Source organism: Notechis scutatus, chromosome 4 (assembly GCF_049901735.1).
Source record: "Notechis scutatus isolate UNSWTSFEM ecotype Mainland chromosome 4, rNotScu1.2, whole genome shotgun sequence".
In the NCBI taxonomy this organism is placed as follows: Eukaryota; Metazoa; Chordata; class Lepidosauria; order Squamata; family Elapidae; genus Notechis; species Notechis scutatus.
The window spans coordinates 51,928,534-52,481,424 of record NC_142012.1 but is presented as its reverse complement, the minus strand read 5'-3'; the positions used below and the strand labels follow the sequence as shown (position 1 = coordinate 52,481,424).

The 552,891-nt window shown below is 46.3% G+C and overlaps 15 protein-coding genes and 4 long non-coding RNA genes across 49 annotated transcripts; 8 read left to right on the top strand and 11 right to left on the bottom strand.

The window, feature by feature from the left end:
- The first annotated feature begins 2,745 nt into the window (after positions 1-2,745).
- Positions 2,746-19,492, top strand: ITFG2 (integrin alpha FG-GAP repeat containing 2). Of its 3 annotated transcripts, none has more exons than XM_087963477.1 (12): positions 2,746-2,883; positions 6,462-6,557; positions 8,793-8,834; positions 10,573-10,747; positions 11,709-11,848; positions 13,315-13,463; positions 14,319-14,413; positions 15,600-15,653; positions 16,505-16,596; positions 17,199-17,316; positions 17,832-18,005; positions 18,995-19,492. In XM_087963477.1, exons 1-12 carry the CDS (start codon positions 2,815-2,817, stop codon positions 19,063-19,065), a joined length of 1,275 nt encoding a protein of 424 aa, XP_087819603.1. In that variant the 5' UTR covers positions 2,746-2,814; the 3' UTR covers positions 19,066-19,492. The 3 variants fall into 3 exon arrangements, with proteins under 3 accessions (XP_087819603.1, XP_087819602.1, XP_026545063.1); XM_087963476.1 differs by having other exon boundaries at positions 2,746-2,970; positions 17,832-18,001; XM_026689278.2 differs by having other exon boundaries at positions 2,746-2,970.
- A 1,492-nt stretch (positions 19,493-20,984) lies between these two features.
- FKBP4 (FKBP prolyl isomerase 4) lies at positions 20,985-35,403 on the bottom strand. Its single transcript, XM_087963478.1, has 10 exons — positions 35,237-35,403; positions 34,232-34,376; positions 32,399-32,541; positions 31,161-31,285; positions 29,537-29,668; positions 29,129-29,189; positions 27,950-28,033; positions 24,994-25,179; positions 24,595-24,834; positions 20,985-22,735 (listed from the first exon to the last, which is right to left on the bottom strand). The coding sequence occupies exons 1-10, from the start codon at positions 35,345-35,347 to the stop codon at positions 22,640-22,642; spliced, it is 1,323 nt and encodes a 440-aa protein (XP_087819604.1). The 5' UTR covers positions 35,348-35,403; the 3' UTR covers positions 20,985-22,639.
- Positions 35,404-39,963: 4,560 nt separating this feature from the next.
- On the bottom strand, positions 39,964-71,313 carry CRMP1 (collapsin response mediator protein 1). 5 transcript variants are annotated; one of them, XM_087963470.1, is made up of 14 exons: positions 70,861-71,313; positions 59,603-59,691; positions 55,977-56,161; positions 53,515-53,679; positions 52,355-52,416; positions 51,367-51,447; positions 51,159-51,227; positions 50,022-50,145; positions 48,538-48,691; positions 47,250-47,391; positions 45,763-45,933; positions 43,643-43,822; positions 41,635-41,803; positions 39,964-40,856 (listed from the first exon to the last, which is right to left on the bottom strand). In XM_087963470.1, exons 1-14 carry the CDS (start codon positions 71,284-71,286, stop codon positions 40,765-40,767), a joined length of 2,109 nt encoding a protein of 702 aa, XP_087819596.1. In that variant the 5' UTR covers positions 71,287-71,313; the 3' UTR covers positions 39,964-40,764. The 5 variants fall into 5 exon arrangements, with proteins under 5 accessions (XP_087819596.1, XP_087819600.1, XP_087819599.1 ...); XM_087963474.1 differs by having other exon boundaries at positions 48,538-48,694; positions 50,025-50,145; positions 70,861-71,305; XM_087963473.1 differs by lacking the exon at positions 70,861-71,313 and adding an exon at positions 68,422-68,445 and having other exon boundaries at positions 48,538-48,694; positions 50,025-50,145.
- A 4,778-nt stretch (positions 71,314-76,091) lies between these two features.
- Positions 76,092-77,454, bottom strand: LOC148130741 (uncharacterized). The gene is made up of 2 exons (XR_015749274.1): positions 76,825-77,454; positions 76,092-76,784 (listed from the first exon to the last, which is right to left on the bottom strand). It is a non-coding gene; the product is annotated as an uncharacterized LOC148130741 (long non-coding RNA).
- Positions 77,455-80,459: 3,005 nt separating this feature from the next.
- LOC148130740 (uncharacterized) lies at positions 80,460-85,080 on the bottom strand. The gene is made up of 2 exons (XM_087963475.1): positions 84,693-85,080; positions 80,460-80,592 (listed from the first exon to the last, which is right to left on the bottom strand). The coding sequence occupies exons 1-2, from the start codon at positions 84,877-84,879 to the stop codon at positions 80,561-80,563; spliced, it is 219 nt and encodes a 72-aa protein (XP_087819601.1). The 5' UTR covers positions 84,880-85,080; the 3' UTR covers positions 80,460-80,560.
- A 4,739-nt stretch (positions 85,081-89,819) lies between these two features.
- On the top strand, positions 89,820-101,968 carry WFS1 (wolframin ER transmembrane glycoprotein). 4 transcript variants are annotated; one of them, XM_087963467.1, is made up of 7 exons: positions 89,820-89,957; positions 92,772-92,849; positions 95,619-95,763; positions 97,308-97,478; positions 98,171-98,254; positions 98,359-98,504; positions 99,494-101,968. In XM_087963467.1, exons 2-7 carry the CDS (start codon positions 92,781-92,783, stop codon positions 101,303-101,305), a joined length of 2,427 nt encoding a protein of 808 aa, XP_087819593.1. In that variant the 5' UTR covers positions 89,820-89,957; positions 92,772-92,780; the 3' UTR covers positions 101,306-101,968. The 4 variants fall into 4 exon arrangements, with proteins under 4 accessions (XP_087819593.1, XP_026546061.2, XP_087819591.1 ...); XM_026690276.2 differs by having other exon boundaries at positions 89,826-89,953; XM_087963465.1 differs by lacking the exon at positions 89,820-89,957 and adding an exon at positions 89,985-90,095.
- Positions 101,969-102,896: 928 nt separating this feature from the next.
- On the bottom strand, positions 102,897-141,039 carry PPP2R2C (protein phosphatase 2 regulatory subunit Bgamma). Of its 2 annotated transcripts, XM_087963469.1 has the most exons (10): positions 140,703-141,039; positions 127,603-127,697; positions 123,063-123,160; positions 113,832-113,997; positions 112,044-112,156; positions 109,617-109,794; positions 107,606-107,770; positions 106,410-106,579; positions 104,895-104,986; positions 102,897-103,439 (listed from the first exon to the last, which is right to left on the bottom strand). In XM_087963469.1, exons 2-10 carry the CDS (start codon positions 127,667-127,669, stop codon positions 103,148-103,150), a joined length of 1,341 nt encoding a protein of 446 aa, XP_087819595.1. In that variant the 5' UTR covers positions 127,670-127,697; positions 140,703-141,039; the 3' UTR covers positions 102,897-103,147. The 2 variants fall into 2 exon arrangements, with proteins under 2 accessions (XP_087819595.1, XP_087819594.1); XM_087963468.1 differs by lacking the exon at positions 127,603-127,697.
- Positions 141,040-148,299: 7,260 nt separating this feature from the next.
- ADD1 (adducin 1) lies at positions 148,300-187,227 on the top strand. 13 transcript variants are annotated; one of them, XM_087963460.1, is made up of 17 exons: positions 148,300-148,379; positions 157,439-157,648; positions 158,689-158,851; positions 159,365-159,516; positions 160,529-160,609; positions 162,210-162,359; positions 164,171-164,314; positions 164,411-164,509; positions 165,179-165,355; positions 167,387-167,653; positions 170,528-170,629; positions 172,355-172,444; positions 173,469-173,561; positions 179,606-179,762; positions 180,950-181,045; positions 182,153-182,186; positions 186,097-187,227. In XM_087963460.1, coding segments are annotated over exons 2-17 (1,998 nt in total). In that variant the 5' UTR covers positions 148,300-148,379; positions 157,439-157,456; the 3' UTR covers positions 186,098-187,227. The 13 variants fall into 13 exon arrangements, with proteins under 13 accessions (XP_087819586.1, XP_087819582.1, XP_087819578.1 ...); XM_087963456.1 differs by having other exon boundaries at positions 167,387-167,746; XM_087963452.1 differs by lacking the exon at positions 182,153-182,186 and having other exon boundaries at positions 148,300-148,368; positions 157,431-157,648; positions 167,387-167,746.
- A 1,468-nt stretch (positions 187,228-188,695) lies between these two features.
- SLC75A1 (solute carrier family 75 member 1) lies at positions 188,696-211,934 on the bottom strand. Its single transcript, XM_087963464.1, has 13 exons — positions 211,796-211,934; positions 209,545-209,805; positions 201,936-202,032; positions 200,913-201,016; positions 199,752-199,910; positions 197,926-198,114; positions 196,480-196,588; positions 195,264-195,366; positions 194,435-194,543; positions 192,437-192,527; positions 190,623-190,670; positions 189,779-189,868; positions 188,696-189,261 (listed from the first exon to the last, which is right to left on the bottom strand). Exons 2-13 carry the CDS (start codon positions 209,695-209,697, stop codon positions 189,155-189,157), a joined length of 1,359 nt encoding a protein of 452 aa, XP_087819590.1. The 5' UTR covers positions 209,698-209,805; positions 211,796-211,934; the 3' UTR covers positions 188,696-189,154.
- A 2,117-nt stretch (positions 211,935-214,051) lies between these two features.
- NOP14 (NOP14 nucleolar protein) lies at positions 214,052-238,968 on the bottom strand. The gene is made up of 18 exons (XM_087963449.1): positions 238,806-238,968; positions 238,583-238,717; positions 237,512-237,653; positions 235,713-235,849; positions 234,729-234,866; positions 233,866-233,988; positions 232,284-232,415; positions 229,231-229,447; positions 228,147-228,277; positions 227,946-228,031; positions 226,718-226,853; positions 226,183-226,284; positions 224,780-224,933; positions 223,882-224,041; positions 221,623-221,773; positions 220,658-220,773; positions 219,558-219,713; positions 214,052-214,312 (listed from the first exon to the last, which is right to left on the bottom strand). Exons 1-18 carry the CDS (start codon positions 238,953-238,955, stop codon positions 214,219-214,221), a joined length of 2,460 nt encoding a protein of 819 aa, XP_087819575.1. The 5' UTR covers positions 238,956-238,968; the 3' UTR covers positions 214,052-214,218.
- Positions 238,969-239,103: 135 nt separating this feature from the next.
- Positions 239,104-354,668, top strand: HTT (huntingtin). 2 transcript variants are annotated; one of them, XM_087963447.1, is made up of 67 exons: positions 239,145-239,318; positions 241,216-241,299; positions 243,276-243,396; positions 245,071-245,130; positions 245,836-245,915; positions 247,155-247,293; positions 247,779-247,920; positions 251,267-251,445; positions 253,307-253,511; positions 253,985-254,032; positions 256,245-256,322; positions 256,468-256,805; positions 258,732-258,852; positions 259,000-259,115; positions 259,676-259,787; positions 260,947-261,087; positions 262,644-262,802; positions 263,440-263,528; positions 266,305-266,444; positions 266,791-266,854; positions 269,489-269,589; positions 272,256-272,402; positions 273,210-273,330; positions 274,406-274,482; positions 276,128-276,279; positions 277,644-277,849; positions 278,485-278,611; positions 280,285-280,415; positions 281,780-281,890; positions 282,698-282,775; positions 283,028-283,251; positions 284,188-284,266; positions 286,600-286,761; positions 289,197-289,252; positions 290,061-290,209; positions 290,908-291,044; positions 291,827-291,943; positions 293,108-293,230; positions 294,801-295,039; positions 297,820-297,962; positions 299,506-299,716; positions 301,437-301,578; positions 302,651-302,830; positions 303,846-304,022; positions 305,382-305,458; positions 306,149-306,287; positions 307,110-307,232; positions 314,066-314,276; positions 316,236-316,381; positions 318,454-318,631; positions 319,655-319,750; positions 320,935-321,122; positions 322,079-322,205; positions 324,096-324,196; positions 326,742-326,896; positions 329,335-329,474; positions 331,153-331,235; positions 332,377-332,507; positions 334,415-334,544; positions 336,536-336,691; positions 339,412-339,602; positions 341,102-341,216; positions 344,047-344,260; positions 345,837-345,942; positions 346,674-346,836; positions 349,739-349,899; positions 352,566-354,668. In XM_087963447.1, exons 1-67 carry the CDS (start codon positions 239,170-239,172, stop codon positions 352,777-352,779), a joined length of 9,300 nt encoding a protein of 3,099 aa, XP_087819573.1. In that variant the 5' UTR covers positions 239,145-239,169; the 3' UTR covers positions 352,780-354,668. The 2 variants fall into 2 exon arrangements, with proteins under 2 accessions (XP_087819574.1, XP_087819573.1); XM_087963448.1 differs by lacking the exon at positions 253,985-254,032 and having other exon boundaries at positions 239,104-239,318.
- A 1,779-nt stretch (positions 354,669-356,447) lies between these two features.
- Positions 356,448-368,750, top strand: MSANTD1 (Myb/SANT DNA binding domain containing 1). Of its 3 annotated transcripts, XM_087963446.1 has the most exons (5): positions 356,448-357,323; positions 360,220-360,504; positions 361,715-361,910; positions 363,276-363,620; positions 364,519-368,750. In XM_087963446.1, exons 1-3 carry the CDS (start codon positions 357,070-357,072, stop codon positions 361,818-361,820), a joined length of 645 nt encoding a protein of 214 aa, XP_087819572.1. In that variant the 5' UTR covers positions 356,448-357,069; the 3' UTR covers positions 361,821-361,910; positions 363,276-363,620; positions 364,519-368,750. The 3 variants fall into 3 exon arrangements, with proteins under 3 accessions (XP_087819572.1, XP_087819571.1, XP_026544112.1); XM_087963445.1 differs by lacking the exon at positions 361,715-361,910 and having other exon boundaries at positions 356,452-357,323; positions 363,281-363,620; XM_026688327.2 differs by lacking the exon at positions 361,715-361,910 and having other exon boundaries at positions 356,455-357,323.
- On the bottom strand, positions 365,120-391,915 carry HGFAC (HGF activator). Of its 4 annotated transcripts, XM_087963441.1 has the most exons (12): positions 391,788-391,915; positions 388,962-389,055; positions 388,003-388,125; positions 386,283-386,414; positions 384,452-384,568; positions 383,970-384,135; positions 381,011-381,096; positions 377,641-377,896; positions 375,340-375,479; positions 374,222-374,362; positions 372,339-372,487; positions 365,120-369,952 (listed from the first exon to the last, which is right to left on the bottom strand). In XM_087963441.1, the coding sequence occupies exons 1-12, from the start codon at positions 391,854-391,856 to the stop codon at positions 369,782-369,784; spliced, it is 1,644 nt and encodes a 547-aa protein (XP_087819567.1). In that variant the 5' UTR covers positions 391,857-391,915; the 3' UTR covers positions 365,120-369,781. The 4 variants fall into 4 exon arrangements, with proteins under 4 accessions (XP_087819567.1, XP_087819568.1, XP_087819569.1 ...); XM_087963442.1 differs by lacking the exon at positions 384,452-384,568; XM_087963443.1 differs by lacking the exon at positions 388,003-388,125.
- Positions 389,063-391,790, top strand: LOC148130739 (uncharacterized). Its single transcript, XR_015749271.1, has 3 exons — positions 389,063-389,319; positions 390,352-390,669; positions 391,303-391,790. It is a non-coding gene; the product is annotated as an uncharacterized LOC148130739 (long non-coding RNA).
- Positions 391,916-395,029: 3,114 nt separating the features above from the next.
- On the bottom strand, positions 395,030-459,894 carry RGS12 (regulator of G protein signaling 12). Its single transcript, XM_087963440.1, has 18 exons — positions 459,742-459,894; positions 449,737-451,625; positions 446,692-446,811; positions 438,732-438,753; positions 430,816-430,985; positions 428,468-428,560; positions 426,865-427,008; positions 424,394-424,573; positions 422,566-422,719; positions 421,436-421,512; positions 419,931-420,131; positions 418,545-418,618; positions 416,805-416,931; positions 414,979-415,075; positions 413,990-414,060; positions 405,684-405,837; positions 397,119-397,646; positions 395,030-396,684 (listed from the first exon to the last, which is right to left on the bottom strand). Exons 2-18 carry the CDS (start codon positions 451,552-451,554, stop codon positions 396,323-396,325), a joined length of 4,392 nt encoding a protein of 1,463 aa, XP_087819566.1. The 5' UTR covers positions 451,555-451,625; positions 459,742-459,894; the 3' UTR covers positions 395,030-396,322.
- Positions 459,895-459,917: 23 nt separating this feature from the next.
- DOK7 (docking protein 7) lies at positions 459,918-484,174 on the top strand. 3 transcript variants are annotated; one of them, XM_087963437.1, is made up of 10 exons: positions 459,918-460,091; positions 460,191-460,236; positions 463,850-464,080; positions 465,038-465,239; positions 469,961-470,070; positions 471,680-471,787; positions 473,028-473,845; positions 478,880-478,922; positions 480,484-480,612; positions 481,885-484,174. In XM_087963437.1, the coding sequence occupies exons 1-10, from the start codon at positions 460,038-460,040 to the stop codon at positions 482,016-482,018; spliced, it is 1,875 nt and encodes a 624-aa protein (XP_087819563.1). In that variant the 5' UTR covers positions 459,918-460,037; the 3' UTR covers positions 482,019-484,174. The 3 variants fall into 3 exon arrangements, with proteins under 3 accessions (XP_087819563.1, XP_087819561.1, XP_087819564.1); XM_087963435.1 differs by lacking the exon at positions 481,885-484,174 and adding an exon at positions 481,588-481,878; XM_087963438.1 differs by lacking the exons at positions 478,880-478,922; positions 481,885-484,174 and having other exon boundaries at positions 480,484-480,534.
- Positions 479,810-482,116, bottom strand: LOC148130738 (uncharacterized). The gene is made up of 3 exons (XR_015749270.1): positions 482,043-482,116; positions 481,620-481,735; positions 479,810-479,894 (listed from the first exon to the last, which is right to left on the bottom strand). It is a non-coding gene; the product is annotated as an uncharacterized LOC148130738 (long non-coding RNA).
- On the bottom strand, positions 484,079-494,925 carry LOC148130737 (uncharacterized). Its single transcript, XR_015749269.1, has 3 exons — positions 494,570-494,925; positions 484,324-484,471; positions 484,079-484,179 (listed from the first exon to the last, which is right to left on the bottom strand). It is a non-coding gene; the product is annotated as an uncharacterized LOC148130737 (long non-coding RNA).
- A 684-nt stretch (positions 494,926-495,609) lies between these two features.
- HMX1 (H6 family homeobox 1) lies at positions 495,610-498,283 on the top strand. The gene is given in 4 exon segments (XM_087963420.1): positions 495,610-496,018; positions 496,066-496,102; positions 496,105-496,203; positions 496,790-498,283. Coding segments are annotated over 4 exon segments (957 nt in total). The 5' UTR covers positions 495,610-495,862; the 3' UTR covers positions 497,455-498,283.
- Positions 498,284-552,891: the final 54,608 nt, after the last annotated feature.

Genomic DNA, 552,891 nt, shown 5'->3' with positions numbered 1-552,891 from the left:
ATAGGAAGAGAAAGGAAAAGGTAGGTAGGAAGGAAAAAATAGGAAGGAGGAAAAATGGAAGGGAGGAACGACAAAAAGATAGGAAGGAGGAAAAATGGAAGGGAGGGAGGAAGAAAAAGATAGGAAGAGAAGGTTTAAGAAAAATAGACAAAGGAAAAGTTAGGGAGGGAGCAAGGAAGGAAGGAGAAAATAAGACAAAGGAAAGAGAAGAGGAAGAGAAGGATGGATGGATAGATAGATAGATAGATAGATAGATAGATAGATAGATAGATGGATGGATGGATGGATGGATGGATGGATGGATGGATGGATGGATAGATAGATAGATAGATAGATAGATAGATAGATAGATAGATAGATAGATGATGGGGGGAGAGAAAGATATGATAGATGGATGGATGGATGAAAGGAGGAAGGACTGAGAAGGAAGGAAGGAAATTATGCAATTAAGGTACCCATAAAGATTTGTATTCATATAGCTAGTGGTAATACCAGTACCAATTAGGTCCTTAATTCTACTCCTCTGTGTAATTTCTTCACAGAAGACCAAGAGTTTGTGTATTTTACCCTCGCCAATGATTCTAACATGTTCTATTAAAAGAGCATCTCTAATGCTACTCGTTGCCTTGTTAGTTTGAAATAGCAAATTGTTTCTTATTTTCTTAAGTTATTTGACCATTCCCATTCTCTGCTAAATCTGGGATTCAAGGGGAAACAATGTCATATCAGCTAAAGGAAGACCTGAAGGGATGGGTTAGTGTTGAACATACAACCATGTAGTTGTATCTATCCATACCGATGATTGCTAAATGACACATTTCTTAACTTATGTAGATTTTTTAGCAATGCAGATTATGAACGCAACTTGAGAAGCAAAAAAATTTGTAAAGGGCCAGTAATTAAGTCCAGATTTACCCAGACTCAGTTTCGTTGCTTCATTTTGTCATTTTGAATGCAATATTTACCTGTGTGTCTGGTTTCCAAATCTTACTTTACTTTGATTGACTTCATCTTTAAACTCTTTTTTTTTTATATTCACAAAAAATACTTGTGAAGGATTCCTAATTTTTATCACACTTTTTGGACTTAAGATTTATTTTTATCAGCACTATAGGTATCATCTTAAGCCTTTCTCTTTTTTATTTTTTCCATTGAAAATAAGAGATAAAAATCTTTAAAATTCATTAATAAATATCCCTGCAAAGTCTTTTCTTAGTCTGTTATAAATATATTACAGGGAGTCCTAGTCACCGTTACAACAGCACTTTAAAAAAAGTGACTTATGGCCATTTTTCACACTTATGACTGTTGCAGCCTTCCCATGGTCACCTGATTTACATTCAATGTCTCACTTAGCAACTTAGCTCAATGGTGGTTGTAAGTTGAGACTACCTGTATTGGATGGGGTGGTGGAATTGGGACTACTGTGCTCATTCCTCTTGAATTCTTGCTAGAAAAGGTGAAGGATATTAACCCAATGAACAAATAAAATTAATAATTCAAGCATTTAAGGAATCACAAATAGGGGTGTGAATCTAAATATATAAAAGCAAAATACTCCTCACGCATCATCACAAAATCTCCAGAACCGTAAAGCCTACAAACTTGAAATTTGGGCACGTATGTTCCTCTTGGCTTCTAGGGGCTAAGAAAGGATTTTTCAAATGACCATCAGAGCATTTAGAGTATTTCCTATATTATTACTATTAACACGCTCTGATGCTAAGGAGTTCTACTCCCCCTCCCCACCTGGAAAGAAATATCTTCCAAATGCAAAACAGAAGCAGAGGAGAGGAGTTTCAGTTTCAGTGTCACAGCACCAAGCAGCTTTAGTACAGAAAAGTTGAGTTAAGCCCCGACCAGGCTCCTTGCTGTCTCCTTGCTCACACAGCAAATATTCTTTCCGTTTCCAAACAGCCCTCAACTCTCACACACTGACAGGATGCTAGGCAGATGAATACTGATGGATGCTGGTAGCCAGAGGCAGAATTTTTTCCCTCCTTATTTTCCTCCCCAAAACCAAACCCGACCACATAGTTTTGTAGCAGGTATTGAACTAGTAAACAATATTCAGAATAGACCTCTTTTTTCCTGGAAATACGTGACTGTTGACGATCGATTCTAAAGATAAAAATATTTTGGACCTTTTGGTTATGATGAAGATTAAATTCTTCAGTTTCATTGTTTAAAATTATTATTAAGTATTATTTTATTGGTTTTATATTAAATGCATTTCTTAGTGCTTAATAAACAGCATGTTGTCTGGGTATTTCATTTACTTAACAATATGAATTATTCTTAAATCTCCATCCTTTTTTTGCAGCCGTTGCTAAAATAAATTCCATGTTGGGTAGCATCCTGCACGCTCTGTTCTGTTTCATTTTCAGTGTCAGTCTTATCCATTTCTGCACCGTCTAGTATCTCCTTCACTATTTCTTCATCTCGCGGTGTATCTTCCATTTTTTCCCCAATATTGTGCGGAAATAATACTCGCTGCATGTCTTAAATTCCGCGGCTGCTTCTTCCAGAGAAGGCTACAGGCTGATCCAACTTTGAAACGTTGGGCTCCATTGGGGCCGTTAAGTCGAGGACTGCCTGGACTGCCTACCATGAAGGGTGCCACCTGCCAATCAGGGTTGGTAGTGATTGACAGCTTTCATTGTCTCCCAAATGTTATTCCAGTTTGTTCATTTGGCAACTTTGGCTGTCTCTCCTGCGAGCGCCTCCCCTTCCTCGCCGGCAGGGGGCAAGCGTGAGCCCGTTCAGGCAACGCGCGGCTCTTTCCCGTGGTATACTTCCGGGGAGGGGAGGAAAATGGCGCAGGAACCGGAAGTTCCGCCGCAGCCGGCGAGAGCCGCCGGCGCTAGAGCGGCCATGCGCTCGGTGAGCTACGTCCGCCGGGTGGCTCTCGACTTCGGCGGAAGCCTCTTCCCGCGCGCCGTCTCCCTGGGCGACGCCGACAACGACGCGGTGGGTCCCCGGGGGGGAGGGGAGCAGAGGGGGGCAAGTAGAGGCTTTGGCCGGTCTCTCTATCCTCTGTCTCTCTATCGTCTGTCTCTGGATATCTATTTTTGTAGTTCATCCACCGCATCAATATTTCCATCTACCCTCTGCCTTTATATATTACCTATCAGTGTCATCTATATATCAGCTATCAATATCATCTATCTCTCAGTATCTAGATCTCTAGAATCATTATATATGTATGTACGCATGTATGTATGTATGTATATACACGCACTAATATCTATTATCTATCATCTTTACATATCTAGATCTGTACTCTTTCTATATATATATATCAACTATCAATATCTATTTCTATATCTTTATATAAATATTATCTAGATCTCTAGAATCTTTATATATCAACTAATCTTATGTCATCTTTTTATATCAATATCTAGATCTCTAATCATATATATATATATATATATATATATATATATATATATATATATATATATATATATATATATATATATATATATATTAACTATCAATATCACTATTTCTATATCTTTATATATCAGTATCTATATAATATATAATATATATGACATCTAAATTTAGATATTAATGTCTATTGTCTATCATCTTTATCAATATCTAGATCTCTCTATATATCAACAATTAATATCTATTTCTATATCTTTATATAAATATCAGTAGATCTCTAGAATCTTTATATATCAACTAATATCTATTATCTATCTTTATATATCAATATCTAGATCTCTAGAATCTTTCTACACTGCTCAAAAAAATAAAGGGAACACAAAAATAAGATATCCTAGATCTGAATGAATGAAATATTCTTATTAAATACTTTGTTCATTACATAGTTGAATGTGCTGACAACAAACTCACACAAAAATTATCAATGGAAATCAAATTTAGCAACCCATGGAGGTCTGGATTTGGAGTTACACTCAAAATTAAAGAAAAAAAAACACTACAGGCTGATCCAACTTTGATGTAATGTCCTTAAAACAAGTCAAAATGAGGCTTAGTAGTGTGTGTGGCCTCCATGTGCCTGTATGACCTCCCTACAACGCCTGGGCATGCTCCTGATGAGGTGGCGGATGGTCTCCTGAGGGATCTCCTCCCACACCTGGACTAAAGCATCCCCCAACTCTTGGACAGTCTGTGGTGCAATGGAGGATGGAGTGAGGCATGATGTCCCAGATGTGCTCAATTGGATTCAGGTCTGGGGAAAGGGTGGGCCAATCCATAGCATCAATGCCTTCGTCTTGCAGGAACTGCTGACACACTCCAGCCACATGAGGTCTAGCATTGTCTTGCATTAGGAGGAACCCAGGGCCAACCGCACCAGCATATGGTCTCACAAGGGGTCTGAGGATCTCATCTCGGTACCTAATGGCAGTCAGGCTACCTCTGGTGAGCACATGGAGGGCTGTGCGGCCCCCTAAAGAAATGCCATCCCACATCATTACTGACACACTGCCAAACCGGTTATGCTGGAGGATGTTGCAAGCAGCAGAACGTTCTCCACGGCATCTCCAGACCCTGTCACGTCTGTCACAGGTGCTAAGTGTGAACCTGCTTTCATCTGTGAAGAGCACAGGGTGCCAGTGGCAAATTTGCCAATCTTGGTGTTCTCTGGCAAATGCCAAACATCCTGCACGGGGTTGGCTGCAAGCACAACCGCCACCTGTGGACGTCGGGCACTCATACCACCCTCATGGAGTCTGTTTCTGACTGTTTGAGCAGCCACATGCACATTTGTGGCCCGCTGGAGGTCATTTTGCAGGGCTCTGGCAGTGCTCCTCCTGTCCCTCCTTGTACAAAGGCGGAGATAGCGGTCGTGATGCTGGGTTGTTGCCCTCCTATGGACTCCTCCACGTCTCCTGATGTACTGGCCTTTCTCCTGGTAGCGCCTCCATGCTCTGGACACTACGCTGACAGACACAGCAAACCTTCTTGCCACAGCTCACATTGATGTGCCATCCTGGATGAGCTGCTGCACTACCTGAGCCACTTGTGTGGGTTGTAGACTCCGTCTCATGCTACCACTAGAGTGAAAGCACCGCCAGCATTCAAAAGTGATCAAACCATCAGCCAGAAAGCATAGGAACTGAGAAGTGGTCTGTGGTCACCACCTGCAGAACCACTCCTTTATTGGGGATGTCTTGCTAACTGCCTATGCTTTCCACCTGTTGTCTATTCCATTTACACAACAGCATGTGGAATTGATTGTCAATCAGTGTTGCTACCTAAGTGGACAGTTTGATTCCACAGAAGTGTGATTGACTTGGGAGTTACATTGTGTTGTTTAAGTGTTCCCTTTATTTATTTTTTTGAGCAGTGTATATATCAACTATCAATATCATGTCTTTACATACATATATAAATGTATGTATGTATGTATGTATCTCTAGATCTTTCTACATCAACTATCAATATCTATTTTTCTCTCTATCCTCTATCTTTGTATATGTATTACTATCTATCTCTAGAATCTTTCAATATTTATATATAAACTATATCATCTATTTCTGTTATCTATTGATATCATCTATCTCTGTATCATCTATTTCTATCTAGCATCTATATCACATAGAGGAATTGCCATCTCCCTCCCAGTGGGATTCTGGGCATTGTATGAATAAGCACCTCTGAGTCAGAAAAATAAAAGCCTTTTCTTGTTTACAGGGGTTTTAATGGGGCTATCCCAGCATCAAATTGATCAAACTTAAAATTTGATTGGTATAAATTAGCTTTTCAAGTTTACAATAGAGATCCTGACTTTTTATTATCAATTGCACAGTCAACCAGATGTTTAAACTGTGTTTGGCATTTTATCCACCTACTGAGTCCTCCCCAATGTGCCATTGGAGGATGTAAGCTCTTCGCAGTAAAGCTGCCTTTTGCAATTGACTGATGGTGAATTTGTCAATGTTAATAGTGTACCATTTAAATACACATAATCATAATCTTTCATTTGTGTATATAGAATAATTATAATATGTTCCATTATATTTCAGTATACATAATACTATTTTCTACTTTCTACTTCTTTTTCTAACACTTCATAAAACAACCACGTTAAAAATATTATATATCTATCCATCATCTCTTGTTCTTTTTAGAATTTCAACTCTTATTAACCGTTTGGTGAATCTTTCATGCTTCTCTGGTATCTTGTAACTCCTTTTTATCATGTTTATTTAATCTACTTCATGTCAGATCAGCTGCTGTTAAAGGCATTGTAGCTAATTCAATTAAACATAATTGGAGATTTGTTAATTGAGAAAAAATGAAGGGGAGCTGAAGAATTTAAAAACAATTGAATTAAAATTTGAATTAAAAATGTTAAAAAATCAAATTAAAAAAGGACATTTTATTAATGTTTTCTTTCTTTCTTTCTCTCCCTCCCTCCCTCCCTCCCTCCCTCCCTCCCTCTCTCTCTCTCTCTCTCTCTCTCTCTCTCTCTCCAGCTGAACGAACTAGTGGTAGGAGACACCAATGGAAAACTGTTTGTATACAAGAATGATGAAAGTCAACCTTGGACTGTGCGCTCCTGTCAAGGAATGGTGAGTAGAAGCGAAATCTAAAGATGTGACAGGGAAGGGAGGGGAAAAAAGGCATTTTTCAGAAGATAATGCCACTTCCTAACCATGAAGAAGAAACAGAAATAGCAGTGCGAGGGGGCGGAGGGGGAAAGGACACCAGAGGGAGCTAATTTTTCAGCACGGCTCTGTCTGTGGCATCGTGATGAAAAGGATGCTGGCTACCGTTGTTGAGAATCAGGGTGGTCTGAATCTGAATCAAGTGGGTTTAGATCCCTAGTAAAAAGGCTTGGTTGAAATTGACTCAATTTAAATCATAATTTTTAAAGAGCAACTGTCATCTCTGTCCCTCAGCGGCTCCTCCTATGACCCGCTGTTGACTCACCGACAGTCTCATTCACATTAATGGGACAGCTGGGGATGCAGCAGGTGAGGGACGTGGCGGGCAGCAGGTTGAGTGGATGCCCGCTAACAGGCGCTGCCATGGTGGATCTGAAATGACCGGTGCTCTTTAATAATATACTAGCTGGATACCCGTGTTTCTCTAGGAAACTGTGTGGTCAGGCTTAGTTTTTGGGGAGGAAAATAAGGAGGAAAAAATTGTGCCTCTGCCTACCAGCATCCATCGGTATTCATCTGGCTAGCGGTCCTGTCAGTGTGAGAGTTGGGGGCTGTTTGGAAACTGAAACAGTAGTTGCTGTGTGAGCAAGGAGACAGCAAGGAAGCCTGGGCATGGCTTAGCTCAACTGTTCTGTACTAAAGCTGCTTGATGCTGTGAAATTAAGACTGAAACTGAAACTCCTCTGCTTGTGTTTTGCATCTGGAACAGACTTCTTTTCGGGTGTGGAGGGGGAGTAGAACTCCTTAGTATCAGAGCCTAACAACAACAACAATAATAATAATAATAATAATAATAATAATAATAATAATAATAATAATAATAATAATAATAATAAACAAAATACTAATGCTCTGACAGTCATTTCGAGAAACCATTTCTTAGTGAGCACCTAGAAGCCGAGAGGAACATAGGGGCCAAATTTCAATTTGCAGGCTTTACGGTTCTGGAGATTTTGTGATGATGCGTGAGTGGTCTTTCGCTTTTAGATAGATTTGTAAGCTGCTTAGAAGGTTTTGCTTTCATTTTTACTGCTTGCCCTTCCTCCTCACACTTAGAGCCTTGTTGTAATGACGAGGCAGTCGAGTTGTTTGATCATGAACAACTGAATCATGATGATCTTTATTGGAGTATAGTCTTGCATTTATATACATTTTTAGTTATCCTCCATCATTGGTTAACTTTGGTTACTGCTTAACTTTCGTTACTGTTTAGTACAGTAATCCATACAATTAATTATCTCTAGTTAAAGTCTAACATATGTTTACTTCCCCTCTCTAATCCTCCTTTATCCATAGATTAGTGACTTTGTTTGCCTGAGTTGTACTTGCTTGGAAACATTCTTTATCTGAGGTTTGCCATCCGAGATTGGAACATTCCTGCAATTACAACTCTACAGAGCCTGGTGGTACAAATGCATTTCACTCCAATCAAACAGTCTGTAGTATACATAGATTTGCAAAACAATGGGATAAAGGAATGTTCCTGAACTTTGTTTCATGATTTATTTCACGGTTATTGTAAAATTGTGTGAATGCATCATCAATGCAGTATCTCGGCTTACAGAACTTGGATTCATGGAATTGAGTTGACCAAAAATGTAAATATTGCAGGATATACAGCCTCGTGCTACATAACTAAGCTCCATTTCATGTTGAATAAACTAAAATTATTAATGTATCTTAAATAGAAAAGTATAGATAGATTTTTAACTCCAAAAGCATTTTATTGAAATAAATTTGATAACAATAAAAAAATCTGATTTAAATAAAAGAAATTCAATTTAAATATTTAAAAATCCAATTTTTTTAAAAAAACCATGATTTTTATCCACCCTGTTGGGAATTGGAATTGCCAAACTGAAGAGGACTAATGTTTACAAACTGGAGAACAATTCTGCTGTAAAGATTTTGGGCTTATTTTGAGGCCTGTCCTTCTAGGCTCACCTGTATGGCTTTTACCAGCAATACTCCTGGTTTCTTTGTGTGTGTGTGTGTGCACGCGCACACACACACACACACACACACACACACTGTATTGATTCGCGTAACTTCTTCTTTATCCTTGTTTTCCTGTTGCTCTTTATGTTTTTTGGAAGGGGGACCATGCCTGCAAATCAAACTAATGCTTTCCTTTTTCAGCTCACCTGCGTTGGCGTTGGAGACGTCTGCAATAAGAAGAAGGTATCTGCTTTTAAAATAAAAAAAACATCCTCCTAATTCTTTGTGTGTATACATATGTCTTTGTGCTATGTAGCAGAGTATCAAACACTTCCAACTTCCCTTTCCAGCTGAGGGAGAGGAACAAGGTAATAATATGCGAAGACATCTTTTGATTCCATCGTTAAAAGTTGTTTTAACGGTTGGCCTCCAATTTTAATCATGGTTGCATCTAGCTGAGGTTGCCTTTGGGACACCTTAGGAAATTGTCATGCTGCTCTAGAAAACTTAAAACTTTGCTTGTTCTAGAGGAGGGAAACAAGGGAAGCTCATTTTGACTGATGGCTTCTTTGGAAACAGAGCAGATATTCTTCAGAGGTGTTTCTGATCTTAGGTTAGGAATAGGCCATACAGAAGCTTAAGCAGAATGGCATAATTTCCTTTTTTTATAATTATTACTTTATAATATAAAATACAAAAGAAAACAATAGGAAAATAATGGAAGGAGAGGGAAAGGAAAAATGTAGGGAAAGTTGGAAAAAGAAAGAAAAGGCGTTGAGTTCCAACTTCCTTTAATGCCGTAGAATAAGAAAATAGCATTAAACCTTCAATGTTTTACTTTTACATAATAGTATAAACTAGCCATTTCTAGAACAACAAACCTGTCTCATCGGTAAAACCCAAAATCCAAGTTGTTGTGTTTTTTTTTTCACCTCGAGCACAAAGTCCAGAATATTTGTTTCCAAATAGAAACAAAGATAATAGTGTTTTTTTCTTTCATCAAAGCAGTCAATTTAGCCCTCTCTGCTAACTCCCATCTGTTTTTGCAGCCCTTCGTCCGCTGTGGGAGTCAAAGCCTCCTTCCATTTTTGGGCATAAAATAATCTTGCTGCCGTCAACATAATGTAACATCAAAGTTCCAAATCTTTTTTTTTTTCCCCAAATCTTTTTCCATTAAACCCAAAAAGAAAATTTCCGGATTTATTTTTATATTTACTTTTGAGAATCTTCGGTATTAAAGATGTGAATCTGCTCCAATATTTCTTGGCTTTTTCTCACCTGTATAATTTCCATCAGGTTGATTGTGGACCGTGTTTTAAAAACTTGGGAGGGATCCTAAGCAACTAAGTTATAAATGGATGTTCTGTGATCCATCCCAGAGCCTCCTCCAGACTTTTGGGTTACTCCCGTATTTTGCAAAGGGTTTCAAAACTACCATAAGCATTCTTCGTGGCTCAGCCACCTAAGCCAATGAAATCATAACTGCCATCACAAGAACCTTTATGACGGCACCAATTACGGCTACTGGGTGGATTTGTTACTGCAGAATCAGGATAATATGAAAAACAAATGGAGTCTAGAAGTGTTTTTTTGCAATATAAGGCTGATGCAATGAAGATGAATCACCATTGGTACTGCCTCTTTAAGACTGAGGATCTGTTCTACCCCTTTAAGAGGTGTTATATAAGGCAGCAATTAGAGGGTGTTTCCTCTCTCCTTGTGTCCAGTATCCATTGCAGAGTTCTCTGTGTAGAGTTAAAAAGGCTGACTGCTTGTCAGGTATTTTGCCTACCACATATTTCTGTATGTCTTGTATATAAACCACTGTTAAATGTCTAAGTCTCTTGTGTGCTGTGTTTTGCTCTGGATGGTCTCGTAATAGTAGTCACGCTGCAAACGCTCTGACAGCTTTGTGAACTAAAAGCTCCACTTATTCGCCCAGCTGGCTACTCCTTACTTAATTCAGGCTTTCCTTTGCCAGAATTTGGTTGTCGCGGTGAGTGCCGAAGGTTGGTTTCATCTCTTTGACCTCACGCCTCCCTCAAAGCACGGGGATGCGCTGGGCCACCACGAGCTCCTCAACCCAGATGATCCAAAGCTGGCATTTAAGCAGCACATACCAGCCAACACCAAAGTTATGCTGATTGATGATATCGGTGAGTGGGAGGTCCCTTTGAAACAGAAGCAGCTTTTCAAAGCGTAAGGATCGAGCATAGGTATGTGGGAAAAGCAACGCAGGTTCGTAGAATAGAATAGAACAGAACAGAACAGAACAGAATTCTTTATTGGCCACGTCTGATTGGACACACAAGGAATTTGTCTTGGTGCAAATGCTTTCAGTATACATAAAAGAAAAGATACATTCATCAATTGTCAAGAATCATAAGGTACAACATTTAATAATAGTCATAGGGTACAATCAGCAATCAAATCATACTAGGAAACAGTCACTATAAATCATTAGGATACAAGCGACAAAGTGTCATACAGTCACAAGTGGGAGGGGATTGGCAATAAGGAGTGATGAGAAGATTAATAGTAATCACGAGGATAAGTAGAAATGGAATAAAATCTCCTTTTCCTCTTTTCTTTTTCTTCTCATTTCTTTTTTCTTCTCCTTTTTCTTCTTTCTTCTCTTCCTCTTCTCCCTCCTACTCCCTTTTCTTCTTTCTTTTCTTCCTCTTCTTTTTATTGTCTTTCCCTCCCTTCTTCTCCTTCCTCTTTGAAAAAATGAAACTAAAATCTTAACCAGTGGAACAAAATCTACAAATTATAGTTTAGCAACATAGCTTTTAATTGACTTTTAAAGAAATTAAAGCACAGTTTAATTGCCTTGAGAATTAATTTGAATCATTAGAACAGAATTAAGCATATCAGCTTCAGAAATCATTTCCTTTTATTGCAAAAAAAGATATTTATTTTTCGTTCTGTCTTATATTAAGCTTTTGGAAATAAGTAAATGTCCTAGGCCATTGATTTAAAAAGAATTGATTATGGGAGGGCCCATTGTATGATATTTTGGAACAAACGAGAGGGATTCCTTTTCTTTCTCCTTGATTTTCTACAATTGGTTCTTCCACGACACAAGTGCGTGAGTCTGCTTTGCGTTCTCCGCAGATGGAGATGGAAGAAATGAACTGGTGATAGGCTACACTGACCGCGTGGTGCGAGCCTTCCGCTGGGAGGACTCGCCCGAGGGTTCCGATAGTCTCTCTGGACAACTGGTGCTGCTGAAAAAATGGCTGCTGGAAGGACAGGTAGGACACGAGGATAGAATGACAGCATAGAAGTTTCACCAATAGTGGCGTGGTGGCCTAGAGGTGGAGCTCTCGCCTCACAATCAGGAGGCTGTGAGTTCGATCCTAGGTAGAGGCAGATATTCCTCTCTGGGCACAATATAGTAAATATCTGCTGGGAAAAAAAACCTCTGCATTGGCGTCAGGAAAGGCATCTGGCCAGGAAATACTCACCTCTGTTCAGTTACCCATCCAATCAGTAAACATTTATCTGCATTCAGTTGCCCAGACTCCATCCTGCAAGGGATTATGGGGTCATTAGAAGATGATGATGATGATTCTCTAGGTATGTGAGTTCAATCCTAGGTAGATATTTCTCCCTCTGGGCACAATATAGTAAATATCTGCTGAACGAAAACACCGCATCGGGGACAGGAAGGGTGCCTAGCCAGGAAACACTCTGCTAGCTCCATTCAGTTGCCCAGACTCCACCCCACAAGGGATTATGGGGTCGTTAAAAGAGGATGATGATAGTTTCATAAATCAATAAATCCAGAGAATGGAACAGAGAGTTGAAAAAAATTCCTAACCTTTAGACAGAGAGGAAGACACGCAGGAGGTATAAATGATTTGATTCAGAATAGAGCTGGAAAGGAAGTCTGTCTAGTCTAGCTTCCTCCCTTTACCATTCCTGATAGATGGCAGTCCAGTCTCTTCTTGAAAGCCTCCAGGGATGAAGCTCCCACAATTTCCGAAGGGTTGATTGTTCTCACTGTCAGAAAATGTATCCTTATTTCCAAGTTGAATCTCAATTCCAACCATTGTTTCTTATCCTGCCCTCTGACGCTATGGGAAATAACTTGACCCCCTCTTCTTTGTGGCAGCCGATATCAAAGACATAGAACCATCAAGGAAAAGGAAGAAAAATTAACCCCTGCCACAATGAGGGTTCAGGAGAAGAAAGGGAAAAAGAGGGAGGGAGGGAAGGAAGGAAGGAGATGGGAATGGGAAAGAAGAAAAAGATAAGGAGGAGGCAAAATAAAATGAATGAGGAAAAAGAGGATGAGAAAGAAGGAAAAACTGGAAGGAGGAAAAATAAAAGAAAAATGGAACCATAATAAAGGAAGGAAAAGTTAGAGAGGAAGGAAGGAAAAATAGGAAGGAGGGAAAAGGGAAGGAAGGAAGGAGATGGGAATGAGAGAAGAAAACGGAAGGAAAAATAGAAGGGATGAAGGAAAAGATAGGAAGAGAAAGAAGGAAAAGGAAAACTAAAGGAAGGAGAAATGGACAACGAAATAGATAGGGGAAGGAAAAGTTAGGGAGAGAGGAAGGAAGGGAGGGAAAGGAGGAAAAGATAGGGAGGAGGAAAAATGGAAGGAAGGAAGGAAGGACTAAAGTGCAGGGCATGGGTCAATAGTGGTGATAGCTGTAATGGACGTTCTCTGAGGTGACGATGAGCCTTTGATTCTTTTCCTTGGTGAGGACAGGTGGATAGCCTCTCTGTGAACTCAGGGGCCGATGGCTCTCCTCAGATGATGGTGTCCCAGCCAGGCTGTGGATATGCGGTCTTGCTCTGCAACTGGAAGCAAGAGGAGCAGCCTCCCATAGAGACCGGGAACGGTTCTGCATCTAGCAGGTGAGGTAGCCCAGAATCCCCGAGGGACAATGCCTAGTGAGACCCAGCCGGTTAGCAACCTCTTGTGGTGGTTGGGCAGCCCAAAGGTCACTTTGCTCTTCCCGGATGTACTCCTGTGTCGCCGTTTCCCGCGGCGGGCATTTTATTCTCACGCTCCTCCAAATCGAGACTTGCGGCAGTGCTGTCGGTGCACCCTCCACTGAAGCAAGCCAGGACGATGGGTGGCTTCTTTTAAAGGGGATGCCAACCGCCCGAGCGAGAATGTCTACCCTCCAAACTCTCAGCGTTGGGTCTTAAAAAAAGCCATTCTCTGTTGTGGCCTGTCGGCCGCTGGCCCCCAGAAGTCCAGAGGAGGTGTGGCAGCCAGGATCAGCATCAAGGCAACCTGAGAGCTCCGAGGGGGAAGAGGGAATGGAGCTGGCAGAGAGAGGGAGGCCATCAGCCCTCAGATGGAGAGTCAGCAGCCCCCAGATTTGGAGGTGGCTGATGAAGAAGAAGAGGAACAGCTGGGTCCAGTGCCTGACGCATGGATATGCAGAAGGCAGAGAGAGGAGAGCAGTGGAAATCTATAGGCCGGTCCTTGGGAGGGAAGAGCCACTGCTGCTAGCGAGGCCCCACCCTAGTTCTGGGGATAAAAGGCAGGGGGTGGAGACGAATAGATGTGGTAGGCTTGTTAGCCTGCTGTGGGAGAGAGACTTTGCCGGGGCTGCTGGCGCTTCTAATAAAGGAATTCTTGATTTAACTACAGAGTGTTTGTCGTATTTGGGAGCCGGGTCAGAACATTCTCTTTCTACCAAACGACAGGATAATCCTGTTGTCCCGTTTGACCTTCTGCATTTCTTTACTACTCTTTAGGGAAGGCCCCATCCGGGATGTGGTTCATCATCAGACATCAGGTAGAATTCACAACAAGAATGTTTCCACTCATCTGATTGGAACCATTGGCAGAGGTAAGTGATAGATGTTCGAGTCTTTGGGGAATTTTTTTTTTTTTTTAGAAAATATACTGGATTTCCAGCAAGATGAAACGCAAAAGCTTAATCTCTCCATGGCTTAGACTAGAGTTGGCCCCCACACTTGGCGACTTTAAGACCTGTGGACCTCAACTCCCAGGATTCTCCAGCCAGCTGTGACCAAATGACCAGCCCTTAGAAGACCCCTCAATAATTTCAGCTACTCCAGAACGCAGTAGCACAAGCAGGGATGCACTTGCCTTGCTGACAAAAAGAGGTTGCAAATTGTGACCATGGACCATAGGAGGAGACCCAGCTGCCAAGCCATTGAGCAGTGATCGTGTGACTATGCTGCTGGTGGGACAGTCCTAAGTGCTTGCACTTATTTCCTGAGGCCATTGCAATTTTGCTGTGGTTAAATGAACAGTTATAAATTGAGGACTATATGTTCTAAAAATTGGAATGGAATATCAGAATATAGAATAGAATATCAGAATGCACAGTGAATAGAATAGAGTAGAGTAGAGTAGAGTAGAATAGAATAGAATAGAATAGAATAGAATAGAATAGAATAGAATAGAATAGAATAGAATAGAATAGAATAGAATAGAATAGAATAGAATAGAATAGAATAGAATAGAATAGAATAGAATAGAACAGAATAGAACAGAATAGAATAATATCAAAAAATAGAATAGAATAAAGGAATATGGAATAGAATAGAATAAGGAATAGAGTAGAGTAGAGTAGAGTAGAGCAGAGCAGAGTAGAGTAGAATAGAATAAAATAGAATGGGAAATTTTTGCTTGCTATTTCATATGTTTTCCTGATCTATTCCATATGTTTTGTTGCGCTTGTGTGAACACATTCTAGCTATTAGCTTCTTTGCCCAAAATCAATTCCTGGGAGTCCTTCATGTCATGGCGTGGCTCCGTATCACAAAAGAATAAAATGTGTCTTTTTGTAAACACACCTAAACACGTCTGTATTACAGTGCAGCAGAAAAAGGTTCTTCAAACGGGGTACATTAGAGTAGGGTAGGGTAGAGTAGAATAAGAATAATTCCTTATTGGACAGCTGTGATTGGACACACACACACAGGGAATTTGTCTCTGCTACATATGCCCTCAGTAAAGGGCTAACTTTCCTAACCTGCCTCTTGCATTTTTTTTTTTCTCTGCAGGTTGTTCAAAGGAGCACAAAGGCCTGGGTCTGTTCGCACTGTGCACTTTAGATGGTAAGTCTTGATTTTCTTGGAATGAGGATGGAGATAGGAAGAGAGATGCAGCTGTAGCCAAGCTTTTCAAATTGTTGGTGCCAAAATCACAATTCAGTTGTCTCTAAAACCAAAACCGTCTCGATATTACGCTTTCCCAAAGCTAAAAGTAAAAATGGGGTATTCCTGAAGAAATAAAATGTTTTCCCAATCCACAACGGTTGAATTATGCGCGTAGATGAATGTAGCAGATAAGGACCATTTTTTTCCCCTTCACTTGCCTAAGCTTTACATGTGCGCGATTTCTTGTTTTCTGCCACCACCACCCGCCCCCATTTTCCACTTGCGCAGCCTGGTTGCGAATAGGCCACTGCGTGACAGCTGGCCATGGTCCACAGGTGGGGGACACCTGATTTATATAATCTGCCCTTCTTGGCATTCCCATAGCAGCCTACCAAGGGTTGAAACACTTCAAGTGTCAGGATTCCGGCACTTAACCCCATTTAAATCATGAGTCTCGAGCCAAACTTCCAAAACTTCAAAAGGATTTATTGGGAGTTAACATGCCAGCACTGCCTGGGTGTAGCCGACTCTGAGATACATCATTCATTGTCACCCTTGACCCTGGTTTTCCCCCCACCCCCTGGGTTTATCGTAATCCATATTCTCCAACGGGACACGTCCATAGCCCAGAGTCATCGATCAGGCTCTCCAGTTAGAATTTTGCACGGCAGAAACGTAGGTCATCTAGTTACTATCTTTGAAAACATTTGTGGAATGCACTTTCAGTTTTGCAAGCTGCTGCACTTCTCCCCCCTCCCTACAGCTTAATAGTTGAAACGCTATTAAGGTGGGGTTTCCCCCCCTTCCAGGAACCCTGAAGCTCATGGAAGGAGCAGACAAGCTGCTGTGGTCTGTACAAGTGGACCATCAACTTTTTGCTCTGGAAAAACTGGACGTCACGGTAAGTTTGTGCCTAGCTGACCAGCACTTGGGGCAAACGAGGTGTATCCAGGCACGGAAGGACTGTCAGGGAACCATCTCTCAGTGAGAAATCAGAAGAAAAAAAAGCCTTTGTAAAGTTCTAGGTATCATTTTCTTGAGATAACGATGCCTCTGTGTAGGTAATCCTTGACTTACAACAGTTTACTTAGTAACCATTCAAAGTGACATCCGTGATAAAAGTGACGAATGACCATTTTTCGCACTTACGACCGATGCAGCCTCCCTCAGGAGATCAAAATTCTATTCATTTCCCCGCCTGCACCTGGCCTGGCCCCTGGTCTTTTTGAAACTATAGTCCTGCCCTGCTCTCTTTTAACAGCTGAGACAGTCTGATTTACAAATGTTATAGCCTCTTACATTCTTCTCTTGCTGCCTTTGTTGCGTTCCCCGACTCGGGTATCGTGGACAGAGAAAGAGACAGGAAGAGAGAGACAGGGAGATAGAGGAGGGAGGGAGGGAGGGAGAAAGAGAGAAGACAGGGAGGGAGAGAAAAGGAGAGAGAGAGCATGGCTGCCTTTCTGACAGGCAACTTCTTTCTAAGTAAGTTTCCTTCCCTTTTAGGGAAACGGTTATGAGGAGGTGATCGCTTGCGCTTGGGATGGACAGACGTACATCATCGATCACAACCGGACAGTGGCCAGGTTCCAAGTGGATGAAAACGTCAGCGCCTTCTGTGCCGGTGAGCGACTCCCTGGCCGTTTTCTAACTCACAGGTCTGCCAACCTGCCCCCTCCCCAGGACTAGACCACTTCCAAGGTCCCTTCCGGTTGATTTTGAGGATTTGGGCAGCATGCATTCTGAAGACAGATTTACCCTTGATTATAAAGGAATGGGACATTTCCCCCCAAACTTTACATCCTACGTAGAAATTCCTTTCCAGGAGGAGGAAAAAATGCCTTTGCAGCTGCCAGCCATTGTGTACAGTTGAATTATGGGAGATTGATTCTTCCCACTCAGATTCTTTCCTAATGGGCTGCGCTTCTGCAGAATAGAGATGCCGCCCCTTGTTTTGACGGCTCCTGTGGACCAGCTATATATATTTCTAGATTAAATGACACATTTGCTTGGTGGCCTCACAGGATTTGTAAAGTTGTTTAGGGATTTCGGCAGGCCTCGTCATCAGATATTTATTTTTTGGGGGGTCTCAAATTCTGGCGGCCCTTCTGCTTTTAACAATTTTAACAATCTCTCCAGGCTTCTATTCTTGTAAAGGAGACTATAACAGCCCTTGCTTGGTCTACGTCAGTTTCAACCAGAAGATCTACATCTATTGGGACATCCAGTTAGAAAGGATGGAGTCCACCAATTTGCTGAAGACGCTAGAAAATAATTTAGAATGCGGAGAACTCATGCTTCGGCTGGATGTAGGTAGGTTTCTTTGTGGTTTCTACCAAAGTAGGTTTCTTTGTGGTTTTTACTAGGGTTTCACCGAGCAACTATCCAGTAGCTGACTTCGGGGGTGGGGTGGGGAGATAAGATATAGGATCTTTTCACTTATTATCAGAGATGCCCCGAGGATTGTAACATCAGACATCACGGCTGTAACGAAGAGTATCAACATCCTGGCATCATTTCCTGGAGGCTGGTTTCCTGGACCATCTTTATTTATTCCCCTTAAAACAGCTGAACTTTCCATCTTTTTTAAGGCAGGATTATTTGTGATGGAGAAAGGGACTCTGTTGATTTTATTTTTTTGCTTTAGTTCAGTATGCCTGGGCATCCATCTTACTGTCACCTTCATTATTTAGACGTTACTCCTAATTATCGAGATAATTTTTTGACAGATTAAAGCATTGTGAAGATTCTGAATTTTTTTTAAAAATGAGAAACACTGGGGCATCCTGGGGCAGTGATCCACTAGGTTTCTGAACTAATCCCGAGCATGGATTTCCATACACTGGAGAAATCGATGGGAATCTATTCACCTGAAGCCACAAGGAGTCTGCAAATTGCAAAAAAAAAAAAACCTTATATCCACCCCCACCCCATCTCACCTTCCCTATTTGTGCATAGAGATGGTTATTACAGGTTGCCACTTATCACAAATCACTGCAGTTAAGTTAGTAATGTTAAGTGAATCCTACTTCCTCATTAACTTTGCTTGTCAGAAGGCCACAAAAGGGGATCACCCCAGGGACACTGCGACCGTCATAAATACGAGCCAGTTGCCAGGCGTCTGTTGATCACATAATCATTGGGGGACGCTGCGAAGGTTGTAACTCGGGCATAAGTCCCTTTTTGTAACTTTGAATGGTCACTAAATGAATTGTTGTAAGTTGAGGACTACCAGTACTTTTCCTCAGTGCCATGTAGAGTGCCTCTCTTAAGTAACAGTGTCTCTTCCCCTTTTTTCATAGCCAAAGATGACGTTTCGGCTGTCAAAGATCTGATTCACAAGACCTTATACTTTTCCAAGAAAGTAATTTAAATAGTCTCGGCCACGAAGAAACTTCCATCTCCAGTACTCTGGGCATGCTCATTGGGACTCTGTTCCAGTCCTGCAGGTGCATCATCGGGAACGAGACGCTCACAACGGAAGATTTATGAGCCCTGGTGGCACAGTGTGGCATTGCAGGCTGACTCTGCCCACTGCCAGCAGTTTGATACTGAGTGGCTCAAGGTTGGCTCAGCCTTCCCTCCTTCTGAGGTCAGGAAGAGGAGGAGCCAGATTGGGTTTGTTTTGGGGGGGGGGAAGAGGCTGACTCTGTAAAACGGCTTAAGAGGGCTGTGAAGCGATATAAGTCTTTTTAAATGCTATTGCTACTATATCATCTCCCTCTTTCCTTAGATGAAAAATGCAAGGTTGTGCATGTAAACGTCTGCGTGTATATGTGTAAATATATCGTTGGGATGAATCTTGTGTTACTTATTTTCTTCCCCTTGTTAGTTACGGGCTTTTAAGGAAAGTTTCAGTAAAGAAAAGTCTGGACAGAGGCCTCCTCATTCGATTTGTAACGTTCCCCTTATTCCAAGTTATTGCTCCTATTCCAGAAGAAGCCAGAGATGCTTGGCACACGCAGGGAAGGATGAATACAGGAGGTGCTTTAGCAGTTGGTTAGGACCTCTGGTGCTTGGGGTCTACTTGGGGGGATTCTGGAGGCCCCTAAATTGGGTTGATGGAGAAGCAGGGCTCTCGGGAGAGGATTGACCTAGCTTCAGCAGTTTGGGGCCATCTGGAGCCACTTGCTCTCTGGGTTCTGTTTCCCTTGATCCCAATAGTAGCAATAAACATAGTCTGATCAGCACCTTGCACTGCACTCAGAATACAGAATAGCAGAGTTGGAACCTTGTAGGTCATCTAGTCCAACCCTCCTGCTCAAGCAGGAAATCCCACCTATACCAGTTCAGATAACTGACTGTCCAGTCTCTTCTTAAAAACCTCCAGTGATGAAGCACCCACAACTTCTGGAGGCAACTTCTGTTCCACTGGTTGATTGTCCTCACTGCTAGGAGGTTTCTCCTTAATTCCAGGTTGCTTCTCTCCTTGTTGAGTTTCCATCCGTTCTTCCTTGTCCAGATCTGGTGCTCTGGAAAATAAGTGGATCCCCTCTTTGGGGCAGCCCCTCAAATGCTGGAATACTGCTATCATATTCCCCCTAGTCCTTTTCTCTAGGCTGGCCAAACCCAAACCCTGCAACTCTTCTTCATATGCTTTACTCTCCAGGCCTTTAACCATCTTAGTTGCTCTTCTCTGCACTTTTTCCAAAATCTCATCATCTTTTTTGTAATGTGACCAAAACTGGATGCAGTCTTCCAGCAGTGGCCTTAACTAAGGCTATATAAAGCAGTATGAATACTTCATGTGATTTTAATTCTATGCCTCTGTTTATACAACCCAGGATTGCATTAGCCCTTTTGGCGGCTGCCACACATGGCTGGCTCATGTTTTAAGCAATCATCCACTAGGACTCCAAGGTCCCTCTCATGGTTCCTGTTTCTGAGCCAGTATTCACCTAATCTGTGCTTTATACCTTTTGTTTTTCCTGCCCAGGTGTAAAGTATTTTCTCCACATTAAATTTCATGTTGGATAGGGCCCATTGTTCCAAGCCTGTCAAGGTCTTCTTGGATCCTGATTTAACCAAGAGTGCTACAGAAGAAACTACAGGGACTGTGTCTGCCCATCCAGTTTATTCTTCCCTTCCTTCTACAGTCAAGTTAAATTGCATTAGCGCCCCTCTCCATATTACATGTAGTTCCCCTGAATCCATGGGAATGCTGCAACCAGGTGCAGCAGCACCTTAAAAAGACAAGGGAATCCTTTCTTGTTTTTGTTTGCGGCTGAATTTACGGGAAAGTTTCAAAAACCCATTTTCCCACCCCAAGTAATTACATACAAGCCGTAGAGATTATACAGTTTTAATCTGCTTAACTGGCAAAACAGAGCGGTGTTGCATTAATTGTTTTAAAAAGCCAATTATGAAATGACTCCATTTGGGTTTGCTTTTCTTTCAGAAGCCACCACCACTTAGTGCATAACAGCCTTCGATCTGCTTATCCACGCTGGCCTCCGACTGCCTTGGCCTAATCCCTCGCTGCCCTTCCTCAATGCATGGATTGGCTGCAATATATTCTGAGGTCACAGCCAGAGAGCTCTCAAGCCTTGTGTTATCCACACCTCACAAAAGTAGCAAAACAGGGCAATGACAATTTGGAAGACGCCCTTCAAACCTCATCCAAGCACAGGCTCTCAAGGGTTGTGCACTTCTTCCAAATTACTTGAGGCACGAATATCCTGCTTTTCCAAGAGTCCAACTGAGCTGGAAGCATAAATTCTGATCCTGCTTTCCCAACCCATCTGCTCCGATCAGATATCCAAAATAGATCTCTGTGCTCCTTTCCTTGACCTGAAATAGCTTGCATTATAAGTGGCCTTTCCCCTCTCTCCCCCTCCCCCTTGTGACTTCTTGAGCTGCTGGACTTCTGACCTCCCTTTCTCCCACCTGGCTGAACAAGTAGCTTTTCAGCAAAACCTTCAACTGTTGGCGTGGAGCTGTGGGCAGGCTTCCGAGGGAATTGTGGAAATGTAGACCAATGTCCTAGTGGGAACGCCTGATCTATCTTGATTACGTGTTTCTATGCTAAATGGAAAGGGGGGAGGAACAGGGAAGTCCCCGAATTTCTGACCTGCTGTAGGTCCCACCAGGTTGCTCTAGAAGGATGTCCTACAAACTGGCAGGTGTTCGAAGGCTTATGGCATGTGGGTGGCCTCCTTCCAAAAATGGCTAATATCACTGCAGCAACCCTTTTTGTAACCTGCAACAAGATCTGGCCAGATGTTGTTCGCCTGCACTTTGATCTGTCCTCTTTATGCCAAAGCTCCCGCTGGTGGTGGATGCCATTGGCAGACAATCCTTTTATCGAACTTGTATCTCTGGGTGTTGCTGATGTTGAGTGGGGAGGAATATCTGCATTTAGAGTCCAAGGGCTACTGCCACCTCCAGACTTTTTAAAGAATTTACTGCTCGAGCTTTGGTTTCCTGCTTCTTCCTCTTCTGCAGAAGAGGAGCCCTTACAAGTAAAGTGGCCATCCCTGCTCAGGACAGAGGGGCATCCATGTCGACAGACCCAAAGAAAGAATGTTAAGGCTGCAGCAGAAAAGGGAGCTCTGGTGTATTTAGGCCTCTCATGCAAATAGCTGTGTGCATGTGCAGATAAAAACTTTTCTTTTTAAAAATAAGGGATGGGGGGAAGGAAAGTAAAGAAGGGGGAATAAAATGTGGCGTTTGATTAGGCCAAGCTGGAACCTGAGAAAGATGCCAGGAAACTGAGAAGAGGGATCCTAACCTGAAACTTCCCAAGGTCAACAACAACAGAGTAAAGGATGCATGTCCGAATAAATAATACATCAAACATAACTTGGCTCTGTTCTGCCACCATTTCCTATATAGATGCTAAACAGCCCCCAGCCATCGCCCCCTTACCAAATCAGATAGAAAAATAAAGGTCTAGAGTTCACTGGAAATTCTTCAGTTTTAGAAAACTAACGGGTCAACTTTCAGCCTCAAATCTCTATGTCAACTTCTGTTTTCTCCTCCACACCGTTCTGTTTGCCGTCTTTCGTGTCAGCCTCTTCTTTGCATCCTGCATCCAATTCCAACTGGAGAGGGGGGAAAAAAGCATTAGGAGAAAAACCGAAATGAGACTCTTTTCATAAAAAGCTTTGGAGCATGTGTGATTGTGTGTGTACGTGTGTGTGTGTGTGTGTACACACACATTTACTCCTGTCAGTAGCAACAGAGGCTTATTTCCCGGGTTTGCAAAGCGACAGGACCAGACCGGGAAAATACGCTAACTTCATTAACTTAAATGAAGTTAATATTTTCCTGACCTGCTCCTGTCGCTTTGCAACCCCAGGAAATAAGCAAGCCTCTGTTGCATCAGGTACACATCACACACTCCAAAGCTGCATTTTTGGCTTTGACTCTTCGACCACAGACATTCCTGGGTTAAGTCAGGTGAATGAAGTTACGGTTGCAGAAAAGGCAGCCATTTCTATTCCTTTGTACCTTCAGTGTGCGTGCGTATCACGGGGCCTATATGGGTGATTGATTAACCAGTTTATTGGTTACCTAGTGGGGTAGGTGACCTCTGAAACTCAGGGCATCTGATGACAGGCTGGCCCTTTGCAACAAAGGAGCGGCCGAGAAGCAGTTGGCAGTGTAAACACGGAGGGCCTCCAGACTCGAACATGAAACAAAAGGGAAGGCAGCGACGTCAACGCTGAGGGGGGGTGAGCTAGAAGGAGCACCAAAACTGGCAAAACCAGAGATCACGTCAGGCCTTAATGTGCGAATATAGTCCTGGGACTTCAGTAGCTGTGACTTGAGGTACAGGTTCTACCCACCATGGAGACTTTTCTCCCTTAGAGGGCGGAAGGCCCAAGAGGACAGCTATTCCCCCCCCCCTCTCCAAGGTAGCAGTCAGTTTGTGTCTGTCCTGTACAGGTGAGACCTCTCAACTTATGACCCCAGCTGAGCCCAAAATTTACGCGAGAAAAATTGGGAGAAAATTGGCTGAGTGAGTTTTGCCCCATTTTAGGGCTTTTCTTGCCAGGTATGTTTAAGTGGATAATTGCACTTGTTAAGTTAGCGGCATGGTTGTTAAGGGAATCTGGTTTCACCCACCCACCCACTCACTGACTTTGCTAGTCAGGAGGTTGCGAAAAGGGGATTGCGTGACCCAGGGATGCTGCAACTGTCGTATATGTGAATCGGTTGCTTAAGCATCCGAATGTAAAGCAACTGTAACCATGGGAATGCTGCAATGGTCAGAAGTCACTTTTCACTTTGAACGGTCTATTCTATATTCTATTCTACTTTACTATTCTATTCATTCTTTTTTATTCTATATTCTATTCTATTCTTCATTCTGTTCTATATCTTCTATCTTCTTCTATATATATAAAAAGAGAAATAACCACTATACGCATCATCACAAATCTCCAGAACCGTAAAACCTACAACTTGACATTTGGCACGTAGGTTCCTCTTGGCTTCTAGGGGCTCACTAAGAAAGGATTCTTCGAAATGATCCTCACAGCATTTAGAGAATTTCCTATATTATTATTATTAACACGCTCTGATGCTAAGGAGTTCTACTCCCCCTCCCCACCTAAAAAGAAATCTGTTCCAAATGCAAAACACAAGCAGGGAACAGTTTCAGTTTCACAGCATCACCAAGCAGCTTCAGTACAGAACAATTGAGCTAAGCCACGCCCAGGCTCCTTGCTGTCTCCTTGCTCACACAGCAAATACTCTTTCAGTTTCCAAACAGCCCTCAACTGTCTCACACACTGACAGGACGCTAGCCAGATGAACACCGATGGATGCTGGCAGGCAGAGGCAGAATTTTTCCCCCCTTATTTTCCTCCCCAAAAACTAAGCCCAATCACATAATTTCATCGTGAAGCACGGGTATCCAGCTAGTACTATTCTATTTTTAGAACAGAATTATTACCTTTGCTTCTTTGTCTGCCAGTCTCTGGAACATGTTGGCGTACATTTTTTTCTCCCTTTCGTGCTGGTCGCGTATCTTCTGCTGGGAGATCAGGAGCTGGGCTTTGGCCGCCTTGTTACTTGGGTAGAGCTGTAGCACCTTCTGGAAATCTGCCCTGGCTAACTCAAAGTCGTTGACGGCCAATCGAGCCTCGCCTCGCCGGAAGAGGCCCTTCTCGTTGTTGCTGTCCAATTCCAGCGCCTGAAATGATTGAAGGAGAGCAGTTGGACAAGACATCCGAAGGCCCGGCCCAATCGCAAACGGGGCAGGATGGGTTCAGGGGTTTGCTCCAGGAGACAAAACGGCGAGAAATTCAAAATTTCATCCGGGACATCCCCAAAAAGCATTCATCCAATTTACCTTATTGCAGTTTTCCAAGACCTGAGAATACTCTTTCAGCTTTAAGTGGCACATGGCCAGGTTGAGATGGGCAGCGAGCCTCAGGTTCCTGGATTGGGATTTCTCCATATCCGACAGGCCGGTTTCATGCTCCAGCCACGATACGGTTTTCTTATACTGTAACGTTGCTCGCTTGTATTTCCCCTCCTGGAAAACAAGCTTGTGGTGAGATTCAAAGGGACCCAAAGGCCAAACGCCCACCCAGTAGCTGCACAAAGGTCCACATTCACAATGCATCACAACTTCAAAGAGTGTCTGAATGAGCGGTTCTTAAAGCAAGGCCCACCTGCCTTCAACCCCTTTGCAAATGGGGTCTAGAACAGCTCCTGAAGCGTTTATTTTCTTAAAACGTTCATAGTCTTGCACTCAACTAATACATCCAAACACTTCATACCGTGATGTCAACTCATAATATATTTCTATGGTCTTTTTAGAGTTGACAACAGAAAGGGAGAGGGGAAAGGGGTTTTGGAAGAGTAGTGCGGCAGCTTGGAAAGATAAAGCGCATTCCATAGTTTTTCAAATATAATAACTAGATGACTGAAGTTTCTGCAATGCAAAATTCTAACTGGAGAGCCTGATTAATGACTCTTGGCTATGGACATGTCCCATTGGAGAATATGAATTACGATACACCCAGGGGGTGGAGGGAAGACCAGGGTCAAGGGTGACAAGGAATGATGTGTCTCAAAGTCAACTGCACCCAGGCAGTGCCGGACATGTTAACTCCCAATAAATCCTTTTGAAGTTTTGGAAGTTTGGCTCATGATTTAATTGGGGTAACTGCCAGAATCCTGACACTGTGCACCCGTTTTCCTTTTCAAGCGCTTACGTCGAAAGCCTGGGCAAAAACGGCTATATTCATCCCAAGTTTCGATTTTGTGGCTGCAGCCAACCAAAGTTTTGCATTTATAGAGACAAAAAACGGTGATTTTTAAAAATCTTCTTTAGCAGCTTGAGAAAGAACAATCTATACAGGTAGTCCTTGACTTTAACGGTTCATTTAGTGTCCGTTCAAAATGACAGTATTGAAAAAAAGGGACTCATGGCCATTTTTCAGAGTTACGGCCTTTGAAGCTTCCCCGTGATCAAAATTCAGGTGCTTGGCAACTGATTCATGGTTATGACCGTTGTTTTGTCCCAAGGGTCATGTGTGATCCCTTTTTGCGACCTTCTGAACAGCAAAGTTCATGGGGAAACCATATTCACTTAACTTAGCAGGTGCGCTGATTCGCTTAACAATAGAGGCAAGAAAGGTCCTGAAGCAGAGCAAAATAGACTAAAACAACCGTCTCGTTTCACCACAGAAATTTTGGGCTTAATTGTGGCCGTAAGCCAAGGTCTTCCTATACTTCCACAGGCAAATATACAAAGACAGTTAAAAGCCACTCAAAAGGATTTGGAAATGAACAGATTTTCTAGATCTGTGACAAAACTGCAAACCGCTTTTTTGAAAAAGCCACCATAATGTTTTCGTTCTATTGTCCTCAGTAATGATGTTCAAAATCCCAGTATATCCTGGACAGTTCTCTCAGTTCCAGAATATTCTGGAAGTCAACTCAGCATTGAATGTTCTGGAACACAGATAAGTTTCCTGACCGCACAAGCAATGTTTTTATGGAACAATAAGCTATTTTTTTTTAATTTATGTTAGGCATAAGGGATTAGGGAAACACTCCTCGTACCCAGAAACACAAAAACTAACCTGCACTGTGTTATGTAGCGTAATTTAAAGCAGGCAAGACATTAAATCCAGCCCCCAGCCACACCATTCCACCACCACCACCCTCTATATGAATCCAAATCAAAGCATTTGGGACCGCCCTCTTATCGGCGGGAGAGCATTCTGTGAGCTGGGTCATTCATTCCCGTCAAACTGGTCTTGCCACCAGAATTTTTTCCTTCTAACTTTCCACGGGAATCTGCTTTCCTGGAATTCATATCCATCATCCCATGATCTGAACTCTGGACCCAGGGAAAAAGAAACCTTTAACTGCCCTCCAAGCAGGCCTATCATCCACCTGTCACTCAAATTCAGCCTCCCTTTGTAGGTCTTGAAACTTAAGCCTCCTCCTCCTCTCCTTTCTTCTCTGAACCACTCCAATCTCTCTAAATCCTTCCCCAAGGCCAGAGGGCAGCAGTCACTACGGGATCAGACTAAAGCAGAATAAAGAGGAAGAATTATTTTTCCAGTGTTTTGGAAAGTATTTCTGGATGTCCCCGACTGCACCTGGATTTTCTTAGCCACACCCAGGCTCTTTGCTGGCTGGTTTTTTTTGCCATCGACTCCAACGCCAAGTGGATTTTCTGAAGGAAGTGCTTCCTCCAGCCCAGGAATACACTTTGTCCCGTAACTGCGCATTTGAGTTCTCTTCCTGTAAATGCCTTTGTGCTTCTCTTTGCGATTTTCTAGCCAACGCCTCAAATCAACCAAAATGAAAGCGGAGCCTTCCTTCTTTCCTCTTAAGGCTTCACCTATTCCTCCAATTCCGCCCGTACGCAAATCCGATCTGCCTTTTCCTCCAGCCCATGTTTCAAATCGTGAACAAGCATACTCAGCAGGGGAGGATAGAAATTTTTATCACTGGGAGACCGCAACTCAATCCTTCCCTCCAATAAATTGGATGAGGAACCAGAAAAGCACATTCTCTCGGCTCCTTCTTACACTCTCCTGGACATTTTTAGCGTTATGCAGCACCGAAGGTAAAATCCCATCAGCAGCTGATTCTGCAGGACAGCAGCCCGGGGCTGCTACAGACCCTGCAGGACAGGGGTCTCCAACCTTGGCAAGTTTAAGCCTGGAGGACTTCAACTCCCAGAATTCCCCAGCCAGCAAAGCTGGCTGGGAATTCTGGGAGTTGAAGTCCTCCAGGCTTAAACTTGCCAAGGTTGGAGACCCCTGCTGCAGGACACCTACTTTGAAATACTGGGTGCCTTTTTCTTTTGCGATGGCGCCTTGTTCCAGCTTCTCTTGGGTGTTCATCTCCCAGGGCTCCTTTGCCTGCGGAAACACAAAAAAGAGCCATATCAGCCACCTTCGTCGTTGAAGAAAGCCCATCCAGGAAGAAGGGCACGGAGTAAGTGACGGTTTCAGCCGAAGAGAATCTGGGAGCGCGCTTTCCTAGGCAGCACAGACAAGCGTGGTTGGCCCTTGGCAACCCTCCCTCCGCCACAGGACGAGAAATCCCACGTCTGTGTCCTTGTTTTGGTTTTTGGCTACGTCGGGAGATAGGATCTAAGAATCACGGGAGATTTCAATCGGCAGACATCTATGGGGAAATCAACTCTGCCCACGACTGCAGACTCTTTGATGAGGATTTGATCTTCTAGAAGTGTGGAAGAGGGAAGCGGTGCTCCTACATTTGATCTTTGCAACAGAGAAGACCTGATCCGACAGTTAAAAGCCGTGGGAACTTTGGACGAAAGCAACCACGTCATCCTGGATTGCAATGCGAAACCAGAACACTGGGACTCCGGAGAACCAATAACGAGTTTAGACAAGTCCTAAGCAGTATTCCCACGGACAGAAATCCTCAGGTCAAAGAGAGAAAGGAGAGTTGGGAACTTCCAGGTTTTTTTCCCATGGATGGGGGGTCAGGCGCAAAATATTGCTGATTGGTTATCCTCACGGGGCCCATTTATCATTTTATTCCTGCGGGTTACTTTTCATTTAGATTGTGCATTTTTCATCTTTAACTTTTTTAAGCACACTCACCATCCAAAGTCACTTCGGGGAGATGGGCAGCCATACAAATTAAACGAATAAATATGGACAGTGTGATAATACCAAGCAAAAGTGAGAGAGAGAAAAGAGAATCCTATTGCGTGAACCATTTGATTTGTCTCAAACTGAAACTTGATGGGACCAGGGAGATCAATACAAACATCTTTAAATATTAAACATATTGCATTAAAAAAGCCTGCATTATGTATCAAACCTCAATCAGTAATTGTACACTTTGCAGTTGAATAAAACAAATGATGTTCAGTAAAAATTAGGGTGCTGAAAATACCAAAAAATAAGCCCATGCCTGTTACTTTAAGGCCAATTCTCTTCCCATCCCCTCTGCCTTTGTAGATGTGCCCCCTTACATACCTTTTCAAAGGTTTTGAGCTTGATTTCATATTGCAAGTCGGCGTCTGGAGGGATTTGAAACCCCAACAAACAAAAAGAAAGGGGGGGGGGGGAGGGGGGGGGGGGGGGGGGGCTCTTCACCCTATATTTTGCTATCAGATCATTCCATCTCTTAATCCCAAAATATGGGGGAAGTTGGTGTGTGGGACGGGGGAGGGCTTCCGGGCGCAGGGGGACACCTCGGGGGAGGGGAAACCACAACCTCTTCCAGCTTCTTTTTTTTTTTTTTCCCTACCAGGGGTGGGTATGGGGGGGGGGGGGGGGTTTGGTGGGTATCCTTTTCTCCCTCCATAGTTTCTCCTATCTTTTTTTTATCCCCAAAAAAAGGTTTGGGGCCCCATTTTTTTGCAAACGGAAGCCCTTTTAGGGGAAGGCTCGCCTGGGTTTAGGTAAACCACAGCCTCTTCCAGCTTCTCCATTTTCTGTAGGGTTTTGTCCACGCCAGGAGGGAGGTCATAGTTTTCTGCCTCTCCTACTTCAAACCCCAGCTCCACCCCCACCCTGGGCCATTGGGAACCGGGCCAGGCAGGTCATAGGCAAGCGGTTTTGTGCAGAAACATCTGAATACGCTGGCCGCTTGCCTGAAATCATTTCCTTTCCCCCACCCTTGCCAGTCCCCAACAAAGGCTGGGGGGCACTGCTGTAGAGACAGACACGCTCAAAAGCCTCAAGGAGTTACATCGCTGTCTCCCAGCATGCTGTGAGTGCAGGAAGGAGATAGGATTCATCTTCTCCTGGGACACCCCAAAACAGCTGTCCGCAGGAGAGTGAAAGAATGACTTTCACTCAGCAAAGGATGTGTGTGTGTGTCAAAAAAAGGGAATATCTGCGTGATAGGCTGTTCCTTGGGTAAATCTGGCTGAAAGAGCAAAATGTGCGTGTCCATGGCGGAAACAGAGAAGTTACAGAGTCTTTGACTTACAAGAGTTTGTCTAGTGACCCGTTCAAAGTTACAATGGCACTGAAAAAAAGTCATGACCGTTTTTCAGTTACGAGCTTTGCAGCATCCCCAGGATCATGTGATCAAAATTCAGAGGCTTGGCAACTGGTTCATACTTATGACCGTTGCTGTGTCCCAAGGTCACACGATTCCCTTTTGCAACCTTCCAATAAAGTCAATGTGGGAAGGCAGATTCACTTATTAACCGTGTCAGCAACGTATCAACTGCAGTGATTCCCTTAACAATGGTAGTAAAATGGGACAAAATTCACTATACAAATGTCTCACTTCACAGAAGTCTTGGGCTCAATTGTGGTCATAAGTCGAGGACTACCTGTGTTTCAACACAACTGTCAACTCCTAAAACATTTTGTATACACGCTTTATAGTTGACAACAGAAAGAAGTGGGGGAAGTTTCAAAGAGTAGGTGGTGATGTGGAATCGAAAGTACATCCCATTCATATTTTCTTCAAAGACTGATTAGATGGCTGAAGCTTCTGCCGCAAAATCTAATTGGAGAGCATGATTGATGACTCTTGGCTATGGACGTTTTTCGTTGGATGATACACCCAGAGGGGTGGGGTGGGGGGAAGCAGGATCAAGGGTGACAGTGAATTACGTATCTCAGAGTCGGCTATACCCAAGTAAATGCCGGACGTAGAATAAATATTTTTTAGTTTTGGGAGTGTGGCACAAGGCTCATGATTTAATTGGAGTAACTGCCGGAATCCTGACAACACTATTACAGAGTTGGGGCCCTTAGACCATCTGGAACCCTTTCACACCCACCCTGAAATACAGATTAAAAATCCAGCATGTGTTTAAGGCGAACATGGAGGATTATGGCCTCTTTTGTGACTTGTGGACTTCAGCTCCCAGAATTCCTGAGCCAGTCAGGCTCAGGAATGCTAGTTCAGGAATTCTAGGAGTTGGAAATCCACAAGTCTTAAAAGGGCCATCATTCCCCACCCCTGATGGCTCAGGAATTCCACAGGTTATAAAAAGGGCCATCGTTCCCCACCCCCTGGTTTAAGTAAGCCCAGTTCTGCTACTCACCCTCTACCAAGGCTCCCTCGTTGGGTTTGGAATAGCCTTCTCCTTTCTTTCGGATGCGCCGAATTATTCCTCCGTCTTCATCGTCAGTCAAGTCTTTCCCCTTGAACTCAAACAGTTCTATCTAGAGAGAAAAAGGACAGGTTTGCTTAGCGCCAAGGGGAGGCATCAGGCACGGACTGAAATTTAAAAAAAAGGTGCATGACAGTGAGCAGAAGACAGTTAAAATGACAAAAGGAAAAAAAATTAAAGATTTAAGTCAAAGATTCCTTAAAACAGAAATATTTCTTTTTCTGTGCACTTCCCACCATTGCACTCAGGAACTGTAGGGGGAGAGGTCCTCGACTTACGACCACAGTGGAGCCCCAAATTTCTGCTGTTCAGCGAGACATTGGTTCAGCAAACTGCCCCGTTTTACGATCTTTCGTGCCCCAGTTGTTAAGTGAATCACTGTGCTTGTCAAGTTAACGCCACGGTTGTGAAATGAATCTGATTTTCCACATTGACTTTGCTGGTCAGATGGTCGCAAAAGAGGATGTCACATCACACACACACACACCAAGACACTTCAACCGTCATAAATAGGAGTCAATTGCCAAGCCTCCAAATTTTGATCACATGACAATGGGGATGCTGTCATGGCCGTAAGTGTGGAAAACGGTCATAAACTGAGGGAAAGTGGGAGTCCTCGACTTACGATCACAAATTAGTCCAAAAATTTATGTTGTTATGGGAGAAATTTGCTAAGGGAGTTTTTGCCCCGTTTTACAACTTTTCTCACCATGTCTGTTAAGTGAATCACTGCAGTTCTTGGAATTAGCGACACCGTCATTAAGTGAATCTGGCTTCTCAGTGGATTTTGTTCATCAGGACGCAAAAGGAGGTCACGTGACCTTGGGCACACTGTGACCATCATAAAAATGAGTCAGTTGTCAAGCATCTGAATGTCAGTTGTCAAGCATCTGAATCATGAGACCATGGGGACTGCTACAACGTGTTGTTAAGTGTGAAAAACAGTCATCAGTCCCTTTTCTCAGCGCCGTTGCAACTTTGAATGGCCACTAAACAAACTGTCGTAAGTCGAGGACTACCTGTATATCCAGAGTGGCTATGGAACAGCAAACAGATCGGGGGTGGGGTGTCTGAGGAGATGGTGGGGGAGAGAGAGCAGGCAGAGCTTTCCTCCCATCCAATGTGCCCATCTGCTGTGGGTCAAAGCCCATGGCCTCAAGCTTACCTCAAAAAACAAAGTGGCATTGGCAGGTATCTTAGGGGGGCTGCCGGCAGAGCCGTAGGCATATTCTGGTTTGCAGACAATCTGGCAAAGTTCTCCAATCTTCATGGTTCCCACAACGATGTCCCATGCTTTGATCACCTCACCTAACCACACACAAAAAAGAGAAAATAGATGACAATGTTACCAGAAGCTTAGATGAAAGGCTTTGTTAAAACGCAGCGCAACTTATCTAGGTAAGAGTCCAGCCCTTCAGGAACGGTTGGGAGAATATAGTATTTCCCTCCGGAGTTTTCTCTTCTTGCCACTTTGATGAGAAACTGTGAAAAGTCCTGCCTGCCAGCCCTAGGAAGGAGGGGCTGTTGTTACTTGTGTACAATTTGTAAGAAGGCAAAACTGTTGTGGGAAAGAGCCCATAATGTTGGGGTTCCGTTCAACAAAGGGCCGAGACGAAGTTCCTTTTGCATTATGAATCTTTTGTCGCGCTAAGGAAGGTATTACTAGTGGCCTGATTTAGATAGATGATAGATAGATAGATAGATAGATAGATAGATAGATAGATAGATAGATAGATAGATAGATAGATAGAATGAATGAATGAATGAATGAATTCTTTATTGGCCAAGTGTGATTGGACACACAAGGAATTTGTCTTTGGTGCAAATGCTCTCTGTGTACATAAAAGAAAAGATACATTTGTCAAGAATCATCAGGTACCAACACATAATGATAGCCATAGGGTACAATAAACAATCAAACCATACTAGGAAACAGTCCATAGAAATCGTAAGGATACAAGCCACAAAGTTACAGTCACACAGTCACAAGTGGGAGGGGATGGGTGATCAGGAGTAATGAGATGATCAATAGTAATAGTAGTTAGTAGTACAGACTCTGTGAATAGTTGGACAGTGTTGAGGGAATTATTTATTTAGCAAGTGATGGCATTCAGGAAAAACCTGTTTTGTGTCTAGTTGTTCTGGTGTATACCTTCCTTCTCTCTTTATAAGGCAAGTACAAGCAGTCCTCGACTTACAACCACAACTGAGCCCCAAACTTCTGTGGCTGAGACATTATGTTAAGCGGGTTTCGCCTGGTTTTACGACCTTTCTTCTTGCCACAGCGGTTAAGGGAATCGCTGCAGTTAAGCTGATAAGCTAGCAAACTCAGTTGTTCGGTGAATCTGGCTTCCCCACCGACTTTGCTCGACAGTGGTCGCAAAAGGGGATCACGTGACCCCATGGAACGCTGCCATGGTCATAAGTATGAATCCGTCGCCAAGTGTCTGGATTTGGATCACTTGATCACAAGATGCTGCAATGGTCGTTAAGTGGCTTTAAGTTGTGACTTTGAACGGTCACTAAACAAACTTGCAAATCAAGGACTAGCCGTATCATGCAAAAGACTGGTCAGGATTTTAATTTGGGCAACCTTCCCAATCTGATCTTCTCACCTCATCATCCAGATAGTTTTTCGTTCTTTAAGAAGCTCTATGTTTCCCATAGCATGTTGAGAATTAATGTTTTACTGGGTTGTAGTTTTTTTTTAAAAAAAAATTATATTCCACCGGCCCCATCAAATAATACGCCGTGCAAAAAATAAGTTATGGCATTGAATTTGTGCAAGTCAGTCCACGTTACAGTGGGACAGACGATGGCCGCTGTGTTCCCTGTGGAAATCTGGACAGGAAAACTTAATTATTGCAATCGAATATGAAATAGGAAGAGGTTACGTGTTGGCCTCACTGAGCTATTTCTGAAACAACAAAAGCGGGATAGAAATAAATAAGTAGAACACTGAGAAGAGAGGGCCATTTTTCCACTTCAGAGACGTCACCTTTTCCAAAATCGAAGGAGAACTTGTCCTTTCGGTCCCGGCTGGAGTCAAACTTGGAGCCATCCAGAAGCCATCCGGTGTAGTGGACGGTCACTTTGTCCCCTATCATGGGGGATTCAGTGCCCGTCCCTTCTTTCTTGATCACCTGCCAAGGGAGAGAAGGAAGCGGACACGGCTTGAGGGCCCGTCCAAAAGCCCCGCTCTACCGGTGGCCAAAACCAAAGCCAAGCCAGGCAGCAGCTCCCTTTTTATGGTGTCAGGAGAGAGTCTGGCGCTCCCTGCTTAGTGGCCTTAGGTCGCAAAGCGAAAACTGGCTGGTCCGGAGCAGGAAGAGTGCCGAGGGCCACTTTCCTTCTGCCCAGGGAGAGAAAAGGGGGACGAGGTGGGGACTGAGGGGCCTGGCCCCCCTCACTGCCCTAAAGCCCCCCACAATTGCCCCACCGCCCCCATATTCCTCCCATTGTCCTTAATAGCACTCCCACCCCTAATAGCCCCCTAATTGCACCCCAATATTCCTCCCATCATCCCTAATAGCCCAATTGCACCCCAATACTCTTCCCATTCTCCCTAATAGCCCCCCACCCCTAATAGCCCCCTCATTGCACCCCAATACTCCATCCCGCCCCAATAGCCCCAAACCATCCCTAATAGCCCTCATTGCACCCCAATAGCCCCTCATTGCACCCCAATACCCCCCATCAACCCTAATAGCCCTCTCATTGCACCCCAATATCCAACGCAAGCGGCCCAATTCGGCCTTGGCGTTTAAAGTGGGGGGGGGAGGGCTTTGCGGCCTGAAGGCTCCCGGCCGCCCCGGAATTCAGACCGGCCGCTTCCAACGCTGTCCCCCGCCGGGCGTGCAAAGGAGTAGCCCCCGCGGGCGAGAATCCCGGGGCAGACGCGCCTCCTCGGGGCCTCGTGAGGAAGGCAGCGGGTGAGCCCGGCCTTCGGCGGGGGGGGGGGAGAGGCTCGGGCCAGGCGGGCCCCGCAGGCGCCTCCGCCCACCTTGAGGACGCCTCCGTCGCCCTTGGCGGTGATGTCGAGGCCCTCCGCGGCCGCTGCGGCCGCCGCCTCCGCCGCGCTCATCTCCTCAGCCCCGCGCTCCTCCGCCGTCATGGCGCCGCCGCTGCCGCCGTTCTGAGGGAAGCTCGGCCGCGCGCGCGGGACCAGCAGGCGGCGCGTCAAGGGGGCGGGGACAGGGCGAAAGCTGCGCGCGCAGCAGGGAGAGTGAAAAAGAGGGGGGAGAGGGAGAGAGAGAGAGAGAGAGAGAGAGCGGCCCCCGGGAAACCAGGAAACCTCCCGAGCAGGCGGGGGCAAAAAAAGCAAAAGCTGCGCGCGCAGCAAGGAGAGTGAGTGAGAGGAGAGAGAGCGCCCCCCCAGCCTGTCACGGATGGCCCAGGCGGGCGGCCGATCCGGCGGACTTCGCGAAGCTTCTAGACTCGAGCGCCTCACGGCGCTCAGGCCGAAAAGGAAGGCGGATGTGCGCACGCGCTGCCTGTTTGGCGAGCCGGCGCTTGCTCGCAGGGTTGCCATCTGGCCGTTTTTCCGGCCAAATTCGAGAAAGCTGGCCGTATTTCTATCTGCTTGGCCGTGAAAAAAAATGACGGGAATGAGTGTGGTGTTGACGGAGGAGGAGCCGCCCCTACTCGGGTCACAGGCGGGAAGGGGGCGTGACCGGGCGCCAAGGGCCCGAAGGGGTGTGTGACGGGAGTTGAGAGAGGAAGCGGGCGTGTCGGAGGACTGAGAGGACGCGCTTGTCCTCCTTTTGCTCATGGTGACGCGCATGCGCGAGGGAAGGAGAGCGGCTGGGTTGCCATCTGGCCGATTTCACGGCCAAACAACTAAATTTGGCCGGAGACCAGGACTTGAGGGGAATTCCCCAGGAAAGCTATCAAAGATGCTTCTGATTTGCTGAACACTCGGTCCTTCAAAGCTATTTGTCCATCAAATGCGTGGACGTCGAAAACGAAAACGAAAACGCAGGGCGGGGCTATTTAAGCTGGAGCCCGCCGTGGCTTAAAGACATTTGAGTGTTGGCGATTCGGGCGTTTGGAATTGATCGGAGAAGAAGAAGAGACATGGAGAACAGGCCGGCGGCAGGCGGAGACGCGGGGCGACAGGAGGAAAGGGGGCGCCTCTCGACACGCTGGCTTCTCCCAGCGATAGACCTAAGGACAACGATAAAGATAACGATAAAGATAACGATAGCGATAGCGATAATGGCAAGTATACCGACACCGATAAGGCCAACCCTAACCCTAACCGAAACGACGACGACCACGACAACGACAACGACCACAACCAAAACCCAAAGTTTTACCACGGAATGGCCTTCTTATGACCTTCCCAGGAGCAGAGGAAATGCAGGAGCCAGATTCACAGAACCGCCATGTCCCGGTGGTGACTCATTGGACGAGCAACGAAACGTCTTCCAGGAAAAGCAAGACAGTCCAGTTGCCTCTGGAAAAAGCCCCTTTGGGACGGCGGAGAACCTCCGTGGAGCACGTTGAACCATGTTCCTAACAGACAGACATGATATTCTTCTGATTAAAATCGGAATTCCTATTTTTGGGGGAATCGCCTTCCCCCCCTTCTTCTCCTCCTTCCCCTCCCCTCGGAGGCCCCCTGAGTCAGGAGTTGCTACCGCAGGCGTGGCTCCGTGCGGCTCCGTTCCCGCGTTGCCTCGGGAAAGGCAAAAAGGAAGAGCTTTGCAACGGCAGCAGCGGCACTGGAGGCTCACCGCAGCGGCTCCCGGGTTTCTTCTTCCTCCTCCTGGCACCTTTCGGTCCATGGATACTTAAAGAGAACCTCGACCCCTTGAACGGACAGCTGCAGAGGCGCGCAGAGCCCCAGCCGGACACCTGAGCGGAGCCCGGGCGGTGCAAGCGGAGGCCGCTGAGCCGCAGGAAAAGGGAGCTGGGCAGCCACAGACCAGCCGTCTCTCCGTCTGATGGCCTCGGCCGAATCTCTGCCTCCCAGCGCGCTTGGTCCTCCGCCCGCAGGCTTCCCCGGCCCCTTGCCAAGGGGGCCCCTCGACTGGCCGGCCGGGCTCCTTGGGCAACCCGGCTGCCTCTTGCCGAGAAGCGCGCTGCCAGGCAGGGGCCACGGCGCAGGGCAACACGCCACCGCCCGGCCCTGGCGAGGGAAAGCAGCGGGCGCTTCCCGGCCCAGTTCCGGAGCTGATCCACACCTGACCGGCTGGAAAGGAAGGGTGTGTGGCGTTGGTGTTGTTTGTGCGATTTCTTGGTGCGCGGCGCGGGGTCTCTTTTGGCCGGCCCCGATTTTTTTTTTCAGAGGGGAATATCATGCCTGTAACAGGAAAACGGCAGCGATTCACTTCAACAACCGTGGGAAGAAAAGAATATCACAAATTCATATTCATATTAATAGCCGAAGAACGTGAAGAATAAACAAATCAATACATAAATAAATGTGTGGGTTTTTTTCCTTCTTCATAACTGTAGAAAACTTGTTTAACATATCAAAGAAGGGGCTGCACGCAATCCTGAGCCCCCTGGTTGACTATTTTTTATGATTTTTTTGGAAAAAAAACTTGGCCGTGAGAGAAAATAATTTGGCCGTATTTTGACTTGAGTTTGGCTGCAGAGCCAAGCTGCGATCTGGCAACCCTGGCCACACCGGAAGCAGCCGGCGGATGGGCGAGTGGGACGGCTTTGACCCTTTTGGGGGTGGTGGGGGAGAGAAGCCGCGCGATGGCATCGCCCTGCGTTCGGATTCAGCAAAAAAAGGGGGCGTGGTTCCATCTCTTGGGAGGAAGGCTGAGGCCGGCGCTGAGAAAGGAGACTCGCAAAGGAGACCGTTTTGGAGAAAAAGAAAGGAGACCTTTTTGGAGAAAAAGGGGTCTCAGAGTGGGCGCAATAGCCCCCCCCTTTTTTTTTTACATTTGAGAACAAGCCTGACAACGATTTCATATCGATACTATTGACATTCTTATATGGCTTGATATAAATAGAAATTATAAGGTGACCAACTTTTTTACAATTAAAAGGACACAAATAAATGGAAGGGGGGGAAAACAAAGCCTCTTGCGCGCTGCACGCTCAAAACAATCCTGTGTGGAGCGCATATGTCTCATAATCATCGTCATGTCAAAAACAAATACGTCACATCACACACATCGGATCGGCATCGATCAAATACGGAGATTTACAGATTAGTCTTCAAATATCAAAAAGGAGGACATTTAGGAGGACACTTTTTGAGGGAGGACAGAACTTACAAAAGGAGGACTGTCCTCCCTAAAGGAGGACCGTTGGTCACCTTACAAATTATCAGTCTTTTAAATTATTTTTAATTATATTAATACAAATTATCCATCTTTTGAATTATTCAATATTCATGTGCTGTGCATTTCCCACAGCTTTGGTGTTTGTTTTTATTCTCTTGTGATCCCTTCCTCTCCAAACTCACTGCCCTTTGGGCAAGGGAGGGGATGGGTCAGATCCATTGCTGAGCAGCTCTATGACAGAAAGAGGAGCTACCCAGGATGGTGCATACATGCATTGGTTATGATGCACGCAATGCTCATAAGCTACATCTTCATCATTGTTGTAAGACTAGAGCCGTGGCGACAGCAGTCTTCCACTCAGTGGTGGGATTCAAATATTGTTGCCACCGGTTCCGTGGCCATGGCTTGCTGGGCATGCCAAACGCGCACTTTGCGTAGGTGCACAGGCGTTCTAACTCCCTCCTGCGAGCCTGCGCATGATCCCGGTCGCTTCAACAGCTGCCGCGCGGCACTCTTCTGTGCTGCCCAAAGCAGCTGGGCTTCAAATTCAGCAGATAAAAGCGAGTATGGGAGCCCGGGCAGGTGGGTGGTCCCAACAGCAGAGCAGCGGAGAGTTCGGTCGCTGCTCATCGCTCCTACCGGCTCACCAGAACCGGGCTGAACCGGGCGAATACCACCACTGCTTCCACTATTTGAAGGCATTCTAACTCGCCTCCTGCAAGCCTGCACGATCCCGCTCGCTTCAGCAGCTGCCACAAAGAAGAGGGAGTCAAATCTATTCTCCAAAGCACCAGAAGGCATGACAAGAAGCAATGGATGGAAACTAAGCATGGAGAGAAGCAACCTAGAATTACAGTAGAACCTCAAGTTGCGATCGTAATCTGTTCCAGGACTACGGTCACAACCCGATTTGGTCATGGCCGGAAGCACAACCATCTGTGCACGTACCTACAGTTCTGCGCATGCACGGAAGGGGAAAACATTGCAGCAAGGAAAATCGCCGCGGCTGTACTGATTGGCACCCAAGGATCTGTTTGCCGCCAGAAGCAACAATTTCCCCAAATCTTTGGTCGTCACCGGATTTGGTCACGAACAGGAGCGTTCATAACCCAAGTTCTACTGTAAAAAGAAATTTAATCAGTAAAATGACTTGCCTCCCAAAGCTGTGGATGCACCAACACTGGAAGTGTTTAAGAAGAGATTGGACAATCATTTGTCTGAAGTCATATAGGGTCTCCCTGCTTGTACAGGGGTTGGACTAGAAGACTTCCCAGGTCCCTTCCAAATCTATTACTTTATTATTGTGTTAAACTATAAATCTGTAAACAAAGACTACTGCAGTGTAATGGGTTCTGGCCTATAGTCCCCAGCCAGTTATTCAGTTGCTGTTTAACTCCTGTTAGGTTGGAGTTTTCTCAAGGATGTATAAGAAACCAAATGGCAATTGTTTTGATAATGTACTAAAATAAAAAAAGAGTCAAAACTACTTCATGTTCTTTTATTTCACAAGTGTTTAAAAAATGAGCCACGACTACTAAATCTGACACATTCTAATAAATGACCACAATCTATAAGGAGGAAAAACAAAACCCTCTCCATACAAAAAAACGTTAAAAACCCAACAAACCTTGGAAATGTTTACAAGTACCAAAATTGGTCTGTAAAGATGGACCGTCTGTAGAAATCCTCTATGGTCACCACATGAATTAATAATAATAATAATAATAATAATAATGGCTTTTCCTAAAGTCGGACAAGAGTTTGACTCGACTGAGAAGATCACAGCCTATTGGCCCCCCTCATTGGGTCGGTAATGAATAACAATGGACACCAACAAAAATTCTTCTGCATATTTATAAGAGTCCACAGGTGTCTTCCTTTAACGGAACATCGCGCCTTGACCTTGTGTCTAATCCAAAGTGGCCAGCGGCCTTGCTCTAAAGTAGACGCACAAACCGCAACTTGCTTCAGTAACATGCATTGCCTAATCTAGCACAGCTAAGAAGGGGGTGAAGAGCGGGAAGGTGCGAAAAGAGACCCTCTGTTGCAAGCAAAGGTACGAGCAGCGCTGCTGCTCACCGAGCATGGGGAGGATCATGCTTTTAAGATGGCGAACACAACCAAGGTGATTCATTCCAAGCAAACACATCACACTATGACACTTATTTCCTTAAGACAAACAATTTTGTTCTTGCATCGCAATGAATGAAACGTGAGCTAAGGAACACAGGATGTAGAGGAGGACTAAGAGCGTTCATTCTTCGTTGCCGACTTCCGTCTACGCTTATCCAAGACTAGTGATGTTGGAACGGCCGCCTGGTGGTGCCACGATACGGTGTCCGGTACGGCGAGGATTGTGGTCATCTACTTGAGCCCCTGCAAGAGAGCATTTCAGAAGCATTAGATTTAATCCTCAGCAATACATGAGAATCCTTCCTTTCTGAGCAAAAAGCACCGCAAACCTTAGTGTGGCGTTGGGCCTGCCAACAGGAGCTTCTGTGTGGCTTAGAACTGAGCCGCTCAAAAGTGAAGAGAGATGGCGGGGTGCCCACCATAATTTTTAAACTAATCAGGCTTCTGCAGGCAGACAGCACTGTCCAAACTATGTCAGATTATTTGCTCCTTGTTTTTGCTGCCCCAGGCAGTTGCTATACCACCAAGGTGAAGAACCATTAACACAGATTAAACATCGATTACTTTAAAATGTAGGGACGCGGTGGCTCAGTAGCTAAGATGCTGAGCTTGTCAATCAGAAAGGTCAGCAGTTCGGCGGTTGGAAACCTTAGCGCCGCATAATGGAGCGAGCTCCCATTACTCGTCCCCAAGGGGGAATCCAGCAAAAATGAGAATCTCAGGCCACTGGTTGGGGTGGAAACTTCAAATGGGCTTTGCAAGTCTGAACTACCATGCACCCCAAGGCCACTCTGGCTGTCTAAATAGCGGCATCCTAGCTCCCCTTCCTGCCAAACTGGCACTCCCAAAGAGGGCCAGCCAGGCATCCTCATTCCTAGAGCCTCTGTCAAAAGACACTCCCCACCCCGCTCCAAAGAACACTTCCTCGCTCCCAATAGGGTGACAACTCCATCCTAAATATCTCATGCGGGGGGGCAATCTTTTCCGCCAGCATTCTGTTTCGAAAAGATTTCAGAATCACCTGATAAACTGAAATTAGACTGGTGGAGGTTTCTGATTGGTGGAGGCTGGTTTTTGGCAGGCGACGTTTTAGTTGAGGGGGCAGGAGTCGCATATTTTGCAGGAGTGGCTAAAACTTCGTAGACTGGCCCATCGTACATTCCTCGAGAAACACCCTGTAATTCTGTTACCTGCAGGGTGCAGAAAGAAACACACGTACATGCAGTGCAAGGCAGTGAGCCATGTGCAGATCTGTACCTTGGGGAAGCAAAACAACCACTTCACAAACGCATGAACCAACATAGGAGAACAAACCTATCAGGATTAGATTCGGCAGTCCACCTGCATTTAAAAGACCCAGGTCACTTTTTTGAAGACAGCAAAGTCCACGTTTTGCATAGAGAGGACCACTGGTTTGAAAGTGGGGTCAAAGAGGTCATCTACATCAAAATTGAACAGCCCTTCTCTCAACTAGAGGGGAAAGGTATACGACATTATCTATCTCCATGCTACAACCCAGTTCCTATCAGCAGTTGCAAGAAGGCTCCACACCCCTTTGCACCACTCAGGTGACCCTGCTGACACAGATAAACCTCCAGGCGGCCTCAAGGACTCTCCAAAAGAATGCAAATGACCAGCTGTCTGCAAGGAATATAAATCCTTCCCTTCCCCACCATCCAGTCAGAGTTGAAGTAGCTTCCTGGGTGAGAAATAAAATGTCTTCAAAGAAAAACAAAAAAGTCCATTTGCCTCTTGAAAAAGCACCATGACCTGGAGGACTGAGAATCTCCATAGACAGACAAACATGTATTCATTCTCAGTGAACGGGTGTTTACTTGTGTCTCTCCAACTGCACAGCTGTTTTGACTTCTTTACTCACCTGTAGGTGATCCTAAGTAAGTGAGCCGCAGTGTTCTGGACCTAATGCCACTTCACAAGCAAGACCAATGCTGACTTAGTGTTATCCGGATTGTGTCCAAGGATAATCTCTTAAGAAGGGAGTATTGTATTCCCTCCTGTGATCAATCAGCTGGCGTCACTTTCTGCTGCTTTCCCAGGAAGGCTTAACCAACCCCAAGGGGCATGGATCCAGGGCACAGGTGGCAGAACTCACAGCCCCAAGGGGGCTTCCTCAGGAGTAACCAGCTCCAACGCTTTCCAGATAACAGAGCCTAGATGTCCCTCCGTGATTTCCATAGACCTGCCCAGCCAGTGTCCAACAACTTTCTCCAACAAAGGCCAAGAAAATTTCTCACGCTGGCCCACCAAGGATTCCCTCCTTGCCCAGAAGGAATCTGGCCACCCTGCCCATCCTCAAAAGCAATAACAGCAGAGAACTAAGCCCTCTTAGCCACTCTTCTCATCGCAAGGTAAATCTTAACCAAGGCTCTCACCTGTGCTCAGTAAACTTAATTCTTTATATGTCTTTGGGGTATACCAGTGATTTGCATGAGTGGTGTAGTGGCCTAGAGGTGGGAATTCTCACCTCACAATCAGAAGACTGTTGAGTTCGATCCTAGAGAGAGGCAGATTTTTCTCTCTTTGAGTACATTGAGATTATATCTGCTGAAGTTATAACTCTGCATTGGCGATAGGAAGGGCATCCAGCAAGTAAATACTCAGCTCTATTCAGTTGCCCAGACTCCACCTCACAAGAGATTATGGGGTCATTAAAATATGATGATGGTGATGATATACCAGTGGTTTACATTCGGATGCTCAACTACTGGCTCACATTTACAACAGTTGTAGTGTTCCGGGGTCATGTGAACCCCTTTCGTGACCAGTGGGTGGAAACCAGATTCACTTAACAACCGACTCCCTAACTTAACAACTGCAGTGATTCACTAAACAAACATGGCAAGAAAAGTCATAAGATGGGGCAAAACTCTCTTTACAAATTTCTCCCTTCGCAAGATAAATTTTACATTCAATTGAGGTGACATGTTGAGGACTGCTTATAATTAATGAAAGCAAGCTGTGTACCGAAGGGTAGTATTGAAAGATTACGAGGAAGTGAGTAAACATACCTTATTCCTAGTTTTGATCCGTTGATAAAGATACTCTGGAAAGGAGTTTCGCGGGATGAAAGACCCCGATCCTTTCCTCATCGACAAATTCCCATCCTCAAACACAATCTTCCCTCGGCTAATAACTATGTAGGGAGCCCCACGGCATTCCATGCCTTCAAAAATGTTATATTCAACAGCCTGAAACAATGACCACAATATATTGTTACTAATGTACATATAGGCATGCTTTTGATTGCATTAATTCAATTGCAGAAATATACCTGCATGGGTCAAACTGCCAAATGTTTTGATTTCTGTTTCTGATTCCATTGAACGCTTCTAGATGCTGCCTTGATTTATGTTTCTCTTATATTTGGTTGGCTGTCTGTATTCTTTAGGAGGGCTTAATTCCCTTCATTCATTAATTCTACCTGATTTCATTCGTACAGGTTATTTTAATCAACAAAAAAACTCTCTCTTGTCTATTTTCCATAGATTGTTTATCTCATCAAGAATGGCAGACAATGTCTAATAAAATACAGGAAAAATGCTACTACAGGAAAAATGCTACCAACAGTTTGGTGTTAACAGCTAGGCACTGTATATTTTAAAAAGCAATAATTCTTTTACTTGCTTTTTATTCTATCCAGCCAGTCTTGGGTGACTCCCTTGTGCATTTTTCTTCCATCATAGACTCAAATCTGCTTCTGACATGATATAAAAAGCCATCATATTTTCCCACCTCACTTTTTGAATGGATTTTCAATCAACTAGCATCACAAAATCTCACTCTTGTATTCAGGGGTGAGATTCAGCCGGTATGGACCGGTTCGGCCGAACCGATAGTTCACCAGGCTGCAGTAAATGGTCAGTTTTCTTGCTATTTTCAAATGTAACACATGCGCGCACTGCGTACACTCACCAAACCGGTTGTTTGAATCCCACCACTGCTTATATTCTTGCAAACAGTTAAAGTCACACTTATTACTTTCCAGGTTTACTTCAGTTTAAGTCCAATAAAGGCTTTATTGTTTCATATTCTTCACAGCATAGAAAACAGGAGATTTGAGACTTAATGTTGTGGATAAGTGTGTATTTCACTCCTTTCTAATCATGTAACACATTTGTTTAAACAAAAATCACAGACTGGGAAGGAACAAAACAATATGTGATGACCCGTGACATGGCACAAAGGCAACACAGTCAGATAATCAATAAGAGTCCCTTTATTATCTCCAACTTTGCCCCCAATGTCCAGGTTACCTTCGGGCTAGAGAAAAACTCTCCCAGAAACAGCCTTTGACTGTAGAAAATTAAGTCCAAAACAAGGTACACACAAACTGTAACTTAAACTCCAAACAAACCAAACTGAAGTTATTAGCTTGGCAGGGGCAGGAGAAGGACTTTCAGATTTGAAAGCATGGCAAAACTCACACAGTTGGGAAGACGCCAGGAACACAGTTAAGCCACAATGATACAAGATAAAGTCATGTTTGTTCCCAAGAGCTTGCTGCACGCAGCTTGCCTTTTTTATACACTATGTTCCCAGCTGCAGCTAATGAAGGGAATCAGAGCCCTTTCCTCCCCTGTAAGCCACACAACTCACGTTGCTCCCTTCTCTGTTCCTCCCTGCATGCCCTAGGATGAAGAGGGAGTGAGCCTGGCTCTTCCTCTGAACTCCATCTCCCCTGTTCTACCTCTCCCCTGCTCTGCCCAGATGGACTTTGCTCTTCCCCAGTTTCTTCCACAGCCAACGGAGCCACACTCTCTCTCCCTGTCAGCTGTTCAGTTTCCTCCTCCTAGTCAGATTCCGACAGGGGCATGACATAATCCTTTGTAAATTAAATAAAGCTGTCTTAATATTCCACTTCCATAACTCTTGTTGAACATTTTACTGGGGGGAGGGGGGGAATATAAGATTTCATCAAAAATCAAAACTTTAAAAGCTGAAGCTTTTTACTTTTTCCTCCAGAAATTGTGCCAACACGGGGAGTTTTTAAGAAGGGATTACAACAACCATTTGTCTGGAACGGTACAAGGTTTCCTGCCTGAGCAGGGGGTTGGACTAGAAGACCTCCAAGGTCCCTTCCAACCTCCGTTATTCTGTTAATTCTGTTAATTGAAATGTTCTGTCTTACCGATTTATGGCTTTTTGCTGTGATTGTCTTCTCCTTGTCGGGATCCCATATAACAAGGTCAGCATCGGAACCAACTTCAATCCTGCCTTTTCGCGGATACAGATTGAAGATTTTGGCAGCGTTACTGCTGGTAATGGCCACAAACTGGTTTTCATCCATTTTACCTGTAGACTAATCAGAAATCAAAGCTATCGTAACAGAGGTATATTTTTCTACAGATTAAACGGTGCATATTAATAAGGGGGAAATGCTACACCATGACATTTGAAAATGTATGGGATTCCTCAGTAGATATGAGATGACATCTTATTAAACAAAATTTAATATTTTGGGGGGGGATCTAAAGCAGGGGGGCTTAATTTGGGGGCTCTCAGGCATTCGGGAGAGCCCCTTGCTGAGATTCTGTGCAGTTCAGACAACCCCCAAATCCTACTCCTGGCTGGCCCTGCCCACACCGCCCCACCCCTCACAGGAGCCCCTATGTGACCCGTTTTGGATGCAGGTAAGTGCAGGGTACACACAGCGGTTTGAAGAGGGCAAAAAATAGGCCTCCTGGAAGTTCGAGAAGACCGGTAATAGGCCCCTTTCCAGCTTCCAGAGAGCCTCTGGAGCCTGAGGAGGCCATTTTTGCCCTCCCGGAGGCGTGAAAAACAGACTTGCTGGAAGTTCTGGAAGGCCGGAAATGGGCCCATTTCCGTCTTCCAGATGAGCCTCCGGAGTCCAGGGAATCCATTTTCGCCCTCCCGGAGACTCAAGGAAAGCCTTTGGAGCCCAGGTACGGCCAAAACGCCCCCCCGCCATGGTGCAGGAGGCCGACTAGGCCACGCCCACCATGGCCACGCCCACCCAGCAACCGGGCAGAGAACTCTTTGCTAAAATTTTTGAAGCCCACCCCTGGTCTAAAGGACCCCACTGTATTTGTAGAGAAGGAAAGGAATGATATTGTTGGAGACACAATTAGAATAACCCTTCATTAACACGTTTCCTTTTACAATATCCTAAAGTGTATTGTGTTTTGGGAAAAGAAATCCAAGTAGTCCTTGACTTACAACAATGTGTTTAGAGGCTGTTCAAACTTACAGGGGAAAGGAGGATACAGGGAAGGGGGGATGACAGGAACTAGAAGTGCCAACAAGAGACAACAGTTGAACGATCCCAAGGACACCGACGTGGGAACGGAATGTGAATGCCCATCAAAGAAGTGCCAAATTGTAGAACTGTTACAAAAAGAACTAATTTGAACTTTATTGGACACTAGCAAGAAGGCCTGGGAGAAGGGGAAAAATACCAACTTTATGCGGGAATTTTCATATCTACGCTGTAACTGCTTGGCTTTAGTAAAAGTATACGTTTCACTGCAAATGGAATCCAGGGTCTTCCTTTCCTCAATGTCCCAAGCTGGGACAGGACCGACACTGCATCTTTCTTTTGTTCCACTTTTAGTTTCTCCCCTCCCCTTCCATTTTTCCTTTATATATTCCACTCACAACACATTTATTCCAGACCACCGTCATTCTTTCTTCAATTCCATTAACCCCTTCAGGGATGAGAGTGAAGTTTTCCTTGCCAAGAGCTTTTTGGGCTGTGCTGTAAGTACAGTGGCCGCTTCCTGTCACCTGCAGGTCTCCACTGAAAGAAAGGACACACACACAACAACAGTGAATAAGACATTCAGGATCAATGGAGGGATTGCTTTCAATGGGAAAGGCAGGAGACCCTCTACCATTCCAGACAAGTGGCTATCCAGTCACTTCTTAAAAACTTCCAGCGATGGAGCCCCTAACTGTTCTAACAGAAGTTTCTCCGTACTTCTTGGGTGCTTCTCTCTTGGATTAAATTACATCCATTGTTTCTTGTCCAGCCTTCTTTTGGAAAATAGGTTGGCTTCCTCTTCTTTGGTATGCCATAAGCACACACACACACACACACACACACACAAAAGTTGCCTGGGACTTCCGTCTCTTCCTGCTTAACTGTTCTGACCTCAGCTTCCCCAAAAAGCACTAAGCAGACTCTTTGTCCCGGCAAAACCCCTTTTATTAAATGAATGTGAATTTCTTGCATTCACATTCAGCCAAAGGCCTGGCCAACAGTCTTTCAAGGGTGTAATTAGGAGCACAGACCTTATCTAGCTTGGAGAGCTGCCAAGTAATATTTCCAAACACAGTGCTGACAAGGAAGGACTCAGCACATAGAGGCTCTGAGATGCACAGACATAGAGTCTCTGAGATGCTTCACACTACAAACGAATAATTTCTTGCAAAATCCCCCTCCCCTTTTGCTCTTTTAATCCCTATGGGAGGCGCCATTCACCATCACCTGTGGCTTTACTCCCACGTCGACCCTTAGTCATAATTGTTCTTTTCTTTTGGCAGCTCTGCGCATGTGCAGGCTGGGAACAGTCTCCAGCTGCTCCTCTGCCTCACTGCTGTCCAACTCTGAAGGCAGCTGATGACTGCCAGGCTGCCCTGGCCCCATCTCTGCCTCCCATGCAGAGCCCTCATCCAAGCCTTCCTCAGCCTCCAGGACTGGCCCAGGTTCCTCCCCAACCTCGTCGCTGTCCGACTCTGCTGCCAGCTCCACTAGCCACCGGCGGGCCAGAACAGTACCCATGTAGCCCCGGAGTCACGACAGCTACCGTACTGCCTCTCAAAGTGATGAACACATCACTTTGCAACAGTAAACCTAGTTCCCAACTGCTCTTTTAATATTTCCATAACATCTCCAGCATGATGGTTGATACCCGTAGTTTGCCAGCATCTGGATTTTTCTTACCAGGCTAAAAGTGAGGTCAGATGATCAGGCGTGGTAGGATCCAGACTCAGGGGTGGTGAGGTCACAAATGCTGCAGCTTTCGCCCAATTCTTGTTCCAGTAATGAGTGCCATCGGTCCCCAGGCTGGCTGTGATCGGTTCCCCCAATACTAGAGCCCCTTGAGTAGAGAAAACACAGACCCCAGTTATGTCCTCAAGCAAGGCATCCCAACTGCCTTCTGCATACCTACAGAGCTATAATTCCCGACTACAAAATTAGGAGACAAGGAAGGCTAGTCAAATTGTTCCATTTGAATTTTGCATCCCTCATCAATATATGTAACCACATACATACATACATACATACATACATACATACATATTAACTATAACTATATAACTATAACTGTCTGGTTTGGTTCTGCAACCCAACAAGACAGTCATAGACTTCAGAGAGAAATTAGGATTGTAGAAAAAACAATGGCTACCAACCTGCCTTCCATGGAGTAACCTGGCTTACTGGACTGCTGGCCCTGGTTACTGTTTGGCTAAACCTGGCTTATTGGACGGGTGTTCTTCTTTTTTGGTTAAATCTGGCTTATTGGACTGCTGGCATTGGTTACTGTGTGGCTAACCTGGCTTATTGTATGTTGGCCCTGGTTACTGTTTGGCTAAACCTTGCTTACTGGACTGCTGGCCCTGGTTCCTGTTTGGCTAAACCTGGCTGATTGGACTGCTGGCCCTGGTTCCTGTTTGGCTAAACCTGGCTTACTGAATTGCTGGCCCTGGTTAATGTGTGGCTAACGTGGCTTATTGGACTGCTGGCCTTGGTTACTGTGTGGCTAACCTGACTTATCGGACTGCTGGCCTTGGTTACTACTGTGTGGCTAACCTGGCTTACGGGACTGCTGGCCCTGGTTCCTGTTTGGCTAAACCTGGCTTACTGAATTGCTGGTCCTGGTTAATGTGTGGCTAACCTGGCTTATTGGACTGCTGGCCTTGGTTACCGTGTGGCTAACCTGACTTATCGGACTGCTGGCCTTGGTTACTGTGTGGCTAACCTGGCTTACGGGACTGCTGGCCGTGGTTCCTGTTTGGCTAAACCTGGCTGATTGGACTGCTGGCCCTGGTTCCTGTTTGGCTAAACCTGGCTTACTGAATTGCTGGCCCTGGTTAATGTGTGGCTAACCTGGCTTATTGGACTGCTGGCCTTGGTTACTGTGAGGCTAACCTGGCTTACGGGGCTGCTGGCCCTGGTTCCTGTTTAGCTAAACCTGACTTACTGGTTCATATTTGGCTAAACCTGGCTTACTGGACTACCAGAGGCTGTTGAAAGTGCATGTGAGAGCTTCACTCCAGGATTTGTAGTAAACGTGGGGACGCTTGGGGGCAAAGTTGGAGCAATAAAGGGGGGAGTTAGACCTGCTCTCTGGCTGTGTTCCTTTCGTGCCACACCCCTTTGGGTCATCACCTACATACGCATTCGTCAAGAAAGCCTGAACCCCGTACCTTTTTTCCTAGCCAACGAGATTACATCAGCCGCACTCTTACTCATCACTTTAGTGATATAGACAGGACAGTTGATCCGACTAGCTATAGTGATAGCCCGGAATACGGCTTCTGCTTCCAGCTGAACAACGAAAACAAAAGAAGACCAAGCGTGACCATTTTTCACATTTATTCATTATCATTGTTTATTGTTAACATCTCTATGGTGACCTATCTCAGATAACGACTCGGGAGTTTAACGGAGTCTTTATCTCCAGATCTATTAACAAGCCCAAGACTTTTATTTTCAGGGTTGGACTCTTTTTACCTTCACTGTGGTTTTTCATAGAAATAACCGAGTTGGAAGGGACCTTGGAGGTCATCTAGTCCAACCCTCCTGCTCAAGCAGGAGATCCTATAGTACCCTTTCAGACAACTGGGTGCCCAGTCTCTTCTTAAAAAGCCTCCAAGGTTGAAGCACCCACAACTTCTGGAGGCAACTTCTGTTCCACTAATTAATTGTTCTCACTGTCCAGAAATTTCTGTTAGTTCTAGGTTGGTTCTCTCCTTGATTAGTTTCCATCCATGGATGGCGCGACCTAGGAGAACAAATTCATCAGGGCAAGATTCAGCAGTCCATCTGTATTTAAAAGACAAAGGCCCCTCTTTTTGAAGACAGCAAAGTCCACATTTTGGACATAGAGGACGTCTGGTTTGAAAAAGGGGGTCAAAAAGGCCATCTGTGTCAAAATTAGGTTAGGGTTAGGGTCAGCCCTCTCTCAACAGAGTGGGAGGGGTATATCATCCAGTCTCCTACACACCATCCTTTCAGCAGTTCCAAGAAGGCTCCACACCCATTTGCACTACTCAGACGATGCTTAGGACACAGACAAACCTCCAAGTGGCCTCAACAACTCTCTAAAAGGATGCAAATGACCAGCTGTCTGCAAGGAATATAAATCCTTCCCTTCCCCTTCATCCAATCAGAGCTGAAGAAGCTTCTGGGATGAGAAGAGAAATGTCTTCAAAGAAAAAAACCAGAAATTCCAGTTGCCTCTTTAAAAAAAAAAAAAGAAAGAAAGCACCTTTGGGTTCCTTTTATGTTTCAGGTATTTCTGGAAGAAATCCTTTGGAAAACAAGGCAAGAATCCTCACCTCTTCAGGTCGGCTCAAAGCATGACCTTCTGGTCCTGTTATTCCCATTGCCAGCACCCGTTTTTGCTCCTGAAACAAAAGAGCCCAAGGTCATTCCTTGGGGGAGCGAGGGGGAGGAGCTTGAGATCCCCAAATCACAGGAAGTAGGTGGAGGCTTCCTGGGCAAATCAGAACATACCGTTTCCATTTATGAATGGAAGTTTCTCACCTGAGCTATCAAATCCCCATTTTCTGCATGCACCATGATAACAGCTCCAAGACTTTTCAGGAAGGTAAATGCTTCATAGAGCTGTGTGTAATTGACAAAGAGAAGAAGAGGAGGAGGAGAGGAGGAGGAGGAGGAGGAGGAGAACAAGAAGAGGAGAAGGAGAAGAAGATAGAGAAGAGGAGGACAAAGAAGAGGAAGAGGAGGAAGAAGTGGAAGAGGACGAGGAGGAGAGGAGGAGGAAGAGGAGGGAGAGGAGGAGGGGAAAAAGAGGAGAAAGAGAAGGAGAAGAAGAGGAGGAGGTGGAGGAGAAGAGCAGTCGGTGGAGGAGGAGGAGGAGGAGGAGGAGAAGGAAGAAGAGAAGGAGAAGGAGGAGGAGAAGAGGAGGAGGAAGAAGAAGAGGAAGAAGAGAAAGAGAAGGAGAAGAAGAGGAGGTGGAGGAGAAGAGCAGTCGGTAGAGGAGGAGGAGGAGAAGGAAGAAAAGAAGGAGAAGAAGGAGGAGGAGGAGGAGGAGGAGGAGGAAGAAAAGGAAGAGGAGGAGGAGGAGGAAGGGAGGTGGAGGTAGAGGAGGGAGAGAAGGAGGAGAAGGAGAGGAGGAAAAGAGAAGCAGAAGCAGAAGAGGAGGTAGAGGAGGAGGAGGAGGAGAAGGAGGAGAAGGAGGAGAAGGAGGAGAAGGAGAAGGAGAGTGATTTTACATGCTTATTGTTCTCTCACCTTAAAATAACATGAGATTCCCCCCCAAAAAAAGGCAAACTTCATCATGCAGAGTATATTCGTTATATCCTTACTGGCAAAATGGATCACATTCCTTCAATAACACAAACCATTTAGAAAGGGGTTTTCCCAGGGGTGGGATTCAACCGGTGTTACTACCGGTTCAGTGAGAGTGCGTCTTAGCTTTAAAAAAATTAGCTTAATCCATCTTAGCTTAAAAAAAATCAGACAGATATGAGATTTCAAATCTTGTAAGAGGGGAAAAAATGGTACATACCTGGGAATCAGTCATTTGGTAGAGATCTTTGTAGCCCATGTAGACTTGGAAAGAATTGATACCTATTGAGATTTTAAAAAAGTGAATGTCAACTCAAAACATTTTGTATACACGTTTTATAGTTGACAACAGAAAGAAGGAGGGGGAGTTTCAAAGAGCAGGCGGCAGTGTGGAATTGAAAGTACATTCCATTCATATTTTCTTCAAAGACCGATTTAATGACTGAAGCTTCTGCCACGCAAAAATCTAATTGAAGAGCGTGATTGATGACTCTTGGCTATGGACGTGTTTCGTTGGATGATACACCCAGAGAGGTGGGGGGGAAAAACAGGATCAAGGGTGACTGTGAATTACGTATCTTAGGAGTTGGCTACACCTAGGTAAATGCCGGACGTAGAATGTTACCTTCAAATCTTTTTTAGTTTTGGGAGTGTGGCTCGAGGCTCATGATTTAATTGGAGTAACTGCTAGAATCCTGACAATGAATTTATTCACACACAATTCAGACTGTTCTCAACTTACGACCACCGTAGAGCCCCCAAATCTCGGTTGCTAAGTGAAACATTTCTAAAAGTGAGTTTGGTCCCCTTCTGACCACCTTTCTTGCCAATAATTGTTAAATGAATCGCTGCAGTTGCTCAGTTAGTGACACGGTCATTAAGTGGCTTCCCCGTGGACTTTGCTGTATAAATAAGAACCGATCGCCAAGAGTTCTGAATTCTGAGTTCTGAAGGGGATTAGAACTAACTGGTGCCATAAACACATATTTCAACTAACAATACACGGAGAGCCTGTTTTATTTTGGGATTGATAAACTATGAATTCACTTCCTACCTACGTAATAGGGATAAGCTAATTTTCTGTTTTGGCCTAGAGGTAGAGCTGTCGCCTCACAATCAGGAGACTATGAGTTCAATCCTAGGTAGAGGCAGATATTTCTCTCTCTGGGCAGAATGAGAATATATCTGCCAAACAAAACTCCGTACTGGTGACAGGAAGGGCATCCGGCCAGTAAACACTCAGCTCCGTTCAGTTGTCCAGACTCCACACCGCAAGGGATTATGGGGTCGTTAAAAGAGGACGGATGATATGTCCAAACGCTGAAGGGTGTAGTGAGCACACTTACAAAATGCTCTCCCCCAAAAGCTCTTACTACAAACCTTTGCTTTGCACCAGATTTTCGAGATCTTCCTGGATCCCATCATACCAGTCGGTGATGTCCACATGCAGAGAATAATCACAACAGGATTTGCTCTCCGCTGACTCTTTCCACTTTCCAAACGCCGTTAATAAATTGGAGCCGGGCTCTGGAAGGATGTGATCAACTGTGAGAGAAAGAGAAAGAGAGAGGGAGAGAGAAGGAGGGAGAGAGACAGAGAAAGAGAGAGGGAGAGAGAGGGGGAGAGAAAGGGGGAGGGAGAAAGAGAGCAAGAGAGAGAGGGAGGGAGAAAGAGAGAGAGAGAGAGAGAGAGAAAGAGAGAGGGAGAGAGAGAGGCGTGAGCTAGTCGGCCTCCTGCACCACAGCAGGGGGGAGCATTTTTCACTGTCCCTGGGCTCTGGGGGCTTTCCTTGAGCCTCTAGGAGGGCGAAAGCAGCCTCCCCTGGGCTCCAGAGGCCCTCCGGATGCCGGAAACAGGCCCATTTCCAGCCTTCCAGAACCTCCAGGAGGCCCATTTTTGGCCCTCCGTCAGCTTCCGCACAGGCCCTGTACTTACCTGGCATTCAAAACAGGCCACATGGGGACCCCTGGGAGGGGCGGGACAGGGTGGGCAGGGCCAGCCAGGGGTGGGATTTACCGGTTCACCGAACTGTGCAGAATCCTGGACTCCGAAGGCTTTTTTCGAACCTCCGGGAGGGCGAAAATGGCCTCCCCCAAGCTCCGGAGGCCCTCCGGAGGCCGGAAACGGTCCCGTTTCCAACCTTCTGGGCCTCCGGGATGCCTGTTTTTTGCCCTCCCGAAGCCTCCGCATGGCCCTGCACTTACCTGTATCCAAAACGGGCCACGCGGAGACTCCTGGGAGGGGCATGGCAGGATGGGCGGGACCAGCCAGGGGTGGGATTTACCGGTTCGCCAAACTACGTAGGCTTAGTTAGAGGATCGCCCAAACCTGTATGAACCCATAGCAGCTCAGCCCTGCCCATGACCTCAAACCCATGTATTTCCTGTTCATCGGTAAACCATCTTTCCAATCAGCCTCCATGTTTCCAGTGTATTTCTCCCCGCTTGGAACTGAACCCAGATGGATATTTCTTCCAACAAATGGAGGGAAAACCAACAACGACGACAACCAGAAAGTCTTTTGGAAAAGCACCAGGGGCGGGATTCAATTTTTTTTAACAACCGGTTCTGTGGGCATGGCTTAGGTGGTGGGCGTGGCTTGGTGGTCATGTGACTGGGTGGACATGGCTTGGTGGTCATGTTATTGGCTGGGTGTGGCCAACTCAATATCACTCACATCGAGGCACGCATCTCCTCGCCTGGCCTCTCATGACTGTGGGGATGCTGCAACAGTTGTAAGTGTGAAAAATGGTCATAAGTCACTTTTTCAGGGCCATTGTAACTTTGAATGGTCACTCCACACAAGCAAAGTATCAGCAAAGGAAGGGGAAAAAAACTCCAGAGAAGTTTCTGAGACAGGAAGTCTAGTCCTGCCAAGAATGTAATAAGGGTTAATGGAGAGGCAGTTTCTGTAAGCAACACCAGAATGTTTCCTTCCTTCCTTCCTTACAGGATTAGGCCAGTAATTTCTTCTAACAACCGGTTCCCTGAACTGCGTAGAATGTTAACAACCAGTTCTAGCGAATACCGTATATGCTGGCGTATAAGACGACCCGGCATATAAGACGACCCCCCAACATTTCCACTCAAAATATAGTTTGTTATATACTCGCCCCTCTTCCGCACGCCTTCCACTTTTGCACTTTTTTTTTTTGAGGCACTTTTGTGCACTGTGGAATGAATCCCGTGAAGCCGAAAGGAGCAGCCAGCCTTCTCCCAGCTCCCAAGGAAACAGAGCTCGCACCGCCCGGGCTCCGCTGAGGTATCCGGCTGGGGCTGTCAGGAGTTGTTACCGCTGGCGCAGCTCCGCGGCTCCAGTCCCGTTGCCTCGGAAGGGAAGGCAAAAAGGAAGAGCCGCGGCGGCGCTTTGCAATGGCAGCAGCGGCTCCTGGTTTTGCCTTTCCCTTCCCGAGGCAACGCGGACTGGAGCTGGAGCGCGCCAGCGGTAACAACTCCTGACAGCCCCAGCCGGATACCTCAGCGGAGCTCGGGCGGTGCAAGCCTCGTTTCCTTGGGAGCTGGGAGAAGGCTGGCTGCTCCTTTCGGCTTCACGGGATTCGCTTTCCACGGTGCGCAAAAGTGCCTCAGCTGCGGGCAGCCGCAGTGCTTCCCAATTACTATTTGCCGGCGTATAAGACGACCTGGCGTATAAGACGACCCCCCCAATTGGAGGCATGTTTTTCAGGGCAAAAAAGTTGTCTTATACGCCGGCAAATACGGTAGGTGCAAACTGGTAGAATCCTACCCCTGAAAAGCACTTTTGGGACAGCCATGAGCTGGAGGACAGAGAATCTCCACAGACATCCCTGGGAGAGGTTGAATCTCAGCTGCTTCAACACTTACTGACGGTGGTCGTGCCTCCGGCCAATGCAGCCTTTGTTCCTTGGTAAAAGTCATCAGCTGCCACTAAGCCTTGAACGGATTTCTGGAGGTAAGTGTTGCTGTCGATGCCACCTGGAAGGATCATGTAGTCGGTTGCGTCGATGGTCTTTGGGCTTCCAGGAACAATCAGGTTCTCCCCAATTTGTCTAGCAGGAAGAAAGCATGACTGCTTACTCTTTTATGGACGGAGGCCCTGAAACATCTCAAATATACATTTTTTTCCTTTAAAGCAGAGGTCTCCAAACTTAGCAACTTTAAGACTTGTGGGCTTCAATTCCCAGAATTCCTCCTCCAGTCATGTTAGCTCAGGAATTCTGGGAGTTGATGTCCACAAGTCTTAAACTTGCCAAGTTTGAAGACCCTCCTTGTCTTAGGCCGAAAATCTTAGGTGCTATAGCAGAGGTCTCCAAACTTGACAGCTTTAAGACTGGTAGACTTCAACTCCCAGAATTCCTCCACCGGTCATGTTAGCTCAGGAATTCTGGGAGTTGAAGTCCACAAGTCTTAAACTGACCAAGTTTGAAGGCAAGTGGATTGAAGTTTGAAGACAAGTTTGAAGGCAAGTGGGTCAGCCCTAAAAATCACCAAATACTTAAAAGCCAGGAAACACCAACAGAAAAACTTAGGAACACCCTACAGAAGAAGATATAATTAAAAAAAAACATTGGACTGTGCAGAGGTGGATAGATTAACAATGAAGATAAAAGAAAAAAAAAAGACACAGAAGATTTTCGAACTTGCAACTTATTTTGTCAATGGTTAGACAACAGAGGTAGAAATTAGCAACTTAAGATGTTTGCGAATCGACCCAGACAGTACTTTTAAGCACTTATTTTATGTCAAGAGAAAACCAATACAAAATATTTTTTTTAAAATCACCAAGGGACAGATTTCCCAAGACAGCTCGCTATGTTTTTTAGAGTGAAAATTTTGCTAGGAAGCACTGAAACCCTCTGTCAGCTGTTCGTCCAATATTGAGGGGGTGAACAATAAGATACCAACTCACTCGTGGAGCTTCAGTGAAGTTTTTATTCGTCTCCCACACCACAACAACAGGTAACAGCGATCAAATTATGTTTAAAGTCAGCTCTGTGTTTCGTTACAACCCAGAGCTGTATTTATACATGTTATACCTTGGATAATAACATAATTACTATAACCACCTTCCGGCCGCCTTCGCTGCCTAACATCCGACATCCTTAAATTAAAGAAACATGGTAACTGCACCTTTCCCCTGCTCGATGAGTCCATGCACCCCCATTTGCCCCGCACCATTATTACAACATCATCCCTTTGACATCCAGCCATGAATCATCATTATTGCACCACTCCTTGTCAGGAAGTCAATGTCAGTCATTTGAGGAATTTTCATCATAACGCCAACATGGTAAGACAATCAATGTCAGGTAAGTAAAAGACTATGGTCGTATCGCATCTTGGCTGTCTCGGCTCCAGTCCGTTCTTTATTGGAGTCGTGACACCCTCCTCACCCCACAGCAGCCTCAAGAAGCCACCTGAGCACTGTTTCAATTATATAAACGAACCACAGGTAGTCCTGAACTTACAACAGTTCATTTCGTGAGCATTCAAACTGATGGTGGGCACTGAAAAAAAGCGACGTATGATCAGTGTCAGGGTTCCGATGGACGCCCTCATTAATTCATGAGCCTCAAGCCAAGTTTCGAAAGAAATCCAATTATTCATGAGGAGCAACATGTTGGCGCTTTCCCCAAGTGCAGTCGGCTGTGCCCTACGTCAGTGGTAGTATTCAAATAAAGTTGCCACCGGTTTGGTGGCCGTGATTTGGTGGCCGCGCTTTGCACGCATGTACACACTTTGCGTGCACGCGTGCACCAAACACGCACTTTGCGCAGGCACAGAGGCATTCTAACTTGCCTCCTGCAAGCCTGCACGATGGTGGTCACTGCAGCAGCCGTGCAACGCTATTCTGTGCCACGCAAAGCAGCTGCACTTTGAATTCTGGCCATAAAAGTGAGTACGGGAGCCCGGGCGGGCGGGTGGGCCAACCACAGAGCAGCGAAGAGAACTGGTTCGGTCTCCGCTGCTCATCACCGCTACCAGCTCTCCAGAACTGGGCAGAACCAGTCGAATACCACCACTGCCCTATGTCATTTACTGCCCACCTATGACCCTGTTTCCCCCCATCCTCCCAGGGTGCATCATAAATCACATTCTCCAACAGAGCACTTTCCCGGGCTGTAGAAAACATGCCTCTCCGGCTGGCTCTGGTAACCTGGGACACAATCTGGAGAAAGGCATGCGTGGAATGTGCTTCTGGTCATAGCAACTGAACTGCTCCATCAGATCTCTCCCCCGACTCCTTCTTATGGCAACTCGAGAGCAAGCTAGGAATGCTTTACGAGTTGACAATCAGTTTATCACACGTCCTACTGTTGCACCAACTTCATGGCCACGTGAACAAAATTCAGACGCTAGGCAACTGATTCATATTTATGACGGTTGCAGCATCCTGAGGTCAGGGGATCTTGTTTTGTGACCTTTGGACAAGCAAAGTCAATGGGGGAAGACAGATTCACTTAACAATGCCTGAAGTTACTAACTTAACAACTGCAGCAAGGAAGGTTGTAACATGAGGAACCTAGAGATGATGGACAGGTCGTTGGGCATACTCCAAGGGTCGTACATTTGAAAAATGGTCCTTAGTCACGTTTTTCAGTGCCTGTGATGACTCAGGACATGACACAAAGGCAACACAGTCAGATAAGCAATAATAAAGTTGGAGATAATAAGAGTCCCTTTATTATCTCCAACTTTGCCCCCAATGTCCAGGTACCTTTGGCTGGAGAAAAACTCTCCCAGGAACAGCTTTTAACTGTAGACAATTCAGTCCAAAACAAGGTACACACAAACTGTAACTAAAAATCCAAACAAACCAAGCAGAAGTAATTAACTTGACAGAGCAGGAGAAGGAATTTCAGACTTGAAAGAATGGCAAAACTCACACAGTTGGGAAGTCGCCAGGAACACAGATTAGCCACGATGGTACAAGATAAATTCACGATGTGCTCCCAACAACTTGCTGCATGTAGCTTCCCTTTTTAAACACTGTGTTCCCAGCTGCAGCTAATGAAGGGAATCAGGGCCCTTTCCTCCCCTGTAAGCCACGCAACTCACATTGCTCCCTTTTCCGTTCCTCTCTGCATGCCCTAGGATGAAGAGGGGGTGGGCATGGGTCTTCCTCTGAATTCCCTCTCCCTTGTTCTACCTCTTCCCTGCTCTGCCCAGCCAGACTTTGCCCTTCCCCAGTTTCTTCCACAGCCAGCAGAGCCACACCCCCACTCCCTGTCAGCTGTTTGGCTTCCCCCTCCAAGTCAGATTCTGACAGGGGCATGACAGTGCCATTGTAACTTTGAACTGTCACTAAATTAACTGTTGTAAGTCGAGGATAATCATTTAACCTTATCACTGTCTGCTTTTTGCCTCTCTGTGTGTCATTTTTTAAATTTGAGTGATTAGCAAACCAAGTTAGTCAAAGCATCCTAAAAGAAGGTGCATCTTGTGTACCAACTAAATGTGCAAATAAATTTCAGGGTTTCAATACTAACTTTATAAGTCCATCCTCCACATACATGTCGGCATAGAAGGAGTGGTCATCGTTGATGATTCGCCCGTTCTTAATGAATAAACCATCACCCTGAGTGGACACAAAACAGAAACAGTGAGGACAACATTCAAATAATTAGATCATACTGTCTTGTAACATGACTTCAGTATCTAAAAGAAGGGGTGACTTCTTGCCTCATCTTTTGAGAGGTCTTCTCCCTGGACAAACCACCATTCAGGGCTTACAGGATTGTGGGTTTACAGAATTGTGGCTTTTTTCAGTATTGTGGAGCAGAATTCCACCTTCCAAGCATACCACACACCTATTAGATACGGCTCCTACAGTGAAACACTTCCGTTTCTGAATTGCAAGAAGACACGAGATATATAATAACTTCAGAGCTTGACACTCTGGGTCAGGGGTTTCCAACCTTGGCAACTCGTGGACTTCAATTTCCAGAATTCCCCAGCCAGCCATTCTGGGAGTTGAAGTCCACAGATCTGGGAGTTGAAGTCCACAATACTGGGAGTTGAAGTCCACAGATCTGGTGGGAGGATTCTGGCAGTTACCCCCAATTAAATCTCGAGCCAAACTTCCAAAACTTTAAAAGGATTTATTGAGAGTTAATATGCCGGCAATGCCTGGGTGTAGCTGAGGCACATAATTCATTGTCACCCTTGACCCTGGTTTCCCTCTACCCCCTGGGTGTATCATAATTCATATTCACCAATGGGACACATACATAGCCAAGAGTCATCAATCATGCTCTCCAGTTAGAATTTTGCATGGCAGAAACTTCAGTCACCTAATTACTATCTTTGAAAACTATTTGTGGAATGCAAGCTGCCCACTGCTCCCCCCTCTCTTTCTGTTGGCAACACTAAAAAGACCTTAGAAATATTTTATGAGTTGACATCTGGGAGTTGAAGTCCAAAATTCTGGGAGTTGAAGTCCACGGTTAGTTACTCAAATCTGATAAATTCAGAATTTCCAAATAGTGAGGTAGCCCTTTAGGTATTGCTCCAAGGGCTCCAATTACAATTGGGATAACACACGATTTCATTTTCCAAAGTCGCTCAACTTCAATTTGTAAGTCCCAATACTTTGTGATTTTTCTTGCTGTGTGTCTTCAATTCGTGCATCACCAAGTATTGCAATGTCAATGAACCAACTATTGTTATGTCAGGTGTGTTATGGGCCAAGTGCCTATTTTATTTTTATTAATTATTATTATTATTATTATTATTATTATTATTATTATTATTATTATTATTATTATTATTATTATTATTATTATTATTTATTAATTATTAATTATTAATATTAACAACTTTTATTCATTAAACATGAATCGGTCAACTGAACATTTATTTGTATCACAAATATCATTGACTGGCTCTGATGGTTGATTTTTTTGTTATTATTATTGTTATTATTAATATGCTCATCTCACCATTTCATGTGACTCTTCAGGGTTTCAGCACTAACTTTATAAGTCCATCCTCCACATACATGTCAGTGTAGAAGGAGTGGTCAGATCTGGTGGCAGATCTCTTCCAAGTCTCTTGCTCAACAATTATTTTGGTTTATGATCTGAACAATGAATAATGAAAAGAAGCCATGGCTTGTTCTGATCTCGTTTTGGGAATGTAATCTTGGACTGTGGTTGCTATTTTTTCCAAATTGGGTCTAGTGATGGATCCCATAATTGTTGAAACTAGCCATTCTCCCTCCCTCTCTCTCCCCCTCTCTTTCTCTTTCTCTCTCTCTCTCTCACACACACACCACCACCACAACCACCACCACACACCATTGTAAAAGAACCTGGCCCGGATTTTGCCCCTTGCTCCATCTTGTCGAGACCTCTCCTCCTAGGACACATTTCCCTTCTTGCTTTTCTTTTTTTAAATTTTGATATACAAGTTTCAGTCCATCCACACGTGATGCCATTGTGTAGACATCCCTCGTACAATTACAACAATATTTAGGGGCTATTAATTGGACCCGTCCCTATTTTGGCATCACTACACACATGCTCAACCCCCTGTTTGAGGTGTTAAAGGGAGGAACCACTCCAGGGGATAAAATTACCATTACAGATCATCAATTAAAAATCACCCAGGACATATAGCACATTATGCAGAAAAGGTGGGTCAACCGATGTCACAACAATGCTCCTATTTCCTTAATCTTGCTCAATACATCCCCTCCTTACCTACTGCTGTATTAACCCAAAAGTCTCAGCACACTAGCAACCTCCTTATCTTAGAATGGATACATCTTCCTCAACACTCCTAAAAAATCTCTTAGTCTGTTAAAACTGGCTGTTGAAAATGCAAATGAGGATTGCAAGAGGATTCTGCAGCCTCTATCTGCCCGAGGGGGGGCTTCCCTCTCGGACTATCTAAAGGCTTGCAGAATCGTGGGAACTGAGGACCATGATTGTTTGTTGCAAGTAGGTGGATGGGTCAAGCAGGGTTGAGGAAGGAAAGAGGAAATCAGGATTTGCAGTCATGATAGGAGCAGGGGAGGTCATAAAAGGGCTCCCTCCCTTCCTTCATGGTCTGCGCAGAAATGTGAGTTGTTAGGATTGGAAACCTGAGGAAAAAGAGAAAGATGAGTTGGAAGAGGAAAGATGTGTGTATGTGTGTGTCTGTGAATGCAATGAGGGGAATTCTGAATGTTTGCAAGTAAACAAGAAAGTAGCAAGGAAAAAAGAAATGGGAGGGCGACCCCTAGTGGGCTGGCCTTTCCAGAGAACATAGATTGATTTCACCAAAACACTAGAGAAAGGGAGGGGCAATACCAGCCCATCGCTTTTCTGAGTAAAACTCTCTGTCTTTACCTTCTCAACCCACTATGGTTCAACTTCAGCTCGCTCTGCTTTGTATCAAGGGACGTCACCGAGCCAAGGCTTTGCTCGGTCATGATCTTCAAGCTATACACATTCCTTTCAAACTCTCTCAATGGGACCCCCTTTTTCAGACGTCAGATGTATTGCAGGACGCTCTGGAGAATGGATTGGTCCCATCTCTTGCCATCTCCCTTCTGACCCCCGTTTGCAGCTAATTAAAACGGTACCTATTACCTTTTCCTCTCCAGTAGTTACTTTTCCACTAATTCAAGCCATCACAGTTTTTACTGATGGCTCTAAAACTCATGGTGCTTGTGTCTGGTATGATCAAGCTAACTGGCACAAGCAACTGACAAAGCCCCAATCATCGGCACAGCAAGCTGAATTAGCTGCTTTTAACTTAGCCTTGGAGACATTTCCTGAGCAACCAATTAACATCATAACGGATAGTCTATATGTCTCCCAATTGGTCTTACACATTTTTGAGGCATATCTGTCTCCTTCTATACAACCATCATTAATGACACTGTTGCTTCGGCTGCAAATGCTCATTCAATCTAGGACCCATCCTTTATTTGCAGCCCACATACATAGTCATCAACACCTCCCAGGTTTCCTTTCAGAAGGGAACCAGGTAGCTGATACTGCTTGTAAAGTACTTTCCATCAGTATTAAGATGCCTCAACCTTCCCCTCTAACAGCAGGGGAAAGTCATAGTTATTTTCATCAAAACAAAAAGGCTCTGGTTAAACAATTTGGTATTTCTTTGGAAGAAGCAACTGCAATTATACAACAATGCCCCACTTGCAGTTTGCAAGCAAAAGCCCTTCCTCAAGGGACTAATCCCAGGGGCGTAGAGGCTTGTGAGACATGGCAAATGGATGTCACTCAATTCTCACCTTTTGCCCCTTGGAAATACCTTCACGTGTCTATTGACACCTATTCAGGGTTCATCATGGCCACCCCGCAAAGGGGAGAAGCCTCCAATGTCATCAATCATTACATTCGCACCTCCTCCCAGGCTTCTATAAGCTCTTCGTTCAGCAAATTGTGGTAGTTTGCAAAAACAGCAAAATTCTCTTTTTTTACCAGCCCTCCAATCAAGGCGGGTTAGAAACACGCTTAAAAGCAAAAAAAAAAAAAACTATTTAAAAAGATCAACATCAAAAGGTCCGGAGCCTTTTCTCAGTTTCTCATCGGGTGCGCTGGGCAGCTTTTCTACATTTTGAGAAATAGAAATCAATTGATCCGGTTCAATTCCTTCTTCCAAAGGTGGGTTTCAAAATAAAGGAGAAGAGATGGATAGATAGGTAGGTAGGCAGGTAGGTAGGTAGGTAGAGATAGATAGATAGATAGTTAGATAGATAGATAGATAGATAGATAGATAGATAGATAGATAGATAGATAGATAGATAGATAGCCATAGAGATAGATAGAGATGGATGGATGGATAGGTAGGTAGATAGGTAGAGATAGAGGTAGAGATGGATGGATGGGTAAGTAGGTAGAGATAGAAATAGAGATAAAAGTAGAGTAGAGATAAAGGTAGAGGTAGAGATAAAGATGGATGGATGGATAGGTAGGATAGAGATTCCAGATATCGGTGATGGCAGCTTTCATAGAGTATAGAAATGGATGGATGGATTCTTCCAAGGTAGGGTTTCAAAAAAGTAGGAGAATAGATGGATAGATAGGTAGGTAGGTAGGTAGGGAGGGAGGGAGAGAGAGAGAGAGAGAGAGATGGGTAGGTAGGTAGGTAGATAGGTAGAGATAGAGGTAGAGATGGATGGATGGGTAAGTAGGTAGAGATAGAAATAGAGATAAAAGTAGAGGTAGAGATAAAGGTAGAGGTAGAGATAAAGATGGATGGATGGATAGGTAGATAGAGATAGAGATAGATATGGATGGATGGGTAGGTAGGTAGAGAGATGGATGGGTAGGTAGGTAGGTAGGTAGAGAGAGATGGATGGATGGATAGATGGGTAGGTAGATAGAGAGAGATGGATGGATGGATAGGTAGGTAAATAGGTAGAGATAGAGGTAGGGATGGATGGATGGATGGGTAGGTAGGTCGAGATAGAGATAGAGATGGATGGGTAGGAAGATAAGAGATAGAAATAGAAATAAAAGTAGAGGTAGAGATAAAGGTAGAGGTAGAGATAGAGATGGATGGATGGATGGATGGATGTAGATATGGATGGATGGGTAGGTAGGTAGGGAGAGAGATGGATGGATGGATGGATGGATAGGTAGGTAGGTAGATAGAGATGGAAATGGGTGGATGGATAGTTAGGCAGATAGAGGGATAGGTAGATAGAGATGGATGGATTGGTAGGTAGATAGAGATGGATAGGTAGATAGAGATGAGAGATGGATGGATGGATGAGTAGGTAGGTAGATAGATAGAGATGGATAGAGATAGAGATGGATGGATGGATAGGTAGGTAGAGATAGAGACAAAGGTAGAGGTAGAGATAGAGATATTTGCCGCTCAGGGTTGACACTCGGGGTCCTTGATGCTCTCTGAGCTTTTGGGGGTTTTCATGGAAGTCTGGTCCTCTATTCCGTGCCTGACCCGGGAAGAAGGCGAGGAGCTCGGACCGAGCCTTCCTTCCTTTCCAGGCTTCCCATCCCTGCCGTGCGGACCCGAGAACTTCCCTTCCCACCGCTTCTCCCGGCCGCGCCCGCCCGTTCCTCTTCCCCCGGCGGCGGAGCGAAGCAGCCAGGCAGGCAGACAAAGCCTCCGCCAGAGACCCCCCCTCCACCTTTCCCCTCTCCCTTCCCAGCCCACCCGACTCCACCCCACATCGCTTACCTGCCGGGGAAGCCCCTCGGGGTCCGGGACGCGAGCCATGCCGCGGGGTCTCGGCGGCGGGCTCCCTTCCCAACGACGGCGGGAGGGGCTGGCTGGCTGGGGGGGGAGACTGGCGACCCCGCCCTGCGCAGCCCAGGAAGCGGAAAAGGGCCCCCTCCCCTTTCCTCCGCCATCCGCAGGTTCTCCGTTATAGGTCTGCACCCCCGCCCCGGCACCAGGGGTCTCTCTCTCTCCCTCCCCCTCCCGCCCTCCCCCACGACCCCTCCCGGGGCGGTGCACCTGCCTCTTGCCGAAGGAAGAGCCCCCCTCCTGCAAGGGGCTTGCCCGGCGACCCCCTTTAGCCCCCATGCCCAAATAACACTTCGGTGGGACCCGACGGGTTGGGGCTGACCCCCGACACACACATTCCGAGCCCCTCCCCTCGAAATGCAACCAGCCTCTCCCCCTCGTTTCTTAGCATTCCCGCAAAGGGCTGGTTTGGGAGGGGGGGGGGCGAAGTGTTAGGCGGGACCCTGATTTCTTGATCTGTTCTGCTTGGGGAGGCCACCTTCATCTGAACCGCCTTTCTGTGGGGCAAACGAACACATTTGCATTTCTACCTAGATTTGAGAGGGTCCCTGCTGCTCTCTGAGCTGGGTGGTTTTCTTGCAGATGTTTCATGGCCCAGCTAGGTAACACCATCGGTGCAAGAAGGGAGGGGGTTTGCAGAGAGGAGGAGGAGGAGGAAGGAGGAAGGAAGGAAGGAAGGAAGGGGAGGGGAGGAAGGAGGAAGGAGGAGGAGGGGGGGAGGAAGAAGGAAGGAAGGAAGGAAGGAAGGAAGGAAGGAAGGAAGGAAGGAAGGAAGGAAGGAAGGAAGGAAGAGGAAGGAAGGAAGGAAGGAAGGAAGGAAGGAGGGAGGAAGGAGGAAGGAAGGAGGGGAGGAAGGAAGGAAGGAAGGAAGGAAGGAAGGAAGGAAGGAAGGAAGGAAGGAAGGAAGGAAGGAAGGAAGGAAGGAAGGAAGGAAGGAAGGAAGGAAGGAAGGAAGGAAGGAAGGAAGGAAGGACAACTGTGAGGTCCTTGGTGCTTTCTGAGCTTGGTAGTTTTCTTGCAGACATTTCATGACCCAACTAGGTAACATCATCAGTGCTAGGAGGAAGTGGCTTTGCAGGGGAGGGGAGGAGGAGGGAGGACTGTAGGATGCATGGTGCTCTCTGAGCTTGCTTGTTTTCTTGCAGACCTTTCAGCTAGGTAACAGCATCAGTGCTCCTAAGGAGTGAGGTCTGCTGTCAGTGTATATTCTGGTCTCTTGCCTGTGGGTGGGGGTGCTCTTAGAGATTTTTTTGGTTGGGATGAATCTCTAAGAAGACCACCTACCCACACAGACAGGCAAATCCCCAGAATTTAAACTGACAGCAAACATCACTCCTTACTACCAGCAGCACTGATGATGTTACCTAGAGAGCACCAAGGACCTCACAGTCTTTTCCTCCTCCTCCTCCTCCTCCTCCTCCTCCTCCTCCTCCTCCTCCTCCTCCTCCTCCTCCTCCTCCTCCTTAATCCCCATTCCCCTCTAGCACTGATGATGTTCCCTAGTTGGGTCATGAAATGCCTGCAAAAAACTCACCAAGTTCAGAGAGCACCAAGGATCAACCCTTAGCTACAAATATTCTCCTTTATTGCTACCTAGGTATGTATACAATCACTTATTTATTTATTTGGAAAGTGTATACTGCCCCCTACTCACCCATAGTGACTCAAGGCGGCCTACATGGATATAAAAACAGCATATAAAAGCAAGAAAAATAATAAAAAGAAAAATAATAAAATAATAACGTCCCATCCCAGAGTTCCTCCTCCTGGGTAAGTAAGATTGTGCAAAGCACGGGAAAACGTGGAAAGAAGCAAAGATCCAAAGGAATTACAAGCGGAAAATAAGTGGCTTTTTAACGCAGAGCTTTCCTAATAGAAACAGCTGCAAATCAAACTCATTCCCAAGATGAAAATAGTTTTCGCAGTCAGATGGGAGAACAACAACAACAACAACAAAAGCTCACATCCACGGGTCAATAAGAGTACTGGACAATCTTGTCTCAAGCCTGCACAAAGAACAAGCACTACGGCCTTCTGGAATCAGTTTTGTAAAAACTCAGCAAATCACCACACCCTGCTAAGATTTCTTGCACATGTCGCTTCTGTGACTTGCATGCAAAACTTGCAGGTATATGATGGACTATTAAGCAGGGTTTTAAACGGTTTTAAAGCATTAGTACTTTCAGTTGGAGAGTAACACAATTGTGCTTGAATAGCTGCCTTCAATAAAGGAGAATATTTGTAGCTCAGGGTTGAATTGTGGGGTCCTGGGCGCTCTCTGAGCTTGGTGGGGGTTTTTTACAGACGTTTCATGACCCAACTAGGGAACATCATCAGTGCTAGAGGAGGAGGAGGAAGAAGAGGAGGAGGAAGAGGAGAATTGTGGGGTCCTTGGTGCTCTCTGAGCTGGGTGGTTTTCTTGCAGACCTCTCATGACCCAATTAGGGAACATCATCAGTGTTAGAAGGAAGTGTGGTTGGCAGAGAGGAAGAGGAGGAGGAAGAAGAGGAGGAGGAGGAGAAGGAAGAGGAGGAAGAGGAAGGAAGGGTCGCCGGGTGGTTTTCTTGCAGACTTCTCATGACCCAACTAGGGAACCTCATCTGTGCTAGAAGAGAATGGTATTTGTGAAGTAGAAGAGGAAGAGAAGCAGGAAGAGGAGGAAAAGGGAGGATAATGAGAGAAGGGTCCTTGGAGCTCTCTGAGCTTGCTCATCTTCTTGCAGACCTTTCATGACCCAACTAGGGAACATCATCAGTGCTAGAAGGAAGCGAGGTTGGCAGGGAGGAGGAGGAGGGAGGAGGAGGAGGAGGAAAAGGGGGAGGGGCATGTCAGAAGAAGCAAAGCCTCCCTCCCCACAGTGGGTACGCGATAAAGCACCAAAAAAAATTGGAGTAGGATCCCTATTTTAATGCAGAAAATTTTGAAAATGGAGATAAAGATGAAATTGGATGAAGTTTTTTCTTTCCTTTTGGGCCTAATGGAAAAAGATCTGGTGAAAAAAATTGGAACTTTGTTATTATATATGTTGACAGAAGCAAGACTGTTTGTATACACAAAAATGGAAGGACCCTTCGATTCCTACCATGGAAGAAAGGTTGCAGAAGCTGATGGAGTTGGTTGAAAATGGCAAAACTGACTACTTCGATTAAAGAAAAGAATATCTGTGCTTTTATTTCCACATGGAAACTGCTTTTGAACCTTGTGATTGAAGCGGACAAGAATGAAACTTAGATTTGGGGTTTTACCAATTAGATTGACAGATCTTTATAGAAATGGCTTGTTCATATCTTCTCCCACTTGTGACTGTATGACTGTAACTTTGTTGCTTGCATCCTTACGATTTTTATTGTTTCCTAGTATGATTTGATTGCTTATTGTACCCTATGACTATTTTCTATTTACTATATACCCGATGACTATATAACCCTATGACTCTTATTAAGTGTTGTACCTGATGATTCTGGACTCTTGACGAATGTCTCTTTTCTTTTATGTACACTGAGAGCATTTGCACCAAGACAAATTCCTTGTGTGTCCAATCACACTTGGCCAATAAAGTATTCTATTCTATTCTATTCTATTCTATTCTATTCTATTCTATTCTATTCCTTATTCCCTATTTCTATTTCTATTTCTACCGTGTTTCTCCAACAATACGACCTTCTCCAATAGGAAGACCCAGCATGGTTTCTAGGCATAAAATGAAATTAAGCCCCTCCCCCCAAATTTAGGCCTATTTTAAAACATGCAAAATGGGGGGAAGGGCAGGGGGACTTGCCGTTAGGAGTGCCCCACAGGCAGCAATTCCTCGCCGCCAGCTGCTCCTAATGGGCGATCATGGCAGAGCGCGGAGAGCACCCTACTCCTGCCAAGCACCTTTGCGGCAGACCCAAGACCTTCAGCACCCGCCGCTGTTGATTTCCCTTCTGCCCATGCCACCGCCGCATTTGGAGCTGCCACTTCCACGTTTGGAACACCACTGCTGTTTGGAGCACCTCTGCCGTTTGGAGCTGCCGCTTCCGCATTTGGAGCTGCCGCCGCATTTGGAGCTGCCACTTCCGCATTTGGAACCCCACCGCTGTTTGGAGCACTGCCGCTGTTTGGAGTTGCCATGTCTGCATTTGGAGTTGCCACCGCATTTGGAGCTGCCGCTTCCGCATTTGGAGCACTGCCGCTCTTTGGAGCACCACCGCCATTTGGAGCGCTGCCACCACTCCAAACACGGCGGCAGCTCCAAATGCGGAAGTGGCAGCTCCAAACATGATGGCGGGGCTCCAAATGGTGGCGGCACTCCAAATGGCAGCGGCACCCCAAACACAGAAGCGGCAGCTCCAAACGTGGTGATGGTGCTCCAAATGGCGGCGGCACTCCAAACACGGAAGCGGCAGCTCCAAACGTGGCGGCGGAATGGGCAGAAGGGAAAGCAACAGCGGCGAGTGCCAAAGGTCTTGGGTCTGTAGCAAAGGTGTTTGGTGGGAGTAGGGAGCTCTCTGCGCTTTGCCATGATCACCCGTTAGGAGCGGCTGGTGGCGAGGCTGCCCACGGGGCGCTCTAGATGAGGATGCAAGAGGGGGAATTAAGTCACCCCCGAAAAGACGGCCTAGCCGTTTTTTTCGGGGCTCAAAAAAATATAAGACCCGGCCTTATTTTATGAGAAACACGGTATTTCTATTATTTCTATTTCTATTTCTATTATTTCCATTTCTATTTCTATTTCTATTATTTCTATTTCCATTTCCATGTCTTTCTATTTCTATTTCTATTCTTATAGTACCCTATGACTATTATTAAGTGTTGGACCTGGTGATTCTTGACTCTTGACGAATGTATCTTTTCTTTTATGTACACTGAGAGCATTTGCACCAAGACAAATTCCTTGTGTGTCCAATCACACTTGGCCAATAAAAAAGAATTCTATTCCATTCCATTCCATTCCATTCCAGTTTTATTCCTATTCCTATTCCATTCTTGTTTTTTTTCCTATTCTATTCTATATCATTATGACACAACATAAAGTTGTGATTTGATGTTAATGCCCCATTTTACTGCCACAGAGAGAGTCGGAAGTCCATTTTTCTTTTGCTTTCCCTACCCTTCCTGGCTTCTCTTCCTCCTTTTCCCTTCCTCCCCCACCCCCCCTATTTACTTTCATTGTATTTCATCTTATAACCTCAATAAAAATGTTAAACCCAAAGAAGAGGCCGGGAGAGTTTCTGCCCAGCCCCACCCCAAAACCAGGGCGGATTTATTTGCCTATCCCCCTGCCATCTGGCCAGCTCCGAATCCCCCACCCCACCCCACCCCCGCACCCCTCCAGGATTACACGGGCTGCGTTTGAGACCCTCACGGGAGATGGGGGGGAGGTGGAGGGTGGGGGGAGGGAAGAACTGGGAGGGGCGTGGAGAGAGGGAGATCCCCGGCTAAGGGGGGGAATGGCCACCCAGGTCTGCCCGGGACCTTCCTCCCCGCCCCCAAACCCCAGGCCCAGAGACCCCCACACGCCCCCACCCCAGACTTTTACCTTGCCTTCCTCGGGGCCCCGCCAGGGCTCGTGGGCCAGCGGGGGCCGGAGCTCGAGGCTAAAGAGCCGCCGGCCATCGGTCTCCCCGCCGGGCGAGCCGGAGCCGCACACCTCGTTACCGCCGCCGTCGTCGTCGCCGGCTCGGTCCAGCTGCTCGGAGCGGCTGCCGCTGCGCGGGGTGCGGCCTCCCCCTTTCTGGCCCACGCTGTAGGCCTCGAAGTCGATGGTCTTGTTCTCGAAGGCGCCCTCCACGGCCGCGAACATCCCGCCGTACTTCTGCCGAGGCGTCTGGGCCGCCGTGCCGGGCCGGGCCAGGTAGACCGGCAGGTCCTCCTCGGCCTCCCCTCGCCGCTCCGGCCGCCCTGCCGACGCCGCCCGGCCATCCTCGCCCTCCGCCCGCCCGGCCGCTCCGGGGACCGGGACCATGCAAATGCGCCCGCGGGGTGGGGGCGAGGGGAGGGGACGAGCGCAGCCGCGGCGGGGGCTGCTAACTGGCTGGGGGAGGGTCGGAGGCTGGCTGGGGGCGGGTAACTGGCTGGGGGCTGGGGTGTGCGGGGAGGCTAGCTGACTGGGGGTCTGAGGGGCTGGCTGCCTGGGTATTGGGGGGTGCGGCTCGGAAGCTGGATGAGGGGGCTAGAGAGTTGGGGGCGGCCTGGAAGGGCTGAGGGGCTGGCTGGAGGCTGACTGGGGGACTGCCTGAGGGGGCTAGAGAGCTGGGGTGGAAGGGCTGGGGATCTGGGCTGACTGCCTGGGGGCTGTTGGGGGGGGATCTGGGTGCCTGGGTGTTGGGGGCTGGGGCCTCGGGGGCTGGCTGGGGGCTGGCTGGCTGGGGGGCGGGCTGGGAGGTCTGGGGAGCTGGCTGCCTGAGTGCCTGGGTATTAAGGGCCTGGGGGCTGGCTCGGTGGATGGGAGGGCTGGCTGGTGCCCGGATTTTTTTGGGGGGGCAGCCGGCTGGCTGGCTGGCTGGCTGGCTGGGGCACTGGAAGGCAGGTGGGCTGGCTAGCTTGGGGGGCGGTTCGGGGGCTGCGGGCTACGGGGTTAGCTGGCTGCCTTCGGGGCCTTTCCAGCCGCCTCCGGGCCGAGTCAGGAACCAGCGAGGCCGAAAGAAGGAAGCCGCGCTCGGGTGCAGGGAGGCGGCCGGCCTATCTTCAGGAAGCGGCGACTGCCGGCCTCGGCAGCCGAGCGGAGGCCGGCCCTTTCTCGGGCCAAGCGGAACGGGCGAGTCCCGGCTCTGGAGCTCCGGGCGCTGGCGAGCGGGAGGCCTCTCCGGCTGAAACGACCGCAGGGAAGCCCATCCGAGGCGGCTGGGGGGGCAACGGGGCGGCGGAGGCCGGGAGAGAGCAGGGCCGGGGGCGACCCCCACCCTATCCAGTCCTTCCCGCCCCTCGACCTTTAACTCTTGGAGGGGGGGGGCTGGGAGTCCAGATGTTGCTGCGAGGAGGTGGGGCTGGCCAGGAAGGTGGCAGCTGGGAGGGGGGCGGCCTGGGAAGACCCTCGCGTGGGACAATCGAAGTTCCGGAGCCGCCCGCGGCGGAGGGGCTCAGCCCGTCTGGGTGGTCCTGTCTGATCTCCTGCTACCCCCACTCCCACCCGGACAAGTAGAAGCAGCGGGAGGTGGGCAGCTCAGTTAGCTTCTTGCCGTGGAAAAGCCCCCCCCGGCCAAGGAGAGGCGGCTCGGTCCCGGCAGCCGCTGGGCTGGGCTAGGCTGGGCTGCTCGCGGGGGTGGGGAGGGGGAGGCAGTCGTGGAAGTCCGGGGTGCCCTGCTTGCTGTCCCCCCCAGATCCGCGCAAGGCTGCCCAAAGGAGAGCGAGCCGGCGAGGCGTTGCTCCTTCTGCCTTTGGTTTCCCGGCTATGCCGGCTGCTTTCTTCTTAATGCCGTTGCTGCTGCTGCCGCCGCTGAAGGCGTGGAAAAAGGACGCGTGGCTCCTATTGTTTAATCCGGCACGCACACACACGCGCACGCGCGCACACACACACACAGAACCCTTTGGACCTGGGTTCAAATCCATCCGAGACGCCGAGCGCCAAGGAAGCGGTACCCAGAGCCGTTCTCCGGCCAAGGGAGCTGTCCTTCAGCACCAACGGGGCTCTCCGGAGCTGCCGGCGCTCAGCTCCGCAAGAGACCCCGCCTTGGCTCAGGGTAGGGGCGGCGGGAGACTCCCCCTGCCCTGGCCTCGGACCACCACGTACGGGTGGTCCTCGACTTACAACAGTTCGTTGAGTGACCGAAGTTGCGACGGCACTGAAGAAAAAAAGGGCTTAGGAGGACCGTGTTTCCCAGTGACAACCTTGGTGGCAACTGCACACTCCTGTGATCCCAATTCAGACATTTGGCAACTGGTTTCACATTTATGACGGTTGCAGTGTTCACTTATGACCGTTGTGTTATCCCTGTGGTCCCGTGATTCCTCCGCCATCAAAACTGAAGCCTGTATTTTATCCCCTGCCAATCTCCTAATCTGTATTTTGATATGAATGAACTGATATGAATCTATGGCATACAAAACGTATTTGTCAGTCATACTTGTAAGTTTATTCATCAATTGAAGACAAATTATAACTATTTCCCTTTTTTCTTTCTTTCTTTCTTTCTTTCTTTCTTTCTTTCTTTCTTTCTTTCTTTCTTTCTTTCTTTCTTTCTTTCCTTCTTCCTTCCTTCTTTCTTTTTCCTTCTTCCTTCCTTCCTTCTTTTTTTTGACCACTCTATGCAAAGGACTCTTCTTAACCATGAAGAAAAATATACTATTTATCTAAACAATTTCCAATGATATTATAAAACACAAAGAATGACTTGAATTTAAAAATGGCTAGTTACCTTCCCACAGCCTCCTTCCATCTCAACCTTTCTGTCTTTGGAAATATATTGTTCTTGGGTGCTTGCATACTAACAAAAGTGCCTTTTGTTTCTTGAAGGACCACGGTCTTGCAACCATGTTTACAAATAAAAGTATCAGCTGCAACACAAAAAAAACACCCAGAAGGCAATTTTTGGAACACGCTATTACTGTTTCCGAAAATTACTATTCTTCCCTGTGTAGAATTCTTTTGTCTGTGAATCAAAATATTCAACCAAAAAGAATTTGTGTGCCAAGATGGCTGAGATCTGATAGATAATATTTATCTTTTAACACCAGAATGTGTTAAAAATAATATCATTTACATCACCCATATGTTGATTCAATGCTCCTACATTTTCAGGGAGTATCTTAACTTCTATATCAAGATTGTTAATGGACCTCAAAAACTAATATTTTAGAGTTTATTAGATTCCAGTACGCTTATATAGAAAAAGACAGTCAAAGACAGCGTTTTATTGAAAATGTGGTAAGGATAATGCTTGTTTAAGTACATAGTATGTTTCTACATTCTCCTATACAGAAGGGGTCCCCAACTTTTTGGGCTGTAGACCAAAACTGGGCTGCGGCCTGCCAGGAACTGGACTGCACAAGTGAACAAAGCCCTATTCATGCACACATGGTATCCAGGCAGTGTGTGCTACCACACACACACACACACACACACAGAGAAGAGAGAGAGAGAGAGAGAGTCCACAGAAAAACTGCCCTCCAGAGAACCAGTCCCCAGCCCCCAGCCCCCAAATGTTGGGAAGGTTGCTGCCATACAGCCAATATTCAACTTATGTCCATAATGGAACCTACCCATTATGATCCATAAGCACTGGTGGGATTTGGGTGAACCGTTCGGCCAAACCAGTAGTAAAAAAAACAGCTACTGGTTCAGCTGAACCAGTATTTCTTTTTTCTCTTTTCTTTCCTCCCAACGATCAGCTGTTCCAACAATCAGCTGTGCTGGGATCCCCCTCATTGTCTTACTGGTTCGCCCAGGAGGCTGAACCTGTAGTAAAAAACTAGCTACCGGTTCAGCCAAGCCAGTATTTCTTTTTTCTCTTTTCTTTCCTCCCAATGATCAGCTGTTCTGATGATCAGCTGTGCTGGGATCCCCCTCACTATCTTACTGCTTCACCCAGGAGGCTGAACCAGTAGTAAAAAAAACTAGCTACTGGTTTGGCTGAACCAGTATTTTTTTTCTCTTCCCGATGATCAGCTGTTCTGATAATCAGCTATGCCAGGATCCCCTTTGGTGTCTTAGTGCTTCACCCAGGAGGCTTCGCTGAGGCCCAGGAGGCAAAAGGGGGCATATGGGTGTGTCTGTGTGCTGCACGGCCTCCCCTGCATCCCCCTGCTCTGTTTTTTGCCTCCTGGGCCTCAGGGAGGCCTCATGGGAGCAAAAACGGGCTCCCAGGAGGCTTCCCTGAGGCCCAGGAGGCCAACAAATGGAGTGTGGGGGGAGGGGCTGGTGCCAAAAAGAAGCCATGCCCACCCAGTCCCATGGCCATGCCCATCCAGCCATGCCCACCTATCCATGCCCACAGAACCGGTAGTAACAATATTTGTATCCCACCCCTGGTCATAAGTCATGACAGTCGTAACGCAGCTCGGACAGGATGGTGGGGAACGGAAAGATTGATACTCCTTGCAGACAGCTGGTCATCTGTATCCTTTTTAGAGAGGGAAACAAAACAACCACTTCATAAACAGATGGCGCGACCTAGGAGAACAAATTCATCAGGGCAAGATTCAGCAGTCCATCTGTATTTAAAAGACAAAGGCCCCTCTTTTTGAAGACAGCAAAGTCCACATTTTGGACATAGAGGATGTCTGGTTTGAAAAAGGGGGTCAAAAAGGCCATCTGTGTCAAAATTAGGTTAGGGTGAGGGTCAGCCCTCTCTCAACTGAGTGGGAGGGATATATCATCCAGTCACCTACACAACGTCCTTTCAGCAGTTCCAAGAAGGCTCCACACCCATTTGCACTACTCAGATGATGCTTAGGACACAGACAAAGCTCCAAGGGGCCTTAATGACTCTCTAAAAGGATGCAAATGACCAGCTGTCTGCAAGGAATATAAATTCTTCCCTTTTCCCTCCATCCAATCAGAACTGAAGAAGCTTCTTGGAGGAGAAGGGAAATGTCTTCAAAGAAAGCCAAGAAAGTCCAGTGGCCTCTTGGGAAAAAAGCACCTTTGGGACAACTATGACTGAGACTCTCCATAGACATGTTCAGATAATCCTTTAAATCCAGTTCTAAGAGTTGGAATTCCAGCATCTTCCATTTTGATCACTCTGCATTTTGTTTTTCAGCTGGTTTTCTTCTCGCCCTAGTCTACAAATTGAAATTAGATAAAATAAATGCCATTCAATTGCCAACAGGTTAAAAGCATAAGTATTTAATGCATAAAGACAAATAATGAAAAATGAAAAACCTCAGGAAATGGGGTATACAATGAAGCTCCAACCCTGAGAATTAGAGTGATGAAATTATCTGATATGAAACTGAAGAGAAGAAATGCTGGAAGAAATATTTTAGAGACCACTAGTGGGAAAGGTACTATTGTGCCTACAGCTTCCACATGCCAGACAGGTAGAAGACAGGTGTCCTAAGTTAGAAACCAGAGATGTCCAATGTTGGCAACTGTAAGACCTGTAGACTTCAACTCCCAAAATGGCTGGCTGGGGAATTCTGTGAATTGAAGTCCACAAGTTGCCAAGATTGGGCACCCCATTACTGAAAGTCAACTCTTCATCTGTTGAAAAATAGAACAAAAAGATAGATAACAGGTAACAGATATTCAGAGTTCGAAGGGACCTTGTAGGTCATCTAGTCCAACCCTTCACCCAAGCAGGAGACCCTACACCATTTATGACAGGTGGAAGTCCAAACTCTTCTTGAAAATCTCAAGTGAAGATGCTCCAACAACTTCCAAAGACAACTTCTGTTCCATGGGTTGATGGTTCTCACTGTCAGAAAGTTTCTCCTTATTTCCAGGCTGAATCTCTCCTTTTTCAGTTTCCATCCATTATTGCTTGTCTGGCCTTCAGGTGCCTTGGAAAATAGCTTGACCCCCTTCCTCCTCTCTGGGGCAGCCTCTCAAATATTGTAAGACTGCTATCCCGTTTCGCGTGGTCCTTCTCTTCACTAGACTAGCCAGGCCTAGTTCCTGCAACCGTTCTTCGTATGTTTTAGTCTCCAGTCCCCTCATCATCCTGGTTGCTGTTAGATCTTTTTAAAAGAAGAAGAAGCAAATTTAAAGGAAGCTGCAAAAGAAGGTTCTGGAAGGCCCAGGGCCTAATGTTGTCCCCAGCCAACCACTGACTATATTTCCAGAGAAAAGGGAAGTCCAAATAACAGCAAGCAGAGGGTCTTTGAGTCAAGGAAAATAGCTACACTATTTCTGTTGAATTAAATGCATATTCCAGCCAGGAGGAATATTCAATTGATTCTTTCCTCCCCCGTATTACGCTAAGCTAGGTCAGTAGTTTTAAATTTTCCTGAGTTGGTGAATTGTTTATAATTTCATTTGCACGTTTTAAGACTGTACTCCTATTTTTTTTTTTTCATTATTATTATTTTAAAATCTTTAGAATTGGAAGTTTTCTATGGAATATTCTGAAGAGCTGCAATAGTCTGGGGGAGGAAAGCTTGTGTCAGACCAGCACCATCTTGTGGTGGGCTCAGAGTATTACATTGATCTCTGCATTTTCTTTTTTCTTTTTTAAGTTAAGTAGCATTTTTATCTCCTCCAAATAACTTCGGCATTTTTACATATTTTGTAAAACGGTGTAATATTTTGCAGGGAGGCAAATTCTGCTACATAATATGAGGGCAGGAATGAAAATAAAGCAAGATACACCCATTTGAAGATTCAGGAATAAAAGTAAATCACATCTATTTGTTGAGCATAACTGGATAACACCTGCATAACTGGATAGAAGCATTCCTGTCAAACAGACAACAAATGGTCAAAATTGGGAGCGTCCTATCAAATTCTGTACCTGTCAACAGTGGTGTCCCCAAAGGCGGTGTTCTAGGACCAACTCTCTTCATACTCTATATAAATGACCTCTGTGATCATATTAAGAGCAACTGCGTTCTCTTCGCTGATGATGAAAAGCTATTTACCACAGACAATACTGCTACCCTTCAAAAAGACCTCAACTATGTATCAGAATGGTCAAACAAATGGCAACTTCAAATCTCAACAAATAAATGCTCTGTCTTACATATTGGCAAAAAAAAAATCAGAAAATAAAATACAGGCTGAATAGTCAAGACCTTGTTGATGATCCAAGCTCTGTAAAGGACCTTGGAATACTCATCTCTAATGATCTAAGTGCTAGAGCCCACTGTAACTACATAGCCAAAAAGGCATTAAGAGTTGTTAACCTAATCTTACGTAGCTTTTTCTCTGGTAATATTACACTACTAACTAGAGCATACAAAACATTTGCTAGACCAATACTCGAATACAGCTCATCAGTCTGGAACCCACATTACATATCTGATATTAACACAGTTGAGAAAGTCCAGAAATAATTCACAAGAAGAGTTCTCCACTCCTCCACTCGTTGCAGAATACCTTATGCCACCAGACTTGAAATTCTAGACCTAGAAAACCTTGAATTACGCAAACCGCAAAAACTTTAACCTTAGACTGTCTACTATTGACCTCACCCCTTTCCTAAGAGGTCTGTAGGGGGCGTGCATAAGCTCACCAACGTGCCTACCGTCCCTGTCCTATTGTTTCTTTTATTTTTCCTATATGTATCCACGTATTCATAACTATGTTTTTACTTATACCTATTATCTTGTAAGCAATTGACAAACCAAATAAAATAAAAAATAAAAAAATTAGAACAGTGGTTGCCAACCAGTGGGCTGGGAACCACTGGTGGTCTGCGATAAAATTTTGGTGGTCCACAGAGAAATGGCAATTAATCCAGGCTGTGTAGAGATACAAGGCTGCGCTGCCCACATGCCCCATGGGAACACAAGGCTTGCGTCGCTTGCATTGTGAATAACACGAGGTAGTGAAGAGGGGGGAAAGGATGGAGGGGGGGAATTTGCCCCTCTCACCCCACGCTCCTAGCCTGGCCACCAGGCTGCTTCTTTCTGCTTCTTTCTTCTTCTGCTTTTGGCTGCACGCAAGGAAAGCAGCAAAAGTCTTTCTTTCTCTCCCCCAAATTCCGCCAGAAATGAGTCTTTGGGACCCTGCAAGGCCTCCTGCTCCAAGAGGCTGTGCCAGCAAAGACTCGTTTCTGGTGGAGTTTGGGAGAGAGAAAGAAAGACTTCTGCTGCTTATGCTGCTTTCTTTGCATGAAGCCAAAAGTCTTCTCTCTCCCCCTGAGAACGGAGCTGGAGATGGTATCCTGCGATCCCAAATAAAGAATGATCGATCAATTAGAAAACAGGGTGGGGAATTTTCCCGCAGACTTTTTTCCTGCAGCCACCATCAGTTGAAATTCATATTAGTGGTCCATGGGATTTAAAATTATGAGTTTGGTGGTCCCTGAGGTCCAAAAGGTTGGCGACCCCTGGCTTAGAAAAATGTTTGCGTGTTTCAGATACATGGTTTAAACCTAAGTCCATTTTTTAAAATTCAACTAGCAGAGGAATTAATCAAAAGGCTGGGCTGAGACAATTGTTATGCATAATTAACATCAGCATAATTCTGAAATGAATAAAACAATAATTAAAAGCCCTAAAACTCTGTATATAATACAGGCAGTCCTTGATTTACCACAGTTCATTTAGAGACCATGCAATGCGGTAGCCTAGAGGTGGAGCTCTTGCCTCACAATCAGGAGGCTGTGAGTTCGATCCTAGGTAGAAGCAGATACTTCTCTCTCCGGACACGATGAGAAAAAATCTGATGGAAAAAACTCCGCACTGGCAACAAGAAAGGCATCCGGCCGTTAAAACTCTCTGCTGACTACATTCAGTTGCCCAGACTCCACCCTGCCTGGGATTATGGAGTCGATAAAAGAAGATGACGATAATGATTGAATTTAAAACGGCAGATATTTCTCTCTCCAGGCATAATGAGAGTATATCTGCCAAACAAAACTCCGCACTGGCAACAGGAAGGGCATCCGGTCAGTAAAACACTCAGTTCCATGCCTTGACTCCACCCCACAAAGGATTACGGGGTCGTTAAAAGAGGATGATTTAGTTGACCGTTCAAAGTTGCACAGCCCTGAAAAGAATGACTTACGATGGTTTTTCACTCTTATGACCTATGTAGCATCCCTGTTATCATGTGATCAAAATTTGGGTACTTGGCCACCAAACTCCTACTTATAACCATCGCCGTCCCTTTCAAGGTCACGGGGTCCCCTTTTGCAAACTTTTGACGAGCAAAGAATCAAGAGGGAAGCCAGATTCGCTTAAGAACTGTGTCACTAACTTGTCCACCCGGGGTGATTCACTTCACGAGAAAGGTCGTAAAATGGGGCCAAGCTGGCTGAACCAATGTCTTGCTTTACAACAGAAATTTGGGTCGCAGTTGGGGCTGTTAAGTTTTGAGGATTTCCCTGTAATGTAGTAGCACTGACCTCTGCAAGATTTCTCCAGGAGTTGCTGGAATTTTGTCCGTTTTATCCTTGGTTGCGTAAGCTTCTTCTTCTTCTTCTTCTTCTTCTTCTTCTTCTTCTTCTTCTTCTTCTTCTTCTTCTTCTTCTTCTTCTTCTTCTTCTTCTTCTTCTTCTTCTTCTTCTTCTTCTTCTTCCTCCTCCTCCTCCTCCTCCTCCTCCTCCTCCTCCTCCCCTTCCTCCTCCCCTTCCTCTTCTTCTTCTATATATTTTTTTATGGTTAGTAAGCTTTCTGAGCTGAGAAAGTTGGCATCAGATCCAAAATATATCCCCACAACAGGCATCTGAAATAAGAACAAATTCGCTGGTTAGAAAGATCTGGACAGCTCTTCTTCCCACCACAAAACGACTTCCGTTCAAAGCAAGATGGAGGTAGACACACACACACACCCCCCGGCCAAGAATCGCCCCTAACAAAAACACGGTCTCCATATAAATTTAATAAATAAATTAGAAGAGGTTGAACAATTCACCAGTGGAACAACTGGCCTCCAGAAGTTGTGAATGCTCCAACACTGGAAGTTTTTAAAAAGATGTTGGATAACCATTTGTCTGAAATGGTGTAGGGTTTCCTGCCGAGGAAGGGGTTAGACTAGAAGATCTCCACGGTCCCTTCCAACTCTGTTATTCTATTCTATTCTATTCTATTCTATTCTATTCTATTCTATTCTATTCTATTCTATTCTATTCTTTATTCTGATATTCTATTCTATTCTATTCCATATTCTATTCTGTTCATTCCGTATTCTATTCTATTCATTCCATATTCTATTCTATTCTGTTCATTCCATATTCTATTCTATTTATTCTGATATTCTATTCTATTCTATTCCATATTCTATTCTAGTCCTTCCGTATTCTATTCTATTCTGTTCTGTTCTATTCTATTCTATTCTATTCTATTCTATTCTATTCTATTCTATTCTATTCTATTCTATTATTTATTCTTCTATTCTATTCTATTCTATTCTATTCTATATTCTATTCTATTCATTCCGTATTTTATTCTATTCTATTCTATTCTATTTATTCTGATATTCTATTCTATTCTATTCTATTCTATATTCTATTCTATTCTATTCCATTCCATTCCATTCCATATTCTATTCCATAGTGTATTCTATTCTATTCTATTCTATTCTATTCTATTCTATTCTATTCTATTCTATTCTATTCTATTCTATTCTACTCTACTCTACTCTACTCTACTCTAATTCTATTTCATATTCTATTCCATTCCATTCTATTATTTCTATTTCTATTTCTATTTCTATTTCTATTTCTATTCTATTCTATTCTATTCTATTCTATTCTATTCTATTCTACTCTACTCTACTCTACTCTACTCTAATTCTATTCCATATTCTATTCTATTCTATTCTATTCTATTCATTCCAATAGTAGTTAGATAATATTTGAAACAGACAACTCCTTAATACCCTGAACTATAAGACAGAGGAGGGCACACAGCATAATCAAATTTTCAAGATTCTGTTATGATTGAGTGATTGATTATGTGTATCAAGTTGATTTTGATTCCTAGCTAACATATATATGTTTGGTAGGGGGCTGGACTAGAAGACCTCCAAGGTCCCTTCCAGCTCTGATTTGATTGATTGATTTTTCTCCTTGGCAATCTGTCCCTGTTTCTTTAGGTTTACAGTCATAGCCACTGTAACTGAGTCTATCCATTTTCCCACTGGAAGTTTCTGCGTTGTGTCCAAATTCTGTCTTTGTACCTTGAGATTTTTTCCCCCTGTATGGCAATGAGGATGTCCTGAAAGGTTTAATCTGGCCATTTCATAAAACATTATTAATGTAAGACGGACTGCTACTTTAAAAATCAGCCATTTTGATGTTTTTACTTTAAGAGAGCAAACAGCTGTTTCCTCAAAACTTGTGATTTAAAAAAAATGCCCCCCAAAATGTGTGTGTGGGGGGGAATCACAAGTACATTACAATTTGAGCCAAAGGTGCTTTTTTTTTTCAAGAGGCAACTGGACTTTCTTGGTTTTTCTTTGAAGACGTTTCGCTTCTCATCCCAAGAAGCTTCTTCAGCTCTGACTGGATGGTGGGGAATGGAAGGATTTATACTCCTTGCTGATCATTTGGTTGAAACATCTTTATTTGGGATATGATATTGAATTAGAATACTGGGGGGAAGATGTGGAGAGGGGAATTATAAACTAACTGTGATGGCCCGGAGTGTAACACAAACGTAACAAAATCCAAAACGTAAATAAATGTCCTTTAATGCCTCCAACTTGGCCTCACTGTTCAATAATTCTCAGTTGGAGATAAAATGTACTCAGAAATAGTCTTCAAAAAAAAGCAATACAGTCCGAACATAATGAGCAGATAGAGGTGAAATAAAAAACTAAAACAAACTACAGTGAAGGAATTTCCACAACGGACCAGGATAAGTAATTACCAACTGCAAGGAGCTAACAAGGCAGAGTCTGTAGGAAGGACACCAACCAAAATACCTTCAGCCCAGAATAAAACACGCTTTGCTTCTGGCAACGCTGTGTTTTAACTCTCTCTCTTGTATACTATTCTCCCCAGCTGCAACCAATGAGGGAATCATGGCTGCTACCTCTCTCGTAAGCCAAGTTGTTTCCTTTTCCGTTCCTCCCTGCGTGTCCTAGGATGAAGAGGGAATGGGCCTGGTTCTTCCTCTGACTGCCCAGCCGGCCTCTGCTCTTCCCCAGCCTTCTTCACAACCTCTGGAGCCACAACTCCACTCCCTGTCAGCTGTTCCTCCTCTCCTTTAGAGTCTGACTCTAACAAGGGCATGACACTAACATTATCAGTAGCATATAAAGAAAACTTATACAAAATGTTCTACAGATGGCATCTACCCCATGCCAGATTGGCGAAGATGTTCCCAACTAGGAGTCCAAACTGTTGTGGAAATGTAAAAAAACAAACAGAGCACCTTTTTCCACATGTGGTGGACATGTTCGGAAGCCAAAAGTTATTGGAGTAGAATTCATAAGTGGATAGAGGAAATAACGAAACAAAAAATGGAATTCAGACCGGAACTGTTTCTATTAGGAATATTAAGGGGAGATCATACTAAGACAGATGTATATATTATTTTACATATAATAACAGCGGCCAGGATTGTGTATGCACAGTACTGGAAACAGGAAAATATACCATCTGAGGGGACAGTGATAAGAAAGATTCTGGACTGCATGGAGACAGGCTGACCTTAAAGTTAGAAATGAAATGGAGTATTATTTAGTCTAGGACGCCTGGTATATCTGGTTAGACAATAGACATAAAAATAACATAATAATTGATATATGAATTTGAATGTTGACGATACTGTAACTTTGTTGGAAATGTAAATATGTTTTTAAATTGTTGGAAAATGCTTAATAAAATTTATTTTAAAAAAGGAAAAAAAGCATCTCAAGATTATATTACACTGGTTTTTAAGGCATAAATCAGCAGGTGACAATACCTGTTTAGATTTTCAAGTTCCTTCCTCAGATTTTTCCCTCGTTGCTTTTCTCCTATTTCACGACTGGGAATTGGGCGCAATATTGATAATATGACCCCCTCTATATTTCGCTGTCTTGTCGCTTCTAAGAAAGTCTAAAGATGGTTATTCTAGGAACTGTTATTCGACTTGTTTAATGCATAAGGGCACTGAATCACCCTATGATGACCCAGGGTGAGATACAAAATAAACACAGCCACAAAAACAGGTGAAGTTGCTTTTATTCCTTCACTTTGCTTCAAAGCTCCAAATATCCTTGACTGGAGACAAAAAATTCCCCCACAAGCAGTTATGAAAAGGAGGAAATGCCGTTTAAACTAAAAATGCTTATAAATTATAAAGAGTAAAAACAACACACCCTGAAGCAATTAAGGGAACCAGGCAAGATAAGGGCTTGAAGACGTCCACAGATATCGGAACACACATAGGGAAGGACGCCAAACTCAGAGAGGAACGACAGACTAGAGATATTTCCACGCTTTGTTTCCAGCACTGACCCATACGCATGTCCGTCCTTTTAACCAGTTCTCACAGCTGCAGCCCATGAAGAGGCCCTTTCCATCCCCATAGACCATGCCATTCCTGTCTCCCCCTTCTCCTCTCCTCCCTGTATGCCCTAGGATGAAGAAGGGGTGGGCCTGGGTCTTCCTCTGACTATCCAGCTGGCCTCTGCCCTTCCCCAGTCTCCTCCACAACCTCCAGAGCCACACTTCCACGCCCTGTCAGCTGTTCCTCCTCTCCCTCAGAATCAGTCTCCAACAGGGGCATGACACACCCATTGCTTCTCATTAATAAGCCAAAGGGAAACCAAGAAGGGCAAATCTTGCATTAAAAGAATAGGAACTGCCAGCAAACTTAAGAACGTAAGCTTACCTTCATGTTTATAAGTCATTTCTTGGCATCCAGAAAAATAAAGGCACACCAGGGCGCACAGAGAGATGAACAAAGAAAAATATAAGGTGAGAATTAAGAATTCCATCTCGACTGAGCAGTTGTTGATCACGCCCTGTTTATAATCACTATAATTTTTTTTCCTAAACGACAAACCCCACAAGGTCATCGGATGCAACCATTTCCACAGTTAAACACATTGCCAGGGGGGTTATTATTCCTGTTTAAATCGAACCTCATTAAGGTTTAAAAGTTCTGCAAAGTACTGTTCTTAAGCTAAAGGACGTCAAAATCGTATAAGTTACTTCTTGCAATGAAGTTGTGGGAGCTTCATCACTGGAAGCTTTCAATAAGAGAATGGTGTAGGGTCTCCTGGACAAGATGACCTACAGGATCCCTTCCAGCTCTGTTATCCTGTTCTCTGTTATGTTCAATGTCACGTAAGAAAAACTCGATGCTTCTTCACAGCTCCTTCGTGCCCCAGAGCACGGCTTTTGAGCTAAGGAAGAAGAGAATGTCCCACAAGAACTAACCTAGCAACAGTTACTTAGTGCTTTTGCAGAGGAAACAATCGTAGCTTCTTCTCGTCTCCCCTCTGGCACAGACCCATGGTTTGGTTTCAGGAGTGTGAGCCACCATCTGCACACAAACAAAGCACTAGAAAGGGTGACAGCAATTCTCAAAATATCTGTGGCGTCCCAGAAGTGTGATGACCCCAAGGCAACACAGATAATCAACAGTAGTCCCTTTATTAGCTCCAATTTTGGCCCCAATGTCCTGGTTACCTTTTGGGCTGGAGGAAAACTCTCCCAGGAACAGCCTTTGGCTGCAGAGTATCAAGTCCAAAACGTGGTCAACAAAAACTGTAACTATAAGTCCAATCAAGGCAAAAGGAGGTAATTAGTCCAGCAGGGCAGGAGAAAGAATTCCAGACATAAAGGAATGGCAGTAATTCAACACAGTTGGAAAGATTCCAGGAACGCAGATAACCACAGTCAACACAAGATAAATTCACATTTGTTCCCAGAAGATGCTGCACTCAGCTTGCATCTCTTTTAAACTCTCATTCCCAGGTGTGGCCAATGAAGGGAATCAGGGCCTTTCCTCCCCTATAAGCCACGCAACCCACATTGCTGCCATCTCCGTTCCTCCCTGCGTGCCCTAGGATGAAGAGGGGGTGGGCCTGGATCTTCCTCTGAACTCCCTCTCCCTTGTTCTACCTCATCCCTGCTCTGCCCAGACAGACTTTGCCCTTCCCCAGTTTCCTCCACAGCCAACAGAACCACACTCCCACTCCCTGTAAGCTGTTTGTTCATCCTCCTCCTTGGATTCAGACTCTGACGGGGACATGACAAAAAGGATGTGGGAGAGAGGGAGCCTCTCAGCAGGTGACAGTTGCATCGTTTCCCACTGTCTTCTCCATTGAGGGGGATCATGGCCGCTTCCTCTCTCATAAGCCATGTTGTTCCCTTCTCCGTTCCTCCCTGTGTGTCCTAGGATGAAGAGGGAATGGGCCTGGTTCTTCCTCCAACTGCCCAGCCGGCCTCTGCCCTTCCCCAGCTTCCTCCACAACCTCCAGAGCCACACCTCCACGCCCTGTCGGCTGTTCCTCCTCTCCCTCAGTCTGACTCTACCAAGGGCATGACAATTATAATATACTCTTATATTACCCCAAAATATATCAACTATGGCTATAATTTTTTACACTACCTACTGGGAAGTCTGCACAATTCCCTCCACAGAGGAACAGCTACTCCCAGTTGTGGGAGTACAATCCAGTGTCGAGAGTAACGCTATCTCGGGCCATAAAACCGATACAAATGTGAACAAAAATTGTATTGCATGGGCTTGTACTAGATTTAAAATGTGTTTCTTTTGACACAGAAGCGTAATAATCTAGCTCTAAAGGATCAGTTTGTGAGAAGGCTCCCGGTTTGCTGCCCGGTTGCTGGGTGGGCATGGCCTATCAGAACTTCCGACAGAGCCATTTTTCACCTTGCTCAGGCTCCGGAGGCTTCCCTTGGGCCTCTGGGAGGGCGAAAATGGCCTCCCCCAGGGTACAGGGGCCCTCCGGAAGCCGGACACAGGCCCATTTACGGACTTCCGGAAGGCTCATTCCCACCCCCCTTCCAGAGCCTCCGCATCGAGCCTGCACTTACCTGCATCCAAAACAGGCCGCGCAGAGACTTCTGGGAGCGGAGGGGCAGGGTGGGCAGGGCCAGCCAGTTGGTTCAACTACGGTTTCGGCGAACCAGATGTAAATTGAATCCCACCCCGTCCCCCCTTCCCCCCAACTAGAGAATGAAATATTTTGGGGACTATTAAGAGGCAGAATATTATATTTCCCCTAAAGAGAAGAGGAGAAACATGTTCTTAAAAGGCAGGAAGCAGCCCCAGTCTTCCTGCTAAAGGAAAACAGTCTCGAGCAGAAACATGACATCTTTAGGAATGGAGCTGCCCCAAACCTCTGGCAGACAGTGGGGCAAAGGGATGTGATTCCCATGGCCTCAAGCATCCCCAGCTGCAATGGTGCACTTGATTCAGTGGGATGCTCCTATTATTACGAGGCACTCAACAGGAATCCCATCTTCCCCTCTTTTTTTTTTTTAGGCAGGCATAAAAAGAGTGGCGCGGTGGCCTAGAGGTGGTGCTCTCGCCTCACAATCCGGAGGCTATGAGTTCGATCCTCGGTAGAGGCAGATATTTCTCTCTCTGGGCACACTGAGAATATACCTGCTGGGGAAAAACTCCACATTGGTGACAGGAAGGGCATCTGGCCAGTAGCTCCATTCAGTTGCCCAGATTCCACCCTGCAAGGGATTATGGGGTTCTTAAAAGAAGATGATGCATGCATGCACACTAACACACCCTCCATTAAATTTGCTCTTAGTGAGTTATGGCTGAAGAAAAGTACTACTGGTATCTGGAGCGTCTGGCATAAAGCATGCCCATCTATCTATATATATAAAAGCGAAATACCGCTCATGCATCATCACAAAATCTCCAGAACTGTAAAGCCTACAACTTGAAATTTGGCACGTAGGTTCCTCTTAGCTTCTAGGGGCTCACTAAGAAAGGATTTTTCCAAATGACCATCAGAGCATTATTAGTATTTCCTGTTCTGTCTCACCTTTCTTCTTTCCCAAAAGATGAAAGAGTACAAACTCACACAAACACAGACAGGCAGGCTGGCTCGGATTTCACAGAGTTAATTCTTTGGAACTGATAATATCCTTGGCATTCCAACACGCTCTGCCTGCCAAGTCCGAACTGATAACAAGTAAAAAGCTTCTTACAGAAAATTACAAGGCAGACCACAAAAATCATTCCCAAAGAAAACCTGAAGTAAGATCAAACTTTGTCCCGTACAAAGTTCCAGCCGACAACACACCCATTTTTATCCCCTGTGGGGTGTGGCTCAATGACTCAGCTCACTCTCTGACCCTCCCACACCTCCTATGTTGCTACTCACATTTCTCCCTACGACGCTGCCTAGGATCAAGCCAACATTCTTCCTCTTGACTCCCTGCCAGGGGCTGCTCCGATATGCCTTCCTCCTGATTAATCTCGGGATGTTCCTCTGGGTTGCCTGATGAAACCTGAGGCATTATCAGGGAGGAAGGCATTGCCAGAGGAAGGTCCTGGGGAGGAAGGCATTCCCAATTCCTCCTCCTGATCTTCCGAGTCCTCTTCCTCTAACAACGCAGGCTCAGGAATCAGAGCCACAACAATTTCCTATATTATTCTTATTATTAACACGCTCTGATGCTAAAGAGTTCCACTCCCCCCTCCCCACCTGAAAAGAAATCTCTTCCAAATGCAAAACACAAGCAGAGGAGAGGAGTTTCAGTTTTACAGCACCAAGCAGCTTTAGTATCGAACAGTTGAGCTAAGTCACTAACAGCATCCATCGGTATTCATCTGGCTAGCGTCCTGTCAGTGTGTGAGAGAGTTGAGGGCTGTTTGGAAACTGAAACGGTATTTGAGCAAGAAGGAGACAGCAAGGAGCTTGGGCGTGGCTTAGCTCAACTGTTCTGTCCTAAAGCTGCTTGGTGCTGTGAAAGTGAAAGTGAAACTGAAACTCCTCTCCTCCGCTTGTCTTTTGCATGTGGAGATTTCTTTTCAGGTGGGGAGGGGGAGTAGCATGGGAGTGTGTTAATTGCTGTATAATAAATACTAATCAAATAAAAATGCTCTGATGGTAATTTCGAAAAATCCTTTCTTAGTGAGCACCTAGAAGTTTGTAGGCTTTACGGTTCTAGACATTTTGTGATGATACGCAAGTGGTATTTCGCTTTGAGAGAGAGAAAGAGAGAGACAGAGACAGAAACAGAGAGAAAGAGAGAAAGAGAGAGAGAGAGAGAAAGAGAGAGAGAGAGATAGATAGATAGATAGATAGATAGATAGATAGATAGAGACAGAGAGAAAGAGATAAATATATATATATATATATATAATATACATATAATATACATAGAGATAGAGAGACATAGACAGAGAGAGATACATAGATATACATATATATATACATATAGAAATATAAAAGAGAGAGAGAGACAGAGAGAGAGAGAGAGAGAAAGAGATAAATATAGATAGAGATAGGAGAGAGAGAGAGATAGAGAGAGAAAGAGAGAGAGAGAAGAGACAGAAACAGAGAGAAAGAGATAAATAGAGATAGAGATATATATAGAGACAGAAACAGAGAGAAAGAGAGAGAAAGAGATAAATATAGATAGATATATATAAGAGAGAGAAGAGAAGAAACAGAGAGAAAGAGATAAATATAGATAGAGATAGAGAGAGAGAGAGAGACAGAAAGAGAGATAGAGATAGATAGTTAGAGAGAGAGAGAGAGAACATTTTTATTTAAACACACACACACACACCCCAGTGTTGGAGAATTCACCGCTCTGTAAAAAAAGAAAAGAAAAAGGGAATAAATGTCCCAGGGAAGGATGAGAAGATGATGAGAACAAGATGAGAGAAGGCTTCGGACCCCCGCAGCCCTCCATCCTCCCCTCCATCCTCCTCTCTAATTGGGCTTCGAGGCTCCGCCGTCTCCTCCGCCCCATAGTCCCGCCCGGGCGAGGGCAGAGCTACCCAAGCGCCGGCTCCTCCCCCGGGGATCCCGCTGGCCCGTCCGCCTTCCCGTCGGCGCAGGGCAGGCGAGAAGGGCCCAGGATCGCGGCCAAGGGCGAGTCGGGAAGCAGCAGCTGCAGCAGCAAGCAAGCCAGGCAGGGAAGGTAGGTAGGTGGGCTGGCGGGCGGGGGTCTCTCTCTCCGCCTCCCCGGCTCCTCCTTCCTGGAATGCGCGTCCCCGCCGAGCTAGGGCACGCGCCGCGGGTTCCCGAGTCTTGGCTTACCTGCTGGCCGGGAACTGGGAAAGGTGGGTCGCGGGGTGGGTTTTTTTTTGGGGGGCGGGGTCGCCAGGGACACTCGCGAGGCTTTGATCCCCCCCCCCTTGCAGGGGAAGCTCCAAGCGGGGGTTAAGGGGGTGGGCTGGGGCTGGCCAGGTGGAGACAGGGCTGGGCTCTGGGTTCTCCGGGGCGTCTTAGCTAGATATAGATTAACAGAGTTGGAAGGGACCTTGGAGGTCATCTAGTCCAACCCCCCCCCCTCCCGCCCAAGCAGGAGACCCCACACTATTTCTGACCGAGGGCAGTCGGGGTCTCTTCTTGAAAGCTTCCAGGGATGCTAAATTAATTGACAGATTAACAGAGTTGGAAAGGGACCTTGGAGGTCATCTAGTCCAATCCCCCTGCCCAAGCAGGAGACCCTACCCCATTTCTGACCGAGGGCAGTCGGGGTCTCTTCTTGAAAGCTTCCAGGGATGAAGCTCCCACAACTTCCAAAGGCAAAAGCTGTTCCATTGAATATAGAATACCAGGGTTGGAAGGTGCCTTGGAGGTCATCTAGTCCAACCCCCTGCCCAAGCAGGAGGACATTTCTGACAGAGGGCAGTCCAGTCTCTTCTTGAAAGCCTCCAGGGATGAAGCTCCCACAACTTCCGGAGGCAACTTCTGTTCCACTGGCTGGTTTGGAGGGCGAGGCTTTGATTTTTATTATTTTTGTTTTTGTTCTCCCCTGGGGGGAAGCTGCAGGCAGGGTTGAGGGGCGGGGCTGAGGCTGGCCAGGTGGGGGTGGGGCATTACAAGCTGCAGGTGCTTTAATTTCCCCCTCCCCCACCCCCAATGCCCACCCTGGAAAGGCAGAGGAAGCCCCCTCCTCCCCCACAACCCCCTCCCCTCCCTGGTCCAGTTCTCCGTAGCATCCCTCAGCTGGCAAAACGGTTGCAGACGCCATTGCAACAGGGAGTGGGGGGGGGAGAATATTGTGGGGTGGGGGAAACAAGGTGTTAAAAAAAAAAAAGATGACCAGGAAATTGAGCCAATCCCTCCGGCCTCATGACTGGACTGGACTCAGCAGCTGCCAATGATGATGCCTCTGTGGAGGGAGGGAGGATGGCGCTCAGCTCCACTTAGGAAGAAGGAGCAGAGGGTGGAGGGAGTAGGAAGGGTGCGGAAGGAGCGGGGGCAGCCAGTCCCAGCACATCCTTAAAAGGGCCCAGCGATTGAGGGAATTAGGCACTCCCAAGTAAACCTCCTGGAGAGGTTTGGCCAAGCCAGGATCAAGAGAGGGCGGGGTAGGGAGAGAGAGAGAGAGGGAGGGAGGGAGGGAGGGAGGGAGGGAGAATAGATTGATGGAGATGGAGATATAGATAGATAAATAGATAATAGATCGATGGAGATGTAGGTAGGGAGAGAGAGAGAGAGAGAGAGAGATTTCTCACCCCTCCATCTACCCCACCTAAATTCCAATTAAACCAATATGCATATATATCCTTAATATTTCTGAATCAAAATCCCACCCTCAGTGGCTTTAAATCCAAACTTTGGGATGAGATAGATAGATAGATAGATGGATGGATGGATGGATGGATGGATGGATGGATGGATGGATGGATGGATGGATAGATAGATAGATAAGAGGCTCTCCCCAACCCCCATGAACCCCCAGCAGCCCACACCTGGTTGTAACCCCTTGTTTAATTTCATCTCCGTCAACGTGTTTTGGAGATGGTTTGTAAGTGATAATACTGAGAGGTGGAGATAAATTAAACACTTCAGATAAAAGTTTACTGCTGGTCAAATATTTAAACTCTTGACCTTGTTGCCAAAGAAATATAGATTGCTTAACGTTGTGAAACGACAACACCAATATGACATTAAAGTAGTTTTAGAGCTCACAAGTTGGTCTAAGAGGCGAGCAGGCGGCAGCTAAGCTCCCTCATTATTGTCTATATTGGGATTTCTCTCCTGGAAAGTTTTCAAGGACGACAAATGGCTGCGCATTCTGGTCTCCCTTTTTAAGTGTGTGAGACGTATCTTAGGATCACAAATCAAGTCTCTTCTTCGGTAGGTGTTCACGTTGCCTCGCTACTCGATGCCATCCAAGGAAAATGGTTTTTTTCTTAAAAGACTCCTTTTCCAAGGAGGGTGTCACCCGAAGGCCTTGGCACTGCAGGATGAGCAAATTGACACTTGGGGCCAGCTGTCTGCTTTGCCCTCTTGGTGACCCACTGGATTCTAGAACTTGCGGTGTGGGGGGAGATTGCAGGACTGTGAGTAAAACTGGGATCTCTCTCTCTCTCTCTCTCTCCTCCCTCCCTCCGTCTCTCTCTCTCTCTCTCTCTCTCTCTCTTTCTTTCTCTCTGTCTCTCTGCCCCTCTCTGTCTCTGTCTCTCTCTCTCTCTCTCATCTCTTTCTGTCTCTCTCTCTCCCTCTCTCTGTGTCTCTTTCTTTCTCTCTGTCTCTGCCCCTCTCTATCTCTCTCTTTCTCTCTCTCTCTCTCTCTCTCTCATCTCTCTGTCTCCCCCCTTCTCTCTCTGTCTCTCTCTGTGTGTCTCCCTCTGTCTCTTTCTGTCTCTCTCTCTTTCTCCCCCCTCTCTCTGTCTCTGTCTCTCTCTCTCTCTCTGTCTCACTCTCGGTGTGTGCCTCTCTCTTTCCCCCTCTCTGTCTCTGTCTCTCTCTCTGTCTCTCTCTCTCTCTCCTGGCTTTTCTAGAAACCCACGATGGATGCCGCCGGTTTTGAGGAACTGCTGGCCAGAGCAAAAGCTGGAGAACCAAAGTGGCAGACAGAGGTTATATCGTGCATGCTTTCTTGCTGTCTTTACCTTTTTTTCATTAAACATTTTAAGGAAATAATAGAGACGAGGAGGAGGCATGGCAAAGGAACACAAGAGTCAAATAATAAGTAAACAAGGGCTCTAGATACAGAAGTTTTCCTAGACATTGCAGGTACTGTCTGTTCATCTTCACACTGAGACATAATAGAGACCCAGAAGATGAACGGACCCATGGAACAGCTGTCCTGCCCTACATAAGAGGCACTACAGACAAAATTAGTAAGATACTATACAGACACCACATCAGGACTGCCTTCAAAACAGACAGAAAAATAGCAGCCATCCTCAGAAACCCCAAAGACAAAATTGACCTGGAAAACCAAGGCATATACGAAGTCCCCTGTGCATCATGCCCGGCCACATACATTGGACAGACCAATAGAAGAATAAGCACCCGCCTGGATGAACACAAAAATGCAGTCAAAAAGCTGGAACACACTTCCTCACTAGTCCAACACATGGAAGCCACAGGTCATAGAATCAACTTCAATGGCACCAAAACCCTAGCCGCTATAGAAAATCCCAGCCACAGAATCATCAGAGAAGCCATAGAGATTGAAAAAGATCAGAAAGCATGAACAGAAGAGATGATTCCACCAGGCTGTCAATCATTTGGAAGCCTGCACTCACAAACAAAAAATCTCCACACCACAAGCCAGGCAAACACCTGGGCACAAACAGATCCCCTGATACCTCCAGCTCAAACACACCCCAACCAGGCACCCAGATGAAACCCAGCTTCCTAACTAATGATAGACGTCCATTTACCCGAAGCCAAGCTGCACTAAAGGCCTCCAATAAAGTTGCCAGCCAATCAAGATACAAAAAGAGCCAAAAAACAGACAGAAGATATTAGAAGCAGAACACAGCAAACTCCAAGACCAATAAACACAGACCAAGACTCTCAACCAATCAGGATGAAAAAAAACCATTCTGGCACAGCAATAGGCTGCCCCAAATTTAAATCTGAAACCACTGTAAAAGTCTAACTCACAGACTAACACTATACAGAAGCCTGATGATGGCAGATGAGATTCTGCTGAAACGTTGCTACAACTTTAAAAGCACCACTACTATGACGTGGGAAAATACCCGAACAAAGCTGAATGCTATACAGCAGGGGTGTCCAACCTTTCACCTTCCCTGGGCCACATTAGAAGATGAAAATTTGGTTTGGGCGCACATAATTAAATTAAATTAAATTAAATTAAATTAAATTAAATTAAATTAAATTAAATTAAATTAAATTAAATTAAATTAAATTAATAAAATAATTAAATTAAATTAAATAAATTAATAAAAATAAAATAAAATTATTATTATTATTATTTATTATTAATTATTTATTAAAAATTATTTATTTTTTATTTTATAATTTTCCGGCCAAATTTTGCGGGGTGGGGGGAAGGGGGGAAAGCTTGCCTGCCTCGCGCCTACCTCTCCTCCTGCAAATTATTTATTTTTATTTTCCGGCCAAATTTTGCGGGGTGGGGGAGGGGGAAGAAAGCTCGCCGCTCACGCCTACCTCTCCTGCAAATGCAGCAGCAGCGGTGGCGGGGGCAGAAGCAGCAGCGGCGGTGGCGGCGGGGGCAGAAGCAGCGGGGCGGCAGCGGCAACGGGGGCAGAAGCAGCAGCGGCGGGGGCAGAAGCAGCGGTGGCAGCGGCAGCGGGGGCAGAAGCAGCGGCGGCGGCGGCAACAGCAGGAGGTGGCAGGGCGGGACTTTTGGGCTGCAGCTGCCCGCCTTTTCTGTTGCTCGCCTCGCCCCGCCTCGCCTACCTCTCCTCCTGCAAATGCAGCAGCGGTGGCGGCGGCGGCGGCAACAGCAGGAGGTGGCAAGGCAGGACTTTTGGGCTGCGGCTGCCCGCCTTTTCTGTTGCTCGCCTCGCCCGCCTCGCGCCTGCCTCCTCCTCCTCCTCGCTGGATCTTTCATGAAGGTTGGGGTGGGCGTTGGGCCGCATTACGAGGCGACCTGGGCCGCATGCGGCCCATGGGCCGCGGGTTGGACAAGCCTGCTATACAGTATATTGTATATATAATATATAATATATACTGTATATTTATACTATAATATATTATGTACACATTACATATTATATTATACATTATACGTTACACATTACATACTATGGTATATATTTTATATAATATGTCATATATAATATGTATAATATAATATATAATATTCATATATATATATATTTATACTATAATATACGCATTACACATTACATATATATATATTATACACTAATGCTATATAATTGTAATACGTCATATTCATATATATTATATATCATATGTTATGCATTGCACCTTATATATTATACACTATACGTTACACATTACATATTATGGTAGATATTCTATATAATATGTGATATATATAATATATAATATTCATATATATTTATACTATATATTATATATTATGCATTACACCTTACATATTATACATTATGCATTACACATTACATATTACATACTATATATTATAACAAGTGCTCTAGAAGGCCGTGAAGATTACCGTCTTCCTAGATATTACAGGTTGCCCTCAGCTTATGACCACAGTTGAGCCCAAAATATCCGTTGCTGAGCAAGACATTTGTTGAGTGAGTTTAGCCCCGTTTTATGACCTGGATGTTAAGTGAATCCCTGCAGTTCATTAAGTAAGGAATGCATTTTCCCGACTGAAATGAGGGTTAAAAATCTCCCGTTTTTCGCAGGTGGGGAAGCATTACTTGACGCTGGCCAGAGAGCAGGATGAGGAGCTGAACAGCTGCAGCGCCGTGGAGTGGCTGATCCTGGCGGCCAAACAGGGGCAGAAGGAAGCCCTCCAGATCCTGCGAACCTGTTTGGCAGAAGGAAAAGGTAGGAGCACGCTTTCACGCTCGCGGGCAGTCCTCGACTTACAGCTGTTTGCTCGCCGACCATTCAGAGTTGAAAACGAGGACTCGTATCTGTTTTCCAACCTTTGCCTCTTTCCCGTGATCGTGCGACCAAAATTCAGACGCTCAGCAATTGGTTCCTATTAATGACCGTTGAGGCGCCCTTTAGGCCACGGGGATCACTTCCAACGAGCAACGTTAACGGGGAGCCGCCTCCGCTTCACAGCCATGGTACTGTCTTAGCGACTGCAGCATTTCTCTTAATAGCTGCGGCAGGAAAGGTTGTAAAATGGGGCAAAATCCACTTAACAACCGCCTCACTTAGTAAGAAAGAAAATCTGGGGCTCAGTTTTGGTCCTAAGTCGAGGATTACCTGTACTTCCAGCCAGTGATCAAAACTACCGGTTTGCGTGAACCGGTCCGAACAGGCAGGAGCCCATCACTGCCCTTAGATTTTGAAGCCACGATGTTGTTCTTCTGCCTGGACCTCGTCAACTTTCAATCTTTCCTTGGAGGATTAAGTGAAGTAGGTCATATTTTTCAAGGTGTCGCATCCCATGCCCGAAATATTCTGCCTTTTAATGGTTTTGATGATTTCCCTTGGCTTTCCCAGGCAGCTTATTGTGATGACCCGGGGCATGGCACAAAGGCAACACAGTCAGAAAATCAGTAAGAGTCCCTTTATTAGCTCCAACTTTGCTCTCAATGTCCTGGTTACCTTCTGGCTGGAGAAAAACTCTCCCAGGAACAGCGTTTGGCTGCAGAGAATCAAGTCCAAAACATGGTCAACACAAACTGTAATTTAAAGTCCAAACAAGCCAAACTGAAGTAATTAGTTTGGCAGGGCAGGAGCACGAATTTCAGACTTGAAGGCACGGTAAAACTCACATGGTTGGGAGGACACCAGGAACACAGATAAGCCACGACAACACAGGATAAAGTCACGTTTGTTCCCAGCAGTCTGCCGCACGCAGCCTGCCTTTCTTATACACTTCCCTTATGTCTTCCCAGCTGTGGCTATGGAAGGGAATCAGGGCCCTTTCCTCCCCCGTAAGCCACGCAATCCACGTTGCTCTCTTCTCCATTCCTCTCTATGTGCCCTAGAATGAAGAGTGGGTGGGCCTGGGTGTTCCTTTGAACTCCCTCTCCCTTGTTCTACTTTTCCCTGCTCTGCCCAGCTGGACTTTGCCCTTCCCCAGCCTCCACCACAGCCAATGAGCCACACTTCCATTCCCTGTCAGCTGTTTGGCTTCCTCCTTGGATTCAGACTCCAACGGGCATGACACTTATCCGCTCCTCATTTCTGATTTTTTTAAACTCAACTCATACATAACACCTCCTGTAAATCCACATTTCAAATGCTTCCAGTCTCTTCAAGTGGCTTTCTGTCCGGAAACCAACTCTCCACTCTGTAGAGCAGGACAGAAACCTCCATAGAGAGGTTTTGCAACCGGGGGGTGGGGTGGGGAGTCAAATCTAACCTTTGCAATTCCACCCCCCCTTCTTCTTCTTCTTCTTCTTCTTCAGGCATCACTTCAGAAAATGTGCAAGAGGTGAAGAAATTATTACATGAGACTAATTTGGAAAGAGCAGTGAGGAAAGCAGCTTTGGTCATCTACTCGAAATTAAACCCGAAGAAGAAAAAGGAACTGGCTGTTTCAGAACTATTAGAAAATGTTGGCGAAGTGGACAGCGAGGGTCTGTATCGTTTATTTGCACGTTAAAGCTGTGTGCTAAACCAGAGTTGCTTGGGATAGCAAGATGGGTGGTTTATAAATTTAATAAATAACTTAGGGGTATTCCTCGACTTACAACAGTTTTGTTGTGGCCCTCCAGCGGAGCTGGCAGCAGGCTCAAGACAGTGAGGAGGTTGGGGAGGAACATGGGCCAGTCCTGGAGTCTGGGGAAGGCTCTGACGAGGGCTCTGCATCGGAGACAGAAATGGGGCCAGGGCCGTCCGACAGTTATCAGCTGCCTTCGGAGTTGGAATTCAGTGGGAAAGAAGAACAGCTGGAGCCTGTTCCCAGTGTGCACATGCACAGAGATGCCAGGAGAAAGGAACAGTTAAGGAACAAGGGAGTAAAGGGGGAAGGTTACTGCAAAATCCCCATTTCTACTCCACCCCACTAACCTGCTTTCCAGCTCTGTTCTCCTGTGCAGGGCAACCAAAGAAGACCCAGCCAATCAGCCGGAGCTCAGGAGGCAGAGGAGAGATGGGGGCGGGGCCAGTCAGAAGTGGTATTTGCTGGTTCTCCAAACTACTTAAAATTTCCGCTACCGGTTCGCTAGAACCAGTCAGAACCGGCTGAATACCCAGCTCTGGTTTTAACCCTTTGTGTCCCGCTTCCCATTAAAACTCTTCACACCGACCTGTGTTTCCATGAAAACAGGCCAAGGAGAACAGCGTTCGGGGCCGCTTCCAAAGACCGTCCAGAAGCAAAGAAGGATGCTGGAGAGATTGGTTAGCAGCGAAGGTAAGGAAAGGCTGCCTGGGTGGGACTCTCTCCTCTTTAGACCCTTCTCCCACCTTCTGCTCAGGAGGAACCATAGAGATTTTTTTCTCTTGAATGCTTTTTAGCTAAGAACTATATCGCCTTGGATGACTTCATTGAAATAACCAAGAAGTATGCCAAGGGTATCATCCCATCAAGCATGATCCCTCAGGATGACGATGATGATGAGCTGACAGGAAAGAGCCCCGAAGAGCTTCCGTTCCGACAAAAGGTGAAGAGCTGGAGGGCTTCGAAGCCATACTTGCCCCCGTCCCCTGCCCCGTTTGGTCAGGGAGGGCGGAGGACGCAGAGAGGACCCTGAAAGGGTTCCCGGAGAACAGCCCACAAAGGAGGGAGAACCTGGCAAGCGTGGACCAGGTGGGCGAAAGAGCCCCTTTCATTGGAGGGTCTCCAGAAGGCCCAGTTTCAGGTCGTAGGCCGTGGGGGCACTGGGATCACCCAGCCTCAGGTGCAGAGCCAAAAGGTGGGTCTTACCAAGGCTTCCCACCCTCCTTCCCAATCCATATTTATGGGCGTGAAAAAGGGAAGAGCATGCTTTGTTGAAATTCAGCCCGTTGGTCACCGAGTTGTGGTTAAGTATGGTCTTCAGCTCCTGGGCAGCGCCCTCAAGAGATCTGTGTACCACTTCAGACGCCCTTCCCAACCTTGATTGGGCAACGGATGAGAGTGGGTGGGCCTTGGCTGCAGCCCACCCACTCTTTGCAGATTTACCTACCTTTTCTGATCTCTCGTGGCATGCCACTGGACTAAACAGGTGCCGTTGGGCCTGGGAAGATCCCTGTGCAGTCACTCCCAGCACGTTGATTTGTCTGACGGGACAAAGCAGGGCCTTGAGACGTGTTGTTTCGGAGCTTAGTTTGTTTCCTATCCTAGTCAGCTTGCCAGTCTTGTCCAGAAAGACAAACTCGAGGTTCATTTGAGCCTCTCTGCTGCTTGGGATGACCCATGCATGGCCTCTCTTCAGTGGTGGGATCCAACCGCTGTAACAACCGGTTCAGGGAGCGCGCACGCAATGCCTTTGAAAATAGCAAGCCGCCCCAGCGATCCGCGCTGCTGCGCCGATCTGCTGGGCTTCAAACAAAGGAAATATAGGACAGAATAGCACAGAGGCGGGTGGATGGGCCCAAACCATCGCCGGAACTACCGGTTTGCCTTAACTGTTCCGTACCGGCTGAATCTCACCCCTGCCTCTCTTTCCAGATCATCAAGTATCCCCTCCACGCCATCATGGAAATGAAAGAGCACCTGATCGAGGTGGCCTCCAAAGCTGGCATGCACTGGTTGTCCACCATCATCCCAACCCACCAGGTCAATGCCCTGATCTTCTTCTTCATCCTCAGCAACCTGACCATCGACTTCTTCGCCTTCTTCATCCCCCTCGTGATTTTCTACCTCTCTTTCATTTCCATGGTGATTTGCACCCTGAAAGTCTTTCAGGACAGCAAAGCTTGGGAGAACTTCCGCACCTTCACGGACATCCTCCTCCGTTTCGAGCCCAATCTGGATGTCGATGAGGCAGAAGGGAATTTCACCTGGAATCACCTGGAGCCTTATTTCCATTTCCTGCTCTCGGTCCTCTTCGTCCTTTTTTCCTTCCCGATAGCCAGCAAGGAATGGATGCCCTGCTCCGAGCTGGCCACCGTTTCCGTTTTCTTCATGGTGACAAGTTACATGAGCTTGTGCACCAGTGCGGAGCCCTACACGCGAAGGGCCCTGATGACCGAGGTGACTGCGGGGGCCCTCTGCCTACTGCAAGGGGCCCCCGACCACTGGGGTTCCGTGAAGCTCCTGGGTAAAACATTTTACAGTCTTCCCCTCGGCAGCGTCCTGGTGCTGAACCTCAGCCTCCCTTGCCTCTTGTTCCTCTACTTGTTCTACTTTTTTTATCGCATGGCACAACTGAAGAAATTTAAAGGCACCTATTGCTACTTGGTTCCTTACTTGGTCTGCTTCATGTGGTGTGAACTCTCTGTCGTGATCCTGCAGGAATCGACCGGGCTTGGTCTCCTCCGGGCTTCCGTGGGCTACTTTTTATTCCTGTTTGCGCTTCCGGTGTTAATGTTGGGCGTCGCCCTGATGTGCCTTTTCCACTTCCTACGATGGCTGATAACACAGGAGCTGACCAAGATCCTGGTCACTCTCCTCCTTTGCGCGGTTCCTTTGCTCTTCCACTTTTGCACGCGGGCCAGAGTCTCCATCGTCGAAATGGTGACGTCCCTGACCAAGAGTTCAATTGTGAAACTTATTCTGGTGTGGCTTTCCGCCATTGTCCTCTTCTGCTGGTTTTATGTCTATCGCTTGGAAGGGATGAAAGTGTACAACTCGACGTTGACGTGGAATCAGTACGGGTTTCTCTGCGGGCCCCGGGCTTGGAAGGAAACCAACATGGCGCGAACTCAAATTTTATGCAGTCATCTGGAAGGCCACCGGGTCACCTGGACTGGGCGATTCAAGTACGTCCGAGTGACCAGCATTGAGAACAGTGCCGAGTCCACCATAAATATGCTTCCTTTTTTCCTTGGGGACTGGCTGAGATGTTTGTATGGAGAAACGTATCCCGCTTGCGACCCCAGGAATGCCACCTTGGAGGAGGAGGAGCTCTGTCGCTTGAAGTACTTGGCCAAACACGACTGTCACATCAAGAGGTTCGACCGGTACAAATTCGAAATAACTGTAGGCATGCCCCTTGGTGGCGGGAATGGCAACCGGGCCCCCGAGGAGGACGATGTCACCAAGGACATTGTGTTGAAGGCCAGCAGTGAGTTCAAGCAGGTGTTGCTGAACCTGAGGCAGGGCAGCTTGGTTGAGTTCAGCACCATCCTGGAAGGCCGCCTGGGGAGCAAGTGGCCGGTCTTTGAGCTGAAGGCTCTCACCTGCTTGAACTGCCTGTCGAAACTCTCCCCGGCCGGCCGGCACGTTAAAGTGGAGCACGACTGGCGGAACACCGTTCAGAAAGCAGTAAGATTTGCCTTCAATTTTTTATTCTCCCCTTTCCTGTCCGTTGCCTCTTAAGCTCTGGTTGTTAATGCCTCCTCTTGGTTGTCGCAATCAGATTGAACGGCATTTAGCGCAGTACATTATCCTGCAGTCCTGATAATTTTTCTGCCTTGCACAGTGGATTCTACATTTAGAAGGATGCCGAGCTGCTTACTGATTGAAAGCCTAAGGAAGGATATTCTAAAGGACTAACCTATCTAACCAAAGATGCTAAACCCACAACTTTGCCTTCTATTTATTCTCAATAATTGACAGCTGGTGAAATACTCAGCTGTAACACTCACACTGATGTTAAAACGAGGATGCATGATGAAACCTGGGCACAAATGTTCCAATTTACGACTTGTGCCAGGCGCCATGAAACCATGAGCTTCTGTTCTCCCTTCGCTCCTAACCCCATGAACTGTGGAGGAATAAATCCTCTGCCAATAATTACATCCTGCGAACAGAATGGAGTTAATTCAACGGTACAATTGGGTGTTTTTTGTTTTTTTTCCCTGAGGAAGGGGCCTTCGTCCCATCCTCGGTTTTTTTTTTTTTTTTTTGTCTTCCAGAAAGGAGGAGGAAAGGAAATGGTTTAAGTGATAAGCACGATTGCTTAACTCTGGAAATGGTAATGAACATCTGGAGATGAATTTGTCCTTTCTGATCACAAGCATAAAATAATGATTTAAAAATGTGACACACACTTATTGTCGTCTCTTTTTTTGTACCCTTCATATGCATGTAGTATGTTAACATACCAGATTCTGCATTGTGCATGGAGTAGCCACTGGAGATTTTGAAGCACGCCTCACCTTACTCTAAGGTCAAGTCAAATTGTCCTCAGTTCTGGGTTAATGGCTCCACCTCACCCTCTCCTTCTGAGTCTTTTATCAGCTTGCCCAATTATTCACCATTATTCCTAATCATTAGGGTTTCTCTGAGATTGGGAGGACAGCAAATCCAAGAAATTTGCAGAAGCCCACCGACATCCAAGCCCGCCGATATCCATCCAAGCCGCCTCTCCACTCTTTGAATTGAGAATACCAATTCTGAAATGTGTTTGAATATTAGTAGCTCGGGTTGGTGATTAGGCTGTCGGTTTGAGCTCTGAGCTTGGTGATTTGGCTGCAAACGTTTCGTCCCCATTCGAGGAGACGTCATCAGTGCACTTGGAATTGTCCTTGGCGACGAACCCAATTCAAAGTGCACTTGACAACGTCTCCTCGAATGGGGACAAAACATTTGCAGCCAAATCGCCATGCTCAGAACTCAAAGACGAGTGCAATTCAAAGCGCACTGACGACGTCTCCTCAAACGGACAAAATGTTTGCAGCCAAATCGCCAAGCTCGGAGCTCAAGCCGACAGCTTAAATGCCAAGTATATTTTAAGAGTTTAATTTCCCTGTTTTTAAGATTTTTCTCAAGGCCAGCTGGGGCAGCAGGATGAAGTTGGGTGCCATATATTTACCCCAGCATCATGTTGGGGTTATGACAACTGATCACAAGGACCATATCGAACAACTTTCCTCTGGATTGATTGGCTTTCCAGCCACCCTGTGACTACCCAAGAGTCTTTCAGAAACCGGAATAAAATGATGAGTAATGAAACAAACACCAGCCACCTGGTCATAAGGAGAATTTATTTTTGAGACGACTGTATGGCGGTTGCAATGAATTAAAATATAGAGTGGTCATCAAAAGACTGGGTGGTGAGTCACGGAATAATTAATCCACATACATCTTATTGCTGCAGACATTTATTGGGGAGTAAGCTCCGTTGATTTGCAGGGTGTGTACTTCCCAATAAAGGCCTTTCTCTCATCAAGCAAGTAGCAGTATTGGTCCAAAGACATGTCTCTCTCCAAAGGAACCCTAATGCACTTCCGTGTTCATTTTGTCTTGAAAGATATACAGATTGTTTGTGGCCGCAATAGCAATGATATTCTCCGTGGGGTGCCAGGCAGTGTGCAAAATTTTTTTGGTGAAGTCCAGGCTATCGGCGCTGATATCGTCTTTCCGCCTCTTGCCCCCGGCACACACACGGCGAGGTTTCAGGACCGCCCGAGGCTTGCTGTTCTCGCGGGAGGCCTCCAACGTCACGTCGCGCTTCGTGTTTCGGTCGAACATTCGGAAAAAGTTGTTGTAGGCCCCGGTCATGATGACGCTGCAGGAGAAGGAGAGCAGGGAGATTAGTCAGCTGGCCAGGAAGGAGAGGAAATTCCCTGCGCTGCAGCCCTCGGCCCCACATTGGGAGGCTGCCAGCATGGTTTGTGCAGCTTCAGTTGATGACATCTGCAGGCGGAAAACACCAACTCCAAAAGGCCATCATGAAGAAGAGAGAGGACCGCCGTATAAAGACATTCTCTTGTGCACAGCCTTCCTGGGAAGCCACTGTGAAAGGGAAGGATAAAGACCCCTCCCAGTGGTGGCCTGCAAATTTTTTTAATACCCGGTTCTCTGGCTGGGTAGGCATGTGACTGGTTGGTCATGTGACTGCGTTGGTGATGTCACTCATCACACCCAGCCCCGCCTCCCAGCCACTCGCCTCAAAGGAATAGGTAGGATTCAGCCGGTTGGGGCTAATCCCACCACTGGCTGGTCCCGTCCCTGCTCATTTTTTGGCCTGTTTTGGGGCCATTTTCAGGCCATTTTGGGGGATATTTTCAGGCCAGTTTTGGGCCTTTGGGCTGTTTTGGGAGACATTTTCAGACCATTTTGGGGCCATTTTTCAACCTGTTTTGGGGGCATTTCCAGGCCATTTTGGGCGAAAACAGTCTGAAAACTTCCCAAAAACAGTCCATTTTGGGGCTTATTTTTCAGACAATTTTGACCTGAAAACAGCCTAAAACAGCCCAAAAACCAGGCCAAAAAATGGGCAGGGGCAGAGCCAGCCAGTGGTAGGATTTGGCCGGCTCGAACTGCACCTAATCTTAACAATCAGTCCGCCAGAACCTGCAAGCATCAGCAGCCTACCCCAGTCTGACTCCCCCAGACATAGCTGATTCGTTGCCTTCAAATCATCACCAGTCCTGGGAGAATTGGTTTCCATCCAGCTTTTCCTCATTTTCCTTCTTCTTCCAAGACCTTTTTGGGGGCGGGGGGGGGGCTGTGGGGGTAACTCCTGCATACATCCTCAGCAAAGAGGTCGGGAGCGCCTGGTTCCTACTGGCCACCTTTGGAAAAGCTGCTGGACCTTTTTTGTTACTGCTGGCCAAAGACCAGCTGGCTAAGGGCGTTCTGTCCTTCCAAGGTCGGTCAAATGAAAACCCAGATTGTTGGGGGCAAGAGGTTGACTGTAAACTGCTTAAAGGGGACCGGAAAGCACTGTGAAGCGGTCAAAGTGCTGTTGTTAGTCCTCCCCGCCCTCCCTCCCTCCCTTTCTCCCTCCTTCCCTCCCTTCCTTCCTGCCCCTTGCCTATAATATTGCAGGCAAACTCTGCTGACTGCCAAAAGTTTGATCCTGACCAGTTCAAGGTTGACTCAGCCTTCTCTCCTTCCGAGGTCGGTAAAAGGAGGACCCAGTTGGTTGGGGGCAAGAGGCTGACTCTGTAAACTGCTTAGACACAGGTGTAAATCACTACAAAGCGGTATAGAAGTCTTTAAGTGCTATTGCCATTACCTGTCGGACCCGTTCCATGCACATTCAAATTTGTCAAAGATGCAGTCATTTTCATAGAGTGAACACAATTTGCTTCTAAGGTAATCATGAACCTGTTTGGGGCAGAAAAAGAGGCATGTCATTCTTCAAGGTCAGACTATTTATCGATAGCTCTTGCAGCCTTATCTTCTTTTAATGACCACATAATCCCTTGTGGGGTAGACTCTGGGCAACTGAATGGGTTTACTGGCCGGATGCCTTCCTGTCACCAATGCAGAGTTTTGTTCGGCAGATATATTCTCTGAGCACCCAGAGAGAGAAATATCTGCCTCTACCTTGGATCGAACTCAATTCTGGGAGTTGAAGTCCACAAGTCTTTAAGTTGCCAAGTTTGGGGACCCCTGTTGTAGAGTTTGATTCAAGATCCCGTTCATTAGTTCAATTAACCCTTTACATAACTTTGCTGGGTCTTCGCATTCATCACCCTGAGTCGGAAAAATTACGGCCTCATTCACATAAAAAAGAAGGAAAGACCTAACGAAACAAAAAACAAGTTTCTGGTCCATTTTTTTTTTCTAGCAGGGAGAAGTACAGGAGATCCTCGACTTACGACCTCAACTGAGCCCAACCTCCCTCTTGTGAAGAGAGACGTTGGTTCATTGATTTTTTTTGGTCCCATTTCACGACCTTCCTTGCCTCGGTGGTTAAGTGAGCAGCTGCAGTTGATCAGTTAGTAACTTGGTTGTTATGGACTTTGTTTGTGAGAAGGTCGCCAAAGGGGATCAGGGGACACAGCGACGGTCGTAAGTATGAGCCAGTCACCAAGTGTCAGAATTTTTCATCACGGAGATGCTGCAAAGGTCATAACAGTGAAAAACGGTCATAAGTCATTTTTTTCCACTGCCCTTGTAATTTTGAATTGGTCACTAATGAACTATTGTAAATGAACGACTACCTGTACATAGTTTTAAAGAGGGAAACACGTGATTAAGGAGAGAGGGAAGGAAAAAGAGAGAGGGGGGAGAGGGGAGAGAGAGGGAGGGAGGGAGAGGAAGAGAAGGAGGGAGGGAGAGCGGGAAGGAAGCAGGGAGAGGGAAGGAGGGAGAGAGGGAAGGAGGAAGAGGAGAGGGGGAAAGGAGGGAGAGGGAAGGAGGGAGGGGGGAAGGAGGAAGACAGGGAGGGAGAAAGGGAGGGAGGGAAGGAGGAAGGGGGAGAGAAAGGGAGGAAGAGAGGGAGACGGAGAAAGAGGGAGGGAGAGAGAGGGAAGAAGGAAAAGAGAGAGGGATGGAAGGAGAAGGAGGGTGGGAGAGAGAGAGAGAGAGAGAGGACCATTGGTTTCCTCTTGCTTGAGTTCATTGTTTGGAGACCCTCCGGGGATAGGTGGGCTTTGGCGAAAACAAAGCAGCCCCCACCCCAATCCCTCTGGGACAGAACATTTCTTATGTGGCCACATCTCTCTGACACAATGATGCCGACAGACCTAGCCAGTCACATCACTTTCATGGCACGGTTCCTAAAAAGACACGGGGAAAATACCTGATATATTTCTATAGGCTTTGTTTCCATATTCAGATCCCAAACTTTGACAGTGAGGTAATCCCTTGCTAGCAAGTAGCGCCCACTGTGGCTGAACTTGACATCTGACACCGAAGAAATAATTTCGGAGAAAAAGGAACGGCTGCTGGGATCTTCTGGTTCTTCAAAAACTGGGGAAGGAAGGGAAGGAGGGAGGGAGGAGAGAAGAGAAAGGGAGGGAAGGGAAGGGAAGGGAAGGGAAGGGAAGGGAAGGGAAAGGAAGGAAGGAAGGAAGGAAGGAAGGAAGGAAGGAAGGAAGGAAGGAAGGAAGGAAGGAAGGAAGGAAGGAAGGAAAGAAAATTTAGGAGTAGTACAGTACGTCACATTTCTACACAGCTGCTTTTTCTACGACATTTAACACCTCACATTTTGTGGTGTATTTTGCCTATTTCCACTTGTAATGCACGTAAAAGGGAGCCTCTCCTCCAATTCATCCTTTCCAGGTCTTGTGGTGTGGAGTTCACCTCTTGTCCAAAATTTCTCAGCTGAAAAATGGGTCCTGGGATAAAACCAGAGAGGCCATTCCTCTCTGGTTTTATTCTACATCAGGTCTGTCAATTATGTGTGCTGGCACCCATAATGCACTGCGTGTGCGACCCTCCCGCCCCCTGCACATGTGTGCACAAAACACCCCCCGTGTGTGCCGTGCACCTCTGCACACGCGCACGTTATAACCAGGGTGTATAATACGATGTATATTTTAAAAGGACTTGATATAGACGGTACACGGCCGTTGCAAAACTGGAAATGTGATGTATAATAAAGGAAAAAGTACAATAAAAATATTTAAAAATAATAATTGCAAATCTGGCCATCCCCCCCGCCTTGCAGCTGAGAAGGGACAGACTCCACTACCCTCGTCCTTCTCGAGCCACAGGAAGACATATTTTTTTTGCCCTCCTGAGCCTCCGCGCGCACCCTGCACTTAACGGCATCCAAAACGGGGTGTGTGGGGGCTCCTGGGAGGGGCGGGGTGGGTAGGGCCAGACAGAAGTTGGATTTGGGGGTTCTCCAAACCGCACAGAATCTTAGCTGGGGGCTCTCTTGAACCTCTGCAAACCCCAGCATCCCACCCCTGCCAAGAACCCTTTGGATGTCAACAAAATGTCTCGCCATGCCCTGCTGCCCCACTGAGAGAAGGCGCCTCCGTAACCTACTCTTGAAATGCTTGTCGCAGAGCGCCGAGGCCCTCATGTCACACAGCCGGAGGGACCCCTTGCTGCTGCTGTAGACGAAGAGGTTGCAATGGTGGGGATGGAACTCCGAGGCAGTGATGACTTCGGTCAAGTCTTCCATGTTGTCGGGTTTTATGTCCACAATGTCTGCGTAGGGAAGGCCGGTTAAGGAAAATAATCGCTATGCGCCTGCAACCCAGATCCTCTCGTGACCGCTCTCAAGCAGACCCTTCATTGCTTGGTGTCTGTATTACAAGAATCGTGCCAGGCTGATTGCGTCCTCTTGGGAATGGTCGGATAAGGCTTCGGGGATTCTGGAGAGATCGATGCCGCTCCCTGCGACGCCAGGACTCCAAGCTCAGCCGTCTCTTCACGCCGTCACTCCAGCCTAGCTGGCTATTCCACCACAATCATAACCCTTCGTTGTCTAGAGCGGAGGTGGGGAACTGTGGCCCCTTCATGACTTGTGGACTTCAATTCCCAGAATTCCTGAGCCAGCCATGAATTGTTATAGTACAGATCAATTTAAAAATTTGAATATCTCACATAAAATGATGGTATAATAGTTTAGTCAAATAAATGATTAATAATGATAATAATGTAACATATATTAGACTGATAATATGAGAATTTATACAAACTGTAAGTGAGGACTCCGGAGAGGATGCACAAAAGATTTGTAACCAACCGACATACTGTATGTATGTAACTGGAAGATGGTTTTAGGTTTTAGGTTTTGTTTGTGTATGTTTGTCTAAAAATAAAAAAGAAATAAAAAAAGAAATGCTAGCTCAGGAATTCTGGGAGTTGAAGTCCACAAGTCATAAAGAGGCCATTGTTCCCCACCCTTGATGGCTCGGGAATTCTGGGAGTTGAAGTCCACAAGTCATAAAGGGGCCATACATAGTTCCTCACTCTTGATGGCTCAAGAATTCTGGGAGTTGGAGTCCACAAGTCATAAAGGGGCCATACATAGTTCCTCATTCTTGATGGCTCGGGAATTCTGGGAGTTGAAGTCCACAAGTCATAAAACGACTCTCGTTCCCCGCTCCTGTTCTGCAACCATTCATTTTTCTAGCAATGATTTTATATGTGGGACATGGAGGGGAAAGTTGTGGCATGTTCCTCTCTCTCTTTGTGTGTCTGGGGGAAAATAGAGAAGCTCGTCCCTATGGAAGGGACAATCAAGTGTTCCAGTGAAAGGGATACCCTCCATGAGAGAGACAAAGGGATCTGAAAGGAGAGCAGACAAGGCAGAGGAACAAGGAATGGCCAAGGGAAGTTTTTTGTAATCTTGGAGTGCGTGAGAAAAAAAGAGGCCATAGTATTTTGGGAGAGTAGCCCATCACTTAGACTTATATACAGCTTCTCAGTGCTTTACAGGCCTCTCTAAGCAGTTTGCAGAGTCAGCCTCTCACCCCCAAGAATCTGGGCCCTCGTTTTCCTGACCTCGGAAGGAGGGAAGGCCAAGGCAACCTTTGAGCTGGTCAGGATCGAACTGCCAAATTGCAGGCAGCCGGCGATCAGCAGAAGTAGCCTACAATACTGCACTCTAACCCAGTGGTGGGATTCAACTGGTGTAACAATTGGCTTGGTGAGTCTACGCAGCATTTGAAAATCACCCATTTTCAGCTCTAAAACATCACTTCTACTGCAGCCCCGGTGAGTAAAACAGCTGAGGCGCGGCCAACCGCTGTGCCACGCAAATCAGCTGGGCTGCAAAACATGGAAATATAGGACAGGCTATGGCAGGGGCAGGCGGGCAGGGCCAACTGATGGCCAGAACTAAGGGTTCAGTCCAAACCAGTAGCAGCCCACCCCTGCTCTAACCACTGCACCAACCGCGGCTCTTAGTAGGACTGTTTATACGCATAATGGAGACGTGGAGAATGCGTTGCATGGGACACAGGTGTTGGTTTGCATCTCAGGGGCCCGAAATCTACGGGTGATCCCGCCTCTCACAGGGAAGAGTGGGAAGCGGCGCCAAGGATACTGAAGCTTCGGTCGGTGATAGCTAAGTGCCAGAGGTTAATCCTGAGATCGTCGGCCGACATATAAGTCTCACAATCGCTGTTGACCGAAATGGAATTCACGTGATAGGTGTGGCCATTTGCAAAAACTTTCCTGGGGCTGACTTCAACCATCAAGTCAGTGGGCTTCAGCACAGGCACCTGCGGAAATAAACAGAACAGGTTTCTTCTTCAAGGGCTTGGGAAAGGGAGCGTACCCAAGGGGTGGGCTGCCCCCGGTTCTCACCGGTTCGGGCGAACCGGATGTTAATTTTACATCTGATTCTTTGAACCAGTAGTTGCAATGACCGGCTGGCCCCCTCCACCCCGCCCCGCCCCTCCAAGGAGTCCCCAAGTGGTCTGTTTTGGATCCCAGGTAAGTGCAGGGCCCATGCAGAGGCTCGTGGAGGGCAAAAAATGGGCGCCACCCACAGGCTCTGCGAAGGCTGGAAATGGGCTCAGAGAGAGCCTCCGAAGCCCAGGGGAGGCTGTTTTTGCCCTCCTGGTGGGTCGAGGGATGCCTCTGGAGCCCGGGGAGGGCAAAAATGCCCCCCCCAGGTGGAGGTGGCTGACTGGGCCACACCCACTATGGCCACACCCACCCAGGAACTGAGCAGAGAACCGGTTGCTAAATGTTTTGAAGGCCACCCCTGAGAGTACCGTACAGGTAGCCCTCGAGTTACAACACTTCACTTAGTGACCATTCGAAGTTAAAATGGCACTCGAAAAAAGTGCCTTACCGCCATTTTTCACCCTCGCAACCTTTGCTGCCTCCCTACGGGCACATGATCCAGGCGCTTGGCAACTGACTCCTCTATTTAGGACAGCAGGATCCCCTTTTGCAACTTTCTGAGCTGCAAAGTCAACAGGGGGCGAGGGAAGCCAGATTCGCTGAACAACCATGTGACTCATTGAGCCACCCCTGGGATTCCCTTAACAACGAGGGCAAGGAGAGTCATAAAAGGGACGAAGCTCACTTAACGGATTTCTCACTTAGCAACATAAATTCTGGGCTCGCTTGCCGTTGCAAAGTCGGAGGACGTCCTGTGCAACGTTTTGCAAAAACCTACCTCTATGTCTCAAAAAAACCCAAAACTGGGATCGTAAGTCTGAACGACGGCCTTAACCCATTTTTTTTCAATGCCATTGTAAGTTCAAACGGTCACTAAATGAACTGTTGTAAGTCGAGGGCTATCTGTATTCCTCACAAAGTGGCCCTGGATGCATCTATAGGGTCTTGGTGCAGAATTTGAGACACTTCGCCTCCGCGAGGGCAGAGGCCGTGGAAGCTAAATCAGATAAAACAAGGAGAATTTTGTTCTAAGAGGCACGTGAAAATGCAAGTTGGGTGTGCCACGGTTTTTATGGTTCCAAAAAAAAGGAGATAAGAGTGAAATACATTTGCATCGATCTGAGGTCATTTTGTGAGAGTGCCTTCCTGTCCCACAGTAAATAATCTGTTGCGGGCTACAGGTGCAAACAGTTTAACAACCGGTTCTGTGAGCGCATGCAGCGTTCCAAAAACACCCATTGGAACCTCTACAGGGCGGCCCCGGTAAGTAAAACAGCTGAGGCGCGGCAAACCACTGTGCCGTGTGAATGAGCCGAGATGAAAAAAAGATGGAAATATAGGACAGGATAGGGCGGAGGCGGCTGGGTGGGGGCCAGCTGATCATCAGAACAACCAGTTCATTAGAACCAGTCCAAACTGGTAGCAGCCCACCGCTGGGCTACTCAAGATGGACAGATTTTTTGCTAAATGTGGTGCTGCCAACTTTTCCAGGGCATAGAATTTGCACTTCGCTTTCACTTCCGTTCGGTTTTGGATCGGATCAATAACCAGAAGTAGGAGTTAAGCTCACATTCCCAGGTCCCAGTATAGAGATACATCCATGCAATAAGAATAATAAGTGAATGCGTGAATAAACGCGAATATTTATTCACAATAAGTGAGTGAATAAATATATCCAAATCTTTCTCGGATGCCATGGCATTTCAGCTAAAGGCAAGGGTGGGATTCAGCTGGTGTAACAACCGGTTCGGTGAGCGCACGCTTCACCTGCGCACGCAGAATTTGCAACTCACCTTCTGCTGCAAGCCCTGTGTGTAAAACGGTTGATGCACGACAATCTGCTGTGCCAGGCGAATCAGCTGAGGTGGAAAACCCGGAAACAAAGCTCAGACTAGAGCCTAGGCAGGCAGATGGGCTCAACAGCTAATCGTCGGAACGAACCGATTCGCTCAAAGCTGATCGTCGGAGCTACCGTTTCACCCGAACCAGCCTGAACCAGTAGAATCCCACCCCTGGCTAAAGGGCTCCCCTGAATTGAAACCATGCAAGAGGTGTTTTAAATTAGGGAAAGAATTACAATCTAAACACGGAAAAAAACAAAAATATTCCAAGCACCCACCTGAAGTGAGGTCACCATAGATAATTCCTTGAGCTTTCCTTCCTCGTCTTTTAAATTATATCCCTCGGGTTTCTTATCTCGCTCGGTAATCTTCCACAATTTAATAGTTTTATCTTCAAATAAACCAAAAAGCCATCATAGTTATGAAAAGAAACACATTCATCTTTTGGTGTCATCCCTTTGTTTTTAAATACAATATAGGTATTTTTCTCAACTTGCAACAGTTGATTTATGGACCCAAAGTTACAACGGCACTGAAAAAAAAAGGTGAAACTCCACCTTCTGCTCTATTTTATGACCGTGTTTCACACCTATGACTGATGCAGCATCTCCATGGTCAAGGGATCAAAATCTGGACGCTCATATTTATGACAATTGCACTGTCCCAGGGTTATACGATCACCTTTTGCACAGACAAAGCCATTGCAGGAAGCCAGATTCACTTAACAACTCGGTTACTTACATAAAAATGGCAGCGATTCACTTAATGTCACTGGTGAGAAAGGTCGTAAAATGGGGGCAAAACTCACCTACCATCTGTCTCACTTAGCAACAGAAATGTTGGGCTGAATTGCAGTCGTAAGCTGAGACTATATATACTTATGAAAGTTATTTTTTATCGTACAAATGTATGGCTTGTGTGAATAAATGTCCTTTAATGCCTCCAACTTGGCCTCACTGTTCAATAATTCTCAGTTGGAGATAAAACGTATTCAAAGATAGTCTTCAAAAGAAAGCAATACTGTCCAAACTTAATGAGCAGATAGAGGTGAAATAAAAAACCACAACAAACTACAATGAAGGAATTTCCACAACAGACCAGGATACCAACTGCAAGGAGATAACAAGGCACAGTCTGTTGGAAGGACGCCAACCAAGATAACTTCAGCCCAAAATAACACACGCTTTGTTTCTGGCAACATTATGTTTTAACTGTCTCTCTTATATACTATTCTCCCCAGCTGCAACCAATGAGGGGGATCATGGCCGCTTCCTCTCTCATAAGCCATGTTATTTCCTTCTCCGTTCCTCCCCACATGTCCTAGGATGAAGAGGGGATGGGCCTGGTTCTTCCTCTGACTGCCCAGCTAGCCTCTGCCCTTCCCCATCCTCCTCGACAACCTCCAGAGGCACACCTCCACTCCCTGTCAGTTGTTCCTCCTCTCCCTCAGAGTCTGACTCTAACAAGGTCATGACAGTTTGTTTATTTATCACCTGCTTTAAATAGTTTTTTTTTTTTTTAAAGAAACCATTAGAACCAAGTTTCTGGCATAGACGTTCATTAGCTATGGCTAGAAATAAATCTATGGGAAATGTATGGGAATACTGGAGGATTTGGGAGTTTTCAAAACACTTCTCATTTTATTTTTCATCCCCAAGTACCCTGTTTCCCTGAAAATATGACCTACTCTGAAAGTAAGTCCTAGCTTGACTTTTACACATGCGCTCAATATAAGCTGTACCCACAAAATTAGCCCTAATTAAGATCCCGCCCACTCCAGAGTGCACAGGTAAACATTAATCTAGGGTGGAGATTGGGGTGGTGAAGCTGCCCTACTCCATCAAGAATGCAAAAGACTTTAGGCAGAAAATTTGAGGATTTGGTGTCCTGGATACTCTATCCTGTTGGGGTGGGGGCTTCTATTCCTGTAGCTCACCTGGGAAGGGAACATTTTCTGCCCCATGGGGCATATTTTGTGGGTCAGCAAAGCTCATGGGAATTCAAGATTGTCACACCTGAAATCTACCTGGCAGACTATCAACAGGGTTGATCCTACAGTTTTTTACCGTTCGTTGACAGAAGAGCGTGGGCTGCGTTCTGCTGTGGCAACCATTTTATCTTGTTTATTTTTTCCTCTATTTCCAAACTCTTCAAATAGTCAAATTCAGGTTCATGGCTCTGGAAGGTGCTGTAAACATTGTACTCGCCTTGGCAATAAGGTGGATTTTTGTTCTGCAAACAAGAAAACACGACAATCAGGATTTATCTCTGCCTTCCAGCTGGACCGACTGCCAGGACAGGCAGACAGCCTTTTTGGGACAAGAAGAACATCTTATAAATAAAATGCATATAAAAGGTTTTATAGGTGGCTGTTGTGGTTAGCCGGCAGCAGGTGCAGACGGCTGAGGAGAGCGAGGACTCAGATGACCGGGCCAGGACCATTAGGGAGTGGACTGCTGCCTTCACAGATTGTTGGGGCTGGCAGCAGTGATGAGGAGGTTTCCCGAGGAGCCTGTGCCAAGTGCGCATATGCGCAGGGCTGCTCGCAGGAAAGAGCAGCTGCAGCAGCATGGGCGACTCGGGAGTAAGGCTGCAAGGTAATGGCCCCTCCTTCAGGAAGATAAAAGCCAGCTGTGAAACAAACGTTCTTTGCAGGAAGCAAAGACATTTTGAAACTCAGCCTCGTGGACATTGCAGTATCTTAATTGGTATTTGAAGACTCTTGTGTTATAAAATATTTCTAGATAACCTTATCTGTTATTCTTGGCAGCCTTGCACAGTTTTGGCGAGGCTCGTGCTTATCAAAGTTAATTAGTTTGCAGCAGCCTTTTAACTGGGGATTCGTAAGAATCATTAATAGGTTTCTGTTCCCTTTGGTTCGTGTTTGTTTTATTGGAAAAGGGTTTGGGTCAGAACAGGTGGCATTTACCACCTGCTAAGTTAGCTAAAATGTTTTAAAATGTGTCTAGCAAATGTTGGAAATGTAATCAACAGTTGGGCACATTTCATCATATGTGGTGGACTTGTGCTAAAAAAAATGGGGCAAAAATACACAGATGGCTAGAAAAGATAATAGGGAAACCCTGAATGAAAGAAAACTATAAAGTTTAATAATTTAAGGTCTAATATAATCAGCAAAAAACTAAATAAGATTTTGATCTTTGAAAGATATAAACTGACTAAGCGTCCAGATAAAATTGAAATATTGAAACTTACAGTAAGACTTTGAAATTAATTATAAGGTGCAAACAATTTCTTATATATATAAATATAAATATATCCTGTTTTGATTTTTATAAGACATAATATAATTTTATGATTTTCAGAAACTGTACACTAGGTGACATTAATGCAGATTTTAACCCTGAACTGTTTTTATCAGGGATGATATCAGAAAAAATTGACAAGAAAAGTATGCCTTTAGTATTACGTGTCTTAACAGCAGCGAGGATTATCTTTGCACAATACTGGAAAAATGAAAAAACACCACAAGATGAAGAGATAATTAAGATATTAGATTGTGCAGAAATGGATAGACTTACATTGAAAATCAAACAGAAAGAAGAAAACAGAATATTAACGAACACGGAACTTGGAAAAAAGGGGTGGAGAGTAAGAATGGAATCTGTATTGTTAAGCAAATTAAATACCCAGACAACACAATGTTTATTAAGCACTAAGAAATGTAATTGATAGAAAATTAATAAATTTTATTAAAAAAAAAAAAAGAACAGACTTGGCGATTATGCCCACCCCAATGCCAGACTCTTGAGGGGACCTCCACTTTGCTCTGCACCAGTCCACTACCCTGTTTCCCCGAAAATATGACCTACCCTGAAAGTAAGTCCTAACTTGATTTTTACACATGCGCCCAATATAAGCCCTACCTCCAAAATAAGCCCTAATTAAGATCCCGCCCACTCCAGAGTGGAAAAGTAAAAATTAAGCTTGCTGCCTTACTACTTACCTTTGGACGGTTGTAGCCAAACCTCGCACACCCTGACACCTGCCTTGCTGGCCCATTTCTTCTGCAGCCAGTAAGGCTGGCCAGGCTTTCCTGAAGACCTATGGAGCTGATAACAAAGCTCCGGATCGACCCTGAGCTCTCTTATCGGCTGCAGAGGCCTTCAGGAAAGCCTTGCCGGCCACAGAAGAAGAAGTTCCTGAAGGCCTCTGACAGCGAAAACGGAGGCCAGGGGCGACACGCACAAGTGAGGTTAGTCAGTGGATGACGTCCCCCCAAAATAAGACCTGGTGCTTTTTTTGGTGGCAAAAAAAAATAAAAATAAGACAGAGTCTTATTTTCGGGGAAACATGGTAACACTAGGGCAATTTTCAGGGCTTCCCCCTACTCTTGTCCCATGCATCTTCTGGTGAAGATGAGGTGCCCAGACAGATTGACTGAGCAGCAGACTTTCCCACTAAGGTTGGGTTAGCGTGGCAGCTGCTGCCGGAAAACCTTTCAGAATTTAGATTATATCCAACAGCAAACTGCTCAGTGAGGGACGCAAAGGTTTTCCTGAAAAAAATAATAATACATGACCAGGTTTGGGAATCGATTCTCAAACAGCGAATGGCAACTAGGAAAGAAACCTGCTCGGCAGTGGTGGGATACTACCGGTTAAGCCCGGTTAGGCCAAACCAGTAGTAAAAATGCTTACCTGTTTGGCCGACGATCAGCTAAGAGGATAAAGAAGAGAAACGTGTGGGATTGGCCCTCCCACCTGCCCCTGTGCTTTTCTCTTCTTTATCCACTCAGCTGATCGGTGTGGCAGGCCTCAGCTGGTGTGGGGAAAGCTGCGTGCGTATGTTAGGTGCGCGCACGTTAGGTACACGTGCATTAGGTGCATATGCATGAGGTGCAACGCACGTTAGGTGCACAGGTGTTAGTGTGCACCTAACCAGTAGTGGAACAGGTAAGATCCCACTGCTGCTGCTCAGGGGGAAAAGTGGAATTAAAACGTACCCAAACTGGGGAACATAACTGTTCGAACGCAACCCATGCTTTTATTTCTACCTCCGCAGATCTATTAAAAACAGGAAGTCTCCCTTCATTGATCACAGAAGACACGGTACATTCTGGATCGGTGTGTGTGTGTGTGTGTGTGTGTATGTGTGTGTGTAGTGGGGTGGGGATGGTGAGAGGCAGCCTATCAAGGAAGAATATTAAGGGGAGATACTCATCTGTTCAGGCCAAGTCTAAGAAATGGGGCAGCGATGGGGGAGCACAAGGGGGCCGGAGGGAAAGGCCGACAGATGGTATCTCTATTTATGACTGTGCGTGGAAGAAATTGTCTAAGCCAACACGCACGTCTGAGAATTCCCGTTGTATATCTTGTTAGCATGAAGGTTCCCCCCCCCTCCCAGTGATCACGCACCGAGCACTGCAATGCAGCTTTTCGGCTCTCCCTCACACTGTCGAACGTGTAACTTCCGGTTGGCACGAGCACAGAGACCAACTCGTGTTACCTGGAGGATTCCTCCGCATGATCCTGCACTTTCAGCTGATCCCGCGCCTTCCTCTACCTCTCCTCTAAGTGCCATTGGCCTGGCCCCAGGATTCAGAAATGAATTCCCTTATGTATTCTCCTAGTTAGTAGGCCGTCGATACAGGGACCGGGCGATACAGTTTGACAGAGGAAGGGCCCAATCTGTGGTTTGCACTTCTGTCATTTGGATTTCTTGTGACTGACTGGTTTGGCGCAGCAGCCACCAAACAGGACAGGGATGGACTAGTTAGGACTGCAGGAAAAAAACCCAGATGAACAGAGTTGGAAGGGACCTTGGAGGTCATCTAGTCCAACACTTCGCCCAAGCAGGAGAGCCTACACCACTTCTGACAGAGGGCAGTCCAGTCTCTTCTTGAAAGTCTCAAGGGATGAAGTTTCCACGACTTCTGAGGGCAACTTCTCTTCTATTGAATATAGGATAACAGAGTTGGAGGGGACCTTGGAGGTCATCTAGTCCAACCCCCCACCCAAGCAGGAGACCCTACACTATTTCTGACAAATGGCAGCCCAATCTCTTCTTGAAAGTCTCAAATGATGACCAGTGGTGGGATTCAAATATTGTTGCCACTGGTTCAGTAGGCGTGGCTTGGTGGTCGCGCTTTGTGCACATGCACACACTTTGCATGCACGCGCACACCAAACGCACACTTTGCACAGGCGCAGAGGCATTCTGATTCGCCTCCTGCAAGCCTGCACGATCCCAGTCGCTTCAGCAATTGCCGTGCAGCGCTATTCTGTGCCGCGCAAAGCATCTGCGCTTCAAATTCAGCAGATAAAAGGTGAGTATGGGAGCCCTGGTGGGCAGGTGGGCCCAACAGCAGAGCGGTGGAGAGAATCGGTTAGGTCTCCGTTGGTCATCACTCCTACCAGCTCACCAGAACCGGGCCGAACCGGTCGAATACCACCACTGGTGATGACACTCCCACAACTTCTGGAGGCAACTTCTGTTCCATTGAATGTAGGATAACAGAGTAGGGATCTTGGAGGTCATCTAGTCCAACCCCCGCCCAAGCAGGAGATTCTACACCATTTCTGACAAATGGCAGTCCAGTCTCTTCTTGAAAGTCTCAAGTGATGAAGCGGCCACAACTTCCGAAGGCAACTTCTGATCCATTGGTTGATTGTTCTCAATGTCAGAAAATTCCTCCTTATTTCCAGGTTGAATCTCTCCTTGATCAGTTTCCATCCATTATTCCTTGTCTGGCCTTCAGGTGCTTTGGAAAATAGCTTGATCCCCTTCCTCTTCTCTGTGGCAGCCCCTCAAATATTGGCAGGCTACTATCCTGTCTCCCCTGGTCCTTCTCTTCACTAGACCAGCCAAACCCAGTTCCTGCAACTGTTCATTGTATGTTTCAGCCTCCAGTCCCCTAATCACCCTGGTTGCTCTTCTCTGCACTCTTTCTAGAGTCTCAACATCTTTTTTATAGCATGGTGACCAAGACTGGATGCAGTACTCAAGGTGTGGTCTTACTAAGGTTTTAGTGAGTGGTATTAGTACCTCCCTTGATCTTGATTGTATCCTTCTGTTAATGCAACTTAGGATTGCATTGGCTTTTTTGGCTGCTGCAGCACACTCACACACACTCGCAACCAGCCTGCTTTCCACTGAGGACCTGTATATTGGGCGGGTCAGAAAGAGGGCAGAGAAAATATCTAGAGACACCTCACATCCTGGACATCAACGGTTTCAACCAGGGGTGGGATTCAAATATCTTAACAACCAGTTCTGTGGGTGTGGCCTCATTTGTGGGTGTGGTCATATGACTCGGGTGGGTGTGGCTTGCTGACTGTGCGTGGCTTGGTGGTCATGTGACTGGGTGGATGTGGCTTGTATGTAAATATTATAAATATTTATGTAAATATTGAATTTTTTATTTTAAAAAAGAGCAACGTTTACCCAAAATCAGGCAAAGCAGGCAGGCAGGTTGAGTTGCTCACAGAATCACAGATTCACTCAGAGATCTACCTTTCTGCAATCTGCTACCTGAATCTGCACTGAAAAATAGAAGCTTCAGTCCTAAGGAAGGTTCAGCTCTGCTTTTAGATTTGCTAGAAAGCAAGAAATCCACTGATTTCCTGCTTTCTAGCTAATCTAAATCTCCCAGCACAGCAGAACAGCTGATGGTCAGGGGAAAGAAAAGGAAAAATAGCAACTTACCAAAGGCAGGCAAGTTGGATGGTGCGCGTGCCAGGTAAGGAGTGAGTGGAAGAAGAGGGGAAGGGCCAGCCAGTGGCGTGATTTGCTGGTTCTCCAAACTGGGCAGAATCATAACAACCAGTTCTATAGAACTGGTCCGACCAGGTAGAATCCCACCCCTGGTTTCAACTTCTCCCTTCTGAATGCTGCTACAGGGCATTGCAGACCAAAAAACTAGACACAAATATATGTCTCCCCACCACCCACTGCTAAACTTCTAATTCCCACTGCACTGTCTTAGGCCTAAAGATATTTACCCAGGTAGTAGTATCGTATTGCTATTATCCTCCTCATCTTCTCATCTTTCTCGACTTGTCATCTTTCCTACTATTTTCTCCTATGAGTATCTTATGATTTATCACTTGTTGCTTGTATCTGATGATTAATGATTGTAACTATGATTTATGATCTATCATGTATCGTCTTGTTGTTTGTGTGTACACTGTGAGCTTATGCACTGGAGACAAATTCTTTGTGTGTCCAATCACAGTTGGCCAATAAAGAATTCTCTTCTCTTCTCTCCTCTCTTCTCTCCTCCCCTCCCCTGTTCTATTCTACATTCCATTATTCTTCCTCTTCTCTCCTCTCCTCCTCTCCTGTCTCCTCTACTCTTCTACTCTACTCTACTCTACTCTACTCTACTCTACTCTACTCTAATCTAATCTAATCTAATCTAATCTACTATCTTTCAGGAAAACATCACTCAGCCTTGCTGTTCTTCTGCCCAATAGAGTAAGATCAAATCCATGCTGAAAAACCAGATAGATGGTTGAAGGAAGAGCCCCTCCTGCTGGGACCAAACCCTTTGCTCGATGTGTCCCTTCAGGCTCCTCTGTAAGTGGAAAGAAGCAGCCCCATTGAAACATTATCTGCAAGCCACCAAGAGGTCATTGGAGGTCCAAGGTGTCTCCAAGCTACCAGCTTCTGTGTTGCTCCAGAACACCAAGGTCTTGTAAAGAAGAATATGTGTAGTTCCATTGATATGAGCGGTCCTGGGGGCTCTCTGAGCTTCGTGAGCCTCTTGCAGGTGTTTCATGACCCAAAGTACATAACCGCATCAGTGCTAGAAGGGGGTTGGATTCACAGAAAGGAGGAGGAGGAAGAGGAGGACAACGACGACAGTGACAATGACAATGACTGTGAAGTCCTTGGTGCTCTCTGAGCTTGGTAGTTTTCTTGCAGACGTTTCATGACCCAACTAGAGAACAGCATCAGAGCTAGAAGGACGTGGGATTTGCAGAGAGGAGGAGGAGGAGGAGGAGGAGGAGGAGGAGGAGGAGGAGGAGGAGGAGGAGGAGGAGGAGGAGGAGGAGGAGGAGGGAGGAGGAGGAGACTGTGGGGTCCTTGGTGCTCTCAGAGCTTGGTTGTTTTCTTGCAGATGTTTCATTACCAAACTAGATAACAACATCAGTGCTAGAAGAGAGTGGAGTTTGTGGAGGAGCTGCCAAGCTGAGAGAGTGCTCCTCCTCCTTCTCCTCCTCTTCCTTCAGCATCCATAAATCATTAAATGGTGCATTGTGCCTGCTTGTAAAGGGGGGGGGGAGGAGGAGAGAGGAGGGGAAGGAAGAGAAGGAGGAGGAAGAGGAGGAGGAAAAGAAGGAAGAGGAGGAGGAGGAGAGGAAGGAAGAGGAGGAAAAGGAGGAGGAGGAGGAGGAACGATGATGACTGTGGAGTCCTTGGTGCTCTCTGAGCTTGGTGGTTTTCTTGCAGACATTTCATGATCCAACTAGGTAACAGCATCAGTGCTAGAAGGAAGTGAAATTGGCAGGGCAGAGGAGAAGGAGGAGGACTGTGGGGTCCTTGGTGCTCTTTGAGCTTGGTGGGTCTCTTGTGGATGTTTCATGACCCAAACTAGGTGACAACATCAGTAGCAACCAAGCTCCGAGAGCACTAAGGACCCCACAGTCCTCCTCCTCCTCCTCCTCCTCCTCCTCCTCCTCCTCCTCCTCCTCCTCCTCCTCCTCCTCCTCCTCCTCCCTGCAAAAACCCCTTCCTTCTAGCACTGACGATGTTGGGTAACCTCGCCAAGAGGCTTGGCTTCAAATCTGCATTAATGGATCAGAACCGGGTCCCTTGCCTCCCCACTTGGTGTATTCTGCGCTGACTCAGTTTCTTTGAAGAGCCCTTCCTAAAATTACTCCCTCCGCCTTTCTTTAGAGGTTATTCATATGCTCCCCTGGCAAGTCATTCTTCTCCTGCCTTCTGTGCGGGGGGGGCATTCCTCCAACTTGGGAGGGTTGCATAAGCTCTTCTTACAAATGCAACCCCTTCGCGTGGCAGGATCTGATGCCATTCCCGCTGCCCCAGCTAGCTTCTCCCTCGTTGAAAAAGGCGGCATGGCCCAACCTCTCCCAAATAATTCTTTTTGCAAGCTTTTCAAATGAAGCCAACAAGGGAGGGCTTTCTCTGCGTGGTATTGGTAGCAAACACGACAAAATAATCCAATGTGAAAGTTTAGTTTACTTTACTTTATTGTCATTTGCACCACGTACAACGAAATCCAACACCATCTTCAGTGCACATCATGACCATGAAAATAAACACAAACACACATCCTTCACACTCCACACATTGAACTGAAAACCCCCAACATCGCACCAACACTGCACTGTATAGTAGAATTCAAAAGAGCCCTGGGACAGAAGCTGTTTTTCAGCTTATTTGTCCTTGTTTTTATTATTATTCTGCACCGGCTGCCAGATGGTAATAGTTCAGATCTTTGAGGATGTTTTGAACTTTCTTAAGGCAACAGGAGCTATAAAGCTCTTCCAAAGAGGGGAGAGGGCAATCCAGTGATCTTCTGGGCAATGACGTTAACCCTCTGGAGCACTTTCCTATCTGCCTCTGTGCAATTGGCAAACCCTACAGAGGTGCAGTAAATTAAGATACTCTCTCTGGTGCAGCGGTAGAAGGTCACTAGCAGTTTTTCATCCAGTTGTTGTTTCCTGAGAAGCCTCAGGTAGTGTAATCTCTGCTGGGCCCTTTTGACTAGGGCTGCAATGTGAGCACCCAGGTCAGGTCCTCTTTTAGGGTAATGCCCAGAAACTTAAAACTGGCCACTTGCTCCACTCAGTCTCCATTGATAAGCAAGAGCTGGATGTCTGATCTGTTCCTTCTATATAGTCCACTACTAGCTCCTTGGCCTTATTGGTGTTGAGGACCAAGTTATTGTTTCTACACCACGAAAGCAACCAGTCAACCTCATCTCAGTAGGCAGGCTCATCCCTCCCCCGGAGATGAGTCCTACCACTGTTGAATCATCTGCAAATTTAGCAATAGTATTACTAGCGTGAGTGGGAATGCAGTCATGCACATCAAGAGTATAGAGTAAGGGACTCAACACACAACCCTGTGGTGTACCAGTGTTAAGAATAAGGGCTGTACTCAAAGCAAAACTGAAAGCAAAACTCCCACAAAAAAAGAACAAGAAATCAAACTCTTGGAACTTGGGGATAGAAGGCGCATGGAAAGGTTTTGGGGTACCTGGAATTTGGTAACAGAGAGGAGAGCTACTCGTAGTACAACACTTCAAGAAACAGAGATTTTCTGACAATAACTGGAGATGTTTAAAGGGGGAGAGAAAAACATACCTCAGGCTCCCTCTGGAATATAACAACTCGTCCACCTTTGTCTCCTGTGGCTAATAATTCCCCCGTCTGGTTGAATTCAATAGTTGAAATAATATCAGCTACGGAAGGGAAAAGAAATAAGAGCAAATTATATTGATGCTGCCTCCAGTGTCCATCAGAAATATTCTGTGCATTTGATAAGGCAATGGTCAGATAGCAATAGCAACAGCACTTAGACTTCTATACCGCTTCAGTGGTTTGCAGAGTCAGCCTATTTGCCCCCAACAATCTGGGTCCTCATTTTACCAACCTTGGAAGGACAGAAGGCTGAGTCAACCTTGAACGGGTCAGGATCGAACTGCTGGCAGTTGGCAGAGTCAACCTGCAATACTGCATTCCAACCAACAGTGCGCTACCACTGCTTAAGATACTCCACAAAAGCAGAATGTCGTGTGACTGGCTTCTCTTCTTCTCTTCTTTTCTGGAGTAAATACAGGGAGGGCAGTGGTGGGTCCTTCTCCCAGGAGGAAGAACCACATCCCTGCAGGGGGGGCAAGAGGACCAGCATTTGGAAAGCACTGGCTCCATCCAGCACCCCTAAAGTGGTCTTGCTGTTGATGTCAGCCAGCTCAGTCCAAAACCCGGCTGAGGCCCTGAGACTCGACTCCGTAAGACGGAGAGGCATTGCGACGATGGACATGTTCAAAACAAGTGCAGGTTTGCATCTGATACTCCATCCGCCACCAGGATGAGTTTGACCCAGGGGTGGGCTGCTACCGATTCACAGCGGTTTGGGCGAACCAGTTGTTAATTTTACATCTGGTTTGCCAAACCAGTAGTTGCAATGACTGGCTGGCCCCACCTGCCCCTGCCTCTTCCAAAAGTCCCCACACCAGCCAGGTTTGGATCCCAGGTAAGTGCAGGGCCTGTGTGAAGCCTTGGGGAGGGAGAAAAACAAGCCTCACAGAGGCTCTGGAAGCTGGAAATGGACTCGTTTCAGGCCTCCAGAGAGCCTCGGGAGCCTGGGGAGGCTGTTTTCGTCCTCCTGAAGGCTTGAGGAAAGCCTCCGGAGCCCAGGGAGGGTGAAAACACCCCCCCATCACCGTAGTGCAGGAGGCTGACTAGGCCACGCCCATCATGGCCACACCCACTCAGCAACCAGGGAGAGAACAGGTTGCTAAATTTTTTGAAGCCCACCCCTGGTTTGACCTCTACCTGGGAGGGAGACTCCCAGATGAAAGAATCCGTGAAGGGGAGCAGATGAAGCTTATCTTGAAGGTGTATTGGAGTCCCCAGATGTCTTACCTGGATGCCTCCAATACCCCTTCTTGGGGACAGTTGAGGAACTGACTCTTGGCTTAGACCACAAGAATTCTGCCCCAACCCAACGAAGTAGGGTTACATCTCTCACGAACACAGCTCTTCTCAGAATACTTGGGTAGAGAAGCCGGGTGCTTGCTTCAGCAGAAATTTCACACTCTTACGACGAATTCAATAATAAAAATAAATAAATTAAAAAAGAGAGCTATACAGGTAGTCCTCAACCTTCAACTGCAACAGAGCCCGAAGGTTTCGGCGGTTATGTGAGACGTGCGTTAAGTGAATTTTGCCCCCGTTTTGCAACTCTTTCCCCCCCAATTGTTATGTGAATCACTGCGGTGGTTAAGTTGGTAACCCGGTCGTTAAGTGAAGCTGGGTCCCTCCCCCGTTTACTTTGCTTTGTCAGAAGGTCGCAAAAGGAGATCACGTGACCATCCCAGTTCACTGCGTCGGTCATAAATGTGAGTCATTTTGATTATGACGCCTTTAAAATAATCGGACCCAGGCTACAGGCTGTTTGATTGAAATTGAATTTATACATGTTATACAGGCGTGGGATTCTATCCTGTCAGACTGGTTCTATAGAAACGGTTGTTATGATTCTGCCCAGTTCGGAGAACCATCAAATCGCGCCACTGACTGGCCCCTCCCTTCCCCGCCCACTCACTCCTTACCTGGCATGCGTACCATCCAACTTGCCTGCTAAGTTGCTGTTTTTCCTTTGTTCTTTCCCCTGACCATCAGTTATTCTGCTGTGCCGGGAGATTTAGATTAGCTAGAAAGCAGGCAATCGTTGGATTTCTTGCTTTCTAGCTAAGCTAAAAGCAGAGCTGAACCTTCCTTAGGACTGAAGCTTCTATTTTTCACTGCAGACTCAGGTAGCAGATTGCAGAAACGTAGATCTCTGAGTGAACCTGTGATTCCATGAGCAACTCAATCTGCCTGCCTGCTTTGCCTGATTTTGGGTAAAAGTTGCTCATTTTTTAATAAAAAAAATTCAATATTTACATAAATATTTATAATATTTACACAAAAGCCATGCCCAGCCAGTCACACGACCACCAAGCCACACCCACAAATGAGGCCACACCCACAGAACCGGTTGTTAAGAAATTTGAATCCCACCCTTGATGTTATATCAATAAAACAAATAAAAAATGATAATAAATGTGAGTCAATTGTGAAGCACCTGGGTGTAAATCATGTGACCATGGGGATGCAGCAATGGTCGTAAGTATGAAAACGGGTCATAAGTCCGTTTTTTTCAGTGCCGTTGCAATTTCAAATGGTCACTAAATTAAAAGTTGTAACTCAAGGACTACCTGCAATTACAGGAATTGATCATCAGTTCCCATCCTTATTGGTAACCTTTCCTATACTTCAGTGGTGCCTAACCTTTTTGGGCTCCTGTGCCAAAAATTGTGTGTGTGCTTGCATGCTTGTGCTTGCTTGCCAGCACCCAAAAGGCAATGCCGCGCCACCCATGCCCCCTACACATTCATGCGCAAACCCCACCCACCTACTCCCTTACCTGCGCTGCACCTCACAGCTGATTTCTGGCCAGTCTGAGGCCTTTTTTGGCCTCCCAAAGGCTTGAGGAAGGCTTCTGCAGGCTTCTGCAGGCTTTGCAGGCCAAAACCTAGCCCCATTTCATCACTTCCGGTATTTTTGGAAAAACAGGAAGTGATGAAACAGGGCTAGTTTTCAGCCTGCGAAGCCTGCAGAAGCCTTCCTCAAGCCTTTGGGAGGCTGAGAAAGGCCTCAAACTGGCTGAAAATCAGCTGTGAGGCATGCACATGCACAGTGAGATAAGTTTGCCTGCAGCTCGCATGCTGGCACAAATGGCTCTGCGTGCCACCTGTGACACGCGTGCCATAGGTTCATCACGGCTATACTTGATAGTTTTAGTCCTGCACCCTTTCATGTGTCCTTGTATCCCACCCTCCCTGGCTTTTGTTCCATTCAGACATGCATGTCCCAAAGGTGCTTTTTCAGGAGGCGACTGGACTTTGGCTCATCTTGTGAGATGTGAAGTCTATAACTCACCTCCTGTCCTCCTGCGTACTCGCAGTGCTACGGAGGCCTTTACAAAGCCAACTTTCAAGAAATGTGAAGTGTAAAAAATCACCCTCAGGGGCATACAGATATGAGAGCTGGAAGGGACCTTGGAGGTCTTCTAGTCCAACCCCTTGCTCAATGTTCTGACCCAGCTCCTCAAACACGTCAAACCCTCTGAAGTGAACTTAAAGATTCCTTTAATTAGGTGGGCCGGCAACCCCGGCAAAAAGTTTCTCTCTCACCACAGGCTAACTAGTCTGGCCGGCTGGAAGATGAATAGTTGTCTGCCACATCTATTCATCTCTGCCCCCTGCCTTTTATCCCCAGAGCTGGGATGGGGCTTCACTAGCAGTGGTGGCTCTTCTGTCCCAAGGACCGGCACATAGATTTCCACTGCTCTCCTCTCCTCTGCCTTCTGCGTATCCACGCATCAGGCTGTTCCTCCTCTTCCTCATCAGCCACCTCTAGATTTGGGGGCTCTTGACTCTCCATCAGATGACTGATGGATGACCCAGGCTCCATCTCTCTCTCTTCCAGCTCTAATCCCTCTTCCCCTTTGGAGCTCTCAGGTTGCCTTACTGCTGACCCTGACTCCCAGGACTCTTCCTCCTCTGATTTGGCTGATGGAAATTTCTCCTTAGTTCCAGGTTACTTCTCTCCTTGATGAGTTTCCATCTGTTGCTTCTTGTTCTTCTTCTCTGTGGCAGCCCCTCAAATATTGGAGCCTTGCCAGCATGTCACCCCTAGTCTTTCTTTTCATGAAACTGGACATATCCTGTTAAGGTAATGAAGATTTAATAGCTGACCAGCTGCTGTAAGGCTGTAAGCCAAGATGATGAACTGAGGATGAGTCAGCAGGGTACTACCACTTTAAGAAGCTGTCTATATAAGGGAGGCCATGTGAGTCTCTCTCTCTCTCTCTCCTCGTGTTCTATCTCCATTGTAGTTCTCCATGTTGACTTGAAGATTGATTGATGGCCTGGTATTTGCCTAACATGTGTATGTATATGTCTTGTATATAAACCACTGTTAAAGGACAAAGCCTCTGTGGCCTGTGCTTTACTCCTGGGTTGTCTCACAATACCCAATTCCAGCAATCATTCTTGATATGTTTCAGCCTCCAGTCCCCTAATCCTCTTTCCTGAGATCCCTCCGCCCAGAGGCTGGACTCCTTCCCACTCACCTCCAGAAGTGCTCTCTTCATCAGGGGGTGGAGACTCATTGGCATGGCAGTGGAAGGAAGCTTGCATGGCTGCCACCGCCCATGCTATGCCACTCCTGTGGAGAAAGAGAGGACCTCAATTTCCAGGGCTCCAAATCAGGAACTTTCATGGTACAGGCACATCAAATGGCGCAACATCCCTCCAAACCAGGGGTGTGAATCAACCGGTGTAACAACCGGTTTGGTGAGCGTGCGCTTTGCGCATGTGCACAGAGGCTTTACTACTGACCTTTTCCTGCAATCCTGCAATCTCCCTGTGTGTTAAACAGCTGATGTGCAGCAATCTGCTGTGCCGCACGAAGCAGCTGAGCTTAAAAACCAGGAAATAAAGGTCAGAATAGACCCAGTTTGCTCTGACGATCAGGTGTTGGACAGGTGGGTCCAACAGCTGATTGTCGGAGCAAACTGGTTCGCTCACAGATGATCCTCAGAGCTACCGGTTCAGCCAAACCGGGCCAAACTGGTAGAATCCCACCCCTGCCTCCAACCTAGGAAATGCCAATCACCTTTCTTGGTGGAAAGGATGAGGAAAAGCTACTTCATCTACATGGTTCCAGGTAGCAGGACCGGATGACCATATCTCTGTGTCCACTTTGTAGTGTTGGAGAAAGGGAGGAAAAGAGGGAAGGAGAACCGTTTTCTACCCTGGATGTGTTTCCATGATGTGAGCCTCAATGATTCTCAGGAGTGGCAAGGACCAGAGTGGCAAGGAAGAGAGATCCTTCCATTCCTCACCGTTCATTCAGAACTGAAGAAGCTTCTTGAATGAGAAGCGAAAACATCTTCAAGGAAAAAGCAAAGTCCAGTTGCCTTTTGAAATATGCAATTTGAACATATGCAATTTCTGATGGTTTTCACCTCTAGTTTCATGCTTCTTACCGCAAGGAAACGAGTAAGTACTTTATGATCATGGTAACAATAATTCAGAAATAAAACTATTGACCACTTTTCAGCAAAGGTTGAAAGAGAGCTGGGATTCTATGAGTGTTATGCTTCGGGTTTTTATTCATTCACCCTCCAGAAATTCATCAGGATTTTAAATCATTGTAATATTATTAATATGAGTCAGAAAATTAGAAGTGTTATCCTCTGTTACAAAGGAATCTATGCCAAATGTATGTCCCACTTTTAGAGTTATCCACTGAAACCTTTAAACGAGTATGAAGTATATTTGACATTCCAACGAATGGAATAACCTGAAAAAAAATATCGATGTAATGTCCACACATGTTGGTACAAATTAGTCATTATCAATAAAGAACAAAAATACCGTTGGTATGTAACAGTAATATATATCCTCTACCACCCACTCTGGTGTCCAAAATATCTTTCATTGTCCAATAAACCCAGCCAATAATTCCAACATTATTAAACAATCCTAGGCTGCATTAACAGAGGGATAGAATCAAGATTGCGTGAATTATTAACACCACTTTATAAGGCCTTGGTAAATGCCACACTTGGGATACTGCATCTAGTTTTGGTTGCCATGATATAAAAAAGATGTTGAGACTCTAGAAAGAGTGCAGAGAAGAGCAACAAAGAGGATTAGGGGGCTGGAGGCTAAAACATACAAATAATGGTTGCTGGAATTGGGTATGTCTAGTCTGATGAAGAGAAGGACTAGAGGAGACATGATAGCAGAGTCTTCCAATATCTCAAGGGCTGCCCCAAAGAAGAGGGAGTCAAGCAATTCTCCAAAGCACCTGAAGGCAAGACAAGAAGCAACAAGATAGAAACTCATCAAGGAGAGAAGAAACGTAGAACTAAGGAGAAATTTCCTAACAGTTAGAACAATTCATCAGTGGAACAACTTGCCTCCAGAACTTGCCTCCAGAAGTTGTCAATGCTCCAACACTGGAGGTTTTTAAGAAGAGAATGGACAACTGTTTGTCTGAAATGATATAAGGTTTCATGCCTGAGCATAGGGGGTTGGACTAGAAGATCTTCAAGGTCCCTCCCAACTGTGTTAAATAGAAAAAAAAAAAAAAAAAAAAACGAGGACATCATATAATGCTGATGTAGCACTCTAATTGGTGAGGAGAAAATTTCATCTGTGTAATAACCCTAATTAGGAGTATCGTATTTTAATCCAATAACAAAATTTAATAGAGAAAATGATTTTCTTTATTTATTTGCTTACTTACTAGCTCTATACCCGTGCTTCACTACGAAACTATGTGATCGGGCTTAGTTTTTGGGGAGGAAAATAAGGGAGGGGGGATTCTGCCTCTGCCTACCAGCATCCATCAGTATTCACCTGGCTAGTGTCCTGTCAGTGTGTGAGAGAGTTGAGGGCTGTTTGGAAACTGAAGCAGTATTTGCTGTGTGAGCAAGGAGACAACAAGGAGCCTGGGCATGGCTTAGCTCAACTGTTCTATACTAAAGCTGCTCAGTGCTGTGAAACTAAAACTGAAACTGAAACTCCTCTCCTCTGCTTGTGTTTTGCATTTGGAAGAGATTTTGTTTCAGGTGGGGAGGGGGAGTAGAACTCCTTAGCATCAGAGCCTCTTAATAATAATAATATAGGAAATATTAATGCTCTAATGGTCATTTCAAAAAAATCCTTTCTTAGTGAGCACCTAGAAGCCAAGAGGAACATACGTGCCAAATTTCAAGCTTGTAGGTTTTACGGTTCTGGAGATTTTGTGATGATGTGTGAGGGGTATTTCATATATATTTGCTTGCTTTTTCCCCGTCATGGCATTGATGTTTCATCTTTTCCAAACCTTTGGTTTAACAGAACCCATATTTGTATATCTTTATTTCCTTGGTAAACCTCTGGACTATAGCAAAACAGGAACTACTAATGCCTTGGTATTAAAGGTGGCTTTTAGTTTTTCCAGCCCTAGTAAGAAAAAAGAAGAAGGAGAAGGAGAGGAGGAAGAGGTGGTGGAGGAAGAAGGAGGAGAAGGAGGTGGAGGAGGAGGGTGGGGAATACATTCCAGTCTTGATGAGCCTCCAAAAACAACTGAAAATTGAGGATCTAAACCTACTCAAGAAATGCATTAGCCTAAGTGAGGATGAGTGACTTTCACTAAGTAGCCAGTCTGAACCATTAATGATGTGAGATCTCTGAGGATAAGTCCTGAACATGGATGCCCCTTTAGCTGAGCATCAAGCAATACTTTAATCAATCAGAACAGGCTGGAAAGGACATTAGAGGTCTTCTAGTCCAACCCCCTGCTCATTTTAGACAATGTCTCTTCTTAAAGCATCCAGTGATGGATGCACCCACAACTTCTGAAGGCAACTTCTTGTTCCACTGGTTAATTGTCCTCCCGGCTAGATAGTTTCTCCTTAACACCAGGTTGCTTCTCTCCTTGATGAGTTTCCATCCATTGCTTCTTGTCTTGCCCTCAGGGGCTTTGGAAAATAAGTTGACCCTCCCCCTCTTCAAGGTTAAATCAGTTGCACCTAAAGGGATTATATCGGAAGAAAGGTCACATTTTCCAAAAGAATTTCATCCCTTGGGGAAAAAAATAACAACCTAAGATTTAATCAAAATTGGCTGCCAATTCAATAAACTTGATCTTTCCTTGAACTGGGTTGAACAATTGAGCATTATATTCATGTTGTCCCTGGGAATTAATGAGAAACTTCTTTCCTAATTAACCCCCCTAATTTCTAAACTTCTAAATTTATAATCTAATTAAGAGAGAGGAAAGCTTCCTGCAGAGCTAATAAAAGCGAATGCAGAGGAGTGATTTCACTGCAGAAGCAACTCTTATGAAGTTATGTTGAACATCTGTATGGAAAACCTACTGAGTGGCCAGAACACAGCAAGCCTTGTCAAAGGAACAAGATGGCTATTCATAATGCATCAAAAGAAATGAGTATAAATAAGATTAGATTATTTATTTCCCATATGGCGAGGGAGTCAGTCACACAGTTTATTTATAGTATTTCAGGTTTTGGATATCTAGGTTTGCATGTCTAGAACCAGTTCCAAAAATTCAGTCTTTACCATATCAAAGACTTCTTTGCTGTTTGTAGAAAATTAGCACCCACCCCTCTCCTAGAAGAATGAAATTATTTTGAGAAATATTTTTAAAAAGGGTAGAAGATTCTATTTCCCTGGATGAGAAATGGAGAAACATGTTCCTGGGAAGCAGCCCCCACCTTTCTGAATACCCCCCCTCCCCAGCAGATATTTTTTGCACATTAAGAAAGACTGGGCCAGCCTGTCTATAAAACAAAAGAGATTCAGCTTCAGGAGGATGGGACGAAGACATGATTCTCCAGGACATAATAGGATTAAACCCACTAGCATAGTGGTCGCCAACCGAGGGTCGGGGATCACTGGTGGTCCGTGAGAAAATGTGGGGGTCCACAGAGAAATGTCACCCCATAAAGCAATTAATCCAGGCTGCGCATGAACACAAGGCTGTGCCACCCACGTGGCCCATGGGAACACAAGGCTTGCATTGCTTGCATTGTGAACAACATGAGGTAGTGAGGGGAGGGGGGAAGGGGAAGGGGGGGAACTTGCCCCACTCGCCCCATGTGCCTCGCCTGGCCACCGGGCTGCTTCTTTCCGCTTCTTTCTTCTTCTGCTTTTGGCTGCACGCAAGGAAAGCAGCAAAAGTCTTTCTTTCTCTCCCCCCAAACTCCACCAGAAATGAGTCTTTGGGACCCTGCAAGGCATCCTGCTCCAAGGGGCTGCTCTGGCAAAGACTAATTTCTGGCAGACTTCTGCTGCTTCTGCTGCTTTCCTTGCATTAAGCCAAAAATCTCTCTCTCCCTCTGAGAATGGAGCTGGAGACAGTATCCTGCGATCCCAAACAAAGAATGATCGATCGGTAGGAAAACAGGGTAGGGAATTTTCCTGCAGACTTTTTGGGGGGTTTCCCCAGGGTCTCTGGTCCGCAGGATTTAAAATTAGGAGTTTGGTGGTCTCTGGGGTCCAAACGTTTGGCGACCCCTGCACTAACACAGGGCTGTCAAATTCCCAGCCCATGGGCTGGATACGTCATGTGCTGGCCACACCCATGCCCAATTTAGTGAAGGGGGGAAAATCCCAATACGTCACGTGACACCACTGTGACATGAGTTTGACATTTCTGCACTAGCAACAGAGCTCATTACACTACATTGCACAATCTCCAAAGGACATTGCATCAGAGTCCAAACTTCAACCAAACCTGGGAGCTCAGACAAACATGACCCCATGGGAATCTGACAACAGCCAATAGAATACATGTTCTTGCACAGGAACAGGAAGTTCAAGTGCAAAGCCCAAGAGAAAATATAAATACTCCTCACTCTCAATTCCATGTAGTCAGCTACCCAGAAACAAATGTAGTTCTTTCCAGTCAGCCTCCATGTTTCCAGTGTCTTTCTCCCAGCTTGGAACTGAACCTAGATGGATATTTCTTCCAACACATTTTTGAAGAAGGGGCATCAAAACACGTTGATTTTGGTCAATGGCGAGTTGATTCTAATGTCACATGATTTGCACGTATATTGGCAAATCACAAAATTAACTGGATGTTTAGTGAATATTTTGCACACAACATAACAAAACATAAGCTATGTGTAGAGTAACAGTCATGTGTCATGCCCCTGTCGGAGTCTGAGGAGGAAGATGAACAGCTGAAAGGGAGCAGGAGTGTAGCTCCGTTCGCTGTGGAGGAAACTGGGGAAGGGCAAAGTCTGGCTGGGCAGAGCAGGAGAGGTAGAGTTCAGAGGAAGACCCAGAGCCACCCCCTCTTCATCCTAGGGCACACAGGGAGGAATGGAGAAGGGAGCAACGTGGGTTGCATGGCTTATGGGGGAGGAAAGGGCCCTGATTCCCTTCATTAGCCACACATGGGAATGAGAGTTTAAAAGAGATGCATGCTGAGTGTGGCGTCTGCTGGGAACAAGTTTATCTTGTGTTGACTTTGGTTATCTGCGTTCCTGGCATCCTCCCAACCGTGTTGAATTACTGCCATTCCTTCACATCTGGAATTCTTGCTCCTGCCCTGCCAAACTAATTATCTCATTTTGCCTTGATTGGACTTACAGTTACACTGTTTGTTGACCACATTTTGGACTTGATTCGCTGCAGCCAAAGGCTGTTCTTGGGAGAGTTTTTCTCCAGCCAGAAGGTAACCAGGACATTAGGGGCAAGGAGCTAATAAATTGATAATTGATAATTGATAATCTTGACTGTGTTGCCTTTGTGCCACACCCCTTTGGGTCATCACAGTCATGTGTCACTGTAGAGAAAATTTTGTCGAGTGACCAGGAAATGAATTTAAATATGGAGTTATCAACAGCTATTTTTACCAACTAAGCTGCAATCTGTTTTTTAAAAATTTTGTTATATTTTACATTACCTAATATTTTTCATTTTCCTCCTCTGTTTATCGCCTTAGGATTTGCAACCAGCATTTGCCTTCAATGTTTGTACTCCCCAAATAATAATAAACATATTTTTGAACCGCAAGGAAATGCTGTGTTTAATTATTTATGCCTTACTATTACGATTCCAGATTAATATTGAGAGTTTCAAGAACCATTGACGTCACAAGCTTCAGAGAAACTCAACTAAGTACATGGCCAATTCTAGATTCTGCCTGAAAGTAATCCCTCTTGAGGAATTTGAAAAACTCCAAATGCACTATTAAAAAAAACCCCCAAAATTGTAATAGAACAGAATTCCATAGAAAACAGTGATCGAAAACACCATCAGGGCACACCAACGTGCCTAAGCCAACATTTTCCAGACCTCCCTGAAAGATAACAAGATCCAGAAAAATCAGATTTCAAAAGGAGATCATTCCAGGGGCACGATCCATTGCAGAGAAGGAATTCTTCCAGCATCCCAATGGGAATTTACAAAAAAAAAAAAAAAAAAAGAATATGGAGTATGTCCATTCTGTTGAGATGGGCAGAAATCACCAGAGGCAAGATAAGCTGCATATAATCTGGTCGTCATGCCTTATCGGGCTTTTTAGGTGATAATCTAGTGGCTCAGTGGCTAAGACGCTGAGCTTGTCGATCAGAAAGGTCAGAAGTTCAGCAGTGCGAATCCCTAGCGCCGCATCATGGAGTGAGCTCCTGTTACTCATCCCATCTTCTGCTAACCTAGCAGTTTGAAAGCATGTAAAAAATGCAAGTAGAAAAATAGGGACCACTTTGATGGGAAGGTAACAGCGTTCCGTGCGCCTTTGGCATTGAATAATGCCAGCCACATCACGGAAATGTCTTTGGACAGCGCTGGCTCTTCGGCTTTGTGACAGAGATGAGCACCGCCCCCCTAGAGCCAGAAATGACTAGCATGTAGCATGCTTTTTGAACTGCTAGGTTGGCACAAGCTGGGACAAGTAACAGGAGCTCACTCCATTACGCAGCGCTAGGGATTCGAACCTCCGAACTGCCGACCTTTCTGATCAACAAGCTCAGCATCTTAGCCACTGAGCCACTGCATCCCTTCATATGGAGTCAGTAGATCCCATCAGACTGGAGCAGGGGTGCTAATATTCTGGAAAACAGGAATAAAATTCAAAATGATCTTAATAAGATCCAGAGAAACGACTAAAACTGACAAAATGATGGGTATAACCAAGACTAGGACAAAACTCTCCTACAAGAAACATGTAGAGACAGAAGTACAAAATTACAGGGAGGGAAGGGACCTTTGCCTTCTAATCCAATCTTCTGCTAGGGCAGAAATCTCCAAGCTATCCCAGCCAAAGAGTTCTCTAACCTTTTCTTGAAAGCCTCCAGTGATGAAGCATCCACAACTTCAGGAGGCAGGTTGTTTGAGTGCTTCATCAGTCTCCCAGTCAAGATGTTCCTCCTTATTTCAAATTTGGATCTGCCTCCGATAAGCTCTCAGCTGCTGGTGGAATGGGACAACTCGCTGCAGCCAACTCACCACAAGACAACTTGACATGGCCAACTCATCAGGGGACAACTCATTGCAGGACAATTCAACAATTCCATTTAATTATTTAAAATAATTTTTAAAAATATTTTAATTTTTGTCATTCATTTTTCATGGTGTCCCTCCTTTGGTTTCCTTTCTTTAAAGATTCTATTCTACCAATTCTTCAATATTAGTGTAACTATTGTCGTGCGGCAAGTTGTCCGGCAGTGAGATGTTCCGCAATGAGTGGCTATGGTGAGCTGGCCTCAGCAAGTTGGTTATAGTGAGTTGGCCATGATGAGTTGGCCATGGTGAGTTGACCATGATGAGTTGCCCATGGTGACTTGGCCAAAGTGAGTTGGTGATGGTGAGTTGACCAAGGTGAGTTGGCCATGGCAAATTGGTCAAGATGAGTTGGTCATGGCAAGTTGGCCATGATGAATTGGTCATAGCATGGCCATGAATTGGTCATGGCAAGTTGGCCATGGTGAGTTTGTCAAGGTGGGTTGGCCATGGTGAGTTGATCATAGTGAGTTGGTCATGGCAAGTTGGCTATGGTGAATTGGTCATGGCAAATTGCCCATGGTGGGTTGACTATGGTGAGTTGACCATGGTGTTGGTATAGGCTCCTTGCTGGTTTTCATCCCATCCTTTGGAGAATCAACCCACACCCTCTTTCCTGGCTAGTCCTTAAAGTATTGGAAAGCTGCTATCATGTCTCCACCTTCCTTTCCTTAAGTCTTTAAAGGTAGCGCTTGACCTGTGACTGGTCCTTTCACAACCATTTGAAATTATGATCAATTTTTTAAAAAAACTTCTTCTGGTCAGTCTTCAAAGTTATGCCTACTGCACCCCTCACCTGCGGCACTTTGGTCACCTGTGAGGCATTCAATAATCAGCTTGTATTTACAACCCTGAATTGCAGCATTCCAATTGTAGTCAAGTCACTACAATTTGTGACTATTTTGCGATTGTCCAACAGAAAACAGCAAAAACAACCATTGGATATGCCATACTTGCTTTAACAACTATGTGGTTCACTTAAAGACCATGGTGACTCGTTTCATGGCACATTTCACACACGTGCTCAAAGCCTCACACACCTGGCATAGTCTTTTTGTCAACTCATAAAACATTTTGTATACACAATAGAAAGAAGGGGGGAGTTTCAAAGAGCAGGCAGCGGTGTGGATTCAAAAGTAGATTCCATTCATATTTTCTTCAAAGACTGATTAGATGACTGAAGCTTCTGCCGCAAAATCTAATTGGAGAGCATGATCGATGACCCTTGGCTATGGACATTTTTCGTTGGATGATACACCCAGAGGGGTGGGGGGAAAGCAGGACAAGGCTGACAGTGAATTACATATCTCAGAGTCGGCTACGCCTAGGTTAGTGCCGGACATAGAATGGTAGCTTCAAATAAATCCTCTTTAGTTTTGGGAGTGTGGCTCGAGGCTCATGATTTAATTGGAGTAACTGCCAGAACCCTGGCACTTTTCACATTTCAATAGAGGTAGTCCTCGACTTACAACAGTTCATTTAGTGACTGTTCAGAGTTACAATGACACTGAAAAAAAAGGGACTTTTGACCATTTTCCACACTTATGACCATTGCAGCATCCCTGTGGCCACGTGATTTCCATTTGGATGCTTGACAACTAGACTCACATTTACAACGGTCGCAGGGTCCTTGGGTCACGTGATCCCATCTGATGAGCAAGGTCAATGGGGAAGCCAGATTCACTTAACAACCAGGTTACTCATTGGTGGGATTCAGCCGGTTGTTAAACTTTCTGAGCAGTTTGGGGAACTGGTTGTTGGAAGAAATCAGAGGATCGGTGTGTCAACTCATAAAATATTTCTATGGTCTTTTTAGAGTTGCCAACAGAAGGAAGGGGGGAGCAGTGCGGCAGCTTGCAAAACCAAAAGTGCATTCCACAAATGTTTTCAGAGATAGTAACTAGGTGACTGAAGTTTCTGTCATGCAAAATTCTAACTGGAGGGCATGATTGATGACTCTGGGCTATGGATGTGTCCCATTGGAAAATATGAATTAGGATACACCCAGGGGGTGGAGGGAAAACCAGGGTCAAGGGTGGCAATGAATTATGTATCTCAGAGTCAGCTGCACCCAGGCAGTGCCGGAACGTTTACTCCTTCTAAATCTTATTTTAAGTTTTGGAAGTTCAGCTAGAGACTCATGATTTAAATGGGAGGTAACTGCCGGAGCCCTGACACGATGGTTCAATTATTTGAATCCCACCACTGGGGTTACTCCCTTATCCACTGCAGTGGTTCACTCAACCACGGTGGCCAGAAAAGTCATAAAATGGGGCAAAACTCGCTTCACACATGTCTCACTTAAACAGCAGAAGTGCTGGGCTCCGCCTGTGGTTGTACGTCAAGGGCTACCTGTACAGTCAAAAAGGAACCCATCTCATTTCTTTGCAGCCATCCTGAATCCCGTTCTGGCTGTGAAACACAACCACGCACATGATCTGATTTTTTTTTAAACCCAAGGACAACGGCAGAACTCACTGCAAAATCCAGCTGGACATGCTGAAGTTAGCTTTCTAACCAGTGGCCATTTTTCTAGAGCCATGATGGTGAACTTATGGCAGTGGATGGTGAACCAGAGCCCTCTCAGTGGGCACACACACTGTTACCAGCTATTCGTCTGGTTTCTGGCATGTGCCAGCCAGCTAGTCTTGTTTTCAGGCCATTTTTTTCAGGCTGTTATTTGGCTGTTTCCAGGGTGTTTTCAAGCCAGTTTTGGCCTGAAAACAGCCCCAAAATGGCCCCAAAACAGGCATGCACATCCCAGTCAGATGGTCTTCAGTTTTCCAGCACTCCGGCACACACACATGCATGCATGTTCCAGTTTGGGCTCTCGGTACCAAAAAGGTTCACTATCACTGTTCTCGAGGTTCCCTCTGCTCATCCTTTTCTCTCTTTTTTCTTTTCTTTTTCTTTTTGCTGATCTTGTGGTGGTGATGGTTGTGATTAATTGCGATCTACATATGAGAAACTGCTGACTACAGTGGCACAGCACAGTCCCGCCCCACTACCCTGGAAAAAAACCAAAATTCTACCCTAATGGAAATAACAGGCGAGATTTTAATCTTGCTGCTACCCACGTATTTATGTAGTCCTGCCTTTACAATTGCTCGCAGAAGTACTAATAAGAGCACCGACGTTCCATCTAGAGTTAACTGTGCCGAAGAGAATTTGAATATGAGAGAGAGAGAGAGAGAGAGAGAGAGAGAGAGAGAGAGAGAGAGAGAGAGAGGCCAAAAAATGTACGGATGGGAGAAACTGCGAAGGAAGCTCTCGAAGTAAAATGATTCTGTTACAAAACAAAATCCAAAAGCACAATAACGCCTCATGCAATAAATCCCAGGTGCCCAGCACCTGTTCTGGTTTCTTAGCGCAGTCAACCTTCAACCGACAAGGTTGACCACGGGAAATCAAACCAGGAAGGGTACCAGAGGGTTAGCGTAGGGTTGGAGATACCGTTAGGAGCCTGATTCACGATGGGCTGCTTCTGAGAAGGTTCCAGAAGGTGTGGAGCCAGAGGCCCAGTAAACTCTGGGATCTGGAGCAGGGAGGGGACACAGTATTCCTCCCCCATCTCATCTCAGGGGGGAGGATGAGCTGCCGCAGATCGCAGCCAAACTCAGTTTGGGGGGGCGAGTTGCAAAGACTTTCAGGAGCTTTGCAAAGGCTGGCCCTCTGTATTCTCACGCGTGCTGGTCAGTTCATCCGTCAGAGTCACGGCGAAGAGCCGGCTGGCCAGTGTAAAACACCTTCTCTTAAAAACCCATTTTCAATTGCGGTAGCTCCAAGTCGGACACCCCCTGGCAGTGAACTTGGGGAAGGGGTGGTGGTGGTGGTGCAGAGGCGAGTTAAGAGAGGGACAGGATTGCACCAAGCCGGGCTCCCCTTCTTTGTGCCTCTTTTGTCAGGGAGACCAATAATAGTAAAGGCTGGGCATGTTTTACAAGCTCGGGTTGCTGTGGGAAGGAGATGCTGCTTGGAAAGTGAGTCATCATGGCAGCGTGGAAGCTTAGCCAAAAAAAAAAAAAAAACCCAAAGGGAATAAATATACAGGCCCGTCAGCTTATTATTAGATGGGGGGGAAGGGAATTGGTCCCATTTGTAGGATCAACTATCCTCACCCTCATTCCAGGGCTCACCGGATCCGGCTGCAGATGGATCCCCGGCGAGCCCCGCAAAACCCGTCCCTGCCTTCCAGCTGCATCTCCAAGGCGGCAGCTGTCCCTGATGCTTCCTCCCCCTCCCCCCCAGCCCGCTTTTTAAAAACAGCTATCCCACAGACAGCACGACCTAAAAGGGCAGAGGGCTGGACTACAAGACCTCCAGGGTCCCTTCCAGCTCTATTCTATTCTAAAGCAAAAATGGGTGAAATGTTCCCCCACAGAAGAACCCGGAAGGACCAGAAGGAAAGCAGAAACAACACACCACGTCCAAACTTTCTCAGGGGTCGTCCCCCCCCCACGACTCCTTTGGGAGGAGCAAATGAACCATCATTTTAGAGAACCCCATGAATCTTCAGGTGTGCCTGTGCGGGGGGGGGGGGGGGATAGACCTTCTGGGGCCCTAGGCAGGGAGGCCATCAAAGGCTAGGTTTGTGCTGCATAATATTTGGGAGAGGGGAGGGCAGAGACAGGCTGACAAACATCCCCCCTCCCAAACACCCCCCCCCCCACACACACACACAATTCCCAGGCTGCCTCCCAACCCTTGGATAAAGATGCTGCAACGACTAACACAGGCACACCTGGCTGGGCTGAGCTGGCTTTACAACGGAGCCAGGTTGGCCTTACCCAGGGATGCAAGAGCCTCTCCTCTTTGCCACTCACCCCCCCGATCCCCGGGGAGGGGGCATCCAGAGGACCGGCAATCTTTCCCAGGGCAGGGAAGTGGCCCCTACCCCCAATCCTGCAGGGGTGCAGCTTTCGATACCCCCACTCAACTCCCAATCCCCCCTCCAGCAGGAGGTGGCCGTGCCCCATTTCTACCCTCCCTCCCTGTTTTTCCTGCAGGCGAGAGAGACGGGCGGGGGGAGAGTGAGAGTGGGCGCATCCTTAGCCAAATGCGCCTTTTGGACCGCTGCGCTTGGCAAAGGAAAGGGGATGGGGAGGAGCGGGGGAAGAGGGAGATCGGCGGCGAGGGTTACCTTCAGTCACATAGTTGTGATCCCGAAGAAAGCCCTGGTTGATCTTCGTGGGGGGGTCCGTCTCCTCGCCCATTGACCGCACCGCCGGATTACTCAGCAGCCGCAGCGGACGGGCTGACCCAGCAGAGCAGGGCGGAGGGCGGCGCGGGGAGCGGCTGCCATCGCTCAGCCCAACCGGGCAGCCCTGCCCTTGGCGGAGGAGCAGGAGGAAGAGGAGGAGGAGGAGGAAGAGGACGGGCCCCGCTTCATGGAGCCGCAAGCCGAGAACGCAGCAGCATCCAGAGATGCTCCAGCCTTAGCAACGGCGCCCGCTGGCTCCGGAGAGCCCCGCTGGAGCGGAGGCGGCGTCAGGCGGACCCCCGCAAGAGGCGGTGGCAGGGGTGGGTAGGGGCGGTGGGGACGGCCAGCCCCCCCACGGCCCCTCCGCCTTTTCGGAGCAGGCAGGCCCCTCCCCGCCGGACCAGCCAGCCAACCAGCCCAGGTGTGATTATGGAAAGCGAAGGAAGGAAGGAGGGAAGGAAAGAAGGAGGGAGGGAGGGAGGGGAAGGGGAAGGAAGGAAGGAAGGAAGGAAGGAAGAAAGAAGGAGGAAGAAGGAAGGAAGGAAAAAAAAAGGAAAAAAGGAGGAGAGAGGAGAGGGCCTTTGGGGTGGATGGGCCAGCAGGCGAGGAAGGGGGTGGGGGGAGAAAGAGGGATTGGGAGGGATCCCACCCTTAAGGAGGTTGGTTGTTGAGGCTTTGGGGAAAAAAGTTCAGAGAAGAGCAACTAAAATGATTAAGATATTGGAGATAAAAACCTATGAAGAAGGGTTGCAGGATTTGGGTCTGGCCACTCTAGAGAAAAGAAGGACTAAGGGGGGACATGATAGCAGGATTCCAGTATTTGAGGGGGGGGGGTCAAATTAGAGAATCAAAGAATAACAGAGTTGGGGACCCTGGTGGTCATCTAGTCCAACCCCCTGCTCAAGCAGGAGAGTCTATCATTCCAAATATTAGCCTCTGCCAAGGATCGAACTCATAGCCTCCTGATTCTGAGGCAAGAGCTCCACCTCTATATAATCCCTCTAAGTGCAATTGATTTAACCTTGAAGAGCGGGAGGTCAACTTATTTTCCAAAGCCCCTGAAGGCAGGACAAGAAGCAACGGATGGAAACTCACCAAGGAGAGAAGCTACCTGGAAGTAAGGAGAAACTTCCTAGCAGTGAGGACAATTAACCAGTGGAACAACTTGCCACCAGAAGTTGTGGGTGATCCATCACTGGTGGCTTTTAAGAAGAGACTGGACAGGCACTTGTCTGAAATGAAGAAATCTCCTGCTTGAGCCCTGGGGGGCTGGACTAGAAGACCTCCAAGGTCCCTGTAATTCTCTAGTCTACATTCTGATTCTCCTTCTGCCTTGGAAGAAGATCTTCTTTGGGGCTGGAATGGGGCAAAGTGGGGATCTAGGCAATGGAATGCTCTGAAATCGGGGCTCTCCAACCTTGGTAACTTTTCACAAGGCTTGTGAACTTCAACTCCCAGAATTCCCCAGCCAGCAAAGTCCCAAAGGTGCTTTTTCAGGAATAGAATAGAACAACAGAGTTGGAAGGGACCTTGGAGGTCTTCTAGTCCCAGCCCCTGCCTTGGGAGGAAACCCTACACCACTTCAGACAAATGGTTATCCAACATCTTATTGAAAAACCTTCAGTGTTGGAGCATTCACAGCTTCTTGAGGCAAGCTATTCCGCCGAATAACTGTCAGGAAATTTCTCCTTAGTTAGGAGATAACTTGACTTTCTTATCTCCTGAAAAAGCATCTTTGGGAAGCCATCACCTGCCTGCCTGAGGAGTTCTGTAGGAAAGTCCACAAGTCTTAAAAATTGCCAAGGTTGGACACCCCCTGCCCTAAATACAGTAATTCAGTCCTATGCCACCTGGGTGGTCTTTGGTCAATTTCCTCCTGGATTAAGTGGAAAAGGGAAGCCTTGTAGCATTTCAGACAATTGGCTGTCCAGTCTGCTCTTAAAAAAACTCCAGGGATTAAGTAGCTCCCACCAATTCTAAAGGCAAGGCTGTTCCCCAGTTCTCACTGTCAGGAAATTGCTCCTTAGTTTTGGTTGCTTCTCTCCTTGATTAGTTTCCATCCATTGCTTCTTGTCCTGCCTTTTAATGCTTTGGAAAAAAAAAAGTTTGACCCTTTCACCCTTGTAGGAGCCCCTCAAATATTGGGATACTGCTATCAGGTATCCACTAGGCCTCTTTTTCAACCATCCTTCATATGTTAGGTTTACCCCTTCTTCTTTATGGCAGACCTTCAAATATTGGAACACTGCCATCATGTCACCCCGGCCCTTAGACTAAACGTAAAGGTTCCCTTTGCACATACATGCTAGTCGTTTCCGGCTCTAGGGGGCGGTGCACATCTCCGTTACAAAGCCAAAGAGCCAGCGCTGTCTGAAGATGTCTCCGTGGTCATGTGGCCGGCAGGACTAAAGGCCGAAGGTGCACAGAATGCTGTTCCCTTCCCACCAAACTGGTCCCTGTTTTCCTATTTGCATTTTTTTTATGTGCTTTCAAACTGCTAGGTTGGCAGAAGCTGGGACAAGTAACGGGAGCTCACTCCGTGACACGGCGCTAGGGATTTGAACCGCCGAACTGTCGACCTTTCTGATCGACAAGCTCAGCCAATGAGCCACCGCATCTGTTCGTTAGACTAGGCACACCCAATTCCTGCAACCGTTCTTTATACGTATTGACCTACAGCCCCCTAATCATCTTTGTTGTTCTTCTCAGTGCTCTTTGTAGAGTTTCAACGTCTTTTTTACATCATGGCAACCAAAACGGGACACGATATTCCAAGTATCCTCATACTAAGCTCTTACTTCTACTTGAGGAGGGAGGACTACTCTAAGCAGGGTGGCCTGTGGCAGGTCCTCCCTGGAGGGATGGAGCTGCAAGGGAGAACCAAGTTTGTTTCAAGGACAACATAGATCAAGGGTCTTCAAACTTGGCAGCTTTAAGACTTGTGGACTTCAACTCCCAGAATTCCTGAGCAAACATGACTGGAGGAGGGATTCTGGGAGTTGAAGTCCACAAGTCTTAAACTTGCCAAGTTTGGAGACCTCTGCGTATAGCACCTAAGATTTTCAGCCTAAGACAAGGGTCTTCAAACTTGGCCAGTTTAAGACTTGTGGACTCCCAGAATTTCTGAGCTAACCTGACTGGAGGAGGAATTCTGGAAGTCCACAAGTCTTAAAGCTGCCAAGTTTGAAGACCCCTGACATAGATAGACAGGTATGATGAAATTTGCAGCCTTGGCTATCCTGCTGCTTCAGAAGGAACTGTTTCCAAGGTCCCTCTCTCTGCCTTTCCTACTGGTCATTTTCCCTGAGCCAAGCTCTTCTCCACTTTAGCTTAGCTGGTGTTCCAGATTTATAAAAATAGGAGACGGGAAAGATGCCAGGGATGCCCCTGCACTGCATCCCTCCAAGACAGTCACAGAAGGCCTTCCTGCCTTCCCTGTGTGGAAAGGGAACTTCACGAAGACAGTAGTGTCACTCAAACAGGAAACGCCCAAGGGGAACATCAGGCCAGCCGGAAAACAAACTTACATAGGAAAAGGAATCAAATAAAAGGTATTAAAGAATCTCTATAGACAAAAGCCTAAGTAATTAAGAAAACTAGACAAATAAGAAAAGGAAACCCTTACAAACACAGGACATACCAAATAAGCAAAACAAACAGACAAAAGACACAACAAATATAAATTACAAAAGAGACAGGAGATTGCCACAAAACAAATATGAAAAAAAAACATTATAAAGCTAAAAGAGATTAGAAAAAACCCGATAATACAATCTAACCACTCCGCGGAGTTTGCCTTCCGCACCCCGCGGAGTTTGCCCTCCGGCGGGAATAAAGACAAACTCAAACAGGATTTGAAACATTAAGCACAAATACAAACATTCACACGAAATCAACTCACAAAGGGAGAAAAGGGTATAAAAACCAGGGACTTACCATAAGAAGCCTGCTAGCCCAGGAACGCAGACTTCTCGCTGTCCCTCGCCTTCCTGAAAAATAAAAAGATCCAGCTTTCAAGCAGTTGTCCGTATCCTTGCGCCGGAGCTCTCCCTGCGGGAAAATCGAATCCTTGAAGGAAAGGCATTTTGGCACCTTTCAACACCTGCTTTTCCCTAGTGAACCTCCCCAAGTTGTCCCTTCCACAGGTGGACTTTAGAAGCATTTCCTTCTGGAGTAGTCTTCCCCCTATTCAAGAAAGTCTGAATGCAGATTGACAGGCACTTTAATAAAGTTGAAATACTGGAAATACCTTTAGTATGCACGATAGTTTTTTTTTCAATGGTTTTTGTTTCTCCTTTTTTTTTTTTTTTGCACACCCATGGTAGAATTATACAGGCCTCTGCTGTAGAGACAACTAGGTTGCAATTTTATTCCATTGCTAACAGAAACACCAAAACATTACTTTGATTTAGGCCCGGAGGTTTACACTGCCTGTTGTAATTCCAGGCAATGCTAAAACCATTTCTCTTTGGTATTCTTCATTGGTTCCTAATGAATAGAATAGAATATAATAAGAATGGAATGGAATGGAATAGAATAGAATTCTTGGTTGGCCAAGTGTCATTGGACACACAAGGGATTTGTCTTGGTGCAAATGCTCTCAATGTACATAAAAGAAAAGTTACATTCGTCAAAAGAGTCAAGAATCACCAGGTCCAACACTTAATAATAGCCATAGGGTACAATAAGCAATCAAATCATACTAGGAAACAGTCAATATAAATCATAAGGATACAAGCGACAAAGTTACAGTCATACAGTCACAAGTGGGAGGAGATGGGTGAAAGGAAGGGAGGATTAATAATAGTAATGCACAAAATAAAATATTTACAAAAAACAAAATCATATTTATAAAAAAACCATACTAGGAAACAGTCAAAAGAAAGATACAGGCAACAAAGTTACGGTCATATAGTCATAAGTGGGAGCAGATGGGTGAAAGGAAGGGAGGATTAATAATAATAGTAATAGTAATGCAGACTTAGTAAACAGTTTGACAGTGTTGAGGGAATTATTTGTTTAGCAGAGTGATGGTGTTTGGGGAAAAACTGTTCTTGTGTCTAGTTGTTCTGGTGTGCAGGGCTCTATAGCGTCGTTTTGAGGGAAGGAGTTGAAACAGTTTATGTCCAGAATGTGAGGGGCCTGTAATGAAGACATTATAGGAGGAGATTCGTGTTAAGTCTAGGTTGGAAAAAGATCAGGAATCTGGTAGCACTTTTCCCAACTAACCAGATTTATGAAAAGGCAGCAAGCTTTCATGATCCTGGATTCTGGATAGTAAGAAGGAGGACTGAATATTCTTCCCTTCTGTGCTTCACACTCTCTCCATTATCCCCTCCCATTTCCTTTTCCTGCACTGTGAATTTGCCCTGAAACAAAGCAGAAAAGCCAAGTCTTTTCAAAGTATCACGTATCACAGCAGAAATTTTTCCAATAGCTTTGGAACATTTTCCTCAATAAATTTTTAAAAAATATGTTTTTGACTCATTTCCAGAATTGGGTTCTCTTTATCTACTTTTAGGGCTGTGTGGGGACTAAATCACCTTTTAAGTCATATTTATGCAGGAATATTGAAAAATGCAAAATTCAGCACCACTGTAGCTTCGTACATGCTAACTGCTGCAAGGATATTCTATATGCTTATGATTGAAAAGGAGGCCTGTTTCCTTTATGGGAGAAGAATTAACCAATTTGTGTGATTCTTTGAATTTTTCTCAGTGCCCAGAATCACCCCTGCTTGAAATGGGAGGCTATATAAATTTAATAAATAAGATTTTTTGATGCCCAAAATAACTTTGTATGTTGTTGCCACCTTATCTTTTTTTAGTGCAAGTTTATAGGTTATTAGAATGAGAACAGGCTGTCCATTTACATTCAATCTATTATAGCTTTTAATGTAATATGTTAGAAATGGCTGTCAATATTAATTCTGCTTAAAGCTAAATTGGTTAAGTTCTGGAGGAATGGAAGAGGGAATGTCCCCAGCATTAAATGGGGTTTGGAAACTAGAGTAGTCACAGAACTTCCCATCTGGTCCAAATCAGATTCCAAAGCAATCAGTGCCATGGTTAAATATATTTATTGACATGTTTGCCTGTAAATAAGTGTTTTTGCATGTATATTTTGGTGTTGTTGTTTTTGCAGGCTTTTTTCTTCTTTTACAATTTTGTCCTGGTTTTTGTTGTTGTTGTTGCAATTTAAAAACCCTTTTAAAAATAAAATACAAACAGTGTGATGCCCATTGTGGGTGGGTGGGTGGAATAACCACAACCACCACAGCAATCTCAGCAACAACTGGCCAACAACCAGAGATCAAGATGGGCCGGTTAAAAAAAGCAGCTCCACCAAATTAATCTGGATCAGGCAGCTTCCTTAATAGACTGGGGGAAGCAATTGATGTACAAGGTTCCTCAACTTACAAGTGCAATGGAGCCCAACATTGCTGTTGCTGAGAGAGGTTTGTTCCTGTGAGTTTTGCCCCATTTTACAACCTTCCTTGCCCCAGTTGTTAAGCGAATCATTGCAGTTGGTAAGTCAGTAAAGTCCGGTGGTGGAGCGAATCGGGCTTCCCCACGGACTTTGCTGGTGGGAAAGAGAGATCCCACATGGATCAAAGAGGGATCCCACATGGATCCCAGGGCACTGCAAGGGTTGTAAATATGAACCTGTTGCCAAGCGGGTGAATTTTGATCACGTGACCGTTGTTGAAACAAGTAACAGTTTGTTAAACGTGAATCTGGTTTCCTCATTGCTCATCAGATCGCCAAATGCAATCCTGGGACATTGCAACTGTTGTAAGTACAAGTCAGTTGTCAACCTTTGAATGGAAACCATATCGAATTTTGATCATGTGATCATTGTTAAAGGACTAACACAGTTGTTAAAGTGAATCTGTTTTCCTCATTGGCTTTGCTCATCAGAAGATCATCAAATGTGATCCTGGGACACTGTGACCCTCATAAGTACGAGTCCGTTGTTAACTCTATCAATGTAAATCATGTGACCACGGGGGGTGGCGGCAGTGCTGCAACGGTAGTTAAGTGTGACAAAAAATGGCCCTAAGTCACTTTGCTGCGCTAGAACGGTCCCTAAACGAAGCGCTGTAAGTCGGGGACTACTTTTGCTTTATTTTGGCTCCCTCCGACGTGTCAGGGGCCGGATTGGAGGCTCATCCCGCCTGGCTCTTGAGGGGGAGACCCCTGGGCTTCGACGCCTGACTGAGAAGCCGAAGGGAAACCCCTTCATGCTCCTTTCCCCCGGCCCGGCTGGCAGAAGGAGGAGGAGGAGGAGGACCGTGTCTCGGAGAGGCTCCGGAGGAGAGACGAAAAACAGTCCACCTCGGCCTGGCAGACAGGCCCAACTGTGAGGCCTTCAGGCCTGCGCCTCAGCCCCTTTTGGCAGTTGGGGGGGCGTGGCCTGGGGAGAAGGGGCGTGGCCCCGGTCGAGAGGCGGCCTATCCGCGGCCTCCTTCCTGGCGGGCGGCGCCGTCCAATGGCTGCCGCGCTTTTTGGCCTGCAGACCTGCCAGCCGCGCCCGCGGAGGCGGAGGAAGGCTGGACCGCCGGAGCAGCCTCGACTCGCCTGGGCCGCCGCTGCCGCCGCCGCTTCTCCGCGCCAGGTGAGCCGCTGTGCGTGGCCAGGCCCCGCCGGGAAGGCCGTCAGGAAAGCGGGCGGCTTTTCGGAGGCCTTCAGCCGTTGCTTGAGGGTGGCGGGGAGGGGGCGTCGGATGGAGGCCCCTCCCCCACCCGTGTTTTATCCCCCTGATGGGGCGGGTTCTGGGGACGTTTCCCTGAGGGAAAAGGAGAGGAGAGGGGGCCAAGGTGAGGAGGGGGAGGGAAAGACACCCCCCCACACACACAGACGGCTTGTGTAAGGTCGCCTTTACAGCCCCCCCCTCCCCCAGTCTTGCTGGCCCGGGGCGTTTTGGGAGTTGGAGTCCGCATCTCTGCAAAGCCTCCTGAGGTTGGGAGATGCTGGCCCGGAGGAAGAAGGGGGGAAAAACGGCTCTGTGCGACCCCCCCCCCACCTTGGAAGAGGAGGGGGGCGATTCAACCTCCGTTAAATCCGTTGGGAAGACACATATAACAGCAATAGCCCATGGACGATGACTTCTTTTTTTGGGTATAATTTAGAGAGAGAGAGAGAGAGAGACGAGATATAGAGATAGATAGACATATAGATAGATAAATGAGAGAGAGGGAGATAGATAGATAGATAGATAGATAGATAGATTTATAGATTGATTTATAGATTTATATACACACACACACACACACACACACACATATATATATATATATATATATATATATATATATATATATATATATATATAGTTATAGTTATAGTTATAAGAGAGAGACTAGATAGATAGATATAATAGACATAGAGATAGATAGATAGACATAGAGATAGATAAGAGTGAGACGATGATATATAGATAGGTATAGAGAGATAGAGATAAAAGAGATAATGAGAGAGAGACGATAGATAAATGAGAGACAAAAATAGATAAAGATGGATAGATAGAATGATAGATAGTATGGAATATATGAACAGTGTGATGTGGGTATCCTTAGCTTTCATACCAAATAATAGAAATAATATTGACAGTTTTAGTAATCTTACTTACATTAATCATCCTCACATCATTATATAACATTATACATAATACACTCATCTTTCAACTTCTAATCCTGCCCATGGACTTCTTTTTTTGTATATATTTTTAATTTATATATATATATATATATATATATATATATATATATATATATATATATATATATATATATATATATATATATATGTGTGTGTGTGTGTGTGTGTGTGTGTGTGTGTGTGTGTACATGAACAGTGTGACATCTGGGTATCCTTAGCTTTGATACCAGATAATAGTAATAATAATATTAACAATTTTAGTCATCTTAGTTACATTAATCATCCTCACATCCTTATAATAACATTAAACACAATACAATCATCTTTAAACTTCTCATCCTGCCCATGGACTTCTATAGACTTTTAGCTCCATTCTTTCCAAATCTGCCTGGGCTACAAAGTTCTCTACCAAATGACTGATTCCCAAGTAAGTGTGTGTGTGTGTGTGTGTGTTTTATGAGATTTGAAATCTCTCATCTGCCTTGATTTTTTTAACTAGGGTAGAGGGTTAGATGGGATTGGCCAATTGTGCTTTATTTTATTTTTTATTATTCAGCGGCTCTTCTCTTTTCTTTTTAGTTCATGAGTTGAGTTGGAAACATCCCCCCCACCCTAATTTTATCCTGAATTAGGATTCTGCTCTCTTTATGATCCTGTTGGATTAGGATCAATTGTAATCGATGCTATATAGACCTTAATCAAATGCTTGGACTGTTAATGTTCAGCATGATTGTCGTCTTTCAAATGAGCCGGGAAAGCTTTCCAAATTGACAGATCCTCAACTGATGTCCTAAGGCAATGTTTAATTAAAATCTCACATTGTTAAGATTATTCGTATCTTCTGGTTATATATTAGCAATAGCAATAGCCCTATATCGCTACACGGTGCTTTAATGCCCTCCCTAAGAGGTTTACAGAGTCAGCCTCTTGCCCCCAACAATCTGGGTCCTCGTTTTACCCACCTCAGAAGGACGGAAAGTTGAGTCAAACTTGAGGCAGTCAGGATTGAACTTCTGGTAATGGGCAGAGTTAGCCTGGAAGACTGAAAAGATTCTAACCACTGTGCCACCACGGCTCTTGCCATTTAATAATTTTTATTACCTTACTTGTTTTATGGCAGACCCCTTGGTCCTGGGGAACTCTAAACATTTATCTTTTTTTTTTTTTTTTGCCTTTGCCTTTTCTGACTTGTGCTGATCTATTTTCCTGGACTGAATACAAGTAGTCCTCAACTTACAGCAGTTCACTTGGTCACTGTTTGAAGTTACAACAGCACTGAAATAAGTGACTTAGGACCGTTTTTCACACTTATGACCTTTGCAACATTCACATGGTCACGTGATTTACAATCAGATGCTTGACAGAATGGTTCGTATTTATGATGGTTTCAGTGTCCCAGGATCATGTCATCGTATTTTGTGATCTTATGGCCAGCAACGTCCATGGGGAGGTCAGATTCACTTAATAATCGCGTTACTAATTGAACAATGGCAGGGATTCACTTAACAAATGTGGCAAGAAAAGTCGACAAATGGAACAAAACTTACTTTAACAAGTTTCTCGCTTAGCAACATAATTTCTGGTCTCAATTGTTGTAAGTCAAGAACTACCTGTGGCCTGTTTGGTACAAAGTGTTCTGGAATGAGTGGTTGCCACGTAGGAAAACGAGTTGCCATATATCTTCCCTGGTATTCATGGAGTAGATGCTGGAGCATGACATTTAGGGAATTAATGCTGTGTCTGTATCAATGGTTTGTGATTGGCTATCACCCAGTGGTGACTTAGCACTTAAGGGCTGCCAAACGTACATCGTTGATGCTCTGGGCATAACAAGTGGGGCTGTCTGGCATTGCCTCATTTGCCTTCTGGATGTAAATCATTTTGGGAATTAGCATAAGCTGTATTGGTCTGCCGTTTAAAATTAAATTAACAGCTGTGTGTGAAAACAAAGCAGAAAACGCATCTTGTTCCTTGCTCAGAAAGAAGAAAAGGCAAACTGCCTATTTGCTGCATAGCAGTGTTTTTCAATCCTGGGAAGTTTAAGATGTTGAGGACCTTAACTCCCAAATGATGACTCTGTCATCACTGGATTCCCTGGCCTGAGGATTTTTTTCGCCCCACACTCCTAAAGAAATTTCACTCGAACCTCGCACCCCCTGAAATAAATAATAAATAAAAATGCCAACATATAGCCAATATCCTATTATTTACCTGGACTTTTCTCGCACCCCCTGGAATATCGTCTCGCACCCCAGGTTGGGAACCCCTGCCATAGAGGATAGAGGGTTGGTCTAGATTCTCTAGAAGATCTCCAAAATCCCTTCCTGACCAGGGACTAGAAGGAATGCATGCTCCCTTTTTTTCTAGAAGACTCTGCAAAGATAGGAGTTGAATAGTTTTGCGTTTTCATTGTTACCTGAAAGCTTTTTGCCATCTCCATCCAGCTGTTTGTTTTGTTTCAAATATTTCCAAAAATGCACATCTCAAAAATGATTTGAAAGAAGTACTGTGGATATTAGACAAACATAACACATCCCTGCTACTCACTATATCTTTGTCCCTGCCAATGTTAATAGCACTCCTCTCACGTTCTCCTTCTCTACTGCCCTTTCTTTCTCCAACCTCATTAAATTCATTTAAAAGCTCTCCAGATTGAAGCTTGTCACGTTTGATCACATACATCATCTTGTCTGGTGTTCTGGAGCACTTCTTGTTGCACCTAAACAATCATTAATTCTCTCACCTTTGTGAGAGTTCTGTTGTTTTGCAAAAAGGCATGGGTATCCACCCCCAATTTTTAAAATTATTGATTAAACTGCATGGAATGTAGATTAAATAAGCTTCAAGGGCTATCAAGTAATCCTAAAGTTTTTAAACAGTTTGGTGATCCTACTTAGAACCATATTTTAAAATAAATTTAATTTGAAAGCCTGTAAATAAGATCTAGCCACCTAGCATACCTTTGGATAGGAAGATGGTTGGCATATAAATTTAATAAATAGGAGTCAGGGTGGCACAATGGTTAGAATGCAGTATTGCAGGTTAACTCGACCCACAGCCAGGAATTGGATCCTGATGGGCTCAAGGTGACTCAGCCTTCTATCCTTCCGAGATCGGCCATTAAATGTATACCCTTATGTCTGTTTATGTAAGCATTGGTGCCCTGATGTGATATTACAGATTTCTATGCTATGGTAACCTTATTTACGACGGATTAATTTGAACCCAGGCTGGGATAACAAAATATGCCACTGCAGCATTTAAAAGCAACCACATCGACCACATTTCAAGAGTAATTCTTTTCTTTTTTTTCAAAATTGTCTGGATCTGTGGTGCGATATGAAGCCTTTATTGCCAAACCTTCTGGGTAGACCAGCTTAGAAACAACCCCCCTGACAAGCTAGAGCCCTCCTTTCTCGAGTGAAGAAGTTGGCATAACAGGACTGGGCAAGCCTGTGGTGCTTTACCTTCTCTCCCGCTTCTTCCCAGTGAGTCTGGGAGGAGCCCTGCCTGCCTGGCTTCCAAATGCTATCCTGTTCCCCAAGACCAGGGGGTCAGCAACCCGCGGCTCTGGAGCCACATGTGGCTCTTTCATCCCTCTGCTGCGGCTCCCTGTCGCCGGTCGGCTCCACAATTGATAGAGCTTTTGGTTAGGAGAGGTAGAGGAAAAAGGACACCACACTAGGAGGAGACTCTATGGTGGGGGAACTTCCGGTCAGCTCCAGAATTAAATGGGGGGGGGCTTCCAGTTAGGATCTTTGTGGCTCTTTGAGTGCTTAAGGCTGCCGACCCCTGCCCAAGACTTAAGGAAGGTTTCAATTCTCTTTTACCTACCCAACCTTGTAAGCTGCCTTTTCCCATCATGGTAATCTCTCATCCCTGCTTCTCTGCAGTTGGTCGTGTGACAGATGTAATGAACACAAGTTTCCCAGCATCTTATGTTGGGCTTAGCAAGATCTTTCTGGCCACTCAGGGGAGAGACCGGCAGGAAACTCTAGTAGTCTAGAAGGGGACTGAAAGGATCCCGCAAGGAGAATGTGTGTACGGCTGCCAAGAAAACAGCATGAAAAATGCATCCACATAGTCCTAGGCAGCTGAACTCATCTTAAAAAGGGACACCCCACCCCTTTATGTTTGAGAAAAGCCCTCGTTCTTTTTTCTCATTTAGAGTCAACAGTTGGAAACGGCCTTCCTGCACTCCTGCTTTTATGGCTGAAAGGGAGCAAAGGGAGTTTTAGTCTGTGCTCTGTAGAGGTGAAGCGTTTTGGGAGTTCCTGGGCTCTGGGTACATATCTGGTCCTTCCCCCTTTGGTGTCTCCAGCCAGACTCTACTAGCCAGGTTACCTTTCCCTTCTAGGAACGTGGTTCACTTGGAGCACAGCAGTGCAGTCTCTTACTGTTTTTTACATTTTGGAATACCAAAATGGCTTTGGGTGGGGGAAAAAAAAAGGTTTCTAAGTAAGAGGTGTGCCAGATAACAGCCGTTAATAATGTAAACATACAAGGCCAGGTGGAACTGGAGTAGTCTTACCCCTCCCTTCGGTTTACAGAGGAAAAACTCAATCTTAATGTAAACAGTCTGCTTAATTCCGGAAAAGTATCTTACAAATATGGGACATTTTTGTTCTCCCCCCCAGACCGTCAAGTATGATTTTCCAAATAGCATTAACCAGATGAAGATGTTTGCCTCCACCTTTTTGGAATTCTTTCTGTTTAAAATCCATTCAGGGGCAACAAGGCCACCACCCTCCCTTTCAGACCTCCAAGGGTAAAAGCTATAATGATTGTTTCTATGAAAGCTTTCCTTTTTTCCTACTTTTAAAGAGTTGCATGGAGGAGAGGTCTTGCACAGATCCCTGTAAAACATCTGCCTTTTGTTCGGGCTGAACTCTTTCCCTCTGTCAAGCAGTTGGATTTATCACTTCTGTTGGCCTCCATTCAGGGTGGGGTTCTTTTGACAGCGTTTCAGAGACGGAAACCGAATGCTAATGCACTCCAGGCAGAACAATTTATCTATTTCTATAACACTTGGGTGCGACAGCCATGTGCTGCAGACGTGTTCCAGGCTGTTCTTTCCTGCTTTTTCCTTCAAATTGGACTTATCTGTGCCAGTACCCACAAGAGTCTCAAAAGAAAATCTAAACGCATGCGGAGGGACAGAGGAGTCAAAACTGCTCCGCTCTTAACTTTGGACTCCCGGAGCAAAGTGCTCTCCGTCTGTATGCCCTCCCACTGCCGTTTCTTGGCCATTTTTAGTGGCTTTTTCCAGCCCTGTTGATCTTCATTTACGCTCCTCTAGACCTTTCCTGGCTGAGGATGACCCCAAGGAAGTTTCTGCATAGCTGCCTATGGAGTTTCTCAGTCATCCAGGTCATTCATGGTGTTGTCCCAATGGTGCTTTTTTTCAAGAGGAAACTGGATTTTTTTGTTTTGTCTTTGAAGACATTTCATTTCTCATCCCAGAAGCTTCTTCAGCTCAGATTGGAAGGTGGGGAATGGAAGGATGTGTACTCCTTGCAGGCAGCGGGTCATTTGCATTGTTTTTAGAGAGTCCTTCAGGCCACTTGGAGGTTTATCTCTGTGTCCTCAGGGTTACCTGAATGGTGCAGAGGGGTGTGGAGCCTCCTTGGAACTGCTGAAAAGATCTGTGTTGTAGAGTGGAGATAGATGATGTGATATCCCTTTCACCTCTGTGGAGGGAGGGCTGTTTGGACACAGATGGCCTCTTTGATCCCTATTTGCACCGCTCAGGTGACCCTGAGGACACAGAGATAAACCTCTGCTGTGGCCTCAATGGCCCTCTAAAAGAATGCAAATGACCAGCTGTCCGCAAGGAATATAAATCCTTCCATTCCCCACCATCCAGTCAGAGCTGGAGAAGCTTCTTGGATGAGAAGCAAATGTCTTCAAAGAAAGACCTTGAATCAGAAAATCCTTTCTGCATAGTTGGCGATTCAGAGGGAAAAGGTGGGGGGGGGGGTTGACTGGTCCTGGCTGCATTTTCCTGGGACCTAGCCAGCTGCAGCTTTCCTCCCTCTGCTTTTAAACAGAGAGCCCCCAGGGTTGGCAGGAAGCCCCCGGATGGAGATCTGGTCCAGGATTTCCTGCAGAAAATAGACAGTCTCTCTCCCTCCCCCCTTTTTTCATCAACAGGCTGGGAGTTGGCCTCCTGGCAGAGACGATACAAAAAAATATGGTGTTCCCTGCAAACCCACAGCGCGATCCATAAATGTCACTGAGAGTTGAGGTGCAGGAAATCTGTATCAGTAGTCCTCGACTGAACAACCAAAATGGAGCCCCAAATTTCTATTGCAGTTGTTCAGCGAATCTTGCCCTGTTTTACGACCTTTCTTGCCACAGTTGTTAAGTGAATCACTGCAGTGGCTGAGTTAGTCTCAACGGTTGTTAAGCAAGTTCCGCTTCCCCAGTGACTTTGTTTCTTGGCCAGAAAAAGGGGATCCGTGACCTTGGTAGACTGCAACTGTTATCAGCACAAATCATTTGCCGACCGTCTGAATTTTTGAGCCTGTGACCAGCTGCAATCATATGAAAAACGGTCCTAAGTCCCTTTTTTCAATGCTGTTGTAACTTTCAGCGGTCACTAAATTACTGTAAGTCAAGGTGGAATCCTTAAAACTGGGAATTTTCTTTTTTGAGTTTTTGGGAGTGTATAAAAAATATAAAATGTGATTTATGAAAATTAACTGGTAGTCACGAGAGCTCTGCAGATAATACAATAGAATTCTTTTATTGGCCAAGTGTGATTGGACACACAAGGAATTTGTCTTGGTGCAAATGCTTTCAGTGTACATAAAAAGAAAAGATACGTTCGTCAAGAGTCAAGACTCATCAGGTACAACAACACTTAATAATAGTCGTAGGGTACAAATAAGCAATCAAATCATACTAGGAAACAGTCAATATGGATCGTAAGGAAACAAGCGACAAAGTTACAGTCATACAGTCACAAGTGGGAGGAGATGGGCAATGAGTGATGAGAAGATTAATAGTAATAGTAGTGCAGACTTTGCAAATAGTTGGACAGTGTGGAGGGAATTATTTGTTTAGCAGAGTGATGGCGTTTGGGAAAAAACTGTTCTTGTGTCTAGTTGTTCTGGTGTGCAATGCTCTATAGCGTCGTTTTTAGGGAAGGAGTTGAAACAGTTTATGTCTGGGATGTGCGGGGTCCTGTAGATATTTTCACAGCCCTCTTTTTGATTCGTGCAGTATGCAGGTCCTCGATTGAAGGCAGGTTGGTAGTAATTGTTTTTTTTGCAGTCCTAATTATCCTCTGAAGTCTGTGTCTGTCCTGTTGGGTTGCAGAACCAAACCAGACAGTTATAGAGGTGCAGATGACAGATTCCATCATTCCTCTGTAGAACTGGGTCAGCAGCTCCTTGGGTAGTAGCCCTCGGCATAGCATTGTAAATACTTACTTAGGTTTGTAGTGTGAAAATGGAAGTGCTATCACTAAAAAGTGACTTACGACCGTTTTTCACACTCATGACTTGTTTCAACACCCCCATGAACAGAAGTTTCCTTCAGAAGTTGTGGGTGCTGCATCACTGGATAACTTTTCAAGAAGATGCTGGACAGCCACTTGTCTGAGATTGTCTAGGTTCTCCTGCTTGAGAAGGGGGCTGGACTAGAAGACCTCCAAGGTCCCTTCCGGCTCTATTGTGATTCAGTGGTTATGTGATTTACATTCACATGCTTGACAACTGGTTCATATTTATGACCGTTGCTGTGTCCCGAGATCATGTGATCATCTTTTACAACTTTCTGATCAGCAAATGGGAAAGCCAGATTCACTTAATCATGTGACTAACAACTGCAGTGATTCACTTAACAACTGGAATAAGAAAGGTCGTAAAATGGGACAAAACTCACTTAACAAATTTCTCACCTGGCGACATAATTTCTGGGATCAATTGTGGTTGTTCTGTTTCCAGTTGCTTTAACAGAAACTGCTTGATATCTTTTTTAAAAAAAATTGTTTTCTTCTCACTTTTGCAGCACGATTGAAACTGTACTATGAATGGTGAAACGAGAGCGGAGGTGGTAACTTCACCACCTCCAACAGCTCCACATAAAGAGAGATACTTTGACAGAGTTGATGAAAATAACCCTGACTACTTGCGAGAGAGGAACATGGCCCCCGACCTTCGCCAGGATTTCAATATGATGGAACAGAAGAAGAGAGTATCCATGATCCTCCAAAGCCCTGTAAGAATATATAATCACATTTTCCCCCCGAGGCATGACTATAGAAAAGAAGCATGTAACAAGTTATAGATGCTAAGAATGCATAGCAAGCTGCGAGGAAAAAAATGAGAAAATTTAATTAATTTAATTAAAATGCTCTGTGCTTTAAAGAAACTTTCAAACAAGATAGATTTAATGTGTGACCGAAGCCACAAAAGCCTCTTCAAGTGTACATGTGTGTGTTTCCTCGAAAAGCACTGTTTGTCTCTTAGCTCAGATTTCTAATGCAGTTTCATTTGGAGAAATAGTTTGGAGAAATAATATATTTTTCTTCTTGCTGCTGTTATTGAACCAAAGTAGTGATAAAATACCGGAATATTACATTCTAACACTGCAGTACATGAACTTCAGAGAATTAAGGGGTGCTGCAGGCCAAATTATTTCCTACGTAAAATTGGTAAACCAATATAATCAAAGCTACATAATATTCTGCGACACGCTCCCTCCTTGAAAAATCCTACAGATACTCCTTGATTTACGACCATTTTAATGATGGAACAGAATTACAACAGTCTCAGGAAAGATGCTTTATGGGTCATAAACAACTTCTGGCCATCGGGCAAAATGTTGCACCACCACCCCTGCGATCACATGATCTGGGTGCTCAGCAAACCTGATTGCACTTACCACCGGGTTGTCAAGTACTTTGTAATTATGTGGTCCCCAGTTGCAGTCTTCTCTGCTGGCTTCCCCATAAAATCATTGGGGAAGCCAGTAGGGAAGGTTTGCAAGCTGATGACTCTTGCTGAGAAGACCCCCTCCCTATTTCTGGAGGCTGGCTAAAAGGGTTGCCTGCTGAGGGGAGCTGAAATTCCCTCAAGAGAATTTCCCTCAGAGTTGCCTGCTGAGAGGAGCTGAAATTTTCAGGCCAGGTCCTGAAAATTTCTGCTCCATTCCTGCACCCCAGTGAAGAGCCTGTTCTTATGCAAGGAGTTGGGCACCAAGTCAAGTCACGGCTCTGTCAAGCACTCTTTTCACAGGCAGTATTGCTCTTTTATTAGGCATTTTGTGAAGAGTTGGAATCCATGATCCAGGAACAGTTCAAGAAAGGGAAGAATCCTACAGGCCTGCTGGCTCTACAACAGATTGCAGACTTCATGACGACCAACGTTCCCAACGTCTACCCACCTGCTCCTCAAGGAGGCATGACTGCCTTAAACATGAGTGAGTCTTGGGGGTGGGGGGGTGAAAGGGCTGATGACACCTTGGCTGTATAGGTAGTCCTCGACTTAACGACCGCAGCTTAGCCCAAAGTTTCTGGTTTTTTTAAAGTGAGTTTGGCCCCATTTTACGGCTTTTCTTGCCACAGTTCTTACGTAAATCTGCCATTGATAGAAATTAGTAACCCGGTCATTAACTGAATCTGGCTTCCCCATTGACTTTCCTGGTCAGAAGGTCTCAAGGTGATCAACATGACCTTGGGATGCAGCGATGGTCGTAAATATGAACTGGTCTCCAAGCCTCTGAATTTTGATCCCTGATCGTGGCGATGCTGCAAAATTTGTAACTCTGAAAAACGTTCTTTAAGTCACTTATTTTTGCGCTGCCATTGTAACTTTGAGCGGTCACTGTTGTAAAGAGCTACCTGTAGTTCTGTGTTTTAGTAATTGGCAACCGTTTTAATTCAGTGCTCAAATTAAAATTGCATTTTTTTCCCCATGTACCTTTTCTTTTCAGGCCTCGGGATGGTGACGCCTGTGAACGATCTGCGGGGATCGGATTCCATCGCTTACGAGAAAGGAGAGAAACTACTACGGTGCAAATTGGCTGCTTTCTACAGGCTGGCCGATCTCTTTGGCTGGTCGCAGCTTATTTACAATCACATCACTGTGAGTACGCAGTTCCCTAGGAGAAATAAAACGGGGAAATTCCAATCGCGTTCAAGCCAAGCCAAGCCCCAAAGCAATAAAGTTATAATCCGCATAAACTAAATTGCACAAAGTCTGTTAGCCTGTTTGGGAGAAGAAGAAGAAGAAGAAGGAAGACAAAACCAGAAGCAGAAGCCACCTATCTCTGGACAGTCATTCTACGTGAGAATGCCCACGTACCCTCAGCCCCCAGTGGGACAGATTTTCACATAGAATGCCTGCCCTGAAATAGGTGACTTCTGCTTCTGTCTTTTTTCTTTTAAAGGCAAAAGAAGTTTGTCTTCTGCCTTTTTCATGCTGGGAGCATGAACTGGGAGAACCTGCCCTGCTGTTTCAGGGGTGGGTGGGCCTTTCCTTGGAATTTGCCACCTCCTGGGTGTAAATTGGCAGGTCCAGTCTTCAGGTGCCTGTCCAGGGTGAGGAGTCTTGTGAGCACAGCAGAATAGTACTCGTCCTTCCTCCCTTTCTGTTTCTTTCCTTCCTTTTCATTTCCCTCCCTCCCTCCCTCCCTCCTTTCCTCCCTTCTATCCCTTTTCTTCCTCCCTCCCTCCCCCTTTGTGCTTAAGGCAAGGGGTCTTCAAACTTGGCAAGTTTAAGACTTGTGGACTTCAACTCCCATAATTCCTGAGCTAACATGCCTGGAGGAGGAATTCTGGGAGTTGAAGTCCACAAGTCTTAACAGCGGTCAAGTTTGGAGACCCCTGCCTTAAAGGGTAGGCATTAGGTTTGCTGTTTTTGCTGAGATCCAAAACAGGGATTCTCCCTGCTGAAGCCTATTTTCAACCATGGAACTGCTGATGTGGCTAGCAGGAATCCAGGATCATTTCTGCTGAGAAACCAAAAGAGGGAAGAACCCAGGACCGCCTTGGCAAATCAGCAGATATTTTTTTATTTATTTATTGATTTTTCAATCCATCTGAATTTTCTGCATTTCAGGTTGTGGCTCTCAGAGCTTTCTTCTTCATATTTGCAGGTCAGAGTAAATTTGGAGCAGGAACATTTTCTGATTGTGCCTTTTGGACTTCTCTATAGTGAAGTTACTGCATCCAGCTTGGTAAGTGAAAAATTGTAAAAAAATAATAATCTTGAATGTCTTAACTCATTGCCAATTAGAACAAGTGAGTGCCACATTTAAATCTTGGATTGGGGCCTTCTTATTTAAGCCTTCATTTCTTATCTTCCTAAGTCAAATTGCATATGTTGCGTAAAAGTGGTTTGAATTATAATGTCATCACCGGATTCCTGTTTCCAAGATGCCTCGCCCTAGAGCCAAGAAAGAATGTGATAAAAATAAATTATCCAAATGTCCTTGGATACTCTATGGTGTTTCATCTAAACAAAAATATATATATCCCTAACTGTAAAAGCTTTTCTGTAGATCAGCATCATAAATACCCAACTTCCATTCTCATTCTCATTCTCATTCTCATTCTCATTCTCTCTCTCTCTCTCTCTCTCTCTCTCTCTCTCTCTCTTCCCCCCCTCCTCCCTCCCCTCCCTCTCCCTCCCTCCTCTCTTCTCCCTCCCTCCCTCCCTCCCTCCCCACCCCTGCCTCCCATGCATGCTACTCATGACTGCTGAGGTGCCCAAAAAGCTAACACAATCCTTAGTTGTATAAACAGAGGCATAGAATCAAAATCAGGTGAAAATACCGTTTTATAAAGCCTTAGTAGGGCCACATCTGGAATACAGTTTTGGTCACCACATTACAAAAAAGATGTTAAGACTTTGGAAAAAGTGCAGAGAAGAGCAGCTAAGATGATTAAAGGCCTGGAGGCGAAAATAAATGAACAGGAATTGCAGGAATTGGGTTTGGCTAGTCTAGAGAAAAGAAGGACTAGTGGGGACATGATAGCAGTCTTCCAATACTGCTGCAAAGAGGAGGAGGTCGATTTATTTTCCAAAGCCACAGAAGGCAAAGAGAAGAAACAGTGGATGGAAATTCATCAAGGACAGAAGCAACCTGAAATTAAGCAGAAACTTCCTGACAGTGAGGATAATTAACCAGTGGAACAGCTTGCCTCCAGAAGTTGTGGCTGCTCCATCACTGGAGGATTTTAAGAAGAGACATTTTCTAAAATGGTATAGGATCTCTTGTTTGAGCAGGGTGTTGGACTAGAGTACCTCCAAGGTCTCTTCTAGTCTAGTCTAGTCTAGTCTATTCTTATTCTCTATCCTATTTTTATTATTCTATTCTATTCTTATTCTCTCTTCTATTTTCTCTTCTCTTCTCTTCTCTTCTCTTCTCTTCTCTCTCTCTCTCCTCTCCCTCCTCCTCTCCTCTCCTCTCCTCTCCTCTCCTCTCTACTATTCCATTCCATTCCATATTTCTATTCTATTCTATTCTATTCTATTCTATTCTATTCTATTCTATTCTATTCTATTCTATTCTATTCTATTCTATTCTATTCTCCATTCCATTCCTTATATTTCCATTCTTCTTCTCTTCTCTTCTCTTCTCTTCTCTTCTCTTCTCTTCTCTTCTCTTCTCTTCTCTTCCAATATTATTCCATTCCACTCTGCTCTACTTCTGCTCTATTCACCATTCTATTTGTTATTCCATTCTACTCCCATCCCTATTGTCTTCTTTCACTCCTGCAGGAAGAGAGTTAGAATAATTATTCAGCCAATAACCCCCCATCTTCTGTTACCAGGTGAAAGTGAACTTCCAAGGGGACGTCATTGATCGCGGGAGCACTAACTTGGGGATCAACCCGGCTGGCTTCACCTTGCACTCAGCCATCTACGCCGCCCGCCCGGATGTCAAGTGCATTGTTCACATCCACACTCCTGCAGGAGCAGCGGTAAGAGAGTTCTCCGCCTCCCCTGCACAGCTCGGAAATAGCGAAGCGCCTTCATGACAAGCCACGTAGTGCAGGTCTTCCTCATCTGAATAGCTGTTCATTTAGTGGCCATTTGAAAAAAAAAACACGACCATTTTTCACACTTTTATGACCATGGCGACACCCCCATGCTCACCTGGTTTGCATTTGACAGCTGACTCACATTTGTGTCCGTTGCAGTGTCCCGATTACCCTTTTATGCGACCTCCTCACAAGCAAAGTCAATGCGGAAACCAGTTTCGCTCAACAACCCTGTTAATTTAACAAGTGCAGTGATTCATTTAACAGATGCAGCAAAACTCGTAAGAAGGGGCAAAACTCACTTAACGAATGTCTCCTTTTGGGGCTCAGTTGTGTTCGTAAGCTGAGGACTACCAGTAGTAACAAAGGAGACATGCTGCCTTCATAGGACAGGGGTGGACAGCTATGACAATTCTATGACCTGTGGACTTTAAATCCCAGAATGCCTTGGGGATTCTGGGAATTGACGTCTACAGGTTGTCATAGTTCTCCACCCCTGGTTTAGGAGTTTCTAAAAATCCAGATCTGCTGCACGAAAAAGAACCATGTCTTCCATTCATCTACGGTTTGAAGTTGGATGCTCCCAGCAGAGTGAAGCAATTTTCTGGGCTGAGCCCACAAGCCACAAGTTTTCCATACTTCAGTAGATTACAGATTTCCATAATATACTTCAATACCGCATTCCCAACTTTACTCTTTTTTTCCAATTGTCTTTTTAACGCTTTGGTAAATATTAAATGGGTCCAATATTAAGGAAGCCAAAAACATATAAGCTTGTTCCTCTGAAATAAACATTTCCAACATAGACAGGTTGAAAGGTTTTTTTTTGCTACACAGCATCTAGCGTGTCCAGTAAAACAGTCACTTGTTGAATTAATGCTTTCTTGAAATCATGGAATAATAAGTAGGTCTGTATTAGTATTATCCTTTTCTTATTTCCTATAGCATGTTATGACTATCACTTTGTTGCTTGCATCTTATGTTTTATGTTGATTGCTTTATTTAATAACTATCATTTAATGTATCTTATGATTTATGATTGTATTTTATGATTATGATTGTGAATTATCACTTGTTGCTTGAATGTACACTGAGAGCTTACGCAGCAGAGACAAATTCTAAATTCCTTGTGTGTCCAATCACACTTGGCCAATAAAGAATTCTCTTCTGTTGTACTTGATTTTACTCTACTCTATTCTCTATTCCATTCTTCATTATTCTATTCTAATCCTTCATTCCATTATTTTCCTCTCCTTTCCTTTCCTCTCCCCTCCTCTCCACTTCCCTTCTTCATTCTTCTCCTCTCCTTTCCTCTTCCCTTCCCTTCTTCATTCTTCTCTCACCTCCCTTTCCCTTCCCTTCCCTTCTTCATTCTCCCCTCCCCTTCTACATTCCTCTCCCCTCCCCTCCCCTCCCCTTCTTCATTCCTCTCCTCTATATTCTAACCTAATTCCTCATTCTGTTCTGTTCTGTTCCACTCTATTCCATCCTTATCCCTATCTTGTCTATCAGTATTTTTCAAAATGGCTGCTCTCAGTTGCGTGCCTTGGTTTTACTTTCCTGTTAGTTTTTGAGGACTTGCTTTGTTCTCAGAAATGAGTTTTAGAGATGCCTTTTCCAGATGAGGGAATTGTGTCGTCGTTCCCCCCCCCACATCCAAAGTTGTCTTTCCTTTGAGAACAGACATTTGTAGGTAAGAGGACAACCAATTCATATACTGCTGTCAGTAAAATCCACAATAACATTCTCAGGTATCTGCGATGAAACGTGGCCTCTTGCCCATCTCACCAGAGGCACTGTCTCTCGGGGAAGTGGCCTACCACGATTACCACGGCATTCTTGTGAACGAGGAGGAGAAGGCCCTGATTCAAAAGAATCTGGGCCCCAAAAGTAAAGTGAGTATCTAGACCATCCCATTTACAAAGAGCTGGCAGAAAAGGTCGACTTTGTCTGACTCAGAGCATCTTTATTTCTCTCCTTGGCTGCTCCAGGTCCTCATCCTCCGAAATCACGGCTTGGTATCCGTTGGCGAAAGCGTGGAGGAGGCTTTCTATTATATTCACAATTTGGTTGTTGCATGTGAGATCCAAGTAAGCAATGTTATTTTCTTGATTTATCTACTTCAAGTTGGTTTTGGGGATACTGCGTAACCCAAAGCAGCTGAATTAAAAGCATGCGTATGGAAAAGGCATATCGAAAGCATCAAAATCCCGACCGACGAGCCCAACCAAAGTAAGCACGGCCGAGATGATCCGATCTCGGAATGCAGAACTTTATTGAGTACATCATTTCGGCACCTATGATGGCAAAACCGGATCTGACTGTTCCTTGTGCAAACCCACATAGTCAAAGTTCAGGTTCTCCCTCCCTCCAATTTGATCAGGTCACATTGTCCAATGGAGTCTCCTGGTGTTGTTGTGAGAAAGTCTGTTGGCTCTTGATAACCACCTGCCCAAACGTCCTTGGTTCTCATTCCTGGCATCTCGAAGTCTGGAACCTACGTTCTATCTCCCCCTTTCCTCCCCCCAATAGTTTGCTGGTAATCTGAGAAGCAATAATAGTTGCAACAGCCAAAAGCAGCTTTTGAAGCTTAACAGGAAGACTTCCATATTTGGGGGGGAGGGGGGGGCGTTGGTTTAATTAAAGAGATAAATCCTACTAGAGTGGGTTGTAACGTGGCATGTAACCCAAGATTAGGCTGTACGGCTGGCGCTTTGATTTATGTCTCCTCATTACTATTTGCTGCTCACTTTTTGCAGGTACGAACCCTGGCCAGTGCAGGGGGGGCAGACAATTTGATCCTGCTGGATCCCAGCAAATACAAATCCAGGCCTCACTGCCACGAGTCTGCCACGGGGGAAGGGACAGTGCCTCACCCCAAATGGCAGACGGGAGAACAAGAATTTGAAGCCCTCATGCGAATGCTTGACAATTTGGTAAGCCAGACGTCCTGCTGCTACCTATAGAGTCCGTTTAGGTGAGATGGGTAGCTGTACAAATATGATAGAGGATGGACAGACGGACGTCTCAATATCACGAAGCTCTTGTGGCTGACACCCTCAACGTTTTGTTCTTAAGGAGGAGTCCGTCCTCCCCGTCCCCCCCTGTGGATTTGATTCTGCTACTCATTGCTAACTGCAGGGGGCGCTGCTCATCTCTGTTTCAAGGCCATTGAGCCAGCACTGTCCAAAGACATTTCCGTGGTCATGTGGCCAGCATGAGATCATGGAGAGCTGTTCCCTTCCCACCAAAGTGGTACCTATTTATGTACTTGCATTTGCATCCTTTCCAACTGCTACATTGGCAGGATCTAGAGCAAGTAGTGGGAAGCTCACTCCGTCACGTGGCACTCGGGTCTCGAACTTGGGCTGCCAGCTTTCCAGCTGACAAACCCAGTGTCTTAATCCCTGAGCCGCTGTGCTGCCCTTAAAGGAAAATGCAGTGGAGAGTGAAACACAGCATTCAAAGCTTGGTCAATCATCGCAGCGCCAGAGGAATCTTTCAGCAACACTTAATGTTCATTTTCTCGCAACAGAAGATAGTTATCTGTAGCCTCAGGGTTGAATTTGTGGCTCAGGGTTGAACGTTTCATTATCCAGCGAGTTGGGTAATGAAAGGGCAGCAAACAAATAGCCAAGCCCAAAGAGCGCCCAGGAACTCACAATTCATTTTCTTTATAATAATATTCGCAGAGTTTACTTCCACCTTCAGGGCAGCGTCCTTCACTCCTGGTTTACACAGTTTGTTCACAAGAAAGTAGGACCACAAGGGAAGGCTGAGATAGGTATCTGTGATGGCCTTGGCTGCCACTTATTGAAATGACCAATTCCAAACTTAACCCTTTTTAGGATAAGATGAGTATGCAGATGGGCCAAATGGCTCTGTTTACGAGCGCAGTGGTTAGAATGCGGTATTGCAGGCTTACTCTGCTGGCTGCTGGCAGTTCGATCCTGACCAGCTCAAGGTTGACTCAGCTTTCCATCCTTCCGAGGTGGGTCAAATGATTGTTGGGGGCAAGAGGCTGACTCTGTAAAACCGCTTAGAGAGGGCTGTAAAACCACTGTGAATACATCTTAAGTGCTATTGCTAGTGTATTCCTTCCTTCCTTCCTTCCTTCCTTCCTTCCTTCCTTCCTTCCTTCCACCCACCCACCCACCCACCCACCCACCCACCCACTGTGGTTAGAATGCAGTATTTCAGGCTAACTCTGTCCACAACCAGGAGTTCGATCCTGACTGGAGACATCTATCCTTCTGAGGTGGGTAAAATGAGGACCCAGATTGCCCACATCTCGGGGGCACACACTCTGTAAACCATTTAGAGAGGGCTGTAAAGCACTGTGAAGCAGTATATAAGTCTAAATGCTACTGCTAGTCTGTCCGTCCTTCCTTCTTTCCTTCCTTCCCTCCCTCCCTCCCTCCCTCCCTCCCAGTGGTTAGAATGCAGTATTTCAGGCTAACTCTGCCCACTGCCAGCAGTTTGATCCTAACCTGCTCAAGGTTGACTCAGCCTTCCGTCCTTCAGAGGTGGGTAAAATGAGGACCCAGATTGTTGGGGGCAAGAGGCTGACTCCCTAAACCGCTTAGAGAGGGCTGGAAAGCACTGTAAAGCAGTATATAACTTTAAGGGCTATTGCTAGTCTGTCCGTCCTTCCTTCTTTCCTTCCTTTCCTTCCTTTCCTCCCTCCCCTCCCTCCCTCCCTCCCTTCTATGGTGGCACAGTGGTTAGAATGCAGTATTTCAGGCTAACTCTGCCCACAACCAGGAGTTCGATCCTGACCATAGATGTCTATCCTTCCAAGGTGGGTAAATTGAGAGCCCAGATTGCCCACATCACAACACTGTAAACCACTTGGAGAGGGCTGTAAAGCACTGTGAAGTGCTGTATAAGTCTTCAGTGCTATCGCTGTTCCTGACGAATCCCGGGCCTTGTCCTGGACTGAGTCTTCTCCTGTGCTCTTTCCTCAGGGTTACCGGACTGGCTACCCGTACCGATGCCCTGCTCTGAGGGAGAAGACTAAAAAGTTCAGTGAGGCGGAGGTTCCCGCTGCCGTCACCGGCTACTCTTTTGCTAGTGATGGGGACTCGGGCACTTGCTCTCCTCTGAGGCATAGCTTTCAGAGGCAGCAGCGGGAGAAGGCAAGGTGGCTAAATGCCAGCCGAGGGGATGACCCAGCTGAAGAAGGGCAGGATGGCGGCGGCGGTGGCGGCGGCAGCCCCAAGTCGAAGGCTAAGGTGTGGACGAACATTACACACGATCACGTGAAACCCTTGCTGCAGTCTCTCTCGTCCGGTGTCTGCGTGCCAAGCTGTATTACCAACTGCTTGGTCTGTGCCTACCTTACTGTTCATAGTTAGATGATGTAGAGCGACCGTCGGTGCCAGCTGCTGGGAGGCTTTGGATGCTAAGGAGCCCCAACACCCCAAAAAACTTTCTGATTCCCACCCCACCCCAAGTGGGAAATAACGTCCCCTGCCTCTCCGGCAAACAGTCATTCCATGGGTGTGATGCCCACCATTTAAATCGCTTTCAGGCAGAACGGATACTGTGCCGTATTCTCTCCTGGGCTCAACCCCCTGCTTACTTTTATTGGGGCTACTTCGGCCTTACAGTGGGGTCCATCTTGGCCTCCTCCTCAACAAATGCCTTGGCTTTAGACTCCTTTAGGCAGGTTTCCTACATGAAAGCCAGGCTGACGGGTCTGCTTTTGAGCAGTCCGTCCGCCTCCGTCCCAGTTGAGATTCAGCCGCCGAGCCATGTGCCCCTCTTTTGCCTTTTCACACTGGCAACCCCCCCCCAAAGCCTCCCAGGGCTGACCCCCCCTCCCCTTCTGCATGAAATGTTGCATGTGAGTAGGTGGCCGTAATTGAAGAGTCTTTCCTGTGGGGGGGCGGTTAGCCGGGGGTTGGGAATGGGCGGGTGGAGGCGGCATGATAAAGTTTGGCTGAGGTGTGGTCCAGTAAGAGGCTTGGCGGGCGCTGCCTCCCGAAGACTCCAAGGCCGCCATAGCTAACAGCTGCTTGGAGATAGGGATGTCAAATCCAGGTGTGCATGTGGCTGGCGGGTGACACTGGATGTCTCTAGGGCTGAGCAGAAAAACCTGCCGCCCTTCAGAGCTATTCAAAGGGCAGCACAGTTTAGGATTCAGCATAAACGGAGGCATCCTGTTGAGAATTTAGTTACCTTTAGTTCCTGTTTTTCCCTTTGCGCCTCTTGACGCAAAGCCCAAATTTGGGTCTCTGCCTTTCAGGATACTGGGGAATAATGCAGTTGTTCTTATACACGCTTAATGAGAGAACCGAGGGGAGATTTTTTTGATTATGGAGTGTTTTTTTTTCCTTCCCTTTAAAAAAAAATGCTACTACTGTCAGACGTTGAAATACCACTTCTTCGGGAAATAGCAAAATCAAACGTGCGTAAGAGTTTTGTATTTTCTTAGCACCCAAATCGAGCTGAAGAACTAAGACCAATGAAAACCGAAATTGTGGGAATACAATCTGATTTTGACATATTATAGTAGAACAGCTTTCAATCCCTATCCAGTAACTTCTGGTGTGTATATTTGATTTTTAAAATTTGTTTTATTTTTTTAAAAATCCAGTATGCTAAGGTTCTTAACATTGTTGCTAAATATCTTTTAATAAAAAGCTGGAGTAATTTTTATGTGAAAAGATAAGAACCCAGTGAGTATCCATAGCTCCATGTTCATTCCATTTTTTTACTTCATGTTTGCAAAACATTTTTTAAATTATGTTGCTTTTTAAGGAGTTCTATTTCTGGCTTTCCGTCTCAGAATTATTTTTGGGAGGAGTAGTATTTATGCAAAAACGGATTTGATTCAGAGTTGAGAGCTTACCCAGGCAATAAGTTGTTTATTAACGGGGCCAAACATGTCCTATTGAAAGAATAAATCTCATATTCATATTGGTAGGACAAACTTCTAAGCTGCTAACTTTATTGGTTAAATTAAGCAACCTTCTGCAAAAAAAGACAAATCCCTTTTGTAAATGCTTTTTTTTTCCAGCTTCGGAGATGTGGTTTTTTTGTTTTTTTTGTTTAATATATGAAGCCATAAGCTTTATATAAAACAACGACATCACCAAACTCTTGTGTTAGGCTGCTCCATCTATCTGTCTGTGTAAAAAACGGTTTTGAAACTTTCTACTCTTTTTTTTGAGTTTCGTTTTGAATTTAAACTTTGGTGATGCCCGCTCTTTCTTCATGGGACAAAATTAATCCACCTAGCCTGGTTATTATCATGCTGCTTTTCATATTTCTGTCATCTCGTGGTTTTCTGTTTGCTTTGATGTATTAAGATACCCGGGAAGTGAATCAATGATGTGGACAGTTAAAAAAAAAAAAATGGTTGAGCGCAAAATCTCCCATTTCCAGTTTTATATTTCCATAATTGGTCCCATCTGGATGAATAGCCTGGCACTAAGCCGGCTTATCGTGCCCTGCAAGGGTTAAGAGGGATTTATTCCAAAAAACAAACACCTTTGCATCAGAGGTGTAAGAGTTGTGGACTTCAGCTCCCAGAATTCCCTATCCTTCTGGAGAAGTCCACGGGTATTAAAAGTGACCGGGTCTCAAAGCTTTACGTCAGGGGTGACCAACCTTAGCTGGCTGGGGAATTCTGGGAGCTGAAGTCCACAGGTCTTAAAAGTGGCCAAGGTTGGACACCCCTGTTTTACATTGTAATGTGCACCACAGAGTCACCTCTTTTGGGAGGGAGGGGGGCGTCTTCTGATTTACAACCTTAAATTGCTTTAGTGGTCTCTCTGGCTGAAGAAGACCCTCCTGGGGAATCTCAACACCCCCTTCCAGATGCTCCATTTTTCCTGGGTTTGGCAGTTTGATCATGGGACACCCTCTTACTCCCTTCCCAATGCAGCTAAAACAGCTGTTCCAAACCAAAGGACAGCTCTTCTTTTGTCCCCCCACGCCCCCCAAAATAAATAAAACCCCCAATCATTGCTTCAATTCTCCTTCGTCAAATCTTGCATGATCTCCTGTGCGATAATGTTGCTGTTTTGAAGAGGCCGAGCGTTTCGAATCCCCTTCTCTTTTTTCTTAACACGCCTTTTTTTCCATGCTGTTGTTTACAGTGGACTAAAGAGGAGGTTCACAGGACTGCCTCATCGGCTCCCCCAAACCTCTTTGTTCCCTTGAACACGAACCCAAAGGAGGTCCAGGAAATGCGGAACAAGGTTTGTACTGGCCAGGAAAAGGGTGCTATAGCTTTGGTCTGCTTCCTCCTCTGGAGGTATGGGGAGATGCGCCGTCCGGCTCGTGGCCCATCGGAGACCCCTCTGAACAAGGGGGACAGAGAGGTCAGGGTGCGCCTTGGGCTGTATGGCTGGCGCTGGGCATGGGTGCCCAGAAAGGTCCTGGGCCATTGGAGATAATGGTTTGGGATCAGTACACATAGTCCTCAGACTTACAACAGTTCATCTAGTGACCGAAGTTATGACGACCCTGAAAAAAGTGACTTCTGATGACCGTTATTTGCACTTAACGGACCGTTGCACCATCCCCACGATTAGGTGGCCGGAATTCAGACCCTTGGCACCTGACTCGCATTTACGACCGTCCATCGCAGGGTCTCGTAGTCCCCTTTGGCGAAACTTCCAACCAGCCAAGTCAACAGGGGAAAGCCAGATCCGCTTAACCAACTGCGGTGATTCACTTAACAACAGTGGCAAGAAAAGACATCAAATGAGGCGAAAGTCCCTGAACAAATGTCTCACTCAGCAACATCCACCCTGGGCTCCGTTATGATCCTAAGTTGAGGACCACCTGTGTCGGAGAGGGGAGCGTTAGATTCTGGCAACATCAGAGGTCTGAACTTCATTTGCCCATTTGGAATGAAACAAACCAGGGCTTAGCAGAGGATCCAAGATCTTTCACGTGCTTTTTAAAAGCATTAACTGGGTCGAATGGATCTGTAGATTCGCCAGGTTGGAACAAGCCGGACCTGGAACTACCATGGGTCGAGCTTGGCTCATTGGCTGGACCTGCCCGTGGCTTACAAGGCAGTCCCTGAGTTAACGACCACAATGGAGCCCAACATTTCTGTGGCTGAAACATTGGTTGAAGGGTTTTTTTGCCCCGTTTTACAACTTTGCTCGCCTCGTTTGTTAAGCGAATCACTGCCCTTACTAAATTAGTAACAGAGTTGTTGAGTGAATCTGGCTTCCCCGTGGACTTTGCTTTTGTCAGGAGGTCACAAAAGGGGATCACATAACCAACCCTGGGACATTGCAACTGTCATAAATACGAAGCAGTTGCCAAAACATCTGAATTTTGATCACCTGACCACGGGGATGTTGCAGTGGCCCTAAAAGCATGGAAAAATGGTCATAAGTCCCCTTTCCCCCCCAGTGGCGTAACTTCAAACGGTCACTAAATGAACTGATGTGTTGTGGTTAGCCGGCAGCAGGTGCGGACGGCTGAGGAGAGCGAAGACTCAGATGAGGGGCCAGGACCATTAGGGAGTGGACTGTTGCCTTCACAGATTGGGAGTAAGGCTGCAAGGTAATGGCCCCTCCTTCAAGAAGATAAAAGCCAGCTGTCAATTGGATGTTCTTTGCAGGAAGCAAAGACATTTTGAAATTCGAGCCTCGTGGACCTTGCAGTATCTTAGTTGGTATTTGAAGACTCTTGTGTTGTAAAATATTTCTAGGTAATCTGTTATTCTTGGCAGCCTCGCACAGTTTTGGCAAGGCTCGTGCTTATCAAAGTTAATGAGTTTGCAGCAGCCTTTTAACCGGGGATTTGTAAGAATCATTAAAAGGTTTCTGTTCCCTTTGGTTCGTGTTTGTTTTATTGGAAAAGGGTTTGGGTCAGAACATGATGTAAGTTGAAGACTATCTGTATTTAACACTTGGGTTTGGTTTTTCCCCCTTTCTTTCTTTTTTTCTTTCCTTTGACAGATCAGGGAGCAGAACTTGCAAGACATTAAAACAGCCGGCCCCCAGTCTCAAGTTCTTTCAGGGGTTGTAATGGACAGGAGCCTTGTACAGGTGAGAACGTAACAACGCTGCTTCTGGTGGCACCCTGCATGAATGCGTGGCCTCTTTCTGCTGTCTCCCCCTTAACTTTAATTGACAGAGTGCCAGGATTCCAGCGATTGCCCCTAATTAAATCATGAGCCTCAGGCCAAGCTTCAAAGGAATCCAAAAGATTTATTAGGAGCAACATGTCAGGCATTAACCCGAATGAAGCCAACTCTGAGACGCGTAACTTACAGTCACCTGTGACCCTGTTTCCCCCCTCGCCCCCTGGGTGTGTCACCCTGGGCTGGGTGTCAACAATCACATTCTCCAATGAAGGATTTTCCCAGGCAGAAGGTCCGGTGCCTAGGCTACAATCTTTTAAAGATAAGCATGGAATGCATGTCTGGTTTTCATTGCCGATCTGCTCCTTCAGGCTTCCCCCCCTCCCCTCCTGCTTATGGCAACTTGGAAAAAAGCATAGGAAAGTTTTACGAGTTGACACAGAGAGCAGCTCTTGGTCAGGTAAGTGCGAGGAGCAAGCAGGTGCCGTCTTTACCACCCCACGGAGGGTTCAGCCACACAGTGGGAGGCTGCTCTCTTAGCGGTGTGCAGGTCACAGGGCACCAGGTAGGCTGTGTGGTGTTCCTGCATTCTCATTGCCCTGCAGGGAGGGACACCTTCACTGAAACGGGTGTATTATGTTTGGTGGGGCGGTTCAACAACAACAACAACCAACAACCTGTTAACCTGCCCCAAAACAAAAAAATCTGTCACATAACCTCCAATAAACCCACACTAAAGAGATGCAGGTTATGTCCAGGTGAACTTTCTTAGTGGCTTAAATATCGAGAGCGCCAGGTTATCGCTAAGGCAGAATTCAGGGTTGCTCAGCATGCGCTTCCTTGGCCGCTGCTTGCGTATTCGTCGACATTCTGAATGTGTTTCTGCATGGTGTTGGTTTTTTTTTTTTTAAGGCCATGTCGTAATGCTTTGAGCCGATAATCTAAGCCGGGGTTTTGGTTTGCTCTGTCTACTCAATTTCCTGTTTCAGGATGCTCCCCTCTCAGACTGTACGGAAACAATTGAAGGGCTCGACCCCACAGAGCAGGCCTTTAGTCCAGCTAAATCTGTCTCTGTTAGAAAGGTACTGACCGCTCTGTCCTTTCCACTCTCAATGCTCTTTCGCTTTTAACCTCCTTTTTATACCCTGGTTTATGGTTTCTCTTGCTTGGGGGTACAAAGGGATCTACACCTCAGGTGCGGCTTTGATGTCAAGTAGGATCTCTTGAGGCTTATAAGGGGAGCCCCCGATCCCCCAGGAAACGGCCCACTATGGGTCCGTGGCCCATTTGGAACCGGGCCGTAGGAGTGGCTGGCCTGCGCACACGTGTGCATCTCAACTTGTGCGAGCGGAGGGCTGAGGTGTGCACACGCTCAGCTCGACTTGTGCGATAAGTGGGCCGAGAAGTGGTTCCCCTCCTCCCGCCCTCCCTTGCCGGGCCATCAAGCCGTAAAGGTTTGGGACAGCTAGCTTCAAATATTCTTTGAATAATTCCCTTTTAAACATGGTTTAGTCCAGTGGTCACCAACTGGTGGGCCAGGGACCACTGGTGGGCTTTGAGAAAATTTTAGTGGTCCTCAGAGAAATGTCCCCCTCAAAGCAATTAATCCAGGCTGTGCGGGAACACAAGGCTGTGCCGCCCACATGGCCCGCCCACCCACTGGCCCCCACCCTTTGGCCGAGCGCAAACCTTACCTGGAGTAGAGCCACATGAGCTGGAACTGGAAGGTGAGACCAACGGCGGGGGAGGGAAATCCGCCCCGGGGTGGCTTGCTGACGTTGGTGGGAAAGTCGGTCCCATATTCCAGAGCTGCAGGAGTCACAGGACTGGCCCTTTGGTCACCCTGGAGCAGCTCCTCCAGTCCATGGCAGGCCGGTGCATCCAGGTGGAGGAGCAGCTGCTCCAGGATGACCAAAAGGCCAGTCTTGTGACTATGGCAGCTCTGGAATATGGCACCGACTTTCCCACCAACGTCACCAAGCCACTGTCAGTCAAAATTCATATTAGTGGTCCGCAGGATTTAAAATTATGAGTTTGGTGGTCCCTGAGGTCCAAAAGGTTGGCGACCCCTGGTTTAGCCAGTGTAATCCCTCAGAAGAGCCACAAATTTAACCAGGAATAATCCTGGTTGACACCCGGAAGCAGAACTGTGTGTTAATGGACCTCTGGCCACATTTGTGGTTATCCGAAGTCTTTTTACTACCTGCCAAACCAGCCCATATTTCCATGCACAGATAGAGAGAGGTTTCCTTTATAAATGAAGCAACAGAAGATGACCAAGACTGCATCTTGAGGCTTTGTGATTGGTGGATGATAGAATTTAGGGAGTGGGATCCAAACAGCCTGATCCTGCAGAGTTTCACATGGCCCTGGGATATGCATTGTTCACCTTTGCTGCCTGTGACTTGCAAAAGTCCTCAGGGAATCACCTCTTGGTCATCTACCCCCAAAAGTTACGAAGAGATCCTTTAGAATCAGTGCAGTGGCTCCCCCCCCAAATGTAGATTGCGTATAGCGTGAAAGGGTCACACAGCTCACTAGCATTCTGGCTATGGAAGATCCATAAAGCCTTGATTGAGGTTGGCTAAGATCTGATTAATTCAAAGTTGGGTTCCACAGAAAAATGGTGGACTGAAGACAGCTCCACAAAAACTGAAGGCAACAGCCGTGATGAAAAACTGGTGAACAGACCGGCGCTTTCAACTTCTCTGGACAAAAAAGAGGATGGGAATTTGCCCACAAGCGCTGTGGACAGTTGCTCCTTGTGAGGTTTTGAGCGCTGGGAAACGAGGCAGTAGCCATTTTGCTCAATCTGCATTTGGCACCTTGACAAGGATGCTAAGATGGGTGCTCTGGGCAGGGGAGTTCCACCAAGAAGGAAGAGGGAGAGAAGGGACTGCAAACTTGGGTTGTTTCTGATCAGTTGCTTCTGGAATTGGCTATGTCTAGTTTAATGAAAAGAAGGATTTAGGGATGACATGATAGCAGTTTTCCAGCATTTGAGGGGCTGCCACAAAGAAGAGGTGGTCAGCTTATTCTCCAAAGCACCTGAAGGCAGGACAAGAAACAATGGATGGAAACTAAATCAAGGAGAGAAACAACCTAGAACTAAGGAGGAATTTCCTGACAGTGAGAACAATTAATCTGTGGAACGACTTGCCTCCAGAAGTTGTGAACGCTCCAACATTGTGAGGTTTTTAAGAAAAAATTGGACAACGATTTGTCTGACAAGACATAAGTATTTCCTACCTGAGCAAGGAGTTAGACTAGAAGACCTCCAAGGTCCCTTCCAACTCTATTATTCTGTTATTCTGGTGGCTATCCTAGCTGAGGCAGCTTCAGAGGCCAATATTATCCGGGTAAATGGACAGGAACAGCAAATGGAAGTGCAGCATAGAATAGAATAGAATTCTTTATTGGCCAAGTGTGATTGGACACACAAGGAATTGGTCTTTGGTGCATATGCTCTCAGTGTACATAAGAAAAAATAAAATACATTCATCAAGAATCATAAGATACAACACAATCAAATCATACTAGGGAACAAATACAACTATAAATTGTAAAGATACAAGCAACATGGTGAAAAGTTGGAAGAGATAATAGGAACGATAAGAAGAATAGTAATACAGTCTTAGTACATAGTTGGACAGTGTTGTGGGAATTAGTTGTTTAGCAGAGTGATGGTGTTTGGGGAAAAACTCCTTGTGTCTAGTTCTGGTGTTCAGAGCCCTATGTTGTCAATTTGAAGGTAGAAGTTGAAACAATTTATGTCCAGGATGTGAGGGGTCTCTGGATAGGAGGGAAGAGGAAAGACATTTTTGTTAGTTGACTGATAACTTGAGAAGCTTCTGGATGGGGAAACTTCCCCTCAAAATCATTGCATGGCACAACACGAAATTATTCGGAAGTCACCGACATGAATAATGTCTAGGATCCATAAAGCTCCCTCACCTGGGTTAAAGTCATTGTTTCTGATTCCCACCATCAGAAAAGAACTGATGGTAGAAACCATCATTCACTAAGAAGAACTCAGAGAGATGGTCATTACAGGTAGTCCTCATCTTACAACCACAATTGAGCCCAAAATTTGAATCACTGCAGTTATTAAATTATTAACCCGGTTGTTATGTGAATCTGGCTTCCTCGTTGACTTTCCTCATCAGAAGGTCGCAAAAGGGCATCACGCAACCCCAGAACATTACAACCGTCATAAATATGAATCAGTTAATGTAAACCACGTGACCATGGGGATGCTGCAATGGTCATAAATGTGACAAATAGTCATGTCACTTTTTCAATGTTGTAAATTGGAGTGGTTAAGCCGAGGTCTGCCTGTACCTTCTGCCAAAAGCTATCCGCAGATCGAAATGGATCTGTTGGGCTGTGGTTGAGCATAATGGAAACCACATGCTGCGTTCCACCATAAGTGCTTTGTGCGATGAAGCAAGAACACGGAGGGCGTTCAGGGCCTGAACAGCCTTACCACATCGTCAAAGGAAGAGTAAATCCCGCTTTGTATCAGAGATGCCCGTAGTAGATGATCACGCTATCTGTCCGTTGTCTGAGGTGAGGTTGAAGGATTCGTCTCAGAGGTCCAAGTAGGACCACAGGAGCAGATGAAGAAAGCAAGTGTTTGGGGACAATCTGTGACCCAGTATCGGTAGGACTTGCGTGAATTTCTGGTCACCTTCCGTGGCAAAGTTACCCAAACTCTTTATCATCTGATCATAGAGTCTCTGATGGGTTTAGAGATGTTTCTCTAGAGCAGGGTCTCAACCTTGGCCACTTTAAGACTAGCGGACTTCAACTCCCAGAGTTCCTCAGCCAGCTTTGCTGGCTGAGGAACTCTGGGAGTTGAAGTCCGCTAGTCTTAAAGTGGCCAAGGTTGAAGATCCCTGCTCTAGAGGGTGTGTGTGTGTGTGTTTGTGTGTGTTACTTCTCCAGTTCTTGGCAGAACGTCCACACCAATCTTGGTTCCCCAGCAGTGGTGGGATTCAAATGGTTTTATCACCGGCTCGGTGGGAGGGCTTTGCAGCTTTCCCCATACTAGCTGAGACCTGCAGTGCCAATCAGCTGAGAGGATAAAGAAGAGAAAAGCTGAAGGGCAGGTGGGAGGGCCAATCCTGCCATTTTCCCTTCTTTTTCCTATCAGCTGATTGTTGGGGGAGTTTTTTTCCTCCTCTCAGCTGATCATCGGCTTTTTTTTTTTTTTTTTTTACTACCGGTTCACTCAAACCGGCCGAAAACGGTAGCATACCATCACTGTTCCTCAGGCTTTTGACAGTGGCGAGATAGTTTATTTTTCCTTCTGCCTTTTCTATTGGGCCTCATCACTTTATTCATAACCCTTCACTCTCCCCCTTTTCTCTTGCTTTTCTCTTTGCTCCCTTTCCATATCTTAGCCCTTCGGAGAAGATTCTTGGAAAACCAGCTTTTGTTTTGGGGACAGTCTTAGCCAGGCCTTTGCCACTGGGATCAGGGGATGCTCAGCTCCCCACAACCAGCCTACATTCCCCACTATAAAACGGCTTTGGTATTATCCCTTTCACCTGGCTTGAAATTGAAATGTAGTTGTTGTTCCCTCCCTGAACAGCCCTGGTATAAATTATATGTGATCCTTCCTCCCAAACTCTTGCCAGTGTCCAAAAACACCCAAGGAATTGTCGTCGTGTGTTTGAGATCTGTCGCATCGGGAGGACATTATGAGAGAGTTCCTGATAGGATCTCAGTAGGAGAACTGTGATTCTAAATGTTACTTCATATAGCTAACGGTATGCAGGAAAGACCTTGGGAGACGGACTGTACGATGAAGTAGAAGTGGTTTATCTGCTCTGGTTTCCAACCTGGTAAAGTTGACCTTAGTTATCCTTGGGAACTGTGGCAAGGTCCCTCCTGAGCTGCTTCATCCACTATGCGGCTGCAGGCTCTGCTGTCTCTTATCTGACTGGTATCCAGGTGGCATCTCTCCAACCATATCTCCCAAGGTCCTTCCAACATCCCTTCCAATATATTTACAGCACTGCATACAAACGGCAAGGGAGTCGTTAATAGATGCAAGTTTACATTTTCGATTTGACTTTATTCTTGCAGAAATTGGACGGGACAGAATAATAGGCCCTGACCTTTACAGATACAAAGCTTGAATTTAGACTTAGCTCTTTTACCTCTCTTTCCATCTATCAATTTTGAATTGGTTTGAGCAGCCGTGATTACTAGTGGAATATCTTTCCATTGTTGTCCAGAGTGCTTGTTACCCCACTTAAGTGGCCAGCCAGCAAAAGCACTCTTGTATTTATCCAGTCAGTTGATTCGGCAATATTTATAGTGCAGTTTAATCAGAAAGCTATTTGCTAGTTTTTAACAATTTAATCAACCTTGTTTTGTTTTTCTTTAAAAATTGCCTGTGTTAGATTCTGTCCTGACCCAGCTCCCAAACACGACAAGCCCTCTGCATTTAACTAAATGTTCCCTTTATTAGGAATGCCAGCAGCCCCGGCATAAACTCTCTCTCTTTCTCTCTTTCCCTGTCCCTCACAGCAGACTAACAAGTGGCTGACTGGCAGGGAAATGAATAGTTGTCTGCCACACCTATTCATCTATGCCCCCCCCCCCGCCTTTTATCTCCAGAGCTAGGGTGAGGCTTCGCTAAGCAGCGGTGGTTCTTCTGTCCCAAGGACCGGCCCATAGATTCCTGCTGCTCTCTCCTCTCCTCTGCCTTCCGCGCATCCGTGTCAGGCACTGGACCCAGCTGTTCCTCCTCTACCTCATCAGCCACCTCCAGACCTGGGGGCTGTTGACACTCCATCTGAGGGCTTATGGATGGCCCAGGCTCTGCCTCTGTCTCTCTCTCTCTGCCAGCTCCATTTCCTCTCCCCCCTCGGAGCTCTCAGGTTGTCTCGATGCTGGCCCTGACTACTCCCACGCCACCGCCTTCTCTGATTTGGCTGCTGGAGGCCACAACAGATTCCTAGGGCAAGATCAGCAGGGCAGCGCTCAGGTTCCAAATTAAGCTGTTCAGGGACATTGCTTCATTAGCATTGAGTGCTTTGCTACCCCCACTCCCCCAGTGCCTCCAATCTCTGTACCTCAGATGGTGAGAGAGCTGTCTCTTCTTCTGATTTAGGGGGAGCTGGTGACCGCCTCCAAGGCCATCATTGAGAAGGAGTACCAGCCCCGTGTCGTCATGAGCACCACTGGACCCAACCCTTTCCACAAACTCACGGACCAAGAACTGGAGGAGTATCGCCAAGAAGTCGAAAGGAAACAGAGGCAGTCGGAAGGTTTGTGCGTAGCATCAACTGGGCACCTGTGATCCCGTTGCAATAGCCGTAGCACTTAGACTTATATACCGTTTCACAGTGCTTTTACAGCCCTCTAAATGGTTTACAGAGTCGGCCTCTTCCCCCCCAAAAAACAATCTGGGTTCTCATTTACCGACCTCGTAAGGACGGGAGGCTGAGTCGACCTTTGAGCCAGTCAGGATCGAACTGCTGGCAGTGGGCAGAATCAGCCTGCTATACTGCATTCTAACCCCTGCGCCACCAGAGAAGGGAGGGAGGGAAGGAAGGGAGGGAGGGAGGAAGGAAGGAAGGAAAATTAAAGTGAAGGGAAGTCAGGAGGAAGATGAAATGGAAGGAAAGAAGGAAGGAGAGGGAGGAAGAGACCCTTAGCTATAGACTTACAATCCCACTTTCCAGCCCTCTCTACATGGTTTATAAAGTCAGCCTCTTGCCCCCAAGAATCTGGGTCCTCATTTGACCGACCTCGGAAGGACGGAAGGCTGAGTCGACCTTGAGCCTGGTGAGATTCGAACTGCCAAATTGCAGTCAGCCGGCAGTCAGCAGAAGTAGCCTGCAGTACCACACACTAACCACTGTGCCACCCTGGCTCATTTGCACCTGGCCGAAGGGGCAAACCTTGTTGGCATAACGTGGAATCGCTTCCAGAGTTTCCCGTGGGCCGGTGCTCATGGCACCTGCGAATCCATGCCATGTGTTTTGTCTAACCACACCATCATCCTCTCTCTGACTTACAGCCCAGAAGGGGAACCACGGGGCTGCCGCTATTATTTCTTTGCATCATTGCATTTGTTTCCACAAGCTTTCTATTTTCCTGTGTGAACGAGAAGGGGTGCTGTTGACACCACGTTTGCAAAGGAGAGAAATGGTTGCAGTCACAGGCAGGCCTCAACGTAACGACCACAGTTTTGAGCCCAACATTTCTATTGCTAAGTGAGGTTTGCTCCATTTAACGACTTTTCTTGCCACAATCAAGGAAGGTTGTAAAATGGGGAGAAATTCACTTTAATAGATGGTCTCGCTGAGCAACAGATACGTTGGGCTTAACTGTGGCTGTAAGCCGAGGACTCCCCGCATTTCATTTCACAAAGAAAGATTGGTTTATTGGCTTGCGGGTTTGTTTGTTTGTTTGTTTGAAAAGAATTCGGTTGTACTTCTGTTTTGTGTAGAAGATTGTGAAGACGGCAGACAGCAGGGAGACAGGAGCTCTCCGGACCAAACTATTGCTTCCACCCCACCCAGCACTCCGGTCAAACTCGAGGAAGGTACGTGTGTCGCGAGGTTTGCGTCGGAGGCGTTGCGTTTCCATCCACACTTCTTCCAAAGGAGGTGGAGCTGAAAGGGAGCTCCCGGGCACGATTTTCCAAGGAAACCCCCACCCCCCCCCCCCCGGAAGGTCTCGGCAGAAACATTCACTCCCACTTCCACGTTTCAGTGGCCGGGAAGAGCAATCGTAGCTTTCTCACAAAGCTTCCCCAGTCCCTCTGACAAATCCAGTAGCTTTGAAGCTCCCCCTTTTACGTCTGATCCATAAGTTACCCAGCCTGATCCGTCCTCCTTGAACTGGGAGAGAAGAATTGGCTCAAAGCCTGCCGACTTCGCTCGGAGGCCGTTTCCCCTTCCCCCTTCACTTTGATGGAGCTTAACAAAATGAAATTCAACATAGAGGAAAGTAAAGTCTGACCCTTAGGCAAGAAAAACCAAAAGTACACATACAGACTGGGTGAAACCAGGCTCAATGGCAGTAACTGTGAGAGGGATCTTGGAGTCTTAGTGGACAACCAGCTAAATAGGAGCCACCAGCCCAGAGCTGGCCCCCCCCCCTTCCCTCCACCCCCACTTCCTGGGACATGAACTGCTCGGTCCCGTGTTCCGGCAGCCTTCCTCATCGGAGGCTTTGCCTTCAGCCTGGGGATGATGCTTCCCACCAAGTCCAGCAGGGAGTCGGGAGTGCAGGATGGATGGGATATAGGAGAGAGGAGGAGGAGGAGGAGGAGTCAGCACCTGGGTTGCATCTTCCTTAAGTGTTGCTGTGATTGGGTCTCCCCATTTTGGTGTGTTATTTTAGAAAGATGTCTCTGTTCAGGGACCCCAAGGCCAGAGGCATCTTTCAGTGACATTTTGTGGCTTGGTGACCTTGTGCCAGCAGCCGGTGTTCCTTGTCTTCTTCGTCCCCTGGGTATTGCCCGCCCATCTGTGATGAAATTATCTGTGTGCCCCCCCCCCCCTCCCCATTTCATTCTGTAACCTCTTAAGAATGGCCATAGCCGTTCTTTTTCTCCGACTCAGTGGCTGTGATGGATGCATAGACTTTCTCTTTGTGCTTTCTTTTTTTTTTTCCTTTCTTCTTCCTGTGGCTGCCTTACAAACAGGAGGTGGATGTGCTAAAGAGTACCTGTTGCCATAGTAAGTACTACGGAGTTCCCTCCTGCTTTTGCGCTACCTTGTTGTTTTTTTCCTCCGCTTTGCTTCCTTGTTACGATCTTATTTTATTTTATTTTATTATTGCTATTATTTTTGCCCTTTTTTCTTTCCCTACGTCTTCGTCCTGGTGTGGATTTGATCCGTCAGGCGCCTGGCATACTTTTTTTTTTTCTTTTTTCATTTTGGACTTTGCTTAATTCTTTCATTCCCTTGGCCAGCTTTCAACAGATCGGAGGCGCATCTAATTTGGAGTGCAGATTAGATGCGTGTAACCGTGGTTGGATCTTCTTGGCACTGTAATCCACTTCATCAGGGAAGACAAAACCCTTTCCTCAGAGGGAAGGAAGGCATTGGCTAGGGGAGGTCATGCTTCTTACAACGTAGCTGTCAGGAATCCAGTGATTGCCCTAATTAAACCTTGAGCTTCGCGCCAAGCTTCAAAAGAAACCAAAAGATTTATTAGGAGCAACATGTCTGGCATTAACCTAAATGAAGGCAACTCTGGCCTACGTAATTTACAGTTACCTGTGACCCTATTTGCCCCCTTCCTTCTGAGTGTGTCATAAATCAGATTCTCCAATGAAGCACGGTTCACGGGCTGGGTGTCATCAATCACGTTCTCCAATGAAGGATTTTCTCAGGCAGAAGATCCGGTAGCTTAGCTACAATCTTTGTAAGATAAGTGTTGGAATGTACTTCTGGTTTTAAACTACCACCCTTCTTCAGATTTCCTTCTCTCCCCCCCACCCTATTTATGGCAACTCTAAAACAAGCATAGGAATGCTTTACGAGTTGACAATAACAATAATCTCTAAACCTTGGGAACTTCCTTAGGATAGAAATACCAACATACTAAATAGGCATATTCACTTCTCTTTTTTACAAGTGGCCCATGTCCTCTGCCCAGAAGGACATGGGCCACCTTCCTTCTGGGCATCAGGTCCATCTCAAATGATGCTTCAAGTAAAGAAACCAGATACCTGCGTTTCTCTGGTCTTTAACATATGACCATTGTAACTTAGAGTATTATCTATGTGTACGATGGCAAAACTCGCCACAATTTATACAAAATGGAGACACGCCATCCTTTAGCTGTATTTAAAACTATCAGAATGGCTACATATTTCATGTGAGTTACGAAGAAATGCATATTAGCACTGGGCAATTCAGTAGGTCCTAATTTTTCTTCTGAAGGCTCTCCATTTAGAAACAGAACATCCCTTCAGGTAAAATCTAACAAGCCAGAGGATGGTTTACAAAGTAACTTTTGGGTGTTTTCCATAGCCATGCCACCAGGCGTTTTATATCCCAATTAAGAAAGTGGCTGTTTTTCTGTCCAGAGCACTAAAAAAAAAAATGAAAACAGGAAAGGAGTTAAAAAAGGGACTTGCGAAGGATTTTTCAGCAAAGCTAATTGAGCTTTTAATTTGCCCAAAATGGCTTTTATCCTTTCACTCCGCTTTTTAAATTACCTAACGAAAGTTTTTTTTTGTTTTTTGTTTTAAACTTCTAACGGTTTTCGGTTTGCTGAGTTTGACGTCATTATAACCTAACCAATTCTAAACTTGAAATGAAAATACACAATGCGCAGAATTGTTTGAATACCAAATTATCCCACAGAATGGTAAATCTCTACCAAATCCCCTAAATTCGATGACGATTCTAAGAAAACATAAATCTGGCTAGATCTTCCCATCTCCAGATTCACTCATGTTTTAAATCATGCCATGTACTTGAAACCAGCGTAACCTGGAACCTTTCCAGAATGTGCTAAACCCTTTTTTTTTTCTTCTTCTTCTTCTGCTGAACGTGTCCTTCCTCTTGGGATCACAAGACGGTGAAGAATGGCCTTTTTCCTGGCAGGAAAACCTGGAAATGTCTTAACAGAGCGAACAGTATAAGCACCCTGGTTCCTGTTGCTTTGATCAAATGGATCACGAGCTGTTCCGCTGCTCTTCCTTGTTGACCGCTCAGGTGTCTGGCTGGGGGAGATGATCCACCCCGCACCTGACTTGGTCATCAGGACACGCTCAGGCACCCCAATCCCTCTTTTTTTCCTCTCATTTCATCTAAGCTAGGGGTCTGCAATCTTAAACACTCAAAGAGCCATTTGGGCCCATTTCCCACAGAAAACACCAGGAGCCAATAATTTCACAACTGATGTGAGTGGGTGGGTGTGGCCAACTCAATGTCACTCCCACCCAGTCACCTCCTGCTCTGGAATATGGAGCAGAGTCTCCATCCCCCGCCATCACCCTTACCTTCTCAGGCCAGGCGAGGAGTGACGGGGAGGGAAGGGGCCAGCCAGTGGTGGGATCAGCCAACAGGGAGCCGCAACAGAGTGCCCAAAGAGCAGCAAGTTGTGGCTCCAGAGCTGCAAGTTGCAGACCCCTGATCTAAGCAGAAAGGCCAAAAGGTTTGGACATTGACTTCCCCCTTTGCACATCAAGAGCTGACTTCAAGGGCCAGCCTGGAGGATGTTTTCCCACCCACCCTCCCCTGCCCGGAGGCTCTTTCCCCTTCTCGGCCCTGGAACTCCCAGAGCTCCCATGGCTGGCTCGGGAATTCTGGGAGTTGAAGTCCACTGCTGGTAAAGGGGCCGTAGTTGCCCACCTCTGTTTTATAAGAACAGAAGGAGAGAGGTGTGCACGCACCTGTCTGAGAAAGGCCTACCTGTTGCAACCACCGTTGCTATTTAGAGCGAGGGAGGGAAGATTTTCATAAGCCCCTGAAAGAACTAAACTGTGCCCACAACTTTGCCGTTCCCTAATCCACCAAAACCGGGGAAGGTAGTTGGTGACTGTCCAGGATTATCCCGAACATTTGGCAAAGTCAGTCCCTCGGGTTCCTCAAAAGAAATGGAGATTGGGAGCTCCAGCAGCAGCCTCCCAGGTCTTTTATCTTCACGAGCTCTTCCCTCAGACCTGGCAGAACCTCTGGGTGATGCTGAAGGCCAACTTCGGCCTATGCTTGTGAACTCCACAGTCTGGGGGCTCTTGAGAGGTCCTTGACATTTTTTTTTTTTTGCTCTGTCGGTGATGCTAGTATTTCTAGTCCTCCAAGCTGTAGAGCGTCAAGCTTAGGGGCTGCCAGTGCCAGCCCCTCCCCCTGAACCATTCTAGAAATGCAGCTCTTCCAGGGGTGGAAATTGGTGCCATCAACCAGGGTGCCAGGTACCACGGAGCTGACCCCGAAACCTCCCGTTATCTTGAGCGTACTCTGAGAGCGGCCGTCCCCCTGGACAAGGAAACCGCCATGCGATTCTCCACGTTTCCACCCGGAAGGCAGCTGGGTTAACACCTTGAGTTTAACATCAGGCCCCCCACCTCGTCCCTTTCCCGCAGCCAGGAAAGTCCCTAAAACAAGCAGGAGCCCCCCGCCCCCAAAATTGGGAGCATCGACCCTTTTGGGGTTGTTTGCATGCATTTTAGGCTCGTGGTGGTGGAACTGGTCAACTCCCTGCAGCCAACTCGCCACGAGACAATTGAACAATTCTATTTATTTTATTTTATTAATAATAATTTATAATAATAATTTATTTATTTAATAATGTTTGCTCTTTACACTTCATTCGGTGCCTCCCTCTTGCATTCTTTCTTTAATTATTCTGTTCCACTATTTATTTGGATACTGATGTAACTCGTCCCGCAGCGAGTTGGCCGCAGCGAATTGTTGTCAACTCCGCAGTGCTGCTTTGTCTAGCAAACCGAGGCCCCCTCTGAGAGGAGAAGGCTCAAGTTACTTATAAATAAGGAGAACCTGGCCGGCTTCTCTATTCCGGGCCACGTAGATGGAATGGGTCTGCCCAGGATTGATCCCCAGAGGCCGGTTCAGGAAGGTGGTTGCAAAGAAACCCCCTCTTCACCTGCCTCTCCTGTCGTTTCTCCCCCAGAATGTCCGCCTGTTCAGACGGGCCACGAAGGCAGCGGCGCCAACAGCAGCGAAGCGGCCCCCTCCCAGCCAAGCCTCCCAGACCTCACCGCTCCCGACCAGCCTTCCGAAGAAGTCTTTGGGACGGAGGAGGAAGAAGACCCCGACCTTGCCGTCCCCCAGAAGGAGGATCCTCCCGAGAGTCCCCAGCCTTACCCCTCCCCGAGTGGAGAGCCTCCCCCTTCTCCCCTGGCCGAGGAGGGGGCAGCAGCCGAAGCCGGCAGCGAGGAGTCTCCGGGGAAGTCTCCCTCCAAAAAGAAGAAGAAGTTCCGCACCCCGTCCTTCCTCAAGAAGAGCAAGAAGAAGAGCGACTCCTGAAGACCCTGCCCCCCACCCCAAAGGGAAGGCCGGGTCTTTATGCCTCTCCCTTTATTAATCCCGGAATATATCAGATTCTACCCTGTGCTTTCTGTTTGGTCTTTCTTGTTTAAAAAAAAAAAAGAAAAAGGGACAGATAACACTATAGCTTGACTGTTTTTTGAGTTTATAACTGGAATTTAGCCAAGCAGAAGGTGATGATTCTGTGTGCGCAAACCCCTCCCCCAAAAAAACCAGCCAAAACGGGAGCATCCCGAGCATGTGAAGGAAGAGAGGCTTTCCCTGGTGGGAGAGCCCCTTGGTTAAACGTTGAAGTTCTCTCCCTGCTCCCTCCCTCTCCCTTTCCTCCCGGCTTCCTATGTGAAGGCAATGCGCTCTGCTCACTCCTAAGTCTGCTCTGGTGCAGGTGGCTTTGCGTCCGGCTGGCGGAGCGGAGCCCATTTGTGTGCAGGGGAAGGGCCCCCCTCTTGCAGCCGCTTCCTCTGCCTTGCCCCGTGGCTTCACGGCCGCTTTCTGCCTTGCTTGGTGTCGTAACATCGCTGAGACTGGAGCCTATTTTTGTGTCTTAAGAATGAAGTAACTTGTGGCATTTTCTTGCTCATCCCCCCTCCCCTTCCCTGCCTGTTTTCTATTCAGTTTAATAATAGCCTTTTTCCACAGAATAATCAGCTATTTTACTAATTTGTTTTCTAGCAAAGCATTGTACTCAAGTCACTTAATACCGATGAAAGATAAGTTCACATCGTTGGAAAATAAAATGTATTCCTAGCAGGCAGCAGACTGGTTCCCTTCATTTATGCGGGTCTTCCTCCTCCTAGGTTGCACCAAGGACCGATGTGGGTGCCAATCCCAGCACCAGGGACTGGTCCACAACCCGGTTCAGAAATCCAGCGAGAGAACGAAGCCTGCTTCCGAAATCTGTGAATGACCCCAACCCTTTTTTTTCTTCTCTTCTCCTTGACATAATGGAGAGACAGGACCAGAAATCACTCCACCTTGTTCCAAGCCAACCTTGGATGACTCTTAAAAAGCTGAGTACCAACCTATCGCGGGACTCTGGTGGAGACCATATATTCTATTCTGTACCATGCTTAAAAGGAAGCTCTGCCGAAAACATACATTTTGTTTTATTGTATGGAAAAAAGAAAATAGTCATCTTCATGCACGTTTTTACGCTGTGTACAAAATACCACATTGGCCATTTCGGTAATACAAAAGAAAGGATCATTAGACATATACCCATCATCGTTTTACAATTCAAAATGTCTCAGAAGTCCATCAAAAGGGACTTGGCTGTGGTAAGACACTTAGTGAAATACAGAAATAAGAGCCAAGGTAGAACTTGACAGAAGTGCCTCTGGAATGGTGCATTTGGTGTGGTCTCTTCCTCCAATCCAAGTCTCTCGGGAACATAAATATTGAAAACTATTTTGATGCGAGCACTTTTGTCACCTGCGCATGGTGCCAGACCATCGGTGCTGTACTACATTACAGAAATGTAGACGAGAGCCTCTCCACCAGCCCCTCAATCTCGTTGGCCATTGGTTCCATTCAGACCCTTCTCTTATCCACCTCATGTTTCCCTAATGTTCAACGGAAAACTGCCTTCCTGTAATTTAGATCCCTCTTCCGCCGCTGAACCGGCATTCTAGGACGAGAGTGAGATCCTATGGGTTTTTTATTTTATGTAATTACGATCTCAGAATGAATCCATGTAGGAAAGGGCTTTCGCTGGGTTTGTGTACTCAAGAAGCAAAAAAAATAGGGGCGTGGGTGGGAGGGAATGAAGACATAATTAAAAGAATGAGGTTCGGGAGGCGAAAAGGGAAGAAGCACAAGGACAGGAAGACAAAAGGGAAGAGGCACCAGGACACGAAAAAAGGGAAGCGGCACAAAGGCACAAAAGAGGCACAAGGACAAAAAAACAAGGCACAAGGACACAGAAAAGAGACACAAGGAGGCTGAAGAAAAAAGGGAAGAGGCATAAGGACATGAAGAAAAGGCCCAAGGATGCTGAAGAAAAGAGGGAGGAGGCACCAGGACAAAAAGAAAGAGGCACAAAGACACAAAAAAGAGGCATAAGGACACGAAAAGGGGCACAAGGACGCTGAAGGAAAGAGGCACAAGGGCACGGAGAAAGAGCACCAATCTAGGTGAAGGCAAATGGGGAGAGCCTTATGTGAGACAGGCAGCAACAAACCTTCACCTGAAACTTAGAGATGCCAAATCCAAGGTTAAGTCACCAAACATGACATTGTTTGGGTCTCACGGCCTCATTACAAAGACCTTGTGGGCCAACCCGTAAAGGTGTGCGTGTGTGTGTGAACGTCCTGCTTTGAATGAGGAAATCCACAGGTCTTTCCAGCTGGCAGGAAGAGGACTTTGGTTGTAGGAGGCTTTGTTCATGATGCACTGAGCATCTTCACCATCCTATTTGTAGGAGGGCAGCTTTGTCCTAAGGCTCGTTTTCATGGGTCATTGCTCACACCCTGGCATACACACACACACACATACACACAGTCCCATGGGAAGAGCCAGATCGGAAGGCAGAAGGACCTCGGCAGGCAATGCAGGCAAAAGACGGTGGAAGGCTGCTGTGAAAAATACACCGATGGCCCTGGTTTGGTCATCCAAGGATCGACTCGGTTTCTTGAATTGGAGTTGAATTCTTCAGTTTCCAGGGAAACCGCCATCCAAGTAGTTCACTCCTGTTTGCTTTGCTTTGGCATGCACCGAAGCAGGACAAAGGGCAGCAGGAACAAAGAGGCACAAGCGGTGAAACAAACTTCAGCTCCGGCCAGCCAGTACACTGCAAGCCCAAAAACCAATTTTAAGGACCTTTGAGCAACTTTCCCCAGAGGTGCCAGGAGCAGACCCAATGTACCCGCCCCCCCACCCAAATGAATTCCCAATTAGGAGTATGGGGGAGAGTTGTGCTTCATTTGGCTAGTAACAGTGGTGGTATTTACCGGTTCGGCTTGGTTTGGTTGAACCGGTAGCTCCAAGGATCATCTGTGAGCAAAACCCGGTTCGCTCCAACGATGAGCTGCTGGGCCCATTCCTCCCACTTTCCCCCGGGGCCTATTCTTACCTTTATTTCCTGCTTTTCAACCTCAGCTGCTTTGCACGGCACAACCGACTGCCGCACGTCAGCTGTTTTACACACAGGGCTTGCAGCAGAAGGTGAATTGCAAAGCGCGTGCTCACACCGAATCGGTAGGAGAAGTTTTTGAACCCCACCACTGGCCAGTAACTTTGACCTTTGGAAACTGCCACCAACCACCACCTCCTCCCGAGGGACAGGCACTTCCTCCCTTGCCAGTTACCTGTTGCCGATGCCACCGGCCCAAGAGCCCTCGCAAGGGCGCCCAAACTTCTTAGGATGCCCATCACAATCCCCTTTTGGCTATCCAGCCCTGGGGGGGGGGGAAACAGAGAAGAGCTTCAGGCTAGTTTCCTCACTAGGTTTTGCCATTTTAATAAAGGAGAATATTTGCAGTTCAGGTTCAACATGAGGAGTCGTTGGGGCTCTCTGAGCTTGCTGGTTTTCTTGCAGACGTTTCATGACCCAGCTAGGCAACATCATCAGTGCTAGAAGGGAGTGAGATTTGTGGAGAGGAGGAGGAGTCGTCCTTGGTGCTCTCTGAGCTTGCTTCTCAAACTGCTGTGAAATTGCTAATGCAAAGATCAGAAGCAGCTTTTAAGGAAAGTGCTTCGAGTCGGTTCTCAAAATCTGCACACAGAACAATCTTCAGATGAATTAGCTCATCTCCCAGCTGGAGAACACTTCTCTTAAGTCCGCGGTCTCTAACCTTGACAGCTTGACAGCCCGGCAGGGGGAGGGAGAGGGAAGCGGCCCGCCACTTGTGCAAGTTGAGCAGTGTGTGCACCCCTGCTTGCCACTTGTGGGGCCCGGTGACAAACCGGCCACAGCCTGGTAGTGGACTGCAGGCCAGAGATTGGGGACCCCCTGCTCTAAGTAGCCCCTTTTTTTTCTCTTGTGTTTGCGGAAATGCCTGAATGCAAAGAGATGGACAGAGGTTACACCACGGGCTGCTCGTTCCAGCGAATGCAAGACCCGGAGCATAGCAGCTATGCCATTCAGCTCCAGAGCCAGAAATGTGGCACCTGAAGGCCATAAAATGTGACACCCGAAGGCTGTTGGCTTACCGTAGCTGGATACCACCGTAGACAAGCAAGGGACGACTACAGCTGCAGCTGCAAGCGAAGTAAACAAGGGCTGTTAAGACCGGAGAGCGTGCAACTCCGCAACTTTGCAAGGGACAATCCAGAGGTGTGGTATTCAGCCGGTTCTGACCAGTTCTGGCGAACCGGTAGTGGAAATCGTGAGTAGTTCAGAGAACCGGCAAATCCCACCTCTGACTGGCCCCACCCCCATCTATTCTCTGCCTCCTGAGTCCCAGCTGATCGGCTGGGTCTCCTTTGGTTGCCCTGCACAGGAGAACGGAGCTGGAAAGCAGGTTAGTGGGGTGGGGAAGGAATGGAGATTTTACAGTAGCCTTCCCCTGCCATGCCAACCAAGCCACGCCCACCAAGCCCACAGAACCGGTAGTAAAAAAAAATCGAATCCCACCACTGGGACAATCTCTACCACAAGCCTGCCAGAGCAGCCCCTCCCCTCCCTTGGAGTACTCTAAGCATGTCTCCACTCTGTTCTCTTACTTTTCCTCAAGGTTGAAACCAGAGCAGTTGCAGTTCTCTCCCCCATTAACCTCTCTCTCTCTTACTAGTGCTGTACAAAGCGTTTACAAGAGGAACTCACCTTTCCTTAAAGCATGAAAGCAGCTGCGTCTTTTGTAAGGTTGCCCCAGCTACCTCTGTGGGGGTGGGGGTGCACAAATGAAGCCGCCCCACCACCAGTGTGAAGAGGGATGCTCTCCCTCACGCAGCCATGCTTTGTGGAAGCACCTTTTTTGCGTGACCAGAAGGGAGGTGGGCTTCAGAATGGACCTCACGTCAGCTTCCGTTAAAGGCAACCTTCTCACCAGCAAGGGATGCCCCAAAGGTACTTTTCCCAAAAGGCAACCGGACTTTTATTTTCTCCCGAGGACATTTTGCTTCTCATCCAAGAACTGAAGAAGCTTCTTGGATGAGAAGCAAAATGTCTTCGAGGAAAAACAAAGTCCAGTTGCCCTTTTGAAAATGAACTTTTGGGACAACCACAAGTGGATGACTGACAATCTCCACAGACACTACCAAGGGGCCGTTTTCTGATAATATAATTCTCTTACTTTTTTTTTTTTTGGTCCTCCTTTAATAAATACTACTGACAGCTCTGATCAAATGTCTTGCTTAGCAAAACGGGCCTTGCTAGGATTACATATTCCTAAAAACTAGCAATAATCTGGTATTCCCAACAAACAAGTGATCATTTGCAACCTTTTAGAGCAGTGATCCACAACCATTTTTATGCCGCGGCCTGGTACCGGCATCAGCTGGGCGCCGCAGCCCGGTACCAGCGTCAGCTGGGTGCCGCCATCTTTTTTTTGATGAAAAAGTGCTTCCGGTGAGCTTTCTACCCGGAAAAGCTCACCGGAAGCACTTTTTCATCAAAAAAAGACGGCGGCGCCCAGCAAACCAGCGGCCCGGTAGGACTTGTTCCACGGACTGGTACCGGTCCGCGGACCGGTGGTTGGGGACCCCTGTTTTAGAGGGTCGCTGAGGTCACTTGGAAGTTGGTTTGTTTCCTTAGGGTCACCTGAACAGTGCATAACACAATACTTTCAATAGTTCCAAGAAGGCTCCACACCCATTTGCGCCACTCAGGTGACCCTGAGGACACAGACAAACCTCCAAGCGGCCTCAACGACCCTCTAAAATGATGCATATGACCAGCTGTCTGCAAGGAATGTAAATCCTTCCGTTCCCTGCCATCCAATTAGAGCCGAAGAAGCTTATTAGATGCATAGCACATTTTTCCTGATTTTCATTCGCCGCTGACAAGATTTGTGCAAGAAACTTACCAAAAGAGTAAAACAACAGTCCTGTACCGAGGACAATGACGTTAGTGCTCCAGCCGATTAAAAGGAAGCCAGGAGCTGACAGCATGATTGCCTGTCCAGGGAAAATTAAAAAAAAACCAAAGGAATCAGAAATCTCCTCATTGGTCATCCCTTTTTTGCCACAGTTATTAAGTAAATCACTCCATTTGTTAGTAGTTAACACCTGGTAGGGGACCGTGAACCACAGGTCTAAAATACCCAACTTAGATACAGCTGGTGCTCCATGTAAAAAAGCTCACTCAGTAAGTGCTCAAAAGTTATAACGGCACCGAAGAAAGCGATTGATGACCATTTTCCCCCATTGCAGCTTTTGGTCCCATGATCAAAACTCAACTGGCTCATATTTACGACGGTCAGAGCGTCCCAGGGTCACGTCATTCCCCTTTTGTGACCTCTCTGATAAGCCAAGTCTGGGAAAAACCAGATTCCCTGAACAACCGGGTTACCAACTTTTTAAGAACTGCAGCGATTACCTTAACGGTGGGCAAGTAAGGTCGTAAAACGAAGGCAAAATTCACTTAGCAACTGTCTTGCTCAGCGACAAAAATTTCAGGCTCAGTTGTGGCTGTCAGTCGAAGACTGCCTGTGCCAATCTTTTCAAGAAAGAGGCTGACTCGTTTACCGACGGACGGTGTCGGACTCTTGAGTTCGCTACGGAGCCTGTCAAGCTCTGAACACGCCTCACAGCAAGTCAGCTGGCCATGGAGAATGTCGCCTTCTCTCCGCTGACACCGGATCTGTCTTGCTGCTTGTGTGCTAGGCGATGGTGTTGAAGGTTGCTTTAGAACAGGGTGTCCAACCTTGGCAAGTTTAGGACTTGTGGACTTCAACTCCCAGAGTTCCTCAGCCAGCTTTGCTGGCTGAGGAACACTGGGAGTTGAAGTCCAAGTCTTAAACTTGCCAAGGTTGGACACCCTGTTTTAGAATGACTCAGCAGAGCCGTGAGCCGCAGGATGGATTCTGAAGCAACTGCGGGGCTGGAAATGGCTCTTTTCATGTATTGATGTGGTGCATGAGGGAGTTGGGGCACCTATAGGTCAGGGATCCCCAACCTTTTCGGCCGCGGCCCGGTTCCGACATCAGCTGGGCGCCGCGACCCGGTACAGCGTCAACTGGGCGCCGCCATCTTTTATGACGAAAAGGCGCTTCCGGTGGCGTCACGGGCGCTGTTCGTCATAAAAAGATGCGGCGCCACGCTTCTGGTGAGCTTTTTCGGGTAGAAATGGCTTTCTACCGGAAAAGCTCACGAGCGCTGGCGCCGCCATCTTTTATGACGAAACAGCGCTTCCGGTGAGCTTTCTACCCGGAAAAGCTCACCAGAAGCGCTTTTTACCAAAAAAGATGGCGGCGCCCAGCAACCAGCGACCCGGTAAGGCTTGTTCCGCGGCCCGGTGCCGGTCCGCGGACCGGCGGTTGGGGACCCCTGCTATAGGTGATAAGTAAGCCTTAGATTAAACATGGTGAAGGTGGCACCAGGTGGGGGGTCAGTTATTGAGGGTCGGAATAGGTTAGGGATGTAGACATGTTATAGGGTTAACAGCATTAGGGATAATGGGTTAGGTGTGGCCAGAACTAGAACTGCCTGGGTGCGGTGCGGTGTGTCTCACAATAATGGTAATAAAACAAAGGAGCAAACTCAAACCCAACGCTACTCAAACCTTGCCTGGCTTTTAGCCATTTATTGTCAGAGAGGAGTATTCGTTGTTTGCTGATCTAATGAATAAGCCACCATTGCACTCCAAAAGGAGCTGGCGTTTGTATTCATTTCAGGACAAATCTTCAATACTCAAGGACCGGCTGAGAAATGGTTTTGTGCTCTTTCGGGTGGTGTCTGTGTGTTTCCGTGTGAACAGTGTGCTCGGCAGGGAACACAAAACTTAGCATCAAAGAATTAAAAAGATGTCATTTTTGAGCATCGTCGGAACACAGCGGAATCAGAAGGGCTCAAAGGACACTCACAATTTTAACCATCCGCAGTTCCGCTCCTGGCGTAATCCGGCGGGTGTAGCCTCCCTGGATCACCGCCATAGTGACCCCGATGAAGAAAAACATCTTGCCTTGGTCCAGGCTAAAGACAAGGAAACACAAAAGAAATAAGTTGAAAACACAAAGGGTGGTCGTAGCAGGATGGACACAGCTGGATGGAGTCCCAGAAAGGTCACCCTGCTTCAGGAAGCACAAAAGTGATAGAGGTAGTCCTCGCTTAATGACCGGCTGAAGTTATAACCGCCCCAGACGTGGTGCTTTAATGACTTGCAAAAGGAACCGTCGCAAAACGCTTGCAAGCCAGTGATGCGATTGTTATCCGTTGTGTTTGGCAGTCTCTTTGCGCTCAACCGGGGGTGGGGGTTTCCAAATTATTTCCTACCGGTTCTATGTGCGCGCGCCTAACATGCGCTTTGCGTGCATGCGGAAGGCTCTGTCAGAGTTGACAGATCTGTAAGTTGAATTGTTTTTTAGCTCAGCTGAGGCACGGCATGTGATTCAGCTGGGCTAATAAACAAGGAAATATAGGAGGTAATGGCGGGGGCAGGTGGGCGGGGCCAAACAGAGGTGGTATTTGTCAGTTCTCCGAACTAGTCAAAATTTCCACGACTGGTAGGCCAGAACCAATCCAAACTGGCTGAAATGTCACCTCTGCACTTAACGGCTGGTTGCAATCATGCCTCTTGGCCTCTTCTCTGCTGGTTTCCCCAGAGTGTCACTGGGGAAGTCTTTGGCAGGAAAAAGCCAAAAGCTGTTTTTTGCCTGCTAAGAGGACCCCCGTCTTTGCAGGCTGGATAAATACCTGCTGAAGTGGAAGTGCTGATGGACAAGAAAACCCAGCGTGTACTCCAGGCCAGAGAACAGGAAGAGGTACAGGAAGTACACCAAGCCCAGGACCTGGAGACCTGCGGGAGGAATAAAACCACCAAGGCTGATGGGTAAACATCAACAAAACCTCTTTCCTTCGCAAACTTATGGGTTGGAATTGGTGTCAGGTGGGAAATTGTGAGGTGAGGGTCAGGAATGCTGACACTTGGAGTCAACCAGTCTTTCCGAATTATTATTGTTTTGCAAACCAGGTTAAAGACAGACCCAGCACAGAGGACTTAGTCCTACACAAAATATTAGAATGTGCGGAAATGGACATGCTTACATTAGAAACGAGAGAGAAGGAGAACTCCAAATGCTGCTCAATTTGGCATAAAGGGTATGAATGGTTAGAGCCGTGGTGGCGAAACTATTGCAGGCGTGGCATTACTGACAGCACGTGAGCACTCGCCCAGAAAAGGCCAACTACGCATGCGTGCGCACCGCCCGCTAGCTGATTGTCGGGTATGTAGCGCGCATGTGCAGGGGCGCAGTGGTGCGCAGGAAACATGCATGTGCAGAAGCGCACAGTGCAGATTGCGCAGGTTGTGCACGCATGCGCAGGAGGCATGGGGGGGACCCCCTGCGCATTGCCTCCTGGGTGATGGCACATGAGGACAAGCGGGCAAGCGTGCACGCAATTATCAGCACAGGAGCCCCAAAAGGTTAGACACCACTGCTATATTCCATTCCAAATAATTCCATATTCCCCATTCCATTATATTCTAGATTTTTTTTTAAAAAAAGAGTCATTGTCATAAGGCAGGGGTGTCAAACTCAAGGCTGTGGGGTGCTTTGATCTGAGCCATGAGGCCACCCTGGAACCAGCAAAGGACTGGCTCGCAGTGCCGTATGCCAGCAAAAATTGAATTTGGGAGGGCCATGTGTGGCCCTCCCAAGCTCCGTTTTCACTGACAGAGGGTTGCAGGACGCCGTCGCAGTCAGAAACGGAGCTTGGGAGCCTGTTTTCGCTGGCTGTGTGCTTGGGCCTCCACTGGTGCCCCCCAACATGAGTGACATTGAGCTGGCCACGCCCACCCTGGCCACGCCCACCCTGGCCCCCTGAGTTCAAACACAACCCTCAATGAAATGGGAGTTTTGACAGCCCCATCGTCAGGCAACCCCAGGACAGAAAACGGAAAAGGACTTGCCGTCTCTCGAAGGTCCTCCCATCTTCTGCCGCACTGCAGAGAACCGGAACAAGGCCCAGGGACTGATCAGGTCGAAGGCCGACTGAAAGCCAGATACCACGGAGGACACCTGCCCAAGGCAGAAAAAAGACACAGTAAGGGTGCCGGAGGGCATTTCCACCACCCTCCCGCACGCTTCCACACACAGGCTGCGTATCCTACACACAGCTGATGGTTACCCCAGCAACCCGGTACCCGCAATTTCAGATGTCCTTATCTATGTCTTCTAAATACCTCGTTTCCCTGAAAATAGGACCTATCCCAAAAGTAAGTCCTAGCTTGATTTTTTAAACTTGCGCCCAATATAAGCCCTACCCCCAAAATAAGCCCTAATTAAGATCCCTCCCACTCCAGAGTGCACGGATAAAAATTAAGCCAGGGTGGGGATGGGGGGGATGGAGCTGCCCTACTACTTACCTTTGGACAGGTGTAGCCAGGTCTCTCACACCTCAACACCTGCCTTGCCAGCCCATTTCTTTTGCAGACGGCAAGGCTGGCAAGGCTTCCCTGAAGGCCTCTGGAGCTGGTAACAAAGGTCAGGATCGATCCAGAGCTCTGTTATCGGCTGCAGAGGCCTTCAGGAAAGCCTTGCTGGCTGCAGAAGAAATGGGCTGGCAAGGCAGGTGTCGGGGTGTGCAAGGCCTGGCTACAACTGTCCAAAGGTAAGAAGTAGGGCAGCTCCATCCCCCCATCCCCACCCTAGAGTTATGCTGGAACACACACACACACACACACACACACACACACACACACTGTTGTGGTTATCCGGCAGCAGGTGCGGATGGCTGAGGAGAGCGAGGACTCAGATGAGGGGCCAGGACCATCAGGAAGTGGACTGCTGCCTCCAGAGATTGTTGGGGCTGGCAGCAGCGATGAGGAGGTTCCCGAGGAGCCTGTGCCAAGTGTGCATGCACGCAGGGCTGCTCGCAGGAAAGAGCAGCTGCAGCCGCAGCACAGGTGACTCGGGAGTAAGGCTGCAAAATAATGGCCCCTCCTTCAAGAAGATAAAAAGCCAGCTGTGAAGCGAACATTCTTTGCAGGAAGCAAAGACGTTCTGAAACTCAGCCTCATGGACATTGCAGTATCTTAGTTGGTATTGGAAGACTCTTGTGTTGTAAAATATTTCTAGGTAATCTGTTATTCTTGGCAGCCTTGCACAGTTTTGGCGAGGCTCGTGCTTATCAAAGTTAATTAGTTTGCAGCAGCCTTTTAACCGGGGATTCGTAAGAATCATTAAAAGGTTTCTGTTCCCGTTGGTTCATGTTTGTTTTATTGGAAAAGGGTTTGGGTCAAAATACATACACACACACACACTATATACATATACATATACATATAACATATACATATACATACACACACACACACACACACACACACACACACTCATTTCAGAAAACATATTACCCGTTTTTCCTTTGGGAGCGTCTCTGGCAAGCAGGTGAGGATGAACAGGAAATCAGCCACAGCAAAGATGGTGGCAAAGATGGCGGCTCTTGTGTAGAAGACTTGGTCCTTCTCCGTCTCCAGAGCAAGGAAGGCGCCCAGCATTGGCCCGAGGGTGAAGCCCAGGGAGAAAGCCAGCCCAATCATGGCCTGGAGGGAGGAGTCAGCAAATGTCCTTTTGGCTAACATGCCTCTTTTAAACAAGCTTCCAGAGCAAGAAACCCTGACCATAATCCCCTCCCGTGGTTTCTCCTGAATGGGCCCCGGTGTTCATAAATATTTTCAGGAACACAAAAAATGTTTTTTTTAAAAATGTGGGTGCATTTTCCTTTCTTTCTGTCACGTTCAGCAAGCTGCCTCACACTGATTCAGAGAATTATTAATCATGCACTAAATAATTATTAATGATTATGTAATAGTTATATTAATATAATTAATGCAATATATAATTAATTATAATTGTTATAATTACATTGCATTAATTATTAATATAATACGGGTGCTATATAATTAATGCTGTATTTTAATTATATTAATTATGTGATAATTATTAATAATGCACTAAATCCTGAATACAAACTGTTTCAACTTCTTCCCTCAAGGTGGCGTTACGGGTCACTGCAGGCCGAAACAACTAGACCCAAGACAAGGAAACCAGAACTGCAGTGATTCACTTAACAATATCATCATCCTCTTTTAATGACCCCTTTTAATAATCCCTTGCGGGGTGGAATCGGGGCTGGATTTAGCACAGTGTTTTAATGGCCGGATGCCTTTCCTGTTGCCAATGCGGAGTTTTGTTCTGCGGATACATTCTCATTGTGCCCAAAGAGAGAAATATCTGCCTCTAACTAGGATCAAATTCGCCGATTCTGTGTTTGATGCTGTGTGGTCCACCTGCCCACCCCGGGCTCTTACCTGTCGTTTTATTTCCTGCTTTTTCAACCTCAGCTGCTTTGCGCGGCACAGCCGAGGTTGAAAAAGTAGCGAAAAAAGAGGCATTTCAAACGCTGCGCACCTGCGCGCAGTACTTTTCAGCTGTCCGGGTGGCACAGCTGATGGTTTTTTTTACACGCGTGCGCAGCAAGACATGCATGCGCAGCAAAACGTAGTCAACTGAACCAGTTGTAACACTGGTTGAATCCCAACCCTGATTTTAATGTACGGTTAGTTGCTCCGAGTGGGAAAACAAGAATGGGTGGTTATATGCAGGCAGTCCTCGACTTACGACAGTCCATTTAGCGACCGTTCAAAGTTAACAACGGTACCGAAACAAGGGACGTACAACCGTTCCTCCCACTTAAATGACCCTTGCGGCATCTGTAGGGTCAGCTATCAAAATTCAGACCCTTTTGCAACCAACTCCTCTTTATGACGGTGGGGGAGGAAATCATGTGATGCCTTTTGGAGACCTTCTGCCAAGCAGTCGAGGGGAGGGGGAGGAAGCCAGACTCACTTAATGACAGTGGTTACTGACTTAACAACAGCAGCGACCCCCTCAACAATGGCAGCCAGAACAATCGTACAACGGGGTGAAACTCCCTTTAACCGAGGGCTCGCTTAGGAACAGAAACTTTGGGGTTGAATTGTGATCATACGTCGAGGACTACCGATAAGATGGTTGAGAGGCTAAGCCGTCATCCCTACTAAGCTAGCAACTGCATCGGAGAAGGACGCTTTGTTTCTGAAATGGTGTATTTCCTGCCTGAGCGGGAGGGGGTTGGACTAGAAGACCTCCGAGGTCCCTTGCAGCTCTTGAGATTCTCTTAGAAAGAAGAAGGACTCACCATGCCTTTGCTCCGAGCTTTCGGGCACGGCAGGTCCGCTATGACGGCCGTGCAAAGGCTGACGTTCCCTTTACTGACCCCGCCAAGGATCCTGGAGCAAAGGAAGAGCTCGAAACTCCCAGAAATGGCCCAGAGAGAATAGGAGGCCACCAGGCCGAGCTGCAAGTGGGGGGGGAGAGAGAGAGATTTTGGCCTCCTCAGACAAGAGTTATGCTGATGTTGGGAGCGGCTCCTTGGTTTCTTCCCCTAGGAGGAAAACGGCTCCAATACGTACAGGGAATCCTTGCCGTGGTTAGAAGGCAGGATTGAAGGGCTAACTCTGCCCATTGCCAGTAGTTCAATCCTGACCGGCTCAAGGTGGACTTAGCCTTCTGTCCTTCCGATGTCGGTCAAATGAGGACCCAGATTGTTGGGGAGGGGGGCAAGAGGCTGACTTTGCAAACCGCTTAGAGAGGGCTGTATAACTCTATTGCTACTCCCTTCCTTCCTTTTCCTTCCTTTTCCATTTCCTTCCTTTCTTCCTACCTTGTTGGCGCAGTACTTAGAATGCAGCATTGCAGGCTAACTCTGCCGACTGTCAGCAGTTTGATCCTGACCAGCTCAAGGTTGACTCATTCTTCCTTCCTTCCTTCCTTCCTTCCTTCCTTCCCTTCCCTTCCTTCCTTCCCTTCCCTTCCCTCTTTCCTCCCTCCCTCCCTCCCTGTGATTAGAATGCAGTATTGCAGGCTAATTCTGCTGGCTGCCAGCAGTTCAATCCTGACCAGCTCAAGTTTGACTCAATCTGTCTTCCTTCCTTCCTTCTTTCCTTCCTACCTACCTTTTAATATCCCTCCCTCCCTTCCTTCTCTTTAATCTTCCTCCCTCCCTCCTTCCCACCCCTTTAACTTTCCTTTTTCCCTCTCTCCCTCCCTCTCTTCTTTCCTCCTTCTGTGATGCTGCAGTGGTTAGTATTGCAGGACTAACTCTGCCAACTGCCAGCAGTTCGATCCTGACCGGCTCAAGGTCAACTCCGCTTTCCATCCTTCCGAGGTGGGTCAAATGAGGACCCAGATTGTTGGGGGCAAGAGGCTGACTCTGTAAACCACTTAGAGAGGGCTATAAAGCGGTATATAAGTCTAAGGGCTATGGCTATTGCCTCCTCTCCAGCTGAAACCAACATACCGCAGTGACCAGCAGGGCCGGTCGCCTCCCGAAGGAATCCGAGGCAGCTCCGGTGAGTGGTGAGGCCAGAAACTGAAGCAGAGAAAACAGGGAGCCGATGAAACCTGGAAGAGAAGATCAGAGGTGGAGATGCTCCGTTGGTTGCAGGCCAACTTCTGCCTACTGACCCCAACTTAGTTTACCTCATTGTTTCCCCACCACTAAGTAATGGGTTTAAAGCAGGGGTTGTCCAACCTTGGCAACGTTTAAGACCGGTGGACTTCCAACTCCCAGAATTCCAAAAAATTTGGGAAAAATTTGCTGGGGGAATTCTGGGAATTGAAGTCCACCAGTCTTAAACAGTGCCGAGGTTGTAATCGTTTTAAATAATGAAATCGGAGTGTTGAGTTGTCCCGCAGCGAGTTGGTGGTGGCGAAATTGTCCTATTCCATGCTGTTGAGTGTCAACTCCTAAAACATTTTGTATACACGTTTTATACTTGAAAACAGAAAGAAGTGGGGGGTTCAAAGAGTAGGTGGCGATGTGGAATCGAAAGTGCATTCTGTTCATGTTTTCTTCAAAGACTGATTGGATGACTGAAGCTTCTACTGCGCAAAAATCTAATTGGAGAACATGATCGATGACTCTTGGCTATGGACGTGTTTCGTTGGATGATACACCCAGAGGGGTGGGGGGTGGGGAAAGCAGGATCAAGGGTGACAGTGAATTACGTATCTGAGTCGTCTATGCCCAGGCTAATGCCAGAATGTTAACTTCTAATAAATCCGTTTTAGTTTTGGGAGTGTGGCTCAAGACTCACGATTTAATTGGAGTAACTGCCAGAATCCTGACATTGGGTTTTTCCCTCTGTGCCCTGCAGCCTCACCAGCTCTTGGGACACCAGAGAGGGCGGGGGGAGGGCAGGGTTGACTACCAATCTGGCCAGGGGGCCTCTCTCCAAGTCCCTCAAATGCCAGGCAGAGGTTTTCCTCCAGACTGGATGCCCAACAGGGGCACCGCCCTGCAATAAAGGGAATTTCCTACCTCCAAACAAGACACTGTTGTACTTCCTTTCTGGTGGAATGCCAAGGCTGCCACTGAACCAGTCCACGCCGGCTTGCACCCTCCTGTAGAGTCCATCCTGGGGAAGAAAGGAAGGGAATTGGGCAAGGGAGGGGAGGGTTAGGGGAGCCACCTCCAGCCCCCCATTCCTTTCTGCCGGAATTCTTTTGGTATTTACTGGCAGTTTTCCAGTATTTGAGGGGCTGCCCCAAAGAAGAGAGGGGGTCAACCTAACCCCCACTACTTTAACCTCAAACTAACCACTATTGACCTCACCCCATTCCTAAGAGGTCTGTAAGGGGCGTGCATAAGCGCACAATCGTGCCTCCCGTCCCTGTCCTATTGTCCCCATTTATTCCTACCTATTTCCTGTATTCTTACTCATGTTTATACTTATACCTATTATCTTGTAAGCGATTGACCAATCAAATCAAATAAATAAAAAATAAAATAAAATAAGGAAGGTTAGTTTAGGTTTAGGAAAGGAAGGAAAGAAGGAAGGAAGGGGGAAGGAAGGAGAACAGGGAAGGGGAAGGAAGGAGAGAAAAGAAGGGAGGGAGGGAGGAGAGAAAAGGAGGGAGTGGGAGAAAGGAAGGAAAGAAGGAAGGGGAAGGAAGGAGAACAGGGAAGGGGAAGGAAGGAGAGAAAAGAAGGGAGGGAAGGAGGAGAGAAAAGGAGGGAGTGGGAGGAAGGAAGGAAGGAAGGAAGGAAGGAAAGGAAAGGAAAGGAAAGGAAGGAAAGGAGAGAATACCCATTCCTAAGAGGTCTGTAGGGGCGTGCATAAGGGCACCATCATGCTTCCCATCCCTATTGCCTCCAAAAGTTGTGGGTGTTTCATCGATGGAGGTTTTTAAGAAGAGACTGGGCAGCCAGTTGTCTGAAATGGTAGAGGGTCTCCTGCTTGAGCAGGGGGCTGGAGTAGAAGACCTCCAAGGTGCCCTTCCAACTCTATTCTGAATTGAGATCTAGTCCTGCCTTAGTTTGTCTCTCTCAGCACCAACCCCTTCACAGGGTTGTTGTTTGGGGGGGAAATAGGAGGAGGAAGGTATGTTGGATATATTTGAGTTATTTTTGAAATTGATAAAGGTGGGATATCAATCAATCAATCAATCAAATCACCCCAAGATGGAAAGCAGACTGTTCTGTCATTTTCCTAACCCCAGAAGCACCTTCCACTCCCCTAACAAAACATCACTTCAAACAACCACCCCACCAAGTGCATCCTCTGTATCGCAGTCTTTTCCCCCCTTGCAATATATCAAATAATCTTCTCATATTTCACCTCTTATCTATAAACAAAGCTTCAAAGCTTCATCATTCAGTCCTGACGTCAGCCAGAAGTCCAGAAGAGTTCCAGGAGAGAATGCATCTATTTTAGCCACGATTAAATAAACTGTCATGCCCCTGGTGGAGACTGACTCTGAGGGAGAGGAGGAACAGCCCAACATGGAGTGGAAGTGTGGCTCTGGAGGTTGTGGAGGAGGCTGGGGAAGGACAGAGGCCGGCTGGGCAGTTAGAGGAGGACCCAGGCCCATCCCCTCTGCATCCTAGGACACGCAGGGAGGAGAGGATAAAGGAGAGATGTGGTCTATTCGGAAGGAGAGGGCCTTGATTCTCTTCACGGGCTGCAGCTGTGACAACTGGATAAGAGGACGGACATGGGCAAGCGCTGGAAACAAACCATGGAAATATCTCTAGTTTATGGTTCGTCTCTAAGTTTGGCGTCCTTCCCAGTGTGTGTTCTGTTATCTGTGGACGTCTTCCAGACCTTATCTTGCTTGGTTTGTGTTGCTTTTTTCCTTCTTCTTGTAACTGTTTGTGTGGGAGTTTTTTGTCTTCCATCAAGGATATTCAGAGCTTGGAAGCAAAGTGAAGGAATAAAAGGGGCTTCACCTGTTTTCTGTGACTGTGACTTCTGTTTGTATCCCACCATGATAAACCAACTTTAGATACCTTCCCTTTACGTTACTTTTAACAATCTTAAATGGTATTGTTTTTGTTTTGTATTCCTTCCCTTTACTTTTAATCTTCTCAAATAAAGTCCCAAACGCCCCCAGCTTTTTCCCTTCTCACAAAATTCTTCGCAACTTTAAAAGATCTTGTGAAGTGGAACTTCCGGTTGCAAGGCTTCGGCGGCGGCAAGAATCCGCTTCTCTGCGGGTCCCCGTTGTGCTCGCCGCTGAGGTACCCCCGATCCAATTGGATTTGGGGGTTGTCACTGCCCCGAAGAGGCAGTGGAAGACAGAGGAGATCCGGGCAGGGGTCTGGGGATATCGCACCCCCTTTCCCCAGCCGGCTAGACTCCTTTTTCCTGAGGCGGTGGAGCGGCTGTCAGAAATGGCAGCCACAAAGGAATCTTCAACCGGATAAGACTGTGCAGGAGGAAGACAGAAGGAGAAGTTTTCTTGGCTGAACCGGGACATTAAGTTACTTTTAAAACACCCTGGAAGCCTGACTTTCGGATTGATACATTTGTTTCCAAAAGAAGTTTGTTACCGGCGGCGAAAGTGCTGAAGGAAAGTTCACTCCCCTTCCTTACGGAGAAAGCAAATGAGCACAGAAAAACCTGCTGCTTTGAGGTAAAAACAAGCTCTTTGTTATAAGTGGGAAGGAGAGGACTAAAAAAAAAATCTTTAAAAACTTGTTGGAGGAGACGCTTTGAAGATTATAAGACCAACAACTAATTGTAATACGGCTTTAAAATATATTTGGGATTTTGCCCCAGGAGGAAAAGTTGCAAAGAGAAGAAGAGGAAATAATTTCTGTCTGTTTGGATTGTTTGATAACTTTGACATTTGCAAATTACTTTAAGATTAAAAACATCTAGGTTGTTCTTAAAAATTTACAATGGCACCATCTGTGGATCAACTAAAAATGGAATATGAAAAATTAAAAGAAAGAGAACAAAATGGCAAGAATTCATTGGGAGCTGTCTTCCACTTTTTAGAAATGGCAGTTTCTACGTACCAGCAAATACTTGAGGAAGAAGGAGAACGAGAAGAAGAAGAAGAAAAGGAAGCCATTTTTAATGGACAAAAAAGTTCGATTAAGAAAGAAAATAGGAAGAGAGGAAGGAAAAATGAGAATTTAAGATTCAATAAAACAACCAAGAAAAAGAAAAATAAGGTGAAAAAAAGGTATAATGTTAGAAAGCAATTGAAAAGAGAATTACAACAGAGAGGGGAAGCTAAAAAGGTGGAGGTTAGGAGAGGGGGGGGGCAAAAGGATCAGACTGGAGAAGAAAGGGAGGGGAAAAGGGGAAAAAAGCCACAGTCTGAAACAAGATATCTTTTTTAGAGATAAAGGATAAAGGACAGTGTATAATTTAAGAAAGATTCTGCAAGAGTACATAAGATAGTATTGTAGTATTTGCATTTGAAATAGTCTATTGGAATATTATAAGATTTAACAAAATATTAAAATATTAAAATGTTTTATAATGATAGATTTCAATATTTAATAAAATATTAAAGAGAATGTGCAAAATGATTAATGCTTAGTTATACTATTAATTAGAATTAGAATGGAAATTACATACTTAACTATATTATAAGTTTATTATTCTTTTTTTTTTCAAAATACAATATGTAGAATGTACTAAGCAGAATCAGGATAGAAATTATGTATTATTTTAAGTGTTACTTTAGGGAAAGGCGTCACACCTTAAAAGTGATTACAGGGGAAATTCTTTGCTAAAGAGAAGAGATAAATAGATGATTGGAAAAGAACGGACAAAAGATACAAACATAATGATTTTGAAATAAGGTGAAATAAATAATATATAATTAAGAGAGTGAAAAGAAGGGAGAAGTTATATAGAAAATATAGAATGGTTAATAAGATATGAATGGTATATAAGGTGAGCATGAACTTGATTTAGGTCTGTAAAAAAAGATGTAACCTGGGGCTAAGCCACTTTTCAAAAGAAGTTTTATGTTTTATGTTTTGTGTTTTGGTTAACTATGTTTTGATTGTGAATTAATAAAACCTTGGAAGAATAAAACGAAAGGGACAGAAATTTGGAAAAGACATGTATAAATGATAATTAAGGAGGTTTTATCTTTTTGTGTCTTGTTTTATGTTTTGTATTTTGTGTGTTTATGCTTGATTGAGAATTAACAAAACCTTGATAGAAAGAAATATAATTGAATAAAAGTGAAGGGAGAAACAATGAGAAATTTGGAAAAGATATATACGTGTTTAAATGGAAATGTGATAATGTGGAACTATGCCTTAAAAAATAATGCTTTATTTGCCTTGTTAAAACTTATAAGTAATTTTTGAGAAAGGAGGTTTTATACTTTGATGTCTTATGTTTTGTTTGTCTTTAAAACCAATAAAACTTGTTTTATTAAAAAAAAAAAAAAAAGATCTTGTGAAGTGGGGGGGGGGGACGGACATGGGGGAATTTTGCAAAGGTGTTTGTGTTGGGAAGATGCTGTGTGGAGTGTCTCTCCGAGTCCCTCCAACTGCTAGGCTGCCCTCTTGGGTTGCGTGACGGGAAGTCCCATTGTTGGCTTTTCTTGGACCAGGATTTCTATGTGTACTTTTCCAGAAAGGGGTTGCTGGTCTGGCAACCTTGAGGTGTTTGTTGCAGAGTCTGCAAACAACAATCATGTTGCATGGTGTTGCTTTCATGTTGCATGGTGTTGCTTTCTGTATGGAGTGTGTATCCTGACACTTCCTTTCTAAGAGGAGGGAAGAGTTTCACACTCCAGCATGCCATTTCAGCATTTCAGCCGTTGGGAAGCTTCCTTATTTTAAGTTTCACAATTAAGAAACCCCGTGCCCACCATTCCTGCTCCTTCCCGCTGCTCAGATGAAGTGGTGAAGTGAAATGTCAATCAAATCAAGGCAAAAGACCGCACACACACACACAAAATTTAAAAAAAAAACGAGAACGTTAAGCCAGTTGCAAAAATATTGTCATATTGGAGACAAAACCCGGGTCTACCAAATATTGGACAAAAATACATATCTGGCTGGAAAAGATGATAAAGCAGACTATTGATTTAAAACCAGAAATATTTTTGTTGGGGATTTTACCTGAAACTTATAGGAAAGGGAAGGCATATTTAATTATCCATGTATTAACTGTAGCTAGAATTGTATTTGCACAAAATTGGAAGTGTGAAGAAATTCCTACCAATGACAATATGATTAGGAAAATATTAGAATGTGCAGAAATGAATAGATTAACACTAGCAATTAAGGAGAAAGAACAAGCAGAACATTATATGACATGAGAAATTTTTCTATCGGTGTTTATAGAGAAAAATGGAAGTTAGATTAGTGAAATATAGAAAATATGTTAAGATAGAGATGTAAACAATATGATGACTGTTACTGGTATGATTAGTAGACTTACTATGTTTAATACTATCCCTATATTCTTATTAAAAGAATATAGGGATAGTATTAAACATAGATTAATACTATAGAGGGAGAAATGAATATCATGATTGTAAAATTAGAAAAGCAATATTAATGTAATGTATACTTCTGTAAATTTAGATGGTTATTGCACAGAGATATTTGTACTCAGATGGCACACTGTTTAATGGAAGATGGAATGTTTACATTTAAAAAATAATAATAATAATAAAAACAAGACAGGATAGCAGTGTTTCAATATTTGAGGGGCTGCCACAGAGAGGAGGAAGGGGTCAAGCTATTTTCCAAAGCACCTGAAAGCCAGAAGGAATAATGGATGGAAACTGATCAAGGAGAGATTCAACCTGGAAATAAAGAGAAATTTTCTGACAATGAGAACAATTAACCATGGAACAGAAGTTTCCTTCAGAAGTTGTGGGATAATGTCCCTGGTTGTACTTGTGTTTTTTTATTATTATTATTCATAAACATTTTGAATACAGCGTATTGTCAGGGCATATCATTTCCAGAAAAGCCAAGAAAGAACAAAAAGAAATATTAACCTATATACTAATAATAATAATAGTGAAACAGAATAGCTTTGACTAGATTTCTCTTGATATTAGCTTATTTATAATTCTGTTGGTTGTATTGGCATATTTGTAATGTTAAACCACCTTTAAATTTAATTCATGGATAGCGACAATCTTTCTTCCTCTAATTTCTACCTCTTATCTCTAACCGCTCCTAAAATCTATTCCATCTTAAGTAGTATTCTGTGTCTTCAGATAATCAGATAATAATAGATTTTTTAAATTTTTTTTACCAGATTTGGTTCTATTGCACTTTATTCATTTATTTGATTCTTTTTGTTAGTTTTTATTGTTTTTTATTTTTACTTTTTGTTTTAAATAGGGTTTGACATTAAGCCGCCTTGAGTCGCCATGGGCGAATAGTCAGCAATGTAAATTAAATAAATAAGTAAATAATCAGAGTTGGAAGGGCCCTTGTAGGTCATCTAGTCCAACCCCCCCACCTAAGAAGGAGCCCCTACACCATTTCTGACAAACAGCAGTCCAATCTCTTCTTGAATGCTCCAAGTGATGATGCTTGAGACCTTCAAGAAAAGATTGGACTGGCATTTTAAGTAGTATTCTGTGCCTTCTTCGTCCTTTATTTTTAATGTTGATCCATCCATCTCTGCACAGCCTAATATTTTCCAAATTACATCCTCATCTGATGGGAGCGTTCTAATTTTTCCAATATTGTGCAAATGCTACGGTCAAGACACACTGTGATGACCCAGGGTGGGATACAAAATAAACAGTCACAAAAACAGGTGAAGCTCCTTTTATTCCTTCACTTTGCTTCCAAGCTCCGAATATCCTTGACTGGAGACAAAAAAACTCCCCCACAAGCAGTTATGAAAAGGAGGAAATGCCATTTAAACTAAAAATACCTATAAATTATAAATAGAAAAAACAACACAAACCACACTGAAGCAATTAAGAGAACCAGGCAAGATAAGGGCTTGAAGACGTCCACAGATATCAGTACACACACTGGGAAGAGAAGAATAGAATAGAATAGAATAGAATAGAATAGAATAGAATAGAATAGAATAGAATAGAATAGAATAGAATAGAATACTTTATTGGCCAAGTGTGATTGGACACACAAGGAATTTGTCTTGCTGTAAATACTCTCAGTATTCATAAAAGAAAAGATACATTTGTCAGGAGTCGAGAATCATAAGGTACGACACTTAATGATAGTCATAGGACACCAACTCAGAGAGGAACGACAGATCAGAGATATTTCCACACTGTTTCCAGCACTGGCCCATACGCATGTCCGTCCTCTTAACCAGTTGTCACAACTGCAGCCCATGAAGGGGATCAAGGCCCTTTCCTCCCCTGTAGACCATGCCATTCCCATCTCTCCCTTATCCTCTCCTCCCTGCATGCCCTAGGGTGGATAGGGGATGGGCCTGGGTCTTCCTCTGACTGCCCAGCCGGCCTCTGCCCTTCCCCAGCCTCCTTCACAACCTCCAGAGCCACACTTCCACTCCCTGTCAGCTGTTCCTCCTCTCCCTCGGAGTCCATCTCCAACAGGGGCATGACACATGCAAAAGTGTGTATTCGCAGTCGCAACGTTTTAAGAAGGGCCAAAAACGTTGGAATCGATGCGGCTTCGTTTTATTTTATTTTTTACTCACGTCATTCTTGCTGAAATGATCCAGGATGGAGGGCAGGAGGGGCAAAATCAGGGTAAAGCCCAGCAGGTCGATAAACAGCGCGAGAAACACGGCAAGAATGACGCGGGAAGAGTTTTCCTCTGCCCTCCGGGTGCCAGGGTCCCCTTGTGACATCTTCTGGAGGAGTCCTCTCTATGGTCAACGAATGGTCTCAAAACGTCAACTCCGGCTGGGGGATTCTGGGAGTTGAAGTCTTCGAGGTCTTGCCAAAATTGAAGACCCCTGCAATACAAAATGAGAGTCATCGTTGGGGCAGAGATGTGGATTTGTTCCCCGGGGCACATAAGTTGGACAGAGGGAGAGAAAGGAAGCTGGAAGTAGCTGGGATTTCCTGAGAGCTTTGACAGGATGGAAACTGAACAAGGAGAGATTCAACCTGGAAACAAGGAGAAATTTTCTGACAAGTGAGGACAATCAACCAGTGGAACAGAAGTTGCCTTCAGAGGCTTTCAAGAAGAGACTGGACTGCTATTTGTCAGAGATGGTGTAAGGTCTCCTGCTTAGGTGGGGGTTGGACTAGATGACCCACAAGGTCCCTTCCAACTCTTATCATTCAATGGAACAGAAGTTGCCTTCGGAAGTTGTGGGAAAGCTTCATCCCTGGACGCTTTCAAGAAAAGATTGGACTCCCACCTGTCAGAAATGGTTTAGGGTCTCCTGCTTGGGTGGGGAGGGAGGGTTGGACTAGATGACCTCCAAGGTCCCTTCCAACTCTGATTGTCTGATCTCTGTTATCTGACAGGCAATCCTCGACTTACAGGCCACCACTGAGCCCCAAATTTCTCTCACCAAGGCAGGAGACGTTTATTCGGTGAATTTTACCCCTCCTCCTTTGTGTATGATCTTTCTGGCCGCCGTTGTTAAGTGAATCACAGCCATTGTTAAGCCGGCATCAACCGTTGTTCTGCGAATCGGGCTTTCCCCATCGACTGCTTGGCTCATCGGACGGTCGCCCAAGGGGAATCACTCATCCCCCCCCCCCACACACACCAGGGATGCTGTCACCGTCATAAATACCAATCAGTGGCCCAAGTGTCCAAATATGGATCCCTTGACCGCTGGAGGGGGGAGGGGAGAGGCTGCAACGGTTGTAAGTATGAAAAAAACGGGTCCTAGTTTGCTTTTTTCCCCCAGTGCTGTTGAAAACTTTGAAGGGCCACTCAAGGAGGAACAGCTTAAGTTGAAGACTAACCTTTATGCCTTGTGTGTGTGTGTATGTTTGTGTGTGTGTGTGTGTGTGTGTGTGTGTGTGTGTGTGTGTGTAAAAATAGCAACCTTACAGCAATGGGGAAAAGGATATTGCCCCAAAGGAACTCAAGCCATGATGTTCCAGAGCCCCCAGAGGTGGAAGAACTGCAGTAAGTCATTCCTGGACACACACACACACACACACACACACAGCCTTACCATCCCTCCTTCACCAGCTGTGCCTCTCCCCCTCTCCGCAGGACGAGAGGGAGAGAGAGAGGGAGAGAGAGGGAGGGAGGGAGGGAGGGAAAGAGAGGTGAGAGAAAGAGGAGAGAGAAAGAGAGAGGGAGGGAGAGGAGAGAAAGAGAGGAGGGAGGGAGAGAAAGAAAGAGAGGAGGAGAGAGAGGAAAGAGAGAGGGAAAGAGGGAGGGAAAGAGAGAGAGAGAAAGAGAGGGAAGGAGGGAGAGAAAGAGGGGAGAGAGAGTAGGGAAAGAGAGAGGAAAGGAGGGAGGGAGGGAAAGAGAGAGGAGAGAAAAAGAGAGGGACAGAGAGATGAGAGAAAGAGGGAGAAAGAGAGAGAGAGAAAGAGAGAGAGGGAGAGAGAGGGAAGGAGGGAGAGAGAAAGAGATGCCAGGAGGGATGGGAGACCACCAGGAGACCCCCGCGGGAGGAGAGAAGCCCCCACCTACCCCCATCAGGAGAGCCCACCTCCAGCCCGACGAGTCCCGGGGGTTGCAGCCCGGCCTCTCTCTCTCCCGCCTGCCTGCCTGCCTGCCGTGCCAAGCCCAGACAACTCCTTCCTCTTCCGGCCGGGCTTGGCCGGGCTGCGCCCCAGGAGGGGCCGGAGGGGACCCCACCTCCCACCCCGGCATCCCCCCGCTCTCTTGCTTGCCGGGCTCGGTCGGAGCTGCGGGGCTCGAGCCTCCTGCTGCTCCCGGGAAAAGCGCGGCGGAGACCGGGCGGAGGGCGCGGAGAGAGAGAAGCAGACACACACACACACATACACACAGCCGGCCGGGCTGACCTTGGGGAGACGCCGCGCCCTCAGGTCCCCGGAGGCTGCCTTGGCCGGGCGTCGGCCGAGAGATTTCCATCCCCTGCCCTCTCCCCCAGGTGCGATCCGCGGAGCCGCTTTCCCCCGACCGACTTCCGTGAGGCGTTGGCCGCCGCCCTGGAGTCAAAGGCAGCAGCAGCAGCAGCAGTGGCTCCTGCGGGATCCGAACTCTCAATTAATCAGAATAGAGCTGGGGAAGGGGCCTTGGGAGGACTTCTCGTCCAACCCCCTGCTCAAGCAGGAGGCCTTAAACAATATCTATCATCTATCTATCTATCTATCTATCTATCTATCTATCTATCTATCTATCTATCTATCTATCTATCTATCTACCTACCTACCTACCTACCTACCTACCTACCTATCTATCGCTATTCTCCATCCATCCATCCACCTATCTATCGCTATTCTCCATCCATCCATCATCTAATTATCTATATTTATCTATCCATCCATCCATCATCTTATCTATTATCTATCTATATTTATCTATCCATCCATCATCTATCTTATCTATTGTCTATATTTATCTATCCATCCATCCATTGCTATTCTTCATCCATCATCTTATTTATTATCTATACTTATCCATCCATTGCTATTCTTCATCCATCATCTATCTTATCTATTATCTATCTATATTTATCTATCCATCCATCCATTGCTATTCTTCATCCATCCAGCATCTATCTTATCTATTATCTATCTATATTTATCCATCCATCCATTGCTATTCTTCATCCATCATCTATCTTTATTATCTATATTTATCTATCCATCCTTCCATCTATCATCTAGTATCTATATTTATCCATCAATCCATCCATCGCTATTCTCCATCCATCCATCTTATTATCTATCTATATCTATCCATCATCTATCCATCATTATTCTCTATCCATCATCTATTTTATCTATATTTATCCATCCATCCATCATCTATCACCCACCTACCTACCTACCTACCTACCTGAATAGAGTAGGAAGGGACCGTTGTTAAGAGAATCCTTTGTCGCATGGGAGGGTTAGGTGGAATCCGGCTTCCGTCCCTTGAGTTTGCTTGTCGGAAGGTTGCAAAAAGAGGAATCATGTGACACCCCCACAGCCCCACCGGGACTCAACCCCCCGTCGTACGGAGGAACCAGTTGCAAAGTTCCAATTTGGATCACGTCCCCGTGGGGATATACTGCAAGGGCTATGAACGGTGGGCGGAAAAACCCCCCGATCCTAAGGCACATTTTCAGTGCCGTCATAATTCAGAACGGTGACTCAACAAAGTCGAGAACTCCCTGCATTTATGAGGAAAATTTGTATCGCTCGCTCAAGGCAACTCGCAGAAAATTAACAATGCAATGTGAAAGAAATAAAAATAAAAAATAACACAAACACACACACCCTTGGCGATAATACACACCCTCAAACCAGCCATTTCACACTGGATTCCCCAGGCCCGCTGGCAAAACCACATCTTTGGGGTGTGGGAGCCGGTCTAATTTCTGGAGGGATATTATTCCAGAGGGAGGGAGCTACTACGGAGAAGGCCCTTCTTCTGGGTCCTGCTAGATTACCTCCTTTGGAAATGGGACCCGCAACGTTCCTTGCCTCCTCCCGGCTCTAATGGGTTGGGTTGATGTAACTGGCAAAATTCAGGGAATAGCGGCTGCTTGGATGCTACTGGCTGCTGCTGGCATTTATGTCGACCTTGGTTTTCAACTGCTCTGTGACAATTTCCCAGGCAGTCTTGCAATCCCTTGCCTTGCTGCCTGGGAAAGGGGAAGGTAGGAAATGTAAGCAGGGAAGGGAGGTGGATTTCTGATGCTCCCTGCCAGTTTCTCCACGAGAAAACCCAATGGGGAAGCTGGCAGGAATTTTGGAATTCTGTAATCTGGTCCTTGCTCTCCTTGGAATCCTTGCCACCAGATCCCTGGATCTGGTGCTCACCGGCTCTCCCTCCATGTGTAATGCTGCCCTTCTGAGTAAGCTCTGCCTTCCAGCCTTGTAATCCCACGTGCAAGTTGCGTTCTCATTGTGCCCGTGATTTCCCTTCCTGCAGCCAGCCAATCCACAGGGCTGGTGGCCCTCGGTCCCTCGAAGCTGCTGTAGCCTCTGGCCATGCGAAGAGTGGATTTTGGTTCTATCACTAGCAAGGGGGGCAAGCTCAAGACCGGCAGGCAAGTGCGCCGATTCTGAAAAAAATTAGCCACAAACGGAGGCAAAACGGTATTCAAAACATAATCAAATACATTATACAATTTTATTTAGGAACAAGAATGTATATTTTTTAATCCAGAAAAGAAAGAAAAACAACCTGTTGCCCTTATTTAAAATGATTCAAAAATGTTCCAGGAAATTCTGGAAACATTCTTGGTTCTCTTCCGAGATCCGGGAATATTTTAACGCTTTTTCCTCTTGAGTGCTTTCCAATCTCCTTCCTGCTGAGCGAGGCTTTGGAAGAGTTGCTTCACTTTTCTTTTTCTTTCAGAATCCCTGAAAAATATATAAATATATAATAAATACAGTATATAATAAATAATAAATTATATATATCAAACTGCAATCAAACTGCAAGTGAATCATTTTATATTTCCCTATATGAGAATGTAGCACACACATGCACTGTGTTATTTTTTTAGCATCTTATGACTGTCACTTTGTGGTTTGTATCTTATGATTTATGGTGATTATATTATGATCATGATTTATCAGTTTGTTGCTTTTATACACACTGAGAACGTATGCACTGGAGACAAATTCCTTCTGTGAGTTCAATCACACTTGGCCAACAAAGAATTATGTCCTGTCCTGTTTCTATCCTATCCCTATATTCTGTTCTATTCTATGCTAACTGGATACCTGGTGCTTTGCTACAAAACTATGTGGTCGGGCTTAGTTTTGGGGGAGGAAAATAAGGGGGGGAAAATTCTGCCTCTGCCTGCCAGCATCCACCGGTAGTCATCTGGCTAGCGTCCTGTCAGCGTGTGAGAGAATTGAGGGCTGTTTAGAAACTGAAAGAGTATTTGCTGTGTGAGCAAGGAGGAGACAGCAAGGAGCCTGGGCGTGGCTTAGCTCAATTGTTCTGTACTAAAGCTGCTTGGTGCTGCTGTGAAACTGAAAGTCCCCTTCTCTGCTGGTGTTTTGCATTTGGAACAGATTTCTTTCTGGGGGGGGGGGGGTAGAACTCCTTAGCATCAGAGTGTGTTAATAATAATAATATAGGAAATACTAAATGCTCTGATGGTCATTTGGAAAAATCCTTTCTTCGTGAGCACTTAGAAGCCAAGACGAAAATACGTGCCCAATTTCAAGTTTGTAGGCTTTACGGTTCTGGAGATTTTGTGATGTGTGAGTAGTATTTCACTTTTTTATACATACATACATACATACGTATTATTCTATTCTATTTTCCATTATTCTATTCTATTTCTCTGTGTGTATGTATGTGTGTGTGTGTGTATGTATACATATATATATGTATGTATGTATGTATGATGTATGTGTGTGTGTGTGTGTGTGTGTGTGTGTATATATATATATATATATATATATGGATCTTTGGTTATTCGGGTTTTCTCCCGCGTAAGATTCAAAGTATCTAGGCAACGTTTCGGCGAGGTCCCACTCGCCATCTTCAGGCTGGTGCTTTCGGCTTAGTGCCAGTGCAAGCAGTGTGTGACCGGAGCTGCCATCTCTCTATATATACAAGTGGTGGAGGATGGTGTGCTGGGCTGGTTGGCTGTGCTGCAGCCTCTTGATTGGTTGATGGAGTTGATGTTGGTATAATGGGCTGTGTAATGGCCTTTTGTTGTAGAGATATCCTGGATCTTGTGCTGTCATCTCCTGGGTCGTTAGCCTCTTGTGTTTTAACGGCTTGGGTAATGGGTTGTGTGATGGGCTTGTGAGTTCTTTTGTTGTAGTATCCTGGGTCTTGCGTTGTAATCTCCTGGGTCGTTTGTGTTTTGATCTCTTTTCGATTAGCCTCCTGTGTAGTAACAGCTTGGGTAATGGGTTGTGTGATGACCTTGTGAGATTTATTGCTGTGGTATCCTTGGTCTTGTGCTGTGATATCCTGGGTCATTTGCTGTGTTGTGACTTCTTGAGTTCTTGAGGTGTAATTTCTTGAGTTTTCTGATGTGATGTCCTGAGCGGGTGGCTGTGATGTAGCATTTTGGGTTTTTAATATGGCTTTGAGTTTGGGGTCTGGGTCTGTGTTCATTTGGCTTCGAGTTCGTGGTCGTGCCACATCTTCATGGTGGGGGTCAGTTCGCTTCATGTATGGTTCAGAGGAGTTTGAAGTGGGTAGTGATGCAGCTGCAGTACGGCTTCTGGTCTGTGGTCGTGTCTCATCTTCTGTGTGGGTGTGAGTCTGATTTTTACGTGGAAGTGTGGTGGTGGTATCTTGTGTGGCCCTCATGGGTGTGGGTCTGGTGTCATTTATCATGTTGGGTACTCGTCTGTTCATGAGGGCGGGTTTCCAAATGGCTGGTAAGCGGGAGGTGTCATCTCTTTTATTCATGCTGTGTGGGCGTTTTCTATCTCTATGGCTTCTCTGATTATTCTGCTGCTGTGGTGTTCAGTTTTGGCGATAGTTCTGGTATTTTTAAAGTCAATCTCATGTCCTGTGGCTTTGAGGTGTTGGACCAGGGAAGAGGTTGGTTCTTCTTTTTTGATTGAGTTCTTATGTTCTTCAACGCGTGCACTTATTCTTCTGTTAGTTTGTCCAATGTATGTGGTGAGGCAGGCAGTGCAGGGGATTTCATATACTCCTTGGTTTTCTAACTCGATTTTGTCTTTAGGGTTTCTTAGGATGGTGGATATTTTTCTGTTTGTGCAGAATGCTGTTTTAATGTTGTGTTTTTGGAGGATCTTGCTGATTTTGTCTGTAGTGCCTTTTATATATGGGAGGAGGGCTTTGCCGTTATCTTGTTCTCTGTCTTGGATTTTGGTTGGGGTTTCTTTTTGGATTAGGTGGGTGATCTTCTTTCTTTGAAATCCATTGGCTGTTAGTACGTTGGTGAGAGTGTTTAGTTCGGTTTTTAGGTGTTGTTCATCAGCTAAGCATTTTGTTCTGGAGATGAGTGTCTCAGCTACGGAATTGATCTGTGCTGGGTGGTGGTGTGAGAGTGCATGTAGATAGCGGTTTGTATGTGTTTTCTTTTGGTAGATGGTGTGTCCTAGGGAGCCATTGGGTTTTTGTATACCAAGACATCTAGGAAGGGAAGTTGATTGTTAGCTTCTGTTTCCATGGTGAATTGTATTTTGGGGTGTAGGCTGTTGAGGTGTGTGAGGAAGTTGTTCAGTTTTTCTTTCCCGTGTGGCCAGATTATGAAGGTGTCATCTACGTATCTGAGCCAGAGTTTGGGTTTGTGATCATATTTTTTCTAGAGCTTGTGTTTCAAAGTGTTCCATGTAGAGGTTTGCGATGACAGGTGAGAGGGGTGATCCCATGGGTGCTCCTTCTATTTGTTTGTATTTTTGTCCATTGTAGGTGAAGTATGTATTGGATAGACAGTGGTTGGTCAGATCTAGGATGTGCTTGGGGGGTTGTATTTGTTTTGGATGGCTGTCAAGGCTTCTTTTATTGGCACTTGGGTGAAGAGGGATATGACATCGAAGCTAACTAGTAGGTCGCTGGGTTGTAAGTTTTGTTTCTTTATGATCTCGATGAACTGGAATGAGTTTCTTACATGTGAGTTGATGGATTCTGCATAGGGCTGTAGTTGTTTGGCGAGAAATTTGGCTAGGTTTTGTAGAGGTGAGCCTATGGAGCTGACTATTGGTCTAAGTGGAGTTCCTTCTTTGTGTATCTTGGGGAGACCATAAAGCTTAGGGCATCTGGATGATTTCTCTCTGGGTATGATTCTTTGCTGGATTTCTTCACTGAAGGGGGAGGCTTTTATTTTGGATCTGGTGGTTTTTTCTAGGTAGGTGGTGGGGTCTGTCTTTAGGGGTTTGTATGTGGGGTCTAGGAGTAGGTTGGTTAACTTGGTTTGGTAGTCAGATGTGTTCATAACCACTGTCGCGTTGCCCTTGTCTGCTGGTAGGATTATTATGCTGGTGTCTTCTTTCAGGTTACGTAGTGCAGTTTGTTCTTCTTTGGATAAGTTGCTTTTGGGTGGTTTGCTAGTGCAGAGGATGTTGGTGATTTCGAGTCTGATTCTATTAGCCTCATCAGGGTTGGTTTTGGTCAGGCTGGTTTCAACTCCACATATGATGGTTTCTGTGGGGATGTGTTTGGGAGCAACAGCAAAGTTGAATCCTTTTGAAAGGACCTTGGTTTCGGCTTCGGTGGCTCACACCCACACAGAAGATGAGACACGACCACAGACCAGAAGCCGTACTGCAGCTGCATCACTACCCACTTCAAACTCCTCTGAACCATACATGAAGCGAACTGACCCCCACCATGAAGATGTGGCACGACCACGAACTCGAAGCCAAATGAACACAGACCCAGACTCCAAACTCAAAGCCATATTAAAAACCCAAAATGCTACATCACAGCCACCCGCTCAGGACATCACATCAGAAAACTCAAGAAATTACACCTCAAGAACTCAAGAAGTCACAACACAGCAAATGACCCAGGATATCACAGCACAAGACCAAGGATACCACAGCAATAAATCTCACAAGGTCATCACACAACCCATTACCCAAGCTGTTACTACACAGGAGGCTAATCGAAAAGAGATCAAAACACAAACGACCCAGGAGATTACAACGCAAGACCCAGGATACCACAACAAAAGAACTCACAAGCCCATCACACAACCCATTACCCAAGCCGTTAAAACACAAGAGGCTAACGACCCAGGAGATGACAGCACAAGATCCAGGATATCTCTACAACAAAAGGCCATTACACAGCCCATTATACCAACATCAACTCCATCAACCAATCAAGAGGCTGCAGCACAGCCAACCAGCCCAGCACACCATCCTCCACCACTTGTATATATAGAGAGATGGCAGCTCCGGTCACACACTGCTTGCACTGGCACTAAGCCGAAAGCACCAGCCTGAAGATGGCGAGTGGGACCTCGCCGAAACGTTGCCTAGATACTTTGAATCTTACGCGGAGAAAACCCGAATAACCAAAGATCCACATACAAATACCCATGAGAACCTCAGAAAACATATATATATATATATATATATATATATATATATATATATATATATATATATATATATATATATATATATATATATATGTGTGTGTGTGTGTATTATTCTATTCTATTTTCCATTATTCTATTCTATTTCTCTGTGTGTATGTATATATGTGTGTGGGTGGGTGTCTATATATATATATATATATATGTATGTATGTATATATATATATGTATGTATGTATGTATGTATGTATGTATGTATGAATAGATATATATAAGTATGTATATGTATATTATTCTATTATATTTTCCATTATTCTATTCTATTCTAATTTCTAATTCCCTCTCTGATGGATATGTGTGTGTGTGTGTGTGTGTATATTATTCTATTCTATTTTCCATTATTCTATTCTATTCTTTTCTAATTCTCTTCTCTACCTCTACTCTACTCCATTCCACCCTTTATTCCTCTATTCTGTACTGTCTCATCCTGTCCCATCCTACTCTATTCTGACAGACCAGCAACCATGAATCAGAAACCTCATATCTGAAATGACCAAGTCCCCCATGCCTGCGACCATCGGTATTTTCCTCCACTTTTCTCGCGAAAGGCTAACCTTTCCATGACTTCTGCAAGCTGCATTTTGGCGAGGAACTGGTTGTCTCTGCGGATCTCGCGCACGGCCCCTTTCAGTTCCCGCCGGTGCTTGTGGACGAGGCGCTGCCGTTCCTGCTCTTGCTTACTGCTCCCTTGCTTCCGTCCGAATTCCAGCCTGAGAGGAGAAAAAGCGGCTTGTCAAAATGGCGGCGCTTCCAACTCCGCTCGGGGAGGACGGGGCCACTTCCGCTGCATAGTAATTTCCAGATGAAGTGGACCTCTTGATTCGACTCCGTAGTTTTTAGGGGGAAAAGCATACGAGATGAGATACTTTTCCAGAGTATCTTAAGCTTTCGTTGCTTTTCATCTCTGAAAGTTGCACTATTTAAGTAAATTAGAGACAGAGAATTTCAGTCTTTGGATTATTATTTTTTAAAAATAAAATTGACCATAGTATTCAATGGAGTGGTGGGGTGGCCTAGAGGTGGAGCTCTCACCTCAGGAGTCTTGTGAGTTCGATCTTAGGTAGAAGCAGAAATTTCTCTCTCTGGGCACGATGACAATATATCTGATAGAAAAAACTCAGCACTGGTGATAGGAAGGGCATCCGGCCATTAAAACACTCTGCTAATTCAATTCACTTGCCCAGACTCCACTCCACAAGGGATTATGGGGTCAATAAAAGAAGATGATGATGATGATTGAATTTAAAACGGCAGATATTTCTCTCTTTGGGCACAATGAGGATATTATCTTCCGAACTCCCCTCTGGCAACAGGAAAGGCATCCAGCCATTAAAACACTCTGCTTGCTCCATTCATTTGCCCAGACTCCATCCCGCAAGGGATTATAGGGTCATCAAAAGAGGAGGGCGATGACTACAGTATTCAACGTACAACTTTGATGGTTCGAATAAATTTTCAGCAGCAGGAGGAGACACTGGATTACCGTCGATCCGTTTCTCCCTTGCATTAATCTGGATTTCAGCAGCCCCAAATCAGGACATTAAAAAAAAAAAAAACTGTCAGCCGAACTGGGCTTTTTAAATTTAAATTTTAAACATTAAATGTTACACACACTGTTTATTTCAGCGGGAGGGATCTGCTTCGAGATACTCACACCTTCACTATTTTCGGAGTGTACAGCTTCAAAGGGACTGGTTTCCTCTTGTCACAGACCAACGGGCGATATGTCCCAGGGACATCGAGTTTCTCCAGGACGCTCTGATGTAACTCCTAAATATCCCAAGAGATTTAAAAGGAGAAGCAGTCATGGAAAGATTTCATGCTGAATAAACAGGGAGTAGGGTGGAAAGGATATTGAGGTTGTTGTTTTTCCCCCCAGAGTATAGGTAATCCTCAACTTTCATTTAGTGACCGTTGGAAGTGACAATGAAAAATGTGACTTAGTGTTGTTCGCTGGCAGCCGGTGCAGATGGCAGCGGAATTGGACAGTGGGGAAGAACGGAGACCAGTCCAGGAGTCTGGAGAGGAATTGGACAAAGGTCCTGCATCTGATGCAGAGACGGGGCCAGGACCATCTGGGAGTGGGGTGCTGCCTCCGGAGCATCCAGAATCTCGCAGCAGCGAGGCAGAGGACCCAGGGGAGCCTGTTCCCAGTGCGTGTGCGCGCAGAGCTGCTGGAAGGCAAGAGCAGTTGAAACAAAAGGGGCGACTCAGGAGTAAGGCTTGGAGGTGATTGCCCCTCCCATAAGGTATAAAGGACAGGCAAAGGTAGAGAAACCTTTGCAGGAAGCAAAGTCGTTTGCTCTGTTTTGATAAAACCTGGAAGCTCTGTGTGGACTTTATACTTCGGTTAGTTTTTTACAGTTCATTTGGCACTTTAGTTATTGGCAGCAATTCAAAGGAGAGAAAGGTGGGTGCTTATATCGATGGAGGCATTAAAGGAACTTTATTCTGTTTTTGTGACTTAGTTATTTTTGTGTCACGCCCTGGGTCATCACAGACTGCAACTGAATGATTGTAATTCGAGGACTACCTGGATTCGTTGTTTCTGGTGGCTACTTTCTCTGAAGGGGGACAGGAATTCTCGGCTATTTCTCAGGGACCCAACCCCCTCCTTACCTGAAGCTGTGCGGGATACTTGGTGGCCTGAAGCACGAGCGAGGAAAGCAGCAACCGGACAGGCCCCACGATTTCACGGAAGGATGGAAGCTCCCCATAAAGAACGGCACAGCGTTGAACCAGAGCCAGAGCCAGAGCCACGCATGACAATCTGCAAAAAACAAGCAGGCAGAGGTGTGGTTGGCACAGTTGGTCTGAAGGCTGACTCTGCCCACTGCCAGCAGTTCGATCCTGACCAGCTCAAGTTCGACTCAGCCTTCCGTCCTTCCGACGTCCATAAAATGAGGACCCAGATTGTTGGGGGCAAATAGGTTGTAAATTATTTAGAGAGGGCAGTAAAGCGAAGTAGTATATAAGTGTTATTACTATTGCCCTTCCTTCCTTCGTCTCTCTCCTTCCTTTTCATTTCCTTCCTTCCTTCCTCTGTCTCTCTCTTCCTTTTCATTTCCTTCCTTCCTTCCTCTGTCTCTCTCCTTCCTTTTCATTTCCTTCCTTCCTTCCTTCATCTCTCTCCTTCCTTTTCATTTCCTTCCTTCTTCTGTGTCTCTCCTTCCTTTTCATTTCCTTCCTTCCACCTCTCTTCCTTTTCATTTCCTTCCTTCCTTCTTCTCTCTCCTTCCTTTTCATTTCCTTCCTTCTGTCTCCTTTTCATTTCCTTCCTTCCTTGTCTCTCTCCTTCCTTTTCATTTACTTCCTTCCTTCCTTCTCTCTCCTTCCTTTTCATTTACTTCATTCCTTCCTTCCGTCTCTCTCCTTCCTTTTCATTTACTTCATTCCTTCCTTCCATCTCTCTCCTTCCTTTTCATTTACTTCATTCCTTCCTTCCGTCTCTCTCCTTCCTTTTCATTTACTTCTTTCCTTCCTTCTGGTTAGAAGGCAGTATTTATTTCAGGCTAAATCTGCCGACTGCCAGAAGTTCGATCCTGGCTGGCTCAAGGTTGACTCAGCCTTCCCTCCTTCCAAGGTCGGTAAAAGGAAGACCCAGATGGTTGGGGGACAATATGGTGACTCTGTAAACCGCTTAAGAGTAAAGCACTGTGAAGTGGTATGTAAATCTAAGTGCTATTGCTAGTCCTTCCTTCCTTCTGTGGTGGTGCAGTGGTTAGAATGTAGTATTGCAGTCTGTCTCTGCCGACTGCCAGCAGTTCGATCCTGACTGGCTCAAGGTTGACTCAGCTTTCCGTCCTTCCGAGGTGGGTCAAATGAGGACCCAGATTGTTGGGGGGCAAGAGGCTGACTCTGTAAACTGCTTAGAGAGGGCTGGAAAGCACTGTAAAGTGCTATATGTCTAAGTGCTATTGCTATCTTCCTTCCTTCCCTTCCCAGTGGTTAGAATGCACATTCTTTCATGAAGATGCTCCCTTAAAATCGTGGGAGACTATCTGCCAGTAGCAGCCCCTCTTCCCCCACCCACCCCCCAAATTGCCAGGTTCATAGAGGGAGAGTCCCCATCTCCCTCCTTAGGGCAAATGGGGAGGGTCCTGACTCCTGAGACCATTGTTTACAGCTGATATTAGAAAGATTATGTTTTTATCATGTGTTTTCATAGTATGACATCCAGATTCACTTTCTGGGACAGGAGCAGCTACTATGACTATTAATCTTCTCATCCCTCCTTATCACCCATCCCCTCCTACTTGTGACTGTATGACTGAAACTTTGTCCCTTATATCCTAATGATATATATTGACTGTTTCCTAGTATGATTTGATTGCTTATCGTACCCTATGGCTATTATTAAGTGTTGTGTCTTATGATTCTTGACTCTTGATGAATGTATCTTTTCTTTTATGTACACTAAGAGCATTTGCACCAACACAAATTCCTTGTGTGTCCAATCACACTTGGCCAATAATGAATTCAATTCAATTCAATTCAATTCAATTTTATTCTATTCTTATTGTACCCTATAACTGTTATTAAGTGTTGTACCTTATGATTCTTGACGAATGTATCTTTTCTTTTATGTACACTAAGAGCATTTGCACCAACACAAATTCCTTGTATGTCCAATCACACTTGGCCAATAAAGAATTCTTTCTTTCTTTCTTTCTTTCTTTCTTTCTTTCTTTCTTTCTTTCTTTCTTTCTTTCTTTCTTTCTTTCTTCTTTCTTTCTTTCTTTCTTTCTTCTTTCTTTCTTTCTTTCTTTCTTTCTTTCTTTCTTTCTATCTATCATCTATCTATCTATCTATCTATCTATCTATCTATCTATCTATCTATCTATCTATCTATCTATCTGCTAATCAGTTACAACATACCTCAGATTATTCGTTTCTATTTTGCTTTTTCCTGTTGATCTACTTAAAAGGTGGAGTGAGATATTTTGTTTTTGCCACGTTTCACTCCCTGATTTTTCACTGACCACAAGCAGGTTTGAATGTTTTCCTAGTGACACAAAAGGAGGCAGCAAAGAATAACCTGAAAGGAAAAAAAAAACAGACACAAATGTTAGTTTTCCACTCAGAATACTTGTATGCACTCACGCAGACCTTGCTCGCTATTTTTAAAATCTATATAAATGTATCAAACATTTCCCTGTACTTAGAAGTGTAAGAAATCAAAATGAAAGATGCACAAGGAAAAAAAGGAACCAGGAGTTTATAGATACAGCCTGGTAAACACAAGAGTAAAATATTTTTATATTGAGTATTTCATATTTTTGGACAATTCTTACAAGCATGAAGATTGTTTAACTATGTTTATGAAAAGCATGTTATTTTATAGACTGGCTGCTGTTAAAATTATTCAGATATATACATACATATATATATTATATAATAAAAAAGGTCAATATAAACAAACTACTTTTAAGATGTCTGTCAAAAATTGTGATGTACATTACTGAAAAAAGTGACTTATGACCATTTCCCCCCCCCACACACACACTTATGACCATTACTGCATCCCCATGGATTCATTCAACCAAGGTGGCCAGAAAAGTCGTAAAATGAGGCAAAACTCATTCGGCACGTTTCTCTCTTAGTAGCCACATAAATCCTGGACTCAATTGTGGCCGTTAAGTCGAGGACCACACCTGTACTGTGTCTTAAGAGGGGCCTTTCAGGAGTCCTGCCAGTGGTTATGGTAGTGGCGGTGCCAGGAAAGGGTTAAAGGGGGGAGGGAGAGAAAAGAGCAGGAGGGGCGCCAGAAGTCTACCTTGAGTTTCCTTGTTAGGTATCGCCAGGTGAAGGACTCCCAGGAGAAAATTGACCAGTTCTGGGACAAATCTTTGAGCCAGGGATGTATAGTCCAGGAAGAGACAGCAGACAAACAATCCTTTCACAATGTCTTGTTCCGTTCTTACGGCGCACTACAGAAACAGCCAGAATAGAGAAACTGTGATGACCCGGGGCGTGGCACAAAGGCAACTCAGCCAGAGAATAAGTATGTGTCCCTTTTATTAGCTCCCAACTTTGCCCCCAACGACCCGGTTACTTTTTGGTCTGAGAAAAAAAAACTCTCCCAGGAATCTGCAACAGCCTTTGGGCTGCAGATATTCCAAGCCAAAATGGTGTAAACAGAAAACTTTAAATTATGACTCCAACATGGCAAAATAAGATAATTAAATATGGCAGGGCAAGATAAGGAGATAAGAAGTGAAGTAATACGGCAGTACATTCAACCAGTTGGGAGGATGCCTGGAGCTGAGATAATAGCAGCCAACACTCAGTGAACTCAGCGTTTGCTCCCAACAACCGTCCCTCACATCTGCCTCTTCTTTAAACTCCCTCCCCAGGTAAGCCTTGTGAAGGGAATCAGGGCCCTTTCCTCCCCCGTAAGCCACGCAACCCACGTTGCTCTCTTCTCCGTTCCTCCCTGAGTGCCCTACGATGAAGAGGGGGTGGGCCTGGGTCTTCCTCCGAACTCCTTCTCCCTTGTTCTACCTCTCCCCTGCTCTGCCCAGCCAGACTTTGCCCTTCCCCAGTTTCTTCCACAGCCAACGGAGCCACACTCCCACTCCCTGAGGGTTGTTCATCTTTCTCCTCTGATTCAGACATGACAAAAACTTAAGGGACATGTAAACTCCAGGAGCTTGAACTACACCAGAATTCCTGATGGTTACTCATCCCAGGGCATCCCATGTAGCAGGACAGCTGAGGGGCAGCTGGCTGCAACTCTCCCCTTACTCCCCACCCTTGTGGCATAGGCCTTGAAGCCAGATGTGACCACACAGGGGGCAGGTGAAGGAGACAAAAAAGGTCAGCTGGGGGTTATAGGTAAATATGAGCCCAATGGCAAGGGCTGAATTTTGACCACATGACCAGGTTTCTTTAAGGTTGTTTGGCTTGGGCTTGCTGGGTTTTTATTCTTTGCTGATAGTGCTTTTTAAATTGTGTTGTTAACTGCCTCCAAAATTGTGTTTGTGAGATTGGCCACGACACCAATTCATTTAATTAGTCAATAAATACATTCGGAAAATGGGAGGATTGGATGAGCAACCCAGAAGGTATCAACAGTTAGGGTTTGCCACATAAAAGCATTAACGAATGTAAGTTCATTTTCATCTTTAAGCGAACGTTTTTGGTCAGGAAAAAACAAAGTGGTGAAAAAGAACCCACCTTTGTAAGTAGCTGGCTCATGTAAACCAACGATGGGGTTACTACCGGATGCCAGAAATCAGAAGTCGGAAAAAGAATGGTAATAATTTTCAAATACAGGAGCTGAAAAAAAATATAATGGTTGTCCACCATGATTAACGCAATTCCTTCTATGTTTAAAATAATCTTAGGATTTACTTTTGTGCCATATGTTGCCCTGGGATCATTGGAGGACAAGAGCCCAGATCAATGCTGTGCAGGTAGTCCTTAACTTATGACAAGAAGAAGGAGAAGGAGGGGGAAGGGGAGGGGGAGAAGAAAAGGAGGAGGAGGAGGAGGAGAAGAGGGAGAGGAAGAAGAGGAAGAGAAAGAAGAGAAGATGAAGAAGGAGAAGGGGAGAAGAAAAGAAGAAGAAGAAGAAGAAGAAGAAGAAGAAGAAGAAGAAGAAGAAGAAGAAGAAGAAGAAGAAGAAGAAGAAGAAGAAGAAGAAGAAGAAGAAGAAGAAGAAGAAGAAGAAGAAGAGGGAGAGGAGGAAGAGGAGCAAGAAGAGACAGACCATGTCCAACTCCGGGAATGTTAGCAGGCCATTTCTTTCTGCAATCTCTTCCATGCTGTGTGTGGCCTCTTGAAGGAGAAGCTTCATATGATCGCCGGCCGCTTTAGGAAACATCTGGCAAAGCTCGAAGAGGACGCTGTGAATCCGGAGATGATCAAAGTCAAGGTCGGATTGCGCTTATCTTTAACAGCAGCATCTCGATGTGACGTCGAGATACAGCTGGACACGCACATGTCGGAAACAAATATTCGCTGAGCACAAAATCGATCGGCTTTTAAATCAAGGCACTAAGAACTGAGCTCTGGATAAATTCAGACATCAGAAATTGCCTCTCAGTAAAAGAATCCTAACTATATTATATCTGATTAAAAGCTCAACAACACTTTAACCATTTGTATCCTTACTTTCTTCATCGGTCTAGTTTCAAGGTACTAGACACAGGCACCCCATCTCTGTGAAAATCTGTGATAACCCGGGGCATGACACAAAAATAACAAAGTCACAAAAGTAGAATAAATTCCCTTGAATGCCTCCAACTTGGCCCCCAATGTCCAATTATCCTCAGCTGGACATCAAACTCTTCCAAAATCAGTTTATGAAGGAAAGAAATGCAGTCCGAACCCAAAGTAAAGATAATTAGAAATAAAAAAAAACAACACAAACCACATTGAAGTAATTAGCACGGCAGGCCAGGGTGATAAATTGCAGACTTCCACAAGATAACGCAGCACCCACAGTTGGGAGGACCCCAAAACCCAGATAAGCCTCGACAAAGATAATGCACGCTTTACTTCCAGCAAGGAGCTGTGTGCAAACGCCCCACTTATATCCTATTCTCCCAGCTGCAACTAATGAAAGGGACCAGGGCCTTTTTCTCTCCCATAAGCCATGTTGCTCCCTTCTCCGTTCCTCCCTGCATGTCTTAGGATGAACAGGGGGTGGGCCTGGGTCTTCCTCTGAATGCCCAGCCAGACTGTGCCCTTCCCCCGTTTCTTCCACAGCCACTGGAGCCACACTCCCACTCCCTGTCAGCTGTTCAATCTCCCCCTCAGAATCAGACTCCAACAAGGGCATGACATTCTGGGGGCTGAAGTCCACAAGTCTTAAAGTTGGTAAGTTTGGGGACTCCTGATTTAAAGAAATAAAAATACTTTTCTTTCTACTTGGAAACCGTTACTGGAGAGATTTTGAATTCAGCTTGGCACAATCCAACAGGTGCTGTACTCACACGACCAGCTCATCAATGGTTTTCAGTCTTGGCTGCCCCTCACGACTCAACTCTCCAATGTACTCCACGAGGAACCCGAATAGTTTCTGTGGGATGTAATTTTTTTTAATGTTACTAACAAGTTGAGGTCCCTGGACATAGCCTTTTGTTTCCACACCAAATGCCCTCCTGATGATTTACACACGACGGCAAATAACTCACCTCTAGCTTTGCTTTGTTCCCTATGGCGAGGCTGGGATGGTTCGTTTTCCGGATTCTCGCTATGATGTCCATTTGTTCTTCCGTGGTTCTTCCCAACAGTAAAGCCTGAAGCTGCTCGTACGATTCAGGCGCTATTCAAACGATGGAAAAAAAAAATATCGGGGGGAATTTGAGAAGTGATTTCAGAGAGTAGTTTAAAATGGCCATCTGGGTTAAAACATGGAACACGCACTAACTCGAATACGATGAGAAATACCCACGGGAAAGCAGCTCCGTTTCTATCACTGCTTGGGAAACAAAAAATTGTACTTTGTGTATTTAGGTCAGGGATCTTCAAACTTGACAGCTTAAAGACTTGTGGACTTCCAACTCGCCCTTCTGGTTTTTTTTTCACAGACTGAGTTGGGGCTGTGGAAGAAAGTCTGTTGCCCTTCACTTGGGGTTGCTGTTCCTCTCCCAGTTTTAAGGTTGTGTTTCAAAATTTGTTTTGTACCACGTTTCCCGGAAAATAAGACCCTATGTTATTTTTATTTTGCCACAAAAAAGGCACCAGGTCTTATTTTGGGGTGATGCCACCCGCTGACTAACCTCACTTGTATGCGTCGCCCCCCACCCCCTTTCGCTGTCAGGAACTGCCTTCAGGAACTTCTTCTGGGGTTGGCAAGGCTTTCCGGAAGGCCTCGGCAGCCGATAAGAGCGCTCAGGATCGATCCAGAGCTTTGTTCTCAGCTCCAGAGGAAAGCCTTGCGAGCCTTGTTGGCTGCAGAAGAAATGGGCCAGCGAGGCAGGTGTCAGGGTGTGTGAGGCCTGGCTACAACTGTCCAGAGGTAAGTAGTAGGGCAGCTCCACCCCCCCACATCTTAATTTTTACCCGTCTACTCTGGAGTGAGCGGGATTGTAATTAGGGCTTATTTTGGGGTAGGGTTTATACTGGGCGCATGGGTAAAAATCAAGCTAGGTCTTACTTTCGGGATTGGTGATATTTTCAGGGGGAAAAGGATATTATTTGTAGAGCTGTGGATTTGACATTCCCAGAGGCTTCTGATGAGGGCAGCAAAAATAAAAATCATTATATTTTTTTTACCAGCAAACAAATACGGCAACTCCAGCTGGGCAGCCTCTTTATCTCTGCGGGAGTTTGGTTTCTTGATTTTCTTTTGGCTTTTTGAAAACCTCTTTCCCAGGACCGTCTCTTCGTCAGCGTCACCTTCGGACGGATCGTTAATGCTTTCAGTGTCAGATTCTTCTTCGCTTTCTTTATTCTCACTGTCCTCCTCTCCATCTTCACCATCCACGTCATTCTAGGAAGCAACAGAGATTGATTAGATAGCCTGGGTTTTAAAACAGATCAATTACTAATCAAACAAAGTTTGCTCTACTGGGGGGGATCCTAGGTACACCTAGCAGTGGTGGGATTCAATTTTTTTTTTACTACCGGTTCTATGGGCGTGGCTTGGTGGGTGCAGCATGGCTTGGTGGGCGTGGCAGGGGAAGGATACTGCAAAATCTCCCATTTCCTCCCCACTCCACTAACCTGCTTTCCAGCTCCGTTCTCCCGTGCAGGGCAATCAGAGAAGACCCAGCCAATCAGCTGGGACTCAATGGGAAGCAGAGAATGGAAGGGGGCGGGGCCAGTCAGAGGTGGCATTTGCCGGTTCTCTGAACTATTCAAACTTTCCGCTACCGGTTCTCCTGAACTGGTCAAAACCGGCTGAATGCCACCTCTGATGCCTAGCAGAGGTGGGCGGCACATACTTTTAACAACTGGTTCGCAGAAACTGTGAGCACACATGCACACACACACGCCATCTTCACCTTGCGTGGCAGCAAACCTAAGGGAATTTCCTGCGCGCAGCAGCCAGGGTGAGTAGATTGGGCAAGGCATGGAAAGCAGCTGGGCTGTGAAGGCGGAGTGCACAAGTAAAAAGTTGATAGGATGGGATGGCGCCTGGGCGGGCCCAACCGGTAGTCGTAACTAATGGTGACACCTAGCCAGCGAGAGGAAAGCAGGCCTGATCCATTAGAGCTACAGTCCCCAATCTTTTTTGCACCAGGGACCTGTTTCATGGAAAATAATTTTTCCATGGCCTAGGGTTGGGTGGGGAATGGTTTTGCGCACAGTCAGAGTATATTCATGAACTGGAATAGAGCTTGGTAACAAGGTCAGCCAATGAATAGGCATAGCAACTAAGTCAGCCAGTGTGGACTGTTTTGGAAATTGAAACTAGAATTAGCCTAGGCTGGAAACTGAAACTAAAAGTAGCCTAGGCGTGGCACTATGTTAAGCTCTGCAGCTCTGAAGCTATGTTGAGCTCAGAGTCTGTCTATTGAAAATGAAACTGCTTCTCTCCTCTGCTGTGTATAATGCTTGCTGCTGAAGTTACTTGCAACATGCTTCTGTTTGAGTTTGCTCCATTTTGGAGAAATCTACAACTGGTATTGTAAAATCTACTTATTATGTTTATAAAGATGTTAAATGAAGCATCAGCCATCCGTGTTTATTTTTCGGGCACTGAATTAACGCTGCAAAACTCTAATTCGCACAAACTTCATTCTGTACATGTGCAGATTAAGCTTTGCTCGCTCGCCTACCAGGTGTGTGAGCCAGTTCTTAGCAGGTCATGGACCGGTACTGGTCTGTGAATCCGGGGTTCGAGAGCTGGTGATCGATTCTACCCAACTGTGCACAATCCAGAGAAGGCACTTTTTCTCAAGAGCGCATTTGTGTGTTACAACAACTACTACTGTCTGCAGGCATGATATTCTGCTCTGAAAAAAAAATCGGGGCCAGCCAAAAGAGACCCCCCGCCATGCACCCAGGGAGTGCCCACTGCTTTCCCTCGCCAGGGCCACCGCCCGGGCTCCGCTCAGGTATCCGGCTGGGGCTGTCAGGAATTGCTACCGCCGGCGCAGCTCCACGCGGCTCCAGTCCCGCGTTGCCTCGTGAGGGAAAGGCAAAACCAGGAGCCGCTGCTGCCGTTGCAAAGCGCCGGCGCGGCTCTTCCTTTTTGCCTTTCCCTTCCTGAGGCAACGCGGGACTGGAGCCGCGCCAGCAACTCCTGACTTGGGGCCTCCGAGGGGAGGGGAAGGAGGAGAAGAAGGGGGGGGAAGGGGGGGGATTCCCAAAAAAATCGGAATTCCGATTTTAATCGGAAGAATATCATGCCTGTGTCTGGATTCCCTGTGGCTGGAAATTCGGGGATTTGGCAGCTTAAAACCTTGGAAGGAGACATGGTATGGAGCTGAAACCAGATGGGATGCCTGATCCAACTTATCTGCAAAGTGGAAGGGTGGGAGGAAAGGCTGTGATGCAGCAACAAGAAAGCAGGATCCCTAACCCCCTTAAGGAGACTCCTTAGGAAAACCGACCAGCCTCCAGATTAAGAGCAATAGCACTTTGACTTATATACTGCTTCACAGTCCTAAGTGGTAAACAAAGCCAGCATCTTGTCCCCAACAATCTGGGTTCTCATTTTCCCGAACTTGGAAGGATAGAAGGCTGAGTCAATCTTGAGCCGGTCAGGATCGAACTGCTGGCAGTGGGCAGAGTTAGTCCTGCAATATTGCATTGTAATCACTGGGAAGGAAGGAAGGAAGGAAGGAAGGAAGGAAGGAAGGAAGGAAGGAAGGAAGGAGCTAGCAATAGCACTTAGACTTATATACCACTTTACAATGTTTTACAGCCCTCTCTAAGCAGTTTACAGAGTCAGCCTCTTGCCCCCAACAAACTTGGTGGCCATTTGACTGACCTGGGAAGGATGGAAGGCTGAGTCAACTTTGAGCCGGTCAGGATCAAACTGCTGGCAACAAGCAGAGTTAGCCTGCAGTAGTGCATTCTAACTACAGTGCCACCACAGCTCTTGCCAATGTTAAACTGGGCTTCTGCAATTTGCCCTGATCATTCGGGGAAGGGCACAATCTTTTGTGCCAGGAGGCTGGGAGTTCGATTCTAGGGACAGATATTTCTCTCTCTGGGCACACTAAAAATATATCTACTGAATAAAACTCTGCATTGGCGACAGGAAGACATCCAGCCAGTAAATGCTGAGCTTCATTCAGTTGGTCAGACTCCATCCCACAAGGGATTATGAGGTAATATAAAAAAAAAAAAAAAGAGGACAGTAAAAGGATGCATACACCATAGGACAGCAAGGGCCGGTCGTCTTTGGTCAGGAGAAATCCATCTGCCAAATCGTCAGCTGATAGGTGCTTCGGTTTTTTGCTGCTCTCCTTTCGTTCCTCTCCTTTCATTCGACGTAAGCGGTCAGCCTGCATGGGAAAGAGATCCCAGGAAATCTGGTCAGCCCTCCTAAGTGGTGGGATCACAATGGGGCGGAGCCACGAGGAAGACTCCTCAGGTGGTGGCCATCTGGAAAATCCCTTGAAAATGTAAATGCTACAAATGCTCTTTTTAGGCACATACCTGTTGATTCCCAACATGGATCTTTATCAAATACAACACTGTGAGTAATTTAACTGTAGCATAATTCAATTAAGGAAAAAAGGGTTTTTTTCCCCATAGTTTTTCATTTTTTTTAATCCTGCTTTTTAGCCACTTCAAATGCCAGTTTGGGTTTCAGTTCTGTCACTTGGGCTCAATATGAATAAATTAGTGTCTAAATGGAAGAGGGATGGATCCAGAATGGGGGATGAAATTGTCAGAGTATTCATGAACTGGCAGAGACATGGTTAACAAAGTCAGCCAATGGGAGCTGAATTGGGGGCTGAGAGTCTGGGCGTGGCTTAGCTCAGGGCTCTCAATTCTGAAAGTGAAACTAGTAAATCTGTTCTGAGATCCTGAGTTGCTATTTTGACTATGTTTTGCTATGTTCCATTGGAAGAAACTACTGATATTGTAAACTTTGTCAGGATTCCAGCAGTTACCCCAATTAAATCATGAGTCTCGAGCCAAACTTCCAACTTCAAAAGGATTTATTGAGAGTTAACATGCCGGCACTGCCTGGGTGTAACCGACTCTGAGGCACATAATTCATTGTCACCCTTGACCCTGGTCTCCCCCCACCCCCTGGGTGTATTGTAATTCATATTCTCCCAATGGGACACATCCATAGCCAAGAGTCATACTACTCTCCAGTTAGAATTTTGCATGGCAGAAACTTCAGTCACCTAGTTACTATCTCTGAAAACATTTATGGAATGCACTTTTGGTTTGCAAGCTGCCGCACTGCTCCCCACTCCCTTTTTGTTGGCAACTCTAAAAAGACCAGAGAAATATTTTATGAGTTGACAAACTTTACTTCAATATGGTATTATGTATATAAAGAAGTTAATGGTCCTGTTGAATCAGTCACCTGTGTGTTTTCTGGACTTGAACTTGCTGCAAATTCTCACAGAAATCCTAGGCAGCCAAACTACTCACACCACTCCGTAATGGAAAGCAACCAATCAGACTGACTCAAACCCTGGAGAAGAGCCAGTTTTCAAGACTCCTTTGAAGCCAAGTGACATGGCCTTCTTACCTGCAAATAACACAAGACTGCCAAAGGCAGCTGTGGCTGTTGAACAAGTTTTAGCTGTTCTCAGCCTGCCCAGACTAACAAACAACCATTACTGATTACCCTGTTTTTTTCCTTTGATGAACAGGACAACCCTACATTAGTAGTGCAGAACTAATGCTATGCAGACCAAAAAAAAAAATAGGCCTAAATAGTTGTTGAAAGAGCATCAAGATTAAGTAAACCACAAGTATATATTATACCTCTAACTGCTGGAGTTTCTCTTGCTCTTCTTTTGCCAGTTCTTCTTCAGTTTTCATCCTATCCGAGGGTTGCGTCTTCATTTCAAAGCCGAGCTCTCTAACCAGCACATCATATTCATCGGGCTGCAAAAATTCAACAAACGTGCAATCATTGTAGCGCTTGGCTGTGTCAAACAAACTTTGGTGAGCAGAAAATAAAAACTCTGCAATTCATTCACTCAAAACCTTTTCCTCCTGTTAAACATGGTAAATGTTTGATTCTAGCAATACATTTAGTATTTCCCCCACTTTAGATATCACGTATCTTTTTTGTAATGTGGTGACCAAAACTGGATGCAGTATTCCAGGTATGGCCTTACTAAGGACTTATAAAGCAGTACTGATGATTCTGATTCTATGCCTCTATTTATAAACCAAGGACTATATTAGGTTTTTTGGCTGCTACTGCACACCGGTGGTTCATATTAAAGTGACCTTCCACTAGAACTCCAACAGTAACTTTCAGAGTTACTGTTTTTGAGCTGATAAAAAGAAACATCTCTTTTAGTCCCTTTATAGTCGAAAAAGAGAAACATCTCCCAATTAATATTCCCCAAATAATTAGGAAACAGGGGGTGGATGTCATTACCTAGATTAGAAATGACCCATGTATATGAATTGACATAAATGTAACAAACTGTACTTAGAACACAAAATTGTTGTATAAAACAGAACAACTTCTAAGAGTCTTTCCACAGGGAAGTTCCTTGTCACTGAAGATGGTGAAGAAATGACTGAGTTTTTCCAGGATGTTTAGCAAAAAGCACACCTACTTGCAAATAGTTTTGTTTCTAAAATAGGGCGACTCAGATAAACAAGCTCACCTTGGGTTTTTCTTCAACTTGACTTGGTGTCTCTGACTTGGAAGACCTCTGCAACAAGAGGGCTTGGATCTCTTTCCAATCGTTGTTAAGCTTTTCTGTAAGTTCCAGAGTACTTTCCCTTTGAGCCTGTCGCTCTTTCTTTAAAAAGAAAAGGGGGGGGAGGATGATCATATTATTGCTATCCTATACAATAGGTGCCTAATCTGAATGCTCTTTTTTTGTATTCAAACAAGAAGTAGAGAATTCAAAAGAAAAGCAAACAATTACAAATTTGTATGCAAATATCCTCTATAATATTTCACCCCCAAAACCTGCTTGAAATCAACACACCCTAAGAAACCGATTCAAGACTTAGGGATAACTGTAGCTAAGGATTTTTTACATCCATCCCTTTTGTTCTATCAAAACATATGCCTTAGAAAATATCAACAGCAAACAGCAAGATCCCGCTTCTTCTGACAGATTAAGAGAAAGTGAATATCTAAGGCCTTAGTTGAGCAATGCATTCTGTAAAATTTAAAAAAAAATAGTTCACTTTGGTTTACATATATCTGTGCATTGCTTACTCCACCATAGTGCTCAGTTGAAAAGTATTGGGTTAGATGACAATAATTTTATCTGACTCAAAGATATTAGAGCCTCCGTTTTGTCTTTTTTTTTCTATTTATATTATCATTTTTATTTATAATATAAAATACAAAAATGCAAATTCAAACTATAGGAAAAATAGGGAAAGGAAAAGGGTAGAAAAGGGAAAAAGAAAAAGCATTGACTTTTGACTCCCTTTGATGAAGCAGAATAAGACAGTAACATCAAACCTCAAATTTTTTACTTTGATATTAAGGACTTCCTTGACAGTGATGGACATATAATGTCAAAGCAGCTACTGCGCATTCCAAGCAGGGGAATTATACCTTTTAGTTTTATAGAAAAAAGAATGTACTGATTTCAACTTCAGAGCATTTCAAGTTTAGGATAGGTTACCTTTTCCAATTTGGATTTTGCTATCAGCTCTTCAACGAGTTCCTTCCGTGACTTGGGATTTTGACCACCTTCATTCTGCTGTTCTGTGGGTTTTTTCTTAGAAAGGAGTCCTCCAAAATGAGAAGCAGTTAATTCCTCTGGAAATGCAAGATTTTGAATTGATCAGGATGTAAATAAATCCCGAGAACTCAGCATGTTAAAATCCCTAATGTTGCTTTAGCATCGTTAATAATTTACCAGAGCAAAATGGAAGGAGAGCATGACTAAGCATGAGAGCAGAACTAGAAAGATTACTGAAAGTTTTGAAACTATCAATTTATAAATTAAAACAGAATACTAGTAAGTTACACACCATACATTAGTCTTCTGTAACTGCTTCTACAGCACTTCATAATTTCATGTACAAGAGTTGTAGAGATCTTATTAAATCAGAGTTGCATGTTATAAAGCAGGGGTTGCCAACCTTTTGGACCTCAGGGACCACCAAACTTGTAATTTTAAATCCCGTGGACCACTAGCATGAATTTTGACTGACGGTGGCTTGCTGACGTTTTCCCAGGGTCTCTACAGAAAGCAGCAGAGACCCTGTGAAAATCCTCAAAAAAGTCTGCAGGAAAATTCCCCACCCTGTTTTCCTACCCATCGATCGTTCTTTATTTGGGATCACAGGATACCGTCTCCAGCTCCGTTCTCAGGGGGAGAGAGAGAGAGAGATTTTGGCTTCATGCAAGGAAAGCAGCAGAAGCCTTTCTTTCTCTCCCCCAAACTCCACCAGAAATGATTCTTTGTGAGTCTTGTCATGCTGCCACAGCCTCTTGGAGCAGGAGGCCTTGCAGGGTCCCAAAGACTAATTTCTGGCGGAGTTTGAGGGAGAGAAAGACAGACTTTTGCTGCTTTCCTTGCGTGCAGCCAAAAGCAGAAGAAAGCGGAAAGAGGCAGCCTGGTGGCCAGGCCAGGCACGTGGGGCAAGTTCCCCCCTCTGCCTTTTCCTCCCTCCCCTACCTCGTGTTGTTCGCAATGCAAGCGACGGATTAATTGCTTTGGGGGATGCTTTGGGGGTGACATTTCTCTGCGGACCACCAAAGTTTTCTCGTGGATCACCAGTGGTCCCTGGCCCACCGTTTGTCTGTGATGACCGAGAGTGGGATACAAAATAAAAAAAAAGTCCCAAAAACAGATGAAGCCCCTTTTATTCCTTCACTTTGCTTCCAAGCTCCAAATATCCTTCACTGGAAACAAAAACCTCCCCCACAAGCAGTTACGAAAAGGAGGAAATGCTATTTAAACTAAAAATGCTTATAAATTATAAAGAGTAAAAACAACACAAACCACACTGAAGCAATTAAGGGAACCAGGCAAGATAAGGGCTTGAAGATGCCCACAGATATCCGAACACACAATGGGAAGGACGCCAAACTAAGAGAGGAACAACAGAGTAGAGATATTTCCACGCTTTGTTTCCAGCACTGGCCCATACGCATGTCCGCCCTCTTATCCAGTTGTCACAGCTGCAGCCCATGAAGAGGATCAAAGCCCCCGTAGACCACACCATTCCCGTCTCTCCCTTATCCACTCCTCCCTTCGTGTCCTAGGATGGAGAGGGGGTGGGCCTGGGTCTTCCTCTGACTGCCCAGCCGGCCTCTGCCCTTCCCCAGCCTCCTCCCCAGCCTCTGCAGCCACACTTCCACTCCCTGTCAGCTGTTCCCCCTCTCTCTCTCTGAGTCAGTCTCCAACAGGGGCATGACAGGCGACCACTGATATAAAAAATATACAATCCACTTCAATTATTTTTTCCCCACCTGACAACATTCCTTTTTCTTCAGCATCGCTGTCACTATCGACAATGTCGTTCAGTTTCTCAATGTCTGCTAGAGAATGACCGTAGTGAGTTAAGTCTTCTTCTTCATTGAGATTGTATACGTTTTTGTTTCCAAAGGCTTTCTGGAATGCAAACCAAAGGTTATGAACGAGGGGTGCTCGTTGGGCTGAAAAGATTCCTTATTGATGAAGCTTCTGCAAAATTTATTTTCATCACGACTTTGAATTTCCGTGGAACTGGGGCCGCTGTTGGCTAGATTCGAGCCACAGCAGGGAGATATTGAGGGATTCATTTGTATCCAAAACCCCTAAATAACATCCATTAATACATTTTCAAATTAAGCTTGTGATGGGCTAAAAGAAAGCCAGGTCATGGCACACACTTCCAAGTAAATCAGAAAGCCTGTAATTGTGGAGTCTGTCTGGCAAGAACAAAGAATCCTTATCCACAGGAAATATGCATGTGTAAATCTTGTAAGGATCTTCGCTAATTGGAAAGCTGATAAAAGTTAGCCAACTTGCAGACCTCAGCTAAAAGTTAGGCCTGCAGCAAATCAAATGTGTATTAGATAACTCCGAGGGCATTCATTAGCCAAGACTTGGGAATAGGGACAGATAGAGACCAATAGAACAAATAGTAGAATTATTACTAAAATGTTTATTAGATGATATTTCTTATCTCGCTTTGTCCCACCTTCTCCTTTAGTGAAAATGTATAAAACTTACTCAATCCTTTGTTCTGGGCTCTTGGCATTTTGACCAGGAGCCTTTTTCCTTGGAGTACTCCAATGAAAAGCAACCAGAAAACCTGCCCCTCATGTCTGGCGTCCATCATTGCCTTCGGCACCAGGCTCAGACCCGAATTGGGGACAATACTTGGGCTGCTTATTTCACATTAAAACACAGTCCAAATGATGGGAGCTCCATCACTGGAGGATTTTAAAAAGAGACCGGACAGCTCCTTGTCTGAAATGGCGTGGGGAGAGTTGGACTAGAAGACCTCCAGGGTTCCCTTCCCATTCAAGGGTTCCCCAGGGCCGCCGGTTGGTTACCTGCCGCTCCAAGGCGAACCTCCGCTCGGCCTTCTCCTCCGCGCTCATCCCGCCATCGTATTCGCCGAAGCGCCGGTCCCTGAAGACGCCGCACTTCTCCCGCTGCTGGAACTCCTTCTGCAGGCTCCGCTGGCGCTGAGGCAAGGCAGGAGGGGGGAATGAATTGAGTCCGGCCATTCCTGCCGGCCCCCACACCCGGTATGAGATCCCTCCCTCCGCTTACCTTGGCGTGGGCCCGGGAGCGCGCCACGCCCGGCAGCCCCACCGCGTGCCGAACCCGACGACCCAAGACGGGGAACTTTTCCCGGTTCACCTTCACCTCGAAGGGGTTCTTCGAGCAGGCCGCGGCCGCCGCCGGTCCCCGCCGCGCCATCTTGCCCCGTCGCGCTGGGGGCGCCCCGTGATGACGTCGTCGGAGATTCCTTCCCCTCCCCTCCTCCAACGAGGAACCCCCGGAGAAGGAGAGGCCCCGCCCCTAAAGGCGGGGCTTCCTCCCGCTGGAAGGGCTCCCATCACGCGCCTCGGGGAGGCGGGGCCCAGGGTTGGGCCTGCGGAGGAAGAGCCCCGCCCCCTTCCCGCGCTCCGCCATGGAGAAGCTGATGCGGGCCTTCGAGGCGCTGCGTTCCTTCCAGCAGCAGCAGCTGCTGCCGCCGCCACCGCCGCCGCCGCCGCCGCCACCGGCTACACAGCCCAGCCCCGCCGCCGGCCCTGCGCCCGAGGAGCCGCCCGCCCGCCCGTGAGTGGGGAGCCCCAGACGCCCCCTGGGGCCTGACCAGAGGGAGGGGAGGGCAGCAAGTCGGGGGTGTCCCGGGAAGAGCCCCCCTGGGCCAGAGGCAGGCCCGGGGCCCCGCCTGTCCTCCCCCCACCCCAGGCAGGGCTAATCCTATAGACGGGAGGGCTTAGATCCCCCCAGCTGCCCCCCAGAAGGAGGGGGCTCAGACCTGGGTGCCCCCCAGGCAAGGCTAATCTCCAAGGAGGGAGGCTTCAGATCCCCCCAGCTGCCCCCCAAGGAGGGGTTCAGACCTGGCTACCCTCCCCACCAGCAGTGCTAATCCCCTAGAAGGGGTGCTCAGACCTGGCTGCCCCCCACAGGGCTAATCCCCAAGGAGAGGGGGGCTCAGATCCCCCAGCTGCCCCCCAGAAGTAGGGTACTCAGACCCCACTTGCTGCCCCCAGGTAGGGCTAATCCCCTAGGAGGAGAGCTCGGAGCCCCCGATTGCCCTCCCAGGCAGGATTAATTCCATAGGGGGCTCACATACACACCCCGTCTGCCTCCTTCCCACCAGCCAGGGCTAATTCCCTAGGAGGAGGGTGCTCAGACCTGGCTGCCCCCCCATGCAGGGCTAATCCCCAAGGAGGGGTCTCAGACCCTCCCAGCTGCCCCCCACAAGGAAGGTGCTCAGACCTCCCCCAGGCTGCCCCCCCTGCCCGACAGGGCTAATCCCCTAAGAGGGGGGGGGCTCAGACTCCAGTCCCCCACAGGTCCTTTCCCCTTGAGTTGGAGGTTGGATGTGCCTCCAAGACCTGCTTGTCTGTCCCAAGCTGTGAGCTCCTTGATATGAGAAGAGTAACGATTGACAGTCTGACCCCAAGGAAGGGCTTCTTTGTGTGCATCCAAATCGTGGCTAGTTCAGGAGATGACGGTTATTGACAAGCTGGCTATCCCGCAAAATGTATTCCCCCTTAATCGGCTGGTAGATTTAAAGGCTACAGCTATGGATAAGTGTAGGTTGATTTCCAAGCTAAATCCAATTTTAGGCAACTGTTTTAAGAAAGGATTAAAGTCTTTGATTATTTCAAATTTTCCATAATGTCCTGTTTCATTTCCTCCCCCCTCCTCCTCCCTCCCCCCTCTCCTCCTCCTCCCTCTTCCCATCTTCCACCTTCTTCTATATGTATATAAAAGTGAAATACCACTCACACATCATCACAAAATCTCCAGAACCGTAAAGCCTTCAAACTTGACATTTGGCAGGTTTGCTCCTCTTGGCTTCTAGGGGCTCACTAAGAAAGGATTTTTCGAAGTGACCATCAGAGCATTAGTGTTTCCTATATTATTATTATTAACATGCTGTGATGCTAAGTAGTTCTACTCCCCCTCCCCACCTGAAAAAAGAAATCTCTTCCAAATGCAAAACACAAGCAGAGGAGAGGAGTTTCAGTTTCACAGCACCAAGCAGCTTTAGTACAGAACAGTTGAGCTAAGCCACACCCAGGCTCCTTGCTGTCTCCTTGCTCACACAGCAAATACTGCTTCAGTTTCCAAGCAGCCCTCAACTCTCTCACCCACTGACAGGACGCTAGCCCGATGAATACCGATGGATGCTGGTAGGCAGAGGTAGAATTCCCCCCCCCTTATTTTTCTCCCCAAAAAACTAAGCCCGACCACATAGTTTCGTAGCGAAGCATAAATATCCAGCTAGTTGATTTATATGTGCAATGTTTGCATATTGGCAGCCACAGACTGATACACTTTCTTCCATTTCTGAGCAGGCTGGAGCAAGTCCAAAGTTTCATTCCTCCTCCAGGCAGTTGCCAAAAGCAAGCTGACTGAGCCAAAGCGGTGGGTTTATGGCTAGAGAACAAGAACACAAGATGCGGGCCTAATTTAATGGTTGTGCCTTTCATTTTAGAAAGAAGGAGCTGTCCACGTCCAAGAAAGATCGGGTGAATCATTGCCTAACAATATGTGAAAACATCGTGGCTCAGAGTTTAAGGTAATCAAGCCTTCCCTGAACTCCGTTACTTAAAACTGGGGGGCGGGGGGATGTTTTTAAAAAAATGGATATATGGTACAGGTAGTCCTCGTCTTACAAGAGTTCGTTTAGTGACCATTCGAAGTCATGACAGCACTGAAAAATGGGGCCTGTGACTGTTTTTCACAGTTACGACCTTCACAGCATCCATTTTTCACACGCATGACCGTTTTATCTCTGTGGTCACATGATTTACATGTGGATGCTGTTATGGTTAGCCGGCAGCAGGTGCAGACAGCTGAGGAGAGCAAGGACTCAGATGAGGGGCCAGGACCATTAGGGAGTGGACTGCTGCCTTCAGAGATTGTGGGGGCTAGCAGCAGCGATGAGAAAGTTCCCAAGAAGTCTGTGCCAAGTGTGCATGAAGGGAAGGGCAGACGCCGGCTGGGCAGTCAGAGGAAGAACCAGGCCCATCCCCTCTTCATCCTAGGACACGCAGGAAGGAATGGAGAAGGCAATAACTTGGCTTAGGAGAGAGGAAGCGGCCATGATTCCCTCATTGGTTGCAGCTAGGGAGAATAGTATATAAGAGAGGCGGTTAAAACACAGCGTTGCCAGAAGCAAAGCAAGTTTTATTCTGGGCTGAAGTTATCTTGGTTGGCATCCTTCCAACAGACTGTGCCTTGTTATCTCCTTGAAGTGGGTAATTACTTATCCTGGTCCATTGTGGAGTTTCCTTCATTGTAGTTTGTTTTGGGTTTTTATTTCACCTCTATCTGCTCATTAAGTTCGGACTGTATTGCTTTCTTTTGAAGACTATTTTTGAATAAATTTTATCTCCAACTGAGAATTATTGGACAGTGGGGTCAAGTTGGAGGCATTAAAGGACATTTATTTACATTTTGGATTTTGTTACCTTTGTGTTATACTCTGGGTCATCACAATTAGGTACCTGACAGGAATATCGTGCTGTGACGGGAGAAAGAGGCAGCATGCATTAAAAGGAAAAGTTTGACGCATGCCGTTTCTCATTTTCTAAACCAAGGGTGGAAGATCTGCTTGATGGCTTCCCATTCAGCAGAGAATTCTCTTGAGTTGGGAGGTCTAGCAACGTCAGGCAGGGGACATGTTCTCCCCAAAAGCCTCATGGGACTGTAAAACGGGCTTTTCTTGAGCTGCTCGTGATTAACATTACGTATCCCTCTCGTGGCTGTGGGTGTTCTGGCCTAGGCTTCCCAAAAGCACAAAGCCGACTACTCGTCCCCATAAACCCCCTTTTATTTAGGTTAAAAGGAATTCCTCTCCAGCAAAGTCCCGGCCAACAGTCTTTCATGAGATTTCACAACTACAGACCTTTATCAGCCTTGGAGAGTGGCCAGGCCGATAGCTTCCAAACGCCACTCTGTAGCAGCAATTACTTGGCAAGAAGTCAGGAACAGATCTTCACCCTCATGAATTGAACTAATTGTCTCCTGCAAACCCCACTTTCCTTTCACTCCTCTTTATTCCCCATGGGAGGGGCCATTCACCATCCACCTCTGCCCTTACTCCCAAGTCGACTCTTGTTCCTTAACTGTTCCCTTCTTCTGGCAGCTCTGTGCATGCACACACTGGGAACAGGCTCCAGCTGTTCTTCTTCCCCACTGATCTCCGGCTCCGAAGGCAGCTGATAACTGTCAGACGGCCCTGGCCCCATCTCTGCCTCCGACACAGAGCCCTCGTCCGAGCCTCCCCCAGACTCCAGGACTGGCCCATGTTCCTCCCCAACCTCCTCACTGTCCGAGCCTGTCACCAGCTCCACTGGCCACTGGCAGGCCACAACAGTGTTGTCCGAAGAGGAGATCTGTGCAGCTTGCTAGAACTGCAAAGCTCCCTTTTTCCTTACGGCTCTAAACCAAACAAGACCATAACTTGTTCTCCCCATTTTGCCATTGAAACTGTGTGAGCGAATGAGGTTAGGGTTTGTTTCCTAACTGGATGCGGGGTCTGTGTTTCAGAAATTCTCCAGAGTTCCCAAAACTGTTGGGGATCGCCATGGAACTGTTCCTCCTCTGTAGCGATGACGCAGAATCTGATGTCAGAATGGTCTCCGATGAATGTCTCAATAAAGTGATCAAAGTAAGTGGTATTTTTTTTAGTGACCTAGAAATAGGGATTGAATTCAGAAAAACAGACCGTGGGTGGCTGAAAAAACCTGCTCTGGGATGGCTGAAAGTAGTTACTCTCTTGATGTACCCTGTTTCCCCGAAAATATGACCTACCCTGAAAGAAAGACTTAGCTTGTGTGCCCAATATAAGCCCTACCCCCAAAATAAGCCCTAATTAAGATCACACCTACTCCAGAGTGGAAGGGTAAAAATTAAGTTAGGGTGAGGATGTGGAGGTGGAGCTGCCCTACTACTTACCTTTGGACAGTTGTAGCCAGGCCTCGCACACCCCGACACCTGTCTGGCCGGCCCATTTCTTCTGCAGCCGGCAAGGCTGGCAAGGCTTTCCTGAAGGCCTCTGGAGCCGATAACAAAGCTTTGGATCGATCCAGACCTTTGTTATCGGCTGCAGAGGCCTTCAGGACAGCCTTGCCGGCCACAGAAGAAGTTCCTGAAGACCTCTGACAGGGAAACGGAGGCCAGAGGCAATGCACACAAGTAAGGTTAAGTCAGTGGATGACATCCCCTGAAAATAAGACCTGGCGCCTTTTTTGGTGGCAAAATATATATAAGACAGGGTCTTATTTTGTGGGGAAGACGGTATATTATGACTTAGAAATACGCATTAAATTCAGAAAAACAGACCTTTGAGGGCTGAAAAAACTGATGTTATAACTTTGAACAGTCACTGAATGGTTGTAAATAGAGAACTACCTGTAATTCCCAGGCATGGAGGGTTTGAAGCTACATGTCTTAATATGAAGTTGTGTTGAATTTCAAAACAATTAGAGTTTAGATTCCTGGAAGTCTATTGCCAGGAGAGCTTTGCTAATAGGTCAAGGCTGGCTGAGGAATTCTGGGAGTTGAAGTCCACAAGTCTGAAGTTGCCAAGACATATACCCCTGACCTAGACATTCTTTCGGTCCTTTGTAATAATTTACTAGCTCTATACCCGTGCTTTGCTAACGAAACTATGTGATCAGGCTTAGTTTTTGGGGAGGAAAATAAGGAGAAAAACATTCTGCCTACCAGCATCCATCGGTATTCATCTGGCTAGCGTCCTGTCAGTGTGTGAGAGAGTTGAGGGCTGTTTGGAAATGGAAAAAGTATTTGCTGTGTGAGCAAGAAAGAGACAGCAAGGAGCCTAGGCGTGGCTTTGCTCAACTGTTCTGTGCTAAAGCTGCTTGGTGCTGTTGAAATTAAAACTGAAACTGAAACTCCTCTGCTTGTGTTTTGCATTTGGAAGTTATTTCTTTTCAGGTCGGGAGGGGGAGTAGAACTCCTTAGTATCAAAGCGTGTTAATAATAATCATATAGGAAATACTAATGCTTTGGTGGTCATTTGGAAAAATCCTGTCTTAGTGCGTCCCTAGAAGCCAAGAGGAACAAACATGCCAAATGTCAAGTTTGTAGGCTTTACGGTTCTGGAGATTTTGTGATGATGCGTGAGGGGTCTTTCGCTTTTATGTATATATAGATTAGTGCTGTTGAATAAAAGTAGAGATAAGAAACACTAGATATCAGAATCCTCTCTATGCTTTGCTATTCAGGGGCTAAAGAACCATTATAATAAATAAATGTAATTTAGTACATAATGTTGGAATAGCGCATGCATTGTTAATATGTACGCTTGATTCCATTCTAGGCGTTGATGGATTCTAGTCTTCCTAGGTTACAACTGGAACTCTACAAAGAGATTAAAAAAGTGAGTTCTTTTTTGACACAACATTGTCTGTGTACAGTTTTGTTTGCATGTATAAAAGTTTTCCACAGGAATTTGGGATTACAACTTGTTATCATGAGCAATGAACACTTCGTTTGAGGGGAGAGAATTTGGGGGGCTAATGGGATGGCTGCAAAATGCAGGCTGGTAGACTGCTTGAGGAATGCTGGGAGTTGAACTCCGTACATCTTAACAGTGACTAAAAGTTGCGAAATGCTGCCTTAGAATGGCGGTTTTGAAACAGTTTGGTCTTAGGACCGGGTTACAATATTTGTCAATATTTGCTGCATGAAAAATCAAAATTGAGAATTTCAAAAAAAAAGATTCATTTGTTGTCATAGCAAATCTCACTTTGAGAACTTGTGATGATCCAGGGTAGGGTACAAAACAAACACAGTAACAGAAAACAGGTGAAGCCCCTTTTATTCCTTCACTGTGCTTCCAAGCACTGAATATCCTTGATGGAAGACAAACCAAACACGCGTGCCACAGGTTTTCCGTCACGGATCTAGAGTTTTCAAGAAGAATATTTGGGCGTTTGAAATCAGGCTGCATTGTTGCTCCCAGCTCCAGTAAAGAATTACTTCGCTATAGGTTTATTTTGCGTGAAGGAATTCTGTAAAAGTCAGCACAGGTTGCCCTGCCTTGTCGCTGACAGGTGAGCCTGTTGTCCATTGTGTTTTGCAGAACGGTGCTTCCCGGAGTTTGCGAGCTGCTCTGTGGAGATTTGCTGAACTGGCACACCTGGTTAGACCTCAGAAATGCAGGTGGGATGGTCTCCTTGAGAGCAAGAAGCTGAACTGGGGGGGGTGGGGATTCTAGCCAAGCAGCTTTGAGGTCCTGTGGTTTGGGTTGTTACTTGTATGTTACTGGGAGTTGGACTGTCACCTGGCTGGCCGGCCTCCCATCTGCCTAGCCGACTGTTGCATGCTGTCACACAACTTGGCCTGGCATTTGATGCTAGTAATTTCCTCTACTACATTATCCTCCTTGCTGGGAAGATAGATCTCTGTATATTCCCTTTAATGGGTCTTAAGGCACTGGAAGCTAAAACATAAAGCACAGTTGCTGGAATTGGGTAGGTCTTGTTTAGTGCAATAAACAAGGAACCAGGGGAGACATAATAGCAGTCATGGGTGGGATTCAAAAATCCCAGCAACCGGTTCTCTGCCCGGTTGTTGGGTGGGTGTGGCCATGGTGGGCGTGGCCTATCAGGACTTCCAGAGTTTGGAGGCTTCCCTCGGGCCTCTGGGAGAGCAAAAACAGCCTTTCCCCAGGTTTTGGAGGCCCTCCGGAAGCGGGAAACAGTCCCATTTCCGGACTTCCAGAATTTCCGCTTCTGCCCGTTTTTCCCCCTCCCAGAGCCTCTGCTCGGATCCTGCACTTAACCTGCATCCCAAAATGGGCCGGATGGAGACTCCGAGGAGGGGAGGCGTAGGTAGGGCCAGCCGGTTGTTTCAACTACCGGTTGGGCGAACCAGATGTAAATTTAACATCCGGTTCGCTTGAACCGGCTCAAACCGGCTGAACCCCACCCCTGATAGCAGTGTTCCCTTATCTAAAAGGCTGCCCCAAGGAAGAGGGAGGTCTCAACTTATTCTCCAAGGCACCAGAAGGCAGCACAAGAAGCAATGGATGGGAACTAATCAAGGAGAGAAACAACTCAGAACTAAGGAGAAATTTCCTGACAGTTACAACAATTAATCAGTGGAACAACTGGCCTCCAGAAGTTGAAAATGCTCCAACACTGGAAGTTTTTAGGAAGAGATTGGATAGCCATTTATCTGAAGTGGTGTAGGTTTTCCTGCCTTGAGCAGGGGGCTGGACTAGAAGACCTCCAAGGTCCCTTCCAACTCTTGTTACTCTGTTCTGTTAAGTTAGGCCTGGGGTCAGGGCACCCTTTCCGGTTTGCGTTTTCTCCTGTGCCTTTCCGGCCTATTTGGTGCCATGTACCAACAGGGACTTTCTTCCCTTTGAGTGATCCTTGTTGCTGTCTCTTGGTGCAGGCCATACTTTGTGAACCTCCTGCCCTGCTTAACCCGGGTCAGCCGGCGGCCCGAAGAATCCGTGCAAGAGACCCTGGCGGTGGCGATGCCCAAAATCATGGCGGCTTTTGGCAACTTCGCCAACGACAGTGACATCAAAGTAAACATGGTTTTTTTACACATTGAACGCCATGGGTGGGCTTAAAATCTTTTTAGCAAGGGGTTCTCTGCCCAGTGGCTGGGTAGGTGTGGCCGTGGTGGGTGTAGCCTAGTCAGTCTCCTGTATCACGGTGGGAGGGAGGCCCTTTTTGCCCTCCCCCAGGCTCCGGAGGCTTTCTGGAAGCCGGAAATGGGCCCATTTTTGGACTGTTTTTTGCCCTCCCCGGACTCCTGAGGCTTTTCTTGAGCCTCCAGGAAGATGAAAATGGCCTCCTCAGGCTCCGGAGGCTCTCACGGCAAGCTGGAAACGGGCCCATTTCCTGCCTTCCTGGACTTCCGGGAGGCCCGTTTTTCGCCCTCCCTGAGCCTCAACGTGCGCCCTGCACTTACCTGCATCCATAATGGACCGTGTGGGGATTCCAGACTTTGGAAAAAGGAAACTTAGGTTGGCACAGAAACACTTCACTGATTTTCTTTTCCCTTTAGGTTTTATTAAAAGCTTTCATAGGTAACCTTAACTCCAATTCTTCAACCATCCGTCGGACGGCGGCCGCGGCCGCGGTGAGCATCTGCCAGCATTCACGAAGGACACAGTATTTTTACACTCGGTTGCTTCAAGTATTGCTAGGTAAGGGTCTTAATTGATCATCCTGCTTTAGCTTTGCTGGATCTTTATTGTTCTCCCTTCCTCCCTCCCTCCCTCTCTCTCCCCCCTCCGTCCTTCCTCCTTGTCCCTCCCTTCTCTCCCTCCCTCCCTTCTCTCTCCCTCAGCCTCCCTCCCTTCTCTCCCTCTTTCCCTTCTGTTTCTCCCTCTCTCCCTTCTCCCTCCCTTCTCTCCTTCTCCTTTCCCTTCTGTTTCTCCCTTCCTTCTCCTTCCTTCTCCTTATCTATCCCCTCCCTCCCTTCTCTTTCTCCCTCCCCCTCCCTCCTCTCTCCCTTCTCTCTCTCTCCTTCTTTCCCCCTCCCTCCCTCTCAGCCTCTCTCCCTCCTTTCTCTCTCTTTCCCTCCTTTCTCTCTCTCCCTCCTTTTCCCCCTCCCTCCCTCTCTCTCCCACCCTTCCCTCTCCCTCTTTCAACTATACCCCCCATTCTTTGCATATATATTTCTAAAGAAATACCTGCCGTAAAAGTGACTTTCTCGAGCCTTTTATGGGGTTGACAGGTGATAACTCTGAAAAAAGAAGGAGCAAAGGCTAAGAAACAACAAAAGCCATATAAATATTGGCGACTTCAAACACGGAAGTCTGACATTTGCCTCACTTTAAACTGAATGTGTCAATTATTAACATTAGAAGACGTCCAAATGTCGCTTGTTGAGACACTTGATTCCAACGGTGGGGGAAATCGTTCTTCGGCATGATTCTTTCGCTAAACTTTAACGTCTTCACCTCCGTTACTATAACCCAAGAGCCAGCTTGATGTGGTACTTAAGGCACCTGGCTAGCAATGGGGAGACTGGGAGTTCTAGTCCTGCCTTTGAGGCACCAGGCCCATTGGGTGTCCTTGATCCAGCCATTGACTCTTAGCCCTAGGAAAGAGGCAATGGTAAACTACTTTTGAGAAATCTGCAAGAAACGGGTTTGCCCGGGCAACTCCCAAGTTTCAGGATTGACTCAAAGTTACCCTCTATAACATACCATAGAAATATGGAATCATCCCCTCTTTTGGGCATTTGGCAAATATAACTGGTGTAAAAATTCTAAATAAAGAGCTGCATTTGTGGGAAAATGATCTCTGCCTTGCTCAAAAAAATGGTTCGCAGGTTCCAGCTGATTTTTTTGCCAGTGAAAGGAGTTTCTATTTTTTTCTTTTCTTTTGAGCACTCTCCCCCCCCCCCCTTTAAAAACAAGACCAAAAAGTCAGCCAGTCAGGCAAGGTGCAGAAATATACACTCTCTGACAAGCATATTTAAGCAACGGGGTGTGTCTTGTGTGCCCATTAATCAGTAAATCTTGGCAGGGGTGTGCACTGGGCAAAAACAAACTGACCAGCCAGATACCAGGGTTTTTTTAAAAAGACACACACACACACACACACACACACACACACACATAGAGGTGGAAAAATCTATCTCCCATCACCCACTGGCTCCTCCAGCATTCCCTGCTTCACTGGGCTCTCTGGATGGCTGGTGTGCTCTAAAGCAGTGGTCGCCAACCGGAAATTTTGGTTGTCCGCAGAGAAATGTCACCCCCAAAGCACTCCCCCCAAAGCAATTAATCCAGTCTGTGCGGGAACACAAGGCTGCACTGCCTATATGGCCCGCGGGAACCTTCCCCGCCCACTCACTCCTTACTTGGCCAACTTGCCTGCTAAGTTGCTATTTTTTCCTTTTCTTTTTTTCCCCTTACCATCAGCTGTTCTGCTGTGCCGGGAGATTTAGATTATCTAGAAAGCAGGAAATTGTTGGATTTCTTGCTTTCTAGCTAATCTTTAGATCTTCGACTCTGCTTTTAAGCAGAGCTGAACCTTCCTTAGGACTGAAGCAGGGCAGACTCAGGTGGCCGATGGCAGAAACACAGTTCTCTGAATGCATCGGTGATTCTGTGAGCCACTCAATCTCCCTGCCTGATTTGCCTGATTTTAGGTAAAAGTTGCTCTTTTTTTAATAAAAAAAATCAATATTTACATACATGGTGTGTTGTGAGTTAATTTTGTGAGTTTACTTGCTAGCAAATTTTATGTGACAGACTCGGGTAGCTGATGGCAGAAAGATAGATCTCTGAGTGAACCTGTGATTCTGTGAGCAACTCAATCTGCCTTCCTGCTTTGCCTGATTTTGGGTGAAAGTTGCTCTTTTTTATAAAAAAATTCAATATTTACATAAATATTTATAATATTTACATACAAGCCATGCCCAGCCAGTCACATGACCACTAAGCCACACCCACAAATTAGGCCACGCCCACAGAACCGGTTGTTAAAAAATTTGAATCCCACCCCTGCTTCTGTGTTTGTGTGTGTGTGTGAAAGAGGGTGACAGAGAGGGTAAATCAGATCTCTCTCTTTCTCTCCCACCAACGTCAGCAAGGCACTGTCAGTCAAAATTCATATGAGTGGTCCCTGGGATTTAAAATTAGGAGTTTGGTGGTCCGTGAGGTCCAAAAGGTTGGCAACTTCTGCTCTAAAGCAGCTTTGCTGGGAGTTGAAGTCCACAAGTCTTAAAGTTGCCAAGGTTGGAGACTCCCACTGTGGGCTGCAGCTACGTTCACAGGACTTGCCTATAGATACCTGCTGCTGAAAAGTGGGGTACCTGGGGACTGACAAGGGAGTTCCCCCAGGGACGGGCTACTACCGGTTTGTCCCGGTTCAAACGAACCGGTAATGCCGGCGATCAGTTGGCCCCAGCCATCTGCCCGTGGCCTAGTCCAGGGGTGGCTAACCTTTTGGGCTCCTGTGCTGATAATTGCACGCACACTTGCGTGCCAGCACCCAGAAGGCAATGCGTGCGGGGGCCTCTGCGCATACGCGCGCAACACCCCCATGCATGCCACACATCTGCGCATGCACGAACGACCCCCCCCCCAGCGTGCCATGCATCTCTACACATGCACGTGCATTTCCCATGCCCCCCACGCGTGTGCGCCTGATACCCAACAATTCGCTGTCGAGTGGTGCACACAAGCGCAGCAGACCTGCTCTAGGGTAGGGCCGTATCACGTAGTCTGTTCTATATTTCTGTGTTTTGCAACTCGGCTGATTCGCGCAACATAGCAAATTGCCGCGCAAATCAGCTGTGGTACTCACGGGGCTGCAGTAGAAGGTGAGTTTTAGAGCTGAAAAGGGGCGGGGGTGGGTGGTTTGCGGATGCTTTGCACGCCTGCGAGTCGCACGCTCACCAAACTGGTTGTTATACCGGTTGAATCCCATCACTGGAGTTCCCTGGATCCGCGGTAGGGGAGGTTAGCGGGCCTTGCGAGGGGCTGGAGAGCAGCCTTGTTGTTGTTTTTCCAGTTCTTCCAATCATCTTCACAGGGCTGTTGTGTCCCAAGGAAGAAGAGCATCCCAGTGTCTTGATTCTTGGGGTGCTGCTCACCTTGAGGTACCTGATCCCGTTGCTGCAGCAGGAGGTGAAAGACACCAGCCTGAAGGGCAGCTTTGGGGTGATCCAGAAAGAAACCGAGATTTCGCCTTCCTTGGATCAACTCATACAGGTATCGATTCGCTCAAGAGCCCCCCGTAGCACAGTGGTTAGAAGGTGGTATTGCAGGCTGACTCTGCTCACTGCCAGCAGTTCGATCCTGACTGTCTCAAGGTTGACTCAGCCTTCCGTCCTTCCAAGATGGGTAAAACCCAGATTGTTGGGGGAGCAAGAGCTGACTCTATAAACCTCTTGGAGAGGCCATAGGGCACTCTGAAGCAGCATATAAGTCTAAGTGCTAGAAAGGCCAGTGCCTTTCCTTCTTTCCTTCTATCTATCCGTCCGTCCATGACCCATGGTGGCACAGTGGTTAGTATGCAATATTACAGGCTGATTCTGCCGACTGCCAGGAGTTTGATCCTGACCGGCTCAAGACTGATTCATCCTTCCAAGGTTCATAAAATGAGGACCCAAATTGTTAGGGGGGCAAGAGGCTGACTCTGTAAACTGCTTAGAGAGGGCTCTAAAACATTATGAAGCGGTATATAACTCTTAAGTGCTATTGCTATTTTCCTCCCTCCCTTTTTGTTTCATTTCCTTCCATCCGTCCGTCTCTCCGTCCTTGTGATTAGAATACAATATTAGAGGCTGATTCTGCCGACTGCCAGGAGTTTGATCCTGACCGGCTCAAGGTTGACTCAGCCTTCCGTCCTTCTGAGATTGGTCAAATGAGGACCCAGATTGTTGCGGGGGAGCAAGAGGCTGACTCTGTAAACCTCTTGAAGAGGACTGGAAAGCACTGTGAAGTAGTATATAAGTCTAAGGGCTATTGCTATCTATCTATCTATCTATCTATCTATCTATCTATCTATCTATCTATCTATCTATTCATCTATCTCCATCCATCCATCCATCCATCCATCCATCCATCCATCTCTATCTAAAAGCACGGTGGCATAGTGGTTAAGAATGCAGTATTGCAGGCTAACTCTGCTCATTGCCAGAAATTCAATCCTTGACTCAAGCCTTCTGTCCTTCCAAGGTGGGTCAAATGAGGACCCAGATTGTTGCGGGGGAGCAAGAGGCTGACTCTGTAAACCTCTTGAAGAGGACTGGAAAGCACTGTGAAGTAGTATATAAGTCTAAGGGCTATTGCTATCTATCTATCTATCTATCTATCTATCTATCTATCTATCTATCTATCTATCTATCTATCTATCTATCTACATCCATCCATCCATCCATCCATCCAACTCTATCTAAAAGCATGGTGGCATAGTGGTTAAGAATGCAGTATTGCAGGCTAACTCTGCTCATTGCCAGAAGTTCAATCCTTGACTCAAGCCTTCTGTCCTTCCAAGGTGGGTCAAATGAGGACCCAGATTGTTGCGGGGGGAGCAAGAGGCTGACTCTGTAAACCTCTTGAAGAGGACTGGAAAGCACTGTGAAGTAGTATATAAGTTTAAGGGCTATTGCTATCTATCTATCTATCTATCTATCTATCTATCTATCTATCTATCTATCTATCTATCTATCTATCTATCTACATCCATCCATCCATCCATCCATCCAACTCTATCTAAGAGCATGGTGGCATAGTGGTTAAGAATGCAGTATTGCAGGCTAACTCTGCTCATTGCCAGAAGTTCAATCCTTGACTCAAGCCTTCTGTCCTTCCAAGGTGGGTCAAATGAGGATCCAGATTGTTGGGGTCAAGAGGCTGACACTGTAAAACCGCTTAAAGAGGGCTGCAAAGCACTGTGAAGTGGGATATAAGTCTTATTGCGATTCCTATTACTTATTCTCTTGCAGTGCTGCTGCAAGTGGGGGTTTCTCACCCCTTCCCCTTCCCCAAATATAGGGAAATGTTTCCAGTACAGGTCACGGAGGGCTGCTAAAGTGGGAATCTCAACTGTGCTCCCTCCCCGTTACAGGTATACGAACTGAGCCTCCATTACACTCAGCACCGGGACCACAACGTGGTGACCGGATCCCTGGAATTGTTGCAGCAGCTCCTCAGGACGCCTCCCCCCAACCTGCTGTTGGCCCTCACAATGCGTGGGGGGCTTTTGCATGCCTGTGCAGCCAAAGATGAGATTGTGAGCCGCAGCCGGAGCGACAGCATTGTGGAACTGATAGGTAAGCAGTGTTTCCTACGGGTTGGAAATGGGGGAGACCGCAAGAAATGCAACATGCAGTTTTTTTCCCTGAAGAGTTCCACTGCAGAAAGCAGAACGCTTCAAAAGATTTAAAATGGCTTTGTGGATTTTTTTTCCGGCATTGTTTTAGGTATTTCCTTTTTAAGCAATTTTATTTCTCTGCATGCTAAAATTTGCATCAAATTGGAATAAAGTCTTTATTTTTCTAATTGAGGGTATCTTACAAAATTGACTTTTTAATTTTTTTCCCCTTTTCGATTGTTGAGAAAAAGGAATTGATTTGTGCTCGACGGGAGACAAAGCAACTGATTTTCCAAAATAGTCAGTTGCTGAAAACAATTCCTTTAAAAGATTGACTTCAAATTCACTCTTGCTGCGTTTCTCAGAGATTGTTATGATTTCTTTTTAATGATTAGTTTTATCTCTTCCTTGATTTCTTTCTGTAATTTGCAGCTGGAAGTGGGTCTTCCTGCAGCCCTGTTTTTGCCAGAAAACAAAAAGGTGATTATATCTATGAAATCTGTGCCTGGTCTTCTATTTTGCTATCTATTTTCGTTACTTTGACTTGGAAAACTTTGATTGGTTGGTTCTTGGTCCTTCATTCTTTTTTTTTTTTTCTCCTTTTGTCATATATTATTGCTGATCTTTAAAAGAATTGTAGTTTATGTCTCATTCTTTGCTTTTTGCTCTTGTTAAAATTATAGAAGGTATCATAATGAAGTCCTACTGATGGGGTTGCAAATAATCAGTAGTTGACTTGATGGCACATAAGCAATCAAAATGAATTGATTTGGTTAAATGTCTAAAAGATTAGAATACTCCTTTTAATGCAATACTTTGTTTCAACAAAGTACATTCCTTTTTTTTCTTCAAAAAAAGGCTGCTTTTGAGTGAATTGTATTACCTTTGATTTGAATTTTTGTGGCATTTCCCTAATAATGCACTGCTATGTTGTGTCTGGAATGTGGTAGCTCAGTGGCTAAGTTGCTGAGCTTGTCGATCAGAAAGGTCGGCAGTTTGGCGGTTCAAATCCCTAGCGCCACGTCACGGAGTGAGCTCCCATTTCTTGTCCCAGCTTCTACCAACCTAGCAGTTTGAAAGAACGTAAACAATGCAAGTAGAAAAATAGGGAACCCTTTGGTGGGAAGGGAACAGCATTCTGCGCACCTTTGAAGATGTTTAGTCATGCCAGCCACATGACCACAGAGACGTCTTCAGACAGTGCTGGCTCTTCGGCTTTGTAACAGAGATGAGCAACAGCCCCTAGAGCCGGAAATGACTAGCATGGATGTGCAAGGAGGGGAACTTTTACCTATATTGTGTCAAACAAAATTATAAACAGGTAGGTAGCGAGAGAGAGAAAGATGGCGATGGAGATAAAAATTGAGATATAGATACAGGTAGTTCTTGATTTATGATCACAATTGAGCCCAACATTGTTGCTAAGTATTGCAGGGCTAACTCTGCCAACTGCCAGCAGTTCAATCCTGACCGGCTCGAGGTTGATTCAGCCTTCCGTCCTTCTGAGGTCGGTAAAATGAGGACCCAGATGATTGGGGGCAAGAGGCTGACTCTGTAAACAGCTGAGAGTGGGCCGTAAAGTACTGCGAAGCGATATATAAATCTTAAGTGTTATGGCTAATGTCCAGTGGTGAGTTGGCTATGGCGAGTTGTCCCTTGGTCAAGTTGGCCATGGCAAATTGACCATGGCGCGTTGTCACATTCCGCTTTGCCCTGCTGACCGTCTGCCTCTTTGGCGTTCCACGAGACAAGCAGGGACCATTCCTGATGTGAGTCCCTTTTTAGAGTCAAACATACCTGAATCTTGTTTGTTTCCCTCATGTTTCCTTTCGGGCTCCAATGCACTCGCTTCATTGTATTAACATCGCACACTCAAGCGCGCAATCTCTATTTTTCAAAGGGCCACTTCAAGAAGCAGCAATGCTGAAAAGCTGTTTGAAGAGCGCTCTGTTTTGTGAGCCAGGCAGTCTCTTGTCTTGAGTTCTGCGTAATTGTGCCGCAGTATACCCATAGTTTGAGAGAATCCCTTAGTTATCCTAAGTCACACGAGGCCTGATCCGAGAAATCCATCATTTGGACAGCCCCCTTTCTCTGCGGAATGGCCTGCCTGCCCTTTATTTAAAACCATTTAAACCAGTGGGTTCCTACCTTGTTCGCTACCGGTCCGATGGGTGATCGTGCGTTTGCGCATGCATCCCTGACACACATGCGCGCACCAATCAGCTGAGAGGATGAAGAAATGAAAAGTTAGGAGTCGCTTGTCGCTTGTTTTATCCTCTCAGCTAATCGTCGGACCGGTAGTTATTTTTACTACCGGTTCGGCTGAACCGGGCCAAACCGGGAGCATACCACCTCTGATTTAAACCATTGCCTATCACCTCCTGCAAAACGAGGCGATGGGGACCTTCCAGATTTTTAGCCCAAATTTTAAAAACAGGGTTAATGATTAGAGCTGGCTGGATAATTTGAGTCCTCCATACCTTCCCAAGAAGAACGATGGGAGCTGGGTAGAGCATCCGTTTGATGGCTTTGAGCTCACGGAGGAAACGGCAGGCGAGAAAGTGTAACTCAAAAAATTAAAAAGAACAACAGCTTTGCAAAAAGACAATCAAATGGTTGCACGGAGTGTATGATAAAAGTTGTCAGAATTTTATTTAATTATTTATCTTTAAATCTTGCATTGATTTGTCAGCCAAAGTACTTTCAGGAGAAGAAAGCCTGGAAGATGATTCTGAAGCCAAATCTGAAACCAGCCAGATGGGCTTTGTAGGTAGGTTGGCTTTCTCAATCCTTGTGAGAATGACTGAAATCTATGCTACTGTCATTTTTCTTGACTCGCGATTTTACTGCCTTCTTAAGAAGAAAAAAAGGGAGTTGCGTGTATTACGTAATAAAATCTTCCTTTTTCCTTTTAGGGTCTGTGAAAAGCGAGCTAAACAGTGAATTGACATCCACGTCGGGCATCTCTCCTGTGGCCAGCTCGGCCTCTGACCCTCCGGTTTGTGACATCATCACGGAGCAACCCCGTTCTCAGCACATCTTGCAGTCCGAGTCCGAGATCTCTGCTTGTGATTTGACAGGCGCGACCCCGAAAGCCGATACGGATGACGACATCCTGAGCAGGAGCTCCAGCCAGATCAGCGCCATCCAGTCCGACGTGAACGACGGCACCTCGTCGCCCATCAGCGACAGCTCTCAGACCACCACAGAAGGGCCGGACTCGGCTGTGACCCCGTCCGATTTCTCTGAAATGGTAAAAAGTGGTTCCTAAGGGTTAGCTCCCCAAACACGACGAACCCTCTGATGTGAACTCAAAAGATTCCTGTCAGGATTTCGGCAGTTACCCCCAATTAAATCATGAGTCTCGAACCAAACTTCTAAAACTTCAAAAGGATTTATTGGGAGTTAACATGTCCGCCACTGCCTGGGTGCAGCTGACTCTGTGACACATCATTCATTGTAACCCTTGACCCTGGTTTTCTTTCTCCTCCACCCCCTGGGTGTATCGTAATTCATATTCTCCAATGGGACACATCCATAGCCCAGAGTCATCAATCATGCTCTCCAATTAGAATTTTGCACGGCAGAAACTTCAGTCACCTAGTTACTATCTTTGAAAAACATTTATGGAATGCACTTTCGGTTTGCAAGCTGTCTCACTGCTCCCCCCTCCCTTTCTGTTGGCAACTTTAAAAAGACCATAGAAATATTTTATGAGTTGACAATTCCTTTATTAGGAATGCCAGCAGCCCCAGCAAAAAGTTTCTCTCGCAGGCTAACAAGTCTGTCCAGCTGGAAGATGAATAGTTGTCTGCCCTCTGCCTTCTATCCCCGGAGCTAGGATGGGGCTTCACTAGCAGCGGTGGCTCTTCTGTCCCAAGGACCGGCCCATAGATTTCCACTGCTCTCCTCTCCTCTGCCTTCTTTGCATCCGCGCGTCAGGCACTGGACACTGACTTGACTGATAATGTTGTTGTTGTTTTTTTGGGGGGGGGGGGGAAGGATGACACGCAAAGAACATGGAAATAACTTACATTCTCTTAACTGAGCATCTATATATAGAAGACAATATGTATATTACACAAACTATTCCAAAAATATGAGTTCCAAGTATACTTGGAAGAAACAGACATCTTGTGATCTCCGGAACTGAAATTATATTTATTATACTTACTAAGCTTTCGTCAGCCTCTGCTGACATCATCAGAATATTAAACTAGAGATCTATGTCGTTATATATCATTAATAAATTTAGACCTTGCATGCGTAATAGGCCCTTCCAACCACCTTCTACCTGTAATTAACTTTGACGATACTCTGACGATGTCAGCAGAGGCTGACGAAAGTTTAGGAAGTATAATAAATATAATTTTTGTTCCGGAGATCGCAAGATGTCTGTTTCTTCTTTTACACATACACACACATACACACACAGAATGTTGGTAAAGCTCATTTTAAAATTTATGTTTCCATCTAAAACGAAGGGTTTCCAAAACTCGCAGCATTCAGACATGTGGACTTCAACTCCCAGAATTTTTGAGCCAACCAGGCACTCTGTGAGTTGAAGTACACAAGTCTTAAAAAAGTTATTAGGTTTTTTGTGGGGGCCAGGGGCACCTGATCCGAACCGCTTTGAAAGTTTATTCTACTGCTGCATCATAGAGAATATTGCGAGAATAATATGAGAATACTTACTGTTCTGTGTTTGATTTGCCAATTGCACGGTGGCAGATAGGATAGCCCTCCAGAGGGTTAACATCATTGCCCACAGGATCATTGGTTGCCCTCTCCCCTCTTTGGAAGAGCTTTAGAGCTCCTGCTGCCTTAAGAAAGTTCAAAACATCCTCAAAGATCCATCTCATCCTGGGCACCCGCCTTTTTTTTTTTTTTTTTTTTTGAACTATTACCATCTGGCAGAAGGTACAGGACAATAATAAAATACAAGGACAAACAGGCTGAAAAACAGCTTCTATCCCAGGGCAAGTAGCTCTGTTGGATTCTACTGTATAGTGTAATATTAATGCAATATCAGGGGTTTTCACATTCAATGTATAGAACGCGAAGGATGTGTGTTTGTGTTTATTTTCATCGTCATGATGTATACTGAAGACGGTATCTAATTTCATTGTACGAGGTGCAATGACAAAGTAAACTAAACTATTCCGTGTGTAAAATTTAGATTCTAGAAGGTGGGGAGAACCAATACTCTGGAATGCAAATTGGACAGCTGCAGGAGGAGGAAGACGAAACGACAAGCATTCTACACGAGGCGATGGATCCGTTCCGAAATTCGTGCCTTGGTACGTTGACGTTTTGTGGAAGCAAATGCGGATAATTCTCAATTTATGACCTCCCCCAACTGAGCCCCAGATTTCTGTTTCTCCTCCTCCTCCTCCATCATTATCATCATCATCATCATTGTTGTTGTTGTTGTTGTTATTTTAAAGAGCTTCAGCGATCCCATTTAGCAAAAAGTGTGAGCCACAGGAGGGAGCCTTCCAATGGCAGCATGGAGAAGTTTGGGCCTAAGGAAGAAACTGAGCTAGATGACCATGGAAGTAAGGTCAGTCTGATGGGGGAAAGCAGTAGGGCCTGGGGTTGCTCGTCCCCCTCCCCCCCCAGTTAGCCAGAAGGGAGACCCTCTTAGGGGGTGCAGAGAGGCTCTGACTCACAACTCCAAAATGTTCAGGGTTTGGGAGACCAAACAATCTCACCTAAGTATCTTCTCTGGCAGGGGTGGATAATTACAGTAACTAGTCCTCAACTTACAACCACAAATCGACTTCCCCCCCTGCATCATTTACATTGTTAAGTGAGACAGTTGTGTTTTTGCCCCATTTTACGATTTTCCTTGCTACAGTCGCTAAGGGAATCACTGCAGTTGTTTAAGTCAGTTGGGAACTGCAATTGCTTGTCAAGCCCCTTCCATTTTGACCGTGGTTCGGTGAGCGTGTAAATCAGCGGAGCTGCAAAACACGGAAATAAAGGGCAGACACCGCCAAACTACCAATTTGCCTGAACCGTTCCGAACTGGCAGAATCCCAGCCCTGGACTCTGGTGTATTTTAATCTCTCCAATGAAATTGTAATAGGATTTTTATTATTTTTATTTTCTTAACAACAGCTTTCCAGAATGAAAGGTGATATCGGGGGCTACAAGGACGGAAGTGCTGCGCCGTTAGTCCACTGCGTTCGCCTCCTGTCGGCCTCTTTTCTGCTCACGGGAGAGAAAGGGGGTGAGTCGAGCCCCACGGAGACCCTGCGGAGAAAGAACAAAGCCGTCAACACCTTTACACTCAGGACAATTAAGAATTTAAAAGGAATAAAAGATTGAAAAGATTGAAAATAGGCCAATGCTAAATTAGGACACCTCGGCTTAGAGCAGCGTTCCCAACCTTCTGTGATGACCCGGGGCGTGACACAAAAATAAAGTCACAAAAGTAGAATAAATTCCCTTTAATCCCTCCAACTTGGCCCCAATATCCAATTATCCTCGGCTGAATAACAAACTCTTCGAAAAACAGTCTACGAAGGGCAGAAATGCAGCCCGAACCCAAAGTAAAGATAATTAGAAATAAAAAAAAACTAACACAAACCACACTGCAGTAATTAACACGGCAGGCCAGGATGATAAATTGCAGACTTTCAAAGGATAACGCAGCACCCACAGTTGGGAGGATGCCAAACCCAGATAATGCACACTTTGCTTCCAGTTTGATGAGTGGCATTGAGCTGGCCATAGAAGTCCCTTTGGGGGAAATCACATGACCCCGGGACGCTGCAACCGTCATAAATATGAGTTAGTTTTCCAGCATCAGAATGGAAATCCTTGTGACCTCAGGGACACTGCAACGGTTGTCTGTGTGGAAAAACGTTCCCAAATCACTTTTTTCCATGTCGTCGTGACTTTGAATGGTCACTAAATGGACTGTTGTAAGTTGAGGACTACCTGTTGTCAGGTTTCCAGCAATCGCCCTCATGAAATCATGATTCTCGAGCCAAACTTCAAAAAACCTCAAAGGATTCATTAGAGGTGACATACTGGCCCTGCCTTGTATGAAGTCAACTTTGGCATATGTCATTTGCAGTCACCTGTGACCCTGTTTCCCCCCACCCCTGGGTGTGTTATAAATCAGATTCTCCAACTGAGCACCTTCACAGGCTGGGTGTCATCAATCACGTTCTCCAATTAAATATTTTTGCAGCAAAAGTGCTGGTATTTTAGTTACAATCTTTTAAGAGTTGGAATGTACTTTTGCTTTCAACTGCTCTTCCAGATTTCCTTCCTCCCCCTCTCTTTTTTTATGGCAACTACTAAAACAGGCACAGGGATGTTTTATGAGATGACACCTGTACTGAGCCAGCCGCCTGAATTTTTCTGTTCCCTTCTTCTAGCTCTGGTGCCGGATAAAGACGTCAGGGTCAGCGTGAAAGCCTTGGCCATCAGTTGCGTGGGGGCAGCCGTGGCCTTGCACCCGGAAGCTTTCTTCAGCAAACTCTACAAAATGCCCACTGAAAGTAACAAAGAAGAAAGAGGTAGGTGTGTTTGGTGGATTTCTTTAAAAAAAAAAAAAAAACCAAAACTTTATTTTTACCTTGGTTTAAAACAGGGGTGTTCTCACCCAGCTCCCCAAACACAGCAGAACCTCTGAAGTTAATTCAAAGATTCCTTTATTAGGAGCGCCGCCAGCCGCAGCAAAATGTTTCTTGCTCACAGGCTAACAAGTCCGTCTGGCAGGGGAAATGAATAGTTTGCCTGCTACTATTCGCTAGCAGTGGTGGCTTTTTCGTCCCTAGGACCAGCTCATAGATTTCCATTGCTCTCCTCTTCTTCATCAGCCACCTTCTTCTGTCCCAAGGAACGGCCCATAGATTTCCACTGCTCTCCTCTCCCTTCTGCGCATCCATGTATCACGGCACTAGACCCAGCTGTTCCTCCTCTTCCTCATCATCCAACTACTTCTGTTCCAAGGAACGGCCCATAGATTTCCACTGCTCTCCTCTCCCTTCTGCGCATCCATGCCTCAGGCACTGGACCCAGCTGTTCCTCCTCTTCCTCATCAGCCACCTCCAGACCTGGGGGCTGTTGACTCTTCATCTGAGGGCTGATGAATGGCCCAGGCTCTAACCCTCTCTCTCTCTGACAGCTCCATTTCCTCATCCCCATTGGAGCTCTCAGGTTGCCTTGATGCTGATCCTGACTACTCGCATGCCTTCTCCTCCTCCTCCGATTTGGCTGTTGGAGGGGCCGGCAGTCGACAGGCCACAACAGCTCTGTAGGTGCAGGTTCTGTAGGAGGTGGAGTGGCAGAGTCAGGGGGGGGTTTGGACTAGATGACCTACAAGGTCCCTTCCAACTCTGTTAATCTGTAATTGAGAGAATAGAATAAAAACAATAATAACAGACTGTGACAACCAAGATCCGTAGAAGGCCTTATTGCAAGGTATTTGCAAATACTGGACCCAACTCCCAATAGCAGATTAGGGGAAGGAGACACCCCCCCTTAGAGTATTTAGAGCCTTATATAGGATATCACATTTAAAAGATTACATAATACTTCCAGTTTTTTACACATAGGAGTTATAGGGACTTTCATAAGAAGGAAATGGGTAGTAGTCCTGGGTGTTTTTCCATAACTCTTCCCAGACTCCTTCCATGGAAATCCTCTAGCTCTCATCTTCATCATCATCACCATCAGATTTCCTGTTTTTCATTTAAAAGATTACACAATAGATCATTAATAAACTTCCTCTAATGTCAGGGCGACCTAGTATGAATTCTCAAATCAAGCCAAGGACACAATATTTTGTAACTTTGCAGAACTTTAGCAAAATAACAAGTTATATAAATGTTCTGATATCTAAAAGGTCAGATTAAGAACAAATATGGAGTCTCTTTGGTTTATACATTCTTAGGTGTATCATGCAAATTTTCACATGTAACAGTAATCTATTCCATGTAAAGCTGCTTTTTTTTCCATTGACCAATGGTGGTTTTTGTCTTATGCTCCGGAGTGTCTTGTAACTCCAAAAAATATGGTACATCTGTGTGTGGATTTTTTTCTTTGTTGATGCCCGATTTATTTTTTCTAGAAGAGCAGTCCGTGAAGGACATTGTGAATTATATCGACCACGGAGACCCCCAGATCAGAGGGACAACCGCGATTTTATGCGGGACCATTATTTACTCCATCCTCGTCCAGTCTTGCTTCAGTGTGGAGAGCTGGCTGGAAAATATAAAAGCCTCAACAGGTAACGTGGGTTGGAGGCCTAGATTTTGCGCCCAAAAGCATTCGGATCGGAGGTCGGCAACCTTAAATACTCATAGTCACAAAAATCCTAACCCTGTGATGGTGAACCTATGGCACGTATGCTGAAAGTGGCACACAGAGCCACTTCTGCCGGCATGCGAGAGGTCACCCAGAAGAGCCCTACTGCACATGCGTGCGCACCGCCCATCCGCATGCTCCGAGGATAGGGGTGCGTGGGAGATGCGCGCGCATGCACAGAGACAAGGGCGCGTGGGGGTCTCGCATGCATGCGTAGAGATGTGCAGCATGTGGGGTGCCCCATGCGCAGGGGGTGTGGGGGGGGTGCGCGCATTGCCTTCTGGGTGCTGGCATGCGAGAATTTTCAGCACGGGAGCCCAAAAAGGTTAGCTACCACTGTCCTAACCAGAAACTTCCCATTCAATTTTGGAGCCGACCGGAAGTCCAGTCCCCCCACCATAGAGTCTCCACCTAATGCAGCGTCCTTTTCCCTTTTGCCGGCCAGCAACCGGGAGCCACAATGGAGGGATGAAAGAGCCACATGCGGCTCCAGAGCCACAGATTGCTGACTCCTGGTTCAGATGAAGGGTGGCATGACCTCTGCTCTTCTTTCTCTTCAGATACGCTGGTGGAGTGTGTCTCCTTGCTCCAAAAGAGCCTGAAAGACGAGTCTTCGGTCACGTGCAAACTGGCTTGCATAGCTGTGAGGGTAAGCAAATAACCTTTAAAACATAACGTGTGTTGGTTATTTCTTCCCCGAGGGCCCACCAAGTGGGTGTCATGGGGTCTTGTGAGGGTCTGTGACAATTCGCCACGGGCAACATGCCATGCCAACTTGCCACGGGCAACTCACTGCAGGACAACTTGGTGTGGGAGCAGAGTTACACTAATGCCAAAGAAATAGTGGAATAGAATCATTAAAAAAAGGATGCCAAAGGAGGGGCAGAATGAAAGGTGAATGGCAAAAATTAATTTAATTTTTAAATTTATTTTAAATAATTAAATAGATTTGTTAATGGGTTGTCCTGTGGCCAGTTGGCCTCGGCGAGTTGTCCTGCAGCAAGTTGGCTGTGGTGATTTAGCCACGGCAAGTAAGCCATGGGGAGTTGGCCATGGGGAGTAGACCACGGCAAGTTGATTGTGGCGAGTAGACCATGGTGAGTAGACCATGGCGAGTTGGCGACGGCAAGTTGACCATGAAGAGTTGACCGTGGTGAGTAGACCATGGCAAGTAGACCAGGGCGAGTAGATCATCGCAAGTTGGCTGGAGTGAATTGGTTGTGGCAAATTGTCCCATTCCGTTCTTATGATAACTAGGAACTTTCAGAGAAACCCTGGATCTTCCCCCTCTACAAAGGAACCATTTAAAATAAGTTTTTTTTAATTTGAATTAAAGATAAAGATTCCCCACTTCCACCTGGGGGAAATCTGCTCTTCCCTCTCTGCTCCCACTCTTTATACGTGAACATTCTGAGTGATCTATCTAGGGAAAAAAAATCTCTCAGTTGTCTCTGTCATAGGTTGACCTACTAAGTTCGTTCAAATTGCACCTCACGTTTGCACGCTTCAAATTTGGAAGCCAGGATCTCGGTCTACTTCAGCAAGAGAAGCTCTAATCAACAGAATAACAGAGTTAGAAGGGACCTAGGAGGTCTTCTACTCCAGGGGTCCCCAACCTGCCAGACTGTGGCCCACTCCTCGTGTGCGGCGGCCGTCTTGCAGTTGCCCATGTACCACTTGCAAGGAACTGTCCCCTCTCTTCCCCTGCTGGGCCACCAAGCAAGAAAAATTGGGAGACCGCTGTTCTAGTCCCAACTTCCTCCTCAGACAGGATGTTCCATCGCATGAGCTTGTCACAGTGTTGAATTCCAGTAATACACGGTCACTTCCTTCCAAGGTTCCTGTTCTCACCTAAGGCTTCCCCAAGATCATAAAGCAGACTCCTCGTCCCGATAAAACCCCTTTTATTGAGGTTAAAGGGAATTCCTCTCCAGCAAAGTCCCGGCCAACAGTCTTCCATGAGTTTCACAACTATGGCATTTTATCAGGCTTGGATAATTGCCAGGCCAATAGCTTCCATACGCCATGCTGTAGCAGTCAATGATTGGCAAGAAGTCAGGAACAGATCTTCACCCTCATTAAATGAACTAATTGTCTCCTGCAAACCCCACTCTCCTTTTGTTCCTCTTTATTCCCTATAGGAGGGACCATTCACCATCCACCTGTGGCTTTACTCCCATGTTGACCCTTGTTCCTTAACTGTTCCCTTCTCCTGGCAGATCTGCGCATGTGCACACTGGGAACAGGTTCCAGCTGTTCTTCTTCCCCACTGATCTCCAACTCTGAAGGCAGCTGATAACTGTCAGACAGCCCTAGCCCCATCTCTGTCTCCGACACAGAGCCCTCGTCAGAGCCTTGCCCAGAGTCCAGGACTGGCCCATGTTTCTCCCAACCTCCTCCCTTTCCGAGTCTGCCACCAGCTCCGCTGGCCACTGGCCGGCCACAACCGTTCCTGCTACTTCAAGGCCTTTGAGTCATTTCAACCCCGTAAGCGAGAATGAACTCCAGTAGGGCTGACCCTCTGGTTCCCTTCTCTGCTTTTGGGGAGATCAAGTTGTCAGCTAGGTTTGTCAGGAATCTGTTTGACTTTCCACTAGGCGCAGAGTTTGAGGTCGAGGTAGTTAAGGTCTCCCCATTACTATGGTGTGCTTCCTACATACTGTTGTGGCTCTGAGGTTTGAGCCTGCTTTATTAGAGGACGAAGACTCGGACAATGGGGAAGAGGAGGTTTTGGAAATGCCTTCCTCCCCAGGACCTTCCTCTTCGGCAATGCCTTCCTCCCTGACTGTGCCTCAGGTGTTGGCAGATAACCGGGAGGGAAGACCTGAGGCTAATCAGGAAAAGGAAGAGGGCGTATCAGAGTCTCTGACTGAGAATCGGGCAGAGGAATGCTGGCTTGATGCGAGGCAGCGTCGCAGGCAAAAGTGCGAGCTGCAACGCAGAAAGAAGGGACGAATCAGAGACTGAGCTGAGGGACTGACACGCCCCACAGGGAATAAAAGTGGGTGTGTTCGCTCTGGGAACTTGTTCGGGACAACGTGTGATTTATTCAGAGGAGCTCCGGTGGTGACAGCTTGTGTGATTTATATTCCTGCTTTCTTGTCGGACTTGGCAGAGAGCGTGTGAGAGACTGCCAAGAACTTTATCGGTTCAAGGAATTTAACTCTATAATTACTGGATTTGCCTGCTTGTTTGTATTCAGTTGGAAATTTGGACTTTTCACCTCTTTTGTACAGGTGAGACATAACACATACCATGGGTAATTGACCAGCATTTGTTTCTCCTGTTTCGTCGGCCTGTAGTATCCACCTATGGCAATGTCATTTTTTGTTTCCTTTTATAGTGACCTCAATGCGTTCAGGATCAAGTCGATTAAACCCTGATTTACTGTATTGCTGAAAGGAATTAAACCTTTCTCTTTTCAGCACTGCATCATGAGCTTGTGCGGGAGCAACCATAGTTCCTTGGGGTTGCAACTACTGGTGGATCTCCTTCTCTTGAGAAACAGCGCTTACTGGCTGGTTAGGACGGAGCTTCTGGAAACGGTGGCTGAAATAGATTTTCGGTAAGCAGCCGTACGTTACTTTCCCCACCCCACACTGACAAATTTAAAATCTAATGTTTTAAATTTTAAAATTTAATGTTTAGTGGTGTGATGGCCTAGAGGTGGAGCTCTCACCTAAACAATCAGGAGGCTGTGAGTTTGATCCTAGGTAGAGGCAGCTATTTCTCTCTCTCAGCACAATGAGAATATATCTGCCGAACAAAACTCCGCATTGGCAACAGGAAAGGCATCTGGCCATTAAAACACTCGGCTAGCTCCATTCAGTTGTCTAGACTCCACCCCGCAAGATGACGGTCTAATGTTATGCTTAATCATAACAGTACCTTTATCTCCTTTTGCTGCTAAGGCTAATCCAATTTTTGGAAGAAAGGGACAGCAACCTGCACAGAGGGGATCATTATTACATGGGGGTGAGTAACTTATCCGGTTCGGGCTGAACCAATGTGGGTAGGGTTTGCATGCCTCGTTTCACGGCTTCTCAGAATGACCGAAAATAGTTATGAATGCATTCAAAGGGAGTTTCTCTTCCAGCTTGTTCTCCTTCCTGTAAAGTTTATCTGAGAGTCAGTGTGATGGAATGTAGTCTGGATTACCAGGAGGGAGGGCTGCACCCCAGAGGAGCAAGAGGCAACTCAGTTCAGATAGTGTGCGTGTGATGACCCAGGGTGGGATACAAAATAAACACAGTCACAAAAACAGGTGAAGCCCCTTTTATTCCTTCATTTTGCTTCAAAGCTCCAAATATCTTTGACTGGAGAAACTCCCCCACAAGCAGTTATGAAAAGGAGGAAATGCCGTTTAAGCTAAAAATGCCTATCAATTGTAAAGAGTAAAAACAACACAAACCACACTGAAGCAATTAAGGGAACCAGGTAAGATAAGGGATTGAAGATGTCCACAGATATCGGAACACCCACTGGGAAGGACTCCAAACTCAGAGAGGAACGACAGACTAGAGATATTTCCACGTTTTGTTTCCAGCACTGGCCCATACGCATGTCCGTCCTTTTAACCAGTTCTCACAGCTGCAGCCCATGAAGAGGATCATGGCCCTTTCCTCCCCCGTAGATTCACGTCTCTCCCTTATCCTCTCCTTCCTGCATGCCCTAGGATGGATAGGGGATGGGCCTGGGTCTTCCTCTGACTGCCCAGCCAACCTCTGTCCTTCCCCAGGCTCCTCCACAACCTCCGGAGCTACACTTCCACTCCCTGTCGGCTGTTCCTCCTCTCCCTTGGAGTCAGTCTCCAACAGGGGCATGACAGTATGTGAGAGAAAGAGGGTGAAGTCAGATCCTCCCTAATTGTTCCCAGAATACAGGTAGTCCTTGGCTGAACGACCACGATTGAGCACGATTGAGCCCAACATTTCTATTGTTCAGCATAGTAAGTGGGGGGGGGGGGGGGGGGGGGGGGGGGGGGGGGGGGGGGAGGGGGGGGGGAAAAATTAAAATTTAAAAAAAAAGGAAAAAATATTTAAAAAAAAAAATTTTTAAACATCTGTTAAAGTGAGCTTTGACTCATTTTATGACCTATCTTGCAACATTTGTTAAGTGAATCCCTGCAGTGCATAAGTTAGTAACCCGGTTGTTAAGTGAATCTGGCTTCTCCCTCAGCTTTGCTCATCAGAAGGTCGCAAAAGGGGATCACTGCAACAGTCATAAGTATGAACCAGTTGCTGAGCGTCTGAATGTTGTTCACGTGACCATGGGGAGGCTGCAACGGTCATAAGCATGAAAAGCAATCATAAGTTATTTTTTGTGATGACCCAGAGGCAACTCAGTTCAGATAGTGTGCGTGTGATGACCCAGGGTGGTATACAAAATAAACACAGTTACAAAAAGCAGGTGAAGCCCCTTTTATTCCTTCACTTTCCAAGTTCCAAATATCCTTGACTGGAGACAAAAAAACTCCCACACAAGCAGTTACCAGAAGGAGGAAATGCCGTTTAAATTATAAAGAGTAAAAAACAACACAAACCAGGCAAGATAAGAGCTGGAGGACGTCCACAGAAAACAGAACGCACACTGGGAAGGACGCCAAACCCAGAGAGGAATCATAAACTAGGGATATTTCCATGTTTTGTTTCCAGCACTCGCCCATACGCATGTCCGTCCTCTTATCCAGTTGTCACAGCTGCAGCCCATGAAGAGGATCAAGGCCCTCTCCCCCCCAGTAGACCACGTCTCTCCCTTGTCCTCTCCTCCCTGCGTGCCCTAGGATGGAGAGGGGATGGGCCTGGTTCTTCCTCTGACTGCCCAGCCGGCATCTGCCCTTCCCCAGACTCTTCCACAACTTCCGGAGTCCCACTTCCCTCCCTGTCGGCTGTTCCTCCTCTCCCTCAGAGTCAGTCTCCACCAGGGGCATGACACTTTTTTTCAGGGCTGCTGTGACTTTGAAAAGGTCACTGAGCGAACTGTTGTAAGTCGAGGACTGCCTGTGTACGTTTAATGTTTTAAATAGTCTCTTTACCTCGGCAATATTTTTGCCTGTGGTGAGGAAAAACAAAGAACTGCTTAGAAGAATCTCAGAATGTCCTTCTTGGGTTTTAGCATCCTTTTAAGACGGAACCCAACAATGGACTTCTGTCTGTCTTAGGTAAAGTTAAAGGGTTCCCCTCGCTCATATGTGCTAGTCGTTCCCAACTCTACGGGGTGGTGCTCGTCTCCGTCACAAAGCCGAAGAGCCAGCGCTGTCCGAAGACGTCTCTGTGGTCAAGTGGCCGGCATGACTCAACTCCTTCGAAGGCGCACGGAGCGCTGTTCCCTTCCCACCAAAGTGGCCCCTATTTTTCTACTTGCATTTTTACATACTTTCGAACTGCTAGGTTGGCAGAAGCTGAGACAAGGAACGGGAGCTCCCTCCGTCACACGACGCTAGGGATTCGAACCGCCAAACTGCCGATTTTTCTGATCAACAAGCTCAGAGTCTTAGCCTCTGAGCCACCGGCATCCCTCACTCTGTCTTATTAACGTGTCGTTATTTTGAATATTATTATAGGTGCAGTGTATAAGCCCCTTAAAATAGCTTTTTTCCCCCTCTCACAGCTGTTAAAACTGCAGGATCGGGTTCTAAAGGAAGTGGTCATTTCTCTCCTGGGCGACGAAGACCCCAGAGTGAGGCGTGTGGCCGCAGCTGCTTTAGTAAGGTATTCGTTCAGCGAACCTTAAATTTTTCTGCTGTTGCCCTATTTTGACCAGGCTTATATTTTGCGCAGAAAGGTAGCATATACCCGTGATGGCGAACCTATGGCACGCAAGCCGTCACCCCAGATCAGGTGCACTGCTCATGCGCACCCGCCTCCTGCCAGCCAGATGATTGTTGGGTATCTGCTGTGCATGTGCGAGAGGCGGGGGCGTGCGGGAGGTGTGCATGCATGCACAGAAGCATGGGGTGAATGCGGGGGTTGCGCACGCATGGACTAGGCAGGGTGTCATGCACACATGCATAGGGGCAGGGGGCGTCTCACGCACATTGCATTATGGGTGCAGGCACACGTGCACGCACTTTTGGTACGCGACAAAAAGGTTAGCCGTCCCTGGCATATACTGTCAACCTGGCGCATAATTGGAATTACGCTTTGGGAATAATAATTGTCAACAGTCAGGGGTTTAATACGGAATATGTATCATGGAAAGACGGCAGGTGCATTCCAAATCACATTTATCTCGGAGCTCCCAAAAGTAGAAAATGTCAACTCCTAAAACATTTTGTATACACGCTTTATAGTTGACAACAGAAAGAAGTGGGGGTGGGGGGGGAGAATTTCAAAGAGCAAGCGGCAGTGTGGAATCGAAAGTAAATTCCATTCATATTTTCTTCAAAGACTGATTAGATGACTAAAGCTTCTGCCGTGCAAAAATCTAATTGGGGAGCATGATTGATGATTCTTGGCTATGGACGTGTTTCGTTGGATGATACATCCAGAGGGGTGGGGGGGAAAGCAGGATTAAGGGTGACAGTGAATTACACATCTCAGAGTTGGCTACGCTCAAGTAAATGCCAGATGTAGAATGTTATCTTCAAATATTTTTTAGTTTTGGGAGTGTGGCTCGAGGCTCATGATTTAATTGGAGTAAATGCCGGAATCCTGACAGAAAGTTTATATTCTCATCTGCGGAAAGATTTGGGGTGTTTCGGTGGCAAAAGCGGAATATTGAATGGCAAGAATGGAAGTGGTTGCTTATCACCGTAAAGAAAGGGAAATTAAATGCCTTATAGGTAGCTCTCAACGACCACAACTGAGCCCAACGTTTATGTTGTTAAGTGAGTTTTGCCCCATTTTACAACTTTTCTTGCCACGGTTGTTAAGTAAATCACTGGCTGCCCTGTATCAGGATTCCCATTAACATACCCACAGCAAACAAAACTCTGAGGCAGGCAAATTCCTGAAAGAACAGATTTATTGGATATATGTCATATTGGCACAAGCTGGTGAAAACCGACTCTGAATATTCCTGCGGTTTTCATCTGATTAAAAGTGAACGTTTGTCAAAACAATCAGTCATGTGGTCCAATCAGGATACTGTGCAGTTGCTAGGGGACTCCAGTCCCCTCCTTCCGAGCACCTGCAGGAATGTCCTTGGTTCCCACAAGAAAGTATTTTGTTTTGGCTACAACACTCCAGCTATCTCTGTTCCTTTCCCTCTTCCCTGGTGTGTCAACTCTGTAGACTCAAAATGGCCACAGTCAGACCAGCTTCAGGGTTGACACTCAGTGGTGATCAGCCCGCGGCCCACAGATTGATGTAGATGTTGAATGGGAAAAGCCCCAAACCTGGCAGCACCCTCTGAAGTAGGGGTCGAGGATGGGATTCTCCCTCCCGGTCAACCCCAGGTGGTCTTGGCCCCTGAAGAAGGAAGAGAACCAGCACAATACAGTCCCAGCCACTTCCAGTCCCCTTAGAACTGATCCAGAAGGATGCCATGGTTGGTTATACCAAAGGCCACTGAGAGGTCAAGCAGACCCAGGACACATGTTCAACTCCCATTCCACTCCTACTAGAGATCAACCAGAAGGATGGCCAGTGCCATCTCCCAACATCTCATGTCCAGGCCTGAAGCCAGACTGGAAGGAGATTGTTGTGGCCTGTCAGCTGCCGGCCCCTCCGGCAGCTGGATCAGAGGAGGAGGAGGCGTGGGATAGTCAGGGCCAGCATCAAGGCAACCTGGGAGCTCCGAGGGCGAAGAGGGAATGTAGCTGGTAGAGAGGGAGGGAGGGAGAGAGAGAGTGTGTCTGGGCCGTCCGTCAGCCCTCAGATAAAGAGTCAACAGCCCCCAGTTCTGGAAGTGGCTGATGAAGAAGAGGAGGAACAGCTGGATCCAGTGACTAATGTGTAGAAGGCAGAGGAGAGGAGAGCAATGGAAATCTATGAGCCGGTACTTGGGACAGAAGAGCCACCGCTGCTAGCAAAGCTCCACCCTAGTTCTGGGGATAAAAGGCAGGGGGCGGAGATGAATAGATGTGGCAGACAACTGTTCATCTCCCTGCCGGAGAGACTTGTTTGCCTGCGGTGAGAGAGAAACTTTGCCGGGGCTGCGGCACTCCTAATAACAGAATCATTGATTGATTACAGAGGTTTTATCGCGATTGGGGAGCTGGGTCAGAACAGAGATAATCTGCTTCATTCAGGGCCTGTGTGTGTGACCACCTGCATGTGACCATTTTCTCCACCACGTTTCCACGAAAAGGATGCTTGGACACTGGATGGAACTTGCCCAGGGTGCTCCTGATTTTCTTCTCTTTTTTTCTTTTCTTTTTCCCTCTTAATGAAAAAGGCCCTTCTCGTTTTGTCTCTCTTGGTCTTCCTCACAGGCTGGTTCCAAAGCTGTACTCAAGTTGCGACGCAGGGCAGGCCGATCCGGTCGTAGCTCTGGCCAAGGAGCAAAGCAGCATATACCTGAAGCTTCTGATGCACGAAACCCCGCCCGCTTCCCAGTTTGCAGTGAGCACCATCACCAGGTAGGGCTGCATTTAGCAGGCAATAATAAAAAAAAACGCCTAGGGCAGTGGGGGCTAACCTTTTTGGGCTCCTGTGCCAAAAATTGTGCGCACGCTTGTATGCTGGCACTCATGTGCCAGCACCCAGAAGGCATGCACGCCTCCACCCCCGCTGCCCCCTTATCTGCACTGCGCCGCACAGCTGATTTTTGTCTGGTTTGAGGCCTTCTTTGACCTCCCAAAGGCTTGAGGAAGGCTTCTGCAGGCTTTGCAGGCCGAAAACTAGGCCCGTTATGTCACTTCCGTTATTTTCGGAAAAACAGGAAGTGACAAAACAGGGCTACTTTTCGGCCTGCAAAGCCTGCAGAAGCCTTCCTCAAGCCTTTGGAACGCCGAAAAACCTCAAAGCGGCCAAAAATCAGCTGTGAGGCGCGCACATGCCCAGTGAGGTAAGTTTGCCTGCAGTTAGAGTGCTGGCACCAATGGCTCTGCATGCCACCTGTGGCACACGTGCCATAGGTTCACCATCATGGGCTTAGGAGCATTTGAAATGTGGATTTACAGGTGGCCGTTAAGTAGAAGTTGGGTGGATGAAATCAGAAAGGAGGGGATAAGCCACCTGAGGAAGCCATTGAAACCATAAAAAAAAGAGCAAAAGGTAAAATATTTCGGACACGCAATGCGACACCCGGAAAAATACGGCCTAATTCACTTCATCCTTCACTCTTGGAGTAGGATAAAGCCTTCAGTAGAAGGGACACGTAACCCTCAGTTAACTATTCACATTTGGTACGAAAAGTTCAATGAGATGCGTTGGTGTTGTTCTAGAACGTACAGAGGATACAATCTGGTGCCAAGCCCGGCCGACATGACGGTGGAGAACAACCTTTCCAGAGTCATCTCGGCCGTGTCCCACGCGCTGACGACTTCGCCCTCCAGATCTCTGACGGTGAGTTTTGATTGCGGGGGCCCGTGATGTCAATGCAGGTTGTCCTTCACTTATAGCAACTCGTTTAGTGGTCATTCGAAGTGTGGACGTCCCTGAAAAGGGGTGACTCATGGTGGTTTTTCACACACTCTGTGGTCGCATGATCCAAATTCAGACGCTCAGCAACCAACTCGTGTTTATGATGGTCGCAGCATCCCCCCTCCCCCGGGTCACGCGATCCCCTTTTGCGACCTTCGGACCAGCAAAGTCAACGGGGAAGCCAGATTCACTTAACGACTGTGTAACTCATTTAACAATTGCAGGGATTTGCTTAACAACAAACATACATATACATATGTGTATGCATGTGTATATGTGTGTGTGTGTGCGTATATATATATATATATATATATGTATATATATGTATATATATATATGCACATCATACACACATATACACAAACACACAAACATTAATGTGTGTGCATATATACACAAACACACATACATACATACACACACACATACATACACACAAACACACACATATGTGTGTGTGAGTGTGCATGTGCATGTAAAAGGGGAGGAGAATTTATTGCATTTTCTGTTGTTTTTTCAGTACCCAGCCAGGGTATTGTCATCCCAAATTAACAACAAACTAATCTCTACATGTTAAATGTTACATTTATTTGGTCCATTTTTCCTCTTTTTCTTTTCTTTTGTAGTTCACAACCTCTGTCCATAATTGAGCCCAACATTTATGTTGTTAAGCGAGACATTTGCAAAATCAACGGGGGAAGCCGTGTTCACAACCATTGTCGCTTCCCTTGACGACTGCGGTGGTTCGCTTAACAAATGTGGGAAGAAGAAAGCTTGTAAAATGGAGGCGGAGCTCACTTGTCTCGCTCAGCGACAGAAATTTTGAGCTCAAATTATGGTCATAAGTCAAGGAGCTACCTCTATTTCCCCAGTTGGAGTGTTTTTGTTTTTTTTTAGCATTGCGCTCCTTTCTCGCATCTTAACTGCGCCATTTCTCTGTTGGAACTTGCTGCCACATTTCCCTCTGTTCCTGATCGTAATATTTCCCCTCCCCCAGTTTGGCTGCTGCGAAGCATTGTGTCTTTTGTCCTCATCCTTTCCGGTTTGCACCTGGAATGTGGGATGGCACTGCGGGTAAGTTGCAACTCATTCCCCCTTGGCTTACTGGGAAGGGAGTCCGGAGGAGGGAGGTCTCCAACCATGGCAACTTGTAAGAGTTGCAGACTTACAACTCACTTGCTGGCTGGGCAGTTCTGGAACTGATCTGCAGAACGTTTTTATGACCTGCTGGCTTTGGTCCCTTACCACAGTTATACCCAGTCCGATGAATTATTCTGTCCCCAGGGATGGTGTGTCCCATAAGAACAATTTTTTTGGGGGGAAGACACAAGTGGGCTGGCCCACATACAGTCTTGCCTAATCCAAAACCTCACACCAACAGGATGGCGAGGATACGCCTTGGTTGTGGGATGAATGTTCGTCGTCCCAAATTAACAACAAAGTAATCTCTACTAGGTGGTTTTTCCAAGAGGCCACTGGACATTCTGGTTTTTCTTTGATGATGTTTTGCTTCTCCTCCAAGAAGCTTCTTTGGCTCGGAATGGGATAGTGGGGAATGGAAGGATTTATACTCCTTGCAGATAGCTGGTCATTTGCATCCTTTTTAGAGGGTCGTTGAGGCCGCTTGGAGGTTTATATCTGTGTCCCCAGGGTCTCCTGAGTGGTGCAAATGGGGGTAGAGCCTTCTTGGAACTGCTGAAAAGATCTGTGTTGTAGACTGGAGATGGATGATGTCGTATGCCTCTTCCTCTGTTGAGAGCGGGCTGTTGAATTTTGACATCGATAAACCTCCAGGTGGTCTCAACGAGACTCTAAAAAGGATGCAAATGACCAGCTGTCTGCAAGGAGTATAAATCCTTCCATTCCCCTCCATCCAGTCAGCGTGGAAGAAGCTTCTTCAGGATGAGAAGTGAAATGTCTTCAAAGAAAAAACAAGGAAGTCCAGTTGCCTCTTGGAAAAATAAAACACCTTTGGGGGAACAGCCCTGACCTGGATGATGGAAAATCTCCATGGACACTCCACTTGCTTGCATTGGCTCTGCACCAGCTGTTCTGACCAAGTCTTCCCGAGACCGTAATTAAGCACATGCTTAGTTAAAACAACTCTTTGTTTTATTGCAACGCTGGGAATTATGTGCAATCCCAGCCAGTAATGAGTCCCAAACAGTTCCTTGAGATAAGCACCCACCTTTCTCTCCTTTGAATTGCTGCCAACAACTAAAGTGCCAAATGAATTATAAAAAAAAAACCAACCGAAGTACAAAGTCCACACAGAGCTTCAAGGATGAATCCAAACAGATTGAATGATTTTGCTTCCTGCAAAGGTTTCATCACCTTTGCCTGACTTTTTATCCCTTATGAGAGGGGCAATCACTTCCCAGCCTTACTCCCGAGTTGCCCCTTTTGTCTCAGCTGCTCTCGCCTTCTGGCAGCTCTGTGCATATGCACACTGGGAACAGGTTCCCCTTGTTCCTCTGCCTCGCTGCTGCCAGACTCTGGAGGCTCCTAAGTCAGCACCCCATTCCCAGATGGTCCTGGCCCCATCTCTGCATCGGACGCAGGACCCTCATCCTGAGTCCTCCCCAGACTCCCAGACTGGTCCCCGTTCTTCCCCACTGTCTGATTCCACTGCCGTCCGTGCAAGCTGCCGGCGAACCACAACACTTTGGCATTTATTCCTCCTGCGGTGGAAACTGACGATTTCAAATTGGCATTCCAGTTTTTCTCACCTGGGAGGCGTGGAAGAGTCTCAGGAGAAGAGCGCAATGGGGATGGTTGGCTTGCTGCTGTCTTTCCTTTCCTCTATTTCCTTCCCTCTGGATCTCTCTGCCCACCAAGACGCCTTAATCCTGGCTGGGAATTTGCTGGCAGGTAAGAAAAATATTTTTAATCTTCCCTCGCAGGTTTTTAAAACACCGACAAGCATTATTTGTCTATGAATGGTTGCGGTCTCAAGAAAAGAACCATGTTACAATCCAGCAAGACGGATACAAATTCTGATTGGGAATAGACTTTTTGGGATACAGGTAGTCCTCAAATCAATCAGAATAAGAGTTGGAAGGGACCTTGGAGGTCTTCTAGTCCAGTGGTCGCCAACCAGTGGGCCAGGGACCACTGGTGGTCCACGAGAAAATTTTGGTGGTCCGCAGAGAAATGTCCCCCCCAAAGCAATTAATCCAGGCTGCGCGGGAACACAAGGCTTGCGTCGCTTGCATTGCAAACAACACGAGGTAGTGAGGGGAGGGGGGAAAGGGTGGAGGTTGGGAACTTGCCCCATGTGGCCCACGCGCCTGGCCTGGCCACTGGGCTGCTTCTTTCCGCTTCTGCTTTTGGCTGCACGCAAGGAAAGCAGCAAAAGTCTTTCTTTCTCTCCCCCAAACTCCACTAGAAATGAGTCTTTGGGACCCTGCAAGGCATCCTCCTCCAAGAGGCTGTGCCAGCAAAGACCCATTTCTGGCGGAGTTTGGGGGAGAGAAAGAAAGACTTCAGCTGCTTCTGCTGCTTTCCTTGCATGAACCCAAAAGTCTCTCTCTCTCCCTCTCCCTTTCTCCTCTCTCTCCCCCCGAGAACGGAGCTGGAGACAGTATCCTGCGATCCCAAATAAAGAAAAATCGATCGGTTGGAAAATGGGATGGGGAATTTTCCTGCAGACTTTTTTGGGGATTTTCCCAGGATCTCTGCTCCGCGGGATTTAAAATTATGAGTTTGATGGGCCCTGAGGTCTAAAAGTGATGGCACTCCCACAACTTCTGAAGGCAACTTCTATCCCATGGGTTGATTGTTCTCACTGTCAGAAAGTTTCTCCTTATTTCCAGGTTGAATCTCTCCTTGGTTAGTTTCCATCCATTATTCCTTGTCTGGCCTTCGGGTGCTTTAGAAGGGAAGAGAAAAGGGGGGATAAAAGAAAAAAAAAGGCATTGACTTCCGACTCCTTCGATGCAGTAATATAAGACGTTAACATCTAACCTCAGCTTTTTATTTTGACATCATAATAAAAAAAAACTATTATTTTATAATCGTATAAACTCAGCTTTTTTACTCTTTTAATATCAACTGAAACACTTTAGGGTTTCCTGCTTAAGCAGGGGGTTGGACTAGAACACCTCGAAGGTCCCTTCCAACTCTGTGATTTCTATTCCAGCCATTTCTATAAACAAGAAATCTACCTAACTGTCGCTAAAATCCCAAATCAAAGTTTATTTATTCGGGTTTTTAAGTGCCTATCGTGCTTTCAGCCACTGCCTCCAAATCTTTGCAAAACCCTTGGACGCAAAACGAGGATGAAGCCAGCGTTCCTACCACTAAGCAAGAGGAATCGTGGGCAGCCCTGGCTGATCGGACGCTTGCCCTGTTAGTCGATCACCTCTTTTCTCATTTGCTGAAGATCATTAACATCTGTTCCCACATACTGGATGATGTCGTTCCTGGCCCGACACTAAAGGTACGTTCCTTGCCTGTCAGTGACATTGCTGGCTTATTTTTGTCGGAGTTTGTAGCGATCCAGCCAGTACACAAGGAAATCATTCAACAGGATTCATTATAACAGAAGAAACATCTTTATATACAATAACACAAAATATGATGCATGTATACAATAACCATGCAGCTCTTGCAAAGTTTGTAGTTCATGAATTCTTATACACTGACAATTTTTAAGCAAGGGGAAAGGAAGGAAGGAGGCAAGGAGGGAAAGGGAAGGAGGGGAGGGAAAAAAGGAAGGAAAGGGGAGGGAGAGAGGAAGGGGGAAAGGAAACGGGGAGGGAGGGAAGGAATGGGGAAAGGAAGGAAGGAGGGAGCGAAAGGGGAGGGAGGGAGGGAAGGGGGAAAGGAAGGAAGGCTAGCAGAATTACAGAATAACAAGAGTTGGAAGGGACCTTGGAGGTCTTCTAGTCCAGCCCCCTGCTCAAGGAGGAGACTATGCAATTTCAGACAGGAGGCTGTCCCGTCTCTTCTTACAAAACCTCCAGTGATGGAAGCACCTACATTACAACTTCCAGACTTTGTCCTTGCCCAAAGCTGATTATCTCGAAAGCAGTGAGGATGAGGATGATTTTTTAAAATTTTCTTGTTTTCCAGGCAACGTTACCGTCTCTCACCAACCCACCTTCGCTGAGTCCAATCCGGCGCAAAGCGAAAGAAAAAGAAGTTGCAGAGCAAACCATGGTAGCCATAAGCCCTAAAAAGACGAGTGAAAACAGCCCAGGTAAGGAGAACGACGGGACAAAATCGAATTGATTAAAAGAAGAAGAAGAAATTGACTATTAATAGAAGGCTCTTCAGAACCATTCCTTTTTAAGAGTTAAAATTGGTTTGCCAATTGCACCGGGGCAGATAGGACAGCACTCCAGAAGGTTAATGTCATTACCCAGAAGATCATGGGTTGCCCTCTCCCCTCTTGGGAAGAGCTTTATAGCTCCCGCTGCCTCAAGAAAGTTCAAAACATTCCCAAAGGTCCATCTCATCCTGGGAACCCTTTTTTTGAACTATTGCCATCTGGCAGACGGTACAGGATAATTAAAACAAGGACAAATAAGGCGAAAAACAGTCTATCCCAGGGCAGCTATCAATCCAGCTAACACCAACATGGCCACTTCTAATAAATCTTTTTTTTTTCCTCTGAGAGATGTGGCTAGAGACTTATGATTTGAATGGGGGTGGAGTTGTTGGAGCCCTGACAGCTATTACTAAAATTGCAGATGATACGCAGTGGTGGGACTCATCTCCCGGGGGTGGGGGAAGGGGAAGTCTGCCTACCGAGATGAGGTGGACCAACGGTTGCTTTCGTGGTGCGGAGAAAATAACTTGGTCCTCAACACCAATAAGACCAAGGAGCTTATAGTGGACTATATAGAAGGAACAGATCAGACCTCCAGCCCTTGCTTATCAATGGAGACCGAGTGGAGCAAGTGGCCAGTTTTAAGTTTCTGGGTGTTACCCTAAAAGACGATCTGACCTGGGGTGCTCACGTTGCAGCCCTGGTCAAAAGGGCCCAGCAGAGATTATATACTACTTGAGACTTTTCAGGAAACAACAACTGAATGAAAAACTGCTGGTGACCTTCTACCGCTGCACCATAGAGAGTATCTTAACTTATTGAACCTCTGTAGGGTTTGCCAATTGCACAGGGGCAGATAGGACGGCATTCCAGAGGGTGAACGCCACTGCCCAGAGGATCATGGGTTGCCGTCTCCCCTCTTATAGCTCCCATTGCCTTAAGAAAGTTCAAAAGGAACCCCCCCCCCTTTTTTTTTTAAACTATTACCATCTGGCAGACGGTACAGGAGAATAAAAACAAGGACAAATAGGCTGAAAAACAGCTTCTATCCCAGGGCAGGAACTCTTGAATTCCACCATATAGTACACTTAAGATGGTATTTAATTTCGTTGGTATGATGTGCAATGACAATAAAGTAAATTAAACTAAAATGCTTGGCTTTAGAAGAGCAAAAGAACCATAAAATTTAAAAATGACCCTTTGGGAAGAGTGATTTGGCCCTCTTCCCCTTTTCTAAGGCCGTACAGGTGCTTGGCCTGAAGTGGGCAAAAAACAACAACAACCACAGCCCTAGGATGAGTTGGATTCGGACTTACGATTCACTTAATGAATGGTGGCTCACTTAATGACTTTTAAAAAGCCCAAGATTCGCCTAATGTCGCGGGGTTGCTGATTTGACAACTGCAGTGATTCACTTTTAACGACGGTGGCCAGGGAGGCGGTAAAATAGGTGGCCAATGTCTCGCTTCGCAAATAACTCGCTTAGCAGCATAAATTGGGAGGGCTCCAGTCATAAGTCAAGGACTACCTGGATAGAGAAGCTCTCGGGGGCTTAACGTTGTTAAAAGAATTTTCTCCTCTCTCTGCTTTTGATTCATAAGCTCCCAGGCCAAGTGACACTTCGAGCTCCGCTCCCCCGAGTAAATCCTCCTCCACGCTGGGCAACTTCTATCACCTCCCGTCATATCTCAAGCTCTACGACGTCCTGAAGGCGACCTATGCCAACTATAAGGTATTTGTACCGAACTGCGTTTCCTGAGCAATCCGTGCCGCCCGTTAACCAATTCTGGAGACCTTCCTGGCTTGTTGACCCGTGGTTCTGGTTCTTTTTACGTTTTGAAAAATCTGGAGCCAACTCTCTGCCCTGCCCCTACAGTCAAGCAAGTAAATCGTTTTAAAGTTTGTGAGCCTTTTCCTTTTGCCACTTGGAAGAAACCTGCCTTGTTACTGTGCTTCCCTGAAAATAAGACCCTGTCTTGTTTGTTATTTTTATTTTTTTGGTTTTTTTTTGCCACCAAAAAAGCCACCAGGTCTTATTTTCGTGGGATGTCCTCCACTGACTAACCTCACTTGTGCCGTTGCCCCTGGTCTCCTTTTCACTCTAAGAGGCCTTCAGGAACTCCTCCTTCTGCGGCCGGCGAGGCTTCCCTGAAGGCCTCTGCAGCTGATAACGGAGCTTTGTTATCCAGAGCTTTGTTATCTGCCACAGATCCAGAGCTTTGTTATCTGCTACAGATCCAGAGCTTTGTTATCTGCTACAGAGGCCTTCAGGAAACCTTGGCCGGCTGCAGAAGAAATGGGCTGGCAAGGCAGGTGTCAGGGTGTGCAAGGCCTGGCTACAACTGTCCAAAGGTAAGTAGTAGGGCGGTTCCACTCCTCCATCCCAACCACAGCTTAATTTTTACCTGCGCACTCTGGAGTGGGTGGGGTCTTAATTAGGGCTTATTTTGGGGGGTAGAGCTTATATTGATTGCTTATTGCTCCCTATGACTATCATTAAGTGTTGTACCTGATGATTCTGGACTCTTGATGAATGTATCTTATCTTGTATGTATGCTGAGAGCTTATGCACCAAGACAAATTCCTTGTGTGTCCAATCACACTTGGCCAATAAAGAATTCTATTCGATTCTATTCGACTTGACTCGACTCTATTCTACATTGGGCGCAAAACCCTTCCTGTGCCTATTTCCTGAGCGGCCACAAAACTAGCATATATAGTTTAACTAAATGTTCTGTTTTCTTCTGAAACTTTCCTTTTCTTGGATTTATCCATGGGTTGGCCTACCACGAGTCGAAAAGCTCAATAAATCGTGTGCTGGCGGGTGTCACACACATTGACGGTTGTGACGCATATTTTGAGCAACGGAGCCGCAGCAGAGGCGTGAAAGAGCCACATGCAGCTCCAGAGCTGTGGGTTGCTGACCCCCTGTCCTTCTTGTTGTATCTTATGATTAATGATTGTAACTATGGTAATATCACTTCGTTGTTTGTATGTACGCTGAGAGCTTCTGCACCGGAGGATTAAAATCCTTGCGTCTCCAATCACCCTTGGCCAACAAAAGAACTTTCTTTCTTTCTTTCTTTATTTGGTAAGGTTACACTCGATCTCCAAAACGTCAATGAAAAGTTTGGTGCCTTCCTGAGGTCAGCTTTGGACGTTCTGTCTCAGATCTTAGAACTGGCAACTCTACAAGACATTGGAAAGGTGGGTTCATGCTGGATTACGGTGTTTTTAAATGTCTCTTAAGCTGGATCAATTAGAGGAACATATGAAAGCATAATTTAATGTTAACCAGCTGGATACCCATGCTTCGCTACAAAGCTATGTGGTCGGGCTTAGTTTTGGGGGAAGAAAATAGGGGGGGGGGGGAATTCTGCCTCTGCCTATCAGCATCCATCAGTATTCCTCTGGCTAGCATCCTGTCAGTGTGTGAGTTGAGGGCTGTTTGGAAACTGAAATGGTATTTGCTGTGTGAGCAAGGAGACAGCAAGGAGCCTGGGCGTGGCTTAGCTCACCTGTTCTGTACTAAAGCTGCTTGCTGCTGTGAGAATAAAACTGAAACTTAAACTCCTCTCTGCTTGTGTTTTGCCTTTGGAAGAGATTTCTTTTCAGGTGGGGAGGGGGAGTAGAACTCCTTAGCATCACAGTTAATAATAATCATATAGGAAATACTCTAAATGCTCTGATGGCCATTTGGAAGAATCCTTTCTTAGTGAGCCCCTAGAAGCCAAGAGGAACACGTGTGCCAAATTTCAAGTTTGTAGGCTTTACGGTTCTGGAGATTTTGTAATGATGCCTGAGGGGGTCTTTCGCTTTTATATAGATAGATTAATAATTAACCCAGTTTAGAGCTTTGAATTCACCTCACAGGGTTGCAGCAGTGGGAAAAATAGGACATGCCTAGAAGTGTCCTCCTTCAAGAAACTTCCCGTACTTTACTATTCGTTTTGTTCTGCAGCCTGCTCTCAGTGCTGTCTGTCCAAACACCTAATTCTGTCTTTCTGTTTTCAGTACGTGGAAGAAATTCTCTGTTACCTGAAATCCTGTTTCAACAAAGAGCCAGTCATGGCAACTGTGTGTGTTCAGCAGGTAACGATATTTAAAACACGTGTGGGTGCGCCTTTCTCAGGGAAGTGTTCTCCCTTGAGTCAGCTCCTCCTCCATCTCTTTTTCTCCTCCTCCTCCTCCATATCTTCTTCCTCCTCCTCCTCCTCTTCCTCCTCCTCCTCCTCCTCCTCCTCCTCCTCCTCCTCCTCCTCCTCCTCCTCCTCTCTCTCTCTCTCTCTCTCTCTCTCTCTCTCTCTCTTTTCACAAAGCTGCTTCTTCCCTCCCTTTCCCCAGTTACTCAAGACCTTGTTCGGCACCAACCTGGCCTCGCAGTTTGACAGCTGGTCTTCCAACTCCTGCCGAGCTCAGGGCAAATGCCAGCGCTTGGGCTCCTCCAGTTTGCGCCCAGGCCTTTACCACTGCTGCTTCATGGCTCCGTACACGCAGTTCACCCAGGCCCTGGCCGATGCCAGTTTGCGGAATATGATGCAGGCCGAGCAGGAACGCGACACCTCGGGGTGAGAAGAGACACTTCCTTCCAGAACCGGCCGCTTGCTTTGCCATCGTGCTTAGAGTGGTTGAGACGCAGGTGGTCCTCGATTTGCGACAGTTCGCTTAGTGTGTTAACTCATAAAACATTGCTATGCCTGTTTTTAGTAATTGTCTTGAAAGCGGAAGTACATTCCAACTCTTCTCTTTAAAAGATACTAAAATACTAAATACCTAAAATACCAGAGCCTGATCCAGTTAAATTTTAATGTATGCAAAAAGCAGTTGCCAAATAATTCTCTATTTTGAAAGGAAAAGGAGCCCTTTTCAGGGAAGCAAAAATTAAAAATTGCAAAGTCTCTTCACTGCCCTAGACTTTTAAGATGTTGGGATTATAAAGGTTTTATGGCTGTTTCTATGCCAAGAGTTTTAAGATTCCTAGAGCAGTGGTGGTATTCTACCAATTCAGCCCAGTTCGGCCGAACCGGTAGTAAAAAAATTTTTGAATCCCACCAGTGACCTAGAGATGTTTTGGGGAAGGCGGCGTACAAATGCTACTTTATTTTTACATTCATCTTAAAAGCATATCTTAAGTTGCATTAAGTTGCTGGGCCTGTTGCATTTATTCATTTAATCTGTTTCTGAGGATTGTAAGATTCGTTGATAACACACTAAACGAAATGAAATGGAAAAAAAATGGCAGGGATTATTAACCTAGCCAGGGTGAGGCTTTTTTCAGGGATGTGCTCAGAATGGGGAAAACCAAGGGAGACATCAGTTAGGAAATAGGCAGTACAAATAAATAATAAATAAAAACAGACATAGCCCAAAATTGCTTTACAAGCCCAAGCTTGTCTCACACCTGGCAGGAGCTGCTTCTGTTAGCTCAGTTCCCGTTAAATTGCTTTTGTTGTGTGAATCATGGACGCTTAATCCTAACCCTGTATTCATGTTTGCTTTCATAGCTGGTTTGACATATTGCAAAAAGTTTCCGCGCAGCTGAAAACTGGTACCACGAATATGGCCAAGCACCGTGCTGACAAGGTACAAACCCAAAGCACATGTTGCTTGCTGTGTGTGTGTGTGGTTTTTTTTTAAGATAACTGTAAGAGAAATACGTCAAATATTTATCTGGGGCAGGGTATATTTTCTTTAAAAGTAGGCCAGGGGTCTCCAAACCCAGCAGTTTTAAGACTTGTGGACTGTGATGACCCAGGTGGGATACAAAACAAACCCAGTCACAAAAAAACAGGTGAAGCCCCTTTTATTCCTTCACTTTGCTTCCAAGCTCCGAATATCTTTGACGGAAGACAAAAACACTCCCACACAAACAGTTACACAAAGAAGGAAAAAAGCAACACAAACCAGGCAAGATAAGGGCTGGAGGATGTCCACAGATAACTACACACTGGGAAAGACCACCAAACTCAGAGAGGAACTATAAACTAGAGATATTTCCATGCTTTGTTTCCAGCGTTTGCCAGTACGCAGGTCCAAACTCTTATTCCGTTGTCACAGCTGCAGCCCATGAAGAGGATTAAGGCCCTCTTCTCCAGAGGAGACCACCTCTCTCCTTTATCCTCTCCTGCGTGCCCTAGGATGGAGAGGGGATGGGCCTGGGTCCTCCTCTGACTGTCCAGCCGGCTTCTGCCCTTCCCCAGCCTTCTCCACAATCTCCAGAGCCACGCTTCCACGCCCAGTCGGCTGTTCCTCGTCTCCCTCAGAGTCAGTCTCCACCAGGGGCATGACATGGACTTCAACTCCCAGAATTCCCCAGCCAGCTATAATGGTTAAACTGCCTGGGGAATTCTGGGGCAGGGGAGTTGAAATCCACGAGTCTTAACAGCTACCAGGTTTGAAGTCCCCCTGGTCTAGAATCTTGAAATAAATTATTGTGAATCTCACCACTAAATATTGTCCATGCAACTGAGGGTAGAATTCCTCTATCTTTCTCTGGGCATCTCCCATTTTCCACCTCAAAGGGGTTTCCTCCAATCTAAGCTACCTAGAACTAAGGAGAAATTGCCTGACGGTTAGAATAGTTAAATGAATGGAACGACTTGCCTTCAGACATTGTGAATGCTCCAAGACTGGAAGTTTTTAAGAAGAGATTGGACAGCCATCTGTCTGAAATGGTTTAGGGTTTCCTGCCTGAGCAGGGGGTTGGACTAGAGGACCTCCAAGGTCCCCCCCACCTCTATTATTCTGTTAATATCTGGCAAAACTACAAGATCTTGCAGGTAATTTTTTGTCTTCTGGACTACCTGTGGAAGAAGTCTAAATCGGTGGTGGGATTCAATTTTTTTTAGTACTGGTTCTGTGGGCATGGCTTGGTGGGTGTGGCTTGGTGGGTGTGGCAGGGGAAGGTTACTACAAAGTCCCCATCCCCTCCCCACCCCACTAACCTGCTTTCCAGCTCCGTTCTCCTGTGCAGAGCAACCAAAGGTGACCCAGCCGATCAGCTGGGACTCAATGGGAGGCAGAGAATAGATGGGAGCAGGGCCAGTCAGAGGGGGTACTCAAAATTTCCACTAATGGTTCTCCAGAACCGGTCCAAACCAGCTGAATACTACCTCTGATCTAAATAAGAAAGGTGCCACTTTAAAAAACAAGGTGTGTCATGCCCCTGTTGGAGACTGACTCCGAGGAAGAGGAGGAACAGCTGACAGGGAGTGGAAGTGTGGCTCCGGAGGTTGTGGAGGAAGCTGGAGAAGGGCACAGGGCGGCTGGGCAGTCAGAGGAAGACCCAGGCCCATGCCCTCTCCAGCCAAGGGCATGCAGGGAGGAGAGGATAAGGGAGAAACATGAATGGCGTGCTCTATGGGGGAGGAAGGGGCCCTGATCCCCTTCATGGGATGCAGCTGTGAGGACTGTTTATAAGGACAAACTGCGCATGGCCCAGTGTTTTATCCTTGTCGGAGCTTATCTGTGTTTTGGCTTCCTCCCAACTGGGGTGGCTGCGTTATCTGGCAGAAGTCCACAATTAATCATCTGTGCCTGCCGTAGTAATTCCTTCAGTGTGGTTTGCGTTTGGTTTTTTTATTTCGAATTAACTTTACTTTGAGTTTGGACTGCATTTACTCCCTCCGTAGACTGTTTTCTTTAAGAGTTTGATTTCCAGCTGAGAATAATTGGACATTGGGGCCAAGTTGGAGGCATTAAAGGAACTTTATTCTATCTTTGTGACTTGGTTGTTTTTGTGTCACGCCCCGGGTCATCACAGGGTGGCCCCCACAGAGCTTCCCATGAGTCTGTTAGATCTTGCTGCTGTTACAGTGGTGGGCTGATCCTCTGGGGGCTTTGAAGACGGGAGGCCAATTCTTTCCTGCTTTTCTTTTTGCCCTTAGTCCCACTGCTCTTCTCTTTCTCCTTTTAAGAATATCATCCACAATCACATCCGTCTATTTGAACCTCTGGTCATCAAAGCGCTGAAGCAATACACCACCACCACCTCTGTCCAACTGCAGAGACAAGTCTTGGACCTTCTCGCACAGCTGGTCCAGCTGCGGGTCAACTATTGTCTTCTGGACTCTGACCAAGTGAGTATTCGGACTCTTGTTGCTGCAGCACAAGAGTGCAGCTGGTCTTCTTCTGCAGCCAGTCCCCCCCCCTCCTTCCGTGCTCTGGATCAGGGATCACCAACCTTTTGGACCTCAGGGACCACCAAACTCATAATTTTAAATCCCATGGACCAAAGACCCCAGGAAGATCCCCCAAAACTGTCTGCAGGAAAATTCCCCACCCCGTTTTCCTACCGATTGATCGTTCTTTATTTGGGATCGCAGGATACCGTCTCCAGCTCCGTTCTTAGTGGGAGAGAGAGAGAAAGAGAGAGACTTTTGGCTTCATGCAAGGAAAGCCGCAGAAGCTGCAGAAGTCTTTCTTTCTCTCCCCCAAACTCCTCCAGAAATGAGTCTTTGCCAGCGCAGCCTGTTGGAGTAGGAGGCCTTGCAAGGTCCCAAAGACTCATTTCTGGTGGAGTTTGGGGGAGAGAAAGAAAGACTTTGGCTGATTTCCTTGCGTGCAGCCAAAAGCAGAAGAAGAAAGAAGTGGAAAGAAGCAGCCCGGTGGCCAGGCCAGGTGCGTGGGGCGCATGGGGAAAGTTCTCCCTCCTCACTCCATCATGTTGTTCACAATGCAAGCAGCGCAAGCCTTGTGTTCCCGTGGGCCATGTGGGGGTGGCACAGCCTTATGTTCCTGCGCAGCCTGGATTAATTGCTTTGGGGGATGCTTTGGGGGTAGCATTTCTCTGCGGACCACCAAAATTTTCTTGCGGACCACCAGTGGTCCCCAACCACTGCTCTGGATCACAGCCTATTGTGGGAGAAAAAAACCCAGCCAAAATCAAAGGGCGGCATTAAAAAAGGAAGCAGCCTAGAATTGCTACGTAGTCATAAGTGAACTAAATTAGTGAAACCGAATCATCGTGTGGGGTTTGGTCCTTCAGCGCATGGAAACTCAAGGAAAGGTGTGGTCACCTGGAGGCAAGCTGCAACATCTCAAGCCATTCCACAACCCTAGTCCACGGACTCCTCGACTTAACAACAGTTCATTTAGCGACCACTAAAAATTACGATGGCACCGGAAAACAATCGCTGACGTCCGTTTTTCAGACTACTTTGTAGTTTGTAACTTTGTAGTTTTTCACACCGTTGCAGCGTCTCGTGTGGTCACGTGATCAAAATTCAGACGCTTGGCCACTGCCTCGTGTTTATGATGGCTGCACTGTCCCCGGGATCACATAATCCCCTTTCGCTTCCTGCCTCCCATCCCCCAACCTACCTATTTAAAGCTTGAGTAACAGAGTTGATTGAAACGATATACTGTATCAATGTACTATGGAGGTGCCAAAAAAATTCAAACTGGCTTATTCGCTTAACAACTGCAAAAAAAGGTCTAAAGACTAACCTAATAGGTAGATCAAATCACAGTTGCCAAGTTCTGTTCTGTTTTGTTCCCTGTTCTATTCTATTCTATGTTCTATATTTTCTATTCTATTCCCTTTATTCTATTCTTGTTCCTCCTTCTATTCTATTCTATTCTATTCTATTCTATTCTATTCTATTCTATTCTATTCTATTCTATTCTATTCTATTCTATTCTAATTTCTATTCTATTCTATTCTCTTTTATTCCCTCTCTATTCTATTCTGTTCTATTTGATTTGACACTATTCCAATTCCTATTCCATTCCATATTTCTTTTCCTTTTCCTTTCCTTTCCTTTCCTTTCCTTTCCTTTCCTTTCCTTTTCCTTTCCTTTTCCTTTCCTTTTCCTTTTCCTTTCCTTTCCCTTTCCATTCCTTCCTTTCCTTTCCTTTCCTTTCCTTTCCTTTCCTTTCCTTTCCTTTTTCCTTTCCTTTCCTTTCCTGTCCTGTCCTGTCCTGTCCTGTCCTGTCCTGTCCTGTCCTCCCTTCCCTTCCCTTTGCTATTTGATTTGACTCTATCCCAATTCCCATTCCATTCCATATTTTCTATTCTATTCTATTCTATTCTATTCTATTCTATTCTATTCCATTCCATATTTCCTTTCCTTCCCTCCTCCCTTTTCTTCCCTTCCCTCCCCACCTTCTTCCTTTCCCTCCCTTTCTTCTTCCTTCCCTCCCCTCCTTTTCTTCTTCCTTTCCTCTCTTCTCCTTTCCTTCCTATCCTATCCTATTCTTTCTCTTTCCCAATGGAAGGAAATTTGTGCAAGCAGAAATATTTTTCTCTTCAAGATCTCAAACCTAAGAGGGTTTGTCTCCATCCTTATCCAAACAAGACATTTGACAATTGAAGTCCTGTTCAGTTTCTTTTTGTGCTTTGTTTTCTTTGACATAAGTATAAGTGGCAGTTATGAAACACCCAGTTAAGAGCTGTTTATTCTTCCCATCGGATGTCACGGTCTGTTTTATTCCAATTTTATATGGAGATAATATAAGAATGTACCCACTGATGTTTGCCGAAATTAATCCAGGTGTTTCTTTTGGCTTCCAGGTATTTATTGGATTTGTGCTAAAGCAGTTTGAATACATTGAAGTCGGCCAATTCAGGTACAAGTTCCAGCATAGGCATGTTTCCTTATATATATTTATGCAAAATGGAGGCTTAACACTAACAGGTGATTCTGAGCCTTGTTTCTTCTTCATCATCATCATCAAAAAGTAAGGGAGACAGGGAGGGCGGGCAATAGCAATAGAATTTAGACTTATATAGCAATAGCACTTAGACTTATATCCTGCTTCACAGTGCTTTACCAGCCCTCTCTAGGCAGTTTACAGTCAGCCTATTTACCCCCAACAATCTGGGTCCTCATTTCACCCACCTCGGAAGGACGGAAGGCTAGTCAACCTGCAGCCAGTCAGGATTGAACTCCTGGCAGTCGGCAGAGTTAGACTGCAATCCTGTATTCCAACCACTGCGCCACCACGGAAGGAAGGAAGGAGAAAATGAAAAGGGAGGAAAGAAGGAAAAAGGATGGAAATGAAAAGGAAGGAAAAGAGGAAGGAAAAAGGATGGAAATGAAGGAAGGAAGGAAGGAAATGGAAATGAGAAGGAAGGAAGGAAGGAAGGAAGGAAGGAAGGAAGGAAGGAAGGAAGGAAGATAGCAATAGCACTTAGACTTATATACCACTTCACAGTGCTTTTACTGCCCTCTCCAAGTGGCTTACAGAGTCAGCCTTTTGCCCCCAACAATCTGGGTCTTCATTTTACTGATCTTGGAAGGAGGGAAGGCCGACCCTCAACCTTGAGCCGGTCAGGATCAAACTAACCAGTGTGCCCTCTGAATGACTCATACTCCCGTTCTGATGCTGAGGACGAAGTCTAACATGTCTCTTTCCTTTTTCTTTCCCCCACTAGGGAATCAGAAGCCATTATTCCTAGCGTCTTTTTCTTCCTGGTGTTGTTGTCGTATGAGCGCTACCACTCCAAGCAGATAATTGGAATTCCTAAAATTATTCAGCTGTGTGATGGGATCATGGCCAGCGGAAGGAAAGCAGTGACACACGGTAACGGGAAATCAGAAGTCATGGAACTGAACTCCACACACTAGGAGTTGCTAAATATGGCAGGCACTTAAAATTTAAAACAAAATGTATTGTCCTGCTTCAACTTTGCTGGATCTTTCTCTCTCTCTCTCCTCTCTGTGTCTCCCTCACTCTGTCTCTCTCCCTCTTTCTCCCTCTCTTTCTCTGTCTCTCTCTCTCTCTCTCTCTCTCTGTCTCTCTCCCTCTCTCTTTCTCCCTGTCTCTCTTTCTCTGTCTGTGTGTGTGTGTGTGTGTGTGTGTGTGTATGTCTCCCTCCCTCTCTCTGTCTCTCTCTTTCCCTCTCTCTCAAAGTCCCATTCCCTCCCTACCCCACTGACCTGCTTTCCAGCTCCGTTCTCCTGTGCAGGGCAACCAAAGAAAGACCCAGCCAATTAGCTGGGACTCAATGGGAGGCGGAGAAGAGATGGGGGCGGGGCCAGTCAGAGGTGGGTTTGACCGGTTCTCCGAACGACTCAAAATTTCTGCTACCGGTTCTGGAGAACCGGTCCGAACCGGCTGAATACCACCTCTGCTCTTCGTTCTCCAAAGTAGATCCCTCCAGCTTCAGGATAACCTTTGGGAGTTAATTAAGAACTAAGTTTCGGGCCCAAGAGAATCTGTGGATGAGGAATGGGGATAGCCGGTGTCTTCGGTCCTAACGACCCTCTGTTTTTCTTTAGCGATCCCGGCTCTGCAGCCCATCGTCCATGACCTCTTCATCTTAAGAGGAGCTAATAAAGCTGATGCCGGGAAAGAACTCGAAACCCAGAAGGAAGTCGTGGTCTCAATGTTGTTGAGGCTGATCCAGTATCACCAGGTAAAATCCCCCAGTAACTTACCTGTGTCTCTGAACATGCGCACAACTCCAGGCAGCGGATTTATTGCAAGCACGCCAAGCCTGCGTGCCTGAGTGATTGAACAGGAGATGTTCTGACCCAGCTCCATGAAGCGATATATAAATTAGAGAGGCCTGTAAAAGCACTATGAAGGGGTATATAAGTCTTAAGGGCTATGGCTATCTTCCTCCTTCCTTTTCCTTCCTTCCTTCCTTTTCCTTCCTTCCTTCCTTCCTTCCTTCCTCCCTCCCTCCCTCCCTCCCTCCCTCCCTCCCTCCTCCTTCCTTCCTTCCTTCCTTCCTTCCTTCCTTCCTTCTTCCTCCTCCCTTCCTCCTTCCTTCCTTCCTTCCTTCCTCCTTCCTTCCTTCCTTCCTTCCTTCCTTCCTCCTCCCTTCCTTCCTTCCTTCCTTCCTTCCTTCCTCCTCCTCCTCCCTCCCTCCTCTCCCTCCCTCCCTCCCTCCCTCCCTCCCTCCCTCCTTCCTTCCTTCCTTCCTTCCTTCCTTCCTTCCTTCCTTCCTTCCTTCCTTCCCCAGTGGTTAGAATGCAGTATTGCAGGCTAACTCTGCCGGCTACCAGCAGTTTGATCCTAACCTGCTCAAGGTTGACTCAGCCTTCCACCTTCCAAGGTCGGTAAAACGAGGACCCAGATTGTTGGGGGCAAAGAGGCTGACTCTGTAAACTGCTTAGAGAGGGATGGGAAGCCTCGTGAAGTTGTACAGCAGTGTGAAGTGCCATGGCTATGGCTATTTCTCTTTGGTGGCAGGTGCTGGAGATGTTCATCCTTGTGCTGCAACAGTGCCACCGAGAGAACGAAGAGAAGTGGAAGAGGCTGTCACGGCAGGTAGCCGACATCATCCTGCCGATGCTGGCCAAACAACAGGTAAGGGTCACAAATAGCCCTCGGCGAAGACATTCCCTCTTTCTGTACACAGCAAAAACTGTGAAGTTTTGCCCCATTTTACAAATGTTCTCACCCCATTTGTTAAGCGAATCGCCTGGTTGTTAAATGAATCCAGCTTCCCCCATCGAATCACGAGGCTCCGGGCGACACTGTGACCCGTCATAAAACACGAGTCCGTTGCCAAGTGTTTTGAATTTTGATCCTGTGACTCTGTGGGGGAAGCTTGCAGAAGTCATGTTGGAAAACGGTCCTAAGTCCCTTATTTCAGCACCGTTGTAACGTCGAACGGTCACTATGTTAACTTTTGTAAGTTGAGGACTATGAACGGTGGCCAGAAAAGTCGTACAGTGGGGGCAGCGACTCACTTAACAAATGCTTCATTTAGCCACAAACATTTTGAGCCGCGGTGGCGCAGTAGTGAGAGTGCGGTATTGCAGGCTACTATTGCTGACTGCCGGCTGCCTGCAATTTGGCAGTTCAAATCCCACCAGGCTCAAGGTTGACTCAGCTTTCTATCCTTCCGAGGTGGGTAAAATGAGGACCCAGATTGTTGGGGGAAAGAAGCTCATTTTGTAAACTGCTTAGGGCTGTTAAGCGGTATATAAGTCTAAGTGCTATTGCTAGTCCCTTCCTTCCTTCCTTCCTTCCTTCCCTCCCTCCCTCCCAGTAATTAGAATGCCAAATTGCAGGCTAACTCTGCCCACAACCAGGAAGTTCAATCCTGACCAGCTGAAGGTTGACTCAGCCTTCCGTCCTTCCAAATTTGGTCAAATGAAGACCCAGATTGTTGTGGAGGCAAGAGGCTGACTGTAAACTGCTTAGAGGGGGCTTGAAAGTACCTGAAGCAGTATATAAGTCTAAAGTGCTGTTGCTATTGGGCTCCATTGTGGTCATAACTGGAGGACCCACCTGTCTTGTTTTATGAACTCTGGCAAGGAGAGTCGTAAAACGGGCAGGGACTCGTTTAACCAGCGTTTCAATTAGCAACGTACATCTTGTGGTCTTGACTGTGGTCTTAACTCGGGGACCGCCTGTACGGTGAAACACAGTTCTCTTTTTCACTTCTCCTTTCCTTGTGCTGATTTGCAGCCATTGTTGATCCCATTCTGTCTGTTGGTTCTTTTCCCCCTCCAACCGCCCCAGATGCAGATAGATTCCCATGAAGCCCTGGGGATATTGAACACTCTGTTTGAGATCCTGGCTCCTTCCGCCCTGCGCCCAGTGGACATGCTGCTGAGGAGCATGTTTGTGACGCCCAACACCATGGTAAGGAGGGGGAATCCGGCCAGGAAGCCGTTTAGCGAGAGGGACGGAGGCCTTGCTGCCCTCGGTCCGGGCTCAGGATGTACTATTGTGGCCCAACAGTGGCCAGTGAAATTAGTGACAGGCTCAGACAGGGAGGAGGTTGGAGAGGAACATGGGCCCGTCCTGGAGTCTGGGGAAAGCTCTGACGAGGGCTCTGCGTCGGAGGCAGAGATGGGGCCAGGGCTGTCCAACAGTTATCAGCTGCCTTCGGAGTCAGAGATCAGTGGGGAAGAAGAACAGCTGGAGCCCATTCCCAGTGTGCACATTCACAGAGCTGCCAGGAGAAGGGAACAGCTAAGGAACAAGGGTTGACTTGGGAGTAAAGGCACAGGTGGATGGTGAATGGCCCCTCCTATAGGAAATAAAAGAGGAGCGAAGGGGGAGTGGGGTTTTGCAGGAGACAATTAGTTCACTCCGGCATGCTTGCCAAGTATTGTGGCATCTGAAAGATATCAGCCTGGCCACTCTCCCAAGCCTGACAAAAGGTCTGTAATTGAGCATTATCTTGAAAGATGGTTGGCCGGGATTTTGTTGGAGAGGAAATTAATTCTAAAGGGGTTTATTGGGATGAGGACTTGGCTTCGTGCTATTGGGGAAGCCTAGGTCAGAACACGAACCCAGGTGCCCTTTTTCCTTTCCTGGGGTGTCCGGGGTTAAGGATTTGGGTGTGTGCCCCTCCCCTCAGCCCTTTGCGCCCATCCTTCTCTTTGCAAGGGTGTTGTGGGGAGGACAAAACCAGCCTTCATGGCACCTTCAGCTCCTGCCGAGAAGTGGGTCAGTCGATAGCTGCCCACGTGCTTAGCAGCAAAGCTCCTTCTCCTCTGCTCTAGAAAGGGGTCTTGGCTGCAAGGCCCCCCTGGGCTTTGTAGGCAGAAGTGGGGGAGGGGATATGCCATGGGTTTGGATTTGTCACTCACCCAAGGGGCGTTACAGGGAAACTGTGTTCTTTCTGGCAAATGAACATAAGGGAAGGGGAGGAAGGAAGAGGAGAGGAGGTGGAAGGAAGGAGAGGGAGGAAAAGGAGGAAGGAAGAGAAGGAAGAATGGGGAGAGGAGGGGAGGGAGGGAAGGGAAGGAGGGAGGGGAGGGAAAAAGGAAGGGAAGGGGAAGGAAGAGAAGGGGAGTGGAAGGGAATGAAGGGGAGGGAAAGGAACGGAAGGGGAAGGGAGGGGGAGGGGAGGGAAAGGGAAGGGAAGGGAAGGAGAGGGGGGAAGGGAAGGAGAGGGGAGCGTAAAAGGAAGGGAAGGGAAGGAAGGGAAGGAAGGGAAGGAAGGAGAGGGAGAGGAAGGGAAGGGAAGGAAAGGAAAGGGGAGAGTGGGAAGGGAAGGGTAGGAGGAGGCGAGGGTAGAAGGAGGGGAAGGGAAGGAAGCAGAGGGGGAGGGTGGAAGGAAAGGAAGGAAGAGAAGGGGAGGAGAAGAAAGGAAAGAAGGGAGGGGGGGGGAGGGAGGGAAGGAATATTTATACAGTGTTTATATAATTCATTTCTGTAATGAATATTTTGTGGGGTTCTCCCCCTCTCTCCCTCTCAATAGGCTTCCGTGAGCACCGTTCAGTTATGGGTCTCTGGCATTCTCGCAATCCTTCGGGTCTTGATTTCCCAGTCGACCGAAGACATTGTCCTCTCCCGCATTCAGGAGCTCTCCTTTTCCCCACACCTAATCTCTTGTCAAACGATCCATCGGCTGCGGAACGGCGGAAATAAGATTCCTCCCACTCAGGAGATCCCCATGGACGAGCAGGATCGGCTCCTGCCTGAGGAGACCTTTTCTAGGTATAGGTTGTTAATCATAAGCTGCTGCTATTTGCTTTTGCTTTTTGCTTTTTAAAAACAACCATTAAAAAACAAACAAAGATAAAGACTTTGAGATAAGGAATGGAGGATAATATATACAGGTTGCCCTCGACACACAACCACAGCTGAGCCCCAGATTTCTGTTCCTAAGTGAGACATTTGTTAAGTGAGTTTTGCCCCATTCTACGGCCTTACTGTTCTGACCAAGATGGAGACACTAACAAACTCACATTAGTCCCCAAACCCTTATTTATTTATTTCAACGGCTGTGAATTTTAATCATTCACAGCCCATAATGAGTCTCAAACAGTTTGTAAATAGTCCCATGGAAGTCTGCAAAAATCCTTCAGGATAAGTCTGATCAGCACGCACCTTTATCTCCCTTGAAATGCTACCAACAACTAAATGTCCAATTAGTTATTTGAGGCCAAACGGAGCACAAATTCAATACAGAGCTTCAAACCGACCAGTACAAACAAAGTTGCTTCCTGCAAAGGCTCCTGTCTCTTTGCTCCTCCTTTATGTCTTATAGGAGGGGAAAATCACCTCCAAGCCTTACTCCTGAGTCGTCCCTTTTGTTTTAACTGTTCTTGCCTTCTGGCAGCTCTGCGCATGCGTGCACTGGGAACAGCCTCCCCTTGTTCCTCTGCCTCGCTGCTGCCAGATTCTGGAGGCTCTGGAGTCAGCACATCTCCCAGATGGCCCTGGCCCCATCTCTGCATCAGACGCAGGACCCTCGTCCAAGTCCCCCAGATTCCCGGACTGGCCCCTGTTCCTCCCCACTGTCTGATTCTGCTGCTGTCTCCGCAGGCTGCCGGCAGACCACAACACTTTCTTGTCGCGGTTGTTAAGTGAATCGCTGCAAATGTCAAATTATGTCATGCCCCTGGTGGAGACTGACTCTGAGGGAGAGGAGGAACAGCCAACAGCGAGTGGGAGTGTGGCTCCGGAGGTGGTGGAGGAGGGTGGGGAAGGGCAGAGGCCGGCTGAGCAGTCAGAAGAGGACCCAGGCCCATCCCCTCTCCATCCTAGGACACACAGGAGAGGATAAGGGAGAGACATGGTCTACTGGGGAGGAGAGGGCCTTGATCCTCTTCATGGGCTGCAGGTGTGACAACTGGATAAGAGTTTGGACCTGCGTACTGGCACACACTAGAAACAAATCATGTAAATATCTCTAGTTTATGGTTCCTCTCTGAGTTTGGTGGTCCTTCCCAGTGTGTGTTATCTGGGGACATCCTCCAGCCCTTATCTTGCCTGGTTTGAGTTGCTTTTTTCCTTCTTCATGTAACTCTGTGGGCGTTTTTTTGTCTTCCATCAAGGATATTTGGAGCTTGGAAGCAAAGTGAAGGAATAAAAGAGGCTTCACCTGTTTTCTGTGACTGTGTTTGTTTTGTATCCCACCCTGGGTCATCACAAATTAGTAACACGGTTTGTTAAGCAAATGGGGCTTCCCCGTTGACTTTGCTGGTCAGACGGTTGCCAAAGTGGATCACATCGGTGGTAAAATGCTACCGGTTTGGCTGAACCGGTAGCAAAAATTGCTACCCGTTAGCTCCAACTGTGAGGAGAAAGAAGAGAAATGTGCAGGATCGGCCCTCCCACTCACCCCTGCGTCTTCTTTATCCTCTCAGCTGATTGGTGCGGCAGAGCCTCAGCTGGTGTTTGGAAAGCTGCACATGTTAAGGTATTAGGAGTTAAGAACTGACCGGCAGTGAGTAGCTGCACGATGCTGTGAAGCTGATGTAAGTCTGGCTGATGTAAGAAGAGTGATTCAGCAGAATATGGGTATTTCCCTTTAAGGTGGGAGAGTAAAATTCCCCTTAAGAGGTGTGTATATAAAAGGCAGCCATTAGAGGGCATGGTTCTTTTTCCTTGTGACCAGTATTCAGTGCAGAAGTTCTCCATGTGTTAGTGCACGACCACCGAACTGGTAGGGAAACTGATAGAATCCCACCACTGGATCACTTGACACCCCCCACCCTGGGATACTGTGACTGTCGTAAATGTGAACCGCTCGCCGAGCATCCAGATGTAAATCCCATGAGTGTGGGGATGCTGCAATGGCCATGAAGTGTGAAAAATTCATTTGGATCACCTGACCAACGGGGCGTGGCGCGAAGGCCGTCCATGTGAAAAATGGCCCTACGTCGCTTTTAATTTTTTTCAGCACCACCATCACTTCGGACAGTCACTAATCGAACTGTTGTAAGTCGAGGATTACTTGTATCCTCAATGTAACCTTGAAGAAGGCAAAGGAGATAGATGTAACCGCAGGGCTGGCTATGCATATTGGGTTTTTTTTTTTTTCCCTTTCTCTTTTTTTTTTGCAAAGTCCTATATTTCTATAGGAGACGCGGTGGCTTGGTGGCTAAGATGCTGAGCTTTTCGATTGGAAAGGTCGGCAGTTCGGCAGTTCGAATCCCCAGCGCTGAGTCATGGAGGGAGCTCCCAGGACTTGTTCCAGCTTCTGCCAACCTAGCAGTTTGAAAGCATGTAACAAATGCCAGTAGAAAAATAGGGACCCCTTTGGTGGGAAAGGAACAGCGTTCCGTGCGCCTTTGAAGGCATTTAGTCCTGCCGGCCACATGACCACGGAGACGTCTTCGGACAGCGCTGGCTCTTCAGCTTTGAAACGGAGATGAGCAGCGCCCCCCCTAGAGTTGGAAACAACTAGCAAGGATATGCAAGGAGGGGAACCTTTATCTTATTTTTCTGTGCTTCGTGCCTGGCCTCTAAACACCTCTTTTTCTCTCTAGATTCCTAATGCAGCTGGTGGGGATTCTTCTGGAAGATATCTCCAGCAAACAATTGAACGTGGAGATGAGCGAACAGCAACACACCTTCTACTGCCAGGAACTGGGCACCCTTCTCATGTGCTTAATTCATACCTTCAAATCAGGTACTGCTCACCTCCTGTGATGACCCAGAGTGTAACACAAACGTAACAAAATCCAAAATGTAAATAAATGTCCTTTAATGCCTCCAACTTGGCCCCACTGTTCAATAATTCTCAGTTGGAGATAAGATGTACTCAAAAGTAGTCTTCAGAAGAAAGCAATACAGTCCGAACTTAATGAGCTTAATGAGAGGTGAAATAACAAAACCAAACTAGAATGATGAAATTTCCACAACGGACCAGGATAAGTAATTACCAAATTCAAGGAGATAACAAGGCACAGTCTGTTGGAAGGATGCCAACCAAGATAACTTCAGCCCAAACTAACACACGGTTTGCTTCTGGCAATGCTGTGTTTTAACCATCTCTCTTATATACTATTCTCCCCAGCCGCAACTAATGAAGGGGGATCATGGCCGCTTCCTCTCCCGTAAGCCAAGCCCTTCTCCATTCCTCCCTGCGTGCCCTAGGATGCAGAGGGGATGGGCCTGGTTCTTCCTCTGACTGCCCAGCCGGCCTCTGCCCTTCCCTAGCCTCCTCCACAACCTCCAGAGCCACACCTCCACTCCCTGTCGTCTGTTCCTCCTCTCCCTCAGAATCCGACTCTACCACGGGCATGACACCTCCCTTCTTGCCACCAAAATTTGGACCCTTTGGCAACAGACTCATATTTGTGATGGTTGCAGGGGAAACATGAGAATTGTTATAAAAAGATTAACATCAGTTTTTATGATCAGTTGAATAGATTAGTTTATTTGAAATTATAAATGATTTAATGTAACTGAAGGGGAAAATACCATGCAGAATCTGGCCTAGAATGTATATGTGTTACGTAGTTGTTAGGAGATTATTATTATTAACTTTTAAGGTGACAATTAAGAAGTGGCTATATTGTGATAAATTATTATTATGAATTAAAGAGGAATTAATTAAATGATGTATAGGGTACACTCAAATTGGTAATTATAGGGGAAAGTTTTTGAATTAGGATGGAACTTTTGGAATAATGAAATAAGAATATGTGATGAAATTGCAAATGCGACAGATAAAATTATAAAGTATAATGAATATGAAGATATGAGAATTATTTAAAAAGAAATAAGAAATGAATAGAAAATATATAAAATAAGTTGGAAGAATATTAGAGTACTTGAGAAAATTTATAGAAAATATGTAGTGTAATGATAGGATATGAAATCAAATGTGAAAGATGGATATGCAACCAAGGTCATGTTTGTATGGAAATGTGAAAACCTGGAATCATGCTGTTCACTAGAAAAGATGTTTTTGAAATGTGAAAAAAATAAAAATCTTTTTACAAAAAAAGAACAAATTGCAGGGGTTCACTTGGCAGCTGCAGCGAGAGGCCGTAAAACGGAGCAAAATTCACTAAACCGCTGTCTCAGCCAGCGACATAAAATGGGGGGGGGCTCCGATTTTTGCGGTCGTAATTTGAGGACGACATATAATATTTCAGTGGGAACCCCCAAGGTCTCCATTGGGACTGATTGGTAACGATGTTTTTCCCATGCTTTCGTTGTTTCAGGGATGTTCCGAAGAATCACAGTGGCAGCTACCAAGCTTTTTACCGAGAGTGGACCACACGGTCCTCATTTCTACACCCTCGAAAGACTGAATGATCTTGTCAAGTCCATGATAGCCACCCACCCATCCCTGGTTCTCCTCTGGTGTCAAATCTTGCTGCTGGTTAACTACACCAGTCCCTGCTGGTGGTCTGAAGTTCATCAGACCCCCAAGTAAGTCTGTTTTTAAGCTCTTCTTCAGGTCTTCTCTGTCCTGTGTGTGTGTGTTCTGACCTAGGTTTCCCAGGACCACGAAGCCTGACTCCTCGTCCCAATAAAACCCCTTTTATTGAGGTTAAAGGGAATTCCTCTCCAGCAAAGTCCCGGCAAACAGTCTTTCATGAGATTCCACAACTACAGACCTTTATCAGGCTGGGAGAGCTGCCAGGCTGATAGCTTCCAAACGGCATGCTGTAGCAGCAGTTACTCGGCAAGAAATCAGGAACAGATCTTCACCCTAATGAATTGAACTAATTGTCTCCTGCAAACACCACTCCCCTTTCACTCCTCTTTATTTACCATCCACCTGTGGCTTTACTCCCGAGTTGACTCTTGTTCCTTAGCTGTTCCCTTCTTCTGGCAGCTCTGCGCATGAGCACACTGGGAACAGGCTCCAGCTGTTCTTCTTCCCCACTGATCACCAACTCCAAAGGCAGCTGATAACTGTCGGACGGCCCTGGCCCATCTCTCCCTCCAATGCAGAGCCCTTGTCAGAGCCTTCCCCAAACTCCAGGACTGGCCCATGATCCTCCCCAACTTCCTCACTGTCTGAGTCTGCCACCACCTCTGCTGGCCACTGATGGGCCACTGCAGTGTGAATGTTTTCTTCGTGATTTCAAATGCTGCCCCTTGCTTTGCATATTCTTGTATAAACATTCCTCCTTTTCAAAAACTCTTTCCCTCCCGAAAGCTATCTCCAATTCCGATTTTAGCGGCTACTTCAAAAATGTCTTGTTTTCCGGCTTCGCCTTTCAAAATTCACCTTCCTTGCTTAAGAACTGGATCATCTAGAAAGTCTCATTGGGAGGAACCCCAAGGTTCCTGGGGGGCAGTTTTCCCACCCATGGTGTCTTCTTTGCTACAGCCGGGCTGGACATTTTGGCCAAGGTGTCATTCGGGTAGAGGCTGGATGGACATTTGGGATTCATATATATTGTTCAGCAGGATTTGTTTCCAGAGGGGTGTTTGGTACAAAATATAGACCTCTCAAGTTTTTTTTTCTTTTGTCAACTCCTAAATTCTAGAATGTATTAGTTCAATGCTGTAGGATGGATTGAGAATTAGGCCATGGCATCGCCCAGGTGTATCTAGAGTGGCCTAGAGGTGGAGTTCTCACCTCAACAATGAGGAGGCTGTGAGTTCAATCCTAGGTAGCAGCAAATATTTCTCTCTCCGGGCACAATGAGATCATATCTGCTGAACAAAACTCCGCATTGGCGACAGGAAGGGCATCCGGTCAGTAGACACTCTGCTAGTTCCATTCAGTTGCCCAGACTCCACCCCGCAAGGGATTATGGGGTCGTTAAAAGAAGATGATGATCACCTGGGTGTATGTATGTATGTATATTTTTATTTAAATTTATTTAATTAAATCTCTATGCCTCCCACCTCACTGATACGCCGACTCTGTTAGTTGTAAAGTGAATCTGGCTTCCCCTTTGACTTTGCTTGTCAGAAGGTTATAAAAGGGGATCGTGTAACCTTGAGACACTGCTGAGCTTAGGCCAGCCAATCATCCTTTGGTTCTGTTCTTGGCTGCTGGACTTTTTACTAGCCAGCTGCATTTATCCTGGCAAATTCTTCTATCTGTTTCTTATTTCTTTCTTTCTGGCAACTTGACTCCTGGATTTTGTAGTTTTTGGGGTTTTTTAAAACCATTTTCCTTCTCTTCCAGAAGGCAGAGTCTCTCAAGTGCTAAATTGCTCAGCCCTCAACCCAGCGGAGATCCCCACGATGAAGACGGGGGCTCCAAACTTAGCATCTGCAATCGCGAGATCGTGCGGAAAGGATCCCTCATCCTTTTCTGTGACTACGTGGTAAGCTCTGTGTCAGGATTCCGGCCGTTGCCCCAATTAAATCATGAGTCTCGATTGCAGCCCTGGCTCCCATCTCTGCCTCCGATGCAGAGCTCTCATCCAAGCCTTCCCCAGACTCCAGGACTGGCCCATGTTCTGTTCTGACCAAGGCTTCCTAAACCATAATTACGCACACACTTCTTTTAAAAACAAGACTTATTTTATTGCAATGCTGGGAATTGTTTTCATTCGCAGCCGGTAATGAATCTCAAACAATCCCTCGAGATAAGCACCCACCTTTCTTTTCTGTGTAGTGCTGCCAAAAACAGAAGTGTCCAATGAACTAGAAAAAAAAACCAACCAAAGTACAAAGAGCTTCAAGGATGACTCTGAACTAATCGAACGACTTTGCTTCCTGCAAAGACTTCGTCATCTTGGCCTGATTTTTATCCCTTATGGGAGGGGCAATCACCTCCCAGCATTACTCCCCAGTCGCCCCTTTTGTTTCAGCTGCTCTCGCCTTCCAGCAGCTCTTCGCATATGCCCCCTGGGAAGTGGCTTCCCTGGTTCCTCTGTCTCGCTGCTGCCAGACTCCAGGGGCTCCGGAGTCAGCACCCCACTCCCAGATGGCCCTGGCCCCATCTCTGCATCAGAAGCAGGACCCTCGTCCAAGTCCTCCCCAGACTCCCGGACTGGTCCTCGTTCTTCCCCACTGTCCGATTCCACTGCCGTCTGCACAGGCTGCTGGTGAACCACAACATGTTCCTCCCCAACCTCCTCACTGTCCGAATCTTGTTGTGGTGGGCCACAACAAGAATAAGAGAATTGGAAGGGACCTTGGAGGTCCTCCAGTCAAACCCCTGCTGGAGCAGGAGACATTATACCATCTCACACAAAGGGTTGTCCATTCTCTTCTTTAAACCCCCCCCCCGGGATGGAGCACCCACAACTTCTAGGGGTAAGGTGTTCCGCTGGTTATTTGTTCATTGTTAGGAAATTTCTCCTTCGTTCTCGGTTGCTACTCTCTCCTTGATTGGCTCCCACCTGTTGCTTCTCTTCCGCTCGAGCGAACCCATTCCATTTCTTACCGCAGTGCCAAAACCTGCACGACTCCGAGCACTTGACCTGGCTGACCGTAAATCATGTCCAAGAACTCATCAGCCTGTCTCATGAACCTCCCGTCCAGGATTTCATCAGTGCCATTCACCGAAACTCGGCAGCGAGTGGCCTTTTCATCCAGGCGATTCAGTCCCGCTGTGAGAATTTTGCCTCCGTAAGTTCTTCACTTTGGTTCTCGAGATTTCTCTTCTCCGGTGGTTTTTCTCCTGCCTAGCACACCTCATTTTTCTGCAGTAAAAAAAAAAAAAAAAAGAGGTTTGTCTTTAAAGGTAATGGCGCCCTTCAAATATTGAGGCTACCGAAGCAGGAGATAATGTCTGTTGATCGTTTGGCCATTACAAATGAGTCGGTCAACTGTCCTGGTTAAGGCACTTGGCTAGAAATTGAGGTGCTTTTATACTTTTATGTGATGACCCAGGACGTGGCATGAAGGCAACACAGTCAGATAATCAGTAGGAGTCCCTTTATTAGCTCCAACTTTGTCCCCAGTGTCCTGGTTACCTTCTGGGCTGGAGAAAATCTCTCCCAGGAACAGCCTTGACTGCAAGAGAATCAAGTCCAAAACATGGGCAACAAAAACTGTAACTTTAAGTCCAATCAGGGCAAATTGAGGTAATTAATCTGACAGGGCAAGAGAAGGAGTTCCAGATGTGAAGGAATGGCAGTAATTCAACCCGGTTGGGATGATGTCAGGAACAAAGATAACCAAAGTCAACACAAGATAAAGTCACATTTGCTCCCAGCAGACGCTACACTCAGCTTGCGTCTCTTTTAAACTCTCATTCCCACGTGTGGCTAATGAAGGGAATCAGGGCCCTTTCCTCCCCTGTAAGCCATGCAACCGATGTTGCTCCCTTCTCCGTTCTTCCCTGCATTCCCTCGGATGAAGAGGGGGTGGGCCTGGGTCTTCCACTGAACTCCCCCTCTCTTGTTCTATCTCTCCCCTGCTCTGCCCAGCTGGACTTTGCCCTTCCCCAGTTTCCTCCACAGCCAACGGAGCCACACTCCCGCTCCCTGTCAGCTGTTTGTCTTCCTACTTGGATTCAGACTCCGATAGGGGCATGACACTTTTATCTGCATATAAATTTATATATAAAGTAAGATGTTTTTATACTTTGATTAGTCTGGAAAACAAAAGACTCTAAAAGAGGTTTTTCTCCCTGGTTCAGCCGACAGCAGTGAAGAAGACCCTGCAGTGTTTGGAGGGCATCCATCTGAGCCAGTCAGGGGCTGTGCTGGTCTTGTATGTGGACAAGCTTCTCTCAACTCCCTTCCGTGTGCTGGCTCACATGGTGGACACCCTGGCTTGCCGTCGTGTGGAAATGCTTCTAGCGGCATCTGTACAGGTAACCCGTGGCGTCGTCTGGGTGAGTGCTGGGCCAGCCACAGGGAAGGCCGAGATTTAATCTGCCTCCTTACAGCCCTGATGGGGCTTTGAGTCATCAGACATTATCTCTCAGCCTAACCCACCTCAATGACCAGTGGGGGACGGGATTTGTACGCTGCCCATAATTCTGGGTGGCTGACAGCCATAATGGCTGTGGAGACTCTCAGTTATTCTCAGAAAAAGCACCTTTGGGTCTGCAGGGATAAATAAAATGAAAAATACAACCTTCATCTTCTTTTAATGACCTCATAATCCCTTGTGGGGTAAAGTCTGGGCAACTGAATGGAGCTGAGAGTTTACTGGCCGGATGCTCTTCTGTCACCCATGAGGAGTTTTACAATAATAGTCATAAAAGCAGAATTAAACTCACCACTTTGTTTTGTGCTCCCGGAGGTGGGATAGGGTATAAATCTAATGAACGCCCATTACCACCTGGCCAAATGCACATCTCGGCCTGATGGGGGAGTGCTGAAAACCACACACCCCTCATGTCTATGGAGATGCTCCGTCCTCCAGGTCATGGTTGCTCCAAGTTTTTTGTTTTGTTTTCAAAAGGCAACTGGACTTTCTTGTATTTTTTCTTTTGAAGACGTTTCGCTTCTCATCCAAGAAGCTTCTTCAGCTCAGGAGCTCCTCTTTATTCCTCTTTATGGGAGGGGCCATTTACCATCTGCCTGAGCCTTTACTCCCAAGTCGGCCTTTGTTCCTTAACTATTCCGTTCTTCTGGCAGCTCTGTGCATGTGCATGCTGGGAACAGGTTCCAGATGTTCTTCTTCCCCACTTAACTCTGACTCCGAAGGCAGCTAATAATTGTCGGACGGCCCTGGCCTCATCTCTGCCTCCGATGCAGAGCCCTCGTCCGAGCCTTCCCCAGACTCCAGGACTGAGGTTGGTTCCTTCCCAACCTCCTCACTGTCTGAGTCTGCTGCCAGCTCCGCTGGCCATTGGTCAGCCACAACATTCGATTTCAAAGTTGGGAGAAGGACTATTGGCCTGGCACAGAGTCCTCTTCCTGGCAGAATTGGCCAACTCACTGAGGGACAACTCGCTGTAGGACAATTTAACAATTCTATCTTAACGATTTGAAATAAATGTAAAGATTATTTTCATTTTCTGTTCTTTCTTTAACGATTCTGCTCCACCATTTCTTTGATAGTGGTGTGACTTGTCCCGCAGCAAAAACGAGCTGAGTTGTTTTAAATTCTGTCTTTTTTTCAAGTTAAAGTGTATTTTACGGTTAGTGTTGGCAACTTCGGCTTTTCCTTCTCATTTCATTTCTGCCTTTCTTGTTTTTTTCTTTTTTCTTTTTCAATGCAGAACAGCACGGCTCAGTTGCCAGTTGAAGAGCTGGACCGAATCCAGGAATATCTGCAGAATGCCGGATTAGCCCACAGGTGATGCCCAATGGATTGTTGCAGCATGGAAAGTGGCCAAATATTTGTCAAGTTTTATCCTCCCTCGCTTCCTGAAAATGAATCCCTGCGTTCAATCCTTCTCTAAAAGGCTAAGGAGCCCCTGTGGATTTTACTCCACTACTCATCACTGACTTTAGAGGGTGCTGGTCATTTCTGTTTCATTGTTGGGTGACTCTATAAAGATGCTCAACTCAGCCAGGTCATGGTAGCCTGAAATTTTTCCCCTCTGGAAATCCATTCCTACTCCCAAGGGTGTTCATTCCAGATTGTATAACTAAAAGTCTCGAGAGATGTATATTCCTTGCAGACAGCTGGTCATTTGCATCCTTTTAGAGAGCCATTGAGGCTGCTTGGAGTGGTGCTCCTGGTTCTTGTAGCCTGAAATTTTTCTCCTCTGGAAATCCATCCCTACTCTCACACCATCCCAAGGGTGTTCGTCCCAAATTGTAAAACTAAAAGTCTCTAGAGATCATCAGTCCTCCAGGCCATGGTTGTCCCAAAGGTGCTTTTTGCAGGAGGCAACTGGACTTTCTTGTTTCTTTATTTTGAAGACGTTTCGCTTCTCCTCCAAGAAGCTTCTTCAGCTCTGACTGGATGGTTGGGAAGTGGAAGGATTTATATTCCTTGCAGACAGCTAGTCATTTGCTTGTTTGTTTGTTTGTTTTAAAGACATCAAAGACTCTACTCACTCTTGGACCGGTTTCGTCTAACGGTGGCTCCGGAAACCATTAGCCCTTCACCTTTGGTTACGGCCCACCCCCTGGATGGGGGGAATCACCCTGCTCTAGAAACTTTAATTCCAGACAAAGTAAGGCTCAATTGGTTTCCTGTTAATCCACTCCCCTTTTAAATTGACTCTTGACTCTATCTATCTTAGCTATCTATCTTAGCTGTCTATCTATCTTAGCTATCTATCTATCTATCTATCTATCTTATCTATCTATCTATCTATCTATCTATCTGCTATCTATCTATCAGCTATCTATCTATGTTAGCTATCTAACTATCTAGCTATCTATCAGCTGTCTATCGTAGCTAACTATCTTAGCTATCTTATCTATCAGCTATCTATCTTAGCTATCTATATCTATCTATATCTGTCTGTCCTGTCTGTCTATCTATCTATCTATCTATCTATCTATCTATCTATCTATCTATCTATCTATCTACCTATCTATCTCTATCTCTATCTCTATCTGTATCTCTATATCTATCTCTACCTATCTATCTTTATCTATCTTTATCTCTACCTACCTATCTACAGTTGTGCTCATAAGTTTACATACCCTGGCAGAATTTATGATTTCTTGGCCATTTTTCAGAGAAGATGAATGATAACACAAAAACTTTTCTTTCACTCATGGTTAGTGGTTGGTTGAAGCCATTTATTATCAATCAACGGTGTTTACTCTTTTTAAATCATTTCAAACTCTCAGACTGGTCCCCGTTCTTCCCCACTGTCCGATTCCACTGCCGTCCGTACAGGCTGCCGGCGAACCACAACACTAAGTCAGGCTGGTTGATAATGCTTACTGAATAAGCGTTTTAAATTCAGAATAGTTGATTTGTAGCCAGCCATGTCATCACGCAAACAACCTGTTGAATTATCTCTTTTTTGTTTCCCTGCAAGGATTGGTTTTGTTCACTCGTGAGGTCCCAGTGCTACACAAAATCAGCTTTTGCTCTTCCGGAAGGTGCCGAATTGATGTATCGGCTTCCTGAACAGGAATTGTTGCCTTTCATGATGCATCAGGTAATGCACAGGTGGTCCCAAGAAGGAGGGGAAAACCCTCCTTTGTGTTACAGTGGCAGGTAGGAATAGCAATAGCACTTCTGTACTGCTTCACGGTGCTTTTACCTCCCTCTGTAAGCGGTTTACAGAGTCAGCCTCTTGCCCCCCAATAATCTGGCTCCTCATTTGACCAACCTCAGAAGGATGGAAGGCTGAGTCAACCTTCAGCTGGTCAGGATCGAACTGCTGGCAGTTGGCAGGGTTAGCCTGCAATACTGCATTCTAACAGGAAGGAAGGAAGGAAGGAAGGAAGGAAGGAAGGAAGGAAGGAGGAAGGAAGAAGGATTATCAATAGCCCTTAGACTTATATACCGCTTAACAGCCCTAAGTGGTTTACAGAGTCTACTTCTTGGCCCCAAGAATCTGGGTCCTTCTTTGACCGACTTAGGAAGGACTGAAGGCTGAGTAAACCTTCAGCCAGACAGAGTCGAACTGCTGGCAGTGGGCAGAGTCAGCCTGCAATCCTGCATTCTAATCACTGCACCACCAGAGCTCTTTAGGTAGCATTGACCTAGGGTCACAAATGGGACCAGAACTTCTGTTACTAAGCAAGGTGGACAGTAAGAGAGTCACACCTAATTTTACAGCTTTTTTTGCTGCAGTCGCTTGTCAGAAGTTGGAATGTTAGCCTGAGTGGGAATTTCACAGGGATCGGAGCATCCAGTTCAACATCCCCTAGTTGAACACTAGCAAAATTTCTTCCTGTTTCCTTACCGAATAGCACTCTGTGGAAAATATTTAATATTCTTTCAAACTTGTGAATGTGACACAGCGATTGCCAGATTTTCCTTTCGCTGGATCTTCTAATTCTACATATTTCATTTAAATGCAGGTGTCCTTCATTTAGTATGTTTTTTCATATGTTCGTGCCTTTATCTTCTGAATATGTTTAATATATTACAATATCCTCCACCTAGTGTCAGCTTTGGAAGCCACATTGAGACCAGATGCTTCCACGCTGCCACATCTGAGCCTGGGAAAGTGGGAGAGGGAAATACATTGCAGTATATCTAGTTAGACATAATAACATTCTTTTTCTGATTCAAGGTCAGGTTGTGTTGCGCATAAGTGAAGGGAAGTCTCAAGTTGGGAAGGGTGGTGATTGGGCCATGTGATGTGATGATGGGTGCAAGGGATGGGTTTTGTAGTTTTTACTTATTGTAAGGAAGCCCAGAACTTTCAGATTCGGGATTCCACAGTTGTGCCAGTTACTATCCAAATAAAAGGAACTTTTGAGAAGATGTGTTAGGTATAACATTGATACCAAATATGGTTTGGGTGAATAAATATATAAAACTTAGATATCATGGTTTAAGTGCTTATCACTTTAAGCACAATGCAGCAGGCAATTAGCCGATTAAGGGTGCGGTTAGAAGTTACAATATAAGGAAGCATTAGAAGCTGGAAAGCTTACTGTCTGTAACTGTGTGCTGCTGCGACTTACTGTGTGTTACTGAGAATAACTGTGATTACTGACTGTGAGTGCCTGTGACTGAACTGTTATTGTTTGCTACTGTTTGCTGATTTACTGCGTAATTCTACTGAATATCCAGCGTTTGTTTCTCTGGAGAGTGAAACCGGAGGAGGAGAAGATATCTTTATCGGCTGATAAAGATATTGCAAGGACTCTTAACTTGGACTATACTAGTGAGTCTTACTGGATGGAAATACTGTGAATGACTTAATGGACTGAATGACAATGCTTAAACTCTAACTGGATTAAAAACTATTTAAACTACAAACAGTGTTTGTGTTCAGTGTGTGTATACTCTGGGGCCCTTCCGCTCTCCTTTGGCTTCCTGGCTTGACTACTGCTGCAATACTCTTCTAGGGGTTAATTCCCAAACCCTAACATTGGTTATGGGCCCAGCAGCATAGTCTAACTAACCAGGATATAGCAGAGAGAGTTGGTGTGAGTTGCACATTACTGTAAAAACAAACTGTTTTAATTAGTTTAAAATAGTCAAAATATCTGAAGAGTAATGGCACAAGTAAATTTGTCACAACTGTCCATGATATCCAGGCTGGATGGAACAAACTATGTTTCATGGTCAATGAAATGTAGTTTACTTCTACGCAGAGAAGGTTTGTGGGACATTATAGCAAACCCACCAGATGTGAGTAGCTGGGATCCTGCTAATGATGATGATAACGAAAAGTTACAAGACTTTAAACTGAAGAATGAGCAGGCTTTATGCATCATAGGACTGACTCTATGTGATCAGCAGCTTGTCCATATTCGTGGAGAAGAAAATGCTGCAAACTGCTGGGAGAACCTCAGGAAGATTTATGTTCGGGACAGTGTAGGAGCACATATAAATCTTACACGGAAGCTTTTTGAACGCATCTTCAGAGGAATGGAGATATGTTAGTTCATTTAAACTGTATGAAGAGCATTTTTCAAGATTTGCAAGAAAAAGAGCTTATATTTAATGAACTGCAACAAGTCTACATAATATTATCTTCATTAGATCAAAGCTATGATGACTATGTGACTTCGTTAGAGGTATTGCCAAAAGAAAGCCTCTCATTAACCGAGATTACAGGCAGGCTACTAGAAGAAGCCAGAAGAAGGCGTGGCGTGACGAGCTGAGAGAAGATAAGAAAGAAGAGAAATTATCTTCAAAGCTTGAAAGAAACCAGCAAAGCAAAGTAAAGCACCTGGAAGAAGAGAATTTATCTTCAACGGCATATACAATTAAAAAGTGTTTTAATTGTGGAGGCAGAGGACATTTGGCAAGATTCTGCAAAAAGAGAAAAAGCCAGAATGTAAAAAAGCCAAAGAAAGCATTTGAACTAGCCACGTTTAGCAACTCTGATGTGAAGAATAATCTATGGGTGGTTGACAGTGGCGCATCCCACTGCATCACAAGAGATAAGACAAAATTTATAAAAATGTCTACAAGTTCTCAACATATATCTCTTGCTAATGGCTGGAACCTGAAAGCGAAAGGTCAAGGTTTTGCACGTTGTCCGTACATAAACCAGGATATAAAAATGTTGTATGTACCGCAACTAAAGTTTAATTTGCTTTCAGTAAGGGTATTAGATAAATTAGGTTATGTAATTACTTTTAAGGATAATAATTGCATAATTGAAAAAGATAACAAAAGGGTAACTGCAGCTTTAAATGGAACATTATATGTCTTAGATAATAGTAAGAAAGGGGAGGCACAAACTGTATTTAATAATATAAAGCCTCATGAAGAATGTATCCATTTATTGCATAGGCGTTTGGGGCATGTAAATTTTAAAATGCTAAAACGTACAGTTGAGTTATCTGAAGGAATAAGGTTAAAACCTTGTGATAAATATTTGCGTTGTAATGTTTGCTGTGAAGATAAGAGCAAAGTATTGCCTGCAAATAGGCTAAATGGTTTCAAAACAAAAGAACCTTTAGAAGTAGTATTTGCAGACATAATAGGTCCAAAGAAACCCAGTATGGGGGGTGCTAGATATATACTGAGCATTATGGACCATTATTCTAGATATGGGTTTTGCTATTTAATGAAAAGCAAAACTGAAACATATCAACATTTTTTCAATTGGCTTAGGTTTGCTGAAAGAAAGTCTAAACGTCAATTGATAACCCTGGTGACAGATAATGGTACGGAATTTATTAATAACAAATTCCAGAACAGACTTAAGGTAGCTGGAATAGAGCATAAGAAGTCTGCTCCATACAGGCCAGAACATAACGCTTTTATTGAAAGAAGAGGCCAAACACTACAGGCAATGATTAGAACAATGTTAAATGATTCTGGGTTACCTGATTCTTTGTGGGGGGAGGCTACAATGTGTGCTAATAACATATTGAACAACGTTGTTAATACAACAACAGGTGAAATACCATTCACCAGATGGCATGGCAGGAAACCTGACCTAAGTTACCTGCACACATTTGGTGCACCAGCATGGGTGCATATTCCTGCACAACTCAGAAAAAAAGGGCAACATAGAGCTAAAAGATTTTTCTTTGTTGGTTATCAGGCAAACCATAGGGCATATAGATTTTGGGAGAAAGGCACATCTAAAGTGTTATGTAGTGCTAGTGCCCAATTTCTAGAACATGAAGGATGGGAGAAATTAGAACAGGATGCCAATAAAGATGTAATTATTGAATCCTATAGAAATCCCATTAGTTATCCCTGTAACTTTAAAAATAAAGTAAAGAGACAAATACAGGATGAAATAGTGCCCATAAAGGAAGAAACAGATTCAATAGCTGAACAGGATGAGGAAGATGAACAGGTAATAGTTCAACAAAGTCCTCCTGTAAGCCCTGTAATTCCCAGAAGAACTACACGTATATCTAGACCGCCTGATAGGTACCAGGCTAACACAGTGTGCCAGATTAATCAAGTTCCTAATTCTGTTGAAGAAATTAAAAAGTATCCTAATAAGGAAAAAGAAAAATGGTATGCAGCAATGAATAAGGAACTGAATTCATTAAGAGATATGAAGGTGTATGAAAATGCCAAATTACCTGTAGGAAAGAAATCCATTGGCTGCAAATGGATATTTAAGGTAAAAACAGATAAAGATGGTAAATTAATCCATAAGGCAAGATTAGTAGCCCAAGGTTTTAGGCAGAATGCTAATGACTACGATGAGGTGTTTGCACCTAGTCTTAAGGCAACAACCTTGAGGCAGCTTTAGTGTGGGCAGCTAGTAAAAACTATATAGTTAACCATTTAGATGTGGAAACTGCTTACTTGCACGCCCCATTAAAACATACTATTTATATGAAAAAACCTGTTGGTATTAAAAGTGAAAATAAGGATAATAATGATTGTTGGTTGTTAAAGAAAAGCCTCTATGGTCTTAAACAATCAGGCTATGAATGGAACCAGTATATTGTAAAGGAACTAGACAATATAGGATTTAAAGCTGGTTTAGCCGATCCATGTCTGTTTAAGAAGGAGACAAATGGGAAAGTATCATTATTATTACTATTCACAGATGACATTGCATTGATAACTGAAACTAATGATGAAGCAAATAAAATAATATCATCATTAGGAAAGAGAATAAAGATCAAGCAATTAGGGGAGATAAAGAAGTATCTCGGTTTGAATATAAAGAAAACACGGAAAGGTTTTAAGATATCTCAGGAAGATAAGATAAGCAAATTGCTAAAAGATTACAAGATGGAGCTTTGTAAGCCAGCTAAGACTCCAATGAGTCAGGAGTTTAGCAATACTGATGTAAAAAGCCCTGAGTTTGATAAGGTGATTTATCAATCTTTAATTGGTAGTTTGAGTTATATTAGTAATTGGTCTAGACCAGATATATAGTACTGCGTGAATCAGTTGGCTAGATTCAATTCTGCACCATGTGAAAGACACTGGATTGCAGCTAAGAGGATATTAAGATATCTTAAAAAGACAATGAATTATTCATTGTATTTAGAGCCAAAGGGTGATTTAATTCTGTGTGCTTATGCAGATGCTAGCTTTGCATCAGAAAGAGACACTAGAAAGTCGACTTCAGGAACAGCCATAATGCTGGGTAAGACATTAATAGGCTGGAAGTCAATAAGACAACAGCATATAAGTTTGTCTACTATGGAGTCAGAATTCTCCTGTTTATCATTGTTATGTACAGAATTAATAATGTATAAACAAATGTTAATTGATATAGGTATAACAGTAGATTATCCTATAATTATACATGAAGATAATCAGGCAGCAATTCAAATGGCCACAAATATTGGAGTAAAAACAAGAAGCAAGCATACAGATCTAAGATACCTAAACGTGAGACAATCTGTAAGAAGTAAGATGATTCAGCTAGAGTACTGTATGTCGGAGGACAATTTAGCTGATAATTTTACTAAAGCCCAAGGTGCCAGTAAGCACCAGGAGAGTTGTGAAAAATATGGGGTTAGATTGTAAGGTATTATATATTTATTTCACCCAAAAGGGGTGTATTGAGTATAACATTGATACCAAATATGGTTTGGGTGAATAAATATATAAAACTTAGATATCATGGTTTAAGTGCTTATCACTTTAAGCACAATGCAGCAGGCAATTAGCCGATTAAAGGTGCGGTTAGAAGTTACAATATAAGGAAGCATTAGAAGCTGGAAAGCTTACTGTCTGTAACTGTGTGCTGCTGCGACTTACTGTGTGTTACTGAGAATAACTGTGATTACTGACTGTGAGTGCCTGTGACTGAACTGTTATTGTTTGCTACTGTTTGCTGATTTACTGCGTAATTCTACTGAATATCCAGCGTTTGTTTCTCTGGAGAGTGAAACCGGAGGAGGAGAAGATATCTTTATCGGCTGATAAAGATATTGCAAGAACTCTTAACTTGGACTATACTAGTGAGTCTTACTGGATGGAAATACTGTGAATGACTTAATGGACTGAATGACAATGCTTAAACTCTAACTGGATTAAAAACTATTTAAACTACAAACAGTGTTTGTGTTCAGTGTGTGTATACTCTGGGGCCCTTCCGCTCTCCTTTGGCTTCCTGGCTTGACTACTGCTGCAATACTCTTCTAGGGGTTAATTCCCAAACCCTAACAAGATGTCTGTCTTGGAGTTATTGGGCGGAATGGAGGGTTGCTAGAATGCTGACACCTAGTAGTATTTGACCCCCAGGGGGTACGGGTCTCAGCACAAATTGGAGCCAACATTAAATGGAGGGTGTGAAATTGCCCGTTTGTTTAGTGGCACATCGAACGGCCCACTTTAGCCTGGAAACAAGAAGTCTTTTCAATTCTGTAGCTCAAGTCAGAAACGTGTGAAAACTGCTTCCTGCTGCTTGGGTCTTTTCAGGATTTCAACATCAGCCTCCTCGCCCCGTGTTTGAGCCTGGGTGGGCAGGAACTGTCCCGAGGGCTGAGGAGCCATTTTGAAGCCGCCCGCCTGGTCACACTGCACCACGTGACAGAAGTGGTGAACAAGCTACCCACCGGCCATCAAGTCTTCCAGCCGATGCAGCCGATGGGATCGTCCCCATACTGGAACAAACTCAGCAATATTTATGGTGAGATATGGAATAGAGGGTTAGATGGCCTCTGCAAGGCTTCCCCATCAGTGCTATGATGACCCAAAGGGATGTGGCACAAAGACAACCCAACCAGATAATAAGTAGAGGTCCCTTTATTAGCTCCAACTTTGCCCACAATATCCTGGTTACCTCCCAGTCTGGAGAAAAACTCTCCCTGGAACCTGCAACAGCCTTTGGCTGCAGACATTTCAATCCAAAATGGTGTAAACAAAAAACTTTAAACTATAAATCCAACAAAGCAAGATAAAGCAATAAATCCGGCAGCGCACGATAAGGAGTTTCAGAAGTGAAGTAACCCGGCAGTAAATCCAACCAGTTGGGAGGATGCCAGGAACTTTAATAACAGCAGCCAACATTAGATCAACTCAACGTTTGTTCCCAACAAACGCCCCTCCCAAACTACCTCTCCTTTAAACTCCCTCCCCAGGCCTTGTGCCTTTTGAAGGGAATCAGGGCCCTTTCCTTCCTCGTAAGCCACGCAACCCATGTTGCTCTCTTCTCCGTTCCTCCCTGCGTGCCCTAGGATGAAGAGGGGGTGGGCCTGGGTCTTCCACTGGACTCCCTCTCCCTTGTTCTACCTCTCCCCTGCTCTGCCCAGCCGGACTTTGCCCTTCCCCAGTTTCCTCCACAGCCAATGGAGCCACTCTCGCTCCCTGAAGGCTGTTTGTCTTCCTCCTCGGATTCAGACTCCGATGGGGGCATGACAGGATCTGGCAACTCCTCACAACTGGAAGTGCAGGCCGAAAGGGAAGGCTTTTGTGGCCTGTGCTGTCAGGGTGTCTGCCTCTGGTGGGCTTTTTGCGAAGACGGCATCTCTTGCCAGTTGTGTCTTGGTTTACTCGTGACCCAATCATGAGTGTTGGGTTGCTTTTCTTGTATTTGAGAGGAGGGATTATTGCAACAGCTTTCTTGTAGTGTCTGTGTTTCCCAAAAAGGAGAAATGGAGGAGAAAAAAAACTTAACAAAGGCAGAAAGCAGCTCCAGTCTTCCTGCCATAGCCTCAAGCAGAAGCCTCCAGTCTTTAGAAGTGGATATTTTGTACCTATGACGAAAGCCAGGTCATCCTATTCATAAACAAAACATTTTCAGCCACATCTCCCACAGGAGGCTGGAGCTGATGGGATTAAGAATTTACATTCATCATCATCATCTTTTAACGACCCCATAATTCCTTGTGAGGTGGAATCTGGGTAACTGAATGGAGCTTGAGTGTTTCCTGGCCGGATACCTTTCCTGTCACCAATGCAGAGTTATATTCAGCAGATATATTCTCATTGTGCCCAGAGAGAGAACTATCTGCCTCTACCTAGAATCGAACTCACAGCCTCCTGATCATGAGGTGAGAACTTCACCTCTAAGCCACCACTCCACCCCTGGTTAAAAAATTTCCATTCCTCCACCCAAATTCTAAGGACAGGACATGACCTTTAGGACATAATAGGATTAACCCACCACCGTTGGAATAGTAAAAGACACAAGGCTCACTACATTGCACAACCCCCCTAGAGCATCTCAATCAGTAAACCCCCAGAACCCTATAAAAATCCATCCACTCACTCAGCCAACTGGTCTCCATTTTCTGCTGTCACTGAAGTGTCTAGCATCCAAATAAAACAGAGACCTTCTTTCCATGCGGTTGCCTCCATTTTATTTTCAGCGTCTTTCTCCCCGGCTTGGAACCGGAGTGGATTTTTCTTCCAGCAGCTGTCGGCTCTTGCTGATGGGAGAAAAACAATGTGTGTGAGGGGGTAGGTGGAGAAATAGTTCCCTAAGGGTTCCTGGAGTGGGACAGAATGATCTCGCCCATTTTCAAGAAAGAATCCTTTTCAGTGCCTGATCTGTTTGCTTGGGTCCTCAGAAATTTGAAAGAGGAGACCAAATCACAACACATTTTTGTGTTATGACGTGGTTGTGTTGTTGTTGTTTATCCCATAGGAGACCCAGAAATGTTTCAATTCACAATGGTTTTGGCTCAGGCTTTAAGTCAGTATCTGGTGTTGCTTTCCAAACTGCCAGCTTCTCTGCGCATCCCTCCGGAGAAGGAAAATGACATTGTGAAGTTCATTGTGATGCTGCTAGAGGTAAGGGCGGTCACGATATTGGAAAACAATAATATATATTTTTAAATTTGATGACGCTGCCTTCTAAAAAGTGACAAACCGTAGAGAACCTTGCAGTCTCGCGGGTTATTATTGTGCCACAATTCTGCTGTGATGGTGTTATGTGGAAAAAATATTTCAAATCCCGTGTTGAGTTGGCCTTTTTATGATTCATATAGCTGTGGCTTATTTGTGCTTCTGGATAATTTCCCATAAAGGAAGCGGTAGGTTTATTCCAGACCAGAATGCCTAAACCTGATTGGCTACTAGGTTTTGAGAGAAAATTCTGCCTGTCTCAACTTATTTTCACATCTCTCTTAATTAAATTTCAGAAGGTTCGTGCAAATCCACAGGTTTGAATTAACAGAACCACAAATATAAACACTGCCTACTGTTTAAAAAAAAAGAAAAATAAAGAAAAACTAATTGAAACTATATTGTAATTCACAGAACAGGTCAGGGAAGAGTGATGCTTTTTGGTGTTAACCACTAAATTATGCATAATTTTTTCCCATTTTTAATTTTTTTTTACATACAATAAATCCATTCCATTTCAATCATGTGTATTAGGTACATATTTCGTGTGCTTACAGTTAATAATAATTTCTTATCAATATAACAATAATCACATTCCCGTATGAATAATATAAGTACTATCCAATATATCTATTTCACCAATTTCTCTTATTGCTTTATAACTACATCTACTCCATTATAATTTATTTTATTTTCTAATTATTGATAAAACAAACCCAATACCACGTAATATTCAGATTCTTCCTTTTCTTTAATTTCTAATGTTAATCTATTCATTTCTGCACATTCAAATATGTTTTCGATTACTTTTCCCTCTATCTGTATCTTTATCACTCTTCCAATTCTGAGCAAATACAATTCTAGCTACTGTTAAGACATGTATGATTAAGTATGTTTTTTCTTTACTATAACCTTCAGGTACCATTCCTTATAAAAAAAATTCAGGTTTCAAATCTATACGTTGTTTAAACATTTTTTCCAACCATGTGTGTATTTTAGTCCAATATCTTTTAGCTTCTATGCAAGGCCACCACATATAGGAATGTGTCCCTGGTGTTTGATGACACTTTCAGCATTTAGTTGATTTATCTTTAAACATTTTCGCTAGTTATGCATAATTTTGATGGGTGGATTTGAAATTCTGGGAATGAGCAGGTGACCTGGGAGAATGAATGAAAAGAGAAGAAGAAATCACAAAGAGTAGACATGGATGACTGTTTCTTGCAATTGATTCATTGCGAAGGACTGTTCAACTTCCTAAATGTTGTTGCTGATTGTTTATTTGGTTTATAAGGCAGTTTATCAAGTTACATGATTTGAAATTACAAAGCTTGTTGGAAATATCAGCCACCTTAAAGCTTTTCCTGATCAGACGATGATGGTGCTTTTAAATAATTTATTTCAGTAATTATTTAAAATAAACTTTTACATCATCTAGATAATTAAATTAATAATAATAATAATAATAATAATAATAATAATAATAATAATAATAATAATATAATTGGTGCCTTGGTAAGACCACACTTGGAATATTGCATCCAGTTTTGGTCACCATCATAGAATAAAGACGTTGAGACTCTGGAAAAAGTACAGAGCAATAAAGATGATTAGAGAACTGAAGAACGGTTGCAGGAATTGGGTATGTCTACATTAATGAAAAGAAGGACATGATAGTAGAGTCTTCCAATATTTGAGGGGCTGCCACAAGGAAGAGGGGGGTCAAAGCACCTGAAGACAGGAGAAGAAAAGAAGCAACGGATGGAAACTCATCAAGGAGAGAAACAACCTAGAACTAAGGAGGAATTTCCTGACAGTGAGAACAATTAATCAGTGGAACACCTGGCCTCCAGAAGTTTTGAAGGCTCCATCACTGGAGGCTTTGAAGAAGAGACTGGACAGCCGCTTGTCTGAAAGGGTACTATAGGATCTCCTGCTTGAGCAGGGGGCTGGACTAGAGGGCCCCCATGGTCCCTCCCAGCTCTGTTATTCTGCCCCTTTCTTTTTTGTCCTAACAGATCCTCTCTTGGCACTTAGCACGCAAGCAGGTGCCCCTAAGTATGGATCTCCAGGCTGTGCTGGATTGCTGTTGTCTGGCATTGCAACAGACGGAGCTGTGGAATCTCTGGGCCTCCACAGAGAACTCCAGCCAGGCCGCCTCGCTCATCCATTGCACCCGATTCATCCTGGTAGCAGGTGAGCCCCACCCCCACCCCCAGATTCGATCCCTTCCCTAATCTTTTCCTTCAGTCCTTTCTAAAAGTTTTCGCTTCCATCCAGCCAGTCAGCTCCCACGGAAGGAATCGCCTGGTTTGCCTGAATTTCTGAATTTTTTTCTATCATTTTATCACCTTCCGCAGCTGAGAATGAGAGGCTACTGTCAAATGTTATTTTATATTTTATATTTTATTATACATTATATTATATCATATTCGTTATATTATAGTACAATATAATATATTTATTATGTTATACGTATTACATGTATTATATTTTATTATTTTATATTTTATTATATATTATATTTATTATATTATAATACAATATATTATATTTATTATGTTATATATGAATTATATTCATTATATTTTATTATATTATATTTATTATATAATACAATATAATAATATATTTTATTATATGTATTACATTATATGTTATTATATGTACCATATTATGTTATAGTGTGATATAATATATTACGTTAAATGTATTTTATTATAATACAATATAATAATATATTTATTATATTATAAATATAATATACAATGCAGTGCAGTGCAATTCAATTCAATACAATACAACACAACATAACACAATGCAATACAATATTTTTTTATGCCTTCAAGTCAGTCTTGATTCCAGGGTATCACCCAGGCAATTTCTTGCAGGCTTGGGGGAAAATATTTCCACAGGTGGTTTGCCCCAGATGGTTCCTTCCTGGCCTCCAGTCCAGTGTCTTTGACCACTGCACCAGACTGCTCTCCCTGTCAAACAAAATGAATGCCAATGGAGTGAGGGAAGTTCGGGGGTGGGGGAGGAATCCACTCACTCACTCCAGGCATGAGGCAAAAACAAAAACAGAAAAAGAAACTTTAGGAGTTGGAGCGAGTCTGTAGTCTGAAGTTTCTTCAGAAACTTTGCTGGAGTTCATGTGTACAGTTGGAGATCTTTGAAGGATCCGTTTTGAAAAATACATGTTGCTTCCGTCTGATTTAGTGGCCATTGAACCGGGAAATCGCCTCCTGAGTCCAGAGAAAAGGAAAAAGATTCAGAAGGCAGCCAGTGAGAACGAAAAGAGTTCACAAACACCAAGTAAGGATAAAAAAAACTCTTTCTATGCATGAAGTTGTGTTTGGATATAAGTCATAGGTGTACAGTTATATGTCACAATTCTACCTAAGCTTAGAGGTAGAGCTGTACCTACTTGTATTGGAACTAATGGTGGGTGCAAATGCTTTGCAACTAAATTAGATGTGGATTTCACTTTAGGTTTACGTATAGGAAATGTCTCTGAAGACGTCAGGGTAAAATTTACTAGGAGGAGGTGATCTTTACCAAGGTGGTAGCTGGAGTTAAGGCTGTAAGAGAAAGGTTGAGAAATGACTATCCCCCTATCATGTCTTCTCCAGCCTCAGTTTCCCTTTGGTGGCTATTCTTGGGAAATCAGAAAACATACACGCATCCAAGATATTTTAATGCATTTAATATCAAACTGGGTGGATGCATGGATGGATGGATGGATGGATGGATGGATGGACGGACAGATAGGTTAGGATAGGGTGCATGATAGACATAGCTAAATGGATGTATAAGATAGGATAAATGATAGATAAATGGATGGATGGATGGACAGGATAGGATACATGATAGATAGATGGATGCATGGATAAGATAGGATACATAATAGACATGATAGATAGATGGATGGATGGATTCTAAAAGGAAAGGAAGGAAGGAAGGAAGGAAGGAAGGAAGGAAGGAAGGAAGGAAAGGATGGATGGAAGGATGGATTTTGAGAGGAAGGAAGGAAAGGAAATGTTGACAAAGGAAAGAAGAGGGGGGGAGAGAAAGGAAGGGATGGAAGGCAGGAAGGTTTCTGAGAGAAGAAAGAAGGAAGGAAAATGAAGGAGAGAGGAAGAAAAGGATGGATAGAAGGAAGGAAAGAGAAGGAAGGGATGGGTGAAGGAAGGATTCTGAAAGAAAGGAAAGAAGGAAGGTTGACGAAGGGAAGAAGGAAAGAGGAAGAAAGGAAGGGATGGATAGAAGGAAGGTTTCTGAGAGAAGAAAGAAGGAAGGAAAATGAAGGAGAGAGGAAGAAAAGGATGGATGGACGGATGGACACAGGATAGGATACTTGATGGAGATAGTTAAATGCATGAATGAATGGATAGGATACATGATGGATGGATAGATAGATAAACAGACAGACAAACAGACCCTCCCAGTCTTTCCACTTAATTTACTGTAATAAATGTTTGCTTTTTTGTCCACTTAAGATTCTGAGAACATTACAGCAACTTGTGAAGTGGTAGCTGAGTTGGTGGAATGCCTGCAGTCTGTCTTGGCTCTGGGGCACAAGAAGAACAGTCCCATCCCTGCATTCCTGACCCCCGTTTTGAGGAACATCATCATCAGCCTGTCCCGGCTGCCACTAGTCAACAGCTACGCCCGGGTTCCCCTCCTGGTACGTATTGAACCTGAGAAGCTGAAGTGTTGTTTTTTCCTGCTTAGCCCGTTCTTGTTTTCAGAGGAGCGAAACCCCAGTTTTTGTATTTCGAGATAACCTATATTTATTGTTGCAAATGCCTGCTTCTTTTTATTCTCGGTCTTTATTCAGGAACAAAATGCCCCAAAAGCAGAGCTTCCAAATTGCTACCGTGTTTCCCCGAAAATAAGGCTCTGTCTTATATATATATATATTTTGCCACCAAAAAAAGGCACCAGGTCTTATTTTGGGGGGATGTCCTCCACTGACTAACCTCACTTGTGTGCGTCGCCCCCTGGCCTCCTTGTCACCATCAGAGGCCTTCAGGAACTTCTTCTGCGACCGGCAAGGCTTTCCTGAAGGCCTCTGCAGCCCATAACGGAGCTCTGGATCAATCCAGAGCTTTGTTCTCCGCTCCAGAGGCCTTCAGGAAAGCCTGGCCAGCCTTGCTGGTCACAGAGGAAATGGGCCGGCAAGGCAGGTGTCGGGGTGTGCGAGGCCTGGCTACAACTGTCCGAAGGTAAGTAGTAGGGCAGCTCCACCTCCCATCCCATCCCCACCCTAGCTTAATTTTTACCCATGCAATCTGGAATGGGCAGGATCTTGATTAGGGCTTATTTTGGGGGGTAGGACTTACATTTGGCGCATGTGTAAAAATTCAAACTAGGACTTATTTTCAGGTTAGGTCGTATTTTCGGGGAAACAGGGTAGTATTAGTGTACAAGTAGCCCTCAACATACAACCGCAACGGAGCCCAAAATTTATATGGCTAAATGAGACATTTGTTAAGTGAGTTTTGCTCCATTTTATCGCTTTTCTTGCCACAGTTGTGATGATTTTTTTCAGTGATGTTGTAACTCTGAACAGGCACTAGGTGGACTGTTGTAAGTCAAGGACTACTTAACTATTTCTCCACCCTTCTATGTTTGCGATAGGTCTGGAAATTGGGCTGGTCCCCCAAGCCGACAGGTGAATTCGGCACGACATTTCCCGAAATTCCTGTGGAATTTCTCCAAGAGAGAGAAATCTTCAAAGAATTTATCTACCGAATTAACACCCTGGGTAAGTCCCGGCGACTGGAAATGAGTTTCAGTCATGAAAGCTGAAGGCTTTTGATACAGGTGAACATTTAAAAATCCCTGTTAAGAAGGTTTAATTCTGGGTGAATTTGCCTGAATTCTCTGCAATCCTAAATAGCCATTGTAGGACTGAAGAACCAGACCAGGCAGAGTTTCCTGAGATCTGTTATGCCCCCGTCAGAGTCTGAATCTGAGACAGAAGATAGACAGCTGACAGCGGGAAAGTGGCTCTGTTGGCTGTGGAGGAAACTGAGGAAGAGCAAACTCAGTGTCACGCCCCTGTTGGAGATTGACTCCGAGGGAGAGGAGGAACAGCCGACAGGGAGTGGAAGTGTGGTTGTAGAGGAGGCTGGGGAAGGGCAGATGCCGGCTGGGCAGTCAGAGGAAGACCCAGGCCTATTCTCTCTCCATCCTAGGTGCAGGGAGGAGAGGAGAAGGGAGAGACAGGAATAACATGGTCTACGGGGGAGGAAAGGGCCTTGATCCTTTTCATGGGCTGCCACTGTGAGAACTGGTTAAAAGGACGGACATGCGTCTGGGCCAGTGCTGGAAACAAAGTGTGGAAATATTTCTAGTCTGTCGTTCCTCTCTGAGTTTGGCGTCCTTCCCTGTGTGTGTTCCGATATCTGTGGACGTCTTCAAGCCCTTATCTTGCCTGGTTCCCTTAATTGTTTCAGTGTGGTTTGTGTTGTTTTTACTCTTTATAACTTATAGGCATTTTTAGTTTAAACGGCATTTCCTCCTTTTCGTAACTGCTTGTGGGGGAGTTTTTTTGTCTCCAGTCAAGGATATTTGGAGCTTTGAAGCAAAGTGAAGGAATAAAAGGAACTTCACCTGTTTTTGTGACTGTGTTTATTTTGTATCCTACCCTGGGTCATTACAGTCAGGCTGGGCAGAACAGGGGAGAGGTAAAACAAGGGAGAGGGGGCTCAGAGGAAGACCAAGGCCCACTGCCTCCTCATCCTAGGGAAGAAGGCAGAAGAGAGCAACATGGGTAGCGTGGCTTATGAGAAAGGAAAGGGCCCCGATTCCCTTCACAAGGCACGTCTGGGGAGGGAGTTTAAAGGAAAGGCAGTTGGGAGGGGGGTTTGTCAGGAACAAACACTGAATTCATCTAGTGTTGAGAGTTGTGTTCTGCATTCCTCCTGACTGCTGTGCTTCTGTGTGCTTATCTTGCTTTGCTGGAATTATTGGACTCAGTATCTTGCCCTGCTGGAGTGATTGATTGCATTCATTCTGCCTACAACGTTTGGACTAGAGTCTCTGCAGCCAGAGAGTTTTTCTCCAGGCCGGAGAGTAAGCAGGACGTTGGGGGAAAAGTTGGAGCAAATAAAGGGACTCATACCTGTTCTCTGGTTGTGTTGCCTTCGTGCCACGCCCCGGGTCATCACAAGAACAGGGACATAAAGATAGCAATAACAATAGCCCTTAGACTTATATCCCGCTTCACAGTGCTTTACAGCCCTGTCTAAGTGGTTTACAGAGTCAACCTCTTGCCCCCAACCATCTGGGTCCCCATTTTACTGACCTCAGAAGGATGGAAGGCTGAATCAACCTTGAGCTGGGCAGGATCAAACTCCTGGCAGTGGGCAGCGTCAGCCTGCAATGCTGCATTCTAACCACTGCGCCACCACTGCCCTATTCTGTCCAGTCCAGGGGGTCAGTTTACATCTCCTCTTGATTCAGAGTTGAAGAGAGCACAGGTCATCTCTAAAGACCCTTGTGATATTTGTTTCTCGTTATTTCGCTTGTCCTTCCGGTTTTAAATAAAGGAGCCTGAGAGGCTCTGGATTCCGGAAGGCTAAATGTTGATTGATGTGTCGTATTTCTAAAGCTGCCCATCTCACGGCAAGTCTGTGGTTTTTACCTGTAGGGTGGACAAACCGCATGCAGTTTGAGGAAACCTGGGCCAGCCTCCTGGGAGTTCTTGTGACCCAGCCGATCGTCATGGATCAGGAGGAAAACCAGCAAGAGGTAAAATAATCAGGTGTCCTTGGTGCCCTCTGGCCGTGGTCTCTCTCTCTCTCTCTCTCCCTCCTTCCCTCTCCCCCCTCCCCCTCTCCCTCTATCTCTCTTCCTCTCCCTCTCTGTCTCTGTGTGTTTGTGTGTTTCTATATCTGTCTCTGTGTCTGTCTCTCTCTCTGTGTCTCTGTCTGTCTCTCTGTGTGTCTCTGTCTCTCTCCCTCTCCTCTCTCTGTCTCTTTCCCTCCCTCTCTCTGTTTCTCTCTGTCTGTCTCTCTCTCTGTGTCTCTATCTGTCTCTCTCTGTGTCTCTGTCTCTCTCCCTCTCTCTCTCTCTGTCTCTTTCCCTCCCTCTCTGTTTCTCTCTGTCTGTCTCTCTCTCTCTGTGTCTCTATCTGTCTCTCTCTGTGTCTCTGTCTCTCTCCCTCTCTCCCTCTCTGTCTCTTTCCCTCCCTCTCTGTTTCTCTCTGTCTGTCTCTCTCTCTCTGTGTCTCTATCTGTCTCTCTCTGTGTCTCTGTCTCTCTCCCTCTCCCTCTCTGTCTCTTTCCCTCCCTCTCTGTTTCTCTCTGTCTGTCTCTCTCTCTGTGTCTCTATCTGTCTCTCTCTGTGTCTCTGTCTCTCTCCCTCTCCCTCTCTGTCTCTTTCCTTCCTCTCTGTCTTTTCTCTCTCTGTCTGTCTCTCTCTCTGTCTCTCTATCTCTCTGTCTGTCTCTGTGTCTCTGTCTCTCTCCCTCTCCCTCTCTGTCTCTTTCCCTCCCTCTCTGTTTCTCTCTGTCTGTCTCTCTCTCTGTGTCTCTATCTGTCTCTCTCTGTGTCTCTGTCTCTCTCCCTCTCCCTCTCTGTCTCTTTCCCTCCCTCTCTGTTCTCTCTGTCTGTCTCTCTCTCTCTGTGTCTCTATCTGTCTCTCTCTGTGTCTGTCTCTCTCCCTCTCCCTCTCTGTCTCTTTCCCTCCCTCTCTGTTTCTCTCTGTCTGTCTCTCTCTCTCTGTGTCTCTATCTGTCTCTCTCTGTGTCTCTGTCTCTCTCCTCTCTCTGTCTCTTTCCCTTCTCTCTGTTTCTCTCTGTCTGTCTCTCTCTGTGTCTATCTGTCTCTCTCTGTTCTCTTGCTCTCCTCCCTCTCTCTCTGTCTCTTTCTTCTCTCTGTTTCTCTCTGTCTCTCTCTCTCTCTGTGTCTCTATCTGTCTCTCTCTGTGTCTGTCTCTCCCTCTCCTCTCTCTCTTTCCCTCCCTCTCTGTTTCTCTCTGTCTGTCTCTCTCTCTGTGTCTCTATCTGCTCTCTCTGTGTCTCTGTCTCTCTCTCTCCCTCTCTGTCTCTTTCCCTCCCTCTCTGTTTCTCTCTGTTGTCTCTCTCTCTGTGTCTCTATCTGTCTCTCTCTGTGTCTCTGTCTCTCTCCCTCTCCCTCTCTGTCTCTTTCCCTCCCTCTCTGTTTCTCTCTGTCTGTCTCTCTCTCTGTGTCTCTATCTGTCTCTCTCTGTGTCTCTGTCTCTCTCCCTCTCCCTCTCTGTCTCTTTCCCTCCCTCTCTGTTTCTCTCTGTCTGTCTCTCTCTCTGTGTCTCTATCTGTCTCTCTCTGTGTCTCTGTCTCTCTCCCTCTCCCTCTCTGTCTCTTTCCCTCCCTCTCTGTTTCTCTCTGTCTGTCTCTCTCTCTGTGTCTCTATCTGTCTCTCTCTGTGTCTCTGTCTCTCTCCCTCTCTCTGTCTCTCCCTCCCTCTCTCTTTTCTCCTCTGTCTTCTGTGTCTCTCTCTCTCTCTGTCTCTGTCTCTCTCTCTCCCTGTCTCTTTCCTCCTCTCTGTCTCTCTGTCTCTCTCTCTCTGTGTCTCTGTCTCTCTCCTGTCTCTCCCTCTCTGTCTGTCCCTCCCTCTCTGTTTCTCTCTGTCTGTCTCTCTCTCTCTGTGTCTCTATCTGTCTCTCTCTGTGTCTCTGTCTCTCTCCCTCTCCCTCTCTGTCTCTTTCCCTCCCTCTCTGTTTCTCTCTGTCTGTCTCTCTCTCTCTGTGTCTCTATCTGTCTCTCTCTGTGTCCTCTGTCTCTCTCCCTCTCCCTCTCTGTCTCTTTCCCTCCCTCTCTGTTTCTCTCTGTCTGTCTCTCTCTCTCTGTCTCTCTGTGTCTCTGTCTCTCTCCCTCTCTCTGTCTCTTTCCTTCCTCTCTGTTTCTCTCTGTCTCTCTCTCTCTCTCTGTCTCTTGTGTCCCTCCCCTCTCCTCTCTGTCTCTTTCCCTCCCTGTCTGTCTCTCTGTCTGTCTCTCTCTCTGTGTCTCTATCTGTCTCTCTCTGTGTCTCTGTCTCTCTCCCTCTCCCTCTCTGTCTCTTTCCTCCCTCTCTGTTTCTCTCTGTCTGTCTCTCTCTGTGTCTCTATCTCTCTGTCTGTCTCTGTGTCTGTCTGTGTCTCTCTCTCTCCCTCTCTCCCTCTCTCTCTGTCTCTCCCTCTCTCTCTCTCTCTCTCTTTGTAGAAATCCATTTTTCTAGATAGGTCTAAACATCTGATTCTTTTCCCCCTCACTCCCCATTTCCCACCCTCCCACCTACATTTAGACTGACACCTGTGTCCTTTTCTTTGTTTCCAGGAAGACATGGAAAGAACTCAGATCAACGTTCTGGCTGTTCAGGCAATCACCTCCTTGGTGCTGAGCGCAATGACCATCCCGCTGGCCGGCAATCCAGCCGTGAGCTGTTTGGAGCAGCAGCCTCGAAACAAAACCTTGAAAGCTCTTGACACCAGGTATTTCGCTTCCTTTCTCCCTCATTACGCCTTGGTTAGGGGAACACAGCTTGTAAACTCCTTGGCTCTGTGATAGGAGCATAATTTGCAAGCCTTCTGGAGGTTTCAGGGAAGTATCAAAAACCAGAAACAAGAGAAAACCTCCAGGAAAAAAACCCTGAGTCAGTCACAGACATCCTGGTGGCAGAAGAGAAGAGAAGAGGATAGATTGGAATGGAGAGAAGAGGATAGAGGATAGAATAGAGGAGAGAGGAGAGGAGAGAAAATGGAATGGAGAGGAGAGAAGAGAAGAGAAGAGAAGAGAAGAGAGAAGAGGGGAGAGAAGAGAAGAGAGAATAGAATAGAGTAGAGTAGAGTAGAATAGAATAGAATAGAATAGAATAGAATAGAATAGAGAGGAGAGGATAGAAGAGAGGATAGAATAGAGTAGAGAGGAGAGGAGAGAAAATGGAATGGAATGGAGAGGAGAGAAAGAAGAGAAGATAGATTAAAATATAGAAGAGAAGAGAGATAGAATAGAAGAGAGAAGAGAAGAGAGGAGAGAATAGGGAAGAGGAGAGAAGAGAATAGAGAGAAAATGGAATGGAATGGAGAGGAGAGAAGAAGAGAAGAGAAGATAGATTAAAATATAGAAGAGAGGAGAGGATAGAATAGAAGAGAGAAGAGAAGAGAGGAGAGAATAGGGAAGAGGAGAGAAGAGAATAGAGAGAAAATGGAATGGAATGGAGAGGAGAGAAGAAGAGAAGAGAAGATAGATTAAAATATAGAAGAGAAGAGAGGATAGAATAGAAGAGGGAAGAGAAGAGAGGATAGAATAGAATAGGGAAGAGAGGAGAGGAGAATAGAGAGGAGAGCAGAGGAAAGAGAGTAGAAGAGAAAATAGAATAGAATAGAATGAAGTTTAGAGTAGAGTAGAATAGGAAAGAGGAAGAGAAGAGAATAATGAAGAGAAGAGAGAACAGAACTGTTGGAAGGGACCTTGGAGGTCTTCTAGTCCAGCCCCCTGCTCAAGCAGGAGACCCTATACCATTCCAGACAAGTGGTTGTCCAGTCTCTTCTTAAAAACCTCCAGTGATGAAGCACCCACAACGTCTGAGGGCAACTTCTGTTCCACTGGTTGATTGTCTTGACTGTTGGAAGCTTCTCCTTCATTCCAAGTTGCTTCTCTCCTTGATTCATTTCCATCCATTGTTTCTTGTCCTGCCTTCTGGTGCTTTGGAGAATAGGTTGATCCCGTCTTCTTTGGGGCAGCCCCTTAGATATTGGATCACTGGACCTTCCTTTCATGAAATTAGACATACCCAATTCCAGCGACAGTTCTTCGTATCTTTTAGCCTCCAGCCCCTTAATCCTCTTGGTTGCTCTTCTCTGCACTCTTTGCAGAGTCTCAACATCTTTTTTTACATCATGGCGACTTAAGCAGAGGGAGCTCAACCATGGATGAATCCTTTCTAATCCCAACAAGTGCTTGAGAAGGGTTAAAAAGCAGTTTCTTTCCTTTATTTTCTCCCTCTCTTGCTCTCTCTTCATTCGACTCTGCGTCGTTCCATTTATCTTTGGTTTAAGACAGCGTCCCTCCACCTGCAGTACACAGAACCCTGGGTGGTGGTGGTGGGGGCACGATGTCATCACAGAGGACTCCCCAAGGCTGGAAGAACTGTTATGGTTTAAATCTTAACGTCCAAAGTTGCAACTTTGAACGGCCACTACGAATGGTCGTAAGTCGAGGACTTCCCCGTAGCCCATTTCAGTTATAAATGTCACGTACTTTCAAGAAAAAAAGGGGAAAAAAAGAACATGTGTTTTAAAACGCCTCACTGAATTGATGATTTCTCTCTGTATATTATTACTAGCTGGATACCCGTGCTTTGCTACGAAACTATGTGGTCGGGCTTAGATTTTGGGGAGGAAAATAAGGGGGGGGAAATTCTGCCTCTGCCTACCAGCACCCATCGGTATTCATCTGGCTAGCGTCCTGTCAGTGTGAGAGAGTGGAGGGCTGTTTGGAAACTGAAAGAGTATTTGCTGTGTGAGCAAGGAGGAGACAGCAAGGAGTCTGGGCGTGGCTTAGGTCAACTGTTCTGTACAAAAGCTGCTTGGTGTTGGTCTGAAACTGAAACTGAAACTCCTCTGCTTGTGTTTTGCATTTGGAAGAGATTTCTTTTCAGGTGGGGAGGGGGAGTAGAACTCCCTAGCATCAGAGCGTGTTAATAATAATAACAATATAGGAAATACTCTAAATGCTCTGATGGTCCTTTTGAAAAACCCTTTCTTAGTAAGCACCTAGAAGCCAAGAGGAACCTACGTGCCAAATTTCAAGTTTGTAGGCTTTATGGTTCTCAAGATTTTGTGATGATTTGTGAGGGGTGTTTTGCTTTTATATTTTATATATATATATAGAAGATTCAAAACAATGCATTTTTTCTGCTGAACATCAGGTTTGGGAGAAAATTGAACATTATCCGAGGAATTGTCGAGCAAGAGATCCAAGAAATGGCCTCTAAGAGAGACAACGTTGCTTGCCATCACTTATACCAGGTGTGGGACCCTGTTCCCTCCCTGGCCCCCTCTACTACAGGTAAACGGTGATTTACATATTTGTCAGTATCTCAACGATCAATGCACCACATGCACAAGCACACAGAGAGATGCCCCACGCTATGCGCGCTTGGATTCAGGAAGAGAAATCAAATATTGCTCAACGTTAAAACGCTTACAGCTGATCCTGCATTTTTAACCAGGGACAATTTACTTGACTTGTGGCCACAATTGAGCCACAAATTTTCTGTGGTTAAGTGAGACATTTGTTAAGTGAGTTCTTGCCACAGTTGTTCACTGAATCCCTGCGTGATGACGCAGGGCACAGCGCAGAGTCAACCCAGGCAGCTCCAAATTTCCCCAAACGCTCCCATGTTTCTGGCAAGTCCCAGAGCAAAGTGGTCACACACACATACACCACAGCTCCAGCAGTCTCTGGCTGCAAGTAGCCCAGCCCAGCGCTGCTGCGTACACTGCACAGCAATAAATCCATCAGGGCAAGTTGAGGAGTCCAGGAATCAAAGGAGCAAGGCAAGTAATCCAGAAATCCAGAAAAAAAAGGCAAGGAATCCAGGAAAGTTCAAACGTCAGCACTCGGCACTCCGTGAATTCAGCGTTTGTTCCCGACAAATGCCCCTCCTCACAGCGTTCTCCTTAAGTCTCCGTTCCCAGGTGTGCCTTGTGAAGAGGGGCTGGGGGTTCTCCTCCCGAGTAGCCGGATCAGTCTGCGCTGTTCTCGCCTTCGCTCCACTCTCCATGCTCAGGGATCAGGAGGGGGCTGTCCTTGCTCATCGCCTGAGCTCTGTCTCTCATGTTCCCTGCTTAGCCTCTCTCGGTCATCCTGCCCCCCTTCCTCCCTGCTTACAAGCCGGTCCCAATCCTGAAAGGCTCTGGCCTGACTCAGCCTGCTCCTCCCCACATTCCAATGAAGCCGCCCCCTCCATCTCCCACTCAGTTCTTGCTCATCTCCCCCTCCCCCACAGATTCAGGCTCTGCCGGGGGCATGACACCCCATCTCCAGATCAGGGTCTGGCGATTTGTGGGGTTTCACCTCCCTTTGGCTCCTTTATCAGCCTAACACGTTAGTCGCCAACCGGTGGGCTGGAGACCACTGGTGGTCCGCGAGAAAATTTTGGTGGTCCACAGAGAAATGTCCCACACAAAGCACCGCCAAAAAGCAATTAATTCAGGCTGCGCGGGAACACAAGGCTGCACCGCCCACATGGCCCGCCCACCCACTGGCCCCCACCCTTCAGCCGAGCGCAAACCTTACCTTGAGTAGAGCAACGCGAGCTGGAACTGGAAGGTAAGACCAACGGCAGGGGAGGGAAATCCACCTCGGGTGTGGCTTGCTGACATTGGTGGGAAAGTCGGCCCCATATTCCAGAGCTGCAGTCGCCACAGGACTGACCCTTTAGTCATCCTGGAGCAGCTTCTCTAGTCCATGGCAGGTCGGTGCATCCGGGTGGAGGAGCAGCTACTCCGGGATGACCAAAGGGCCAGTCCTGTGACTACTGCAGCTCTGGAATAGGGGACCGACTTTCCCAACCAACATCCGCAAGCCACCGTCAAGTCAAAATTCATATTAGTGGCCCGCGGGATTTGAAATTATGAGTTTGGTGGTCCCTGAGGTCCAAAAGGTTGGCAACCCCCGGTCTAACAGATAAATAAATTGAAACTCTGGCCCTCCTAATTACGTTTCCTTTTTTTAATTTCAGGTGCCCTCATCAGCCACGAGAAGCTGCTGCTGCAGATCAATACAGAGCGTGAAATGGGGAATATGCGATACAAACTAGGACAGGTTGGTTCAAATGCCTAAGAAAAGAAAAAAGAAAAACAAGCCATTTTTGGATCCCTAAAACCCAGGCGGTCTGTTCTGAACCAGGCTTCGTCAACTGTAATTCATCACAAAGTTGTTTTAAAAGCAATACCTATTTTATTGCAACGCTGGGAATTGCTTTCATTCCCAGCCAGAACTAATCTTAAACGGTTCCCCCGAGATAAGCACACACCTTTCACTTCTGTGGAGTGCTGCCAGAAACAGAAGTATCCAATTAACTATAAAAGAAACCAACCGAAGTGCAAGAAAAACCCAAGTACACAGAACTTAAGGATGGTTCAGAACTGATTGAACTACTTTGCTTCCTGCAAAGCTTTCGTCATTTAGGTTTCACTTTTATCCCTGATGGGAGGGGCAATCACTTCCCAGCCTTACTCCCCAGTTGCCCCTTTGTTTCAGCTGCTCTTGCCTTCTGGCAGCTCTGCGCATACACTGAGAACAGGCTCCCTTTGTTCCTCTGCCTCGCTGCTGCCAGACTCTGGAGACCACTCCCAGATGGTCCTGGCCTCATCTCTGCATTGGATGCAGGACCTTCGTCCGGGTCCTCTCCAGACTCCCTGACTGGCCCCCTTTCTTCCTCACTGTCCGATTCCACTGCCGTCTGCACCGGCTGCCGGTGAACTGCAAGACAGTCATTGACGTACAGCCATTCGTTTAGGGACCATTCAAAGTTACAACGGCACTGAGCAAAAGGGGATCCCTGACCATTTTTCACCTTTATGACCATTGCAGCATTCCCCCGTGATCATGTGATTTATACTCGGCCGTTTGGCCACTGACTCCTACTTAATGACGGTCGCAACGTCCCAGGGTCATGCAAATCCCTGTTTGCGACCTTCCAACAACTTCAGCAACTCGCTTAACAGCGGTGGCAAGAAAGGTTGTGAAATCGATTTTTAACCATTGCGCCCACCAAAATGTTGAGCCTCGGTTTTGGTTGTACGTCAAGAACTACTCGTAACGGCCTTTTGGCGTCTTCACAGCTTGATTTATGCCTTAATTCACTGGGTGATGTTTTGTTACGTTGAGGTGGGCCTTTAAGGGGCTCAAGAATTGTTTTCAATCTTTATTTTTTCTCTATTGTTATTTTTTTGGCCCGCAGGTCTCCATCCATTCTGTGTGGTTGGGAAATAGCATTACCCCTTTGCGGGAAGAAGAATGGGGCGAAGATGAAGATGATGAGAGCGACATGCCTGCTCTTACTTCTCCTCCCTCCTCACCCGTCAATTCCAGGTGTGTCTTTTTTTTTAAAAAAAAAAAAAATTCTCTCTGAATGGAAGATGAATGAATATGTTTGTTGGGAATAGCATAGGGCAGTGATGACGAACCTTTTTGTTGTGGTGTGCTGAAAGCAAGTTCACGTGCCGGCACCCACAATGCAATGCGCCCCGCCGCATGCGCGCACAATACCACCACCACCGCCCTCTTATCTGCACTGTGGATGTGTGTGCCTCCCAGCTGATTTTCAGCCCATTTAAGGCTGTTTTTGCCCTCCCGGAGGCTCAAGGAAAGCCTCTGCACCCTCGGGAGGCTGAAATACGGGCCTGTTTCGGCACTTCCGGTATTTCCGGAAGGCCCATTTTTCATCCTGCCGAGGCTTCCCTCGAGCCTTCGGGAGGGCGAAAAGGGCCTCAAACGGACCGAAAATCACCTGGGAGGCACGCGCATGTGCAGTGCAAGTAAGTTTGGCTGGGGCTCGCGGTGCCCACACAAATAGCTCTGCATGCCTCCTGTGGCTCACGTGCCATAGGTTCGCCGTCACAGGTATAGGGTTCCCTGCTTGATCAGGGGGTTAAGACTAGAAGGCTTCCAAGGTCCTTTCCAGCTCTGGTATTCTGTTACAAGTGAAGCTGGCTTGTATGTGACCAGGGGTGACCAGCTGTGATCTCTTTCAGGAATAAGGAAGTGAGCTAAAGCCACTTCCTACCGTCCCAAACTGCAAGGGGAAAAAAAAAAAAAAGATCCCAAAATGAGCTTGTAACAGTGACAGAAGAGTAGAGAGGGGCTCCATTGCGGCTCATTTCTGGGACCCCAATGAGCAGAAGCGTGGGGGAATTATGGCCCTTTTGGTGACCTGTGGACATCCCAGAATTCCTGCGCCTGATAACAAAACGTTCGGAATCCCACCCACAAACTCGGAGAACGAACTGCACCCTCATCCTACACCCAAGTTACAGATACCATGCTTCCACAAAAATACAACCCTGTCATTCATATATATATATATGTGTGTGTGTGTGTGTGTGTGTGTGTGTGTGTGTTTTCTGAGGTTTTCACGGGTATTTGTATGTGGATCTTTGGTTAGTCGGGTTTTCTCCATCGTAAAATTGGAAGTATTTTGGCAACATTTCGACGAAATCTCATTCGTCATCTTCAGGCTTGTGTCTTCGGCTTTGTGCTTCTTGAAGTAATGTGAGCTTGCAGCTGCTTCTTCCTTTTAACTGCCAGTGGGGGTTAAAAAGGCACCAGGTCTTATTTTCGGGGGATGTCATCCACTGACTAACGTCACTTCTGTGCGTTGCCCCCTGGTCTCTTTTTGCTGTCAGAGGCTTTCGGGAACTTCTTTTTTTGTGACTGGCAAAGCTTTCCTGAAGGCCTCTGCAGCCAATAAGAGAGCTCAGGATCCTTCCAGAGCTTTGTTATCAGCTCCAGAGGCCTTTAGGGAAGCCTTGGCCAGCTGCAGAAGAAATGGGCCGGCCAGGCAGGTGTCGGGGTGTTCAAGGCCTGGCTAAAACTGTCCAAAGGTAAGTAGTAGGGCAGCTACAGCAGCCCCTCCATCCCCACCGTAGCTTAATTTTTACCCATGCACTCTGGAGTGGGCGGGATCTTAATTAGGGCTTATTTTGGAAGTAGGGCTTATATTTGGCACACATGTAAAAAAAATCAGTCTAGGACTTACTTTCCAGGTAGGTCATATTTTCAGGGACACAGGCTATTTGCACCATAATATTTACAGTGGAATTTTTGTGGGTGTATTAACTTCTCTTGACTTGTAGGAATGTTAAGAAACCAACCCACAAGCTTGGAGAACGTATCCCTAACCCCCACCCTATATCCGAATTACAGATATTTGCCACCCTTGGAGGTCTAATATTTAACTGTGGATTTCTGTTGACTTACTAACTTCTCTTGGCTTGTAGGAAGCATCGTGCTGGGGTAGACATTCATTCGTGTTCTCAGTTCCTGCTGGAATTATACAGTCAATGGATTCTGCCGTCCAGCCCAAACAAGAAGACACCAGTTACCCTGATCAGCGAAGTGGTCCGATCTGTAAGCTTTCCGGTGTTTTCCTTCTCATAAATCATGCTTTGAATTGTTGACAGTACAGATGAGCTCAGCAGCAAAGAAATATTTTCGTTGATACAATTAATCATCGCCGTGTTTCTGCATATTTTAAGCTTTTTTTCTTTATGTACCTGGTTTATAAATCTCTCCAAATCTGAGCATCTCACATCTTAAGTCCGTGGTGGGATGCAACTGGTTTAACAGTCGGTTCGGTGAGCGCGCGCTTTGTGCGCGCATGCGCCTAATGTGCACTTTTCATGCACGCACGGTGTTCAAAACCATTTTAAATGTAAAAAAAACAGGGAAATGTAGGACAGGAAAGTGCAGGGGTGAGTGGGCGAGGCCAACTGCTCACCGGAACTACCGGTTCGTTAGAACCGTTGCAAACCGGTAGAATCCCACCACTGATCTTAGTCCAGTGGTGGCTAACCTTTTGGGCTCCTATGCCGATAATTGCTTGCTCGCGTGCCAGCACCCAGAAGGCAATGTGCGCACGGGTCCCCCCCACACCCCCTGCACATGCACGCACTGTCCCCTGTGCGCACCGCACGTCTGTGCATGGGAACGCTACTCCCTGCGCATCTCTGTGCATGCGTGAGAGCCCCCCCAGTGCGCCATGCATCTGTGCATGCACGTGCGTTTCTCCTGCCCCCTGCGTATGTGCACCCAATAACCAACAATCAGTCAGGCGGGCGGTGCACACGCGCATGTGCAGTAGACCCCCTTGGGATGAGGGCTTGCATGCCGACAGTAATGGCTCTGCGTGCCACTTCTGGTAACCATGCCATAGGTTTGCCACCACTGATCTTAATGCCCTAAGACAGATAGTCCTTGACTTACAACAGATCCTTTCGTGACCGTTCCAAGTTAACAGCCGCAGTGAAAAAAGTGACCAGTGACCATTTTACACATTCAACAACCCCATGGTTACATTAAGTGAAATTGGTTTTCCTATCAACTTATCAGATGGTCACTAAAAGAGGATGCAGTTGTCATAAATACGAGTCAATAGCCAAGCATCTGAATGTTGATCCTGTGCCCATGCAGCAATGTTCATTAAGTGTGAAAACTGGCCACCGGTCACCCAGTGATGTTGTAACTTTGAACAGTCACTAAATGAACTGTTGTAAATCCATATTAAATACCTGTATTTACACATTTTTGTTGGGCAAAAGTACGGTAAAGGGAATATATATTTGATTTTACATGTACTAACTTAGTGATGGCAAACCCATGGCACGCATGCCGGAAGTGGCACGCAGATCCATCTCTGCCATCACACGAGCCATCGCCCCAGCTCAATTCCACTGTGCATGCGCGCGCGCCTCCGCCAGCCAGCTGATTGTTGGGTATCTGCCGCGCATACGCGGGGGGTGGGATGCATCGGGAGATGTGTGAGCAGGGGCAGGGGGTCACGCACGCATGCACAAGGGGTGTGGGAGCGTGGAGGGTTGCACACGCATGTGGGCGGGGGGTTCGCATGTGCAGGGGGAGCAGGGCGTCACGCATGCGTTGCATTATGGGTGCAGGCACACATGCACGCGTATGCATGCACACTTTTGGCATGCGACAACAAAAAGGTTAGTCATCACTGTACTAACTGCAGCCAGATTCGTATTTGCACAACAATGGAAAAGCGAACAGATCCTGACAGATGAGAGTGTTAATTAAACAAATATTAGAATGTGCAGAAATGGACAGATTTAAGACTTACAATTCAGGAAAAGGAAGGAATTGAATATTTCTTGACATGGGACTTATTTTGCCAATGGTTAGATAATAAAAACAGAAGTTAGAAACATGGGGATACAAAAAGGTCCAATGTTACAAAGGAGATTTTATTAAAGTACATAAGTAAAATATTATTATTATTGTATTAATATCAACATGCTGCCCAAACTCTACGCAAATACGTAAGATGTACAATATTAAAAGTTTGCTTGTGTTCACACATTTTCCGGCTTATGTCTTCGCAGCTTTTAGCTGTCTCTGACTTATTCACGGAAAGAAATCAGTTTGAAATGATGTACACAACCTTAACTGAACTGCGGAAGGTGCATCCATCGGAAGACGAGATCCTTCTTCAGTATTTGGTCCCTGCTATATGCAAAGCAGCAGCTGTCCTTGGCATGGTAAAGATATTTGGATAATCACGGGCAGTGTCAACTCATAAAACATTTTGTATACACGTTTTATAGTTGACAACAGAAAGAAGGGGGGGAGTTTCAAAGAGCAGGAGGCAGTGTGGAATCAAAAGTACATTCCATTCATATTTTCTTCAAAGACTGAAGAAAATGATGACTGAAGCTTCTGCAGAGAAAAAATCGAATTGGAGAGCATGATTGATGACTCTTGTCTATGGACCTTTTTTGTTGGATGATACACCCAGAGGGATGGGGGGGGAAAGCAGGATCAAGGGTGACAATGAATTACATATCTCAGAGTTGGCTAAGCCCAGGTTAGTGCCGGACATAGAATGGTAGCTTCAAATAAATCCTCTTTAATTTTGGGAGTGTGGCTCGAGGCTCATTATTTAATTGGAGTATGCCAGAACCCTGACAGGCAGTCCTTGACTTACGACCAACAACAGAGTCTAAAACGTCCGTTGTTGAGTGAGGGGCGCCCCTTTTTTGCCACCCTTCCTGCTATAATTAAGAAAATTGCGGCCGTTGCTAAGCGAATTGTGAAGTTGTTAAGTGAATCTGGCTTCCCCTTTGACTTTGCTCGTCGAAATGTGGCAAAAGACAGTGGTGCGGTGGCCTAGAGGTGGAGCTCTCGCCTCACAGACAGGAGGCTGTGAGTTCGATCCTCGGTAGAGGCAGACATTTCTCTCTCAGCATGATGAGAATATATCTGCCGAACAAAATTCTGCACTGGCAACAGGAAGGGCATCCGGCCAGTAAACACTCAGCTTAAAATCAGTTGCCCAGACTCCACCCTGCAAGGAATTATGGGGTCATTAAAAGAGGATGAATGTGGCAAAAGACAATCATGTGACACAGACACATATTCAACCCTACATATTACATAAATATCAAATCTAGGTAGCCACAATTTAAAAACACTCTTATTAGAGCTGCTTCCTTTCTTCTCTGGTTTTCAGAGCAAAACTAGAAATATTCCCAGCCCTGGCTGAGAGTTTTGGGGAACAGCCTTGATCAGGAAAGGCAGGGGTCCTGAATGAGGACCCCGGTGTGGTCAAAACAGATAGTGGGCAGCAGAAGTTGGTTCTCCCTCAACAGGACCATTCACTGCATGCCAGAATGCAGGTAGTCTTCAACTTAGGACCACAATTGAGCTCAAAATTTCCCATTGCTAAGCGAGACATCTCTGACGTGAGCTTTGTCCCATTTGTTCTGACCCAGGCTTAGCAGAACCAAGAAACAGGCTCCTTGACCCCAAAAAATCCCTCTTTATTTAGTTACTGTGAATTCAAGGCATTCACACACAGAAAAGTCCCGGCCATAATCCTTCCGAGGGTGAATTGCAAGAACAGACCACATCAGTCCCTGGATAGTTGCCAGGCCGAGAGCTTCCAGGATAAGCAACTCCTCATAATAATAAGCGAACTAATTGTCTCCTGCAACCACCACTCCCCTTTTGCTTCTATTTATTCCCCAGGGAGGAGCCATTCAGCGTCTGCATGTGCCTTCTTTCCAAGTTGTCCCCTGTTCCTTAGTTGTTCTCTCCTGACAGCTCTGTGCATACGCACATCTGGAACATGCTCCAGATGTTCCTCTTCCCCACTTATCTCTGACTCCATAGGCAGCTGGGAAATGTCAGACAGCCCTGGCACTATCTCTGCCTCCGATGCAGAGCATCCATCAGAGCCTTTCCCCAGACTCCAGGATTGGCCCAGGTTGCTCCTAACCTCATCCGAGTCTGCCGCCAGCTCTGTTGGCAGCTGGCGGGCCACAAATACCGGCTTCCCCATTGACTGCGCTTGTCTGAAGGTTGCAAAAGGGGGAATCACGTGTACCCCGGGACACTGCGACCGTCATAAATAGGAACCAGTTGCCAAGCCTCCGAATTTGGATCACGTGACCATAGGGATGTTGCAGAGGTGAAAAATGCTCCAGAACCTCTTTTTTTCAGTGGTGTTGTAACTTTGAACAGTCACTGAGTAAACTGTTGTAAGTCAAGGACTACCTGTATTAGATCCATGCGGGGCAAAGCTTTTCCCCCCGCAGCTGCTAAATTCAACCTTGTTCTGACCAAGGCTTCCAAGACTGTAAGCACACACTTAGTTAAAACAACTCTTTGTTTTATTGCAGCGCTGGGAATTATGTTCATTCCCAGCCTATATTGAGTCCCAAACAGTTCCTCGAGAAAAGCACCCACCTTTCTCTCCTTTGGATTGCTGCCAATAACTAAAGTGCCAAATGAACTATTAAAAAAACCCAACCGAAGTACAAAGTCCACACAGAGCTTCAAGGATTAATCTGAACAGAATGAACGACTTTGCTTCCTGCAAAGGTTTCTCTACCTTTGCATTTCCTTTATACCTTGGGGAGGGGTAATCACCTCCCAGCCTTACTCCCGAGTCGCCCCTTTTGTCTCAGCTGCTCTTGCCTTCTAGCAGCTCTGCATATGCACACACTGGAAACAGGCTCCCCCTGTTCCTCTGCCTCGCTGCTGCCAGACTCCGGAGGCTCCGGAGGCAGCACCCCACTCCCAGATGTTCCTGGCCCCATTTCTGCATCGGATGCAGAACCCTCATCTGAGTCTTCTCCAGACTCCCTGACTGGTCCCCGTTCTTCCCCACTGTCAGATTCCGCTGCCGTCTGCACAGGCTGCCGGCGAACCACAACAAACCTGACACACACCCCCGTGTCTTCTTTGCATCCATCAGGATAAAGCTGTGGCAGAACCCGTCAGCCGCCTGCTCGAATCGACGCTCCGCAGCACGCACATGCCGAGCCGAATTGGCGCACTGCACGGCATCCTGTACATTTTGGAGTGCGATCTCCTGGACGAGACGGCAAAGCAACTGATTCCAGTCATCACCGAATACCTGCTGTCCAATCTACGTGGCGTAGCCCAGTAGGTCCTGGTAGAAGTAGCTCCTCGCTAAACTGAATCATCCGACGGGGGGAGGGGTGGAAATGGAATTGTGGAGGAGGGGAAAAAAACCCCACGCATCAAAACCTAACATGGTTATTTACTTTGGAGTGGTGGAAGAGGCGTCTTAATGAAATGCTAAAACAGCCCTGAGAACCTTTCGTTCCTGATGAAGGAGGATATTTGTAGCTCAGGTTTGACACAAAGGATCCTTGGTGATCCCTGAGCTTGCTAGTTTTCTTCCAGACGTTTCATGACCCAACTAGGTAACATCATCAGTGCTAGAAGGGAAGGGGGTTTGCAGAGAGGAGGAGGAAGACTATGGGGTCCTTGGTGCTCTATGAGCTTGCTAGCTTTGCAGGCGTTTTCATGACCCAACTAGGTAACATCATCAGTGCTAGAAGGGAAGGGGGTTTGCAGAGAGGAAGAGGAGGAGGACTGTGGGGTCCTTGGTGCTCTGTGAGCTTGCTAGCTTTGCAGGCGTTTCATGACCCAACTAGGTAACATCATCAGTGCTAGAAGGGAAGGGGTTTGCAGAGAGGAGGAGGAAGACTATGGGGTCCTTGGTGCTCTCTGAGCTTGCTAGCTTTGCAGGCGTTTCATGACCCAACTAGGTAACATCATCAGTGCTAGAAGGGAAGGGGTTTGCAGAGAGGAGGAGGAAGACTATGGGGTCCTTGGTGCTCTCTGAGCTTGCTAGCTTTGCAGGCGTTTCATGACCCAACTAGGTAACATCATCAGTGCTAGAAGGGAAGGGGGTTTGCAGAGAGGAGGAGGAGGAGGACTGTGGGGTCCTTGGTGCTCTCTGAGCTTGCTAGCTTTGCAGACGTTTCATGACCCAACTAGGTAACATCATCAGTGCTAGAAGGAAGTGGGATTTGCAGGGAGGAAGAGGAGGAGGACTGTGGTGTCCTTGGTGCTCTCCGAGCTTGGTAGTTTTCTTGCAGATGTTTTGTGAGCTAACTAGGTAACATCATCAGTACTAAGAGGAAGAGGAGTGCTCCCAATTGATATTCTAGTGGCTAGCCCTGTGAGTGTTGGCGGGAGTGGGTCTTTGGTCAGGCTGTTTACTATAAGTTCTTCAGCAGTTCCTTGATTGGGACATTGGTTACTTCTTTTAGCTATGGTTTTATTTGTATAGCTACTCCTCGACTTACAACCACAATTTGAGCCCGAGTCAGTTACCGAGCGTCTGAATTTTGATCGTGTGATTGTGGGGATGCTGCAAAGGTCGTGACTCTGAAAAATAGTCGTAAGTCACGCCTTTCAGTGCCGTTGTAATTTTGAACGGTCACTAAATGAACTGTTGTAAGTCGAGGGCTACCTATAATTGCTTCTTCTAAGGCCACCTAGGAGTGGTTTAGTCCTCTTATATTTCTTCCATAGAAAAATGAAAGAAGAGAGTGTTTGTTTTTAATGCCGATCTCTGTCATATGTTGAGAAACACCCCCCCCTCTTTTTTTTTTTGTCTCTCTTAACAGCTGTGTGAACCTCCACAACCAGCAACACATCTTGGTCATGTGCGCAGTGGCCTTCTACTTAATCGAAAATTACCCTGCTGACGTTGGACCCGAATTTTCTTCAGGAATTATTCAGGTAGGGTTGAAGCCTCCAAAGAGTTTCCCACGTGGAAAGGGTTGTTGTGGCCTGCCAGCGGCCAGCAGAGCTGGCGGTAGAGTCGGACAATGAGGAGATTAGGGAAGAACCTGGGCCAGTCCTGGAGGCTGAGGAAGGCTCGGACGAGGGCTCTGCATCAGAGGCAGAGATTGGGCCAGGGCCGTCCGACAGTTATCAGCTGCCTTCGGAGTCGGAGATGAGCGGGGAAGAAGAACAGCTGGAGCCTGTACCCAGTGTGCACATGCACAGAGCTGTCAGAAGAAGGGAACAATTACGAACTAAGGGTCGACGTGGGAGTAGGGTCACAGATGGATGGTGAATGGCCCCTCCCATGGAGATTAAAAGAAGAGCAAAAGGGGAGGGGGCTTTTGCAGCAAACAATTCATTTGTTGCAGCAGTGTGAAGGACTCCGTGCCGAGTCCTTCCTTGTCAGCACTGCTTTTGGAAATAGTTAATTGGCAGCTCTCCAGGCTAGATAAGGCCTGTGCTCCTAATTACACCCTTGAAAGACCGTTTGCCAGGCCTTTGGCTAAATGAGAATGCAAGAAATTCACCTTTGTTTAATAAAAGGGATGTTGCCTGGATAAAAAAAATCTTCTTAGTGCTTTTGGGGGAAGCCGAGGTCAGAACAAGGCTGAGATGAAAAGAACCTTCTGGCCGATCCTCACGCCGTGCATTGGCCAGTCTCAAAACTTTGCTCAGCTATCCTTCTTCATGTCAGGCCTGTCCCAACTTGGGCATTTAGAAAAGAAAGACCCTCGACTCCACTTGGAGTGAAAGGCGGTACAGCTAAACCTTGACTTAACCGCGGTTCATTCATTGACCGTTAAAGAGTTACAACGGCACTGGACCATGTGTCTTAACGACCATTTTTCAAAGTTACGAGCTTTGCAGCATCCCCATGGTCACGTTATCAAACGTTGGATGCTTCGGTACGGTTCACATTTAGGACCGTTGCAGTGTCCTCGAGGTGATCCCCTTTTGCGACCTTCAGACCAACAAAGTCAGTGGGAAAACCAAATATTCATTTAACAAGCGGGTTACTAACTTACCAACTGCAGCGATTCACTTAACAACTGTGGCCAGAAAGGTCATAAATGGGGCCTAACAAAATGTCTCACTTAACAACAGAAATTTGGACTCAATTGTGGCCATACGTCAAGGGCTACCAACTACTTTTACTAAAGCCAAGTGGTTACAAGCCAGATCTGAGGATTCCCACGCAAACCCGGTGTTTCCCCCCTCAGGCAGGCCCTCCCTCTTGATCTTCAACAAGTTAGCAGAGTTGGAAGGGACCTTATAGGTCATCTAGTCCAACCCCCCCCACCCAAGCAGGAGACCATTTCTGACAGAGGGCAGTCCAGTCTCTTCTTGAAAGCTTCCAGGGATGAGCCAACCACAACTTCTAAAAGCTGAAGTTGATCATCCTGTTTGTGTCCAATGAGGTTCAAGCGAGTAGTTTTGGTAACACTTCTAACTGTCAACTCGTAAACCATTCCTATGCCTGTTTCCAAGTTGTCATAAGAAGGAAGGGGGAAAGGCGGTGCAGCAGGAGAGCCAGAAGCACGTTCCACGCTTATCTTATAAAGATTGTAGCCTAGGCTACTGGGTCTTCTGCCCGGGGAAAATCCTTCCTTGGAGAGAGTGATTGATGACGCCCAGCCCATGAATATGTTTCGTTGGAGAATCTGATTTATGACACACGGGGGGGGGACGGGGGATGGGGGACAGGGTCACAGGTGACCATAAATTACATGTCTCAAAGTTGGTTTCATACAAGTTAGTTTTGGACATGTTGCTCCTAATTTTTGGATTCTTTTGAAGTTTGGCTCGAGGCTCATGATTTAATTAGGGCAGTGATGGCTAACCTTTTCCACGTTGCGTGTCAAAATTGCCCACGTGTGCGTGCGCTCCACCCATGATGCAATGCATGCGCAACTCCCCCCACCCTCCCGAGCACGCCTCTGCGCATTCGCACGCAACCCCCCACGCACGCCACATGCCTCTGCACATGTGCGGCAGATACCCTACAATCAGCTGGCTGGCAAGGGGCGTGCACATGCACAGGGGGCTCTTCCGGGCGACCTCTCTCACAGGCCTGCAAAAGTGGCTCTGCATGCCACTTCCGGCACGCGTGCCATAGGTTCACCATCACGGAATTAGGGCAATCGTCGGAACCCTGATGTCAACTCATAAAACGTTTTGTATACACGTTTCATAGTTGACAACAGAAAGAAGGGGGGGGAGTTTCAAAGAGCAGGTGGCAGTGTGGAATCGAAAGTACATTCCATTCATGTTTTCTTCGAAGACTGATTAAATGACTGAAGCTTCTGCCACGCAAAAAACTAATTGGAGAGCATGATTGATGACTCTTGGCTATGGACATTTTTCGTTGGATAATAACACCCAGAGGGGTGGGGGGGGAAGCAGGATCAAGGGTGACAGTGAATTAAGTATCTCAGAGTTGGCTATGCCCAGGGAAATGCCAGATGTAGAATGTTAACTTCAAATAAATCCATTTTAGTTTTGGGAGTGTGGCTCGAGGCTCATGATTTAATTGGAGTAACTGCCGGAATCCTGACAGCTGACACTAATGTTTGGTGCTTTTTGGTGTGCATTCGCATGCCATTCCCACACCTGTGTCTTTGGGTCGTTCAACCATTCTGTCTGGTTGGCACCTCTGGTTCCTGTCAACCCTATGTCCCTCTATTCTCTCCACCCCACATTTCAGGACAGGCCGCTCTCAAATTGAACTAGTCCTGGTGCGACGTGATGGCAGGTCTTGACCCTTTCTTGTCTCTTCTTCCAGATGTGTGGACTGATGCTATCCGAAAACGAGGGATCCACTCCGTCGGTCATCTACCACTGTGTGCTGAGGGGTCTGGAAAGGCTCCTGCTTTCGGAGCAGCTCTCCCAGCCGGACTGCGAAGCGCTGGTGAAGCTGAGTGTGGACCGCGTGAATGTCCTCAGTCCTCACAGAGCCATGGCTGCCTTGGGGCTCATGCTGAGCTGCATGTACACAGGTAAAAGTGCCTATTGTCGTTTCCTTGCCCTCCTCCGTGACTTGTTATTTAGGCGATGATCCACTGACTCGGTGGGCAGGGACGTGGTGGCTCAGAGGCAAAGACGCTCGGCTTGTCGATCAGAAAGGTCGGCAGTTCGAATCCCTAGCGCCGCATCACGGAGGGCGCTCCCGTTCCTTGTCCCAGCTTCTGCCAACCTAGCAGTTCGAAAGCATGTAAAAAAAGTGCAAGTATAAAAATAGAGACCCCTTTGTTGGGAAAGGAACAGTACTTCGGTTGGTTTCTTTTCTAGTTCATTTGCTACTTCTGTTTTTGGCAGCACTTCACAGAACTGAAAGGTGAGTGCTTATCTCAGGGGACTATTTGAGCTTAATTCCAGCTGCAATGAAAACAATTCCCAGTGTTGCAATAAACTAAGTCTTGTTTTTAAAATAAGTGTGTGTGCGTGATTACGGTTTAAGAAGCCTCAGTCAGAACTGATTGCAGGAGGCTGCCGCAGCCAAAAACAGAGCTAAGGAAACAACATTGGGAGAAAATAAAAGAGTTGGCTGGAACAGAGGATAGACTGGAAACCAGAAGTATATTTGCTGGGTATAATCCCAGAAGATTATGATAAAGGAACTACTTATTTAGTTTTACATATACTGACAGCAGCAAGGATTAGCTAATGCAAAATTCTGGGAAAATGAGAACACCCCACCAGATGAGGAGGTAATCAGGAAAATCCTAGAATGTGCTGAGATGGACAGTAACTTTAAAAAGAAAAGAAAAAGAAGGCTCAGATTACTATCTTGACATGGAATAGTTTTTACGAGTGGTTTAAAACAAGGGGTAGAAGTCAGAGGAAGTTAAACAAACAATCATTAAAAACAGGGATGAATGTACTCTGTGTTTGTGTGTGTGTGTATTACAGTATTAGATATGTTTTTGGGGTAAATCATATACCCGGACAAGACTCTGTATTCAAAAAATGCTTATGAATAAAATATTTTTTAAAAAAAAAGAGAGAGAGAGGGGAGAGAGAGGGAGGAGAGGGAGAGAGAGAGAGAGAGGGAGAGAGAGAGAGAGGGAGGGAGAGAGAGAGGGAGAGGGAGGGAGGGGAGGGAGAGAGAGGGAGGAGGAGGGGAGGGAGAGGAGGGGGAGGAGGGAGGGGAGGGAGAGGGAGGGAGGGAGGGAAGGAGAGAGAGGGAGGGGGGAGGGGGGGAGGGGGGAGGGGGGAGAGAGAGGGGAGAGGGGAGAGAGGAGGGGAGGGGAGGGGGGGAGGAGAGGGGGGGAGGAGGGAGGGGGGGGGGGGAGGGAGAGAGCCATTTTGCTGGCAGAGACTCTGGCTGTCACAGCCCCCCTCCCAGACATGAGTGATGTCGAGCTGGCCACACCCATCCAGCCCCCAACGTCAAATACAACCCTGATGCGGCCCTCAATGAAATCGAGTTTGATTCCCCCCACCCCCACCCGTATGCGAATGGCTCATGCTTCTGTCAATCATCCTTTCTTGTCAATTCCCTTCGGTCAATCTCGCAAGAGTGTAGTAATGATTCTTATCTTTATCACACCTCCCCTCCAATTGCGGCTTTAGGAAAAGAGAAAGTCAGTCCCGGACGAAGCTCAGATCCTCAGTCGGCAGCTCCGGATAGCGAATCGGTCATCGTGGCAATGGAGCGAATATCTGTCCTCTTTGACCGGTAAGAACAGAAAGCCGGGAAAAATTCGTCCTTGGCACCTATGTTCCTCTTGGCTTCTAGGGGCTCACTAAGAAAGGATTTTTCCAAATAACCATCAGAGCATTTAGAGTATTTCCTATATTATTATTATTATTATTATACTGATGCTAAGGAGTTCTTCTCCCCCTCCCCACCTGAAAAGAAATCTCTTCCAAATGAAAAACACAAGCAGAGGAGAGGAGAGAATTAGTTTCAGTTTCACAGCAGCACCAAGCAGCTTTAGTACAGAACAGTTGAGCTAAGCCACGCCCAGGCTCCTTGCTGTCTCCTTGCTCACACAGCAAATACTGTTTCAATTTCCAAACAGCCCTCAACTCTTGATGGATGCTGGTAGGCAGAGGCAGACCATAATAGCCCACCCCACCCCCTTATTTTCCTCCTCAAAAACTAAGCCCAACTTCATAGTTTCGTAGCGAAGCACGGAGATCGAGCTAGTATTAAAATAAATTGTTTTGGGAACTGTCTCTGGTGAGCCTTTCCATTCCCAGCCCTTTGACCTTAAGCTTGTGTCTCGGGATGGTACGATGAGTAGTTAGCGTTCCCCCCTCCCATCATGGCAGTCTGGCAGCTAGCCAAGGCGAAGCACAAGCATACAATGGCAGTTCTGCCATTGGGGTCCCCTGAAGAAGACCTTGGAAGGAGGCGCTGGCCGGCCAGCCCCGGAGACTGATGGCCGGGGGCTCTCTCCGCAGGGTCCGGAAAGGATTCCCCTTTGAAGCCCGGGTGGTAACGCGGATCCTCCCTCAGTTCCTGGATGACTTTTTCCCTCCGCAAGACGTGATGAATAAAGTGATTGGAGAATTTTTATCCAACCAGCAACCCTACCCACAATTTATGGCGAAAGTGCTGTACAAGGTAAGGTTTTTGCAGCACAAGGTAAGCCTCGCTGGCACAGTGGTGAGTGTGCGGTACTGCAGGCTACTTCTGCTGACGGTTGGCTGCCTGCAATTTGGCAGTTCGATCCTGACCGCCTCAAGGTTGGCTCAGCCTTCCAACCTTCCAAGGTGGGTCAAATGAGGAGCCAGATTGTTGGGGACAAGAGGCTGACTCTGTAAAACTGCTTAGACAGGGCTGGAAAGCACTGTGAAGCAGGATATAAGTCTATTGCTACTCCTTTCCTTTCCTTTCCTTTCCTTTCCTTCCGTCCTTTCCCCTTCCTTCCTTCCTTCCTTCCTTCCTTCCTTCCTTCCTTCCTTCCTTCCTTCCTTCCTTCGTGGTTAGAATGCAGTATTGCAGGCTGACTCTGCCCACTGGCAGGAGTTCAATCCTGACCAGCTCAAGGTTGACTCAGCCTTCCATCCTTCTAAGGTGGGTAAAATGAGGACCCAAATTGTTGAGGGCGATAGGCTGATTCTGTAATCCACTTAGAGAGGGCTGTAAAAGCATTGTAAAGTGGTATATAAGTCTATTGCTGCTCCTTTCCTTCCTCCCCTTTCCTTCTTCCTTCCTTCCTTCTTGGTGCAGTGGTTAGAATGCAGTATTGCAGGCTGACTCTGTCCACTAGCAGTAGTTCAATCCTGACCAGGCTGATTCTGTAATCCACTTAGAGAGGGCTGTAAAAGCATTGTAAAGTGGTATATAAGTCTATTGCTACTCCTTTCCTTTCCTTCCTTCCTTCCTTCCTTCCTTCCTTCCTTCCTTTCCTTCCTTCCCTCCCTTTCCTTCCCTTTCCTTTCCTTCCTTCCTTTCCTTTCCTTTCCTTTCCTTTCCCTTCCTTCTCTTCCCTTCCCTTTCCTTCCTTCCTTCCTTCCTTCCTTCCTTTCCTTTCCCTTCCTTCTCTTCCCTTCCCTTCCTTTCCTTCCTTCCTTTCCTTTCCTCCCTCCTTTCCTTCCCTTTCCTTTCCTTTCCTTCCTTCCTTTCCTTTCCTTCCTTCCTTCTCTTCCTTCCTTCCTTCCTTCCTTCCTTCCTTCCTTCCTTCCTTCCTTCCTTTCCTTCCTTCCTTCCTTCCTTCCTTCCTTCCTTTCCTTTCCTTCCTTCCTTCCTTCCTTCCTTCCTTCCTTCCTTCCTTCCTTCCTTCCTTCCTTCCTTCCTTCCTTCCTTCCTTCCTCTTTCCTTCCTTTCCTTCCTTCCTTTCCTTTCCTTTCCCTTCCCCTTCCTTCTCTTCCCTCCCTCCCTTTCCTTCCTTTCCTTTCCTTCCTTCTCTTCCCTTCCCTTCCTTTTCCTTCCTTCCTTCCTTCCTTCCTTCCTTCCTTCCTTCCTTCCTTCCTTCCTTCCTTCCTTCCTTGCACAGTGGTTAGAATGCAGTATTGCAGGCTGACTTTGCCCACTGCCAGCAGTTCGATCCTGATCAGTTCATGGTTGACTCAGCCTTCCATCCATCCAAGGTGGGTAAAATGAGGACCCAGATTGTTGGGGGCAAAGAGGCTGACTCTGTAAAACTGCTTAGAGGGGGCTGCTAGAGCACGGGTGAAGAAGTATATAAGTGATATGGCTACTCCCTCCACCTTCCCTTCCCTTCCCTTCCCTTCCCTTTCCTCTTTTACAACTTTTCCTGCCACGGTTGTTAAAGTGAATCCCCGCCATTGTTAAATTAGTAACCCGGTTGTTAAGTGAATCCGGCTTCCTCCCCGTTGACTTTGCTTGTCAGGTCGCAAAAAAAGGGAACCTCACGAACCCCAGGGACGCTGCAACCATCGTAAATACGAGCCAGTTGCCAAAGCATCCAAATTTGGATCACATTGACCTTGGAGATGCTTCAACGGTCCTAAGTATGACAAATAGGATAAGACACCTAATACTACCTATTATAACCGCTTTTTTTTCAGTGTTGCAAGTTTGAGTGGCCACTAAACGAATTGCTGTAAGTCGAGGACTTCCTTTATTCTTTTTTTTTTTTGAAGTTTGTTTATTCAAAATTTCAAAAATTTAAAAAGGAGAAACAAGTTCTCACATTTTACAGTGATATCATAGCAGTGTATATGTTTTTTTTAAATAACAATTAGATTCGTTTGCCATCGGTATATCTATAACTAATTTACTCATTCCTTGGTTAGTACTATTAGATTACAATACTTACTTATCTACATTACTTTGCATATATACATATGAATCATATATTCCTCTTTAAAATTTCATTAGTCACTTTCACAAACCTCTTTACTCCTTTTTCTTAACTCTTTACACCGTATATTCCATATCGTAAAATGCTCTTCTTCTTCCCTGTTTTTTAATAACGTTAGCCTAACCGTTTCTGCGCACTGATGTATCTTGTTAATGACTACTAGATCTGTGGGTGTCGTGGTGAGTTTCCAGTTTTGAACGAGAGAAATTCTTGCAGCGGTTATAATATGCCGTCTTAGGTGTCTTCTCCCATGTCGGTTCTAGCATACCTAGTAAAAACATCTCTGGTTTGAACTTGATCTTTGGCTTTGTTAACTCCTCTAAGCATGCTTGGATTTTAAGCCAATACTTTTGTACTTGGGGACACACCCACCACATGTGAAAATACGTTCCCTGGCTATGGTTGCACTTCCAACATTTCGCTGATAGGTTGGGAAACATTCTGGCTAGTCTCGCTGGTGGGAAGTGCCACCGATAAAACATTTTATAAATATTCTCCTTATAAGAGACTAAGGATGGGACTTCCTTTCTTAAGATTTTTTTTTTTTTTAAATTACACCTAAAAACCCTTACTGGGTGCAGGACGCGATCAGCACACCTCGAAATAATAGCGTTTTAGATATTTGTCGCATGATGTCCAGATGACTTTTCCAAGACCTCCGGAGGATGAACGATGATGGCTCTTTGATTTCTCTAGGTCTTCCAGTCCTTGCATACGACAGGACAGTCCTCCATGGTCCGGGACTGGGTGATGTTGTCGCTCTCCAACTTCACACAACGGACGCCAATCGCCATGGCGATGTGGAGCCTTTCCTGTTTCTTCGTCAGCGCTTCCACCAGCCACTGGATTTCAGGAATGTATCCTCCGACAAGAAGTCTCTGGAGATTCGCGTCCTCCAGGTCACCGATGTCCCCGAGGTGCTTTTTTTTTTTTTTTTTTCCAAGAGGCCACTGGACTTTCTTTGGTTTTTCTCTGAAAACGTTTCGCTTCTCATCCCAAAGAAGCTTCTTCAGGATGTTGGGGAAGGGAAGGATTTATACTCCTTGCAGACCAGCTGATCATTTGCATCCTTTATAGAGAGCCGTTGAGGCCACTTGGAGGTTTATCTGTGTCCTCGGAGACACCTGAGAGGTGCAAATGGGTGTGGAGTCCACAACACCATCCTTTCATCAGTTCCAAGGCGGCTCCACCCCCATTGGCACCACTCAGGTGACCCTGAGGATACAGACAAACCTCCAGGCGGCCTCAAGGACATTCTCAAAGGATGCAAATGACCCGCTTGTCTGCAAGGACTATAAACCCTTCCGTTCCCCTCCATCCAGTCAGAACTGAAGAAGCTTCTGGGATGAGAAGTGAAACGTCCTCAAGGAAAAATAAGTAAATCCAGTTGCTTCTTGAAAAAAAAACACCTTTGGGATATCCTCTGACAAGCTTGTTTGGTATGCAGATTCTTCTTTGGAAGGGAAGAGTAGCCCTTTGGTTTCCAGGGGAGAACCCGAGGGAGTGGGTAGAGAAATACAGGTAGTCCTTGACTTATGACCACCACCGAAAGTTACGTTGTTGAGTGAGATGCGCGTTAAGCGAGTTTCGCCCCATTGAACCATCTTCCTTGCCCCCGTTATTAAGCGAATGGCCGCAGTGGTTAAGTCAGCAGCCTGCTTGGTTAAGCGAACTCCTTGACTTTGCTTGCCAGAAGGTCACAAAAGCAGGCGAGTTGCTAAGTGAGACACATGTTGCTCAAGTGAGCTCTGCCCCGTTTGGCCCGACTTTTCTTGCCGTCATGGTTTCGATAGAATCACCGCTGTCGTTAAGTTAGGGACACCGTTGTGGAGCGAATCTGGCTTCCCCCGTCAGAAGGTCGCAAAAGTGGATCACGTGACCAATGCCACCGTCATAAATACGAGTCGGTTGCCAAGCGCCTGAATTTGGATCACGGGACCACAGGGGAGGCTGCAGCCGATCGTACATCTGAAAGACGGTCGTAAGCAGTGGTGGGATGCAGCCGCTTTAACAGCTGGTTTGGTGAGCGCGCGCGCTTTGCACTTGCATGCGTGGGCAGCATTAAAAAAGCCGCCCATTTTAAGCTTAAAAAATTACCTTCTATGTCAACACTGGTGAGTAAACCATTCAAATCCTGAATCTCTAGCTGCATCATTTATTAGGAGTGACCATGTTGGCGTTAGCTGGGGGCAGCCGACACTAAAATACACCATTCATTTCCCCCTTGACCCTGGTCTTCCCCCCGCCCCCTGGATGTATATTCTCCAACGGGACACATCCATAGCCAAGAGTCCTCAATCATGCACTCCAGTAATAATCTTGCGCGCCAACAGCTTCGGCCGCCTAGCAATTATCTTCTGAAAATATTTAAGGTATGCTTTGCTTCCCCCACTCCCTTTCTGCTGACAACTCTTAAAAAACCAGAGAAATGTTTTTGGGTTGATATAGCTGATGCACGGCAATCCACTGTGCTGTGCGAATCAGCTGGGCTAAAAAACAGGGGGATATAGGACAGGAAAGGGCAGGGGCGGGCGAGGGAGGCCCAACTGCTCACCAGAACGACCGGTTCGCTCGAACCGTTGCAAAGCAGTAGAATCCCACCGCTCGTCATCAGTCACTTTTTTCCAGGGCTGTTGCGACTTTGACCCGTCACTAAACGAACTGTTGTGAGTCGAGGGCCACCTCTATTCGTCGCGCTGAGGAATGGAGTAGAGTTAAAAGTTCATAATACTCAGTGGTCGCCAACCAGTGGGTCCGGGGACCACTGGGGGTCCGCGAGAAAATTTTGGTGGTCCGCAGAGAAATGTTACCCCCAAAGCAATTAATCCAGGCTGTGCAGGAACAGAAGTCTGCGCCACCCACATGGCCCATGGGAACACAAGGCTTGTGTCGCTTGCATTGCGAACAACACGAGGTAGTGAGGGGAGGGGGGAAAGGGCAGAGGGGGGAAACTTGCCCCACTCGCCCCGCCCCACGCGCCTGGCCTGGCCACCGGGATGCTTCTTTCCGCTTCTTTCTTCTTCTGCTTTTGGCTGCACACAAGGTAAGCAGCAAAAGTCTTTCTTTCTCTCCCCCAAACTCTGCCAGAAATGAGTCTTTGGGACCCTGCAAGGCCTCCTACTCCAAGAGGCTGCGCCGGCACAACAAGTCTCACAAAGACTCATTTCTGGCGGTGTTTGGGGAAGAGAAAGAAAAACTTCTGCAGCTTCTGCTGTTTTCCTTGCCTGAAGCCAAAAGTCTCTCTCTTTCTCTCTCTCTCTCTCTCCCCCTGAGAACGGAGCTGGAGACGGTATCCTGAGATCCCAAATAAAGAATGATTGATTGTTAGGAAAACAGGGTGGGGAATTTTCCTGCAGACTTTTTTGAGGGGATTTTCCCAGGGTCTCTGGTCCGTGGGATTTAAAATTATGAGTTTGGTGGTCCCTGAGGTCCAAAAGGTTGGCAATCCCTGCTTTATGTGATGTTTTAACCAGGTGCATCTTTGTTATATATCCTTGACTCTTTTTTTCCCCCACCCTGGAAGTCTCCCGCATATTATCAGCCGAATGGGAAAATCAGAACAAGTCGACCTCAATTTGTTCTGCCTGGTGGCCATCGATTTTTACCGGCATCAGATCGACGAGGAATTGGATCGCCGAGCCTTTCAGTCGATCTTCGAAGTGGTCTCTTCCCCGGGAAATCCGTACCATCGTTTGCTGACCTGCTTACAGAGCGTTCACAAGATCACCCCGTGTTGAAAACAAAAACAAAAAAGAGGGCAGGGGAAGTACGGAAAAGCCTGGAAAAGTTGAACCTTCAACGCCACGGAGCTCCCCCCAATCCTCTGCAATCGTTTTATTCCATTTTTCCCAACCCAAATTACTCCGTAGTAGGTTACGGTGGCTGGGCCATGCACCACAACTCCTGGGTATTTGGGAAGGGGGAAAAAAGAGAGAGAGATGGATGCAAAACAAATAGCTCATCCTGGCTTCATTTTATATATTGTCCATGCTGAACCTCGTGAATTCTGCAGTATCGGCTCCACAGGCATTTAAAAAGCCTTTAGTTTCATCTAGCTACAAGAGTTCTGTTGCAATTTGTCGTACTTTCCTAATGTGACTGAGAGAAAAAAAGGGAAAAAGACTTGTAAACACACTGAAAATTCATACACACACACACACACTCCAATGTATTTTGATGTATTAAAAGTGGGGAAATTAGACCTATGAAGAGATAGTTTTCTTTTATAACTCTAAGATTTCAAAGTCGGATCGATTCCTGGGTTTTAAAAATAGCCAATGTGTAAATAGTTCTAAAACGGTGTATAATATGTTAAGAGAACAGGAAAGGCGTGGAGGCCGGGGAAGCACTTAACATGGTTAAAAAAGAAATATTTGCCCCGTATGTTGAATATAGCGCATTGACTGTTTTCCTATCATATGTCCTTTAGGTCTATTTTTTTAATGCACTCTCGGCTCGCCTTTTAAACTCTCTTTTTTTTCATCTTTTGTATGCTGCTCGTTGAAAAAGTTTAAAATATAGCGATGAGTTTAAGTTTTGGACCTTTTAAAAAAAAAAAAGAGAGGATTTGGATTTACTGGGTAAGCAATTGGGGAAGGGGAGGAGGAAAGGACCTGGACACTCCGTGAAACCCTTTGAAGGGTGAACATGTTAGGAAATCCCCTCCATACCATCAGAGGCATTTTGGAAGGAATCAAGCAGTTGCTTCCGATTAAGGAAACTTCCCCAAAGCAACCGAGAAAAAATAATAATCCTGATTCTTGTGACCTTCGGTGACTCTTTAGAGAGGATTTGGAAAACTAGACAAATATTATCTTAGGGAGGGGCAGCAGTTCAGGATCTGTAGTTCAAAACTGGACAGACTCGATCACAAAAGCTGGCAAGGACACGGCCCTTGTTTCTCTCTCACACACTCACACAAATGCCCAACTTCAATCCCACACTCCCTGCTTTCTCTGCATGACTTTGGTTTCACAGTCCCCTTTTTAAAAAAAAAATTCTGGTGTTTCGGGGGGGGGGTGGCTGCTTTCCTCTCTCCCCTCGCCTACCGAAATGTGACCAACCCTTCCCCTCTTTCCCAGATCCAAAGGGGATCCTTTTTCGGATCCCTCCATCAGGGAAATCAGCCGGCAAGAGGCTGAGCTGGCCCCGGGCAAAGCAGGGCTCACCTCAAAAGGCCTTTTTGTTCTCTGTGCCCAGCCAGGGTGCCAACTGTGAAGGCCGCCCGGGGGCAATCCGAGAGGAAAATGGGGCTTCTTCCAGCCCCACAGAAGCTCTTCCAAACCTTTTCCTCCCCAGCCCAATCGGGCCTCTGGTGCACGCCCCAGAGGCCCATCATCCTGAGCTGGAGATTGCAGGACCCTGTGCTTTCCCCTTGTGGAGCTTTGGGTGCCTCCTTGTGAGACCAAACCAGGTTGGTGCGTTCGGCCTTTTGAATTTATTTTTTTGTGTTTTGTTTTTGCAATGTTCCCCGTTATAGAATTCGTCTCCCCCGTTTCCTTTCTCCCTTGCTCACAAGAGTGAAATTTTATCAGAACTGCATTGGTGTATATAATGTACGTAAAAATATATGCAACTGCGTTGGATGTATGCATACAAATTATTTATTAAACAGAGTTTAAACTACTTTCGGCTTGCGGGCCAGCTGTTGTTTTGTAATATCTGTGTTATTTAGTTCATTTTAAAGAAATGGCTCCAAATTGGGAAATTATTTTTCATGGGTGCAAAATCAAAAGGCAGGAGGGGGAAAGAAGAAAAAAAGAGAGAGCTGTTACTTTTTTGTGCTCAAATTTCCAGTGAGCCTGCTTGTAGGTATCTGGATTTTGTTTTGGGGGAGGGGAATAAATGCTAATTAGATATATATAAAAGCGAACGACCCATTCACGCATCATCAGAACCATAAAGCCTACAAACTTGAAATTTGGCACGTAGGTTCCTCTTGGCTTCTAAGTGCTCACTAAAAAAGGATTTCGCTAGAAAGGTTGCTAGAATTAGTTCTCTCCTTTTGGATCAGTTTCCATCTGTTGCTTCTTGTCCTGCTTTTCAGGAGCTTTGCAGAATAGCTTGACTCCCTCTTCTTTGGGGCAGCCCCTCAAATACTGGAAGACTGCTATCCTGTCACCCCTTAGTCCTTCTTTTCTCTAGACTAGCCATGCCCATGTGGGATATAGGGTGTGTGTGTGTGCTCGCACAAGCACGAAGCCAAAAGCACCAGGCTGAAGATGGTGAGCAGGGCCTCGTTGAAACGTTGCCAAGATGCTCTCAATCCTACACGGGAAAAGACCCGAACACTCCAAGACCTGCATACCTGTACCCATAAAAATCTACGAAAATATATATATTTGTTTTCTGAGGTTTTCACGGGTATTTGTATGTGGATCTTAAATGACTCTGAGAAGCACAAAGCCGAAGACACAAGCCTGAAGATGATGAATGAGACTTCATCGAAACGTCGCCTAGATACTTCCAATTTTACGCGGGAGAAAACCCGAATAACCAAAGATCCACATATATATATTTATATATATATATATATTCGTAGATTTCCATGGGTACAGATGCAGGTCTTGACGTGTTCGGGTCTCTTCCTGTGTAAGATTGAGAGCATCTTGGCAACGTTTCAACGAGGCCCTACTTGCCATCTTCAGCCTGGTGCTTTCGGCTTCGTGCAGGTCTTGACGTGTTTGGGTCTTTAAAATCTCCCACCTTCTCTGGCCCAGCAGACTCTTGCCCTGCAGCAACTGAGCCTCGGATCTGCTTACAGATTAACAGAGTAGGGAGGGACCTTGTAGGTCATCTAGTCCAACCCACCCCACCCGCCCAAGCAAGAGACCCTACACCATTTCTGACAGATGGCAGTCTACTTGAAAGCTTCCAGTGATCTGAAGGTGCCCTCCTGGCTTTGCCAGAGCCGAAGGCTGCAGCGGGGAAGAGGGCTCCCCAGAGAGACCTCCTGACCCTGGTCGTAAAGCTTGCAAGGCAAGGAATTCTTCAAGGCACCCAAGGGCCAGACAAGGAACAATGGATGGAAACTGATCAAGGAGAGATTCAACCTGGAAATGAGATTTTTTTTTTTTTCTGACAGTAAGAACAACCAACCCATGGAACAGAAGTTGCCTTCGGAAGTTGTGGGAGCTTCATCCCTGGAGGTTTTCAAGAAGAGATTGGACTGCCCTCTGTCAGAAATGGTGTAGTGTCTCCTGCTTGAGTGGGGGTTGGTCTAGATGATCTATAAGGTCCCTTCCAACTCTGTTATTCTGTATTTAGTGGCACAGAAGTTGCCTTTGGAAATTGTGGGAGCTTCATCCTTGGAGGCTTTCAAGAAGAGACTGGACTGCCATCTGTCAGAAATGGTGTAGGGTTCCCTGCTTGGCTGGAGGGGTTGGTCTAGATGACCTCCAAGGGCCTTTCCAAACTCTGTTAACTTATATTCAATGGAACAGAAGTTGCCTTCGGAAGTTGTGGGAGCTTCATCCCTGGAGGCTTTCAAGAAGAGATCGGACAGCCACCTGTCTGAAATGGTCTAGGGTGGGGGGTTGGACTAGGTGACCTCCAAGGCTCCCTTCCAAACTGTTATCCCATTCGATGGAATCCACGGCCCTTTTGAAGGAAAGGCCTTTTTAGCTGCTTCCCGGCTTGAGATGTTGCTGTGATGGGAGAAGAAGGGGGGGAGAGAGAGATGCAAGAGGCCAGCCTGCCTCTGTGTGGTGTGTGTGTGCGTGCGCACATGCGAGTGTGTGTTTGTGTGCCCGGGGAGAGCGAGTGTGCGGCTTAGTTAAGCCTAATGTGGTTAAAAGCTTTAATATTGATGGCCTGTCAACTTTGTCCCGATTCTTTGCCTTTCAGTTAAAAGGTTTTTGTTGTTGTAGCTTATGCAGTGGCTCCGTTGCTATGGGAACGTGACATCGAAATGACGTCCCTCTGTTTAAAAGCTTTTAGCTAAATTCCAGCCTGTCAGATGTGCTAGGCCCCATCTTCTGCCGCCAGCCACGGCTGTGCCGGAGAGCCGCCCACGGGCGGCAGCTGCCATGGCTGCCACCCCGACCCCTGCCTGCCTGCTCTCCGTCCAGAGCGAGAAGCACCGCCGGGCGCGCAACTGGACCGAAGCCGAGATGAGAGGCCTGATGCTGGTCTGGGAGGAATTCTTTGAGGAGCTCAAGCAGACCAAGAGGAATGCCAAAGTTTACGAGAAAATGGCCAACAAACTCTTCGAAATGACGGGTGAGATCCGGCACGGAGAAGAGATCAAGATCAAAATCACCAACATGACTTTCCAGTACAGGTGAGGTGGAGGAGGTGGAGGAGGAGGATGCTGGGAGATGACAGGGGTGCCTCCCTTGCTAGCCACCAATGTCCCAGCAGCCTTACTGGGAAACAAGAGAGGGCAGCCCGAGAGCCAGTGGGCACGGGAAGGAGCCAGAGGTGCCAGGGTGGCACCACTGGATTTCACAGGGGTAACAGTCGGCCAAGCCAAATCAACCTTTCCCAGGGAACCTCTGTGCCAGGGGCTGCCAACCTTTTGGACCTCAGGGACCACCAAACTCATAATTTCAAATTATAAAAAGACTTCGGGTAACCACAAATGTAGCCAGGGATCCATTAACATTACAGTTCTGCTTCTGGGTGTCAACCAGGATTATTCCTGGTTAAATCTGTGACTCTTTGAGGGATTACACTGGCTAAACCAGGGATTGCCAACCTTTTGGACCTCAGGGACCACCAAACTCATAATTTTAAATCCCATGGACCACTAATATGAATTTTGACTGACGGTGGCTTGCTGATGTTGGTGGCCCATGTTCCAGAGCTGCAGGAGTCACAGGACTGGCCCTTTGGTCGTCCCGGAGCAGCTGCTCCTCCACCCGGGGGTGCACCGACCTGCCATGGACCGGAGGAGCTGCTCCAGGATGACTAAAGGGCCAGTCCTGGGACTCCTGCAGCTCTGGAATAGGGGACCGACTTTCCCACCAACGTCAGCAAGCCACACCCGGGGCGGATTTCCCTCCCCCACCGTTGGTCTTACCTTCCAGTTCCGGCTCGCTTTGCTCTACTCAAGGTAAGGTTTGCGCTCGGCCGAAGGGTGGGGGCCATGTGGACAGCACAGCCTTGTGTTCCTGCACAGCCTGGATTCATTGCTTTGGCGGGGGGGGCATTTCTCTGCGGACCACCAAAATTTTCTCGCAGACCGCCAGTGGTCCATGGCCCGCTGGTTGGCGACCACTGTTCTGTGCCAATCTTGGTCCCTCTTGCCCCTGAACCCAGACAGCTGGCCTCTCCAGACAGCAGCACATGGCACTGTTGCCATCCAGACCTAGGAAATGCCATCCGTGCCTGTCCAAAGGGAGAAAAGAAAGGGGGAGCGGCAGGCATGGTTCCTATTTGACTGCCCCGGTCTGTTCTTGGAGGGCATTGAATGCCTGCCTGGCCACCTGGGAGCTTTTGCTATGCCCTTTCCCCAATGCCAGGGTGCCAAAGGTGTTCAGAAGTACATCCACTTTGGCCTGCTTGCTTGAGTTAAAAGATTCCCCCAGTCCTCCCTCGGTCAATGGAGGGCCACTCCAAAGAGCCCTGAAAGCATTTTAGGATGGGAAGGACTTTTGTTTGTCTTTTTTGATCTGGGGTGCCTGTACCCCAAAGGTAGGACAGGGGCTCCTCCCGCATGGCAGCAGGGGCGGCCATCTTGATTATTTTGCATCCTCTTCGATCGGTTTTAATTTTCACCACAGGGAAATTGTCCCCAACAAGTTTCTGTGTAGGCAGAGAGCAGAAATCTGACGTGCTTCAGGACTGATGGCCTGGAGAGATTGCAGGAACGAATTGGGAAAATCAAAGAGGCTGAGAATGCTCTACTGGTCTGAATTTATCCCAGTCTTTGTGCTCTGAATTTTTTTTCCTCAGAAAAAAACAAGAGCTACACTAATATTGAAGAAATCATGGACTAGAATCACGAAAGAAAGGATGCCGAAGGAAGGGCAAAATGAAATGTGCACCACAACAGTTAAAATAACTTTTAAAATTATTTTAAATAATTAAATTGAATTGTTTAATTGTGAGTTGGCTGTGGTGAATTGGTCATGGCAAGTTAGCCATAGTGAGTTGGCTGTGGCAAGTTGGCCATGGAGACTTGACCATGGAAAGTTGGCCGTGGCAAGTTGGCCATGGTGAATTAGTCATAGTTGGCCATGGTGAATTGGTTGTCACAGGTTAGCCATGGTGAGTTGGTCATGGCAAGTTGGCCATGGGGAGTTGGCTGTGGCAAGTGGCCATGGAGACTTGGCCGTAGAGAGTTGGCTGTGGCAAGTTGACCATTATGAGTTTTCAATAGCAAGTTGGCCATGATGAATTGGTCATGGCAAGTTGGCCATGGTGAGTTGACTGTGGCAAGTTGGCCATGAAGACTTGGCTGTGGAGAGTTGGCCATGGCAAGTTAGCCATTGTGAGTTGCCTGTGGCAAGTTGGCCATGGTGAGTTGGTCATGGCAAGTTGGCCATGGTGAATTGGCTGTGGCAAGTTGGCCATGGAAACTTGGCCGTGGAGAGTTGGCCATGGCAAGTTGGCCATGGTGAGTTGTCTGTGGTAAGTTGGCCATGGTGAGTTGGCTGTATGGTGAGTTGGCTGTGGCAAGTTGGCCATGGTGAGTTGGCTGTGGCAAGTTGGCCATGGAGAGTTGGTCATAGCAAGTTGGTCATGGTGACTTGACCATGGCAAGTTGGCCATGATGAGTTGGCTATGATGAGTTGGCTGTGGCAAGTTGACCATGGAGACTTGGCAGTGGAGAGTTGGCCATGATGAGTTGATCATAGCAAGTTGGCCATGGTGAGTTGGCTGTGATAAGTTGGCCATGGTGAATTGGCTGTGGCAAGTTGGCCATGGAGACTTGACTGTAGAGAGTTGGCTGTGGCAAGTTGGCCATGGTGAGTTGGTCATGGAGACCTGGCCATGGTGAATTGTCATAGACCCTAACCTGGGGTCCTTGCAGATGTCTTTGGCGATCTTCTCTGGGGTGGGAGGATTCTATTCTATTCTTATTCTATTCTATTTTACTTCTATTCCATTCTATCCTATCCTATCCTAATTCTATTGTCAGCTGCTAGATGCCCTATTTTATGGTGAATCTCTCTTATTCCCATGGGTGTGACACACATTTGCCTACCTGATTGTGTTTTTTGTCATCCCAGGAAATTAAAATGCATGACCGATAGTGAAACTTTGGCGCCCGATTGGCCTTATTTCAAAACCATTGATAGAATATTATCTAAAGTTTCGGAGCACAACGATGTCAAGATTCACGATAGCCAGCAACCAGGCCCTTCCACCTCACAGACTGAAGCCTCCCAGTCGCCCTCCACCAAATCAGCACCTCTCTATTTGCCCTATAACCAGTTCCCGTACGAAGGACGAGATGAATTCTTCGAAGACGCGCATTCGGACAGCTCCTCCAGCCTAATTTCGTATAAATTAAGGTAAAACACCCCACATTTTTACTTTCAAAGGTGATGGCGGGGTTGGGAAGTCAGAAGGAAACAGCTGAGGGGTTTAGTATTTAGTATTTAGTATTTGCACACCAAAAAGAGAAATCTGCACCACCTTTGTACCAATGGACCGTTCAGATCAACTTTTGCCTTAAGGTGAGACGGGGAAAGGAAAATTTCAAGCAAAGCTGTCGATCAGAAGAGAGCTGGAAGGGACCTTGGAGGTCTTCTAGTCCAGCCCACTGCTTAAGCAGGAGAACCTATACAATCTCAGACAAGTGACTGCCCGGTCTCTTCAGCTATGAAGCACCCATAACTTCTAAAGGCAACTTCTGTTCCACTCGTTAATTGTCCTCGCTGTTGGGAAGTTTCTTCTTAATTCCAGGTTGCTTCTCTCCTTGGTTAGTTTCCATCTGTTGAAACAGAATAAAGGTGGAAGGGACCTTGGAGGTCTTCTAGTCCAGCCCCCTGCTCAAGCAGGAACCCTATATAATCTCAGACCAGTGACTGGCTAGTCTTGTCCTAAAAACCTCCATTGATGAAGCAACTTCTGAAAGCAACTTCTTGTTCCACTGGTTAATTGTCCTCATTGTTAGGAAGTTTCTCCTTAATTCCATGTTGCTTCCCTCCAGGGATGGGATCCAACTGGTGTAACTACCGGTTCGGTGATTTATGTTTTGCTTCACACGCATGCACGCCTGACGCATACTGCGCATGCATGTGGAACATTGTCAGCTTGCTGCCTGGACAGCTGAGCAGTGCTGCGTGCAGGGAAGCAGCGTTTGAAAAAGCACTTTTTTTCCATGCTTTTTCAACCGTAGCTGTGCCACGCAAAGCAGCTGAGGTTGAAAAAGCAGGAAATAAAGGACAGGTAAGAACCCAGGCAGGCAGGTGGGCCAAAACAGCAGCAGACATAGAACTGGTTCTGTGTCTGCTGCTCTTCAGAGCTACCGGTTCTACAGAGGTGGACAGAACCGGTAGAGTCCCACCTCTGCTTCTCTCCTTGATGAGTTTCCATCCACTGAATCAGAATAGAGTTGGAAGGGAACCTTGGAGATCTTCTAGTCCAACCCTGTGATCAAGTGGCTGTCCAGTCTCATCCTAAAATCCTCCAGTGTTGGAGCACCCACAACTTCTGAAGGCAACTTCAGTTCCACTGGTTGATTGTTCTCACTGCTAGGAAGTTTCTCCCTAATTCCAGGTTGCTTCTCTCCTTGATGAGTTCCCATCCATTCAATCAGAATAGAACTGGAAGGGGACCTGGGAGGTCTTCTAGTCCAGCCCCCTGCTCAAGCAGGAGACCCTAGACCATTTCAGACAAGTGACTGTCCAGTCTCTTCTTAAAACCCTCCAGTGATGAAACACGCATAACATCTGAAGGCAAAGCCATTCCACTGGTAAATTGATCTCCCTATTATTCTCCTTAATTCCAGGTTGCTTCTCTCCTTGATTCGTTTCCATCCATTGTTTCCTGTCCTGCCTTCAGGTGCTTTGGAGAATAATTTGTCCCTCTCTTCTTTGGGGCAGCATCTCAAAAACTGGAATATTGCTATCATGCCCCCCCCCACAGTCCTTTTCTCTAAGACTATTCAAACTCAAATCCTACAACCGTTCATTATATGTTTTAGTCTCCAGGCCTTTAATCATCTTTGTTGCTTCTCTTCTCTGCTCTTTTTCCAAAGTCTCAATATTTTTTTTGTAATGTGATGACCAAAACTGGATGTGGTATTACAGGTGTGGTCTTAGTAAGAATTTTATAAAGCAATACTAATAGTTTGCGTGATTTTGATTCCAGGCCTCTGTTTATCCAAGCAATGATTGCATTAGCTTTTTTTGGCTACTGCTGCACACGGCTGGCTCATGTTTAAACAATTATTCCAAAGTCCATGAAATCTCTTGCTTCTATAATTTTTCAAGCTTTTCTCTTTCTTTTTATTCTTCTGTATTACCTCATATCGTTATTAAGCGGGGACGGGATGCGTCCTTGAATTATTTTGATATCATAACATTGCAAAGACTATCACAACGCACGAAGCAGGGTTTTCTTTTTTTTTAAAAGTTTTTATTCAACATTTATAAAGTTAAAAACAGACAAACATATATACATTTTGTAGCAGGCTTTGAGCAGTAGTTACACTTATACATTTCCATTATTGACGTGTTATTCCTTGTTACAATAACTTCTTTGTTCTTTTAATGTCTTTAATTATATATGTATACATTTACAATTAGTTACATGTCACCCTTGTTTCCAATATATTGTCAGATTATCAGATTTCTCCTTTTCTTTAACCAATCATACCGGATATCCCATACTTTGTAATAGTCACTATCTTGATTATTTTTTAAGAATTTAGTCTATCCATCTCAGCAGACTCAGGTATTTTATTAATTACCACGCTTTCTGAGGGGGTCGTAGCAAGTTTCCAATTTTGGGCGGCTTCATCTGGCTGCAGTTAAGATATGCAAAATCAGGTATTGGTGTTTCTTTTTCAGATTGAGTTCTATCTTGCCTAATAAAAAGATTTCAGGTTCAGATTTTAATTTCTGTTTTGTTATTTCTAATATCCCGATTCTAATTTTTTGCCAAAATTTCTGTGCACATGGGCAAGCCCACCACACGTGGAAATATGTTCCTTGAATGTAGTTGCACTTCCAGCAGTTTGGTGCCATACTGGGGAACATCTTGGCTAATCTCTCTGGCAATAAGTGCCAGCGATGGGTGTTTTTTTTTTTTTAATGCCGAAGCTTTCCCGTTTCAGAACAGAAGAGCGACCGGTGAAGAAAAGAAAAGTGCAGAGCTGCAGTTTTCAGAAGAAGAAATTGAAGCTGATGGAGGCCATGCTGGAAGAGCAGAAGAAGCTGAGCAGGGCCATGGAGGAAACGTGTCGCGAAGTGCGAAGGACTCTGGACCAGCAAAACATTATCCAGGTCCAGAGCCTGCAGCTGCAGGAACGAATGATGAATTTACTGGAGAAGATGATCACCAAAGCCAACGTTTAAATTTCTACCTGGAGGGGGAAAAGAAAAAGAAAAAGGAAGCAAAATTAACCTGTTTTGATAGAAATGGCTTATTTCATATACCTAGGATAGCTTCTTCCTTCCAGGTAAATCGAAACGGTTAAAGAAACAGCTTCCCCTCCTTGCAGGATAATTCTTTAGCGAATAAAATTTGGGGCTTGATAATAGGAGTTTATTTGGTGGGGGAGGAATGGCAAGGAGGGCAAAGCTACATTGGGGAATCCGATCAGAGGTGGTAGTCAGCCGGTTTGGACTGGTTCTGGAGAACCCAGGACCCAGGACCCACCTCTCCTTTGGAGCCAAGGCTGATCATCAGTGGTGTTCCTGAAAGGGGGTCACAAGAAACCCAAAAGGCAGGGCTGCGGGGGGGGGGACTTTCATGTTGGGGACCCATCGCTCCACGTAGACCTGGGCTGTCATCCAACGATTGACATCAGGGCTGTCCTTGCTCTCTGCTCTCTCTCCTGAGGCCCAGGAAGATGTTTTGCTTCGAAACAGGAGGGTCAACTAGGGCCATCCCCTGTTTTCTAGGCCTGCCTTTTTGGCAGGCGAGGGGAGTGGTGCGCTGGGCCTTAGAGGTGGAGCTCTCACCTCACAATCCAGGAGGCCGTGAGGTCGATCCTAGGGAGAGGCAGCTATTTCTCTCTCTGGGGACAATGAAAATATATCCACTGAACAAAACTCCGCACTGGAGATAGGAAGGGCATCCGGCCAGTAAAGCTCCGTTCAGTCGCCCAGACCTCCACCCCACAAGGGGTTATGGGTTAAAAGATGATGATTTTGGCAGGCGAGCCCTTTCGCCTTGTATTGTTGAATTCAAGTCGAGATGTTTTGTGGAACCGGGGAGGGGGGGGGAAAGGGGGCTCCAGAATGTTCTGCCAGGGAGGCGGACCTTGAACGGGATGAGATAGAGGAAGCAAAGGCCGTTGCCCAGAGTCTGCTTAATCCATTCAGCCTTCTTCTCTTTCTGTTTCTGTTTGACAGTTCACGAAACTTAAATCCAACCCCGATCTCCGAGAATCTCCTTTCCACGCTTTGACACATTTGGTTTCCTGCTTGAGAAACAGTGCCGATCTTAACGGCGCTGAAGGGGGGGGAAAAACAAACAAACAAAGGCAAGTGATGAGAAGCCATCTCCGGAAGGCTTACAGGACCAAAAGATGGAGCCGCGGCTGCAAAATTCAAACCTTCGGTCCAAGACCACAGAGAGGAAAGAGGAGCCAGGCAACATCAGGAAGAAGCTGTGGGTGGGGACACTGTGCTGAACAGGAGGCAGGAAAACAGAAGCTGGGAAGAAAGACACGGGGACGGTCCCTGCAGGAAGTCCCTAGAAATCCCACCCTCAACCCCCAAAAGATCAGGGGATGAATGGCTGACCAGGTGGGCTGGATTCCCCTCTGCCATTAATCCAGATCTTCCTCCTCCTCATCATCTTCCTTCTCTCTCATCGGAGACTCCGGAATATCTCAAGGATAATTCAAATACACTCAATGATCACCTACATTGGGGAAAACAATAGGAAAATTTGGAAAGAACTCTTCTACTTGCAAATAATGCGGGGTGGGGAAAAAATACACAAGAAGGATTGTGTTCCTCAAATTTATTTATTATGTTCCGTTCTACAAAGCATAGTTCTTTTCCAGAGGATATGTGCTAAAATAGGGTTAGTTTTAAAAGACGTTTAAGAGAGACAGAAAATGTTATTTATATTTTAAATACAACACGAAGGCCTAGCAATTCTATTCCAAAATTATACATTTTCTTTCTCCTTCCTTGTGGGGTGTGTATGTATGGAATCATAATATTCTGGGATCACATCAGAAAGCAGTGACAACCATGAGTGAAACGGATATTAAACCTTCAGCTTTTAGGCTGAATCCTAAAAATCCTAGAGTTCGATTTTATACTCGGATTTGGGCGAAGAAAAGGGTCTGGATGGAATTTGGAAGGCTGGCACCCAATTGATGTTACTGCAGAAATATAAAAAAAAAAACTCGGTTGTTGAGGATGGAATGTGGTGACACACCCTAACTCTGTCTGCTCGGGGCCGAGACCGTTTGAGTTGAAAGCCAAGCTCATGATGGAAGAAGAAAGGAGGAAGAAGAGAAGAAGAAGAAGAAGAAGAAGAAGAAGAAGAAGAAGAAGAAGGAGAGATGGTCTTTATAGACAGGGCATGTTAAGTAAATATAGTGAAGGGAAGCCAAGTAGAATTCCTTCCGGTAAGAGAATGGAGGGCATGGAGATGAATGGATAGATGGATGGAGTATTCATATCAGAACATACAGAAAAGGAAGCTGTATTTGTGCCTCAGTTTGGGGAGAGAGAACCAGAAGTCCAGCTTTGGCTGGACTTTAAGGAGCGGGAGGTAACCCAGCCAGAAGGGACACCAAGCTGAAGAGACATGTGTGTCTGTGGCTATGAAAGTCTTTAAAGTGAGGCAGGATAAAGCTACAGTGTTTCCCTGAAAATAAGACTCTGTCTTATATATATATATATATTTTGCCACCAAAAAAGGCACCAGGTTTTGTTTTGGGGGAGGACGTCATCCACGGACTAACCTCACTTGTGTGTGTCGCTCCCGGCCTCCTTTTTGCTGTCAGAGGCCTTCAGGAACTTCTTCTTCTGCAGCCGGCAAGGCTTTCCTGAAGGCCTCTGCAGCCGATAATTGAGATCAGGATCGATCCAGAGCTTTGTTATCGGCTACAGAGGCCTTCAGGAAAGCCTTGCCAGCCTTGCTGGCTGCCGAAGAAATGGGTTGGCCAGGCAGGTGTCTGGGTGTGCAAGGCCTGGCTACAACTGTCCAAAGGATGGGAGGGCAACTCCACCCTCCCATCCCCATCCTAGCTTAATTTTTACCTGTGCACTCTGGAGTGGGCGGGATCTTAATTAGGGCTTATTTTGGGGGGTAGGACTTATATTGGGTGCAAGTGTAAAAATCAAGCTAGGACTTACTTTCAGGGTAGGATGTATTTTTGGGGAAACAGGGTAATTTCTGGATGCCAGGAGGTAGATGTTCCCACTGAGCTAAAGAGTTTGAAAAGGCCTCTTGTGTATTTTTTAGTCCTCATCCTGTCAACTAAAAATGTGTTCCCTCATCATGAATGTCAGGGATGTAGGATATATCCCCTAATATATACACAGAATGTACATACAATAGAACCTCTGGTGACCACCATAATTCATTCCATAACTTTGGTTGCAACCCGATTTGGTCGTGATCTGAACCTAATTTTGGAAATTTGGTGCTTACAAAAATAAAATGGCTGGAATCAGCTGTGGGGAAAAAAATTGTGAATTTCTTAGCCGGAACCCGATTTGGTGGTGGTCCTAAGTGTTCCAGACCAGAGATTCTACTGCATGAGGGGATTTTAACACGACGCCAGTTTTTCCAAAGGATTTAATGTTCACCCAGTAGAATCGTAAAATGCAGGTCGCACGTAGAAAGCAACTGCGAGAAATCAGCATGATTAAAAACAGGCTGGCAGTTCTTGACCACAATTTCTGTGGCTCGATGGAACGTTCATTTAGTGAGTCTTGCCCTGTTCTACGACTTTTCTTGCCATCATGGTTAAATGAATCGCTGCAGGTTCTTAAGCGGATCTGGCTTCCCATGGGGGTGACCCCAAGACAAATCGTGAGAAAGGATTGTTCAGTTTCTGTAATCCAGGCCCATGGTACGTGGTAGGCGCCAGAGCGGGTTAAAACATTTTTCAAACAACGTTAAAAAAAAAAAAGAATAGGGTTGCATGTGGGACATCGGAGCCCAAAAGAGAGAAGAAAGAAACATGCAATCGTTAGAAAAAAGCTCTCCACTCTGTTGATTGTTCATCAGTAGGGTTTTTGCAATAAACGATCATATTCCCAAGGAACGGCACAGCTCAAAGTAATCCAGAACACCATTTGTTGCCGGAGAAATTTCCCACCTGAAAGGGGGGTTTTTTTTAATCTAACTCTCCTTCTTTGAGGCAAATATGAGGTTTTTCTTTCTTTTTTTTAAAAAAAATGTTTGTAAACTGTCTTTTTCAAATATGATTTTGTACGTTTATGTCTTTTCAAATTTGAAATGGGTTCAATTGTAATACGGCTCGGTAAAAGAGTATTTGTTATATCCCTTTTAATTAAAAAAAACAAGCAACCCTATCTTTTTCATTGATCTATATACATCAATGCTCCTAAATTGATAAGTTTGTTCCTGGAGCTTTCTCTGTTGGGTTAAGAGTGTCTCCTAGCTTGAGTCCCTAAGTTGACTAACCAAGGAGAGAAGCGACTTAGAACTAAGGAGAAATTTCCTGACAGTTAGAACAATTAATCAATGAAACAACTTGCCTCCAGAAGTTGTAAATGCTCCAACACTGGAAGTTTTAAGAAGAGATTGGATAACCATTTGTCTGAAGTTGTGTAGGGTTTCCTGCCTAGGCAGGGGGTTGGATTAGAAGACCTCCAAGGTCCCTTCCAACTCTATTATTCTATGTTTTATCATTTGGGTATGTCTAGTTGAATGAAAAGAAGAACCAGGGGGGAAAGGATAGCAGTGTTCCAATAGCTCAGGTGCTGCCCCAAAGAAGAAATGGGTCGAGCTATTGTCAAGCTAGAAAGAGTACAGAGAAGAGCAACCAGGATAATGAGGGGACTGGAGATGACAAAAACATAACGACGAACAGTTGCAGGAACTGAGCCTGGCTAGTCTAGTGAAGAGAAGGACCAGGGGAGACAGGATAGCAGTGTTGTAATATTTGAGGAGGGGCTGCCACAGAGTGGAAGGGGTCAAGCCTGTAGGCCAGACAAGGAATAATGGATGGAAACTGACCAAGGAGAGATTCAACCTGGAAATAAGGAGAAACTTTCTGACAGGGAGAACAATCAACCAGTGGAACAGAAGTTGCCTTCAGAAGTTGTGGGAGCTTCATCACCGGAGGCTTCCAAGAAGAGATTGGACTGTCAGAAATGGTGTAGCATCTCCTGCTTGGGTGGGGAGTTGGACTAGATGACCTACAAGGTCCCTTCCAACTCTGATTATCTGTTATTCTCCAAAGCACCACAAGGCAGGAGAAGCAATAAAGGTGGAAACTCATCAAGGAGAGAGAAGCAGCCTAGAACTAAGGAGAAATTTCCTTATTGTTACCTTTATTGTCAGAGTACAACGTGCGTACAATGAGATCGGCTATCCTGACAGTGTGAACAATTAATCTGTGGAATGCTCCAACACTGGAAGGTTTTAAGAAAAGATTGGACAGCCGTGTGTCTGAAACGGGATAGGGGATTCTGCCCTGAGCAGGAGGTTGGACTAGAAAAGGGGTTGCAAACTGTTGGGCCTGGGACCCACCGGTGGTCCGCGAGAAAATGTGGGTGGTCTGCAGAGAAATGCCCTTCCCAAAGCAATTAATCCAGGATAATGCGGGATCACAAGGCTGTGCTGCTCACACGGCCCACCCACCCGCTGGCTCCCACCCTTTGGCCGAGCACAAATCTTACCTTAAATAGAGCCATGTGAGCTGGAACTGGAAGGTGAGACCAATTGTGGGGGAAGGAAATCCGCCCCGGGTGTGGCTTGCTGACGTTGGTGAGATAGTCGGTGCCCTATTCCAGAGCTGCAGTAGTCACAGGACTGGCCCTTTGGTCATCCTGGAGCAGCTCCTCCAGTCCATGGCAGGCCAGTGCACCCAAGTGGAAGAGCAGTTGCTCCGGGATGACCCAAGGGCCAGTCCTGTGACTACTGCAGCTCTGAAACAGGGGACTGACTTTCCCATCAACATCAGCAAGCCACCGTCAGTCAAAATTCATATTAGTGGTCCACAGGATTTAAAATTATGAGTTTGGTGGTCCCTGGCGTCCAAAAGGTTGGCGATCCCTGGTTTAGCCAGTGTAATCCCTCAAAGAGCCAGAGATTTAACCAAGAATAATCCTGTTTGACACCCAGAAGCCGAACTGTGTGCTAATGGACCTCTGGTCACATTTGTGGTTACCTGAAGTCTTTTTATGATATGAAATTATGAGTTTGGTGGTCCCTGAGGTCCAAAAGGTTGGCAAGAAGACCAACCCATCTGCTCTCTCCTACGCTGTTAATCGGACGTTGGGCAGGAATCCCAAGGGAAGCATGAGTCTTGAGTTCCTTGTAGGACATCTTGGATTTTGGAGTCCACTTTTTTTCTCCTCGTTCTGCCAGCACCAGAAAAAGAAAATGTTTGGTAGAAAGAGCGTTTATTCTCAAGAGTAGAAGGTGGATGCTCCCTCTACGAAGGCACCCTGATTATCCTTTGGGCGGGCGCTGGATCACCTGGTCGATCCAATTGACGTAGTTTGTCACCTTGGTGTAGACTCCCGGCTTCCTGGCCTTGCCACAACCGTCACCCCAGCTGACGATGCCGTACAGGTAAAAGGCACCATCCCTTTCGCAGGCCAAGGGCCCCCCCGAATCACCCTGGGAGACAGAGGAGAAGGTGAAGGTAAATGGAAGAGCTACACGACGTCACAAATCTCAGCCAGCCAGGGTTTTCTTTTTGGGTAACTTCTAATGGTAGCTGCGTTTTGGTTAGGGGGAAACCGATGGGTAGACCCCCCCCCTCATAGGGGTAGGCTGCTGGGGGTTCATAGGGGTTCGGGGGAGCCCCAGCGAAGATTCTGTATAGTTTGGAGAACCCCCAAAATCTCATTCCTGGCTGGACCTGCCCACCTCTCCCCTCCCCTCCCCTCTCAGGAGTCCCCACATGGCCCGTTTTGGATACAGGTGAGTGCAGGGTATATGTGGAGGGTTGGGGAGGGGGAAAAATGGGCCTCTCAGAAGTTCGAGAACACTGGAAATGGACCCATTTCTGGCCTCCAAAAAGCCTCCGGAACCCAGGGAGGTTGTTTTCACCCTCCCGGAGGCCCAAGGGTAGCCTCTGGCGCACAAGGAGGGTGAAAAATGGGCCTTCAGGAAGTTCGTGAACGCTGAAAATGGGCCCATTTCCGGCTTCTAGGGAGCCTCCAGAGCCTGGGGAAGTCGTTTTTGCCCCCCGGGAGGCTCGAGAAAAGCCTCAGGAGTCCGGGGAGGGCGGAAACAATCCCCTGCCTCCATGGTGCAGGAGGCCAACTAGGCCACGCCCACCATGGCCACTCCCACCCAGCCACCGGTCAGAGAACTCCTTGCTAAAAAAATTTGAAGCCCACCCCTGCCCTCTCAGGGCACCTGAAGATCTCCGTGAAGATGGAAATGGTCCCCATGAATTGGGAAAAGGAAACCCGTAATTTCGGTGAGGGGTAAAAAAAGGGGGGGCTGCTGAACGAATTGTTTGGACACTCAAGGATGAAAATGGTGAGGGGAAAAACTAGAAAAGGTAAAGGGGAAAGGAAGTTTGGCTCACAAGGGAAGATTAAAGCAATTAGAAAATGGCTTTTTTGGTGGGGGGCTATGTCTCTGGTAAAAGCCAGGGGCAAGGGGGGGTTCATTGATAGGAGAAGAGAGAAGGGGGTGGGGGACAGGGGAAAGTGGGGAGGGCAGAGCCTCCAAACTCTCGTGACCCCCACTCTTCTTCCCCAGAGAAAGCCACATTCCAACGGAGCAAGAGCCCACAGCTGGATGCAGCTGGAAAATTTAAAAATAAATAAATCATAAGTAACCAAACTCCCCAGGTTGGCTCAACAAAGTACAGCTCGCCTTTCCTTTCTTCCAAGACCTCCCAAAAATGCACAGCTCAGAACTGGAAGGAATATTGGGAGGGAGGGAGGGAGGGAGGGAGGGAGGGAAACGAGAAGGAGGGAGGGAGTTCTGTATAACATCAACATGATATTCGGATGCTAGCTTTTCCTGAGAAGTTATCACAAGGCATATCTCAAAATGGAAGGTCCAACTTTATTTGGGTATTTTCCCACGTCATTATAGTTGTGCTTTTAAAGTTGTAGCATGCGTTTGGCAGAATCTCATCTGCCATCATCAGGCTTGTGTATTGTGTTCGTCTGTGAGTCAGATTTTCACAGCCGTTTCAGTGAAAGTCTGACTCACAGACGAACACAATACAGAAGCCTGATGATGGCAGATAAGATTCTGCCGAAACGTTGCTACAACTTTAAAAGCACAACTACAATGACGTGGGAAAATACCCGAACAAAGCTGAATACCATACATGTAAGTACCCGTGAAAACTTAAGAAAACATGTGTGTGTGTGTGTGTGTGTGTGTGTGTGTGTACTATGGAGGGGTGTGGTGGCCTAGAGGTGGAACTCTCACCTCAGAATCAGGATGCTTTGAGTTCAATTCTCGGTAGAGGCAGAAATTTTTCTCTCTCTGGGCACACTGGGAATATATCTGCCGAATATAACTCTGCACTGGCGACAGGAAAGGCATCTGGCCAGTAAACACTCAGCTCCATTCAATTGCTGAGATCTACTCCGCAAGGGATTATGAGGTTGTTAAAAGAAGATGAATATAAGTGTAAGTGTGTGTGTGTGTGTATATATATACTATGGCCTCACAATTTTATGCTGTCACATCCACACCCGGCTAATTCCTGCAGAAACTCCACAGGATTACCTGGCAAGCGTCTGATCTGCCATCAAGATAACCAACAGCTATATATATTATATATGTGTACTATGGAGGGATGCGGTAGCCTAGAGGTGAAGCTGTCACCTCGCTATCAGAAGGCTGTGAGTACGATCCTAGGTAGAGGCAAATATTTCTCTCTCTGGGCACGATGAGAATATATCTGCCGAACAAAACTCCGCATTGGTGACAGGAAGGGCATCCGGCCAGTAAACACTCTGCTAGCTCCATTCAGTTGCCAAAACTCCACACACGGCTAATTTCTGCAGAAACTCCACAGGATTACCTGGCAAGCGTCTGACCTGCCGTCAAGGTAACCAGCACAGAACATATTTTCACTGATTTCAGCTCCATAAACGTCCGCATTTTGACACTTGTAATCTGGGATAATCGGAATTAATGCTTCTTGCACCACATTGGAGTATCTGGATGAATCTGCTCAAAGGATGAGAAGGAAAATAAGTCCGAGGAACAGCAGCTAGGCCCCAAAAAGGGCTTTAGCTCCGTGACAAAGCGGAAAAAGGACACAAGCTGAATGGGACAACTCGCCTTCGCCAACTCGTAATTGCCCACTTGCCATAGCCAACTCAACGCAGGACAATTTAAGAAATCGATTATTTAAAAGAAATAAAATAAAATCTTTTCATTTTTGTCATTCACATTTCATTTTGTCCCTCCTTTTGCATCCCTTCTTTAATGATTTTATTCCACCATTTCTTTGAGATTAGTATAACTCTTCCCCCACAGTGAGTCATCCCACAACAAGTTGGCGGTGGCCATAGTGAGCTGACCATGGCTAGTTGGCCATGCCAAGTTGGCCATGGTGAGTTGGCCATGGTGAGTTGGCCATGGTAAGTTGGCCATGGCAAGTTGGCCATGGTGAGTTGGCCATGGCGAATTGGCTCCAGTGAGTTGGCTGTGGCAAGTTGACTGGTGAGTTGGCCATGGCAAGTTGGCCATGATGAGTTGGCCATGGTGAGTTGGCTGTGACAAATTGGCCATGGTGAGTTGGCTGTGGCAAGTTGACTCTGGTGAGTTGGCCATGACAAGTTGCTGTGGCAAGTTGCCCGTAGCAAGCTGGCCTTGGAAAGTTGGCCATGGTAAGTTGGCTATAATGAGTTTGCTGTGACAAGTTAACTGTGGTGAGTTGGCTGTGGCAAATTGACTCTGGTGAGTTGGCCATGACAAGTTGCTGTGGCAAGTTGCCCATGGCAAGCTGGCCTTGGAAAGTTGGCCATGGTAAGTTGGCTATAATGAGTTGGCTGTGACAAGTTGACTGTGGTGAGTTGGCTGTGGCAAGTTGACTGTGGTGAGTTGGCCATGGAGAGTTGGCCTTGGAGAATTGGCTGTGGTGAGTTGGTCATGACAAGTAGGCCATGACCAGTTGGCCATGGCAAGTTGCCCATAATGAATTGTCATAGACCCCCCCACACACAAGAGTTTCAGTAAAAAATCATTAGTAATGCCCCTCCCACTTTCTGGTAGGCACCCTTGCATGTTCTAAAGCAGGGGTCTCCAACCTTGGCAACTTTAAGCCTGGAGGACTTCAACTCCCAGAATTCCCCAGCCAGCAAAGCTGGCTGGGGAATTCTGGGAGTTGAAGTCCTCCAGGCTTAAAGTTGCCAAGGTTGGAGACCCCTGTTCTAAAGTGTGACCGGCACACACATCTTTCACACTTCCACTGTACCTATCCCTTGGTCTCTTTGACTGTTCCTTGCACAACCAGGAAGAAGCCCAGGCTCCTTGGCACCCACAGGGGTCATCAAGAGGAAGAGGGCAGATTCTGCTCCTAATGCCAGAGGTCCACAAAGGTCTTCTGGAAACCCCACACACAGCATTTGAGAATCCTGGGTTTATTCAACCCATCTAGGGCAAAAGGTGCATCAACAGCTCCAAGGCAGTGAAAGACCCCTTGAATTTAGAAGAAGGGTTCCAGTGGGCCATGGAAGCTGCTCCAGCATCTGCCCACTTCCGGATTCAGGATTGAACTTCCGGGCTGGGGGAAGAGTTTTCCTGCAATACCGCATTCCAACCACTGTGCCACCAGCGCTCGATTGAAAACATCAACTATAGAAAGACCGAGTGTGATGGGCAGACACCATGAAGCTCGCCCTGGAGTCAGCGGAAACTCCTGGCAATAAGGGGGTGATCAGGCACCCCAACTCTTACTTTGATGCAAGTATCCCCATCCGACAACGTAGCATTTGTAGTGGTCTGGGAAAGACATGGAAGCTTCTGGCAGGCATATGGGTTGAATAAATCGAGATCTCACTGCACAGCGTTGGTTGACTTTCTTGAGCTTAATTAAAACTGCAAGAGAGGGGAAGAATAGGATGAATGTGGAAGGGAGTGAATTATTATTAGATGGCCTTCTGCCCCGTGGCCTTAGTGCTTATTCTACACTGAAATTAGTAGAAAAACCAAAATGCACAGGTACAGAATAGGTGCTATTCTATTCTATTCTATTCTATTCTATTCTATTCTATTCTATTCTATTCTATTCTATTCTATTCTATTCTATTCTATTCTATTCTAATTCTAATTCTAATTCTAATTCTAATTCTACTGTATTCTATTCTTTATTCCAATATTCTGTTCTATTCTATTCTATTCTATTCTATTCTATTCTATTCTATTCTATTCTATTCTATTCTATTAATTCTAATTCTACTCTTCTATTAATTCTAATTCTTACTCTACTTTATTCTATTCTATTCTATTCTATTCTATTCTATTCTATTCTATTCTATTCTATTCTATTCTAATTCTACTCTACTCTTTATTCTGATATTCTGTTCTATTCTTATTCTTATTCTATTCTTATTCTATTCTATTCTTCATCCAAATATCTATTCTATTCTATTCTTATTCTATTTTATTCCATTCCATTCTTAATTCATTCTACAATTATTCTATTCCATTCATATTCTATTCATATTTAAATCTATCCTATCCTATCCTATCCTATCCTATCCTATCCTATCCCATTCCATTCCTTACTCTACTCTACTCTACTCTACTCTACTCTACTCTACTCTACTCTACTCTATTCTTGATCCAATAAATGGAATTTAGTCTTTACATCATGGTTATCCAACTCCCAGTCCATGGACCAGTGTCGGCACGCAGCCCATTTGGAACCGAATTGCAGAAGTGACAGGCAAGAGAATGTGTGCACTCGTGCAAAGTTGTGTTTGTGAAAAGCAGTGTGTGCACGAAACCACCCCCGAAAAGGTTGGGGACCACTTTCTTTACATGGCAAGAAAGAGACAAGAAAAACAGCTCACCAATATCGTTTTCAGTTGGGTTGAACACGGAGTAGTCAGGATGCATGATGTACTTCTCTATCTTAAATTCCTGAGTGACGTCTATTGTTTTGTTGAAAAAATGTTGTCCCAAAACAACATGGACGGTTGACGTCAGCGGGCTGAAAGAAATGAGAAAAGCCCTATTAATGGCACTGTCAGAGTTCCAGCAATTGCCCCTAATTAAATCACGAGTCTCGAGCCAAGCTTCAAAAGAATCCAAAAGATTGACTAGGAGCAACGTGTCCGGCACGAACCCGTATGAAGCCAACTCTGAGATGCGTAATTTACTATCACCTAAGACCCTGTTTTCCCTCACCTCATCCCGGGTGTGTCCTAAATCAGATTCTCCAATGAAACACATTCACGGCTGGGTGTCATCAATTACACTCTCCAATGAAGGATTTTCGAGGGCAGAAGATCCAGTAGCCTAGGCTACAATCTGTTCTGACCCACGCCCTTTTCCAAAAAATCAAACACAATCCAAAGGGAACAGAAACCTTTTAATGCTTCTGCAAAAATAATTAGCTGTTATAAGCACAAGCCTTGCCAAACTGTGCGAGACTTGCCAAAAGATAACAGACAAGAAATAATTTGCAATGCAAGAATCTTCAAATACAAACTCAGGATACTGGAATGTCCACAAGGCTGGAGGTTCAAAACGTCTTTGCCTTCTGCAAAGAACATTCATTTCACAGTTGGCTTTTCTCTTCTTGAAGGAGGGGCCATTACCTTGCAGCCTTACTCCCGAGTCGCCTGTGCTGTTGTAGCTGCTCTTTCCTATGAGCAATCCTGCGTGCACGTGCACTTGGCACAGGCTCCTCGGGAACCTCCTCATCGCTGCTGCCAGCCCCCACAATATCTGAAGGCAGCAGTCCACTCCCTAATGGTCCTGGGCCCCTCATCTGAGTCCTCGCTCTCCTCAGCCGTCCGCACCTGCTGCCAGCTAACCACAACACAATCTTTATAAGTTAAAGTCTTATAAAATCTTTATAAGTTAAAGTCTTATAAAATCTTTATAAGTGTGGAATGTGCTTCTGGGTTTTTTTTTTCTTTGGTATAGGTTTCTCCCCCTCCTTCTTATGGCAACTCAGAAACAGGCATAGGAATGCTTTATGAGTTGACAGACATCCTATCCTGAGCCTGCACCCCACCGTATGGGCAGTTGATCACTGATCCAATCTTTCTCAGAGCCAAAGTGAGGAAGGCAAGGATACCAATTCCAACATCCAAAGCTTTCTGCCTGGGTAGAAGGTACCAAGATGCAGCCTTCCCTTCCTGCTTCCCTGTCTGCTGAGTGATGGGGCTCCATGCTTCTCCTTCCTCCTTGCTTCAGTCCTCTGGGGTCTGAAGAAGAATACGAGCAGAGGTGGCCATATGGTGGGGTCTGAAAGTCAAGATGGCCACCGTAGCCATGCAGCGCATGTTAAAAAGAGGTTGGTGTTGGGGGTTGGGAGTGCCATCTGGGGTTCTTCTGCATTCACCCTCCTGCATTCAACTCTGCCCTCAGTGGGGTAACTGGAGGATATCCTTGGGAACTCAGCAGGAGCAGAGAGAGAAGGAGGAGGAGGAGGAAGAAGAAGAAAAAGAGGGAAAGGAAGAGGAGGAGGAAGAAGAAGGAGAAGGAGAAGATGAGTAGGAGGAGGAGAAGGAAGGGGAAGAGAAGGAGAAGGAGGAACAATGAGGTAAAGGAGGAGGAGGAAGAAGAAGGAAAAGGAGAAGATGAGTAGGAGGAGGAGAAGGAAGGGGAAGAGAAGGAGAAGGAGGAAGAACGGGGTAAAGGAGGAGGAGGAGGAGGAAGAAGGAAAAGGAAGAGGAGGAGGAAGAAGAAGGAGAAGAAGAGGAGGAAGAGGAGGGAGAAAGGAGGAGGAAGAGGAGGAGGAAGCTGGAAAGAGGGGGAAAGGAGGAGGAGGAAGAAGAGGAGGAGGAGGAGGAAGAAGGTGAAGAAGAGGAAGAAGAGGAGGGAGAAAGGAGGAGGAAGAGGAAGATGGAAAGAGGGGGAAAGAAGGAGGAGGAAGAGGAAGAAGAGGAGGAGGAGGAGGAAGAAGAAGGGGAAAGGAGGAAGAAGAGGAGGAAGAAGAGGGAAAGGAAGAGGAGGAGGAGGAAGAAGGAGAAGAAGAGGAGGAGGAAGAAGGGGGAGAAAAAGAAGGAGATGGAGGAAGGTTTGGAGACATTTTGGAGCTCAGGGAAATCATTTTCACTGGGCCCTCACCAATTGGCTCCCGGAAGACCTTTGAAAGAAATTCAGAGTTTGAGACCCATCCACAAAGCGAGTGGCATTACCTGTTAGCGAAACAATGGGCCGACGTGACCAGCCAGCAAGAGCGAATAAGGCTTCCGCCACAGAAATTCCTGCCGACGTTTATGCTGGCCAGCCAGGGGTGGGATCCTGGCAAGGCAGAAGATCCCCCCACAATTCTGGGTCTTACAAACTTCTGCTTCTTGTGCCTCCTCCCACACGACTTCTTGACCATGGCAAACTCATCCACAGCTTCTGGAAGAAAGTTTGGCGGTGGCGGCATCTGCCTGCGCCCGCTTCCTGAAAGAAGGGTGAGGATAGGGAATCTCTTATTTCCTGACTGGATTTTCCTTCTGTTTGCTTTTCAGAATGTTGCTGTAGGAGGGAGAGGGCGTGGCGGCTCAGTAGTTAAAAGTTGCTGAGCTTATCTGCTGATAGCCTGGGTTCGAGACCCGAGCGCTGTGCGACGGGGTGAGCTCTGTCCTTGTCTCATCTCCAGCCCAACTAGCAGTTTGAAGGCATGCAAATGCGAGTAGATCAATGGGTACCTCTTTGGTGGGAAGATAAGAGCGTTCTGTGAGCATTTGACATATAGCCATGATGGCCGCATGACCATGGAAAGGTCTTCGGACAATGCTGGCTCCTTTCATCTAAAAATGGAGATGAGCACCGGGTCCTACAGTCAGACACAACTGGATAGTGAATCTTTTACTGTTATTCTAGAAGAGAGGAACCTGTCCTTGCTAAGCCTCCTGTAATACAGGCAGTCCTTGACGTACAGCAGTTCATTTAGTGACTGCTCAAAGTTACCACGGCACTGAAAAAAAAGAGACTTAGCACCTTTTTTTCACACATACGATGGTTGCAGCCATCCCCGTGGTCACCTGATCAAAATTCAGGCGCTTGGCCACTGGTTCAGATTTATCACCATTGCTGTGTCCCCCCGGGGTGGGGGGGGGTCAAGTGATCCCCTTTTGCGATCTTCTGACCAGGAAGGTCAATGGAGAATCCAGATTCACCTCTGTTATATGCGGAAATTTACCTTATACACCTAAGAATATAAAGAGCAAGACAGACTCCATGTTTGCTCTTAATTTGAACTTTAGAGATCAGAACATTTATATAACTTGTTATGAACGTGTTTATTCTGCTCAAGTTAGGTAGAATTGCAAAATATTACGTCCTTGGCTTGGTCTGAGCTGCATAAAGGGTTGCCTTGACATTATAAGAGTCCTTAATGATCTCTTGTGTAATCTTTTCAGTAGAAAACAGGAAATCTGCTGATAAGTGGTGAAGTGGAGAAAGTTGGGAGATTTCCATGGATTTCTTATGAGAATCTCTGTAATTTCTATACGTGCAAAACGGGAAGTGTGATGTAATCTTCTAAATGTGATAATCCTATATAAGGATGCATTTACTGGAAGGGGGTGCCTCCTTTCTCTCAAACTGCGGTCTGGGAGATCGGGGGTCGATATTGCAATATCAAATAAAGCCTGTTACGGATACTGATTATCACAGCCTGTTGTTTTATTTTTATCATGGTCTCACAACCTCACAACCATGTTATTAATTTAACAAATGCAACGATCCGCATCACCATGGTGGCAAGAAAAGTCGTAAAACGGGGCCAAACTCACTTGGCAAATGTCTCACTTAACAACAGAGATTTCAGGCTCAGTTGTGATCGTAAGTCGAGGACAACCTGTAATGAGGAGAGACTGACCAGAGGGATGGTATTGGCACAAAGATTGATATTGACGTGACACTGATTGTGTCACTGTAGGTTTTTTTTAAGTCTACTATGATATGTAAAATTACATATTGAGGATTATACCTGTGAAAATAAGAAAACATAAGTAACACCATATTTACCCTATCAATGACCTATGGCAATATTACTGGAATATTAAGTAACAATTCTATCAATGTATTAATCACAAAAACAAGGTTATTTCATACTCTGGAACATGTCAAATTTTGGCAGGTCACAGACCTGGCAGTACACACTGTTTAATGTGTTATTGTATGCTAAAATTAAGAAATGCTGATATTCATACCAGTATCCTAGAATAGACAATCTGCCAAACAGAGTATAGGATATGCCAGTTTTGGCAAACCTTTTTTGGCTCCCTTGATTGCATGTGCGCTCATGCGCTTACATTTGCATGCCAGCACCCAGAAGGTAATGTGTGCTGGCCCACCCTCCTCTGTGCATGCGCACACACCCCTTGCCACGTGCTGCACATCTGTGCATGCGTGTGTGATCCCCTGCAGTGCGCTGGGCATCTGTGCATGCATGCATGATTCCACCACTGCGCGTTATGCATCTCTGCACCTGCGCGCATGATTCCCCCACCACGCACAGCACATCTCTGTGCATGCGTGCGTGATTCACCCGCATCTGTGCATGTGTGCGCAATCACCCTTCATGCACCACACATCTGCACATGCATGCACAATCGCCCCTCCATGCACTGCGCATCTGCGCATGTGCACGTGATCACCCCCATGCTGTGCGTCTGCGCATGTGTGTGCGACCTCCAGTGCATGATGCATGTCTCTGCACATGCACATGTGTCTCCCACGCATACCCCTCCGCACATGCATGCCAGATACCCGACAATCATCTGTCGGGTGGCAGCGGTGCATTCGCATGCGCACTGGGGCTGTTCCAGGTGAGCTCTCGCATGCTGGGGGAAATGGCTCTGCATGCCACTTCCGGCACACCTGCCATAGGTTTGCCATCATGGGGATACGCCATAAGAGATGGAGTTATCTGGAAATGAGATAAGTGAGTAGGTGGCGGCTACTGGAAAATTACCCATAGGAAACAGGATAAGGTGACAAGATTAACAGAATCTTGTATGCAGAAGTGTATAAAAATATCCAACCTGCCTGTGGGAGGGGTCTCTCATTTGAGGGAGAAGGGGTCCCGGCCTTTGCAAATGCTAAATAAACAAGCTCTTTATCGCTCCTGGTCTCCTCTCCCTTTTTGGGTTATGACCACATCTACATTTAAGAACACATCTGTCCAGTGGTGGGATGCTGCTGGTGTAACAACTGGTTCAGTGATCATGCGTTGTTGTGTGCGCGCGTGCACACTGCATGTGTGTGGACTGCTTTCTGAAAAAACTTACCTGCTATGCTACTACTGGGGAGTAACACAGCTGTGGAGCGGCAATATGCTCTGCCGCACGAATCAGCTGAGAGGATATAAGTAAGCACAGCGCAGGGGCTGGCGGGCGGGCCCACGTGATTGTCCGAGTGAACCGGTTCACGGCCAGCTCATCGTTGGAGCTAGCGGTTCACCCGAACCAGTCCAAACCGGTAGAATCCCACCCCTGCGCCTGTCCATATTTGGGCTAATTTGGCGGTGCAACCCGAGTTGAATCCTGCGATTTACAGGTTACTTACGGCATGATGACACATTGCAGTATCCCCAAGACAGCCCGCCGTCCTTAATGAAATAGCACCATGGCTGCTCGTCCTCATCTGGACTTCTAAGGCATTGGGAAAAGTGAAGGAATTAACTCTTTGAGTAACCCGTTGACTTCCAGGCTGGATGTCTTCTGGTTTTGTTAGGAGTTCCCGCCCTTCAAATGTGGATTTGACTTAGGATTTGCTAATGTCAGAGGGAAGGGAAGGGAAAGGACTCTTAAGATGGCTCCTCGGTGTTTAGGAGAGGCCCAGCTATCTGTGAGGGACCTCTTTGTCATTGAATATATGGAGAGAGATATGGAGAGAAAGAAATGCTAAAACCAAACAATATACCTTTTACTCAAATAGACATTTATCATGGTCCAGAATAGACATGATATGGATGTCAACAGAATTAATATCTAATATTCAAGAAACAAATATTGAAACAAGTACTTGGGCAGACCACAACCCAATGACAATTAAATGGAAAGGACAAAAAAGAAGATCGAGATGGACGTTAAATAATACTATTTTAAAGGAAAAAGACTTTACGCAGCGGATGGAGAAAGAATTGGCCTTTTTCTTTAGAGAAAATAAAAAAGAAGATACATCAATTCAGAATGTATGGGACACAATGAAGGCATACGCTAGAGGCTTGATAATAGACTATACAAGGAAAAGGAATATTAGGAAAAGGCAAGCCACTAAGGTTCTAGAAGATGAGCATGAAAGACTTGAAAAAGAGCTACAGAAAATGCCACAGAAAAAGGACATCAAGCTAAAAATGGATATAATTAAACACAAAATGGGTCAAATAGAGAAAGAAGAATTAGCATAGAAAATTAGAGGTGCTCAACAGAACTATTTTGAAGATGCAAACAAACCAGGTAGATGGTTAGCATATAAATTGAGAAAAGAGAAAGAATCATTGTCTGCTATAACATCTTGCCTGTCAACGACAGTGGTGGGATTCAAATTTTTTTTTTTACTACCGGTTCTGTGGGCATGGCTTGGTGGCCGTGGCAGGGGAAGGATACTGTAACATCTCCAGTCAGAGGTGGGATTGGCCAGTTCTCCGAATTACTCAAAATTTCCACTACCGGTTCTCCAGAACTGGTCAGTACCTACTGAATACCACCTCTGGACTTCTTCAGCCTCAATTACAGTAACACATGGGCAAACAACTGATACAAATTCAAGGTACACTGCTCCAAACTCAATTGCTGAAAATACAACTTCAGCCACAGAGAACGGTCAATGCCTGGAATGCCCTATCAGACTCCATTGTTACGGCCTCAACCCCCTCACAGCTTCAACCTCAAACTGTCTACCGTGGACCTCACCCCATTCCTAAGAGGTCCTTAAAGGGGGCGTGCATATACGCGCACCAGCATGCCTATCATCCCTGTCTAACTGTTCCCATTTATCTGTATTTACTTCCTTTGTTCTTGTTTATATGTTCATACTTGTTATCTTGTACATGTTTGACAAACAAAATAAATAAATAAATGAAATAAATAAATCTGGAGTGGCTTTGTGGGACCCCCCCTCCTCCTAATTCCCTCCCTCCAAGGGCCATCCTAAGTGGTACCTGGGATCTCAAGTCATTGAAGCCAATTCTATCTTCTCTTTGCTTTCTCATTCTTTGCCTCACTTGGCACAATCCTCTTTTCTTGGACCATGGTCTTGCCAGCAATTTAGGGAGTTTGTGAACCGATCATGCTGTATACAGCAGGGGTGTCTGGGACTTCAACTCCCAGAATCCCCCCAGCCAGCCATGCTTCACTTGGCTGAGAATGCTTGGCTTGGCTTGGATGAGAAGCTATCATTCTTGGATCATCAGTGCTAGTAAGGGGTGCTCCTCCGCAATACTGATAGGCAAGCCAGTAGAACCGTGATGGCGAACCTATGGCACGCGTGCCACAGGTGGCACACAGAGTCATTTGTGTGGGCACACAAGTCCCAGCCAAACTTACCTGCACTGTGCATGTGTGTGCCTCCCAGCTGATTTTTAATCCACTTGAGGCCATTTTCGTCCTCCTGGAAGCTTGAAGGAAGCCTCTGCAGACTCGGGAGGCCGAAAAACGGGCCTTCTGGAAATACCGGAAGTGCCCAAACGGGCCCGTTTTCAGCCTCCCGAAGCTGCAGATGCTTCCCTCAAACCCCCAGGAGGGCAAAAACAGCCTCCCCTAGGCTGCAGAGGCCCTTCAGAGGCTGAGAACAGGCACTTCTGGTATTTCCGGAAGGCCCGTTTTCCGGCCTCCCGAGGCTGCAGAGGCTTTCCTCAAACAGGCCGAAAATCAGCTGGGAGGCGCGCGCATGGACAGTGCACGTAAGGGGGTATGGGGCAGAGGTGTTGTGCGTGCCTGTGCAGGGAGGGCCGCATTGCATTGTGGGTGCCATCACGTGCACACACGCGCTATCGCGCGCGTGCACACTTTTGGCACACCACAACAAAAAAGGTTCGCCATCATTGCACTAGAATAGAAACTGACAGCAAACTCTACTCCTAACTAGCACAGATGAGTCATGGGCAATGAAACATCTACAAGAAAACAAGCAAAATCAGAGAGCACCAGGGCCCCTCAAAGGCTGTATAGACAGGAATATTATTCTGATGTCTTAGTCTGAACTAACTTGCTTCTTCTAATTTTGGGGCAATCAAGAATAAGTCCATTTCTTCTTTTCTGACAGCAACCCTTTAAATATTTGATATTTAATCAACGTGACAATTTGCTCATCCCATGTGCAGCATATTCACACTTTATTTTCATGATCACACTTAATTGGCTTGTCAGAGGTACAGGAACAATCATTAGAATTTATAGGACTAGCATTCAACGGAGACCCAATGGATGATTTGATCTTAAATTCTGAGAAAAGCCATGACCTGGACGATTGACACCTACTCCAAACTGTTCTTACAAAGGAGTTAACATTTCTGGAGACTTACCGGCAGTAGGAATGGGAGCCCAATCCCAGCTGCACCGTGTTGGTTTGAGGGTCGTCGTAGGAGAGGAGGTCGGAGGTCCATGGAAGGCAATCATCTCCAGAGATGGTCTTCTTGGCCAGGCCCAGGTAATTGGTCGCATTACCCAAATAACAGCTTTGACTTGGAGCTGATGGAAGAAGGAAAGGCAAAAGATTCAAGTCCGGGCCAAAATAAATCAATAAAAAAATTGATCGCGCGCTCACCGAACCGGTTGGTTGAATGCCACCCACTGTTCCAACTTCAAATAAAATGTTCACTTGGAAGATCGCCCTTTAGGAGTTACTCAGGCCAAAAAGGTACAGAGAAGTGTGTGTGTGGGGTTTGTGTGAACGCGCGCATTGTTTGTATCCTCTCTCTTTTTGTAGTACAGGTAGCCCTCGACTTACAGCACTCCATTTAGTGACCGTTCCACAATGGCATTGAAAAATGTGACTTAGGCTCACCCAGGTTGCAGTGTCTCCCTCTGAAGAGGTGGCTGCACGTGCAGATGGTGGTGTCCGAGAAGAGCGTCCTCCTGCAAGAGCGGCTGCCCCGGAGCAGGCAGGGGTCGGAGGGACAGCCTGGGAAGGGAGGGAGCCAAGCACAGGCCAAAGGGGGCCCCTTAAAACCGACATTTCCCCGATAACATACAAAGCACCGAGAGCTACGCCTGGAACTGGCCTTTCTGTGGATGGTTTTTGAGACTTCTCTAGCCACCACGAAGGAACCTTTGAGGAATCCTCACCTGCAGAACCAGGTTTAGGTGTTTTCACTTTAAATATCGGGAAACAGCCAGCCAATAGTGAAATGTGTCATTTCTCCTTTTCCTTCCTTTCCTTCCCTCCTTCCTTCCTTCCTTCCTTCCTTCCTTCCTTCCTTCCTTCCTTCCTTCCTTCCTTCCTCCCTCTCTCCCCCTCCTTCTTTCCTCCCTCCCTCTTCCTTTCTTTCTCTTTTTTTTTTTTCCTTCCTTCCATTCCTTTCCTCCCTCTTTCTTTCTCTTTTCTTCTTTCCTTCCATTCCTTTCCTTCCTCCCTCCCTCCCTCCCTCTTCCCTCCTTCCCTTTCTCTTTTTCTTCCTTCCTTTCCTTCCTTCTTCCTTTCCTCCCTCCCTCTCTTTCTTTGTCTTTTCTTCTTTCCTTCCTTCCATTCCTTTCCTTCCTTCCTCCCTCTTTCCCCCTCCCTCTTCCCACCTTTCCTTTCTCCTTCCCTTCCCTCCCTTCCTTCCTTCTTCCCTCTCTCCCCCTCCCTCTTTCCTCCATCCCTCTTCCTTTCTTTCTCTTTTTTTCTTTCCTTCCTTCCATTCCTTTCCTCCCTCCCTCTCTTTCTTTCTCTTTTCTTCTTTCCTTCTTTCCTTCCATTCCTTTCCTTCCTTCCTCCCTCTCCCCCTCCCCTCCCTCTTCCCTCCTTTCCTTTCTCTTTTCCTTCCTTCCTTCTTCTGTTCCTCCCTCCCCTCCCCTCCTTTCCTCTTTCTTTCTTTCTTTCTTTCTTTCTTTCTTTCTTTCTTTCTTTCTTTCTTTCTTTCTTTCTTTCTTTCTTTCTTTCTTTCTTTCTTTCTTTCTTTCTTCTCTCTCTCTCTCTCTCTCTTTTCTTTCTTTCTTTCTTCCTTTCTTTCTTCCTTCCTTCCTTCCTTCCTTCCTTCCTTCCTTCCTTCCTTCCTTCCTTCCTTCCTTCTTTCTTTTCTTCTTTCTCTTATGCTAGCCAATCACATAACCCTTTTTAGCTCAGCACCTCTCCTGCTGTACTCATGCCTCCTTGAAAGGGTTACTCACCATAGAGTGTTTACTCGCTTAGAAGAGCAACTAAGGTGATTAAAGGCCTGGAGGCTAAAACATATGAAGAACGGTTGCAGGATTTGGGCTTGGCCAGTTTGGGTATAAAAAGGACTAGGGGGGGGGCATGATAGCAGCATTCTAGTACTTGAGGGGCTGCCCCAAAGAAGAGGGAGTCAAGCTATTCTGCAAAGCACCAGAAGGCAGGACAAGAAACAAGGGATGGAAACTAGCCAAGGAGAGAAGCAACCTGGAACTAATTCTAGCAACCTGGAATTAAGGAGAAACTTCCTAACAGTGAGGACAATTAACCAGTGGAACAGAAGTTGCCACTAGAAGTTGTGGGTTGGAGGTCTTTAAGAAGAGACTGGACAGTCACTTGTCTGAAATGGTATAGGGTCTTCTGCTTGAGTAGTGGGTTGGACTAAACAACCTCCAGGGTCCCTTCCAGCTCTATTCCGATTGATGGATCTCTTTGCAATGCATCAAAGGAAGCATTCTAATCAACATTTCCCCTGCCACAATACCTGTATACATTTCTGGATGGCAGTCTATTTTGCCGTTAACACAGGTGCATGCTTGTATTGAGCCTTGGTAGATTCCGGCCCAACTGTCTCCAACCTCAAAGTATTCATACAGAGTCTCATCAAAACATTTTGCTGCAATGGAGGAAAGCATAAAAGCCTTTAGTCTCTGGACCACAGTGTCTGCAATCAAGAGCTGTAAAATCGGTTTTTTCATCCTGAAGCATCTTCCCACCCCCAGCTTCAACCGTGCAGCAGGTTTACTTCCGGTCATTTGTAAGAAATCGGAGGGTTGCTGAACACACCTTGTCTTCAGAGGATGGACCAAAAGAGGGTACTGGTGGCAGACCAGTATCTGTTGTGGTTAGCCGGCAGCAGGTGTGGACGGCTGAAGAGAGCGAGGACTCAGCTGAGGGGCCAGGACCATTAGGGAGTGGACTGCTGCCTCCAGAGATTGTGGGGGCTGGCAGCAGCAATGAGGAGGTTCCCGAGGAGCCTGTGCCAAGTGCGTGAGCATGCAGGGCTGCTTGCAGGAAAGAGAAGCTGCAGCAGCACGGGCGACTCAGGAGTAAGGCTGCAAGGTAATGGCCCCTCCTTCAAGAAGTTAATAGCCAGCTGTGAAATGAAGGTACTTTGCAGAAGGCAAAGACGTTTTGAACCTCCAGCCTTGTGGACATTCCATTATTCTGAGTTTGTATTTGAAGATTTTTGTATTGCAAATTATTTCTTGTCTGTTATCTTTTGGCAAGTCTTGCACAGTTTGGCAAGGCTTGTGCTTATCACAGCTAATTATTTTGGTAAAAGTATTAAAAGGTTTCTGTTCCCTTTGGATTGTATTTGATTTGTTGGAAAAGGGCGTGGGTCAGAACAGTATCTGACCCAGCATCGCCTGGGAAAGTTGTAGGGGTAGCTGCCTCGGTTTCCCGATGGCATTTGAACTGGGATATGCAAGAGTTCTGTGAAAGAGCTGAGTCCACCCTTCCCTCCTGGACCATTTCTGGGACGTAACGGAGGCTAGTCAAGAACCCTTCAGAAGGGATGGTTGGTGGAGACATCATGGGAGAACTTGACACAGCCAACTCACCTCTGACAACTCACTGCGTGACAACTTGCTGCGGGACAATTTAACAATTCAATTTCATGATTTAAAATAAATAAATACATATCTTAATGTTCGTTATTCACATTTCATTCTGTCCCAACTCTTTCATCCTTTCTTTAATGATTCTATTCCACCATTTCTTTGATATTAGTGTAACTCTTGTCCCGCAGCGAGTTGGCTGTGGCAACTTGACCATGGCAAGTTGGCCATGATGAGTTGACTGTGAATTGACTACGGCAAGTTGGCCGTGATGAGTTGACTGTGGTTAATTGACTATGGTGAATTGGCCATGGTGAGTTGTTCATGGCAAGTTGGCCATTGTGAGTTGGCCATAATGAATTGATTATGGTGAGTTGGGCGTGATGAGTTGGCCATGGTGAGTTGGTCATGGCAAGTTGGCCATGGTGAGTTGGCCATGGTGAGTTGGCCATGGAGAGTTGGCTGCAGTGAATTGTTATGGACCCAGTGGAGAATCTCAACTAACCAAGCATCCATGAATGTCCATCTGCTACAGCATGCAATACAACTGAGGAAGTTTCCAGGATAGGAAGCGAAACGTTCTCACAAAACCAGCCCAGTTGCAATTTTCAAAACGAAAGCCATTTTTGAGACTCAGCTTACCAACTTCACACTGTTTCCCCATGAATTCTGCAGGGCAGATGCAGCGTTGAGGACATTGGTCACATTCCCTGAAACAAGTGCCACCATTTCTACAAGGGTTACGTCTGCAGTCATGGGAAACATCTACACAAGAAAGCAGTCAAAGAGCAAATCAAAAAAGGCAGCGGTGGATTGGCCTCATATGAATGAACAGCACAATTGGAAAGAGGATTGTTAGGCGACACCAAGCCACGATCAGGTCTTGGAGGCCAGGTAGAGAATTCTCCTCTAGGGTGGTTATTCACTGCATTGGTCTCCTCTGTCTGTGGATCCCTTGGCGGTTTTCTCTTTAGGGTTGTCCTTGCCATGACAATTCTAACTCGCTTCCTTCTTTCTTAAATAACTTTTACTGAGGAAGGTGTTTTTTTTTGACAGAGCTAAAAACTGTACAAATCTTGAATGAAAGAAGAATAAAGAAAGGTAATAAGGAGGAGGGAAGGGAAGGGAAAAGGGAAAGGAAGGGAAGGGAAGGAAAAGGTAGGATAGAAAGGGGAAGGGGAAGGGAAAAGAAAGTAAAAGGGAGGGGAAAGGAAGAAAAAGAGAAAGGGAAGGGAAAGGTAGGATAAAGAGGGGAAAGGAAGGGAAGGAAAAGGGAAGGGAAGGGAAAGGGAAAGTAAGGAAAGGGAAAGAGAAAGGGAAAGGAAAGGAAGGAAAGGGAAGGAAAAGGTAGGATAGAGAGAGGAAAGGAAGGAAAAGGAAAGGGAAGGTTAGGGAAGGAAAGAAAGCAGGAAGGGGAAAGGGAAGAAGGAGAAAAGAGGCAGCTCAGCAAAGAGCTGCATAGGAGGCAGAGGAAAGAATTAGGATATCCACTGCCTAGTTAGTGTCTCCTGGGGTATATCTATCAGGATAAGAATAGTAAGAGTTTAGTCTGGCAAGATTCTGTCTGCTGTGTGTAAGCAAATAAAGAATTAAATTCTGACCGGATTGTTCCATGTCATTCTTTTTGGTGCCTTGGTGTTGATAGACTTCATACTGAGGGTTGGCTGTTGTCTTAATGCCTGCTTTTATTTCCTCCTAGGAATAATAGCAATGCAAATTTATTTCAAAGAAGCAATTTGTCAGAATAAATTGTGTGACTGGTTGACTTTTCCCCCGCATAAACAGATCCTCTGTCTCTTGCTCTCTCTAAAATGTTTTTCCGAAAATTCCGGAAGTGATGAAACGGGGCTAGTTTTCGTCCTGCAAAGCCTGCAGAAGCCTGCAGAAACCTTCCTCAAGCCTCTGGGAGGCCGAAAAAGGCCTCAAACCGGTGAAAATCAGCTGTGAGGGGCAGTGCAGGTAAGGGGTGGGTGGGAGGTGGGGATTGCGTGTGCATGCATAGGGGGCATGGGGGGCATGTGCCAGAGGTGGCATTGCCTTCTGGGTGCTGGCACGCGAGTGTGAGTCTACAAGTGTGCGCACAATGTTTGACACAGGAGCCCAAAAAGGTTAGCCACCAGTGATCTAGGGCCATGATGGCAAACCTTTGGCACATGTGCCAGAGGTGGCATGCAGATCCTTCTCAGTGGGCACTCATGCTGTCGCCAACTGCTCTTCTGATTTCTGGCGTGCATGTTTTGGAAAACAGCCCCAAAACAGCCCGAAAAATGGCCAAAAAACAGGCATGCTAGTCTTCAGTTTTCCGGCACTTCATGCACATACACTCAGTGCCTAAAAGGTTCACCATCCCTAGTCTAGGGTGCCTTGTTTGAGCAGGGGGTTGGACTAGAAGACCTCCAAGGTCCCTTCCAACTTTGTTGTTGCTGTTGTTGTTAAATCTCACTCATTATCCTGCTTCCGTATTTTGGAAGGTGAAGTTTCCAAGCAAGCTGAAGGATGCCATGGCGGTGGCCTAGAGAGATGGAGTTCTTTGCCTCACAATCAGGAGGCTGTGAGTTTGATCCTAGGCAGAGGCTAATATTTGGAATAATGGACTCTCCTGCTCGAGCAGGGGGTTGGACTTGATGACCTCCAAGGTCCCTTCCAACTCTGCTATTCTATGATCTATCATTTAATAGAAAGAGGGTTGAAGAAAGAGAAGGTTCTGTGTGAAAAGGGACTCGGGATTTCAGAGACTAGTGAGGCGAAGTCTCCTGCAAGTTGCAGAGAGAAAACAACCCTCAACTTGTTCCTGCAGTCTCTCTCCGAGGCCGGTGTCCTCCCTTGCTCTCCTCGTGTTGGTCAATCAATCATCCATCACGTCATCATCAAAGCCATTGGGACAGAAGGGGCGGGAGAGGAATTCCCGGAGAAGGCCTGTATTCTGAAACTAATTTGCCAAACTTTTGTTTCATTTTGTCCCCCCTCCCCCTATTTTTAATCTCTTTTTAGGGAGAGGTTCAAAAGATGAGGAAACCCATTCTTCCGGGCAACCCCAGCCAGAAGGTCTGAGGGGCAGGCACAGGATTGCCTCCAGGTTAATCCTCGACTTACAATGGGTTCACCTAGTGACCGGTCAAAGTTACAGCAGCACTGATAAAACTGACTTATGACCAGGGATGGAGCTGCTAACGGTTCGCACTGGTTCAGGCGAACCGGATGTTAATTTTTACATCGGGTTCACCGAGTTGCGATGACTGGCTGGCCCTCCCCACCCTTCCCCTCCCCTCCCCTCCCAGGAGTCTCAATGAGGCCCATTTTGGATCCCAGGTAAGTGCAGGGACTGCGTGGAGGATCAGGGAGGGCGAAAAACGGGTGTCCCAGAATCTCCAGAAGGCCAGAAATGGGTCTGTTTCTAGCCTCCGGAGAGCCTCCGGAGCCAGGGGAGGCTGTTTTTGTCCTCCTGGAGGATCGAAGAAAGCCTCCGGAGCCCGGGGAGGGTGAAAAACAGGTCTCATGCCATGGTGCAGGAGGCCGACTAGGCCATGCCCACCATGCCTACCCAGCAACCAGGCAGAGAACCAGTTGCTAATTCTTTTGCAGCCCAACACCTGCTTATGACCGTTTTCCACACCATTTTGGCAGCCTTCCCTGTGGTCACGCAATCCAAATTCAGAGGCTGGGCACCTGACTTGTGTTTACGACGGTTTGCAGTGTCCTTGTGGGGGGGGGGTTTGTCATGTGATATCCTCTTTGGCAACCGTCTGACCGGCAAAGTCAATGGAGGAAGCTGGATTTGCTTAACAACCGGGTGATTTAACTTAGCCACCGCAGGGATTCACTTAAGAATGGAGGCAAGAGAAGGGATCAGATGGGGGTGGTGGTGTCAAAATGCAACTTCTCACTTAACAACGGAAATTTTGGACTCTGTTGTACGCCAAGGATCGCCTGTATTTCCTTCAGGAAAGGATTTTGGTCTCCAGACGAGAAGACCTGCGTGTTTACCAGCTTCCTCAATACAAGCCACCTGCTTCGTCCAATCTTTCCTAACGTGTGACTCCATGTCTCTACCTACCGCAGACTCCATTTCCAGGTTGTAATCCAAGGCAGTCCTCAACTTACAACCGCCATCGAGTCGAACGTTTCTGTTGCTAAGGGAGACCCTGAGTTTTGTCCCATTTTTTTATGACCTTCCTTGCCACCGTGGTTAAGCAGTCCTGTATACTGAATGGTCACTAAATAAAGCATTTGTAAGTTGAGGATGACCCTTTATCTACTCCTGTTAGAAAGATCTGGATCTCTGTAAGGAGGAGAAAATCTGGGCCACAAGGAGCATTTCTTGGAAGCCATCTCTCTCTTCCCGCTATCCTCCCCAAATTTCTCCTTTTTAGGACTCCAGATTCAGCCAGCAAAAATGTGAAAAGCAAGCAGATATTACATACACTTACCAGCCCAGTAGTAGCATTCCTCAGACCCGAAACCAGAGCAAGTGTCATGGAAAAAATGTAGATTTTCATTGTCTTCTCTTTCACTAATTTCCTGTCATGCCTCTGGTGGAGTCAGACTCTGAGGGAGACGACGAACAGCTGACAGGGAGTGGAGGTGGGGCTCCGGAGGTTGTGGAGGAGGCTGGGGAAGGGCAGAGGCCGGCTGGGCAGTCAGAGGAGGACGCAGGCACATCTCCTATCTATCCTAGGGCACGCAGGGAGGAGAGGATAAGGAAGAGATGTGGTCTACTTGGGAGGAGAGGGCCTTGATCTTCTTCATGGGATGCAGGTGTGACAACGGCATAAGAATTTGGACCTGCATACTGGCAAACGCTGGAAACAAAGCGTGTTTTATTTTGGTCTGAAGTTATCTTGGTGGGTGTCTTCCAACAGACTGTGCCTTGTTATCTCCTTGAATTTGGTAAATACTTCTCCTGTTCCATTGTGGACATTTTGTCATTGTAGTTTGTTTGGGTTTTTTTTTATTTCACCTATCTGCTCATTAAATTCGGACTGTATTGCTTTCTTTTGAAGATTATTTTTGAGTACGTTTTATCTCCAACTGAGTGCTATTGAACAGTGAGGCCAAGTTGGAGGCATTAAAGGACATTTATTTACATTTTGGATTTTGTTATGTTTGTGGTACACTCCAGGTCATCCCATTTCCCTTTCCCTTTCTTTTCTTTTAAATACAAAACAACCTTGGGAGCTTTTCCTGGAGTCTTTGTATCTCAGGACTGAAGGATCAAATGGGAACTCAAAGCAAGATGGGGACGCATGCTGTCAAATGAATTTACTTCATTTTACAATGAGTTTCACTTCTGCAATGACTTCCACAAGGGTTAATGATTCACCTGCTCCATGTACCAATTGTTGGGAGAGAAATGGAAGGTTGCGGAGAATCGGGGAGGATCAATATTTGCAGAATGCTTCCGTTTCCCCACTCCACTTGTTTAGAATGAATTAACAATCCCACCGGCTTCAATGGATAATTAGGACTGCAGAAAATAGCAATTGCTACCAACCTGCCTTCCAATTGTATTAATGTCTGATATACAGTGCGGATTCCAGACTGATGAGCTATATTCGAGTACAAGTCTAGCAAAAGTTTTGTATGCCCTAGTTAGCAATTCAATATTTCCAGAGGAGAAGCTTCGTAAGATTAGATTTACAACTCTTAATGCCTTTTTGGCAATGCTGTTACAGTGAGCTCTGGTGCTTAGGCTTTGTTTATGAATAGAGCCATCTTGATAGACACCTTCCTCTTTCAATAAGCTCTTAATCTCTTAAGTGCTGGCATCCGCTGTGGGCTATTAAGGAAGACTTGGGGGGGGCTGCTTTCTGTCTTTAAGAGCAATGTTTCTCCATTTCTCCTTTAGGGAATAAATGTAATATTCTGCCTTTTTAATATTACCCAAAATATTTCATTCTTCTAGGATGGATTTCATTTTTCTAGGATTCTTCATTCTTTACACAATCCTTTGAGCTGGTGCATGCAACAAAGCCAATGGTGGGACTCCAATAATTTAACCACTGGTTCTCTGCCCTAATTATTTCTTCCAACAAACAGTTTGCCAAACTTCTCAGCAAGTTAACAACCAGTTCTCCTGAACCGGTGTGAACCAGCTGAATCCCACCACTGAACAAAGCCCATCTGATCAGCTTATATCAGTGGTGGCTAACCTTTTTGGGCTCCTGTGCCAAAAATTGTGCACACGCTTGCAATCGCATGCTCACGTGCCAGCACCCAGAAGGCAATGTGCGCACGTCCAAACCCTGCACATGCTCGCACAATTCCCCGCCCCGCCCCCTTACCTGCACTGTGCCTCAGCTGGTTTTCGGCTGGTTAGAGGCCTTTTTCAGCCTCCTAGAGGGTTGAGGAAAGCCTCTGCATGCAGGCTTTGGAGGCCGAATAATAGGCCCGTTTCGTCACTTCCGGTATTTCCAGAAATACAGGAAGTGATGAAATGGGCCTATCATTCGTCCTGCAAAGCCTGCAGAGGCCTTCCTCAAGCCTCTGGGAGGCTGAAAAAGGCCTCAAACCAGCCAAATATCAGCTGTGAGGTGCGTGCATGCGCAGTGAGGTAAGTTTGCCTGCGACTTGTGTGCCAACACAAATGGCTGTGTGTGCCACCTGTAACAAACATGCCATAGGTTCACCATCACGGGCCTACGTGCTTTCTGCATTGTAGACTCCAGATCTCCTGTGGCCTAGGAAAAGAAAGTGGGGTAGGGTTTATTTATTCCCCTTAGAATGCAGTTCTTGACTTACAACGCTTCGCTTAGTGACTGTTCGAAGTTACAACGGCACTGAAAAAAGTGACCGATGATTGTTTTTTTACATGATCTTTGCAACACCCCCCCCCTTTGGTCTTGTGATCTAAATTCAGATGCTTGGCAAACAGGCTCGTGTTTATGACGGTCTCAGTGCCCCGGTCAACAGGGAAGCCAAATATCGTAACATGGGGGCAAAGCTCACTTAACAGATGTTTCACTTAGCAACAGGCATCAGTGGGGAGGGGCTTAGTTGTGGTCATAAGTTGAGGACTGACTGTGCTTTACTTTTGAATGTTACGCCCTGAAATAATGTGGTTTTTAATCTCCCAGGATCCCTACTGAGTGATGCAGCCCGAAGACGTGGCGTAATTTCAAAAAGATAGTTTACTCTTAAATTAAATGATGATTTACACACAGTTGACAAAAGAAAGCCCTGTACGGGCAAAACCAAAACGTTCCAGAATGTTAGGCCACCAGAACAGAGTTCGAATTCCACTTTGGGGGTGGCATGATCCAGTACATGCCAGAAACTTCTGCTTTGCTGCAAACGACCAGGGTGTGAGTGGCTGTGAATGACTACCACAACTGCCAGTGTTGTGATCCTTCCCATTAAACAGAAGTGGTGTCATACAAGTAGGCCCCGAGCCCACATTCAAGGGGTCCTTCCATCTAAGTGTGAAGTGTGGCTTCCCCAACAATCACAGGATTGTCAGCTGTTCCTTGGGGATAAACATTACGGGACAACTCGCCGTAGTCCTGGCCAATTCACCGTGGCCAGCTTGCCCTGGGACAAACGGAACGGGACAACTCAATGTAGCCAATTCGGCATGGGACAATTCAACAATCCCATTAAATCGTTTAAAAGAATTTAAAAATGCTTTTAATTGTTGTCATTCCCGTTTTGTTTTGTCCCTCCTTTTTTTAAAAAAAACGATTCTATTCCACCGTTCCTTCAAAATTAGTGTAACACGTGGTGAGTTTTTCCATGGAAAGTTGGCCGCGGTGAGCCAGCTGTGGCAAGTTGGGATATGCGGTGAGTTGTCATGGGATCCAGGGAGAAATATTCAGAGACACTTGGCCTTCTTCTGATCTGGGACCAGCAATGGTGGTAGGCTTGGGCCGATTGCATCTTTTCCTTGTTCTCAAACGGGCGACACCAGATTCCCTTCTGCCCAGAGTGTTCACTGCATGAGTAGCCATAGCACTTAGACTTATATACCGCTTCATGGTTCTTTTACAGCCCCGTCTAAGTGGTTTACAGAGTCAGCTTCTTGCCCCCAACAATCTGGGTCCTCATTTTATCCACCTCGGAAGGACAGAAGGCTGAGTCAACCTTCAGCCTGGTGGGATTTGAACTGCTGGAAATGAGCAGTCAGCGTGCAATACTGCATTCTAACCACTGGGAAGGAAGGGAGGGAGGGAGGACTAGTACTTAGACTTATATCCCCCTTCACAGTGCGTTTACAGCCCTGTCGAAGCAGTTTACAGAGTCAACCTCTTGCCCACAACAATCTGGGTTCTCATTTGACTCACCTTGGAAGGATGGAAGGATGAGTCCACCTTGAGTCAGTCAGGATCGAACTGCTGCCAATGAGCAGAGTCAGCGTGCAATACTACATTCTAACCATGATGACACAGATCTTCCTCCCTCCCTCCTTTCCTTCCTTCCTTCCTTCCTTCCTTCCCTCCTGCCTTCCAACTTAGCAGTAGCACTTAAACTTATATACCGCTTTACAGTGCTTTCCAGCCCTCTCTAAGCTGCTTATAGAGTCAGCCTCTTGTCCCAACAATCTGGGTCCTTATTTTATGAACCTCGGAAGGAGAGAAGGCTGAATCAACCTTGAGCTGGTTAGGATCGAACTGCTGGCAGTGAGCAGAGTTAGACTGCAATACTGCATTCTAACCACTGTGCCACCATGGCAGAGTTAGCGATAGTGCTTAGACTTATGTACCACTTCACAGTGCTTGGCAGCCCTCTCTAAATGGTTTACAGAGTCAGCCTCTTGCCCCCCACAATCTGGGTCCTCATTTTATCCACTTCGGAAGGACAGAAGGTGGAGTCAAGCTTGAGCCAGGTGAGATTTGAACTGCCAAATTGCAGGCAGTCGACAGGCAGCAGAAGTAGCCTGCAGTACCGCACTCTAACCACTGCACCCATGGTGGCTCCACAGGTGAATGCCACAGGGAGCCAAAGCCCCCCGAGTTGTGCGTCCAGACGTTCAAACGAAAGTGGCCTTACAAGGGCCCTCGTTCTCCTCTTTCTTCTCGCTCCCGGCAGCTGGGGAAGCGGGAAGGTTGGATGTCCTTTGAGTTCTCGTTGGTCTTCTTGGCTGGCCGGCCCTGAACTCTGAGACACCGCCGTGGAAAAGGACGCGGCTCTCTGGTTCAGGACAAAACCACGATGGGCCTTGCGATGTTGTCACGCTGTCCACATCGATGACGCCGTGGATTGGGAGTTCAGGTCTACCAATTTCCTTCCTGATCCCGGCAGGGTAGACGTCACGACGAGGGTTTGGGCAGGTTGGGTCTTCGAGGCTTCCCTCACTCCCTTGGGGGTGGGTACTAGGCTTATGGAGCAGACCTAGAACACAGAGGCAAAAGGGAAGAGGGAAGATGACAGGGCTTCGCATTGTGATGTGTTAGCCCACGAGGTTGCGACGCTATTTTCTTTCCCTCTGTTTCCTTAGAATGACCTTGCTCTGGGAGGGCGAAAATGGCCTCAAACGGGCAGAAAATCAGCTCGGAGGCGCGTGCATGTGCAGTGCCGGTAAGGGGGTGGGGCGGGAGTGTTGCACACGCCTGCACAGGGGCATGAGGCACATTGCATTGTAGATGCCGGCACGCATGCGCATTATTGCACGTGCACGCACCTTCAGCACACAACGAAAAGTTTCGCCATCATTGCTATAGAGGCTCAAATGGGTGTTTTTTTTGAATGCGTGTAAGCCGGTGTAACAAACAGTGCAACAAGCATAACAGGGAATGATTCCTAAGGCATTCAACATCGGGAAATACCTGGTCTGAATTTCTCGGAGGCCATTTTGGACTCAGTGGGGCTTCCCGTCTCAGAGAGGGTCAGCCTGCGGTTTGGGGGGCTGCCGATGTCCCCCTTGGGCACCAGGCTGAGGTCTGCCACGATCACGTCCTCTTCCTCCATCGTCTCCACCTCTTCTTTCCATCTCGGGTTGCCCTGCAAAAGCAGATTCGGAGGGCGGGGACAAGTGGCGGGGACGGTTCCCTCGCCGGCCGCCTGACCAAGGGCCACGGGCAGCCCCAGGGCCTTCTCTGGACCTCGCTGTCCAGCCACCGAGTCACTTGGGGGTTGCAGGCAACTTCGGTCCTCCGGGCTGCTTTCCTCCTGACCGTCAGGATGAGGCGTTCTCGAGGAAGGGCCTGGAGGTTCCCAGGGGACAGATGTGGAAATGCCCGCCAGGCACGGGGGCATTTGAAGGAAGTCGGGCAAAATCAGGTCTTCTTTTCGTAGCAACCCTCGCTGGTCGTCAGCTCGGTTGCTCTGGACTTTGGATACAAGTTCGAAAAATTCTATGGCAAAAAACCCAGAAGTTTGAGAGTCAGCATTGCAAAAGCCCACCACTTTAACTTCCAATGGTCATTAAATAAACCTATATCTGCAGTCTTCGACTTATGACAAGAGAGCTCAAAATTCCTGTTGCTAAGTGAGACAGTTGTTAAGTGAACTTGCCCCATTTTACAGCCTGTTTCTTGCCCCCGTGGCTAAGGGAAGGCCTGCAGTTGTTACGTTAGCAACATGGTTGAGCATGTGGAGTCTGCAACAGTCGTTAAGTTTGAAAAACGGTCACAAGTCACTTTGGTTCAGGGCCGATGTAACTTTGGAGCGGTCACTGAACAAACGGTTGTAACTACCTCTACTGTCCTCCTCTCTTGAAGGTTTTCTTCTAACATGGAATTAAACTCCATGCAGGGAGATCCAATTTTTTTATCTGCTTCAAGCCTGTCCTGCTTGGAGTTAAGCAAGCATCAGAATGGACAGCCTTGAAGATCAAACATTTCTAATCCTTGCACTCTCGTTCTGGAATCTGAATTACAAATCAAAAAGAGTTTCATGGCCAAGGAAGAATAACAAGAGTTGGAAGGGACTTTGGAGATCATCTAGTCCATCCGCCCCACCCCACCGCCACCTGCCCAAGCAGGAGACCCTAGACACCATTTCTGACAGAGGGCAGTCCAGGATCTTCTTGAAAGCCTCCAGGGATGGTAAATGAATTAACAGATTTAACAGAGTTGGAAGGGACCTTGGAGATCATCTAGTCCAACCCCCACCCATGCAGACCCTACACCCTATTTTTGACAAATGGCAGCCCAGTCTCTTCTTGTAAGCTTCCAGGGATGAAGCTCCCACAATTTCCGAAGGCAACTTCTGTTCCACTGGTGATTGTTCTCACTGTCGGAAAGTTTCTCCTTATTTCCAGGTTGAATCTGTCGTTCAGTTTCCATCCATTATTCCTTGTCTGGCCTTCAGGTGCTTTGGAAAATAGCTTGACCCCTTCCTCCTCTCTGGGGCAGCCCCTCAAATATTGGGAATACTGTTCTCCTGTCTCCCCTGGTCCTTCTCTTCACTAGACTAGCCATGCCCAGTTCCTGCAACCGTTCTTCATATGTTTTAGTCTCCAGTTCCCTCATCATCCTGGTTGCTCTTCTCTGCACTCTTTCTAGAGTCTCAAATATCTTTTTTTAAGCGTGGTGACCAAAACTGGATGCCGTACTCTAGGTGTGGCCTTACTAAGGCTTTATAGAGTGGTAGTGGTAACTCATTTGATCTCGATTGAATCCCTCTAGTTAATGCAATTTAGGATTGCATTGGCTTTTTTTGGCTGCTGCTGCACACGGCTGGCTCCTATTCAACTGGTTGTCTACTAAGACTCCAAGATGCCAGCGGAAGTTTCTTTGCCATAGTTTATGGAGGAATGTTGCCCCCCGATATTTACTCTAAGGTAGTCCTCAAGTTACTATTGCAATCGGGCTATTTTATGTGCCAGGATGTGTTTTCCGCAGACAACACGGGCTCTGGCTAGCATTAACATCACCACAGAAAAGCCATAAGAGGACAAAGGAACAGCTCAGCCAAGGAATAGCTCAGCTACCCCCTCGTGCAACCTGTGTGTAAACTAGCCCTGTGGGTTCTGGGAGGAGAGCCACAAAAACAGATCAAGAATGGAGCATCAAATACAGCTCGTCCGCAACTTATGACTGCAATTGGGCCCAATGTTTATGTTGTTAAGGGAAATGCACGTTAAATGAGTCGTGATCTCACGTTACGGCCTTCCTTGCCACGATTGTGAAGCGAATTTGCCAAAATCGTAACGTTACTACAGCTAGTCCTTGGCTTACGACCACAGCGGAGCCCTGAAATTTGCTGCTGCTAAAGGGAGACGTTGGTTTAAAGGGAGCGGCTGCCCCGCTTTATGACTTTTCTTGCTGTGGTTGCAAAGTGAATCGGGCTTCCCCGTCGACTTCGCTTGTGGGAGGCCGGCAAAATTGGGATTGTGGAACACTCCCCTAGCTCCATGGGGGACACAGCGACTGTCATAACTATGAGTCAGTGGACAAGAGTCTGGGTTTTGATCACGGGGGACACTGTGACGGCCGTAAGTGTGAAAAATGGGCGTAAGTCTCTTTTCCCAGTGCCGTTGTAACTTCAAACAGCCACTCAAAGAACTGTTGTTAAATCGGCTGGTGGACTGTCAACGGTCTGGACGTTAACGGGGAAACGACAGAAGAGAATATTGGTACCTCAGGGTGGAACTGTGGGGCCCTGTCATAGCTCGAGGACTACCTATGATTAGGTGGTAAAACGGCCACAAAAGAAGTCTGTAACCTTGATAAGAATTCAACTGGCCTTGGTGTGGATCTGGGATTCTATCGGTTCAGCCCGGTTCAGGCGAACCGGTTGCTCTGAAGATCAGCTGGGAGCGAACCGGTTCGCTCGGAAGACCAAGGTATTTCCTTTTTTCCACCCACTGATCAGCTGTTTTCCAAAGATCAGCTGTGCCATGAGATTTAGATTAGCTAGAAAGCAAGAAATCATTGGATTTTTTTTGTTTTCTAGCTAATCTAAATCACACGGCACAGCTGATTCCCCCCACCCTCGCTGTTGTTCTGAGGCCCAGTAGGCAAAAAAAGGGGGTGTGGGGTGTGTGTGTGCTGCATGGGCCCCCTGTGCCCCCTTTTGCTCTCAGGCAGCTTCCCTGCGGCCCAGTAGGGAAAAACAAAAAACACCCACCCATGCCCACCCAGTCACATGACCACCTGGCTATGCCCACCTAGCCACACCCACAGAACCGGTAGTTAAAAAATTTTGCATTCCACCCCTGCCCCCCCACAATCTTTTGGGCACTGGTTCCGCGGAGAAAGGGTTTTTTCCATGGATCGGAGGGGACGTGGTTTGTGGATGGGGCTTTGCTTGTTTGTGTGGCCTGGTTCCTGGCACGTGGGCCAGTATTCAAATAATTTAACAACCGGTTCTCTTGCCCTAAACAGTTCTTCCAACCAACCAGCTCGCCAAAGTGCTCCGAAAGTTAACAACCGGTTCTCCTGAAGTGGTGTGAACCAGCTGAATCCCACTACTGATGCGGGCCCTGTGTGGGTCCACGGATCGAGTGTCAACTCGTAAAACATTCCTATGCATGCTTTCAAGTTGCCATAAACAATGTGGGGGGGGGGGATAATTTGAAGGAGCAGGTCGACAGTTTAAAACGAGAAGTACATTCCACCCTGATCTTAAAAAGATTGTAGCTAACCTACCGGATCTTCTGCCCAAGAAATTCCTCCATTGGAGAACATGATTGATGACACGCAGCCCGGGTTGGAGAATCTGATTTATGACACACCCAGAGGGGAGGGGAGGAAAGAGGGTCACAGGTGACTATAAATTACGTCCACCAGAGTTGGCTTCATACCGATGAATGCTGCTATGTTGCTCCTAATCAATCTTTTGAATTATTTTGAAGCTTGGGCCGGGGCTCATGATTTAATGGGGGCAATTGCCAGAACCCTGGCAGGAAGCAACTGAGCAGTTGGGGACCCCTGGTGTAATAGAGCCACATCGCCACAAGCGGAGAGAAGCAGCCCAGGACAAGTCATGAAACTTGAATTTTTCCTTTGCAAAGTATTTCACAAGGGTGTGGGGGGAATGTACCTACCTGGCCGGTGGGCCAACAGGGGATCTTTCAGGACCGGCTGTCAAAAAATTGCCTGGAATGCAGATGCAGCATTGTGGTGGGATCTCAGACCTGCCACTCGGATCTTATGGTCCTTCCTTAGGCTTTGGATCCAAGGTGGGACTAGAACTCCTGGTCTCCCAGGTTTCTAGCCTGGCACCTTGACCACTAGACCCAACCATCTCTCTACGTAGTAAGAAAAGTTTAGGCTGGGAGTGCGGTGGGGAGGGGGGGTAACAAGCTGGAAGGCAAGTCAGAAGGCAAAGTCTGCTGTGATAAGACTTCGTGATTCAGGCTAGCCACAAAAGGAGGATTGTCCTAATCATCATCATTTAAAAAAAACAAAACACCTGTCCAGCAATAGAGTTGATTGCTCCTCCATCGAAGAAGCTGCCGGAAGAGATTCCTGCAGGAGACTGGACTACATGATCTCTGGGGGGGTTCCCTTCAACCTTTGCACTTGGAGGATTCTATACAAGTTATGCTTCCCGCCCCTTGACCTGCCTGGGTGACATCCAGGAGCTCAAAGGCCAGCAAAAGCATTTCACGGAATGCTACCGGTTCAGCCCGGTTCGGCCAACCTGGTAGTTCCGATGATCGGCTGCTGGGCCCTCCCACCCTTTACACACAGGGCTTGCAGAAGGGGAGTTGCAAATGCTGCGCGTGTGCAAATGCTCACACCGAACCGGTAGGAAAAAGTGTTGAACCCCCACCATGGCGGCAAACCATTAGATGCCCTGTCTTTATTTCCATCCCCTTGAATGGCCCAAGCTAGGAGGCTTTTCCCAACACTTCTCTCTGCGAAGGATCCAAGAAAGCTTCACCTACCTGCTGAAGGTGTTTGGTCTAGAAGGGAAGCCTAGAACAAGTAGTTGGACAGAGGTGCTGGGAGTCAGGTCCTCTACCGTGTTGGTGGTCCAAAGTCATCGTCTGGGCTATCCCCCAAAGCCATGGCTTTGCTGTTCGGTGGGACAGGTGCCCCACCACTAATGGGTAGAGGTTCCTCAAAGAGAGGTCCTACCTTGAACTCACCTGACGGTGAGAGCAATGAAGCAATGGAACAGCCTGCCTCCCGGATCTGTGGGTGTCCCATCGTTGGAGGTCTTCAAGAAAAGATTGGGCTGACCACTTGTCTGGAATGGCATGAGGTCTCCTTGCCCTGAGCAGGGGGTTGGACTAGAAGACCTCCAAAGGTCCCTTCCAGCCCTATCACCAAGAGTCTTCTGAACCACAAAATGAACCGATCGCTGAACTGCACAAATGTAGTTTTCTAAGAAGAGACTGGACAGCCGTTTGTCTAGGATGGTATGAGGATTCCTGCCTCGGGCAGGGGGTTGGCCCCTTCCAACCCCAGGACCCTATGATTCTAATTGAAGATGTGGCTCGTTCGATGCTCTGGAGAGTGGTGGCCATACCAAGGTGATGCCTGCGCAGACGCTAAACACCTTGGGTGGAAAAACACTTGTCTTTCTCTCTGCGGAGAAATCATGCCTTGTTAAGGGTTGCAAGCAATGTGGCGACACCCATAACCATCAAATGTCCCATTGGACACTGTCCTTGAGACCAGCCTGGTGTCAACCCTGAAGCTGACCTGACCAAAGCCATTTTGAGGGTTCAGGGTTGCCACACTGGAGCTAGGGGATAGGGAGGGGGGAAATAGAGATAGCTGGGGTTTTGTAGTCAAAACAAAATATTTTCCCCTGGGAACCAAGGACATTCCCACCGATGGTCAGAGAGGGGAGGAGTGAAGTCACCAGGCAGCCGGGTGACACTTTGATTGGACCATGTGACTGTTTGGGGGAAGGACAAAACTTTTACTTTTAATTAGGTGAATACCACAAGAATATTCAGAGTCAGTTTTCACCAGCCTGTGCCAATATGATATATCCAATAAACCTGTTCTTTGAGGAATTCATCTGCCTCGTAGTTCTCTTTGCTGTGGGTGTTATTACCTGGAACCCTGACACCTGGACTTTCACCGGAGGTGGCCCTATCATCTTTTTGGTCTTTTGTGTGTCCACCTCCTGATCCTTGGACCCAAACTGCACCCGAGAGGATGGGACTGACTGAACCACTCAGCCCCACCTCATTCCAGAAGTGTCAGCTAGGGGATCTCTGCCCCACCACCCCGGTCTGATCCTGACTCTTCCAAGGAGACCGTTGGTGCCAACGTGGCTAGTCCATAGGAACAGGGTGTCAACTCATAAAATATTTCTATGGTCTTTTAGAGCTGCCAACAGAAAGGGAGGGGGGAGCAGTGCAGCAGCTTGCAAAACCGAAAGTGCATTCCATAAATGTTTTCAGAGATAGTAACTAGGTGAACAAAGTTTCTGCCACACAAAATTCTAACTGGAGAGCCTGATTGATGATTCTGGGCTATGGATGTGTCCCATTGGAGAATATAAATTATGATACACCCAGGGGGTGGGGGGGAAACCAGGGTCAAGGGTGACAAGGAATGAGGTGTCTCAGAGTCAGCTATACCCAGGCAGTGCTGGCATGTTAACCCCCAATAAATCTTTTTTAAGTTTTGGAAGTTTGGCTCGAGACTCATGATTTGAATGGGGGGTAACTGCCGGAATCCTGACACAGGGAGCCTGCTACTAATCCAGTGTGAACGCAAGATCCTTCGTGATCTCTCGGAGCCTGGTTTCTTCCAAGGTGGTTTGGCGATAGGAATTTTATAGGGGAAATGCCTGCTTTGGGAAAAAAAGGGGTGTGTTTGTGTAGTAAACAAGGGCTTGAAAAACAGGGAAAGGCACAACGAGTGAGACATACCCAAGGCTGACCTATGATCGGTGCTGGGCTGCAATCGGTTTAACAACTGGTTCTGTGAGCGCACGCATGCAGCATTCAAAAATGATGGGGGGCGGGGGGGAATCCAATTCACTTAACAACCATGTTTCTAACCTAGCAACCGCAGTGATTCGCTTAACAATGGGGGTGAGGAAGATGGTGGAAATGGCCTGAAACTCCCTTGAAAAAGGTCTCGCTTAACAAGAGAAATTTTGGGCTCGATTGTGGTCATAAGTCGAGGACTACCTCCACTGGCACCTAAGCTCGCAACAGGTAAAAGAACTGTCTTAAGCGTGGGAATATCCCGGCATATTATGCGTATCCCTAATTTGCAAAACATGCCCCTGGCTTTTGAAGAAGCGGTTCAATCTTTGTTGCCTGCCAAGTGTTGCCTTTAATGCGCCAGAAGGAAGAAGCCACGGTGGCAAGTTGGAAAGCAGAGGTGGGCCGGGGAGGGCCTGGGGAAAGGATCCCTTAACCCCCGGCCTCTCCAGATCAGTGGTTGGGATGCTACCGGTTCGTCCCAGTTTGGCTGAACCGGTAGTAAAAATCACTACTGGTTCGGCCGAGTAAAAAAAGAGCCCTCCGACAATCAGCTGAGTGCATAAAAGACCGAAAAGCGCACGGGGGCGGGTGGGAGGCCTAGCTTTTCGTTTCTTCATCCTCTCAGCTGATTGGCTTGTTAGGCACACACGCGTTAGGGGCGTGCACACGCCCGCACAATCACCCACCAAATTGGTAGCGATTAAGGTAGGATCCCACTACTGCTCCAGATCGAGGGTCAGCTCAAGGTTCTGAGGTAGGGAGGCTCCCTTAACCCAAAGTGGAAACTTCCGGAAAGACTGGGCTGGTGGAAGCCGCGATGGAGACATTAACTATGGACTGATAAGCAATGCAATGGGATAACTCGCCGTGGCCAACTCGCTGCGAGCCACCTCGCCCTGGCCAACCCACTAGGCACAAGCCAACAATTCTGTTTAATTATTTAAAATCATTAAAAATATATATATATATATATATTAATTTGTCTCATTCCCGTTGCGTTTTGGTCTCTCCTCTGGCAGCCTTTCTTTAACGATTCTATTCCACCATTTCTTCGATCTTAGTATAACTTCTTGTCCCACCGTGAGTCATTTGGCAGCGAGTTGGCCGAGGCAAGATGGCCACGGCAGGTTGTCCTAGACCCAACGATGGATCGATAAGAAAAGCCATCATGAACCGCTGTTTTCCAAAGAAAAGTTGAGGATTCAGGAGGTCGGAGCGACCTGTCGATGACACCACGGGTACCCTGTGGGTAGATCACAGAATTCCCCCTTCCTTCTCTTCTCCCCAGCCCCCGCCCAGCGTGGGGCAGGGGCTCACTTCGAGACGAAGCGAATGAGCACCAAGAACCAGGCAGGGCTCAGCTCTGACGTCCTTCACATTCGTCCCAAACACTTCCAGCAATACAGGAACGTAACTTCAGAGCGAATGAAGTTTATTGCATCGCCAATATACATGGCCGGAAGGGATCACTGCATTCCACTTGGGTCGCCACGGCAGACGAGACACACACACTACTGCATATATTTTAAAAATGACATACCCTCTGCTTCTTCCAAATTCAAATGCTGGCGTGTGTTTTTTTCAGTCTGAGCAAGGCGGGCTTCTTTTGGGGCCAGGTGGGCTTCTCGGGAGTTTTTCCCCGGCTCGCCTTTTAATTTAAAAGAATTGTGCTTTCCAACAGGTCTTCCTTCGCCCTATAGGGGAAGCCAAAGGGAACACGAATTACATTGACACAACGATGTAGGAGCAAGAGCCAAATCTGTCTCAAGGGACCTTTGGCCAGGACAAAGCTCCCATCACTTCCACCACCACCCCATCTTCTTGTAGGCTGTGATGACCGGGGGTGTGGCACAAAGGCAACACAGTCACATAAGTAAGAAGAGTCCCTTTAATGGCAATAGCAATAGCACTTAGACTTATATACTGTTTTATAGCGCTTTGCAACCCTCTCTAAGCGGTTTACAGAGCCAGTCTCTGCCCCCAACAATTTGGGTCCTCATTTTACCCACCTTGGAAGGATGGAAGGCTGAGTCAACCTTGAACCTAGTGGGATTTGAACTGCCAAATTGTAGGCAGCTGGCTGCAGAGGTAGCTTGCAGTATTGCACTCTAACCACTGCACCACAGAGGTACCTAATACCTCCAACTTTGCCCCCAATGTCCAGGTTACCTTCAGCTGGAGGAAAAAATCTCCCAAGAAAAGTCTTTAAGTGGAGGAAATTCAGTCCCAAAACAAAGTACATGCCAACTGCAATTAAAAATCCAAACAAACCACGCTGCAGCAATTAACTGGACAGGGCAGGAGAAGGAATTGCAGACTTGAAAGGCCAGCAAAACACACACAGTTGGGAAGACGCCAGGAACCCAGATAAGCCTCGACAATACCAGATAATTCACGATTTGCTCTCAACAGTTTGCTGTGCACAACTTCCCTTTTTAAACACTGTGTTTCCAGCTGCAGCTAATGAAGGGAATCAGGGCCCTTACCTCCCCTGTAAGCCACGCAACTCACGTTGCTCCCTTCTCCGTTCCTCCGTGAGTGCCCTAGGATGAAGAGGGGATGGCCTGGATCTTCCTCTGAATTCCCTCTGCCTTGTTCTACCTCTCCCCTGCTCTGCCCAGCCGGACTTCCCCAGTTTCTTCCCCAGTCCACAGAGCCACACTCCCACTCTCGCTCAGCCTCCCCCTCCGAATCAGATTCCGACAGGGGCATGACATAGGGCCTCTGCAAATGCCCCACCTCACCCTGGGACCCCAACATGAAAGTCCAGTAATACAGGGACCGCAGGGTCTTCCTAAAAGCTCACAAAGATGCTGACACCCTGGTCAAAGGCAGGGCCAGCTCTCGATGCCTTAGCGTCCCAAGCAAAATCATATTTTGCCTCCTTCCGTGAGATACTCTGGCACCTTCTTCTTTCTTTTTTCCTTTTCCTTGAGTTTTCGAGCCTTATGCCAACCATTTTTTAAAATCAGGAAATTCCGTATTTTCCAGTTGAGAGATTAATTTGGGACTTCAGCAGGTGTAACAGGGAATCATTAAAAAAAAAAAGGCTTTATTAAAGAGCTGAGCAGGAAATTCCACGTTTTTAGATCCGGCATAGAAAATGCCCAGGCTGAGACTTGATAGGGACATGATGTTGTTATTGCAATCACAATTTACTTTGGAAGGAGATCAAGACACAAGATGCCAAAAACAGAGAAGGGACTTTGTTCGCTACAAATTACTGGACTGTAGTCCCCAGTATCCACAAGCCTTTTGCTTCATACAATCAAGATCAAGGGAGGTACTAATACCACTCTATAAAGCCTTAGTAAGACCACACCTAGAGTACTGCGTCCAGTTTTGGTCACCACACTATAAAAAAAGATGTTGAGACTCTAGAAAGAATCTCAAGAGAAGAGCAACCAGGGTGATTAGGGGACTGGAGACTAAAACATGCGATGAACAATTGCAGGAACTGGGCATGGCTAGTCTAGGGAAGAGAAGAACCAGGGGAGACAGGAAAACAGTGTTCCCAATATTTGAGGGGCTGCGCCTGAGAGGAGGAAGGGGTCAAGCTATTCTCCAAGGCACCCGAAGGCCAGATAAGGAACAATAGATGGAAACTGAACAAGGAGAGATTCAACCTGGAAATAAGGAGAAACTTTCTGACAGTGAGAACAATCAACCAATGGAACAGAAGTTGCCCTCGGAAGTTGTGGGAGCGCCATCACTGGAGGCTTTCAAGAAGAGACTGGACTGCCCTCTGTCAGAAATGGTGTAGGGTCTCCCACTTGGGCGGGGGTTGGACTAGATGACCCACAAAGTCCCTTCCAACTCTGATTTTCTGTTTTATCTGTTTTTTTCTCCTTGAAAAGAATTTTAGACTCCCCTTTTGCGGGAAGTAAAAAAAAAGAAAATTCACAAGAAGAGCCCTTACAGAGACAAGCCTTTTGTGCAGGCAAGAATTACCTGCACTTTAGTTACACGGCTTCTATGCGTTGAATCAAGAGTTATATGCGTTGAATCAAGAGGAGGGGGCGAAAAAAAGTCGAACAGGTTATAAGAATTTTTATGCAAAGCTAACAATTCTCTGGTGGATTGAAACAGAGGTAGGGCTCAACACACAGCCTCCGTGGAGCCCCAAAATTTCTGAGACATTTGTGAAGTGACCTTTGCCCCCTTGTTTTACGACCTTTTCTCACCTCCGTTGTTAAGTGAATCACCACAGTTGATAAGTTAGTAACCCGTGGATCGCGTGATCCTGGGACAATCATAAGTACGAGTCAGTGGCCAAGTGTCTGAATTCGGCTCACTTGCCCATGGAGGAAAGGTCATAACTGTGAAAAATGGTCGTAAGCCACTTTTTTTTCAATGCCGCGGTAACTTTGCACGGCCACTAAACGAACCATTGCAAGTCGGGGGTTACCTTGTATTTAAAGTTTTCCCTTATCTTTACATTAAGAAAGAAATAAATAAACTGCAAATTTGTTAACTACTGTCGGAGGGCTCTGGTGCCAATTTTGGGGTAGGGGGTGGGGTGTCTGCGGGAGGGGGCTCTTCCCAGGCTGAAGGATCCACTCTGGCAAAGTCTAAACTCTGCAAAGGACGGAAATGCTTGTGTTAACTATTTTTCTCTCTTTTATGCTGTCAAACAGGGACGTCAAGTCACACCTCCTACCGCGGAAAGCCTCGGTTGATGAACCCAAACGGAGAGAAGGACTCCGGAGCGGGAAGCACCATTGTCGGAATCCAGGGGTGGGCTTAAAAAATTTCAGCAAAGGGTCCTCTGCCTGGTTGCTGGGTGGGCGTGGCCACAGTCGGTGTGGCCTAGTTGGCCTCCTGTACCACGGCGGAGGGGGGTGTTTTTGCTCTTCCCAGACTCCTGAGGCTTTCCTCGAGCCTCCAGGAGGGCAAAAATGGCCTCCCCGGATTCTGGAGGCTCTCTGGAAGCCAGAAAAGGGCCTATTTCCGGCCTTCCTGAACTTCTAGGAAGCCCATTTTTTGCCCTCCCCGAGCCTCCGTGCATGCCCTCCACTTCCCAGCATCCAAAACGGGCCACGTGGAGACTCCAGGGAGGGGAGGGGCCATCCAGGAGTGGGATTTGGGGGTTCCCCGAACTGCAAAGAATCTTAGCTAACCCCCCTGTGAAACCCTGTCGGAATTCCAGTCCCACAACGCGTGATCCGGGCCAAGCCATGCTAATCACCCACGTAAATCTTGGGAGAGGATTACGGTCAGCAGACGGTTTCCCAAACGAGGGGTTAATTCACAGACCTCTTTTCAGGACTTTGACACAAGATGGGGCTCTTAAGCAGTTCCCGGGTGCCCCTTTTCTGGACAAACAGCCGAGATGGATACCTGGCGAGACACACACCCCCAGACTGGGGGGGTTAAACTCAAGGCCCAGGGGCTGAATTCGGCCCAGGGGTTGCTTAGTGTTGCTTAGAAAACAGTGAAGGGCTCTGCCCCGCGGTGCCTCTGCCAGTGAAAACAGAGCTCACATGCACACACACCCAAGCGCCATTTTCACCGGCAGAGGATGGCAGGAGGCCGTCACGGCCAAAAATGGAGCCCGGGGGGGGGGGAGGGAGGGCACGCACAGCTCCACAAGCTCTGTTTTCACCGGCAGAGGGCAGCAGCAGGCCATTGCAGCAGAAAATGGAGGCCGGGAGCTCCATTTTTGCCAGCAGAGGGTGGCAGGAGGCTGTCTTGGCTGAAACGGAACCCATTTTCACTGGCAGAACGCTTGGGTAACCACAGACGCCCCCGATATGAGTTTTGTCAAGCTGTCCATGCCCCCCCCTCCAGCCACGCATCCCTGCCCCCCCAGGTCAAACATGTCAAGAGTATATTCATGAACTGGAATAGAGCATGGTAACAAGGTCAGCCAATGAATAGGCCTAGCAACTAAGTCAGCCAATGAGGACTGTTTGGAAACTGAAACTAGAAGTAGCCTAGGCATGGCTCTATACATTAAGCTCTGCAGCTCTGAAGTCTGTCTATTGAAAATGACACTGCTTATCTCCTCCGCTGAACTAAAGTGAAACTGAGGTCTGTTTCTGAGCTGAAGCTGAGTTGCTGCTCTGCTCTGAACCTGTAACATGTCTGCTTCTGTTTGAGTTTGCTCCACGTTGGAGAAATCTACGACTGGTATTGTAAAATTTACTTTATGTGTTTATGAAGAAGTTAAATGAAGCCTCAGCCATCTGTGTTTACTTTTTCTGGCGCTGAATTTACACTGCAATACTCTGAACAAAACACAACCCTGATGCGGCCCTCAATGAAATCGAGTTTGACAGCCCTGCCCTAGATGAGCTGAAAGCAGGAATTGTGCTAGGCAGCTCACCCTCGACTTACAATAAGTTCATTCAGTGACCGAAGTTACCACGGCGCTGAGAAAAGCAACTTATCAGCGTTTCCCCACACTTAACGACCGTGGAAGTATCCCTGCAATCACGTGATACAAATTCACACTTATGACTGGTGCAGCATCCCGTGTGTGTGTGTGTGTGTGAGAGAGAGAGAGAGAGAGACGCGATCCCCTTTTGCGACCTTCCGACAAGCAAAGTCTATGGGGAAAGCCAGATTCACTGAACAACTGGTAATTTTAACCCTTGCAGGGATTCGTTTAACAATGAGTGGCGAGTAAAGTCGTAAAATGGTGGGAAAACTCACTTCACAAATGTCTCACTTAGCAACCTGTAGAACTTCAATCCTGGCTGGTTGTTAATATTTTCTCTGTGTTTGCTGCTAATATTTTGTTAAATTGCTCCTAAATACGGGTAGTTTTTGATCACAAGAATTCATTCAGTGACTGTTGAAAGTTACAGGGGCACTGAAAAAAGTGAGTGATGACGGCTTTTCACACTTATGACCGTTGCAGCATTCCCCATGGTCAGGTGATCAAAATTCAGAGGCTTGCCAATTGACTCATATTTATGACGGTCACAGCGTCCTGGGGGGGGGGGGGTTGTCATGCAATCCCCTTTTGCAACCTTCTGACGAGCAAAGTCTACTGGGAAAGCCGGATTCACTTAACAACCGGGTGACTTAAATTAAACCAGTGCAGTGATTTGCTTAACAATGGCGGAGAGAAATGTAATAAAATGGGGGCAAAACCCGCTTCACAAATGTCCCGCTTAGCAGCGTAAACTTTGGCCTAAACTGTGGTTGTATGTCGAGGATTCCCTTATGTGGCGGTGTCGTAGAGTTTGATTTATTGCCTTTCTGTGGCGACGTCGTAAATGCTAACCAGAGCCGTGTTCTCTGAGGAAAACACATCTGGGCGCATAAAATGGCTGCCAGGATAGATTACCCCTGACCTTCCACTGACTGACTGAGCGAGAACCTACCTAACCAATCCCTGGTGGTATAACAAAGCTTTATGGAGTTACTCCTCCATCTTTGGAGTCTCCCTCCCAGCCATGGGTGGGATTCTGCCGGTTCGGACGAATCCCTAGCTCTGAAGATCAGCTGGGAGTGAACTGGTTCGCTCCGACAATCATGTGGGCCCTCCCGCCCACCCGCTGTACTGATTTTTATCGTCCCAGCTGATCAGCACGGAAGAGCAGATTGCCGCTTCTCAGCTGTGTTACTCCCTCAAAGTAACATAGCAGGTAAGGATTATTGTATTGCTGTTCGTGCACGCAATAGCACACGTCAGCAGGGGTGGGATTCAAATTTTTTAACAACCTGTTCTGTGGGCGTGGCTTAATTGGTGGGCGTGGCTTGGTGGTCACGTTATTGGCTAGGTGTGGCCAACTCAATATCACTCACATCGAGGCATGCATATCCTCGCCTGGCCTCTCATGACTGTGGGGATGCTGCAACAGTCGTAAGTGTGAAAAACAGCCATAAGTCACTTTTTTCAGTGCCATTGTAACTTTGAATGGTCACTCCACACAAGCAAAGTACCAGCAAAGGAGGGGAAAAAAACTCCAGAGAAGTTCCTGAGACAGGAAGTCTAGTCTTGCCAAGAGTGTAATAAGGGTTAACGGAGAGGCAGTTTCTGTAAGCAACACCAGAATGTTTCCTTCCTACCTTCCTTACAGGATTAGGCCAATAATTTATTCTAACAACCGGTTCTCCAAACTGCTTAGAATGTTAACAACCAGTTCTAGCAAATAGGTGCGAACTGGTAGAATCCCACCCCTGCACATCAGGCATGTACGCGCGCGATCCCCGAACCAGTTATTATACCGGCAGCATCCCACCCTTGCTCCCAGCCATTTTTGTCCCTGAGCTTTTGCGCAACAGTGGCAGGCTGATGTTGAGGAAGCCACCTTCAGAAAACCAGGATCCTCTTCATGTTGGGGGGTGGTTGGGGAGGTACATGTCAAGAAACATCCTGGCCCTAAACTAGGCCCCTTATCCTGCTTATGGGGCAGATGGCCAAGGAATATTATTTCCCCAATGGATAAGCCAACGTTATGCATCTGCAACTGTCAAATCTGCAAAGTTACGATAAGTTTGGAGCAAATGACATACTGTCAGATGTCACTTAAGGGGTTGCCACAAACAAGAGGACGGGGTGGCGGTCAAACTATTTTCTCAAAGGACCAAAAGGCAGGACAGGAAGCTTTCAAAAGAGTGCAGGGAAGAGGAACAAAGACGTTTAGGGGATGTTTCCTGTGCTCTGGTGTGCACGAAGACCAGCTGGCCAGCGTGCAGGCGCGCACTGAAATCCAAAAGAGCAATGAGCATGGCTAGAGTGCCCGGAGAGATGGCTCTGCGTGCCACTTATGGCATGCGTGCCATAGGTTCACCATTACGGGTCTAGTTTAATGAAAAAGGAGGACTAGGGGAGACATGATAGCAGTGTTCCAATATCTCAGGGGAGTCTGCCCTAAAGAAGAGGGAGTCAAGCTATTCTCCAAAGCACCTGAAGGCAGGACAAGAAGCAATAAGATAGAAACTCATCAAGGAGAGAAGCAACTTAGAACTAAGGAGAAATTTCCTGACAGTAAGAACAATTAACCTGTGCCACCAGACGTTGTAAATGCGGCAACACTGGAGATTTTTAAGAAGAGATTGGATAACCACCTTGACTGAAATGGTATAGGGCAGTGGTGGCTAACCATTTTGGGCTTCTGTGCCAAAAATTGTGCGTGCTTTTGTATGCTCTCATGCCAGCACCCGATAGGTAATGTGCATCCCACCCCATGCCCCCTATGCATGTACATGCAATCCCCACCCACCCACCCTCACCGCCGTCTTACCTGCACTATGCCTCACAGCTGATTTTCGGCCGGTTTGAGGCCTTTTTCGGCCTCCCAAAGGCTTGAGGAAGGCTTCTGCAGGCTTTGCAGGCTGAAAACTAGCCCCATTTTGTCACTTCCGGCATTTTTGGAAAACAGGAAGTGACAAAACGGGCTAGTTTTCGGCCTGCAAAGCCTGCAGAAGCTTCTCAGCCTTTGGGAGGCCGAAAAAGGCCTCAAACCGCCAAAAATCAGCTGTGAGGTGCACGCATGCACAGTGAGGTAGGTTTGCCTGCAGCTCGCGTGCTGGCACAAGTGGCTCTGCGTGCCACCTGTGGCACACGTGCCATAGGTTCGCCATCACGGGTGTAGGGTTTCCTGCCTGAGCAGAGGGTTGGACTAGAAGATCTCCGAGGTCCCTTCCAACTCTGTTCTTCTGGATTCTGCGAGACAGATTTTGTGCAACTCTCTCCTGACGAACCCATCAGGTCCCACACCGAAGGGTGAACTGGTGAGCCAGGGAAATGCAAACATAATAATAAAGGACCAGCACAAAGCAAACGTGGGGCTCTACTCATCCAACCCTCTTAATTCTTGGGAAGAAAATGTTGAAAAGGGAGGGGGAGGGGGAAATCTCAGGAGTTTCAAATAATCGAAGAGAACTTACTGTGAGCGCTTGGCTTCCTGCATTAGTGGCTACAGTCGCACTGTGTTTTAAGGATGCTCCTTTCCCCTTGTCTGTGAACAATAGAAATGTAATTCTTTTTTTTTTTTCAAAAGCCCCATGTTTCCCGCTCACACGCTTCCTCTTAAGAGGGAACGATCGAGAACGGTCATGGCTACTGCACGACGGGCACATGGCCGACTGAGAGTCATTTTGATGCCCTCGTCTGCCACCCCCCTGGGCTCCCTGGAACGGCCTCGGGAAGATCACAGATAGTCCTCGACTTACAACAATTCATTTGGTGACCATTCAAAGTCAAAGGCCCAGAGAAATGTGATGGAGGGCCGTTTTTCATAGTTACGGCCTTTGCAGCCTCCCCGCGTTTCACCTGATCCAAATTCAGACCCCGGGCAACTGGTTCATATTTAGGACCATGGCTGTGTCCCAGGGTAAGCGGTGGGGTGGCCTAGAGGCGGAGCTCTGGCCCCACAATCAGGAGGCTGTGAGTTCGATCCTAGGTAGAAGCAGAAATTTCTCTCTCTGGGCACAATGAGGATATATCTGCTGAACAAAACTCCCCTCTGGCAACAGGAAGGGCATCCAGCCAGGAAACACTCATCTCAATTCAGTTGTCCAGACTCCACCCCCTTTTGTGACCTTCTGACGAGCAAAAGTCAATGGGGAAGGCAGATTCACTTAAAACTGTGGTACGAGCTTATCAACTGCAGTGATTCACATAACATGCGTGTTCCTAATTAGCGACTGCAGTGACTCACTTAACAGTGGAGGCAAGAAAGGCCTTAATGTGTGTTAAAACTTTAACACACGTCTCACTTAACAACAAGGAACGTTGAGCTCAATTGTAGTGGTATAAGTCGAGGGATGCCTGTATTTGGAAGCTTTACTTAATAGTCCCGAACAGCGGCCAGTTATTCGGCTGGATCCTGCAGGCGGGATCCTGGTTTAGCAAGATGCTTTTCAGCACCGCTTACCTTTCCCCTTTTTCGAAACCTTGTCTTCCAGAATCACCCTCTGCCCATCAAGGCTGGAGATGGGTGCCCCGAGGTCTAAGGGATCTTGCTCGCCGTTCTGTCATCAAATTCAGCGCCGTGGGAGAAAAAAATGGCATTTATTTAGAGGAACTAAATTCGTGGTCAGCACCGTAACAGGACAAATGGAGCAATTTAGATTGAACATATGATCTGTTAGAACATCGTTTCTTGATAATGAGATGGGTGTAGTAAATGATAATAGAATGGGATGGGATGGGATGGGATGTAATAAAATACAGAATAAAATATAGAATAGAATAGTAATAGAATATAGAATAGTATAGAATATAGAATAGAATATAGAATAGAATAAAATACAGAATAGAATAGAATAGTATATAGAATAGAATATAGTATAGAATAGAATAGAATATAGAGTAGAATAAAATAAGATAGAATGGAATGGAATGTAGAATTTGGAGAATGGAATAGAATAGAATATGAAATAGAATATAGAATAGAATAGAATAGAATATAGAATAGAATAGAGTAGAATAAAGTAAAATAGAGTAAAATAAAACAGAATATAGAATAGAATGTAGAATAGAATAGAAAATAGAATAGAATAGAACAGAATAGAATAATGAAGAATAGAATGGAATGGATTGGAATGTACAATTTGGAGAATGGAATGGAATAGAATAGAACAGAATATGGAATGGAATAGAATATAGAATAGAATATAAAATAGAATAGAATATAGAATAGAATGGAATGGAATATAGAATAGAATAGAATAAACTCTATTATGACTTTGAATGTACACTAATTGGCATAAATTAAAATGCAATTTTGTTGCATACAGCTCCCAAAAGGTCACCACCTCCAATATACACTACATAACCATGACAGAATAAATAAATAAAAATTTATGCATATTCCCACGTATCCGATATGACACAGTGAAACAACACAGCCTAGCTCAGACGTATATCTGTACACGGCGAGAAAAACAAATCCTGCGAGTTTCCCAGACAGATGGCCTAGGGCAGGGGTCCCCAACCGCCGGTCCGCGGACCGTACCGGGCAGCGGAACAAGCCTTACCGGGCCGCTGGTTGCTGGGCGCCGCCATCTTTTTGGTAAAAAAGCAATTTTTCGTCAAAAAGATGGCGGCGCCAGCGCTTCAGGTGAGCTTTTCGGGTAGAAAGCCATTTCTACCGAAAAAGCTCACCAGAAGCGCTGGCGCCGCTCATTTTTGACGAAAAATCACTTCGGTGACGTCACCGGAAGTGATTTTTCGTCAAAAAGATGGCGGCGCCAGCTGGACGCCAGAACCGACTGGGCGCGGCGCCAGCTGGCGCGGAACCGGGCACGGCGTCGAAAAGGTTGGGGATCCCTGGCCTAGGGAACAAAGCTGTACAGAATCTGGAAGGCCTGCTAGATACCCGTGTTTAATTCACGGGAAATCAAGTAAAGTGGACACGAAGGAATATCAATTTTGTTTTGGTTTTACTTCTTAATCTATTGTTTCTATACTGCCCGATGTATTGCGAGCTGCCAAATCCAGGAGGCACCAATGCAAATTTTAAAAAATAAATATGAAGAAATAAAACTTACCTGTAGAGCCTGGAACTCTATAAAATAGAACATGTAGAGAGGAAAGCACTCAGAATAAAACAGCTTTAAAATCCTATCGGTGAGATTAGTGTTGTCTTTTAAAAAAACAAATGAGGTTAAGATTGTTTTATTTATTGCACAGAAAAAATGCCACGCGTTGAAAACTTTAAAAAAAAACACCATTATTTTAGTTTAACAAATTACTTACTAGTCTGGCCACGAGGTTATTAAGATTCAGTCCATATTTTGCAACGACTGGACGAAGGACTTCCGTGACCGGCTTGGTGGGTTTAGCCTTTAAACCGACCGATCTGTTTATAGGGACCAGGTCAAGCCTACAATGGATAGATAGACTGAGTGTGTCAACTCATAAAATATTTCTATGGTCTTTTTAGAGTTGCCAGCAGAAAGGGAGGGGGGAGCAGTGCAGCAGCTTGGAAATCGAAAAACTGCATTCCATAAATGTTTTCAAAGATAGTAACTAGGTGACCGAAGTTTCTGCCGTGCAAAATTCTAACTGGAGAGCATGATTGATGGCTCTGGGCTATGGATGTGTCCCATTGGAGAATATGAATTACGATACACCCAGGGGGTGGAGGGAAGACCAGGGTCAAGGGTGACAATGAATGATGTGTCTCAGAGACAGCTACACCCAGGCAGTGGCGGACATGTTAACTCCCAATAAATCCTTTTGAAGTTTTGGAAGTTTGGCTCGAGACTCAGGATTTGAATGGGGGTGACTACTGGAATCCTGATAATCTCGCTTAGCAACTGCCCACCACCACCACCACCAGGGATATTGCAACCGTCGTAAATGTGAACCAGTTGCCAAGCATCTGCTTACAGATTAACAGAGTTGGAAGGGACCTTGAAGGTCATCTAGTCCAAACCACTACCACCCCGCCGTAACAGAGATCCCACAGCATCTCTGACCGAGGCACGATCCTGTCTCAAAGATGGCGCTGAAAGCCTCCAGGCTTTCCGGGAAGCTCCCACAACTTCACGAAGACAACTTTTCTTCCATTGAGTATACGATAACAGTTGGAAGGGACCTTGGAGGTCATCTAGTGCAACCCCACCCCCCGCCCAAGCAGGAGGGGATCCCTATGTCATCAAACCACTACCACCCCAGCCCTGAGACTGTCAGTCTCTTCTTGGTCTCTTTGAAACCTCCAGGCTGATGGAGAAGGAAGGAAGGAAGGAAGGAAGGAAGGAAGGGACCTTGAAGGATCTAGTCAAGGAAGGAAGGAGAGGAATTTCTGAAGACTGTCCAGTCTCTTCTTGAAAGGAGGGAGGAAGGAAGGAAGGAAGAAGGAAGAAGGAAGGAAGAATAACAAGGAAGGAAGGTAGGAAGGAAGGAAGAAGAGAAAGAAGGGAGGAAGGTGGGAGAGAGGGAGAAAGAATAGTAGAATAACAGAGTTGGAAGGAAGGAAGGAAGGAAGGAAGGAAGGAAGGAAGGAAGGAAGGAAGGAAGGAAGGAAGGAAGGAAGGAAGGAAGGAAGGAAGGATACCAGAATAAGAGTTGGAAGGGACCTTGTAGGTCATCTAGACCAACCCCCATTCAAGCAGGAGACCCTGCACCATTTCTGACAGAGGGCAGTCCAGTCTCTTCTTCAAAGCCTCCAGTGATGAAGCTCCCACAACTTCTGAAGGCAACTTCTGTTCCATTGGTTGGTTGTTCTCACTGTCAGAAAGTTTCTCCTTATTTCCAGGTTGAATCTCTCCTTGTTCAGTTTCCATCCATTATTCCTTGTCTGGCCTTTGGATGCCTTGGAAAATAGCTTGACCCCCTCCTCCTCCTCTCTGTGGCAGCCCCTCAAATCTTGGGAACACTGCTCTCCTGTCTCACCTGGTCCTTTTCTTCACGTGACCAAGGGGATGCGGCAACAGTTGTAAGTGTGAAAGGAGGACATAAGAGAAGGGCATCAGAGCAGGTTTCCAATCTTACCGAAATAGTGTCCTTTTTTCTAAGCGGAGAGTTTGAGAATCCAGAATGCTGCTGTCCTGGTGCAGTACGAGTGGCTGCAGGCATAAAAGTAGAGAAGCCGTCACATTTAAAGGCTGAAGGACTTGAGAACTTCCAAGGTCGCTCCTGAAGAGGTGAGACTTTTACTCCACTGAAGGCATCTGGAGAGGCCTAAAGCAGAGATTCCTGACCAGTGTTTGCCTTCTTTCAATTGAATTTAAAGCCCATTAAACTATTGCAAAAATAAACAATGCATTTTGGCCGTAGTTTCAATCAATCAGAACAGAGCTGGAAGGGACCAGTCCAATCCCCTGCTCAAGCAAGAAACCCTAAACAATTTCAATCAATCAATCAGTCAGTCAGTTAATCAATCAATCAACTAATCAGAATAGAGTCTTCTAGACCCTGGAGTCTTCTAGTCCAATCCCCTGCTCAAGCAAGAGACTCCAATTTCAATCAATCAATCAGTCAGTCAATCAATAAATCAAACAAACAACCAATGAATCAGGCAGGCAGTTAATCAATCAATCAAACAAACAATCAATGAATCAGGCAGGCAGTTAATCAATCAATCAATCAATCAAACAAACAATCAATGAATCAGGCAGTCAGTCAATCAATCAATCACACAATCAATGAATCAGGCAGGCAGTTAATCAATCAATCAATCAAACAATCAATGAATCAGGCAGGCAGTTAATCAATCAATCAATCAAACAATCAATGAATCAGACAGTCAGTCAATCAATCAATCAATCACACAATCAATGAATCAGGCAGGCAGTTAATCAATCAATCAATCAAACAATAAATGAATCAGGTAGTCAATCAATCAATCAATCACACAATCAATGAATCAGGCAGTCAGTCAATCAATCAATCAATCACACAATCAATGAATCAGGCAGGCAGGCAGTCAATCAATCAATCAATCAATCAACCAATTGGAATAGAGCTGGAAGGGACTTTGGAGGTCTTCTAGCCCAACCCCCTGCTCAAGGAAGAGACTCTAAACAATTTCTATCAATCAATTAGTCAGTCAGTCAATAAATCAATCAAACAATCAATCAACCAATTAGAATAGAGCTGGAAGGGACTTTGGAGGTCTTCTAGTCCAACCCCTGCTCAAGGAAGAGACTCTAAACAATTTCAATCAATCAATCAATCAAGTTGCCCAGGTTGGAGACCCCTGCTCTAAAGTGCTCTTGGGGCGGTATATAAGCCCAAATGCTATTCCTCTCTCTAATCTCTGCACCACTCTTGGAAAAAAAGTAGCCTAAAAATGAATTATTATTATTATTATTATTATTATTATTATTATTATTATTATTATTATTATTATTATTATTACAAATAATAATTCAGTACCTTGTCCCCGCCGATTAAAAAGAGGTCGACGGCAGCCATGCTGATCCGCTGCCTTTCGCAGAAGCCGGACAGCACCTCTTTGATGGAGGCCCCACCTCGGACAGGCATGACCGAAGTGGAGCCATCTGGGAGGTGGATGTGGCAACTCTGAGGGGGCTTCTCTTTTGCGGTGGGGGGTCCCGAGGCTCGGCAGGGCTCACCCTTCGGAGAGAAAGGGTTACTGGTAAATCGAGCGGGGAATTTAAACAAAGTGGGGGGGTTTTAACGCGAACAGCAACACATTTAGAATGCGGAACATGGAATAACAAGAGTTGGAAGGGACCTCGGAGGTCTTCTAGTCCAGCCCCCTTGCATGAGCAGGAGATCCCATACCATTTCAGACAACGCTTGCCCTATCCCTACTTATAAACGTCCACCAAAAAAGTCACCAGGTCTTCTACTGGTTCGTCATCTACTGACTAACCTCACTTGGGCGCATCACCCCCAACCTCCTTTTCGCTGTCAGAGGCCTTCAGGAACTTCTTCTTCTTCTGCGGCCAGCAAGGCTTTCCTGAAGGCCTCTGCAGCCGATAACAGAGCTTTGTTATCCAGAGCTTTGTTATCAGCTACAGAGGCCTTCAGGAAAGCCTTGGCTGGCTGCAGAAGAAATGGGCCGGCCAGGCAGGTGTCGGGGTGTGCGAGGCCTGGCTACAACTGTCCAAAGGTAAGCAGTAGGGCAGCTCCACCACCCCCATCTCCACCCTAGCTTAATTTTTACCCGTCCACTCTGGAATGGGTGGAATCTTCATCAGGGCTTATTTTGAGGGTAGGGCTTATATTGGGCGCACGTGTAAAAAAAATCAAGCTAGGGCTTACTTTTGGGCTAGGTTGTATTTTTGGGGAAACAGGGTAGTTTGACCCCCTACTCTTTGTGGCAGCGCCTCAAATGCTGGAAGACCGCTATGATGTCCCCCCTAGACCTTTTATTTAAGCTAGACCAGTGGTGGCTAACCTTTTTGGGCTCCTGTGCCAAAAATTGTGCGTGCGCTGGTACGCGCATGCTTGCATGCCAGCACCTAGAAGGCAATGTGCGCCCCCACAACCCCTGCGCATAAGTGCACAATCCCCCCTGCCTCCACCCCCTTACCTGCACTGCACCTCACAGCTGATTTTTAGCCGGTTTGAGGCCTTTTTCAGCCTCCCGGAGGCTTGAAAAAAGCCTCTGCAGGCCAAATAATAGGCCCGTTTTGTCACTTCCGGTGTTACAGGAAGTGACCAAATGGGCCTATTATTCGGCCTGCAAAGCCTGCAGAGGCTTTTTTGAAGCCTCTGGGAGGCTGAAAAAGGCCTCAAACCAGCTGTGAGGCGCACGCATGCGCAGTGAGGTAAATTTGCCCACGGCTCGCGTGCTGTTACAAATGGCTCTGTGGGCCACCTGTGGCATGCGTGCCATAGGTTCGCCATCACGGAGCTAGACAATAGTTCATCCTCATGCACATTTTCAGTCCAAAAAGGGCACGTCTTACCATCTCCAGACTCGCAGCTGAAGACAAGGAATCTTGTGATTGATGTCTATAGGAGAGCTCACCAGGCTGAGAAGACTCTGGGGAGAAATATTCCGTCAGAAAGTCTCAATTAGCTCAATTACCTCACAATCTTCCTCAACAGTCGAGAATCAGCTTTCGAGATTTCTCCGCTTAAATCTCTGAACGAAATCTAGTCTCTGCCGGTTTTAATTCTCTAATCATACAAAAGTATCAGGAGTCTGTTCCCTAAAAAAATGAACCAATGTGGCTGCGACTGACATTCTGGATGTTTTCTAACTCTCCCTTCTGTCTCTGTATACAGGTGGTCCTCGACTTACAATGGTTTGCTTAGTGGCCGCTCGAAGAGACAACTGCCTTGAAAAAAGGGACTTATGACCGTTTGTCACACTTAATGACCATCGCAGCATCTTTATGGATGTGTGATTTACATTCGGATGTTTGGCGAGTGGTTTTTTTTTTTAAAAGTTTGAACTACCTTCCCAATGTTGGCTCAAAAGTGGGTCTGGTTCCTTCCTTCCTTTCTTTCATCCATCCATTTCTTCCTTCCTCCCTTCCTTCCTTTTCTTCCTCTCAGAAGCCTTCTTTGCTCAGAATCCTTTCATCATTCCATCCATCCTTTTCCTTTCTTTCCTTCTTCCTTCCTCTCCCTCCCTCCCTTTTCTTCCTTCCTTCCCTCTCCCTCCCTTTACTTCCTACCTTCCTTCCCCTCCCTTTTCTTCTTTCCTTCCTTCCTTTCCACTCCCTCCTCCCTCCCTTTTCTTCCTTCTTCCCTGTCCCTCTCTCCCTCCCTCTCCCTTTTCTTTCCTTCCTTCTCTCTCCCTCCCTCCCTTTCCTTCCTTCCTTCTTCCCCTCCCTTCCTCTCCCTTTTCTTTCCTTCCTTCCTTTCTTCTCCCTCCCTCTCTTTTCTTCCTTCCTCCCTGTCCCTCCCTTTCCTTCCTTCCTTCCTTCCTTCCTTCCTTCCTTCCTTCCTTCCTTCCTTCCTTCCTTCCTTCCTTCCTTCCTTCCCCTTCCTCCCTCCTCCCTTCCTTCCTTCCTCCCTCCTCAGAATCCATCCATCCATCCATCCCTCTCTCTTCCCCATGGCCTCATTTTTGGATTTTAAAACTCACCTTTGAGACAATTGCCATTCTCCTTCTTCTTCTGTGACCTCCCCAAACTCTTGCTTCTCGACCAGGAAAAGAAAGTCCCTTTTTTCTTTTTCTCGCCATCTTCTTCTCCAGATTCTTCATTTAAGGAGCGCCCAGACTTGGCTTTTCCACCTAACTATCAACAAGTGCAATTTTTAAAAAAACCACTTCCGCGAGGATGGTTTCTTTCATCAGAATTAGTGCTCATATTGGCTGGTTCTGCTGCCTGTCCTACGCACAGGCCCCACCGTTACACACTTGCAGCCAAGACAAACTAACAAGGCACATCTTGATTGCCTTCTTGATAAACAAGTAGCTGTCAGAATAACAGAGTTGGAAGGGATCTTAGAGGTCTTCTAGTCAATCCTCTGCTCAAGCAGGAAACCCCATACTACTTCAGACAAATGGCTGTCTAACCTTTCTTTGAAAACCTCCAGTGATAGTGCACTCACAACCTCTGGAGACAAGCTGTTCCATTGGTGGATTGTTCTCACTGTTAGAAAGTTTCTCCTTATTTCCAGGTTGAATCTCTCCTTGGTTAGTTTCCATCCATTGTTTCCTGTCTTGCCTTCAGGGGCTTTGGAGAATAGCTTGACTCCCTCTTCTTTGGGGTAGCCCTCAAATACTGGAAGACTGCTCTCCTGTCTCCCCTGGTCCTTCTCTTCCCTAGACTGGCCATGCCCAGTTCCTGCAACCGTTCTTTGTATGTTTTAAGTCCCCACTCCCCTCATCCTCCTGGTTGCTCTTCTCTGCACTCTTTCTAGAATGTCAACATCTTTTTTTTTTTCGTCCACACTAGTATGTACCAATATTTTAGCTAATGCATTTTTACTTGTTTTTTTTTTTTAAATTTGAACCACCTTCCCAATTTTGGCTCAAAAGCAGGTCTGATTCCTTCACAAGCCTCTTGTGGGGATTCACTCACTCGTATACATCTGAACTAGGGTGTGTTATTTCTCCATGTCATATAACATAGGTGGATACATACATCGTTTTGCATTTATTTACTTATTAGCTGGATAGGTTCTCCTGGTTGAGCAGGGAGTTAGACTAAAAGACCTCCAAGGTCCCTTCCAACTCTATTCTGCTTGTTTAGCTGGATACCTGTGCTTTGCTACAAAACTATGTGATTGGGCTTAGTTTTGGGGGAGGAAAATAAGGGGGAAAAATTCTGCCTCTGCCTACCAGCAGAATCCATCGGTATTCATCTGGCTAGCTTCCTGTCAGTGTGTGAGAGAGTTGAGGGCGGTTTGGAAACTGAAACAGTATTTGCTGTGTGAGCAAGGAGACAGCAAGGAGCCTGGGCGTGGCTTAGCTCAACTGTTCTGTACTAAAGCTGCTTGGTGCTCTGAAACTGAAACTCCTCTCCTCTGCTTGTGTTTTACATTTGGAAAAGATTTCTTTTCAAGTGGGGAGAGGGAGTAGAACTCCTTAGCATCAGAGCGTGTTAATAATAATCATATAGGAAATACTCTAAATGCTCTGATGGTCATTTCGAAAAATCCTTTCTAAGTGAGCCCCTAGAAGCCAAGAGGAACCTACGTACCAAATTTCAAGTTTGTAGGCTTTACGGTTCTGGAGATTGTGATGTGTGTAGTGGTATTTCACTTTAATTTATTATATATATATATATATATATATTCATGGTTATGTTGTGTACATTGGAGGTGGTGAGAACTGCACGGCACAAAATTTCATTTTAATATATGCCGATTAGTATACATTCAAAGTGACAATAAAGTTATTTATTCCATTCTACACCAGCAAGAATTGGGTTTGTTTCAACTGTACATCCTAAAAAGATAGATACCTTTCTCGGAGTGGAAACACTGAACATGTCAGGACCGAAAGTGGACTTCAGAGTAGGGCTGTTTGGAACCCACTGTGGATCGGGGACCGGACGGCCTTCCACTTCGGCTAAAACGCATTGTTGGTAAAACGGAGACTTCAGAAAGCGTGCGTAGCTGTCAAACTTCATCAAATTGAAAATCTAGAAGACCAAACAGAGTCCTGTTAAGACAGAATTCAATACAGGTTTCACAAGTGGCAGAGTTTGTCTCCCGGGAAAAAAATAAAACATTTTAAAATCAACTAGCTGGATACCCGTGCTTCACTACGAAACTATGTGGTCGGGCTTAGTTTTTGGGGAGGAAAATAAGGGAGGGGGGGAATTCTGCCTCTGCCTTCCAGCATCACCTGCCTAGCATCCTGTCAGTGTGTAAGAGAGTTGAGGGCTGTTTGGAAACTGAAACCGTATTTGCTGTGTGAACAAGGAGACAGCAAGGAGCCTGAGCATGGCTTAGCTCAACTGTTCTGTACTAAGGCTGCTTGGTGCTGCTGTGAAACTGAAACTGAAACTCCTCTCCTCTGCTTGTGTTTTGCATTTGGAAGAGATTTCTTTTTTTTTTTTTCAGGTGGGGAGTGGGAGTAGAACTCTTTAGCCTCAGAGCGCATTAATAATAATAATATACGAAATACGAATGCTCTGATGGTCATTTCAAAAAATCCTTTCTTAGCGAGCACCTAGAAGCCAAGAGGAACATACGTGCCAAATTTCAAGTTTGTAGGCTTTATGATTCTGGAGATTTTGCAATGATGCGTGAGTGGCATTTCGCTTTTATACAGAGAGATTTATTATTATTTATATCTTTGGGGAATAATTGGAGTAGCTAAAGGGGAAGTTGAAGAGAATTCTAACTAAATTGCCTCTTCTAATATGACTTGGCCTTTTGAAATGTTTGAAAGAGACGCTACAGGTCAGAGAATTTAAGAGAAATTTAAGGGAACTTCTACTTCCATCTGTTCATTTAGTCACCACTCAAAGTTACAACTGCCCCGAAACAACTTATGACCGTTTTTCAAATGTACGATCATTGCAGCATCCCTGTGGTCACGTGATCTGAATTCGGACGCTTGGAGACTGTCTCATATTTATGATGGTTGGGCTGTCCCCAGGGGGTCTCCTGATCCCCTTGGGCAACCTTTACCGGCAATGGGGAATCCAAAGTCACTTTAACAACCGTGTTCCTAACTTAACAAAGGCAACGATTCCCTTAACCACTGTGGCAAGGAAGGTTCATACAATGGGGCGAACCCATTTGACAAAGGTTTCGCTGAACGACCGAAATATCCGTCTCAATTGGAGTCGTAACCCGAGGACTAGCTGAACCCGTGCTTCCCCGAAAATAAGACCAGGTCTTATATTAATTTTTGCTCCAAAATATGGATTAGAGCTTATTTTCCCATAAGGTCTTATTCTGGGGGAAATACATGACTAAAATGCATCAGTCTGGCTGATGTTCTTAACTGGGGCTTATTTTTGGGATAGGGTTTATATTACGAGCATCCTGGAAATACATGCTAGGGCTTATTTTCCAATTGGCTCTTTTCAGTGAAATGGTAGTTGTGGAAGTTCTTTTCTGGTTAGGTCTTATTTTGGGGGAAATACGTTACTAAAATGCATCAGTCCGGATAATGTTCTTAACGGGGCTTATTTTGGAGGTAGGGTTTATATTATGAGTATCCTGGAAATTCATGCTAGGGCTTATTTTCCAGTTGGCTCTTCTTTGGGGGAAAGCGGTAGTTCTGGCAGTTCTTTTCTGGTTAGGTCTTATTTTGGGGAAATACATTACTAAAATGCATCAGTCCGCATGACGTTCTTAACGGGGCTTATTTTGGAGGTAGGGTTTATATTATGACTATCCTGGAAATTCATACTAGGGCTTATTTTCCAGTTGGCTCTTCTTTTGGGGGAAACGGTAGTTGTGGCAGTTTTCTGGTTAGGTCTTATTTTGGGGGAAATACGTTACTAAAATGCATCAGTCCGGATAATGTTCTTAACAGGGCTTATTTTGGAGGTAGGGTTTATATTATGAGTATCCTGGAAATTCATGCTAGGGCTTATTTTCCAGTTGGCTCTTCTTTTGGGGGAAACGGTAGTTCTGGCAGTTCTTTTCTGGTTAGGTCTTATTTTGGGGGAAATACATTACTAAAATGCATCAGTCCGCATGACGTTCTTAACTGGGGCTTATTTTGGGGGTAGGGTTTATATTATGAGTATCCTGGAAATTCATGCTAGGGCTTATTTTCCAGTTGGCTCTTCTTTTGTGGGAAACGGTAGTTCTGGCAGTTCTTTTCTGGTTAGGTCTTATTTTTGGGGGAAATACGTTATTATAATGCATCAGTTTCATCTTTTCAGGGAAACAGTCGTTGTGGCAGTTCTCCGCAAAGGGTGTTTTTCCATAACCAGCGGAAGGAAAACTTTCACATTTCCGACGGTACCTGAAGCTGCTGATCTTTGAACATGTTCGGATGCGGTGCAGTCAGGACGTCGTCCGCCAGCTGGACTTGGCTGTCAATATTGACCGGAGTCGTAGCTTTGCTGCATAAATATTTATTAAAGATCTCCTGCGCCCTGAAGGAAAGCTGCGAAGCAAGAAAAAAATGACATTAGAAAGAAAAGTATGTGGGACTTACGGCGGCCATGAGATACAGGCAGTCCTTGACTTACAACAATTCGCTTAGTGACCGTTCAACGTTACGATGGCACTAAAAAATAGACGTAGGACCATTCTTCACGCTTACGACCTCCGTAGCATCTCTGTGGCTGGTAGATGCTTGTCAAGAGGTTCATATTTATGATGGTCGCAGTGTTCCCGGGGTCACGTCATCCCCTTTTGTAGTCTTCAGACTAGTAAAATCAATGGGGAAGCCCCGATTTGCTTAACAACCATGTTACTAACTGAACAACTGCAGTGATTCACATAGCGACTGTGGCAAGAAAGGTCATAAAATGGGGAGGGGAAACTCACTGAATGAATGTCTCACTGAACCGCAGAAATGTTGGGCTCAAATGCGGTTGTAAGTTGAGGACTACCTGCATTTATGATGGTCTTGGGGATATGGGATCCCCTTTTGCGACCCTCTGACAATCAAAGCTAGCGGGGAAAGCCCTGATTTGTTGAACAACTGGGTTGCTAACTTAACAACTGCAGCGACTCAGTTAAGCACCTGAACTATGGTCACGGGGAGGCTACAAAGGTCGTAAGTCTGAAAAATGGTCACAAGTCTCTTTTTTTGTCAACTGCGGTGTTAACTTTCAATGGCCACTAAATGAACTGTTGTGTCATGCGCTTGTTGGAGTCTGATTCTGAGGGGGAGATTGAGCATCTGACAAGGAGTGGGAGTGTGGCTCCGGTGGCTGTGGAAAAAATGGGGGAAAGGCACAGTCCGGCTGGGCATTCAGAGGAAGACCCAGGGCCACCCCCTCTCCATCCTAGAGCACGCCGGGAGGAATGGAGAAGGGAGCAACGTAGGTTACGGGAGAGAAAAAGGCCCTGACCCCTTTCATTAGTTGTAGCTGGGAGAATAGGATATAAGTGGGGCGTTTGCACACAGCTCCTTGCTGGAAGCAAAGCGTGCATTATATTTGTTAAGGCTTTGGTGTCCTCCCAACTGTGGTTGCTGTGTTATCCTGGCCTGCCGTGTTAATTATTTCAGTGTGGTTTGTGTTGGGGTTTTTATTTCAAATTAACTTTACTTTGGGTGCAGACTGCATTTACTCCCTCCATAAACTGTTTTCTTTAAGAGTTTGATATCCAGCCGAGGATAATTGGACATTGGGGCCAACTTGGAGGCATTAAAGGGAATTTATTCTACTTTTGTGACTTTGTTATTTTTGTGTCACGCAGTCATCACATGTTGTAAGTCAAGGACTACCTATCTTCTCCTTCCCAGGACAATGACTCCTTTCTTCTCCCTGCTTCTCCTCCACTCCACTTCAGACCTTTTCCAAAGAGTTTGAACAGCCTGAATTTATTGTTTCAAAATAAATAGAAATTAAGGGCAGCAGGGGGAGGGGAGGAAAGGTGTTCAACATCCTTACCTCCTTTTTGTCGTGAGCAGGTATGTGATTGAAATAGTCGCAGGCTTGCCAAAACAGAATGTTTTCTTCACTAAACTCCTTCCGTAAAAAATCCTAGTTGGGAAAGAAGAATTAAAAACCACACTGAGGGGAAATGTCCAAGAACCTTCCGAAGCCCACTGTTGTGGCCCACCAGTGGCCAGAGGAGCTGGCAGCAGATTCGGACAATGAGGAGGTTGGGGAGGAACATGGGCCAGTCCTGGAGTCTGGGGAAGGTTCGGGGGACAGCTCTGCGTCAGAGGCAGAGATGGGGCTGGGGCTGTCCGACAGTTATCAGCTGCTTTCGCAGTGGGAGATCAGTGGGGAAGAAGAACAGCTGGAGCCTGTTCCCAGTGTGCGCATGCACAAAGCTGTCAGGCGAAGGAACAGCTAAGGAACAAGTGTCAACTTGGGAGTAAAGGCACAGGTGGGACGATGAATGGCCCCTCCCATAGGGAATAAAGAGGAGGGAAAGGGGAGTGGGGTTTGCAGGAGACAATTAGTTCAATTCATGAGAGTGAAGATCTGTGCCTGACTTCTTGCTAAGTAATTGCTGCTACAGAGTGGCATTTGGAAGATATCGGCCTGGCAACTCTCCAAGCCTGATAAAGGCCTGCAGTTGTGAAATCTCATGAAAGACTGTTGGCCGGGACTTTGCTGGAGGGGAATTCCTTTTAACCTAAATAAAAGGGGTTTTATCAGGACGAGGAGTCGGCTTCGTGCTTTTGGGAAGCCTAGGCCAGAACACCCACCAGATCTCAAACCCTGAAACATCTTTGACAGAAAGGACATGTTTGTGTCTCTTTCAAAGTCTGTCTTGGGTTGGGGGAGACGGCTGGTGGGTCTTGAAAACGAATTGAGCTGCAACAGCAACCGAAGTAAGCCCAGCTGTGGAGAAGGATGATGGGGGCCACCATTACTTGTGATGGCCCCGAAGGAGATAACGATGTTACTGGCCCATGTACTGGCATAAAATGGAAGAACATTTTGAGGTGACATTCTCCTGGCTCAAGGGATTAAGCTGGAGGGATGGGACACACGCACACACGCACACACACACACACAAAATGTGTTTCTCTCTTCAAACGAGACCCCTGACCCAAAGAAATCCAGACAGACAGACAGACACACCCAGAAATTCCTGAAGCTATGATGCCCCACGTGTCCACATACCTGGCCCAGAAAAAGTGTGACTCAAAATTATTACATGCATTTGGGGCCAAAAAGAATGTAACACCCTCAAACCTACAGGTGGTGTCACAAAGCTGCTTTTTTTTAATTTCAAGAGGCAAACTGAGACTTTCTGTTTTTTCTTTGAAGAAAAAGGAGGAGGAGGAGGAGGAGGAGGAGGAAGAAGAAGAGAGAAGATGAGGAGGAAGAGGGGAGGAGGAGGAAGGGGAGGAGGAGGAGAAGAAAAGGAGGAGAAGAACAGGAAAGGAAGGGGGAGGAGGCGGAGGCGAAGAAGAAGAAGAACAGGAAGGGGTGGAGGAAGGGAGAAGACGAGGAGGAAGAGGGGAAGGAGGAGGAGGAGGCGAAGAAGATGAGGAGGAGGAGGAAGAGGGGGGGAAGGAGGAAGGGGAGGAGGAGAGAAGAAGAGGAGGAGAAGAACAGGAAAGGAAGGGGGAGGAGGAGGTGAAGAAAGAAGAAGACAAGGAGGAGGAGGAAAGGGGAGGAGGAGAAGAGGAAGAGAACAGGAAGGGGAGGAGGAAGGGGGAGGAGAAGAAGAGGAGAACAGGAAGGGGAGGGGGAGGGAAAGAAGAAGATGAGGGGGAAGAGGGGGAGGAGGAGGAGGGGGAGGGGAGGAAGGGGGAAGAGGAGGAAAAGAAGAGGAAGAGGAGAAAAAAAAAAGTAGTAGTAGTAGTACCACCACCACCAGTAGTAGTACCACCGGTAGTAGTACTAGTAGTAGTTGTTGTTTCTTGGATGAGGGTGAAACATCTTCAAAGGAAAACCAAGAAAGTCCAGTTGCCTCTTGAAAAAGCACCTTTGGGACAACCATGACCTAAAGGACTAAAAACTCCATAGACATCGACAGCTGTGTTTCTTCCAACCCAGGCCATAAGCACCTGGGCACACCGCCTCTTCTCTCCTTCCTTCAAAGGAGGCCTTAGGCCTTCCCTAAGGCCTGCTATTCCACCTCCAGCCTTGCCGTGTTTGCCAAGGTCAGGGAGGACTAGCCTAGGGGGCTTGTCCAGGAGATTTCGGGCTCCAGGCTCTCTTAGATGCCACCAGGATCTGGTTGCCAGCTGCAGCTAGACGCTTGTTCAGGGCCCTCCGTTTTGGGATAACGCCAAACCAAAACCGTGGCTTAATCATTCTCCATTGCTTACAGAGAAATATCGAATACCAAGGGGATCTTGAAGGAGGCGCTCAAAGGAAACAGCCCAACTGGCAACTCTTCTGTCGCGTTGTCGTTGGCAGCTCTGGACACTGGGCAGACTGGCATTGCTGCTGAGGCTGGTGTCGCTGGTGCCATCTTTCAAGTCACTGTGATTCAGCTCTGCAGTAATGTCAAAGGAGAAATTAATCCGGCAATAAACTGATGGCTGTGTCAACCTCTCTGGAACAGAAAACTCCGAAATTTCTCGTTTGCTACAGGGGAAAAGTGAGGACCATTCAGCCGTTTCTGGTGTTCAGCTGGTTCAGACCGGTCCTGGCATAACAGTAGGAAAAAATTTTGACTGGTTTGGAGAACCGGCAAGTACTACCTCTAGGTGGCCCCACCTTCCCGCTCCCGCTCTTCATCCTCTATATTCTGTTTTTTATTACCTCAGCTGATTCACGCAGCAGAGCAGATTGCCACGTCTCAGCTGAGCTAAAAAACAGCACAGCTCACCAGTGTTGATACAAAGGGCGGTGTTGGAGCCCTGCGCATGCACAAGCGAAGCAAGCGCTCTGAAACAGTAGGAAAAACCCACCACTGGTGACCACCACAGCAAAGGACAAGGCTTCGCAGGTGGGTTTACGACAAGTCACCACGGCCAACTCATTGGCCGGATCAGCATTGTAGTTTTCCTCCGCAGGCCAGCTGCCCGGGGGGGGGGGGAGAAGACAGCCAAAATGGGGCGTGGGAGGGCCACACTTGACCCCCCATGCGACCGTATTCGGCCTGGACAGCCTCCTGCAGCACTTTGGCCAGCAAATTGCTGCAGGAGGCCGTCCAGGCCAAAAACAGGGCATGCGGCGGCCACATGTGGACCCCTGCGCCCTGTTTTAGCCACCAGAGGCAGCACAGGCCACAGCCTAAGACAGGGCTGGCAAACCTTTTCAACATTGAGTGCTGAAATGGGAGCACGCGCTCACGTGGGGGAGTGCTGGAAACTGGAAGAGCAGCTCCCCCAGCGCGCTCACGCATTTCTACGCATGTGCACGTCTCCCGCGCACCCTCTGCCCTCCCCGTGTATGCGCACCAGGTACCCGACAATCAGCTGTTGGGCAGTGGCACGCGTGCGCATGTGCAGTGGGGCTCTTCCGGGCGAGCTCTCGCATGCCGGGGGAAATGGCTCTGCGTGCCACTTCCAGCACGCATGGCATCGGTTTGCCACCACAGGGCTACTGCAAAGAAAATGGGGACAAACTATTTTCTAAAGCACCAAAAAAAAAAAAAAAGACAAGAAGCAACGGATGGAAACTCATCAAGGAGAGAAGCAACCTAGAACTGAGGAGAAATTTCCTGACAATTAAAACAATTAATCAGTGTAATAACTTGCCTCCAGAAGTTTTGAATGTTCCAACACGGGAGGTTTTAAAGAAGAGACTTGGACAGCCACTTCTGAAAAGGTATAGGGTTTCCTGCCTGAGCAAGGGATTGGACTAGAAGACCTCCCAGGTCCCTTCCAACTCTGCTCTTCTCTTAAAAAAGGAACCGGCCAGTCAGGATCTGCGAGGCATTACCTGGATAGAGCTGGTAGGAGCCCCTGGTATGATGCCACTTCAGCAGATACCTCCAGTCGCTCAGGGAAGGCCATCCTTCGGCAGCCATGCCCGGCAGAGGGGACGAAGACACGGAGAAGGCCCGGCTGGCCTCCCTGTGGTGGCGACCCCAGCCGCAGCAAGCATCCTTCCTCCCTGCTCCTTTAGCTCTATTTTACAGCATTCCCTCCAAGTGGCGGCCCCTCCATTCCCCCCCACCCCACCCCCAGAGCCTGAAAGATGCTCTCTTGGTGCACCCGACTTAAAAGCTGATCCAGTGCGACATCAATAATTGAAGAGGGGAAAAAAGCCCTTCGTGGCTGTTGCCGAAGGGATATGAATTATTCAGCCTGCAACTGCGATGCAAGGAGGGGCGAAAGCGCTCGAGCGGCCACAGCCGAGTGGCCAATCCAAAAGCAACACACACACAAACACACACACACACACACAGTGCGCACACCTGCCCTCCACACAAACAGCTTCGTCCTGGGCTTTCCTGTCTCCCTAAAGAAAATGAAGAAGGTGGGGAGTCAGGTTTAAAACTTGGCTTCGTTGGGGATGGGGTTTGTAGATTGTATAGCCAGACCAGGATATGAGGGTTTCTTTTAGCTGACCCATCACTCGTTACTTTGCTCCGTTTCCAAAATCAACAGAGTTCTGTTGATGCTAGTATACTGCACGACAGCTAGTCTGACTATGACATGGTAGCAGTGGGGGGGGGGGCAGGATTCAAAAATCCATCAACTGGTTCACTGCCCGGTTGATGGGTAGTTGTGGTCTACCGGAACTTTCTATTACCGGCTTCCGGTGCACTTCCAGAGCCTGGGGGAGGCCATTTTCGCCCTCCCAAGGGTCCGGAGGCTTCCCCCAGGCCTCTAGGAGGGGGCGAACAGAGCATCCCCCGGACTCTGGAGGCCCACCGGAAGCCAGAAACAGGCCCGTTTCCGGACTTCCAGAAGGCCCATTTTCCCCCTCCCAGAGCCTCCACACAGACCCTGCACCTACCTCCATTGAAAATGGGCCACGTGGAGACTCCTAGGAGGGGTGGGGTGGGCGGGGCCAGCCGGTCGGTTGACATACCGGTCCGGTGAACCAGATGTAACTTTAACAACCAGTTTGCCTGAACCAGTCCAAACCGGTAGAATCCCATTCCTACCTAGTAGTAATGGAAATATCCCCCACCCTTTCCTGTCGTGCTATAAATTGTTACAAGATAGTCCTCGACTTACGACAGTTCATTTAGGGACTGTTCAAAGTTACAATTTCACTGAACATAGGGACTTACACGGCCATTTTTTTCCACGCGTAGGACTAATTGCAGCCTCCCCGGGATTCACGTGATTAACATTCAGGTTGCTGGAGAGCCGCCTCACGTTTATAACAGTTGCAGTCTTCAGGGTTCACTTTTGCGACCTTCTGGTAAACAAAATCAATGGGGAACCCAGATTTGTTGGACGTACCGTACTGCTAATTTTTAACACCTGCAGCGATTCGCTTAATGAAATGTGGCAAGAAAAGTCGTAAAATGGGACCGACTCACTTGACAATTTTTTTTTTCACTTAACAACATCAAGGTCGGGCTCAGTTGTGGTCGTGGGCTAGGTGCATTGGATTTAAATTTGGAGAATGAATATGTAAAACCTTGTATGATTCAAGTAACTTTGGATATAATGTAATGCCAGACTAATGGGAGAATGTCTGCTTTAAAATTAACACTAAATTATACTCCAAAAGAAAATTTTTATAAGATGATGTATGCCTGGTGTACAACACCAATAAGTTGTCAAGAATATATAAAGGTATTGGAAATGTAAATGTAAATGTAAAAAAGAGACTTTTTATCATTTATGATGGACATGTGATAAAGCAAAAAAATATTGGAGTAAGATTCACATCTTCATACAAAAGATTCTCAAAGCCAAAGGGAATATAAAGATATTCCTAAGAGGTCTGTAAGGGGCGTGCATAAGTGCACCATCGTGCCTCCCATCTCTGTCCTATTGTCCCCATTTAATTGTACCTATTTTCTGTATTCTTACTCATGTTTATACTTGTACCTATTATTTTGAAAGTGATTGACAAATCAAAATAAATAAAATAAAAATAACACTAGAAAAAGCTGGCTGAGGAATTCTGGGAGTTGAAGTCCGCGAGTCTTAAAGTTGCCAAGGTTGGAGACCCCTGAATTAGAGAGCTTCTGGCATCCTTAAAATGAAAAGATAAAGTGACAGAAAGATGGCTGGATCCTATCACCTGATCAGAAAAAAAAATGTTTCTTAACTTCAAACAACCTTTGTGGCTACTTTACGGTGCAAAGGAGGGATTGCTTTCATCTTCTCCAATCAGCTTTCTTTTTTTTCCTTTCGTCTTTGTTGGGTTAACTATAAAAGGGGATATAAGCAGTGGTGCGATTCAACCGGTATTACAACCGCTTCGATGAGCGTGCTACCGGTTCTCCTGAACCGGTCCATACCGGCTGAATCCCAGCACTGGATGTAAGCTAAGGATCTGGGTTCTCTCACTGAATGAGAGGAATCCCTTTTTGTCTGAATATTCTGATAAATATTGTAATGAAATTATCTTCCTGTCTTGGGTCTGTCTCACTAGAAAATATGCATGCCGAGGCATGAGCCTAAAATTGGCCTTGGCCAATCCGTCTCCTTCCAGTGGATCAGAATGCAAGGATCACAATGCCTGATTGTTGGGGCTACAGCAACGCTGCACAAACATTCATCCAGGCCCAGGGGTCCTTTCGGCCCCCAAAACTGATAGGACAAGTCCAGACCAAGGAGTCCACTCATGTTTACAACCCTGAGTTCCGGAGGAAACCAACCAAATTTCAGCTGTTTTCCTCTTGTGGAAACCATGCGCTCAGCTGACAGACACCGATTTCACATTCTTTAAATGCACAGAGATGCTGAGTCAGGACAAGCTGAATGAATGAGCTGCCAAGAACCTGTCTGAGTTCATCCTACAACAATTTTGGGTCTGGTCTGATTTTCGTTCTACATGTTTTAGAAAACCGCTTGGCCAGGATTGAGCTGACTCTAAGAAACGCGATTGCCCGTGTTTCCCTGAAAATAAACCTGGGTCTTATATTAATTTTTGCTCCAAAATGTGCATTAGGCTTATTTTCCAGTTAGGTCTTACTTTCAGGAAAATATGGTATTAAAATGCATCCATCTAGCTGATGATCTTAATTGCAGTTTATTTTTGGGGTAGGGTTTATATTATAAGCATCCCAAAAAATCAAGCTTAGGGCTTATTTTCCAGTTGGGTCTTATTTTCGTGAAAGTATGGTACTAAAATGCATCTGGCTGATGATCTTCACTGGGGCTTATTTTTGAGGTAAGGTTTATATTACAAGCATCCTGAAAAACCAAGCTAGGGATTATTTTCAGGAAAATACGGTACTAAAATGCATCTGGTTGACTATCTTCACTGGGTTTATTTTTGGGATAGAGTTTATATTACGAGCATCCAGAAAAATAAAGCTAGGATTTATTTTCTGGTTGGGTCTTATTTTCAGGGAAATACGGCACTAAAATGTATCCATCTGGCTCACTGGAGCTTATTTTTGGGGTAGGGTATACATTACAAGCATCCAGAAAAATCAAGGTAGGACTTATTTAAGGCCTAGGTTGGGTCTTATTTTGGGGGACCACTTGGTATAAAAAGCCTGTTACCCTGTAATGTTAAGCTCTGGAAGAACAGCTCAGAATCATAGCCAAACAAATAGAAAAGTATAAACGCATGCAAAACCCTCACAGAATCAACACAACCCCTCAGCTGGATAGGGATCGGAAAAAAATCCGGCTGAGAAAAGGCTGGAAATTATCTTAGAAACATGAACTCTTAAAAACTTGGGAGGTTGTTGCTCAAGGAGGACCAGGTAGTCCTCGGCTTATGATCCCAATCGAGCCCAAATTTTCTGCCGCTAAATGAAACATGTGTTACGTGAATGTTGTCCTATTGTGCGACTCTCCTTGCCACGGTTGTTCAGTGAATCCCTGCAGCTGTTAAGTGAGTCACCCGGCTGTTCTGTGAATCCGGACTCGCCAATATCTTTGCTTGCAAGAAGGTCACAAAAAGGGTTCCTGGGACCCCAGAGACACGGCCACCGTCGTAAATATGAACTGCTGGCCAAGCGGCTGAATTTCGGTCATGTGACTGTGGGGATGCTGCAACGGTTGTGTGAAAAACGGCTCATGAGTGCTGTTATAACTCTGAACAGTCACTAAATGAACTGTGGGGTAAGATGAGATCTACCTGTATATGTCTGGCTCTGTTTCTTTGTCAAACTGAAAACCAACCAAACCAACAAGCTCTCCTTCACAGTGGACAACAGAGGGCGGTATTCAGCAGGTTCTGACCAGTCCTGGAGAACCAGTAGAGGAAACTTTGAGTAGTTTGGAGAACCGGCCAATCCCACCTGTGACTGGCCCCGCCCCCTTCCATTCTCTGCCTCCCATTGAGTCCCAGCTGATCGGCTGGGTCTTCTTTGGTTGCCCTGCACAGGAGAATGGAGCTGGAAAGCAGGTTAGTGGGGCGAAGAGGGATTTTACAGTATATCCTTCCCTTGCCACGCCCATCAAGCCACGCCCACAGAACCAGTAGTAAAAAATTTTTGAATCCCATCACTGGTGGACAAGCCAAGCTGAACCGATCCACGGCTGGCAATCGGGGGTATTTTGCACCCCTCTGTGCTGCTGTCCACTCCCCAAGAGCCCCCAATTTGCTGTATGTGGTAAGATTTCAAGAGAGAGAGAGAGAGAGAGACCCCAAAAGAAGAATGCAACCTTAACAAGGAGCAGCAAGGATTCACAGTGAGTTATCTACCAAGCAGCCCCTCTATCAACCTTCAGAGTCTCCTGAAATTTTAGAGCAGTGAATGGCTAGCCTTTTCGTCGCCAAGGGCCCAAAGCGCATGTGTGCGTGCGCATCCCCCAAATGCAACACGCACCCCACCCCCACACACGTGCAACCCCCACACATGCATCTCACCTCCTGCACATGCGTGCACGACCCCCATACATGCCCTGTCCCCTGCACCTGCACGGCAGAGACCAGCTGGCCGATGGAGGCGCTTGCACGCATGTGCGGCGGATCTGAGCTGGGGCAACGGCTGGCGTGCCCAGAGAGGGGGCTCTGTGTGCCACCTCTGAGTGCCTTCACAACTTCAGAGCTACCTATGGCTCTGTCCCAGGTCATGCTGGTGACAAATTCAAAACCTGGCTAGGCACCTTTTGGGAGAGTGTCACCCTCCTCACCTGCAGCCAGTTCTTGCAATAGGTTGACCCCGCTCACTCAAGATCAGATTCTGGATGAGATCTTATTACAGGCCAACCTACCATTCAATCAATCAATCAGAATAGAGTTGGAAGGGACCTTGGAGGTCTTCTAGTCCAACCCCCTGCTCAAGCAAGAGACCCCCATACCGTTTCAGACTGTCCAGTCCCTTCTTAAAGACCAGGCAAGATATTCTGCTCTGGAAAAAAAATCGGGGCCGGACAAAGAGACCCCCGCCGCGCGCCCGGGGAGCGCCCGCTGCTTTCCCTCGCCAGGGCGGGGCGGCGGCGTGTTGCACAGAGGCTGGTCTGTGGCTGGCCCAGCTCCCTTTTCCTGCCGCTCAGCGGCCTCCGCTCGCACCGCCCGGGCTCCGCTCAGGTATCCGGCTGGGGCTGTCAGGAGTTGCTACCGCCGGCGCAGCTCCACGCGGCTCCAGTCCCGCGTTGCCTCGGGAAGGGAAAGGCAAAACCAGGAGCCGCTGCTGCCATTGCAAAGCGCCGCCGCGGCTCTTCCTTTTTGCCTTTCCCTTCCTGAGGCAACGCGGGACTGGAGCCACGCAGAGCCGCGCCGGCGGTAGCAACTCCTGACTCGGGGCCTCCGAGGGGAGGGGAAGGAGGAGAAGAAGGGGTGGGGGGAAAGGAGGGGGCGATTCCCCAAAAAATCGGAATTCCGATTTTAATCGGAAGAATATCATAAAGACTTCTAGTGATAGAGCAAACACAAGTTCGGGAGACAAGCCATTCCACTGGTTAATTGTCCTCCCTGTTAGGAAGTTTCTCCTTAATTCTGGGTTGCTTCTCTCCTGGATTAGTTTCCATCCCTTATTTCTTATCTTGCCTTCAGGTGCTTTGGAAAATAAAATGAGGAGGAGGGGAGGAGGAGGAGGAGGGAGCACTGAGGGCTCCTTGGTGCTCTCTGAGCTTGCTTGTTTTCCTGCAGATGTTTCATGACCCAACTAGGTAACATCATCAGTGATAGTACCATTCATTGTCAAAGTGCCTAAAAATATCAGTTCTTTTCATATTCATAGAAGTCTTTAGCTTACCTCCATCAGACACCGTTGTAGACTGCAGGGAGAGAAGGGAAAAAGAGAGAGAGAGAAATAATTAGTCTTGAATGCAAAAACTGGAAAATTCTAAGATCTGAGCCAGATTCTTTATGCACCCCTTTGATCCAACCTTCAAACCGTTAGCCCATTCAGTGTGATTTGATTCGGTCCGTTAATGAGAACAAAACGTTCCCGGTGAAAGTAAAGGTAAATTTTGAATGAATAAAGTTGATTTCAGAGGGAAGGAGACAGTATATTTATTCATAAAAGCGAAGTATCACTTACGCATCATCACAAAATCTCCAGAACCATAAAGCCTACAAACTTGAAATTTGGGCACCTATGTTCCTCTTGGCTTCTAGGTGCTCACTAAGAAAGGATTTTTTGAAAGGACCATCAGAGCATTAGTATTTCCTATATTATTATTATTATTATTATTATTATTATTATTATTATTATTATTATTATTATTATTATTATTATTATTAACATGCTCTGATGCTAAGGAGATCTACTCCCCCTCTCCACCTGAAAAGAAATCACTTCCAAATGCAAAACACAAGCAGAGGAGTTTCAGTTTCACGGCACCAAGCAGCTTTAGGACAGAACACTTAAGCTAAGCCATTCCATTCCATTCCTGATTCATTCTACTATTATTCTATTCTATTCTATTCTATTCTATTCTATTCTATTCTATTCTATTATTCTATTCTATTCTATTCTATTCTATTCTATTCTATTCTATTCTATTCTATTCTATTCCATTCCATTCCATTCCATTTTATTCCTAATTCTAATTCTAATTCTAATTCCAATCCCATCCCATCCTTAATCCATTCTACTATTATTCTAGTTCTAATTCTATTCTCATTTTCCGACGTGCTGTTTATCGGATTGAAAAATAAGCCACTGCAAGGCAGAAAAATCCTGAATAAATCCACAGTCAACACTGTTGCTGCCACAGGGACCTAGCTCCTGGGATCTGCGTCTCGTAAACAACAACCTGGTCTCTGATGAACTGAATTTTGCAAAAAGGAATTCCCTTAATGGCAACGGTGTCTTGAATTTATTTACAGCCCACAATTTAACCTTTTTTTCTGATGTCCACCTTGGCAACTTTAAGACTTGTGGACTTCAAGTCCCAGAATTCCTCAGCCAACAAATTCTGGGAGTTGAAGTTCACAAGCAGTAGTGGGATTCCAATAATTTAACCACCAGTTCACTGCCTTAATAATTTCTTCCAACCACCATTTCACTAAATTGCTCAGAAACTTCACAACCAGTTCTTGTGAACCGGTGCGAACTGGCTGAATCACATCACTGTCCACAAGTCTTAAATTTGCTAAGGTTGGAGACCCCTGATCTCATCCATCCATTCCTATGAACGGAGACCGTCATTACAGGTAGGCATACACGAATGAAGTTCGCTGGCTGCATGTGCAGAGGGGTGTGTGCCTTGACTTACAACCATAGTGGGCGCCCCCGAAGTTACCTCACTTTAGTGAAACGCCGGTCAAATGGAGATTTGGCCCTGTTTTGCGGCTTCTCCTGGAGAATCGTGCCAATCGTTAAGTTGACGACAACGGTTGGTTCGTCAGGAAGGGTCGCAAAAAAGCGGATCGGGGGACACCCGCGCCTGGGACATCACGACCGTCGTAACTATGAAACCAGATGCCCACCATCTGAATTTGGATCAGGGGACTGTGTGGGTGTCACGACAGTCGTAAGTGTGAAAAATGGCCGTTAAGTGACTTTTTCCCCAGTGCCATTATCACTTTGAATGGTCACTCAACAAACTATCGTAAGTCGAGGACTAGCTGTACTTGAGGATTTGTTCACTATGATGTCGGACTGAGCTTTGTTCATTTTTTTAAAACTCATCATCTAATTCGTTCCTGGCCAGCAGCTGTTCCTACTGGGAAGAAATAAAATAGCTTCCGTACCTGACGTCAGACAACAAATCGAGATTAAAACATTTCCTTTTGGAAGGGAAGGTTATAAATGTCTGAATTATCAGATGTTAAATTGACAAACCGGGTGAAACCCCAACGGAAAACGTGCAATCCAAGACAGAAGCCCTGTTTAGTGTTATGTTTCTTCTCCATCCAGAGCACCTCCAAAAACATTCCCCCCTCCAACAAGGATTAAAAAGAGCCTAAGAAATAACCCAACTTTTTAAACCTTCTTTCTGCCATTCAATCTGCCCTGAATCTTTTCAATATCCCACCCCGATCTTTTGAAATATTTGTCTTCCACTCGATTCCAAAGAGATTAAAAACCTAAAGCAATGCAACCCGCAAGAGGATTAACATTTTGAACAAGCCACAAAATAGTTGTGGAACTGCCGTAAACCAACAAAAAAGTAGCTAAAAAAAAAAACATCAAGGAAAAGACAAAAATATTTTAAATGGATTGGGAAGCTCACATGGGAAAGTCAACATTTAGCATTAGTATACGAGGAAACTATTGTATTGTTCATTGACATTGACAAATAACCAATAGAAAAGAAATCACCAATCTGCAGAATAAAGAGAAAAAGACATTTTCCCCTAAAACCCAATTCCCCTTCTCTCTCTCTCTCTCTCTCTCTCTTTTTTTTTTAGAAAAGTAAACTTACACGACTGGCGTTGCAAATTTTATCCATGAACAGACAGACTTCTGGGAATTATTATCTTTCATTTAAGTAAAATTCTCGGGCTGGTCGCTGAGACATGCTCCTTCCTCGCCGTCACAACTGGGAGTGTGCAGTATCTTCCCTTCTTCCTTCCTTCCCTCCTTCCTCCCCCTCCCAAGTGGGGACCCACCCAGGTTCAATGTAGACTTCGTCACCGTGCTACAACATGGAGAAGCAGCCTAAATTCTGGGCTCTAAATTCTTGGGTGACAACCTCTGCATAGCAATGAGCCGTCGACCCAGATAAGCATATTGGTAGATTATCGGTACGAGATTTTTCGGCCAGAATTTTTTGTTGCTGGTTTCTATGTTTTTGTTTTGTTTTGAAGTTCAATTCCTCCTTTAGGCAAGTTGAATCTTTAAAGCTCTGGATTCAAACAGTCCTGTAAAAGCTTGTTTGCCATTCGCTGCTTTCTTAGCATGTAGCTGCACGTCCGCAGAATGGTTACAATCGCACGGAAAGTCGGATCTGTGCCTTGCTCCAATCGACTTGCTCGTTCTTCGCTCCTTTTGAGTGTAAGTTTACAAGGCCTTCTCTCCTGGAAGAACAGGATTTCCACCGCCCCCCCCCCCAAAAGGGTACCACACCCTCTTGTTTGAAACCAGGAGGCTCCGAAAAGGTTGAACAGAAATTTATGTAGAAAAAGAAAACAATTAAAGTGCCCAGCCAAGTCCTGGACTTGCAATGCCCTCCTTTAGCGACCATTCAAAGTTATGACATCACTGAGAAAAGGGACTTACGGCCACCTGTCACACGACCGTCGTAGGATCCCCCCGCGGCCATGTGATCAAAATGCAGGCACTTGGTGATGGCCTCCTACTTATGATGGTTGCAGCCAATGGTGGGTTTCCAAATTGTATCCTACTGGTTCTATGTGCGGTTCTATGCACAGTACAAGTTCTATGCACACGGTTCTAACGTGTTTTGTGCACGCGCAGAGGGTTCAGACTGACCTCTGTCAAGGCTGGTAAACTGAGCTGTTTTTTAGCTCAGCTGAGGCGTGGCAATCCACTCTGCCATGTGAATTAGCTGAGCTAAAAAACAAGGGAATATAGGAGAGGTAAAGCCTGGTGAGCGGGGCCAACCAGAGGTGGTATTTGCCGGTTCTCTGAACTAGGCAAATTTTTTGCTACCAGTACACCAGAACCGGTCCAAACCGTTTGAGTACCACCTCTGCAACATCCCAGGGTCATGCGATCCCTTTTTTGGTCACCTTCTGACAAGCAAAATCGATGGGATTTGACTTTACATCCGTTTGCCGAACTTACCCAACGGTGGTGATCCAGTTAACGACGGCGGTGAGAAAGATGGTAAAATGGGGCCAAGAAAAGTCACTTAGCAAACTTTGCTTCTAACCTTCATGGGGGCTCACAAGGACTCATCCACGGACGGAAGCAAACCAAGATTGATCAGAACTTGGTTCCGGATTTTTTTTCAGGTTACGCTCTGAAGTCAGATTATTTCGGGGGCTTTAGGAAATCTGCAATAAAAATACCTCCCATGGTGCAGTTAATATTCCACTGCATTGTTTCCTCGGAATCCAGCAATAAGAAGCCAAAAAAAAAAATATGACTGCTGTTATTAGATTGATCCAGATGCTGAAAAATAAGAAGGAGCAGATGGAAACCTCTGGGACCCTTCTTGGCTCGATCCCAGGATCATCTGGATGTGACCAGATCCACTGCAAAGCTTCAAAGACAGAAACCATCTGCTCTTAACTACAGAACCGAATAACAGAGTTGGAAGGGACCTTGGAGGTCTTCTAGTCCCACCCTCTGCTCAGGCAGGAAAGGGTATAGCATTTCAGACAAATGTCAGACAAGTGACTATCCGATGTCTTCTTAAAAACTTCCAGTGTTGGAGCATTGACAACTTCTGGAGGCAAGTTGTTCCACTGATTAATTGTTCTAACTGTCAGGAAATTTCTCCCTGGTTCCAGGTTGCTTCTCTCCTTGATTAGTTTCTACCCATTGCTTCTTGTCCTGCCTTCAGGCGCTTTGGAGAATAGCTTGACTCCCTGTTCTTTGGGGCAGCCCTTCAAATATTAGAAGACTGCTATCATGTCACCTCCTAGTCCTTCTCTTCATTAGACCAGACATACACAATTCTCACAACCTTCATTGCATGTTTTAGCCTCCAGTCCTTAATCATCTTTGTTGCTCTTCTCTGCATTCTTTCTAGAGTCTTGAAAGGATTAGAGCATATACAGAGTGCACCTGGCTTGACTTTTGATTCCCTTGCTGGGCTTAGCTGAGCACCACGGTAACTTGTGCTGAGCTGGGAGCTGAGCCAACTGCAGAGATAAAAACTTCTAGGCGAACTGCCAACCTTAGCCGAGCAAAGCAACTACTTGAGAAACGCAAAATGCATCTATCTGCTCGCAGTAACTAACTTAAAATGTGTTCTTCCCAGTAACTTAAAATGTGAGAAACGAAGCTTTGGGCTAAAATGTATTTCTTTCCAATCCATCTAAGTAAAGGTTCCTTTGTTTGCAGAAGCGCCAAGAAAATTTCACAAGCTTTGCATATGATATGAAATAATGTTTTCGTAGCAATGATGGTTTTTGCAAGCTGGGTAATCAATGAACATTCAAGAAAAAGTTTTTTTGTGCGCACGCACCTGCTTTTCTCTCTCTGCCTTGCTGTTTAAGGTGGGAGACTAAAAGGTCGCCCAGTTTTTGCTTCTTGATCAGAGAAATAAAAGCTGATTATCGGTAGCCTCATGTTCAGAGTTTCATTGGACTTATTAGATTCTTAACAGATAATTAGAGTTGGAAGGGACCTTGTAGGTCATCTAGTCCAACCCCCCACCCAAGCGGGAGACCCTACACCATTTCTGACAAATGGCAGTCCAATCTCTTCTTGAAAGTCTCTAGTGATGGTGCTCCCACAACTTCCGAGGGCAAGCTGTTCCATTGGTTGATTATTCTCACTGTCAGAAAGTTTCTCCTTATTTCCAGGTTAAATCTCTCCTTGTTCAGTTTCCATCCATTATTCCTTGTCTAGCCTACAGGCGCTTTAGAAAATAGCTTGACCCCTTCCTCCCTGTGGCAGCCCCTCAAATATTGGAAGACTGCTATCATGTCTCCCCTGGTCCTTCTCTTTACTAGACTAGCCAAGCCCAGTTCCTGCAACCGTTCGTTGTATGTTTTAGCCTCCAGTCCCCTAATCATCCTGGTTGCTCTTCTCTGTACTTTTTCTAGAGCCTCAACATCTTTTTTATAATGTGGTGAACAAAACTGGATGCAGTACTCTAGGTGTGGGCTTACTAAGGCTTCATAGAGTGCTATTAATACTTCTCTTGATTGTATCCCTCTGTTAATACAACTTAGGATTGCATTAGCTTTTTTGGCTGCTGCTGCACACTACTGACTCATATTTAGTTGGTTGTCCACTAAGACTCCAAGATCCCTCTCACAGTTACTGCTATTGAGCCTGGTTTCACCCAGTCTATATGTGTCCTTTTAGCTTTTCTTGCCTAAGTGTAGGACTTTACTTTTCTCTACATTGAATTTCATTTTGTTAGATACGGCCCAGTGTTCTAGTCTGTCAAGATCCATCTGGATCTTGAGCCTGTCTTCTTGGGTGTTAGCTATTCCTGCCAGCTTAGTATCATCTGCAAATTTGGTAAGTTCCCCTTCTATTCCCTCATCTAAGTCGTTAATGAAGATATTGAAGAGTACTGGGCCTAAGATGGAACCTTGTGGCACCCCACTGCTTACCTCCCTCCATGTAGGCTTAGACCCATTAAGGACTACTCGTTGAGTACGGTTTGCCAGCCAGTTGCGAGTCCATCTAGTGGTGGTGCTATCTATTCCACTTTTTTCTAGCTTACTAAGAAGTAGGTTGTGGTCTACCTTGTCAAATGCCTTGCTGAAATCTAAATATATTATGTCCACAGTATTTTGCTGGTCTACTACTTTAGTCACTGTGTTGAAGAATGAAATAAGATTGGTTTGCCATGATCTGTTCTTCACAAACCTGTACTGACTGCTAGTTATTACTTTACTTGTTTCTAGATGTTGGCAGATCTGTTTTTTTATTACCTTTTCCAGTATCTTCCCGGGTATTGATGTTAGGCTGATTGGTCTATAGTTTCTTGGGTCTGTTTTTTTCCCTTTTTTGAAGATGGAAAACCACATCAGCTCTTTTCCAGTCCTCTGGTAGTTCCCCGGTGCTGCTGAGCTGCACTCGAAAAACTTTGCAGTCTCAACATCTTTTTTACATCGTGGCGACCAAAACTGGATGCAGTATTCCAAGTGTGGCCTTCCCAAGGCATTATAAAGCAGTATTAACACTTCACGTGATCTTGATTCTATCCCTCTATTAATGCAGCCTAGGACTGTGTTGGCTTTTTTGGCTGCTTCCACACATAGCTGGCTCATATTTAAGTGATTGTCCACTAGGACTCCAAGATCCCTCTCACAATTACTACTATTGAACCAGGTTGAAGCCCAGAAATGTTAAAGTTGCCAAGGTTGGACACCCTTGGTCTAGAATAAGGGTCTTCAAACTTGGCCACTTTAAGACTTGTGGACTTCAACTCCCAGAAGTCCTGAGCTAACATGACTGGAGGAGGAATTCTGGGAGTTGAAGTCCACAAGTCTTAAAGCTGTCAAGTTCGAAGACCCCTGGTCTAGAAGGATAGGGGGCCAGCGTCTGGGTTAGAGCAGCTACCTCTGGTCCAGGGCCACAGGTGTGAGGTTGTGCATTGAAACAACTGATGCTAGGCTACCTGAGGAACTATCCTATGTGAAGGAAGTGGCCTCAAAGCTTTATTATGCCCTTGGGGATCACACAACCATCATCATCATCTTCTAACGACCTCCTAATCTCTTGCGGGGTGGAGTCTGGGCAACTGAATGGAGCCGAGTGATTATTGGCCGGATGCCCTTCTTGTTGGCAATGTGGAGTCATATTCAGCAAATATATTTCTCATCGTGCCCAGAGAGAGAAACATCTGCCTCTTCCTAGGATTGAACTCACAGCCTCCTGACTGTGAGGCGAGAGCTCCGCCTCTAGGCCACCACACCACTCAGTGATCACACAACCAGCCCCAAAGTCTAAATCGGCCACCATCTCCATAAGAAAACCTTTGCAGTTACGAATACTAAACGTTGCTAAGAAAAGCCGAATTAAAGACTCAAAAAATGAGGAACCGGGGAAGGGGAAAGTGACTTCGAGACAGAGTACCCCGAAGTATATTTATGATTAATTTTCCTGAGTCAACTTGAACTGTGTCATTGACCGTCTTCGTTCCAAATCATCAAAAGTCACAAGTTACCTCAAGATCCTCGAGCGAACGGGTAACGCTGAATCTCTTGGAGCGCCCAAACGATCTCCGAGCCGAAGAAGAGGGATGGAAGAGTTGCACCAATCCAAAAGCGGGTCCGAATTTTGTGCCCTAAATCAGCCAAAAACAGACATTGAATGTCGGTGTCAGCGTTCCAAGTAACGACCTCCAAATTAAAAGACTCCCGAGACTGTTATCTTCTCAAAGATCCATTTTATTAGAGTCTAGCCCGATATCCGTGCTTGGCTACAAAGCTATGTGGTTGAGCTTAGTTTTGGAGGCTTTAGTTTTTGCAACCTTTTAGAGGGTCGTTGAGGACACTTGGAGGTTTATCTGTGTCCTCAGAGTCATCTGAGTATTGCTCCTGGTTCCTGTAGCCTCGGATGACCTTGAGGACACAAATAAACCTCCAAGTGGCCTCAATGGCTTTCTGAAAAGGATGCAAATGACCAGCTGTCTGCAAGGAGTAGAAATCCTTCAATTCCCCACCATCCTGTCAGAGCTGAAGAAGCTTCCTGAATGAGAAGCGAAACATCTTCAAAGAAAAATCAGAAAGTTCAGTTGCCTCTTGAAAAAAAAGCACTCCGAGGACATAGACAAAGCTCCAAGTGGCCTCAACGACTCTCTAAAAGGATGCAAATGACCAGCTGTCTGCAAGGAGTATAAATCCTTCCATTCCCCACCATCCAGTCAGAGCCGAAGAAGCTTCTTGGATGAGGAGCAAAATGTCTTCAGAAGGAAAACAAACAAGAAAGTCCAATTGCCTTCACAAATGTCTCACTTAACGAGAAATTTTGGGCTCGACTGTGGTCGTACGTTGAGGACTACCAGGGATCGATGGATCACTTTTGGCTATTTATTTTGGAAGAATATTGGCTCTAGCACTTAGAGTGGTGAGGTGACCTAGAGGTGGAGCTCTCACAATCAGGAGGCTGTGAGTTCGATCCTAGGTAGAGGCAAATATTGCTCTCTCTGGGCAGAATGAGACTATATCTGCCAAACAAAAAACTCTGCATTGGTGACAGGAAGGGCATCCGGCCAGTAAAACACTCCGCTAGCTCCTTTCAGTTGCCCAGCACCTTGCAGTTACCCTGCAAGGGATTATGAGGTCATTAAAAGAGGAGGAGGGGGATTAGCTCTAGCACTTGGGAGACACTCGATAAAATAATCGTTTCATGCACTCACGTTCACCCCAAGAAATCTGTCATTCCAATTCATTAGGAGGAGCTGATATTTGATGAAATATAGTCCAGATGCACGAACAATGCTAACAAAACTGCATAACCCTACATCAAGTTATTTTTTGTTAGGTAATTATACTGCCCGATCTTTGTTTCCATTTGCAAGGTTTCAAGTTCTTTGTCGAGCAAAATTAGCGGCAGCTGGGATTTATTTAGTGTTGCATACACCAGCAATGTGAATTTTCTTAATTGCAGGGTTTCGTTCTATTTTTAAACAATAGAATCCAAAAAACGTTCTTATTACGGGGTGCTGTGAATTTGAGGGGGAGGAAAACATTTTCTGAAAGGGTAAACGCTTTAAATAGCAGCCCTGGTTTCATTCCCTCCGACGTCCCCATGGAATGTTAACGCTCGCCATTGTGCCGCCTCCACGCTGCAACTCTGAGCAGGCAAAGGGGTGGATCCAGATTTAGGCCTGTACATTTGGTAGGGAACAAATTGTCCCAAAGGTGCTTTTTTTTCAGGAGGCAACTGGACTTCCTTGTTTTTTCTTTTGAAGGCATTTCGCTTCAAATCCAAGAAGCTTCTTCAGCTCTGACTTGGATGGAGGGGAAGGGAAGGATTTATATAGCTTGCAGACAGCTGGTCATTTGCATTGTTTTTAGAGAGCCAGTGAGGCCACTTGGAGGTTTATCTGTGTCCTCAGGGTCACCTGAGTGAGGCTCCTGGTTCCTGTAGTCTGCAATTTTTTTCTCTGGAAATCCATTCCTACTCCCACACCATTCAAAGGGTGTTCGTCCAAAATTGTACAGCTAAAAGTAGACAAAAGGAGTAGGAATGGATTTCCAGAGGAAAAAAAATACAGACTACAGGAGCCAGGAGTACTACTCAGGTGACCTACTCCAGCGATAACAATAGCCATTACACTTAGACTTATATACTGCTTCACGGTGCTTTAATGCCCTCTCTAAGCGGTTTACAAAGTCGGCCTCTGGCCCCCAACAATCTGGGTCCTCATTTTATGAACCTCAGATGGATGGAAGGCTGGTCAGAATCGAACTGCTGGCAATGGACAGAGTTAGAATGTAGTATTGGAAGGGAGGGAGGGAGGGAGGAAGATAGGTCAATAGCAGTAGCGCTTAAGATTTATATATTGATTCACCGTGCTTTACAGCCCTCTCTATGCAGTTTACTCCCCAACAATCTGGGTCCTCATTTTATGAACCTCAGAAGGATGGAAGGCTGAGTCAACCTTGAGCTGGTCAGAATCGAACTGCTGGCAATGGACAGAGTTAGAACGTAGTATTGGAAGGAAGGAAGAAAAGAAGGGAGGGAGGGAGGAAGGAAGGAAGAAAGCAGTAGCACTTAAGATTTATATACTGATTCACAGTGCTTTACAACCTGCATTAACACACACACAGAGATACCTCATCTTCTTTTAACGACTTCATAATCCCTTGCATGGTGGAATCTGGGCAACTGCATGAAGCTGAGTGTTTACTAGCCAGATGCCCTTCCTGTCACCAATGCAGAAGTTTTTTTTCAGCAGATCTGTCTGTCTGTCTGTCTCTATTTGTATCTATCTATCTATCTATCTATCTATCTATCTATCTATCTATCTATCTATCTATCTATCTATCTATCATCATCTATCTATCTATCTATCTATCTATCTATCTATCTATCTATCTATCTATCTATCTATCTATCTATCTATCTATCTATCTATCTATCTATCTATCTATCTATCTATCTATCATCTATCTATCTATCTATCTATCTCAATCAATCAATCAATCAATCAAAGAAAGCACATTTGTGTTGAGGACTACCTGCATTTCATTAACAGACGTACCTTCTTGTCTTCTTGGGGGGATCTGAAGCCCTGTCGAGAATCCAAGCGATCCTCCCTCTGAAATTCTTTCTCCGCCGGCTCTTTCTTTGGGGACAGGAGATGAGGCTGAGTGAAGCCGCCGCTGACCTTGTATCTGTCTGCTGGGATTTTGCTCATGGGAGGCGGAAGCGTCCCGCAGTTGACACTCGACCAACCGTCGGTAGAGTCCGTGTACGACTCTTGGTCGCTCAGGCATCCATGCTGCCAGTCTTTCAGCACGTGGGCAGGCAACCACCTCTGATGGTCCCCGGGGATCTTCTGACCTGAGGCTTTGGACAAAGGCCCCGGGACTTCAACGTGAGCCGAAGAGGCCAGAAACGTACTAAGGTTTTGAGATTTGTCGTTCTGGAACGTGGGAACTAAGCCTACATTTTCTTGTTCGTGACCAAAACTCCAGTGGGGATTCTGAGCTCTGTTTATTGGACTGCCCTGGAGATTGCTAAGTGGGTGTTTGTTGGAGTTGCTGCCTAAGTCTACCACTAAAACCCGACTTTTTTCCTCCTGATTGACGTTCCCGATCCCGCTGTCGCTGTTACTGCTCATGCTGTTGTTCCGCTGGGCGTCCGCATCTCCGTCTAGGAAGGCCCTGGCCCGCACCCCATCAATGAAATCCCCCATATCCCTGTAAAGGACAGAGACAAACTGAAGGACTGGGAAAGATGACAAGGGGAACTCGAGGCAGCCATTGGTGTCCGGATCGGCCGTGCATTCCAATCCGAACCGTCGGGCAATGCCCTGGTGAATTTTATGACTGAAGAGCTCGGGATCCACCATAAAGACGTGACAGGACGTCCTCAGGACCGCGTCATCCTCCGGAGCTAAGCTTGCCTCCTCGATGCTCTGCATGGTGACCAGTCCAAAAAATCGCTTGTCGTCGGGACAGAGCGCGCTGAAGGCCAGCTTCTCGGCTGGATAGGTTGCAATCACGATGGACAGGTTTGTGCACAGCTGGACGGCATTATGCATGATCCGTAGGGCCACTAACGAATGGATGCGTTGCTCGGCCCGAAGGCGGCGCATGCAGCCACGGATGGCCTGCAAGCTGTCGTATTCCAGATTTGAGCTGGAAGAAGGGAGCTCAATGGACCCCAGGTATCCCACAATCATGGCCACGTTCAAAACGCTGGCGTCGATTCCACCACATTCCTGGTCTTCCGGGCAAGCTTGAAAAACCGAGTTGTGGTTCGCGGTCTGGGCTTGCTCATCATACAGGACGTGGGGTTTATCGTTTGTCAGCGGAGATTCTGTTTCCAACCTGGCCCCCTCGTGGACGGACTTTTCCTTTCTTTTTGGCACCTGTGTCTCGCTTGGGCCAATATTAGAATTTTCGAAGATCATGTTGAAAATTTCACCGGATTGCATTTCCTCAACCACTTTTACCGCCCGGTTTATACCCGGGCCTTTCAGGTCAAGCATGGTCTTTGGCCACCCTTTTCCGTCATAGAGGCCCTCTTCTTCCTCGCTGGAACAAGCTTCCGCATGACCGAACCCTTCGGCGATGACCATGTGCAAAACCCCTGAGCATTTGCCGATCAGCTTCACCACGTCTTCGTGGGAAGCCCTTTTCACATTGATTTCGTTGATGGCAAATATTTTATCCCCTGCCTTCAGTCCCACGTAATCGGCCGGACTTCCTTTTAAAACAGAATTCAACACGCAGGGAGCTTGGCCAGAAAGAGTAAAGCCATATCCCGCTCTGCCTCGGGCGATTTCGACGTTTCGGATGCTGGAGCTGTGAGCCCGTAGCCGACGCTTGGGTTTCTCTCCTAGCCTGTACATGCTGGCATTTGGTCGGGGCAGAATAACCTCTGTCCGGAATTACATTTTTGTGGGTTATCCCTTCCCTTGTCCTAAAGGAAAAAGAAGATCCAAAAAAGAGGTTGAGACTTTGGAAAAATAAATAGAAATTCTTTATTGGCCATGTGTGATTGGACACACACAAGGAATTTGTCCCCGGTGCAGAAGCTCTCAGTGTACATAAAACCTATAAGTGATAAATCATGATCACAGTCGTCATAAAAATACATTCCTCGTAAATCATAAGATACAACACTTAGCAATAGCCATAGGATACTAAATAAGCAATCAATGTAAACTGTACTAGGAAACTAAATAAAATAATACAAATTGTAAAATTACAAGCAACAAACTTATAGTCATTAAGTAGAAAAGTAGGTCGTAGGAAGGACGAGAAGAAAAAGTGCAGAGAAGAGCAACTGAGATAGGCCTGGAGAGTAAAATATGTGAAGAAGGGTTGCAGGATTTGGGTTTGGCCAGTCTAGAGAAAAGAAGGACCAGGGGAGATATGATAGCAATCTTCCAGTATTTGAGGGGCTGCCCCAAAGAAGGGGAGGGGGTCAACTTATTTTTCCAAGCACCAGAAGGCAAAAGAAGAAACAATGGATAGAAACTCATTAAGGAGAAAAGCTACCTGGAATTAAGGAGAAACTTCCTAATAGTGAGCACAATTAACCAGTGGAACAAGAAGTTGCCTTCAGATATTGTGGGTGCTCCATCACTGAGGTTTTTAAGAAGAGACTGGACAGCCACTTGCCTGGAATGGTCTAGATAGGACTTCCTGTTTGAGCAGGGGGTTGGACTAGAAGACCTCTGTCATGCCCCTGTCGGAGTCTGGGACAGATGGAGTCTGGGACAGAAGGGAGAGATGGAACAGCTGACAGGGAGTGGGGGTGTGGCTCTGGTGGTTGTGGAGGAAACTGGGGAAGGGCACAGGCCGGATGGGCATTCAGAGGAAGACTCAGGCCCATCCCCTCTTCATCCTAGGGCATGTAGGGAGGAGCGGATAAGGGAGAAATGTGAGTGGCATGGTCTACAGGGGAGGAAGGGGCCCTGATCCCCTTCATGGGCTGTAGCTGGGAGGACTGTTTAAAAGAACAAACTGTGCATGGCAAAGTTGCTGGAAGCAAAATGTGCATTATTCTTGTCGAGCTTATCTGGGTTTTGGCTTCCTCCCAACTGTGGTTGCTGCCTTATCTGGTAGAAGTCTACAATTTATCATCCTTGCCTGCCATAGTAATTCCTTCAGTGTGGTTTGTGTTGTGTTTTTTTTATTTTGAATTAATTTTACTTTGGGTGCAGACTGCACTTACTCCCTTCGTAAACTGTTTTCTTTAGGAGTTTGATATCCAGCCGAGGATAATTGAACATTGAGAGCCAAGTTGAAGGCATTAAAGGGAATTTATTCTATTTTTGTGACTTGGTTATTTTTGTGACATGGCCCGAGTCATCACAACCTCCAAGGTCCTTTCCCACTCTGTTATTCTGTTGTGGGTGCTCCATCACTGGGTTTCAGCAAACCTGGCAGGGCTTTGACAGACTCGCTGCAGTTGTTAAATTGGTCTCATTCGGTTGTTAAGTGAATCCGGACTCCCCCGTCAACTTCACTGTTCAGAGAGAGAGAGAGAGAGAGAGAGAGAGAGAGAGAGAGAGAGAGAGAGAGAGAGAGAGAGAGGGAGAGGAGGAGGGGAGAGAGAGAGAGAGAGAGAGAGAGAAAGAGAGAAGAGAGAGAGAAGAGGGAGAGAGAGAAAGCTGTGCCTCCCCACTTTCCTTCCTTCTTTCTTTTGCTCCCTCCCTCCCTCCCTTTTCCTTCCTTCCTTCCCTGACTACCCCTCCTTCTCCCTTCCCTCCCTCCCTTCCTGTTCTTCCTTACCTCGTCTTTTGCTCTCCCTCCCTTTATCTTCCTTCCTTCCTTCCAACTCCTCCCTCCGTCCCATCCTTCTTTTTACCCCTCCTTCCCTTCCTGTTTTTTCCTTCCTTCCGCCTTTCCTACTTTTCTTTCTTTCGCGCTCCCTCTCTCCCTTTTCCTTCCTCCTCTCTCTACGCCTGCCTCCCTCTCTTCTGTCCTTCCTGATCTTTTTCCCTTCCTTCCCTCCGTCTTTTCTTTCCTTTATTCCTTTTTCCTTCCTTCCTTTCCTTTCTACCCCTCCCTTTCACTTCCCTCCTCCTGTTCTTTCTTCCCTCCCTTTCTTTTTTCTCTCTCCCTCCCTTTACCTTCCTTCCTTCCCTTTCTACCCCTCCCTTTCTTCCTGATTTTTCCTTCCTTCCTTCTTTCCTTTCCTTCTTTCGCTCCCTCCCTTTTCCTTCCAGTTTTTCCTTCCTTCCCTCTTTTCTTCCCTTCTTTCACTCTCCCTCCCTTTTCCTTCTCTCTCTCGCCTCCCTCCCTCCTGTCCTTCCTGTTCTTTTTCCTTCCTTCCTTCCTTCACTCATCTCTTTTCTTTCCTTCCACTGCTCTTCCTTTTCCTTCCTTCCTTCCCTTTCTACCCCTCCCTCTCACTTCCCTCTCTCTCTTCTCTCCTTCCTGTTCTTCCCTCCCTTTCTTTTTGTTTGCTCTCTCCCTCCCTTTACATTCCTTCCTTCCTTTCTACCCCTTTCCCTCTCTCCCTTCCTTTCCTGTTCTTCCTTCCTTCCTTCCCCTTCTACCCCTCCCTTCTTCCTTCCTGTTTCTTCCTTCCTTCTCTTTGCTTTCCTTCTTTTTTGCTCCCTCCCTCCCTTTTCCTTCCTGTTTTTCCTTCCTTCCTTCCCTCTTTTCTCTCCTTCTCTCTTTCACTCTCTCTCCCTTTCCCTCCCCTCTCTAATGCCTCCCTCCCTTCCGTCCTGTTCTTTTTCTTTCTTTCCCTTTCTCGCTTTTCTTTCCTTCTCTCTTTCCTTCTCTCTCCCCCTTCTTCCCTCTCTCCCTCCCACACAATTTTAGAGTGGAGTCGACCCACCTTCCAGCCCCTGAGGTGGCCTGGAGCTGTGTCCACCCCTGGCCAGGTCAAATTGGGCCAGCCAGACTTGTGAAACTTGGGGAACAGGTTCAAGAAAGGCACCACACCTGTGAGCAATTATCAGAGGGTTTTCTTGAGCATTGCCAAAAGGGAGACCGAGATCAAAGGCCATTTTGGAACAGAGCTATTATTCTAGGATAATGATTAGTTATCAGACTGACAGCTCCTGAGAAGGACCGCAGTACTAATTAAGAACAATTGCAAACACAAGGAAGGATATCACGAAAGAAAGATAATAGAGAGGATAGAAAGTACAGGTCATCCTCAACTTACAACGGTTCACTTAGTGACCATCCGAAGTTAGAAAGGCATTTGAAAAAAAAAAAAGCAATTCAGTAAGCATTTTTTTTTAACCTACGACCAGGGTTGGGATTCAAAAATCCTAGCAAACGATTTCGCTGCCCGGTTGCGGGTGGGCGTGGCCATGGTGGGCATAGCCCACCGGAACTTCCGAGAGGGCCACTTTTCGCCTTCCTCAGAGTCCGGAGGCTTACCTCAGGATTTTGGGAGGGTGAAAACGGCCTCTCTCGGGCTCCGGAGGGCCCCTGGAAGCTGGGAACAGGCCCGTTTTAAGACTTCCAGAAGGCCCATTTTTCACCGTCCCAGACTCCATGCGGGCCACACAGAGACTCCTGAAAGGGACGGGGCGGGCGGGGCCCACCAGACTTCCGGGAGGGCAGATTTTCGCCTTCCCCAGAGTCCTGAGGCTTCCCTCGGGACTCTGGGAAGCCGAAAACAGCCTCTCCCAGGGTCCGGAAGCCAGAAACAGGCCTGTTTCTGGACTTCTGGAAGGCCAGTTTTCGCCCTCCATGCAGGCCACACGGAGAGTCCTGAAAGGGGCGGGGTGGGGTGGGCGGGGCCAGCTGGTCGGTTCAACTACCAGTTTGGCGAACCAGATGTAAATTTAACTTCTGGTTCGCCCAAACCATTCTGAACCGGCTAAATCCCCCCCACACTGCTTATGACCATTGAAACTTCTGCATGGTGGCGTGATCAAAATTCGGCTGATTGACAGCTGGCTCACATCTATGACGGTCGCAGTGTCTCGGGAGTGGGGTGAAATGTGATCCCCTTTTGCGACCTTCTGACGAGCAAAGTCAATGAGGGAAGCCCGATTCTCTTCACAACCGGGATTTAACTTAACAAAGGCGGGGAGAAAAGTTGTAACAATGGGGCAAAAGTAAACTCACTTAACAAAGGTCTCCCTTTGGCGACCTAAGTATGGGGCTCAATTGTGATCATACGGCGAGGACTCCCTCTATTCCTGATCTTGGTATAAGGAAAAATAATTTATTATACCACCAAACCAAAGAATAAGGACAAGTTTGAATAATAGCAAGAGCAGAAGGAAGAGTACTTAGACTTCTATATCACTTCATAGTGCTTTCCAGCCCTCTCTAAGCAGTATATGGAGTCAGCTTCTTGCCCCACAAAATCTGGGTCCTCATTTGACCCACCTCGGAAGGACAGAAGGCTGAGTCAACCTGGAGCCAGTCAGGATTGAACTCCTGGCAATGAGCAGAGTTAGCCTGCAATGCTACATTCTAAACGGAAGGAAGGAAGGAAGGAAGGAAAGAAGGAAGGCTGAATCAACGTTGAGCTGGTCAGGAATGAACTGCTGGCAGTGGGCAGAATTAGCCTGCAATACTGCATTCTAACCACTAGGAAGGAAGGAAGGGAAAGGAAAAGAAAGGAGGAAGGAAGGCTGAGTCAACCTTGAGCTGATCAGGATCAAACTGCTGGCAATGAGCAGAGTCAGCGTGCAATTCTGCATTCTAACCACTAGGACACCATGGCCTTCCTTCCTTCCTTCCTTCCTTCCTTCCTTCCTTCCTTCCTTCCTTCCTTCCTTCCTTCCTTCCTTCCTTCCAACTTAGCAATAGCACTTAGGCTTATATACCACTTCATGGTGCTTTCCAGCCCTCTCTAAGCAGTTTACAGAGTCACCTCTGTCTTGACCCCAACAATCTGGGTCCTTATTTTATGAACCTTGGAAGGACAGAAGGCCAAGTCAACCTTGAGCTGGTCAGGATCAAATTGCTGGCAGTAAGCAGAGTTGGCCCTTCATTACTGCATTCTAACCACTGGGAAGGAAGGGAGGGAGGAAGATTAAATGAAGGGAAGGGAGGGGAGGGGAGGAAGGAAGGAAGGAAGGAAGGAAAGAAGGAAAGGAAGGAGGGAAGGAAGGGAGGGAGGACTAGCAATAGCTATATACCACTTCAGAGTGCTTTACAAGCAGTTTAGTGGGGGAGTTTACAGAGTCAGCCTCTTGCTCCTCCCCCAACAATCTGGGTCCTCATTTTCCTGACCTTGGAAGGACAGAAGGCTGAATCAACCTTGAGCTGCTCAGGACTGAACTACTGGCTGTGGACAGAGTTAGCCTGCAATGCTGCATTCTAAGCACAAGGAAGAGAGGAAAAAAGGAAGGGAGGAGGGAGGGAGGGAGGAAACAAAAAGGAAGGAAATGAAAGGGAAGGGGAAAAAAGGAAGGAGGGAGGGAGGGAAGGAAAAAGGAAGGAAGGAAGAAAAACGGAAGGAAGGAAAAGATGGTAGGAAGGAAAAGATAGAAGGGGGAGGGAAGAAAGGAAGGAAAAAGGAAGGAAGGAAAACGGAAGGAAAAAGGAAGGAAGGAAGGAAGGAAGGAAGGAAGGAAGGAAGGAAGGAAGGAAGGAAGGAAGGAAGGAAGGAAGGAAAAGGAAAAGGAAGGAAAAAGGAAGGAAGGAAGAAGGAAGGAAAACAGAAGGTTGGAAAAGATGATAGGAAGGAAAAGATAGAAGGGAGGGAGGGAAGGGAGGAAGGAAGGAAGAAGGGAGGAAGCTAGAAATAGCACTTATTGCCCCCAGGACAATAACACCAGAAAACCTGGTGTTGCAGGTTTTCAATTCAATGTGTGGAGTGTGAAGGATGTGTGTTTGTGTTTATTTTCATGGTCATGATGTGCACTGAAGATGGAGTTTGATTTCATTGTACGAGGTGCATGGACAACCAAGTAAACTAAACTCAGTAAAAATCATGCCCAGTTGGGGTCTCCTGTCTCCCAAATAACTTAGCAGGATCACCCCAGGAAAATTCAGGCTTGGCCAGGAATTTAAGCACTTCAAATGTAGGCTGTGATGGGTGCACCGTGGAAAGGCTAATAATTGAAGGGGGGAAAGAAAAAAGAAAAGAAAAAAACACAGAAGCAAATCCAAGTGGTTCCCAGCCCCTGAAGCGAGACCCGGAATGAAATTCAGCCTGTCATTTCGCTCTTGTTTTCGTCCAGCAACCAAAATGACCAGCCCAGCCAGGAAGGTAGGAAGCCAAGGAAGCCCCAGGGAAGAAAACCCAAGAAACTAGAAAAGGCTCTCGGAAGCAGACAGGTAGCTAGGCAGGCAGGTGGCCTCGCAAGACAGGTAGTCCTCGACTTACAACACTCTGTTTAGTGACTGTCCGGAGTTAAAGCGGCAGGGAAAAAAAGTGATTTATTTTTCACCCTTATGACCATCGCATTGGCAACGGACTCATCTTTATGACAGTGGCAGTGGCTTCACATTTACGACGGTGGCAGTGGCTCACATTTACGACGGTGGCAGTGTCACCTGATCCCTTTCGGGGACCTTTTGGTGAGCAAAGCCCAACCGGGGTGGGTGGGTGGGGAAATGGTCACATTCACTTAATGACCATTGTGACTTCATGGAACAGGCCGCAGGGATCCGCTTAACAACGGGGGTGAGAAAGGTCGTAAAATGGGGGCAAAGCTTGCTTCAAACAAATCTCTCGCTCAGCAATGGAAATTTTGGGGCTCCCTTGCAGGTGAAAGTCGAGGACCATCCTCCAGCAGGGAATAATAACTTCAGCTGGAAGAGGAGGAGGAGGAGGAGAGGCACCAACTTAGCCCAGAAACTGAAGCTCAGTGGGAAGAGAAAGGAAAAGAAAGGAGGGGAAAGGGGGGAAAGAGGAGCGGAGGGGAGGAGTAGGGGAAGGAGAGGGAAGAGAGGGGAAGCGAAAGGACAGGGAAAGGAGAAAAGGAAGGAGAAGGGAGGGAAGGAAGGAGAGGGAAAGGAAAGAAAGGGAAGGGGCAAGGGAGGAAAGGAAGAAGGGGAGGGGAGGGGAGGAGGAAAAGGAGGAATATAAAAGAATGAAGGGGAACAGAAGGGAGGGGAAGGGAGATAAAAGGAGAAAGAGAAGGGAAGGAAGGAAGAGGGAAAGGAAAGAAAAGAAGTTAATGGATGAAGAAAGGAAAGGAAGGGAAGGGAAGGGAAGGGAGGGGAGGAAGGAAAGAAGGAGGAAAGAAAAAGAAAGAAAGAAAGAAAGAAAGAAAGAAAGAAAGAAAGAAAGAAAGAAAGAAAGAAAGAAAGAAAGAAAGAAAGAAAGGGAAAGGAAGGGAAGGAAGGAAAGGAAATTAATGGATGAAGTAGGGGAGGGAGGAAGGAAGGAAGGAAGGAAGAAAGAAGGAAAGGAAGAAAAGGAAAGAAAGGAATGAAGGAAAGAAAGAGGGGAAGGAGGAAGAAAAGGAAGGAAAGAAAGAAAGAAAGAAAGAAAGAAAGAAAGAAAGAAAGAAAGAGGGGAATGAGAAAAGAAAAAGTAAGAAAGTGGGGAAGGGGAAGAAAAAGAATGAAAGAAAGAGGGGAAGGAAGGAGAAAGAGGGGAAGGAAGGAAAAAAAGAATGAAAGAAAGAGGAAAGGGAAGGAGAAAGAGGGGTGAGAAAAGAAAAGAAAGAAAGGGGAAGGAAGGAAGAAAAAGAACAAAAGAAAGAAAGAGGAGAAGGAAGGAAGGAGAAAGGGCAAGGAGGAAAGAAAAAGAAAGAAAGAAAGAAAGAGGGGAAGGAGGAAAGAGAAAGAAAGAAGGAAGGAAGGAAAGAAAGAGGGGAATGAGAAAAGAAAAAGAAAGAAAGAGGGGAAGGAAGAAAAAGAACGAAAGAAAGAGGAGAAGGAAGGAAGGAGAAAGAGGGGAAGGAGAAAAGAAAGAGAGAGGGAGGGAGACGGGAGGGAAGGGCCAGATGCCCACGCAGAGCCCCCACGGGGAGGCCAGAGGGGCGCCCCTTCCCCAAACCCTCCCCCGCGGAGCAACCGCGACCCCTTCCCGTCGCCCCCCACCCGCCCAGCGCCTCCCTCCCTCCCCGGGGCCGGAGCGGCTCTCCTTCCCCATGAGGAGGAGGGTCTCCCTCGCCCCCGCCCGCCCTTTGTCCGCCGCCGCTCACCTCCGCCGCCGTTGCCGAGGCCGCCGCCGCCGCCGCCTTCGGCCCCCGTTGCCAAGGCGACGCGCGCCGCCGCTGTCAATCACCGGGCCCCGCTCAGGCCCGCCCCCGCTCCCCCCCCCCCGCTGGCGTGGCAGCGTCGCTCTGCCTGCGGACTACGGCTCCCGGCCTGCAACGCGGCGGAGGGAGGGAGGGAGGGAGGGACGAAAGGAGGCGGGGAGCTCTCCCTCTCTGGCCCCGCCTCTCTTGCCCCGCCCACACCCCGCCCCCTTAACAGCTGTCGGCAGCCATGCCCGAAGATGACGGACGTGGTGGTGCTGGAGGGGCAGCTCAAGTGGCGGGAGGGGAAGAAGGTACCCGGGAGGGGAGGGGAAGGGAGGGCGGAGGGAGGGGGTCGGGGGTCGCCCTGGGACGCTGCTAACCCCCCATGTCTCTCTCTGTTCCCCCTCCAGTGGAAGAGCCGGTGGCTGGTCCTGCGCAAGCCGTCTCCTGTGGCCGGTGAGTCCCCTCCAAGCAGAGAAAGAAAGAAAGAGGGGAAGGAAGGAAGAGAAAGAAAGAGGGGAAGGAAGGAAGAGGGAAAGGAAGGAGGGAGGAAAGAGGGAAGGAAGGAAGGAAGGAAGAGAAAGAAAGGAGGCGAAGGAAGGAAGAGGGAAAGAAAGGAGGAAAGAACGGAAGAGGGATTGAAGGAAGGAAGAGGGGAAGGAAGGAAGAGGCTGAAGAAAGGAAGGAGGAAAGAAAGAAAGGGGAAGGAAGGAAGAAGGAGAGGGAAGGAAGGAAGGAAGAAAAAAGAAAGTGGAAGCAAGGAAGAAGGGAAGGAAGGAGGAAAGAAAGAGGGGAAGGAAGGAGGGAAGAAAGAAAGAGGAAGGAATAGGGGAAGGAAGGAAGAAAGGGGAAGGAAGAGGGGAAGGAAGGAAGGGCTTTCCTGGGCTTTCCTGGTGGCCTCCCATCCCCACGACCTTCCGCTCATTCGCTACCCGTGCAGAAGTGAGACCCCCCCGGAGGACTGGGACAGCGGCTGCAGCTTTTGGATGGCCCCTTTTTTTCTGCCTGCCTGAGAGTGGGAGGGGAGCAAGGGTCCGGCTTGGAGGGAGGGAGGGGCACCCATGCAGTCCCTGCATCTGGGGGGGGTGAATCTCCAGGAGGAGGGGGACCCTGGGAGGTCATGGGGACTCCCCTCCTTGGCTGACCTGGTTGGGCAGGGATGTGGCTCAACGGGTGGGATTCTGCCCCTCCACTTGCCCCGCCACCTCCCCGTCCCCCTCAAACAATACTTGAAACAATACTTGAATTGGTTAGATGAATCCAGGTACTCCTTGACTTACAACGTTTCATTTTCAACTTTCATTTAGCGACTGTTCGTAGTTGCAAGGAAAAAATGACTGGAGGCCGTTTGTCACACTTAACAACCATCACGACCTCCCCTGTGATCGTGTGATCAAAATTTAGGCGCTCGGTAACCAACTCGGTAACCTACGACGGCCGCAGTTGCAGCCAAATCAACGGGGAAACCCAATTCCCTTAACAACTGGGTCGGCTCCCTTAAACCACGGTCGCGATTCCCTTAACGGTGGCGTGAAAGGTCGTAAAGTGGGCAAAGCTCGCGTAACAAAATGCTTCATTCAGCTACCCTGAATCTTGGGCCCGTCGTAGCTCGAGGGCTGCCTGTAGTATGAGCAAGGGATACTATCTCTGCCTATTTTAATTTGGATTATTCTCATCACATATCGCAGGGCTGATGTATAGGCCATTCTGTAATTCCTATAACCGTGTTGGCAAACCTATGCCATGCATGCTGGAAGTGGCACAGGGAGCCATTTCCCCCGGCACGTGAGTGGTCGCCCTGAAGATACCCACTGTGCATGTGCGTGCACCGCCGCCCAACAGCTGTTTGTTGGGTATCTGGCGCGCATGTGCAGGCAGCGGAGGGGGTGCGCGGGAGACTTGCGCGCACACACAGATGCACTATGCATGTGGAGGGCCCAACACACATTGCCTTCTGGGTGCTGGCATGCGAACGCACGCAACTGAGCGCGTGCACAATTATCAGCACGGGAGCTGAAAAAGGTTCCCCACTACTGTCCTATAACAATCTGAATCCTCAAAGCCTAAATCTCCCATAACAACCAGGTGATGTGACGTACATTTCAAAGATGCTTGTAATTGTTTAAAGAATGGTTGTTGCTCCTGGGGAGGAAAACTGGCTGTTCTAGGCTTCGTCAATTGTAATTATTCACAAACTTGTTTTAAAAGCAAAACCTATTTTATTGCAACGCTGGGAATTGTTTCCATTCCCAGCCGGAATTAATCTCAAACAGTCCCCTGAGATAAGCACCCAACTTTCAGTTCTGTGGAATGCTGCTAAAAACAGAAGTTTCCAATGAACTAGAAAAGAAACCAACCGAAGTAAACAGGGCTTCACGGAGGACTCTGAACCGATCGAACTACTTTGCTTCCTGCACAGGTTTCGTCATCTTGGCCAGACTTTTAACCCTTATGGGAGGGACAATCACCTCCCAGCCTTACTCCCGAGTCATCCCTTTTGTCTCAGCCGTTCTTGCCTTCTAGCAGCTCTGCGCACACATGCACTGGGAACAGGCTCCCCTGGTTCCTCTGCCTCGCTGCTGCCAGACCCTGAAGGCTCCGGAGGTAGCACCCCACTCCCAGATGGTCCAGGTCCCATCTCTGCATTGGATGCAGAACCCTCGTCCGAGTCCTCTCCAGATTCTCTGACTGGTCCCCTTTCTTTCCCACTGTCTGATTCCGCTACCATCTGCACCGGCTGCCAGTGGCAAATCTAGACTGCACACTAAAAAGCAGAGGCATCACCCTACCAACACAAGTGTGTAGCGTCAAGGCTATGGTTTTCCCAGTTCCAATGTATGGCTGGGAAAGATGGACTATAAGGAAGGCTGAGTGCCAAAGAATGGAGGTTCTTTGAACTCAGGTGCTGGAGGAGGAGACTCCTGCGAGGCCATCAAACCGGTCAGTCCTAGAGGAGATCAACTCTGACTGCTCTTTAGAAGGCCAGACCCTGAAGATGAAACTCAGACTTTGGCCACCTCATGAGAAGGAAGGGACTCCCTGGAGAAGAGCCGAATGCTGGGAAAGATTGGGGCAATAGAAGAAAGGGTAGGCAGAGAAGGAGGAGGCTGGATGGAGTCACTGAAGCAGTCGGCGTGAGCTTAAATGGGCTCCAGAAGATGGTAGAGGACAGGAAGGCCTGAAGGAACGTTGTCCATGGAGTCGCGATGGGTCGGGCACGACTACAACAACAAATTTAATGAAAAGAAGGATTAGAGGTGACATGATAACAGTCTTCCAATATTTGAGGGGCTGCCCCAAAGAAGAGGGAGTCAAGCTATTTTCATGAGCAGGGGGTTGGACTAGAAGACCTCCAAGGTCCCTTCCAACTCTTGTTATTCTGTGAAGCCTAACAAAGAAGAACAAGGCTAGGCATTTTATTGCATATCCAAATGCACCTTTTGTCTCTGTAATACAAAAGTTGGCATAACATTCGGGGGGACAAGGGGAACAGATCAGGGATGGGATTCAAAAATCAGTCAACCGGTCGCTGGGTGGGCATAGCCACGGTGTGTGCTTTTTGCCTTCCCCACAGTCCGGAGGCTTCCCTTGGGCCTTTGGGAGCGTGAAAACGGCCTCACCTGGGACTCAGAGGCCCTCCGGAATCCGGAAACAGGCCCGTTTCCGGACTTCTGGAAGGCCCATTTTTCGCCCTCCCAGCCTCTACGCGGACGCTGCACTTACTTGCATTCAAAAAGGGCTGTGTGGAGACGCGGGAGGGGAGGGGAGGGGAGGGGTGGGTGGGGCCAGCCAGTCGGTTCAACTACCGGTTCAGCAAACCAGATGTAAATTTAACAACCGGTTCATTCGAACCAGTCTGAACCGGCTGAATCCAACCCCTGGAAGAGATGTGAGAGATGGGGAACAGACAAGCAAGAGAGGTAGGAGCCTCCGATGGATTTGGGTGGCAGGGCAGGCAGGAATTCTGGGGTCTCTAGATGACCTGAATGGCTGAGGGGCAGGGGGCAGGTCTTCTCTTGGAGCTCCAGAGTTGGGTTTGAGGGCCGTTCTCTCTCTCTCTCTCTGCCAGACTGTTTGCTCCTCCTGGTGTACAAGGAAAGGTCTGAATGTCTCCGAGGGCTGAAGGAGCGGAGCAGCGTGACCTTGGAGGACATCTGTGGCTTGGACCCCGGGCTTTGCTACGAGGGGCTGACCCACACCCTGGGCATTATCTGTCTCACCCAGGTGGTGATGCTGGGCTTTGAGAGCAAGGAAACCATGCACACCTGGGATGCGCACATCCGCTACAGTTTAGGAGAAGGTAAGTTAATAGGAAGGAAGGAAGGAAGGAAGGAAGGGGGCAATAGCAGTAGCACTTAGACTTATACACCGCTTCACAGTGCTTAACAGCCTTCTCTAAGCAGTTTACAGAGTCAGCCACTCGCCCTCAACAATCTGGGTCCCTGTTTTACCAACCTCGGAAGTATGGAAGGCGGAATCAACCTTGAGCCAGTCAGGATCAAACTGCTGGCAATCGGCAGAGTTAGCCTGCAATACTGCATTCTAACCATTGGGAGGGAGGGAGAAAGGAAGGCTGAGTCAATCTTGAGCTGGTCAGGATTGAACTGCTGGAAGTTGGCAGAATTAGCCTGCAATATTGCATTCTAACACTAGGGAAAGAGGGAGGAAGGCTGAGTCCACCTTGAGCTGGTCAGGATCGAACTTCTGGCAGTCAGCAGAGTTGGCCTGCAATACTGCATTCTAGCCACTAGGGAGGAAGGCAGAGTCAACCTGAGTGGTCAGGATCGAACTGGTGGCAGTCAGCAGAGTTGGCCTGCAATACTGCATTCTAGCCACTAGGGAGGGAGGGAGGGAGGGAGGAAGGAAGGAAGGAGGGCAGGCTTAGTCAACCTTCAGCCAGTCAGGATCGAACTTCCTGGCTGTGGGCAGAGTTTACCTGCAATACCGCATTCTAACCCCTGTGCCAACAGAGCTCTTAAAAAATTAAAAGAGCAGGCAAAAGTGGATGAGGAGGAGGAGGAGGATGGCAATTGCACTTAGACTTCCTTGAGCCAGTCTGGATCAAACTCCTGGCTGTGGCCAGTGTCAGCTTGCAATACCGCATTCTAACCACTGCACCACCACAGCTCCCTACAGGCATCTACAGATTAGAATGATGCTGTTAGAAGCAAAGATGCTGGTTGACTCAAAGGGCAGTAGGTAGAGTAAAGCTATTTCAATGAAAAGCTGAATCCCTTGGGTTTGTTCCTCCCACCAGTCCATCGATTTCATGTCGTGGTAGCACCTGGAACCAAACTGGAAAGTGGCCCAGCGACTCTTCACTTCTGCAACGACATCCTGGTATTGGTGAACGATGTCCCACCGGTCATCATGGGACAGTGGAAGCTCTCGGACCTTCGGCGCTATGGAGCCGTTCCTAATGGATTTGTTTTTGAAGGCGGGACACGATGCGGCTTCTGTGAGTATTCGCCATTCCAGGATACCATGTTTCCCCCAAAATAAGACCCTGTCTTATATATTTTGCCACCAAAAAAAGGCACCAGGTCTTATTTTCGGGGGATGCCATCCACTGACTAACCACACTTGCGCGTGTTGCCCCCCGGCCTCCTTTTCGCTGTCAGAGGCCTTCAGGAACCTCTGCGGCCGGCAAGGCTTTCCTGAAGGCCTCTGCAGCCAATAACAGAGCTCTGGATCGATCCTGAGCTTTTGTTATCAGCTCCAGAGGCCATCAAGAAAGCCTTGCCAGCCTTGCCAGCTGCAGAAGAAAAGGGCCGGCATGGCAGGTATCGGGGTGTGCGAGGCCTGGCTACAAATGTCCAAAGGTAAATAGTAGGGCAGCTCCACTCCACCATCCCCATCCTAGCTTAATTTTTACCCATCTACTCTGGAGTGGGTAGGATCTTAATTAGGGCTTATTTTTTGGGGGGTAGGGCTTATATTGGGCGCACGTGTAAAAAAAATCAAGCTAGGGCTTACTTTCAGGGTAGGTCGTATTTTTGGGGAAACGGGATTTGTTTTTACTCTGAGTTTAGAGGAAAAAAGAACAGCGAATCCAACAGGTTAGAGAAGCCAGCCCACGAAAGTTTTTTTCTGGACTGCTGGGAAGCCCTAGCAAGAGAATGTGACCAAAAGAAAACAATGGGGGAATTCATCCTTTCAACAGCCCTAATTCTAAAATGTAAAGAAAAGTCTAGCTTTTAAAAAAAATGTTTTTTTTTAAAGTGTTTGGATTTCACCATTAAAACAAGTAGAGATCTTGCATGCAAATGGCATTTTCATTTAGAAGTTGTGGAAACTACAGCTATTCCTTGACTTACGGCCATAACAGAGCCCCAAATGTCTACTGTTCAGTGAGACATTTCTTAATTGAGCTTTGCCCCGTTTTGCAGCCTTTCCTGCCCCTGTTGTTAAGTGAATCACTGCAGATGTTCAGTTAGTAGCGCCATTTGTTAAGTGAATCTGGCTTCCCCATTAACTCGGTTAGTCAGACGGTTGCAAAAAGGGGATCGTGTGATTTCCCCCCCCCAAGACTTGGCCACCGTCGTAAGTATGAGTCAGTGGCCAAGCATCTGAATTTTGATCAGGTGGCCGTGAAGATGCTACAAATGTTGTAACTGTGGAAAGCCATCATAAGTCACTTTTTTCAGTGCTGCTGTAACTTTGAAGAGTCACTAAATGGTCACTCTCAAGGACTACCTGTAATTGTGATGGAGAATCCTTCAACTCCTGAAGCAGTCTACCCCTCTTTTCAACAATTCTTACCTATTGGGAATTTTTTTTTTTTGCTAATATCTAATATCTACCCTATTTCCCCGAAAATATGACCTATCCTGAAAGTAAGTCCTAGCTTGATTTTTATATGTGTGCCCAATATAAGCCCTATCCCCAAAATAAGCCCTAATTAAGATCCCGCCCACTCCAGAGTGGATGGGTAAAAATTAATCTAGGGTGGGGATGGGGTGGCGGTGGAGCTGCCCTACTACTTACCTTTGGACAGGTGTAGCCAGGCCTCACACACCCCCGACACCTGCCTGGCTGGCTCATTTCTTCTGCAGCTGGCAAGGCTGGCAAGGCTTTCTTGAAGGCCTCTGTTTACTTTACTTTTACTTTACTTTTACTTTACTTTTACTTTTACTTTTACTTTACTTTTACTTTACTTTTACTTTACTTTTACTTTACTTTTACTTTTACTTTACTGTCATTGCATCTCGTACAACAAAATTAAGCACCATCTTCAGTGTACATTATGATGATGAAAATAAACACACACACGCATCCTTCACATTCTATACATGAATTGAAAACACCTGATACTGCATGAATATTGCACTATTATACAGTAGAATCCAATAGAGTTACTTGCCCTGGGATAGAAGCTGTTGGTAATAGTTCAAAAAAAGGGTGCCCAGGGTGAGATGGATCTTTGAGAATGTTTTGAACTTTCTTAAGGCAGCGGGAGCTATGAAGCTCTTCCAAAGAGGAGAGAGGGCAACCAATGATGCTCTGGGCAATGATGTTAACCCTATGGAGTGCTGTCCTATCTGCCACTGTGCAACTGGCAAACCAGACAGAGGTGCTGTAAGTTAAGATACTCTCTATGGAGCAGCAGTAGAAGGTCACCAGCAGTTTTTCATTCAGTTGTTCTTTTCTGAGAAGTCTCAGGTAGTGTAATCTCTGCTGGGCCCTTTTGACCAGGGCTGCAATGTGAGCACCCCAGGTCAGATCATCTTTTAGGGTAACATCCAAAAACTTAAAACTGGCCACTTGATCCCCTCAGTCTCCCTTGATAAGCAAGAGCTGGAGGTCTGATCTGTTCCTTCTATATAGTCCACTATCAGCTCCTTGGTCTTATTGGAGTTGAGGACCAAGTTATTGTCTCCGCACCACAAAAGCAACTGTTGGTCCATCTCATCTCAGTAGGCAGACTCATCCCTTCCCCGGAGATTAGTCCCACCGCTGTTGTATCATCTGCAAATTTAATAATAGTATTACTGCTCTGTAGCTGATAACAAAGCTCCGGATCGATCCAGAGCTCAATTATCGGCTGCAGAGGCCTTCAGGAAAGCCTTGTCGGCTGCAGAAGAAGAAGTTCTTGAAGGCCTCAGACAGCCAAAAGGAGGCCGAGGGGGGCAACCCATGCAAGTGAAGTTAATCAGTGGATGACGTCCTCTCCCGAAAATAAGACCTTGTGCCTTTTTTGGTGGCAAAAAAATATATAAGGTCTTATTTTTGTAGAATCCCTCCTTCCTCTTCCTATCCCCTGGAACAGCTCTGGAGAGGTCTGCTTGCTTTCTCTCTTCTTTGGCATTTTGATAGTTCTGTTCGTCTTATACCAGCTTGATGAAGAAGGGTGGACTACAAGTCCCAGAGTTCCCCGGATAGCGTGGGATTTGGGGAGTTGAAGCCCACACATATTCAAGCTGCGGAGGTTGACAGTCGCTGGTTTCAACAGAAGGAGAAGTTTCAAAGCTGGATTTCCCATTGATACTGTGGGAACCTCTTATTTCTTCCTTTTTTTATGTTATGTTTATTTTAATCCCCCTAAAGTAAGGAGTGTCGTTGTTTTTTTTCTAACCAATCACAGATATATTATTTGATTATGCTGTAAATATATTTCGCCCGATGTTTTTCAAGCTTTCAGCACATTCACGGTAGACTAACACGCATAAGAGAGAAGACCTGATGTCAATCAGAATAGAGTTGGAAGGGACCTTGGAGGTCATCTAGTCCAACCCCCTGCTCAAGCAGGAGACCCTAAACAATTCCAATAAACAGACTCTAGGCACCTAGAGTCCCATGATGGGAGCCCCTTGTAAATAAATCAATGAATGTGCTTGATTTGTTATATGATAATCTATGCATATTATAATCTTGCATATTATAATCTAAATATGCAAATGCTGAATGCATGGCAGGGAAATGCATATATAAAGAAGGGATTTTTTTAAAAAATCATTTATGGTAGACATGTGATAAAACAAAGAAACATTGGAGCAGATTCTTGAAAGTGAATATAAAGATAAAACCAGAATTTTTTTTCTTCTGGGTTTAATGGAAAAAGACTTGGGGCAATTTGGAACATGAATGATATATAGCTTGATGACAGCTAGATTACTTTATGTACAAAAATGGAAGGACACTTTGATTCCCACAATAGACAAACAGCTGTCCAAGCTGGTGGGAGTTAGCAGAGAGGGCTAAAGGGGAAAAAAACCCCACACAATTGATTTTGTTTCTCCTTGGAAACCACTTCTGGACTTTGTGCTTAAGGTGGGGGGAAAATGAATATTTGATTTTGGGTTTTACCGATCTGATAGATCTTTTGTTATAAAAATGTCTAGTCTATACTATTACGTAAAAGTAAAAAGGTGAGGTTTGATGTTGTTCTACTGAATAAGTCAGAAGTCAACACTTTTATTTTCATTCTCCCTTCTTTTCTACACTTTTCCCTTCCCTTTACCCTCCCCTGTTTTTCCTATTATTCGCTTTTATAGTATTGCATTATATATTATCTATATCTATATAAGCGAAATACCATTCACACATCATCACAAAATCTCCAGAACCGTAAAGCCTACAAACTTGAAATTTGGCACATATGTTCCTCTTGGCTTCTAGGTGCTCACTAAGAAAGGGTTTTTCAAAATGACCATCAGAGCGTTAGTATTTCCTATTTCCTATTATTATTATTATTAGATTATTATTATTATTACTATTAACACGCTCTGATGCTAAGGAGTTCTCCTCCCCCTTCTCACCTGAAAAGGAATCTGTTCCAAATGCAAAACACCTGCAGAGGAGAGGAGTTTCAGTTTTTTTAGTTTCACAGCAGCAACCAGCTTTAGTATACAACAGTTGAGCTAAGCCACGCCCAGGATCCTTGCTGTCTCCTTGCTCACACAGCAAATACCGTTTCAGTTTCCAAACAGCCCTCAACTCTCCCACACACCGACAGGACATTAGCCAGGTAAATACTGATGGATGTTGGTAGGCAGATGCACATTTTTTTTCTCCTTACTTTGCTCCCCAAAAACTAAGCCCAACCACATAGTTTTGCAGAGAAGCACAGGTATCGAGCTAGTAAACTAATAAAAAGGATCAACATTTGATAAAGCAGTCAATCAATCAATCAATCAAACACTGAATGCATAGCAAGTGTAAATGTTTTGCTCTTTTTCAGGGCCGGAGTCTTTTTCCTCTCATGCACGGAAGGAGAAAAAATCAGCTTTCTCTTCGACTGTATTGTTCATGGCATCTCTCCAACCAAAGGCTTCCGGCGTGCGCTAGCAGGTTAAGACTTGGAACCCCCACAGGGATGGGGTGATAAGCAAAGCTGAGCAAGGGGGTGGACTAGAAAACCTCCAAGGACCTTTCCAACTCTTGTTAATTCTACTCCAGTCTACTCTACTCTACTCTTCCCACCCACCCTACCCTACTCTCTCCTTACTCTACTCTACTCTACTCTACTCTACTCTACTCTACTTACTCTAGCCTAGCCCACCCACCCCTCCTAGCCTCCTCACCTACCCTACCCTATCCTACTCTACTTCTACCCCCCCCCCTACCCTACCCTACCCTACCCTACCCTACCTTACCCTACCCTACCCTACCCTACTCTACTCCTATGCTTTGGGGTGATAAGCCAAGTTTGTCCACTCTAAATAACTAAACCCCGATATTTAGGTATTTAGAAAGAGAAAAAAAGAGAACCTCACTGGATAAAAGTAAGCTTTGGTAAGGCCATTCTTGAAATACTGCACCCCGTTTTGGTTGCCATAGTGTAAAAAAAGATGTTGAGACTCTAGAAAGAGTGCAGAGAAGAGCAACAAAGAGGATTAGGGGGCTAGAGGCTCTAAAGGATACGATGATGCGATGAACAGTTGCAGGAACTGGGCCTGGCTAGTCTAGGGAAGAGAAGGACCAAGGGTGACATCATAGCAGAATATTCCAATATCTCAGGGGCTGCCCCAAAGAATAGGGTAGAACAAGAAGCAAGGGGTGGAAACTAATCAAGGAGAGGAGCAACCTAGAACTAAGGAGAAATTTCCTGACAGTGAGAACAATTAACCAGAGGAACGACTTGCCTCCAGAAGTTGTAAATGCTCCAACACTGGAAGTCTTTAAGAAGAGATTGGACAACCATTTGTCTGAAATGGTGTAGGGTTTCCTGCCTAGGCAGGTGGCTGGACTAGATGACCTCCAAGATCCCTTCCAACTCTGTTATTCTATTCTATTCTACTCTACTCCTATTCTACTCTACTTGTATTCTATTCTACTCTACTCTATTCTACTCTACTCTACTCTACTCTGCTTGTTTTCTATTCTACTCTACTATTCTACTCTACTCCTATTCTACTCTACTCCTACTCTACTCTACTCTACTCTACTCTACTCTACTCTACTCTACTCTACTCTACTCTAAAAATGTCCAGTTCATAACCCAAGGGTTTAAGACAGTGTTCCCGAATCTTTCCGGCTTTGTGGACTGATGTGGAAGGGGGGGAGGGAGAGGGGATGGCTCCCCATGAGTAGTTGGCAAGCACTCTATGTGTGTAGCTCCATTTGTGCGAGTGGCGGGCCCGCGTACGCATAGCTCATGCCAATGGGGATGCACGCATACACACATGCCTGTTGCTTCAAGGGCCCGGTTGTGAATGGTTCATGGCCTGGTCATGGGCCGAGGCTCGGGGATTGTGGGGGCCCTGGTGTAAGAGCTAAATGTCACCCTTTTGTGATATACCATTAACTCCATTCAGCAAGTTTGGGCTTGGTCTTCTGACCATCCTGGGATCAGCCAGAGCTGAGCTGGACCTGCCAGGCTGTCCTTCGACTGTGTGTTAAGATTTATCCCAGCCTGTCTCATTGACTTCTCTCTCTCTCTCTCTCTCCCTTCTCGAAGACCCCAACCCGAGTCCCGCCTGCACAGAAGAAAGGGTGGCCTACGAGGCTTCCAAGTTGGAGAAGCGCCTCAGCCTGCTCTCCCACAGCGGCTGCCATGGCAGCGGAGGTAATGTCTTGCCCAGCCCTTATTTCTCCATCCCAGGAATTTGCTTTTACAGCTGAGCCGGAGAAACCGAACCACTTGGCTGCTCTGGATCCTTCAGGGCAGGGGTGGGATTCAACTGGTGTAACAACCGGTTTGGTGAGTGTGCGCACAGCATTTGAAAACCGCCCATTTGGGGCTCTAAAACTTACCTTCTGCTGCAGCCCCGGTGAGTAAAACAGCTGAGGCGCCACATGAATCAGCTGGCCTGCAAAACATGGACATATAGGACAGGCTAGACCAGTGGTCGCCAACCAGTAGGCCGTGAGAAAATTTTGGTGGGCCACAGAGAAATCTCACCCCCAGAGTACCCCCGCAAAGCAATTAATCCAGGCTGCGCAGAAACACAAGGCTGCGCCGCCCACATGGCCTGCGGGAACCCTCCCCGCCCACTCACTCCTTACCCGGCAAACTTGCCTGCTAAAATGCTATTTTTCCTTTTTCCGACCATCATCTGTTCTGCTGTGCTGGGAGACTTAGATTAGCTAGAAAGCAGGAAATGGTTGCATTTCTTGCTTTCTAGCTAGTCTTTAGATCTTCGGCTCTACTTTTAAGCACAGCCGAACCTCCCTTAGGACTGAAGGTTCTATTATTCAGTGCAGACTCACGGCAAACAAATTTTATGTGACAGACTGAGCTAGCCGATGGCAGAGAGATAGATCTCTGAATGATTCCGTGAGCAACTCAATCTGCCTGCCTGCTTTGCCTGAGTTTGGCTAAAAGTTGCTCTTTTTTTATAAAAAATGCAATATTTATATAAATATAATATTTACGTGCAAGCCATGCCCAGCCAATCACAGGACCACCAAGCAACACCCACAAATTAGGCCACACCCACAGAACCGGTTAGCGGTCCCTGGGATTTAAAATTATGAGTTTGGTGGTCCCTGAGGTCCAAAAGTTTGGTGCCCCCTGGACTAGAGCAGGGGCGGTTAGGCGGGCCAACTCATTGCCGGAACTACCGGTTCACTCGAATCAGTCCGAACCGGCTGAATCACATCCTTGCAAGGAGAATGAAGCTGTGCTTCAGATGACCGCTCTCTCCGTGCCTAGCTGGTCTTGAAAACGCCACCAGACTTCTGCTTGTTCTCGGGCAAGGATGGGAAGGAATTTGGGTTGTGCCACGGAGTAGAAGCAGGAAGGAGCCAGGTCCAAAATAGGAATAGAGTCACATTAATCCTGTGTCCCTTTTTCCTTCAACCAGGGGATGACCGGAGCTTGTCCAGTGCATCCTCGGACACCAGCCACTCTGATGCCAGCTTCGGGAGCAGGTTGACTCTCTGGCCCGAGCAGTCATCTGCCGGCACTTCCCAGGAGTCTCGCGGACCAGCGGCAGCAGCAGCAGCAGAGAAGCTGCAATCAGACGGAGCCCAGGGGGCCGGCAAGCCGCCCCCCAGCCTCCTGCGCTCCAGGCAGCTCCAAGAAATTGGCCGGCAGAGCTCCTCTGACAGCGGGATAGCGACTGGCAGCCACTCCTCTTATTCGGGAAGCTTCTCTTCCTACGCGGGGAGCCTCGACATTTGCCACGGGGATGAGTTTGGGTCCCTGCTGAGTCTCTCACTCAGCTTCCCTTCTGACCGGAATGTTTGCAGCTGCCTGCCAGGGGAGCCGGGCAGGAGCCCCGGCCCGGAGTACCAGGCCCCCAGCTGGCTCCGGCACACCTACGATACACCCCGAAGTTTGCTCGCGGCATCTACAACAGGCGTCCTCGCCTCTGCTGCGGACGCCGGCCTGTCCAAGGCCCAGACCTCCAAAGGGGACGTGAAATGGCCAGCCCCACATCTGGAGAGGGATGCCGCCTCCAGGCCAAGCCAAGACAAGGACCCGCAGGGCGTCTTCCCACTGGGAAGCACCAAAGGCTCCTTTCCGGAGACACAGCTCAGGGAGCTGGTCCAGGGCCAGGACTGGAAAGGCCCCGAGGTTGCTCCGTGCGCCTCCAGAAGTTCTTGTGAACTGTGCAGCTCCCCTTCCGAGGCGAAACTGGCTCTCTTCCCAGCTTGCCCAGTCTGTGGCGGGATACAGGTAAACCGGTGGCCGGCAGCTCATCCTGATCTTGTTTGGGATCTGTGTGCAACCGGTGTGTGTATTTGTTCTGACCCACGCCCTTTTCCGACAAATCAAACACAATTCAAAAGGAACAAAAACCTAATTATTTTACCAAAATAATTAGCTGTGATAAGCACAAGCCTTGCCAAACTGTGCGAGACTTGCCAAAAGATAACAGACAAGAAATAATTTGCAATACAAGAATCTTCAAATACAAACTCAGGATACTGGAATGTCCACGAGGCTGGAGGTTCAAAATGTCTTCTTTTTTTTTTTTAATAAAGTTTTATTGAGTTTTAACAAAACAAATAAAACATCTTATTTGAGTGCAGCATCGTTCCAGGTTATCACATTTCCATACAGACACAATTTCATATGCATATTCATCTTATGTATTCAACTTCATATCTTATTACTCTTTTCCCAACTTCTCACTATTTCTCCCTTTACTTCTCTTAATTTTCTTTTATGGTTATCTCATTTTTTTCTTATTCTATTGTATTTCTTTTACCTAAATTTCTATATCTTTTTATTCATTGGACTTATATTTTCATCTGTCTTGTTTACAATTTCATATGTTCCAACATTCTTAAGAAACAAAATTCCCCCTATGATTGCCAATCGAAGTGCAACACCTTTAAATCTTATTGTTATTATCATATGAAATCTCATTAAACATTGAATTTGTGCATTCTAAAATTATAACATTCAAATTTCTAATATCTATTTTATATCATGCAGATCTCATCATTCAGATTCTGCTTGGTACTTCCCCTTGAAAATGTAAAAAGAAAAATTCTAAAAACATAGCAAAAACAATGCACACACACACACACACACACATTAGTAAACAAAATAGTTATTCAAAATCATTCTAGTACCGGTATGAACCTTGTAAATCTTTCACGTTTCTTTTCAATATCTATCAGTCTTTGAGAACAATTGAATGTTTCCCTCCCTTCTTCATTATTACTTAACTATTAATAAGCATACCATTGGATAGTCATACAGTTTTATCTTATAAATTATTTACTATTAATAAGCAAAATAATTACTCAGATTCATTCTAATAACTGGTATAAATTTCCCTATAAATCTTTCACATTTCTTTTCAATATTTTATCAATCTTTAGAAACAATTGCAATGTTTCCCTCTCTTCTTTATTATTGCATTAATTATAAATAAACATACCATTACATAACAATACAGTTTTATCTCATAGATTATTTACTTATTTCATTTCTAACTCATTACAGTATTCTACTGTCACAACACTATCTTTTGTAGCTTTGCAGAATCGTCACTTTTAACTTAATTTAACCATTGTCTCTGTTTTCTAGCTGAGCAAATACCTTTAATCCTAGTACGTTTCCTCTTTTTCTTTATTTCCTGTTTTTGTCCCTCATAAGTTCTTTCCCTTTCTATCTTTCCCCCCTTTTTCTCATCCCTTTTTTTATACTCTTCTTCTCTAATTTTCCCTTCTGTAGTTTCTGCTTCTCCTTGCTGACTATTTTTCTTTTTGGCTGTTCCCTTTGATCTCAAACTTTTAACTCCTTTCCCCCTTTTCCCCCTTTTTACCACACTTTGCATTATTTGATCATTGAAAATGGCTTCTTCTTTGTCCCGCCCTTCTTCTTGCTCTTGAAGCTTTTCCTTTTGCTTTTCATAGTTCAGGATCTCCATTTCAAAAAATTCAAATATGAAGCCAAAGGATCTTCCTCCCCTTTCTGCATCTTCTTTCTGTTTTTTAAGATTTCTTCAATTCCTCCAGGAGTGATGGCATTTTAAACACTTTTGAACAACCACCCGATTTACTTTAAGTAAAAACAGAAAAAGAAAGAAAAAACCAATGCCCAAAACTTTTTTTTAAAATCACCAAATGATCCCAGACTGTTCCATCTTGTTTCTTTCCTTTACTTTTCCTTTCCGTGGGTTACTGTATCTTTTAATAAGATTTCAGTTACAATGTATCCTCGGGAGTCTTTTCAAAGTTTCACTGTTAATCCTCTTTATTTTTCCAGGTGGCACTCCATTTTTCCATTATTCCAAGTCCCACCCTTTTGCCTCCACTCTTCTCCTTTTCCGGGCTTTAAAATGACCAAGAAAAAAAATCTTTATTCTCCTTTTGACACTTAGATTTCAGCTTAAGGTTCCCTATTAGTGTCAAAATAGATTAATATAAATTTCTTTCCATACCATTTGTAATTGTCAATATAAAGGTTTAAAAAGGGGGTTTTAACCTTCTTTTCACTCTCTTCGCCGCTTAAAGATCTTCTTTCAGAAGTATCCCTCTAGGTACTTTTAGATTCAGGGCACCTTGCTTAGATGTTCTCTGTTGTTTAGCCCGGTCTGTCCTGCTTTCTTCTTTGTCTTCCTCCTGCACAGTCTTATCCAGTCGGGTTCTTCTTTGAGGTGGCCATTTCTGACCACCGCTGCAACCGTCTTTGGGGAAGGGAGTTTAGACCAGCCAAGGAGGAGAGATGCGGCTCCCCTCCACTTGGCTAGCAATCTCTCCCCTCTTCACCACCTCTACGGGGTGGCTTCAGCCCCGAATCCAAAGGATTGGGGTGCTCCAGCGGCGAGCACAGATTGAAACTGCGCACGATCGTGGATTTTGGTCTGTCACTGAAGAGACCCAAACTGAAAGTCAAAACGTCTTTGCCTTCTGCAAAGTACATTCGTTTCCCAGCTGGCTTCTATCTTCTTGTAGGAGGGGCCATTACCTTGCAGCCTTACTCCCGAGTCGCCCATGCTGCTGCAGCTGCTCTTTCCTACAAGCAATCCTGCATGCATGCACACTTGGCACAGGCTCCTCAGGAACCTCCTCATCGCTGCTGCCAGCCCCCACAATCTCTGAAGGCAGCAGTCCTCTCCCTAATGGTCCTGGCCCCTCATCTGAGTCCTCGCTCTCCTCAGCCGTCTGCACCTGCTGCTGGCTAACCACAACAGTATTTGAATCCAAAACCTTCTTAGCTTTCTTATGCATCGACCACGCCTGATAAAATGACCCATCTGGTTCTTCAGATTTCCAGCATCCCTTTAACGCAGGGCTCCCTATCCGCAGGTTTGTGGACCGGTACCCAGCCGGGGCATACTAGAAACTGGGCTGCACAAACGATCAAACCGCCATCTGCGGGATGGAGGCAGCTTTTAAAACCATATCAGCTCCAGTCCGCGGACAAACCTCTCCACAGAACCGGTCTCTGGTGTACAAAACATTGGGGGCTGCTGTTTTATACAGTGGAACCTCGGGTTGTGAATGCTTCTGTCCACGACCAAATCGGGTGACGGCCAGAATTTTCGGAAAAGTTTGCCTTCTGGTTGCGAACACATCTTTGGGTGGCGACCAAACACAGCCACAGTGATTTTCCCTGACATGGCAATTTTTCCTTCAACCCCAATTTTTTTTTGTCCCTGCATGCACAGTCAGTCGTGCTTCCAGCCACGACCAAATCAGGTTGCCACCAAAGTCCTGGAATGGATTATGGTTGTGACCCAAGGTTCCACTGTACCTTTATACACTCTAGACCAGGGGTCTCAAACTCAATTTCATTGAGGGCTGCATCAGGGCTGTGGTTGACCTTGGGGTGGGTGTGGCCAACTGGATGGGCGTGGCCAGCTTGATGCCATTCCCTGGGTGTGGTCGACTGGGTGGGTGTGGCCAGCTCTATGCCATTCTCTAGATGTGGCCGACTGGGTGGGCATGGCCAGCTTGATGCCATTCCCTGGGCGTGGCCAGCTTGACGCCATTCCCCAAACAGCTGGCATGTTTCCTCGTTGCACTGGGTAGGCCAGGCCAAAACCACGCAGGCTGACCCCTTACATTTTCCAGGACAGCCCTGCAGGCCGGATCCGACCACATCACTGGCTGCATCCAGCCTGCGGGCCTTGAGTTTGACATCCCTGCTCTGGACAGTATTTCTGCTGTTGTCCGCCTGGTGTGTGCATCATTTTATAAAAAAAACTTCTTAAGATTATAATGTGAAGTAAATAGAAGGGAATATTTGTAGCTCGGGGTTTGACTGGGGGCTCCTGGGGGCTCTCTGAGCTGGGTCGCTTCCTTGCAGACATTTCACAACCCAACTAGGTACCATCATCAATGCTAGTAGGGGTTTGCTGTCTGTTTATATGCAAGTAGCTTGCTCTGTTAGTGTTGGTGGGAGTGATTTTGCTCATTCCTTGACTAAGCTGTGGCTTACTGGAAAAGGAAATTAACAATATTGTTGCTCACAGTCCCTCACACCCCAATGCCCTCTCGTCTGGACTACTGCAAAGCTCTCTACAAGGAGTTGCCCTTGAAGACCATTTGGAAACTTCAACTGGTGCAGAATTAGGCTGCACGGGTGGTAAAGAATGTCAGATACTGGATCCATGTAGTACCAGTAAGCTGCATTTGTGAGCTGCATGGGTTGACTGTGTGTTTCCAGGTGCTGGTTATCACCTTTAAAAGCCTTCCTGGCAGGGTTTTTTTTAAACCTTCTTAATGTGTTTCTATAGAGATACAAGTATTTCTCAACTTATGGGCACCATCGAGCCACAAATTTGCGTTGCTAAATTTTGTCAAGCAAGTTTCCCCCTGTTTTACGACTTTTCTCTCGCCACATTTATTAAGCCAATCCCTGCCGTTGTCAAACGAGTCGTACCAATTGTTGTTCAGTGGATCTGGCTTCCCCGTGGACTCGGCTTTTCAGAAAGTCGCAAAAGGGGACCCCTGGCAGACACTGCAGCCGTCATAAATGTGAATCAGCTGCCCATCATCTGAGTGTAAATCACGTGACCCTGGGGAATGCTGCAATGGTCGTAAGTGTGAAAAACGGCCGTGAGTCCATTTTTTCCCAATGCCATCATGTAACTTTGAACAGTTACTAAGCAAACTGTTATAAGTTGAGGACTACCTGTATCTTGAAGGGATCCCTAGAAAGCAGTTCGTTTTAGTGCTCCTAGTTTTGAAAGAAGCGTATTTTAATACAGCCTATTCTCTCTATGTGTGTGTTTGTGTGTTTTTAAAGGAGACTTCAATTTTATCGTCCCAAATGTTCGCACCCAACCTAGGTAAGAAGCACGGATGGATTTGAATTTCCCATCCCATTCATGCCTGAAGGAAAAAAGTTTCCCACTCTAGTTTTGGTTGTTCACTCCTCCAGACGTATTCAATTAAGTGATTGTCATTTAAAAGTCTGTTGTCACCCTTGCAAAGGTAACCTACTCAAGAGTGCTATCCTTTATTGCAAAGGTTACATAAAGGAAATGTAGTTTTCGTCTCTGGGTGCAAAGAGAACATACCTATTGTGAACTCCACTTAAACATCAGGAAGAGCACCTGGCCAGTAAATGCTCACTCCCACCCAGTGGCCTTGACCTCAGCCTGAATTACAGGACTTAGGGTCGTAAAAAGAAAAAAAAAACACATACGCACAAAGGAAATTTTGTAGTTTCTCTGTCTCAGAGCACGAAGAGAAAATACCTACTGCAAACTCCATGTAGGCGTCAGGAACGGGGGTATGCGATTCCATTGAGATGGAATTTTTGGAAGGATGAAATAAGAACGTGCACTGAAATTGCAAACTTGACAGACGAAAGTATGAAGTATAGAGTATAAAGATATGAGAGTGATTTAAAGTTTAAGAAAATAGGTTTAAGTAAGGAATTGAAAAAAATGTATAAAATAAGCTGGAGGAAAGTATCCGATCAAAAGAATACAAAATGGGTAAAAGTTATGGTAAGATATGAAATTAAATGTGAAAGATGAGTATGAAATTATAGTCATGTTTGTATGGAACTGTGATCACCCGGAATCATGCTGTTCACTAAAAGAAGATGTTTTTAATATGTGGGAAAGCGAAATAAAATATTATTAAAGGGACGGTGGTATGCTACCGGTTTGGACCGGTTTAGCCGAACTGGTAATAAAAATTGTAAAAAAAAAAAAAGCCTCTACTCTGAACTCCACACAGGCATCAGGAAGGGCATCCGGCCAGTAAATGCTCAGCTCCAGGCAGTCACCCCGACTTAAGGGACTACAGGGCTGTAAAAAAGGAGAGAGAAAAACACGCACAAAGGAAATTTGGCTAGTCCAGGGGTGTCAAACTCAATTTAATTGAAGGCCACATCACAGTTGTGTTTGACCTCGGGGGGAGGATGGACATGGCCGGGGAGAGTGTGGCCAGCTTGACGTCTCTTTTCAAGGCTTCATTTTCGGCCATGGTAGCCTCTTGCAGCCCTCTGCCAATGAAAACAAAGCTTTGTTTTCACTGTCAGAGGGCTGCAGGAGGCCATTGAGGCCAAAACAGACCCTGGGAGAGCAACATGCAACCCTCCCGAGCTCCGTTTTCACTGGCAGAGGCACAGTGGACCGGTCCTTTGTTGTTTCCACAGCGTCTCAGATCTGATCACCCCGCAGCTGGATCCGGCCCATGGGCCTTGAGTTTGACGCCCCTGGGCTAAGTCTGAAAACACATCTCTCTCCCTCCCACACCTTTACAGTCGTAGACCCTGGGGTGGGGGTGGGGGTCCCATGAGAGACATAAGCCATGCCCACATTCCTTCTGCAGGCTCGGCTTCCTCCCGCTTCCAAGGTCATCCCCACAGACTTCACCATCTGTTTCTTTCTGCAGAACTCCCACTTTCGGAGCAATCGCATGGTGACATGGCAACTTACGTGAATATCCCCACAAGTCCCACAGCAAAGAAGCAACTCCATTACATGGAGGTGGAGCTTCAGGAACCCAGCAGGAGCATTCGAGGTAAGAATCTCCCAAAATGGCCAAGCAGGCAAGAGGATAATTTTTCCGTGACATTCACAATAAGCCTTTGGAATATAAAGCTTCTCTCCTCAATTCTCCTCCCCCCCCAAAAAAATCTGGCTTAATATCCACGGTTATAGGTAGTCCTTGACTTACTACTAGAATTGACACCCCCCAAATTTATGTCGCTAAGTGAGACGTTTGTTAAGTGAGGTGGGTTTTTTTAATAGCTTTTCTTGCCACATTGGTTCAAGGAATCCCTGCAGTTGTTAAGTCATGCGGTTGTTAGGGGGAGCTGGCTTCCCCATTGAGGAAGGTTGCAAACGAGGATCATACGACCCCGGGAACACTGCATCCGTCATACATGTGAGTCAGTCGCCAAGCGCCCAAATCTTGATCATGTGACCCAGGGGATTGTCAGCATGAAAAATGGTCACTCATCACTCTTGCAGTGTCATCGTAACTTCAAACAGTCACTAAATGAACTGTTGTAAATTTGTTGCAAAACTCACTTGATAAATGTTTCAGTTAGCAATGTAAATTTCAGGCTCAATTCTGGTCGTAAGTTGAGGCCTCCCTGTATAACCTGAAGGGGGCTTCCAGGCAGCTTTAGCGGGGGCAGGAAAAGAGGGAGGCTTCCCAGAAGAGCCAATCTAAGGTAGTCCTCGACTTACGTCCACAATTTCTGTTGCTAATGGAGACATTTGTTAAGTGAGCAATGTAGTTGTTAAGTGAATCCGGCTTCTCCACTGACTTTGCGTGTCAGAAGGTTGCAAAGAGTCATCACTGCAACCGTCATAAGTAGGAGTCAGTTGCCAAGCATCCAAATTTTAATTGTGTGGTCACAGGGGTGCTGCAACGGTCACAAAGTGTGCAAATTTTCCCTAATTCGCATCTTTCAGTACCGTTGTAACTTTGGACGGTCACTAAATGAAATGCTGTAAATCGAGGACTGCCTGTGTTCGCTCTCCGAAGCTTCCAGCGATCCAGAATGGAGGGCCCCTTACCGGTCCTCGCACAGAATCGAGATTCCCACTCTGCGGTTGTGGGATACGCTCAGTGGTGGGTTTCCAAATTTTTTCCTACCGGTTCTATGTGCCGCTTCGTGCGGCAATGAGCTGAGCTAAAAAAAACAACAAGGTGATCAGAAGTAGTATTTGGTGGTTCTCCAAAGTGGTCAAAATTTCCGCAACCGGTACGCCAGAACCGGTCTGAACCGGCTGAATACCACCTCTGGATACACTGTGGCCAACGCAATGCTTTCATACCCAGGCAGTGACACCACAAAATACGCCCAGATTGACATCACCGCCACGGAGACGGCCCATAAGGTGGGCACCCAGCACGCCCACTTTCGAGAAAAGGAACTGGAGAAGAAAGACGGCGGACCACCCGGTTCTTCCTAAGGGGAGCAGAAATTCGCCACCTACCTGCGCTCGCCCTTCCAAATGCCGTCCCTGCCATTCAGATCAGGACGAGATTCATTCCAATGGACTCATTTTCCAGCAGGACAACTGGCAGCATGGCTGATGTGTGCGCCAAAGCCGCTCGTTGCAAAGATGGCACGACGCCTGTGGCGATTCTCCGTCATCCACGTCCATGGTTTGTCCCAAGGGGGCTTTTTTTCCAAGAGGCAACTGGACTTGCTTTGAAGATGTTTCGCTTCTCATCCAAGAAGCTTCTTCAGCTCCGACCGGATGGCGGGGAACGGAAGGATTTACACTCCTTGCAGACAGGCTGGTCATTTGCGTCCTTTTAGAGGGTCGTTGAGGCCACTTGGAGGTTGATCTGTGTCCTCAGAGTCACCTGAGTGGTGCAAATGGGGGTGGAATTGCTGGAAGGAGCTGTGTTGTAGATTGGAGATAGATGATGTCATATCCCTCCCCCTGTGTTGAGGGAGGGCCGTCAATTTTGACACAGATGGCCTCTTTGACCCCCTCTTCCAAACCAGCGGTTCTCTCTCTCCCTAAAAAAGGGGGATCTTTGGCACGCAAGGCATTAGGTACCAAAAACGGTTAAATCGAGGCATTTTGAGGACTCCCGCGTCCAAGAAAAGTGACTAGAACAAAAATATGCACAAAACGCAGGTCTGTACAGTGTACGTATTGTTCTGATTGCTTTTGTTAAGAGACAAAATGGCTTTGGGTTGTTATTGTTGTTATTATTATTATTTGTTTTTCGAAAAGCCGAAGGACACCTCTGCGTGATTAGGATCAGGCCATGGGATGAGGAGTGAGCAGCATGAAACAAACCCACTTTTAATTTTGCCTTCTTGTGTTACTGGGCACTTCTGGCTGGGGCGCACGCGTGTAGAAAGCAGTGATCTCCAAACTTGGTCACTTTAAGACCTGTGGACTTGAACTCCATGCTGGCTGAGGAATTCTGGGAATCAAAGTCTGGGAGTCAGCCCTTTGCCCCCCAACAATCTGAGTCCTCGTTTTACTCACCTCGGAAGGATGGAAGGCAGAGTCCACCTTGAGCCAGTCAGGATCAAACTGCTGGCAGTCGGCAGAGTAAGCCAGCAATACTGCATTCTAATCACTGAGAGGGAAGGGAGGGAGGGAGGACTTACTAACAATAGCACTTAGACTTATATACCGCTTCACAGTGCTTTTACAGCCCTCTCTAAGCAATTTACAGAGTTAGCCTCTTGTCCCACCAACAATCTGGGTCTTCATTTAACCAACCTTGGAGGGGTGAAAGAATGAGTCAACCTTGAGTCGGTCAGGATCGAACTGCTGGCAGTCGGCAGAGTAGGCCTGCAATACTGCATTCTAATCACTGGGAAGGAAGGAAGGAAGGAGGGAGGGAGGGAGGGAGGGAGGGAGGGAGGGAAGGAAAGGAAGAAAGAAAGACAGAAAGAAAGGAAGGAAGGAAGGAAGGAAGGAAGGAAGGAAGGAAGGAAGGAAGGGCAAGACAATTTCTCTTAGATTTATATACTGTTTCACAGTGCTTTAGAGCCCTCTCTAAGCTGTTTACAGAGTCAGCCTCTTGCTCCCCAACAATCCGGGTCCTCATTTTACGGACCTCAGAAGGATGAAAGGCTGAGTCAACCATGAGCCTGTCAGGTTGGAACTGCTGGCAGTCGGCAGAGTAAAACTGCAGTACTGCCTTCTAACCACTGCACCACCACGGCTCTTCTCCTGGTCGAAGAAGCTCTCAAAATGGAGGCAGGATATGGTCACGTGGCCGAAGGACGAGAAAACCAATTGTTCCCGTCTTACAGCAGATAATTGTGGGGTGCCTCTTGGCTGCAGCTGGTTTTGGGGCATCCAGCCAACCAACTTTAGAAGGAGGAGGAACAATTTGGAGAGCAGAAACCACCTCTTGTGGTCTGACCAGGGTGTTCCACGCTGCAGAAACCTGTTAAATTATGGAACCTATAATCAAAATGGTGCAGATCGATAGCTTGTCGTTCATTTAGCTACTTGGGTTTTGAAAAAAAAAAAACTTGCGTGAGGCCTGGTTTCCTTTGGGCCCAGCAGAACCCCATCAACGGTGGGAGGTTTACTCCATGTCCTGCCCCTATAGAAATGGGGATTCTCGGTGCCCCACTTCCTTATTTTACTTCATCGTGTACATCAGGGGTCTCCAACCTTGGCCGCTTTAAGACTTGGGGACTTCAACTCCCAGAATTCCTCAGCCAGCTAGCTGGCTGAGGAATTCTGGGAGTTGAAGTCCCCAAGTCTTAAAGTGGCCAAGGTTGGAGACCCCTGGACTGTACATAGTTTGGACTCTGGTCCGGCCTTTGAGCAATAGCCTCACCTTTTTGACAAACAGTGGGCAGAACCATCTGTGTAGAATGAGGTGCCTCTTGAAACATGGGCTTGCATTGTACCTCTGAAGTGTCCTTCAAATGCTGAAATAAAAAGGTAAAATAGTGATTATCGTCTGTTCAGTGACATGTATGTGTGTCTTTCTGTGTGCTATTTCTACCAGATTATTTGGGGGAACGAGTGAGGAAATGACACAATGGAAAGCACAACGTGCCGAGAACTTCATAACATCAGCTGACACAGAGGTCCTATGGACTTCCAAAAGGGTTTCCAGTCCAGAGAATGCGTTCAGAAAGACGTAGCGTTCTCCAAATTTTTATTTTCAAGCCAAAGCTTTTCCTTGGCCCTAAAGGCAGGGGGAGAGGGGCACAAATCTTGTCGAGCCACCAGGCTTGTAAGGGCTGCGCCAACGCAGCAGGGTTGGCTATTTCAGAATCACAAGTGGCGGCATCAAATGCCATCGTGCATTATAGTCAATTCCATCCACAATTATTCCCAACTCCCTATACACACCAAGTGAGTCTCCCTTCCCACAAGCCAAACCAACTCGCCATGCCCAATTTGCCGTAGCCAACTCTCCATGGCCAAATCACCATGGCCAACTCACCATGGTCAACTCTCCATGGTCAACTCACTATGACCAACTCTCCATGGCCAAATCACTATGGTCAACTCACTATGGCCAACTCTCCATGGCCAAATCACCATGGTCAACTCACTATGGCCAACTCTCCATGGCCAAATCACCATGGTCAACTCACTATGGCCAACTCTCCGTGGCCAAATCACCATGGTCAACTTACTATGGCCAACTCTCCATCGCCAAATCCCCATGGCCAACACTCCACGGCCAACTCACCATGGTCAACTCACCATGGTCAACTCACCCTGGCCAACTCTGCAGCAGAGTCTCCACAGCCAACTCACTACAGCCAACTGGTTACGAGCCAACTCACCATAAGACAAGAGTTACACTAATGTCAAAGACATAGTGGAACAGACTCCTTAAAGAAAGGAAGCCAAAGGAGGGACAAAATAAAATGTGCATGACGCCAATTAAAATACTTTTAACGATTATTTTAAATCATTCAATTGAATTGTTGAATTGTGCTGTAGCGAGTTGTCCAAGGCAAGTCACGTGTGGCAAGTTGGCCACAGTGAGTTGTCCCGTTCTGCTCTGGGTCTTTAGAAGACCCTGCTGTTCCCACTCATCCTGAAAACATCTCAGGAAGCCCGTGGCGCCCCTTCTCCATTCCTCCCCCCCACAATTCCCAGGGTTGTCATTGCAGGTTTGCCATTGCAGCCCCCTCGAGCAGAAAACGCTTGTCTTCAGCTGCAGGGAAAAGAGAAACAAAGCAAGCAGTTCAGCCGACAGCGAAGGTCGCGATTGGAAAGGAGACGGGGGAAAGAGCCAGCCTGTTATTTTAGGGAAGGGGAAGCTGAGTTTCCCCGCCCCTCCCTCTTTTGCCATGCCCAGCCGTACTCGAGGGGCGTCTCAAGTAACAAGAATGGAAACTTTTTAATGAGTTGCCGGCTTGGGTGACAAGTGACCTTTGAATACGAGATGGATTTTTATTTCAGGACAGGCTTTGCGCCATTCCCTTCGCTTGGGCTCATTCAATTCAGGTCACCCTCCCAGAGATTTATGAAAAAGCCCCTCCCCCCCCCCGACGCTTGGAGGGGCACCGCTGAGCTGCACCGTGCAGCCCCTACCTGGGAGACGGAGATGGCTTAACATTCAAGGGGCCTCCTTGGCAGATCTTGCTCAGCCTGCAAGCTGGACGGGGTGCCGGATGAACCATCCATGGGCTCCTCACTTGAACGGGGGGTGGGGGGGGTGGGGGGGGGTGGAATACAAACTGGGCCAGTGCATTGAAAAAAGCTGATCCTCAAAAAGTTCACTAAACTTCCAAGGCCAAGGGATCAGGGAGTAGAGAGGATCACCAGGTCTGTGGGTGGGATCCAAGCACACTGGGGTGATTGCAGCCAGAAGAGGAGCCAGCCAGTGACGGTATTCAAAATATTTTACTACCGGTTCTGTGGGCACGCGCTTTGCACGCGGGTGTGGAACGTTTGAAAAGGGGGAATTTTAAGCATTAAAATTTGATGTCAGCCTGCAACTTCCCTTTCCTTTCTTTCGCATCTTTCGTCTTGCGAGTAGAGACTCCCCAGGTAAGGAGCCATTTTGGGAGCATCTTCAGGGCTGCCACAGCCAAGCCAGTTGGAGCTGTGGGAATGTAAGGGGGGGGAGAGACAAAAATAGCTGGGGGGATGTGTAGCCGAAACAACACTCTTTTCCTTGGGACGCTCTACCAGGTGTTGGAGAGGCATGGGCCAAAGCCAGCCTGGATGGAGGATGTGATCTGGTTGGACCAGGTGATGGGCGTGTGACGGGGGGAGTGTGATGACCCAGGGTGGGATACAGAACAAACACAGTCACAGAAAACAGGTGAAGCCCCTTTTATTCCTTCACTTTGCTTCCAAGCTGCGAATATTCCTAATGGAAAACAAAAAACTCCCACACAAACGGTTACAAGAAGAAGGAAAAAAGCAACACAAACCAGGCAAGATAAGGGCTGGAAGACGTCCACAGATAACAGAGCACACACTGGGAAGGATGCCAAACTCAGAGAGGAACCATAAACTAGAGATATTTCCACGCTTTGTTTCCAGCGTTTGCCCGTATGCATGTCTGTACTCTTATCCAGTTGCCACATCTGCAGCCCATGAAGGGGATCAAGGCCCTCTCCTCCCCAGTAGACCACATCTCTCCCTTATCCTCTCCTCCCTGCGTGCCCTAGGTTGGATAGGGGATGGGCTTGGGTTCTCCTCTGACTGCCCAACTGGTCTCTGCTCTTCCCTAGCCTCCTCCACAACCTCCAGAGCCACACTTCCACTCCCTGTTGTCTGTTCCTCCTCTCCTTCAGAGTCTGTGTCCACCAGGGGCATGACAGATTCAGCCGATTCGCACCACTTCGGGAAAATCGGTTGTTAAACTTTCTGAGCAGTTTGGTGAACTGGTTGTTGGAAGGAATCATTAGGGTCAGAGAACCAGGAGAAAGAACTTGGGTTTTTTGATTTGGGTGGGGAAAACCTTGAGTCCTTCAGAGTCGGGTTTTCCCCAGATGTGACAATACAACAAGCCTAATAAATCTATGCTTTGAGGAACATACCTGCCTTGCAGCTTTGATTCCGTTGGGTGTGTTAACCGGAACCCTGGCAGAGACTTCTTGGGAGCTGCTCACACCTGACTGAGCTGCTCTTTTCAGTGGAAGACAGAGGTGGTATGATGCCGGTTTGCACCGGTTCTAGCGATCCGGTAGCACTGGTTGGAAGTTGGGCCCGCTCACCTGCCCCCACCCTTTCTTGTCCTATATTTCCTTTGTTTGTAACTCAGTTAATTAGTGCGGCCGAGCGGATTGCCACGCCTCAGCTGTTTTACTCACCAGCACTGAAGGTAAGGTCAAAAAATTCAAAAATTTTAGCAAAGGGTTCTCTACCTTGTTGCTGGGTGGGAGTGGCCATGATTGGCATGGCCTAGTTGGCCTCCTGCACCATAGTGGGGAAGGTCATTTTTCTCCCTTCTTGAGCCTCCGGGAGGGTGAAAATGGCCTCCTCAGGCTCCGGAGGCTCTCTGGAAGCCAGAAACAGGCCTATTTCCGGCCTTCTCAAACTTCCGGGAGGCCCGTTTTTCGCCCACCCTGAGCCTTTGTGCATGCCCTGCACTTACCGGCATCCAAAATAGGCCGCGTGGAGGCTCCTGGGAAGGGCGGGGTGGGATGGGTGGAGCCAGCCAGGAGTGAGATTTTGGGTTCTTCAAACTGCACAGAATCTTAGCTAGGGGCTCTCCCGAACCCCTGCGAACCTCCAGCAGTCCACCCCGGGTAAGGTAAGTTTTCATGCTTCAAAATTGCCCGTTTTAGAATGCTCCACGCATGTGTGAAGCGCGCGCCCACAGAACCGGTAGTGAAATATTTTGAATTCCACCGCTGGTGGGATCTCTCTGAGATTGTCTGCTTTTAAAAGGTAGGCTGTGACATCCACAGTCTGGAGCACACCAGCATTACCTGACAAAGGATCAATATTGCAACCATTAACAGCAAAAGCTTTCCAGGAAAACAGAGCTCTGGGCCTTTCCCCCCTTTCCCCACCCTTCTTCCAGGGGTGGCCAATTCCAATAGTCGCACACCTGCTTTTTCGGAATCCATAGTTCCCTTGTGTCTCTCTTCTCTTCCCAGAAAAGAGACCAAAAGTGGAACCCGGAAAGTTTTAGCCAGAACCTCTTGAGAAGACCTTCCCAGCAGTGGTGGGATTCAAAAAATTGAACTACCAGTTCTGTGGGCGTGGCTTGGTGGGTGTGGCTTGGTGGGCATGGCAGGGGAAGGATACTGCAAAATCCCCATTCCCTCCTCACCCCACTCACCTGCTTTCTAGCTCTGTTCTCCTGTGCAGGGCAACCAAAGGAGACCCAGCCTGTTTCCAGCCTCCAGAGGGCCTCCAGAGCCAGGGGAGGCTATTTTCGCCCTCCTGGAGGCTTGAGGAAAGCCTTTGGAGCCTGGGGAGGGTGAATAATGGGCCTCCTGGAAGTTTTGGAAGGGAGATATTCATTCAGCCCCATTTTACAACTTGTCTTGCCACAGTGGCTCTCCCAAGTCCTGAATATTCAGCCTCACGGCCATGGGATACCCCCTCTCAATCCGAGGGGTGTCCCGTGTCCCCTCTGGACCCCTGACTTTGCCCTACCAAGATTCTACCTGGGGCACAAAGGCAACCGCGGTGCACCCCAAAGAGCCCGGGGGCACAGTAGCCTCATTGTTGACTTCAAGACGTCGGTCAGCAAGGACTAAAGGGGCAAAGTGATTTCAGCCGGAAGACTCAGAAGTTCAGCCTTGGCCTCCCCTCCCCTCGGCCTTTGAATATTTGAACATTTCTGACAAGGTCAAGCGGTGGAAGAAAGGTTAAGCAAATGGGCGCTTTGTGAAGGAAGTTGATCAAGAGAGCCTCTTCTTAATTGCCCGTTGTTTCTTCCTGCCTTGCTCAGGAAAAGATGTAATTGAGGGAAGCGGCTAATTCGGAAGGAAATGCCAGGGTCTTTTTTGAGGGGGGGGGAAATAGTACCCCAAAGGTTTGGGGCTCCTCTCCTGCTTCGGCCCGAGTTGCGTCCTCGGGTTTATTCAAGGGATGACGGCGAAAATCACTTGGCTCTCCATCGGAGCTTCCCTTAGGAGTGTGGGAAAGGGCACCCCCTCCTCTGGTTCTTTGCCTCCCCCGGCTTGCCCCCCCCAGCCAATTTGAAGAGGTGAGTCCTGAGACCATTGCAATGCTGCCTCTGAGGTCGGTATGGGCCAACTCGCTAAGGCCAACTCAACATGGCCAACTCAACACGGCCAACGCAGCATGGCCAATTCAATACAGCCAATTCAATATGGCCAACTCAACACAGCCAATTCAATATGGCCAACTCAACATGGCCAATTCAACATGGCCAACTCAACATGGCCAATACAGCATGATCAACTCAACATGGCCAACTTAACATGGCCAACTCAACATGACCAACTCAATGTGGCCAACTCAACATGACTAACTCAACATGGCCAACACAATATGACCAACTCATCATGGCCAACTCAACATGGCTCACTCGCCATGGGACAACTTGCTATGGGACAATCCAACAATTCAATTGAATTATTTCAAATAATAATAATTATTTTAATTTGATTTCATCCACATTTCATTTTTAGAGCAAGGAAACAGAAATGTGCTTCTCCCAGCATCATTTCACATATACACCGCCCCCCCTTGCTGAGCTAAATAACTGCTTCCTGGTGCAGCTCATCAAGAGGGCTGAAGCTGCCTCCTTGAGAGTAGCCTGGCTGACCTTCTTTGTGCCTACCTCCTCTCAGCCCCCTCTGCTCTCAGATCTGGAGGAGGAGGTAGTTCTTCTTTTGTCTGAAAGGGTTTCCTGCCTGAGCAGGGGGTTGGACTAGATTACCTCCCTTCCAGACTTGTTATTCTGTTCTGTTCCATTCTGTTCCATTCCGTTCCATTCCACTCCACTCCACTCCACTCCATCCCATCCCATCCCATCCCATCCCATCCCATCCCATCCTATTCTATTCTATTCTATTCTATTCTATTCTATTCTATTCTATTCTATTCTAATTCTAATCCATTCCATTCCAAATTCATTTTACTATTATTCTGTTCTGTTCTGTTCTGTTCTGTCCCATTCCATTCCATTCTTCATTCTGTTCTATTCTTCATTCCATTCCATTCTAATCTCCATTGATCAGCTGCAACTGTGTGGCCTCTCCACCCAAAGCCTCTGGGCTTCTCCTGTCTCTGGTCTGCGAGCTGCTCATCTGTTTTATAGGTTTGTTGTTATAGAAATGGCTAGTTTATATTATTATGTAAAAGTAAAAAGTTTAGGTTTGATGCTATGATCTTATTCTACTGCCCCAAAGGGAGTTGGGAGTTCAATGTCTTTTCTTTCTTTTTTTCCTTTGCCCCATGCTTTTCCATTCACCCTTTCCCTCCCTTCCTTTCCTGCTATTTTCTTTCGTATTTTTTTTTATATTTTATACTCTTATTATTATATAATAAAGTAATAAAAAGATACTAACGTTTTCCTCTAGGTGGCACTATTGCACATACATAAACTGCCCATGCATTTTTCTTTCTTTCTTTCTTTCCACTTTTAATCTCTAAACCAAATTAATCAGATGTATTTCCCCCCCCTCCCAATAAAAACGCAGGCATGCAAAAGATTCCCTGCGATGCACAAACCAACAATATCACAATAAAAGAATCGCCCATTCTGATTTTAGTCTTATTTTTTGCCCACTTGTTATTTTACTGAACTTGCTTTCTGCTCAACCAGAAGCAGAAAAAAATAGCTTGAAACATGGATTATAATTTCATAGCTTTCATCCTATTGTTCTTTACTCTCCTGAACCTGAAAGAAAGCAGAGGTCTACTCTTTTCTGTCCACTGACATAATAATATTGCATGCTATGAAAATACGGCATAGCGTGCCAAGCACGATAGTTTTCCCCATAAGTCATTGTAACAGATAATTAATGTGTTACAATTCGATTGAAGGCTAATCTTTACCAATATTTATTTGTTACATTCAATGGTCGTTATTATATCATTTGATTCCGTCACGCTATTATTAATACGATAACACTTCTTACTACTGTGTAATAGTTATTACAAAATATTAGGGCTGGAAAAAATATTTTTACAAAATGGAAAGTATCCAGAGTAAAAAGTACAAGAGTCTTGAAACTTCACCAGTGGATTTTGTATAAAGTTAAAAACAGTTCGCGTTATTTTAGTCCACAATGGATTGCTTTCTAAATGGCATGCAGTATTTTTCCCCTTCTTTCTTTCTTTTTCTCAGTGCCGCATCAGATGAGAATAAGCAGAGGAGATAAAAAGAAATCCTCTGCAGATTTAGATGGATGGGGTGGTTGGAACGGATTTGCAAAAGTAGCCTATTTAAAATATCGCAACAGATTCGCCCAGGTTCCTCGTCTGTCCACCCTAATGTTCTTTTTTTTTTTTTAATGGCCGCTTCTGCTTTTTAAAATAAATACCGCCCCTTAAACTGAATTTGCCTCTCTCGGTTTGCTTTTAAAAACCTTCGAATCTTCCGCGTTTTGTTTCCTGCAAGAACCTTTTCTTGCCTGGGGCAGAGAAAACCCAGCGGAAACCAAGCGGAAGTGTTTGGTCCCCGACCAAATGCAACGTTTCCTTAGAAAATCTCTTTATTCGGCGGGTGAGTGTCCTGCACTTCCACTTTGGAAACCAAATTCTTTCCGAGCAAAACGTTAGTCCGACGCTCAGCTCTGAAAGCGGAAAAAAAAGAGCAGGGAGAAGCAATTAAAAGAAATCAGAAAGTCTCTCTCTCTCTCTCTCTTTTCTTTCTTTCTTTCTTTCTTTCTTTCTTTCTTTCTTTCTTTCTTTCTTTCTTTCTTTCTTTCTTTCTTTCTGTCTCTTTCTTTCTTTCTTTCTTTCTTTCTTTCTTCTTTCTTTCTCTCTCTCTCTCTCTCTTTTATCTTTCTCTTTTTGTCTTTCTTTTTCTTTCTTTCCCTTTGTCTCTCTCTGCTCTCTCTCTCTCTGTCTCTATCCCTCTCTCTTTCTGTTTCGTTCTTTCTGTCTCTTTCTTTCTGTCTCTTTCTTTCCTTCTTTCCCTCTTTCTCTCTCTCTTCTCTCTCTCTCTCTTCTCTCTCTCTGTCTCTCTCTTTCCATTTCTTTCTTTCTTTCTTTCTTTCTTTCTTTCTTTCTTTCTTTCTTTCTTTCTTTCTTTCTTTCTTTCTTTCTTTCTTTCTTTCTTTCTCCCTGTGTGTATGTGTGTGTGTTTGTCTCTGTCTGTCTGTCTTTCTTTCTCTTCTCTCCCTCTCTCTCTCTGCTCCCACTCCCCGTGTGTGTGTGTGTGTGTGTGTGTGTGTGCGTGTATTACTCTTCTGGATTTCTAGACATTGTTTTCTTCGCACCACACTATCCTCCGCCGTTATCCTACCATTCTTTCAGAATCATTCCGTGGGTTGTTGTTTTTTTTAAAGGAAAAATAAAACGCTGGTTGATAAAGGCTTTTTTTCTTTATCAAAAAGACAAGGCAATTATTTCTATTTACACATTTATCTTGCTTTTCTTCACAAGACCCTGGGATACCCTCGCGCGTAAAAGGACGAAGAAGGAGCCCCCTCAGCCTGCATTTGGGAAAAAGGCAAGAACCTCCCAGCATTCCCGCCCCCCAATTGACCAGATTTATTTTTTTAAAAACGCACAATTTAGGACCCAAATCTTCCCCTCATCAGAGGCTTGGACTTGGTGGGGAAAAGCCAATGGAGACCAAGGAATAACGAGGCCCTTTGCCATGAACAATTGTTAAGGGATGGGGGGAAAAATAAACTGGTTGTGATTTTGGTGTGAGACCTTCCCACGAACTCAGGAGACCCCAAGCAACATCATGACTGGACTGGCGCTCGAGAGAGAAAGTATTTCAGAAGAATCTCAGAAGGTTTCAGCTTGGACAAACTTGTCAATCAATTTGAAAAACAAAAAGTGCAGAAAAGAACGACTAAGATGATTAAGGGCCTGGAGACAAATACACACACACATACACACACACACACACACTAGCCAAACCCAAATCCTTGCAACCGTTCTCTCTTTCTCTCTGTCTCTCTGTCTCTCTCTCTCTCTGTCTCTCTGTCTCTCTCTCTCTCTCTCTCTCTGTCTCTCTGTCTCTCTCTCTCTCTCTGTCTCTGTCTCTCTGTCTGTCTCTCTGTCTCTCTCTCTCTTTCTGTGTATAAATATAAATATACCAGTATATGAAAAGAACAGTTGCAGGATTTGGGTTTGGCTAATCTAGAGAAAAGAAGAATTAGCATGATAGCAGTCTTCCAGTATTTGAGGGGCTGCCACAAAGAAGAACAGGGGGTCAATTTATTCTCCAAAGCATCTGAAGGCAGGACAGGATACAACAGATGGAAATGAAGAAGAAGAAGAGGAGGAGGAGGAGGAGGAGGAGGAGGAGGAGGAGGAGGGGAGGAGGAGGAGGAGGAGGAGGAGGAGGAGGAGGAGGAGGAGGAGGAGGAGGAGGAGGAGGAGGAGGAGGAAGAAGAAAAAACAATGGATGGTAACTGATCAAGGAGAGAAGCCACCTGGAATGAAGGAGGAATTTCCCAGCAGTGAGGACAATTAACCAGCGGAACGGGTTGCCACCAGAAGTTGTGGGTGCTTCATCACTGGAGGAATTTAAGAAGAGACTGGACAGCCACTTCTCTGAAATCGTGTAGGCTTTCCTACTTAAGCAGGGGGCTGAACTAGAAGACCTCCAACGTCCCTTCCAACTCTATTCTGAATGAATTGGATACGGCCCTTTGTCATCCTTCCTTCGCTTTCCCTTCCCCGCCTCGCTCCGGTCAAAATCCGACCTCGATCCAGCTCCGCTCGGCCTTCGGATGGAAGCGGTCGCAGCTCAGGGAAAAGCGACGCGGCCCCTTTGGACAAAAATCGCTTCGCCTCCTTCCTTTGCCCTCTACATATTTGCAAAAACCCAATATATGCATTCATTTTAAAATGCACGTCTCCCTCGTTTTTTTTTTTTTTTTTTTAAAAGCGATTCCTCTCAAAGGAAAACTCGGTCTCTTTGTCAGGCTTACCTGGAAGCGGAGGTAGGGTCGGGAGGTCGCTGGTCCCGAGACAGGGAGGAGGAGGAGGAGGAGGAGGAGGAGGAGGAAGGACGCCTTCGACAAACTCGGAACCGGCTTTCTAACGGGGATGCTCCGGGTTTGAAGGGCGCCCGGCTGGGCTCCAGGCCGTCGAAGCTCCCCGTTCCTAAGGTGTCACAGCTGCCCCCACTTATTCCCACACGGGCCGCCTTTCTCCCCAGCGCCTGTCGGAGCTTTGACACCGAGGGAAGCGGCGAAAGACGTCCTTAGTCCTTCGGAAGATGCGCCGGGACCTGGTTCCCCCGGGGCCGCCTTGGAGACGCCTCCGGTCCCCACAGGGCATCGTTCCCACCGTAGTTCCCACCCGCCCGGCCGTTCTGACTTCCCGCGGACGCCCTCTGGGCATTGTCCGGACCCTCCGGCCGCCCCAGGCTCCGGGAAAGGGCCGGGACAAAGCAAGGACGAGCTGCGGCTCCCACCGGCGTCCCAAAGTGGGCATTGGGGAAGCCGGCCAGCACTCGCCCGCGGAGAGCTCCGTTCCTTGCCGGCCCACCACCTCCAGCCTCCGTTCCTGGGGGAGGGGAGGAAGAGTGGGGGGAGCCGCCCTCCCACTCTTCCCCCAGGGACACCCCCACCGTGGCCGGGCCCCGCGGAAGATCCCAGGCTGGTCTCCACGACGCGTCCGCGTCTCCCAACCCTCCCGACGGGCTGTCTCCGCTGCGGAGCCCGAGAGAGGAGGTCGCTCGCCCCCAATCCGCCGCCTGGCGCGCGCGGCAGCCGCAGAACCGGGGTCGGTGGGGGAGGGTCGGTGGGAAATGGAGCAAGGGAAAGGGCTGGAGGGGCGTGGCGAGCGTGGCGCATCTTTTCATTTCATTTTAGTTTATTTTTTCCCCAGGGCGGGAGGCGGGCTCGGCAGATCCCTCTGTCTTCTTCCAACCCTCCCCCGATTGACCAATGAGAGCGGCAGACGAGGGCCGGCCCCCCTCCTCCCTTCCCTTCCCCCTCCACCTCCCGGCGTGGCGCCTCCCGCCGGTGCCTGGCTGCCCAATTGACCTAAATCGGCGAAGCGGGAGCGGGGGAGGGCGCGGCAGCCCCGGCGCGCCCCATTCTCGGGCTGGCTTGTGCCTCGGGCCAAGCGGCGAGTCGGGCCGGCCGGCCGGCTGGCTGGCTTGAGGGGGCGATGCGATCCTCCGGAACGGCTCCTCTTCTCGGCCGGGCTCCCGTATCCTGAAAGCGGCCGGCCTCGCGCGCAGCGGCTCCGGCTGCCCGCATCCTCGTTCCAGGATGCCGGACCAAGCGTCGGGAAACGTCCAGGCCGCCTCGGCTCGCGTGTCCTCGTTTTTCATCGCCAACCTGCTGGCGGCCCAAACGAAACGGCGGCGGCGAGAGGACGAGGAAGAAGAGGAGGAGGGGGAGGAGGAGGAGGAGGAGAGGAGGCCGGCCCGGGCCAGGCCCCAGAGGAGACCTCGGCGGTGCCCCGCGCCCAGCCCGGCCGACCCTGCTCCCTCGCCTGCTGCCGGACCCCGGGGGACCCCGCTTGGAGCTGAGCTCGCCGTTGCGGGAAAACGCCCTGGAGTGGTACCGGCGGGCGCGCAAGGCGTTTAGGAGCTGCGCCAGTCCGGAAAGTAAGTCCCGCGCCCTGCGCCCCCGTCTCCCGCTCCCCCCGGGCCCGGCCGGGCGAGCGAGATCTGCGCCCTTCCCCACCTTCCGACCCTGCTGAAAAGCCCCCGTCGTCGGGCCGAAGAGCAGAGGCGACACCAGGTTCGGTCTCCCGTTCCATTCCGTGGAGGCCTGGGCCTTCCCGGGAGTGGGAGAGAGTTCGCGGGTAGGAAAGCGGGGTCTTTTCCTGCAGCCCCCTCCCCACACCCCGACAATCCAAATCCGGTCCCTTTGTCCCGGCTGCTTGCGGGACCGGAGCGCTGGAGACCCAAAACGGGGGTCCCGTTGCCGGAGCGCAGCCCAAGGTTCTGCGAGGCTGGCTTGGAAGAGAGGTCTGGTTCTTTGGGGGAGGGGTGGAAACGGAGCTGCAGCGCCCACCACGGGGTCCTGCTCCGGTGCCAACCCCAACTTGGGCTTGGAGAGGGTCGGGCTGCGGGCGCGTGGCGTGTGTGAATTGACGGGGGTGGGTTTTTCCTCCCCCCTCGACGACTGCGGACTGACTGACCTCTTCCCTCCCTCTCTGCCCCCCTTTGCCCCCCTCTCCCCAACCAGCCAGCGACAGGGACTCTCCGGAGATCACCGCCGAAGGAGCCCCCCAGCCGAAGGCAAGCGGCCAGCAACGCGGGACAGCCCAGCCCAAGCCCGTCGAGGAGAGCGAAGAGCCCGGCCAGGGGCGTCCCGGATCCGGTGGGGGCGTCTGCGAGAGCAAGCGGCGTCCGGAGGAGCCGGAGGAGGCGGCGGCGGGAGGCGAGGCGCGCGGCGGCGGCGGCGGCGGGCGCAAGAAGAAAACGCGCACCGTCTTCAGCCGAAGCCAGGTGTTCCAGCTGGAGTCCACCTTCGACGTGAAGCGCTACCTGAGCAGCTCGGAGCGGGCCGGCTTGGCCGCCTCGCTGCGCCTGACCGAGACGCAGGTCAAGATCTGGTTCCAGAACCGGCGCAACAAATGGAAGCGCCAGCTGGCCGCCGATCTGGAAGCCGCGCAGCTGCCTCCTTCCACCGCCCAGCGGATCGTGCGCGTCCCGGTCTTGTACCACGACAGCTCGCTGACGGGGAGCGCCTTGGCCGCCTTGCCGCTGTCCCCCCACGGGCCGCCCCCGCCGCCCCCGCTGCTCAGCCTTGCAGGGGGAGCGGTGGCTTATCCGCTGAGCGCCTTCCCGGGGGCGGCGGCGGCGGCGGCGGCCCCGTTCTTGCGGGCGCCGGTCAGCGGCCTGGTTTAAAACCGCCCCTTTTGATCCGAAGAGAGCTGTGGAAGGTACCCTGGAGATCTTCTAGTCCAGCCCCTGCTCAAGCAGGAAGTCTACAGGATTCCAGGCAAGCGACTGTCCAAGTCTCATCTTTAAAACCGCCACTGAGGATGGAGCATCCACAACTTCATTCTACTGGTTCAATCAACCAACCAAAATCGAGCTGGAAGGGAGCTTGGAGGTCATCTAGTCCAACCCCACGACTCAAGCCGGAGACTCTATCCCATTTCAGACAGGGGGGCTGTTCCAGCCGGTGGTTTTGGCGGAGCCGAGAAGGTGGGGTGGGGGGGGCCGGGAATAATAATCTAGAATTGCCTTTGAACTCTTGCCCGCTGCGAAGACTCTCTAACTTCAGCCTTTTATCCTGGGGGGGATTGTCTCTGGCGAGCCTTTAACTAACAAAAGCGAAATTAAGACTTAAGCCAAACGAGTTGCTTTCCAATGGCCGACTCGGTTCTTTTTCCCAGACCACGAACCCCGCTCTTCAAAGTACAATTTCGGAACGGATAGTAGTTCGTCGCGCGTTTGTCTCTTCGCTTCGGTTGGGAAGGGCTGCCATCCCTTTAACAAAGCATGTGCGATATTTTTTTATTTTTATTTTTTATTTTGGGGTGGTTGTTAATTTATGATGCAAAAAGTATGTTTGGAAAAAAAGCAAAGCAACGCGAATTAAGGATTTTGGTTTATCCCGAATTGTTCTTGAATGCTGTATTCGAATTATCCTAAAATAATACTGTATCCTATTATAGCTTAATTCTGTTTTAATTCTCGGATGAAGATAAATTTGTTCCCCTCTCCCCGATTATTGTGGACCGTTTTGAATCGAGAAATCCTTTCCAACTACATCCCGTCCAACTGATGTTAGCGTTAAAAACTTCAATTTGGATTCTTCGGTGCGGTATAAATAGGCACTATATTGTGCATGTTTACATTTTGTTCATTTAAATATTCCTTTTTAAGGGCTAATGGGTTAAAATAAAACCATCAAATTAATCCTAACATTGGCAGCTATGCTGGAAATTCGGATGAGAAAGGGAACAAATTCGGAGACACTATTTATAGTTAACCTCCAAGTCCTTTTCTTTCTTTTTTTTAAGGGGGCCAAATCCACTTGAAAACGGTTTGTTCTTTTTAAAGGAACCCGTTTATATTTGGAACAAAAACAAAACAAAACAAAACAAAACCCGGTCACCTCTGGTTAGAAATTACCAGCAGTAAAAAACAGAATGGCAAAATCGTTGGTAACGCTCGATAAGGCTCTTTGTCTCTCTGTCTCTGTTTCTCTCTCTGTTTCTCTCTCTGTGTTTCTCTGTTTCTGTCTCTCTCTCTGTTTCTCTCTCTCTGTTTCTCTCTGTCTCTTTCTCTCTCTCTCTCTCTCTCTCTCTGTTTCTCCCTCTGTTTCTCTCTTTGTCTCTCTGTCTTTCTCTCTCTCTGTTTCTCTCTCTCTCTCTCTCTCTGTCTCTCTCTGTTTCTCTCTCTGTGTTTCTCTCTCTCTCTGTCTCTGTTTCTCCCTGTTTCTCCCTCTGTTTCTCTCTCTGTCTTTCTCTCTCTCTGTTTCTCTCTCTCTCTGTCTGTGTGTCTCTCTGTCTCTCTCTCTCTCTCTGTTTCTCTCTCTCTCTCTCTCTCTCTCTCTGTTTCTCTCTCTGTGTTTCTCTGTCTCTCTGTCTCTCTCTGTTTCTCTTTCTGTCTCCCTGTCTGTTTCTCTCTATTTCTCTCTGTGTGTCTCTCTGTCTCTGTCTCTGTTTCTCTCTCTCTCTCTCTCTTTCTTTCTGTGTCTCTCTCTATCTCCTCCTCCCTTTAGCCCTCCCCCTCCTTTCCAGCTCCAAAGTGCTTGCGCGGGGGATGCGATCCAGAGGGAGTCCCTATCCGAGGCTTTCCGTCGCCTGGATCTCTTGGCGCCCCAGATCTGCCGGCTTTGAAAGCCGGGAAGCTAATTCTCAATCCCCCCATGACTTTTCTGCCCACTCCCCCTATCGCTCTCCTGTTTCTAGCCGCAAAAGTATTTTTTTTTAAAAAAAAACTTCTTATTTTATGGCGCTTGAGTATTCCTTTCCTGCCTCTCTCACTTTGCCATTCGGGGTTTTGATTTTAATTTTTAAAGAAAGGTTCCAGCAATAGAAAAGAAATAGAATTCTTTATTGGCCAAGTGTGATTGGACACACAAGGAATTTGTCTTTGGTGCAGAAGCTCTCAGTGTACATAAAAGAAAAGATACATTCATCAAGAGTCAAGAATCATCAGGTACAACACTTAATGATAGTCATAGGGGGCAATAGAATAGAATCAGAATCAGAATCAGAATCAGAATCAGAATCAGAATAGAATAGAATAGAATAGAATAGAATAGAATAGAATAGAATAGAATAGAATAGAATAGAATAGAATAGAATAGAATTCTTTATTGGCCAAGTGTGATCGGACACACAAGGAGTTTGTCTTTGGTGCAAATGCTCTCAGTGTACATAAAAGAAAAGAGCCATTTGTCAAGAGTCAGGAACCATAAGGTACAACACCTAATGATAGTCATAGGGTGTAATAGAATAGAATAGAACAGAACAGAACAGAACAGAACAGAATACAATACAATACAATACAATACAATACAATACAATACAATACAATACAATACAATACAATACAATACAATACAATACTTTATTGGCCAAGTGTTTAGCAGAGGGATGACATGCCGGGGCGGGGGGACTCCCCTTGTGTCTAGATGTTCTGCTGTGCGTCGTTTTGAGGGAAGGAGTTGAAACACTTTATGTCCGTAGGGGTGAGGGGTCTGTAGGTATAAGAGCCGCCTTTTTCTTTCTTTCTGGAAACCCATCCCCCCCCCCAAAAAGGGCCGATCCGCTCCGTCGTCAAAGCCGGACGAGAGAGAGGAGCGCCCGGCGAACGCTTCTGGGCCGGAATTCCCGCTCTGCACGCCGCGAGGGGTAAACTTGGATCGGACGCAGCCCTAAGGCTCGAACCCATCCCTGTGCTTCCCGACCTCTTGGAATAAGCGTCGTTTCCTGTCCTTGGGAGAACCTCTGCCCCCCCACTCCTCCCACAAGCGCAGGGTGATCCATTGGAACGGCCCGCTTCCAAAGACTTTGCGCCGTTTGTTGAACTGGCCACAAATTCCGGCCAGTTTACAGCACAAATTTCTGGAGGGGGAAAATATTACCTAAAAATAATACAGTGTATGGGTCTTCTATGGTGATTATGGGATGGCAAAGCAGCTTCAGGGCTGGGTAGCTTTCGCGCAAGAGGCGCCCCTTTAACCAGGCCCGGATGCGCGCGGGCCTCTCCGGGCTGGCGCAGTCACGGCCGCTTTTGGATCAGGCTCACAGGAGGCTGGCTTGGAGAACGCTCGCTGGCACGACCGCCACGGGACGCAGAGTGAGACTAATATCGAACCAACACAGGTAGCCTTCTCCTTACTACAGTTCCCGAGGTACCCGTTGGAAGTTAGGAATGGTGAGTTATCACCACCATTTTTCTTTTTTCCAACACTTTATTGGGTTTTTCCGTTTATACATAATACCATTATTAACTGAACAATACTGTGACTATATACATACATACATACATACATACATACATACATACATACATACATACATACATATGGATCTTTGGTTATTCGGGTTTTCTCCCACATAAAATTGGAAGTATCTAGGCGACTTTTCGATGAAGTCTCATTCATCATCTTCAGGCTTGTGTCTTCGGCTTTGTGCTTCTCAGAATTTTACACGGGAGAAAACCCGAATAACCAAAGATCCACATACAAATACCCGCGAAAACCTCAAATATCCATATCTATATCTATATCTATATCTATATCTATATCTATATCTATATCTATATCTATATCTATATCTATATGGTATTCAGCTTTGTTCAGGTATTTTCCCATGTCATTATAGTTGTGCTTTTAAAGTTGTAGCAACGTTTTGGCAGAATCTCATCTGCCATCATCAGGCTTCTGTATTGTGTTCGTCTGTGAGTCAGACTTTTACAGTTGTTTCAGTTTTAAATTTGGGGCTAGCCTACTGCTGTGCCAGAATGGTTTTTTTCTTCATCCTGATTGGTTGGGAGTCTTGGTCTGTGTTTATTGGTCTTGGAGTTTGCTGTGTTCTGCTTGATTGGTGTTTCTAATATCTTCTGTCTGTTTTGTGGCTTTTTTTGGTGTCTTGATTGGCTGGCAACATTGTGTTCCTGTATTGGAGGCTTTTAGTGCAGCTTGGCTCCAAGTAAATGGACGTCTATCATTTGTTAGGAAGCTAGGTTTCATCTGGGTGCCTGGTTGGGGTGTGTTTGAGCTGGAGGTATCAGGAGGGATCTGTTTGTGCCCAGGTGTTTGCCTGGCTAGTGGTGTGGAGATTTTTTTGTTTGTGAGTGCAGGCTTCCAAATAATTGACAGTCTGGTGGAGTCATCTCTTCTATTCATGCTTTCAGGTCTTTTTTCAATCTCTATGGCTTCTCTGATAATTCTGTGGCTGTGGTTTTCTATAGTGGCTAGGGTTTTGGTGCCACTGAAGTTGATGCTATGACCTGTGGCTTTCATGGGTTGGACTAGTGAGGAAGTGTGTTCCAGCTTTTTTACTGCATTTTTGTGTTCATCCAGGTGGGTACTTAGTCTTCTATTGGTCTGTCCAATGTATGTGGCCGGGCATGATGCACAGGGGACTTCATATATGCCTTGGTTTTCCAGGTCAATTTTATCTTTGGGGTTTCTAAGGATGGCTGCTATTTTTCTGTCTGTTTTGAAGGCAGTCTTGATGTGATGCCTGTGTAGTATCTTACTGATTTTGTCTGTAGTACCTCTTATGTAGGGCAGGACAGCTGTTCCATAGGTCTGTTCATTTTCTAGGTCTCCATTATGTCTCAGTGTGTTTTTGTGGATCAAGCCAGTGATTTAGCTTTTGTGGAAGCCATTGGCTGTCAGTACTTTAGTCAGGGTACATAGTTCAGTCTTTATGTGTGTCTTGTCTGCCGGGTGTTTGGTTCTAGCAATTAGTTTGGCCACGGAGTTTATCTGTGCTGGGTGGTGGTGGGATTGGGCGTTGAGGTAGCGGTTGGTGTGTGTTTTCTTCTGGTATATGATGTGTCCTAGTGTGCCATCTGTTTATATATATATAACACACACATTTATACATCCTCTCAAATCTTTCAATACAAACTACTTCCACACCCTCATAACTATTATATACATTATTTACATTTTCTATTCTTATGTCTGTTGTCAATCCATGTTTTCCATATTGCATTGTATTCCATGTCAGTTTTCCCTTTTAGTGTCATAGTTAATTTATCCATTTCCATGCACTCGAAGATTTTTTTAATTATTGAACCTTCAGGATGTGTGGCATTTTTCTTCCAGTACTGGGTTGTAGAAAATTCTAGTTGCTTTTATTACATGTAATATAAGATATAGAATAGAATAGAATAGGATTAAAATAGAATCAGAATCAGAATCAGAATCAGAATCAGAATAGAATAGAACGGAACGGAATGGAATAGAATGGAATAGAAATAGAATTCTTTATTGGCCCAGTGTGATTGGACACACAAGGAATTTGTCTTGGTGCAAATGCTCTCAGTGTACATAAAAGAAAAGATACATTCATCAAGAGTCAAGAATCATCAGGAACAACACTTAATGATAGTCATAGGGTTCAATAAGCAATCAAATCATACTAGGAAACAGTCAATATAAATTGTAAGGATACAATTGACAAAGTTACAGTCATACAATCACAAGTGGGAGGGGAGGGGTGATAAGGAGTGATGAGAAGATTAATAGTAATAGTAGTGCAGACTTTGTAAATAGTTGGACAGTGTGGAGGGATATTTTATCTTTCTGTTATAGTTTCTTTGAATTACTCCTAAGAGGAATAGTTCCCGGACGAAATCAATTTTATTTTCAATTAACTCATCACCACCATTTTTCACACTTACGGCTGCTTCAGCATCCCCAAGCAGGATCCGTGCGATTTACATTCTTGCTGCTTCACAATCGATTCACATTTATGACCGTGGCATGAGAACTTTTGTGAACTTCTGACACCAAAGTTAGCAGGGAAGGTAGATTCTTTCTTTCTTTCTTTCTTTCTTTCTTTCTTTCTTTCTTTCTTTCTTTCTTTCTTTCTTTCTTTCTTTCTTTCTTTCTTTCCTTCTTTCCTTCCTTCCTTCCTTCCTTCCTTCCTTCCTTCCTTCTTTCCTTTCTTTCCTTCCTTCTCCATCCCTCCTTCCTTCTTTCCTCCCTCCCTCCTTCTTTCCTTCTTTCCTTCCTTCCTTCTTTCCTTCCTTCCTCCCTCCCTCCTCCCTCCCTCCCTCCTTCTTTCCTTCCTCCATCCTTCCCTCCCTCCATCTTCCTTCCTTCCTTTTCTTTCTTTCTTTCTTTCTTTCTTTCTTTCTTTCTTTCTTTCTTTCTTTCTTTCTTTCTTTCTTTCTTTCTTTCCTTCCTTCCTTCCTTCCTTCCTTCCTTCCTTCCTTCCTTCCTTCCTTCCTTTTTAAAATTGAGATATTAGCCGCCCAACTCACCCATCGGGGCTTTGGGCCCTATTTCGGGGAAAGAAAGAGCCGCCGCCTGGGACCCCCGGCCTGGGTCTGGGGGGCGGGGGGTGGGACAACCACAAGGCTTCGGTTCGGGCTTTCCTAGGGCGCGCGAGGAGGAGCGAGCAAGCGAGCAAGCGCCGGGAGAGCTCTGCGATTCCCCCGCCCCCAATCTCCCCCAGAAGTGGGACTTAACCTGCTGCCCTTCAGAAGCCCTGGGCGTCCTCGAGAGAAGCCCCCACCCCTCTTAAAGGTGCCCCAAGGTGACCCTTCCTCCCCCCGCGGTTGGGAAAGCTGCCTTGAGCCGAACGCGGCCTGTCCCTCCGTCCTTCCGCGCTTCGCCTGCGCAGGGTTTCTGGAGACCCCGCGTCGCCCTGCCCGCCGAGGGCTTAGGCGGCTGGTTCAGGTTGTACGTGGATCGCGGGGAACCTTTCTTGGCTTCGCTCTTGTTCTTGCGCCGGGCAACCCAAACGCGGGAGACGGAAAGGGCGCCTCCAGGTGATCCCGGCCTGGGCTATCCCAAGCAGGCACTGGCGGACGGTGCGTTCTTTCGTTTGAAGCTGGGGCGGAAGGAGCGGAGCCGGGAAGCGCCTCCTTGGTTCCCAGCGGGCCGCGAAAGGAAGGGCGCACCTCCCCCTTCTTGGAAAGGCCCGCCGTCTTGCTCCGGAGACCCCTGAAGTCAGGCGCCGATAGATTCCGAGCAGCCAGTCATCATACAATCCCAGGAATTTACAGCATTTCTGACCGAGGGCAGTCGAGTCTCTCCTTGAAAGCCTCCAGGGATGAAACTCCCACAACTTCTGAAGGCAATTTCTCTTCCATTGAATATAGGATAGCAGAGTTGGAAGGGACCTTGGAGGTCATCTAGTCCACCCCCCCACACCCCCGCCCAAGCAGGAGACCCTATAACATTTCTGACAGATGGCAGCCCAGTCTGTTCTTGAAAGTCTCAAGTGATGAAGCTCCCACAACTTCCGAAGGCAACTTCTGTTCCACTGGTGATTGTTCTCACTGTCAGAAAGTTTCTCCTTATTTCCAGGTTGAATCTCTCCTTGATCAGCTTCCATCCATTGTTCCTTGTCTGGCCTTCGGGTGCCTTGGAAAATAGCTTGACTCCTTCTTCCTCTCTGGAGCAGCCCATCAAATATTGGGAACACTGTTCTCCTGTCTCCCCTGGTCCTTCTTTTCCCTAGACTAGCCAGGCCCAGTTCCTGCAACTGTTCATCACATGTTTCAGCCTCTAGCCCCCTAATCCTCTTTGTTGCTCTTTTCTGCACTCTTTCTAGAGTCTCAACATCTTTTTCATAGTGTGGTGACCAAAACTGGATGCAGTACTCTAGGTGTGGTCTTACTAAGGATGTAGTGAGTGGTATCAGTACCTTCCTTCCTAAGAAGGAAGGAAGGAAGAAGGAAGGAAAAGAAAGAAAGAAAGATGATGAATGGATGGATGGATGGATGGAGGAAGGAAGAAGGATGGAAGGAAAGAAAAAGAAAGAAAAGAAAGAAAGAAAAGAAAAGAAAAGAAAGGAAAAGAAAGGAAAAGAAAGGAAAAGAAAGGAAAGAAAGAAAGATGATGGATGGATAGATGGAGGAAGGAAGAAGGATGGAAGGAAGGAAAGAAAAGAAAGAAAGAAAAGAAAAGAAAAAGAAAGAAAGAAAGATGATGGATGGGTGGGGGGTGGGGGGGTGGAGGAAGGAAGAAGGGTGGAAGGAAGGAAGGAAAAGAAGGAAAGAAAGAAAGATGATGGATGGATAGATGGAGGAAGGAAGAAGGATGGAAGGAAGGCAGGAAGAAGGATGGAAGGAAAAGAAAGAAAAGAAAAGAAAGAAAGAAAAGAAAGAAAAAAGTCTGGGTTTGTAAGGTTTATTCTTAATATGACCAAGTCGATTCCTGACCCAACGTTGACCAACCAACAACCACTTCCAGAGTCCCCCCCCCCCACATTATCCACCTGATGGTTTCACGGCCCTGGTCTAATGCTACCCACCTCATCTGGTTTCCCCTCTTTGAAGGTAGGTAGGTAGGTCCTGGAATCACCAAGCAGAGAACTGTAAAGTGGTATATAAATCTAAGGGCTCTTGATCTTGCTAATTGTATTCTCCCTCTGGTGAACTTTTAAGCAGCTGTTTTCCACCCCCATGCAGCTTTGAACTGATGTACTTGCAACACCCCAAAGCATTAAAGTGGAATGATTTTGAATAGGGCTTTGCAAATATTCCTGTGGCTGGAAAACTGGATTGATTATAAATAAGCCTTTGTGAATATTCGTGCGGTTGGAAAACCTCAAAACTTTCACCTTATTACGGTAACACTCTCTGCATTATTACAGGATTTGGAAAGCCTTCCTGGTAGTTCCCCCTCACCCCTCTTTCTCCCCCCCCCCCCCATTTCTGGACAAGGACAGAAATGTCAGCTGCCCAGATTAAGTTGAGTGGCAATAATTTCCCATCCAATTTAAAGCAGGAAAAGCCAGCTCCTCCAGGGGTTTAATTGGAGAGTTTAGACAGAGGTTAAATGGACCAGGAGCCCAGAACTTCCTCGTTTCATCCCTTTTGTGTTATAATTAAATTTGGCAGGGCTATGGTTGTTATGCATATGCTTTACATATGAAAAAAGGCTTTTTATTAATAGTTGCATTTTATTAAGTAAAAGGGAATCTGGAAATTCGAGCTGAAAGCTGCTTTGAAATGCACCAAAAAACTAAAAAAGGCATCATCAATGTGAATTGGTACCTGGGATTCAAGAAATTTGGTGCTTTGGTTAAGACGCCAGGCTAAAAGTAGGGAGACGGTGAGTTCTAGTTCTGCCTTAGTTGGGAAGCTAGAGAGAGCGGGCCCGAGGCTATATGTGCCAAGCACATCCTGTGTCACTAATAAAGGAGAATATTTGCAGCTCAAGGTTCACAGGAGGGGTTCTGGGTGCTCTCTGAGTTTGGCGGTTTTCTTGTCTTTTTTTTTCTTTTTGCAATACATTTTTTATTTTATATTTTGAGAAACATCTCTTTAGGTGAACAACATGGTTCCAGGTTTTCACATTTCAATAGAAACATGACCATGATTACTTATCGGTGGTTTTATTGCAGATGTTTCATGACCCAACTAGGTAACACCAACAGTGCTAGTCAATGCTAGCACAGAGAATGTTACATAGTTTGGGCCATGAAACATCTGCAAGAAAAGAAGTAAGCTCAGAGAGCACCAAGGACCCCACAGTCGTTGTCCTCCTCCCCTCCTCCTCCTCCTCCTCCTCTCTGCAAACCCCCTTCCCTTCTAGCACTGATGATGTTACCTAGTTGGGTCATGAAACGTCTGAAAGAAAACCACCAAGCTTAGAGAGTACCAAGTATCCCCCAGTCGTCCTGCTCCTGCTCCTCCTGCTCCTCCTCTCTGCAGACCCCCTTCCCTTCTAGCACTGATGATGTTACCTAGTTGGGTCATGAAACGTCTGCAAGAAAGCCACAAAACTCAGAAAGCACCAAGGACCCCACAGTCCTCCTTCCCCCTTGTCCTCCTCGTCCTCGTCGTCCTCCTCCTCCTACTTTCCACAAACCCCACTTCCTTCTAGCACTGATGATGTTCCCTAGTTGGGTCATGGTCTGCAAGATTTACGTTATCTTTCCTACAGAACCCATTGCACACGGATCCTTGTGAGCCATACATCATCCGGATTGCGAGGGACACCAAACCGGCCCTCCCCATTTTCATCCGGTTCTTCCGCTCCTTTTTCTTAAAGATCTTCTTGACGCCCCCACCGAGCACCACCGCGCGCGATCGTGGCCGATTTCAACTCTGAAATCCGTGCCGACGCGGGGAACGTGGGAAATAAATCCATCTTTCTAAGTTAAAAGGGACCAGCAACGAGTCGAACCCCTCTCAACCTCCAGAGCTCAACACGCGTCTTGGCCAGCACACGCGAGGCTAAAAGCGCGCGTAGAACGTGCATAGGTGATGCGGAGAGCTTTAGGTAGGCGAAGGGGTTTCGCTTTCTAACCAGGGCATCACTACGAATCCCACTAAAACGACTACTTAACCGTGCAAGAGAGAAACGCGTCGTTTTGGGGGTGGGGGTAGGGAGCGTTCATTGGTGCGTCTTTCCGCATGGAGGCTAAATTAAGGCGGTTAATAGAAAAGAAAAACGAATGCCGCCTTCTCTCCCTGATGATGGAAGTCTAAAATAAAAAAGGAAAAGATTAGAAAGGGAAGGAAGTTAATGGATGAAGAAGGGAAGGAAAATAGAACGGAAAGGAAAGGAAGTTAATGGATGAAGAAGGGAAGGAAAATAGAACGGAAAGGAAAGGAAGTTAATGGATGAAGAAGGGAAGGAAAATAGAACGGAAAGGAAGTTAATGGATGAAGGGAAGGGAAGGAAAATAGAAAGGAAAGGAAGTTAATGGATGAAGGGAAGGAAAGGAAAGAAAAGAAAAGAAAAAAGAGAGGAAAAGAAAAAAGAGAGGAAAAGAACAGAAAACTCCAGAAATTGCTGAAGGATGTTTTTATTTCTGCGGGGAGGGGGAGGAGCAAAAGAAAAAGAAAAGAAAAAAATAATGAGCAATTACGACCTCGGCTGCACCGACTTGAAAGCGGCTTTTGGTGCGATTCGTCCTCCTGTTGACCAGCCTGTCAACAGCAATTTGACAGAGGGGAGTCCTGGGCCTGACCTGCTTCCCCCCCTTCCTTTCTTTCACGGGTAACCTATATTGTGCATCTCCTGGAACCGGTGGCAGGGAGCGACCCGGCTTCTCCCAGCCTTTTCCCAGCCTCCGTTATGCAATCCAAATCCCCTGGTGTCTGTCTGTCTGTCTGTCTGTCTCTGTCTCTCTTTCTCTGTCTCTGTCTCTCTCTGTCTCTTTCTCTCTCTCTCTGTGCCTCTGTCTTTGTCTCTCTCTTTCTGACTCTTTCTCTCTCTGTCTTTGTCTCTGTCTCTCTGACTCTGTCTGTCTGTCTCTCTCTCTCTCTGACTCTCTGTCTCTGTCTCTCTGACTCTCTCTTTCTTTGTTTCTGTCTGTCTGTCTCTCTCTCTTTCTGCCTCTGTCTTTGTCTCTGTCTCTCTCTTTCTGCCTCTCTCTGCCTCTCTCTCTTTTTCTCTGTCTTTCTGTCTGTCTGTCTGTTTGTCTCTCTATCTCTCTCTTTCTGCCTCTCTCTGTCTCTATGACTCTCTCTTTGTCTCTCTGTGTCTCTCTGTCTCTCTCTTTGTCTCTGTCTGTCTGTCTGTTTGTCTCTCTCTCTCTCTCTTTCTGCCTCTCTCTGTCTCTATGACTCTCTCTTTGTCTCTCTGTGTCTCTCTGTCTCTCTCTTTGTCTCTGTCTGTCTGTTTGTCTCTCTGTCTCTCTCTTTCTCTCTCTCTCTGTCTCTGTCTGTCTCTGCCTCTCTGCCTCTCTCTCTTTGTCTCTCTCTCTCTCTCTCCCTCTCTCTCAAATCCTCCAAACACCCCCCTCCGCACACACGCACCCCGCAGCTTGCGACGTGTGTTGTGGTGAATGGACAATTGTTCAGGAAATATAATTGCTTCTGGGTCAGTCCCTCTGAAATGAAGACTCCGCTCCAGTAATTTCCCCCACCCCCAATTAACCTCTAACGGACGATTCCTCTTGAAGGGCCGGTCAGATAAAGAAGGGAAAAACTTTGGATTGAAGGACTAGATGACCCAGGATCTGGCCACAAGGAGGGCCCCCTCCACTCTCCCCCTCCCCATATTTGCATCTTCCTCGTGTTACAGGGACTCCTTGACTTACGACCACAATCGAGAGTCAAATGACGGTTGCTAAGTAATTAGACACCTGTGATGGAAGGTCTGCCCCATTTTTCAACCTCTCTTGCCACCATTGTTAAGTGAGTCCCTGCAGCTGTTAAAGTCAAGTCCTCCGCACTCCGGTTGTTAAGCGAATCTGGCTCCCCCCTTGACTCGGCTGGCCAGAAGTTCACAAAAGGGGATTGTATAAACACCCCCCCCCCTCAATGCCACAACTCATCATAAATAGGAGTCTGTTGCCAAGCGTGTGAATTTTGATCATGTCTGTCCGGGATGCTGCAAATGGTCGTTAAGTGTAAAAGGCGGTCCCCCATCATGTTTTTGCATTGCAACTTCAAAGGGTCACTAAATGAACTGTTAGATGGAGGAAATGGATAGATGAAGAATGGTGGAAGGAAGGAAAAGAAGGAAAGAAAAAGAAAAAAAGAAAGAAAGAAAGAAAGAAAGAAAGAAAGAAAGAAAGAAAGAAAGAAAGAAAGAAAGAAAGAAAGAAAGAAAGAAAGAAAGAAAGAAAGAAAGAAAGAAAGAAAGATAGATGATGGATGGATAGATAGAGGAAGGAAGAAGGATGGGAGGAAGAAGGAAGGAAGGAAAAGAAGGATGATGGATGAGTGGGTTGGTGGAGGAAGGAAGAAGGGTGGAAGGAAGGAAGGAAAGAGAAAGATAGATGATGGATAGATGGAGGAAGGAAGAAGGGTGGAAGGAAAGAAAGGAAAGAAGGAAGGAAGGAAAGAGAAAGGAAGATGGATGGATAGATGGAAGAAGGGTGGAAGGAAGGAAGAAGGTGGAAGGAAGGAAAGGAAGAAAGGAAGGAAAGAGAAAGAAAGATGATGGATGGATGAGGAAGGAAGAAGGGTGGAAGGAAGGAAGAAGGAAGGAAAGAAAGATAATGGATAAATGGAGGAAGGAAGGAAAAAGGAAGGAAAGAAAAAAGAAAAAGAAAGGATGATGGATGAGTGGGTGGGTGGAGGAAGGAAGAAGGATGGAAGGAAGGAAAAGAAGGAAGGACAGAAAGAAAGATGATGGATGGGTGGATGGAGGATGGAAGGAAGAAAGGAGGAAGAAGGAAGGAAAAGAAAGAAAGAAAGATAGATAGAAAGAAGGCTGGATTTGTATGGTATATAACTACATATATAATCAGCGTGGCCTTAGCAAGGCTTATAAAGTGGTATTAACACTTCCACTTACAAGCTGAATTAGTTGCTGGTGAACATGAGTCACAGTTTGCAAAGAAAAGGAAGTTCATTTGCTATTTGAGACGTGTGTGTGTGTGTGTGTGTGTGTGTGTATTCCTTCCTCCACCCACCCATTCATCCATCATCCATTCTTTCTTTCTTTCTTTCTTTCTTTCTTCTTTTCTTTCTTTCTTTCTTTCTTTCTTTCTTTCTTTCTTTCTTCCTTCTTTCTTTCTTTCTTCTTTCTTTCTTTCTCTTTCTTTTCCTTCCTCCATCTATCCATCCATCATCTTTCTTTCTTTCTTTCTTTCTTTCTTTCTTTCTTTCTTTCTTTCTTTCTTTCTTTCTTTCTTTCTTTCTTTCTTTCTTTCCTTCCTTCCTTCCTTCCTTCCTTCCTTCCTTCCTTCCTTCCTTCCTTCCTTCCTTCCTTCCTTCTTTTCCTTCCTTCCACCCTTCTTTCTTCCTTCACCCACCCACTCATCCATCATCCTTCTTCCTTCCTTTCTTTTCCTTCCTTCCTTCTTCCTCCTTCCTTCCTTCCATCCTTCTTCCTTCCTCCATCTTGTCTTGTCTTGTCTTGTCTTGTCTTGTCTTGATGTTCTGTTGTGATCAGCTCAATTTCTTTTCCTATGAAACGTCCAGGAAGGGCCTCCAAGTTAAGTGGTTGCACACCTCTCAAAGTACTCAAGATAGTATTCCTAAAACCCATTATCTTACTTGTTGCTTTCTCTCCCACTCCCCACACCCTTCCATACACACAAGATACCGCTGTGCCAAACAACAGAGGTAAAGGAGACGCTTGTCAAATCGTTGAAAGTAACTCTTTCCTTCCACCCTTTTAGCTTTTGGAGAAGTTCACGTGGACGCGAAGAGAAAGAAAAGCCAGCGGGACGCATTGTAATATTTCCCAGCTCTTCAAAGAAAACTTTGATTGAATGTCTTTTGAAGATATTGCCCATCTCAAGGGGCTATTGAAGAAGAAGGGGAGGGGTGGGGGGAAGAGAGAGAGAGAGAGAAAGTACTCAGAGATGGCAAATGGGGAATAGGATGCTTGGATTTCAGTGGGAACAGTATCCGGTGTCTGTAATTGCTATAAACGACGCCAATCAATAGTATGTACAAAATACGATTTTAATGGCCCATTGTCTGGGCCATGGCTAAAGGATTACAGATGGCACGCGTCCATCCAGATTACTTTGCTCTGATAATATTACGTAGATTATTACTATTATTATTATTATTATTATTATTATTATTATTATTATTATTATTATTTATTTTGTCCCTGGCAGAAGCTCGGCCCACAGCAAAGTGACCCAATGGACTCTGGCCAGAAGGTCAGCCTAACCTTGTGGTTTTAGAGCGAAGTGCAGCTGGAAACCGAAACAGGTCCGAGGTTTAGCACCCAGCCCATGGCCAGAGCCAGGAAGTCTGGCCGCTCTCTGTGATCCCGGCATTAGCAGCGGTAGGAAGAAGCGTTAATGGGAGGTTTCAGGGAGGACGTAGTAACTTAATATTAACAGACTGGCAGGCCTGTCACTTTGGAGGGTTCATTAGTTTGATTCGGGTTGTCAAAACGTGTAGAGTCTGACTGAGTAATGGACACGAACCTTGGAGACGTCCTTTCAAGAAGGGAACAGGAGCAAGGCTGCAAGGAACCACTTTCGGAAGAAGTCATCAGCCCGGTTCAGTTTTTCATTCTCAGCCACTCCTCGGCCAAAAAAAACCCCCGTTGTATGGATCGGATGAAGCCAAAACCAATGACTGCATCTCAAACGATCCCTCTGTTAAAATACTGAAGTTTGCAGATGACACAACAGTGATTGGTCTCATTAATCTTCTCATCACTCCTGATCACCCATCCCCTCCCATTTGTATGACTGTAACTTTATCGCTTGTATCCTTACAATCTATATTGACTGTTTCCTAGTATGATTTGATTGCTTATTTGTACCCTATGACTATCATTAAGTGGTGTACCTGATGATTCTTGATGAATGTATCTTTTATGTATATTGAGAGTATTTACACCAATTCTTTGTGTATCCAATCCCACTTGGCCAATAAAAGAACTCTATTTTATTCTTATTGTACCCTATGACTATCATTAAGTGTTGTTGTACCTGATGAGTCTTGACTCTTGACGAATGTATCTTTTCTTTTATGTGCACTGAGAGTATTTGCACCAAGACAAATTCCTTGTGTGTCCAACCACACTTGGCCAATAAAGTATCCTATCCTATCCTATCCTATCCTATCCTATCCTATCCTATCCTAACCTATCCTAACCTATACTATTCTATTCTTATTGTACCCTATGACTATTATTAAGTATTGTACCTGATGATTCTTGACTCTTGATGAATGTATCTTTTCTTTTATGTATACTGAGAGTATTTACACCAAGACAAATTTTTGTGTGTCCAACCACATTTGGCCAATAAACTATTCTATTCTATTCTATTCTGTTCTATTCTATTCTATTCTATTCTATTCTATTCTATTCTATTCTATTCTATTCTATTCTATTCTATTATTATTCTATTCTATTCTATTCTATTCTATTCTATTCATTTGAGACAATGTCGAATCCGCATACAGACAGGAGGTTGTACAACTTGCCTCGTGGTATAACCAGAAGAATCTGGAACTGAACATACTCAAAACCATAGAAATGGTGGTAGACTTTAGGAGAAACCCTCCCATACTACCACCTCTTACAATACTAGACAACACAGTATCAACAGTAGAGACCTTCACATTTCTACGTTCTACTATATCACATGACCTAACATGGACACCTAACATCAAAAACATCATAAAAAAAGCACAACGATGAATGTTCTTCCTGCACCAACTCAAGAAGCTCAAACTGCCCAAAAGAAGCTGCTGATCCAGTTCTACAGAGGAATGATGGAGTCTATCATCTGCACCTCTATAACTGTCTGGTTTGGCTCTGCAACCCAACAGGACAGACACAGCATTCTCAGCAACTCCTCAGCCAAAAAAACCCATTGTACGGGTCGGGTGAAGCCAAAGTCGATCATTATTACGGCATTAAAGTAGCCCGTGAGAGGAAATGCAAAAGAAACTTCATTTGTTGTCATTTGCAATTGTTGCGGTCCATGGTGGGCTGCTGCAGATTTTTTTAAACGACCAATTCTCTGGCTGGGTAGGCGTGGCTGGTTGGTCCTGTGACTGGGTGGGAGACGTCACTCATCATACCCAGCTCTGCCTCCTGGCCACCCTCCTCGAAGGAAGAGGTGGGATTCAGCTGGTTGGGGCTAATCCCACCATTGGCTGGCCCTGCACCCACCATTTTGGGGGCATTTTCAGGCCGTGTTTGGCCCGAAAAATGGCCAAAAATGGCCCAAAAACCAGCCTGAAAACACCCCAAAAAACAGGCCAAAAATAGGCAGGCCAGCCAGTGGTAGGATTTGCCAGTTTGCTGAACTGTGCCTAATCTTAACTAGCAGGAGACCCTGTACCAGTCTCTTCTTAAAATCCTCCAGTGATGGAGCGCCTGCTCACCATTTCTTGTGGCAAGCTGTTCCACTGGTTAATTGTCCTCCCTGCTAGATAGTTTCTCCTTAACTCCAGGTTGCTTCTCTCCTTGATGAGTTTCCATCCATTGCTTCTTGTCCTGCCCTCAGGGGCTTTGGAAAATAAGTTGATCCCCCCTCTTCTGTTGGGGCAGCCCCTCAAATGCTGGAAGACTGCTATCATGTCCCCCCGGTCCTTCTTTTCTCTAGACTAGGCATACTGAATTCCTGCGTTCTTCGCATGTTTTCGTCTCCAGGCCAGGGGTGCGATTCAACCGGTGTAACGACCGGTTCGGTGAGTGTTTGCTATTGACCTTCTCCAGCAATCCCTGTGTGTTACACAGCTAACACGCAAGGCAACTCAGTATGCTGCGCGAATCCGCTGAGCTTGAAAAACAGGATATTAAAACACAGCCTAGAGTCCGGGCAGGCAAGGGGGCCCAACAGCTGATCGTCAGAACAAACCAAACCGTTTTCCTTCCAGCTGATCCTTGGAGCTACCGGTTCGGCCGAACCAGGCTGAACTGTAGGATCCCACCCCTTACTCCAGGCCCTTCATCACCTCAGTTGCTCTTCTCTGCACTTTTCCCCCCCCAAAGTCTCAACCTCTCTCTCTCTTTTTTTTGGTAATTTGGTGACTGAAACTGTAATGTGGTCACTAAATGAACCATTGTAACTCGAGGACTATCCAAACTTGTAAGCTTTGATGCACCAACTACTTGTCGCCAGAAGGGCCAAAAAGAAAGAAAGAAAAGAAAAGAAAGAGAGAAAGAGAAAGAGAAAGAGAAAGAAAGAAAGAAAGAAAGAAAGAAAGAAAGAAAGAAAGAAAGAAAGAAAGAAAGAAAGAAAGAAAGAAAGAAAGAAAGAAAAAGAAAGAAAAGGAAAGAAAGAAAGACGGAAAGGAAGAAAGAAAGAAAAGAAAAGAAAAGAAAAGAAAGAAAGAAAGAAAGAAAGAAAGAAAGAAAGAAAGAAAGAAAGAAAGAAAAGAAAGAAAGACAGATAAAAGAAAGAAAGAAAGAAAGAAGAAAGAAAGAGAAAGAAAGAAAGAAAAGAAAGAAAGAAAAGAGAAAGAAAGAAGGAAAGGAAGAAAGAAGAAAGAAAGAGAAAGAAAGAAAGAAAAGAAAGAAAGGAAGGAAGGAAGGAAGAAAGAAAAGAAAGAAAGAAAGAAAGAAAGAAAGGAAGAAAAAGAAAGAAGGAAAGAAAGAAAGGAAGGAAGGAAAAAAGAAAGAAAGAAAGAAAGAAAAGAAAGAAAGAAAGAGAAAAAAAAGGAAGGAAAGAAAGAAAGAAAGAAAGAAAGAAAAGAAAGGAAGGAAGGAAGAAAGAAAGAAAGAGAAAGAAAGAAGGAAAGAAAGAAAGGAAGGAAGGAAGGAAGAAAGAAAGAAAGAAAAGAAAAGAAAGAAAGAAAGAAAGAGAAAGAAAGAAGGAAAGGAAGAAAGAAGAAAGAAAGAGAAAGAAAGAAAGAAAAGAAAGAAAGGAAGGAAGGAAGGAAGAAAGAAAAGAAAGAAAGAAAAGAAAGAAAGAAAGAAAGAAAGAAAAAAGAAAGAAGGAAAGAAAGAAAGGAAGGAAGGAAAAAAGAAAGAAAGAAAGAAAGAAAAGAAAGAAAGAAAGAGAAAAAAGAAGGAAGGAAAGAAAGAAAGAAAGAAAGAAAGAAAGAAAGAAAGAAAGAAAGAAAGAAAGAAAAGAAAAGAAAGAAAGAAGGAAAGGAAGAAAGAAGGAAAGGAAGAAAGAAAGAAAAGAAAAGAAAGAAAGAAAAGAAAGAAAGAAAGAGAAAAAAAGAAGGAAGGAAGGAAGGAAGGAAGGAAGGAAAGAAAGAAAGAAAGAAAGAAAGAAAGAAAGAAAGAAAGAAAGAAAGAAAGAAAGAAAGATGAGTGGCATATTTGTGATGGTCATCCTGAAGTTCTCTCTTCTCATGGACAGGCTTGCCAGAATTGCTCAGGACTTCCTGGTCATGTGACCTGCAGGAGCCAATCCCGTTTTCGGTCGGTGCCATTATTTTTTCAGTTCAGTCGTCCAAGGTGCTGAGCTTGTGTAGACGCCCCGTGTGAATAATTGATGTTTGCTATCTATTATTGAAGCCATTGTGTCCTTCATAATTGCCCACACCGGTCATAAATGATCGTTTGCTGGTAGCTTGGAAAAAAAAAAAAAGACATGGCAAAGGGACGTTTGGTACCCCAGCCTCTTCGCTTTTATCGGCTTACGCTCTCTTTTGGCCACTGGAAACGCAGGAGATCCTTGGACTTATGGCTGCGATGGAGCCCCCAGATGTACGTCGCTAAGCAAAACCTGTGTTAAGGGAGCTTTGATCCCTTTTTAACTCCCTTTCTTGCCGGGGGCGCTTAAGTAAATCACGGAAAGATGTTGAGTTAGTAAGAATGATGGTTAAGTGAATTTGGCTTCCCTCGTAGACTTTGCCGGTCAGAAGTTTGCAAAAGGGGATTGCGTGCACCCCCCCAGATAATGCAACCATCATAAATAGGAACCGTCTCCTGGTAATTGGCCCAAAGTCACCCAGGTGGCTCTCATGCCTAAGGCGGGACTAGAACTCTCTGTCTCCTGGTGATTGGCCCAAAGTCACCCAGATGGCTTTCATACCTAAGGCGGGACAAGAACTCACTGTCTCCTGGTGATTAGCCCAAAGTCACCCAGATGTCTTTCATATCTAAAGTGGGACTAGAACTCTCCGTCTCCTGGTGATTGGCCCAAAGTCACCCAGATGTCTTTCATATCTAAAGTGGGACTAGAACTCTCCATCTCCTGGTGATTGGCCCAAAGTCACCCAGATGGCTTTCATATCTAAAGTGGGACTAGAACTCACTGTCTCCTGGTGATTGGCTTAAAGTCACCCAGCTGGCTTTCATATCTAAAGTGGGACTAGAACTCTCCGTCTCCTGGTGATTGGCCCAAAGTCACCCAGATGGCTTTCATGCCTAAAGTGGGACTAGAACTCTCCGTCTCCTGGTGATTGGCCCAAAGTCACCCAGATGGCTCTCCGTCTCTGGTGATTGGCCCAAAGTCACCCAGATGGCTTTCATGCCTAAGGCGGGATTAGAACTCTCCGTCTCCTGGTGATTGGCCCAAAGTCACCCAGATGGCTTTCATATCTAAAGTGGAACTAGGACTCACTGTCTCCTGGTGATTGGCTTAAAGTCACCCAGCTGGCTTTCATGGCTAAGGTGGGACTAGAACTCACCACCTCCCAGTTTCAAGCCTGGTGCCACAAGACTTCTCTTTCCTATGTTTCCAGCTGGAACAAGTTCAGCTAAATTCTTCAGCAGTTTTTAAATATTCAAGGTTAGGAATTGTGGGATTCGGTTTACGACAGCATGTGGCTTGAAAGTAAACGCCTCCCATCAGTCAATCCTTAGCTCCACTGGGGTTCTGATCCTACCTAACTGGACTTCACCCTCCAGATGATTTCCTTCCTCTGCTGGCTTTTCTCATGGCCCTCTTAGACGAACAGCTATCCAATCTCCTGACCAGAAGCTGGACACTTGATCGTTTCATGTTCTTTTAGGTCTTTGCAGATGAATACATTTTGCCTGGCTAAAAATAATGATTTTTTGGGGGGGAGAATGATTTGGATGTTTGGGTAAGTGGTCTGCGGGAAGAGCTGCATGAATTCAGCCCGAGTCCCAGAAGATGCTTTCAGTAGGTGGATGGACGGAGGAGAAGAAGGAGGAGGAGGAAGAAGAGAAGGAGGAAGAAGAAGGAAGAGAAGAAGGAGGAGGAAGAGGAAGAGGAGGAGGAGGTAAGAACAGAATTTGAAGGCAACCAACCTTTTCAGCCACCAGGTGCATTTCCTGGAAGGAGAGTGCCCTCTAGTGGAGCAGAAAATTCTGGGGAAGGGGTTCTACATTGAGGGGGGTGCTTCCCTTCCCTTGGATTCTATCTATCTATCTATCTATCTATCTATCTATCTATCTATCTATCTATCTATCTAGATATCTAGATATAGATATAGATATAGATAGATATAGATATAGATATAGATATAGATATAGATATAGATATAGATATATGAGAAAGACCATTCACGCATCATCACAAAATCTCCAGAACCGTAAAGCCTACAAACTTGAAATTTGGCACAAATGTTCCTCTTGGCTTCTAGGGGCTAAGAAAGGATTTTTCAAAATGACCATCAGAGCATTTCGATATGATTATTATTAACACGCTCTGATGCTAAGGAGTTCTACTCCCCCTCATCCCCGCCTGAAAAGAAATCTCTTCCAAATGCAAAACACAAACAGAGGAGTTTCAGTTTCAGTTTCACAGCACCAAGCAGCTTCAGTACAGAACAGTTGAGCTAAGCCACGCCCAGGCTCCTTGCTGTCTCCTTCTTGCTCACACAGCAAATACTGTTTCAGCCCTCAATTCTCTCACACACTGACAGGACGCTAGCCAGAGGAATACCGATGGATACTGGTAGGCAGAGACAGAATTTTCCCCCCTTGTTTTCCTCCCAAAAAACTAAGCCCGATCACATAGTTTCATAGCAAAGCATGGGTATCCAGCTAGTCAAGCAGAATAGAGTTGGAAGGGACCTTGGAGGTCTTCTAGTCCATCCCTCTACTCAAGCAAGAGAACCTATCCAATCTCAGACAAGTGACTGTCCAGTCTCTTCTTAAAAACCTCCAGTGATGAAACACCCACAACTTCTGGAGGCAACTCCTGCTCCACTGGTTGATTGTTCTCAGTGTGAGGTAGTTTCTCCTTAATTCCAGGTTGCTTGTCTCCTTGATGGGCTTCCATCCATTGTTTCTTGTCCTGACCTCTGGTGCTTTGACCCCTTCTTCTGTGCGGCAGCCCCTCAAATGCTGGAAAAGTGCTATCTAATAAAGGAGAATATTTGCAGCTCAGGGTTGACATGTGGAGTCTTTGGTGCTCTCTTGCTTGTTTTCTTGCAGATGTTTCATTACCGAGCTGGGTAACTTCATCAGTGCTAGAAAGGAGGGGAGTTTGCAGGGAAGAGGAGGAGGAGGAGGAGGAGGAGGACTGTGGGGTCCTGACGCTCTCTGAGCCTGGTTGTTTTCTTGCAGACATTTCATTACCGAACTGGGTAACTTCATCAGTGCTAGAAAGGAGGGGAGTTTGCAGGGAAGAGAGGAGGAGGAGGAGGAGGAGGAGGAGGAGGAGGAGGAGGAGGAGGAGGAGGAGGAGGAGGAGGAGGAGGAGGAGGAGGAGGAGGAGGAGGACTGTGGGGTCCTTGACGCTCTCTGAGCCTGGTTGTTTTCTTGCAGACGTTTCATTACCGAACTGGGTAACTTCATCAGTGCTAGAAAGGAGGGGTGTTTGCAGGGAAGAGGAGGGGAGGAGGAGGAGGTGGTGGTGGTGGAGGAGGAGGAGGAGGAGGAGGGGGAGGAGAAGGAGGAGGAGGACTGTGGGGTCCTTGACGCTCTCTGAGCCTGGTTGTTTTCTTGCAGATGCTTCATTACCGAACTAGGTAACATCATCAGTGCTCGAAAGGAGATGGGGTTTGCAGGGAGGAGGAGGAGGAGGACGGTGGGATCCTTGGTGCTCCCTGAGCTTGCTTGTTTCCTTGCAAATGTTTCATTACCAAACTAGGTAACATCATCAGTGCTACTGCTCTCGTGTCACCTTTAGATCCCTTCTCTGAGATTTTTACCCTGATTTTCAAATGTTTCTATTTAGGTGTCGATTCAAAAAGGTTGTGCCATGATGTGTAACGCTGAACTTCAGAGGTTCTATGCCATAAAGAATGAAAAATATCCCCACTCCCCAGTGAGGGAAATTGCTAAAAAAAGGGGAACTACTGAAACCCAAAGAAAGAAGCTCTCACAAATGACGCAGCTATTCATTGCTTTTCTTCTTCTTCTTTGCTTTGCAAACCCTGTGGTTTCTTGACAAGAATCTTGGTGTATTTTTGGTGTTGACAGTGTCACAGCCATTTTCACTCCACGAGGAAAACAAATTGACACCAATTTTCTTCCACCCCGGAACACTTACATTCAAATCAGTGGTGGATTCAAATTATTTTACTGTCCTGTGGGCGTGGCTTGGTGGGCATGGCAGAGGAAGGAGATACTGCAAAAATCCCCATTCTCTCCCCACCCCACTAGCCTGCTTTCCAGCTCCATTCTCCTGTGCAGGGCAACCAAAGAAGACTCAGCCGATCAGCTGGGACTCAATGAGAGGTGAAGAATAGATGGGGTTTGCAGGGCCAGTCAGAGTGGGATTTGCCCGTTCTTCGATCCACTCATTCTGCTACCTGTACTCCAGAACAAATTTCCACTACCGATACTCCAGAACTGTTCCAAACCAGCTGAATATCACCTCTGATTCAGATGAACTACACAACCTCCTGATCCAACAGAAACAGCAGGGGTGGGATTCTACCAGTTCGCACCTATTCTCTAGAACCGGCTGTTAACATTCTAAGCAGTTCAGAGAACTGGTTGTTAGAAGAAATTACTGGCCTAATCCTGTAAGGAAGGCAGGAAGGAAACATTCTGGTGTTGCTTACAGAAACTGCCTCTCCATTAACCCTTATTACATTCTTGGAAGGACTAGACTTCCTGTCTCTGGAACTTCTCTGGGGTTTTTTTCCCCCTCCTTTGCTGGTACTTTGCTTGTGTGGAGTGACCATTCAAAGTTACAATGGCACTGAAAAAAGTGACTTATGACCATTTTTCACACTTACAACTGTTACAGCATTCCCACAGTCTTGAGAAGCCAGGCGAGGAGATGCGTGCCTCGACGTGAGTGATATTGAGTTGGCCACGCCCAGCCAATAACATGACCACAAGCCATGTCCACCCAGTCACATGACCACCAAGCCACACCCACCACCTTAGCCACGCCCACAGAACCAGTTGTTAAAAAATTTGAATCCCACCCCTGAGAAACAGAGAGCAAAATTGAAAAAAATATATTCTCAAGAGCAACGGACAAACTGGAAGCTGAACAATTTTTAAAAGGTTATATCATATATCTCTATATCTATCTATCTATCATCTATCTATCTATCTATCTATCTATCTATCTATCTATCTATCTATCTATCTATCTGTATCTATCTATATCTATATCTACATTTACCTACCTACCTACCTACCTATCTATATCTATATGTATCTATCTATATCTATCTATCTATATCTACATATCTACATCTCTCTCTCTCTCTCTCTCTCTCTCTCCATCTCCATCTCCATCTCTATCTCTATCTTTATCTCTCTCTCTATATCTACATATCTACATCTACCTACCTACCTACCTCTATCTCTATCTCTATCTCTATCTCTATCTCTATCTCTATCTCTATCTCTATCTCTATCTCTATCTCTTAGTCTATCTCTATCTCTATCTCTATCTCTATCTCTATCTCTATCTATCTATCTATCTATCTATATCAGTGCGCTATAGATATAAGCCATGTCATTTATTCTGAATTATCAATACTATGTCGCAGGAACGGGTGTCTTTGCATAGTTAATCAGCCAATCCCATTATCATTGGGTCTCTTGTGGAATCAACGCGTGATTCTGCATGATCCTATTGATATGATCTTTCACCTTTAACTGTGACATTTCTGTCCTGGGTCGATTAGGAACACTCTTCCCCACAGAGAGCTATTGATTTGAAAGACTCTTCAGTCCATTTGCAACATGTGGCTTCAACATTGTGGCAAAATGCACCAGTCGCTTCTCCACGACCATATATTTAATTAATAAGCACAGCTTTGACGTTTTGCATAAAGCTATCATGAATCCTCATATATAGATAAATAGAACAGCGCGGGCATTAAAACAAAACCAAAAGAAGTTAAAATCAAATTGTTATGGAGTTCCTGAAAACGTTTAAAACCATATTGTTGCATCTCTGATTTATATCGATATATAAATCATATATATTATGCATATATTTTATAATATTATATAATGTATATGTTTTTATGATTAAATAAGCAATGACTTATCGCTTTGTTATTTCTATATATACTGAGAACTTACAAACTGGAGACAAATTCCTTGTGTGTCTAATCACACTTGGCCAATAAACTATTCTATTCTGTGCTGTTCTGTTCTGTTCTCTATTCTATGCTATGCTACGCTACGCTACACTATGCTATGCTATGCTATGCTATGCTATGCTATGCTATGCTATGCTATTCTTAATTCTATTCTATTCTATTCTATTCTGTTCTGTTCTATTCTATTCTATTCTATATTCTATCCTCTGTTCCTGTTCTGTTCTATATTCTTTCCTTTCCTTTCCTTTCCTTTCCTTTCCTTTCCTTTCCTTTCCTTTCCTTCCCTCCCTTCCCTCCCCTCCCCTCCCCTCCCCTCTCCTCTCCCCTTCCTTTCCCTTCCATTTCAATGATTCACTTAACAACTATAGCAAGAAAGGTCATAAAACATGGTAAAAGTCACTTAACAAATGGTCTCATGACCCAACTAGGTACCATCACCAGTGCTAGAAATGGTGTGGGGTGTGAGAAGGAGGAGGAGGAGGAGGAGAAGGAGGAAGAGGAGGGGGAGGACTGTGGTGTCCTTGCTGGCTTGTTTTCTTGCAGACGTTCCATGACCCAGCTAGGTAACATCATCAGTGCTAGTGGTTGTACGTTGAGGACAGCTTGAACTTCGAAATGCAGCCCAGGGGACATGGCGATCAGAGGGACCACAACAAGCCAAGAACACCAGAGGAAATTCCTCAATTCTAAGCAGGGAAGAGCACCCTCGGAATAGCCGTGGTCTCTGAACCCGGTCCATGATGCCCCTGCCATCGGATGCCCCTGGTGAGAGGTCGTGGCCTGGGACAGAGATGGGCCGAGCTCCCTCTGCCAGCCCCGAAGGAACCTTTGGACGGTGTTGGTTGGGGGTTAAGGGCAGAAACATTTTGTTGCAATGTTGAACACGGAATAATTAAATCCAGTTCTCTGATAAAGCAGCCCCCCCTCCCCCGATTGATTTACGACCCCTCCTGGTTTTGCCAGGGCCCTTCGGTGGAAACCTGATGCTTAATTATCATCGCAGGAATTCTCGGTTTGTCAGGAAGTGATTTTCCATCAGGAGGGTGATTAGCCCTTTCGATGCTGGAAGCGTTTTTATCCCCCCACCGCCGCATTTCTTGCAGCTGCCGCTGTGAGCGTGGAAGGGTCCTCACTGGGGGGAAAAAGGCAGAGGGGAGAGGGGAGCTAAAAGGCAGGCCGTCCTTCACTTACGACCACCAATGGAGGCCCAACGTTTCTGTGGCTAAAGGTGTTAATAGGATAGGATAGAATAGAATTAGAATTAGAATTAGAAAAGAATAAGAACAGAATGGAATGGAATGGAATGGAATGGAATGGAATGGAGTAGAGTAGAGTAGAGTAGAGTAGAGTAGAATAGAATAGAATAGAATAGAATAGAATAGAATAGAATAGAATAGAATAGTTGAATAGAATAGAATTAGAATAGAATAGAATAGAATAAGAATGGAATGGAATGGAATAGAATAGAATTAGAAGAATTAGAAGAATTAGAATAGAATAGAATAGAATAGAATAGAATAGAATAGAATGGAATGGAATGGAATGGAATGGAATGGAATGGAATGGAATAGAATAAGAATAGAATAGAATAGAATAAGAATAAGAATAAGAATAAAAATGAATAGAATAAAATAGAATTACAATAGAATAAGAATAGAATAAGAATAAAATAGAATAAGAATAGAATAGAATAAAAATAAGTATAGAATAGAATTAGAATAGAATAAGCATAAGAATAGAGTAAGCATAAGAATAGAGTAGAGTAGAGTAGAGTAGAGTAGAATAGAATAGAATAGAATAGAATAGAATAGAATAGAATAGAATTCTTTATTGGCCAAGTGTGATTGGACACACAAGGAATTTGTTTTCAGTGCATATGCTCTCAGTGTACATAAAAGAAAAGATACATTCGTCAAGAGTCAAGAATCATCAGGTACAACACTTAATGATAGCCATAGGGTACAAATAAGCAATCATATCATACTAGGAAACAGTCAATATAAATCGTTAGGATATAAGGGACAAAGTTTCAGTCATACAGTCACAAGTGGGAGGGGATGGGTGATAAGGAGTGATGAGAAGATTAACAGTAATAGTAGTGCAGACTTTGTAAATAGTTGAACAGTATTGAGGGAATTATTTGTTTAGCAGAGTGATGGCATTTGGGGGAAAAACTGCCCTTGTGTCTAGTTGTTCTGGTGTGCAGAGCTGTATAGCGTCGTTTTGAGGGTAGGAGTTGAAACAGTTTATGTCAGGATGTGAGGGGACTGTAGGTATTTCCACAGCCCTCTTTTTGACTAGTGCAGGATACAGGTCCTCCATGGAAGGCAGGTTGGTAGCCATTGTTATTTTCTGCAGTCCTAATTATCCTCTTGAGTCTGTGTCTGTCCTGTTGGGTTGCAGAGCCAAACCAGACAGTTATAGAGGTGCAGATGACAGACTCCATCATTCCTCTGTAGAACTGGATCAGCAGCTTCTTTGGGACAGTTTGAGCTTCCTGAGTTGGCGCAGAAACAACATTCTTTGTGGTGCTTTTTTGATGACGTTTTTGATGTTAGGTGTCCATTTTAGGTCATGTGAATTTTGCCCCGTTTTATGACCTTTCCTGTCTGCCCCCCTCGGGGCCTTTAAGTGAATTGGCCACCGTTGTGAAGGGAGTTGCGCACGGTGGTTCGGTGACTCTAGCTTCCCCTGTCAACTCTCTAATTTTTTAAACTTTTTATTATTTTATTAATGTTTTAAATTTTTTAAAAATTAAAAAAAATTAATTTTTTAACTTTTTTTAACTTTTTATTTTTTTTATTTATTAATTATTTTATTAATTTTATTATTTTTAAAAGTTATTAATTTATTGATTTATTGATTTGATTTTTATTGATTTATTAATTTATTGATTTATTAATTTTATTAATTTATTTAACCTCTTTTCAACCTTTCTGAAAAATACCTTTGTTTTTAATGTCATATTATGGAATATTGGTTGTACTAATTATGGCCAGCTTAGGTCTAGGTTAGAAAGTCAGAGGCCCTGAGTTCAAGTCTTGCCTTAGTCATGAAAGCCAGGTGGGTGACTTTGGGCCAATCACCAGGAGATGGTGAGTTCTAGTCCCGCCTTAGCCTTGAACACCATTTGGGTGAATTTGGGCCAATCACCAGGACGAGAGGTGGTATTCAGCTGGTTCTGAATGGTTCTGGAGAAGTGGTAGCGGAAATTTTGAGTGGTTCGGAGAACTGGCCAATCCCACCTCTGATTGGCCCCGCCTCATCTATCCTCTGCCTCCTGAGTCCCAGCTGATTGGCCAAATCTTCTTTGATTGCCCTGCATAGGAGAATGGAGCTGGAAAGCAGGTTAGTGGGGTGGGGAGGGAAGGGGGATTTTGCAGATATGCTCCCCCTGCCATGCCCACCAAGCCACGCCCATAGAACTGGTAGTAAAAAAAATTGAATCCCATCACTGACCAGGAGATAGTGAGTTCTAGTCCCGCCTTAGGCATGAAAGCCAGCTGAGTGACTTTGGGCCAATCATCAGGAGTCGGAAAGTTCTGGTCCCACTTTAGGGGATTAGATGTTTGGACTTAGTTTCACATGGAACCAAGCTCCAAACTATCAGAAACAGCTTCGGTTTTGAAAAAAAAACAACCCACGTTCTCCATTTTGTACATGCCGCTATTTGAAGCCTCGTCTTCTCAACGATTCCAAAAAGACAAGTTTTGTTTTGTTTTTGCTTGACTTCTTGCTCTTCAAATCCTGCATTTTAAAACCCCAGCGATGATTCATGCCAAAGTCATCCTGCCTCCTGTCTCCAAACCAGTCCTGGTACGTCCATACCAAGGATTCCTTTTGCATTTTACATGACTCCAGGGTTTATTCTTCTCGCCTGTCAAGTCGGTTCAAATCATTTGACATAGACTAGAACAATTTTCCTCAGCTGGGTCTGTTGTTTATCCCGTGTGTATTTGGATCACAACTGCTGCACTGTCTCTTCCTCCTCCTCCTCCTCCTCCTCCTCCTCCTCCTCCTCCTCCTCCTCCTCCTCCTCCTCCTCCTCCTCCTCCTCCTCTTCTTTTCTTCTTCCTCCTCCTTTTCTCCTTCCTCCTCTTCTTCCTCTTCTTCCTCTTCCTCCTCCTCCTCTTCTTCCTCTTCTTCTTCTTCCTCCTCCTCTTCTTCCTCTTCCTCTTCCTCCTCTTCCTCCTCTTCCTCCTCTCCTCTTCCTCCCTCCCCCTCCTCTTCCTCCTCCTTCTTAAGAGAAAACATTTTGGATCATTTCTACTCGGTCAGAGAAAAGTTTTATTTTTCCAAATACAAATTCACTTACACGAGTCATTCATTTGTGAGGCAAAATTAGAATACCGAAATGCAACATTGTACATTCGACAATATATAAAACGTGAACAATTGTGCATGAACTCACACGCAGCAGAATTGCGAGACAACTCTGAATTATTCAGGACTTGGACACGGTGTGAGATCTGTTGACTTCACTACGCTTACTTGAGAGAGTAAACATTTCTTACTCAGCGTTTTTCTAGCACCTAATTTGGTTGGTGATTCAAGGGGATAGTTGTGTTAAAGCCTCTTTTCCCTGCATCCTCCAGGCTTTGAGCCACACTTTCAACACAACCTTTGATGGACAATCGACTTCGTTAAAAACTACACATTGCAAAAAAATAAAATGAAATCTTGCTATTATTATAGTGAAGTGAAACGAACTGTTCTCTTTCATAAATACTCGGGTTGTTTCATTTGCTTCTACAAGCCTTTCAATGAAATCCCCCCCTTTTAAAAAGACCCTGATATTCAAAATACCACAACCCTGCCAAAATGCGTTTAGTACAATGGTAAATACCATTTCAACTTGCCACTTTCCCAAATGAGGCCCCTAAAGAAATTCAAAAAGACCTTCCGGCTCTATTCTGATTGATTGATTGATTGCAGTCTGCTCTGGGTGTAATGTAACAGTGGTCTTAGCATGATCCTAATGTTTTAAAGGAAGTCTATGCAGATTCTCAGCCATCCAGGTCATGATTGTCCCAAAAGTGCTTTTTTCAAGAGGCAACTGGACTTAATAATTGGTTCCCACCCCACCTCTTTTAAGATGTTTCGCTTTTCATCCAAGAATGAGCTGAAGTCTTAGTGGATATCAGCTAAATAGGAGCCAGCAGTGTGCAGCAGCAGCCAAAAAAGTCGATGTAATCCTAAATTGCATTAACAGAGTGATACAATTGAGATCAAGGGAGGCACTAATGCCACTCTGTAAAGCCTTAGTAAGACCACACCTAGAGTCCTGCATCCATTTTTGGTTACCACACTATAAAAAAAGATGTTGAGACTCTAGAAAGAGTGCAGAGAAGAGCAACCAGGATGATGAGGGGACTGGAGGCTAAAACATATGATGAACGGTTGCAGGAACTGAGCCTGGCTAGTCTAAGGAAGAGAAAGACCAGGGGAGTCATGATAGCGGTCTTCCAATATTTGAGGGGCTACCACAGGGAGGAAGGGGTCAAGCTATTTTCTAAAGCACCTGAAGGCCAGACAGGGAATAATGGATGGAAACTGAACAAGGAGAGATTCAACCTGGAAATAAGGAGAAACTTTCTGACAGTGAGAACCATCAACCCATGGAACAGCTTACCCCGGAAAGTTGTGGGAGCATCATCCCTTGAGATTTTCAAGAAGATTGGACTGCCATTTGTCGGAAATGGTGTAGGGTCTCCTGCTTGGGCAGGGGGTTGGACTAGATGACCCACAAGGTCCCTTCCACCTCTGTTAATCTGTATCTGTATTTTCAAAACCACCCAAAGGCAGGACAAGGAACGGATGGATAGAAACTGAACAGGGAGAGATTCAACCTGGAAATAAGGAGATTTTTTTCTGACAGTGAGAACCATCAATCCATGGAACAGAAGTTGCCTCTGGAAGTTGTGGGAGCTTCAACATTGGAAGCTTTTGAGAAGAGACTGGACTGCCATCAGTCAGAAATGGTGTAGGGTCTCCCGCTTGGGCAGGGGGTTGGACTAGATGACCTACAAGGTCCCTTCCAACTCTCTTAACTTGTTAATTAATTTACCATCCCTGGAAGCTTTCCAAGAAGAGGTTGGGCTGCCATTTGTCAGAAATGGTGTTGGGTTTCCTGCTTGGCCCGGAGGGAAACCCACCCTAGATGACCTCAAGGTCCCTTCCAACTCTCTTAACTTGTTAATTAATTTACCATCCCTGGAAGCTTTCCAAGAAGAGGTTGGGCTGCCATCTGTCAGAAATGGTGTTGGGTTTCCTGCTTGGCCCGGGAGGAAACCCACGCGCGCGGCAGGGGGTTGGACTAGATGACCTCAAGGTCCCTTCCAACTCTGCTCATCTGTAAGATCTGTAACAGCGGGAAAGCCCCCCCTCCCCCCGAAAGTTCAGTTGCCTCTTGAAAAAAAGCACCTTTGGTTTTTTTTTTTTTAAAGGAAGGTCTCTTCGTTGATCCTTGGACGGGGGAAAAGAGTCTGCGCCCGGCTGCTACAGCGATGCCTTTTTCTCTCCTCTGGCACCTCCGAGGCCATCCGAACCGGGAGGAAAACTCCCTTTCAAGTTGATTAACACCAGAGCCCGCGTGCGAGGTGGGGTGCGTTTCTCGCGCCCGTCGGACCTTTTTTCCCCCCGCCTTTCTCTTTGCATTTGGAAACGGATAAGTCATGGAAAAAACCCTCGGGGCCCCGGCGCGCCTTTGTTCTCTTCTCCCCCTTTAATTTGATTGCAAACAGATGAAAGGCGCGATTGGGAGGTGGGGGGGGTTGGGTGCCACTGGGAAGAGGGGGCGCGACAATGACCCCCCGTCCGCAGAACCCCTCGAAAGGCGCTGGTAGCGTTTTAAGCTTCTCTCAAGTTGATCAAAGGCCCGCGACCCGTCTAGACAGCCGAGGTGTGAGCGCACAAGTGGCTTCCATTACGCGCCGGTACAGGGCCATTGTTCTGGGGCTGGGGGGGCGGGCTGGTGGGGGGAACCCCTGTTTTTCTTCACCAGCCAGCCGGTGATTGATTTCGGGGAGGTGGCCGAGCGCCCCTGGCCGGGGAAGAAAACCCAAGCGGGGTTCGGCTGCGTCGGCCGGGCGCGCAACTGCCCGTCACTTTTAGCGCAAAGTGACACCTGAAAGGAGCGCTGGAGTCTCGGGAGGGTCCTTCCTTCCTTCGGCTCTCGGCTTCGATCTGGGGGAGGAGGAGGAGGACTGTGGGGTCCTTGGTGCTCTCTAAGCTTGGTGGTTTTCTTGCAGACGTTTCATGACCCAACTAGGTAACATCATCAGTGCTGGAAGGGGGGGTTGCAGAGAGGAGGAGGAGGAGGATGAAAAGAAAATACAGAATAGAGAATAACAGAGGTGGAAGGGACCTTTGGGGGTCTTCTAGTCCAGTAGCCCCAAACTTTTGGCGCACCAGCGATCAGTTCCCTGGAGAGATGGAGCGGCCGGGCAGGGTATTGCATGCTGCCTGTATCCTTGGGGGGGGCTTCGCTTCTTTGCACGGCCCAGTTTCTGGCATGCCAGGACACCCAGTCCAGATGTTGCATGCAGACCCTTGCTCTAGTCCAATTGTGTGTGTGTGTGTGTGTGTCTTAAGCTGAGGACTCCCGGCAGCGAAACAAACAGAAGGTGAAAAAAGTGATGCTGTGGATGGATCTCAATGATGATGTTAAAGGAAGCAAAATATCTTTACCATCCCCAAGGCATGGGCAAAACTTTGGAGCTCCCCTATAAATGTTTGGAAATTGACAGCTGAAACATTGGAGACACCCTAACATTGGATCCAAAGATTTGCGGGGACTGAAACTACCTTAAGCGTTCCTAGGAAGACTCCAATCCTGTCTCCCCCAGAATTTTTGTCTTCAACCCAAACTCTGCCTCCTCCTCTGGGGTTTGGTAGTTCTCACTGCAGAATAACAGAGTTGGAAGGGACCTTGGAGGTCTTCTAGTCCAACCCCCTCTGCTTGAGCAGGAGACCCTATGGCAGTGGTGGCTAACCTTTTTCGGCTCCCGTGCCGATAAGTGTGTGCGCTTATTATATGCCAGCACTCAGAAGGCAATGCATGCTGGGCCCCCCCCACGCCCCCTGTGCATGCATGCACGATCCCCCTCATGCACCACTCATCTCTGAGCATGCACGCATGGCCCCCCATGCGCCGCCACACATCCCTGCGCATGCATGCACGATCCCCTCATGCACCATGCTTCTCTGCGCATGTGTGCAAGACACCCCCCTTGCGTGCTGCACGTCTATGCATGCACGTATGTCTCCCATGCACCCCTTCCGCCCCCTGCGCATGCGCACCAGATAACCGACAATCAGCTGTTGGGCAATGGCGCACGCACATGCGCAGTGGGGCTCTTCCGGGTGACCTCTCGCGTGCCGGAGGAAATGGCTCTGTGTGCCACTTCCGGCATGCATGCCATAGGTTCGCCAACATGGCCCTATAGCATTTCAGACAAGTGGCTGTCCAGTCTCTTCTTAAAAACCTCCAGGGAATGAAGCCCCCACAATTTCTCGTGGCAAGCAGTTCCACTGGTTAATTGTTCTCACTGTTAGGAAATTTCTTCTTACTTTTGGATTGCTTCTTTCCTTGGTCAGTTTCCATCCCTGGTTTCTTGTCCTGCTTTCTGGTGCTTTGGAAAATAAGCACCAAACTTTGACTCCCCCCTTTGACCCCTTTCCTTTTGTGGGGGGGGGGAAAGGTCAATCCCAGGTTTTGACACCCCCCCTCTTCTTGGCTCACCTGAAATTCAGCAGCATAGAAGAAATAACCTTTCCCCGGGCATCTGCATCTATGTTGCTTGAATAAGAGGGAGAAGAATTATGATCGTCCTTACCTCTTCGCCTATCCGGCAGGGTCTCCTCTGGATGCGTCTGAACCTTTACAAAGGTAAGTGGGCTTAGTTAGGGCAGTGCCGGCCTCACTGCAAAATGGCTTATCCCCTTCCCATTTTTGCCCTGACTGTGTGTTGTGGTTAGCTGGCAGCAGGTGTGGACGGCTGAGGAGAGCGAGGACCCAGGTGAGGGACCCAGGACCGTTAGGGAGTGGATTGTTGCCTTCAGAGATTGTGGGGGCTGGCAGCAGCGATGAGGAGGTTCCCGAGGAGCCTGTGCTAAGTGTGCGTGCGTGCAGGGCTGCTCGCAGGAAAGAGCAGCTACAACAGCACGGGCGACTCGGGAATAAGGCTGCAAGGTAATGGCCCCTCCTTCAAGAAGATAAAAGCCAGCTGTGAAATGAAGGTATTTTGCAGAAGGCAAAGACGTTTTGAACCTCCAGCCTTGTGGACATTCCATTATTCTGAGTTTGTATTTGAAGATTCTTGTATTGTGAATTATTTCTTATCTGTGATTCTTGGCAGCCTCACACAATTTTGGCGAGGCTCGTGCTTATCAAAGTTAATTAGTTTGCAGCAGCCTTTTAATGGGGGATTCGTAAGAATTACTAAAAGGTTTCTGTTCCCTTTGGTTCATGTTTGTTTTATTGGAAAAGGGTTTGGGTCAGAACACTGTGCAATCTTTCCAGAGTCCCATGGCCCTTCCAGGAAGCGCCAGTTGGCGAAAAGTGCTAGCAATGGGCTGTTCTCATCTAGGCTTCCCCAAGATCATAAAGCCGACTCCTAGTCCCGATAAAACCCCTTTTATTTCGGTTAAAGGGAATTCCTCTCCAGCAAAGTCCCAGCAAACAATCTTTCAACTGCAGACCTATATTAGGCTGGGAGAGTTGCCAGGCCGATAGCTTCCAAACGCCATGCTGTAGCAGCAATTACTTGGCAAGAAGTCAGGAACAGATCTTCACCCTAATAAATTGAACTAATTGTCTCCTGCAAACACCACTCTCCTCCCTCTCCTCTCTTATTCCCTATAGGAGGGACCACCGTCCACCTGTGGCTTTACTCCCGAGTCGACCCTTGTTCCTTAACTGTTCCCTTCCTCTGGCAGCTCTGTGCATGCATACATCAGGAACAGGCTCCAGCTGTTCTTCTTCCCTGCTGATCTCCGACTCCGAAGGCAGCTAATAACTATCAGATGGCCCTGGTCCCATCTCTGCCTCCAATGCAGAGCCCTCGTCAGAGCCTTCTGCTGACTCCAGGACTGGCCCATGTTCCTCCCCAACCTCTTCACTGTCAGAATCTGCTGCCAGCTCCACTGGTTACTGGCGGGCCAAAACATGGGCTCTTTCAACTCTCAAGAGAAGAAGGGTCTATCAATGGCCACCTTGTTCATATTAGGAAGGAGTGAAACCCTTTGTCAGGATCTCCCTCATATGTTTCTGGAGAAGGAGCAACTTTGGGTAAAGGTAAAGGTTCCCCTTGCACATATGTGCTAGTCGTTTCCGGCTCTAGGGGGCGGTGCTCATCTCTGTTACAAAGCTGAAGAGCCATTGCTGTCCGAAGACATCTCCGTGGTCATGTAGCCGGCATGACTCAACGCCAAAGGTGCACAGAACACTCTTCCCTTCCCGCCAAAGGGGTCCCTGTTTTTCTACTGGCATTTTTTACATGCTTTCAAACTGCTAGGTTGGCAGAAGCTGGGACAAGGAACGGGAGCTCACTCCATGACGCGGCCTTGGGGATTTGAACCCACCGAACTGCCGACCTCTCTGATCGACAAGCTCATCGTCTTAGCCACTGAGCCACCGGCATCCATGACTTAGGAGTCATCAGTTTCCCCACCAAACTGTTTCTCAGCCCTTCTGTGCCCTTTCAGTCTCCCCGCCATCCCTCTGGGCAGCCCCCTCCCTGCCCCCGTTTCCCAGGCCAACTCAAAGAACCACCAGAGCAGAGATGACAAGTCAAAGACAACATCGGCTGGCCGGGCTCGGTGGTTCCCATGGTTGAGCTTCAGCTGAAGAACAATGAGCAAAACCTCCGCCCATATTTTGTGTTGGTTTAAAAGTTTCTACCTTTGGAGACGTCCGCGTGCTTGTGTGTGTGCGTGCGCGCATCGAATTTGTGGCTCCAAATGGCTTACAAAACCTAAAATTCAATAACAATTAAAAACCACACATTCAGGCCCACTTTTGCTGGGATTTTTTTTTTCCTTCTCAGATGAAAGTATTATCCAGTAGCACCGTTGACCTCAGATATATACATAAGTAATGAGAGAGAAAGTGAATGACATCATTTCACAACAATGGCTTATTTGAAAGTGTCTTCTCCTCAATGGCTTTTAGAGTTAACACATGAAAGCATTCCTTTGGTTAACAGGGTTACCCCCCCTCATACAATATGTGTAGGCTTTCTAGCATAATTAGCATTTTCTCAAAATCACAAACTTTGTTTTTTCCCTAACAAATCAAAAAATCAGACAAAAGCGTGGCAAATCAACTACTATAAAGTGTAAACTACTACAGGTCGTCCTAAAGTCACTTAGTGACAGTTTGAAGTTACAACGGCACTAAAAAAAAGTGACTTATGACTATTGTTCACACTTATTCACCATTACAGCTTCTCCTTGGTCATGCAATCCAAAGTCAGATGCTTGGAAACCAGTTCATACTTATTACGGTTCATACTTACGACGGTTGCTGTGTCCCCGGGTGTGTGTGTCATGTAATCCCCTTTTGCGACCTTCCGCCAAGCAAAATCAACAGAGAAGCTAGATTTACTGAAGAACCGTGTGCCCAGCTTAACAATTCAGCGATTCGCTTAATGACTGTGGAATGACAAGTCATACAACGGGACAAAGCTCGCTCAACCAACATCTCACTTAGCAACATAATTTTTGGGCTCTGTTGTGGTTGTAAGTTGAGGGCTACCTGTACTGTCTGGTGCTTATTTCATACCAGTGGTGGATTCAGCTGGTTCGCACCGGTTCACACGAACTAGTAGCTAACTTTTTCTGCAGTTCGACGAACTGGCTGATTCCACCATTGGCTGGCCCTGCCCTGCCCCACCTCTTTTGAATGTGTCACTTACATCATCTAAGAACTCAGAAGACTTTGATGTCCCTGGTGGCATCCATTATTTTGATACCCTTGACCCCACTGCAGAGATGCCACTCTGGATATATACTGTCAGGATTCCGGCAGCTACCCCCATTTAAATCATGAGTCTCCAGCCGAACTTCTAAAACTTAAAGATTTATTAGGAGTAAACATGCCAGCACTGCCTGGGTTTAGCCGACTCTGAGGCACATCATTCATTGTCACCCTTGACCCTAGTTTTCCTTCCACTCCCTGAGAGTATCGTAATTCATATCCTCCAATGGGACACATCCATAGCCAAGAATCATCAATCATGCTCTCCAGTTAGAATTTTGCCCGGCAGAAACTTTGGTCACCTAGTTACTGTGTTCCTCACAAAATAAGGCCGGGCCTTTTTTTTTTTTTGAGCCCCGAAAAAATGGCTAGGACGTCTTTTCGGGGGTGAATTAATTTCTTCCTCCCCCATGCACCAGCGCTGTCTCCAACAACAGCATCTGAGTCACTCCCACTTTTCCCCCGTCCCCGTAACAACAGGAAAAAAAAGATTTTGAAGTACCTGGGAGTACTGCGTTTTGGTTTAATCCCTAGGGCTGGGTGGGCGTGAGAAGAGCCGAACGAGCGTCTCTGCTGCTGTAACCCTTGGTGCTCCAGCCTCGGGCTCTGCAAGTTTGCAAAAGCCCCAGTGCGCAGCCCGTTCCTGCATTCCAAGCGCCCAGGCCGAGCTGCAGCTGTCCCTCTCTCGCCAGCGCCATCTCCAATAACAGCGGCAGCAGCGGCGGGAACCGTGGAAGTTACAGAGGCAGCTCCCTCACCCGGGAAGCGGCTGAAATGCTTCCATGGTTCCCGCCGCTGCTGTCGCTGTTATTGGAGAATGATTGAGTCTATCATCTGCACCTCTATAACTGTCTGCTTTGGTTCTGCAACCCAACAGGACAGACACAGACTCCAGAGAGGAATTAGGATGGCAGAAAAAATAATGGTTACTAACCTGCCTTCCATGGAGGACCTGCTTAGAAGGCTGTGAAAATATTTACAGACCTCTCACTTCCTGGACACAAACTGTTTCAACTCCTACTCTCCAAACGATGCTATAGAGCACTATACACCAGAACAACTAGAGACAAGGACGGTTTTCCCCCGGACGCCATCACTCTGCTAAACAAATAATTCCCTCAACACTGTCCAACTATTTACAAAGTCTGCAATACTATTACTGTTAATCTTCTCATTCAGTCTTTATCACCCATCCCCTCCCACTTGTGAATATATGACTGTAACTTTGTCCGCTTGTATCCTAACTATTTTTACTGACTGTTTCCCTAGTATGATTTGATTGCTTATTGTACCCTATGATTATTATTAAGTGTTGTACCTGATGATTCTTGACTCTTCTTGATGAATGTATCTTTTCTTTTATGTACACTGAGAGCATTTGCACCAAGACAAATTCCTTGTGTGTCCAATCACACTTGGCCAAGAAAGAATTCTATTCCATCTATTTTGATACATTTTGGCATATTATGTTGCCTCTAAAACATTTTATATAGGTTTTCCTTACACGAGTGGCCCATGTTATTATTATTTTGTTTCTCTCCCATAAAGTTTGCCATTGATCCAAATCGATACCATATCCAAAATGTTTTAGCCCACGCCAACATCGTTTCGTTTACCTGCTCTTGGGGGAAAGAGCTGAAATATTTGACTTCAATTCCACCCCCTCCACACACACACACACACAGCAAATAACATTTTCAAATCCTCCCCTGGAAAAACGGCTTTCACAAGCAGATAAGATCAAAACCCAAGACCCCCTTTGTCTACAAGAGCGCAGCCTCTCCGCTCCGGGTTTCATTGTTTTCCTTTCATAATTAGCTTTTGCACAGCTTTGTCACCCTAATGCGTCTGGATATTCTTCGGTTAATGAAACGGAACAAGAACAAGAGGGCCCTGCTTGCACCATGAGGTCACTTCTACCAGGGAACTGGATTACAACCCCCACCCACCTAAAAAAAGCAGAGCTGGGAAGCGTGACCTGATCAGTCCTGACAGCCACTGCCACATGAAGCCCCCCCACAGCTGCGATGGGAAGATGCTTTGAGCTGTTATCATAACTGCCATCTCCTCTCTTTTAAAGCCCATCGAAACAGCTTCGCATTCTCCAGCAGCTATTGTCAAGGAGAGTGTCCGCTGCATTTGAACAGCCTGAATTGCTTGAACATTTTTAATCGTAGCTTAAAGCTCTCGTGCGGATCATTTAAAGCAGCGTTCATCCGTTTGAGAACGATCTTAGCAACCTCAAGTAGGACCAAACGGCATAGAGAGGCTTTAAAAACAGAGCTGTCTTTCCTTGAATTGATAATGCGAGATCGGCAAAAATGTCCCCCAATACGAAACCAGAGTGCTGGAAATGCAAACAGAGGGAGGGAATGTTTTTTCATATGTGGTGGCAATGCCCCAAAGCCAGAAAATATTGGATGAAGGTACAGGAGATAACAGAACATCAAATAGAATTTAAACTGGAACTGTTCCTACTGGGAATAATTAAAGGGAAATTTAGCAAACAAATCCAATGCATCATATGGCATATAATAAACAGCAGCAAGGATAATTTCGCGCAGGGTTGGAAATTAGAAAATATACCGTCCGAAGAGGTATTAATACAAAAAACATTGGAATGTGCCAAGATGGACAAACTTACAATAGAACTAAAAGGCATAAATGGTATAAGTGGATAGAACATATGAATAAGGATGAATGTATAGAAATAAATGTAAATATATGTAATATCAATGACACAATACTCTTAACAATGTAAATAGAGATGTGTATTTAAATAAAATAAAATAAAATAAAGCAGTGTTCATCCATTTGAGAACGACCCTATCAACCCCAAGTAGGACTAAACCACATAGAGAGGCTTTAAAATGGAGCTGCCTTTCCTTGAATTAATAACGGAGTGTTTCAAAATGGTTACCCAAACCCCAATGCCCCAAATCCAGTTTTTGACTTTGCAGATCACTCCGGGAGATTATTAGTGTCTTGGTTGTTTCAATCGCCATCATGGAGCCGCTTCAAAAAAAAGGATGGTCTTTGAAGATCCAAGGATGTTTCCAGAAATGTAGAGAATCCGATGCCAAGTGGCTTAACATTTATTTGGGTTGGGGGAAAAAAACAGTAGTTGTTGTTTTTAATCTGGGTGAGCAAAAGTAACTTCTTCTGACTTGGTGGGTTGGTTTTGAACCAATTTTTCAGAGATTTGAGGTGTTTTTAAGGGAGGGAGTGGAAATGTTGCAGATGCTGGAAGGAATAGCTGACACCCTAGAACAGGGGCCTCCAACCTTGACAACTTTAAGACTTGTGGACTTCAACTCCCAGGATTTAACTTTGCTGGCTGAGAAACTCTGGAAGTTAAAGACCACAAGTCTTAAAGTTGCCAAGGTTGGAGACCCCTGCCCTAGAAGATAGGTTTAAGATCCAGATGGATTTTGACAGACTTGAACCCTGGACCCTATCTAACAAAATTAATTTTAATGCAGAGGGAAGTCTTACACTTAGGCAAGAAAAACCAAAAATACACATATAGACTGGGTGAAACTAGGCTTAATAGCAGTGAGTGTGAGGGGAATCTTGGAGTCTTAGTGGACGACCAGTTAAACAGGAGGCAACAACGGCCATTTTCCAGGGATCCTCCACAGCTGTGACCAGGGCATGGTGCGAGGGGGCCCAAAGAAGAGAGATTAACCTTGGTCCTAGCTTTGACGGTCCACTGGTAGTGAGTGCAAGCTCCTCCTCGTAGGTCCTCCTCAGGGGTGGGATTCCATCGGTATAACAACCGATTGTGTGCTTTGTGTGTGCACGCATGCTTTGCACGTGCATGCGCTCCACGTTTGAAAAAGCTCTAATACTTACTTTCTACTTCAGTCCCTGTGAATAAAACAGGTGAGGCGCGGCAAAACGCTTTGCTGTGCGAATCAGCTGTGCTCTAAAAAAAGGAAATAAAGCACAGGAAAGAGCAGGGGAGGGCAGGTGAACCAGAAGTGGTATTCAGCAGGTTCTGACCAGTTCGGGAGAACCGGTAGTAGAAATTTTGAGTAGTTTGGAGAAGTGGCAAATATTCCCTCAAACTGGCCCTGCCCCCAGGGGTGGGATTCTACCAGTTCGCACCTATTTGCTAGAACCGGTTGTTAACATTCTAAGCAGTTCGGAGAACTGGTTGTTAGAAGAAATTACTGGCCTAATCCTGTAAGGAAGGCAGGAAGGAAACATTCTGGTGTTGCTTACAGAAACTGCCTCTCCGTTAACCCTTTTTACATTCTTGACAGGACTAGACTTCCTGTCTCAGGAACTTCTCTGGAGTTTTTTCCCCCTCCTTTGCTGGCACTTTGCTTGTGTGGAGTAACCATTCAAAGTTACAATGGCACTGAAAAAAGTGACTTATGACCATTTTCCACACTTACGACTGTTGCAGCATCCCCACAGTCATGAGAGGCCAGGCGAGGAGATGCGTGCCTTGATGTGAGTGATATTGAGTTGGCCACACCCACCCAATCACATGACCCCCAAGTCACACCCACCAACTAAGCCATGCCCACAGAACCAGTTGTTAAAAAATTTGAATCCCACCCCTGCCTGCCCCCATCTATTCTCTGCCTCCCGAGTCCCAGCTGATTGGCTGGGTCTTCTTTGGTTGCCCTGCACAGAAGAATGGAGCTGGAAAGCAGGTTAGTGGGATGGGGAGGGAAGGGGGATTTTGCAGTATCCTTCCCCTGTCACACCCACCAAACCATGGCCACAGAACCAGTAGTAAAAAATTTTGAATCCCACCACTGGGGAGAACCTACATGCTCGTCACAATGAACCAGTTCGCTGCCAGCTGATCTTTGGAGCAAGGGGTTCACCCGAACCAGTCCAAACCAGTAGAATCCCACCCCTGGTTCTCCTCCTTGGCCTGACTCCCCTGCCTTTCTCATGTCTCCACCACAAGAGCGTACAGGGACCGGCCTCTTCCCGGCTGCCATCGAGGAAATGGGGGTGTTAATGGTTGGTTGCGAAGCCAGAAGGTGAGAGGAAAGGCCTCTGGAGAAGGCCGAGTGGAGACACTTCAGAGGGAGCTGATAATCTGTCGGTTCCTTTCCCCACGGAACTGGCTGAGAGCTGGCAAGCGGATCCCTTGATTGGCACCGAGTAATGGAGGAGGAAAGGGGACACATTCAGGAGGAGGAGGAGAGGAGGTTATACCCCGGCCTCTACTGCACCCCGGTAGGGAATCCTTGTGAAAGAGTTTGTCAATTCTGAATTAAAAGAAGGGTGGGGTGAGCATAACGTTGATTTCTTTTATTGCCCCTCCGATGAAGAAGATGAGTATTTCTCATCCTCCATTGGCAGAGATGCAAGCAGGGACCTTTCAGGAGTGCGGGGGAGTGGCAGGGATGGGATTCTACTGGTTCAGACCGGTTGGAGCGAACCGGTAGTTCCGATGATCATTTGGCCCCGCCCTTTTCCTGTGCTTTATTTCCTCGTTTTTGAGCACAGCTGATTCACGCGGCAGAGCGGTTTGCCCGTGCATCGGCTGTTTTACTCACCGGGGCTGCAGCAGAAGGTGAGTATTATAGCTAAAAATGTGTCTTTTCTAAATGCTATGCGCCCACACTCACTGATCTGGTTGTTACACCGGGTGAATCGCACCCCTGGGGAGTGGGCTTGCTCCTCGCAGGCATCTTCGGAGACTAGAAGAGAGGAAGAAGAAAGGAGGAAGAAAGGAGGAAGAAAGGAGGAAGAGGATGAACCAAGATGGGCACCAAAGCAAGGCGAAACCCTCAGGATGACCATGGAGTTGTTAGCTTCTTTTAATCTTTTTTTTTGCAAACTTTTAATTAAAAAATAATTACACCTCAGATCTCCGGAGTTCCAAGATAGGACCTAGGACAGTGGTGGCTAACCTTTTTGGGCTCCTGTGCCAAAAATTGTGTGTGCGCTTGCGTGCATGCGCTTACATGCCAGCACCCAGAAAGCAATGCACACCCCCATGCTCCCTGCGCATGCGCACGCAATCCCCCCGCTGCCCCCTTACTTGCACTGCGCCTCCTACCTGAGTTTTGGACCGTTTGAGGCCTTTTTCGGCCTCCCAGAGGCTTGAGGAAAGCTTCTGCAGGCTTTGCAGGCTGAAAAATGTTGTTTTGTCATTTCCGGTATTTCAGGAAATACAGGAAGTGATGAAACGGGCCTATTTTTCGGCCTCCAAAGGCTTTCCTGAAGCCTCTGAGAGGCCGAAAAATACCTCAATTAAGTCAAAAATCAGCTGTGAGGTGCACACATGTGCAGTGACGTAAGTTTGCCTGTGGCTCATGTGCCAGCACAAATGGCTCTGCATGCCACCTGTGGCACGCAAGCCATAGGTTCACCATCACGGACCTAGGAAAATCCAAATCTGCAGACTTTTCCAGTGAGGAAGCAAAACCAGTCGGCCAAAGTGGATAAGGTGGATTTCTCCAAACACTTAGAGGGGATCAAGGACAAACCCAGTGGGCAGGAGAGGGGAGAGGCCAGACCCGGTCCAGGCCTGTGGAGATGCACACAGGTGGCAGGAAGTTCTGCTCGGCAGCGAGAAAAGAGAAAGTAACTTTGGGGAAACTGAGCTCTGGAAACTGGGCTTTACATGAAAGGAAATGGGAATAAGGGTACAATATGAAAACGCTGAGTTCCTTAAGTCAGCCCAGAGCTGATTGATTTCTGCAAAACCTGGTGTCAGGATTGTCACCCTGCTGCACCAGCCATGCTTCACCAGGTACCAGTCTGCCATGAGCATTAGCGGGAGGGAGCTGCTGGGAGGAAAAGGGGAGTGCGACCACAACACTCTTGGTACTCGGTGTGCGGGAAGAATAACAAACAAACTTAGTGCAATTTCCATCTCAAGAATAACTTGATCGAGTGGTCCCGTCCCTCAGATTGGTGCGGTGGCCTAGAGGTGGAGCTCTTGCCTCACAATCAGGAAGCGGTGAGTTCAATTCTAGGTAGAGGCTGATTGTTCTGTATCTGGGCATGATGAGAATATATCTGCTATACAAAACTCTTGCAGTGGCAACAGGAAGGGCATCCGGCCAATAAACACTCAGCTCTATTCAGTTGCCCAAACTCCACTCCGCAAGGGATTATGGGGTCCTTAAAAGAAGATGATGAAGAAGTGGTCTTGTCCCTCACTTTTTTCACCAGCTGTGCTAACCAAGAAACAGACATCCAGAAAGCGAGGCCAAAAACATCAAGATGGCAGCCGTGACGGCCTGCTTTTTACCCCACTGAGCACATGGCACATGAAAAAGGGGCGGGGCTTTAACATTCCAGAGTGGACACCATTTTGGCTTGTTTTTTAACTTAATAGATCTATCTCCCTTCAGTCACATTAGGAAAAGTGACTCACTTTGGTCTCTGAATATGAGATGCTGCTTCCCACATGGGGGGAATTTGATTAGCTAACCTTAAAACCATTCAAAAGATTTTAAAAAATAGATTAAAGAGCTCTCTCTCTCTCTCTCTCTTTTTTTTTTACAAAGCACCCTGCATTTACAACCTGCCAGATAGACTAAAATGGCTCTCTAAATGTTCCTTCTCATAGTGTTCTTTGCCATAAGCCTGCAGGCTTTGTACTCCATGCTTAGTTAAACAGTTTTTATCTTACATAAAACCCTGGAAAGCTACTTCGAGAGCGATCAGGCTGCTTCGGTGGTGATTTAAGTGAGTTTCCCCCTTGCTCTAACTGCTCCTTGTTAAATACTTTGACGTTTATGTGTCTAGACTGGGATTGTTCCAATATTGATTTTGTACATGAAATAATGGAGCGCCGAAGCTGTCTCCCACCATCTCTACAAATCATGTGCCTTCTTCCGTGGGCCATCTTGCTTAATGATAAGAGCGAGACATGGGAGCAGGTCTGTCTAGGATGCCCAGCTGCCTCCCTGTGCTGCTCCGTGTCCCCTGCTTTCTATCACTCTTCCACAGCTCTGACAGGCCTTCGGGTGCACCGGGATGGCCCTTGCTCTGCTTCCGGGGTTGGGTCTCCATCTCTCTTTGCATGGTGGAGCAGGGAACAAGGTTTGGCACCGTGCTTCTTGGCCTTCTGCTAGGGGCATCTGTTTTTTTTTTTAAAAAACGGCAGCCATGATGGTGTGATGGGTTGCTTTGGTCTCACTGTTGGGACAGCCATCTTAACTTCTTTTGACTACCACCGGGGGTGGGATGCAATTTTCTTTTCTACTGGGTCTGTGGGCATGGCTAGGTGGACGTGGCTAGGTGGTCATGTGACTGGGAGGGCATGGTTTTTGGGGTTTTTTTGGGGGGGCCTACTGGGCCTCAGGGAAGCCTCCTGGGAGCAAAAATGGGGCACCCCCTGTGCAGCACCTCCTCATGCCCCATTTTTTACCTCAGGGAAGCCTCCTGGCTGAAGCAGTACAACAGCGGGGGGAAATCAGCTGTGCCACACGATTTAGATTAGCTAGAAAGCAAGAAATCCAATGATTTCCTGCTTTCTAGCTAATCTAAATTGCATGGCACAGCTGATCTTTGGAAAACAGCTGATCGTCAGGGAGAAAAAGGAAATACCTTGATCTTCGGAGTGAACCAGTTCGCTCTCAGCTGATCTTTGGAGCTACCGGTTCGCCTGAACCAGGCTGAACCAGTAGAATCCCATCGCTGAGTATCGTTTGCAGGCACCCCTGTATTCAAAGTCGACGAGCCGGGCTTCAGTCCCAGTTCAAAGCTCATCCATCCTTTTTTGGGGGAGGAAAAGAAAGGAGAATGCTAAACTGGATTCCTTAATCTGCTGGGAGGTTCTCTAGGGACTGGAAATGCGGATGGCAATGTAATATATGTAGGTCCAGGAGGCGCCTTCTTGCTCTACAGATACCTAGTGAGGAATTTCTGGTGACCTTCAGGGTTCTTCATACCTTCACCAGTGGTGGGATTCAAATAATTTAACAACCGGTTCGGCCAGGCTCAGGATGGCTGTTGCGGGAGGTGTGGCCCTTCCCCATCCTCCAGTTGCACCGCCCAGGAAGGATGAGCCTCCGACGATGGCCAACCTGATCCTAAGTGAACCAGCTATTAAATGACCCTCCCCCACTATCAAAGTGGATCCTGGGCGCTGCATTGCAATGGAGAAACGGGCAATGGCACAGCCGGCACGAGGGAAGGAGGAGGAGCAGGGAGAAGAAAGAGGGAAAGCAGCTTTTTCCATCCTTTGCACTGGCCACTCCGTAGCCCATTTCTCCATTGCAGCACAGTGCCCAGGATCCACATTGATAGCCGGAGATGGGGTGGGGAATTTAACAACCCGTTCGCTCAAACTGGTGCGAACCGGCTGAATCCCACCACTGAGCTTCACATGATATATCAAGTTGGAACAGGACAACTCGCCATGGCAAACTCGTCACAGGGCACTTGCCAGAGTCAACTCACCAACTCATCATGGGACAACAACTTACAATGGCCAACCCAACATTGGACAGCTTGCTGTGGTACAATTTGACAATTTAATGCAATTATTTACAATCATTTAATTTTTTTTTAAAAAATTTGGTATTCACATTTCATTTTGTTCCTCATTTCTTTAATGATTCTATTCCACCATTACTTCGATATTAGTGTAACTCTTGTCCCGCAGGGAGTTGGCTGCTCCAAATTGGTGGCGGCGAGTTATCCTAGACCCGTCCCAAATGACAGCATAAACCTTGCTGGTTCCACAACACCTCCCACCCACAGCCAAACCCCCAACCAATGAGAACACACCCCCACCCAATCAGAACACAGCCAAGCCCCCACCCAATCAAGTCACACCCCCACTAGCAGTTAAAGGAAGAAGCAGCTGCAAGCTCACATCACTCTGAGAAGCACAGAGCTGAAGACAGAAGCCTGAAGATGATGAATGAGACTTCATCGAAACGTTGCCTAGATACTTCCAATCTTACGCGGAAAACCCGAATAACCAAAGATATATATATATATATATATATATATATATATATATATATATATATATATATATATATATATATATATATCTTTAGTTATTCGGGTTTCTCCATAAGATGGAGGTATCTAGGCAACGCTGATGAAGTCTCATTCATCATCTTCAGGCTTGTCGGCTCTGTGCTTCTCACTCTGAGAAGCACAGAGCTGAAGACACAAGCCTGAAGATGATGAATGAGACTTCACTCGAAATGTTGCCTAGATACTTCCAATCTTACGCGGAGAAACCCGAATAACCAAAGATCCACATACAAATACCCGTGAGAACCTCAGAAAATTATATATATATATATATATATATATATATATATATATATATATATATATATATATATATATATATATATATATATATATTAGGCTTAGTTCGGGTATTTTCCCACGTCATTGTAGTTGTTCTTTTAAAGTTGTAGCAACGTTTTCAGCAGAATCTCATCTGCCATCATCAGGCTTCTGTATTGTGTCCGTCTGTATATATATATATATGAAACAATAGGACAGGGACGGTGGGAACGTTGGTGTGCTTATGCACGCCCCCTACAGACCACTTAGGAAAGGGGTGAGGTCAATAGTAGACAGTCTAAGGTTAAAGTTTTTGAGGTTTGGGGAAAAAAACCACAGAGTTAGGTAGAGTATTCCAGACATTGACCACTCTGTTGCTGAAGTCGTATTTCCTGCAATCAAGTTTGGTGCGATTAACCTTGAGTTTGTATCTATTGTTTGCTCTTGTGTTGTTAGGGTTGAAGCTGAAGTATTCATTGACAGGTAGGACATTGCAATATAAGATTTTATGTACTATATTTAGATCGGACTGAAGGCGGCATAGTTCTAGGTTTTCCAGGTCTAGAATTTCGAGTCTGGTGGCATAAGGTATTCTGCAATAATAAGTATAATAATAATAATAGAATATAATAATAAGTGTTGCGCTCTTCCATCAAATCTGGAGGTGGTATCAGCTCAGCATTCCCAGGAGGAGTTTCCAGGTGTGGTCAGAAGGGGAGCCAGGATCCTTCTGCCTGTTGGGGCCTCGCATCTCTGCAACTTGGCTCATCCAGTCAACCTTATTGTTCTCTTGAACAGGGCTGTTCTTCAGATGAAGTAACCTAATCAAGACTCTACTGTGTAAAAACAGATAGCGGGTAATTCTGACAGATATTGCTTTAACTCCCCCCTTCTGCACCCTCGGGTGGGTGCCTACAATCCTCTTAAGTGGTGGAGATGATGGACAGAGAGCAAGAAGCCGATAAAGACTGCGCACGTCGGTCCTTTAGGACCCGGAGAAGAGGATACTTGAAAAATAAGCCAGCATCGCTGCTATCACTGGGGGCAAGTATGTTGCCCAAGGAAAGACATTGGCATCAATCTGAACATTGGGAAACAACAGATGTTGCCTTCCAGGGCGAAAGGAGAAGAATAATGATTGGGAGCAACGATACAATACAGAGCAGACTGACATTTTTCTTCAATCATCAAGCAAATGGTCTCTTGCAGGAATGCGTGTATGTATGCGTGTGTTTGGAGGGGGGGGGCTGCTTGTGTGCGTATCATGAAATAATAAGTGGAGGGGAGGGGAATCCAAGGACATCCTGGAAACGTTCCGATGGTAAAGTGACAGCAATGTTGGTGGGCATGTGTAAACTAGTGGTGGGATTCTGTGATGGGGGCGGGGGAATACAAAATGAACAGTCACAAAAACCCGGTGAAGCCCCTTTTATTCCTTCACTTTGCTTCCAAGCTCCAAATATCCTTGACTGGAGATAAAAAAACTCCCACACAAGCAGTTACAAGAAGGAGGGAAAAAACAACATGAATCAGGCAAGATAAGGGCTGGAAGACGTCCACAGATAACAGAACACACACTGGGAAGGACGCCAAACTCAGAGAGGAACCATAAACTAGAGATATTTCCACACTTTGTTTCCAGCGTTCACCCGTACGCATGTCACCCGTACGTATGTTGAGACTTTTGTCTCAACATACGTCCACACAAAAATCACCACAATGATGTAATCCCCAATTATAACTTCAAAAAGGCAACTATGATCTTATAGACAATGATCTCTCATCCCTTGATTGGCAATCTCTATTCACTGGATGCAATACTGTTGAAGACCATTACAACATATTTTTACTTGAAGTCAAAGAGTCATCAAACTATATGTTCCAACAACAACTCCCAAAACAAAACAAAAAAGCAGATTACCCATATCAATAAGGAAACTTCAATCCAAAAAGAGATCACTCTGGCGGAAAAACAAATCTGGTCACGTTGCCAATTTCAAAAACCGATACAAAAATTGATGCCACCAGATAAAGACCGAATGCACCAATTATCACATTAAACAAGAGGAAAACCTTCTAAGCACCAATTCCACCCGTGCTTTTTACAATTTTGTAAACAACAAACTAAAAGACTCAAGGTCCATCCCACCCTTGATAGGACCTGATGGTAAAGACTGCAGCGACGACACCATTAAAGCCAACCTCTTTAACACATTCTTCGGCTCAGTATTTGTAAACAGCAATGGATCATGCCCAGTATTTCCTAGCCGTACCACAGATAACAACAATGATCTAATACATATCGATTTCACAGAAGACAATGTTAAAAATCACTACGCAATCTAAAACCATCTCTATCTATTGGACCGGATGGAAATGATGGAATATGTGCCTACTTCTTAAGAAAGCTATCCACTGCCATAGCCAAACCTCTAAGCATAATCTTTGAAAAAATCTTTCAGGACCAGCTCTTTGCCTAACCTATGGTCACAAGCCACAGTCATCCCCATCTTCAAAAAGGGAGACCCAAGCCTAGTTGAAAATTACAGGCCAATCTCCTTATGCTGCGTCACCTGTAAAGTCATGGAATCAATTATTTACCAATCCATCATCCTCCACTTAGAGACAAACAACCTACTCTCCAATAAACAATTTGGTTTCAGAAAAAAACTATCCTGTAATCTGCAACTCTTACACTGCAAAAACATATGGACGACACAACTCGACCAAGGCAAAGCAATAGACGCAATCTACATAGACTTCTGTAAAGCCTTTGATTCAGTGGTACACGACAAACTACTCCTAAAAATAAAATCCTATGGTATCTCTGGACAACTGAATAACTGGATAGAAGCATTCCTGTCAAACAGACAACAAATGGTCAAAATCGAGCGTCCTATCAAATCCAGTACCTGTCAATAGTGGTGTCCCCCAGGGCAGTGTTCTAGGACCAACTCTCTTCATACTCTACATAAACGACCTCTGTGATCATATTAAGAGCAATTGCGTTCTCTTCGCTGATGATGTAAAGCTGTTCAATACCACAGACAATACTGCTACCCTACAAAAAGATCTTGACTATGTATCTGAATGGTCAAACAAATGGCAACTTCAAATCTCAACAAATAAATGCTCTGTCCTACATATTGGCAAAAAAATCAGAAAATAAAATACAATAGCCAAGATCTTGTTGATGACCCAAGCTCTGTAAAGGACCTTGGAATACTCACCTCTAATGATCTAAGTGCTAGAGCCCACTGCAACTACATAGCCAAAAAGGCATTAAGAGTTGTTAACCTAATCCTACGTAGCTTTTCTCTGGTAATATCACACTACTAACCAGAGCATACAAAACATTTGCTAGACCAATACTCGAATACAGTTCATCAGTCTGGAACCCTCATTACGTATCTGATATTAACACAATTGAGAAAGTCCAGAAATATTTCACAAGAAGAGTTCTCCACTCTTCTACTCGTTGTAGAATACCTTATGCCACCAGATTTGAAATTCTAGAACTAGAAAACCTTGAATTACGCCTCTTCGGTCTGACTTAAGCATGGTATATAAATCATACATTGCAATGTCCTACCTGTCAATGAATACTTCAGCTTCAACCATAACAACACAAGAGCACACAATAGATACAAACTCAAAGTAAACCGCACCAAACTTGATTGCAGGAAATACGACTTCAGCAATAGAGTGGTCAATGTCTGGAATACTCTACCCGACTCTGTAGTCTCTTCCCCAAAGCCCAAAAACTTTAACCTTAGACTGTCTACTATTGACCTCACCCTTTCCTAAGAGGTCTGTAGGAAGCGTGCATAAGCGCACCAACGTGCCTACCGTCCCTGTCCTATTGTTTCTCTTATTCTTCTTTTATTTTTCTTATATGTACCCATTTCATGTATTCACAACTATGTATACACTTATACTTATTATCTTGTAAACAATTGGCAAATCAAATAAATAAATAAAATAAATAAAATAAATGTCCGTCCTCTTATTCAGTTCACAGCTGCAGCCCATGAAGAGGATCAAGGCCCTCTCCTCCCCAGTAGACCATGTCTCTCCCTTATCCTCTCCTCCCTGTGTGTCTGAGAATGGATAGGGGATGGGCCTGGGTCATCCTCTGATTGCTCAGCCAGCCTCTGGCCTTCCCCAGCCTCCTCCACAACCTCAGGAGCCACACCTCCACTCCCTGTTCCTCTTCTCCTTCAGAATCAGTCTCCACCAGGGGCATGACAGATTCAGTGGATTCGCACCACTTTGGGAAAATCGGTTGTTAAACTTTCTGAGCACTTTGGTGAACTGGTTGTTGGAAGAAATCATTAGGGTCAGAGAACTAGTGGTTAAATTATTGGAATCTCACCCACGGGTGCAAACTCCAGTCCACCATAACTTTGATTTGCTTCTTGGTTTCCTGGAACAGGGGTACCCAACCTCTGGTCTGTGGACTGACACCAGACCATGGCATGCCAGAAACCGGGCTGTGTAAACAAGCAAAGCCCCACCCACAAGACGCAGACCCCTCTAGTCCCTGGGAACTGATCCCTGGTACCCAAAAAGTTTTGAGGGCCACTGACCTTGAGAATTCCCCAGTGGTCCTTCTGCTGGTGAAGATTTGTGCAGAACAACGTGTGATTGAAACTGGGAAGAGCCCAGAGAAAGAAACAGACTGGGGTGGAGTGGGTTGGGGTTACTGTCCCTTCAGCTCCCCTTGTTAAAGAGGAGTTCTCCTCCCCCAAAAAAGCTGGGAAAGTGAAGCAGAGGCCCTGTGGCTCTGGAAGATTGCTATTCATGGAGATCCGTGAAAGTCAAGCTAGGACATCATGCCAGATTTTTGTCTCTTTGTGTGTCTGTGTGGAACAAAGTCCTAACAGCATGGCTTTCTAAAAAAAAAAAAATCTTTGTAGAAACTTGAAAAATCACACCTGTATTCTCAGCTGTGCATTTCCATTCTTCAGAGTGAGCAGGAAGATATTATTTATACCTTTCTGGTGGCTTAGATATTTTCCTTTGAATCATCCCTCTGTTTCGCAGGAAGGAAATGACCACTTTTATTACTTTTTCATCATCTTTTGCTCTTTCTTGGATATCTTCTGTTTAGAAGCCAGCTCCAAACAAAGAAATCCTGCCTCTCCTTTTCTATGATATCGAGCCTTTTAGATGAAATAGTGAGGTTATATTATATACTAGCTCGATACCCGTGCTTCGCTATGAAACTATGTGGTCGGGCTTAGTTTTTGGGGATGAAAATAAGAGGGGGGGATTGTGCCTCTGCCTACCAGCATCCATTGGTATTCATCTGGCTAGCATCCTGTCAGTGTGTGAGAGAGTGGAGGACTGTTTGGAAACTGAAACAGTGTTTGCTGTGTGAGCAAGAAGGAGACAGCAAGGAGCCTGGGCGTGGCTTAGCTCAACTGTTCTGTACTAAAGCTGCTTGGTGCTGTGACACTGAAACTGAAACTCCTCTCCTCTGCTTGTGTTTTGCCTTTGGAACAGATTTCTTTTCAGGTGGGGAGGGGGAGTAGAACTCCTTAGCATCAGAGCGTGTTAATAATAATCATATAGGAAATACTCTAAATGCTCTGATGGTCATTTGAAGAAATCCTTTCTTAGTGAGCCCCTAGAAGCCAAGAGGAACATACGGGCCCAATTTCAAGTTTGTAAGCTTTACAGTTCTGGAGATTTTGTGATGATGCCTGAGTGGCATTTCACTTTTATATATATAGATAGATTTTTCTCCTTTTAAAATAAAGTTTGATTTAATTTATCTCTGGTGAGATTGGTCCATCTCCCATGAGAAGAAGAAAAGCTGAAACGGCTATTCGGATCTCTTTGGAGTGAATGGCTATATAGACAGCCTTGAACATGACCACAAGTGAGCTCAAAATTTCTGTTGTTAAATGAGTTTTGCCCCATTTAATGAGCTTTCTTGCCACAGTTGTTAAGTCAATCACTGCAGTTGAAATCACCTGTGTTGATATTCTGACTCAAACCTTCATGTGAGCGACACAGAACCCAGAGCCACGAAGTCTGAAGTTTGACGAGAAGGAAAACGTGACTTAATAAGTTGGACATGGACGTAACAATACATATTGTGTAAGAAACGGGAATGGGGTTTGGATAGGAAAAAAACCTCCGCATGTCAGTTGCAACGGTCTTGACAGAAGGAGCTCAGAAAATAAATAGCTTATTATTCCTGTGTCTCGGTGAGCAGCTACAAGCAATGTCCTGCAGCAAACATGGATGGCTGTGGCTTATGTACGAGTGGCCGGATATTAATCTGGGATGACAGCTCAAAGTTTGGGCTTGCGCCTTTCTTAGCTTCTCCTACTTAATTAGTAACCTTTCACCTTATCCCAAGCAGGGTGAATTGCTACTGGCTAAGCAGGCAGGTCACATGTCGAAGTCTACTAGCTAAGCTTTCCAGGCCCTGGACTGGCGTCATTCCTTCTCTTTCTCACCCTTTTGAATCAGGCCTAGGGGTGCCACAGCTGGCTTCTGATTAGGGGTCCCAAAGCTTGGTTAGGGGACTTGGAGTAGCCTCATGGAACGGGGATGGTTTCCCCCCCCACTTGGTCCATGGAGAAAGAATCGCTATTGCGTGCAGAGTTTGCATCTATGCAATATTAACACAGCATTAACACTGCACATCATTACGATGAATTCATTTGGTGAATGACGAGTTGGTTACTTTAGCAGGATTTTAATCCCAGCAGTAAATGGAGAACAGACATTAATATGGTTTTGTGCACAGTAGCTGTTAAACCCTTCTTTCTTTCCTTCCTTCTTTCTTTCCTTCTTTCCTTCCTTCCTTCCTTCCTTCCTTCTTCCACTTTGAAGAGCAGTAAATGGAGAACAGACTTTAATATGGTTTTGTGAATAGTAGCTGTTAAGCCCTTCTTTCTTTCCTTCCTTCTTCCTTCTTTCCTTCTTTCTTTCTTCCCTTCTTTCCTTCTTTCCTTCCTTCTTCCACTTTGAAGAGCAGTAAATGGAGAACAGACTTTAATATGGTTTTGTGAATAGTAGCTGTTAAGCCCTTCTTTCTTTCCTTCCTTCTTCCCTTCTTTCCTTCTTTCTTTCTTCCCTTCTTTCCTTCTTTCCTTCCTTCTTCCACTTTGAAGAGCAGTAAATGGAGAACAGACTTTAATATGATTTTATGCACAGTAGCTGTTAAGCCCTTCCTTCCTTCCTTCCTTCCTTCCTTCCTTCCTTCCTTCCTTCCTTCCTTCCTCCCTCCCTCCCTCCCTCCCTCCCTCCCTCCCTTCCCTGTTTAGTGGATGATTCCTTCAACATGAGCCAGCTGTGTGCAGCAGCAGCCAAAAAACCCAATACAATCCTTGGTTGGATAAACAGAGGCATAGAAGCAAAATTGCATGAGCTATTATTATCGCTTTATAAAGCCTTAGCAAGGCCACGCCTGGGATATTGCATCCAGTTTTGGTCACCAGCATGTTACAATAAAGATGTTGAGACTTTGGAAAAAGTGCAAAGAAGGGCAACTAAAATGATTAAAGGCCTGGAGACTAAAACATATGAAGAACGGCTGCAGGATTTGGGTTTGGCCAGTCTAGAGAAAAGAAGGACTGGGGTGGGGGGACATGATAACAGTATTCCAGTATTTGAGGGGCTGCCACAAAGAGGAAGAGGTCAACTTATTTTCCAAAGGAAGGCAAGACAAGAAACAATGGATGGAAACTAATCCAGGAGAGAAACAATCTGGAATTAAGGAGAAACTCCCCAACAGTGAGGACAATTAACCAGTGGAACAGAAGTTGTGGATGCTTCCATCACTGGAGGTTTTTAAAGAAGAGACTGGACAGCCCCTTGTCTGAAATGGTATAGGGTCTCCTGCATGGGTGGGGGGGTTGGACTAGAAGGCCTCCAAGGTCCCTTCCAACGCTATTCCAATTCTGAGTAGTTTTTTGCTCCCCATCACTCTCCTAAACGAAACCTTTCTCTTCCTTCCTAGCTGTTTTCAGCCATTTCCAGGGAACCTTGAAGCTTCCTTCCCAACCCACTCACCATCTGCAGCCATTGCACGCTACTTTCCTAACTTCTACTGGACTACCAAGTGCTGTGGTGGTGCAGTGATCAGAATGCAGTATCGCAGGCTAACTCTGCCCATTGCCAGCAGTTCGATCCTAACCTGCTCAAGGTTGACTCAG

What these genes read in the sequence shown, in the direction of transcription:
- ITFG2 (XM_026689278.2), top strand. Translation starts at nt 2,815, where the DNA reads ATGGCGCAGGAACCGGAAGTTCCGCCGCAGCCGGCGAGAGCCGCCGGC. An exon ending in TGCGCTCCTGTCAAGGAATG is followed by an intron (nt 6,558 to 8,792) that starts GTGAGTAGAAGC and finishes TTCCTTTTTCAG; the next exon opens with CTCACCTGCGTTGGCGTTGG. An exon ending in ACGTCTGCAATAAGAAGAAG is followed by an intron (nt 8,835 to 10,572) that starts GTATCTGCTTTT and finishes TTCCTTTGCCAG; the next exon opens with AATTTGGTTGTCGCGGTGAG.
- FKBP4 (XM_087963478.1), bottom strand. Translation starts at nt 35,347, where the DNA reads ATGACGGCGGAGGAGCGCGGGGCTGAGGAGATGAGCGCGGCGGAGGCG. An exon ending in CTCCTTCGATTTTGGAAAAG is followed by an intron (nt 32,542 to 34,231) that starts GTGACGTCTCTG and finishes GTGTGTGGTTAG; the next exon opens with GTGAGGTGATCAAAGCATGG. An exon ending in AAGGCACCCAGTATTTCAAA is followed by an intron (nt 25,180 to 27,949) that starts GTAGGTGTCCTG and finishes CTTGTTTTCCAG; the next exon opens with GAGGGGAAATACAAGCGAGC.
- CRMP1 (XM_087963470.1), bottom strand. Translation starts at nt 71,286, where the DNA reads ATGGTCCCGGTCCCCGGAGCGGCCGGGCGGGCGGAGGGCGAGGATGGC. An exon ending in CTTTGAGCCGACCTGAAGAG is followed by an intron (nt 50,146 to 51,158) that starts GTGAGGATTCTT and finishes TTCGTTGTTCAG; the next exon opens with CTGGAAGCAGAAGCCGTATT. An exon ending in TGGTCTGGAATAAATGTGTT is followed by an intron (nt 45,934 to 47,249) that starts GTGAGTGGAATA and finishes ATTTCTGATTAG; the next exon opens with TCTACAGGTAAAATGGATGA.
- LOC148130740 (XM_087963475.1), bottom strand. Translation starts at nt 84,879, where the DNA reads ATGACCTTGTGGGGTTTGTCGTTTAGGAAAAAAAATTATAGTGATTAT. An exon ending in AATGACTTATAAACATGAAG is followed by an intron (nt 80,593 to 84,692) that starts GTAAGCTTACGT and finishes TTCTTATTTCAG; the next exon opens with ATGCCTGTTGTGGGGATATA.
- WFS1 (XM_087963467.1), top strand. Translation starts at nt 92,781, where the DNA reads ATGGATGCCGCCGGTTTTGAGGAACTGCTGGCCAGAGCAAAAGCTGGA. An exon ending in CTGTTTGGCAGAAGGAAAAG is followed by an intron (nt 95,764 to 97,307) that starts GTAGGAGCACGC and finishes CTTCTTCTTCAG; the next exon opens with GCATCACTTCAGAAAATGTG. An exon ending in TGGCGAAGTGGACAGCGAGG is followed by an intron (nt 97,479 to 98,170) that starts GTCTGTATCGTT and finishes CCATGAAAACAG; the next exon opens with GCCAAGGAGAACAGCGTTCG.
- PPP2R2C (XM_087963468.1), bottom strand. Translation starts at nt 140,775, where the DNA reads ATGGGCGAGGAGACGGACCCCCCCACGAAGATCAACCAGGGCTTTCTT. An exon ending in CGCTCTTCTGTCAACGAACG is followed by an intron (nt 112,157 to 113,831) that starts GTAAAAAACTGT and finishes GTTTATTTGAAG; the next exon opens with ATAAAACTATTAAATTGTGG. An exon ending in AGCCTATAGAAATATATCAG is followed by an intron (nt 104,987 to 106,409) that starts GTATTTTCCCCG and finishes TGCCCCAAACAG; the next exon opens with GTTCATGATTACCTTAGAAG.
- ADD1 (XM_087963452.1), top strand. Translation starts at nt 157,457, where the DNA reads ATGAATGGTGAAACGAGAGCGGAGGTGGTAACTTCACCACCTCCAACA. An exon ending in CCATGATCCTCCAAAGCCCT is followed by an intron (nt 157,649 to 158,688) that starts GTAAGAATATAT and finishes CTCTTTTATTAG; the next exon opens with GCATTTTGTGAAGAGTTGGA. An exon ending in TTGTTGCATGTGAGATCCAA is followed by an intron (nt 164,510 to 165,178) that starts GTAAGCAATGTT and finishes CACTTTTTGCAG; the next exon opens with GTACGAACCCTGGCCAGTGC.
- SLC75A1 (XM_087963464.1), bottom strand. Translation starts at nt 209,697, where the DNA reads ATGTCACAAGGGGACCCTGGCACCCGGAGGGCAGAGGAAAACTCTTCC. An exon ending in AACTGCGGATGGTTAAAATT is followed by an intron (nt 192,528 to 194,434) that starts GTGAGTGTCCTT and finishes TTCCCTGGACAG; the next exon opens with GCAATCATGCTGTCAGCTCC. An exon ending in ACTGTTGTTTTACTCTTTTG is followed by an intron (nt 190,671 to 192,436) that starts GTAAGTTTCTTG and finishes CTTCGCTTGCAG; the next exon opens with CTGCAGCTGTAGTCGTCCCT.
- NOP14 (XM_087963449.1), bottom strand. Translation starts at nt 238,955, where the DNA reads ATGGCGCGGCGGGGACCGGCGGCGGCCGCGGCCTGCTCGAAGAACCCC. An exon ending in GTTGCCGTATTTGTTTGCTG is followed by an intron (nt 228,278 to 229,230) that starts GTAAAAAAAATA and finishes TCGTTTGAATAG; the next exon opens with CGCCTGAATCGTACGAGCAG. An exon ending in CTTGCAGAAGTCATGGAAAG is followed by an intron (nt 214,313 to 219,557) that starts GTTAGCCTTTCG and finishes TATATTTTTCAG; the next exon opens with GGATTCTGAAAGAAAAAGAA.
- HTT (XM_087963447.1), top strand. Translation starts at nt 239,170, where the DNA reads ATGGAGAAGCTGATGCGGGCCTTCGAGGCGCTGCGTTCCTTCCAGCAG. An exon ending in AAACTTTAATTCCAGACAAA is followed by an intron (nt 306,288 to 307,109) that starts GTAAGGCTCAAT and finishes TTTCCCTGCAAG; the next exon opens with GATTGGTTTTGTTCACTCGT. An exon ending in CAGCAGCTGTCCTTGGCATG is followed by an intron (nt 336,692 to 339,411) that starts GTAAAGATATTT and finishes TGCATCCATCAG; the next exon opens with GATAAAGCTGTGGCAGAACC.
- MSANTD1 (XM_087963445.1), top strand. Translation starts at nt 357,070, where the DNA reads ATGGCTGCCACCCCGACCCCTGCCTGCCTGCTCTCCGTCCAGAGCGAG. An exon ending in AACATGACTTTCCAGTACAG is followed by an intron (nt 357,324 to 360,219) that starts GTGAGGTGGAGG and finishes TTGTCATCCCAG; the next exon opens with GAAATTAAAATGCATGACCG. An exon ending in CTAATTTCGTATAAATTAAG is followed by an intron (nt 360,505 to 363,280) that starts GTAAAACACCCC and finishes GTTTCAGAACAG; the next exon opens with AAGAGCGACCGGTGAAGAAA.
- HGFAC (XM_087963441.1), bottom strand. Translation starts at nt 391,856, where the DNA reads ATGAAAATCTACATTTTTTCCATGACACTTGCTCTGGTTTCGGGTCTG. An exon ending in GAATGACATGGAACAATCCG is followed by an intron (nt 388,126 to 388,961) that starts GTCAGAATTTAA and finishes TTTCTTGTGTAG; the next exon opens with ATGTTTCCCATGACTGCAGA. An exon ending in GCCCATTGTTTCGCTAACAG is followed by an intron (nt 375,480 to 377,640) that starts GTAATGCCACTC and finishes CATTTCTTTCAG; the next exon opens with CCCGCTGACGTCAACCGTCC.
- RGS12 (XM_087963440.1), bottom strand. Translation starts at nt 451,554, where the DNA reads ATGTACAGGCTAGGAGAGAAACCCAAGCGTCGGCTACGGGCTCACAGC. An exon ending in GTGTTTCCACTCCGAGAAAG is followed by an intron (nt 422,720 to 424,393) that starts GTATCTATCTTT and finishes ACTTGTTGATAG; the next exon opens with TTAGGTGGAAAAGCCAAGTC. An exon ending in GAAAAAAGGACACTATTTCG is followed by an intron (nt 416,932 to 418,544) that starts GTAAGATTGGAA and finishes TATCCATTGTAG; the next exon opens with GCTTGACCTGGTCCCTATAA.
- DOK7 (XM_087963435.1), top strand. Translation starts at nt 460,038, where the DNA reads ATGACGGACGTGGTGGTGCTGGAGGGGCAGCTCAAGTGGCGGGAGGGG. An exon ending in CAAGCCGTCTCCTGTGGCCG is followed by an intron (nt 460,237 to 463,849) that starts GTGAGTCCCCTC and finishes TCTCTCTGCCAG; the next exon opens with ACTGTTTGCTCCTCCTGGTG. An exon ending in CTTCCGGCGTGCGCTAGCAG is followed by an intron (nt 470,071 to 471,679) that starts GTTAAGACTTGG and finishes CCCTTCTCGAAG; the next exon opens with ACCCCAACCCGAGTCCCGCC.